Raw genomic sequence first — 497,145 nt, 5'->3', positions numbered from 1 at the left:
TATAATTAAACAAAAAACCTCTGTAAATGACATAGCCTGTATTGAAAAGATGGGTGTAGTCGTCTGCAGAGTGAAGCCAGTGCCTCAAGTCTGCATTCTTTATAGTGGCCAGCAGGGGGCAACTTAAATAAGATGGTAAAGAAAATTGTGAGACACATGTTTGACTTCTCCCTTGATTTACATCCTCTGTAAAGTCTTTCCTGGTGAGTTTATGGTCTTGATCACTTGGTTTAACTCCTACCTAGTAAAACACATTCAGGTCATAAAATCCTTCATCCTGTTAAAAGGGAGTTTTTCTTTCCCACCATCACAAAGTCCTTGATCATTGGGGCTCGTCTGATTGTCAGGGTTTTCTCCCAAAATACTAGCGACAACAGTCGCCTCAAGGTGCTATACGGTAAAGGTAAAGCTTTACCTTAAAGCACCTTGAGGCGACTGTTGTTGCGAATTGGTGCTATATAAATAAACATGGACAGAACTGAATTGAAGGTTATGTCTACATTTAAGATTAATCATGCATTAATTGCCAAGATTTGATGATGTGGAAAAAAATTCTGAACACTTTTAGATTCATTAGTCAATCTCTGGATATTTAAAAGAACATTTTTTAGTCATAATTACATAAGATTACTCATCTACTGCACTCATTATATCTCATGTGTATACATTTGAGGGCAAAAGGGTAAAAACACATGTGACTTTCCCACTGAGGTATAAACATCTTGCAGATTTTAGCTGTATATTAAATTCACTCAGCTGGCAATTCACAGTGGGGTGAGTTTTACCGAGAGCCTGAAAGACCATGTAGTGCAGGGGTGTCAAACTCAAATACACAGTGGGCCAAATTTCAAAACTGGAACAAACATTAATATTTATTGAAAAAAAATATAAGATATAAGAATGAATCTTTTCTTATGGACTCAAACACGTTTTGCTGAAAAACTGAATATGGAACAAGCAAAGCTTAATACTAAACAATATATATATTAGCTGTATAATACCAGCAGGCCAGCTCTAATAGTAATTTGGTATGGCTTCGCGGGCCAAATGTAATTAGGCTGCGGGCCAACTTTGGCCCGCGGGCCAGAGTTTGACACCTATGATGTAGTGTGTTTTCTGGAGGTCCTAAAAAATATATATGGGATCAGGCAGAATTTACCTGCTGATCCAAGCTAAAACAAATGATATATAATGATATGCAAATTCATTCAACAGCTCCGGGTAGCACAATTATTCTGTTTTCACAGATACGTACATATATATAGATATATTCAGAGGCTATCAGATAGTGTAGGCTTGAGTACACAATGCAACATACCTAGGAGAGAGATTTTAATTAATGTGTGTGGTCGGTGTAACAGTATATACACACACTGCCGACTCTCATGATGCTGACCTTCAAGAGCAAAGAGGGAAGGAAGGGGAATCGATTGTGCATTTCATTCATACACACGCACACACATTAATCAAAAAGCAAGTCTGTATGTGCAAAATAGCCCCACGGTGCATGCCATCATTCATTTTGCACTCACACATAATCCAACATGACAATTCACAAGTGTGATGCCCTTTACTCCTCAGCCGCACGAACGCTTTTCTCGCCAAATGCAGGAAACCGACGAGGCTGTGTCGGCAATATGCGGTGATGTCAGAAATAAGCTGATTGGCTGCTTCTGTAAACACGCGAGGCGTGTGTTCTTCCTGACACAACCCAACAAATGTGACACCACGGACACACACTGCCAGCATTATTATGAAGCCCCTTCATTATTAGTGTTTGCTGGCCAGCCTCCTGTGAAATATGCTATCCTGGTTATTTAAACCCTCTCAGAGTTGGATCATTATACATTGTTCTTACATCACCAAAGCTGCCGTGTGTGATCCCTCGACAAACACAAGCTGTGATCTCCGACAGTTTAATAATTGAGAGGTTGAAAGTCAGCCTGTTTAGTTTTACTGCAGTGGATGAAAATTAAATTCTCCCTTGTGGTAAAAAAAAGAGAAGAATGACAAAAATCATTAAATTTTAATCATTCAGATCGACTAACAATCCTTTTTTATCTGTTTAGAAAGTTATGTAGTAACTAAAAGAACATTTTCAATTGTGTGTGAGAGGCGTGGTGTATTTTCAAATTAATAGCCAACATCTGAAGGAACAGGGCACCACACAAACCTGGTCATTTTGTAGCAGAATCCTTTCAAAGGGTTTTTTTTTTTCTTTTCTTTTTTTTTTAAACTTTCTTTCACCAAGACCTGCCTTTCTTGTTTGCAGGCCCCTCTCTGTGCCCCACATCCCCCTTTCCTGCCCACTTTACAGCGAGCTCTGGCCTGAGCATTGGCCTTGAACTCTGACCTCGCCTGTAATCAGTCATATCCCTGGGCCCTTCCCTCTTCTCAGGCCACAGACAGCTCATCACTCCTCCCCTCCACCCTTCCCCGCCTCTTCCTCCTGTTCTCTCTTTGTCCCCAGACTTTTTTCTTCTTCTTCTTCCTTTCACTCTCACTGAATCCAGAATGGCAAAGCTGGCTTTTGATGGGGTGCTGCTCGGAGACAACGGAGAGTAAACACAGCCTTAGCAGCTGAACAACAGACCCAAAGCCCCACTGTCAGCTATCCCCCCCGGTCCACAGCCTTATCTGTCAATCTGTGAAGTGACCTTGAACTGATGAGTAAATGATGGTGTCAACCTGTCAGGACGGGACAGCTCAGTTCAGGAGCTCCAATGAGACAAGCAAACAGTCCAAATTTAGGCCATACACCTCCCGTGTGTTTTCAACTCTGTCACTCGCTTTTCCCCTTCACATATGTTTGGATCGTTGGTGAGGTGTTGCTTATAAATACAGACCGATCTATTTGAAAAGAAACTGAGTCAGAAAGTATTTGAAGATGGCGAAGGTTTCAAAGGTTTCAATTTGAGTAAGCTTAGCATTTACTGCTGCCATTCATCAACAGTGCATCTATAAAACAAGTCATTTTTAATATTTCTCGACAGTGGATCAATTTGTAACACTGCAGGGAGTAATGGATCAAGAAGACGGAGCAGCCACAGTGAGCTATTAGATGAAGAGTTACAGGCGTGAGGCTGCACACCTCCAAAGTCCGATCACAGCTGCTTAAAAAACGACCACACAAACTTTTCCGTTAATTAAAAGTTTCCTTTTGCTGCATTCAGTTTTCTGTGCTACTGAATAGGGCTGAACGATATATCGCATTTGCGATAATATCGCGACATGATCAAGTGCAATTTTCTAACCGCAAAGGCTGCGATTATACTGCGATTATATTATACAATTCATGGGCTGCATCCTCCTGAGGCCGCATTTGTAGACCGATTACGTCACAGCGACGCGCCGAAGGCTGTCCAAATTACTACCATATCCCAGAATTCATAGCGCGGCCCAGCCAAACTCCAGTTTCCAGCAATGGCGGCCGCTACTAAGTTTTAAAATTACTCATACTAATCTTTCTGGGTCACAAAATAAACTTTTAACATATTTTCAGGCGAGAAAGTAGTTGTGTAAACATCAAATATCTGCTCGGTTTATCAAGATATCCCATATTTGCAAAAGTGCTTCGACGTTTTCAGAGGCGTCTGCTACCCACCAGCTCGACAGCTAGCTGGGAGCTCGAGGGTTACTGATGCGGCCGAGAACGGCACAACTCCCGGCACATCATTTTCAGATCACCGCGGAGTTTCGCTGCTCGGGTTAAACGTAATATATAAGTCACTTAGACAACCTAAAAATGTTATTGTTGGGCTTTTTTCAGTGTTTTGTTTGTTCGTGAGTAAATCGGTTTGGCTGAGATTAAAGTTATTAGATTAGATAAAATAAAACTTTATTAATCCCCGGGTGGGTTCCTCCTTGGTTTTCACACAGCTGACTAAACGTCAAACAGAAAACTTATTAAACAGAAGTATGAGACAGTCGAGAATTTACACCAGTGTCTGGTTATATTTTAGATAGCAAGAAGCAGACGGCCGAGTTTATTAAACTCCACCGAGACAGCGGTGACGCTAATCAGAATTAGCCTTCTGATTCAGAAGGCTAGACCGTCCAATTTCACGCCTTTAAACTTTAAAGGCGTGTTTGTGTGTGTGTTTATACAATTGCTATTATGTTTGCACTTTATGTGTAATGTTACTGACTGCAGAGATCAGTAAGATGTGTGTATTTTTTATTTATTAGTTTTATTTATTTAATATTATTTTTTAATTGAATGACTGTCTAGTAGTTCACAGATGTCGAAAAACTGAGTGTGGTAAAGCCACTGATTTTGTTTATGTATATTTCTGCAATCTGCACATTGTACTGACTTTCATTTTAATGTTTACACCAGGGTTCCTTGTCAGCACTTTATGCTCAGATGTTTGTAAGCTAAAAATAAACTATTGTGTATGTTCAAATATACTGTTGTGATTGAAGAAGTTAAATAAAAATGTCAGTCATCAATTCATGCATCACCTCATGTCATCATAACAGAGGTCTGTCTTCCAGGAAAGAACAGTTTAAAATTAATGTAATATAGTATTGGCCATACTATATGATGTATTGCTTGTCTTTGTTTAATAATACAGAAGACAAATACCTTAAAAAATAATCGCATATCGCATCGCAATCGCAATATTGGGGCAAAAAATCGCAATTAGATTATTTTCCATAATCGTTCAGCCCTACTACTGAACCACATTTGCTGTTAGAAAATCAGTCGGTGCTGAAAACCTTGACATCATTAATAAAGAGGGCATGCCACTTGTAAAACCTTTCATCAACTTGTGTGCATGAAAATGGGAAAAAGTTTCTTTTAATGTGTAGAGATAGGAGAGTTGTCCATATATGAGTTCATATAAGCAGCATCAAACCTTGCAGAGAATTTCTTCAATAACTAATACAGTTTCCTGGAATGTTTTGTTCCTCTTGGTCTTTACAAATACTTGTGACGTAGTTATCTAAACATCCGCCATCTGTCACATCATTCCTCAGCAGTGATCTGATACAAAAAGCAATGTGATTTAGATTTCCAGCTGAAGCAACAGAGAGAAAAAAAGACCTCAGAAACGAAACATCGTGTCACTAAACTGTCAAATGACACTGAGGCTGAACTAAAGACATTAAGCCAAAATTAAATGCAAGACATTACGTGCATCAGCACTGAAATCATTATACCTAAATTAATGCAGTCATCACTGTGCAGTGATAATTAACAGAGATAAAAAAGCAAATCTTCATGAATATGATTACAAGATCAAACAGGAACTTGATAATGAAACTCTAAATCAGAAGCGTCAAACAGTACAAGATGTGAAATGAAAATTACATATAAGTTATTAGTAGTTGGTTCTTATTAATAGCTGGAACATCTGGAAAGTGAAGTGAAGTGAAAGTGATTCAAATTCCTGCAATTATTTGGTTTGTTTTTAAAGAAGTAAAATACAGACAAATAGTTAAATTTGACCATTTTCTGCATCAAGTAACAAAAAGCGGAAATTTTGCGGCTTTTTTATAATCATATAAATCATCAAGTTTCTTGAAGATGTTTCACCTTTTTTTTGGGGGGGGGGGGGGGGAGTACAACACATATAGGATCAAAGTCGACTGACTGTGCCCCATTAACTAACATCCCTGCTCTAAAATGTCTAAAACATCTAGAGCTTTCCTCCTGGAAGTTATAAAGCAGGTTTTGACAGCAGTTGTGGAATTTCACAAGTGACCAGCTAACAGCGTCCATCCATGTGTTCATGAAATGTATGTGTGAGTGCGTGGGTGTGTGTGAATTAGCATACATGCAGCTGGACGCTACTGTACCTCCTCAAACAAGCGACTTCTTGTGAAATTTCGCTGCCTTCCGTTCTCACACTCATGGGGCGCATCCGGCCGCGGTGGCATTGAGTAGGGCATCCCTGGGGGCCTCTTTGCTGCGTCTGGTCAGGCTGCTTGTCTGCAAACACTCCATCCATCGCTGATATGAAAGGCTGTCAGAAACGTGATGGTTGAGTAGCGAGCTGAGGGCTGGTGACTGCTGCCACCTCAGGGGTCAGAGGTGAGATTGGCTCAGAGAGGCTGCAATGCAGAACACCTCTTTGACCTGATAATTATACAGATTGAGTCCACCTGGCAGCCTGGAGCGAATAATGACTCTTCCATCTCGCGGCTTTCTCTGACCCAGATTAGAAATCTCCAGTAACAACACTTCAATTTTGAAAAGGAAATGGAATAATTCAGTTCTTTGTCCTACCTGCTGACCCAGAAGAGGCTCGCCTGACCTTAAAAATCCATCTGCATGAAACGCACTGAGGCTGGCGTGATGTCAGTGTTGCTGAGAACTGAAATGCCACTTTGCTCATGTTCCCTTTCACCAATCTAGGAGGATACCTGCAGTACTGTGTAAAATTCTTAGTAATATAGGGAGTGCAGAATTATTAGGCAAGTTGTATTTTTGAGGAATAATGTTATTATTGAACAACAACCATGTTCTCAATGAACCCAAAAAACTCATTAATATCAAAGCTGAATGTTTTTGGAAGTAGTTTTTAGTTTGTTTTTAGTTTTAGCTATTTTAGGGGGATATCTGTGTGTGCAGGTGACTATTACTGTGCATAATTATTAGGCAACTTAACAAAAAACAAATATATACCCATTTCAATTATTTATTTTTACCAGTGAAACCAATATAACATCTCCACATTCACAAATATACATTTCTGACATTCAAAAACAAAACAAAAACAAATCAGCGACCAATATAGCCACCTTTCTTTGCAAGGACACTCAAAAGCCTGCCATCCATGGATTCTGTCAGTGTTTTGATCTGTTCACCATCAACATTGCGTGCAGCAGCAACCACAGCCTCCCAGACACTGTTCAGAGAGGTGTACTGTTTTCCCTCCTTGTAAATCTCACATTTGATGATGGACCACAGGTTCTCAATGGGGTTCAGATCAGGTGAACAAGGTGGCCATGTCATTAGTTTTTCTTCTTTTATACCCTTTCTTGCCAGCCACGCTGTGGAGTACTTGGACGCGTGTGATGGAGCATTGTCCTGCATGAAAATCATGTTTTTCTTGAAGGATGCAGACTTCTTCCTGTACCACTGCTTGAAGAAGGTGTCTTCCAGAAACTGGCAGTAGGACTGGGAGTTGAGCTTGACTCCATCCTCAACCCGAAAAGGCCCCACAAGCTCATCTTTGATGATACCAGCCCAAACCAGTACTCCACCTCCACCTTGCTGGCGTCTGAGTCGGACTGGAGCTCTCTGCCCTTTACCAATCCAGCCACGGGCCCATCCATCTGGCCCATCAAGACTCACTCTCATTTCATCAGTCCATAAAACCTTAGAAAAATCAGTCTTGAGATATTTCTTGGCCCAGTCTTGACGTTTCAGCTTGTGTGTCTTGTTCAGTGGTGGTCGTCTTTCAGCCTTTCTTACCTTGGCCATGTCTCTGAGTATTGCACACCTTGTGCTTTTGGGCACTCCAGTGATGTTGCAGCTCTGAAATATGGCCAAACTGGTGGCAAGTGGCATCTTGGCAGCTGCACGCTTGACTTTTCTCAGTTCATGGGCAGTTATTTGGTGCCTTGGTTTTTCCACACGCTTCTTGCGACCCTGTTGACTATTTTGAATGAAACACTTGATTGTTTGATGATCACGCTTCAGAATCTTTGCAATTTTGAGACTGCTGCATCCCTCTGCAAGATATCTCACTATTTTTGACTTTTCTGAGCCTGTCAAGTCCTTCTTTTGACCCATTTTGCCAAAGGAAAGGACGTTGCCTAAAAATTATGCACACCTGATATAGGGTGTTGATGTCATTAGACCACACCCCTTCTCATTACAGAGATGCACATCACCTAATATGCTTAATTGGTAGTAGGCTTTCGAGCCTATACAGCTTGGAGTAAGACAACATGCATGAAGAGGATGCTGTGGACAAAATACTCATTTGCCTAATAATTCTGCACTCCCTGTAATGTTACCGGGGTCTTTGGACAATACCTGCTATTTCACTCGTTTTCAGTCCATTCCTTATACAATTTTTAGAGGAATTTCTTGTTGTTTGTTAAGCCATTTAACACTGACCCCTAAACCATAAGTCACCCTAAAAAGGGCACCTTACTCAAAGGATGAACCTGCGTTGTGTCTACACATAACAACCAAAACAAATTCTATCTTAAAGCACAAAGCACAGGACGAGCCTGTCACAAAACACATAATTTGTTCCCATCTATGCGACTCTATGAAAATTGTGAACAGTAACACAGTTTGTCAGACATGGTGTGCAGCATGTCCTTTAAAAATCTGATAAAACCAGACAAGTGGAAAACAAAAGAAGAAGTGGCCTAAAAAACTGATGAAGGGTATCTGAATAAGCAGCAAAGACCTGACACAGACCTAACAGATGCATCTGGCTCTTCAGTTGATCCATCTAGTGCTGGCTGTCAAGAAGCCATTCTTAAGGAAGGGAAACAGGAATAAAAGGCTGAGTTTTGCCAAATTACACAAGAACTGGACAGAAAATTAGTGGCAATAGGTGTGATGGCAGCACCGTGGCAGGACGGTGGCATGGTGGTTAGCAGTGTTGCCGCACAGCAAGAAGGGCCTAAATTCCACCATCAGGAATCCATCCACCATCTTTCTGTGTGGAGTTTCCATGTTCTCCCTGTGTTTGCCAGGGTTCTCCCCGGGTACTCCAGCTTCCTCCCACAGGCAAAAGACATGCAGTTAGTAGGGATAGGTTAATTGATCCGTCTAAATTGCCCATACGTGTGAATGTGGGAGTGAATGGTTGTTTGTCTCTGTGTGTTAGCCCTGCCACAGACTGGCGACCTGTCCAGGGTCTACCCTGCCTCTCGCCCTATGTCAACTGGGATAGGCTCCAGCGCCCCCCGCGACCCTAAAAAAGGATAAGCAGAAGCAAATGGATGAGGTCTGATGGAGTGATGAAATTTGAAACTTTGAATGTCAGGAGTTATTCCTAAAGACCAACCAATAAGTTACAGGAAAGCTTGCCTAAGCGAGTTCATTGAATAATAAAGGTGATCACATAAAAATATATAGAGTTGTTAGAACTGTTAAATCACTACATCTATTTCCCATTTTTCCTGCAAAATATAAAGAGAAGAGGGATAGTTCAAGATTGACACATTACTTTCTAATAGCCCATCTATATTTTGATTTCTTTTCCTCATAGCAGCATTGTGAGGAAAGTTTATTTAATATAATGCTTCCTGTTCATCAAAGAAAAGTCACATTCTGCTGTACCAACTCATACAAACTGGAGTAGCGGGATATTGCAGTTTGCATTCAGTTTCCTCGCTTAAAGTTAAAACACAGCGTGAGAGCCACAAACCCGACAGTTTAGTTCCCTTTATCTGGCAAATGCTTCTGAACTCTAGAAATAATATGACCAAGGGGTGCACCATCTTCAAGGTATAGCTCAGTCCATTTCATATTCATGTTTTGTTCAGCATATATTATACTTTAAATACAGCAGAAATGGCCTTGACATAACAATGACATGAAGAAATGCTTTACACTGCAGTGCCTCATTTCCGTAGTATGTTAAATGTTTTACTATTTATTTCTTTTGCTTGAAGACAGGCAGAATGTGAAAAGTGGATTATGTATTCTTGTCTAAAAACACCTACACAACCTACACATGTACATACATAAGGTAAACACATGCACACACACACAGTGCTCCCCTATATTTATTCTATAACTGAGGACAACCCAGGTAGGAGGGAAGCGATAGAAGTAGAGAAAAATGAGGACAAAGAGCAGCGTGTCAGAGGTTTGATAGAAAAGTGTGTGCGTGTTTGTGTGTGTCCATAGGTAGAGTTCACATGTGTGTATGGAAATGTCACAGTTTATACCGATGTGGGCAAATTAGATTTTTTTGAAGCACTGATATAAATTTATCTACTGCCATGGGAGATTCAGTTCATGATGAATCTAGTATGTGCTCCGCATGATTGAGGACCTTCTGTTCTTACTGCTGCTGCCTGCTGTCTGTGCCACAAATCACTTTTTCTCTCACCCAGCTGAACACAGTAACTCGTGCTCTTGACTTTATGTCACAGTCATCTTTTGTTCTGTGTGGTCCTTACCAGGAGAAAGATATACTACATTAAATGGATTTATTCAAGCATGAATACCTCTTGAGACTTTATTTAAAAACACTACTTTTTAGTTTATGACATATAAAGACTTCAGTCTCGAGGTGCGCTGGAGCCTAGAAGGACTTGTCTAGACATTGCCCATCAGAGATGCATGTTACTGTATAGATGGCTGATGTTTTCAGCTAGCAGCTTAAGCACTCTTTAATCTACCAGCTCTCTTGGACAAAGACATTACGGTGTGCTACACTTGTGTAATGACAACTTAAAAAAAAATGTTCCAACGTTATTCTTGCAATTTATGTGTGTAAACTGTCAAAAGTTGGTTTTGAAAATTAAAATTGTGAAACTAAGTAGTAATGTTTGGACAGCAGTACAGAGAATACTACACAGTGTTGGAGCAAGACAATTTTTATAATGGTGGGGAGGTTGAGCTCATTTCTTGCATAGAGATGAGGTAAAACGCTACAGGAAAAACAGTTTTTGTATTTTGGGGTTTTGTTTGTTAACACTCGCTCTTATTTAATATACACGATTTACATTTTTTTCCTTTTTAATTAGTGAACCGTTGCTGATACTGTAAAGCTCATAAGATATTTACAATTTTAAAAGGTTCACTGTTTAAATGAGTACATGAAGGAAAAGTAGCTGTAGAGAAACAGTTCTGTAAACAGAAAGTTCCAAGGAGAAAACCAGTCATTACCACTGGTCTTGTGTGGAGGTCAGACTTTATAGTCTGGTTGCCATGGCCACCCCATGGGTCTGCCCCCGATGCTATAATTAAAGAGGATATGTTGTTGACGCTGTGAGCAGAAAATTTCAAAATCTAAACTTAAAAATGTTTGCAACTCCTGTTTTTTTTTTTTGTTTTTTTAAGCCAACATGGGCAGTTACTTTCCCCAGATTTTAACAGTTTTTGTAGCATTTCATCTAAACTTCAAATATGTGAGTCACATAATACAGAACAGTTTCTTTCTTACAGTTTGTAAGAAGCATTACTGCTATCACTGGCACTGAATCAACGTGATAGGTTTAAAGGCTAAAGAAGGCACCTAAATTCCTCATAGTTAGAATTTAAGGCAGCGAATTCACCTGCTCAAACACGAGGTGCAGCTATTGCACTGCTAGTAAAGCAATAGTAAGAATCTTATGTTCCACATTTGCACCAGAGAAACTAAACTTCCTTGTTTCCTTTCTTCTTTCCCACACTCTCTGCTTCCTGCTTCTCTCCTCTGCTGCTTCCACAGCACACTGACAATATATGGCATCAGTCAGAATGACGAGGCTATCTACCAATGCATCGCTGAGAACAGCGCAGGCTCTACGCAGGCCAGTGCCCGCCTCACGGTGCTCTGGGCTGATGGACTGCCTGGCGTTCCCACCCACGTGGAAGCAGAGGCCCTCTCCCCCACCACCATACAGGTGTCCTGGAGGGAACCTGATAAAAACACTCAGGACATCATCGGTTATGTGCTCCACATCCGCCGGACCTCAGGTGGGGCTTCTTGAAGATCCAGATACAGTTTAAAGCAAAGCTTTAGTTAAAACAAGTGTGACATGATGTCAGTGTCAAAAGGCATGCCAGGTGAGATGAGAGGAGGCAGAAAAAACACAGGCCTCTTAACGTGGAATAAATCAGCTCTGAAAGTAAATAAGTGTTTGAGGAGCCCCATGACATTTTCACTGAAGAATTAGGAATGGATGCGGCTAAATTCATTCGCATAACTACAAATGGCAGCAAACAAGAGAACGCTGCCACACTTTCATTATAATTCAATTATGTAAATAAGCTGCTACAGTAATGAAATGATGAGGAACGGCACTGACACAGACAAAGATGGTCCTGAGGCACAAAAGCGATTTGTAAGCACACACACGCACGCACACATCACTTCAGGCTAATGCTTTACTTTAGTTTATTTCATTTATTTATCACGCCACTTCAAACTAGCAGCCATCGTTGTAACAGTCATACAAATTATTGGTAAGGTAAAACCCTTCATTAGTGGTAAGCGCAGGTTTCTAGTAGTAGAGTATGAGGGATGTCAAATCTCATGTGTAGTTTGGTGTGTCAGACTTTGGAAGAGTTATCGCGTCAATATTAAATGAGAAACAAGAAACAACGACCAAGGTGATATGGTGCCTATGGAAAATTCATGTTTTAGTATTTTACACTGAATTACCTTGACACATACTTTTGTTTAAAGATAAACAAAGAGGTGGATCCAAGGTCTACAGAAAGGAAAGAAATCAAAAAACAACAAGAAGCTGTTTTCACATGTCAGCTTCATAATATTTAAGGATAATTTGTTTTTGTGGTGATTTTCAGTTTTCCTTTCTCACAAGATGCAACCAACACACACCTTGAATCAAACTGTTTGCAAAATTCAACAACGTGACCTCAAACCTCCAGGGAGAAATCAACTTTGCAAAATTGTAGATTAGCCCTTTAAAGCCTGAACCATGAAATAAGTGCCGGAGTGTTTATTAAACCTTTTCACAAAAAATTTCCATATATGAGTTTTAATTTATAGCATATTTGCTATATCTGCATTTTATTTGTGATGTACACATCCGGGACAGAGAGGAAGGCTAGTTTGAGCTTTGAGTCCAGGATGCCATTTACGTGAGAAGGGAAAGACCAACTCAGAATCCACCATTGTAGGAACATTGTAGGTTCACCATGGTCATTGGTCAATAATCATGACAATTTACTTATTAAAGGTCATGAAACCGACTTTGCCTCAAATGGTGCCAGTGTCGGCTGTTATGCACATGTACTGTTTATAAGGTGGGGAAACCTGCACTGAAGAAGTCACTTGGATGATGAAAAGTGTCTCCTATTGAAAATGCTACGTCCAGATGAACAGAATCAACTTAACACTCTGTGTTAGGGGGTTACAGACTGACTGATCTCTGATCCCCAACTGTTTTGGATGTTTACATTGGTTCTCCGCTGTCAGTTGGTGTCTAGAAAAGTCCCTACATGCCTACTTGATAAATGCATGTGTCATTTATTTATTTTCTTTACCTTGTGGGTATGGTACAATTAACTATGTATGTTTTTACTTGTTTTTATGGGGAGACCATTGTAGCACCTGCTGATGTTCCCCTCAGTTGATCTATTAACTGATCATTAAGGGACCTGGGAGACGACTAATAGTATTTCCTGTAATTTCCTCTCCAGCGTGGCGTGGCCCAATGGATTGAGGGCTAGATGTAGATAGTGGTTATGGTTGGATGAATTGCTGAATTAAAAGCAATAAAATGCTTTAACCCATCCTGAACAACTCTCCCGATTCCTCCCTCCATCTTCTTATGCCGCCCCTGCAATTCACCCTGAGGCCCAGAGCGATACTAAATTAGCTATTAAATACTGTAAATGCTTTGATAAAACCCACTGAAGTGGGCAGTAAGCACAAGTGCTAATAGAAACATATTATTTTCCATTTTTCTTCCTTTTCCCAATTATTTCTTTCCTATTTTTCTTACAAATCGTTTCAAAATTTGGCTCCTCCTTTCTTTTATTCCCCCTCTTCTCCCTCCACCCTTCTTCCTTCAGACCCGGCGGAGATGGAATACGAGGAGGCTGTCAGTAAGGTCACGCTGCAGCAGATCATCCGGGACCTGGAGCCCTCCACCAATTATACCTTCTATGTGAAGGCCTACACATCCCATGGGGCCAGCAAACCTTCGGACAGTGTCACAGAGAGCACTCACGGAGAGGGTGAGTTGGCGGAAAAAAAAAAAATTAGAAATATCAAGACTCCCACAAGATTTGTAGCACAGGTAAAACACACGATTTCACCTTAATTATTGCAGAACATCCATAAAACATAAGACAAATTGGGCTGCTCTCATTGCTTTATATTTTAGAGCTTGTTCATCCTGAGGAAAAAAGTAAAAATATTATTGCTCACATTTTATTTTTCCCACACCTGATCAAATTTCTGATAGTTGTTTAACTACTTTGGCTTACATTTTGTTTTGTGTTGCAGTGCCAGCTCCTCCTTCCCTCTACACAAAGGTGGTGAACGGTAGTGTTGTACAAGCAACATGGGAGTCTTCCTCCAAGATGGGCCAGCCTCAGGGCTTCAGACTGTATTACAGGAGAGCGCACACACCACTGTTCACTGGGCCCATCGCCTTCCCTCGCAACGTCACCCAGTACAACATCACTCATCTGGGTGAGACATGACAGCTGACTGTATCATTGCTTTTATTGGTAATTAGCGTCACGCGTCGTAAGCGCTGATGAGCGGGCCTGTGATGCAGAATGGTTTGTTAATGCACTTTAGTGGGTTTACATAGTTGTTTTTGCCAAGAGCTAAAAATATGTGTCACTAACAGCTCGTGGTGCTTAGTTTTGATTGCTTTCTTTGTTTCCTTTTGTTCAGACTCCTCACTGGTCTATGAGATAAAGTTGATTGCTCACAACCAGCATGGAGACGGGAATGCCACCATACGATTTGTTTCACTTCGGGAGGCAGTGGCCAAATCAGGTGAATTTTTCTTTATCATTTTTCCATCATTTAAAATACAGTCATCTTGAAATGTGGATATATGGAAATGTACAGTCTGCCCACATTTCCATATCACATTGTCCAAGGACAAAAAAATCTCAGGAAGACAGACAGTGGAGAAAAAAGATTATAACAATACACCTAACAAAAAGGAAAATAATAAACTGAGAATAATAGAAATGCATTTATTGTTTCATTGGAAAAACAAAACTGAAGTTTGAATCAAATACTATGATGTGAATTAAAAAATAAATCAAATATTATCATCATGCACATGATGATGTATGGATTAGTGAGATGGCGCTGTCCCACAGGTCATCTGATTATCTCACCAATGTCTATTTCCAGAGGTGGAGAGGCTTCCCATATGCATCATCTCTATATATCATAGACTACGTGTCCACGGGTTTAATCCTTTTTATATTGATTGATTTTGTGAGCCTGATGTGATAAGTCTTTCTGACGGTATTTAGGTAGGATGAAAAATATTTCAAGAAAAATAAATGTTTGCCTGGAAATGTAAGAAAAAAGTAATGAATGGCGTGTCATTCCAAGATGGGTCAGCAAATAAGACAAATCCAAAACCAGGACTCATGATCTGAATCCCAGAATGAACTGTCGGAGTGGAAATAAATGGTTAAAGGTCATTTGAGAGAAGCGAAGTGTCTCTGAAAAACTTAAATGTTTTCTTTATTGGATCTGCATTTTGAGTTAATGCATTTTGAACTACAGGATTTAATCTTTCAGTGATGCCAGCGAGAAAAACTAGATCACAGAGGGTCTGTTTGTCTAGTATATTTATTTAGAAAAAGTGTTTGCCCAATATTAATGTAGAAAATTGAAAAGTCCTGGCCAATCCTGCAATTTGGATCTCTCGAGGTGTGCTTTTTGAATACAAGAGACTAATGTACTACAAAGATAAAGAGAAATACAGTTATATCACGCCTTCCTTTGATCTTGCTATAAAAAGAGTATCTTTACTGGGGCTCTCGCCTCTTTCTCTTTCTCCCAATCTCGTATCTGTCTGAAAGTGTAGACTTTGGCCTACACAGGCTCATCAAATGATTTCTGCCCTCTGATCCTCAGTATGGCGCATATGAGCTGACATACCTGACTCACTTCATCCTCACTAAAAATGATTCGCTGGGTTTTTTTTTTCCAAGTATTGCTGCTGCATTTCTATCGTTCCACTTTATCTTGGAAGAAGTGGACCTTTAACACAAAAGGTCTGCCCAGTGTGGGCTGCAAGATTCTACGAGCAGTCTGTAGAAGTGTAGTGAAGGCCAAGCAAATCTTGCATCATCTAGCATGCTGTGGGTGTACATCACCAAAGCCATCCTCCACAAAGTTGTTTCTCTGTTACTTGGATTCCAAGTTTAATCTTTATCAGACTGGTCCAGGACTTGAGGCATGGTTTAGCTGAGATGACAGCTCGAAAAACCCAATAAATCACAAGAATCATCACTCAAAATAAGGGCTAAACGTGGTTGGAGTACAGTGTGGATTTGAGCTAAATATGACCGTATATCGATCTCACAGAAGAGATGTCTTTACTTGTTGCCACTACCCCTTATACCGCTGCAGTGACCCACCAAATATGGAAATATTTTCACACCGCTACACACTGCCCACATCAATACGGAGCATGAAAGTAGATTAGTCTCACATAGCATCTTTTGTATCAGTCAAGTTGACCTTCATGCCACATAAACAGTCCAAGCTCACCCAGCTGTGATGTGACCGTGTTGTGTGCAATATCTCCTCAGTGTTGGACGGCCCGTGCGACTGTGTGAAAGATGAGCAGGGCAAAACATCCACCACGGGCATCATAATCGGCATTCACATCGGCATTACCTGCATCATCTTCTGCGTGCTTTTCCTCGTCTTCAGCTACCGTGGCAGGTCAGAACTAGCACGACGTGCACATTCATGCGGCAGTTAATGGTGCCAGTGAAATAACTTGCCAATAGTTGCTGTTAAAGGGTCTATTTCTATCGTGTGTATAGAATCAGGCAAACGTTTAATGTGTGCATGTTCGTGTAATCCCCAGATTAATGATGTGTAAGACAGTTCAGGCCACCCCCCAGGCAGGGAACGGCGCTGCTGTGGACTCTTCTTCGTCTTCCCAGGGAGCCTCTGGGCTTAACGGGGCTGCCAGAAGAGAGATGGAGGTCAATGGCAGCGCGGCGAGGAAGAAAGCAGTTGACAGCAATGAGCTCGAGAGCCTTTTCATGCAGCCAAACACAAGAGAAATGTGCATGGTAGGTCCTCAGAGTGAAAAGAGTGAGGAAAGCTATGTTAATTAAAGGAAAAAAAGTATATTCTATCTAAGCTGAAACTAAATGAAATATACTCAGTCTGATTGTTTGCACGTGTTTTCAGTCTGATTCCTACATGCTGAATAACACCCAGCTGTCTACGATACCGCTGGATGAGTTTGCCGTGGAGAGGGAAACCCAATTCCGAGAGACTCCTGTAGCAGGAGCAGCTCAGCAGGACCAAGGCTAATAATGTATGAAGGCCAATTCACACGACACTGTCCAGTGTCCACGCAGACTTTTCTCTCACTCAGGTTGACAGATTGTTGTTGTTTTTTCAAAGTCGTCATTCCTTTTGTGCAAAGACTTTTTTCTTTTATAAAGGAGTTCTGGAGGATCTAGGACTGTATATCTGAAGCCCGATGAATTTTTAGTTTTTGTTTTGGTCTTTGGTTAATTTGCTGGTGTTGGGCAGCACCTAAGACAGAGGCCCCAGAATGTCCTTGTTATACAATGGTTTTATTTTTAAGTTTATAAATATATGTATATATATAAATATATACACTATATCTTTATCACTTATATGTCAAAGCAGTTATAAGTTATTGGTCTTATCTCTACTTTTCTGTGGATGTCAAAGACTCCTGCTGCCTACTCTCACCTACCAATGATTCCACCTTCTTGTTCACAGAAGATCTCAGCCTTCTTCCAGGGATTCGATATATTCTGCCTCAGGACTTTGTTTCAGTGATTTCGAAATTTTTTTTTATGAGTTTTCGGCCTTCATGCAGGCGTTAGACTTGGCTGCGTGAACCTTGCGATAGAAAGAAAAGAAAGAAACCTACCTCAGCCGGAATGAATGTGTAGTGGGAAGCTTTTAGGGACTTTACCTTCCCCTGAGCTCACAGTTACTTTACATGCAGAGGAATTGGTTTGGAAGTGACAAAATCAGGTGCCGCTCTACCTCAGATGTCAAGAATCATCTCTCTTCTCCTGCTTGTCGAAGTAAAACAAAAAAATAAAGAAAACAAAAAAAAAGTATCCAACATAAAGCACTTCCAAATGCTGAAATTAATGTTCTACCTCAAGATAACAATGTTAATGTTGTCGCTGTTGTTGTTGTTTGTCTGTTTATTGCATAATGAAAAACCCTCTTTTGGCCCTTTGTGAAGTCCTGGCTTCCCTCTGTTGGTGAATATGGTGTTTGTAGATACAGCATCAGTACCTCATGCAAGCTGACAGACTGATAACATGTTGTACGGTTACGGTGTGTTGGAAATATGTATGAATTATGCTAATCTATTGTAAGCCTTTTGATAGATTTGACTTTATTTTAAAGATTGTAATTTCTTTTTTCCACCGTAGTTGCTTCAGTTGAATGACAAGGCTGTTAGAGATACACTGCATTGTCAATGACATCTTAAAGACTAACTGTGCATGAGATGAGATGTCATGTGTTTTTAAAAAGATAAAGCTAAATTGAGCACAAATGTTAACAGAAAATGGCCCGTGTCTGCGAATAGTTTGGATCATATTTCTGGAAAATCTGCTTATTGGCTTTCTTGTTGGCAGATGAAACCGCTCTCATTTGATCTTTCTCAGTTTTAAGGTCATAGCTGTTTGGCAAGTAGCCTAGCCCTAATTCCAAAATTGTTGTTAACCATCCCCGGTCTCTTAGACGCTTAGATGAGCTATTAAAAATCTAAATTCTCTAACACATGCTATTAAATATATCTTTTTTTAATATGAAAAAAAGCCAAAGCTTAAAAACAACTATTTGGAAGAGATTTATGTATTAAATGCACGTATATGCTATTGCTTTTATTTTGTCCTGTTATCTAATATTTAACTGTAGTTTTGACAACAGAGATATGAGAGCGGTATTTGACCTCTGGAAAGAAAGCAAAAAAAGCTCTAATTTTTTTTTTTTGACAGCAGTGTATCTCTAAACTTTTTCTGAATATTTGTGTCAGCATCACTTTCTTATTTTGTTTTCACATCACATTTCCAGCCTCCTTCACGAACGCAGCAGTAGCCTTTTATTTCTCTTCTGGTGCCCAGTAGACGTAACAGTTGCCGGTTAAGCTCGTTTACTGTTACTCTTCTCAAAACTATACTTGCTGCTCGGCCTTCTCCCTCCTGTCAACGCTGACTATGTGCTTCAGGTGCTTATAATATCTTTGAATGCTGACGAGCACAGACAGAGAGCTGGCTGAGGGAGATGGACGGTTGTTGGGTAGCTAAACAATTACAGGGCTTTTCTCTCGCCGGCTCTCTGCTCAGTGTTGTCACTTGCTGCACAAGTACTGATTTGATGCATTATGGTTACCTACCTCAATCTTGTTGTTGGCCTTTCTCTCAGGTCTTAATGAAGGACACGTACAGAGTATAAACAATGAACTTAATGTATATATATATCTACAGTCGTGTGACACAGTAAGTATATCTCATGGAAATTGCTAGCTTTTATTACATACTGGAGCAAGCAAAAACCAGGTCATCTTTGAAATAATGCCTGAAGATAATCGCTCAACTTTTTGCTGAACAAAAATAGCAAAAGAAGTTAAGCTTAAAATCAAATACATCAGAAGCTAGTGTTGCCCAATATAGCAGTAATTACATCATGTAAGCCACCTGCTCAGTTTTAACGAGGCTCTTCACCTGAAAAGCTGCCTGTTATCGGCACCCTAGCAGGGCCTGCTGTGATTTTGCTCCAGAGGATGTATCTGGCTCATTCTCCAGCCTGGAGTAACAAATCTTTGTGCAGCTATTTCTGTGGCGAGTGCTTAAAGCCAGAGAGAGGAGCGCTCTAGTGCCAGAGAGCCTTTTTGTATTGCGGCTTGTGAGCTGTGTGTCTGTGGCTACTTGTGGTGCGTCTTAGTTGAATTCCCAGGTGGATTTTTCAACTGGTACGCCCCCCTTATAGATATCACCTTTATCTACAGGCATTGTTTCCTAAGGGACCAAATGTTTCCCCCAATATGTCAAAAGATCAATAAATTCACACGACTGTATAATATAAATACATAAAAAATTGCAATTGGCAAAATATGCTGGACAGACAGAGTCAATAGAAACAGACACAATAGGAGGGGGAACATTTTAGGACCTTTATGTTGAGCACTAATTATTTAAGCAGTTCAAGTTCATGCTTAATTTGTAGTGATTGTTACTTTTATTACTAGCACATCAATTTTTTTCGGTAGTGATTTACTTTATGTCTTCTCTAGACATAAATAAGTTTAACTGAATCAAAAGTGGGTGGCACGTACAACTCGACATCATGTACAAACAAAAAAAACACTTTCAGACCTCTTTGGTGCATCCAGGTATGGGATACTGTAAACAGTAAAATGCTGACACTAGCACTTTTTTTATGAAAATGAGCTTGTCATGTCTCTGCTGCCCTAAGTAACTAACATTAGTGTAAGATGAGTGCATTTAATATCAGCAAACACCTTTGATTGAATCCATGGTGTTGAATGCAAAATGCTTCCTGGTGCTACTCCTCAGGCAGCTTTGTGTTATCCATTCATCAGCCTTAATAGTAAGAAGCATATTAACAGCTTCATTTCTGACAGGTGGCAGGGCATGCAATGGTTTAAAGGTCACAGCATTTTTGAGTCCAGTGGAGCCAACTAATGCAAAATGACCTGTGTTCTACTTATGCATCATACATACAGTGTAGGAGTACTTTTGAAAAGCATGCACCGTCTGGTCCTCCACCACATCCAAACTGAGAGCTGTACGTGTCCCCACAAAAACAGTAACTCACCTGTCATTTTATTGTGTTATGCAAACCAGCATTAGAGTCAATCTCACTTTAGTGATCATCCTAGGTACTATGTTTTATGCCTTTTTAATTTGTTTGCATATGCGTATTTCTTTGCATTTCTCTGGTATCTATTTCCTGCATTTAATTGTACACTATGTTGTTGATATCATAACCAGCGCTGGGGGAAAAAAGAAATGGCAACTGTCAAAACAGTAGAACAAATGCTTGACCTAAATGTCTCCTCTGTGTATATTCACTAACTGCAGATTAGTTTCTCTCCGGGGCTCCTGCAGCTTTAATCAGTGTTTTCACCTCTGTGGAGAGAACTTTCACAAAGGACACAATGGGTATTTTTTTCCTCCTTACTTTGTTCCTCAGTCCCTTGGTGTCATTTAAGGTTAATGTCCTCTTGCAGGAAATTGTACACCACTGTGGATTTGACAGGCGTTAGTGTCATACGGACGTTTAACCTGATTCACCGTGGATGCGGTGCGGTGATCATCATGTTTACTTGATTAGACTTTGATAGGTCAGGTTGTCATATAGCTGTATAATATTAGAACCTGTGTGATTTATTGGGGTGCTTAAAGCTGTACTCACTGACTGACTGGTGCTGTAATCCATCAGCTGTGGGGAGCAGATGATTCCTTTGCTGATATGGTTAGTCAAACTGAGGCCTTTGTCTTACATATTCTGCAGTTTTGAGAAGTGTTTCATCACTAAACGCTGCTCTTGTCAATGAGACAGCCTCCTTTGTTCCTTGTTCAAGAATCCTGACCTTTGGTCAGGGAGGGCGTGTGCTCAGGGACTCTCTGATCCTGTGTTATATGCATCTCAGCCGGCCATACAGTTGGCCTACTGAACTTGAATTTCCTCAATTTCTGCTTTGTGCCCAGTTCAGACAGATTTGCTGCAAGGAATGCCATCGTTGTCTGTCATTAAAACTGGAATTGTTATGCTTTTACTGCTTTCTGTGATATGAATGGCTGTCGCAATGGTCATGACCAAAGATTCAAACAGTGGTTTCAAAATATCTGCAAGTAAGCCCAAAATCTCAGGCTCTGCTCTAATTTCTCAATTTCAGACAGATCGTTCTACTCTAAAAAGAAGAGAAAAAAAAGAGGGATATACCTGGTATGGTCACTTCAGGTACCATACCAGGTCTCTCTGGCTATGTTTAAATGTCGTGTTTGCAAAGGGCAGCCAATCAGAAGAAAGTTGGTAATTGAAGTTTGTACTACTTGTTTCAGACAAGATAAAATTAAGAGCTTCATCAAAGCCCAGCATAAGATAGGTAAGGTTTACTCTGAACTGTGAATCGTACAAAGCTATCCTCATCAAACATATTCAATTATAAATGAGCATAATAGGTCCACAGGTGTTGGCAGGATAATGGTTATTTAACTGTCATTTTGCCTTTGTTTGGCTCCTCTGATAGGAAAGGGAACATTTGTCATAAAACAGTTCATCCGCCTCTTAAGCGTACTGAGGGGTGATGAAAACAGGGAGGCACATTAGCATCATGTTACAATTTCGGCAGAAGAAATCATGTGACAACAGTAACATTCACAAGGACAATCTAGATTTTTATAAGAATATGCTGCTTTTCTTTACTTTGTATATTAAATGGATTAATTTGGGGGTTCGACTCTGGGTCAGGCAAGAAAAAACAAAAATACAAAAAACATTTTAAATAAGTTAACTGAGCTTTAGAAAAATTAGTAAAAGGACCATTATCTTAAATTTAGATGGACCAAATATTTGATCAAATTGACTAAGAAAGTGTTTAGAACAAAAAAAACCTGTCATTTCTTCATACTTATACCCTCAGGTTCTTAAAAATAAAACATCCTGGACTGGGAATGTGCAGGGTTTCTTTCACATATGGTGCCAATATGACTCCAACTCTTCATGCTCTTATAATACATTGACTAAACACAGGTAACCAGATCAAGTCAGGGGGGTAAGATAGGCTTAGTCTGGCTAGATTGGCACTGTATTGTTCTATGATGTCTGTTATGAGTGTTAGTGACTCTGTGGTTGATCTCAGTGACAAAGACGTTTAGCACACCCGAAATATTAACTTTTTTCTTTTTCTAATTAAACTTTGCCCTTTTTTAAAAGTCCTTTACATTATGTGGTACTGATTGTTGTGGCACCAAATGACTATCTGAGCTGACTGTAAATTGATTACATTTCCAGTACATTTATCTCTATGGTGTTTTGCTCTGATACACTGATGACTGTATGTGTCAAATAATGCTGAGTTTCAGGATTTTTTGAGTGATTTATACTGTTGTCAAATGGTGGTTTATTGTAACTGTACTTTAATGTTTGATATCAGTATTATATTTTACACGCTCCTGTTGAGAAAGCAGATTGAATTCAGTATGTTTAAAAGTAGAAGGCAGAAAAAAACCCTACAGTGAGTCTGCATGAGAAACAAAAAGCTGATGTGTTTTTTTTTAGCCCTAATTGAAAAGTTTTAGTTAATCCTTATTGGCAACACTGTGATATTTAGCCAAATCATGACAAAAAAATACAAAAAAAAATCTTGTATTCTCAATATGGTACTATTGATTGTCAGTCTGTTTTGCTGGTGTATATTGATGAAATAGGCTGAGTGACCTTTTTTTCTGTTGACAAATCTAAGTCTCTCTTGTCCTCGCTGATGCCTGATGATCACCTCATTCTCATCCTGTTCCCACCAGTCATCCTCACATGAGTGACTCAGGCTGAGGTCCTGCCAGTGCTGTCACAGTTAAAGTGAAAAAGGTGTCTTTGTTTTCCTTCACAAAGCATCTGCGGTTGAGGACAATGTGTGTTTTATATTGATGTTGTCAGCATGAGCTAAAGCCGCTCAGTCATCATTTAATCAGCTGCTTAAATGGAAAAAAGAGCTCCTGAGTAGGATCTACACTGCAGGTATAAACCCCAGTGCCAAGCACTGTAGTGAGCAACAGCTTCGTACGAGAGATGCATTGCTAAATTTCCACATGCACAGCAACTTCAACTTGCAGCACTGCAGGCAAAACGAAATTTAGAAAGTTATGTCAATATGATGTTGACATACTAAACCATGTAGGCGTATGAATGTGTGACCTGTTCTTACCCAGAGTTTCTGGTTTCACCAAGAATTTTGTATAAAAGTAGAAAAAAATGCTGATGGGATTATTTTTAATCATTAAACCTCTTAAATGAACTATGTTTCCACGCCAAGGATTTAAACCTCCCACACCTTGTCACCACCTCCAGAGCTGAGAAGTGATTGCAGAGCTCGAGACTGCTCCATCGGTGAAGTTTAATTACTGGGTTTAAAGCCCACGAAACACATTTCCTTAGTACATTAAATATTCACGAATAAATAAGAAGCAAACAGTTCAGAAAAGAAACCTCCCTGATTATTCAGTTTTAATCTGCTTCATCCAAAAACATTCAATTTGCTGTCTGGTAAAAATGCATCTTCTTTTACATGCTGATATATTGTCAATATATTGCGTCAAACATTGACTTGGGGCTCACTGTAATCTCTAATCAGAGGAGGCATTACTTTTAAGCACATTTGGCTCATGATGCTTTTTTTAAATCAACATCTTTTAAGAAATGCATCATTATATAAATGTCTTATTATATTTTAATGTTAGTTCTAAAAGCAGTGTCTTTATGGTCCAAGTCTGAACTACGATAAAGGGCACCGTAGGAAAAATCTGCCCTGTAGATTTGTTTCTACTGGCTTTACATGCTGTATTAAAATGTGCAAAATTTCTGTTCTATTCTATAACCATTTATTCCCAGCAGGGTTCAAATGAGGTGCCAGAAGTTTAAAAAGAGCAACTATATGGTGTAGCCTGTGTTACTCAGATTTTGTTAAAGAAAAAAAAGTTGCAAAGGAATAAAGGAGCACAATATTTTACATTTAGCTCATGATCATGCATAATCATGTCTGTCTGTCCGTCTGTCTGCTGAGGTCACTGCCGATATCTGCTTCTCTCCCACAGTTTACTTCAGGTCAACACTAGATAGTTTTAAAAGTGTTCTCAGAGAGCTGTCATGGATCACTGCTGTATAAAAAGGTTTTGTTTCTATGCTCTCTCTAGAGACCATGTTGGTGCAACTATAAATTGTAATCTGCATACATATCCACATATAGTGTATATACTGTATGTGTGTATGTATATGCTTTAAAGGAAAAATAGACCATTTTTAGTGGTTTGTATTGTTTTAGGGTTCATTGTGCAACACTGATAGGAGAAAAAAAACCAATAACAGTGATAATAAACTAGCTCTAGTGATAATGAATCCAGAGTCTGTCTTTATTCTGTGTGTGTGTGTGTGAGTGTGCATGAGTGAGTGTGTGCACCTGGTGCAAAATAGTGTAATTTACAGCACAGTCGTGAGTTTGCTCGCTTGCTTCCTGCAGTCCGCTGAGATGCAGCAGATCAATCTGGTGCAGGCTGCTTCTCTCCCTCCCCACATCACCATCCTGTTCTCGTGTTCAGCACATTAACTCATGGCCTCCGTGGCCAGACAAAGAGTATTGAGCACCAGGCCCAGAGCTCCTGGTCAATGAAGGGTGGTGCCGGACTTCTAATCACTGTAAATCCCAGTGCATGACTGCAGACAAAGGAAGAGTCCAATATGAATCAACGTCCTCTCTCTTTCTCACTCTCTCTTTAATATGATTCCATTTTTTTTTTGTCTGCTTGTTTTTGCTGCTTTTTTTTTTCCTAGCATACCTGTTGGTAGTAATATTGTTATATATTGTACTCATGGATGCATCGTGAATTCAGCAACATAATAATAAATAAGTCCTGCAGAGCAACGTGGAAAGCTTACACGGGACGTTTATTATTAAATTCTAGAAGACTGATTATTCAATCTGAATTTCTGAGCAGTCAAAGGACATTTTATGCATTTTTGCATCCAATTCTCATTTTTTAAGTTTGCTCTTGACCTTGGTTCAATTAATTCCTCAGCTATATTTGACCTATTGTGTTTACAGTCCTGCTGTCTTTTCTGTTTTTTGTTTTGTTTTGTTTTGTTTTGTTTTGGTTTTTTTTTTTTTTTGGGGGGGGGGGGGGGGGGGGGGGTGCTCACTTTTCAGTTTTACATTCCACTTAAGTCAACATAAAATGACCCTTTTATAACTGCCAAGGATTTCTATTTAGCTTTCCTGATCCCAGCAAATCATTTAAATAAATCACCTGAGATAATGAATAGGAGTGATGGTGAAATTCTCAGAAAATTAATCATTGCACATTCTGAGTCATTTGAAGACGGATGAATAGCTGTATAACTATTCAATCTACTTTTTACCATGGTTGCAGCACACAAACACAAGACACCCACGCAGGAACTTAAAAAGACAGCCACATTTCACTACTCTTTGTAATTCAATTCACCTCTATACCAGCCCTAACTATATGCTTACCAAAAAGGAAAGTTTTAAGCCTAATCTTTAAAGAAGAGAGGGTGTCTGTCTCTCAAATCCAAACTGGGAGCTGGTTGTACAGAAGAGAGGCCCAAAAGCTGAAGGTAAGTATTGGCATGATACAATACTATGAATTCTTACATTGCTTTATAGGTAAAATTTCAGCACTAAGGGCACCATATCTACCGGCAGTTAACCAAACCCCAGTTTCTGAATGCGCTATGGTTTTTCAAAAGTTTGAGCCTGTATCTTTTTCAACTCTGAAAGAAATAATTAATCATACGCTGCATGACATTCTTCCTTCCCACATTATTTAGGAAGCTCTGACTACTATTGGTCCCTCTATCTTACTTCTAATGAACTCTTCACAGTCATCAGGCTGTGTTCCGACTACCTTCAAACACGCAGCCGTACAACCTGTAATCAAGAAAAGCAATGCTGACCCCAACACCCCTTCAAACTACAGGCCAATCTCTAAACTTCCTTTCATGTCTAAAATTTTTAGAAAAAAATGGTTCACCAGCAACTTCAGTCCTTCTTAGAGACATGTGGTGTCAGTGACAAATTGGATTCAAACCCCGTCATAGTACCGAGACAGCCTTATTGAGTTTTTTAATTATCTCTGGGCACCCTGTGGCTCTAGTCTTATTAGATCAAACTTCTGCTTTCGATACGATAGACCATAATATTCTCCTAACAAGGCTAGAACATGTAGTTGGCCTTAAAGGTAATGTTTTTTCATGGTTTAAATCGTATCTATCAGACAGATCCTTCTCTGTCACCTTTGGGAAATACTCTTCCTCTTCTGCCCCTGTTAATTGTGGTGTGCCTCAGGGGTCCGTATTAAGCCTCACGCTGTTCTCCCTGTACATGCTGCCCTTAGGACTCATCTTTAAAAAACATAACATCTGCTATCACAAATTTGGATGCCTTGTCCCCACTCTCGCCTTTGTTCGAATGTCTGCAGGAGGTTAAAGACTGGCTATCCCAGAACTCGCTTATCTTAAATGAAAGCAAAACAGAAATTATCGTTTTTGATAGCCACGTTCCCCTGGGCCAGCTAACTGATACAATGGGACTTTGGCCAACCACCTTTCTCATTCTGCCAGAAACCTCGGAGTGCTCATCGATAGTTCTTTTAAATTAAACAAGAAAGTATCCACTGTGCTAAAAAACAGCTTTTATCAATTACACCAAATTTCCAAAGCTAAGCCTTATTTACCACATAAAGAATGCGAAAAATGTATCCATGCTTTCATCACTTCTAGATTGGACTATTGCAACTCTCTTTACCTGGGCCTCCAACTCTCCCTCCTTCAGCGCCTGCAATTAGTCCAAAATGCAGCAGCACGCCTCTTAACCAGAACTAGAATAAACTTTGAACTTGAACTAGAAGGCATGAGCACACCACCCCTGTCCTCGCCAACCTACACTGGTTTCCCATCAAATATCACATTGATTTCAAAATTCTAAATAACCTGGCCCCTAGCTACTTAACTGATCTCCTCTATCCGTACAACCCAAAGAGATCACTAAGATCCTCCAGCCAACTGCTCCTAATGCAACCAAGGTTTCGTTTAAAAACCAGAGGTGACGGTGCATTTGCCTTTGCTGCTCCTAGACACTTGAATAATCTCCCAGTCGAAATCCGTACTTCGGAATCAGTTCAATCGTTCAAATCCTGTTTAAAAACACACTTGTTTAACTTAGCTTTTGTCGGCCTGCACTACACCATGTAAATTCAATTTTAAGTATAATTGTACTATTTGTTCTTTGTTCTGCCCGCTCTGCGGTTTTATTGTGAAGCACTTTGATGTACACTAGTCTTTTAAATGTGCCATATAAATAAACTTTGACTTGACTTGACTTGAAGTCTTTAAATACAAGGTCTAATTATTCAAGTATGTGAGGAGAAAATTTGATTCTGGATTTTAACAGGGAGCCAAGGAAGAGACACTAATATGGGACAGATATGTTCTTTCTTTTTAGTCCCTGTCAGCACTCTCACTACAGCATTTTGGATCAAGTGAAGTCTTTGCAGGGAGTTTTTGATGTAATAACGAATTACAGGAATCCAGCCTAAAAGTAATGAACTAGTTTTTCAGCTTCGTTCTGAGACTGGATGTTTCCCATTTTAAGGTTATTGCACAAATACAAAGAAGTAATCCTACATAGTCGTATATATCTGCTTAATACACACATTGAAGGACATATTCAAATAAAATGCGACTCCAAGATTCCCCACAGTGTTACTGGAGTTTGAAATGCCATCCAGACTAAGCACCTGGTTAAACACCATATTTCTAAGATTTTTAGGGACACGTACAATAACCTCAGTTTTACAAATAGGAAATCAGAGGTCACCCAGGCCTTAATTCATGTTTGGCTGTTAAACCTGGAGATTCAAGCATTTCTTTTGTTTTATTGTATATCAACAATTTAACAATTTAAAGTGAGCATACAGTTACTGGATTTAATTTAAATCATTGTCTCTCTGCATACATGAGCTGCAGCATGTGTGGATGTGAATAGATTTTTAATAGCTGTGTGGAAGATTGCCATGTGAGAAAGAGAGGATGTTTTTAATCACAGTAGCGAGTTTCTTTTCTCCTTTTATAGAGAGATAACAGTAGAGTAGTTTTCCACAAGTAGCCTCTCTTTCTGTCTCTGTAATGTACACACACACACACACGCACACACACACAGTCCAGACTGGCCATGTAAAGCAGTGAAACTTTATCCGTGGCTGGACCACCTCAACTGGGCCCCGGCTGCTCCTGACCCCACTGCATTTAAAACGCGTTGAGAAAGAGGACCTCGGTTTCCCAGAGAGAGCTGGGTGGGGGCGCAGCTGTCTTCTGGCTACTCACACCGCACGCCTTTTAGCGACTCAAAGGGAGTAGTCGAGAGAGAGGGAGGCCAAAGGTCACACCAGCCAACTTTTACACCCGCCTACTTCTGATGTTACCAGGGTTTTTTTCTCCTGTTTTTCCCTCTTCTTTTTTTACTGTGTCCAGATTTCCCAGCCGTAACACACTTCCCAGGTGACATCCCTCCTCTCAAGTCACAGATAATCAAAACCATCTTGTCAGCTCCTGTTTCGTTTTAAAACGCTATCCTCCGTGTTTGTCACTCTGTGTGTGTGTGTGTGTGTGTGTGTGTGTGTGTGTGTGTGTGTGTGTGTGTGTGTGTGTGTGTGTGTGTGTGTGTGTGTGTGTGTGTGTGTGTGTATTTAACAGGCTCTCATTTTTTGTGTGTGTGCCCTTTAGTTAAATTGCTCCAATAAAAAATGAATGTTTCACACTCAAAGCGAAGCTAAGCATCACAATTAAACTTTATAGCAAAGACAATTAAATTATAACTATTTTACTTTTACTTTCATAACATTGTGTTTTCATATTAATGCATTATTAATGGATTCATTTCCAGAATAATACAAAACAATCTAAACAAAACAACAAAGGGAGACCACAGTTAATCATGAGTTCAATATAACCTGATCAAATTTCATCAGTGACAGTCTTTGGCTCTCGGAGGAGGCGGACGCACTTTTTCTCCTCTCCCTTATCTTCCCTGCTTATGTCCTTGTCTAGTCTTGTGGGGTTTTTTTTTGTATTTTCCCTGGAACACTCTCTCACAGTCTGTTCTCTAAAACCTAAAAGAGGAATTATGGATTGGATCAACTGGTCCCTAAATGCAATTGACACCCCTTTCTCAACGGGAAGTTTGGGCTTGGGTGAGCCTGAGTGCTGAAGATATCTACCTATTCGGAACCATGGTAACAGGGTTCTGGCTGATCGGAGCTGGCTTGGCCCTGACTTATCGAAGAATTAAGAAAGCGGAACCGGCTGTTCAAACCCCCACAAGGCTGCCCGCTGGGATTGGAGCGATGGGAGAGGCGTGAGTTTCTCAAAATGGGCCCATTGAGTCAGCACGGATAAGATCTTGGAGAGGCTACGGCTGCTGTGAATACTCAGAATAAGATCTCTGACTGCAGACTGGATACATCTCGGAAGGGCTAGCCTGGAATAACATCTCTGGGCACAAAATTGGATGACATCTCGGGGAGGCACACTGCCGTGAGTTCTCAGAAATTGGCTCCTTGAGCACAAGAAATGATAACATCACAGAACGAAAGTATGGCGAAGCTCACGGCTCACCAACGGGAGATTGAGAGACCAGTGTTGGACTGTAGAACTGCTTTGAAATTCATATGAGCTGTTCGCACTAAAGTAAAAGATAACATCACTTATGCGGATACCCCTTCGGGGCCAGCTGATGGAGCTGAACAAAACACCCTGATAACGACTGTGTTGAGTCTGTTCCTTCCCATTCCATGCAAGGCCACCTGGGTTGGCTGGAAGACTGTTTACTTAGCCTGGCAGGGCGAAGGACACTGTCTCAGCTGAACTATGGACACGCACACACATACATATACTGATACTCACCGACGCGTCACCCTCCCTACCCCGGATCCAACGCCACCTCCAACGCTTACCTCCCCTCTGATGTGGACATCGGGTCAGTTGGAGGCGCAGTCGAAGATTGCAGCGGTCCCAGATCAGATGTACACACTGGAACACTTTCCCATGTTGCTTGTCTGTGTTTATTGTGCTATGGTGTGTTGATATCTGTGTATTCCTGTAGTATCCTTTTGTGTTACACATTTCAATGTTTTTTTCCTTGCTACCTAGCCTGACCTGTCTCCCCAATGTGATGTTTGTGTATTGTATGTACGGTCGGCAAGGTCTGTCACCTTGGTTGTGGGCAAAAGACCTGCAACTGACAAATAAAGGCTATCTCATCTCTCATCATCTCATCAGACTTTCAGGTACAGAGTAGTCAGAGTCGGCACTTTGAGCATTTTTTTTTTTTACCCGTATGTCACTAATGATCTAAAAATCCACTTTAATGTCAAACCTTTAGCTTTTAACCTCCTTATTGTGGCACAAGTCTGGTTATTTTTCATATTTATAGGCTTTTTTTCCAGTTTTCTTAACTTTTATAGTTATAGAGGTGGTGGCGCTTACTTAAACTGTCATAGAGCAAGTTGAAGTGTACACCACGGCTACATTCACATACATGGGTATTTTTCCGCTTTTGTTTAGAAGAACATCTCGGTCAACACGAAAATGCATAAAACATTGTTTAATGCTATCATGAGCATGCTCAAACAACCGATGCTCATATACACCTTACTGTATAGAAATGTTGGCCAATCAGAAGCCTAATAGTCCAACCTCAAAAAAGAAGATAGAGGTTCGCACTGCTGATGTTGCAAGACAAAATCTCTGGTTTCCGCCCCCACATGCAAATGCAGAAACTGAGTTTAGGAAATACTTCACCTTGAAGGGAGTTTTTCAAAACCTCAATTTACAGTGACCAAAAATGCCACTTAGTTATAGTTATCAAGGAAAGGCAAATTGCAAAATACCTGTGTAGATGGCCTGATAAACTGGGATGGGAATGATAAGAATTTAGTGATTCCCATTACATTATCGTTATTCCTTATCGATTCCCTTATCTGTGGCACAAAGAGGGTTTAAAGCGATCGCCACGGTAATTCTACTTTTGAAACATACTTTTGAATATGTAGAAATGGAGGCTGCAGCCTGACTGCTTTTGTTACCTGTTGAAGTTCAGGGTCTGGCTGCTGGGCTGGATTCAACATTCACTCAGTTAACGTCACTGTGGGTTCTTGGCTTGCGCTATCATGCTGTCTGTACAGATGCTTGCAAAGAGCCAAAGTTGTGATAGCAGTGTAATGTAGCCGTTTCTGTCCTAGATACAAATTGTACTTTACCATCTCGCTGTCGTCCTTCGGTGCAATCAAAGTAAAAGTAATGTCCATATCCACGCTGCAGACAGTGCCACTGTTTTGGTTCTCCGGCACATGAACTGAAATCAGCAGATTGTAACGCAAGTTGAAGTGGAACCGATAAGAGTCATCGATAGGCAAGCAGACTAACAATTCCAATTGGGTGAAAAAATGCTAATGCAAAATAGGACACCCTCCCCACTTGGAAGTAGACGTAAAAGCAGAAAGCAGCCACTGTGATGTCACCAGTGTGAGGCCAATTTTTAAACATCAACACAGGTTTAAAGCACTTGTCTTTACTTTTCAGATACAAAATTCACATCCACTCTTTGAATACGGTCTATGTTTTAGACCATTTCAAAATGAAATATTTTAGTATGCATAAGTGGTACTTTTATGCCACCAGCAGTGTAAATGAGGGAAAGATTGTTAAGTGCTAAAACTGTGATAATAATGGAGATATTCATGTATGGAACATCTGCAGATAAATCGCCTGCTGTAAATGTTTGTGTGGGTGTGCTTCGGCAAAGGATTGTGTGCTTGAAAGAGAGGATATAATTTTTGCCACTTCTCCCCACGCTGTTGCCTGTGGCTCCGGTTTGAGATGGAGTGCCATGTGGTGGATGGTGAGTGATGGAGAATGTGGGCATTAACGTGCTGAGGCCACAGGAGACGTGGCACTGAAAGCATTAATGGAGTGACTGGTTCTGAGAGATGGTGGGCTGATGTGATTGCAATGTGTGCAGGGGGAATTGTTCTGCAGAGTGACCATGCAGACCTTACTCCTGACCTCATAACACATTGAGATGTGTTTGAGAAACAAATTTTGAGGCCTTTTCTTTTGGCAGTAAGTGTAGGGCTCACATACAGACGTAGGCACTCATCATCTAAGAAAGATTTTGCTTCATTTATCACTCAAACACACATCCATGCACACACTAAGGGCTTGAATGACTACTCACCGGTTAACGGGTACAGTGCACCCAAGCGCCCTCAAGAAAGGCAAAGGAGGGAGGTGGGTAAAGTGTGGGGGAGGGGAAGTGGCAGAGATATCACATCCCCTGTGTGCACAGTGGCAGTGAAGAGCAGGACAAAGAAAGGATGGAGGGTGGGACAAAGCAAGCAAGGGATGGAGGTGTGAGGTGGCTCTAAGAAAGAAGATTAAATGATTCTGGAGGTGGCAATAGGTGTGAGGATGCAAAGCCGTGAAGGGAAAAGAAGATGGCATATACCGCTTTAACATGCAAATCACAAAATGTGAATTTTGCAAGCTTTAGTTGCATCTAGTGGTGCACATAAATGTGTGGATTTGATATTTTAGCCACTATTCATTGCTCAGAGATTGCAGGCATAATATGAGTTTCTCCTGCCATCATTTGCAACATTAGAACACCCTGAATTGTTGATATTCCCTCGGGAATGTTTGATGCATTGAACACTTAGGGAAAGTGTAAAGAAATGCCCCAAAGAGGCTTGAGAGAGCCTTGAAGCACTTTACAGTGTAACAGTCCCGAACAGCCTGTGTAGAGGCAGTTCCCATGAAAAACTGGTCAGTCTGCAGCAGCCTGTGGTTTATCCACCTTAACAGTAACACTGTTTCTATGAGCACATGCTGAGTACATTTTTAGTGAAATGTGAACAAGTGGAAAGAGTTCAGTGAATTTTTTTATGGCATTCATTGTCCTTTTCACCTACTGAAGCTGACATTTGTGGTTTTGTGTGAAATCTAAGACTGGCCACAAATCATCCCCACTACTAATGCGTTTAAACACTGGACATCCATCTAAAATATTTGTCAGACACACCTATTCTTAATGCAGCCATTTATACCAGTGGTGTAATTTCATTAGATGAAACTGGGGCATTTAGTTTTTTGTTTTTTTTTTCAAACCAAGCCAAATTTTTCAGATCTGACCAATCAGACCACTGCATTTGGCAACGAGTGCGCTCGTAACTCAAATCACACACTGGTACTAAATACAAATACGATAAAAATAATTAAATACTAATTTACTTCAGACACACAGCTACAGTAGATGCTGTTTCAGGTCAACTGGCTCTCTAAAATGATTTCTTTGCCTGCTGAGACGTGGTCCGAACTCTGCTAACACAAATTCAAACTGCCTCACAGACATCCTGAAATACATACGAAAGCGGTTATGATACAGCTTCAACTCCTGGATCAAACCATGAAATTCACTCTGCAGCTGCCTTCTCATGAGAACTGGATCAACTCAGAATCTCCATTTCTTCCTTTTCTTGTTTATAATCATCAGGACCAGCTCATCATCCCTTCATCTACACTTTTTACAGTGTGTTTTTTGAGGATGAATTTTCAGCAAAAACGCTGAACGGTGTATGTTACACAACAAGTTCAGATCAGAAAATTTGAAATATCGTGTCATTTTTTCTGCAACCCATTCAGTTTGTAAAGGCCTGTAGTTATGTACTACACATTAGTCATTATTGCATGCAAATGCATGCATTTGTTTCACTGCTTGTGTTACTGTGTAAATGGACCTGAAGCGCACTGTCACATTTTAGGGTGGCTGTGCCTCAGGAGTTGGAGCAGGGTATCTACTAATCAGAAGATTGGTGGGTTGATCCCAGGCTGCTCCAATTTGAAACCTGGGGCAAGATACTGGCTGTTTCTCAATACCTGAGTATGTAAGTCTGTTCTTGAAAACTCTTGCACTTTCTTCCGAAATTAAAATTTTTTTAATGTCAGTTTTAATTCAGGATTATTGGTTAAAATAAGTATAGTGCATTTAATTTATCCCCAAATATACTCACGGCTCTACATTGACACACTAAAATTAAATGAAACAATCCAGGTATGAAGCTCATCTTTAATGTCAGTCAAACGAATTTGCTCAGGAACAAATTAAACCCTGAAATATACCAAATATTAACTGTTAGAAACCATTTAAGTGAATTATTTCTCGTGTTTAACTCCAGTGAGTGGCAAAAGCCAGTTGGTGTTTTGAAAACGATAGTGATCGTGAGCCTCGACCTCCCGGTCAGCTGACAGCTGGTGGGGCGAGCTGGCTGTTAGACCAGCGGGAACGGGCATCTCCGAAAACTTTGAAGACCTTTTGAAAATTGACTTGATCAACTGGGCAGATGTTTGAAGTTTACACATTCTCACCTAAAAACATCATAAAAGTTTATTTTGTGTCTTATTTCATTTATTGCATTTTTCACGTACTTGACTCGATGCATACATTATTTGGGTTGCAACTGATGACGTTACACAAGAACACGCAAGTATGCGTACTGAGAAATGGCCACTGAGTTGCTCCTGATGCGTTCATCAGACTGTTAGTGTCACACAGAGAGCACTTAGACGTAGAAAAAAGAACTTGTGCAAATCTGTGAGTGTGAATGGGAGTATGGCACATGTTGTATAAAGTGCTATGAGTGCTTAAGAAGAGTAGAATAGTGCTATATAAGAATCACTCCATACTTGATTTGAAGCTACCGTCCCACACACTAACACAGATCCCGATCCTAATGAGGGCAACATAAAATGTTTCTTTTAGGTTTTACAGATAAAACCTACAACCTGAAGCAAAGATGAAACTCAGTCCAAAGAAACTTTAAAGCGATTCTACACTACAAGCCTGCAAACCTGACTGCTCATCACTGCCTTTGCTACCTATTCACCCCTGGAGGCAGTTTGCTCTTCACCATCACGCTTGTCGTTTCATGCAGCAACAGTGAAAGTAATGTCCACAACTCCTTTCCTAACCAGCTGTAGATCACTCCACCAATTCATTTCCCAGTTGCTGACATTTCCTGACATTAGTGAGTTATTGAATGTGTTGTTTTAACTTGATTACGGTAACATATTACTTTGGAAGTGTTACACCCCGCCCTGGCACTGAGACACTACCAAGATGGCTGTCGGCGAGGGATGACACTTGTGTTTCATCTCTCCACTCTCAGTTCTTCTCATTCAGTCTCTTGCAGTGTTTTCATTTTCTGCTCTTCTACACGGTAACCTACTGACTCTCACCCAGCCTGTCTCTGTCCATCACCATCAGCCCTCTCCTGGTACCTAATGCATACATACCCACTGAAGATTTGCTTTGTTCCAGCACTTATATCTGACCTTCGAAGTGTGTTGTTTCACAGCAAAGGAAATGAAAAAAGGTACCTTTCAAAGATTTTGCAAATAGATTTTTTCAGCATTTATTTATGCTGTTTTCTGCCAAGGCTGGCTTCCTGTTTCGTTGCCACTGGCAGCAGAAACAACTAACACAGCATTACGTCCATATCAGTGATGGAAATATGGAAGAGTGGACCCCATCTGCATCATCTCCTGTGTTTCTCCCCTTTTTTCTCCCGTCCTTCTCCTATCTGTTTAATCACACAGAGCCATATGGATGCACAGTATGTTGTATTAATTAGACTCCAGGGCGTGGCCACACACTGGGGACATGAGGGACTCCAGCAGTTGCAAATCTGAGAGAAGGAATCATCATCCCAACATAAACTAGGAGAATTGCAACCTGGTTGAGTAGAGTGTGTCAGGTGCACCAAAATATTTCTCTAGTATCTCAAATACACAAATCAGAAAGAGCAACAGCTTTAGCATCCATCCATCCCCCCATCCAACCAACAGTAATATTAAACAAAGAGAATCACATCTTGTATTTTCAGCCACATGTTCTGATCTGCTTTTACGTACATGTACATTAAATACATCACTTACTTACATAAAACTATCCTAGACATTCGGTCTGTCTGGTCCAGAAATGCCAAGATTTCTTTTGTTTAGAATGAGAGTTGAACTTGTTGTACTGTGTCGATTATATAAGGCTGGCAGCCTGAGACTTGGAGGAGTTGAGGAGTGAACTCACCAGGGAACAAATAAGCAGTGGGTTGTTCAGTGTGTGTGTGTGTGTGCGTGCGTTCGTGTGTGTGTGTGCGTGGTGTGTGTGTGGAGGAGGAAAAAAATAGAATGGTTCACTCATTCCTCATTGAGCAACTAACAGTTTCTATGTGAGGATATGTAGAACGAAAGAAAGAAATCAGTGTGTGGTTAGCTGCTGTTGTCTAAAGGCGCTGACCCTGCTCCTTGTGTGAAACGACCTTCTGTATTTGCAGAAGGTCTGTGTTTGAGTCTTGCTCATCGCTCCTACTAAGGGACCCCAGACCTGGGTGGGCATCAGGGCGAGTTGCTTGGCTGCTGAGGCGGCCTGCTTGAACTAAAGGTCCAAAGGGGGGGCCATTTGGGGAGCTGCTGAGGGTGAGGTCATCTCAAGGGGTTGTAGCGAAAGGGGCAGATGGGGGTCAGTGTTTGCCCAGCTGTCCTCTTGTTGTAAAGAAGGTTACTGGATAGAAACAGCTGGGTCAGAGGAGATGTTGGATGTCACGTGCCATTCGGGACTATTATTTATCTGAGGGCGATGTGCGTGTTTGTTTAGTCTTTGTTTTGCTTTTGAGTTGGGGCCATGGGTGGGGGCATTAGCATACTAATATCTTTAAGTATTAGTATAGGATCTTTAGTATCTTTAAGTACTGAGTTTATATCTATGGAATTAAAGATCAGCCATGCAAATATTCATTTTAAGTTCTTATAATTATTTTTTTTAAAAGATTTGTCATATAAAAAGATCATGTTTGTTGTATTTTTCATTTTTTTTCTTGGAATTGTTGGATTGTCAGGGAGAACATAGTGACCACAATAACTGCTGAGGACTGAAGCACAGCTGTGGTATACTTCCCTTAATTAAGGAGGACTGACTGTCTCTCTTACAGAAAAAACACAATGCAATCTCTGCCCGTATTAGACCTCAGACCTTCAGTCTGATGTGCTGATCAATAACCAGGACTAATTGGTCTGACATTTTAAGCTTAAATCAGATGATGTAGTAAACAAAGTTAAATGAGTTCACACTGGCATGTGTGGGGAGCTCATTTTTTGTTCACTTTCATGGTTAGAAAGACAGATTCTACGTTTAGAAAGCAACAGTTCAACTTTTAATAAATATTTATGCTTAGTAGTAAGAATATAAATAAAAACAATGAGAAAACAGATATAAATAGCTGCTGTTGTGCATCTGTCTGCTCCACTTGGTGCCGTGGTTGAGTTCTCTGTTTTACAAAGATGATAAAGAAAACTCAGCTGCTACTTTTTTTTTTTATCTGATTGAAGCAGTGATGAATCACTAATGAGTTGATTTATAATTTACACACCAGCCTGGGTTTACCCCAGATCATTATCATGCATGAAGATGCAGGAATATAGACTGCAGATTTAGTAGCAAGGTGCAGCCAGTCATTTTGTTTAGGTTATTCAATAAAAAAAAAAAGAATGCTATACAGTGGTCCCTCGCTAATTCGCGGGGTTTTTTTTCTGTACAATTTTGCATGCTTTTTTTTTTTTTTACAGTGCACTGGTTCTGTGTCCTGATTGGCTGTAGACCATTGTCAATCAATCTAATGCCGTGTCTTCTGTACAGTACAGAATGCATTCAGCTTGTCAAATTTACATAAATCTTCTATCGCTAGCAGTGTGACTCTGAAGTGCTGTACTGTATGTTTGTAAGTTTTCTCCCCAACAAACACAACAATGTCGATGAAACGTTTTGCACCGTCAAAGCCAGCTGTGGTAGCATCCAAGAGGAAGATGCTAACCATCGCACAAAAAGTTGGATTTCTGGACATGCTGAAGTTACAGTATTTTTCGGATTATAAGGCGCATTAAGCGAAACAAAACAGTCTGATAAGTCAAACTTTGCTCAGATCATTCTTCTAGCCTCCTCTCTGTCCGATTGATTCATTAATGTTGAATTCTCTCGCAGCTGCTCTATTCATTCTATGATACTGGACTTGTTTGTTTGAACTTTGAGAGTTTAAACAAGAGAGAAAAGTGTGAAAATGTTCATGCCTGTCTGAGAAAAGTGCATAAAGTGTGTAGTGACGGGTTTTACAGCCTTAAAACATCTATAATAACTGTAAAAAATAAAGTTCGCTACCTCGTGGATTTCACCTATCGCAGGTTATTTTTAGAACATAACTCGATAAACGAGGGACCACTATACTTATAAATATATATTAGGGTGTTACATCTTCCAGCTGTTTGGTGTATTCTTGTAAATTTGGAATTAATCCATTAAAAACACATAGGAGCAGACACAGATGTGTGGAAGCCACCATGTTCCTCCGCCATCTTGAAAACAGTGGCTGAGATGGACATCGCTGTTTCGCTTCATTGTGTTTTACGTATGTGGCTAGAGTACTTAGCAAAGCATCATAAGCAAAGAAGAGACTTTATAGGCGTCCGCATGCTGTTGAGGCGATTTTTAATTGTGTCTGCACCTTTGGAGTCAAGATCAAATGAAGGATGAAGGATCACACCTTTGTTTGAGCAGCGTTCCCTTCACAGGAGAACTGAAAACAAGAAGAGGCAACATGACGGCGTCGGGATAAAATGAGAGTAAATAACGGCACGGTTCCCAGATGGAAGGGATGATGCAGAAGTCACCTGCTCTCTGCTCAGCAGGTTATTTATGGAGCTAAATCAGGATCAAAAGTTTTATTCATTTGAAAAGTGATTTAAAACTGAAATTCTAACTTTTGATATTAAAAAAGGAATTTTTACTTGAAAATATTTTTTTTAATGCAAATATTTTTTTTACAGCTTAAATTTATTTTTCAGCTTCAAATCTCATTTTTTTAGGTTCAGACTTTTGACCCCGATTTTGCATGTGGTCATGTATCAAAGGATGAGACACGATTCAAATGGTAGAATTTCAGTTTCAAATCACTTTTTCAAATTAAGAAAACATTTAGCTCCATAGTAATTCAACCTAGCAGTGTAAATTTAATCTTCTTGTTTCGTTGCTGACAGTAATGGGAATAATTTTACACCTAGTTTTACACCAGATACATAAAATCTATGCAAATATTTTCTGCTGTAAAACTATTTTTCGGACTCTGTTATTCTTAATGCAGCCGTTTACAATGTCCATTTAATTCACTAGACAAATTTATTGTATTTATTTTTCAAACCAAGTTTGATTTTTGGATCAGAGTAAACAGATCTGACTTTATATGCTTTATATTGCACGGTAAAGCCCGTACAGTAACACAGAGAAAACCCCAACAATCAAACCAATTCCTTTAAGAAAGCACTTGGCGACAGTGGAAAGGAAACAGGAAGAAACCTCAGGCAGAACCAGGCTCAGCGAGGGGCAGCCTTTTGTTGTGACCATTTGAGAGTGATGGGATCCCTTTCCTGAAATATGTAAGACAGCATTTGTGATACAGCTTTAAATCCTGGATCATACCATTAAATTCTCCCTGCTGCTGCCTTCTCCTGAGAACCCAGAATTTCTTTTTCTTGTCTAGAAGCATCAGGATCAGCTCGTCATCACTTCATGTTGACTTCACTTCTTTCACAGTTTGTTTTCTGAGGACGAATTCTGCAAAAATGCAACGCGTTTGGTGTTTGTACACAAGAACTTTGGATCCAAAAATGTTGAATTTCACGTTGTTTTTTCGCAACACATCTACTGACATCTATAACAGTGAGATTTTCCACACTGTACCTTTAAAGTTTCTGTCCATGCATTGTAGAGAGTTTAATAGTTGACACATTTAGCTGCAGTTAATGGATTCTTTGCTGTTTGTTGTATATTTTATTTTTAGTTACCAGTGGTAGAATAATCTTAACAAGCCAGGTGCTGCTTATCACTTATGCCTCGGCTTCCTCTGATGTTCGTCTCGCAAACATTTGCACTCACATCCTTATACGCTGAACTCCATTATTCACCTGGCCTCTCTGCTGCTCAGTAGTCCCACGAGAATTTATTTCCTCTGCCTTTCCAAATCCTTTGAAATGCGCATGTAACATGCAAATCCATAATCCGGTACAAAACAGACCCATTTAATAGATTTGTGAGATTTTCGAGCAAACGGGCGACATATACCATCAACAGCTTCAAACTTCCTTTTTATATATGCTTGTATAGTATCCACTATTGAACTGTGGAGCAGTGTCTGAACTCATTATTCTTTTTAATCCTCCTCCTTCAAGGTTCATTCATGAGAGAAACAGTAGGCAAACAACAATAACATTTCATGTATACAAGGTCTTTGATTAAAGCTTTAGGACAACAAATGTAATATGAAGCTGCTGAGCTTGTCTTATTGACAGCACAAACATATAAACACAAGGACTAGCCCGAGGGTCCACTTTAATCCTATGCTTCACCAAGACAGAATCACGTGCAATGACTGCATTGCTCTCATATTGCATCACTGCCCGCAGGAGTAAAGATGGTCATAATAATGGATGTATTGAAACACGGGACCCATTGCCAAGCTTTGTGTGATCAAGAGTGAGGTTAAGGTGGAGAGATGAGTGGATGAATGATCACAGGTGGAGGTCACTGTGGCTGCTGGTTTGTTTTTATCAAATCTGTGGGCTGGTGTGGAGGCAAGGTGAAGGTCAGGGTGGCTGCTGCTTCTATCCCAACCCCCCCCCCCCCCCTCCGGCCACTAACACCACCTCCACGGTCCTCTGGCCAGTGTCCTTCTTTACCATCGACAGCTCACTCAATAACCATTACTCTCAGCTGGACAAGAAGTGGGTGGAGTCTGCAGGGCCATCAATCCCAGATCAATACTTGACCATAACATACCAGTGAGCTCACCTGAGGGATCTATTTGTTTAAAGAGTGGAAGACTCATTAATCACAGCAGTATAATCATATTAAGACAGGAGAATAAGATGAGATTCAGATGTACTTTATGATCATTTTCAAGCAAAACGTACCAAGACTAAAACTTCAGAATCGTTTTCTGGCTCAGTCTCACAGGAAAACATCGCATTTGACTCGATTTGTCTTGTTATTATAACCATCACAGAGACTGGGCTTTCCTTTGTTGTTTCAGCCTATAGACACTGCATGCTTGGTAATGTATGGATGGCAACACAATAAAGCTCAATAAGAAAGGTCTAAGAATGCAAAGCAAAGAAAAGCATTGCCACCTGATGGGCAGAGGGAGTAACTACAGCTTAAAGCTACCCATGCATGTACTCAAACCCTGATCAGTTTAAGTTCAAGTTTATGCACGCACACACACACACACACACACACACACACACACACACACACACACACACACATAAATAAAATACTGTTACATAGTCGGTTTGACATGACAGTGGAACGAAGCAGTTCAGAGGTGCTTCAAATAAGCATCACCACATTCAGGAGGGTTTGATTTAATAGGCATTTGCTTTATTTAGCTGCAGCCGCATTCATTTGTTTCATTATAGGGCATCTAAATTCTTAACAAACTTACAGACTGACTATTTAAGCATTTAATAAGTAGAAAAAGTAGAATACTGTGTTTCCTGTGTGTATTATTATATAAGCTTTCACACTGCTTCACTCTTGGTGGGTGTACAGTTGTTGACCTAAAGGAACTAAAGGGGATGCAATGTCAAGTGTGAAGCTGTTTCGATAGGTAGTCATCATACTTATGGCTAGACGTTGCCTCCCCTGGGCGAAAACAACATGTTATCTGTGATGACATCATCAGTGGACCTGTGACAGTGTGCACAAGAGATCACAGACTCTGTGAATGCAGCACATTATAAACTCAAACCTATTACAGCTCAATGTCGAGTTGTTATGGATTATCATAACCATACTTACTAGTGTTGTAATAACCCTTCAATGACAAAATTATTTAATATTAAAAATTTTCCTTATAAACAGGATTTAGAGCTGGTAACATGTTAGATAAGCCACATGAATTTGCATTTTTCAGGTAAATTCATACGTTGATGTGGACGGTGAGTTAGTGGAGCTTGCAGCTGAAACTGACAGTGAGTGGTGAGAGTGATTTGAAGCAATAAATCTTTGGTCTGGAAAATTCAGTTCAACTCAGTTTTATTTATATAGCGCCAAATCACAACAACAGCCATCTCATGGGACTACAACAATAATACAAAGAAACACCAACAATGACATGACCCCTGTGAGCAAACGCTTGATGACAGCGGCTGCAAATTTCAGCTCACAAGTGACCAACAGTAATTCATTGTAAAGATATATAAACATAAGTTAAACTCCAAGACTGTTTCCACAATCAGAGAATTAGTTTGGAAATATTTATTGTTCCTTTTTGTGTTCGGGGTTTTTTTTGGTAGCATTTAACTGAAAAAATAAAGAAATTCTTCACACTGTCAAACATGTGATCATCTGGGTGCAGTGTGTATGTCAGAGTGTGTCTCCATTCATGTGCATGTTTTGCACCCCAGAGAACGGGAGCATCCAGGTCGTCGGTTCAGTGATTGACTGTCCTGCTGAGTATTGCTGACGAGGGTGCAGTTACTTTGCTATGTCAATACAAGCAGACCCGCATCTCTCTCTTTCTCTGAAGCACACACACACACGCATGCACAACGTGCCTCTGCAACAACCATAAACCCTTGCAGGGCAATCAGTCATCCAGTGCTGGATATTGCTATGTACAGTAAACCAAGTAGCAATAAGACTGTCAGGGAGATACAGTCTTTCTCTTGGCAGTGCATATGTCTTTGTCACATTTACTACCTTTCCAGCGTCGTCTTCTACATGTACTTTCTGGTTTCTCACCTGGGCTTTGAGGGGATCAGTTTGGACATACGTGTCCAGAAGCTCCTGCATCCAATCAATATCTGGGGATTTGTCAACACTCCCATGAGAAGTTGCCTGGCATCACCCTCCCCCCCAAACCCGCATACACATCTGCATCAGCTGACTTCACACTTGTGCCTGGCACGCCTCTTCAGAGCTACCTCATAAATCCATCGCACGCTGTTATCGATTCGGTGCAAATGCAGTTTAGAAAAGTACTGTAACATTACTTTGGTGTGGTGGTTTTCAGTGCTTTAATTAAAGTAACACAAAGAGATTTCAACTTGGGATTTACTTCCTTGCATTTGATATGTGTCTTTTTGTGAAATGAGCCAAGTGACAGAAAAAAATATGTTTTTAATTCATTTTGCTCATGAATTACTAGTAATAAATATTTTCAGCCTCGCAGGCTTCTCTTATTGATGAATGTCATCAATTATATAACGGTTTTTCATTTTTGTTCCCCATTTAGCAGCTTTATAGTTATTGAAATCATCTCTTTTCACTCAGCAGGGACTGAGTTATATGTTTTGCCAGATTGCCTGAGCTCATATCAGATGAAAAAAAATTTAATATTGTTTGCTTTCATAGCACGTAACCTTGTCTCCTTCATTAACATGCTTTAATTATGTTTTCACAATAGCTTACAACAATATCCAGACAACCACAGAAATAAAAGAAGTATATTTTAGTTGTAGTATTTTGGACGGAAGACCCTGGATGACCCCAACTCACCCTGTAACGTCTTTTCTCACAAAGGGGTCACAGTGCGCCTCGAAACATAATTTATTAAGATTGCATTGAAACAGAATCTGAACTACTTAGACACAGATTTTAAAAAGAATAATTCAAAGTGAAGCTTGAGGCAGAGATGAGGAGCTCTAATAGACTGTATGAAATGTTTTCACGTAAGCAATTTTCAGACCGAAAAGTTTTCGGCTCTACTTGTGGGTAAATGCCCACTGGGGAGCCCCCTGGGAACTACATAGGATCTAAGTCTTTTTTCCTGTTTGCAGTTGCAGCACTAATCTGAACTCTCAAATGATGTAAAAGAAGGCCACTCATTAGTAATACAGCATCAGCTTCTTCCCGCAGCCCATTATTTCCTTGTAATCCTGTTTAAGCCTCTTCATTTTCACACACAACTTGCTTTACTGTATGGTGGATGCCTTACACACAGCTCAGAGGAACTGGTGGAAAGACTTTTATAGTTTGCAAGTTAATGAATGTTATGCATTGTGTGCAAGATACTGAGCAAAACTGTTGACCCGCCCCTCATTTCTCTGGATTTTTTTTCAAAGGAGCCAGACTTTTTTATAGTAACAGTTCTCTAAGGCTTTTACAAAACAGTCTTTCAAAGTACTTTTTTTTTCAGGAGAAGGTTTCTTGGTTTCTAAGGCTACTTAACAGTGACCTTTGAAATATTATATAAATAACATAAAAGGTGCCTAACTCAAGGGATGAACCAGTGTTGTGTTGTGACACTTAAGCAAACAACCAATTTAAACTGTATCCTTAGACATGGAGACAAAATAACACAAACTTCAACAAAAACATATCATATGTTCTCATGTTTTTAGTTGAATTTGTGAAAATCACCAGGAAGGTGATTCCCAAAAAGCCAAAACCTTGGTTTATCTTGGCATGGTGTGCCATGTGTGTCGAGACCAAAAGTAGAATTCGTAGTCTGAAAAACTATCTATAGGAGATAAACAGTATCTGAAAGTCATATCGTAAAAAATATTTAAAAAAATAATCCACCAAAGACCTGACCCTTAAGCTGATCCATCTGCTGTTCACTCAAGCCTCATCAGAAATGGTGGAAGGTAGGAAATAGGGAGAAATGGTTGCCAGATAATACAAGAACTGGACTCAAAATCAGTGGCAACAGCTCTTATGAAGTGATGAATTCAAATTTGACAGTTTTGATTCAAATTTTGGCAGCACGGTGGTTAGGGCAGCACGGTGGCACGGTGGTTAGCACTGTTGCCGCACAGCAAGAAGGTCCTGAGTTCACTTCCACCATCAGGCCGGGGTCTTTCTGTGTTCTCCCCGTGTTTGCGTGGGTTCCCTCCGGCTTCCTCCCACCATCCAAAGACATGTAGTTAGTGGGGATAGGTTAACTGGTTAAACCAAATTGCCCATAGGTGTGAATGCGAGCGCGAATGGTTGTCTGTCCCTGTGTGTTAGCCCTGCGATAGACTGGCAACCTGTCCAGGGTGTACCCCGCCTCTCGCCCTATGACAGCTGGGATAGGCTCCCTGCGACCCTGAAAAGGATAAGCGGAAGCGAATGGATGGATGATTCAAATTGTCGTCAATATGAGGGGACGGAGAGAGGTACAACAGTATCTGAAGCCATCTGTAAAACGTGGTGGAGGCTCTGTCATGGCTTGGAGCTGTGTTGTGTGTTGTGTTGGGGATCTTGTTGAAATTCATGAAATTATGAACATAGAAAACTACCATTTGATTTTAAACCACCATGCAATAATATATAGAAAGCAAAGGCTTAATTTCAGCATGGCAATGATCCCAGACACACTACCAATGCAGTGAAAGCATACTTGGATTGATAAACACAGAGTGGATCACTAGAAAATGAAGAAAAAAAAATTGTAATACCAAATATTCACTTTCAAGCTTGTTATAAATGTGCAAAAATTTGTTTTTGTGGCTATACATTTATGGCTGTGCATGTTTCAATAAATCCCTGCAACTATTTGGCATTTTCAAGACTTTTGTAGAGTATGTTACAGTATATGTGCATTTTGCTAAAAGGCCATGAGAATATTTTAGGCAAGAATCAGTAGCAAATCTATAAATGGTTTAGCAATCTACTCTTATTTCACATTTAAATATATGTACGTGTTTGTATTATCAGTAGCTGAAGCTTAATAGCAACCATGAGGCCAAAATGTCAATATTTTAACAAAGTAAAACTGTCTCTCATGGAGAAAGAGATAAATAAAATGTGGAAGGATATATATGTTTTAATCCGTTAGCCTTTGCCCCGTCTCCGCCCTAGTTAGCACTCACTGTGGGGCACATTAAGGTCAGCATATGTGTCACAATAACAAGCAGCCTTTTCCACACACACACATTTGCCTCCTCTTTCTGTCACTCAGTTCTGTTTAACATCACAGTCACACAAGATGCCACCTCAGTTCTTCTGTTGGCACTGAAAAATTCATCCGTAATGACTAAATGATTCGCGGCATAAACAAATATTTATGCGAGAACGCAATTAAGTATGCATGCGTGCTGTTTATAGGGTTGATATGTGCATTGAAAAAAGTAGATGTCAATAATGAGCAAATCAATACACTGAACTGTACCAAGGTAAAGCGTTTGTGAGTTTCCTCACATCACTTTCAATCAGACTGAAGCCTCACCTTTATTCAATTATTGTAACTATCTCCAATAATTTACATACATACACAAACACAAGGCAAATCTTGAATAATTCATTATGCATCACACTGGCAGCCAGTTCATATGGAGATGGGAAGGAAGCAAAAAAGGAATTCAAAGGTAGCCAAATCTACTTGTTAATTCTCAGCGTGAATCGCAGATGCTTTTGCAACAAAGAACAAAGAGAAGAAGTTCACAAATTCACATTCAAATTCCCTGAGATTTCTATGAATATATAGTGAGTGACTGAAGCCATCTGAACACAAAAAACAGGACTTCAAACAGTATATGGATACTGCAATTACCTTAAATGCTCTTTTTTCCCTTTGCCTCATCTCTCGTGCTCATTTTCATTTTCATTAAATGCAGTCAATGAAAATACAAAGTAAATTCTGATGGAAGCAAGCATGCAGTGTGCAGTAGCATATGGCTTTTAGAGCCACTACAGAAATGGGTTTGCTCTCCTGTTGTGTTTTTCACATTTGCATTTCAATAGCTGGTGAGCCACATGTAGTTTTGGTAGCGATAATGCCTGTCAAGCACATGGCAATAACACTGAACGGGGGATTCTTCTTCTTCTTCTTCTTGTTTTTTTCCACCCAGGTTGTTAAAAGAGTCGTTTGACTACCAGAGAAGATTCTGCAGCTGGAGACACATTCGTGGATTGCCTGCTGCTGCTCAGTATGTATGAGGATTCATTATTATAAAGTCATCAATTTGTCACTAATGCTTCACGGTCGGCTTGAACAATGACATGAATATGCCCTGGGAACAAAACAAGCATGTGTGTGCTTTGAAGAGAATTCCCCTGTTTTCTTTCAGGTGCTCTTTTGTTTCATTCCTGCATCCTAAATCTCCATCTTTGACAGCGAGGCATACATTCTCCTGGAAATTATGTTTATGCACAGCTAATTTGTCTTGCCTGATAGGAAACACAAGCGAAGCATAAATGTGATTGCTGTACTGTTGGAAATGGAAATGTTTTGCTACCTTTTTTAAATGCTTATTTTTATAGTTTTCCAAACATTTCAACAATGTGACAAAGATCTGCAAGGCACTGCTAGGGTCTGAGTAAATTTCATGATCAGAGGAGGTATACAACAAAACGAAAAACAAACACAAAAATGCAGTTCCTCAAATGGCCACTTGAGGCTGTTACCAACGTGAGTCAATCCTGCTTTGTTCCCATGTTAAAATGACTAAATTTACGACAAAATAAGATATGTTTACATCCTTCTTAGGCTTAAAACGAGCAAGGGACGGATTTAACTGACCTGTTTGCTCACTTATGACTGACAAGTCATCAGTCAGTAAGCATTGCCTGGAATTTCCTTCTTTCTAAAAAAAGAGTATTACTGAAATTATTAAATTAACTTATAGGTGCAGTTGTTTGTTTGTTTGAGATTTAATAGCAAAAAGAATATTATACTCATAAATATACACTGATTACTGTGTAATTATGTCTTCAGACAATATGATGCACTCTCATACACTTGAGGAAACCACCACATTGATCTGCCATCTTGAATACAGTGATGGAGCCCAGCCACATACTGTACGTAGTACACCAATAAGTCTGTGTCCAAACAGTGTACTGTTGTTTGCATGTACTTAGCATTAATTAGCATATTGAAAAAAATGACATCAATATCCATAAACAGAGGGTGAGTGAATGAATAATCTGGAAAAGCCCATAAAGTTGTTAAGAGATGTGACAATAATACAATATACAATTTTGTCATATAATCATAGTAATAGATTTTCTTTTCCTCCACCACCCAAAGAATAAATAAGCATGCTTTCCACAGTTTTGAACTTAAAAAAAAACAAAACAGTAAGATGAAAATATGGCTGTTGCAAACTACACGACAAAAAAAAAAAAAAATCACAGGAAAATGTTTTCATCAGAGCAAAGCCTCAAGTCAGTTAAACTTGGATATTGATCCGATCAGTTGAGCAGAGGGGTTTGTTAATCAGGTTCACCTTCTTTTTGAAAATGAAATTGACAGCAGGTGCACTAGAGGGGCAACATCCACCTGGGTTTTACAGGTGGAGGTCACTTAAATTTTTTCCCTCCTATATTCTTTTGTGACTGTTTTTTCATTAGTTTCACATTTGGCTGTGGTCAGTGTCACTGCTACTAATGCGAAGCACAGTATCAAGAGGATGAAGGAGATTCCAGGAGACCAGCAGTTACATTAGGAGAGCTAGATGCTGGAAACATACAGCATAAAGGGTGGCTTGAGGGCCTCTAGTGAGCCCTGTGCTCACTGCCCAGCACATTGGAGTCAGACTGGAATTTGCCATTGAATACCAGAATTGACAAGTTTACCACTGGTGCCCTGTGCCAGGTGTTAGGCCCCAAGTTGCACCTGAGACTCTTCAGGAGTTAAGCGTTGCTCTGGTCCAGATCTGCGAGATCCCCCCACGAAACCATCCATAGTCTTCCCAATGTTGACAGGCTTGTATACTCGCACGTGGTGGCCATACAAACTACTGAATACCACTTTGAGTTGCTGCAGTGAAATTTCAGCAAATCTTATTTGATTTTCCCTCTGTAAGTTGGTCATTTTCATTTCCATCAAACAATGTACCATCCTTTTGCTCCTAACACACATTAAATATTGGTATAGATTTCAAGCATGATTTTTTTGTCCCCCATTGAGATTTTATGTGTTTCTAAGTTTTTTTGTGAGCAGTATATGAGTACATGAATGCAGGTTGCAGGAAACAGGGATCCCATACAAGGCGTACGCAGACAGAAAGTGGCAGTTATTTGTACATTCTCACAAGGTCAAAAATAAGTGTTTGTCAAGGCTCAAGATGTGAATAAAGCAACAGTCAAGCACACTTTGTTGTAAGAGCAGGGAGGCGTAGCAGTCACATTATTATTGTCTGTGGATGATGTGCTCAAGGTCATCTCCAGACTTAGCAACAGATCTGTTCTACTGCGTTCTCCCTTTCCATCTTTCCCAACTCAGAGTGATGCCATTCGGTCTGCCGCGTCCCTGCCGGCGGACTAGCTGTCACCCTCTGACTTCCACGAAATGGGCAAGTCACCGCCTATGAACCGGACACCACTTGGATCAATTCACCTTCTGCCCTTCATCTGAACCACTTAGACACCAATCAAAGAAGGGGAGGAGCCCCATCATCAAGCACTGTACACAATCTGGTATATTTATGAGGCGCTCAGCTCACCAAGTGCTATTATTGAATAAAAGTACTGCAGAATGTAATTTGACTTCTCAATATAGGAAACACAAATATCGCAGCCCCTCTTTAATGAGGAGTCAATAATAGTCTTTAATGAATGCGCCACCATTGGCGCACTGAGACCAATTATGCTTTAACTGTCACAACTAGAGATGGACCGATCCGATATTACGTATCGGTATCGGTCCGATACTGACCTAAATTACTGGATCGGATATCGGAGAAAAATAAAAAATGTAATCCGATCCATTAAATATCACGAAAGCACCTCACAAAACTTGCAACACGCCGTAACTCACCTCAGAACGTTAGCACGTCGGAGCAGTATGCATCACGTGATAGAGCGGCTGTGGCATGCGGGACCTGTCGGTGGTCTGGATAGCATGTGGAGCTTCGCTAGCAACCCGGCATTTCATCTCCGACAAAGTTATCCCCGAGAGAAGTAAAGCAAGTGTGTAAGTCCATCTCTGAATGTTTGTAAAGCATTCCTGCGTTAAGCTTAACAAACGACTGCCTCTCGCTCTCCGGCTGCTACTTCAATCATGAAACTGCTTAATGATCAGCTGATCGGCTTTTCTGTCGCGAGTCCGTGTCTCTGGTTTGTTTTTGGCCCACTTTGCACCAGAAAGAGGAAACCAGCGGCTGAACAACAGCAGCACGTTTAAGCTTGATCAGCTGTTGTTAGAATGTATTTATTATTACTTTCTACTCGAGGATCTTTTTCTACGTAGCTGACGGCTGGTAACTGTGCAGGGGCGGATCTAGCAAAGTTTAGCCAGGGGGGCCGATAGGGCATTAACAGGGAAAAGGGGGCACAAAGACATACTTTTCTTTCTTATTCTCATTTAAAATGTCGAGCTTTTAATAAATAATTATCCGAATCTTTCACCCAAAGTTTTAATTTGATGTAAAATGAATAGAAGTCAATTACTGTATATAGTGACTATTAAGTCTAATATATATACCCTAGTAAGCTATAGTACTTTTTCCTTTGAGAAGGTACCATCTGTGCAGTCTGCAATTTTGTTGAAGAAAGATGTTGAATCTATTTAATATTTCTTGAAAAATAATTGATTTCTGTGCATTTTTTTTCACACTGCATCAAATTAAGGTTGATTACGTTGATTAAGCATCATGAGGTGGAGTGTGAGGGGTGGTTCCCTATTTTTTATTTATTTTTGTTGTTGCTGGGAGTTGGAACCCTATTAGTTAGGTTGCTTAATATTTATGCTAAGTACTCTTTAAAATACCAGAATAGGGAGGATGGTGTAGGTTTAAGTTTATTAGATTGATCAGTATTGCTGAACTATGAAACTTTTTTTTTTGCATACAGGTATAACAGAATAGCTTTAGTGTAGTTGTTGTTTTAAACTTGAGTATGAACTTATACAAAATGCAGCAAGATATTTAAAAAAAAACAGTTTTGTTGATTAAAAAACACTATATCGGATTCATATCGGTATCGGCAGATATCCAAATTTATGATATCGGTATCGGACATAAAAAAGTGGTATCGTGCCATCTCTAGTCACAACTAATCAGTCAGTCATTATTTTTCAGTCGCATCAAATTTGCTGTTACTCTCGCAGGATCTCAATAAAAATGGCTATCAGTGTCATTTTACAGTCTCATCCATTTTCCAGTAAAATCTTTTAATCAATAAAACTGATAAAACTCATAGTGTGCTTTTATTTAATAGTCCCCACTGCATATGTACAGTGAAAAAAGAAATCATTAGTCTAGATGGTGTCTTCAAGGCCAGCAAAGGTTACTCTATTAGTCCCAAAGGTAATAAAGGTGGATCTTACAAACTCTGGCCTCTGAAAATTGGAAATCTATCATGATTAATTGATCAGGATGGTCCAGGGAATATAGTAGAAACGCTGCCATAAAATCATTTGCAAAGGACAAGAATTGAGCAACTAATTTTGGCTCCTCGTCAGCTGAGTAGTGAAACCCGCTGAAAATCAATTAGAAAAATTAAAAGCCAAAAAAACAGAGGCAAAGATTTATCTCGCTTTTAATTTGCATAACTGTCTATAATGACAGGTTGGCTGGGACGCTCTTTAAGTAATCATGGTACTTGACTGCTTGACACATGCACCTGTGATGACTGACTGATTCATCCACCAACACAGCTGGAGGGAATACTTAATGTGCTTCATGAAAGGTGGACCCATCTGAGGTGCCCTGCTGATGGATGGACAGATGGTCCAGCTAATGGGGGCAAAAGGATTAGGAAAGGAAAGGAATTGAAAGGAAAGGAAAGGAAAGGAACAATTTGCTGACCTTATAGGCCGTGTTTGCATACAAATACACAAAATTTACAGTAAATAAAATGTCTTAACTGCAGTTCCAACGAGAAAAAACTGTAGATCGGTGGCAATCAGATAATATTAAAGCAAACAGACATAATCAACAGATTCACTGCTGTTCTACTTACAGCTGACAACCAATTTAATAAGGAAAAACTGCAAACGTTGACACCCACTGCCTGACAGTCAAAAGACCATTGCCAGGTGAATATAATAAGAAGAGACATTTACATTATGCAAGGCAATTTTATCTGTAGCCCATTTCATTACTGGAACCTTAATGTGTCGTACATTAAAATGCACTCAGCCCTGTGTACAGAGGCACAGGAACACGATTATATATTATAAGACTGAGAAAACAGAAAGCGCTTAAGGTGTCACCGTTTGAAGCCTTGTGTTGTGTTCCCTGTTTTGTTTTCCCCTGCCTCTTTGTGCCTCCCTTTTACACCCCACTCACTCACCAGATGTCCTCGAACTTTCTGCTGTCAGTTATCCGTCCGCCACACCCATCTCACCTGTCCTCGGCTCCCCATGTTATTTATCCCTCTCTTGACAGACTGTTAAACTCTGTCTGCCGTCTCAGTTTCGTCTTTACTAATTTTCTGCCAATCACAATGCTTATCCGCCAACCATCCACCCTGCAGGCTTGATTTTGCTTTTGTAAACAAACCACTCACACCGCCTGCCAATCCCACTCTGTTACCACAAACTGTGAGTATCACAGATCACCCACAACAGATGGAAACACAAACACCTATATCAGTATCGCTAATTACTGGTAGCTGGTGTTGCTGTTAGAAGTGGGTTTTTGGATCAGCACAGAACCCTTTCTGGTGTCGAGCATTTCCCACAAATATAGGTTAGGCTGAAGCTTGAAATGTGGGTTTGCAGTGAGAACCAGAGAACCAACTAGATCAACAGTGAAGAGACTGCTTTCAGTGTCTCCAGTGAAACTAGAAACGCACAAAAAGAAGTGTGTTTCCTGATGGTCCAAATAGTCTTTCATTGGACTGGTGCTGCAGAGGGCATGATTTTGCAACAGGGAGATGCTTTTATGCACAGAAATAGCATTAACAGGTACCTCTGTTAGCTAGCTGGGGATTCTTTACTAGAATGTTTCCAAACTCCATTCAGTTCAATTCAATTCAGTTTGAATTATATAGTGCTAAATCACAAGTTGCTTCAAGTTGCTTTATATTGCAAGGTAAAGACCCTCCACAGAGTCAGACGCTTAGCTGCTATCTTATTAACATTATGTACGATTAACTTTTTGAACTTTGAAGGATCTTTGTAAGGTTACATCTGAAAAGGCCTGCAAACTGAACCTCTTTTTGGAACATGATGGCTTGACCCTGTACCTGACGTCAAGGCTTCCAATCAGAAGTCTTCCTGAGCGGTATGAAGACTTGCAAGGGCCTCTTTTATTATGCAATTTCGGTTGAGACCTCGCAGTTATATTTCAGAATAAAAGGGAAAGAGATGATCACTTTATCAGGTAAAAATACAGCAGTGAGATTTTTCATTTAGATTAAAGTTTGAAAAAACAGTTGAGGTTACAAAAACAATCTGAGAATAAGCCGAATAAAGCTTTAAAAATAATAAATGTTGTATATCAATATTTTTTACAATAAAATTTATTCTGTATATGTGACATGAAATGTACATGAACAAAAACATTACAGTAATCTGTGACTGCAAAATGTGAGAGCAGAATAACATCAGTGTCTGCCATGAAGCATTAGAGAAGTATTGATGTGACTCTAAATAAGCCCATGGGCTAAAGCCGACAGAAAGTCCAATCCAGCCAACTTTGCAAAGTGTAATTACTGCAGGGAGGAAGGCCATAATACAGCAATTTTAAACTGAAGGCATGCCTCGGGCTGCTGGATGGCTGACCATTTTCGAATTCTGAATGAGGAGACCCCTATTAACTACTTCCCCCTTTTACTCATGGTTCTAATTATATCACCAAGCATACAACACAACAATTAATATTCTACAACTAACTTTCTTTAATTATGGGCTGGACTGAGTGGTCTCTCCACTTGAGAACAAATTGGGCTGTATGCGGTCCATGAGCTAAAATGAGTTTGACATCCCCACTCTAAGCAACAATTAATGGGCCCATTGAGGCATTAATGAGGCAGTAACTCTAGTTTTTCTTTACAGAAACAGCTTTTTCCTCTTTCTGAACAGTGATCTGAAAGCTTTTGACTTCTAATGAATGCTGTTTGTTAAAAAAGGAGCCAAAGGGTAACAGCAGTGTGAGGAGGTGAACACAGGAAAGAAGAAGCATCTGTAAAAGAGCTGAAGTGAGGACAGGATGGAGGCCAGAGGAGTGACAGTGAGTGAGAGTTAGACGGTGTCCATTGTCCACACTGAGCCCGATGTCCACGCCTGCATTCAGGCCAAACCTGTGGCCGCAGGGCACTCAATCAGTCCCAGTAGTGCCTGGCCGATCCACGGGCACAAGGACAAAACGAAAAGCTTTGAAAGTAATCTCCAAGATAATAGACTTCTGCTCCATCCAGAAGTGAATCAATGCTGTGCTGAAGTGGGCAGGCCAAAAGAGAGACATTTTCCTTCTTCATCTGCTAGAGATGAGGCCACTTACAACTTAACCTCATTTATTATCAAGACCAGCACACGGCAGTCCAGAGGACTTCAATCTCTGTCTCTGTGATATTACTGCCAGTCTGCACTTCATCCTTTTTCTTTACTCCACACTGCTTCTCTCTGTCACACAGCAAAGATAGATGGGAACAGTATGAAAGAGGGTCACCCACTCCCTCATGTGAGTTCATTATCTTACACAGGGAGGGAGGAAAAGACACAGAGAGGTGTTCACTGGGGATCCCGTACACAGTGGGGAATTTCTCAGAGCTCTAAAGAGGGGCAGGAGGGATGCTGGTCTAAAAAAATGCAGGTCAAGAGTGTCAGACACAAAACACAACATGGCATTCATTGCGCATAGACATCTCCACAATGCCAGAGAGGAAAGAGAAGTGTACTTTATTGTACCAGCAACTGTTCCAATGTTATGGAAATGCATGATTAAAAAGGTGAATTGTAGGTTTTGTGTCACTCGTGGTGGCGCTTTGTTATCCTTCCTGACATTCACTTAAACTAAGCAGGAACAAAGCTGATCTTTCTCTCAGTGTGTGTGTGTGTAACTGCTAGGAAATAGTGTGTCGGGGAATGCGTGCGGACCACAGTTTGTCCCCTATCGGTGTGCCACCAATTGTCAGACTGGAAGCTGCTCATTCAAATCAGCAACAAAAGGCTCTTTCCCAAAATGTTCCCTCTCTGCAGATACACTGCTTTCCTCTTGAATGAAGCAAAGCCAGTAGTGCAGAGACAAAGCATGGATAAACGAGGGAGCACAAAAAAGGATTTATCAACTCATGTAAGCAGAACTATCTCAAGAGGTGTTAAGAAAGAGTGAGATCCAGAGAGGGGTAGGGGGTGTATGGGAAGAAAGACCACGACTGTAAGGAGAGAGGGGAAATGTTCCCATAGCTGCTGTCATTATTCTTCTCACCCGGGCGGTTATTATGGTTTGGAGAGGAGTTCTGGCTGCGTCCCGTGTGGTCGCTGCTACAGTGTGACCCAGTCCAGATGGCCTCTTCTCTTTCCCTTCTGTGTGTGCAGCACACTACTGGGACAGTAACAGACGTGCACAGCGCAGCTAACGGCCCACAGGGAGGATAGAAAGACAGTCAAGAGAGGTTTCACACCAACAAACAGAAACTGACACATTTACAGATGACTGACGACTGAACAAATAAGAGGAGAAACATGACTATTGCCGATCTGTTCGTGGACGACAAGAGCGAATGACCTGAGGACAAAAATGATGTGAGTCACGCTATGGTCTTCAAACTCACCAGACGTCAACCTAACTTAAAACCTGCAGAGACTTTTAGACAAATATGCTAAACCACACAAAAAAGTTTTTCACATCCACAACAGAGTTTCAGACATTTCACCTATATCAAGGACGACTGACTTCACATGAATTCACTTTTATACATTTGTTTTATGTCTTCTCTCAGTGAGAACAAATCCAGAAGTCCACTGGATCTGTTGCCTCTATGTCGTTTACGCAGTGTTTTATCTAAACTAAGTGCCCGTAACAACAAATAATCACCGTATCACCTCGTGTTTTTGGGACCGCATTATCACTTTTCCCACGTTTCCTCTCTACATCTTGCCTTCACCAACTAGTCAGATCACAGTTTACATCTATATTTGTCCACAACAGCAACTGTCTGCTATAAAAGAACACTGTAGCTTCAGTAGTAACAAAACTGTAACATCTACACAACCATAACAGATACAATAAACACAATTCCCTTAAATTTAGGTCCCGGGGGTGTGATGTAAGAGCACATGTAGCCAAACCCAACACATCACAATATGTACTGAAGTATTTCAATGAATTTAAAAGATGAGCACCAAAGTGTAGCATTAACCGTTCAGTATCTGATCAAATGTCAAATATACCCACAATTTCCCCTTCTGTTCATGTGTATGGCCAAAAACATTATGGCCATACAGGTGCTTTGAGAGGTCACAGTGACCTTTGACTTCTGACAGCCCAGTGATTATAAGTCTGTCATTGTTTTTGTCAAATTCCATCAAATAGTCCAAAGGACATAGCATTCCCGAGAATGATAGCTAGGTCAAAGGCCAAAGCAAAGGTGCGAGACTTTTGGTTTATGGTTTAAAAAGTTATTGTCAATGATATGTAACAGAGGCAGGGAAGGTTCATGCTAAAAGTTGCATGGTTTATGTGAAGCACACATATTAGTAAAATAAAGAAGCAATAAAGAACTGCAGCCAATGCTATGGTTGTCAAAAAATCAGTACTCGGATTATAATTAACACTAAAATCACTATTGGATTAGATACTCGTTTGCGAGATTTGACGTCATACAGAAGCTGATGTTCACAAACCTGAGGCATTTCATGAGTTTAGTAAAGCTCCTGGAGTGTTGTTAATGATAACCAGAGCTACACACATGCTAACGAGCCATTTAACTGGTATTCCATAGCCACACTAGCATCATTAGTGTAGGGGCTATGGCAAAAAATAAAACTAACAATGCTGGAGCTACACAGCAAACTGCACCAGTCCTGCCTGTCTGTACTGTTAATAGACAGTGTTAAATTAACAGGCTAGGACAATTACTTGTGTCTGGACAGAAAACATTGCAGCCTACCTTAATAACTTTATTTGATTATAAATGAAAATTACCAGAACAGCCAAACCTCAGATAACTTAAAAAGGGAAAATTAAAAAATGTAGCTTATATACACCTTACCATTATTCTAAAGTAGGTTTGTTTTTTCTCCACATGGCATAAGACAAATTTAATTTAATTGCATTGGCACTGTTGTTATTATTTGTATTGTTCCAATCTTTATTTTTTTAATGAAACAAATAATTCCTCTTAATTTCGGATCATTTTTTCCCCCTGTGGCATTGAAAATGAAAATGAGTATTTTCCTGGGTATTAGCATCAAGCTTGCAATTCTAGTACTGTGACAACCCTCAGCCATTACTGCATAGCTGTATAAACTGTTGCAAACACTAGAACATTAGCTCAAAAGCAACATCCGTTCCACCTATGGCACTTAAAATCAATAGGCATTTAATTTTAAATGTTTAAAATGTGGCATCAATATGTTGTTAAAGAGCATTCAGAGGCATGGTGTTTATGCCTTACGGGATTAGGACTCTGGCCAAAATAACATCTCTGATGGACAGAGTCTCCCACCCCATGCATGTAAATGTTGCTGAACTGCAGAGCTCCTTCAGTGACAGACTGCTGCATCCTAGATAAATGGTAAAAGGCCTGTATTTATATAGCGCTTTACTAGTCCCTAAGGACCCCAAAGCGCTTTACATATCCAGTCATCCACCCATTCACACACTGGTGATGGCAGTTACATTGTAGCCACAGCCACCCTGGGGCGCACTAACAGAGGCGAGGCTGCCGGACACTGGCGCCACCGGGCCCTCTGACCACCACCAGTAGGCAACGGGTGAAGTGTCTCGCCCAAGGACACAACGACCGAGACTGTCCAAGCCGGGGCTCGAACCGGCAACCTTCTGATTACAAGGCGAACACCCAACTCTTGAGGCACGATCGCCCCAAGCTGCATGAAGGAGCGTTTCCGCAGGACCTTCCTCCCTGCAGCTGTCAGACTGTACAATAAAAAACTGCTCCCAACAAACATAGATGTTTACATCTGCGCTGTAACTGCAATAATTTAATCAACCGAGCCGCACTACAACCTGGTTTGCCTCTTATCTGTAGTTATTTTTATTTAATTTAATAACTGTACAGTACTCTGTTTATAGTAACCATTGTCCATATGTAAATATGTAAGAAAAATTGTGTATTTTCTGTTCTGTGTCCTGTGTACTGTTTGTTTGTATATGTGTCTTTCTGGCTGCTGTTACAAGTAAATTTCCCCTTGTGGGACAATTAAGGATTATTCTATTCTATTCTATTAATTTCTGTAGAATCAATGGAAAGTGGAGCCAAGTGTAATTTGTTGCCTTAAAAAATGAAACAAACCCAAATGATCAAACATGTCTGGATGTGCGACAATTAAGGGCTAATTATACCGGTTACCACCCGCAGCTCCTTCATTAGCTGATTTGTCTGCACTGTGGTTACCACCCAAATCTCGCCGTTGCTCGAATCATCAAACTAACACACGGAGCTTCATCATAACAGTCCCTTATCGACTGGCCTAGAGCTGCTGTCTGCCACCTGCTCCCTTTCTCACAGCTCCGCCAGTGTACCCATCTGTGTAACCACCTTGCCCCTGCCGCAGACCAACCTGTGAGTCCCAGCTCATCTATTATCACTGACAGACAAGCACCACACTTCAGTTCAACACCTGTAACAAGTTCTCAACAACATATGGGTCCTCAGTTCCTCTGACAGCCTCGTGCTCTGACGTCACCTTTAAAGTCAAGCTTTACCATGTGAGTATGCAGTACTCCCCATTCTACCACTACTGTGTGTATATGAGCTGATCATGGTAAGACATTAACAGTTAAAGCTATGTGAGCCTTAGTAAATGGATCTGTAGTACTCATATTTTTCTACAGCCTTTAAACGGATTTCCCTGCTAAGCTCCTTCCTGTCTTCAGTCTCTACCGGTGTTGACTGCTGCCACATGTCATCTTTTATCTGCAGCTTCCACAGCAGTGACAGTCCGTTAGCAGCTTAGCAACACTGTGTCTGATATTAAAGCAGCTTTGATCAGTGTTTTTATCACAGCAGTATATCAAAGGCAACATGAAGACTCTGTGAAACAGGGTGCAGGTAGTTATAAATATATAGAAAATTATCAAATGCCTCTACAACAGTCAGCTGTGTTCAGTGAAAAACCTCTGATCAGTAAAGTATCTGTTTGTCTTTTTGTCTATCTCCAGCTTTTTTTTTGATCTAATGTATATATAATGTTTGAAGATGGCATTTTATATTTTGTCTAGGCAAACTAGCTTAGGCTGTAAAATACTTCAGTGAATGATATTCGTCTATGCTACATGAGTCATGGTAAAACAAAAGTACACCCTTTGTGAATTCTGAGGTTTTGCATATCAAGATCTAGTTTTTACCAAGTTCTAAATTTAGGTAAATCCAACCTGAGATGAATTACAGTGAGATATTACACACTGTTGTTATTTATTTAACAGAAACTGACCCAAAATGCAGAAGCAGCGTATGGAAAAATTAGGAACATTATTTCATTTTGGCCTACGCTACAAAACTACTTTACAAGAATGCTTCAGTTCATTTGCAGGTATTAGTTTATGCAAGTCCCCACCACAGCATTTCAGTCAGGTTAAGTTCTGGACCTTCATTCTTTTCTTGTCTTTTTTCAGTCATTCTGTCATAGATTTGCTATAACAAACCCAAATCATCCCAACCACCATGTTTGACAGTTGGTATGAGGTGTTTGTGCTGATAGTCACCAAACATTTTGGCTGAAAATCTCCACTTTGGTGTCGTCTTTCCAAAGCACAGACCTGTAGAGTCTGAGCTGTAGCTCTTTTTTGCAGTTTGCATGGTCCGACCTTGGGGTGAATTTGTTAGGATGTACACTCCTTGCGCTCCTTGAATGTTTTTCAATAATGAATAATTATTTCCAATGAATCTGTCTCACTGCAGAGTGATGGATTTCACATTGTTTGGAAATGTTTGTTTAACCCTTCCCAGATCAAAAGGCAGCAACAATTTCTTCTGTAAGATCATTGCTGATGTTTTTCCTCCGTGGCATAGAGAATCTTCCAGATGAGCAAACTCACAAAACTTATTGGTGATCAACAAATGAAGTGCAATAATTCTTATGGAAGCAGAAAACCTTCACTTAGTTTTTCATTCACTGTTTCTGCATTTCTGCAGTTCATCTGAGGTTGTGTTTACCAAATTTTAACCCCCACCTGTCTGACATAAATTCTCACTTCTTAGTGTACAGACAACCTTTTAATCTATATTGCATTGCTTTCTTGTCTGAACAGATGTAAGAAAACCTTTACTGAACCCACATAACATGTTGGCTTGTGTTCTGCACAATTTTGCTGCTGTTTTCTTGATTCTGTGCTGTTAAAAAATAAATCCTGTAACTTCATGCCATCCAGCTAAAACAGAAGATTATAAAGAAAAACAAATCTGCTGCATAAGCTTTAATTGGGTAATTTAGAAAAAGGAGATCAGAGATTTAGCTTCCCAGCTGGGAGGGGAATTGCCCATTACCCAGTGATTTTCTCGAGCATGACTATTACTTATGCTATGTAAAGGCTCAATGCTACCATGCCCAGTTAATTACATCCATTACTCAGGATTGGGTGGCAACTTCACACCTGGGGAAACACACACACAGAAGAACACGCTGTCTTGTTCCTACTCACCTGAACACACACATAATCTAGATGTGTTTAGACTAAAAGCTGTGGCTGCTCTGGGTTGTTTCTCATTTTCCAGAGCTTAAAGCCCATTTTAGAAAAGGAAGATTGATTCCACGAGCTCACAGAGAAACACCGTCTTGTTGAAATTTTAAAGAAGCGCCTACTTCTTTCTCAGAAAACATTCTTACTGATAGGTTATGCCAGTTTTGACCTTTAAAGCCATCTGCGCTAACCTTTAAAAGCCATCATGTTTAATGTGAATCATAACAGAACAGCTGGCTGGCCGTGTGCATTCACTCACCACAACCTTTTGTTTTCACCACAGCTCCATATTCGGGGTCTGCTGGGAGTGAATTTTCTCGGAGTGATGGATCTCATGCTGAATTTGTCATATGTCATATCCTGTAGTATTGCTGTGATAGTGCGAGTCTTCTGGTGAAAATCAGCTGCCAAATAGTGGCACCTGCTGGGAGAAGAAAGCGTGTACACTGACAGTTCTGAATGACCTTGGTCGAAACAATATTTAGATCAGGATTCCTTCCTTCTTACCATTTTTATCACATTTACCACAAGTTAAAGATATATTTACCACCTAATATGATCCCCTTTTAATTTTTATGCAAACTTAAAGTAAATCAACCTCACAGATGCTGTAGCCAAACTGATAATTTAGAAATCCATAAATATAGACTTATTTAGTTAAACAACTTTAATGTATTACAAAAACAAACAATCAAACAAAAATCAATAGACTGAGCTCCTGACATGCTAAGTTATACTCACAGGCTACTTCTTTTGGGATGCCTTGCTAGCACTGGGTTGGATGCACTTTTACCTTTGGAACTAACAGTACATTCATTCTTCATGGCACAGATTTAACACGGTAAAATTATGATAGCATCACATGGATGCTGCAGATTCGTTGGTTGAACATCTATGATGTGACTCTCCCATCCCAACAACAACACCCCAAACACGCTGTATAGGATTGAGATTTAGTGACTACGGAGGTTATTTGAGAACAGTGAACTCACTGTCATGACCAAGAAACCAGTTTGGTGATTTGAGCTTTGTGACGTGGTCTGTTAGCCTGCTTGAAGCAGAACATGGATAAACGGATGAGCATAGTCAACAATACTCAGATGGGCTGTGGCATTCACAATGCTTAATTCGTGTCAAGATTCAAAAACTGAGCCACAAATATATCCTCAACTAAAACAGCCTCAGCTGGTGATGCAAGGCAGATTGGATCCATGCTGTAACCTATGTGCTTTAAGGGTTGACGTGCTGTGTGTTCAGAGATGCTCTTCTGCTTACTTCGATTCTAACAATCTAGCAATTCTTCTCTGACCTCTAACATCAACAGAAAACTGCCACTCACTGGTTATTTTCTCTTTTTCAGACTATTCTCTGTAAGGCCTACAGGCTGTGTGGGAAAATCCCAGTAGATCAGCAGCTTCTGAGACACAGGGATGCCTTTCTGGGACTAACAACCATGCTGGGTTCAGTCACTTAAATCGCCTTTTTTCTGATGTTCAGCTTGAACCTAAGCAGGTTGTCTTGACTAAAGTCTGCATGCCTAAATGCTTGGAGTTGCTGCCATGTGATTGGCTGATTGAGCAGTTGAATACATGAGTGTAGAAATTGATTATGCTCTCTAATTTCAAAAGCAATAATTCCCACCTTTCAGGTTGCTAAATTCCTCGGTGAAGAGAGGTCAACACCAGTGTTCACTCTCTTGTTATCACAGAGTAAATGAGCATCAATAATGTCTCATTAGTTCTTGATTTCTTCTCAGAGGTTTTTGGCAGGCGGTGATAAAAACCAACACTAGAGAGCAGCACTGTGATATATGACCTTGAAGAAAACCTTCAGACAGTATGGCATCCAGATTATATTTGGACAAAAATTGTGGGGAAAAGAGAAAACCAGGAAAGATCTGGCTTTCCAAGGAAAAGAAGCTTCCTGAAGACAAGCACTTACGGTGACCTTGGCTAATTCGTTTTGTTAGTGGACCAAGACATACCGTCTGAGGTTGTTGATGTCAGGTAAAGGGTTTAATTTAAGAGAGGCTGATTTAAATTTAGGTTTACATAGGGTAAGTCGCTGCAACATGAATGTAAGTAAATGAAATGCCCTCTGCAGTGATGGGAACACAATCACATCTGTCTTGGAGCAGTTTAGGCTTGATGTCTTTCCCAGCATGAAGGTTTCCTGTTTGCAGATTATAAATGGCTCTAAAGGGAAACTTTATTTATTTTTTATTTATTTTTGCTCTGTTTGGCTCCAGACAAACATGTCTTTAACTTTATGACTTATGAAAGTTCAAATTATAAACAAGAAGACATGGATGGATGAGTCTCTACTGTAAGTGTATTTCACATGAACATCAACCCTCACTGCTGTCTGACAGCCATCTAAACATTAGGGACTTTGACTGAAGATTGCTTTAAAAATTAAAAACACTATAATTTGAATCGATTTCAATTTTGAATCGTTTCAATTTAAAGTAAACATAGCTGACTGAGAACAAAGTTGTATTTCATACCTTAAGGAATGAATGAACACTTAGAAATTGTATTTGTATGAATAAATGAATAAGGAGTTGAAAAGACTAAAAAAATTAAAATCATGTGTTTGAGTTTTGGGTCAATGATGAGATCCTAGGAGGGAAGGAGGGAAGTGAGTGATGAAAATTACTACAGCTCATTGCATTAGATGTCAAACACCTGCAGATGACAGAATAATTACACTATCAAGTTTAGGTTTAAGCACTTGTGGGCTTTATGAACATCTGGCAAATGTTTACATATTTCTTCCCTAAACTCAAAGACATGGCATATAAACTTTATTCATGTCACACTTTGTTAGAACAGTTCCTGTCTGAATAAACACACACACACACACACTCCCGATTAAGTAGCTAAGATTAGAAACAGATGTTGATTCAAAGAAGACATAACAATAGACTGTATCTCTATAGCCTGATGTTTTAGCTTGATCATCAGGACCACAGTATGGATAATCCTTCATGTATAGTCACGCAGACCAGCGTGCCAATATTATAGCCTACAATTTTCCAAAGTACCTTAATTCAAGGCCGGTTTCACACAGTAATCATGAGCCAAATAATCATGTGACATAGCTGTTTTATCAGAACAAAATATGCCCTGACTTCCACAAATGAAAGCCAGGCGCTTGACTTAAACATTGCCAGGACTGGACATCTCAAGCTTAGGTTTGAGAACTCCAGCACCCGAGACTGAGCTCCTGTTTGTATTGTGAGCGTGAATATTAAACACAGCCTAACGGTAGATATCAGTTTTCCGCTGTGACTGTGGCTGGTTTGATAAGTCAGATGAAGGAAGGAACTGAAGGAGCTCCTAGACGGTGATGTCATACGTTTTAGAAAAAACATCAGCACCAGAAGGCGACTGGACAGACTTGTTCCCACTGATGTCGCTGAGAGCTCTGTGTGGCACTGGCAGCTTATTTTCTTGCAAACAAGTTTTAATTTCGTGGCTATATAATAATGATCTTCCACAATGATTAACATTTACCTTCACATTTGCATATACTAATTTACTTTTAATATATTATTACTTCTCATCACCCTTCAGTGAGTTCCAGTATTTACAGAATGAATTAAAGCTACAATTATTGGCTCTTCCCTTTATCATCAGCTGTTTGATAAGTGAGTAATTTTCAACACTGCTTGCTTGTCGGTTAACCTTCCAGTCAGTTTATGAAATAAATCAGTAAATCCAGCCACCTGAACCTTAATATCAGTTGTGATTTTTCTACAATTACTTTGGTACATTTCATAAAAAAAGTAAAATTTTACCATCATACTATGAAAACTGTGCGTCGCAGCCTCTTGAAGTGCATAATGTTGTTATTTTTCCAACATTTTTCACCACTCATAACAGGACATTTTCAGGGCTGACAACACATACTTAAAGTGTGTTAAAACTTAAACCAACTCAAGTGTCACAATCTAAAGCTCAAATCCCCCTTTGTTAAAATTATTTTTTCTATGACCAACGTTGTGCATCATTAAGTCTAATGCTGATGACATAAAATGAAAGTAACAATCATTTATACCCTGGATGTTTTATCTCTTTTCTGCTAATAATTTAGAGAAAATTTGTTGTCTTTAAGTTTTAAATTTAAAAAATGTTTTATGCCACGTGTTGTATTTTGTCACGGTTCCACTCCTGGAACTCCACTCCACGCCTCATAGCCTGTTCTCCACACCTGTTGACTGTTCAGCTGGCTTTATTTAAGACCGGTGTTCTGTAGTTTATGCACCTTTCTGCTGTCACACAATAATTCCAGCATAAATTTAAATAAGTAGGACGGTTTGCCCCTTAATTTTGCCCGTTAGAGTATGCTTCTAGCTCAGGGGTGTCCAACTCCAGAAACAACGGGTAGGATGCTATCTTCTGCTGACCCTATACCTCTAGGGCCATTCACTCACCTTGTGCAGTTTCTCGCCTACCTTTTTCATCGCTGGTCACTACACCACTCAGATTACCTGCTGCACCTGCCTTCCCTCCTGCCATCATCTCTGGTTTGGAACTCTGGACTCTCTGGATCACAGCCAAACGATTATTCACCGGAAACCCGTCGGCAGTCTTCTCCCCCACGCTTCCTCCGACCTGCTCTCAAAGCTTCTGACCCCAGCACCTCGTATCCTGATCCCTTTCCTGCGCTGTGCCTTAGTTATCACCACTTGTATCACGTACAGCTACATCTCGTAGTTTCAAGTTTTGTGTATTATTTATAAACATTCTCCTTTTTGGGAAAGTCACTAAACCCCCGTCTGTGTCTGAAGTTTGAGTCCAGCCTGTGTGACACTATCACCACGTGGTATAGGTGAAGATTTCCTTTACTGTGGGGAAAAAATATATATAGCAATTTAAAAAGCATCAAATTACTTTTACAGCCAAATTACTTTTATACAGTCATTAAATGTAACTAAAACAGTTTTCCCAATAATAAAATTATGCATGGATTCTTTAGATATGTTAGATGTGTTTATTGTACAAAAAGAGCACCAGCTGATTCTGAGAACTTTTCTCATATTTGACTCCAAGAGAAACAGATTCAGAGGTTGGCAGTCATTGGCAGTGATTAATGAAGTGGTCCACCAACCTGCTCCAGAGCTAAATGTATGTGTGAGTTGACTGTTTTTATAAAGGTTGTCACACCATATTTGAACCATGTAGTTCAAATACATGGTCCTTATTTGTGCTTATGGTGTTTCGACTTCCAAGACATTTTTGCTGTTTGAGTAGTGTTGGTACATGGACATAAAATGAGGCACCACTGAATTTTAGCTCTGAATGAAGTACCATGACCAGGAAAGTTTTTCCCCATCTTCTGTTGTTCTTGGCCGGAAGGTGAACAAACTTTTTTTTCTCTCCCTGCAACAGTTTTCCACATCATGCAACACTAAAGTCCTGTCCAGTACAGTTATTGTTTGCAAGATGATAAACTGTGACTCCTGCACTCTTAAGCTGTTGTTTGTTTGGGGAAACTTGTCTTAAAATCTCTGAGGGAATTTACATTAACCCAAAACAACCGCTTGTCATGATTTTGTGCTTTTTACATATCAGAAAGGGATTGTAAAAGAACAAAGTTTTTTAAGTAAAGTTTAAAGGGCTAAATTTGCCTTTTCATGAGCTAATGATAAGTTTCATTGTCAGTGTTAGAATTAAATCTTAACCGACACATAATTCAATTCAATTCATTTTTTATAGCTCCAAATCACAACAACATTACATAACGGTGTGTTTGTTATGTTATAAAGTCAAGATTCTACAATGATACAAAGAAAACCCCACAATGGAAAAAAAACCCTGTGAGCAAGCACTTTAGTGACAGTGGGAAGAAAAAACTGCATTTCCTGTCTCTTCACGTCTTACAGACAGACTATACCCAAGTGTATCAAAAAGATGTATCCGTGATGATAGACAGCAATTCACAAAGAAAACTGGTTAGAAAATAAAGATCCAAAGTGTAGTTATGTTTAAAGTTTTCACATTGTGAGTCAGGTTTCACAGGGACCATTTTCTACCTCTTCTTCTTTCTTTTTTTGCCTGGATGGGATCCTAAAAGTGAGTCATGTGACTGGGGAATAGCCTCTTGTCCAAGTGTGGTCTGGTTTTGTACCATTTCCTTTTTTCTGTGAAATTGAATGAAGCCAGATTTTGAATTACTTTAACCTCCTGAAAACTCGTGATCTTATGTGATTCACACAGCTGTGTGAGTTTCCTGTCTTTCACTCTTGTTGGGAGAAAAAAAGCACGAATAAATGAGGAACCTTCATATAAATGTCTTTCTTCATGGACAGGAGCAAAGTTTATAATCCTCTTCTATTGATAATAAGTTGTATAAATACACCACCTGGCCAAAAGTACTGGGTCACTGACACATTACATCTACAGGAGATGCCTGTCTATAGAGACCTATGCCATGAAGCTCTGAGCTGATGTTAATGCCAGTGGAGGTTTAGAGCTCTGCAATCATTGAGTGTCGGTGACTTTTACACCTCTGTTACTTTGTGTTCCTCAATGCTTCAGCTTTGCAATAATAATACTTGATCATAGACTATCTAGAAGCGAAGGAATTCAGTTCAGTTCAGTCAGCTATTTAAAACGAGACATTCTTTCACAAATCTTTATCAAGTCAGACTACAAGGCTGGTCACATTACTTTATACAGCTGAGGCCATAAGACTGAAAACACCTAAATTCACAGGCTAAGAAGTGTAACCCAATATTTTTGTCCATATAGTGTGTCAAACATCTGCAGCAGCACTCTTTGTAGGATACTCCAAGTAATAAAATACAATATGAACACTTCAAGAAGAGCAACATAAAACGTGGAAGAGCTGAACAAATGTCTGCGTGGATATGTGGCATCTTAGAGGCTTCTGAAGCCAGCGGTGTCATGTTGGACTGACCAGGATTCAGTTTCTCAAATGTTAAAGATTCTCCTAACATCTTCTTCCATCTCATAATCTTTCCCAAAGACTGACTCACCTTCCTGTTTATTTTACTGACCAAATTCTGTGGCAGACTCTTTCAATATCTACTAGTATTTTATCTATACTGCAATGTCAGACTGCATCACACCGTTGTTCCAATAAAAAGCCACGACATTTACATTTTTCTTACAGTTTTATTTTTTATTTATGGCCTACGATGTTGGTGAGTCCTTCTTTTGATTTTAAATGTCTATTACCAAACCAGACCAGAGCGCTAAGACAGAAATTACAACAATGTGCAATTTTCAGTCTAGATAGTTTTTGAAAAGAGTAGCATTGGTTTGGAGATAAAAAAAAAAAAAAACTAAGATGCTATTAAATACAACAAGAACTACAATAAGATGAAGACAAAAAAAAGTGTAGTTTTGTTTTATTTTGTTTTCTCCTGCTAAGCCAGATATCCCCATCTCCTCAGACCTTTAGCACTGAGGATCCCCAGGGGTCTCCAAACTCTGGTTGAAGAGGTAAATGGATGACCTTGTTGAGCACATATCATCTGTCTTCCAAGTCAGTGGCCACATGTTTCTAATCTACCCCTTATTTCTGCATGTCTTCATGCTTTAAGTGAGCTAGAGCCAGAAAACATGAAGTCGATGCTTGAACATTTACTTGTGTTCTCTATAACGTGGCAGGGAGAAAACCATATGTCCTCTCCCTTTGCTTGTTTCCAGGTTAAAATGTCTTTACAGTCATTTAAGAGGAAATGCGTTTGCGCTTTGGTCATGTGCAGTAATGGATTGGTCCTAACATCTCGCAGATGTTCGCTCTCCACTTCAGTGACTGGGTGTCATTAAGCTAAGAACATCGGCGATATGTTAGACAAACAGTGTTTACATTCTTGTACAAATGCCAAGTTAGTTGTTTGTAATATAAACATGCTTTCTCCATTTAAAACACTGATGTAAGTGTGTCATTAGTGAGGGTAAAGAGTAGCATGAAGCAGATTTCATAAACATGCACAGTATCAGGTTTCTAATATTAGCACCTTTCAACTTGTCTGACATATTTATTAGATATATCGATTAGATATATTTTTCTTGGATAACTTTGTTTTTTTTTAAATGATGAACATTGCTGTATGATTTATTGTAACATGTCATCATTTTGCGTGTAAATTAAAGCTGCATAATGCTTATAAATTATCTGGTAACTGGCCTGGTGACCTGAATGCTCAATGACCTCAGTGTTGCATTTTATGTCCCAGAACACCAGTATGGCTCCAGAGAGCACCATGTGGCCCTTATATGTTTATTTCTGGCTTTAAATGTAGCTGCAGCTTGTTGTTGAAAACAGGAACTGAAGAAAATAGGAAGCTAACTCATTACCCCTCAGGCTGATTATAAGTTAGCATGCTAGTTTGTAGTTTTTACTTATGACCCTCTCTTCCTTCAGATATGCCGTTTAAAGATCACCTTGCTAAACTAACAATTAAATGTACCGTACTTAACAAACCGCTACCTAATGTGAGGTTTATGTCTCAGTTGCCATAAATTTATAGGGTTCAGACATACATGTCTTTTTTTTTTTTTGAAATTGTATTTTTTATGCTAAAATATAACTATTGTTGTTATCCATAAATTTTCAAATGTACCGTTTTGCAGGAAAAGGCAGAAATTATTGCTATTTAATGGCATTCATGAATAGAAGAATTCGTTTCAGTGACTGGATGTGATGCTTGATTCATTTCTGACTTCTCAGTGTGAATCCACATGTTGGAACCAGATCCGGGTATAACAATGTGGACCCAGTTTGAAACAAGTGTTTCCCAGATTTCTAAATATTTGTGTTTTCTTGTTTTTATGACAGGTGGTCTAATTAACTTGTTAACACATTTACAGAACAGCATGAAAGCTTCCCGGTTCAATCACAGAAAGAGACACAAATCCCTTTGGGTTTCCATCATGAAAGGTTATGAAAGGCATCTGGCATGAAAACTGCCAGATCAAACATACAGAGCTACCTACTGTGGTGAGTCAGGGCCAGCGTGGTGGTGCAGTGGTGAGAACAGCAAAAAGGTCCTGGGTTCAAATCCACTCCCAGCTGGGGCCCTTCTGTGTGGAGTAACATGTTTTCCCTGTGCCTGTGTGGGTTCTCTCGTGGTGCTTTGGCTTTCACCCACAATCCAAAGAGAACGATAGGTTAATTGGTGGTTCTAATTTGCCAGAGGTATGAATGTGAGTGGTTGTCTGTCTCTCTGTGTTAGCCCTGAAATAGGCAGGTGACTCATGCAGGGTGTCTCCTGCCTCTCACCCGATCACACCTCGGATAGTGTCCAGCTCCTGACTCCCCTGAATTGGATAAGCAGAAAAGAATGGATGGATGAATATATATCTTGCTATTAACAACAATCAGTAGTTACAGCCTTATAATATAATACAATAAGTATCAAAATATTAACTAAATATTCTTAAATGTCCTTATTTTCTCAGTAACTCATTACACACACTGTGATCCATGATAATCAATAGGTTTTCAGTGTTCAGTGCTGTAAAACAGCATTTTACCTTTAGTCACAACGTTTTAAAAAATTTGCAAAAAAACTGTTTAATTGATCTCTGATGATAGTTTCTATTTTTCTTGCTTCAAGGAGAAAAAAACAATCCTTCTTCGATAAAACAGCCTGAATTAATGTAATCATAAGATGTGAAGGAGAGGTCTGCCAGCCTTCAGTCTGTTCGTGCTGCTGACTTCCTTTGTGGTTTATTTACTCATACTTAAATAAGCACCTCTTTCACGGCACATTTTCAACAACATTTCCACTGCTGAGACTAACACAGCCAATTTTATTTTATTGCTTTCCTGACCGTGAGTTATGTGGGCCAATCCAACAGTAATACATTACAACTAAACATATTGTGTGTGGTAGGCTACATTCTGCAACTTACGACTTACTGTGATCCAGGCCACACCGTTTTAGTGCAGATGTTGTAAGTTTGACACAATCATTAAAGGAAGATGACACACCAGAGCTGTTGTCACAGAGGTACGTGTGAGAAAACAAATGCGGACATAAAACGGTCTTTAACTTCCAAGATCACTAGTAGAATATCTGTGTGTTGTCCAGTTGAACCAGTGTGAGAATAATGCAGTTAATAGGTAAATGCATGGAAGCTGCACATTCTGCTCAGGCAGCAGTATTTCCAGATGTATTAATGCATCTGTTGTGTCTTACAGATAAAGAAGCTGCAGCTTGAAACAATAAAACTAGAGTTCACGTGTCATTATGGCTTAAGAAAACACAAAGTCTTCTGTGATGATGTAATATGATTGTATTTCTATAAACAGCAATAAAATCACACATCATTTCTGTCGCTTGCTCACTTCAGTTTCTTTAGCTGCCACAGTTTATCTCTCACTTTTGGACTGTTTTTTGAGCCAAAGAATGTGTTTGATGGCACACACACTGTAAATTATATCATTTTAATTAAGAGATAATTGCCAGATTATGCGATAATCTAAACAAGTCAGTTTTCCACCATATTTCCTCCCATTCTTATCTTACAATATAGTCTTCATGTATCCTGTAACCCTACCGTGTGCTGTAGTTGCACCTTCTGTCCGAATTCTGTTTGCAGCTGCTCTGCAAGAGATGAGAGACAAACTCCACAATCACCATGCAAAGTGTTGTTTAACTTTCGTAAAGCAAGATCTGTGCATTCTGTGTGAATAACTGTATTCCAAGGGCAAACAGGCATGTGAGTATTGTTTCAGGACTTTCCTTTAATCCGCAGAGCGGTGAGTAATTTAGTGTACTGAAACAGAAGAGACTTGTATGTCTTGTAGACAGACTGTACGTTACGAAAGCAGACAGGACAGCAAGGAAACAGAGGTTAAGCAGAGAGCACTGGGGGGAGGGGGTGGCTACTGGTCCCTTTAATGACTCTACCAGTGAAAATATGCAGAGCAGCTTCTGCTTCTGTCATTAGGGGCCCGGCATCACACAGAGGGAGAGAGAGCCCACTCTACTTCCTTCTGGGGGAAAAAGTGGTTGAAACTCAAGAAAATCAAGATTTTAAAACCTTTAGAAGATAGATTTGACTTTGGAGAAAGCTCAGCATCATCAGAGAGCACAAAAACTACATCTCTGATGAAAACCAATAATTCCTGATAGAATGATTTAGGGGTTTCTCACAAAAGATGGTTTTGTGTTTTGGGATTAGATTAAAATAACTGATGCCTTCATTCATCATTTACTGAATATAGCACCAGGTTTAAAGCCCAGAGTAACTAAAGTTTCAGCGTTGATGGAGAAGGAAGGTCTTCAGTCTTTATATTCCATCACAGGTCAAGGATTCAAAATGATGTGTGGATGTTAATGCTGTGCCATTATTAACCAATCACATCACCTAGATTATTTTTTATCTTATCTTGCTTCTGAAATTTAACCAATTCTTTAGTGAATAAATTAGAGTGTGGCTGAAGAAGGAAACAATAGGAAAATCTGTGCATTGTGTAGAACGATATAAACTATTTTATTGATCTGTAATTGATGCATCAGTGTGGGCTTCACTTTGATAATAATTGCATTTACCTCTTCCTATACAAATGCTACATTTTACTTCACCTGGTTATTTTCCACCACTAGTGGAATTTTCCAGACATAAACTTTATTTAACCCAACACTGGGGAAATTCGCTTGTTACAGCAGCACAGGAGACAGGAGGAATTAGAGATGCATTAGAAAACAATAAAAAAGGGACGGGGGCAGACTGGTAATAATAATAATAATAAATAATCAATTTTTTTAAAAGCCAAATGTTCAGATGGTTAATATATTCAGTAAATAACACCAAGGTTTTCCTTTTTATATGTACATAAAGTGCAGTAGGAATTATAATAATATATATACATATTAATATTATTTTCATGTCCTGATGATGCCTGATCATCAAATTGTTAGTAATGTTAAATTTTACACTTAAATTTTGCAGGTGAATCAGCATCTAAATTGAAGACTTTAAACTGAAACTTATCTGACCTGTGAGCGCTTTGGGGTTCTATAGCTCCAGTTGCAGCGCAAATTTGTTGCGATCACGTATTTTGACTGTAGAGGAAGGAGTTTAGTGTTGTTCTCTCTATATTTCTGGCTTTACAACCCTATCTCCTGAGACTTCAGTCCTGTAATTGATGGTGTGTCAGTTCAGGATGTTCTAAGGTTGTATAACAATGGTGTAGAGCTGCCAGTAAGAACCTACATATTTATTATCAGGAAAGAATGCAACCCGCCTCCCACCATTTGGATGATTGGCATGTATCCCACGGGGGCTAAAACAGTCTATTAACCACAAACAATGCAGGAATTTATGCTGCTGTAGTATCCACTGCTACACTAATACCTCTGGTATCAAATGTCAAATGCTTTGACTGCTTACCATTTGGGATTTATTTATCTTATGTGTAAAAATGCAATTTAAAATGTATCCAGTGACTATAGTTGTCTGATGTGAAGGTATCCATTTCATATATATACTTATATATGAAATGGATATAGTTAAGTAAAGTGCTTCAATCTGTTTTCCATCACAGACCAAAGACAAACGATGAGTCACCAATAAAAGACCAAAATTAAACCAATGATGATCACAGAATAAAAGTGCAGTTTTTTCAGTCATGTGAAAAAGAAAGTTGTCACAGTCAAGTACAGCCTGTGATTCAGTAGCTTATAGAATCAAATTTAGCAGCATTAACTTGAGATAATAGTTTTCCGTATGACTTTTCTATACCACTGTTATAGATTTGATGCTTGCTTTACTTGTGATCCTTGTCCTGTTACGTAACCCCAGTTTGGTTTATTTTTTGGACAGATGACCTTATATTTGACTCTAGAATACTCTGATATACGGAGGAGTCCACAGTGGACTCAATGACTACAAGGTGCCCGTGTCCTGTGGTTGCAAAACGAACCCAAATCATCTCCCCTCCATCACCATGCTTGATGAGGCGATGAGGTGATTGTGCTGATGTGCTGTAATGTTTTGTTATCCCTAAACATGTGGTTCCAGAAGTCTTGTGGGTTCTTCAAATCCAACTTTGCAAACACATGCTGTCCTACCATGTTGCTTTTTTAAGAGGCTTTCTCACAGCAAAACTTTTTTAAGAGTGTGTTTTAGCTTCAGTGTAGAGTCTGAGATGTAGCTCCTGGCTTTCTTTGCAGTTTCTCTGAACATTGCACAGTCTGACCTGGGGGTGATTTTTCTGGGATGCTGATCCTGGGAAGAGTGTGCCTTTGTGGTAACCCACAGCTGAATCCTCCAGACCAACCACTAAAACTTTTGCTTTTGTAGAGGTGCTCAGACTTGCTGATGAAAGTGCATTTGGGTAGCAGCTGCTACATACTCTCTTAATTCCTAACAAAAGGTTTTTCTCACAGTATTGCACAAACTTTCATTTTCACATGACTTTAAATAATTACTAAAACGACTGGCGGATAAAACAAATTTCCATTTGTTTGCTAAATGTAAACTGTAACAGATATTTAATGGCCTGTTGATGGGAGATCTTGCCAGAGGCTGAGTTAATGCCATCCTGATGGTAAACAACCGTCTGCCTTGGCACAGTGCAGCTTGAATAAAGTGTGATGAGGATCAGCCTCATCCTCACTTCATAAAAACAACCTGTCTCATTTGATGTAATTCCACAAACTCTGCCCAACAAGATGTTTCTGTTGCCTGGAAACCTGACTTTGTGTGTTTGCTTATTCAGTCACTTTTCCTCCCATGAAGTCATTACTCGCCTCTTCTGTCCTTTCATTTATAAAGACACAAAGTTCATTTGTCATAAAGTGCCATAAAGTTGTCTTCACTAAAAACCTCTTTAGTGAAAGTGGTGACTGGTGTCTAAGTTTCTGGCGAATATGTGATTGATATTTATTACGCTTAACCAGAGTATAAATTTGTTTTAGTGAAAAGTATTGCAAATACAGCCTCGTTACATCAATTTCAGATTTTCACGCTCACTCGACCGTGTCGATGAATACGCTATTTTTCCATGAGTGCCTTTTCTACACGTAAACAAAGGCAGAGCATTGCTTTGGCCCTTTATCTGCCTCCAAACTTGACCACACTGACGCTTATTTTCTCTCCCCAAACCAAAGCACCTCTGCAAAGGAAAGTCAGTAATTGGTGGAAACTAAACATGAAGCTTCAAGGTTGTTGAACCTGATTGTGTTGGGTTTTTCACCTCCGGAGAACCCTGTGCTCACAGACATGCGACTGTATGTGTTTTATGTAATAAGCAGTTGACCAAACTTTGCCACTGGCATTTGTCCTTTTACCTGGCCTGAGGCCTGTGGTGCAGGACCCGGTTAAATTCTTCCGCTGCAGGTTGTTCTTTGCCTTGTAATTGACAAAAAGACGTCAGCTAATAAATGTTCTGTGGAAAAACAACAGATACTGACAATTTTACAGGATTTCTAACAGACATGACAGACTTTGCTCCTCTAGCTCGCTCTGTGACTCTGTGCCTCTTTGTCTGGTTTAACATCACTGAGGGGAAAAAAAACACTTGCGTAAATCTATGTTTTTAATAACATAGATTTACGCAGCAGAGATGAGCTGGAGATAACAATTCAGCGTTATCTCTAGCTCATCTCTGCAGAGCTTTTTTGTTGTTTCAACCTGCAGCTGTTTTCTCTTTTGTCTGGAAAAGCTCTAAATACCAAACACCAGACAAAGGTAGCAGCTATCTGGTGAACATAGTGGAGCATTTAGCAGTTAAAGAGCTAGACTTGTCCCTCAGGACTTTGTAGAGACCAAAATCGGGCCCCCAGACTGTACTTTCACTAGGTCAGGAAATAAATGAATGGTAAAATGTTGCTGCTTCCTGGGTACGTGTGTCTATAAGCAGCTGTTTGGTTGCTGAGTCATAAGATGTTTTTTAAAAAATGTGCATTTCTAAATGTTATTATTATCATCTTGTACAAAATAACCAAATCTTCAGTTAGTAGTACGCAATCCATACAGACAAGTAATCCAAGCCTGCATTTGACAGCACCTGTTTAGGTTTCATTTGGTTTCCTCTGCCACCAAAAACTTTCGGGCATAATTCTCCTCTCACTGTGTCCTTGATCTAGCAGCTGGTCCAGGGGCACTGCACAGAGGTTGCTCACTGATTACACAACAAAATGGAGATAAATGCACATGCAAACAATTAATTCGCTCAAATCTGCTTCACATCTGAGAGTAAAAAGAAAGAAAAAAGTATAACTGAAGATTTTGTCTTCTTCGAATGGTCAAAATCTGAATTTCTAATTGCTACAAATGCTTTTTTTTTTATTTCTTGTGCCTATCACAAGATTATAAAGTTGATGTGGAATATCTGAATCCCCAGCTCTTCCAGCTTAAGAAGGAAGCATGCAGACTGAGAGCAGAGCAGAGGACAAATGCCCAGATTGACCCTGACAGCACTGATCTTGGGCACGGGGATCGATTTTATTAACACCAGCATGTGTTGGTCAGAACCTCTGAATTTCCCATCTTATATATGTAAGACTATATAATAGCTGTTGTGCGTCATGGCTTTTATAAGAAATGTGATGAATTATAAAGATATTAGTGCAAAGATACTGTGGCACGCTGCCACAGAGGGAGGGGAGGGGGTGTTGGCTGAGGCAAAGAGGGAAGAGGTATAAAGGAGACATGAAGGAGTGTGTTGAACCAGAGGAGGGAAGAACTGAAGAGGAGGAAAGAAATGTGAAACAGAAGTATAACGGGAGAGAAAAGAAGGACATTCTAAGAGAGAAACAAAAACTAAGCTCAGAACAGAGAAAGGTAAGTAAAAATCAGTTTACTGGGCTACACAAATTCATGTGTCACAAGTCTGTTACTAACTGCTGAGACTGCACAGAGATGTGGCAACACTACATCAAAGTGAGCAGCTGTACTTATGGCCGATGTTGGTTGATTATGTTACAGAAAGTGGAGGGTTTATTCAAATTCCAGAGCTTGGAATTTAACTAGTGCCATTTGTGACTGGAATCAGGTGTCTTACCTGTAGCCTTATTCCGGGTTAGTCTTGCTGATACGAGTTTTACTATTAGTCTTTTTTTCTTCATTTCCTTCAACCCATCCATCTCAAGCCTAACTAACGTGTTGTTTCATTAACACTTTCTCTGTTCTTTCATCTTACAAGCAAAGGTGACAAATTAGTCTGCAGTGTACAATTTTTAAAGTGTGCTAATCTGAACCTTCTGTGTGGAGATTTGGACGGTGAGGCCAGTGTTTCAACAGTGGATGCACAAATGTTTGAGTGTTCCCCTGACAAATACTGATGACTAACACAGATGTGTAATCTGAGGGGGAAGGGGGGCTCTGTCCAGCCATGTTTGGGGGGGGGGGGGGGGGGGGGGTTCATCCCAAAAGCTAAAAAGATCAAATGTATAATGGTGAATATACTTAAGGACAAATTTTCAATCTAAACATGAACTATTATTTTATTACTTTTGGCAGCTAATGCAATAAGTCAGTTTGAGTGTCAATACATATTTTAAAATTTGGATGGTTTTATCAAACGCTGCTAACATGAAACACTTTTTTCTCCACTGAAGTTCCTTGTGAGAAGCACACATACCAGGGGTGAAAGTTCAAGTGTCGAACGTGGCAGAAGAGTGTGAAAATGTCGCTGAGGTGTCTGTTCATTTTCTTGGGAATCACTGCAGCCACTGTTGTTACAGCTCAAGGTGGGTCTCTCACAAAAAGCTCCTTTTGTCATCATTTGAGTAAAAAGATGATTAAAGAAAAGTTACAAAGCATCACAGCGGACACGCATTCGCGCATCGTAATGCCGTGTAAAGAGTATAGAGTGCAGTGATTTGCAAACCATTTGATTAGCATGATTGATGACAATGTATCAAATCGTAAACGTTTTTCAAAGTTTTGTGCGGGGAAAAAACAAAGAAACATTGATGAAAGCGAAATGTTTGATAAAAGGACGTGACTGCCAAGTTCAGTAATGCTAAAAACATGTGGTGTGTAGTTTAAACTGCAACTGGTCAGTGATTGGGTACTAAAAAAAAACTAGAGGCAGAGTCTTTCACAACTAAAGATGGGGGGCCGGAAGGCTTGACAACTCTGTGAAAGACTGCATGTTCAGAATAACGTTTCTCAACATAAAATTACAAAGAATTTGGGTGTTTCATCTGGAGTCTGTAAGAACATTGACAGAATGTGGAGAAATCTCTGGCCAAAACCACTGCTCAAATGTCTGTGATGTTTAGTATTTCAACAGGCACTGTACTAAACGCAAAACTGATTCCGCAGTAAAAATCACTGCATGGTCTCTTACTCTGGCACCAACATCCACACTCAAACTCACTTAAATAATCTTTCTTTCCCATTCTTATGGGCTGTTTAATAAAGTTTTAAATTTTTTAAATACATTTTAATTCAGTTAATAATTAAGTTTTAACTTAAACTTCAGTTTTCCACTTAAGTGGAAATGAAACATTACATGTATAAAGGCAAATTGACACTACTGAGCCCTGCTCTCAAAAACTGACATAGATGTAACTCTATGTCTGTAAAGCTAGATTTAATGCATAAAAGCTCAAGTTTTTCAAATATGTTTAGCGCCATCTTCTGTCAATATGGAACATTACATCGCCATGACAAACGTGACATGAGCTAATCAAATGTTTGTGATATGTCCTTTGCAGGATCATGGAGACAAAGTGGCAAAGAGTCTAGTTCTGCTGTCTACCAAACAGAAGGTAACTTTTGTTTCTTAAAAATCCAATAAATTTTCTGACTGATATAAAGTGTTCTTTCTATCGTCTTAAGTTTTATGAGATATGTTGAACACTGTAACAATGAGGTGCTATTAGGACCATATTTATTTCCGCACTCTCTTTGCACATAGATAACTATCAGTGGTCGACATGGTTCAATGTTGATCATCCTGGAGGCCGTGGAGATTATGAACAGCTGGATGCCATTCGTTTCTATTACCGTACCCGTGTATGCGAAACTCCAAAGGCAATCGAAGCCAGAACCACTGAATGGATCCCAGCGCGTGAAACTGGGGAGACGGTCCATGCAGACCCGACTGTGGGCTTCTGGTGCCTGAATGAAGAGCAAGGTCCCCAGCTCAACTGCTCCAACTATGCAGTCCGTTTCCTATGTCCAAAAGGTTTGGCCATGAACATTTTTTTTCTGTTTGCCTCTGTGCAGTAAAAAAGATCTATTTTTTTTTGTTTGTTAAATTTTTTTTTTCATAATCTAAGTAAAATTACTTTTCAGAGTACTTTTATTTTTTTTTTCTTTCCCCCAGCACATAACAGTATTAACATTCAGGGAACCTGGGGACCATGGTCAGACTGGAGCCCATGTCCTGCCCTCTGTGGCCAAGTGGGGGTGCAACTTCGCCATCGAAATTGTCAATCTGACTCGCTGCTGTGCAGTGGGCCAAAATTAGATGGGAAAGCATGTAATGGACCTGAGTGCCCAAAGACAGGTGAAAAAAAGGCTTAATTAGGCTACACAGATAATAACATAGCACATATATGCAATTACAAATTTGTTACTAATAAACTTTTTCTTGTTTTTATGTTACTCCTTAGCTTGTTCCCTGCAGTGTGTGATGGGGCAAGCAAACTCTGACTGTGAATGCATGTGTGAAGAACACACAATGTTGGGTTCTGTACGCAGCGCTGGTGGTCTCGTCGCCAAAGGGGCCGCCATCCTTCGCTCTGGCAAATTCCTTACCCTTACAGACCACAATGGACATTTCCGCATACCCAATATCTGCCCTGATGGCAACACAACCCTGACTGTCAGGCTCAAGGGCCATGCCCCCCTTGATGTTGTTGTGCCCAAGAGCAGTGAGCGTACCTCTGTCCTCAGCGTCCAGCTAAAAAGAGCCGGTAGATGTCTATAGAATTACTTGTGGATCCAAATATGAAAGAATAATTCTGACCTGCATATTTACTAAAGTACAATCTGTTTAACATGTAGAGGTAATATTTTATTTCTGTTTTTTAGAGAAACTTCATGTGTTGAGCAATCCTGAAAGCAAGGTCAGGAGGGCAGGACAAAGTGCTGCCTTCTGCTGCAAAGTTGCAGGAACGCCACAGCCGGATGCATACCAATGGTAGGACTAATTATATTGGAATTTTAGATAGTAGACATGTTGAACTCCTATTGAATTATTTCATTTGTTTTGTCAACCAACAGGTTTCACAATAACACTCTCATGGAGAAGGAGTCAGAAAGCACCTTGGTCATAAGAGATCTGCATCCAGAGCAGTCTGGAGAATACTACTGCAGAGCAAGTGGTCCAACTGGAGCCATTAAGACTAAAACAGCTACTCTCAGGATCTTAGGTGCAGTATTAATTAAGTGAAAACACGTGCTGAATACACAGAAGTGAGAATTTTAGTATACGCAAACTAAATCATTTTAATTTCTTCATCTAAACACAGGCAGAGATGAGCATTCATGCAACCCTAAACCTGAATCCCACCTCATCCGCCTTCCACACGACTGCTTCCAAAACAGTACCAACTCATTCTACTACGATGTGGGCAAGTGTCCCCCAAGTAGATGTGCTGAACAGCTCGACAATGGTATCAGGTGCAAAGACAAAGTGGCTTATTGCTGCGGTGTGGCAAAAATGGAGGAAAGACAGCTAACATGTCAGGGCTACCAACTGCCCACCATGGTGGTGACCAAGTGTGGCTGCCAGAAATGTGTGGACACTAAGGCCATTGTGCATGGTAGGGCCATTGCTGCAGACAATGGAGAACCAATGCGGTTTGGTCATATTTTTATGAATGGAGTCAGAATTAGTCGTACAGGCTACAAAGGAACCTTCTCTATCCAAATCCCCCAAGATACAGAGAGGCTAGTATTAACCTTCATGGACAACATGCAGAAATTTGTCAACACCACAAAAGTGCTTCCATTTAACACCAAAGGTGGGGCTGTTTACCATGAGATAAAACTTCTCAGAAAAAAAGCCCCTGTGACAATCAGCTCCACAGAAACCAATACTCTTGAGCTTGGGGAGGTAGAGAGCCAGGAGCCAATGGTTCAAATCCAGATTCCTCCCTATTCCTTCTACAAGGAAAATGGCGAAGTCTTCACGGGTAACGTCAGTGCTAGTGTAACATTTCTCGACCCCAGAGACATCTCCACAGCTGCCGCAGCTCAAAGTGATCTAAATTTTATCGGAGATGAAGGTGATACCATGCCACTGAGGACCTATGGCATGTTTTCAGTTGACTTTAGAGGTGAAGAAAACAACGAGCCACTGAATGCAGGTGAAGTAAAGGTTTCACTGGACTCTACTCAGGTTCAGATGTCAGAGCACCTCAACACCATGAAGCTGTGGTCACTGAACCCTGAAACTGGTCTGTGGGAGGAGGAGGGGAGTCTGCAGGTGGAGAAGAAGAAAAGAGGCAAAAGGGAGGAGAGAACATTTTTGATTGGTAACATGGAGATCAGAGAAAGGCGACTGTTTAACTTGGATGTCCCAGAGAACCGTAGGTGTTATGTGAAAGTTCGGGCTTTCCGCAGTGAACGGTTCATGCCCAGCGAGCAGGTGGAAGGAGTTGTGATCAGTCTCATAAATATGGAGCCCAAAGCTGGCTACTCCACCAATCCCCGTGCCTGGGGCCGATTTGATAGTGTGGTCACTGGTCCCAATGGAGCTTGTCTTCCTGCTTTCTGCGATGAACAGAAAGCTGACGCCTATACCGCCTATATCATGGCCAACCTCGGTGGAGAGGAACTGGAGGCTGTCCCGTCTGCTCCCAAATTCAATCCCAACCTCATTGGAGTGCCTCAGCCTTACCTTGGTAAACTAAACTACATGCGATCTGACCACGAGGACCCCAGAGTGAAGAAGACAGCATTCAGCATCAATGTAGCAAAACCAAGCCCCAACACAGCCGAGGAAGGTAACGGACCAGTGTACCCATTTGAGAACTTGAAAGAATGTGAGGAGGCCCCATTTAGTGCAGCACACTTCCGGTTCTCAAGAGTCGAAGGAGATCGCTACGATTACAACACAGTGCCCTTTAATGAAGATGACCCCATGAGCTGGACGGAGGATTACCTAAGTTGGTGGCCCAAGCCTATGGAATACCGGGCCTGCTACATCAAGGTCAAAATCAACAGCCCGCATGAGATCAATGTGCGGTCCCACAACATGGGCGGTACCCATCCCAAGACCGTAGGCCAGTTGTACGGCCTTCGAGACACTCGCAGCATTCGCGACATGGACCAGACATCTGTTTCAGCAGTGTGTCTGGAATTCAAGTGCAGTGGGATGCTGTACGATCAGGAACGTGTAGATCGTACACTGGTGAAGGTGATCCCACAAGGAAGCTGCAAGAGAGATCATGTCAACTCAATGCTTCAGGAGTATTTAGTCAACCACCTGCCCCTAGCTGTCAACAATGACACCAATGAGTTCACCATGCTGGCGCCTCTTGACCCTCTGGGCCATAACTACGGAATTTATACGGTGACAGACCAGGATCCCCGCACAGCCAAAGAAATTGCACTTGGCCGCTGCTTTGACGGTACTTCTGACGGCACATCTCGGGTCATGAAAACCAATGAGGGCATAGCGCTAACGTTTATTTGTGGAGACCGTGAGGTTACACGCCAGAACGTCTTTCAAACAATGCAGCGCTCTCAAGGTCAGACAGTAGGAACAAGCATCGTGAGAGGGGAAAGCAGGCAGAACCGGCGCCGGCAGAGGGCAAACGCACCACGCAGCAGTCGTAGACGTAGCACCAGAAACCCTGAGGGAAAACGTACAAAAGCCAGAAACTAGACAAGAGGAGACCTAGGAACATCATGAAGACCAGACGATGACTTGCTAAAATGAAACCAGATGGTGTTAACATGTTTTTGTTTATACATCCATAAATATCCCCCATCCCCACTTGAAGAGTAACTAAACTGTTATGCTAATTTCTTGCATCTTCATCTCAAGGAATATGTAATGTTTCTTCCTCTCACTTTACATTACTGTGGCAAATATTTACTTGAAAATGTAAATAGAGTATTTATTACACAAGTATTATCATCTTTCCAACTGTACTATAAACAAGGACAAAAACAATTTTTTTTTTTGACCAGTGATTTATTAAATTAGATGCTTATAAAACACTGCAGATGCTGTATCTTCCACATTGTATGTATCCAATTGTCCATGTAACATTTAAACTGGTCAACTGCTTAAAAAGAAAAAAGAAAAAAAAGACAGGAGAAAAACTCTCCTTTCAGCCAACTGTAGCCCATATGAAGACATGGTGGGGTGAAGCCCATAAGCCCCCGCTCCTCATCACACTTGATACAAGCCTGCAGAAGCAACAATTAGGAGACCAGTTGTAGCAAGTTAATCCACTTGCCTGATCCATACTTTTTTTGCATTAGTAGAAATCAATTAGTAATTTTCTGTCATGCACAAAAAACAAAACAAACAAACAAACAAAAACAAAAAAAACTAAGTACTGTTTGCTCCATATTTTCAAGGATATTCCAGAGATATCAAGAGAATGGCTGTGAGGTTTTAAAGTCACATTTATTATACTTCTCTATCCCTTTCATCTTACAGTGAATGTTGTGTGCTCTCTGCAAGCTTACAACTACTACGTTCATATTGCGTCAGTCTCCCACAATGCAACCTTTCCAGAAATAAAGATGAATAATGGACTGAATAATTGTCTGCATTTGGCAACTGAAGTTATAGATACTATATACACTTGCCTGTAAGAAAATCATCCACAGGTAAGTGAGACCTATAATATATACATGACATTCTGTTTAAAGGATTTGCATAGAACCATGTGTTTCTATGTCACTAGACTTATAACTGCAATACTGTATCTGACATTTTGACAGGAGCAACATTTAATTTAAAAAGAAACAAAAAACAAAAAACAAAAAAAAAAACAAGCCCTGCAAAACTCAGATAACAGCAGTTATGGTAGTATTCTCCGTTGTAGCTGGGTCGAGCAACAGATTCCGCGTGATTTGTTTGTGAGTTGAGGCTGAATGAGAGAGAAAAGGCAATTCCATTTGCATGGAAGGAGAAAAGAAGAAGAAGAAAAAAAAAACCGTGAGTGGCGAGACTGGATGCTCCCTGGTATAGTCCCTCTGGTCACTGAAGCAAAATGAAGGGGGCAAGACACAGTTCAGATTTTCCAGGATGGCACTGGACAGCATGAGAAGGTACAGCTGCATTTCTGACAGTCGGGAGAAGGGGAAAGGGCAGTAGTGATGAAGCCAGTGTCACATGAAGTCCTCATAGTCTTGGGCGTAGCCTCCATCAAACGCTGCATAGTCAAGGTCATCTTTGAGCTGTGCTTTCAAACCACCTCCAGCTAAGACCCCCTTCTTCTTCTTTTTTCCTTTGTTTTGCTGTAGAAGGCAAATAAAAGCGACTTAAACTAAATACATATATATTTGAAAACGACTATATAACTACAAACTTTTGCCAGAGTTTACTTTTTATGATTGGACATCGAGTAAGTATTGGGTGAGTAGCACCCCCTGCTGAATAGAAACTTAATTAACTTAATAAATGCAAGCATGCAGTCACTTACTTTTTCTTGTTTCTGTTTTTCACTAAGTAGGACTGACAGGGAATTACTGATTTTCTTCAAGTCATCTACTTCCACTGTAAGAGGAAGAAAAATAAGTAGTTATTGGACAAGCCCAGTGCATTTTTAATTTAAGACAAGTGTAATAAAAAATGTTCAGTAAAAGCAGGAAAAAAAGACTTACATGAAATACAAAGTTCCCGAAACAATGACTCCAAGAAACTTGAATAATGCACAGATTTTTCAAACTGGGTTATCTTTTCTTTTAGCATTTTTTCAAACTCTGTGAAGTCTTCTTTGGAAGATGGACACATGGCATCAATTCCAGTGACACTGTTTGAAGTGCTGCCAACACCTGAAAAATATTTAAAGGTCACCATTACATACATTAATCACAACAAGATGAACAATATCAGGTCTCAAAAATCCCATATCTGTAGTATATACTTTTGTTAGACATGCGGCAGTTTAAAAAAAAAAAAAAAAAAAAAACACAGAGTCTACAGCATCAGGACCACAAAACACAAATATTTTCCTCAAATCACAGCTTTCCCAAAGCATGTGTAAAGATCTTACTTAAAGCTTCAGCTTTTAGAGTCCACTCTAAACATTTTACAGATAATAGAATGGTGCATTGTTCCTTTGGAGGTGAGGTATAGTATGTGGCATCTACAGCAGGATTACTGGGACATCTGTGTAAAATGTAAAACCCAAACAAGTATTTAAGCCTTTTAAGTCTTAGTTAAATGTTAACTACAAGCAACAGCGACTAATGTATTGCAAACTAAATGTATTGCATCAGTTATACAACCTGATTTTGTGGAAGACCTCATATTCTTGATAAAAAAAAAAGTTTCTACACCTGATCCGGTCTTACCAAAAGCATCTTTTGCTAGCTCCAAGTCTGCGTCTTCCTGTAATTTCTTCACTCTTAATTTTTCTGCCAGCTGTTCTTCAGGAGTGAGCTCGTCTTCCTGTAAATAAAAATGTAAGAGTTAAGATATTATTAGAGATAAACGAGCATAGAGTCAGAAGGTTTACAGATGAGAAAGTGGGACTTACTTCTTGCTGTTCCACTGCCTCCTGTTGTTTCTTCTTCATCCGGTTTTCTTTCTCTTTTATCTTTTCACTAAGCTTTTTCTTTTCAGAAACCTTTGGTTCTGCAAATTAAAATAATGACATAAGAAACATAAAATCATTCAGTAATCAAGTATAATCCATTAGTGAAAGGCAAGCGGTACTGGAGTACAAACCTGGTTTCTTCACATCTGTTTTTTTCTCTTCATCTTCTTCATCATCGTCCCAGTTGTCCTGTGAACACAGAACGTAATGTGTGTAATTGTTGCCTTTTTATTAATATCTATGCTAGAAGTTGTAAATATATAGCCAAAGATGTACAATATAACCAAAAATAAACAAAACAAAAAAAACAAACAATAACAATTTTTTTCTGAGCAACATCTTAACACCTACAGAGTTAGACAACTTTACGAATGTAAGTTAGTTCAAAGGCTGCAATCAGTCAGAATTTTTATTTTAAAATAACAAAAAATCTAAACTTTTTAAAACTAAAATGATCAGTTATCGACATGCAACAGCTGCCACTTCATTTTCTGAAGATGAATAACTTTTGTTCTACCTCTAGTTCAAATTATTCTAGTCCTGATTACACTGGTGCAGATGTATATAAGCTGGATCAATCAATGTTACTGATCCAACAAGGGTAATAACTGTGTTACAGTACCAGGATAAAGAATAAAAATAGTACAGTCTACAGTCAACTTAAAGTACCACATGCACACAGTGAGTGCTTAATACTGTGTGATAATGCAGAACTTGTATATATTAAACAGTGGTTAAGAATCAAAAAAATATAACAACATTAAAGCTTAAGATTCTGTAATTCATGACAATGAGTTACGAGTTATGACATCAGTGTTAATTTATTAATTTTATCCTTTTTGGCTGCTACCTCAAAGCACACTGTGCGCTGTCGATCTTACGTGCTTGCACAATAATGTATAATATTTAGTATTTACTGTTATATTCACATAGATCATTGTGATGATGTCGTTTATTATATTGCTCTCTTTTTCTTTACTTGTTTTCTCTTTTTTCTTTCTCAACAGGTGATCCAGGTGATTGATATATGCATTTGTCTGTTTGTTTTGTTGGTTTTTGCCCCTTATCACCATCCCTCTTCCCCGCCCGTTCACCTATAAATTATTAATTTATAGGTGATGACTCTTCAGACATCACTTGGGTTGTGATCCTGTAGATTGCTGTCTTATATTAAGATCCACCTTAAGTGTCACTACAAATAAATGTAATCCTATCCAAGAAGACACTAATTTCTAACTGAAATATCCAATACTTTAAACTGTGAATTACTACACAATAAACATTTGACAACCGGCCTGTTGCATTTCCAGCAGGTTATGAACAACAACAACAGCAGCAGCAGGATGAAAGTCGCCTGGGAATAAATGTAATTATCTTGAGTAAAAATTAACTTTGTGCTATTGTCTTATTTCCACAAAAATCTTAACCCTTCTTCCTAAACAATGACCATTTTGTACTACAGTGGACATAAAACCACCAGGCTCTTCAGTCTGGACGCCATATGCGACAGAAAACGGGAGAACTGAAGAGGCCTCTGCCAGCACTTTCCACAGGATCAATTATCTGAGGCTTCTGGACAGAGACCGTGTAGCAGCCACCTGTATTACGGTATCAGCTGAACAGCGGCTTCCTACTGCCTGCTGTAAAGTCGGAAAGTTCCAGGCCTAGTTCTTGGCTGAGTTGAGTCATCAACCCAATGGGTGATTTCATCTGAATGGGGCTAAAGTTGGTTAGCACGCTAACGCCGCCTCATACTCAACGTGACTCAAGCTGTGGGTTTGCCAGAGTAGACATAATTATGCTAATCTCCAATAATCGTTTAATGTAACTAAATCTGTGTAATAATGGGATGGACCTGTATATTAGGAACACATGACCAAATCACTCAATACTGAGGTTACCCAACATTAAAGCTTATTTACAGACGCAACAATACACGAGAGCTAGCAGACTAGCTAGCTCAAGTGGCCCGTCCGGTGAGAGATTTGCTTCAAGCACCGCTATCAAAATTCATGACACCAAGAGAAGTAGAAAACACTACTAACGTCCAAAATTTGATTAAACCCATAAGTATGAACTGGCACGCCATTATTCCGTTTGTTAACAATACGTTTGAATGACTGAAACTCGAATACCAGCATACCGTTAGCTGAGCTAGAGTTTCCAGAGGCTGCCTGTTGGAGCCACATGAGTTAGCATAAAGCTAACAGGGGTTCGGAGGTTCGGACTGACAGGCGACGAGAAACCACGACGAAGCGTGGCATTACATCCTATCGCTTTCTCGGTCAGCTAACAGCTCGCAAACAACCGGTGGCCGATTTTAAAAAGCGGCTCAGACTGTACCGAGTGTTCGTCACGATATTGTACCTTAACATCTTCATCTTCGTCCTCGCCTTCCCATTTGTCCAGCGCTGCCGCCTTTTTAATCGGTTCCTCCGGCTCGAAGTTGTCAGCGTCTGTAAAAACAACAACATGAGAGTCGTTAGGTCAGTCCACATCTGACACCCGGAGTTAACAATGAGAGGTGTATTAGGCCCTTAAAACACCGAGTGCGACAAGTAAATGTTGTACAAATAGCCATCCTTCCCAACTTAGTTTCTCACCCCAGTCCGCCATGTTGGCTGTGTTGCTTGTGTTTGACAGGCTCGCTGTACAGTCAGTGCAGCAGCCCGTTGGCCACGTTCAGAAACAGCTCCCACCTTCTGGGCGGCACTCCGGCCTTATCTAATGTCCACGGAGCACTTTCAGCACAACGACCCCGATATAACTAATCTCATCACGCCTTTATTTATTTCAATTGTAAACATGAGACGCTACAAGCTAGCTGAAGCCAAGTTCCACACATTTTTAAGTCGAGCATTGTAAAATAAATGTGTTAAAAGTACATTTTACATAATTCTTACATAAAGAGTCAAAACCTATTCTTAATCTCTTTTGGATACATTTGGATACACTACATATTATTTTAATCGAAGAAAAATAATTAATAATAAGCCTTAATTTTAACTGAATCTCATAAGGGAGTATAATAAAGTATATACATTAAAAATAGTTTTTAATCATTCTTGTGGAGAAAGCGCAGTGCCTCAGATGTATGATATTGATGGGAATTGAAATGGAAATGGTGATCAATAATTCCTCAGTGATATATTAAAATAAATAATATTTTTGAAGGAGCAAGGTTGAGCTGGAAAGGATGTGCAGCAGGTTAGGGTGATTGAGATAGAGATGGAAATGTAGTAATGAATAAAGTTTGCTGAGAAAGTGGAAAGGCTACTTTGAGGAGCTCATGAATGACGAAAATGAGAGAAAGTTGAGGATAGATGGAGGACAGTGAATGAGGAAGTGCAGAGGATTAGTAAAGAGGAAGCAAGGAAAACTATAAATAGGATGAAGAGTGAAAAGGCAGTTGGTCCAGATGACATAACTGTGGAGGAGACATCCAGGAGAGGGGGCAGTGGACCAGATTAGAGTGTGAGAGGATGCCTAGGGGATGGAGAAGAATTGTACTAGCACCCATTTTTAAAAATAAGAGTGATGTACGACCCCTAAATGAAGCAACTGAAAGAAGAAAAGGAATTCTTTATACGACCCTTGCAAATGTGATTAATATCCAATTACCTATTGCAAAAAATCTAGTTTCATACACTCTTTCTGTTTCATCATCAGTGATCATGATTTTGACTTCATTCCTTATTTGTCTGTTACTAAATATGATAAGCTTTGTTTTGATCTGATTTATTGCTAATTTCAACTGTATTCAGAAGCTATTCCAAACTTTTTCTACAGTATAAACAGTTTAGAGCCCTCCTTGTTGAACCTCACAATGAAACCGGAGTTATTATTTATTTGCACACAGTGGTATCTATCAATGTGGTAGCTATTTAACCAATGTGCCATCCCGTTGATACCGTTATCTCCGGTTTTATCTTTAGTAATCTGTCATCTCTAGTGTCAAATGCTTTTTGAATGGTGAACAGAACTGTGGGTAAGACTCAGCTCTGTTAACAAGCAATAAAGCAATAAAAAGAGTCAATCAGAGGTAGATTGGTTCAGTTTATTGATCATTTAGATTCATTTTAATCACACCACCAATTGTGCACAACAGTACAAAACTCACAGCAACAACAGATCAAAGTTGATCAATACTAATACAATCAGGCCCTACTAAGTATTGTTTTGTAATCAAGATAACTCAAAATAGACAGATATATAGAAAGTGTTATCACTATTACTCACATAAACCTATAGTTCCCCAAAAATAAATAACTTTGTACAACAGATTTCTCTCATAATAACTGCACAACAATTATATTCTAACCTTTATCATTTTTAAGTATTATTTCTAGGTATGGCATCCCTGAGAAGGATATATATGGGACAGTGTTTAGATAGGTTTGTACAAAAATAAATAAATAGTCTAGGATCTGTGGGTATTAGATAGACTTGCTGATTAAAACAAACAGCTCCTACTCTCTCAAACTGTTAACTTTGTTCTTTCAGTGCTAAATGTTGATGGTAAAGTAATAGTTATGCAAGATCAATTACAGTGTTGGTAAAAAGAGTACGGAAAGCTTTAAATGCTGTTTATTTCAAAGAAATACAGCATTGCGCAGAAAGACAATCATCATGTGGATGAGGGGGTCTCCTGATTCGGCTGGGGTGAACGAGGTCATGTGTCAGGGCAGAGCAGGACGGTCAGCAGCATCAGCAGTCCCAATAAGAGACACAGGGGGCTGTGGCTCAACGCCAACCCCAGTGACCTCCCTACAGGAATTCAGCAAAAGCATTACAAATGTAGAGCTATGCAAAAATATAGTTCAGGCAGATTATCTGACTTAGAATATCATTAACAAAAAAAATAATCACAGTGAAAAATGACAATCACATCACTGTAGGCACTCTCTTCACACCTAGAGTATCCATGCATAGCATATCCAGCAAGGCATAATGTTCATAATCTCAGTTAGAAAAGAAAGCACACTGGAAACATCTAGAAGTACAATGAGAACAAAGTGCTGAAACCAGCAAGCAAACAACAGCAGCTATTGTCAGCCTTGATTTTGGGAGTCAAATTACAGTAATAATTTATACACTCACAGGTCACTTTATTAGGTATAGCTTGCTAGTACTGGTTTGGTCCCCTTTTGCCTTCAGAACTGCCTTAATTCTTAATTCCTCACAGATTTTGGTCTATACTGACGTGATAGCATCACACAGTTGATGCAGATTTGTTAGCTGCACATCCATAACGCGACTCTCCAGTTTTACCACATCTCACTGGTGTTCTACTGGATTGAGAGCTGGTGAACTCCTCCTACTGGAAACTGCCATCAGAAGATTGTACACTGTGGTCATAATGGGATGGATGTAATGAGCAACAGTACTCAGTCAGACTGTGGTGTTTAAATGATGCTCACATGGTACTAAGCGGCTCAAAGTGTGTGGAAAAAATGGGCAACAGGAGCAGAAAACAACTCTTGTCAGCTAGGAACAGAAAACCGAGGCTAAATTTCACACTGGGTCATCCAAAATTGGACAAACAGATTGGAGGGTCACAATTTGGCTTAAAAAGCATGGAAACACAAAAACGATTGTTGGTTCACTGTGTTCAAAGTTCAGGCTGCTGGTGGTGTGATAGATATATTTCCGTACCACACTTTGGGCAGGTTAGTACCAGCTAAGCATTGTTTTAACAACACACGCCTACCTGAGTATTGTTGTTGATGTGTCATGTTCATCCCATTATGACCACAGTGTAATGCACCATGTCACAAAGCTGAAATCATCTCAAACTGGTTTCTTGAGCATGACAATGAGCTCACTGCACTAAGAAACCCTCCACAGACACTAGATCTCAATCCAATTGAGCACCATAGCTGGACTGGCCATCGGGCATACCGGGCATTTGCCCGGTGGGCCGCTGGCGATTTTTTGGATTTTTTTAGGAAGGGTATATATGATGAAAGGTGTTGGATTGGCCAATTGGTCATGATCGACTCTGGGCTGGACCAATTACAGCCGAGGAGGCCGGATGCACCCTCTCCCTTGTTTAGCAATCACGTGATTTTCGCGCATTGCATGCCGGGAACTCGTGGCAAAACAATCCAAGCATTTGCAGCACCGCAAAACGTTCATTCTCCGGTTCCAATGCCTTCTTGTTTTTTCTTTGACGTACAAAAAGGAATGTACAAAAACAAAAGGAGAACAATGCCGGTCCGTACAAAGACAGACTCGACGAAAGGACAAAGAAAAGATACGAGGAAAAAATCAAAGGAGTGAAAGGGTTAGACCCTTACGAGCACACAGAGTGGACAAAAGACGTTAGCGTGCTGCCCAACTTTCACCACGCTCATATTTATAATTATACGGTTCTTGGAGTGAGTGCATACACTCATGAAGTTTAGTAACTTCAGGTCACTGCAACAAGCCCAGGTACAGTTTACCGACGGATGGGTACAGGACCTTGAAATGCACCGTGTAGAACGAAAGACCATCGTACGAACAAAGGTAAGTTTACCAGTCTCACAAATCGTCTCATAGATACACATTCGTTAACCGTTTATTACCATAACCTTTGAGCTCAACGGTAATTAATTAGTAGTGGAAATAATTTCTGGTAGCATTACAGAAATGTAGCAGTGACAATAATATTGTATGCTGTAATCGCACTGGACAATTAGTGATACAAAACAACTGTTTTTTTATCCTGTGAATAAAAGTATATATTTTTGTCAATGTACCATGGTAATAACAGAAGCGAAACGCAATATTGTGTCAGGACAATTCACTATTTATGCACAATAAACACAATAAACAAAGGAGCATAGCGCAACAATTTCTGTTCAGCGCCAGACTTGCTTGTAACCTATATCACCAATTATGTTAAGAAAAATGACGTATTAACTACTACAAAACTCTGACCTTTGTGGGAATGCTTGGAGCAGACTAACATGTGAGCTGGAGTGTTGTGAGACGTTATATTTGGTATATCCAGACCATCCACCGCGGTAAAGTGAGCCGTCATTTGTGAGCCGCGGTCAAGCCAGCCGCCTCCTATCCGCCGCATAAATTTCCTTGCGCTTTTACACCAGTCTTTACGGTAGCGCCTTTTCGCTTTATGTGCCGATTGAAAGACTATACCCGCGCGCGCACAAATTACAATGTAGCAGCCCGATACAGTCAATACAATTATGGAAATGTCAGAAATTCATTAAAAATCATCCTGAGTAGTTGAGGTCCAACTTTCAACACATCCCCCCTCTGGGACACCTACTGTACCTGTGTGCCAGGTTTCACCCAGATTTACTGTAGAATTCCTCAGAAATTAAAGGGTACTTGTATTCAATGCAATACAGCCAATGCACTACAATTGTGTCAATTTTCAAAAATTCATTAAAAATCATCCTGAGTAGTTGATGTCCAACTTTCAACACATCCCCCCTCTGGGACACCTACTGTACCTGTGTGCCAAGTTTCATCCAGATTTACTGTAGAATTCCTCAGAAATTAATGGAAACATTTATTCAATCTAATACAGCCAATGCACTACAATTGTGTCAATTTTCAAAAGTTCATTAAAAATCATCCTGAGTAGTTGATGTCCAACTTTCAACAGATTCCTTCTCTGGGACACCTACTGTACCTGTGTGCCAGGTTTCAGCCAGATTTACTGTAGAATTCCTCAGAAATTAAAGGGTACTTGTATTCAATGCAATACAGCCAATACACTATAATTATGTCAATTTTCAAAAATTCATTAAAAATCATCCTGAGTAGTTGATGTCCAACTTTCAACACATCCCCCCTCTGGGACACCTACTGTACCTGTGTGCCAAGTTTCATCCAGATTTACTGTAGAATTCCTCAGAAATTAATGGAAACATTTATTCAATCTAATACAGTCAGTACAATAGAATTATGTCATTTTTCAAAAATTCATTAAACATCATCCTCAGTAGTTGATGTCCAACTTTCAACACATCCCTCCTCTAGGACACCTACTGTACCTGTGTGCCAGGTTTCATCCAGATTTACTGTAGATTTCCTCAGAAATTAATGGAAACATTTATTCAATCTAATACAGCCAATGCACTACAATTGTGTCAATTTTCAAAAATTCATTAAAAATCATCCTGAGTAGTTGATGTACAACTTTCAACAGATTCCTTCTCTGGGACACCTACTGTACCTGTGTGCCAGGTTTCAGCCAGATTTACTGTAGAATTCCTCAGAAATTAAAGGGTACTTGTATTCAATGCAATACAGCCAATACACTATAATTATGTCAATTTTCAAAAATTCATTAAAAATCATCCTGAGTAGTTGATGTCCAACTTTCAACACATCCCCCCTCTGGGACACCTACTGTACCTGTGTGCCAAGTTTCATCCAGATTTACTGTAGAATTCCTCAGAAATTAATGGAAACATTTATTCAATCTAATACAGTCAGTACAATAGAATTATGTCATTTTTCAAAAATTCATTAAAAATCATCCTGAGTAGTTGATGTCCAACTTTCAACACATCCCTCCTCTAGGACACCTACTGTACCTGTGTGCCAAGTTTCATCCAGATTTACTGTAGATTTCCTCAGAAATTAATGGAAACATTTATTCAATCTAATACAGCCAATACACTACAATTGTGTCAATTTTCAAAAATTCATTAAAAATCATCCTGAGTAGTTGATGTCCAACTTTCAACACATCCCTCCTCTAGGACACCTACTGTACCTGTGTGCCAAGTTTCATCCAAATTTACTGTAGAATTCCTCAGAAATTAATGGAGACATTTATTCAATCTAATACAGTCAGTACAATAGAATTATGTCATTTTTCAAAAATTCATTAAAAATCATCCTGAGTAGTTGATGTCCAACTTTCAACAGATTCCTTCTCTGGGACACCTACTGTACCTGTGTGCCAAGTTTCAGCCAGATTCACTGTAAAATTACTCAGAAATTAATGGACATTTATATGCAATTCAATACAGCCAATACACTACAATTATGGAAATTTCAGAAATTCATTAAAAATCATCCTGAGTAGTTGAGGTCCAACTTTCAACACATCCCTCCTCCGGGAAACCTGCTGTACGTCTGGGCCAAGTTTCAGCCAGATTTACTGTAATATTCTTCAGAAATTGCAGGGAACTTATGTTCAGTGCAAGAAAGGCTGAAAGACGACCACCACTGAACAAGACACACAAGCTGAAACGTCAAGACTGGGCCAAGAAATATCTCAAGACTGATTTTTCTAAGGTTTTATGGACTGATGAAATGAGAGTGAGTCTTGATGGGCCAGATGGATGGGCCCGTGGCTGGATTGGTAAAGGGCAGATAGCTCCAGTCTGACTCAGACGCCAGCAAGGTGGAGGTGGAGTACTGGTTTGGGCTGGTATCATTAAAGATGAGCTTGTGGGGCCTTTTCGGGTTGAGGATGGAGTCAAGCTCAACTCCCAGTCCTACTGCCAGTTTCTGGAAGACACCTTCTTCAAGCAGTGGTACAGGAAGAAGTCTGCATCCTTCAAGAAAAACATGATTTTCATGCAGGACAATGCTCCATCACACGCGTCCAAGTACTCCACAGCGTGGCTGGCAAGAAAGGGTATAAAAGAAGAAAAACTAATGACATGGCCTCCTTGTTCACCTGATCTGAACCCCATTGAGAACCTGTGGTCCATCATCAAATGTGAGATTTACAAGGAGGGAAAACAGTACACCTCTCTGAACAGTGTCTGGGAGGCTGTGGTTGCTGCTGCACGCAATGTTGATGGTGAACAGATCAAAACACTGACAGAATCCATGGATGGCAGGCTTTTGAGTGTCCTTGCAAAGAAAGGTGGCTATATTGGTCGCTGATTTGTTGTTGTTTTGTTTTTGAATGTCGGCGAGGATTCCGCACGGCACTCCCCTCCATTCACCTCGCGAATCTCCGCTCTCTTCCAAACAAAGTCGACGAATTACTGCTCTTAAACCGGACTAACAAGGACTTTGCACGCTCTGCTGCCCTCTGCTTCACTGAAACCTGGCTCAGTGAGCGAGTCCCAGACTCTGTCTTAAATCTGCTGGGCTTCCAACTTCACCGGGCGGACCGCGAAACAGAGCTCTCAGGGAAAACAAAGGGTGGTGGAGTCTGCTTCTACATTAATGAAGGTTGGTGTACTGATGTCACAGTGTTACAGAAACACTGCAGCCCACACTTGGAAAGTTTTCTCATCAACTGTAAACCTTTTTATTCACCGCGGGAGTTTTCTTCCTTCATGCTGGTCGGAGTTTACATCCCTCCACAGGCCAACGCGAACAACGCACTGTGCGAGCTGGCTGACCAGATTACTACCCTGGAGAGGAAATTCCCGGATTCCTTTACAATTATTCTTGGGGATTTTAACAGAGCAAACCTAAACTACGAACTCCCTAAATACAGACAGCATATAGACTGCCCCACCAGGGACAACATCATACTGGATCACTGCTACACCACTCTAAAAGATGCCTATCGCTCTGTGCCCCGGGCAGCTTTGGGACATTCTGATCACTGCATGGTCCATCTTATTCCAGTTTATAGGCAAAAACTCAAACGTGCCAAGCCTGTAGTCAAAACTGTGAAGAAGTGGACTAACGCAGCAAAGCAGGAACTGCAGGACTGTTTTGACTCCACTGATTGGACTGTTTTTGAAGCTGCATCTGAGAACCTAGATGAGCTCACGGACACTGTGACATCATACATCAGTTTCTGTGAAGACGTGTGTGTGCCAACAAAGACCTTTTGCACATACAACAACAATAAACCATGGTTCACTCCTAAACTCCAACATCTTCGCAAGGCCAAGGAGGACGCCTACAGAAGTGGTGACAGGGTCCTGTACAAGCAAGCCAGGAACACACTGACCAAGGAGATCAAAGCAGCTAAAAGGATCTACTCCCAGAAGCTGGAAGTCAAGTCAAGTCAAGTCAAGTTTATTTATAGAGCACATTTAAAAACAACCAAGGCTGACCAAAGTGCTGTACAGTAAATACAGATAAAAATACAATAGAACACAATTTCGTAATAACACCTCGCTGATAAAAATAAAATAAAAATATATAAAACAAATAAATTAAACCTTTCTAAAAGCCAATGAAAAGAGGTGAGTTTTAAGAGCGGTTTTAAAAGTTTCTAGGCTTTTGGAGAGTCTGACGTGAGGAGGTAAACTGTTCCACAGTCTGGGTGCAGCCACAGCAAACGCCCTCTCTCCCTTTGTCTTTAATTTATACCTGGGAACATCTAAAAGCATCAGGTCGGCTGACCTCAAAGATCTCCTGGGGCGATAAGTTCTAAGGAGTTCTGACAGGTAAGAAGGTGCAGTGCCATTTAAAACCTTAAAAGCCAGCAATAAGATTTTAAAATCAATCCTAAAGGCAACTGGGAGCCAGTGGAGAGAGCAGAGAACCGGAGTGATGTGGTCTCTTTTTTTTGAACCGGTCAACAGGCGAGCGGCAGCGTTCTGCACCAGTTGAAGGCGATGTAGACAGGAACGATCTAGGCCAGCATAGAGGGAATTGCAGTAGTCTAGCCGTGAAGTAATAAAAGCATGGACCACTCTTTCTAGATCGTTCCTGCAAAGGTAAGACTTGACTTTGGCTAAAATCCGCAAATGATAAAAAGATCCCTTAACTACAGAGCTGATTTGTTTATCAAGTTTAAAAGCATTGTCAAAAATAACACCAAGACTCTTAATGGAAGAAGTGCAATCGGAGGTTAGGGGTCCCAAAAAGTCAAGAGAGAAGTTGGGATCTTTAGGAAGCCCAAACACAATGACTTCAGTTTTGCTTTCATTAAGGTGTAAGAAGTTAAGAGTCATCCAAGTCTTAATGTCAGACAAGCAGGAGAGTAGCGGCTGCAAAGAAACATTGCAGTTCAACCTCAGAGGGAGGTAGATCTGAATATCATCGGCAAAGATGTGGAAGGACACATTATGTTTACGGAGCACATCGCCCAGAGGGAGCAAGTACAGAATAAACAACAGGGGGCCTAGTATGGACCCCTGAGGTACGCCACAGGTTAAAGGAGCTCTGGGAGATGACAGTTCACCAAGGTGAACAGAAAAACTCCTATTATTCAAATAGGACTGGAAAAACTTTAAGACAGTGCCCTTTAAACCGACACAATGTTGAAGGCGGGATAGCAGTATGTTGTGATCAACAGTGTCGAAGGCTGCTGTCAGGTCCAGGGTTACTAAGACAGCAGCACAACCAGAGTCAACAGTTAAAAGCAAATCATTAAAAACTCTCAGAAGGGCGGTTTCTGTGCTATGCCGAGCTCTAAAACCAGACTGGAACTTCTCATAGAGATTGTTATTGTCAAGAAATAGCTGGAGCTGCGTGAGGGCGGCTCGTTCCAGTACTTTAGACAGAAAAGGCTCTCAGCCAACGACCCTGCATCAGTGTGGAGGGGCCTGCAGGAAATCACCAGCTACAGACGCTCCCCACCCACTATTGAAGCAAACAAAGACCTGGCCAACGAGTTAAACACTTTCTATTGCAGGTTTGAGACGGACAGACTCCCACGCCCCACCCTCCCCTCCCCAGGGACATTGCTTCAGACATTGACCCCCAACACACCTTCCACCTCTCCCCCCTTCACCCTGCCCCTCCCCAATCAAGACTCAACGACCACCCCCACCCTCCCCAATCCAGACTCAACGACCACCACCACCCTCTCCATCCCAGACTCAACGACCTCCACCACACCTCTCACCCCCCTTTCCTCCTCCCTGAAACTAAGAATACACACTCAGGATGTGAGCCGACTATTCCAGAAACAGAAGCCCAGGAAAGCCCCCGGACCAGATGGCGTCTCACCCTCCTGCCTCAAAACCTGTGCTGAACAGCTGGCTCCCATCTTTACTCGCATCTTCAACAGATCCCTGGAGCTGTGTGAAGTTCCCTCCTGCTTCAAACGCTCCACCATCATCCCTGTTCCCAAGAAACCCACCATCACAGGACTGGATGACTACAGACCTGTCGCCTTGACGTCTGTGGTCATGAAATCCTTCGAACGACTGGTGTTAGCCCATCTGAAAGACATTACAGGCCACCAGCTGGACCCTCTGCAGTTTGCCTACCGGGCAAACAGGTCAGTGGATGATGCAGTGAACATGGGGCTGCATTACATCCTGCAACACCTTGACCGCCCGGGAACTTATGCCAGGGTCCTGTTTGTGGACTTTAGTTCGGCTTTTAACACCATTGTGCCTGAACTTCTTTCCTCCAAACTCTCCCAGCTCAGCGTGTCACCAGCTACCTGTCAGTGGATCACCAGCTTCCTGACAGACAGAAAGCAACAAGTGAGGCTGGGGGAGATCACCTCTGAAACCCGGTCCCTCAGTATTGGTGCCCCTCAAGGATGTGTCCTCTCACCACTACTGTTCTCCCTCTACACTAACGACTGCACCTCCAATAACTCTGCTGTCAAACTCCTAAAGTTTGCAGATGACACCACTGTCATTGGCCTCATTCAAGATGGTGATGAGTCTGCATACCGGCAGGAAGTTGAGCGGCTGGTACTCTGGTGCAGTCAGCACAATCTGGAGCTGAACACTCTTAAGACTGTAGAGATGACAGTGGACTTCAGGAGACATCCCTCAACTCTGCTCCCCCTCACCATATCAGACAGCCCTGTGTCGATTGTGAAGATCTTCAAGTTCCTGGGTACAACCATCTCCCAGGACCTGAAGTGGGAGACCAACATCAACTCCATCCTCAAAAAGACCCAGCAGAGGATGTACTTCCTGAGACAACTGGGGAAGTACAGTCTTCCACAGGAGCTGCTGATCCAGTTCTACACTGGTCATTGAGTCTGTCCTGTGCTCCTCCATCACAGTCTGGTATGGAGCAGCCACTAAACAGGACAGGAGCAGACTGCAGCGGACTGTACGGGCAGCAGAAAGGATCATCAGCGCCCCCCTGCCCTCCATCCAGGATCTGTACCTCTCAAGAACCAGGAAACGGGCAGGGAAAATCATCGCAGACCCCTCACACCCTGCACACAGACTTTTTGATCTGCTGCCCTCTGGCAGACGGTACAGAAGCCTGCAGACCAGGACCACCCGACACAGGAACAGTTTCTTTCCCCTCGCCATCTCCCTTCTTAACAGTTGACCTGTCACACTGCTCCCACTGCCAGACTGCAACTGCACCTTATGTACATTTTGTAGTATTCATTCCACCTCATTCATTTCTGTATTTTATGTATATAAGTTTAGATTCGTTATTTATAGTTGGTTTACATAGCTTTGTGTATGTATGTGTAATGTGTATATATAGACACTTATGTGTGTGTGTGTGTGTGTGTGTGTGTGTGTGTGTGAGATTTACATTGCTGTGCTTGAGAGCCACCATCTACCAGAACCAAATTCCCTGTATGTGTCTGCACATATACTTGGCCAATAAACACGATTCTGATTCTGATTCTGAGATGTATATTTGTGAATGTGGAGATGTTATATTGGTTTCACTGGTAAAAATAAATAATTGAAATGGGTATATATTTGTTTTTTGTTAAGTTGCCTAATAATTATGCACAGTAATAGTCACCTGCACACACAGATATCCCTCTAAAATAACTAAAACTAAAAACAAACTAAAAACTACTTCCAAAAACATTCAGCTTTGATATTAATGAGTTTTTTGGGTTCATTGAGAACATGGTTGTTGTTCAATAATAAAATGATTCCTCAAAAATACAACTTGCCTAATAATTCTGCACTCCCTGTAGGTCTGTTGACAGAGCTCTGTACAGGTCTGCTCGAGCTGACCTGAAAAGGGGTCCCACCTGTCCAGCAACAACACATGGCATGGAATAATAGACATCATAAACCACAGAGGCAGAACTGTGAAAACAGAAAACCTGAGTGTGCAGCTAGCAGAGGACATAAACAGCTTCTTTGCCCGCTTTGAAACACCACAACAGCAGCATTCATCTGCCTCAGCCCTGCTCCCATCCTCATCCTCACCTGGTTCCTGCACCGCTCCATTCACTGTAACGGAGCACGATGTCAGATGAGTGTTCCTAGCAGTGAACCCCAGGAAGGCGTCCAGACGGAATAAGTGGTAAAGTGCTAAGACCATGTGCCCACCAGCTCACCCTCATCTCCACCAGAATCTTCAACCTCTCACTGGATGAAGCAGCCATCCCATCCTGTCTAAAATCAGCCACAATCATCCCAGTACCAAAGAAGTCTCCCATCACCAGCCTGAACTATTATTGCCCTGTGGCCCTCACACCGGTAATCATGAAATGCTTTGAGAGACTAGTCCTTCAGCACACCAAGGATTACCTCCCCCCAGAATTCGACACCCACCAGTTTGCATACCGTGCAAACAGATTCACAGAAGATGCCATCACCCTCCACTCGGTGCTGAGTCACCTAGAACAGCGGCAGAGCTATGCCAGAATGCTCTTTGTGGACTACAGCTCACCCTTCCACCACTCGCCCATTGAGAGCCTACTAACTTACTGCATCACAGTATGGTACAGCAGCTGCACTAAGGCGGATAGAGCCACCCTCCCAGCATGTTTGCAATGAGTAGGAGATGCTCTGTATCTCACTGTACAACTGTATAGTGACAAAGGTATTGGGTTCTTTTCTAAAAATTGCTATAAACAGAGGAACCCAAACTGATGAAAAGTGGCGAATATTTTTTTTCAAATGACTATTTTTAGTGGATTTTTGATATAGAAGCAGAATGACAGAATGTTAAAAGAAGTTACTTTTAGTCATTCTAAGCTGGGCATTGCGTTCTCTGGCTGTTCAAAGCCATGGAACTTTAGACTTTCCAAGCAAATAATGATGGCCATACTGATGTTCTTTTCAGTACATTTTACTTTATGTTCATTTTCATTTTTATGATGTTTCTATTTTTACATAATTCCTCCCACATAGCAAAATTGGTATGGCCTGGATCTGTCCCACACAATGTGCTTACACATGGCCTGCGTACCGCAAAGAATGACGGCCCTATGGTGGCCCAGATCTGGTTTACCAGAGGTGGCCCACACATGAGCCAGCACAAGGCCAGTTGCAGACACACTGCTGGCCCTGTGCTGGCCCAGAACAGTTTCAGCTCTGGCCCCAGATGTCAGCCTAATGTGTACCTTAGCCATGTAAGCCATGTAATAACAACATGTGCTGGAACATAATAGTGCAAAAGTAACATGACGAAACTCTGTTCAGACAGTGAATGGACTGATTCTTATACAGCACTTTTTTACTCACCCATATTACTCAAAGTGCTCTATACAACATGTCACATTCACCCAATCAGGCCAAATGTGGCATGCCATCACATAAACAGTGCCATCTTACCATGCCAGAAGTCAGCCAGCAGTGCCGGCTTGACACCAGATCCAGGCAAGACCCGTCTGCTATGTGGGATGACTTGTTCTTTTGGCATTTTAGTTGTGGATTATGTTTGGACTGTGTCTCTTGCCCTTTCAGTATTGTTTCCTTGTGCTTCTAAGTGTCCCTTTGTTTCTTTTTAGGTTATGTAGTATGGGTTAGAGATATTTTGTATGTTGTTTTTGTTTAATAAATCCGCCTTTTGGATTATTCCCTGATGTGCCTGAGTTCTGTTATTTAGTGTCACTTTGAAAGGACACACATCCAGCATTGACATATAATTGTTCTTTCAATTTTTGATAAAGATTACAGTGAATTGAGATGTAACTTGGCCCAGAGGTACAGTAGGACGCCCAGAGTAAGAAAGTGTTGAAAGTTGGACCTCAACTATTATGGATGATTTTTAATGAATTTTTGAAATTTCCATAATTGTAGTGTATTGGCTGTATTGAATTGCATATAAATGTCCTTTAATTTCTGAGGAATTTTACAGTGAATCTGGATGAAACTTGGCACACAGGTACAGTAGGTGTCCTAGAGGAGGGATGTGTTGAAAGTTGGACATCAACTACTCAGGATGATTTTTAAGGAATTTTTGAAAATTGACACAATTGTAGTGCATTGGCTGTATTAGATTGAATAAATGTTTCCATTAATTTCTGAGGAATTCTACAGTAAATCTGGATGAAACTTGGCACACAGGTACAGTAGGTGTCCCAGAGGGGGGATGTGTTGAAAGTTGGACATCAACTACTCAGGATGATTTTTAATTAATTTCTGAAAATTGACACATTTGTAGTGCATTGGCTGTATTAGATTGAATAAATGTTTCCATTAATTTCTGAGGAATTCTACAGTAAATCTGGATGAAACTTGGCACACAGGTACAGTAGGTGTCCCAGAGGGGGGATGTGTTGAAAGTTGGACATCAACTACTCAGGATGATTTTTAATGAATTTTTGAAAATTGACACAATTGTAGTGCATTGGCTGTATTATATTGAATAAATGTCTCCATTAATTTCTGAGGAAATCTACAGTAAATCTGGATGAAACTTGGCACACAGGTACAGTAGGTGTCCTAGAGGAGGGATGTGTTGAAAGTTGGACATCAACTACTCAGGATGATTTTTAATGAATTTTTGAAAATTGACATAATTCTATTGTATTGACTGTATTGAATTGAATATAAGTTTCCTTTAATTTCTGAGGAATTCTACAGTAAATCTGGATGAAAATTGGCACACAGGTACAGTAGGTGTCCCAGAGAAGGGATGTGTTGAAAGTTGGACATCAACTAATCAGGATGATTTTTAATGAATTTTTGAAAATTGACATAATTCTATTGTACTGACTGTATTAGATTGAATAAATGTTTCCATTAATTTCTGAGGAATTCTACAGTAAATCTGGATGAAACTTGGCACACAGGTACAGTAGGTGTCCCAGAGGGGGGATGTGTTGAAAGTTGGACATCAACTACTCAGGATGATTTTTAAGGAATTTTTGAAAATTGACATAATTAAATTGTATTGGCTGACTGCATTGGATACAAGTACCCTTTAATTTCTGAGGAATTCTACAGTAAATCTGGATGAAACTTGGCACACAGGTACAGTAGGTGTCCTAGAGGAGGGATGTGTTGAAAGTTGTACATCAACTACTCAGGATGATTTTTAATTAATTTCTGAAAATTGACACATTTGTAGTGCATTGGCTGTATTAGATTGAATAAATGTTTCCATTAATTTCTGAGGAATTCTACAGTAAATCTGGATGAAACTTGGCACACAGGTACAGTAGGTGTCCCAGAGGGGGGATGTGTTGAAAGTTGGACATCAACTACTCAGGATGATTTTTAATGAATTTTTGAAAATTGACATAATTAAATTGTATTGGCTGACTGCATTGGATACAAGTACCCTTTTATTTCTGAGGAATTCTACAGTAAATCTGGCTGAAACTTGGCACACAGGTACAGTAGGTGTCCTAGAGGAGGGATGTGTTGAAAGTTGTACATCAACTACTCAGCATGATTTTTAATTAATTTCTGAAAATTGACACATTTGTAGTGCATTGGCTGTATTAGATTGAATAAATGTTTCCATTAATTTCTGAGGAATTCTACAGTAAATCTGGATGAAACTTGGCACACAGGTACAGTAGGTGTCCCAGAGGGGGGATGTGTTGAAAGTTGGACATCAACTACTCAGGATGATTTTTAATGAATTTTTGAAAATTGACATAATTAAATTGTATTGGCTGACTGCATTGGATACAAGTACCCTTTTATTTCTGAGGAATTCTACAGTAAATCTGGCTGAAACTTGGCACACAGGTACAGTAGGTGTCCCAGAGGGGGGATGTGTTGAAAGTTGGACCTCAACTACTCAGGATGATTTTTAATGAATTTTTTAAAATTGACACATTTGTAGTGCATTGGCTGTATTAGATTGAATAAATGTTTCCATTAATTTCTGAGGAATTCTACAGTAAATCTGGATGAAACTTGGCACACAGGTACAGTAGGTGTCCCAGAGGGGGGATGTGTTGAAAGTTGGACATCAACTACTCAGGATGATTTTTAATGAATTTTTGAAAATTGACATAATTAAATTGTATTGGCTGACTGCATTGGATACAAGTACCCTTTTATTTCTGAGGAATTCTACAGTAAATCTGGCTGAAACTTGGCACACAGGTACAGTAGGTGTCCCAGAGGGGGGATGTGTTGAAAGTTGGACCTCAACTACTCAGGATGATTTTTAATGAATTTTTGAAAATTGACATAATTAAATTGTGTTGGCTGACTGCATTGGATACAAGTACCCTTTTATTTCTGAGGAATTCTACAGTAAATCTGGCTGAAACTTGGCACACTGGTACAGTAGGTGTCCCAGAGGGGGGATGTGTTGAAAGTTGGACATCAACTACTCAGGATGATTTTTAATGAATTTTTGAAAATTGACACAATTGTAGTGCATTGGCTGTATTAGATTGAATAAATGTCTCCATTAATTTCTGAGGAAATCTACAGTAAATCTGGATGAAACTTGGCACACAGGTACAGTAGGTGTCCCAGAGAAGGAATCTGTTGAAAGTTGGACATCAACTACTCAGGATGATTTTTCATGAATTTTTGAAAATTGACACATTTGTAGTGCATTGGCTGTATTAGATTGAATAAATGTTTCCATTAATTTCTGAGGAATTCTACAGTAAATCTGGATGAAACTTGGCACATAGGTACAGTAGGTGTCCTAGAGGAGGGATGTGTTGAAAGTTGGACATCAACTACTCAGGATGATTTTTAATGAATTTTTGAAAATTGACATAATTCTATTGTACTGACTGTATTAGATTGAATAAATGTTTCCATTAATTTCTGAGGAATTCTACAGTAAATCTGGATGAAACTTGGCACACAGGTACAGTAGGTGTCCTAGAGGAGGGATGTGTTGAAAGTTGTACATCAACTACTCAGGATGATTTTTAATGAATTTTTGAAAATTGACACAATTGTAGTGCATTGGCTGTATTAGATTGAATAAATGTTTCCATTAATTTCTGAGGAATTCTACAGTAAATCTGGATGAAACTTGGCACACAGGTACAGTAGGTGTCCCAGAGGGGGGATGTGTTGAAAGTTGGACATTAACTACTCAGGATGATTTTTAATGAATTTCTGAAAATTGACATAATTCTATTGTATTGACTGTATTGCATTGAATACAAGTACCCTTTAATTTCTGAGGAATTCTACAGTAAATCTGGATGAAAATTGGCACACAGGTACAGTAGGTGTCCCAGAGGAGGGATGTGTTGAAAGTTGGACCTCAACTATTCAGGATGACTTTTAATGAATTTTTGAAATAAACATAATTGTAGTGCATTGACTGTATTGCACTGAATATGAGTTTACTGTGATTTCTGAGTAATATTACAGTAAATCTGGGTAAAAACTGGCCCAGAGGTAAAGTAGGTGTCCGAGAAGAGGATTGTGTTGAAAGCTTGGCATCAACTTTTAAGAATGATTTTTAATGAATTTTTGAATATGCAACCAGACTGTCACGATGGCTGTATTGAGCTGTTCCATTGTAATTTGTGTGCGCGCGTGCGTGTGACTGTTCACGCGCGTGCGTGTGCGCGCGAGTCTAGGCTTTCAATCAGGATATAAAGCGAAAAGGCGCTACCGTAAAGACTGGTGTAAAAGCGCAAGGAAATTTATGCGGCGGATAGGAGGCGGCTGGCTTGACCGCGGCTCACAAATGACGGCTCACTTTACCGCAGTTTCCATCCGTCGGCTCTTACTTCGGAAACATGGCTTAAAAAATTTCTCTTCAACGACTTAATCCGATAAAAAAAAAAACGATCTCTTTACCCGTTGGCTTCCCGTGGCTGTCATGCGACCGGCTATTGCAGTTAATAATACAACAGCTTCTTGCCATTTTTTGGGTTTCTTTTTATCGCTGTGTAACTGAGTTCAATTGAAAGCCTGCGTGCGCCAGTACCTCTTGCCACAAGTTCCCAGAATCCTTTGCGGTTTTACCCCTGAATGACGTCACATTTTCAATCTTTATCCTGGTGGGCCGGTCTCTAGTCAAAATGCCCAGGCCGATTTTTTGTCCCAGTCCAGCCTTGTTGAGCACCTTTGGGATGTGGTGGAACAAGAGATTGTGCAGTCTGCAGATCTGGAGCAACTGTATGATGCTATCATGTCAATATGGAGCAAAATCTCAGAGGAATTAAGAAGTAAGGCAGTTCTGAAGGCAAAAGTGGATCCAACCTGATAATAGCAAGATGTACCTAAACTAGCATAAAACTTTGGTAAGAGTTTTGATAAGGGCGATTATATTTTCATCAGGTAAAGCGATTAATGCATAAAGAAGACAAATCAAGTTTAATGGTTATCAGTGGACAGCAGTGATTCAGGTTTTACCTCTGAAGTCTACAAGCTTATCGTCCCAGGGTGTTAGCACCATAGCTAGAGCTGTTTTCTGGAGGTCTGACAGAACAGAGCGCTGGTTATCAGTTACTGCAACAGCCTGCTCGTAGGAGAACATGGCGATCTTTTCCTGGGAGAATACCACCTTTTGAAAACAAAACACACAGCGGGGGGATAGAGATAAAGATAAATTAAAGACATGATAAAGATTTGTCAAGATGGACGCAAAAACAGGAATACATTTTTTTTATTGTAAAAAAACAAATGTTACTAAAAAATTATGTACTTTTTACACATATGTAGTTTAGCTCACCTTGATATTACAATAATCGGCCCTGACCAGTGAAACTAATCTTTCTGCCAGTGAAAAGAAGGTTTACTACCCGTTTAATCTCTGACATGATATACTGTGGTGTAGTATAGATTGCTGTGGGAGAGTTTGTCATTAGCAGGAATTGCTGTAAAAGTTATTAAAACACATTTAAAAGTCAAAAATAGTATTTCCTCCTTCACATTTTCTAAAGCCATCCAGTTGGCCGGATCGGAGTCTTTGTTGGTTCATTTCTGGCCCCCGTGCTTTATGTTTAACACCCAAGATATGGTTGGTTTAATTAAATCTTGACTCACAGCAAACTTTTTTGGTGCCATCATTGAGATAGCCAAAGGTGCGATTCCCTCAATTTGCTCTTTTACCAGCGCTGACATGGCCATGTCTGGGATACCCACTGAAAAACAAGCAAAGTGTTCCAGTGAAACAGAGCAAAGGGTGCTCGAAACAATGAATCAAAAGCTTTTACAGCAAAGCATAGAGGAAAACAAAATGTCTTTGATTTAAATCTCTCACCACACATTAAGGCAGATGTAGGACTATGCATAGTACAACTAAAATTCATGTGGAAAAGACAATGAATAGACAATACCTGCCAGGACTCCGATCTCAATGAACACATCGGTGCCCCAGGAACTCATGAGTCCAAAAACGAGGCTGTGGGTTAGCAGTTCAACAAGAGCTTGCAGCTGCTCCTCTGAGCAAGACAGCCTCAGCCGACCCAGCCTGAGAACCGCCTTACTGCAGCCATCGGAGGGAGACAGAGTACAAAGTAAATTCAAGTGTCAAGCTGGGCTTGAAAAAATACGCTTCATTTAAGCATTTTCCGATATTGTGCGCACCTGAGCTCTATAGGATTGAAAGACCTCAGCTCTGTGGCTTTAGCGCCACACACAATGTATCCCATTGCCACCAGAGTGCTGGAGTCAAGCTGGCTCGGATTCTGCTTGGTGGAGTTTAACACGGTGGAAAACAGTGTGGCCAGCTAGGACGACAACAAGTTATAAACCAGTCTAATACAGCACAATAATGCCACAGCTGGTATTATTCTTATCAGACGAAATAAAAACTGCCCAAAACACAAAGCAATTTTGATGTAACATGTAAATATTTGAACTGCAGTGGCTAAAATACTTACCTGTCTGCTATTCCAGTCACTGACTGTGCCCAGAGCGGCGATGCTTCTCCGCTCAGTCAGTCGAATGGCATTCAGCTCGTCTAATGATAGCTGTGTCGCTATTACACCGAGCTGAGAGATCACAGCCTGGGAGAAGGATGAGACTGGGCCATATATCTTCATATATTCACGTTAATACCGAGAGGCCCGGAGCAAAGACAGAGCAGAAACACAGTGTTAAGACCTGTAAACTTTGGCCATCATCAAATGAAACACATGTAAGAGGTTTTTGTTGGACTGATTCAGATTAACAATCAGTCTGACCTGCTTGACTTTCCTGAGCACTTCAGTGCGTTGGTAGGATGCAAGAAACGGGTCGTGACCCATCAGCTCCAGACAGTTGGAGAAGGCAGATGAAGGCATGCTAGTCAAACTGCTGGAGAGCCAAACGGAGGGGGCTGTTGTATGCAGAATCTCACAAGTAGGAACCACTGGAGTCACTGGCCAGCAACACACACAAACATATGATCAGGAGATTATCTATGAAAATGTGTCAGCAATGTAATATAACCATGGCTTAGTTTGAAGTTGTCAAGTTTTTTTGTTTACTGAAAAGTATTAGCCAAAGTCTTTCTGAAAAATTTAATTCAAGAAGCTAATTTTCACTGTTAGAAGATCAGCAAGTTCTCCTGCTACAAAAGTCAACTTGCAAAGAAATTCATACGCACAAATGTATTACGCTTTCAGCTGTACCAAAAGACAATAATGCAAACAATGTTTAGAAGGATAACAATTCCATCCAAAACAATGGTTGGGTTAATAACTTGTTGTTTTTTTTGGACCACTGTTTCAGTTCATTTTCCAGTCTTTACTTAGAGGCGATAAAACGTTTTTTTTCATCAAGCCTGGTCACGTGATTGGATAATAAATAAAAAATAAACATTATCATTCTGTATTTCCAATTCACTCACTAACTTAACTACGTTATTCATACTAAATAGAGAGCATCACAAAGCTATATTAACTACCCCACTGCCTATTTTTCATTCAATATGCTGTTTGCCTACCAATAATCCTCCCCCCCCGCCTCCCCTCTATATGACTGCATAACAGAGTATATAGACTTTATATAGCATAAAAAGTTGAAAGAAAAGGTGGATGATTTTTTCCTAATTTCCTACTTTAATTAAACAAGGCTAACTTTCATATATTCTATATTAATTATGTGGGAAGTGAACTATTGAGAAAGTGTTTGTTTGATTATTTTTTTTGGTTAAACTGATTATTATTAATTATGGCTTTTAGCCCATGAAAATTAGAAATGCCAGCTCAATGAAAGAAGGATTTACGATACTGAAATTTCTAAATTTCTCTTTCTCTAGACTTCAGGACCTTGATTTCCAAAAAAATGCAACATTCACTGTAATCAATCCAGTTTTTCCTTCTTTAGCCGCATACATTTTACAGTGGATGTCCCCTCACTGTTTGGCAACTTGACTGTTGATCGTGAAACACCTTTGCACATAATTTTTTTTACTTGAAGTTATTAAAATTGAAAGTGCTCTTTGCAGAACTAAAAAATCTTCGCCGGCTGTTTCACCTTTTTTCAAGAGTATATGCTAACATAAGCTAACTAAACTAGTCTGCTTTCTGTAGACTGATATGAACCTCTTCCTCCCTAGAGCCCTTGCATGGGTCCATGTCATGTCTTGTGACACTTCAAAGGCAGCAGAGAATGCTACATTCACTGAAGAAATTCTTAATCCCACCAAATTTGATGAAAACCATACAAGGTTATTGTAAGAGAAACCAAAGTAAGGCTTACATGACTGAGAATTTAGTTTAAGGAAGCCCAGGAAAAACTGCAGAACAAACTGCTGCCTTTCAAAAATGGTCTTCCTCTCAGTCTCATCTGAACACAGCATCCCGATGTCCCCACGTTCCCACTGATGGTGGCTCATGAACAGCTTCTCTATTCGCTCCACAGTCATCAATGCCTGCGGGCACACAGACACAGACAGCAACACGCACATTTGAATGGGTTACAGGAAGACAGCAACCTCATCACCTGATCTTGACACCTTTTGGAGATGTGACACCCGAGAGATTTCTTTACAGGCTCTGACTTAACATGTCATTGGATCAAGTTCTGACACAAAGCTCCACTGTGGACTTCTGGACACTCAGCGAATGTGTTGCACTTTGAAAAAAGTAATAATAATATGGGGAACTATTCAGGCTCTGGGTTCAGATATGAAGTATTAAATACTGAAAGAAGTGCAGCAATAAACTTACCAGGGAAATCTGCTGCAGTTTGTCTTGAGGCAGGAAGAAGAGAAAGCGGTCCACCTGACTGAGTGTTGTCTGGTCCCAGTTCTCCACTGGGCTATGAGGGGGAGACAAGATCATGCTATCATTGTTCCTTTTATCTCAGGTTGTGTGCAAAGCCTCTATCAGTGGAAAGTTTAGAAAATAAATTTCATATAACTTCATTTTCATTTTAAAACCTATAAAAACTGTAAAAGAAACATCCTTACAAGGCCAACTTCTAAAAACTGCTGCGTTGGACTTTGTTGATTAATTCATGCCTCTGTGAACTAAATATTCTATGGATACATTCACATTCTTGAAATTCTCACCCATTTAGTATATATGTGATGCAGTTGACGTGGAAAAACATAATAAATACAGTGCAAGAAAAAGTAAGTGAACTACAGTTTTTTAAAATTCATTCCTAAAATGGTCACATCTAACTTACACTTATGAACAAATAGTCTAGTTCAATGATTAACACAGACCTCATTGCATTCTTCCTTTTCACAATGAATATATAATTTCTACTGTAACAATGTAGCTTGGAAAAATGATGTGAACTCTAAACTTATGATCACAACAAAGGTTGATATGCCAAAAAAAACACCCAGACCAACTGTGGAGTGATGAAACTACAGTTAGATTGTTTGGGAATATTAATATTATATTAGTTATCCAATTTAATACAACGTTAATAATACAAATCTATATAAAAAGAGCAGTGCATATCAACATAAGTGAAGGGAATCGGCTCATCATCACTGAGCTATAAATAAATGATCAAATTTATCAGTGCTTTAACATCATGGGGGCTTTCAGCTGAAGCTTAGCGTAGGCTGGGTAAGTGACTTTACAGGGAATGCAAAGATATTTAGTCATCTTAATCCTACACCTCAACTGCTAATGATGCTGTAGAAATGCCAGAAATTAATTAATTATATACCTTAATGTCAGTTTTCAGCAGTTGAGCTCAGTCGCCACACAAAATATTATAATTATTTTTGTGATTAATTCAATTTAATGTATTCTTGTTTATATAACACCAAATGAAAACAGTCAATTCAAGGTGTTTTGTATTGTAAGATCAATTATAAGGAAAATAACACAGAGAAAACTCTGACAATCAGAGGACTCCTTAAGAAGTGAGGTGACAGTGGGAAGGAAAAACTCCCTTTTAACAGGAAGAAACTTCCGGCAGAACCAGGCTCAGGAAAGGGGAAGCCATCTGCTGCGGCTGGTTGGGACTGATAGGAAACAAGCGGGCCAAAAGACAAAATGTGGATTAGCATATATGTGTTTCTAAACTTGTGACCTAAAGAGGAGCTGCCCACAGAAAGGGTTCTTAAATACTGTTTCTTGTCATTATTTCTCATTTAACCTAAGGACCAATTTAACCTTTCTATGTAACATGTTATCATTTCAGATCTTTATGTTAATTTTATTTATTTATTTATTTTACAGCTCACACAGCTGCTCAGTCTTGCTGTTTTCCTGAGAATCACTTGTTGAATAAATGTTGAATAACACTGTATCTCCTTTCAGCAGACAGTTCGGTTTGTGGTAATGTTACCCAAAGGCAGCAGGCTCTTGGAGAATACGAGCCACGATTTCCATCTTGGTGCTGCTGTAGCAGAGCCCATGGAGGAAATCCAGATTTTGAATGAAGAACCTGCGGTCCACCTGAATAAAAACCTCATCTACCACAAACGGTGCCATGATGTCAAGCAAACGGAACTCCTCCTCCGTGAACACGCCTGTATACATGCCCTGGAAATAAAGCACAAAAAAATATATAAATAAAAAATAGGATATTTCAAGAGACATGGGAAACAAGAAAAGCGTACTAACTAAAAGCTGGCAGAGAAAAACTATTTATTAACTCTTTGGTAAATCCTGATTATCTCAATTCTAACATTTCATCTATGCTCATGGTAAAAAGAAAGTACACACTCTGCAAGTCTGCAAAATGCAATTCTAAGGTTTTACTTATTAGGACATGGTTAAAAGTTAACTAGCTTTTAACCATGTCTTACAACCTGAGATTACACAACACATGACATATTACACCATGTCATTATTTATTTAACAAAAACTCAGAAGCAGTGTATACTCTTTAATAAAAACCTTTTTGCTTGCATACATTCAAAATTCAACATGCTAGTGGATTTAATAACTGTTGGCACCTTTTATGGCAGAAGTAACGTTAAACAAACTGATACCTGCAGATCAGACTTTAAAAAGTGTCATACACTCTTGAGATCCTTCAACAGTATCTGTATGGGGGTGAGGTGTGGACTCCAAACTAATCTGATCTACTGAACTTGATCTCACAGACGTCCACACTGAAATGAACCTATAAGAAACACTGATGAGCCTTTTTTTGATGTGTGTTATCTTAGCAAGGTGCTCATTTTTGTGGTGAGTACCGAGTACTGTGCAGTTCTTATGTTCCTAACTGATGATGGATGAATATTTAAACTTCCACCTTACTTTTCCGCTGTTTGTAAATGTTTGACAGTTGCTAATTTTAACGGTGTTTTTGGTCTTAGCTAAAACTTGGAAGAAGCTCAGATTATATTTTAAGACAAACACAAGAATAAATCCAGATAACTGTTATCATTTTTGTCTTCTTTTGGTAGCTTCTTTTCCATTGAACCTCAGAAAAGGGCCACTGGGAAATCAGGCTCTACTTACCAACCTCTGCGCCATTTTATCAACCAGCAGCAGCTGCTTTGTTCGGGACAGCAGGAGAAAGTGATGCGGTCCTGCTATAATCATCCTCCTGAGACTGTTCATCATATCTGCGGAAAACCTTTTTATGGCACTCACCCTGCAAGATACAAACACACAAGACCAAAACAATCCAAAGTTTTGTTTCAGGGCAAAGAGTACACAAGGGTCTCCTGCATTGCACACATACTCATTTTTCACTAAAGGCATGCAAATCTTATGGATATTAAAGTTTTTCTGCAGTAACTATAATGCCAGCTTTGGACTTACGGCATTGAAAGTGCAATTTCAACTCCAAGATCTTCAAGCAGTTCAAAGAAGAACTCAAACTGATAGAGCACCTCGATTATACAGTTTTTCTGTCCAGAACAACAGACACATAATAGAAGTCACACATTAATGATCCTTGAATTAACGTAAATATCTTAAATGTCAGGAATTAATTGATGTGTAATTACCAGTGAGGTGTGAAGAAGACCAGGCTGCTGCCTGAGCAAGGCCAGGATGCTTCTCGCTGAAGAAGGTGACCGATTTGCCTGAAAACGATCTCTTAAGACAGCACAGCTCACACCCTGCCCCAGCGTTCCCAGACTCCTAGAGTCAATAGATGCGCAATAGTTAATTTATAAAGCTGCAAAATTGCTGGAAAATAAGAGCATCAACCATCAAAGGGGTTCATATATTTTGAAAACAGACAAGAAAATAATTGCTATGATTGCATGTTCATCTGTCTGTCAGATTAAGTGTACTTACAAGAAATGTTGTTTGATCAGATTTGGATTAGTATCAAGAACCTCTCTGAAAATTCCTCTAGCCTGGGGAAGAAAGTGGAAAAGTGTTGGCGTTGTAGTGGTAGCATGCAGGTTTGCATGATCGGTTGCATTCAGAGGCTGATCCATTCACAGTGTCGCTGATGATGCCATTCTTCACTTAATAATTTAGCAGCTAATCGAGATAGCGTCATGCACACCTCACAACAGAGAGGAAGCATATCCAATAAGAGGAAGCATGAAGAGATCAAAACACAACAGAGAACTCCCTGCTTCACTGTGAGAAGCTTTTACGTATTCATATACCGGAAGTGTTGGTACAGCGCATAAAGATGTAAACTTCCTACCCTTTTCTTCCTCTTCCTTTCCCCGTTTTGAATTCCTAATAATGTTTCACTCATAAACTTTCTTTTATATTTATTCAAGCCGAGCTGTTTACCACTCTGCGGTAATGCAAAGCAGGCGCTAATGTCACAGATGTGCGCTGTTGTGATACCTGCTGCGTGTTCCAGGGTTTTGTAGATGTATTGGAGAGGCTGTTCACAAGTAGACGTTTCCTTGGAAGAACACTGATTAGTGGTGTGCAGCCGAGCAAAGGAGCTACATCGTTCAACCAGGTGACCACCTCTGGGAAGCCCTAAACACAGTAAAGATAACACAAAGCGTTGCAGCAGGTGCTCGACACAGATGCATTCTTCTTCTTTCAGCTGCTCTCTTTAGGAGGTGCCACTGCCTCCATCTCACCCCATCCCTAGCATTCTCCTCTGTCACACCAGCGTTCTCCACGTCTCCCTCCACTACCATGAATCTTCTCTGTGTTCTTCCCTTTTTCCTCCTGCCTGACATCTTTTGGCCAGTATATCCACTTTCCCTCCTCTGCACGTGTCCAAACCATCTCAGCCTTGCCTCTCTAACTTTTTGTCCAACATGCTTAACCTGAGCTGTCCCTCATATGTACTTATTTCTAATCTTGTCCATTCTGGTCACTACCAATGAAGATCTAAGCATCTTCAACTCTGCCATCTTTATCTCAGCCTCCTGTGTTTTTATTTATTAGTACAGCTATAGACAAACCGTACATCAGCAGTTCTCACTGCCATCTTGTAAACCTTCCCTTTCACGCTTGCTGCTTCCTTCTGTCACAAATAACCCCTCAATACTTATCTCCACCAGCTCCACCCTGGCTGCACTCACCTCGCTTGTGCACTGTCCAGGTATTTAAACTCATCTACCTTCACCTTCACGCAGCTTTGCTTTTACACATGTATTCTGTCTTACTAACTTTCGTTCCTCTTTTCTCCAGTGGATACCTCTCCAGACTCTCTTCCTCCTGCTCCCTACTCTCACGATAGATCACAATGTAATCTGCAAACATCACAGTTTCCAGACCTCATCTGTCAAGCTGTCCATCACCCTCATGTAAACCCACATTTTGAACCCCTTGATTTGAGCCCAAAGATCCCTGTTTGAACTAAAGGAGGAGACAGAAAAGAGTTAATTACATGGCTATAACAAAAACAAATACAATGCATTTCTTCAAATTAAACTGTGGCATTTAGTGTGTGTGTGTGTGTGTGTGTGTGTGTGTGTGTGTGTGTGTGTGTGTGTGTGTGTGTGTGTGTGTGTGTGTGTGTGTGTGTGTGTGTGTTTTACCCATAGTTTGGTGGCTATAGCATTGGCTTGTGGAGGGAGGAGGAGGCCTTTTCTGTCAAGCAGACAGAGACCTTGTGTGTGCTGCGAAATAGCAACAAGGGTTGAGAGCAGTTTATCAGATGTAAGCATCAGCAAGGTCTCTGTCTTCACTCCTACAATGAGAGAGCCGAGCTCCCCCAGCCGGTCTGGGATAAACTGGGCAGCCGGGAGAGAGATGATGATGATGTAAGTGTAAGGCCCAAAAATACAGAGACAATAACTGAACTCACTTCACTGTGATGAGTTTCCAAAACTTACTCCATTGACTGAAGACAGCTTGTCTACTATTACAGCTGCCTGAAACATTAAAAACAAAACAAGTAATCATTCAAACACCTCGTCAACATGTTGGTTAAATTCACCGTTTCCTAAAATATGAAAGTCTTGTGGGGTTTAGTAACACTTGTTCACACAACCGTTTCGGTCGAAATGGCACAAACTATGTGTAGCTTTGAAGATGTTACTTCTCTGCAAGACTCCTTAAAGACATATGAAACCAACAGCTGTGAGGCTGAGGAAAACGCAAAAGGCCTCAGTTCAGATGAGAGCAGAGGATGAAGTAAAGCTTAGGTCTGTTCTTCATGAGGCCTGTCACCAGTGCTGAGACAGGCTGCCAGGCTGTCAGCTGTTCCTAAGATATAAAACTCCCACCAGCTGCTACGCAATCCAACCATCTACTGCCAACACATGATTGTACACTCACTGAAACCGGGCCTTGGAAAGAAAAGAGTCAATTTGCTAGTAAGAAAGGAAATTACACCAATTACAGATGATGACTGTGGTTACCAGCTTCTGGTATAGATTTCAGGTTTAATTTACTCCTCTACCTGTGCAGGACTGAATGGAATAGAGTTCAGGGTGGGGAGGACAGAAAGCAGCTGAGACGTGGAGAGACCCTGCAGGAAAGTCACGCCCAGCGAGGGCAGGAGGAGCGCGATCTCTGCCAGGCGCTCAGCAGGGACTGCAGACGGGACCTGCAGCTCGGTGGTGTTCAGTAAAATATTGAAAACCTGCCAACAAAGTTAAGACAAACAAAAAGAGCAATTATTACATGAAAGTATACATTTAAAAAAACAGTGAAGGAACTGCACATGAGTTCTGTTCCTACCAGGTCACTTGGCAAACGGAGTCCTTTACGTGTGCAGCTCATAATACTCTCGCGGATCACACTGAAAGCCTCGGTGCCTTTATAAACATAGAGATCATCTGGGTCTGCCAGGCATGCGATACTACCCAGCCTGAAATCACAAAGCAATGTTTCAACAACACACTCACAGGAAACACCTGCCAAAATATTACATGTATTTAATTTTAAGAAAGAAAGAAAGATCTTAGTTTTTTAATTGGTTTGATTGATTATTTTAAAGGTTTTTGTGTCATTTTTAAAGGTTTCTATAACCTAAAGAAATCAAGGCATTTCTAACTAATCAGTACACATGCTGTCAAATAATTTAAAAAAAAAACTTTACAACAAACCTTGAAATTTTAATATTGTGTGTAGGTGATACTTTTTTTAAATAAAGCAAATTTAGTTATGAGGATTGGAAGTCAAGCAAGTAGATTGTATATATGACAAACTATTAAGTTATATTAATAAAATAAAAGGTTCAAATGCACCTAAAAAAGACCATCCAGCAACATTACATCAAAACTAATTACTGTTGTCCCAGAACTTCTTCAGCGATTTCACTTGGATGAGATAAAGAAATGTTTCCCTTGCTGAAAATGCTGCATACAGCTGAAACTTTTGGGGGATTTATTTCTATTCCTGGATTATTAAGCATGCATCAACACATTGTGTTCTGTCAGGTTTTATCTATGATTACAAAAAGAAAACATGGATGGAAAATGTTGGAAATGCCTTCCTATAGTCATTCCAAACCTGGAAAAGTCCTGAGCTGTTAGGTTCCTGTAGGTGCTGATGAGGTTGCGTGCTACAAATTCCTGCTTTAGTGGAGTGAGGGTGTTTCTCTGCAACACATCCAGCCCATCAAGCAGCTGCCGATGAAAGCATTACAAAAGTGACATATCACAATTAAGTATTAAAAATGGGCCAATACATTTTGCAATATAGTGACAAGGAAAGAAAAAAACAGTACAGTGTAAAATTTGAGGATAAAAAGACTGCATGCTGTGCACTTTAAACAAGGATTAGCTGAAAGACAAACATGTATGTTTCCCCTTTGCCCATGCTTTTTTAATTCAGACTAAATGGAAGGTAATATTTGTTTATATGTTGTATTTATTAGCAGTGCAAACCATCCAAGGTCAATTATAGTAAAACCTTTGGAAAGGTATATGTTTCTTTACTTCCTTGCCTCTATAGCATAACACATTTGTGCACATCTAATGCTAAAAAGTTAACAAACTCAAAACTTTTAAGAAAGTCACACAAAACATAAAGTGTAAAATGTCAATTTGTGGGGGAGTTTTCTCATTTTGTTTTGTAAAGTTTGAAACAATTCCTTTTATTTATTCTTACTTCAGTATTGAAATATCAGTAGCCATGCTCATTCCTAATTCATGTTTTCCCAATATTACTTATTGAACACTGGCCCCTAGAATAAAACCCACAGTAGTGACAGAGACAGATGAGTCTGTGCTTTCTTTTGACCAGCGTGTGACAAGTGGCTGTGTTCTGCCCTGGGGCCGATCCAACTAGCTGCTTGCTTCTCAAGTTTCCCTGCCAGGTGTCAGAGCTCAGAGGGCCGTTACCTGAGCAGCTGAGAGGTGTTGGAAGTTCTGGAAGGGCAGGTAGGCGATCAGGTTTCCTGTGTCCTTGATGAGCGACTGTTGACCTCTGGTGATGCTGGAGGGGGACAATGCTTTGCTGTACCACAATCCAAAGGCCTGCTGCTGGTCCGGGGTCATGCTCTTTAAGATTTCATTAATTTTGTCCCGACTGGAGCAAAAACATTAAAATAATATGGTTTGTTTGAACTTTCTGCTGAAAAGTTAAAAAAAAATAATAATAAACTTATTTATATGTGACCTTCTTTGAATTACTGCATATAGTATAGTACTGGCAGGCATCATTAAATTTAGCTTGACTTAGAATAAATATTAAAATTCTTACAAAGGTACAAAAAGGCCTGAACAAGCCTAAAGCTCATTAACAGTCTATCAGAGACTTCAAATCTCTTAAGTTTAAGTCATATAAAAATCAAAGTATAATAGCAGCCTAATGATTAAATTCATTCTAAAAACCATTTCCCCTTTTTTTCCAGTCTCATTATTATATATTAGGTTAAATATCCATGGCCAACAGGTACATATTTAAGATGCAAATTTCTTACAGCAAGAAAATGATTTTCCAAAGTGAGAAACTGGAAAACAACTGCAACAAAGAAAACAAGCGTTATCTGGATTAAGATAACTCTGAGAACCAGCTTGCATTACATTATTTACAATGTATAATGGATGCTCTGGACTCTGCATGGCAACGCATCATTTCACTTCTGACTTCATTCAGATCCCAGAGGCATTTTCTCAGGGAAGAAAAATATATTGAAATGAATCTCAGTGAATGTTCAGCAATGAGCAAAGTAAAATGATACAAAGCATGACCCATTTTCCATCTCTTTGAGTAAAAGCACCTCATCCTAACCTGAAAATGAGAATGGATGCTTTTAAATTTCACACCTATTATGCTATCTTTCTTTTTTTTTATTATTGACTCAGGAGCCACTTTAATAGCCTCACATGTTCAGCTGCTTCTTCATGTAAATGGACAGCTCAGCACATTTAGGCATGTAAGCCTGGTCAGAATGACCAGCTGAAGTTCAAACCCAGCATTAGAAGGAGGGAAAAAGACGATTTATGTGACTCTAAATGAAGCATAGCAGCAAAGGAGTCCCTCTAAAGTTGCCTACAAACAGGAAACTGAGGCCGCAATTTACATGGGCTCTCCAAAATTAGACAATAGAAGATAGGACTGATAAGTCTTAAGTTCTGCTGAGATGGTAAGGTCACCATGGTGGTGGTGGTGTAATGGTGCGAGGAACATTTTGTCAGCACACTTTGGCCGCAATCCAGTAAAACGCCTTTCATGTGTGGTAAAACAGGAGAGTCACATCATGGATGTGCAGCCAAACATAATCTGCAGCCAATGTAATCTGCAGGAACTATGTGACATTATCATATTAATAAGGACTAAAATCTCTGCAGGAGGTTTCCAGCACATTGTTGAATCTATGGTGTCGTTCTAAAGGAGGTCCAATCAAGACCTGCAAATTTGTACCTGATAAAATGGCCGTCTGTGGACATACTATTGTAAGGGTTCAACATAGCCACAGTTAGAGTCAAAACTCATAGTTTTGGTTTAAAATTATGTGCAGCAAAATATGTCCTACTTCCAAGATAATCACAAGAACAAAATGAAAAATGTTAGCCTTTCAGGAACCAGAGACACCGTTTTAATCCCTCACACGGGACATGTGGTAAGTTCCGAAAATAATAATGCTTAGATGCATGAGTAGTGGGCTCATTAGTAAAGAAGCTCCATCACTTACACATTGATGCTGTTCTGCCAGGGAGGCAAAGCTTGGATGTCAGCTGGGCTGGCTTTAGTCAGCATTGGAGCGAGCTCAGGGAAAAGAGTAACATCTTTTACCAGGTGAGTCTGCAGTATCTCTGACACCATGGTGGACAGGTACTCATTGGGCAACTAGCAAACGGAAGAAAACAATGTCAGCGAGAAAACTGTGCCTCAAAGAGATACAACAGATGAACTGACAACTAAGACTTCTGGGAAGGGAAATTAAAAGGCGGATGTGGTGGTGGTGGTCTTATTCACCTGCAGTGTGTCTTTGACACTGGCGTAGTACTGAAGGATGAGTCTGATGGTATGATTGTGAGCTTCTTTGAGCACTGGCCTCAGGCTGCTCGGCGATAAATTGAAGTACGCCTGCACATGTGGAAAGAATGCGAGCAATAAACACATACTGGATATTGTGGCAATTCGCATTAGTATTATTATACAACATATCTTACCTTAATGAGAAGCATTTCGTCAGTGTTCTGCAGGTTTCTTCCCGTCTGCAGCAGTCTGCTTAGCACCGTCTACAGAAGGGAAATATGCAGTTATAATAGCACCTTATAGAAGGAGCATCAGACACATATAATACAATTGTCCCCTTTGACACATTATTGTAAGTGTCAAATCAGTTGTGAGCCAGGAGAGATTAACACCCAGAGGAAGAGACTCATCATCTGGATATCAGTGACAGAAGTGTAACTGGACACCAGCTGTAGGCCGGCTGTACACTGAAGGTCAAATGACGCTAATGGTAAGTGATATGATGAATAATTAGATGAATGATAAAGCCAATGAACGGAACTACACAGAAACAGATTGAGTCTTTCTGAATAAAAGATGAGGTGAATCTCTACTCACACTACGCTCTGATTAACCTGCAGAGTAAATTTCCGAGAAAGGTGCTAAAATATACTCGATCAGCTCTCATTGACTAACAGACTCTCGCTGAGCCTCAAAGCAAAACAGAGCACAGCAAATTATCTCAAACCACCAAAAACTCTACATAGATAACAGATCAATGTAATAATGACAATTCAATAATATGACAATAAAAATAGTTGCAGAAATCAACATAGTACAGGATTAGCACTGGGCTTTGCCACACCTCATTTTTTATGAGGTTTTTTTTATAGGGATTTTTTTCTATCAAAGTGTGTTTTTATGTGTTTGGGATCATTGTTACTGTTAGATAACAGTAGATACTAAATATTACATGTTATTGTGCAGTACACAAGATCGACAGCGCACAATGTGCTTTGAGGTATCAGCCAAGAAAGGTGTCGTTTGTGTCTGTGAACATCCGTGTGTACACCTGTGTGGATCAGCATGCTTGTATTCCAAAGGTTTCTCCATGTGACGATCTGCTAGGGAGTGTGGGGAGCCATAGCCCCGTCCCCTAGGGCATGAAGCAGGTATGGAGGAGATCCAGGCCCCAGACATCCAGAGGCCCCAGAGTACGAGGACCCGAGGAGGACCACCACAGGGGCAACCGTGCCACCCTCCTGGGAAGAGCTGAGTAGAGCCCCAAACGAGAGGTCACCCAGCAGCCACGGAGCAGAGGCCAGAGGGGGTTGCAGTGACGTGCCCGCAGGCTCTGCCAGCAGCCAGCTGTGCCAGAGAGGACCAAGCCTCAGGCCCAGAGGCCTGAGGGCACCCCACCCCCGGAAGGGGCCCAGCTGGGCCACAGGCACCAGGCCCCGCCAATCAGCCACCAGGAGTGAGCCAGTACATACATGAGCACCCAGCCCCAGACACCAAGAACCACCAACACACCAACGTTTTAAGTATATTTTTAAAGGTGACCTTATTTGACCTCAAAGAAGACGTCAAAGGTCCAAAGGCCCACATGTTGTCAGTACAACATTTGTGGAGGTAATACACAGTAGTTCTTGTTCTTGTGGAGCTGCTTTTACCAGCTTCACAAAAAACAGAAAAATCGTATATATCACCAACTGTAATACATTAACATGAGCAAAATGCAAAGAAGGTTTTTTGAGCATTTCTAAACCTTTGGTCTGTCTACTTGTTCCACTACTGAGTATCTACTACTACACTACTCATAATCCACACGAGTGCATGAAAGAACCACTTACCCCAAAACACTGTAGCAAGACTCTCTTGTTGTCAGAGTTGTCCTCCAACTTGAAATAGTTGATCACAGATTTTAGCACACTTGGTCGTATTGTCTCAGTGACATGCCACTGGGTGATCTGAACCTCCTCCAGGGATAACAGGACAACCACAGTGGTGCTGACTGCTTGCTCCAATGCTCTAGCCACAGGTGGAGTCAGCAGATCCACCATCTTGGACCGCACACTGTCCACCCAACAGCGCACTACTGTCTGCAGGACCATATTCTGAGTGGCACACGGCTGACAGGCTGAAGCGAAGATGGTAGGGCAGCTCCAGTTGAACTCCTTCACCAGATTTCTTGCTAGGCAAAAATTAGGGTCCGTAGTGGTGCTAGTGTTGTTGTTGCTATTGTTGTTGGTGGTGGTGGCATTGGTATAGGTGGTGTAGGTGGTACACATCCTGTTCACCCACTGGCTCCACGGCTCACGGGACAGAAACAGGAGAAGACCGTCATTAGGGCAAATGGATAAGAAAAAATTGGTCTGATCATTCTCCCAGCATAGAGCCAGGAGTGCAGCATCTGGTGGAGATGTGATCCAGCTGGAGTATTGACACTGTTTAGTCACGCCTTCCACACTTTTATTAGGAGATGTCCCTGGGTCTTTTGAGTAGTTGGCACAGTGCTGTATTAGCCAGGTGTTGTCCTGATTGGCCAACAGGTTTTGTAGGACTGTATTATTGGCACAGACTCTGGAGGTAAAGTTAAGTTGGTCCATCTCAGCACAGAGAGCCACCTCAGTCATGTCCACAATGATGGGACGCGTCCAGTCAGAGTACTTGCACACCTACAGGACCATTTATGGTGAACACAACATGAGAATAAAAAGTCAACAGTTAGAAAATGGCTTTACTGTTGTATATGCAATTAATGCTGTTATCTTTAGTTTATTTTTTTTTCTGTAAAGATACAAAATGCACTAGTGGATAAGAATATATAGGTTCAGATTTCAGAACAGAAATGTTCAGACTTTGGGATATAATGGGATGATTTTGTTTATAAGAGACTCATGCAGGCTTATTTTACTACATAAGGCTTAAAATAACAGTTCTTTCTTTTTTGTGCTTGTTAATTAGATTTTATATGTTCATTCTTGCCAGGTAAAACACCCACCTGAGGTGGTACGGTTATTTCCTCCATGTCTGTGCAGACTGATGTAAGCCATTTGTTCAGAGGATTTTGCAGCAGCTTTTCCAACACAGACTGCTTGCAGCAGACACTCTTCTGAAAAGCACTCTGATCATTCTGCCAACAAAGTCCGATCACAGAATCGTCCACCTGTCGTTCTCCCCACGTATTGTAGTCACACCACATTCCAATGTTGAAGGCCTCTGTAGGCTCGGGGTGTGGAAAGCTAAGAGAGGTGCGGCAGTGTTCCTCAAGCCAGGTATTTTGTGTGCTAAGAAGAAGGTTATCCAAAAATGTTGCATTAGAGCAAACCTTTTTAGTGAAACCGCTCTGGTCGAAGAGGATGCACATTGTCAAAAGATCATTGGTAATTTCCACCTCATGCCACTCAGAGTAGTGACAAAAATCTAACTGCGTATCCAAGCCAGGGATTGGCAGTGGAGGAGGTACGTTTGTGCAGTTAGGCATGAACTGAAAATGTTCAGGGTTAGACATTACAAACATAAAGAAGCCAGTGTTCTCACAGATGAGGTTGGTCAGTCTGACACTGTCGAGGCTCATGCAGAACGCCAGCAGGGAGGTATCCACCATGTTTGTGAACTTGTTAAGCCACTGGCCATACTGGCAGAACTCACTGACCATGTAGTCTGCAGAGGAGTTAGCGCAGTATCCGTACAACCAGCTGTTCATCTTTTCAGATAGCAGCTTCCGCATCAATACAGCATCGCTACAGACCTGCTTCACAAACTCCACACGTTCATTGTCACTGCACAGTGACACAAGGACAGGGTCCACATTATTTTGCAACCAGTCGTTATAGTTGCACGCAAGTTGTCTGAGGTTGGAGGCTTCCCTGGCAACTCGACGAGGTTTAGTGAGAGGGGTGGCGGCAGGGGCCGGCCTTGCGTTGTCAAAACTGCAGTCAGATGACCTGCTAACAAGTGGAGAAGCCAGTGTTTGAATAACATAACACATGTTGCTCCACACATTCTTCATTTGGTTGGAGCTGAGGGAGCTTAGAGCCTCGCAAAACGTGACCACATGCGTGGAAGACTCTACTCCTGAATTTGAGAGGATCTCAGCACACATTGTGTCGTTGATGGTGGCCAGATTGTAGCTATCACACAGGGTGTCGTAATAATTCATAGTGCTGTTTTCAGCATATGAAATGCTGCGTTGGGAGGGAGCACTGGGAGGAGTCTGGCATTCAGGTCCTGGATGCATAAATGCTGACTGATCTTGAGGGAGGAAGATGTCCAGGAGGATATCGATCAGTGATGTACTCAAAGACCAGCTCACATTGTTCTTAATTCCCCTGAACAAAACAGGAAGTTAATTATTATTGTACATTTTATACATCAAATATAATATAAAAAAATCATTGGTGTTATTCGTTCCACCTGTTAGTGGTCATAATGTTGTGCCTGACTGGTATGGTAAAGTCATGGTAAAAAGATCTAGTGCGGCTTTACTAGTTTAGTGTCTACATCCATCTTGTGGACAATTTTAACTGAGGTATAAAACACTTACATAATGTGTCCAGCCGGCACTATAAAAAAGGTTTAATATACGACTCACAGCAGTAATTCTTCCTGCTTTATCAGCAACCTTGTTTTGTAAAGAAGGAAAAGCATTGCCCGGTGGTGCTGATGTAGTTAAAAAGCTCCACAGGGCAGCTTAAAGATGAAGTTTATGCAAATTTTACTAATGACTCACCACATAATGAGCTGCTGGAGGTCTCCTAGAGAACACACAGGAAATCTAATTAGCATAAAACTGTAGAAGAATTCATAATAATAATTTCTGGAATACAAAAAAATTACATAATATAACAATAGAAGTATTTTTTTAAATGCTTTACCTTGTTGACAGGTCTCCTTTTCATCTAAAACAGGGACTTTTATTCCAAACTGTAAAGCTATTCTGGTGTAGTCCATTGGTACTTGGATAAATAATGCCACAAACCTTAAGGTGTATGTTACTGTTGCATCTATGAGTCCACCTAACACATTTATTAAGTTTTTAGAGAGAGAGAGACTCGACAGTATATTTATAAATGTTTCTTGGAAACCACTTAACGCTGCTGAATCCCCCATCCTGAGGTAGGTCCTGAAGAAGCTGCCTGACTCTTCATCAGTGGTCAGTGAAGAGCATGTCTGCGACCTCAGAGTTGTCAAAAAAGTCAGCAGTGGTTTCACTAACTCCAGAGACACCGTCTTTGTCAGCTCTGCCTCCAGTCCACAGTCCTGTCTCCCGGACAGAATGCAAATTGTTATTTTGGGAAGATCATCTAAGAAGTTTTCTCTCAGCAGTGGCTGAAAAATATTGTACAAGTTCATCAGGGCACCATAATATGTGTTTAAGTCAAAACCGGCTCTGGTGGTAGAGGAGCTGAAGCTGCGTGTATCTCCATTAGATAGAGAGTGGATTTGATCAATAACTTTTTGGATATCTTCTTCTAACTTGGTGCCCTCACCAGGAGTCTGGTTTGTGGTTCTTTGCATTAATTTGGGTTGCAAACTCGTTTGCTCGACATCACATATGATTCCTGTTGATGCTAAACAGAAAGAAAGACAGAAAGAAAGAGGGTCATTGTGTTATTTTTATACTATGTATTCAGCAAGCTCTTACTCTAACTGAAGTCTGAAGCCTCTTTTAGTAAGTAAGTAAAGTTTATTTGTTAAGCGCTTTTCATAGACAGCCAATCACAAAGCGCTGTACACAAAAGGCTAAAAAGAAACAGAAGGTTAGGTAACAAAATAGACAATTTAAAACAAAAAACAACAACAACAAAAAAGTTACAACTGTTGTCAAACGTTCACTGGCATGAATGTCATGGTACTTTGGGGGCTTTAAATCGTTTATTTGAACTGTTTTTTTCAGGGTGGAATGGCTGTACAGCATACATCTTTAGTGACTTGAAGAAACGAGTTTGGTGCACAAGCTTGAAGTTATTTGGAATTTTCCCAAAGTCACACAGGGTTAAAATTACACAATGCATACATATATAGGCTCAAATGTATACATACAGCCCCACTAATATTTGGTTGAATGTTCTTTAACAAATTTCACCTTGACCAGATGTTTTTGGCAGGCATGAACAAGCTGGTGGCATCAGTCTGGCTGTGTATTTGACCACTCTTTTTGGCAGAATTGGAAGAGTCCATTTAAAGTGGTTGGTTTCCTGACACCAACCTGGCTTTAGCATAGTCCACAATTTTTTAACAGGGCTAAGGTCAGAGGTTTGTGTTTGAAAGCCTTACTTTTATTCCTCTCGTCACTGTGGCCAAACAGCTCAGTATTTGTCATGGACATTAGGCCGTTTCCAGTTCGTGGCTGGCTTGAGCTGTGGTGGTTCCTGAACATCCTAACTATTTTTTTCTCATCTGAAGGTGACAGTTCAGGTCTTCTTTCAGATTTTTGCAAAGCGGAGACACACCTTAAGAACTTTTTATGTACAGTTATTTCAACTGATGATCGTGGAATCTGCAGTTGTTTAGAAATGGCTCCTTGGACTTTGGCCACCCCAGTGAGTGCTATCAGACAAATCCTTTTTATGTTGGCAAAGAGAAACTATCACCTCAATTCAATCATGATCAGTGACGAGATCTTAATACACCTTGGTCTTATCAAGTTATAAGACACCATAGAGCCTTCAGCATCACGTATTAAAAGTGAGTGTATGTATTTGAACCTGTATGCAGCCTTCTGACCTTGTGTGGAAAAGAGAAAAACCAAAATGAATCCAAACTTATGCAACCAATACTTGGTTTTTTTTGTAAAGATGTATGCTGTACAATTATTCCACCCTGGAAAAAGAACGGCTCAACAAAATCATTAAAAGCCGTGACATCCATGCCCATATCATACAAAATGACGGCGTTGCTTAGTACGAAACAAATATTGATTTTTTTTTTATGATTGAGAACCAACAATCAAGTTTACTATTCACACGATATATGATACTTGCGATGGAAAAGTCAAGACTTTCTATTAGCTAATAATGCTAAATTAACAGATTATTTTTAATTCAATTTGTGTTTTATTTATCATGTAATACTACATTAGAGGAACATTTTACTTTATTTTTTAAAATTAAGACTGCCTAAAAACTGTATTTTGTACTCACCAAATAAGATGCACACAATGCAAATAGCTGGTGCTGACCACATTGTAAATGTCCTGAAATGTAAGCAGGAAACCCCCTCAGAAAAGTTTTTGTTAAATCCTTTTTGTTGTAGAGAAAGATTTTAGCTTTGCTGAGAGAACAGGCCAGAGAACAATCTTCATAACTGCTAACACTATAATGCCTGTCTCTGCTGAAGAAGTATTAAACCTCCTTAGGATTTTATCTTCGATCCTTCTTCGGTGCCGCTGTGCTCAAACAAGCTGCCGACTCTTCACTTCAGTGTCAGCCTGCAACTCTACACCTGGTCTGAAAGCACCGTAATTAAGGACACTGGTAAAGGGGAAAAAGGAGGTGTGAAATGAGGGCTGTGAAACGCAGAAGGGATTTAAGCAATGGGCACAGCCAAAATGTTGCATTATTAATCGAGTGTGTTGATTAAGTCCTCCATTTGAAACTGGACTCCTGTCAGGAAGAGACAGAAGACACCAGACTGACTGCTGGAAGATTTATATGACATCTGCTACCAACAACATACCCGACCTGATCCAGCCTCTAAAAAGAGTAAAATTAGAACATCTTTGAATCTAAGATACCATAAAATGATAACAATTCTTATCAACATACTATTTCCCCAAATATATGCAAGAAAAATGATGCGTATGATTTAGATGAGTATGTCTCACTTGCTAAAATTGCTCTTTTGTTCCTTGTTTCACCTCTTGTTTGACTGCAGCTCCATTTGTATGTTGAGGAGAAAGTGCTTACAAAAACACGCATGGTCAAACAGAGAGCAGAGAGAAACCTACATAGATCCTAGGCAAGTGAGAGGTTCTCACATAAAAAAAATGAAATCAAACCAGTGCAAATACAGCAAATAATAGGAATTAAATATTCTCCCAACATCTTTCACTTCTTAGAAATGACTTGTTCATCTTGTTTGTACAGGTGATTATAATAAAAGCAAGTGTTTACCCCCGTCCTAATTTCTTAGCATACTTGTCATACTTCAGTGTTTCAGACCATAAAACAAAGATAATGAACTTTTTAAATAATGATGTAATTTATTAAAGGGAAAACGTTATCCAAACCTACCTAAAAAGTTGTCCCCCTTTGTTGAATTATGAATCCGCTTGGATAAACATTTGCTGACTAGAAGATGTCTGTCAAATTGAAAAAGGCTAAATGATCTCAAAAAGGAACACTTCACACCATGATCTAAAGAAACTGCTGAGAAGACTGACATCCATCAGCCTGGAAAGCCATTTCTAAGGCTTTGGGACTCCAGCAAATACAGTGAGTGCCGTTATCCACAAATAAGGAAAACTTCAACAGCGGTGAACTTTCCCAGGATGGGCCAGGCGACCAAAATTGATCCAAGAGGCTCATCCAGGAGGTCACAAAAGAACCAGAACAACTTCTAAAGAACTGCAGGCCTCACTTGCCTAAGTTAAAATCTAAGTTCATAATTCAACAATAAGAAATATATGTATAGGAGAATTCCAAGGATAAAACCACTGCTGATCAAAAAGAACGCAAAGGCTCGTCTCACACTTACCAGGAGACGAGATGATTATCCACAAGACTTTAAGGAAGTAGCAAAATATTCTGTTAACTGACAAAAGTTTAACTTTTTTTTGGAAGGTTTGAGTCCTTTTATATCTGGATCAAAACAGCATTTCATAAAAAATATTATACCAACAATCAGACAGTGGTGGGAGTGTGATGGTCTAGGCTGCTTCAGAAAGGGGACGACTTGATGGAATCAGGAATTCTGCTCTCTACCAGAAAACCCTGAATGAGAGTCAGTTTTTCAGTTCAAGCGTTCTTGGAGTGTGCAGCAAGATAATGATCTGACACATACGACCAGGTCAACCCCAAAATGGCTCTGGAAAAACAAAAAGGTCTTGGATTGGCCTAGTCCAAGTACAGAGTTAAATCTGATTGAGATGCTTTGGCATGACCTTAAACAGGCCGTTCAATTACTTTTTAAAAAACATAGGACTAGGTAGCTTTGGATGGCTTTTTTTCCCTTAAACATTTTATATTAACTCAGGTCATCTTTGTCTAATATAAAAGAACAATTGATGATCTGAAACATGACAAATGTGAAAGTACAGAAGGGAGCAATTAATTTTTCACAAAGCTGTAAATGTTAATGAACTTTAGGTTATAAATACCTTTGTACCATTCAAAAGCAAGTTTTTGTAATTTGAAGATGGATTAAAAAAAAAAAAAAGTGTGATTTTGACTTAAGTGCAGCCTTTGAGCTTTAAGCAAAAATATTGGATTAACTTTATTAGACGCAACACAAAACACTGAGTGAACATTATGCTGATCAAACTCTGTTGAGATAAATAGTACGAAGCACTAAATCCAACATTTGTAGGCTCTAATACTTTGTGCCATCATTCCCGTGGAATTGACGATATCAGACTTCTACCTTTGTCCTCCCAGAATTTAAAGAACATCTTTCAGCATCATCTGAACTGTAGAGGAAATAAAACAAAAAAGGGCATTCAAGATGTTTTTAACCGTTTTAAAACTTTGTTTCAGAAATGAACTGTATATACACTTTACAATAGCATACAGCCTGACAGATAACAAAGATCTCCTAAAACATTTTAAATACATCTTCAGCACAAATAGCAATTCTTGCAAGTAAAATGGCTTAATGTATACTGAAAATTAAACCAAAACAATAAGAAAAAAAAAAAAAAGGCATTGACACGACTGATCTTTTTGGCAGAAAAAGTGCCATGATTTAAATTTAATTCAGGACTTTCCCACAAAAGCAAGCTGTACTCTTTACATGCTAAGCTTAACAGTTCAGTGACATAGCGCTAAACTAAACATACAGATATTTGTAAGAAACAAAAAAAAGAAAACACAAAACTCCATCTGATGTAAAGTTAAATCTTCATTAATACATTTAAAAGTAGATATGACATGCCTTTAGAAATCAAAAATACAAAAGCTTTTTTCCTTACTTTAAGGATTTTTTTTTTTTTTACATGAAGCTGCATGTATTGTACAACACTCAGTGTACAATAAACTGGTAATGCACATAAAAATGAGTTGGATGAAATGTATCCAATGCCTCCTGTTGACCCTTCAGAATAAAAGCCATGACTGACGATTTTACATAATCGCACAGCCCAGTGACGAGATTGAGCGCATCGCACCACACAGAGTGAGGCTTGCATAACAGAAGATGGTCAGGATGGTGAGAGATCATTGGGTGGATGGGGAGCTGGGCTACCACGGTGGGATCTCGAGACCGGTCCCCTATTCCAAGCACATTACTTTTGACTCTGAATGGAATCATAGAAAGACACTTGAGCCTTCAGCCCACGTACACGTTACATTCATAGTCTGTGTACATGTGTACTCATTACGTTGTGTCTGAGCAAACACCGTTGTGGCTTTTAACAATGTAACTTGAATACAAGCTGATTTTTAAGTTCTGGAGAGCAATTTACTTGCGGCAAGAAAGGCAAAAACAAACAAAAAACAACCGTGAGCAACAGGGATTGTTTGGGAAGAGTAGGATTCAACCTAGCCAATTTCCACATGGGGGCACGACTCAAATGGCATCACAGTACACAATATATATACTGCACACTATCGGCAAGGAAAAAGAAGAAGAAAATTAATAAATTGTCAAAGGGTGGATATCTCCATGTTTCAGCATCAGCAAAGCTTGGAGGTTTGATTGTCTCTTTCCAGTGAAGTATTTTATGGGTTGGAGCATGGGAGAAAAGCCACGAGGAGGAACTTGTATTGTATGGCACTATACAGGCAACACACACGCACGCACACACGCTGTAACATAAAATGCACTTAAGATTCCAACAAAATCTAAAGAAAACGTTGCCACACCGTCACAGGCTTGTATTAGCGACGGGCATCCGAGTTTCCGTGACCTCCCAAGTTTAGGCTTGTACAGTGGCCAAAACACGGACAACACTTCACCCTACTGTGCGTCTCATCATCAATAAATTATGCTGGGGAAAAAAACCAAACAAATAAAAAACAAACCAAAAACACATTCATTTAGTTACCATTCTTAAACAATCCTTTTAACGGCTAAAAACAAAGAACAAACGCTTAAAAATACTACGAAAAACATGTGAAACAGGCAGAGGGGCAGACGGTGAAGCTGACAGTAACAGTATGCTGCTGGTGCCAGGTATAGCTGGTACACGGTCTGGCCATTGACTTCTGCCACAGGTAGACTTTATGACACACTGGCAGAGGTGCGCTACATTAGTCATAATGCTACTGATATAGCCATCAAGTTACACGTGACAATTAAAAGAAACCGATCGAGGTTTTAGCGAGAATACTTGCTCAGGAGCCGGAGACAATACTGATTACACACGAATGACGAACTGCTATTAAAACGAGGAGTTAACGGTGACACATCACTTTGAGAATGAATGCCCTTAAATCATTACAATGTGTCAGATTTACAGGTCAAAAGATCCTTAACATTTAAATCAAAGAGCCATGTTGTGTCCACGTGTGAAGCCAACACATTCATTTAAACCTCAGAATGAGAACAAGCTATAAAGTCCTGGATTTATTCCATTTTATTTGACTATGCAGCGGACTGTCATTTACAGGTTCTCCTATATGGGGAAATGGTTAACAATGAAACTTACATGACCCTTTTAAAATCTCGTATCTTACAAACAGAAATGAAATTTTTCTTTTAAACCCCATCTTTAAAAACAAAAAACAAAACACCAGTTTTACCAGAAAGCGCAAAAAAAAAAAAAAAAAAAAAAACCCAAAAAAAACTGCAACCAACAACAGAAAGTTGACGAAGCTACAGAGGAATGCATATGACTTTCAAGGCTACAGTTTTTAGGCTTGCCCATACACCGAATCAGTGAGTGTGTGTGGCTAGGAGTAAACATACACACATGCACAGATTGATTTACAGGCCAGTCACTCCTGTTAAAAATGGTCTGTAGCCACAGAGTGTCGTATCGTCAGTACTGACAGCGTGAGCACCAGAGGGTTGGACTGCGGTCGGGCAAGGTGGAGTTCCTCTTTACCAGGTGGTGTTTTCATATCCACTAAACCAGCACCAAGACTTCAGAATTTAGTGTGGAGCTGATATCTGGCTCCACAGCTGAAGAGTCGCTTAAAAAGTGTCGACGACCTGGGCTTGTCCATAGTGTGTAATTTCATCTATGCGCTTACGATTTTTAGAAAATCTCACCCAGATCTTTTAAAAAGGTTTTCTTTTGAAGTTCTTTTTTTTTTCTTGTTAAAGCAATGGTGAATTTAAAAACAAAACCCCCCCCAAAAAAAAGGCTAATTTTTTTTTTTTTTTTTTTTAAAGTAATGGCAATGTTGTAGTTTGTAATCCGAAGAGAGGCTTTTTACACGCACGTGTTGTTCTCAGTCTTTTCATGTTGTCCCCATTTCGAGAGTTTGTGGTTGGCTTCAATCGGGGGGTAAAAGGTCGTGAAGCCGGAACCGTTCCCGAACGTGCGGCCGCACATCCTCATTCTGCAAGTCGAAGGGGTGGGGGGTTAGATTAAGTTTACTCACATGGTCAAGTTACTCTTATTGCTGATGTAGTTGATCCTACAAGAGTAAATGAAAGACAGGACAGCTTACCATCTCAACCAACTTCTCAAGGAAGGGCACCAGCTTCAAAAGCTCATTGTCATTCTTGTCCATGAACCAGCTCTCTATGGGAATCCCATTGGACAACTGCAGAGACCAAAGGAAAAAAAAAAAATCTATTTAATTAAACTGTGAGCAAAGAAGAAAAGATCTGTTGTTCTGCTGTGTTTGAAGTAGCTGAAGATCTTAAGTGGGGTGGGTGGTGCTTTCTCCCTATAACAGATGTGCACCAATCTGAATGACCAGAATAGGCAGGATTAGAAACAAGTAGAGCTCAGGTTGAGCTGTTTGGAGACAAAGAGAGAAGCAAACCTGAGACGGTTTGGATATATGATTAGGGGGAAAGCAGATATACTGGATAAAAGATGTTGAATATGGAGCTGACACACAGGAGGAAAAGAGGAACCACAGAGAAGATTCATGGATGTAGTGAAGAAGGACATGCACACGGTTGGCGCTGACAAGAAGATGCTAAGGATACCACTAGCTGCAGGATGATCAGCTGTGTTTATCCCAAAACAGAGTAGTCAAAAGTGGTAGCTGTAACAGTTCACTGTCTAATCTAGTAATGTCACTTCACCCTTCTATCCTCTGCTTGGGGAGTTACTATCTATACTATCTATCTATATAGCTTCTGTTCCTGAATTCTGGCATTAAAGCTGATCTAAAAAGGGGCGTTGGAGGAACATTATGTGCCCTTTTTGATACAAACTGTCAATTTCACTGTATTAGACACGTTTCAAGTGATGTACCAAAAAAAGACATTGACATTTAGTGTTGAGCCATATTTGAAATTTTGTTCAACTATCACTTGTGTTCAAGTGGATTTTTGTGCTAAATATTCAGGAATAAATCCCAGTAATATCCAATTCATAGTAGAGGGACAAACGAATGAAATCCCAAAAAATTTTTTCATTATTCTACTCATTGTCAGAATCTCTGATGCTTGCTGATAACCAGGCAACACCTGCATATCAGGTGTTGGTGTCTCACCTGATATGCAAAGGCTTGTGGTGAATTGTCAATAATGATGGTCTTTGAGAGATCTCTTCCCAAAATGTTGAGATCCTTGATGTAGTTTCCCTGGACACAGACACAATGCTCACGAAACAACCTGTGCCTGCAGTCACAGTGGGCGAAGAAAGGGGGGGGGGGGGGGGGGGGGGTGACAAAGTTAGCAAAATTAGTAAACAGTTAAACATCTGCTTTATGAGCTCTACTCTTGATTCGCTCTGCATAAAATTTGCTTTAAAGTTTCTTGTGCACCAATAACCAGCTAATAAAGCTCAACATACCTCACAAGCTGCTTTTTAGGATCCAAGATGTTGAGCAGTTTGTCTGCATACACCTTTTTAGAGGCTGTAAAGAGGATGATCTAGAAAAGAGAACAAAGAGTTCAAAAATCTTCAACTTTAAATCCTCATCTTCAAGCATTTAGAAATAATTAAGAGAAAGAACCAGCTTGTAATTACCTCATATATTTGAGACATGCGTTCCAGAAACTCTCTAAAGAATGGCCTCAGGCGCACATACACCTGCACAGGACAGTTTAATGGTCAGTGATCATTTCGAATGAAAATATGATCCCATAAGAAAAATTTGTCCTTTGAGGCTTTTTAGAGACATGAATATGGCCCCCTCTAGTGGCAACGTGAAGAAAGGAAAAAAATAATAATAAAACAAGACATACCTGATAAATGACATCCTGAAAGAGGACAGGGAAGGTAAGTGCTGCGTCCTCCAGCTCATTTAAACTGCAGTGCACCAGAGTTTCATCCTAATCGACACACAGAAAAATGTCTTGAGTCTTTGGAGGCCTTTAAAGATTTCCAGAGAGATTCATTAATTTGAAAAAAAGTGTTGCTGACCAGGTCTAGGACCAGAGAGAACTCAGGTGTGCTGCGCGTCTTCAGGGGAAGGGCTGGCTTACGAGTGAGCTGCTCCTCTGTCAGTGGAGGGACGTGCTTAATGAAGAAGTACCTACACACCAAAACAGACTCATCAGTAAATGCCACAACATTCACAGTAAGTTGGAAACCATTAAAAAAAGGGTTTAACTTAAAACTCGAGTCTGCTTAGATTCAATAGCCAAAATGTTTTACTTATCGCATTTTTAATGACTACCATTGGAGTCTGCAGACAATAAAATTAAAAGCCTTGTGTGACTGACCATGCTCCTAATTGTGTTTTTTCCTAAAAATAGGACAGTAAGACTATATAAGTGAGGTACTTCTGTACATAAGGGTGTCAGGTTGGTGGTCTGAGTGTCATGTCTCTTCACTTTGATTCTACTTAGTTCAAAGGTCTTTCAACAATATAAAAAAAGAAACATTAGCCTTTATCCCCAATTTGTCTGCCTGTCCACATGCTTGATTAAGCTGAAATAATCACTGTAGTGTTTTTGTTGTGGAAACGGTTCAGTGAAGTGTAGCAAGCCTTTAAACTTACGGGTCAAACACTTCCCAGTCTTCCTCGTAGGATGCCTCTGGTGGTACTGTAGCTGGAAGGGTGTCCACATGTGCCATATCTGGACTGGTGCCTGGAGCTTGGAGCGCAACAACAGTATTTTAAAAATATTAGAATCAAGACCATAAATCAGCATCACAAGAAGAGCAATCAGTTGCCACCATCTTCATTGTTACTATGTTTTCTCAGCTGTGGTATCTACCTGTGAGAGGGGGGAGGTCAGCATCCGTATCCAGCTCTCCTTCTTCGGTTGTGGGAGAAGCCTCGAGGATGTGTGGCGGTCGCAGAGGTGGGAGCTGTGAGACGCTCGAGTAGTAGTTGGTGGTGACGCACAGTTCCTGCGTGGATGTAGCAGTGCTGGTGGGCGTCTCCACAGCTTGCTCAATGTCCAGCTGCTTGACTATCTCCTCAGCTTCTAATGCTTGGTCTGGAGAGTCCGAGCCGGAAGAGGCTGGAAAAAAAAAAAAAAAAAAAAAAAAAAAAAAAATGGAAAGAAGAAAAATTTAAGATGGTGCCATTCTGAACTAACTAAGAAATGCATCTTCATCCTAACTTGCAGTCCAAAACAACTGGAAGAGGGGCTGATTATTGTCAAAGAGCAGCTTATGTTAGATTGTTTGACTTTAAAGTTAGTAATAAAAAGATAAAACGTGGTTTCTGTTTACAATTGAAAGCACAACCCCGACTACTTTGGACTCCACTTACCATTCTTAGCTGGTGAGAAGAAGTTGAAAACGGGGGAGAAGATGGTCCCGAGAAGGGTCGTTCTGGGAGGGCTGGTGGTCACCTCAACGGCTGTCGTCTCCTCCAGACTACCATTGGGCTTCTCTTTACTCCTGTCGTGATTGGTTGCCTCTGCAGAGGAGGAGAGGGGACACGTTCAACAGTGTTAGCAGAGAAAACAGAACTAAATAATAACTAATCTTGTTTATGTGAGTTACTCACGTCCATTGACGGATCCTCTCCTGCCAACTCTGCTTATATTCCTCCTGGGTGTGTTGGGGTCTGTGGGTGTAGAGGTGATCAGGTTGTTGTCCACATCACAGTGGAGGCGTGTCTTCTTTGCTGGGGTTTCCTCCTGAACCTGACAAGACAACACACCATTACAGGAGTTGTGTAAGTTATGAGTGCAACTGTAATTAAATAAAAGGCAAACAGATTTATCTCTGTTCAGTTGAGACCTCTAAACATTTCCCAACCATGAGAGAGAAGGGAAAAATCTTTTGTTGATGGTTCAGAATGACCGTTCTAGATTAGACCATCAGACACATCTACTATATAGACTGACTAACCGGTCCATTAGACCAGTTATTCTCGCCCTTGTAAACTGCCCTGCACGCCAAAAGTGATGCCACATCTGCTGCTGCAAGTCACGTTCTGGTGCAGATTTGGCCAGCCATGCATCTCCAAATTTTGGTTGTTTTGTTTGTTTGTTTTTAACCACCAGTTTAAGGACACACCATTACATAAGCTCAGCGACTGACAGATTACACAGAAGGGGATGTTGCAACATTGCAACACAATCATGCCACCCCCCCCAAAAAAAAAACACCCCTAAATAAACAAAAACACTGGTCTCCGCTTTAAATACTGCAGCAAGCATTCGCAGACGGTGCTGGTATAATCAGTACCGAGTTCTCGCACTTGGCATATAACATGCAAAGAGTATAACAGGCTAATCAGGCATCAAACACAGAAGAGCCTTTTTCTTTATGTAGAGATATTTTTGGCACCCATTACCAGCTACAGTCTGTCATTTTTGTTATCTGGTGGTGCCATTTAAGCATATTTAATAATGTCACTGAAGCATAAGGTGATTCAAACGCCCAACTTTTACTGAATGTGGATCCACCGTTTACATGCACAGTAACCCTGACACATGAACAACAAAGAAAAAGCTAAATGATATTGCTTTTGTTTTCCCCCCATATCTCTCAAATGCAAACTCTCATTATGCTTCCACTGAACCTACAAAAATATCTGCATGACACAGTGTATTGTCATAAAGGTCAGAATCTAAATTAAGCTCCCCCCCCACTAAGGAGTTAAAAACATATTTATAGAGACAGGGCAAAAACAAAACAACAAAAAGAAAACACCTTTTGGGACTTCATAGGAAACTGCAGGGAGAAACCTAGAATGTATAGTGTGATTATCAAAATGGCCATATGTCTTTTCATAGGACAAACGTCTCTAAGCAGAGTTGACTTTTCCACTTGTTACCACCTCCTGTCCTTGCACACCAACTCTGTGAGCCAGAAGCTAAAATTAGACCAGAGCCCGAGTTCTCAGACAAGCTGCTGCATTCCACCAGACATTTCCTGGGAAACATGACACTCTCCACCAAGAAACACTGTGTTAAACTTAGAGACATTGATAGCGCATTGGTTTTTAAAGCAGTGTTTAACATACGTGCCCAAAAAAATTTCATCTCTTTAACAGCTAAAAAAAAAAAAAAGACAGCAGGAGAATAACTTCTCTGCCTACAAATTTTTATTTTTACTGCTCACAGACTGGGTGATGCGAGCTTGGAAGAGGTTACCTTTACAGCATTTCCTCTGATGAACTTCTTGATGGTGGAGAACAATCCTCTCCCAGTAGTAGGAGTGTCCTCTTCTACTTCTGAATGCCTCCGCTTGGTTCGGGATGGGCGGCTTGCCAGAGTGGGGTTCGGTTGCTGAGACGCCTTACGCATTCTCAGCCTCATTGTTTTAGCAGTCACATGTAAGGCTGTTTCAGAAAAAGGAAACAAAAAAAGAGCAAATACAGGAAGAGACAGAGGAAATCATTATGGCTGTACAGTAGAGACAACAGATTTAAGCAAACGTTCAGTTGGTAATGAGTACAAACAAGTTGTTCTAGCAGTCTCGAATGCATTAACTTTTAAAATGGGTGAGTCAACGGGTTGCATCTGTGTGCAGAGGAGTAACACTGGTGAATTTTCTACCAACATCTGGATGCATTCAAGATCCCGTTTCACTTACATCAGTGGATCCGGCAACAACAGCTGGCTTTACTTTCATTTGTACCACTAATGGAAAAAAAAAAGTTACCCAGGATCTTACTGTACATATACTCAAACACTCCCACTCGAGTGTGCTTGTAAGATTAATGTTAAAGGCGAGCCCGTGTTAGACATAAGCTGAATAACTATACGTAAATATAAACAAAACAAAATCTGAGGGAACTACAGATATTTCGTTGAGTGATTTAGCACTGTCCTCGCCAACCTTTGCAGAAAACTTAAAAACAATTCACAGTGAACAAAAACTGTCAAGCATGCCTGGCCTTTGTGGTTACGCAACTAAAAATGTGTCCAGACATATCCAGCAGCAGTCCACACACACACACACCTTCTCATTGGATACAGTACACATCTCACATACTGTAAATGTACTTCCCTACATCTGCTTCACATTTACACAGGGGCGTATCCATGAACATGCCACAAGTGTGCACGCTGTTGCCCAATCCCACATACAGGGGAGTGAAAAAAAAAAAAAAAAAACCTTAAAAAAATAAACATCACCAGGAGCGTGCATGCTGACGGTGTGCCTGAAGGCTGCGGCTGCTCCAAGTATCAAATAACTTAGCAAGTGAAGACAGTGTCATTACTTCACTGTAACTGTACTCGTAAGGGAAGGATGCAGTCTATGATTTATTATTCATAGGTTTCCTTAAGAAAATAATTTAAAAAAAGTTTCTCATTTGAGGGGGCTGTTGGGGAAAAAAAATAAAATAAAAAATGTAAATAAGGCCATGAGGAGAGATTTTGTAATAAACCTGCCAATTTAATCCAGTTTTAGAACATTTTAAACTGTATGTGTATGCTTTTGAGAGTTAAAAAGAAGATTATTTTAGTCTACTTGTGCACTTTAATTCTCCTGAAAGATCCTGTTTTACTTTATAGAACACCGTATTTCCATCATCTTGGCACAAACACTTACACTGTACTAAAATAAGATCACAAAATAAAAGCTTCTTTATTAAACAATTTCAGGTTTCCCTTCTCAGTGAGTTTTATGATTTCACAAAAGTATACAAGAAAAAATGTCTAGGATTAAAATGCGTCTACCTGCTACCTTTATTCAGCTAGCTTTTTTTTTTTTTTGTTGAAATATCGTTATCAAATCTTGTATTTAGCTTTTTTAAACCATACGAGTTTCTTTGTTATACTCATTTTTCTTAAACTTTTAAACGCTCCAAAATAACTGACATTGTAGATAATCCACCACAGCACTCCTTACACAGCCCTTAATATATAAAATATCAATTATGTTAGCACATACTACTTGTTAAATCTTAGAAAACAATAACTAAAACTTTACTTTTGATACTATTCTGCCCACTGGTTTAATGTATTCTTGTTTCCTCTACATTACAGTGGAAACACTCAAAATAATGGTGAAGCTCACACTGGTTTTTGTTTAAGTGATCGATATGCCATTATAGCCTGCAGTATCAAGTATTATTGATTCCAATATCCCAGCGGTTACCTTTAATCTTTGCAGACTGTCACTACTTGTTTTTGTTATGGTAATGTGTTTAGCAAAGAACGACAACTTCTGACACCGCTGTTCTCCTAATTACAAAGTGTTATGAGTAGAAATGTCATCTTTACGCGTTCACTTTGCATAGGGGTTTTTCTAGAAATGAAGGAACACAGTTATGTCCATTACTTTGTGTAGTCATGCCTTTCTTTCTTGTGCATTTCACGGGAATGTGCGCAGCATACCGGACTTTCGAGTTGCTGCTAAATAAAGAATCATTTAAGTGCTTGTTTTAATTGCTGTACGATCAAACCCCACTAAAGCTCAAGACGGCAACAGCAAAGCTACTAAAGGTCTACCTTTCAAGCACAGCATGCACTAAATGTTTGCTTCACCAAGGAAATCAGCCACTGACCGAGAATCATGCACACAGCAAGAGAGCGGGAAATAGGAACATGCATGCAGCTGAGATTGTATGAGCAAGCTAGCCGCTAGCCCTGAAAACACACTGGAAAAACGAGTGAGGCCCTTCGCACAACCCGTCCGCTCTGCAAAATTTACCCCGAGGCTAGGGTTGGCTAAGTTGCTTAACGAACAGATGAATCATACAACATAACCGGCAAAAACCACTAACATTTAGACGTATTTCACACTATTTCCACTTCACTTAGCGACAAGAAAACAGGCGTTTGAAAATGTTTGATCAGTTATGAACCGACCATACCCAGCTAAATGAGCAGCTAAAGCTAATCAACTGAACCAAGTACAAGAGGTCAAATTATGCTTCGTTCATCGTAATAAAACCAAACCAAAAAAAACAAACAAACTTGACTACACAATCCTGCTTTAACGCAATTTGATATCATACTGACAGGCTTTGCGTCAGCCTGAAAGTAACGTTGCATTGTTTATGCGACCTGGCACTCTGGTCGCTAAAAGTAACGTTAGCATATTCAACGAACCAAACCCCCCAAACAGGCTAACTTACCGTCTGCAAGCCAGTGCGACATCGTGCCTTCAGCGGAATGACGTTAAAAATGAACAAGACGACTTAATAAAAAGCATAGGTCATCCAAGCTGGCGTAAAGTTTGGTGGAGGGGTTCACTCGAACGGCGTTACTGTCTTCATGTTTGTCAGCGGAAACTCGGAATCATCAATCAAAACAGCCAACAGTAGCGCTATTTTATCTGCTAATCCCATCACCGCTACATTTAACCAACAATGCAGCTGATGCACCGGTCTGCTGGGGTACACGGACACGTCTAACTGAGCGCCCTTTGAATTCTATTAAACGGAAAGCACGGTGGTAAAGAGCCACCCTGGCGGAACTCAGCTGAGGAATGCCAAATTGGATGCTAGGTTCAAAGGATGCTAGCAGGATTTACCTGGCGACAATCTGCATTGTTACATCTGTTACCTTATTTGGGTAAGAGTAGGTACATTCTATATGACTGTTGAACTAGTAACAATGTAGTCAATTTAGTAATAACACTGAGTAGATAAAATGTAACTAAACGTGATATCAGGTTGTTCAGGAATTAGCCAGGTCCGTGGTAGGCCATGTTTAGCCGTCCTTAGCTATATAACCTAGCTTAGCACCGCTGGGTTAACTAACCGAGCCTTCTTAAAAACCAGCTTCTGGCAAATAGATGTGCACAGGACAGGGGAAAAATAACTATCTTGTCGTTAGCCACTATTACATAAATGAGGAGTAAGTCAAATGAACGGGGTAGGTTAGCGTGAGCGACTTACTTTACAGTGATCCGCAGTGGCTGGAGATGATGACTCAAGGCTGATTAACCATCACAGCAGAGGCACTGGTTTGTTTTTGTGATCGGTTCCGAGTTTTTCCTTCTATAGCTACTCACGGACTGTCTTCAAAATGACACACCGTTGTGTTACCAGGCGCCATTTCCCGCCTCTGCTCAGTCTCTCCGAGGCAGATACCCGTATGGGACACAGACACACCCCCTTACCTCTCAAAAACACCAGCCAGTCTGCAATGATCACTGCCGCGAACCGTTTCTTCTGCCAGCGATCATAAAGGTAAAGGACTGCTCGTCTTTGTGGTCATCATTTCCAAGCGGTAAAATACAAAGCAACAACCAAAATAAACAAATAAATAAAACAAATAAACACAAAACCCCACTGGATATGATGCACTACAGATACCCAGGCAAAACACGACTATTTTGAGAAGGATGACAACCTATGCATCTGCATTGACTCTAAAGTACCGTCACAAATGACATGAAGCATCACCTTTAATAAAATAAAATTACATTCATGTGCCTTTCCATGAGAAATCAATTTTCCTGGTTGCACAAACAGAACTAATTTTATGTTCACAGAAACCTCATTCATGGAAGCATTTGTACAGTATGTCAGCTCCACATGTGCTTGGTTAATCACACTGTAGGACACCAACATTGTTCTAAGTATTGCTTAAGCATGAGTATTTTGCTCAATTTGATTAATAAAAAGTTTCAAATGCATGCAATGGCATCATTTAAGAAAAAAGAAAAGCACTTTTTAGTCTGTCAAAGTAAGAAACGGATTCAACAGGCCATGAGTAGAGTCCTTGGCATTTGTAATGCATTCCCACTCTTGTAAACAAACAAACAGAAAAGTTTTCCATATAAGAGTCCCACGATTATGTTAGAAAGGCAGAATGCCAAATTAGTCTCTGATAAACATCTCAGATGAAGAGTTTGTACCAAGCAACAGCAAAGTGAGAAGAAGAAGAGTAGCTAAACCAAAACATGGTCTGTCCTTGAAGTTCAGATGTGGGTCATTAGGGCCGGCATGAGCCGGTGCAGTTATCAAATACTCAACAGTCAAAGTACAGTATATTATCTCTACTGTCATAACTTAAAGCCATTAGCAAATTAACAGCAGCTTGGGGAAATGCCTTGTGTGTTTTTTTCCATAGTATGTTACATTATTTAGAATTACTTCATTAGCTGCAATGTCTGTTCTTCAAAATAGTCCATGACATTGAGATTGCAACCTATAAAAGTTCTTAGACATACTGATGTTTTTTTGTCAAGAGAAATCTCACTTGTGGAGATGGGTCTGAATGTGTTTTTTATGAGATACGATTGTATGAGTTTCCATTCAAAGAATGTCGTTGGCTTGATGTCTTTTTTTCCCATAATCCACAGCCCGATCTCCCTGCATATCTCGATCGTCATCATCTAGAGGGAAAAAAAGAAGAAGAGAGAAACACAAATATTAGAGAATGCACAATTAAACAGATGCAAAATTTACTACGTGTTCTGAATAATCTCTGGTATATGAGGATGACACCATAATGTAACATCGTAGTGCTGACTTTAAGCTTTAAAGGATGTTGATGTCAACCTTCTGTGAATTGTGTAATATCCAGAGCCCTCTCTGATTCCCTTCAGCAACACTGATTTATGTACAAGAAATATATCAACAGATTGTTCATTTTAGAAGAAACTCAACCCACATCATTCTAGGATATTAGCTTTCCTGTTGGTAACTTTAAATAGCAAGTGCATATATATATATATATATATATAAGAGACTTCATGTTATGGCATATGTATCTGATAAATGTAAGACAAATGAAAAAACAGCCAATCACAGAACTGGCAGATCAGAAATAAAATTATTTTTTCCTTTGATAGATTCAAACAAAACACAATTTCCCTAAAAATACTATTGTAGTTTCGGTATGAAATAGTGCAATTTCATTTAAAATCCAAAGGGCAATCAAAACAAAGAGAGAGAAAAACAAACAATAAAAAAAAACAAAACAAACAAAACATGGACATGCATTTCAATATTTCAAGGAGAACACAGACACATTCAGGAACACAGTGAGCTATATATATATCTACTGGGCTAGATGTAGGTCAGATGTTTGGTGGGCACAGACAGGTGGTTTAGCTAAAACGAAACATAGGCAGGACAGAAAACACTAGATGACCACTCAATTACTCTCACAGAACCACAAGTTCCTGGGTCAAGTTCTCCCTCTACATAAGATAAGAGGGTATTAAGACTGTTATAGGGCTGAGTAAAAATATGCAATTCTCCTGAATTGCACACAAAGCAGTTCTGCTTTGATCCTCAGGTATTTTTGCCACATTTCTTTTTTTTTTTTTAAATATCTGTATTTACGATGACGTAAAGACCAAACTCAGGGTTGCTGTGAGCTACTTAATGTAGCAGGTTGGCAGGACAGGGGTGGAGGGAGGGAGCAAGGAGGAATGGTGGATAAACATCTGGACAAACAGTCCAATCCCCCGGCCTGGCTCACCTTGAACGTCTTCCTCCCCACCATCACCATCCTCTTCCTCATTGTAGGCCAGCTCGGCCTGCTTGTCAGCCTCATACTCACCCACGTTCCCATCATCCCCATTGTAATCCGCCAGCTTAGAGCCGTGTTGCGGATCTACTGGGGACTCGTTCTCATCAAAGAATCGGCCTGCAGGAGGCAGAGAAGGGCCTCATCAGGACGGAAGGGAAGCGAAGGCAGTTGTAGGAAGATAGGGAGGGGAAATACTGCATCATGTATGCATGAAGGAAAAAGTAGTTGCATTAAGAGAATGACAAAAGATGAGAAAGATGAGGTAAATACATGGTGCCTTCTGAAGAGAAAAAAAAAAAAAGCCAATCGTGGTCTTGGATGCAGTATTATAAATTAAGAGTTTGCCTACCACAAGATTCACAGCATGTGGTGGCGGTAGTGTGGTCCAATGTGGCTTCAAATAAGAGGCCTCTTTGGAGAGATCTGAAAACTAACTCGAAAACTAACTCGAAAATGAGTTTTTACTGCTGCAGTTTCTTTCACACCAGCATATAAGACTGCTTATGTTCCTGTCTAGACCCTCACAGATTTCGAACCGGGATGGGAATTGGGATGAGCTGTGCAGTCTGTAAGCTGATAATGTAAACAGAGATGACAGCAAAAACAAATCACCTAAAGGGTGTTAACTTCTACACTAAATTGAAATTTAGAAGAAGGATCAGAGCAGAAGAAAAACAAAATGAAAACTTAGTGGGTTTTTTAAGCAGCAGGGCTGCAGATGACGAGATGGAAGTGTAAAAGAGAGAAAAGAACTGAACATTTTAAAAAAGAGAGAGAAGGAGGAAGAAAGCGCAGTAGAGCAGAACAGAAGTGAGGTAACAGGAAAGGAAAATTGAGGAGCCAAGTGTGTCATTTGTCTCCCTCCCCCTGCAAGAGACCCTTCTGTGACAGCCCTAACCATGTTCAGATAGGACTTATATACTTAGAAGTCCCATCTTTCATGAAAATGTGTTATGTTTAGGAGGATGCACTGACTTAGAAACTGGAAAAACTGTACACATGACACCACAGTAAGTTATATTTTAATCCCTGCCTTATTAGATATTCAGAAAAGTATAAACAGAACTAACTTACCATAAATGCTATAATTGTACTTGAGTGGAATCAATCAATGAGTTAAAGAAAAGAAAATAATCACTACCTTCATTGCCAATAGCAGGGTTCACTTTTTCAGAGTTTATTAGAGGAACTCACTTTGGCGGTGGTGTACTGGTTCTGCTGGAACTTGGTCTTTGGCGTGGTGAGGCTGGATGGGATTGGGCACCTGGGCAGGGTTGGGGGGAAAAGGAATCCTCTTCAAGTGTTCACCTTCAACTCTGACATCACTGGGAACTGATTATTAGAAAAACAAAACAAATACTTCAAACGTCAGGCGCAGTTGTTCCCAGTACTGCTTTCTCAAAGCTATATTTGCCTTCTTTAAGGGAGCACTCAAACTTTTGAAAGAGGTTACACATCACTTGAAAAACTCATTACAAATGGAGGAACTGTAAACAAATAATGTAACAGGATAACAGTTCTCTCCCCTTTCAGTCTAGATGTGGCAAAAGACAAACCACCCAAAAGCTAAAAATCTATAATAAGCTGTAGTCACATTATTATCCCATGCCTAAAGGCTCAAAATAAACATTGTTAAAATTAATAGCAGTTACATGGATGTGGTTACTGCACCTCGAAGTTGCCTTTGCTGTTCTCCCAGCTCATCTGCCTTGATACCCACTTTGTTGTCTTCTTCAAATACTATTGATTTGTCTCCCTGTTTGTTGATGCCTGGAGGTGCAATCACTACGGCTCGGCCATCCAGTCTGTCCTGCTGGAGTCCGGGCTGGTCCAGCAACATGCCCTGGCCTCTGGGACCATCAGCTCCCCCGACTCCAGGTCCAGCACCGGCTCCCACGGCCACATCCGGGGCTTCGTCGTGTTTCTGGGTAATGGCTGGTTTCTTCAAGCCTGTAGGCCAAAGACAATGTGAGAAAGGTCAGTGACCTACTTGCCACAAGGATTTTGTTTTTTTTTGTTTTTTAAAAAAAAAAAAAAAAAGGGTAGGGTTACAATCAGTGACAGAAGGGAGAAGGACTTCCTCACTTTATATGCACTATTCAGGTAAGTAAGCTATGTGGGTCAGTTATTGTTCTCTAGTTACGGATTCAGTTTCACTGTATTTCACTAAAAAGCAACCTTGAGGGGTTGAAAAATGAAACCCAAGTTGAAAACCCAAAGAACTATCCATCCATTTTCTTCCACTTGTCCAATTTAGAGTTGGGAGTTTCACTGCAGCCCATCCCAGCTGCCATAGGGCAAAAGGAAGGGTAACCTGGACATCCACACAGACAAGGGGAGAACATACAAACTTCACACAGAAAGGCTCCGGACAGCTAATGGATTCAAACCCATCAGGCAATGTTTATAACCATCACACCACCATGCTGCCCACAAAAGAACCATAATTCCTCAAAGCGGCACCTGAGGCTGACTCCAGAAGTGACTCATTCCCTTTAGACTCTCATGTTAAAATGGCCAAACAGCAGAGTCAACAAGTTTAAAGGCAGGTAAAAAAAAAAAGAAAGAAAAAAGAAAAGCAGATTCAGTCTGTATAGCAAATTTCTTCCTTCATGGAAACTGTGATGAGGTGAATTTAAATCTAACTAACATGTTTACTTATATTAAGGCCTAATCTAATGCTGATTATGGTCTGTCAATACCTATACTGGCCGATTAAAAAGTCCAAATGTTTTTGTCATTACACAGCTACAGAATTCTTTCAAATCAATAATTTGCTGAGCTTGATCTCTGAAAGTTTACATTCATTACTTACCAAACTGCACATCGTCGATTTTTCCCACCTCACTGTCTTCAATACCAGGCATGCCAGCATCACTGCCGGGCTTACCCATCTCTTCTGTAACACAGCACAGGGAATGGGAGTGAAGCGCTAGCATATTAACAGGATTAACAACCAGACAGCGTGAGGTAACTACTATTTACATTAAAATATTAAAAGATCCATGTGAGCAATTATTATTGATGATTTTCTCCTAAAAGTCAACATCTTCATTTAACGTGTAGAAAGCAACATAAAGTAAACGATAGCAGCGTTGCTCAACTTAATCACTCTACCTTTCAGATTGGAGTGTCTGTCATGCCGGTGAGTGGCCACTGTATGGCGCTCTCCAGCCGTCTCCACACCAGGCTCTGTATCTGCATGTCTACCCCCCACTACATTCTTGTGACCATCCACTGCACTCTGAAAAGGAAAGCAGATTACAGAAAAGACAAAGCTGTTTAATGAACAGGAAAGCTTAGAGAACAGAAACACAGGACAATTCATTTCTATTTTAAATACATCTGTGTTAAAGATCCAAAAGTAGTGAATAAATGCAATGTGCAAACAAAACTTTTCATCATTTACTAAAGAAACACAAGAATAGCTCTTATCCTTTTTGTTAAGATTAATCAGACTAACCTGTCTTAGCTTTAGTGTTTCTTCCTCCAGAGTCTTTTTTGCTTCTTCATACTCGTCTTTCAGTTGTGCAATCTGGCGTCCACACTGTAAACTAGTTAACATGTATTCATTCAGTTTCATCTGCACAATAAGGAATTTTTTCAATTTTATACATAAAGAAACTATAAAACAAAATCAAATCAACAGTTGCTTTTCTCTATTTTACACTGCCCTACACTCCTGATAATAAACCTTTGCAGACAAATAATGTGTTTATTCCACTATTGTATGTGTAACTTCTAGAAGCAAAATATAGCAAATATAGCATTTCACTCCATTCATGATACCTGCATGATAGGCATGTAGCCAGTTACTTGAAAGCTGTACAATCCCTCTATAATTTCCTGAGATTTCTTGCAGACAGCGCCATTTTTGCAAAAATTATAGCACAAAGGGATAAGATATCTTTTGTCCAGTAAGTTGACCATTATCCCTTTTTTTTTTTTTTTTAATTAAACTCACTTTGTCTACTGGATAACTGTGTTTGGCCAAATGGAGTGTTGCCTCTAGGTAATTTCAGTGAATCCTTGTGAGCTGGACGGACACACTGTACAAGCTCGCTTTTGTGGATGTGAGAATTTGACGATTCATGTTAGCAAACACTACACTGTTTTGCTTGGTCTTGATGCGTCAATTAAGCAAACACACAAAAAACACACCTCAAACTGCAGCACAAGTTAGTCGCACTGCTTTGCCATGCAGACGCAATTTTACAGCACTTGTTGAATTTGTTCTTGGTTAACATCACTTGCCCTAAATCCAAAGTACTTCCAAACAGTGGGTAATAATCTGCTTCGAAGAGCAACCACTTCACTTCCTGCTGTGCCACACTTTTGATTTCTGCTCTGATGGTCTTATCTGTACCACATAAGTACGGTCAAATAGAATGAGGAAACTTCATGCTGTGCGGTGCAGGGGAAAGCTGTGATTGGCACATGCTGGGCACATCATCAGGCAGTGATTTACGAAGTGCCTGATTAGATTTTTTTCTGTGCGTTCTGGTGGTGTAGCATGCATTTTCAATATCGTTTAATTATCTTCATTTAATTGTGGAAAACCAAAATTGTGATAGACTAATTGTGCAGCCTTAATCTCTGAGAGCTCACAGTTCCTCGAATATGGGTATATCTAAGACTCAGGCACATGTAAAGAACTAACATACCTTTCATATTCCAGTTTTCTTTCCAAGTTAGTGTTATTTTTCTTCACTTCTCTTAGCTGCTCTTCCTGCTTCATGAACTCTTGCTTGAGCTCCCTTAGCTGCTCTGTTTGTAATAACAGACACACAAAAACAAACATTTTGAAGAGGTTTATTGAAAGACTTGTACTGCTATATGAAATTGCTTTGTATGTTACATATTCTGTGTTAAAGGAATTGCCAGAGTGCCCTCTGTTGGCCAACACAGGCTGAAGTCTATGGGCTCAAAATGTGGTCATAAATATTTTGTACTTGTAAAAAAGATTTGTATGTGTAAAAAAGATTTGTGTGTGCGTAAAAAAGATTTGTATGTGCGTAAAAAAGATTTGTGTGTGCGTAAAAAAGATTTGTGTGTGTGTAAAAAAGATTTGTATGTGTAAAAAGAATTTGTGTGTGCGTAAAAAAGATTTGTATGTGTAAAAAAGATTTGTGTGTGGACTTAGAAAAAAAAAACCCTGGAAGTTACAAGTACGGATTTTTGACCCTATTTTTCTTCCCTTCATCTGATTGGTCAATGTCATGTCAATCACAAATGTAACAATCCAATCAGAGAACAGATGGGTTTGGCTGTCGGAGGGGCGCTGTTTTGAACTGCAGGTCCTTGAAGGGTGATACCGTTTGAAGCTGGAGGATCGCTATATAAATATCCGATAGCAGCTAGGTCCCCTAACTTTCAGTAGCTGTTGAAAGGATAAAGTTGTGGTATATCAGTGGTTAGAAATAACATTATTACTTTAGGATTAGTTTAACACAAAGTCAGGGCTGACCCAGGACCATTGCTGTGAGTCACAGTGCGCAGCATAAAAGTCCTTTCACATCGGATGCAGGATGTGCTGCTAATGCTAACTGCTAACTAAAAGCAAAGGATCCAGAATTTGTTACGCTGGCTGCTGGGCTCTGTGGGTTTTTGCAGCAGCTCTACCTGTACTAGATGCACCTGCTCCTTGTCTTTTCTATCTCTGACTTTATGTCCTCTACAAGAGTTTGTTTTTTTTGCTAGTTCTTCAAATGTTCAATAAAAACATGTATGCTAATTCATAACGAAGAAAGCTTTGTAATGAAGACTGTCATTTCCAAAACACTGCCCGCCCCCACCCCGCGGTCCGCAGCGCTGTTGAAAAGGCTGTGGAAGTCCCTGTATTAAACACGTAGACCTGTGACACAAAAATCACCAAACTCGGACGACCACAGACTGTTTTCCTTAGTGGTGATGAAGGAAAACGCTGGGTTGGCATGTAAAAGGGCATTTATTCCCTTCAAAGACCTGCAGTTCAAAAAAAGCGCCCCTCGACAGCCAAACCCATCTGTTCTCTGATTGGATTGTTACATTTGTGATTGACATGACATTGACCAATCAGATGAAGGGAAGAAAAATGGGGTCAAAAATCCGTACTTGTAACTTGCAGGGTTTTTTTTTTTCTAAGTCCACACACAAATCTTTTTTACACATACAAATCTTTTTTACGCACACACAAATCTTTTTTTACGCACACACAAATCTTTTTTACACATACAAATCTTTTTTACAAGTACAAAATATTTATGACCACATTTTGAGCCCATAGAAGTCTTACCTTTAAGCCTTTGAATTTCTGTCATTTGGGCTGTGACATCATCCTGCAGCTTCATCTGCAACATTAAAAGAAAGAAAAAAAAAAACATGTATTAGTTATGGTAAAGATAAAACCAGTTTAGGTTCCTGCATTATCAGACAGCTGCACGAATGAAAAGAGGGGAACAGGTTAATCCTGTTATGCTTCATAGTGAAAACTGGTTGCAGTCAGTACAACCCTTTTCTTTATTCCAGTACTCTGAGTCATGCAATACTGATCCAACGCCTGTTCTGTGATCTCAATCTACAAAATGTTTCAGGATTTATTTCACAGAAAAGAAAAAAGCACCAGCACACAAACTGAAAGCTCATTTATTGCTAGTTTATGAGTTTTTTGGTTTTGGCTTTTTTTATTTACACTTTGCCACCAGGTAAACCATAATAAAATCCAATACAGCTACGCAATAAACATTAATGATGTGAAACTTAAAAGTCTCTCTATTACCCTGAAGCTTCTGGCTGCGCTTTATTTTGTGTTCTAGTAAAATAAATGGCATGCAAAAACTCATGAAGAGCAGTAAAATACCAAACAAGAAAGTTAAGCAGGGGGAAGGAAGGAAACTTGAGGCTTTGGACATCACAGTGACACCCAAAAGCTACATTTTTTCTGTCCCACTAGATTACAAATATGGATTTCAAAGCATGAAATGTAAAAACAGCAGCTATAGTTAAGTTGAAGTTATACTTCTATAAATACAACTGAGGTGGCAGCAAGGTTTTCCAAAGCATCAAAAAGATCTTGGAGGCTCACTAGGATGCATGTACCCACCATTTTGTCATTAATATTTAGCCATATTTTCTGAAAATAATAGAAGCAACATATTGAAAATATTAATTTGCAGAGCTACGGGATTTGTACTGATTTTTATGGATATACTTTATCTGCCTTTCTACCAAAAACTTGTCATTGTTAGGCATTCGAGCTCTTGAAACAGTTGGGCAGACTGACTGAGCCAGAAGGAGGTCAATAAGACTGGACAGGAAATACAGCATTAATGTCAACTGCTCTAAGACTAAGGCTTGTTAGACGCTCATAAGTGGGTAATGGCCTCCCTGTGCCACCGGGCTCTTTAGAACAACATGGTCACACTAAATGAAGAAGTATAAGGCTCCATAATTCATTCTTGCACCTAACTTAAAAACTATAGACTCTACTGTTTGAAAGCCACTTATCAGACTTATCTGTCACTTTCTTTGTGGTACACACTTCTCACAATGTGAGGCAGACTGTTGAAACAAGGTTGGTCTGTTGACAGAAGAAAGGAGGAGAACAACCACTCTTTAATGGCTACCTTTATCCTGAATAAGGAAACACAGAGCCGGATCTTGGAATTTAGTCAAGAAATAAGGGAGCTTAGACAATGTGTTCATGTGTTCAGCCAGTGTGTTCATGTATAGCCCTTTATAAGTATCATATAAGTATTATGTTGCAGGTCAATTACATTTTACCAGTAACCTGACTCCAAACGTTGGGAGAAAGTTTTGTGTGTTGTGGCTAAGGACAGCTCATCAATAAATGTTGAGCAAAGCAAGGCAATGTTACCCACAACCTTACCCAACCTGATAATCCTGCAGATTTAGTTGTAACTATGCAATAAATGTGTTGCTTTATTGTATAAGGTTGCATGAAGTTAAAACGATTAGTTGAAAATCATGAATGCTGCATTTGTTTTATTGCTGTCTGTGGTCAAACCAGAGAGCGACAATCCACACTGGATAAACATAAGCTAAACAATTTTAAGCTTTTGCTTTTGAAAAACATCAAACCGAGCCAGACTGGATGCAAATTACACACCCAGGGCGGCTGGACTCGGACCAAAAGTTCAGAAGGTGCTGGGACATAAAAGCCAGTGAAATACTGGCTGGGTAACTGTGCAGGACAAGAAGTGGGAATGTCCATGTGGCGCGCTTTGATGTGCCTTTCACAGTGAATACATAAATGCCCCCACAGACGTGTAATAATGTGCTGATAGAATGAAAGAGCAAATCAGCAACAGAAACAACATCATAAAGTTGAATTCAATTTGCTTTCTTTTGTGAATGTAATTTCCCCTGTTATGCACCGGAAGATAGTTGGCAGCAATGTAGTGAAATCTAACAATTAACAGTGCAAACCAAAATAATCGAGCAAAATTAATTGTTTCTAGATGAATGAAACACTGCTCTGTCTAGCACAAGCACCTCTGAAGTTGGACCAACAGCACACACCACATCACCAGTGTATGCTCCAAAGCCTGCATCACATAATACATCTCAAATAACAAAATAATTGAAAATCACCTACAAAACCACAGTTTAAGAGGCCTATAAACACCCTTTTGATTCAGGAAGCTGTCAGCTGTTAATTTCTAGCAAGATATTCTTGGTGGAGAAATATTCAGGTGAAAGCAATCGAGAAAGATGAAACTATGTGGCTCATACTCAAGACAGCCTGCCTCACCTCTCTTAAGTACATAAGATATTTGCACTTTCTGATATAAAGTGCTGAGATTACAGCACAACAATGAGATAAGGTGGTGAAATTAGACATGGTGATATGACTGAGGCTAAATATTGTCCTTTCCTACTTGTATTACAAGTAATACTTGTCCATACACCCCCAATTTGGTGTAATGAAGAACCTTCTTGTCATTCCTGTTTGCTTTTCCTGAGAACATGACACCCACCTCTAGATTAAAAAAAATGAGTGAGTCAGTCTTGCCCCCAAACACACATAATTATTACAGTGACACTCGGTCAAAGACGAATAAGCTTGGTTCTGTATAGATGCTGTGCCGTACCCAGGAAATGTTTTATCTGCTCTAATACCTTGCGTGACCTGCAATGTTAAATTTCAGTAAAAACGACACTTAACTCGATCAAACCAAGACAAAGGCAAAAAGAGAAATGTACCTTTTCATCTGTGCACTTTTTAATGAGAGCATCCTTGGCCTGGAGCTTGCTCTCCAGGACGCTGTAGTCCCCATCCTTCTGGTCGATCTGTTTCCTGTGCGTGTCCACCTGCACCATCAGCTCCGAGTTCCGCTTCTCCAGCCGGCTCCGCGCCGCGTCCGTGCGCTTCACCTGCGTCTGCACCTCCGCCAGCTCATCCAGCAAGCGGCCGTGCTTGTTGGACACTGTCCAGTAGTTGAAAGACAGCACGACGATGATCACCATCAAGAAGATGAAGATGAAGGACGGGAGGCGACCTCCCCGTCGGTTTGCGCCAAACCCAACCATTTCCCAAACAAAGTCTAACGATATTTCAGGTTGTTACTGCAACCCAACGAGCTCAGTGAAGACTATTCTCCCGGTGTGAAACACATCCGTCTACGTGACATGCCGTGTATATGCGGCAAGCGCTCGGAAGTCCAGACGTTTAACAGACAGTCATGAACGCTAAAGGACCTTCATATTTCTAGTGATCTTTGCTCTCCTTCCTCCTTCCGCTCACTAGGCATCTTCACTGCAATCCGTCCAATGTTAGTAAGTGAAATACGCCCGCAGGGACGTGGCCTAGCTCAGCTGGCAGACGAGACGTGGACACGACGGCGCCGTGGCACTGAGGAATGCTATAAACCATATAAGCTAGCTGTACAACGTTAGCCTTTAGCTAATTATTTTGTGTCCCTCTGGTAAATCGAGCAGTACCGGACGCACAGACGTCTGGAACTCCACTAATCCCTAAAATCGCCGTCAAACAGGACTACTGCTGATCCTGAATTCTGACCCCGACGTTACGTTAGCTCGTATTAACTGCTAGCTAGCAACCGTAGACGCGAAAACACCAGCGGCTGCTGTCAGAGAAACACATTGTCTTTAATTGCGAAGGACTGGTTTGAATCTCGTAATACAGCCAATTAAACCTTAAAAAACCCACTGTGAATACTGGGTTTCTGTTATACACTGTCCACGATTCACTGCCTTCCACACATCACGTCTGCGCTGCATGAAGTTGCAATCAGCCACTTTAATTTCCGCTCGCTGCCAGCGGACGTGCGCGTTTCAAAATAAAAGTCTACATTGGTATTTAAATTTCTTTCATAACTCTTAGCACATCTGAACGCTATAGACTTTAGTTTATACTTTATATATTTGTGTTTTACATTATCTGTTAAACCATTGTCTACATGACAAAAGCGATTAAACCTGCCTTAAAACACTAAACAGGGACATACGTTATGACCAGAAGCAGGGCGGTCTTGAAGAGTGATTGATCTGGCTTTAGTACACAGAAGACAGTGCGATATTTCCTTTTTGCGCAATAAAAGTAAATAAAAAATGTAATCTCCATAAACTGATGAAAATTATTGAAATTTCTACATTTCTATTACTCAACAACTCAAAAGTCCAGGTGTACCATGCTAATTATTCACCAAGTAAATACAAAATTGACTGTGTGACTTCAATGCTGCTAAATTACAGCTAAGTAATGAGAAAGTTGGTATATATCAGTCACAAAAACTGTCTAACTTTGGTCTAGTTGCTGGAAGTACTTTTGGTTATTTTTCCAGGTGTTAAAAAAAAACAAAAATAATAGTCATTCAAGGAAAATGAATTACTCCTTAACGCCCACTCACATCCTGGGCCATCTGATCTCAGGAATTTGCATGATAAGGTGGGGCCAGGTTTCACAATGAATGCACCCGAAACTCTGGCTGATTGGGACCCACACCCAGTTTCACACCTTGGCTCAGGCGATTAGAAGATCATCAGGGGGTCCTTTTGTCCCTCTGTGGGGGGTTACTCCCACTAGGTTTATATCTGGGACTCTCCACCATTTGACCTCAGAACTGAAGAAGCTTCTCGGATGAGAGGTGAAACGTCTTCAAGTAACTTAAAGAAGTCCAGACGCTTTTCTTTGCAAGCTCCTTTGACTACGATGACCTGGATGACTGAGAACCTTCACAGACAATTACTGGTTATGAAACAACACTAACTGGAACAGCTTCACCAAACTGCAATTCATGCCAGGTAATGACCTGGCGTTTTCATTACTTTAGCCACTCCTTTTCAAAGCCAAAATGTGAATACCTGAAGACAAATATAAATAATCTAGTAAGACAGAAAAAAACCCCACAAACAACAAAATACAAACGCATATTTTATTGTAACACGGATAAGAATTGTAACACAATGAGGTAAGTTAAATAATCCACATCTGTGATGTTCTTGAACCACAAAATAGTCACCACCCTATCAGTAACAAATCCACAAAGTCTGCAAACAATGTCCTGTCAATTCAGTTCACAGTTTAATACAAACATGTATTTTCTCTGTTTCTTATGAGGACAAGAGGAATACTGATTACACAATCTCCTTTGTCTTTCAGTCACGGATCCAAACTTACCAGCTGCGTATTTGTGTCTTTTTTAAGAGATGAAACTGAGTAGAAAAGATCCCCTGAGGGAGAAACATTCTTTTGTTTTTCTGATGAGAAATAAGCCACTACAGACACAGGTAGGCTCATTCTGAGTTTGCTACCATTTCTGCTGATGACTTGGCACAGTCTCACAGGGCACTAGGGAATACAGTATGAAGGCATTTCAGTAGCTTTGTGCTGCAGTCACATTGTTCAAGAAACGATCTCACGACACCCAAAGAGTTCTTAAGCGCTTCACAGACATCAGATTCCCAGGGCAGCATGTCTGCAACACCAGCATCCTGGAATGCCCTCAGAGTTTAGACCCAAGTCCTTGTTAGGAGAGTGGTCAGAGAATAGTTTCTCTGCACTCAAGGCTTTGTTCAGAGGAGGGGGAACGCAGTGGATTGGTGCAGGCAGTGGATGTTTGTGGGAGATGTTTTGGACGGCGCATGGAAGGGGACGGTGATGAACTCAAAGCGCCGCAGCTCTGGAGATGAAGATCCTCATGCCCACGCTTTCTGGGACTGCCTATGATGTGCTGGGTCATCACCTTTGAGCACAAACCACCAAGAGTCAGTGACAGACACATAACAGAGGCATTTTGAGACATTTCATATCTCTTCAATACAGATGAAATTCAGTTATGTATCTTTTTGAAGTCTCCAGATGTTTCTAAGTTACAAATTATGCAGAGGTACTTATCCAATAACAAATGACTATTTTTAACACATGATTCAAACTGATAAACCCTTTGAAATAGCAGTACTGAAAATAAAATTGATTAATAGGAATTTCTTTTCCAAATTTAATGCACATGCTCTTTATTATTATTATTATTTTGAAATATTTGAAATGTTTTCACCACAATAATAATAATAACAATAATAATAACAATATTGTGTTCAAAATAGAAAAATGCTGATTGAGCCAATCCAAAATGTCTTCCTGATTTTCATCCCTGTATGTTTGGTTTTGGTGTAAAAAGCTTGTAAAACACTGCTAAGCTGGTCCAGTTTAATGATTTTTTTTCACCACTAACGACCAAAGCCAGAAGGTATACAGATTTCTAAAATGCACTGAACTATCAAAGGCTTTTATCCATAATATATTCAGGTTACCTGATCTATGACATTTGCACTAAAGATGGCCTCCTCCATGTGTTTCTCATCTGATTTAATGACACACTTGATGTTGTTGACAACTTGCTGGACTTCAGGAGGTAGACTGCAGCTCGAGTGCTCCAGGAACTTAGCCACTAGTATTTTGGTGTCTTTGTACATCTTAAGGTCAGCCAGGGAGTGTGGGCGTTCGTTGGAGGAGTGTGTGTGGAGCGATCTGGGTTTAAGGTGGATGTCAACTTTCTTGCCCTCTTTCTGCTGCTTCCTGGCAGACATATGTGTGGGTTTACCTCCAACTACCTCTGTTGAATTGTCCCTTGGCTCTAAGGAGGGGAAAAAGCAGCAAAAATAAAACAAAGACAACCAAATAAACCCGCATTAAATCACACACAGTTCTTAAAATTAGAGCTAATGCCACTTGTAGTTTCTTGAGAAACATGGCTTTTACAAGACTGCATTGCATTTGAGAGAATGCCAAAGCCAGTTTTAAATGAGCTGCAATCATCTTTACACACAACACTATTTTCTTCTTTCTGACAATGCATTTTAATTTATTATAGTAAGCCAACCAGGTTACATTGATTCACAAAATAGAGAGTGCTGTATAGCAGCAGATGTGCAAATTTCTGATGTTTCCCTAACTATCACATGAATTCATCATTTATACGCTCTTACCCTGATCTGGTGATGCATGAGCTAACTCTTCAGTAGCAGGATCAGTTCCAGGGGTGCACCCAGAATTTTCTCCTGTAGACAGGGGATAAAAACAAGCTGAAAAAATAATGTATTTTAAATGTAAAACCCAGAAAAATGCAGCAAATAATGATGTTGGAGAATCTGGAAGTGAAAGATTGATGATGATTCTTAGATGGACTAATTAAGCTGCAGTGTACAGGCCATTTACAGGCCATTTACAGTGTAAAATGGTAACATATTTGCTGCACTTACTTTCTGTCATAGTGGAGCACGAGATAGGGTCACTGGTGGAACGGACAATGCGTGCCAGTTTGCGGTACCTCCTGGCTGCTCGGAGCACCCGAGGCTTCTCTGAAGGTGAGTGTCCACTTTGGGCTGAGGTAGAGGGGGGTTGTGATGCAGAGGAAGGTGACCAAACACTGAAACACAGCCTTGGGCCGCGTGGCCTGGCAGGAGGTGAAGGGGAAGGGGAAGCAGCCAAAGGGCTGAAAGCTGAAGTTCCACCAGAGGAAGCCACAGAGGTGGGGGAGCAAGGCTGAGGTGGCGGGGGGATAGTAACCGGTAGTGTGAGCTTCCGGCTTGTCATTCTTGCTTTGATAAGGGTGTGTGGTGTGGGTTTAGGTGGCTCCTCTGGTAAATGCTTGGCTGAGGCCAGCTCGTCGCATATGTGCATTGAAGCCTTGAGTTCATCACATAGATGTGTGTTCTCTGCTGAGTCCTCTTGGTCCAGATTGCTAAAGTTTTCCGAGGACCAGTCAGGTGAGCGCTCCAGCGACTCCTGCGTGTGTGAGGACTCACTGTATCCAGTATCACTAGGGCGAGCATCAGTGTTAGTCAAGCCACGGCGGCAACGTGAGGCATCACGTGTACAAAGTTCCAGGCTGGTGCAGCTTCCATCAGTGGGGGCAGTGTGGAGCGTGCCATAGGGAGAGGAGTCAGAGCCCTGGACCTCCAGGGAGCACAAGTCCTCTGAGGAGCAAGTCTGGTCCTGGTCAGCCACCTCTGACACCATGAGAGAGGCACTGTCCACTGAGGCTGCAAAAATGCATCGTTAGCACGATCACCAGTGGAAAAAGATATTTAGGAACAAATAGCACTGTGAATATTCAAACTGTCTTTACCCTGAGTGCTGAGACCTGCGGTAGTATTTCTCTCACACAGACTGGACTCAGTGGCCTGTTGCTCTATGCTGATGGTAACCTGAGAAGACGAAATTATTAGTAAACATAACAGGAGTCCTCAATAAATATGGATATTTGACATGTGCTATATCGCACAACAGCTGCGTGGCGCCTAACCTTCAGTACCACTGGTTGGTCTGTAGAGGGCTCTGCAAGACCACAACACACTTACCAGTAATTTGTCACTATAAAGAGCAGGGGTACCAGTGCAGAAAATTACAGTATAATGTTGAGCTGAATAGGAACTTTAATTAGAAGCACTAATGACCTTTTTGAGGTACATTATATGATACATATAGGTTCACATAACTTTTTTGATCTCATGGCATCTCAATGCTGAAACCATCAGATTCTGATGATTTCTCACACATCAAATCATTTGCTGCATGGCTGTAGTCACTTTTTGACAGCTTATCTATTTCAGGCGAGCAGACCTTTCTTTTGATTCCTCTTTGAAAGACAAAAAAAATAGGTATGAAGAGAACTGCGGATTTAATCTCTGTAATGGCACAGAGAATAAGTGAGGGGTGATTAAACGATGTTGAGAAGATAACAGAAGGATTTACTCGTACATTAGAAAGTTATTTTTAGCGCTGAACAATGAGACGCAGCAAAGAAAAAAAAAAGCTCTGATCACTTCACCCAGACAGTCGAGGCAGCTGGATGATACTGAGCTTATATTTGTTGTGATTTTGGGCTTCTAAATTTTGCACGTGACATGACATTCAAATGTTTCTAACAAATATTAATTAGAAGTGGAAAACAGTAGACACATAATTAAATCCTAACCATTTTATTAAGGCCTGTAACCCTTAAAAACACACATCTAATCTAAAAATCTTCCCACTGACCTTGAAACCCACTTGGCTTTGAGAGCGAATGCATAAAAGTTTACACCTGTCACATTGACTCTTCCTAAAATACTACATTTTACAAAGAAGTCATTTCACATCACTGAATGCACAACTAAAAGAAAACACGAAACTGAAAATTCATTAATAATTAGAATCTGGTGAACCTCAGATAAAAATGCACCTATGTGGTGTTGTTTTTCCTCACCTGGCTGGCAGGTGTTTGACCCACCACAGACTCATATGGAGGGGGCAGGTCAGTTGGGTACAGGGTGCCTGGGCTGTTGATAGGAACCCCATATATGGCACTGAAGGGAGAATGGGGAAAGTCCAGATGCAAGCCTCTGTAAGGGACAGAAAAGCAAAGAGTCAATCAAACAACCCAAATAATAAAATACAAAGAATGCCTAATAAATATAATTGTCCACTGACTGATAAAGCTGCAGTTAAAACCTTTGTCTTAGGGTAATATACAGTATGCATGTGAACACTGACCAGCTGTGAAATATGTCCACACAATATCCCACTGCTCTGGGCAGAAAAGAGTTTATAGAGGATGTCACAGAGACTATGACCTCTGACCTTTTGGATATATAACAGCTCATCATTTAAAACTTTTATTCTAATGAAAACTCCTGTGAAATGTTGTCACAATTAGAGTATGAATACTTGAGACAATGTGTTTTTGGACATCGCAGTGGATGTAGCGAAAGAGGACATGCAGACCGTTGGCGTGACAGAGGAGGATGGTAGGAACAGGGTGAAATGGAGGCCGATGATCTGGTGTGGCAACCCCTAAAGTGAGCGGTCGAAAGAAGAAGAAGAAGAAGAAATGGCAATGAGCTTTGACCAGCAAAGTGTAACTGAAATTCCCGGAAGGTGTTCATGAGATCTTGAAATGGACAAACGAATGGAAGACAACCAGAAAACATGTGCCGAGGAATGATTAAATAAACAACAAAACTATTCTTGGATACTTGGAATACAAAGAGAGAGTGCTCTGAGACAGTCGCACAGTGTTGTGTTTAAGAAACTGTCACCGCCAGCGTGAATATCCAAGTCAAACATATGGTATTGTCTATAAAAGCCTTAAGAAAGAATGGATGAAAGCGATCCTCTTGTCTCCTACACTCCAGTCCTAACAATATATATCGGCGCTGTATTATTCGGCGTGCAGCACTATGTTTCATATGGTACCAATTAAGAATGAGCAGCCATGCGTGCTGTCATATCTTTTAATTACAACCCCATTCTCCTCTAAAGTGGCAGAGCATGAAATACAACCTGAGTATTTCCACCAGTCATTCAATGCATAATGATGTCATGACACATCCCTGGCCCTGAGCATGGATGCTATAAATGCTTCCGTTGCCTTGTATATATTTATGGGATAACTGACAAACAGATGAGGCTTCCTGCCAAATGGCCACAACAGCACCGCTCTCTCTGCAAAGGCTTAGAAAATGGAGATGGTGGTGAGGGAGGGGGTCAAATGATCTTCCATTGCAGCTGAGTACCGCGGTCACAGCTTCGTAATGGAGAGAAATGCTCTGAGCTCAATGTGGTTGATAATAACACGTGTGAAGAGATGTTGCCGTTGCTGCTTAATATGATGGGTTTGCCTTTTCCATGCAAACACTGCTTCGTGCACCTGTATATTTACTTTCTCATAGGAAATCCTGGTGAGATTTACAGAAGTAGAGGTTAAATATTAATGTGAAAATGGTCTTTAACCTAGAAACAGATACCAGTAAGAAAATGCATTAGTTATTATGCTTTTAGCGTCTACTAAACTAAGCAGCATCGCTTTGATGTGTGTCCTTTCCACATCCAAAAACCTCACACCTATAATAATAAGTGAAACTTGTTATTATAGGTGCTTATGAAGGGGCACAAGAGTATACAGAACAATCCCATAGTCTGTATATAAAAGCTGGTCCTTCCTGAAATGTAAAGTCAACGTCGAAATGCCTCAAATCTGTTTTTCTTTTTATTTACCAGCAGGGGGAAATCCTTTGGTTGTAAAACATTTGATTTTATAGAGGAGTACAGGAAAAATTTGCCTCAGCTCGCTTGATCTTCAGCCTCACTGAACACTTTTCTGATGAGTTTATGGTCTTATTCTCTAGTTTCAAGTGTGCATTTATACTACAATGAACTTGTAATTCCCATGATGTATGGGTGTGCAGTGTCGCTTAGATTCACAGTCAGATCTGCACAGTCTGTGTAGGATTTTAAAAAAATATTTAAGATAATGACTCTTGAGTGTTGGTGCTACTGTGAAAAACTGAAAGCTAGAAGAAATGTATGTTGAGCCACATCTAATTTATTTTTATTTTTATAGGAAAATGGGAAATAAGTGCCGTGGTTTATTAAAATGTGAAAACATAAGTGAAATATGGTGTATGAAGCAAAGACAAAGTTTGTGGAATTCCACTGAGCTTCAAAGTCAGTTTTTGGTATGGCCATCTTTGTTCTTTAACTCAGCCTGAACTATCTTAAGTAAGGTTTCTAGTAATCTCTTGTGGTTGTGTTCATGCATAGTTCTCCGGGCTTCTTGAAGGACATTCAAAGCTCTTTTTTGGATCTTGGCTGCCTTTTGTTTCATTTGATCATAAGAAGATTCCACACTTCAACAATGTTGAGATCTGGGCTGTGTTCATAATTCCATCAACACACTGCTCAATACAACTGGCTGTGTTTTACAGATAGCTGTAGACACTCACTGCTGCATCTCTCTCCTGCCCTCCTCCATAAATACTGATGTTTATTTTAACCAAAAATTATACATTTGAAGTCATCGCTACTTAAGACCTGCTGTATTCAATCCACTTTTTGTGTAATTTGGTACAGCTCAGTGATTGTTCCTCGTTTCCCTTCCTTAAGAATGGCTTCTTGACATTTCTTATGGACATGACTTTCAGATGCTGTTCATCTGCTATAGAAAGATTTTTTAAGGATACACTCCACACCATGCTGAGATATGTTGATTTTTAGCTAGTAGATTAATAAAGTTTCTCTCTAATAGCTCTCTGTGAAGCCGTTTGTGCAAAACTAGTATTTGATTGCTGTCAAACTGTGTTATACTAGGTTTCCTATCGAAAGAATTGGGAACAAATTCTGTGTTTTTGCAACAGACTGCTAGCATAAAATGCCTAAAGATACAAATTAAAATTGGTTCTTTGCTAAGTTGTCTGTTTTGTGCAGACACAACACTGGTTCATCCCTTGAGTTAGGTGCCTTTTTATGCTTGAATGATTCATATGTCAGTTTTAAATGGCTAAACAAACAAAATATTCCTCTGCAAATGGTTAGGCATAAGGACTAGACTGCAAAATAATGACCGTAAGCAATTCTTTTCATTGAATAGATTATATAATATAAATAAAACCTCAGAAATAATCCCTAATGTCTTTTTAAAGAGAACATACAGCTACTTGATACCCAATTTGAATTGCTGCCCTCTGGGAGGATGCCCAATGCTTCAAAATAAATAATATTTACAGCTATATTCTTCATTTGTCTGTAGCCTAAAATGAGTGCCATTAACTTGTAGTTTGTGTTCCACTTAATGTAACGAGTTATGCTTTTTTGGATTACACTGCAATTTTTATGTAACTCTTTGACAGTTGCACAAAGATGTAAAGTGGTGGCTTTAGATCATTAAGTGTCAAGTGTCATAGAAAAATGAACCCAGATTAAGTACCATTGAGTTTTTGGTTAATAACGTAGTATTTATTATGAATTACAAAGAAAACGTAAGCTGCTGTGAATACTGTAGACTGCATTTTTAATATGTGAACTTTGAAAGTATCTATAGTTAAAAATGGGATGATGATCAAAACTGCTTTGCTTCTCACCTCTGTCCATCCATTGAGGGGGTACAGGTGTACTCTGGGGGGTAGTATGGCGGTGGGGGAATGGGAGGAATAAACTCATCAAAGTCCAGTGTTTGGTGGAGGATTGTTCCGTGGGGGGTCATACAGTCAGCGTTCAGGGCTCGAGCTCTGTGTGGCATAAACTGAAAGCAGCAACATTTTAAACAAAGAGGCATTATCAAGTTGTCTTTGTAGGTTCTCAGTCAGAGTAAGCTTGGAAAGAAAAGCAACTGGACTTCTTTAAGTTCCTTGAAGAGGTTTCACCTCTCATCTGAGAAGCTTCTTCAGTTCTAAGACCAAATGGAGGAGAGTCCCAGGTATTTAAGTCCTACTAGGAGCTGTCGCTTAAGAGGACTACTGATCTATGTCCAAAATGTGAATAGATTCCAGTGTTCACATTTTGGACAGAGACGACAGATGGTCGAAGAAGCCATCTATGACCACTGTGAACAACCATCCTTGAACAGTGGCGGTGACTTACAACACAGTATGTCACTAACATGTATTCAGATCTCTGAACACGGTCTAACTGATGCAAGTGCCGTGCATGGGGCCAGCTTCTTTTCGAAAGCTCTTTACTCAGCCTTTTCTAAGTGGGACAACTTTCCAGTCACAGTCAACCTGCTTTTCTAATCTCCAGGCTGCCGCCGCTGCTATTGACTCGGCTAAATTTACTGAGCTAAACAAAAGGTTGACACCCTTTGTAGCAAATGGGAAACGAGGCCATTCTTGGAAACTCGACTGGTGGAGATAAGACAGTGCTTTTTTTGTCCTTTGCTTCTCTGTGAATCAATACTTAGAAGTCATGATGTTCAGCAGCCGCTTTAATTTACAGAGGCTTTCCTGCTTTAGTGTTTGCTCTTATCAAACAGTATAATTTCCTACTGTCATATAGTTATCTAACTCCTGCACGGCATGTATGATGTCTTATATTCAGCTGAACCAACAATAAGGTTAAAATTCTCCTGACTGATTCATGATTGATTTGTTATTAGACTGTAGCAACAAAAGGCATTAGCACCAAAATGCATTTATATCTACACTTCTCCATACAAAGAAGTCTGAGGAAGATCTATGTCTGCTCATCAGACATATTATGCTGAGCACTGAAGCAGGGTGTGCTCTGATTTAAGGCATTAATTCAAACTGTGAATGATTTTCCTCCTCCATTTACATTCTTAAGTGCTGTATAATTCAAACAGCCTATAATAAATGTATTCATGTCCTTTGTTATTAATTTCCCTTGTTTAATCAGAATAAATACGAGAGCTAATTGGTACTCATCAATACATTTTGTGTCTTTGTCTCGCTATTTGTTACATTTTATAAAATAGATTAAAAAAACAAAGTAAAATAATATCCATCCATCCATTCGCTTCCGCTTATCCTTTTCAGGGTCGCGGGGGGCGCTGGAGCCTATCCCAGCTGTCATAGGGCGAGAGGCAGGGTACACCCTGGACAGGTCGCCAGTCTGTCGCAGGGCCAACACACAGGGACAGACAACCATTCGCACTCACATTCATTCGCACATTCACACCTAGTGACAATTTGGATTATCCAATTAACCTATCCCCACAAGCTGCATGTCTTTGGACGGTGGGAGGAAGCCGGAGTACCCGGAGGGAACCCACGCAAACACGGGGAGAACATGCAAACTCCACACAGAAAGACCCCGGCCTGGTGTTGGAATTGAACTCAGGACCTTCTTGCTGTGCGGCAACAGTGCTAACCACCGTGCCACCATGCTGCCATAAATAATATCATGTTTGCATAAAGTCAATTTTTATGATCATATTTTTTTGCAATAACACTTCTAATTTCTTGAAACCTTGCAAAGTTCACGGTAAAATGTCACATACAGGTGAAAGCACCAGTTTTAATATTGAGACTCCTTTAATCTTTCGGTAGGGTCTTTACCTTACACCATAAATCGCCTTTGAGGTGCCTCCTGTACTGATTTAGCACTATATAAAAAAAGTTGATGTGTTTAAAGGAATGAAATAACTGCTTTTGGTGTGCAAATCAGATGATTTTGACCATGTTAGTTCTGATTAAAACAGTCCCTACCATCCTTAAACAGATCAAATCTGCAGCAATGTGCCGCATGCCCTGATGAAAGCATGAAAAAAATGCATGTTTTTAACTGCAGGGTGGTCACTGAAGAGAGAGTTAATTCAGCTACCGTTGCCGTCTGCACTTCGATCACACTCACCATCTGCAGCACATCAGTCGAGACCATCTGCATACAGCACATTGCAGTGGCTAGAGCACACACAATGGTGGAGATGACGTTAAGGGCACATACACTGAAAAGCAGCTCCTAAAGGAAAGAGAGAGCAGAAGAGGAGGATGTTAGAGTAACAAGAAACATAAGAGCAAAAAGGATATGAGTGACAAATAAGAGGAATTAGAGTCATGTAGGAGGTAAAGTGAGGAGGAGGAAATGGGAAAGAAAGATAGCTGGTATTATGAACAGTAAAGGTTGAGAATTTAAAACATTTCAAGAGCTCAAATTACTTAATATGGACAGAATATAAGAACAAAAGGAGGTCTAAAGGTAAAGAAGCTATGATAGGATAAGTTTAGGCACATAGCAGGGTGGCACTGCAGAAAGAGAAGCCTGGTTCTGTAAGACAACTATACAAACACTAATAAACTAGAGTGTTAATGCATTTGAAATACTTTTAAAAGGTTAAGTACCTTTAGAGAGAAACAGAATGCCCGTGCATTTTTGTGGATTGTTGCAAACACACTCTAAAGATCATTAAAATCCAGGGTAAAGCATGAACTTACAGTAGACACACACACACACACACACACACACACACACACACACACACACACACACACACACACACACACACACACTCTGCCAATGCAGTGAACAGCAAGGGTACAAACCAGTATTGAGTCTGTCAGCAAAATAAAGTGCATGCTGGTGAAATACTAGACCAGCATCTTGAATCAGAGAAAATAGTTCATATGACTGCAGTCCCATTATGCTGCTGTTTGTGCTATTCTTTTAGACAAATGTGGAAGAAAATCATCCGTATTGGCTATTACGATCATATTTCCCATATTTAAGTGGCTCAGTTTTTCCAGTAATATCAGCTTTTGGTATGTCTTTACAAATAAAGCTGTAATACGGGTGCTGCATGAATTAATTTCCAGAAGGCATGGGAACAACATCTGTTTAAGAATTAGCTCAGGGAATAGCAACTGTCTGGCACACACAATGCACTGAAAGGACAAAGGATGACAGCACTTTGTAATGTTCATTCAAAATAAGATAAACTAAACACACTTTTTCATATGTGAACAAAAGAAGTCTGAAGCATGATCTGTCCACTCATGTGCTTGAATAGAATCCTTTAAAGAAAAGTCCAAAGGGTTAATCTGATAGACGGATTCACTTCCCGGGATTACTATTATGAAAAAAAAGACAGTTAAAAGGAAAGGAGGAAGGGGAAGCAGAGACGGGTGGGTGTGTGGTAGTATTAGGGGCAGATTAAGTTAAATAAAAAGAATTGAAGGGTTTTTTTGGTCATTATTGTTATTATGATTGTTTATTATTTTTAGGATAAAGTCAAAATTTTGAGAAAAAAATCTAAAAGTGGTGATTAAAGTTTTAAACAGCCACCGTGTACAAAATACCTTGCGTAGATGAGTTAGTGAAACAACTTGATCAGCTTTCATTTTCTGCTTGTGATACGACATACCTCCTGTTCACTGCAAGAGGATGTAACCCTCAGTATCCTTGTATCTGTCCATTGCCAGCTACATCATTTTGCATAAATCCAACCAACTCTTCCAAGTTTGTTTGTCTCTTTTTGCACCATCTCTTTAACATCTTTACACTTCTCACCATGTTGTGTGCTAAAAGAGAATTCATTTCCTTGTTGCTAAAACCGATTCTTAAGTACGACTTCACCAACTCATCTACATAAGGAATTTTATGCAGGGAACAGCAGCTGTGGCAGTTGTTTGACATGAAACAGCAGCTTTAATCTTCACATTTCAACTTTATTCACAGAGAAAAACAACTGGAGTTGTGTTTTCCAAGTCAACCCCTGTGGACAAATGCAGGTGCACAGACACACGATCACAATGATACTAAACTGCCCTGCTGCCGGCACAACTAACAGGTGCATTCAACAAATGTGTTCAACTAAAATATATGAACTCCTTAAAGACAAGAAGAGATGAGATGGGAGCTAAAACTCGCTGTGGACTTTCTGTGGACACAGGAAGCTCCCCAGTTACCATACAAAGTGGTTTTCCAGCCTGTCTCACAGATTATTCACTGGATTCACGAGGCGCATAATTATCAGTGACATTAGAAACCTCAACTGGTGTTAGGCCCACAGAGAGGACGGCCGCCTCACCTGCTGAGGTTTATCAAGTCATGCAATGCAAAAAAAAATAAAAATGTCCTAATGGATATAAGCCAAATAATCTTTTATACAATCAAATTGATCTTAGACTTTAAAAAGTAAATAAATAAATACAAATCTGCCAATGGGACGATACAATTTTGCACGGCTTGAATTCCTCACTGCTAGAAACAACAACAATAATAATAATAATAATAATAATAATAATGAACCTTAAAACTACAAAAATATGACGATTTAAGCCATTTGTCCTTATTGCAACTCGATACCAAGTTATTTAAAATAGACTCTATCTGCATTTTTCCAAGTACAATAGCTTTAAATCACTTGTGAAACCTGTTTAAAAGTTTTCAAAATGAAATGCACACTGAGACTTGATATTGGAATAGATTAGCGCATGCACTTCAGTGGCCTGTTATCAATGGTACATCAGTAAAATGTGCCCGATGATCACCAATACAAGCAAGACAGCAACTTCCTTTGGAAAACATTGATGTTGTAGATTGTTGATTGGATTGCTTCATATGATGGACATTTGATGCATCTAGATCATATATTAGGAAAAAACATATGTTTTGACCAACCACAACCTTGATCAAAATGATAAGAACATCCACACTGAAGGAGGTTTAGAGGAAGTGTGGCGAGTTTAACAGCTATACAGTTTGTTACTGCTTTGCGAATAAAAATGTGTTAACACTGACAGGGCATCAGTATAGGGAATAGAGATAGAGCACATGCACATGGGAGCATGACTAGGGAGACAGAAGGGGATCACAACAGATGATAACTAAATGTTGCAAAGGAAACAAAAGAAATATTATACTGAAAGAACTAGATATAAAGCTAGAACATACACTACATCTCGAAATCCAAAGAGGCAAATCAAGAACTTACAGAAAACTCAAAACATCCAAAAAACTCACAACCCCAGCTCAACAACCCATGGCGCATGACAAAAGATGACAACTCGAACAGACCAATAGTCACTTGCCTACTCCTTTTAAAGTTTGTGTCATAAAATAAATCATTTTAGCATCTTCAGTGTTCAGAATTACCAGCCCTGCCACTGTTTTTCAAACACACTCAATAGCCAGCATCTAGTTGCCAAAGATCAAGCCTGTGTGAGCTGGAAGTTTAAAGCAGAAATGATGCCAGTTGGAACCAAAATTAGGTTGTGCAGTGCCAACTATAAAATGCAGCTAATACATGTTTCCCTTGGAAAATAACAGTTTTGAAACATGTTTTGTGTTGGAGGGAAGTCTGGATGGAGCACAAGCCTGTCTGACATTTTAAGCATGAATAATCACCACAAGCCGACCATTAGAACAGAACTGGTGAAAGAAGACTATTATTGCTCTGTGAGTGCATTGAGAACTACACTACTTTCATTATTAACAGAGTGAAGAACATCCGTTTTTTACAATATGGCTCACATACCACTGTTTTTGCATATTTTATCCCATTTACACTTCACAATAGTGCTAACCCTTCTACTGGGTAGATTTTTGGATTTTCTCTTACTGAAATGATAAGTGAAGGCAAATATTTCGCACACTGAATTGCATTGTTTTTTCTATCTAGGCAATATGTCTAAAAATATTTGGGGGAGGATCAGATAAAAAATTGCACATCAGAAGACCAATGTCCTTTATTTCTGAAGCCCCTACAGCTAGGCTCAGCTAGGATATCAGAACATTTTTTTCCCCTGTGCACATTCAATCTCTTACAATAATAATTATTATAATTGTAATAATGGAACAAATACAGTCCTACTGCCTAATCTGGCCACAAACTTTCTGTGGCAGAGGGCTTAATTGGTTTTTCACATCACTGATCCTCAATTGTTATCCCTCGAACCGTGAAGATCTTGTCCAGACACAAACTAAACATACACCTCAATTAGCTGCTCCCTGTGGCTGACCAAAATACATCCGTTTCAAAGGTGCACCTGGCTTTTATTCAACCGGCTCTGAGTTTCTGTTAAAAAATCTTTCTGACCTCTTTTTGGCAGGCTACAAAAGCTCTTCATGGGATCTGAAAGAAAATCCTGGACCTCCTTTAGGAAGAGCTACAGCAGTTTAAACTCCAGTGACTGAAAGCAGCCGATGTTCTGGCCCCATAAAGTGTTAAATATTTAGAAAAGAAGAGTTTTATTCATGACCCGAAGATGTAACCTTTGTCATTGCTCCCAGTTTCTTTTTTTTTCCCTGGATCAGTGCTTCTTAACTGGGACTCCTGAGATAAACATTGTTATTGCATCAGTGTAGCTAGTCTAAAGACATAGCCTGACTCCTTTTTATCCAGATTTCATGACCTGAATGCAGGACTTCAGACCCTATCTTTTAAAACTGATGGATGGATCAGAAAACGGTTGTTGTAGTTCACTAGGGCAATGATGCCTTCCCATTACTGGATGAGTTCCAGAGCAAAAACAATATGTCGAAAGCTGGCGAGCAGCTTGTCGTCAGGGCTCACTTCAGCAGAATACACGTGCAGTTTCATGAGTATTTTCAGTGAGAAGCAGGTAGTCAGGTTGGATTAGAAACCCTTTTGCAGCGACAACTCTAACACGAATGCCAATTGAATTAGAAAGTCAATGATTGATGTGGCAGCCGATAAAGCTCTGAAGTGGAATTTGCAGAGAAGCCATTAACTGAAATTTTAGATGATGGTGCAAGGTGAATACAAAAAAGTGGGTTTGCACTCATAAAAATGTGAATGAAAAAGGCAGAACAGCAAAAACTGGGAAACCCTGCAGTGCTATTCAGTCTTTGTGTGACAGAAAAACAATTTGCTTTGGATCCAACTATGACTGCACATTGTATTGGATTTTCTGAAAGTTTGCAGTGATATTTAAATCACAATATATGCCTCATATAAGTCAATAAGGAACTCCTAAACTTTGGTTTTTACCATTGTGTGAGTTACTGCAAAAGAAGAAAATCATTTTTTATGGATTCCTGGCTGAAACCTGTATGAAGATGACACACGCTCACAAGTTTAAAACTCATCCCCCTATCATTCAAGGGCATACTGATGGTACACAAACTCACATTTGGCATCAGTATGAAAGGGAATACAGTACCTATCCCTAACTCCAAACACCAGGAAGATGGTGCACTTTACAGATATTTTATTATGCTGTCCATACAGGCAAAGCAAAGCAAAGATGTCTGTTCTTTGTGCTCTAAAGAACCTTGCATAGAGGGTAACAAAAGATACCAGCAAGACAAGTCTTTCACTGTGAGTCTAAAACCATTATTTACCAAGAATACAAATAGAGAATATGTCTGGGAATATGGCCTTGCCTTGCTGTTGGCAGATGTTATCCTTCTGAGTTTTACATGTGGAAGGTGCCAAGGCAGACAGAGAAAATAAGCAGCAAATACAATAAATACAAAATCACTCTGTTGATTTTTTGATGACACTGCTGAATGCAACACTCACAAAAAAATTGCTGGCAACACTTAGCTAAAAGCATCATTGTTTTCTAAAAAAGATTAATCCACTGTGTACCCCTGCAGGGAGCGCAGAGGTGCAACTCAGTACCATCATGTAATAGATACACTCTTTGTGAGCTGGCTGACTGTCAGATGTTCTCTGTTGATCATCTACGTATCCTGCTGTGCAGCTTTGATAGTAAAGACTCTACCCTGAGACAAAGCTGAGATTACAGTAGCGCACAGCTGCACAGGGAAACAAACCTGTGTCTAACCACTGCATGCACTGCAGCACTGAGTGATTTTTCTCAGCGCAAGAATCAAGAAATATTTACGATGGCTTTGTGTGACTTCGAATTTGGTAGTGCATCTGCCACACAGATGTGAGAAGATGCATTTCTTTGATTTCCCTTGTGACTACAACATTCACGATGCCACCATAAATCCTGCCCGGCAAAGAAAATTAATAACGCCGCCAACACGTAAAGGGTGTAGCATGGCTGCTCAGCAGATATTTAACCTCTGAAAGATACCTTGCCCCAGGTCAATCAGGTTAGTGAATAAGGTTACACATCCGCCCCTTTACAGGAAATCGCAAATTACCTCAGTACTCCCCCTCACTGATGATTTATAGCCCCGGGCAGAGTAATGAAAAGAAAAATGGAGTGGAAATTAATGTGCCAGCACAGAGCGAATGACAGACATTGGCAGCAACGGTGGCTGGTTTAATTTTCTTGTTTTTTTTTAAGAAAAGCGCTACTGCTGAGTAACAACAACTAATAAGCGAATGAGAAACCAATTTTACTCAGTCCACCTGCTTTTATAATTCAGGACACTGTGTCGTTTAGTGATCGAGGCACTATATGAGTTCATTAGAGTCAGCAGTCGTCTAACAGCCATCTGAAATAGCCGGAGACTTGTGTGTGACAGCTTCCTCACAGACATAACTCAATACATCTGACTTCTTTGGCACTTAATAAAGGTTTATAGCACCAATTCTCCATCTCTTCCAAAGAGTTATGATTACAGTGACAAATGTAGTTGATCTTTCCTCTTTTCATAAGCATGCTTCATCCTGAGAAGTCTTTTATTTGGTTATCAATGTTTTATAATCAATCAAGGATATAAAATGAATGGATATGATTGTCGTTATGCAATAACGGCGCAGTAGGACAGATTATATATCATTCCCTCTTATGCTGCGAGTCAAGATAATCTACCGAGGTCATACTCTTGCAAACTAGAGCCAGCCCAGAGTAGATACTTGCTGCATACTAAGAGGTCTGCCTATTGGGGAAAGACAAATGCTTTTGCTGCTTTCTGCTCAATTAATCTGAGAAAGAAACCCAGCTTTGTTTTGTATTGTTCCCTGACGGCAAATGCTACAGTAAGAAAAGAAATCTGAAACCTGAGGTTAGTCTGGTGACTCTCAGAGGATGTAGCTCTAAAACCAACATGTTGACCAGCTACAATTCTAACTATGGAACCATATCTGTAGGTTTGTTCGATCACAAACAAAAACATCGGTCAAAGACACAAAAGAAGATTCATCCTAAAAATATTAAGCTCAGCAATTTAACCTAAGTTGTTGAGATGTTTCACTGAAAACTGCAACATTCCCAATCTTGGAACTATTAATATCTGTACAAAACTTTGGTAACAGTTTATATGCATGACCTGCATCTAAGGGTCTCACTCCGATGTAATTAAAAGAATATCAGGGTATGTTAATTCTAGTTATCTACAAATACTTAAAGGTAGGTTCACTAGAATGAAGTTAAAGGAAGAATAAAACAAAAATAAAGGAAACAACGAAACAATTATATTGTAAGTACATTTAAGTACTGTAATTTTTATGTATTGCATAACCTCGGGTATTTTAGCAGACACAAATTGTTCTGTAAATAATTTTAAGTATTTTGTAAGTAATTTCGAGCGGCGCATACCTTCTGGTTATTTTACATGAAAACTGACATATATTATAATGCAAGTAAGTTTAAGTTTTACATTTTCATTATCCTGATGTGCATGGCGATGTTCTATTATTCAAATGTCCCTTTCTTTTACCAATATTAATTATATAAGGACTATTCTCCCTTTCCAGCTCAGAGAAAAAAATAAATACCATAACAATTTGCAGGCCTATGTGACTTTATACTGATGGAGCCAAGTCTGGCTTTTGTCCTTACCATGTAATTACATTGTAATTTCAAATTTTCAAATTAAGTACATTGAAATTCCATTTAATTTAATTGGGAAAACACTCTTAGATGCAGACCATATTATAAAACGCTACCAAAATTTCATCCAACAGTTTTTCAGTCTGGATCAAAGTGTTGCTCTCCACTGAATGATACTGACGTCACATGAGCCATGACGTAGCATGACTAAAAATAGAGAGGAAAGATCATGAAAAACAACATTTGCAGGTGACAAACAAGCACCAGGAGGTGGTTTATGGATCCAAACTGAGTTCTCCCTGACACAGTTCAATCAGACCTCAATTTCCAGCTCTGGATTGCAAAAACACAAGAAGGCAAGTAAATGAATAAATGATGGGCATTTTTAAAAAAGGCAGCTGTTTGGATTTGTGTCTCAGTCTGGCCTCCCAAATGTCTCTAAAAATGTGACATCACTGAGTCGTTAAAGCTGGCCATGACGGTTTTTGCCAAACAACTACCAGACAAATGTAAAGTGTAGTTCAGTCATACAGAATGTTTTTATGTTAAAAAAAATATACCAGTCACAATATACAAACAGACACACCTTGAGACGTATACGTATCGTATTGCAGTCCCTCAGTGGATTTAGCTTCAGCGTCTCTCCCAGGCTGTTGCAGCTTGAACTTTGCTTCTGTAGCTCGCAGCATACACACACTCCATCGCTGTCAAACTTGAGCTGGGGGGGTGAAGGAGAGAACACACATCCGCACTCATGCATGCATGCCACATACACGGAAACACACAGGCACACACACACACGTCACACACACACATACACGCACAAATCAGGCCTGAGCTTGGTTTTCTGATGTCACTTTTTTCTGAAGATGAGTGACGAGCGACATATTTACCCCTGACATAAAACATATTCGCAGTTACAGGGCGTGTAATCAAAAACTTTGATGACAAAGTTCACAAAACGTATTTCGCTGTGATTGAGAAAGGCACCTGCACATGCATAAAGAGACAAAGGACTGTGAGATATGATGAGCTTCCCAGTAAAGGACAGCGGTAGAGCATACCTCTGCTATGTGTCCCAGATTGAGAGAAAGCAGGACATGAACCCAACAAGTATGGGTTAATTACATTGGGGAAAGGAGATGAAGAACATTAATATTTCAGTCACGACTGTGGGAGGGTCTCTGGGGAACCACATAAAGCGGTGAAGTTGGTGTAGTCGGCTGCTCCCACTTGCATAAGGACAAAAGCTGCTTATAATGTGGAAGTGCTCAGGTTAGTGGGTTGGGTGCCAGATGAATCACCAGGGGCTGCATCAGTCATGAAAAAGATAGAAACCCCTGGTACTATGAATTAAATTAAAAACAAATCAACTAGGAATCTCATTATGTAAATCTGCATGATGTTTTGATTGTGTTGTGAAATGGGAGCTCACTCAAATACCTAAAGATATTTCAAGCTTGAAAAGTCCTAATTCATAGTTCCATTCAGATATGTCCGAGGTAGAGATATGACGAGATCAAATTTTCACTCGGCTGCTATCAAGGCCAAAAGAAATCACGACAAAAAATGAAATCAGGTGAATGCAGTGTGATTGATGTTAACACGAAAAACGTAAAGGACACCAAAGCATCCTAACATAAATAAAATAGCATGAACAAATGTCTCCGATATATTCAGATGCACTACAGATATATATACACTACAGCGAGGCTAAAATACAGCACCAATGTGCAGTGACTTAATCAGGCCACAAACTGTAGAAACACCTGTGAGTCAAGTGCTTGGCACCACAGGCTAACAGAGCAGTTAGCTCAGAGCGCTTAAGGTGCAGAGAGGAGCAAAGAAACTGCAGGATAAGAGAAGACAACAAATCTGGAATTATACTAAAAAACAAGTCCTTTATGGTCACATTAGGGAAAACAGTGGTGGAAAACAGCAGCACGAGCAGAACTATTGCGATAGTGTTCAATGAACTCGCAATCTTGTTGCCGTAGAAATGAATGCTGGGACAGGTACTTTGCATTAAGACAGCGATAAAATGGTGAAGTCAGTCTTTTATTCGTTTGCGACTGAATAGGGTCAAGTTGGCAGTTACATGCTATCTCTTTGTGTTGATATGACAATTAAATCAGTGAAAATTGCAAATCTGTTATATACACAGAAATTCACATTAACTGCTTAATTTCATCGTCCTGCCAGAAACCTGGAGGTTTGAAACTTAGATTAGATTCACAAATCCTTCTACAAATAGTGACGTAGATGCTGGCAGTTTAACTGCAAAATGATATAGAAGCTCACCTCAGCCTTAATTTTATTTTATAGGAATATAACCAGAATCTCCTGAGTCTCCTGTTGCAGACAAGTTGCATTGATCACTGCAGACTGACTCCAACTGATTGCAGTGTGTTAGCAATCTGTCTGTGTTTATAAATTAGATTGCGATAATTTTTAAACATTTACCAGTCTGTCTGAGAGTGACTGCTATTCGAGTCTGATGCAGTGATTGTTGGGAGACAGGTTGCCTCCCAAAAGGACACCAGTGATCAAAAGTGGCTGCCCAGAGTTTGAGGGTGTTGCATGCTCAGTAGCTTCTTGCAATTGATTGCCAAAAGTGAAAAGAGTTTACTGCAATCCCTGGGCAACCACTGATTTTTAGCAGTCACAAAGAGGTGAAACTGCAGTCTAGTAGTTCATGACAAGTAAGAGTTGCAACAAACTGGAAAGTGTGACCACAACTGTTCTGGTGGTGGATTATTCTCTAAATATAACTTTAAAAATTCACATGATATCTATTTTTCACTTTTAATTACATTTCAGAAACTTTCCTCAAGACATTCACTGAGTTGAGTTAGAAGTTCTCCCAGCTTTCACGCCTCTGCCCAGCTGACCAATCAAAGCATGAAGTGGATGTAGACGTCAGGACAACAGTTTGAGAAAGTTACACATATTGCTGGTGACGGCCGCTCCGACAATTCTGACATTAAAACATTTGGGGAGCGGAAATTTCCAACAAGAAGTGACAAGCGCTTCTGGTGGTGTATTTTGGGCCCTTTAATGTATCTGTATGCTTGAACGCACCGTTACAGTCGGGGTTTCTCACCGTCTGCTGTGTTTGTTTTGACCACACTTTTTAAAAATGTCTCCCAACTTTATCGGAGTGAAACAGAAAGAAAGAAAAAACATTGGCTTTCTCTTTCAGAGTTGTTTATCTATTTTATTTCAGCTCTCTGTGATTCTGGCAGAGATGGATGTGTTTATTGGGAGCCATTAGTCATCAACAGACAAATAGTTCAGCTGACTTTCGGTGCTGACTCAGTCCTGCAGCCTGTTTGGAACAGAAGCGCTGCCCGTCAGCCCATCGTGTGCTCGCATTCGTAGATGTAGGCTCCCATGCAGACAACACATTTCTATTAGTCACTCACTCTTCATGATCCCTTTCGACCATATATATTGTTTCCACTTTTATTCACAGCCTTAGTGCATACCCCTACAAATGTTAGTGATAACATATCAATATTAAGATCCATTACTTGTCATTGACTGCTAGTGGGTCAACTCAGGTGTTCATTCTGGTGACAAGGGGTTATGGTTATGAGTTCTAGACATGAAAAATGTTGATTGGCTGCTCTGTTTGGTGAATATGAACTATGGACAGACTGGCTAGATATACTATTCAGCAAAGTTTTGATTTGATTTGATGTCTGTGTGCTCTGATTTTACAAATTTATTTATGAAAACAAGAGCTTTTTTCTGTATTTTGTATGAGTCAAGTTCAGTACTAGGTTCAATTCACTGTCTAATCAGTACAGATCAGAAACACTGCATCATTTCTTCCAATTATTAAGTTTAAGCCTCCAAAAAGCCACATTAAAAGATTAATGTCTTTTTTGGAGTGTACTGCAAAGCTGGAGCATGCATGGGCTAAGGTCCAGTTGGTCTCACCAGCTGACAGTCTTCCAGAGAGTTGACAAGTTGAGCGTTCTGGCAAGAGAGGATGGAGCCCGCCAGGTTTAGCATCACACAAACTGCAGACAGCAGCATGAAGAATGTGATCTGTGAGAAAAAGAGAGAACGAAGAGAGAAAATATTTGAATCATAATGGTATTAATGGCAAATTGTAGCTTGTTGCTACTAAAATTGATTCAGCGCTTTCTGATACTGTTGCTGAAAGTAGCAGAGGCGCAGTGTACTTCTCTAATCAATCGTTACTCACAGTGACTCTAACAGATCACCAAAGAGGAAATTAGCTCTGATGTCAGGAGAAATCAATAACCTGTTCCCCCTCAGGCCTCCACAGTCTGAAGGCACACAATGACACAAGAAACAACTTACTGAGGGATTGAAATTCAAAACTTATTTCTGTTTCTCAACATCATCACAGCTGTGAAGTAGCTCATCTCTCTCAGACACACATGTACAACCTCAACAGATGTAATATTGTCTTACACTCTAAACCAGTGGTGGTGTCTCTCCCTCGACCCCGTTTTCCTGGGGGTAAAGGTTTCTTTTTTATTTTCTTGGATATCAATCCTGTTAGTGGAAACATGGCTTCTATTCCTGCCACTTGACATTGCAGGTCAAGCGTAAAAGAAAAGAGTTTTAAAAATGACTCCTGTCCAGGAAACTGAAAACCAGTCTCCTGCATTGTGTACCAAAACTGACACCACAGCTGCATCTGATTGAAAACTGTAATATGGAGCTATTCCCAAAGTTTGCTTTTGCAGAGTGTTGGGACACTGGAACAGCATTAGCCGAGGACACTGAGGTCACTAGAAGGAGGAGTTCGATGCGTAAAAAGGTTATTGGGAACACACCTAAACATATGGAGAGGAGGAGAGCCAGACAAGGAGGTGGAGAAGGGAAGGAGCTGGAGGTGGCATGTAATAAACAGATGGAGCGATAAGTTTAAGTGCTTTTTTCCATGACAGAAAATTGAAAGATTGAGGGGCTGATGGGAAAGCTTGAGGAGCAACTCCTTAGATAGCAGAAAGCAAATAAATAAATAAATAAATAAATAGAAGGAAAAGAGTGAGGATGAATGCAAACAAAAGAAAAAAGAAACGAAGGAGACAACCGGTAATAAATGGGGACAGAAACATGCAGGGGAGGAGACAGACAGAGCATGACTCTGGAGTCCCATGGTGCATCGGTGGTAATGATGTGTATATCTTCTTAATTAGTATTTCATTTGAATGTGATATTAGCTGTCTGGTTCGGTGGCGTAATAGCTGCGCAAGAACAATACCAGACTGAGCAATCTGGTCTTCAAGAAATGTATTATTAAAAAAATTTCCATACCTCTAAAACAAGGAGCCTGTCTCATATATTTAATACCGACGTGGCACTACGCATGTTTTTGAAGTTCTGCACTGCAAGGACACAACTGCGCTCAGTAACTTGCTGCCCGACCATTGGTGACATCTTGAGAGACATTAGTCAAAAATAGACTTCCCATCTGTTAAAATAAAAAAAAAATGTTTCAAAGTGGATGACAAAACATGTCCAACATGAAGGACATAATGTTGTTTCAACCAAACAGCACAGGATGGCCACGTGCCGTGAGCAAAATCCTTGCTGTTGTTGTTTAAATGCAGTTATAATCAATATTTGGATTCCTCCATCAGCAGATAAACATGACAGTGTCTCTGGTGAATGGATTTGGATACTGAATGAATCACAATCTGCACTACAAGCTGGACATGCAGCTGAACACTTTGTCTAACAACAATCACCACAAGGACAGACACAAAGACAACGACTCAAAACTCCTTATTGTAAATTATTTTTAATTTACTAAATCACTGTAACCTAGTCATTTCCCAGCTTTTCTGATAAATGTAAATTATATGTTCTTCTTCTCCTCAATCTTTCCATTTATATTAACAGCAAGCTATTGCACAAACTGAGAGCATAATCACTTGTGCGTCTTTCACTTACACCCACACTGACCTGTTACCAGTTAATCTAATTAGCTGCAAAACGTTTCCTTTTAGCACCACTAACTTTCTTACTTACCAGCCTTCTGTTGGCTCATTCCACTTTTTTTCTTTTTTTGCAATCAAATTCAAAAGAAAATAAGCTAAACAAGCTTTTTCTTAACATGGCAAATTTTCTCACTTTGATATGTTTTCCACAATCTAGTTTTAATCAAATATGTGTTCACGAGAACTGCAAATTACTACATTCTGTTTATATTCACAACTTACACAGTGTCACAATTTTTGGGGGTTTGTACCTCTTCACAAACAACTGCCAGTAATCTCCGCCAACAACTCACAACTGGTTCATTAATAGGCATTTTTCCCTCATGACCAGTTGATTAAGTCATCTGAGCGCAGTGATAATCTGTTTGATGAAAATATAATGCCAAACAAATAGCTGTGGCGTTATACTGTAAGGTTCATATTCTCTGTAGCTCTCTAGTGTTATAATTATTACAGTAAGAAACTGTTTTGTTTTTTATTTCACAATAAGTACAATTTTTTGATACTGTCAAATCTAGCTGCCAGCACTTTTCCATAATTTAACAGAATAAATTTCTTACAGAGAGTGTTTTTCTTCCTTTTAAGATGCATGGAAAATGATACGCAGCGTGTGGCTATACATAAATCTGAACTGTACCGCTTGAGCTAATTTATAAAACAATAGCTAAATCATGAAAGCACGTATACACACACACTGTATAGTGCTGTCAAACACACTGTCATATAGGGAATTTGATCAATTGTCTCCTTGACAAAACATTAGCTCATTATCATCGATTAGATGCATCTGTAAATAGCAGCTATGACTGATTTTCTGACTGCTGGACAAAGTGTGGAAGTGTCTGTGTACACAGGGCTGACATTTGTCAGCCAAACCAACAGGATCTGCCTGTTATGGTTTAAAAAACATAAACACACGGATCTACTGTTTCTGCTCATTCTTTCTGACAAGTGTTTTGAAACTATCTAACTGAGGTTTGTAAAAAGCAACATCACTAATGCAAGGCTGTGCTGCACAATTTTCTCTTGGCATCCTGGATTTATTATTCTCTATTCAGGTTGCACCCAGCCATGGTGAGGGCTCTTTTGGTGTGGAAATTAATACGGTATTGTAGATGAATATGGTAATAAGCAGAGAAACAGACGTTTTGTCACAATATCCCCAATTGGTTCATCCTGTATTGACAGTAATAGTTAACATTTGCAGACGGCTGTTTTGTGGAAGTGAACAGGAAGCAGAAGGCATTTTCATTAGTTCAACTGGGGCTGCAGGAGCATTTAACTTGAATGATGCCACGACAGAAAATACCATGATGAGGTTATTGTAACGTGCAAACTGATGACAGTAAAAGCTCCTTGGCTGACACACACGGCCATAAGTTGCACATTATTGAAAGCACTCCGTGTTTGCCTTGTTGCCTGCTGAGCCAGTCAGATACAGTACTGTGCCTCAAACAATTACCAACTGCAATTCAAACAGAGGAGAAAACTGTTTTTCTTTATCAAAGCTCCAGTGACTGCTGGAGTGCGGCGCCGTAATATCATGTTTCTTTAAAAGGATATTTAATTTCTAGTCGGGCGCATTTGCATAACTGTTTCGTGAATCTGTGTCAGATCTTACAATTACCCTTTATCTCAATATATGGCTACAATAAAAAGCACACAGCCATGAAACAGAAGAGCAGGTGCAGCCAACTTCATCGGTTCAGATTTACTATGCCGCTCGTGCAGACACCCAAATGTGTGTGTGTGCATGTGTGTGTGTGTTTCTATTTTAGAAAAGACCACAAATAAATCCCTTTGATTTGTCCTCCCCAGGCCTGTGTGATTGAGGCTCTCACCTGTGCACCGCAATGTTTTCTCATTGCTGAACTGATTGTCATGCCTGGCCTCATACAATACTTTCTCATTACCATGTATGATCACACAGCACCATTAGCAGCTAGTCATTAATTACTGCTGTGCTGGCCTCTGCATGCCAAAGAGGAAAACACACACACAAAAAAGCCACACACACGGCACTCGGTCGTGGCAGATTTACGCTGCATGTCATCATCACATCGTTTAACACTCTCTACGGAGGAGAATACACCATAATACAATCACCATTCATCTCCATCAGACACACATAGATTAGCATATAAGGCCCAAGGTGTGCCGCTGTAATTCTCCATAACTGTCACTGAGGCTCAAATCATTTGGTTGCAGCTTAGCCTCTTAGTGTTCTGCATCCAGTTTGTTCTTCACATGCAAAGAAAAGTGATGATGCTTTTTGTATGGATGCATGCATCCATACAAAAACTGTAAAACTGCTACAGTTATATTGTCCGGGCAACATTTTCCCAAGCGTTTTCTATGGATTTCTTAAAGGACTGGAAGCTGCCTGATTGCCTGATTTATTTCTATGAAAGCTGCTCACTTTTCATACTCTGAAAAACACAGACTATAAAAAGAGCTCTTAACAATAGTGATAGAAAAGTCAGTTGACTTGCATGGCGATCAGAAGTCTTGCTGCTTCAGGTTTTCTGATTCGTATGATTAAAAAAGATGTGATGAATATCCATCCATCTTCATCCATTTTCATCCTTCCATCCAGGTCGCGGGAGTGCTGGAGTCCGTCCCAGCTGCCACAGAGCAGGAGTTTGAGTACACCCTGGACAGTGCTGACTGGAACATCTGTTACTGTTACATCCATGATATTCCAGAGCGTGGATGGTGAAATAACCTTCACAGCCCAAAACCACTCTGGGTGGCATGTTTTTTGTCATATTTTATTTTCATCTCAAGAAATAGCCCAACCAGCAAGTCAAGTAGTATCATCCTATCAAAGCTGCAAGCGTTTCAAGGATGCTCACAATGACAGTAAGGCAGTGAGTCATTCCCAAATCATCAAAAATGCATGTTTGATACTCCTCTGCATTAGAAGTTAAAATTTAATCTTATCAAGGGGCATATTTGAAAATCAACCCAAGTAGTCTGCAAAACACAAACGTCCACAATGAACTCCTGCTTGGCATATTCACAGTCTTTGTGCTACGCTAACCAGCTGTTGGCTGTAGCTGCATATTTAACAGAGAGTCACGTTGATCTTCTGGCCATCACAAATCTCCAAAATGCCAAAGTAGTCCTTTAAGAATGTGGACTTTTAAAGGAATTCAGAAGTTGTCAATTCAGCGGTTTATATAAACACTCAACTATACATTCATCTTTAAAAGTTCTGTCTAAAGAAGCAGGGCAAAAAGAGATGTATGTGCTGCAATCTCCAATTCTCTGTGTTAAAGCCCTTTTCCATGTATGTGCTTCCATGACCACCATCACAAATAAGCCTTGTGCTGAAGAGCTGAACTCACATTGCTTTATTATAAGCTTACTAAAGGTATTTAATTGAAAAAAGATCAAAGGAAACTGGGGGCTCTTACTGCATATCACCAAATGACAATGTCAGCAGTATTTTCAGCAGGAATAATGGAATATTTTATAGCCTGAAGCTGCCACATTTGCACAGCTGTCATACAGAAAGTACAGTATGTTCTAACAAGACATTGTACAGTTGTGTGCAAATCTTTCTGGCAAATGAAATAAAAAATAAAATAAATAAAACCAAAAACAGAAATGAATATGAGCTTCTCCTAAATTTTTAATGGAGTGCAACTTGTTTTTCATGAAGCATAGGTCACTACTGTAACCCCACCCATCACACGCTGTTAGCGGTGTGAGACGCACAGCATTAAGCTCCATCTGCACATTTTCAGCGTTGTTCAGGTTAGGTCATATTAGTGTTTCTTAAAGCACAGTTTGAGTTCTGCTTTCATAACAACCAGTCTCTTTTCAGTGTTTGCTTCTTGTCTGGGTGCACGACATTTGCATCAAGAATTTGCTGATGTTGTGCAAAGTCTGTCAGTTTGGCGAGTCGAGTTTTCTACCTCTGCCTGCTACACAAGCCCAATGCTTGGTTAATATTTAAGGAAGACTGAGAAAGAAAATCCTCTACCAAGGCCAATGCCCAATATGGAAATTTTCAGGAAGGGGAATCAGATGTGTACCGAAATTTAATGGCTTCTCCTTTTGCCCATGCTCCACCTCTCCACTAAGAATTACAAAATTAAAAAAAAAAAAAAAATCTTGCTGGCACATTGTTGGTTAACTTAATTTGAACTTCATTTGTCCATAGCACTTATTTTTAAACTCCTAGCTCATCCAGATGTTACTTAAGAATTCTTTTTTTTTCACATGCCACAACCTCATTTGAAAAGTAGGGTGTGGTAGTAACTGCATTAACAACGCAAGACAGACTAACTTAACATTCATGTTTGCTGACTGTGCTGTACTTTTTTTTTTAACTTACAAAATGATAAGCATAATTGAAAACAGTATTTGCACAGCTACTCTGGTTTGTGGAGCGAGGCAGATGCAAAGGCAGAAATTCAAACAGCCATCGGCTCATCAAAGATGCACTGAAAGTGCAAACCACAGCATGTTATGGATTTCAGAGTACACCTTGTACTCACAAATCTCACAGCTTCGAGTGGATATACAGCATTTTTTAGTGTGTATGAGAACCATCAGAAGTCTGCCAGTTAGCTTTGCAATGATAATGCTGTAATACCCACCATATATCAGTACCAAGAGATGTTTTTTAACCAAGATCTAGGGATAGAAGTTACTGGATTTTAAAGATCTTAGTTTTTAGTTGGGGCTATGTCGAACCCCTAATCCAAACTAATTCACACTCGACACTGAGTGCTTAGAGCTGTCAAAACCTTAATATTGAAGCTCAGAGCTCAGCTGATGTTTTAACCAGTATTTTATTCAATCATAATTCCATCAATCCATTTCCTTAAAGTGGAGAGTCATTAATTTTACTTTATTTGGATAAAAATCATTGATAAAATTGCTCTAATTCTCACTTATTTTAATACCTTAGTGAAGACTTTCAAAAAAAAATTCTGCAGTGTTTTTCAACAAAGCATGTGTTAATCAAGTGAATTGGGGTCTTATTAAGAAGGAAAGACAAGTTAAAGCAGGGAATGATTTATGATGTGTCTTATCAGGCAAGCGACAAATTACTAACATATAAGCATGAAATACCCTCAGTTACTTAATCATCTGTAGCTCTCACATATCACATCAGTTAAAAAACCAAACTAACATGTTGATGGCCACAAACCAGTGAGTGATGTTGGGTCGAATTTTGTTAAGAATCAGGTTTCTACATGGTGGCAATTTAGATTACTTGTTGCTGAGTCATTACTTTTAGTGCTGTGCAAAAGTCTTGAGCCATGCTTCTTTTCTTTATAGCTTGCTTCCAAGGAACCAGATTTCCTTATATTTTTTAGAAGTGGTCTTGAGCAGTAGCTCTCTTCTGCAGGCCTTTCAATGTTTTTCTTTGGCTGCTTTCACTAAGTTTCAGTCCTGTCCTCACGCCTAACCATCTTCAAAGGAATTTTGTTGTTGCTGTTTGTTGAGTCATTTAACAGCCATAAATCATTCAAGACAAAAAAAAAACAAAACCCACCTAACTCAATGGATAAACCAATGATGTGTCTACACAAGGCAACAAAACATTTCTTCCCATTTCTTTAGGTGAATCTATGAAATAGGTGCATAAAATCGTATTTTTGTACCAACACGTTAATTCCCAAAGAGTTATTAGCTGAACGGATGAAAGCAGCTGGCATCTTTTACAAAGTTCCTCCTGTACTCCTGTATGGTGTGTGTCCAGTAAGAAACTGGACAAGTGGAGGACAAAAGAAGGAGTGGCAGGCCTTAAAAACTACAGCAGATTAACAGAATCTGAAAGTCATGAGTTTAAGAAACAGGAAGAAAAATCCAGCAAAGACCTGACACACGACCTCAGAGATCCATTATAGACTGATTAATCCAAATCTGGAAATTTCTTGGTTCAAATCATCAACAATAAGCACGGAGTAGGGAAAGGAGTGAGGTACTGCAGTACGTGTCTGCAACACTATCTCCACTAAAGCAAAGTGGAGTCTCTGTCATGATTTGGGGCTGTGTTTCAGTCAGTGGTCGGGTATCTTGTCAGAATTTATGTCATTATGAATGCAGAACAGTATTATCAGAGTTTGATCCACCATACATACCATCTGGAAAGCATCTGGAAACAAAACAGAAGAAGACACAACCAGCATCCAAAGAAGAGCTTTGAAATTCCTGCAAGAAGAGGAAAACTATTCCTGAAGACAACTTAAAGAAATTACAAGAAAGCAGGCCTAAGAGAGTTCAGGCTGTGTTGAAGAATAAAGATGACTTGAAATCTTCACCTTCAAGCTAGAACTGTTTTCGCCTTATATACTGTATTTTATTTCTATTTTCCCTTTTTAATGACCATTTTCCTGACAGAATATAAAGAAAAAGTGTTCAGTACTGTTGCTGTTGGATAAGCACTCCGAGATATTTTACTCTTAGGATAAGCCACCTCTACCACTGGCAGGATATTAATGTTGAGAATCTAACTTTCAGCTCTAATTAAAGTTTTCCTTTTGTGACCAATAGGTGTCAGGCAGGTGCAAACTGGAGTGGCTCAAATGGACGAGCCATCATGACATCAAACGAAGATTCACAGCAACAGATAAAGTTAAATAATGTGGTATGACAATGAGATGCGGGCTCATGTTGTAGTGCTTCCAGTGACTACACTGTAGGGTATAACAACATTTAAATAACCCTCTTTTAAAAGATATTATAATCAACAGCTGTGCTTTAACTGTTTGGAGGGTGAAATAATAATAAGATTTGACAGTTTTGATCAGAAGGGGACAGAACAAAAGGAGAATTTGAATCAGTGTTAACGTCCTCTGACTGCAGCACAAATTAGTATTTAGTCTGCAGCAGCACTGCGACACAACACTATTTATTTTCAATTATCCCTGAGCCACAAGAGATGGAGGCAATGTTGTTTTGTTTTTGCTTCTGCTCAGCAGATCACAACCCCTCTGATTCAGTTTCCCTCTGACACTGTATATCAATCCTCATGCCCCTGCAGAGATCAGAAACATCTGCGCGCAAAAAGCGCGCAGATGTAAAAGCGCGCATGAGCGCGCATGAGAGATCATGACTGAGTTTATAATGGGAAAAAGCAACAGTGTGCTGTGTTTTGGCATTACAGATGAGCTAAATTGCTTTGCCTCTTTAAGTAATGTTACATTACGGACATAAATTGCACAAAGCTTTAGGGTTAAAACATAAGAAAGAAAACAGTGAGTTGGCGTCTGTCATATTGACTTAGAAAAACACAGGAGGAATCAAATAGAGGGCAGCAACAGCTGGATCTCATTGTCTCTCGCTGCTAACAGGTACATTTCTGCTTTCCCCTGTAGTGAGGTGAAGGTGTATATTTATGTCTGTGTGTGTCTGTGTGTCTGTGTTTTCACATCATCAGGATTAGGTGTGATGGAAGTTGAGTGACCCCGAGTTCAGTGCTGGTCCAAATAAACAGTGGAGGTGTTGATACTAACTCTCAGCAGCTGAACCCAGGAGACACCACACTAAGCCAGAGGTAATGACTTTATACACTCCTCATCCTGATGGGAAATGGCTTCATTGCAGGAGAGCACATCAATTTAAAGCCTAAGCCATGTAAAGATATGTGTTTATGGATAACGGGAGACATATTAATTTGCAGAAGTCATAACACCAGTACACCCAACTATAAACAGAGTTAAATGCAGCATACAAATCTGCATATTCTCAGTACTGTTTCTTTTTTACCCTCCACAGGGATTAAATTCACATCTTTATGTATTTTGCAATGAATATGAAAATGGGGTTATGGAGGGATTGATGAAGTGTTGACTGCTCTTTGTCGTACCTAAGCTGTTCCTGCAGAGGTCACAGCACTAAAAATAGCTGTAATATTTTCTTATTTTCCTACCAGCTGTATTTAATTGTTCTTACACCAGATGTTTAGTTGTTGACTGTAATATTAAAAAAAGCACCTTGCTTCTTGTCTGTGAAGGTTCTCAGTCATCCAGGTCATCGTAGTCAAAGGAGCTTGCAAAGAAAAGCGTCTGGACTTCTTTAAGTTGCTTGAAGACGTTTCACCTCTCATCCGAGAAGCTTCTTCAGTTCTAAGGTCAAATGGTGGAGAGTCCCAGATATAAACCTAGTGGGAGTAACCCCCCACAGAGGGACAAAAGGACCACCTCAAGAAGCAAGGACCCCCTTGCTTCTTGACTTTGAGCACTTTTGATGTGCAGTCGTGTTGACAGCATGTCAGACTACATCATCGCCAGGTGTGATGGACTGGTGTCTTTGGTTTGAGACGGGCTGCGGAAGTTACAGTCCGACAACTTTTTGTGGCAAATGAGACTTGAAGTCTGAACGGCGTGCACATTACACTACATCTTACAAGATCGTCTTGAATGTAACCTTTGACTTCTTAATAATGTCTTTTAACACCTAAAGTATAGCTCTCTACTTCAAAATGTTCACATGAGAAAAAGAATTTATATGACAGGTAATCAGGGAGGCAGTGTTTGGGAAGTAGAAGTATAGGCTCTGTATAGAGAGCGGAGAAGTTGGTCTCTGTGCCAGCACTCGCACTTATTGATTAAAACAGACCATGAAAGACAATATCACCCTGAGGGTCAGTAGCTGATTAACCTCTACTTCTCAACATTTTAATCAACTGCTGACCTCTAAAGGGCTAAAACAAGAAGGCTTTGCCTTCTCTGCTCCTCTCTGCAGGCTCTTAGTAGGGGGGCTGCTGTAATGAGACAGCCTATAATGAAGTTGGTCCCAGAAGACACTCACACCACACAGAAGTACAGGAGGAACTTTGTAAAAGATGCCGACTGCTTTTGTCTGTTCACTGAAAACCAATGATGATGCTGTACCAATTAAACGAATCATACAATGGAAAGCACAAAACGTAGTACAGACTAAAATCTGTTTCTAAAAAAAAGAAAGTAAAGGATCAAACAACTGGAAATCTTACCATAATAGAAAAAAATCTTTGTCTGTGTTTTACTTCTTTGGCCGCAAACTCCTGCTAGACCACTTGGAACAAAGCAACCAAACATGGCACACAAGTAAATCTTCCACAACAACAACATTTAATTTATACCCACAAAAGCTGAATTGTGCACGACAAACAATGAATCCATCCATTTCCATTCATTTGTCCGAGGCTGGGTTGCAAGGGCAGCAGGTGAGTAGTGAAGCCTAGACCTCCTTCGCCCCAGGCACCTCCTCCAGCTCACCTGGGGGAAAACTCAAACCAGCAGAGAGACATAACCACTCCAGTGTGTCACGAGTCTACTCCTGGTAGGTAGGATGCCCAGCCATGCACTCAAAATGTCCTCAAGTGGATAAAGACCTGATCTAGCATTCTGTGACTGGGATGAATTGTTCATCCCATTCATCATTGTTCCTCCTGGATGAACTCCCCTTTCTAGTTCCCTGGCATAGAACTTCACAGGAGGGAAGCACACTCTGCCAATCCAGATGCACCACTTTATTTCTCCACATGGCGCTGCAGAGACATGTCAACCAAGACAGCTCTACAACATTTAGGCCTTAAGGAACTTGGGGAAAAAGCTCATCCACCCCAGGGGCCAGGCCACAGTGGAGTTATTTAACTACCTCGGTAACCTTGCCCCCGGTGATGGACAGGGTGTCCTGAGTCCTGAGGGACCTGACAGTTTGCCAGAATTGCTTCAAGACAGACTGAAAGTCTTGTACTATGGCTACACCAAACTCTTCCAACACCGAAATTTTTGCTTCAGCTACCACCAGAGTCATGTTCCGCTTGGCCTACCAGTACCCAGCAGCTGATAGGTCTCTCCCCCTCTGATTTCCACCATGTGGTTGAAAAGTTACCAACAGGAACCAATAGGCATGTGGTGCATTGTCTATTTGGACTCAGTGTCCCCAGACACCTTTGGAATACGGGAATTGTAGATCTCATAGACCAAGGCCCCCGCCAGACATTCCCAGTACACTTTCACTATACATTTAGGCACCTCAGGCCTGTCCAGCATTTTCCCCCACCATTTAATCCAACTCATCATTAGAGATTCAGAGAAAACGGCATTATTTTTGGATCATGTTCTTCTTGCACGATACAGCTTTGATCTGCATTTGTGGATGTTATGATTGATTCACAGACACTGATTTTTAAAAGTGTTTCTGAGCCCGTGCACTGATTTCCATGGATAATCACGCCTATTTTTAACAGTGTGCTGCCTGAGGGCCCAGAGATCAGTGAAATCCAATACTGATTTTTGGATTTGTCCCTTGTAAGTAGAGATTTCTCCAGATTCTTTTGATGATATTATTATCCACAGATGAGGAGATATTCAAAATCCAGGCAATTCCATGTTGTTTTTTGAAAATTTGTGAAACTCTGCCCATCTTTAATTCTGAGAAACTCTGCTTCTCTAAGACGCTCTTTTTATACCAAGTCATGTTACTGACCTGTTGCCAGTTAACCTACAAAACATTCCTAAAGCTGTTTCCTTTTAGTACCACTTACTTTTCCAGACTTTTGTTGTCCTTGTCATTTGTCCCCAAATAAGTTAATATTTTTCAAGACATAGTAAGAGATAGTTTAGATATTTAATATCTTTTCTATTGCAAATAATTGCATTCTTTCAGACAGCAATGTAAGTTTTTGCCATCATATTTGACAACCATCTAGCAACAGACTAAAATGTCCTGATTATAATCTTTATGCGCCTATAACACCTTATGAAAGCATCCTATCATTTTACTTTCACAGCAACATCTCTTTTATAGCCACAAAAGTTGAATCATACGTGCCTAACAACCACCTAGCAACAGGCTGAAATTAACCATTTTTAGCATATAAACAACATCTACCATACTCTCCCAACAGCACAAACAAGCCAAACAATACTGTAGAAGGGGTGTGCACTAGTTCAGTTAATCTACTGTGGTTTATTTGACACAATCAAAGAACCACTGAACTAGTGCTAGACTTGTGTATACACCAACATTTTAATCCTTGATTCTCATATTAAAAACACTCTCAGTCAGACTGCTGTGAAACCCTAGTCAGACATTTAAGGCCCCCCGACGTGATGATGGAGTCTGCTGACATTGGTGCTCTCCCATATTTTCCTCAAATGTCACTTCAGGTTGACTTTTGTGCCGTTGAGTGAAATGCCTCCACAGCTATACCGTGGTTTAGTCTTTTGTTTAGCACCGCCATGTGAACATTTCTCCATATATATTTATAAATTAAGGGAATCCGATCAAAAACTAATGGCTACATGTAATTATTTCTGCTGACATCAGCTAACATTCGATATCACCAAGCTGCTAGCATGGCAGCTGATACTAGCCTCACACAGACTTGGTAAAAAACATCATATAATAAGTAAACATAAATGTGCCAGGAACTGTGACATCAGCATACTAACCCTATTCCCCCAACTTATTATTATATAAATAAGGTTTACAATATTAAATGATATTTGTATTTTGTATTGAATATGTATTTGTATCTTTAAGAAAATGTTAAATTATGTAAATAAGAAATGGGAAAGTTATTTACTTTAACTCATGGCAAAGCAAAACAAAAAATCATTTAGCCAAGTTCCCCAGAAGCCTCTCTTTCAAAATGCAATTCTGGGTACAAGAACACCTGGGGAAATAAAAGCTTGATTGAATAACCAAAACCGGAAGCGGAAAGCCCTTTTGTGTTCCCAGGTAATTTGTAGATGTCCCCAGGTAGCTGAAATGGTGAATGCTGGAAAAAGCAAAGGTAACTGTGGAAACTCAACCTGACAAAAGAAGAAAACAAAGAAGAAAACAAAAAGCTCAGTGGGGCAAAAAGGCAAAGAAAGTAAACAGGACGGGTGATGCAAATAAAGAGTAGGGAAAGATGCCACTTTAAAGGATGAGATACACCCTAAACCCTAAATATTTGATATTTTGATCATTTTAGAATAAAGATGAAAAAATCCGGTCTTGTTATTTATTGGCATCACCATCACATACAGTACAAGTGGTTACATGAATGCCTCGGTATAATCCACTAAAGGCAAGGCAAGGCAAGGCAAGGCAAGTTTATTTGTATAGCACAATTCAACAACAAGGTGATTCAAAGGCCAAAATGTAATCATAATTCTCTTTATTTCTGTTTTAGGTGCTGACAGTGATCATTATGGTAGAAGAAGAGGAAAGTGAGATGAGCTGTAACTATTTTGCTGAAATGCTGCTGCTGCCTGGATCATGCTGCTGCAGCTCCAATGAGCCATCAGATAAGAGGGTCTATCTAATTCATATTCTAATTAATATGGAGCCTCACTTCCTGCGTTTCAGGGCCTTAGGGGAGGACACCATTCATCAGGCATTATCTTGAGCCGAAAGGTTACCGCTCATCCAGCCAGCCGTGCTCTTTTACACTCTGCCCCAGTGCTCTCTCGCACTGTTCATACCTTTGTCCAATCCCTCACCCGTCATTTCCTGTCATTTTGCACATAAGACGAGCATGCAGAGGACAGAAATAAAATAAATCAACAATAGCTACTGTAGGTGTGTATGTGTTTGTGCGTGTAGGGGGGATGTTTTTAAACACTCAATGAAACAAGGTGATATAAATGCAAGGGAAAAACATCAAGTGAATAAAAGGAGGCAGCTGGATTCAAAAAGCATCTCAAATTGCCTACAGGGAAGCATCTTTTAGCTTATGTGGGAAACAGCGCGGAGTGGATCATCTGTCTTTCTCACAGTATGGAGCATTCATTTCTATTTATTGATACTAGACTCAGTTCTTTTATTGTGACTGTTTTGGAGGAATAAAATTAAGTTTTCAGCACCCGCAGTTAAATGAACAATAAATAAATGCAAAACAAAGAGAAGCCATAGGTGCAGAGCAGCCGTAGGGGAGGCATAGGCAGCGATGAGATGCATTTAATCATTAACATCCCCGCACCCACCCTCACCACACACTCACACAAAATCTTCTGCTTACTAAAATAATGAAAACAATCAAATCAGTCTTCATGATATTATTAAAAAATAAGTGCGTTTGTAAAGCAGTTACACTTACTGTGCGTGTACGCAAGTGCTTTCTGTATTAGTGGGTGAAAATAAAACACTACCGACTTTTTACATACACTTACCAACCACTTTTTGGCTTGCTAGTAATGAGCTGGACCCCTTTAGGGATCTGAACTGCATTATTCTTTTTTTAAAAATATGTTTTTGGGGCTTTTTAGCCTTTTGATAAGACTCTAGAGAGAAGGTAGGGAAGTTGGAAGAAGGACCAGGGGAAGAGACACACACAGTAAATGGCCTTGGGGTGGATTCAAACACAGACATCTGAATTAGCCTTATGGAATTTGGGTCGTCTGGTCAACCCAGCGAACTAAACTGGCGTCTTTTCCTTAACCCTTTGTGGCCCAGATTGAAAAAGGTGCTGGAAACATTCCTCAGCTTTTGATCCATGTGGAGATGATACCATCACACACTCGATGCAGATTTGTCGAGGCCAGTTAGGCATAGTGAAGTTATTGGCATGTTAAAGAAACCAGTTTCAGATGATCTGAGCTTTTGTGCAGGTGGGCACACTGTAGTCAGAAATGGCAGCAACTAGCAGCAGAGCACATATATATATAATGAATTGCCCGGTGAGTGTTTACTCTGGTTTTTGAAAAAGAAAAATTACAGCACTGTTCCCTTTTGGAGTTGGAGAAATTTAATAAGGGAGGAGAGTAAGTAAAGCCCACTGCCACTACTGTCCTGGGAGTCTTATTTCTATGGAATGCAAGGCTGAACAAGGAAGTGTTATAATAAAGAATGTTTACATTGTGGTGGACCACTAGAAGACTCCACTCACACCCAGTGTATAGGAAGTGTGTTCCTGTGTTTTGTGGCGCGATATGCGCAGTTGATGTTGGAGACGAATAAAGAAGGAGTGAGAACTGAGAGCTCTGTGTCGTTGATGCTTACCTCCATAACATATGCTTTATATAGTAAATCCTAAAGCAAAATGGTCAATGTGCAAAACTGAAATAAAATGTATATTACAACAAGCCTATAACAAGTATCTTATGCACTCTTGTACTTTACACATTAGTAGACGATATGCTTGTTTGAGGTTTTCAAAATATAAAAGTAATGTATTATTAATTTAGTATGTAATTGTCAGGTTAAGGCTGTGTGCAGGCAGGACTGGAAGTAGAAGGACCCAAAGTGCAGACACTCGGAGGCGGAAAGTAGCTCAAAACTCAGCTTTTATTGCTGGATGGCAAAAAGTGGCAAAACGTAACAAAAATCCAAATAAACTTGCATGACCAGGCAGACAGAACACACAGCCTAAATGAGAGTAGATCACAACACAGACACAAAGAAACACAGGGCTTAAATACACAGAGGGAGCAATCAGGGAATGGATAACAGGAGGGAAACACGGCTGGGGCAAATCAGGCCTAACGAGACAAGGGGAAGCAAAACCAGACACATTAACATCAGACATGGACTTTCAAAGTAAAACAGGAACCATAACACAGACTCACAGGCAGGCACTACAACAAAGGGAACAGAGACGTGGGACCAGGGCAGACACAGACACTGACTGGACGTGGGGATACAGCAGACAGGGGAGACAGCAACTATGGAACACAGACAGAAAACCAGAACACTAAAACTCTAACCAAACCCCACCCAGAGAACCTAAACTAAGAATAATCCTAAAACCCATAAAGCAAAGCTAGAATATAATGAAACAACAAAATCAAAGAACCAAAAACACAAAACACTGGGTCAACGACCCAGGGACCCTAACAGTAATGAGCTCTCTAACGTGGAGGTATAATTCAAATACAGATAAAGTACATGTGAACTGTGCTTAAGACTTTCATTTGTATAAAGATGCTTTAGTTAGTTGGTATAGTTCTGCTTGTACGATAACAGTGATTCTCTTAAGTGTAACAATAGTATTGCCACATGTGCCGCTCCCTCAGTATACACATACACAATTAAGAGAAACACTGAAATGGTTAACCAACCTGAAAACAGAGATGACTGTACAAACATGAAATTAAAGATGCATTGTAAAACATCCGGCAAAGTCTCTGAATCAGTAGAGCTTTGTTGCCTGAGGCTGAGCCACTATGCTCACACACAGTTTAGTACTGAGGGGGTGATGCGAGCATGGTCCCCTGGGTAGGAATCGTTACTCAAAAGACATTTCTTTAATAACCCTCCTCGTTTTTCTTTCAGCTGCTTAGACTGAAGTTGGTTTCCAGAGCAAAGATGCTCTGACTCACTGATTTGAATGCATTCTTGACAGATTGATTCACAGTATGTGAGAAGAAAGGAGGTGATCTGAGGAGCAGTGGGAGAGGGAGAGTGGCAGCGCTAATGCAAACTGACCAGAAGTGACAGGCAAACTGTGACCAGAGGGAGGACACTCCTGAAGCACACTCACACGCACATCTCTCAGCTCGCCTGGCGTACAAAGAACTAACACATGCTCTTTATTCAGGTTGGCAGAGAGGTGGCTTTAGAGAGGCCACTCGTCAGCAGGAGGACTTGGGGTGAAGTCTCCGTGTTGGCAGACAGCCACCCTCCGCGAGCATCTCTAAACAAGACGCTTCAGTTCCACGCACCAGGTTAACAGAACTCACACCAACAGCTGCTGTTTATGATTAACTGTACAGCATTTACTGCATTGTGACTAGGTAGAAGACACTCTAGAGGGACTTGGAAACACACTCATATTTGGCAAGTTAGGTTGGTTTTGTCACATTTAATGATACAAATTTATAGCAATTCCACTTGCTAGACAGCTTTCATTACAACAAAGAAACAGACACAAAAAAAGAAGTCTGTTTTCCAACCTGCAGATTGGATTGCATTTGAACTTCTGTTTCCTTCTAGAAACACAGTGAATCACAAATGGCACTGGATAAACACGTGCAGACAAATATCCACACGAATCCAAAATGAACTTTAAGATTTGACAAAGGGTGCGGGAAAGAAGCAAAAGGTGTTGCCTAGAAACAGAAAAAATATTCCTTTTCTGGCTCAGAACCAAAGAAAATTCATCAAAACAAATGCAAAGCCTGTTTCTCTGCCTTTGTCCCTGTGCCTCAGACCACATCACCGCAGCACCACGAAACCGTCTTCTCGTACGTTACGGTTTAGTTCTTTCCCCCGAGAGACAGGAGTTCAGTTAAATAGGGGTCAATGTGCAAACATGTTATGAGTTAACTTGCTGAAACACTGATTGGCCACAACACTAAAACCACTGACAGTTGAAGTGAAAGATTAATCCCCTTGCAACGATGCAAAGTTCTGCTGTGGAACCTTGTGTATTCATGAGGATATTACTTTGACACCTACCACCCATCCGAGTAATGATGAAAACCAAGCATATTCCCTCACAACCATGGCTCTGCCTAGCAGCAACTTATGAAGAACTCAAGGCTTCGCCCCAAAATCAAGTCCACTGAGGCCCCACCCTGCAACCACAGGACCTAAATGATCTGGTTCCAAAGTCACACTTCCACAGTCCTGCATCCATCCATGCCCCAAACTGCAAGAGCTGTTTTGAGCTGTGGTGTGATGCAGATGTTTACTGCCTTATACCAGAGTCTATTTCCATCTTTAGTGAGCTCTGAGGAGTGGAAAAATTCAAAGGTATGGACCCAGGCATATTTACTACTACAGAAAATTCCACAGTAATATGAGATTAACTGAAATGTGCTACTATTTAACCTTCCTGTTTGGTTATGATTAAGCCGTCTGTGTTATGAAATCTTTAATGTGGATACAGAAAATGAGCGTTAGCAGCCATTTCAAAGAAAATCCATCTTGCTTTATATGAGGACTTTAGCATTTGTCATTTTCATAAATCTCTACCAATGCAGCATTTTGACTGCATGGCTAAAAAACATTTCATTCTGACTGCGAGTTGGATGTTTTGGAAAGCCAGTGATCAATAAAGTCACTAATAAAACATGACAGGTGGTTGTTGCGTCATTTTATTGTCTCAGAGTGACAGATTGCAGGCGTGTTTGTGTAATAATTAGAAGGAGAGAATGCATATTTAATTAATTCCTTCCATCAGAGAGAGAAGGCTTTGAGCCTCTTTTAGATCATTGTTTTGTTTTTACCCATCTCCATCTGCTGAATGTCACCACAAACTAATAACAGGGTTATACTGTGATATTAAACTTTTGTTTTTCATATTTGTTTTTATGCAACAGTATAGACTAAAGGAAGTGTTTTAATATTTAAATCTCTTATACGTTGGCATTATTGTTTCAAGCCTGTCCAATATGTAGGATTACATGCACTCTGTCTGTGGTGTGATTTATAGTTAATCACAGTACAGTTTAAAAGGTTGTGCTTTTACCTGTTTTCTGTCATTTATACACCGTTGCAAAGATCACCGATCATATTAAGATGTAAGAAAACCTTTTAAGACACAAGCTCATGTTTTCTGACAGCTCAGCATGGATTTCCTTATATGGTCGTGTCAGTCAGGAAGGGCTCTGTCTGCAGAAGCCAGGTGAGGATTAGATTTTTGTAGATTAAGTGCATAAACACACTTTTAAAAAAGTGCAAGACGATAGTTTTATCCCCTAAAGTGTCACTTTAAGTCTTTAAGGGATAAAATCAGGCAAAATGAAGATTTCCCACATCATGTCAGTTCAACTTGATAATTTAAGTGAAAGATGTTTCTATGTGTGTTGCTACCAAAAAGAGGTTATTAAAATTTACAGAAGTTAACCTTTCGCTTATTTGTGTAGAGTGAGTAAAAAAGATGGATTTTAATATTAAAACACATCAGGCTTGCTGTTTTTTATTGCCCTCTCCTAGTACTGGTCTCCTGTCAGCTCTGCAATGCAACTGATATTAAAACAAAAGCAAGTCTAAGTGTAAAGTCATAATGAATGGGTGTAAGCAAACTCATATCTAAGTGCATTCCTTCTGACACTGCACCGTCTCTACCCCAAACACCGCACTTCACTCAGTCGTTCACAGCTCACACATTTGCACACGTATGCATTTTTGTCATTTTTGTCTGTCTGACACACACACAGACACACAGACACACACTTCCTGTCTCTCTGTTTTCCTTTAGCAACTCCTGACAGGTGGTCCTGCGGGGCCAATCTCAGCTGGCAGTAGGCTACATCTACCACTAAAACCTCTCCATCTGGGTCAAGTCAGAGAATTACAGGCCTCTGAGGAAGATGGAGACAAAAGATACATGCACTTACACACACACACAAACACAGACACTGATTTGAAATCAGTATGCATGAATTATTTATGCATGCGCGTATCATGACAGGTGTCTCTGAGTCTTAGTGTCACGTCGCTCGGCGTCCTTTATGTCAGCATGTGTTGTGCATTTGTGAGTCTACATGTGCGCATACAGTTGTGATAAAATCTGGAGCCTGGTGTCTCTTCACAGCAGCCTAATTACACAGGATGGCAGGCGGCGGTAGCAGCGTTTAGACCATTTTCATACTCCGAATGAGTCCCCTGAAATCATTGCACACTTTCTTTCCTTCCTTCTCGAAGACAGTTTGAATTAATAGAGCTATGGTGATGCAACGCAGTAAAAACAGTTGAATAGCAGTCACAAAAGCATTGCCAAAATATAAAAAATGAAAGATGCATTTAAAGAAAACGGAAGAAGAAAATGTCCATGAATTGAATGAAGTTACCCTCCAAGCTGGTAGCAGCCTCAAAGAAATGAAGTGGAAAGAAATAGAAGCTGCGTTTCCATTTTATGGCTTCTCTAATAAAAACAAAAATCAGTGGAAAATCCTGGCAGTACTTTTTAATGTGTTTGTCTTGATAAAGAGCATTTAGTGCAGTACAAGGCACAAAGATGGATGATGCTAGCCAAAGTAAGAGCTTCTGCTGTAAAGTCAGTCGTTCTAGTTTGTTCTTATCAGTTATCAGAGATATTACAGTATATGACTGATGGACATCAATCTGTTGCTACAAAATCTTAATTGAGGATGAAACAAAAGCAGCACTGTTGTGCATCTCTATGTTGATGTTTGAAAATTTCCTTTTATGTTAGTGCATGGGTATAATTTAGGAGTATCTCTACTATTAAGTTAATATTATTTACATATATATTTAAAGGAAACACACTGCAATGGTCTTAAAGTACCTTAGAGAAACAGAATTACTATTAGTGTTTATTCCCTTTGTTCTTGCCTCCCTTACATGCAGCAGTGTGATTGCTTGAGTGCATTTTGCATGAATTAGAAAAAGGGTCTTGCGTAAGACAATTCAGGCTGTTGCAGGTGCTTTGCCTTCTATAACCATAGTATATTATGGCGCTTGCATCAAATGAAACATAATTATTTTTGCACATAAAGGAAACAGCTAACTCACCGCAGACTGGGAAATCTAATGGTCCTGCTAATGTTAGGGAAATGTACAAAGTTTAATATATTGGTGTTAAACTATCAGCTACAGGGAAACAAAACAGCCAATATTTTAAGATGTGGTTTAAATGGGAAAAAAAAAAGAAAAAAAGATGTGGTTTAAATTTGGATGTAATAATATGGGATAGTCTGTTGATTCACATCAGCAGAAAAACTGTACGCCAGGAGCTTCATGTGCTGAGTTTCCATGGCTGAGAAGCATGTTTATGTGGTCCACTGCTTTTGTCCATATGGTATATGTTTCCCTTTGAACCTAATTGCAGTTAAGGCTGAATGGGAATGTAATTTCAGAAGGCTATACAGCAACTTTATGCTTACAGTATAATCCAGAAACTCCAGAGCTGTGAAGTAGCGGCTGTCGCCATGCCGCAATATCAACTCACTCAGCTGTGAAATATGGCTGACATTATTGTGTGCAAACCACAATTACGTCTCAAGTCTATGACAAGTGACCACAGAGCACTAGTTGTTCAGTCAACTGTGGAATTTGAACTGGTGGACCCTGCGTCTAATGCCTCTATTTGCCCAAAACACAATCGCTGCAATGTCACACACAGTTCTAACCGTTTGCGATAAAAAGAGATTGGCACCAGTGGAGGGAGAAGAGAGAGGAGCCTATTTGTGCCACTTAACAATAGCTGAAAGAAGAGCACAACCGTCATTTTGTATGTGTGGTCGTGCGTTGAATGGCAAGAGCGAAGTTCTCATCAGCTATGATTTTATTATTATTGTGTGATCTCGGCGAGCCATTTCGGTTTTATTTTGGTACTGAACAGGATTACAAGACACAGAAAAGAGGCTTTCTTCCTTTTTATGTTCAGTCCATTAAATGCGTGTGCACCTCTGTGAACCCTGTTGTGTTCATACCTGAGTGTTTGTGAAAACAGAGGTGTGTTAGCAGACACAGTGCGCGTTTCTATGTTATATCACAGGATTACATGTAAACAGCATGCCATTTCAGGAACATTTTACACCTCACGTCTGCACAGTTTAAGTTCTGCTATGCGAAATGACACGTGTAAAGGTTAGCGTGATGCAAAATGACTTGACGTGTTATTTGATATCACGGCGTGTGTTTAGATATTACCCTGTGGGAATGGTAGTGGGCGTTTTTCAAATGGTGGTTCGTGGATTTAGACAGAATTGAAGCATTTTTAGTGCAACACTGCCTGTTTTCACTGACTGTAACAGTTTTCTAAGCTTGATGTGCCTGCTGTGCCCGGTCAAGGTTGAGAATATAAGATTAGATAAGAGCTTCGTTGTGGGAGGAATTTCCAGAACATTTTACTTTTCTTTATTTGCTCTTTTTCCCAAAAGTAATGGTACATTTCTTTATAGTTTTTACCTTCTATAAAAACAAGCAGCTATCGTCAAACTATTCTTTTTGATTTGTGTGAAGCTTTTTATCTATTTATTGGCATATATGGCGGGGATGCTACCGAAGAAAAAATGGGACATCCTTAATGCGTTTCTTATCGTGTGTATCACAGAAGCATGTTGCAACACGCTTCAACAGACTTTATATTTATTTAAAGCCGCTTTTAAACTACAGCTGTACCAGTAATGCAACATCAAACTCTACAAATTAACCAGAGTTTTATACAGATAATAAATCGTCTCTTATTATTCTTGTTTTCTGCAGATGGCCAAAGTTCTCACCCACATCACAACAAAAGTCCTCTCTTGAAAACACGTCAAGCGCTTTAGGGTTTGGAACCGAGACTAAGGCAAGGCAGATGGAAAAGTAGCAGCAAAACAATCTGTGACTGAAAGACATTTGTTAACACATGCAACACATAAAACATACTGCAGGACCTCACCTGCCCTTACGCCTGACATGATTTTAGCTTACACTAAACTGACATCCAGCAACACTAACTAACTAAACTGAGGGAGGTTCAGCTTCTCTGTTTAGAGTGCTGTTCCCACAACCTGGACTGGATACGCAGTAAGGTTTGGATGGATGGATGGAAAAGGTTGAAATTAAATTGAATGAAGTCAATGAAAAGCGACAGCATGTCTGATATGATGTTTTTCTTTTGGGCTCACTGATATGTTACCAATGCCAAAACCTGCTATAGTGAGCATTCGGATGTAAGACAGATGAGCCCTTATCTTAAATTTTTAGATGTATCTCAACAGCTGCTGTAAACCTGGCAGGTTTGCTGATGGGTAGCCGAGCAAGTGAATTTGAGATCACTGCAGTGTGAATTGTAATGACTTGGCTGAATTTATGAAATTCCCCAAAGGCTAAAAACTAAAGTTTATATGGACAAATAAAATCTGGAGTGGCAATAAATTCACCAAAGACGAGCTTTACTGCTGTTTTCAATAAACTCTCTCTCTCTTTGCAAAACCCGGCTTATCAGCATGACATATAAAACTTGTGTGCAGATGATGATTAAACACAAAATCACATTAATAAACTCTAGATTATAAGCTTTGTATGAAAACAATAATGTGTTTGTTTGCCTGCTTGGCAAAGAAACTATCAGTTAAGTGTGTGTGTGTGTGTGTGTGTGTGTGTGTGTGTGTGTGTGTGTGTGTGTGTGTGTGTGTGTGTGTGTGTGTGTGTGTGTGTGTGTGTGTGTGTGTGTTCAGATGGTTTTAGAAACACCAGATGGTGTTGATATCTGGATTTATTTATTTATTTTCATGGATGCGATGCCTAATCCTGTGTAGGTGAGCTGGTATTTGCTAATATCCAACAACATTTCTGAAGTTGTGGGTCATTCCATCTCAAATTAGCCATTTATTTCCTGCTCAACTGTTTCCGATTTGCAAAAAATGTCATGGTAGAAAATTTGAGCGTTTGTAATAATTGCTGTGAACTTTCCAACCATTTTTTTTGGTTGGAAAACAAAGATATTGAAATCCGTAGCGATGATAAAAGCCGGGAAATTTCACTGGTCTTTCTTACCTTGGGGGGCGATCGTGGCTCAAGAGTTGGGAGTTCGCCTTGTAATCGGAAGGTTGCCGGTTCGAGCCCCGGCTTGGACAGTCTCGGTCGTTGTGTCCTTGGGCAAGACACTTCACCCGTTGCCTACTGGTGGTGGTCAGAGGGCCCGGTGGCGCCAGTGTCCGGCAGCCTCGCCTCTGTCAGTGCGCCCCAGGGTGGCTGTGGCTACAATGTAGCTTGCCATCACCAGTGTGTGAATGTGTGTGTGAATGGGTGGATGACTGGATATGTAAAGTGCTTTGGGGTCCATAGGGACTAGTAAAGCGCTATATAAATACAGGCCATTTATCATTTACCTTAAAAAAACAACCAAAAAACAGGATCTGTAATTTAGGACAGATATATTAAAAAATGTCTGAGCAATGTTGTGTTAAAATATGACAAAAAAGTCCAGCACTCCTGTAGATTTGAGCACATGCTACTAAAAACACTCACATAGCAAAAGACAATTACAGACCATTTCTAAATATGTAGCTGAATCTTACAATACTGCAAAATACAGCATGTAGAATATTTTTTTAATATGAAATTGTTATTCGCAAAAGTCATTCAGCTTTCATGCTGGATTGAACAAATATGACAAATTGCACCATAAATACCAAAAATGAATAAATAGTCAAATTCAAATAGAACAAAATACTTTCCAGATGGTACTCTAGTTATAATTCAGAAAACAATTTTTTAAAATATATGTGCCTACTTTTCATTTTCAACACATGAATCGCTCATTTGAGATGGTTTTCCTAAAGTTTTTATGATCTAAAGTTTGTACACATGCAATAATTGCAGTGAAACGTTAAAATAAATATATCTTGAAAAGGTTTTGCTAAATGAAGCTAAAATTTCACAACAATCATTAAACAAATGCTCAAATTTTCTATTGTAATCTTTTATGCAAACCTGAGATGGTTGAGCAGAAGGCTTAGTAACATTAATGATAATTTTGCACATTTCTACATGTGGACAAAAATAGAAAAACTAATTTTCACACAATGGCAAAGCTGTGCAGTCACATTATCACCTCTCAGCAGAGATATAAATATCTGCCATGAAGTATTTATAATAAAGACAAACCATTAACTCATTATTGTGCTTTTGTTTCTCATCGCCAATTGACAAAGTAAAGATTTAATTAAAGCTGGCCTTACAGCAGGATGGGTTTTTAAATTACTGCCTGGCATCATGTAACCGTGAGTCTCGTTCATATCTCTGAGCTTTAAGTTAGACTACTTATAGCTTATAACGGCTCAGAAGGAAAAAAAACACATCCAAACCAATCCCTGCTTACAACAGAGCCAGGAACAGAGGCTGCTAATGGGCTAATTTCACTCTTAATGAGAGGATTAATTTGTCCATTATGGTCTGTGTGAAAAAACCAAAAAAGCTCAACAGCTGGAAGGCAAAACTGAGCGGACAAACCCATCGTTTTAGCCTGTGCACAACATTTTAATCGTTTAATTAAATGGATGATAAGAAACTGCACTCACAAACTATGCAGTTTTGATTCTGTTATGTTGTTGTGGTTATTATAAATCTTCATTCCACTGATGTCTGTTTCCCCATTACAATCAGTCACTGTGTCGCTTCTTTCTCTCCCTCGCTCTCTCTTCCTCCCCCTTTCATCTGCTACAGGCAGTAATATTTACGGGCTGCCAGGGTCACAGCCTGTCACAGAGAGCACCTCATAAAACCTTTCACCGATGTCCTGCTGGCCCGGCTGTAGTTATGTGATCGTAATGGAAAGTCTACAGCTATGATGTGTATGTTCTCTTAGTGATTTGTGTGCATCGTTAGCTAGATATTTGGAGATGTGGAACGCATTGATATGTGTTCATATAAGGGAAGCGGCTGCCCTCATGACCATATTTGAGGTCTGTGTGCATGTGTTGCAAGAAAACAACAGCTCAGAGTGCTGGAAAATTTCCCTTGGACTCCTAAATTCATCCCCAGGAAGGCCATTAACATGCCACTGAAATGTTGCTGTAGATCACACATACAGCCTTTCTATATGCGGGCATACCCATGCATTTGTGAAATAAAGCTATACTAAAGTTTAGCATGCAGGGACATTAAATCCTGAAACTGCTACGCGCATGTCTAACTTTTACAGTTTTATTCAAAGTCATTTTATTTGGTATATTTTTACTCTAGCCTGACAAACTGTAGGAAAATCTTTATTCATGAAGGTTTTGCTCAAATGCCAGCTGATCCACTGTCTGCTCTGCCTGTTTATATGCAGTTTATATACATATTGCTGCTGATTGGTTGTTTGTTTCCCAAACAACAAAACATCCCTGTAAGCCAGCACGTTTTCCACCGTTTTCAGGAAAAATAACATTCATCCAAAGTCCTACTCTTCAGGCTGGACGTGCTACTGCATAATCTGATCTGCGCTCACGTTTTGAATTTAAAACATGCGACTATGTGAGCGCTATTATAAATAAGCTGTTATAAATGATTTTGTTGCTTTCCAAGGATCACTTAATCAGTTATTCGCCCAGTTATCTTGCTTCTTCTTTGTTTATATATTCACACACTATATTAAGATGTGTCCGACTTGAATCAAAACCCTTAGACTGGGAGAATAATTGTTTGCCGTGGGGTTTATTTGGACAAAAGCTACAGCGATGTTTGGGTCTAAACTTAATTCCAGAAAATAAGACGGTTTAGCAGTTGTTTGTAATTCAAACCTTCTCCCGTTTTCAGACTTTATCTTTCTCCTAGCATCACCAGACTGCTTTGCATGCCAGATAACTTGGGTGTGTGGTTTTGGAAGAATTTGCTGTCATTTGTCTCTGTAGAGAAGTCCTCAACAAATCCAACTCACATTGTTTTAAATAAAGGTCTGCGGGGGAAATACAAAATAAGGTATTTACTTTTTTTTCTTTCCCTAAAGGCTGTAGAGCTTCTAAAGACAGTGCAGAATTCAAGTTGCAGAACATAAACTCCTTTTTAAGTTTCTAAAACTGAAAATCAATTAAACTGTCCGGTATAGTACAATATGTGCGTGCTCATAATACAGCGCTAGCCTGTTAGGAGTTGCACAAACATTGCTAAATGGTGCAACAAATGTGGGGAAAGGACACAATGGCTGAGTCTAATCTTTAAAGATCAAATGTGAATGCTTGTTTTTTATTGTCAGAAGTCTGTAAAAGCAGGCAGCAGAGGGATTATTGTCACTTCCCTTGGATGAGGCCGGGAAATAAAGCTATAGTTGCAGACTGTCAACGTAAAGGTTAATGGATGCATTGGAGAGTCTCACCACGCCACAGACTGAGGTGACTATCTTTGTGCAGATGAAACATTTGCCCTCGCGGACACCTCTGTTTAGCCACAATAGCAGTTCTCAGTTCCATAAGTGCTCGCCGAGGCTATTCTTTGTGATAATTGAAGTATTCTCAAGGAGTCCAACAGTGTTATGAGAGCTGAAAACCTGCTTAGCGTTAAGCACTCTCGGGAATGTACAACGGCTTCTCACTTCCATTAAAAACAATGAAAAAAATGAGGCCAGCAGAGAAAAAAAAAAGTTTTTCTCAGCAGTAATGCAGCTTTAAAATTCTCTGGGCATACAGTATAGGTCAGGCACTTAGAGGTGTCAGGATAAACCTTTGACGAGGGTGATTTATGCATCACGATGGAAGGTAGCCATGAACGGATCTGACAGTACCTCAATTCAAATGAAAACCCACAAGAATTTATCCCTGTTTGTTTCACAAACTCTAAGCTCTAAACTCCAGGTGGTGCGTTGCTCTAATGCAACCCACTAATACATTTACATAGAATGTAATATTGCAAAATTATAGTAAGCTGATTTAGGAAATACTGAGAATAAGAAATCGGTATTATTACTGTGCTGCTTTTATATCAAAACAAGGTCAAAGTTTGACTAATCATCGGAAAGATGCAGAGAATTTTATTTTTAGCCACTTTATTAAAGAGGCATGTGACGCCTGGGTGAACGCAATCAAACTACAGGGTTATTTATTTAGCAAACATTTGCTTGTTAGCTCCAAAATACTGCATGAAAGAAGAAAGAAAAAAAAGCTTTGCGTGGCTGTCAAAGGAGAGCTTTAAGCGAAATGCAAGCGTCAGCATGCTAACGTGGTCACAATGACAGTGCACAAAGAGAAAAGTCATCAGAGTCAGTGCATTCCATCCTCCGGGCACAGCGGATGTCTGTGCCAAATTTTATGGCAAACCAAACAAAAGTTGCTGAGATATTACAGTTGGGGCCAAAGTGAAGGACAGCTAAACTGCTAGCTTGGCTAAAATTCAGCTAAAAACAAATTCATGCAAAAAAATGTTCACAGTTGCAGTAAAGGCAGAGGGAATGGCATCTTCAATCATTCATTGCTCTGTGTTTCATGAGTAGGGATATATTTCTGTTGGAAACAGAGCAAAAACAGGATCCACAAAAAAGGTCAAGAGTCAGATAGTTGCGGTACACGCAGCCAAAGTCAGTGACATGGTGAAGCACTCAGACACACTACTACCACACTACATCCCTACTCCGACCCTGTGTGCTCTCACTGGAGGGCGACTTGCCCTTCAATTCTTATGGAAACATGAACATAAAGTAGCTGCACATGTAAGACCGTGTTACCCCCTGACACCTCACAAGTGCAGTGACCGTTTCACCACAAGACTGCTGGGCCTCTATTATTTAAACCCTTTCATGCTACAGCTCAGACCAGAGGAGTCACTACAGTGTAAAATTTTCTTAATTTTTATGAGTGAACAGGACAAACTAAAGTCTGTCAGCAGGTGCTATACCAGACTAGATATATACCTTTAGATCCACATTTTGGGGAATGGATTTAGTATTCAAACTGATGTTTAGCAATCAAACTGATAAAAAAAAAAAAAAAGCAACAGATTTACTTTATGAGAATTTACTTTTCTTTTATTTCATTTGTGTGCTTTATCGTGGCTTCAACATTGAGCTACGTGTGGCTTTTCATATATGCAAAAATGCATACACTCTCATTTTACAGTACTTCTTGCTACCAAATAAACTCCTGAGTGTGTTTAAGGATTTTATTTTGGATGCTGCTCTATTTGAATGAACGAAGATTTTGTGCATTAAAAAAACAAGTAACCCCCTGGCTTTTTTTTTCTTAAAACAATATCTTTACATTTTCTTATGTTGTTATTTTAATTATAACACAACCAGTTTAGTGGCTCTATACTGTAGCGGTTTTTTACACATTTGTGTGGTGAGCCATTCAATCTAGTGTAAAATTTCCAAATCAAACATGTGGAGCTGCCTGATGTGGTGATCCCTAGTGTCAAGCAAGCAGCTTAAAGTAGCTTCTTTGTGATGCACAATTTTTTTGCACTAGAGTTTATATAGCAGTCACATAGGTTTAGATAGTGGTCCCTACAGAGTGGTATAGTGGACCCAAACAGTCTGCATGCCTAACTATCCTTGGGCATGATACTGAAACCCAAACTGCTCTCCAGTGTATTCATGTGAGTATGAATGGGTAAATGAGGCATGTTGTATAAACTGCTTTTAGTGCTCATGCAGAATAGAAAAGCTGTATATAAGAAAAGGTCTATTTACCATTTAAAACATGTTGGTTGCTGCAGTAAGGCACAACATTTGATTTGAAGTCAAATGTTCTCTGCTTCCACAGATTTTCAAGAAAACTGCGGTCGACTGCAGATGCTCATGACCAAAGCAATCACAAGGAGGCTTTTTAATGCAGCACTCCCTGAGCGCTGTCAGCAACCTCCAGCAACCGCTCACCAACCAGTTAGAGAATACACACTTTTCCCTAGCAACTGAAGGTTGCCAGGGAGTCATTGCCCAGTCTCTAGGTGTCTGTGAGAGAGTCTGAAAGTAAATCCCTCGTAGCACTAACTTCAGAGCGACACTAACCTTGCTTAGCCAAGATCAGATTGTTGCATAAAACAGCAGTGTGATTAAATATGATGAAGTGCTTATTGCGCAGGAAGCTCACTGATGAAAAAGTAACTATGTATTAAAAATGCATGTGCTGTGGGTACTGTATGCATTTACACTAAAAACAAACCATCATCAAAGCGACAATAGCTATAAAAGTTGAGACATTTTGAGACAAACACTCTTTGGCGCAGACTATCACACTGTTGTTTTCTGACGGGGCAAACAAGGACTTACTGCCCTCTAATTCATTCTCTGTCTTTCCGCCGCTCTCTCTAAACACATAATCCATCACAGTCACAAAAAGCAGAAGACTTCAGGTAGTCTTGTCTGTCTCCTTGCTCTGAGTGATGTGGAGTAAATCTGCCATGGCTTTAATGCAATAGGCTGGATTGAGCGAGAAAAGTCGATAGAAAATGTTTATTGCTTGTTTTAGATAAGATGGACGATGGGGATTTCCCTCAAACGTGGACGCTGTATGTTTCTCATTTGGCTGTGCGCATTATTTGAATAAATCTTTTGCGTGGCATTTAGATGAGAGGCTAAGGCTAGGAAGAATTTTTCATTCAACACATCTCACCTCTCCACAGTAGTGCACCTGTTTTTCCACTCTGACATACAAACATCCCATCTCCAACCACCCAAGCATTGCACTCAGCGTCACGCGCTGACTTTACTGCAACGTGTCAGAGCTGAAGAGAACACACAAGCTTTTCTTTCTCTGTCTCTTTCATGTTTTTTGTCTCATACGTGGCTTTTTTTAGTACTTATTATATCTGTGATAAATACAAAGAGCTTTTTAACAGCCGCAACTAACACATGACAATTTTACCAAAAAAATAACATCACAGGCGATAGAAATCATTCTTGCTAATAGTAGAACTGCATTATTTATTTGCAGTATAGAGTCAGCAAGGTGCTGGAAACACTGCTTTTGGTCTATATTGAGATGATAGCGTCGCACAGTTGCTGCAGGTTTGTCAGCTACACATCCATGATATGGATCTCGTGTTCCACGATACATCAAAGGTGCTCTATTAGACTGAGATCTGGTGACTGTGGAGGCCATTTGAGTACAGTGAACTCTTTTTCAGATGACTGAGCTTTGTGACAAAGTGCTGGAAGTTGCGATCAGAAGATGGGCACACGGTGCCACCGTGCTCATAAATTGATGGATATGGACAATTCTCAGGTAGGCTAAAGCATTTAAATGACACTCAGCTGGTATTAAGGGGCCAAAAGTGTAAAACTATCACCCACACCATTAAGCCACCATCACCAGCCTCAACCACTGATACAAGGCAGGATGGATCCTTTCCATCCTTTCATTACTTTCACTCTAAATTATGACCTGTGATCCAAATGTCACACCAAAGATCAAGACTCATCTGACCTGGCAATGTTTTTCCAGTCTTCCATGGTTCACTTTTGGTAATTGTGAAGGAAAATTGTACACTTGTAGCCTTTGGTCTGTTTGCACTTAAGCCCCTAAATGAAGTAATACCCAGCCCATGTTTGGTAATGCAATACCATCACATCAGTGTACTCCTTAAATTTCTTGTAATCTTGTTTCAGCCTCTTCGTTCTCTAACTACACCTCACTATGTGGTGGATACTTAGTAGCAAGTTGGAGGAAACTGCCACCAACTATACTTCTACATTTTCTCCGTTGGAATCCAAACAGCTGTGATTTTAATGCCACTTCATTTCTCATTACTTTGCTTTAATTTTAAAAACCTATTTCCATTATTGGCAGTGGTTGCCTTTGTGATGAGAAAGTACATACGCTGTAATTGGAACTAGAAAACATTTGTTAATGTAGTTAAGATGGTCCCCAGTCCTGGACACAAATACAGAATTAAAAGGATTTTGTGTTTATGCTTGGCCCTGAGTGTTTGACTCATTTACATTAGCTTAAAGTAGAATCAACTAACACTGAAACATAAATAAGTTTTATCTAGTGTCTGTGTAGACAAACAGGAGCTGGGGTTAGCACTTGCAGGGTCAGTCGATGGTAGGAGAGACCATCAAAACCAAATGATTTTGATGTATGTTTTATATACTATAGTCTCTACTGCATCTTCTTTTGCCCAATCAATTGTTCAACTCTGAAAGATAATCATTTTGCATATTTTCTCCAAATACTTTCTCCTTTGGTCCAGATTAATCTTCTGTTTTCTGAATTGTTTTGCAAAGCAAAATCCAAAACTTCCCAGGTCATTTAATTTTCCCCTGGACCTTGTGTTCAGACACCAATCTGGCAGAAGTCAGCTTAGAAACCCAAGTATTTAACAGATATGCCTAAACAGTCTGGAGAAACTCCAGTCATTACGAATCACGATGCAGAGCATGACCACCCACAGTTGGCAGATGGGATGGTGCATTGTTGCCAGGCCTGAGCTTGTCCAGCCGGTGTATTAGTCACCTGCCAGTCATCGATGGGTCCAGGCCAGAAACGGAAAAGCTCGCCTGTCAGAACTGAACATTGGATGCTACAGTAACAGTCTTAAAAACAAGAAATTACTGGACCACCTCCCTCAAGACAGAAAGCAGCGACCATGAACTGACACCCCTGTACACTAGCATGCACAGATTATTCCAGTAAATTGGCCATGCTTTTTAAGAAAACAGACATAAGAGGATTTAACTCTTTTACAGAGCACAAAGTGTGACTGATTTCTATGAACACCTCAGTGATGGAAGATGGAGGGGAGGGAAATGTGAAGAGAGGATGCTGATATAAGCAGCGGGGAAGCAAGGTGATAAAACCAAAGGGTGAGAGACAAGTATGCAGTGAGGAGGATGAGGGGTGCAGGTGATCTGGGTAAAGCTGCAAAATTGAGATGAGATTATTTATGGCATTGAGGGAGTATGAAATAGAATTGGACAGGAGCTTCTAGCATGAGCCATACCCGAAACCTGATCTCGACTTTAAAGGACAGAAAGTTATCAATCATAAATAAATTAGAGATGGACCGATCCGATATCACTATCGGTATCGGTCCGATACTGACGTAAATTACTGGATCGGATATCGGAGAGAAATAAAAAATGTAATCCGATCCATTAAATATCAAAAAAGCGCCTCACAAAACTTGCGACATGGCGTAACTCGGCTCATAACCGTAGCACGTCGCAGCAGTATGCGTCACGTGATAGAGCGGCTGTGTGTATTTGTAGCCTCGCTACCAAACCGGCATTTCATCTCTGATGAAGTTATCCCAGAGAGAAGTAAAGCAAGTGTGTAAGTTCATCTCTGAATGTTTGTAAAGCATTCCCACTTAAGCTTAACAACTGATATATAGAGCGACTGCCTCTTCTCTCTCCCTCCCTCTCCTGCTGCTACTTCAATCATGAAACTGATCAATGATCAGCTGATCGACTTTTCTGTCGAGAGTCCGTCTCTCTTCTTTGTTTTTGGCCCACTTTGCACCAGAAAGAAGAAACCAGCGGCTGAACAACAGCAGCACGTTTAAGCTTGATAATCTGTTGTTAGAATTTATTTAATATTACTTTCTACACCAGGATCTTTTTCTATGTAGCTGACGGCTGGTAACTGTGCAGGGGCGGATCTACCAAAGTTTAGCCAGGGGGGGCCGATAGGGCATTAACTGGGAAAAGCGGGCACAAAGACATACTTTTCTTTCTTATTCTCATTTAAAATGTCGAGCTTTTAATAAATAATTATCTGAATCTTACACCCAAAGTTTTAATCTGATGTAAAATGTATAGAAGTCCATTACTGTATATAGTAACTATTAAGTCTAATATACCCTAGTAAGCTATAGTACTTTTTCCTTTGGGAAGATACCATCTGTGCAGTCTGCAATTCTGTTGAAGAAAGATGTTGAATCTATTTAATTATTCTTGAAAAATAATGGATTTCTGTGCATTTTTTTTCACACTGCATCAAATTAAAGTTGATTACGTCAATTAAGCATCATGAGGTGGGGGGTGGTTCCCTATTTTTTTTTTTTTGTTGTTGTTGCTGGGAGTTGGAACCCTATTAGTTAGGTTGCTTAATATTTCTGCTAAGTACTCTTTAAAATACCAGAATAGGGAGGATGGAGTAGCTTTAAGTTTATTAGATTGATCAGTTTTGCTGAACTATGAAATATTTTGGGTGCAGTGTATTTTTTACATACAGGTATAACAGAATAGCTTTAGTGTTTGTTTATTTAAACTTGAGTATGAACTTATACAAAATGCAGCAAGATATTAAAAAACAGTTTTATTGATTAAAAAACACACTATATCGGATTCATATCAGTATCGGCCGATATCCAAATTTATAGTACCAGTATTTATCAGTATCGGACATAAAAAAAGTGGTATCGTACCATCTCTAAAATAAACCTGCATGTCTTAAAGGAGAGGAAAGAAGGATTTTTGTTATGCACTGTATCATGCTATCACGATAACGGGGTATGAGGCCTACAGCAAGAACACGACAGTCATCTAATAATTTCTAAAGTCTTTAAAGGAAACTTAAAATTCAGAGGTAAGGCAGTACTGCAGGATCTGTGTGCATCTTTAAAAATGCAGAGTGATTTAGCTGCATTTAAAAATACCACTCACAATCCTAAGAATAACCACTTACAGTTTTAAAATGCGCCTCCATTTAGAACATTTCTCTTAACTTAGCTAAGAGGAGCATTTGGGTGTTTGCAGTGTGGAAACAGAAGAGACACCTTCTGAAAAGAGTTTGGAGCGATTGTTGGCGATGATGAATAATACATTGTCTGAATGATGAGTCAGAAAAGACTACTATTTGGATTTGATTTGAGCATTTGAAAGGATTTGACATCTAATTATTTCCCTCTTGTCTTTGTTAGGGGTGTGACCAACAACAAAACAAGGTGGCACTTAATTTCATTGTAGAAATTTACAATTTCATCCCTTTTCAAAAACAATAGAATGAGTTTCACATTTATCTTCTTCTTAAGTGTCAAACTCCACTCGTGGCACTGAGATAAATTCATGCACCGGTCCTCTGATGCCATGGTCTGAGTTCAGAAAGACAAACATTTGGGCTGAGTCACACAGTAGAGCATTTAATTTTTATTTTATTTGATCTTTATTTATTTTATTTTTTTTATCTGCACAGGCTTTGACAGGAAAAGCGAAAAGAGCTAAGACTTCTGACTTTGGTTGTGATGTTTTCAGGTCAGCGGCTGTGAAAACACACAATGCACGGGGTTGTTCGACACAACCGTGCGCACATGCACTAAAGTTGTGTTCTCCGACAGCTCCAGTTTCTACAGCTCTGGCAAAGCCACAAAGCGCTACCAGCAAGAAGGTGTGGAATCACAGACTCTGTCACAATGTACTAACAGGTTGAAATGACAGCGTTAAGCATCTTTTTGGCGCCTTCAGCGATAACGCTAAATATGTGAGGATGTTTTATGAGCTGATAAACAGCGGTTTGCAAATTGTTTGTAATATAAACATGCATGAGATTTTTATTTAAAACAATTAAAGAATCCACCCTTTGCTGCTAACACAGCCTTTCAGACCTTCAGTTTTTCAGTATGTTGGGGTAATCTGGAGAAATTCATACACACAACATCTCAATAGCCACTGTGTTACAGACAGAATTCCAGCAGAGTGCTTCCTCTCATGGTTTTTGCATAATTTCCAGTTTTGTTCTTCCTCCAACCTCAGCAGCGTGCAGAGGGTATGGCACGACTACCTAAATTTTTCTTTCTTTACCACTAACAAAGCCTCCTAAATCAAGACATTTCTCAATCATGCTTGATAGATGGTGTCAAGCACTCCTGCTGCACCTTTAATTGGCTGTACTTCACACAAAAGTTGTTATTAGTGACCCAAACATCAAACCTATACCCATCAGTCCTTCAGTATCTGTGTACTTTTAACCATCTCAATCTTTTCCTTTCAGTGGCTTTTTTTTTTATCCCGTTGCAACTCTGCCTTGAAGGCTGGCCATTTAGGACCTGTGATGTGTGTGTTTCTCAAAAAACACACGTCACAAACTCTGTGTATACTTTGTCCTTTTTCTCAGCTGTGCACCACGGCCTCCTACCTATCCTTCTATTCTGGTTTAGGCCAGAGTGCTTTTCTGTAAAGGGTAACACAAACTTGTATGAATTCTTATTTCTTTGGAGTTTTCCAGCATGGAGCTGCCTTTTAGAAAAAAGGAAAAATAAAAACACCTTTTTTCCCCATTTTCAGATTATTATCTGAGCCACAGAGGTTGGTGCTCCAGACATTGAACTTACAAATGTTTTTCTTTTTGAAAAAATCAGGAACACAGTTTCCATCTGTGCAAATGTGATCAGTCACAGTTTTAACGAGACACACTTGCATTTGTGCCGCTGGAATACAAACCTGATTATTTTTGTATTCCTATGGACATGTTCTATGTTCTAAAGATAATTATGATTTATAATTTCATTAGTCATGAATCAAATATCAACTAATCTTTTTCTTTATAGAAAAACAAGGATCTTCAATACATAATGTCAATTTTTCTAATGTTGCAATAGCAGTAAACAAACAAAACACTTGGGATGCTAACATTCAGTTAGATGCAGTCGTCACAGTAAAATAGATAAATAGTGAAACGGGGACAATTTACAACACTAACACGAATGTGTTAGTAGCTGGGAAAAGCAAGGAGGATAAAAAAAAGCTGCGCTCCAAAATAACAGCAGAGGAGCCGTGCCTGCTGTTTGGAAGGTTTGGTTTTATAAGATGAGATTTGTTTTGTAGTCATTTCTGGTTGCACTGCTTCTGTCCTGGACCAGAGATCCTCTACACACAGCCACAGGGAGCCAGGAGAGGGAAAGACAGTGTGTTACAAAGCTAGCAGGTATTTTTTCTGACCACAGAACAATTTTCACTACAACATTTGGAGGAATCATTTTGTTTCAAAGCTGCTCTTTACAGCACCAAAGTGATTATTTCATGGTTTTTTGGTTTTTGAGTTTATGATTCTTTTTAGTTTTGAGGACTCATTTGTGTTTGAGCCACATTGTTTGTGTTTTGGGGTACTTTTGCCTTATTAGCTTATTATAAGTTTAGTAGCTTATTATGAAAGTCTTGTGTTTTGGGTTATCTTTGGTTTGGGGTTCTGTGTGGGGGTTTGGTTGAATTTTAATTTTCTGTTTGTCTTTGTTTGTGTGTGTCATCCACAGTTTTCTCATCTCTCTCTCTCTCCATGTCTCCTGTTCAGTCTATCTTTTTGTCTGCCTGCTTTCTTTGGTTACTTCCTAATTTTACCTTGAAAAGCTCCATTTTCCTTCATGTGTCTACCTTTTCTTGCTGTCCCTGCCATCACTGATTCCTTGGTTGTTTTCAGCTGTGTTTTGGTTCCCGTCTGTTTCCATCTCTCTCATTACTAGTATTTCCTGAATACTTGGATTCCTGTATTTCCTGTATGTAAGCGCCAAAAAGTATTGTTATATGAAACTAAAAAGCTTTTTATTTATATTTTATTTCATTTTTATGATTGTATTCAACTGTTTATATATTATTTTATGCATATCATACTTTTCAAAGTATACTCAACCATTGTAAACTGACTGAAAGGAGACTTAAGAATTATAACAAATACCATGATACAACTTTTTGAAGCTCAGCGCTACTTTTCATGAATTCAAAATGGGTCTGATTCACTTACAGAAAAGCTTAATTCTCTGACAAGGTTGTGATATGTTTACTTTTCTACATGTGTTGATCCTGACAGGAGAGGACATTCTGTAACCATTATGACAATAAAAGACTCCCCCTAAGGTACTGTTTCTTTGCTCAGAGTTGTCAGGTTAGCAGCTCAGTGTGGGCGTTCAGAGGACACTCACCACAAGAGAGAGCGGCCTCTTCCATGACACCACTCCAATGAGACCAGAGAGCAGAACCTAGAGGAGAAAAATTACAGATGCTATAAGAGTGGATACTCAGATGTACGCATATAAAAACCACTGATGGAGATGATGGGACAGTAACACCGATGTAATGTGGTCACACTGTTTAGATTATTTTACAACAGCCTCCAAAAAAGCTCGGGCACAATCACAGACATTAACTCTCTGTGTGTTTTAGTGTTTTGAAACACAATGAGCTTTCCTGTGCATAAATGTGATGCCACACTTTGAAAAATCTGAATTTCAAAAGCTATTCTAATTTGTTTCTGGCTTCAAGCGTGACTCACTCAGTTCTCCACACAGGAAACTGTGCTCATACTGTTCAGTTGATTGAGCTGCTGTCAGTGGTTGAAATAAGCTGAAAAGGTTGTTTGCTTTCACTATAACTTCAATAGAACTTTGACGGATGTTTTGTTTGAGCCTATTTTTGGCCAGTGAACAACAACAAGAACAAGAGGCAAAATTCAAAAAGTCATCATGCAAAAACCCACAAATAAAAGCAACATCAAGTTTTATTAAGTGAAATTTTTAAGTGTGTTCAGGATGTTTTGCACCTCTGATCTGCAGATATAGTCTATGTCCAGTTTTTGTGGTACACCTGTGCAGTCTAAAGTCTAGACAGGCCTGGAGACAATTCCCTGTTGATAAGGAAAGCTGTTTATTGGAGGTGGTCCTGAATGTCATTATCCCCACTATTGATAATGTGAGCTGTAACATTAGCCGCAGCTTTTAGATTATTTTACGACATCAGACTGGCAGCACTTCCAACAAAGCTTAGTGAACCCGGCATCCTGACCAGCTGAGTCTTGTCCCGTTGAGCCGGCTCTTCTATGTTGAGCCATGCATTTGTGGATTGGCTGTTTGGTTTCTCCTACGTAGAGGTCAGAGCACTCCTCGCTGCACTGCACCGAACATTGTTGTTTTAAAACTAAAGAAGTCTATGAAGAGGTGAAATGTCTTTAAAAAGCTACAAAACTTCAGTCACCTTTTTTTCAAGCTCTCAAGACTACAATGACCTGGATGACTGAGACCCTGAGACGCAGATTGTTATTTATTTTTGCACAAAAAGACAAGAATGTGATGGTAAAGTGCACACTGCATCTAGGACAGAAAACTCTATTCACTGTTGCTTGCACACTATCTGATCTGGGACATCATGGGACACAAAACTAGTGGTGGTGAACCCAGAATAATGTTCAAGCTAAGTGAACGCCAACCCCAACCACATACAGGTGAAGCTTGATGCTTCAGAACAATCAGTGATGAGACATTAGGCTGGTAGCACTGAAGCTCTGTTCTACCTGTATCAGTTTCTACAGTGAACATTTGCAGCTGAAACACTTCTCTTTACTCACGTTTCAGTTTCTAACTTTGGTTTTGTGAAAAAAAACTACAGAAGTTGTATGTGTTCTTATTAAGAAATGCATTTCTGTCAGTGTGACTCCCATATAATGTCTGGTTCATGGTCACTGCATTTGTTCTGTTGCACAGCAACTGTGATGTCACCACACCCCCATCACCTTTTACACTGGTGCTCAGAAAACAAACCTCTGCACCAGCGCTGGTACAGGAGTAGAAGTAATGAGAACAGGAAACAAAGAAATCCTTGAAGTTTTATTTTATTTTTTCTAAGGATTTCTCTAGGAAGTCTCATCCTTTCAAACTGTTGCAGCATCTCGCTCTGTATAATCTGAGACTATCTGAGCTCCTGCGCTGATATTTCACTGAAAAAGGCCCAAACAACACTGAAGCAATGGTGGCAACAGTTCAAACCAGTTTAAAATTTGCTGTTAACTGGTTATCATGCAAAAATGCGTCTCAGGCCATGCTGTGATATAAACGTAATGTAACAATTAATGTAAGAAACTCGTTTCTATAGACTAGAAATGTAACATAATGCTTTATATTTAAAAGATTTACTAGTAATGAGTGATGCATTGCTGTTTTTGGAGCAATGACTCCAACACAGAAGCACAAAACCTTTAACGATGACCTTATTAATCTATATGTTACAGAAGCTACACTGTTCGAATCAGCACAGCTACAGTGGGGTCTCTTATAAGTTAAGCAGAGCCTCTGCTTCTGATGGATGATGATTAGATTCTTGGCTCCTACTCTCTTCATGTCAAAGTGCATTTGCATCCATCAGTGCGTGTGTGTGTGTGTGTGTGTGTGTGTGTGTGTGTGTGTGTGTGTGTGTGTGTGTGTGTGTGTGTGTGTGTGTGTGTGAGAGAGAGAGAGACAGAAAAAAGTGCCATATGCAGAAAATAAATGAGCAGTGAGACAACCACATGTAAACCTGCACACTGGTAGAGAGTATGCAGTGTTTTGTAGATGGTGTCAACTGGTTTAAGGGTAAATACAGCAGTATTCAGCATATCTCTATAATCCATAGCGATATGCGCTGTTTGATCCAGTTTAGATTTGGGGTTTGTTAAAAAAACAAAAGGTTTTCAAAGTGAATTTCCATCTTACTGAACTCCAGAAAGGTGTGTTTAAAGTATTGTTTAGATTTACACTGACAGACAGCATGAATCAAAGGAGGAACATCAAAGGAGTTGAGCTCTCGTGAAATGCACACATCAGGGTAGAGGCGATGAATAAAAATGCGCAAAAAAAAACCAGGCAGCCCTTCCGAGGAAAATGGACCACTAAACACGGGAGACAGCTGTAGAAAACATCGCTTTCTCTTCCCCGTGACCATCGAACCATCGTGTTCCTAACCCTAGCACAGCTAAGTTCATCCTTGGATGGTTTCCTTTCTTTGCAGGCCATGCTAAAAATGCAGCATGTTGTGCTGCTGCCATGACTCCATCAAAGTGTCTCCCAGGAGCTTCAGGTTTCTCTATTAGCACTGATTTTCTTTCAGATTTCGAGCTCCATCTACCTGGAACCAGTTACCCCGAAGCCTCTGCTGAAATGAAACAATTGTGTTTGTGATGTCTGTTTTTTCCTCTGTTCCCATCTGCTATTGATGTGCCTTTTTGATTTAAATCCAAGTAATCCTGCCTTTTTAAATGAGCTGTCTGATTAAACCAAAAAGACTTAAAACACACACACACACGGCGAATGTTTTTTTCACACTTCTCTCTAGGTGTGGGCTTAATATTTTTTTACAGTGCGTGTAACTGTAGGTGTGAATTTGTGCATCATCGAAATATTCGTGTGAACAAAGGGTACTGATAGCCTTCGGCTCTGTATTTGTCCACGGTCTCCCTCTCTGCCTCTCACCCATCTTACCCATCTTCACCCTCCATTTAACACCACCATGCTCTTCCTTTTTCCCCCCGTTCATGCCGCACTCCTTCCCTCTGTCCACTCTCTCGATATCCACCGTCTCTCTCCAAGTTTTGCCACCTTCCCCTATCCAATTTCTCCCTGTATCACACTCCATCGCTGTATTTCTTGCTGCTGCTGCTCAGCGCCCACACAGTCGCACTATATTTCTGCACTTACACACTCGCTTTCACTAAGCTCCATCCAGACTTCTCATTTCTCTTTCCCTCTCCATCTTGTTCCACTTTCTAGTCAATCTTCTACTTCTGTGCTCACCTTGATACCCACAGGACCCGGCGAACGGGATGTCAATATTTCATTTGAGCGCTCACTCGCACAGACACACACGGACACAGATGTCTTTTTTTAATTTGGATTTTTTCTTATTTATATCTTGTGGTTATAAACAAATTCATAAAAGACAGACAGAAGCAAAGAAATCTAAACCCACAATGAATGCATCAAACCCACAGCCAAAGAACTCAAGTATCTAGAACTTTTATGTAATAGTGCAGTCTTTGCATCTTTAAGAAAAGTCTTTGGACAACAATACACAGCATGACAGCTACATTAGACTCTCTATTACATTGGACTTTTGTTGCTCATTCAGTAAGTTCACAGTTTTGTAAAGATTAAATGCAAATAATGGTTTTAAATTCACAAATTTAGATGGTGAGGCTTTTATATTAGAAGCTAAGAAGGGAGCCACAATTTCCTTTTATACTCAGATTTATCTTTTTATGCTACTTCTAACTCGATTTAACACATCAGCATAATGAGCTCTTATTTAAACCATCATGAAGTTCATTTTATAAGTTATGGCCACGCTTACAGTACATACATGATAAAGCAGGGTGTGATTTACCCACGGTGTCCGTCTCTCAGTCAGATCCACCCCTCGTTTGTTTGATGGCTGTTTTCCAAAAGCCAAGACGGACCGACCGAAATCTCCAACTTCAGGTTTTAAAGTTTTTAGACCCCAATGGGAGACATCATGGTGCTATGTCCTTCTTTTGTATACAGTGTTCGAGTGGATCAAGCTTGCAATAAAGCTCGGACATCTCCAAGTCTGTGACCTGCCATGTCCACTGGGCACAATTATTTTTTTCAGAGTCCAACGCTGTGGCTGACAAGAGACAATCTGCAGCCGCTCTAGCGATCGTGCCAGCGTCTCCTGACTCTTTTATCATCCCTCTGTCTTTACAAGCTATGATTATTCGTTTTTTATTACTCTCGATCTGACTGCATGCTCTCTGCTCTTTTTGTCTCATCACTTTCCATCTGTTAAGTATCAACACTGCTAGTTTTTCTACTACACACCATTTGGAAAATACAGACCGAAAATGAAGTGTACACAGTTAATTAAAGCAGGGAAGGAAGTGTTTTGGAAATGTATTTGAACAAAGACAGAAACTGTAAAAAAGAAATAAATTTTAAAAAAGCTGCAGCCACAGTCAGTGGACATCAAACTGACTGTGTGTGCACTTTCTGGACTAATAATGCCTCTGCTCTGTCTCCTCTGCTCATTGCTGGTATAAACTGCACCAGGAGACAGGGGCTTGTGTTACTGCAGGTATATTCACCTTCTTTACACTGGTGCCAGGCACTGCGACAAGGAGTCCAGAGACGTTGTGTCACCGTTACAGACTCCCCTCTCTCCCTCTCTGCTTGGTGATGCTCCATTTGCAGAGAGCAAATGCACTGCACAATGCACAATCAAGCTTGAACTGGGCTCCTGTCACCCAGCGGTTTCTTCTTACTTATCCAGCTCTCCCAGATTTCCATAATTATGCAACACGATTTCAATCCGTTACCTTCAGGAATTTAGCACTGGGCTCCAAATGTTGTCTTTCTGTTTGTGACTCTTATCACACTGATGTGCTTGGCCTGCTTCACTTCTGCACTGGTATGACATCAGGAGTAAAGAAAAAGATTTGGAATTCAAGCACGCTTTTCACCGCCGATATCAAGTGTGCCATCAAGCATACAGCACAAACACTCATGGCTGCATGGTCACCACCGCGGGAGCAGAGAATGTACCTGGAACGAAGCTCTTTTTTTCTCTCTCGTCTCTCCACGCGTTCCCAGGTTCCCCTGAGTAGACGTGTGTGGAGGACAATGTGTATACCTGTGCGCCTGTTTGAGAAGTGAAATGATGTGCGAGCAGGAACCATGTGATAGATTTGCTGGCTGTCAGTCACTGGAGGCTTTTCCTCTTGGCTGCGTCCAGAACAAGATTAACATTCAATACTTAGCAGCATTAGTCACTGAAACCTGGGCACCACACACCCACTAACATGCTGAAAAAATACTGACTCTTTTCCAGAAGGTATTCTATCTAAAATTCATGAAACGCTGGCCAAAACACTGACCAATCAAATGACTCAGTTAAAAAATAATTTTGTCTAAAAACAGAAGTCTCTAAAGTAGTTTTAAAGACGTGCCGACTCTTGATAAGGTAGAGTCATTTCAGTAAATTGGTTTGAGGTTGGACCGCAGAGCAGCTTTTAGTATAACAGCGGTGAGATGTGTTGGTGCAGTGGACTCTTTAAGGTTAAATGATGCTTGAAACTCTTAATAAGGGGTATTTAAATTAAATTAGCACACCGTAAACAACTGGGATCTGAGGTGAATGCTCTCTAGTACTATTGTTGTACTTGTATGATAGCTTATTTTTAAGTTTTAAGTCAACAAATCATGAGAAACAGACTAGAAATAACTTAAGGAATACAAACGATAATTAATTTTACTCACAGAAATCAGAGCCAGAGCCTCCAGAAGAAAAAAAAAGGTAACACCGTATAATTTGTTCAGGAACAACAACCAGGGTCTTAATTGGGAGCTGGATCACATTTAAAGACGTCTAATCTTTGAGCAGGATGTTCAGATCATTAAGCATATCAGCTTAAGTGACACACAGCCGGCAGGAAACAACTTTTTAAATGACAGGTGATACGATAAAGTGAGCATAAAAGCTTAATTAATTCTTAATAGTTCAACTTTTCAACACTCGTAAAACTATACTGGTTTCCTATGTGTGCATTTTGACATGTGCACACAACACACCCACATGCTCTTGTAACAAGGACACACAGACAGACGCACACACTGTGTACTGACAAATGGAACGGAGAGATAAAAGTAAGGCTTTGACTTGTCAAAAGGCTGCATGAGAAGAGCCAGTGTCACAGCCATGAAAGAATGTTTCACTCTGATATACTCCGACGGAGACGACTAATACCTTCGCACATGCGCTCACACACACACACACACCCGCAGTCACAAGAAATACAGAGTGACTTGCAGCGGGGGACGTGTCATTTGAGGCCAACAACAAAGAAAACATTGCAAAATATAACTTAAAATTCCCTTTCAGAGATTAGCACCTTCTTGCAAAGTCAGTGTGAAAAGGTTGAACTCAAACAGCTTTCTGACAGACAAAAGGCACGTTAGCCCAGCTGGATCCTCAGATGGGAGAAGCCCAGCGAAGAATCAGTGTGTAGCTGCCGCAACAAATTCCAGCCATGCACACAACGCAGTGCAGTGCACAAAGCCTGCATACAAACCTAAAAGAAAATCTCATGCTCTGACATTGGTGACGGAGGCTAAAAATAGTGTTTCGGTCAAGAATAAAACACACCGTCTTTTGTTCTCAGTTATTTCGCCGTTATTTTTGTCCCAGATGTGAAGATTTTGTTACGTTTTGAGAAACACTTTGTTTGGACGACAACAGAATACAGTTTAAAAACAGGTTCGGCTGCTTGGTTGTCACTTCTTGAACAGGCTGGCCATAACTAACTGTGGGGAGACCTGCGGGGCAGTTTCAGAACACAGTGGAGGACTTGCATCTTCCAGCTGTTCTGGGAGCACCCCAGGAGGAGTTACAGGAGTTTAAAAAAAATAAGATAGCAGGCTTTCTCTGCTCTGCACAGTCAGTAACCTGACCTTGATGATAATTAGAGAAAACACAACAGACAACTCACTGATAAGAGAAAAAAAATGAACCTAGGGAAAAGCGACTAATTGGTCATTCTTCCATTTGGTTTGCAGAAACTGTTCTGGCAGTATACATTCTTCCTGCTAACTTCATGTTTCTATTATTCTGCACTTTTATTTTCAATTTAGTATGAAACACAGAGGATCGCAAACACATAAACCTTGTAAAAAGGATGTTTTTACATACAGATGCTTGACATTAAAACAGTATTTAACAATTACAATCCAATCCAATAGAGAAGTTAATGGACTTATAAACAGATTTTTTCAACGTGTTAAGTTTTACAATATATTGTGAAGAATGAATGTTTAGAAGACATTAGACTTTTAGTAATACCACGTTTTGAAAAAGTTTGGTTAGTATACAAAACTCTATGTCAGAGGCTGAGCAACCCTGAAGGTTTTTATCTCAGATATCATATCATCATGTTGCCTGGTGACCACCTGGTAATGGGTTCAAATAATCTGGTTTTTAACCTACAACAGCAAAAGCATGCTATCATTTTACTTTTTATGACAATAGTAAGGACTTGCAGCTTGTCCAACATGTAACCAGTCTCTCATCCAGTGGTGGCTAGGACGGGCTCCAGCCACCAGCGTGACCCTGAGTTGGATAAGCTGAAGAAGATGGATGGATGGATAAATAACAAAATCTGATTTATGAAAGTTAAATTACAGCATAATTCTAGCAAGGGGTTAAAATGACCCATCTTTAGCCTATAAACACACGCATCCCGTTGTTCCGGGTATGTCCAACCAGGACATTAGATTAGATCTCTCAGCTGGCTCTGTTTAGGTTTCTGCCCCCATGACCTGACCCCGCATAAGTGGAGAAAAATAAATGGATTACTTTTCCCAATGTGATTTGGTATGTTTGTTTGCCAAGAGCACACAGGTTAAACAATACTGTAGCATGGGCATTACTTGTTTTGCTATTTTTTTAATATCAATTTGTCAGCAGAAGCGGATCAACCTGTACTACAGCCCAGCACATTTACAAAATTACTTTAAACCTCTTGAACGTGGTAACTTGTAGAACCTTCTTTGGCAGCAGCATTATCCATCAGGGATTTCCAGCAGAAACAAAGTGAAATTTGTAATCACTCCTTCCTACAAAACTGCTTAGGCTCATTTGTGGGATGCCCTCTTTACTTGAGGTTACTTGAGGTTACCAACACTCTCCTAAAGAAGAAGCAACGAGGAGCAACCTGGCAACCAGAGGCCACAGAAAGTTGGTGATATTTGGCAACTTCAAAGCAATGATGGGTGAAAAACAGCTACCAAAACAAAGTGGTGGCTTTCAAGCCAAACCTTTCTCAACTTCAAGGTGTGCAGTAGCAATCAGAGGACAGGATACTGTTAAGTGAAATATGACAGGGTGGTCAATACTTCACAGGGCTACCTAGGCAATAGAGCTTGAAATGCACACTTGAGACCAACAGTCAGTGGCAAACCAGTGCACCACTTCAGCTTCCAGTCAAATGCTACTGCCCTGACACTCCACTGTAAAATTTCTTGTTGCCAATTCAAATCCCTCCAATCGTAGGTGACTATTCTCTTTTTGACCAGTGGACATCACTGATATCAGAACTGCTTTTGTAGTCTTTCCCAGCTCCCTCTAAGCTCCTGTGAAGCGTAGACCAACCAATCATTTTTTTAACCACACTTTCAGTGTCATCTTGTCATCTCTGAAACACCTGAATCCAAGTAGCTCTTGTGAAGTGCACTTAGTTCCAGCCTCCCCTGTGCACTGCCAGGAGCATGTTTGTGTGTTAGGAGTTTATCCACATGTTTCTGCGCTACAAGTCTTTCTTTAGTCTTTTTGTGAACAGTGACCAGACAAACTTTTAAACTAATATTCACAGTGGAGACTCCCCATCTTACCCAGGCAGCAGTGGAGGTATTTATGGCCTCATATTACTGACTAGAAAAAAATATATGACTGGTGAAACCGCCATGGATTCTACCTAAATCACAGTCTTGACCTATTCCTATTCATTTATGCATGGCGCCAATCAAAGAAGCCATTACCGGGAGTGAGGGTTTAGAAAGCAGGCCGTTTCTCAAACATCATCACAGGCAAGATGGATGGAGCCAGCGCGGTTGCCGTGGTAACCACGAACTGGCCACTTGCCAGGATCCATAATGATTTCCCATCAGCTGCTGCACTGAGAAGAGCAGGGACCCTCGTCGGTTCAGAAATGTTAGATTGCACATGAATCCCCCAAAACCTATTCACACACACACACACACACACACACACACACACACACACACACACACACACACACTGTCAAAACCTTGTAATGCATGGTAACACTTAACACAGAAGCCAGAATAGAGACAGCACTGCTTGACACACACATACACATGCGGACACACACACAAACATATAATGCGCTCTCAATCAGTTCCTCCCCTGCTGTCTCAAGTGAAACGGGCCCTTTTATTTCCTTTCACTTTTGCTTTATGTTGGTCAAGAAAAGAAGGTCGTTCTATAGAGTCAACCATCTGAGCTCTTTGTGGAGCTTTGCATGATCTTAGCTCAGACTGATCTGACACACAGTACATACAAGCGTGAAACAGTGCGCATAGATTTATGTGGGTTTTACCCTGCGTGAGTGTGTCTCCGCCTATAAGTGAAGGCATGTGTGAATTTGCAGGCTAAGACTGAGTAGGAGGTGTCCAGGAAAACTGGCCTTTAATGAAGTGGAGAGCAGCTGATTAGACAGAGGTCTGTGAGGGAAATGTCTTTTTAAAAGAACTGCCTGCTCTTTGAGAGTGCAAAGATCTCATATTTTACTGCTTTTTTCCTTTCTAAAAATGCAGCCTTGAGCTCAACTTATACTGTCATATGCGTACATAGCTTACAACACACACCAAGCAAGTGGCTGATTCTGTTCAGATTCTTTATACTTGTCCGCTTTTGCTTCTGCATCCCTCTGCTGGTGAATTTCTATGCCACTGTGTTGAGTTTCTCCTCATACCTTAAAGCTCTCGAAACTGAGTTCCCCATGTTGGAGTTGGAGGAAGGTGCAGCAACTACTTTTACTGAAATAATACTAAAAGACATGAAAGAGAGAAGATGATGGAATCGACTGAGTCAATCAATAAAGCAGAATACTGGCTATACGATTTGCATAAAGAGCAAGCTATGAACCTACATAATCTATGACATATCATTTCTGGTTTTACAGAGATGTTATTTTTGTAGAAAGTCCTGTTCAGATCTGCAATGCTGAACTTTGGAGCTATATGAGGTTTACGTCATGAGGCAGCCTAAATCAAGCTTTATAGCTTTATCTTATTAGCCTGCTGATGTTAGGGCTATCATACCCGAGCACAGCCTCAAAGAACCTCTAACACCTGGCTGCTACCTTTGATGGTTCTCAGTCCCCCACCCACCCTCTCTTAGTCCAGTATAATATATATTAATGAAATATATATTAGCATAGTTGGGGAGTCAATCTCCTTCACTACTAATTTTCTGTATCCCACATTAAATATCTTTTTGTGATCCTGCACAGCGGGATTTGTAATGTTTACAGTAAAAACTCTGCACTACTGCTAAGTCTCATTAGATTTCAGGGCAACTAAAAATGTTTGCAATTATTAATGTTAAAATTCTTCCAGTCGCCTAAAAACCATAGGAGTCTATGAAAGAAACCTGAAAGAGAAGCAAACTATATTTTCACTTGAACTAGCGCTCCACATGTTTTAAATGAAAGCACAAAGACTGAAGCTCTACATGTGGATAAAACAGAATCTGAGAGAAAAATGACCTTGTGTTTCACCTTGAAGAATATTTCTTTGTGCGTGCGTGCATGTGTGCACACATGTCCCCAAATGAAAGCCAAATGAAGGTGAGCTGCAGCATCAAGGGAGCGGATCTCCTAATTCTTTTGTGACAATTTCTGCTGTAACCTCCAAGTCACCTTTGCTGGCCATGAATGAGAGACCCAAAATGTGTCTGCTAAAAGTGTTTAAACCAAGCCTACTGTGTGTGTGTGTGTGTGTGTGTGTGTGTGTGTGTGTGTGTGTGTGTGTGTGTGTGTGTGTGTGTGTGTGTGTGTGTGTGTGTGTGTCCTTGCATGTTCATTTACGACCTCTAGGTTTGAGTTGAAAAAATCATGCAAGGAACTCAGAGGGGGTTCACGAGGTGTTTGATGCTGCTGTAGCTCCACAGACATCTCTACTGCAGCATGTCTAACTGAAGCTCATGCTGACAAAGCTAACAGACAGGCGCTCGGCTTCCGTGTGTTCCCCGCTGTTTCACCGACAGGAGCAGCAGTCCTCCTCCGGATTCCCCTTTTTCTTCCCCCTGCATTTGCTTCCTATAGTATTCCCTTTACTCCCCACCCACCACCTGCTCCTATTTCCTAACCCCTCCCCCAACCTTCTATATCATCACTTCACTTTGGAGCTCAGCAGCACCCCACCACCGTTACTATGGAAACAGTGGAACAACAGCAGGTTGGCTGTTGCGGCTGCTTGGGGGTGTGGCATTTCAGCCACCCTATGCTCTTCTCCCACCTCTCACCGAGAGGTCTCCAGTACCTCCGCTAAATCCATGAACAAGGAATGTGAATCAATCAGCAGCACAGCTAAACAATAACATACCTCAGGAGAGAGTGTGATGCACAATGGCAACACGATGCTGGAGGTTGAAGATGCTCCCATGCAGCACTTATAATTGCACATAATCAGCTATATACATCTGACATTTTTGTTTGAGCCTTTGCCGATAAACAGTGAGATCTCCAGTGCTAAACAACACGTTTATTCCGTGCTTTCTCCTGCAGGTTGGAGCCTCAGTGATTTAAGGTATAATCTCAAATTCTGAGTTTGTGAGCATGGCTCTCAACACCTGGATGAATCAGCGCATGTTGCATTTCTCATCAGACCTGAAAATAGCCTCTGAAAGAGAAATCTTCTGCCATTCACTACAACCATCTGCATCATTGTAAACATGAGCATATTATCTTGCAGATAGACTTTGCTTTTTTGGAACTGCACATGTTCATTTATCCCAGATATAGGAAAGCTGGTTATACGTGACCTCAGAATGTAGCATAAGTCACCAAGCTACAACTACATTTTAACATGGGAAGCAGCACCAAGGTCAGTGTGTAAAGGTATTTGAAACAAAGGCTTCCACGCACCTTTCATGCATCAATTCAAACTGGGAACACTGCAGTTACGCCACACTGGCATTTGTCTTTCAAGCCCTCAGCCTTTCAGGTGTCCCGAGGTGAACCAAAAGGTCACGGGATGATTACACATAACTTAATAAAAAAGATTTTCTGCAAGGACAAAATATTATACCTTTATTTTTTTGCCTTTGTTCTTTTTCTTTTTAAATGCCATAAAGTTTAACCTCTGTCGTGCTCCAACAATCATTCAAATGAAGGAGTAAAACACTTCAGCTGAACTGTTAACATGCACAGATCTCTTAAGATGATCACAAGTTGGTAGTTTGGCGGTACAAACTCACTGTTGTACCGGTCTCCTGTCCTCCAGATCTTCATCTTCATCACTCCAGAAGACCTGTTGTCACTGACGTTCAGCCCAGTTCTTGTATACTTTGGCATGTCTCAGCCGTTTCTCCTTGTTTCTCTTCCTTAAGAATGGCTTTTTGACAGCCACCCTTCCAATGAGACCATTTCCGATGAGTCTTCAGTGAACACAACTAGAGGATCACATGCATCTCTAAGGACATGACTTCATTTAAAAATGGTTAGGTACAAGGACTGGACTGAAAATGATTAAGAATGAAAATGAATTCCGTGTATCGTGCCCACCCCCAAGATCCTATATGTATGTGTAATGAGAGTGTGAGTAATGTGAATGTCTAAGTTGTGGGATAAAATTGAGATTGAGGCAGAGGCAGCCAGAAGGGGACGGGGGGGGGGGGGGGGGGGGGGGGGGTAGCCTCCTCTGCACCCTGGTGACATACCCCTACTCCAAGGCCCTGCATGTGTGGGTGGTTGTGGTGGAGCGGGAAGAGGGAGGCAGCTGGAGATGGGGAGGGAAGGAAGGGAGGGGCAAGTGACCCCCATACTCCGCGACCCACCAGGGAAAGGGGGCCCAGGCCCATCCAGACCGGGGCCCAGTGCAGCAGCGCCCCCCCGGCCCCACAGAGCCCGGGACAGTCCACCCAACCCCACCACAGAGAAAACTGCACCCACCCCACCATCCACTCATCTTCCAGACTACATAAGACAATAGACGCCCAGGCTGAGATCTTCCTCCACCTCTCCTGTATCTCCCCTTCCTGCAGAGAGAGTTCCTGAAGAGAGGAAAGCTCCTGCAAGATGTGACAATCTCCCCCACCAGTTGAAGAGCCCCCCCAGGTGGCTCGACGCACCGGCGGCACCCTGCGCCAGGGCTGGGCCCCCATGCACCCACCCGCCCACAACCCCGGCAACACACCAACCAGGACCCAAGCCCCCGAGGCCCGGCCCGGGCCCCAGCCCAGAGATGGAGCGCCCCCAGAACCTCACACCCATCCCGGACCCACCCAGGGGCAGCCAGGCTACCAGGTCAGTAACCCACGTCCGTCAGCACAGACCCTCCCCTAGCCCCGCTGCACGCAGCCACGAGGAAACAGTCACCTGAGAGCCAACAGAGCCCCTAACCGGACATGACCGCTGTAGTGTTTTTAAGCTTATACGTGGGGGTTTATTTTTCCAAAGGAATTTGGACATACATGAATCTAGAGATCTGAACCAATCTTGTGGCGGTTTAGTTGGGATCATTGAGAATAAATAATTTATTTTTGGTAAGACCATCATTTTTAAAGCGGCAACCCAAGTTACCATCACGGTGTACACCTCACCCCTGGCGTCGTTGCCCACCTCTCAATTTTAAATACAAGTAGACATTGAGGGCTAGTAGGAGGGACTATGCGCTTACCTGCTGCTCTCTGGCAGGTAGCTCCATGCCCTCCTGGGTTTTAAATGCACCTTAGAACACACATGCATCAACACAACAATGAGCGGGTGGAGGGAGGTTTGGAGTCTTCTCTCACCCCCATTCTCTGCGACCTGCTGGAGCGGGGGGGGCTAGGAGGAGGAGTTGGCCGTCCGACTGCAGTCTGGAGTGTGGGGCCTCCCTCACTCAGGTCACTCAGGCACAGCTGGCTGCCGGCGGAGCTCACGGGCGCGTCACTGCAACTCCCCCTGGCTTCTGCTCCACGGCTGCTGAGTGAGCCCTCATCTGGGACTCTCCTCAGCTCTTTCTGGGACAGTGGTGCGGCTGCCCCTCTGTTAGTCTTCCTTGGTCTCTTGTGTTCTGGGGGCCTCTGGATGTCTGGAGTTTTGATCTCCTCCATACCTGCTTCATGCCCTGGAGGACAGGGCTGTGGCCCCCCCACACCCTCTAGCAGATCATTACATGAAGGAACCTTTTAAAAAAACAAGCGCGTCCATGCTCACAGGTGTACACACGGGTGATCACACCCACAAACTACACCCTTTTTGGCTCCTACCTCAAAGCACACTGTGTTCTGCTGATCTTATGTGCTGCACAATAATGTTTAATATTTAGTATTTACTGTCATATTCCCATATATCATTGTGATGTTGTTTATTCTATTACTCTTGTTCTCTTCTGCTTGTTTTCTTTTTTCTTTCTCAACAGGTGATCCAGGTGATTGATATATGCATTTTTTTTTCTGCTCATTCTGTTGGTTTTTGTCTTTTGCCCTTCTCCCCCGTCCCTCTTCTCAGCTGTTTCTCTTTCCCTCTTTCTTTCTCCCCTTCTTTCCCCCAGTCAAGTCTGTCCCGTATTCAGCAAGTGAAAATAAAATAAACAATAAAAGGTGAATCAAATGGACCATTACGGCAAGGCTGGGATGGTCAATTTGGTAAAGTAAATCCGTTGGGCATCTTTCTTTGCCTTTAGACAACAATTCTGATGGCAAAAGAGCCAAACGGGACAGGCCAAAAAAAAAAAAAAAAAAAAGAATGAAAATGAAAAGCGTTGGAGGACTGAGATGAGCAGAAATCACTGCACAATTTGTATGAACTTTCATTCAAGTCAGTGCAAGTCTCATGCGTATTTAAACACCCATGCAGCAATGTGCACAATTTTAGCTACTGAGAGTGAAGTCACAAAGCTTCCATAAATTATACTATTTATTTTAGCAAATTCAGACATAGAAAGTACTCCACATATAAAGAACTCAAAATCAATATTTGGTTGATAAAAATATCTTAACATCTAAATTCTAAAACGCTTGCACATTTCCACACATAACAAGCCTGAGGTGAATTTAATGCTTCGCTTTCTGATGTGCGATGCTCGTGCATACCCGACTGCTCAGTCACAGCGTTCTTCCAGCAAAGTGTTCATTTCAAAGTAACTGAAGCAAAAGAAGAGAGCTCGGCTATAGCAAACAGCCCTTCACCCTTTTCTGTGCATCTCGAGCGTTGCGAGAACACGGAAAATCAGATTGTTTTCAGCGAGCTGAGAAAGAGAGAGGAGAGATTTAGATCACCATCTGACTCTCTCGCTCTCTCCATGCAGGCTCATCATGTATGCATGAGCAGCAACACACAAACATGAAGAGTTACACACGGGCTGCCACTTTTCATTTCCGAAACGCTTCTTTGATGCGGGCAACAAATGAAGACAGAGTATGAAAGAAATCACACCAGGGTTTCAATTCAGTTATCCAGATGTTTGCTCAGTAACGCATGGCAGATTCTGTGTTACGTCCGCATGTTAGCCCCATAAGAGTGCAGAGAAAGTGAACTAGAGAGCATGGGAAGGTTAAACAGAATGCAGCAAAGAACCTTTAAAGTGCTGCTCTTTGTCAACCCGTAAAGTGTCTCTCAAGGATCAGCAGTTCTATTATGCAAGAACTTAGTTTTCCTTTGTTTACTTTAAATGTTAGTTTTCTCGAAGTAAAGCTGTGGCAAATGACCCAACACAAAGCCACAATCACAGGTTCACACAAGTAGAATTTGTGTGCAGATCGCTACAGTTTAAGTGAAAGCCAAAGAGAAACAGAAGAGGTACTAATTAACCTGGAAAGGAAACTCACAAACCCAACTTAAATCTCAAATTTATGCTTGTGACGGGCACTTTCAGGGGTGTTCGGATGTAATTCAGGGACTAAGGTCCAAAACTTTCAGTTGTGTGCAAGGGAAAGTGAGCCACACATCCATCCTGGACACAGTGACACTAACAGCTGAGTCAGGCTTGCAGTCCTGTGCTGACAGGATAATCGTGCACTGCAGCCAACCAGAGCTGACAGGAGTGAGAGGTGGTCACACAGCACAGAGAGAGGGAGGATGTTTGTCTCTGTATGTACGAGTGACAGGCAGGGTGGGTTGTGGTTTAGTGGCTGAGTAAACTTACAAGGCGACCAAAATACCACCTATATCTTTAAAAAGATTGTATCTATACAATCACTGGCCACTTCTTTAGGTATACCTGTTCAACTGCTTATAAACTTAAATATCTAATCAGCCAGTCACATAGCAGCAACTCTGTGCATCAGAATGGGAAAGAAAGGTGATTTAAGTGACTCTGAACATAGCATGGTTGTTGGTGACAGACGGGCTAGTCTGAGTATTTTAGAAACTGCTGATGTAGTGAGGTTTTCTCCACACGACCATCTCGAGGGTTTACAGAGGATGGTCTGAAAAAGAGAGAATTTTTTTGAACTTTTAACAGGATGAAACCTCCAGCAGAACGAAGTTCAGGGAGAGGCGGCCATCTGCTTGGTCCGGTTGGAGCGTCACATGTTCTTAAATTGATTGAGTAACTTACACAAAGGCAGAGGGAGGGTAGGCAGAAATGAAAAAGCAGATGAAAAACAAAAATCCAAACAGGACGACTAAGAGAAGTGAAGCTACGCAAGGGAAATAAACTGACAAACCAGCAAAGACTGACAGAAGGAACACAGACTAAACGGCACAAGGTAGACGGATAATAAGATGCAGGTGAACTCAATCAAGACAATAAAAAGGAACAGCGTGGGAAGCAAAAACACAGAAATGGTATTCACATAGATAAATCAGAGCAGAGAGAAAAGGAAAAAATACAGAATATGAGCAAAACCATGAATAAATGCAAAGACTATCACTCAAGATGTCATCAAAACCTTTTACAGTAAGATAAGAGAAAGAAATGTTAATTATTTTCTAATATATAAGGAATATAACCAGAGATATCTAAACAAATGTCACAACAAGAGAAACAGGAAAAGATTTAAAAACATTTTTTTATTTTGCAGTTTCTTTAAGAAGGGATTTCCAATCCTCAGCAGACTGATTCAGGGTGTTAAAACTGTTTCCACTGCAGGAATCTCTGCATTTTTAAAAATAACTGATTGGAAACATTTTTTTGCCGAGAATTTATCTCGACGGAAAGACGTTTCAGCTTGCAGGCACTTTTTACTGCAGTTTCAAAAAGGAAGACAAGATGAATGCAATGGCTATCATTATTTCTGGAAAAAAACACACTCAAATTTGGACTGTCTCCTTAATTTTGCATTATTGATTGCGATTTGTTTGATTTCCTGTTACTCCCTCCCTATAAATCCCCGCAGACTTTTAGGTTTGGGTTTAACAAATAAAAACTGCAAACGCCTTCTTCTAAACTCCATGCTTTAAGTTCTGAAGAAGTTTTCCATCTGCTGCAAACTTTCTATACCCTAATGAGATTGTCTCATCAGACTCTTCTGTTCTCAGCCCTGGTGGGGAAACTTGCTCGCTCCACAGCCAGGAAACTCTGCAAATCATTAGAACAAACTAAGAAAAACAGCAAACTGTCATTTACAGCGAGGCGACGGAACAACACTTTCAAGTCAAGAACCAATTAACACACAGAGGGTCCTCTGCAGATGATTACGACCACAAGCTTCATTCGGTGCCTTCTAATTTCTCGTCCGTGCGCCCGTGAGATGACAGAGCTCCCTGAAACAGAGAGATGAGCACTCCACCACTGGTCCCGAGCTCATTGAACCAGCTTGTCTGAGCATCAGCAGACACGATTTGAATGAGATTAATTTGGTTGACACTTAAAGGACCATCTGCCTGTGACCTCGCTTTTCCATCAGTCTCACTAATTCTGAGAAAGCTCTGTTAGTCTTTTTTTGGCTTCTTTCTAAAAGATGGTTGATTAAACATTTCCTTGCTCAAACCCCCGTACCAGCCAGTTACTGGGTAATGTTCTCACTTACATATCAGCTGGGTGCTGTGGCCTGGGGTGAGAGCAGTTCATGTGATATGACCTTCTACAAGGTTTGAAGACAGCGAAAGAGACAGGCAGCAGCACCCAAGGACTCCTCTCCTTTCCTCACCTTGACTCTCCAAGAATAAAGTAAAGCCCAAGTGTTTTAAAGCCCTGATATCTTTTCGAGTATCAAACAGTTTCCTCCTAGGCTTTAAATCTTGGTGTAGAGATGCAATATTTTCCTCCTTTATTGATACCAGCAGCTGCAGTCAGAACAAATCCATGTCAGATACAGCACCAAAACAGACATAAAAACCTCTCAAACGTCCTGCTGTTTTTTCTTTCTTTCTGTTTTTCTATTTATTTCAAACTAATTCCAGAGTAAAACGTTGACAAAATATTTGTCATTGCACATATATGAGGGGAATCTTTACATCTGCCATTTCTTTATATACAGCACAGTTTTGGTCCAAGGCATAGTTTCACTTCTGCACTTCACCAGGGGTTAAAGTGGAAAAAAGATCCAGAATATTGTTGCAGTACCTTCAGTTAATAAACAGTAAAATCTGATGGGCTGGTTAATGCATATTCCTACACAATGAATTGCTTCCACTGATGAGATAGAGATCCTTGGGCAATGAAACCAAAATAATGTCGTCCCATGGTCCAGTGACACCTTCACCACATTTCTTCTAACCCTTATGATGTGTTCAAAGTGCAGATGTAAATAAAATTGTGGCCATGGTACTCAGCATCTGGCTAGATGGGAGAACAGAAGAGGATCAAATACAACTGAGTTATTTTTTTGTTGTTGTTTTAAAGTTTTTGTTGTTGGTGGTGGTTTTTTAGTTGGCATTTAATTTAAATCCTTTAAAAAATGGTTTTGTGAAACAGTTTGCAAAACTACTTAAGGTGTACTTTGTAAGTTTGCATGAAAATACAGCTTAGTGCAGGCTAAACTGACTAGCTTGCAGTACTGTGGTGAAATACTGCAAACCACTGTTTGTACTGTAGAGCAGGCTGTGGTGTTCATGGTCAATGCTGTACAACACGGATAGAATAGATTAAATTTGCTCATTAAATTCTTCTTTTTGCAGTCGCTTTAAAGGGTCTAGGGAGTGGACATCAGATACAGCTCATGAAACAGCCGCTTATCCTGTTGTATTCAGTTGGCTAAATTCACCAGGAGCAGTGAAAATCAGTGTAGCAGCACAGGTCAGCTGATCAGAGTGTGTACACGCGAAAATTCCAATAAAACAATGCGTATTATGTGACTTCTTTTTAAGTAATTCTCCATGCTGCATCATTACACACAGTCTTAAGAATCCCAGATCTGCAAATCCTACTTTAACCCCTGTTCACCACCAAGAACTAAAAAAAAAACAAAAAAAAAATAGCATGCTGGTGGACTAAATCCAAAGATATCTGAGAAAACAAACAACTTAATCATAAGAATCTACACTGCTGCTTTGCTCAGAGGACAGAAAATTAAAATCTGGATCTTCAGCATCCTTGTGCGATGCATAGCACCTTTCACGGCCTTGTGTCCAGCCCTCAAATGTAATCTTTTGTTCATTTTCCTACTGGCAGCTATTTACAGCTGTTTACCTTTTTAAAGCCTCTGTATGCTACCTGCACAGCACTGCACTGCAGACGGGCACAGTTAGAGACCAGCTGGAGGTCATAATGGAGAATTCAAAAGCTAAACATGCTTTGCTTAACTCAGAGTCAAAAGAAATTGTTTACTATAATTTTAGAACGTGCCCGAATCTGCAGTCCAAGGATTATGCAACCATGTTGTGCTCCTCTCACAGACAGGTCTTGTTTTTTGAATGTTGAAGTTTTTTTACGTGTAAACAACAAGCAAATATTTATGCGCTCTCCTGAAAGAACACTTCATCTTCTCAAGGCCCAAAATGTAATAGTTGAGCACCGTGCACATCATCCTCCTACACAGATGAACTTGTAATTCGTCGAGGAACTTAGCATCCCCCAAAAGCTCTTTTTTATTCATGTTTAATGAGAAACGATATGTCATCCACTGACACAGCCACAGAGGCTCTTAGTGTGTGAAAACTAACATTACTTTTCAAGCAACTGTGTCAGACCGGCCATATTGAGAAGGATGACACTTTTAACTGTCAATACACTGAAATGCAACTACTATAATGCAGAAAGGATGCTTGTATTTGTCTGGAGTGTCTTGGAGGTTGATGGTTTTGGTTTTATCCTCAAATGGGAAAGTCCAGACCATAAATCGTGTCAATGAGTAGATCCCAGACATTAATATGAAACTACCGTCATCTAACCTAATCTAATTTAGCTCAAGAGGCAAAACCACACAGTGTACAGTCATACACAGTTCTCAGCTAACCCTACCCACATTTCCAGAAAAATCTAACTAAATTCAATTTGTTTTGTTAACACTGATTACAGGGAAATGTCTCAGTGTGAGAATCTCCTAATGAACAATGCTGAACGCACTAAGTGGAGAGAAGCATACGTAGAAAAGACAGATAATGTTGACTGAGGGCGTTGTGAGATGTTTCCTCAGCACTCTCATTACCAGAAATATTGTAGAGCAACACCCAAGAAAAGCATGTATAAGCCTAATTATGCACATATATTTTGTGCGGTGTGGAGTGACTGCAGCAGTGCACAGAGCACATTCATCATCTCATCAACAAATGCAGAAATAAATGAGGGATGCTGGCTCCAGCACGGCCAAGGGCAATTTCCACACAAATCACAGTTTATGTGTGATTATGTAATGTTCCCCACCTCTGAAGACTGGGTGAGAGGCTGCGTAACCTCGTCAGCACTGCTTTCTGTGGCTTTAGTGCATCACTGCCCCCTCATTAAATCTGCTTTAAAGGCAAATGTAAAAGGTGTGTACCTACAGAGGGAACGGTTATTATTACAAATCTTCTCAGAGAATAATAATAATGGATTGGATTTATATAGCGCTTTTCAAGGCACCCAAAGCGCTTTACAATGCCACTATTAATTCACTCTCACATTCACACACTGGTGGAGGCAGCTACGGTTGTAGCCACAGCTGCCCTGGGGCAGACTGACAGAAGCGAGGCTGCCATATCGCGCCATCGGCCCCTCTGGCCAACACCAGTAGGCGTTAGGGTAAAGTGTCTTGCCCAAGGACACAACGACCAGGACAGAGAGCCCGGGGATCGAACTAGCAACCTTCCGGTTACAGATACGCTTCCCAACCCCCTGAGCCATGGTCGCCCAGAATACAGTACTACCAAAAAAATACCAAAAACAAAAAAAAATTACTTCTTTATATTTTTCTCCCAAGGAACCAGACATTGAGGTAATCTTTTGAAAGCGGTCTTGAGCAATATTTAGACTTTTTCTGAAAGTCATTCAACATCGGTTGCTGTTTTACCCATTTTCAGTCCAGTTCTTCTGACGAGTTTTTTGTTTGTTTGCTTGTTTTTTAAGTCACACTGATCTATAAATATCATGGATTGGCCTCCTTGAGCCTGCACCTCAACATTACTGAAGCTTTTTGGGATCAAATGGAGAAAGAATTGAACAAAAGACAGTCAACATCCAAAGAAGAGCTTTAAATGTCCTTCAGGAAACTGCATTTCCATGTGTGCATCCACGATTCACTAAATCACTGCACTCTTATCCATTTCCCAGCAAAATATAAAGAAATGAGGGTCGGTTCAAAACTTTTACCCAGTGCAGTTTCTATTTTACCCTTTTGCAAAGGTTTCAGTTTTACAAAGAAATAAATTCCTTAGAAAAATCTGCTAAATCATATTGCTTTGAGAATGCCCCAAAGGCTTAATCCCTTTCCAAGTAATGTGATTTATGGTTTCTCCTCTAGGGAGGGTTTTTTCCCCAAAACCTGCAAGAAATACAAAAGCATTTGGAAACCTCTGTTTGTTGCTTTCTTCTTCACACTTCACACATAACAGCTCTAATAATTATATCCATAAAAGTTACATACAGGAAACACATTCTGTACAAAGACAAATAAATGCAAAGGGTGTAACAGTAGAATTATAGCAAAATAATCACATCACCCCTAAAATATGAGATTAAACGTCTGCCAAAATATTGTTTTAACAGCCTTGTTTATCGTCCATCGTGATAAAGATTGAAAAGGTTAAAGCTGCACTGACTTACGAAGGGAAAAAATCAAACCACTGACCCATTAGCTACTGTTTGTCCACCCTGATATTTCACAGCCTAAGAGAAAAAAGCACCATAGATCCGAGTCACGTTGCAACGCCTTCTCTTCTCTTGCCTTCTGTTTAACTCAATTAAAACCGAGGAGGTGTGGTTCTTCTGAAAACGCAGCGCAGCCTTGGATGAAAGACAAGTCAATGCCACATGGAGAGAATCGATGCACTGAGCAGTCATGTTCGAGATCTGCTGCTCCTCGTTTACGCTCCTCAGACTGAGGCTGAGAATAAGAGGTATCGCCTTGTTGTTGTTCACCGAAGAGCAGATTTCAAAAGAAAAAATACCAGCAGATCTTTTTTTTTTTTAAACTTTTAACTCTTATTTTTAACTCTGCAACATAATTTAGCAGCAAGACAGGCACATACAAACACGTATATTTGGATAGAGATGCAGAAATGTTTCAAATATAGATTACAGGATGGAAGTGTCAGAAATATGTGCAAAAACTCGTGCAAAAAAATCGAAATATGCAAAAAAGAAGACATGCCAAGTGTATTGTTATTTTATTTCATTATTACATCTACTCCGTGTGAATACTGATGAGTGGTTTTTCCACTGCGTGTGTCACAGATCTTGGTTCGGTGGATTAGTGGTTTTGCTTGCGTTTGATGCGACGACGTGCTTTCTGTGGAGTCAGCATTTTTGTCCTTTCGCTGGCTCTGTGCACTTGTGCTTTGTTTGCCCCCTCATTTTTTAATTTCACGGCTGTGTGATTAACTTTCAAGGGCATTCCTGCTCCAATTAATTTCTGTCATTTCTCAATGTTGTCTACAAAACACCTGGATAAAGCATTACAGAGCGCATAAGGTAAACGTCAACTGACTTGCACATATATTCTGCATTCAGGGGTGTTTTAATCTCTTTATCGCTACAAACACCTTCCTGCTCCTGAAAAAAAGCAGTGGGTCACAGCTGCACTGGCAAAAAAAAAAAAAGAAGCATATCCCACCTACAGGAGCTCCGGCTGAATCACTCCACTAAAGCTAAATACAAAAAGACTTTCTTTTTTCTTCACTTTTCTGCTTTGGATTATGAGCTGCACATTGCCAAGTGTCATATCTGCAACAAATTGAAGGCGCAAATGAACCCCCACACTTCCATAAATATTAATAAGGATTGTCACCCACAAACTAACCATTAGCATATGAAAATAACTGGCTGACACAATCAAGGATCCCCCGTGTGAGAACTTTCTTTATTTAGGTGGTCAAAACAGTAGGGGGGGAAAAAAACAAAACAACTTTTAATAATTTCTGCACTTTTTCACAGGGCCTTAAAGGTTTATACTATAACACCCACATGCACAGCAACACAGAGGGAAGTGAGCATTGTGCAATGGACCAACTCGAAACCTAAAACCCCCTCAATTTATCAAAGTGGCCCCACAAATCAATGTGGATTACTTTGGGAGAAAGCATTGCTCATGTGGCAGTGCATTTCCATTACCACACAACAATATTGGCCTTTTGGGAGGCCGTGGTAATTTTGTCTATTGATCAAATCACAGGCAAAGATCACATCACCGTGTCTTAGTTTAGGCAATAAGTCAAATACAGCGAAAAAGAAAAACTATCATCTCAGTATGGATAAATAGCAAATAGAAGACACTCACACAGCTACGAGCACAAACACACTCTGCACGGCACAAACTCTGATCGCACAGTCACGTCACTGCAGAGGTCGGACCAGACTCGGGTAACATATTGCCAAATAATAAAGGGATTATCCCTGTAATCCAAATGGTGAACACATCCTCCGCAGCAGTAGGTGTCACCTTGTCTAATGTCAGCACAGCTCCACCATGCAATGATGAGAGGAGATTCCACCCCACCTGAGAAATTCAGATAAGCCAAGTAATCCGAATGTGTACAGTTAAGGCCTTAAAGGAAGAGTTAGAAAACATGTTTATTCAACTTTTTAGAAAGTTAAACGTGATTCAAGATTCAAGATTCTTTATTTGTCTTTATTTGTCACGTGCATGGTTATACAGGTATAACACGCAGTGAAATGTGACCTGATACATGTGCATGTACACACCACAAAGAACTGAAACAGGACCATAGACTGTATATAGAAGATGCCACCATATAACTGTTATTTTAGGGTTCTGTCTGAAGCCTCAGTTTTACAGTTTTAAAGACAAAAGTAATCATTTTTCCATGAGAGGGTGGAGGGCTAAGGATCCCATCACACAGGCTTAGAAACTGGTAAACCACTGGTCACTAGAGACAAGTGGTTGCTGGAAGTCACTGTAAAGTGGTCTGAAGCTTCAGTCATGCATACCTAAAGACCAATCAGTGTCCCACTGCTAACCAATTACAAGGAAAAAGGTTGCAGGAAGTCCCATGCTGTTGCTAGGTGAAATTGCATTGGCTACTAGAAGACTGACTGCTGCAGTAGCCCACAGTTTGCATGGAAGACAGAGACTTTCCAGAAAGTTGATTCTGTTCTTCCGGATGTTCGGTTTTCCGAAGAAGTGACTTGGATGAGGGACTGAAAATGCAACATCCAGAGCAAAAGTGTCGACTTTCTGGATTTCCTTACATATGAGATTGAGCATGCATCAAAGCAAGAAACTGACTTGTCTGCAAACCTCGCCAACTCCTCACTGCCTAGTAAATATTGTTCCTTTTTAGACATGTTGGTTATGACAATGAGGCACAGCTCCTACTAGTTCTTTGAAGGTTGCTTCCATTACATATCTCAAATTTCACTACAGCCATGCATGGGCCACTGCAGCATTCTACCAACAACAAAAGTAATCGCAAAGAGGTTTTTGATCCAGCACCCGCTTTCTAACCAGTTTCCCCCAGTCAATGGCGTGTCCAGCGGGGTGGCCTGGGGGGGCACAGGCCACCCCCCCAACCAGACTGGCCACCCCAGGTGCCACCCCAAAGGCAAAACAATAAAATTCAATCAAATATCAAATGTACGATTATGTTTTCACGGTGAAGCTCAGATATCCGAGTGTAAGTGAATGCAGCATCGGCTTCTGCGCTATGTGCATCACGTTAGCAAAGGTAGGAGAGCCAAGCAGAAAGACGGCACTGCAGGAAACAATTTTTCGGTGAAAGAAAATGAGGACAGAATAAATGTCCCGGTAAGTAATATTAAGTTTGTTGAGTTTAGTAAACTTCGGTGAAATTAGAATCCCAAGGAAAAAATAACACTTAAAGAATTATTGCAGCCGTCGAATATTTCTGACAGTATGCTACTGAGGGCAGCTAACATAAGAGTTATGAGTTATAAGATATAATCTAAGTCGTAACATTGCTGTATGGAGCTGCAGATTTGGTTGCAGGTTAACATAGCTGGACTGGCCATCGGGCATACCGGGCATGTGCCCGGTGACTTATTTTTTTATTTTTTTTGTAATGGCATGAACAATGAGAGGTGGTGGATTGGCCAGATGCAGGTCGATGTGTAAAAATGACTCAGTTGTTTGGTGGTGGCTATGGCGGGGCTTCCACAGAGGCCAGCAGGTGGATGAGGGAAGGGGAGGCAGGAGGAGAGCCCCGAGGCAGCCGCCAGTCCGAGTGTCAGGTGAACTGAACTTCAGGTAAGAAGTTATGACCTGCAGTCTATCTGGGTCAGATATGAACCAAGTTTAGGTGGAGTTTATTTTCGTTGTGCTGACTTTTTACCCTCAGTTGCAATAACTCGTACTGCGTTCTAGCCAGCTTGATGGAGTTTTTAGGTGGGTGGGTGCTATGATGTTACTGATAGTGAACTTTATTTTATTCATAAGGTTAGTAGAGTTGCCAACGGCTCCTTAAAAAAATGGAATGGTCCCTCAATCAGAGAAAATATTACACGTTTCGTATTGAGCTGAGAAGAGACGCAGTTTGTCCCGAACTTTAGCTAGAATGGAAAAAGACACAATGCTGGAGTTATTCTGTCTTTATGCTGCACAGCTGCCTCTTCTCTCATTCTCCCCCCTCTCTCTCCTGTTGCTACTTCAATCATGAAACTGATCAATGATCAGCTGATCGTCTCTCTTGTTTATTTATCGCCCACTTTGTGCCAGAAAGAGGAAACCAGCAGATGTCGCGCTAAACAACAGCAGCACGTTTAAGCTTGATCAGCTGTTGTTAGAATTTATTTAATATTAATTTCTAGTATCAGCTGATGTTTGCTGGAGCCACAGCTGTAAAGCTGCTGGTCATGATGTTGGTTTGTATATGTGGTGAGAGGGAAACATGAAGATGAAACCAGGAGATGTCCTTACTGAATCATCAGAGCTGTGATGGAGAAACAGGTTTACCTTTTAGGTGACATGAATGAGTTGAAGGGAAGTTATGAACTGTTTCTGAGAGACAAATAACACCAGGATCCTTTTCTAAGCAGCTGACAGCTGGTAACTGTGCAGGGGCGGATCTAGCAAAGTGTTGCCAGGGGGCAGGTAGGGCATTAACAGGGAAAGGTGGGGCACAAAGAAATACTTTTCTTTCTTATTCTCATTTAAAATATCTAGCTTTTATTAAATAATTATCTAAATCTTACAACCAAAGTTTTTATCTGACGTAAAATGTATAGAAATCATACATATACCAACAAGACTGTACATCACTGTCACAACAGCATTTGTTTTCAGTCAAAGGCTTTATGGCTTTAATACCTGGGGGGCCGGTCTCTAGTCAAAATGCCCGATTTTCTGTCCCAGTCCAGCCCTGCAGGTTAATACTGGCAGTGTCACCATGCCAGCTGACTGGATTTCATCATCAGCCAGTGTTGTTCTTTATCAATATTACCAAAGTTTACCATAAGGCAGCATAGAAAGTATTTACTTGCCTTTAGGTTTTATTCAAATGTTAGTCTTTTCAGTTGTTTCCCCACTTTTTTCCTGTTTCACAATCAAACACCAGTTTGTGAGAAGATTATCTTCTTTTTTTAACAGGCAGATAAAGTTTTGCATTGGCTAATTTGTCAATTGTTTGTTACAAATGTTCATATTTTAATATTAAAAAATGTTTTTGCCCAAAACATATGTGTACTATATGTCAGTAAAAATACTATGCAAATATTGATGTCCTTGAATGCTGAGTAAACACTGACAAAACACTGATTGTATCTCTTGTCCTTTAGCAACGCAGTATCTAAAAAATTTGCACAGTAGTGGTTAAAATCTCATTCTAATAAGAGTTAAAAGCGCATTCGGTTATTAGGTTTACAGGGTTATTGAATTATGGTTAATAGAATTGTTTTTAACATTATCTGCCAATTATATCTGCCACCCTTCTCCAAATCTGTGCCCCCACCTGGCCCCCCCAACAAAAATTTTCTAGACACGCCACTGCCCCCAGTGACAGCCAGCAGTCTGCAGCAACCACTCAGCAGTTGGGGAATACACCTTTTGTTCCCAAGCAACTGCCAGGGGGTTGGCAACCACCCTATCCGGTTGTTTAGTCTGACGTCACTAGCCGTGTCTGGACCTAAACTCCGCTGCAGGTCCATATATGAAATGGCATTACTGAGAGTTGAAAAACTGTCTAAAGTCTTTCATCTTTAATAAAATGATCAGCGTTCTGCTCTACCAGGTGTAACAATTGAGTTTAACATCCAGGCATCCATGAAAACAGAATTTATGACATTTAACGGAGTTAGAAGTTAGCAGGGAGTTAGCTCGCTAGCTTCTATCTAAATACAATATAGCATGTCCTGACTGCGGGGTTTTGGAAACAAATTAAAACATACAGCTCTGTTATCACTTCCAGCATAAATGAAGACAGAAAACTAAACAGCAGTGACGTTTGTAGGGTTACTGAAGTTGGGCTAGCTGGTATATAATGATGTGCTACGTGACCGCTAGCGACACAGCTATGTTAGCATAATATAAACAAGCTAACTTTTTTCCCACTCGATAAAAGTTAACGTGAGTGTTCTCGGTGGTCAGAAACAAATGTAATCGCATGGCAGGATGCTGTAAAAGGACCAAACTTCAGCCAGGAGAACAACTGAGATAATCCATCCACAATACGAGGTTAGTCATTCATATACTGCTGCATGGGCTGGGCTGTAGTTACATCCTAAGGTTTTAAAAACTGAGCTTAAATAAATGATTAGCGGTAATAAAAGCCGAGGGAGGTCAACAGTGATCACTGACTGTTTTAGGAGCTTTTTGAGATCAAATAGAAAAAAATACATAACATTAAAAATGTTAACAACACAAAAGCCATATTAAACGCAGACTACTTTAGACCCGGAGTAGGATTCGTCACGTCATCACTTAACAATCGGATAGCCTTGTGTAACTGAGCCCCATGTTATCAGCTAATGGTAGCAAGTTTGGCCTGCAAGGTGCTTTGTCTGTATGGCTGCAATGCATGTAACTGATACCATCTAATGCTAAGTAGCATACAAAATCTCAGTCATGAAAACTAATAATAATAATAATAATAATAATAATACATTTTATTTGAGGGCATCTTTCAGAAGCATAAGGTCACCTCACAAAAATAAATGCGTTCTTATCACCAGCCTACAACAATCTTCACCTGGTTTGCTGATTTTAATATGTAGTAAATCTTTGTGACTGATTCCCTTCTGGTACAGGATGACCAGTCCTGTTTTTTTTGTTTGTTTTTGATCTGCGGCAGTTTGCAGTTGAAATGTTATATAGTCATTGTTGAGCCATGCAAAAGTTTCTTTGTGCATTATAAATCATCAAATCTAATTTTAAAGAAAGTCAATAAACAGATGCTTAAAATGTTCAAATAAGTGTTTAACAGTGTAGTTAATAGTTTATAAACATGAAGGCTCATAAGGCCCACAGGAACTCTTTTTCCTTCTTACTTAGAAATTAAACCCTTGGAAATGATCCTACTTTAATTTCATTTCCAATGTACAAAGAGAACTTTCTTTCTTTTGTACAAATACAGAGTCTCACAGCCTCCATTGGTCTGATGGGGGGTAAAAAGGCAAATCCACTAAACTATCTTGAGTCATTATGAGTATGCCCAAATTCTCACCTTGAAGCTTCACAGAATTGACCACATGCAAGCACACAGCATTAAACCTGATATTAAAATACAGTCTCTGCATGGATAAAAACATCAGCTGGCTCTTGAAAATGACACAGAAGGACACACTGTGTGGGGAGGAGGATGCTAATAATGGGATTCCTGTCAACACTTCACCTCACACCATCCACACACACACACACACACACACACACACACACACACACACACACACACACACACACACACACCTCTGCCTCAACTTAAGATGCATGTAGCCAAAAATTGACGCTTATCACTGAGTGTTTCTTCTTCACTCACCTTTTTTTTCCACTCAATATGTGTTTATACTCTGTTTATACACCACTCTGTATTTAATCATTAGTTATTATTACACTCTGGCCCTCTCCCAAAGTGTGTCTTTGTCTTGTCTTCCTCGCTTCACCCCCAACTGGTCAAGGCAGATGGCTGCCCCTCCCTGAGCCTGGTTCTACCTGAGGTTTCTTCCAGTTAAAAGGGAGTTTTTCCTTCCCACTGGTGCCAAAGCACTTGCTCATATGGGGTCATCTGATTTTGGGGGTTTCTCTGTTATCTCTGTATTATTGCGGGGTCTTTACCTTACAAAGTGGCTTGAGGCAACAGTTGTTGTGATTTGGATTGAGTCGAATCGCATTCCATTTGTCAGTGTTGGCATTTTACTTCTTATGTTTCTTGCAAAATGATTAAGTCAGAATTTGCATGTGTTGCTTTTACACAACTGCGACGTGTACGAGCTCTTTTTACACACTTTGTTCAGACTCAGAGGTAATAAATATTACTTATTTTCCACACAGAAAATCAGCTATCAATAGGGATTTGAAAACGATTCTGATCTATAAGCAGAAACAGTGATGCCATTAGCATCAATTAAATCCTGTTATTATATATCGCTTGGCACGAGTTGTATCATCAGGAGCAGAACCAACATTACGAATCCGCTTTTGTCTCCCTATTTCTTTTTAAAAATCAGTGTTTCTGTGGAAGGGGGTTAGAAAATAACACAAATTCTCATATTTGAAACTCTACAACGATCTATCTACAAATTGATTATTCATCAAATAGCCTTACATCTACAGCCCATCCTGCCGCAAACACTTGCAAATGCAGCACATCAGTATTCAATCTCCAGCACAATCACCTCTGAGATAAACGCATTATGTGACGATAGCAGTGCTTCTCTGAACAGAGCTCTGGGCGCAGCCCCACATGAGGAACAATCAATCCTGCCATGAGTTTTGTTTTGTAATTTGTCCTCTTAGAAGATGTGGGAACACCGCAGCCAGCGTGCGTGGACAAAATCTAATTTAACATGCTTCAGCTTGTTCACTTTGTCCTCTCCCAACTCCTTGATCCCCCTACCATATTGTTACACTGATCAGGTAAGAGAAGGTGCAAAAGTTAACATGTCGTTCTGACTGTGGTTCACCACTGAGAGACCGGGGAGGCTTAGAGCCTCAAAAAATGCAATTATTTGTTGCAACACTGGTGAATTGTGCTTGTTGGTCTGTCTGTCTGCTCAAGTCAAGAGTGGGAGCTTTAAGGCAAGCAAAAAATAAATTTAACATTTTTATTATATCATTTTAAGGCACAGTATGAAATTTGACCATTTAAAAAGAAATAAAAATTTCAGGAAGTGCACTGTGACGTGCAGCCCAGGTAACATGCTTTCATGAGCAGAGGTTCAACTCTGCTCTGGCTCTGACTGACAGTGTGACATTCTCATCAGATCCTTACTTGTCATGTTTCAAAAGCACTGCTGCCCTTCCATGTTTGAAGTTCACAGGTCCTCTGTTGTTTTTTGACTCCAGCTGTTCAAAGACAGCTGCTGCACCGTCCCCACATGCACAGCTTCAAATGTACCCTGAGGTCCCCTTTGATGTGTTATGAACAACCCACTCGCCAACCAGATCACTGATGGACAGTGATCCTAAAACAATGTATTATTATAGTGCCAAAGACGACAGCGGGTGCAGTATAAAATTTTAATTTGTATTGAAATACCATCTTTGCTCGTGTAATTTAATCATCAGCGGATACAACTTAAACTTGCGCAGAAAGACTTGTTCTTATCATACTTGTCAACAGAAAGCTCATCTTGCCAAACTGCACACTGATAGCTTTGTCAGTATCTAAGACACGCTCTCAGAGTCACTGTATTAAGGTTATTCAGGTTACTATGTGTGCAGGAATATGAAAATAAACGCTTTCACAGGTCAACACAGAGTCCTGTGAAAACTCTCTTGTTCATGTGCCACCAGTTTTCTTAAACCAGTCAATCGCGGTTGTATATATACTGACTTTGAGCAAAAATCAGGGTAAACTGCCAGCCAGTCTATCACAGGGTTAACACAGAGAGGGAGACAACAAATTATGGTCGAAACTATGGCCAACTTAGAATCATCAATCCGAGGTAAGATGCGTGACTCTGGAGTGTGGGAGGTAACACTAACCGAAAACCCACACAGGCACAGGGAGAACACGAACTTCACTCAGAAAGGCCACAGCCAAACATCATATACATGAAGTACATTAAATAAAATCGCCAAGTTATTCCCCTTTGTTTTTGCTACCAAATTAACACCAATAACACCACCATCCCCTGAATTGGCAGCCAACCTTAACCGTATATGTAAACGCACTGCAAAAGTGATCCAGAACAAGCATCCTGGTAGGACCTATCTGATGCAGTGTCTTGCTACTAACAAAATGTCACTACTTTGGATCATGTTGCTGGGGGCAACCAACAATGGTGAATAAGCTGTAATGGAGGAACAGGAGCAGAAAAAAACCCACCACACAGAAGACTGTGAGCTGAGAAACAGAGTGACTCATAGAGAAAAAACGAGCTCCAGAGATGGTGCAGAATACAGACATGGCTTTACGCTTATTATCCTGTCCGATCTAACGGCTTGAAGGATCCTGCAGAAAGTACAGGAGAAACCAGCGGTACACACACAAACAGATGTACAAACTAGAGTTGTCAAAACACTTTTTTAGTCCTCCAGTGGCAGCTAATGAGAAGGATACAGAGGCAGCAGACTCATTAGTCCACTGAGCCGCAGCTGTAATTGACTTCAACCAAAAAACATTTCACTCTCCTTCCTCGTCCCACTAATAGAAGTCACTCTTCTCTTAGGCCTTTGCTGTGCCATTGCTTTCATATTTCTTGTCTGCCTGTCACTTCACCGCAGACGAGCCTGACACTCTGATCCTCATTCGCTGGGAGAGCTTAATCTTTCCGACGTCGCCCTCTTCTTCTTCTTTTTCTTCTTAATGCCCATTTGAGCAGACAACAAGACGCATACCCCACCTCAATTCCCTCACCGCCTTCGAATAATGCCGAACAGCAACAAGCCATGGTAACTGTCTCCGGTTGCCATAGTAACCAACCTTGACAAGGTCACAATCAAAGCAGATGTTTAGCAACAATACTGCTTCGATTTTCACAATTGTAGGTGGCTCATCAGCACATCGAGATGCTTCCACGCCGGATCAGAAGCCTTATTTCTTGGAGGAATACCGAGTGTGACTGTAACGCAGCACGTGTGCCGAGGATTCATGAAAGTACTGCACCGAGCTGGTAGCTCAAACAGTCTCATAAGGCAACAAGTGATTTTCTAGGTGTTAGCCCTCCATCTGTCTTCACTCGGCTGCTGATTGCGGTGAATTTGTGTCAAAGAATTTTCCCTTTTTTCCTGCAGCACTAAAATGCTGCAAAATGGTGATGTGATTTCATTTTTTTTCCTGGAAAACAGTTTTATTTTTTATTTCCACGACACCATATCAAAATCCCAAAGTACTGCTAAGCGTCTCCTGCCCAGAAAATAGCAGAATATCAGAGAAGCTCTTACATTACTCAGACAGCCTGCAGCAGCCTCTAATACTGCAGCTTTGTACCCTGCATGCTGTCCACTTTCATGCCCACAGCTTTCTTCACAATTGAAATACAATGGTATAAGAAAGAGCGCCACATCAAACAAAAAGACCCCTGAAAAACTCGTCAAACAGTTTTACAGCATCGATTTTTAAAGTCGGGAGAAAACTGAAAAGATTACTCTGAGATATTAAGTATTTAGATGAAACCTGCTCAGTTTCTTTCTATTTAGACAGGAGCAAACAAGTTGGTGCGTGGTCACCTTAAATATTATAAGACTGTATATAAAAGATGGCTACAGTCAATTTTGAAGTCTTAATTATGCTCGTCTCCATCTCGGCTTTCGAACGGGACGCAGTGAGCTTTTAGGGTTGGATCTGAATGAGAAATCAAGGAGCACAAAGTAGGCACAAATTTATCAATTAATCAAGTTTGTTAACAGAACATTCAAGAGAAAACTGACCTGGTTAAAAAAAAAAAAACATGATCTCTAATTTTGCATTTTATCCACAGCTGATTCTTCTCATCATACCCAGCATGTGGTTAGATAGTATAAAACATGTGTAAGGCTGCCCCCAATCATTTGTACATGCAACCAAAGCTCATCCCCCCCATTTGTACTATTTCTGTTTCTTTCTTTAATGTGAATGTCTTTCTCATCTTTTACCTATTTGAAAAAATTTAATAATTAAAAAGAAAATCACAACATAGTCACAGCTTAAATTATGAACCACTTCGTAGACCATAAATTCATCTGGAAAATGTTTACTGGGGATGAATCTGGTGAGCAGAAAAGTCATTTTTCCCCACAGACCTCTATTTAATCTGTGTATTTGATGGGGACTGGAAAGAATGCAGGTTTAAGATGGGCAAACACTGGTTTCACTGTTTTTGTCCATCTTTTATATATAGTCTATGCAAAAAATAGAGAACCAGAAACCAGATGGACAGAGAAAAAAAGTAAAAACACAGACTGTGAGACATTTTTGCTTTAAAAAGGAAAATGCTATTTATCAAAAATACTTCCTTGCTCTGTTTATCCAGTCCCACTCCTCCAGCTCTAAAATAAACACATGCAGAGAGTTTCATGCAGAGAGATTCCTGGCTCTGGTCCTCCCTTACTAAGCACCGACTATAATGTTTAGTGACAAAAAAAAAAAAAAAGCTTATAAACAGCATATTTTGGAGGTTTGCTCTGCAGTGCTGTAGTATCAATAAAGACCTGTGCTGAGTACAGAGTTATTGAAGTTATAAAGTGGAAAAGTTTTGTTTGTTTCTGTGGTTTAATCTTTTTCAAAATAGAAAGGAAAGGCTTGCTTTTAGACGTATCTACTGTCTAATGTTTCAGATTGAAATAAATCCTTCATTGTCTACTAAGCTTGTCAGTGGGGACTAAACCCCCCACCACCACCGACCCTTCCCTTCGCTAAAATTTAAAAGTGCATTCCCAGAAGTGCTCGCACTCCCGCAGCCACAGCTGAAACATGCATCCTGCAGAGACGTAACCTCCAGGGACAGAAACAGGCAGCGAGTCGGATCAAAAAGAGTGTAGCTCATGAGCGGGTAGGAGGGAGATGAGGCATGCTAACCAAGCTGAAGCAATGCCAAAGGAAACACTGGCAAGAACGAGCTGCAAATATCAACCTGAGGCAGGAGCTGATGGCCTGGGGGCAGCTGGCCTCCTTCGTGCTGAGCAAACACCCACATTGCAGCAATCCGCACCTCTTCTTTTACTTCACCATACATTTCTTCCTCTTCTCATTTTGTCGCTTTTGTTTCTTTTAAAAAGGAAAGAAAAAAATCTACTCGTGAATTAAGAGGGAAAACACAAACTCTCACAATCCACTTCAGCCTCAGGACCACGTGAAATAAATTAGCGTTTAGTACTATTCCCTGTAGGAAGAAACACTGAGGAAAAGCTCATCTCCTCTAAATCTTTGATGTCTTTCCAGTGCACCACAACAAAGTCAACAGATACTCGAAGATGCAAAACGGGACTAGCAGCTAATACGGATGAAGATACGTTAATCTGAGAAGACAAAGCCGTCAGTGTTTACTACAAGACAATTAAAAAGAGAAACTAAAACCAAGGTGTGCAGTGAGAGGCTGCCAGCAAACAGACAGAGCAGCAAAGGTGAAGTTACAAAGCAGGACGACAATGTGGAGCGAAAATAAGATGCCCAAATGTTTTATGGTTTTTTCCCCCCTTTTTAAGTTTTAATGTGTTCGACTGTTAAATCAATCAGTGCTGCACTTTGTTTCCTCCTTCTCCGGCTTGATTTTGGTTCTGTTTTACACTCATATACACACTCGGGCAGATGCACAAATATGCACAAGTCCTTGGAAAATGTCCAGATATTAATTTATTGGCCCGCCTCGCTCTTGCCAGCTCCGTCAGTATCGATCAAACAACAAGAAGAGCAGAAAACCACAAAGAAATGCATCATTTAAATGAAGAATGACTTAAAGATTATGTTGCTGGACTCTACTGGGAGACAATAGCCATTACATTATGTATTAGGTGAAAAATCTGATCGCTGCTCTGCTAAGTGTGTGCATGTGTGTGTTTTCCACTGAACGGTAAATGCTCCCTCTGATCGAGTGACCTCTTGTAAGCCATTAACTGCTGTTAAAGGTTTGACCTCTGACCCGAAGAATTTATCTTTAAGGCTCACCTGTCCAGAGAGACTGATTTCATCCTTGGTACCCATAAGAAAGTCTTTCAGCCTCAAAAAAAAAAAAAAAGATCCAAGATATTCTTGCAGGAGGGGACCTTGCAATTGTGGTGAATGTCTTTTATGACCTGCTCCAAATATATCCCTAATTAACTTACACACAAACTATAAATACATACATTTATGAGCTCGGCTTGTCTGATTTCCTTGCTGCAGTTTAAAATGAACATTTTCACTGTTTCCACTTAATCCCTCTGATGCACTAAGATAATTGTCCTCAATGGATTCTGTCAGTAACTGTTTTTCTTCATTTTGATCCTACCAGCATTTCTTTATTAATATTTATTTTGGGGATTTCAAACCTTTATTTTATACTTTATCATCATCATCACCTTTATTTACAGTATAGAATTTACAATATAGAATCGATGGGAAAACAGCGAGAGAGTGCAGGTGAGTGACACGCGGGAAATAGTGTGGGGCCAGACTTCAGACTCAGACTTTCAGCATGGGTTGCCAGCTCAGACAGGTGAGCTATAGCGGTGCCTACTAGCATTAAAACTTAAAAGGTCAAATAGCTGATTAAAACATGCTTTTTGAAGCCTCGTCCCTCCTCGTTTGGCGCCTGTGGATGCTTTTTTTGACAGAGTTAAAACCTGCACGGTTCTCAGTCCACAATCATCTTTATTTATTATTTATTGGCAATTTACTGGGAGGCTGGGACCAATATTAGCTACTTGCTACTCTAATGATATTGCCATTTATAACAGAAATTTTAAAAGGAGAGATGGGAGAAACATCCTTTAGTCACCAGTTTGTGAACCCGAGGGCACTCTGCAAACTCTGCGTGGTATTTGCAAGAAAATGGAGTGAAGGTGTCTTTAAGAACAAAAACTATCAGGCGAGATATCAGAATATCCGATCAGAATAAAATCAGTGTAAAAGTACTGGTCTTAGAAATCTAAACTAGCCCTTATTGCAGCTCCTGAGTTCACTCTGGCTCCTCTCTCTTTAAACTTCTCCACAAACTTGCTTCTGATTGACAGCCATTTGCAAACAGAAGGTTTGAGCAGCAGGTGAGAGGAGCTGTGTGCCAGAGAAGAGCATAATAAGGATAGTAAGTATATTTACAGTCATCACCATACAGAAGAAGAATAGAAAACAAGCTCTTAGCTGCAAGGTTTCTTTGTAAATACAAACTGACCTCATTATTGGAAACTTCAGCCACGTTTAATGTGAGAATCCAACACCATAACAGTACATATGACAGAAAATAAGGAAATATGGCCCAATTTTAACAGATATTTATTATCCAACTGCAGCTCCCCTAAATTTTGAAAAACACTGCACAATGGCTTTTCTGATATCTATGATATCCACCCACTACCGACTATAAAACCTTTTTTAACTTTACACTTCAAGTATGGCACTAAGACTTTGCAGTTTCTGCAGTCTGTGCTCTAATTCATCCCAAAGGTTTTCCATCAGATTGAGGTCAGGACTCAATTCTTCCACTCAGTTCAGTTCTTCCACACCAAACTCTCTCATCCATGTCCTTATGGACCTCGCTTTATACACTGGTGCGCTGTCACGTCGGAAGAGGAAGGGGCCAACCCCAAACTGTTCCCACAAAGTTGGGAGAATGAATTTGTCAGAAATGTCTTGGTGTGCTAAAGCATTAAGACTTGAAGTTTGAAGGTGATTGACTCTGGAGAAAGTTAGTGACCACTGATTACTATGTGCCTCAGTATCTCTGATTTTACATCCTCTACCACTTCATGGCTGAATTGCTGTTGTTCCCAATCACTTCCCTTTGTTATAATACCACGAACAACCGGCTGTGGAATATTTAGTAGCGAGATGTCTGTGTAGGTTCTCAGTCATGCAGGTCATAGTAATCTAAAGAGCTTGGGGGAAAAAACAACTGGACTTCTTTAAGTTTCTGGACAGGATAAGACTCAGCGGTACATCTGCAACTAAAGGACAAAGGTCACTCTTTCAAGGATGCCAGTGTTCACATTTTGGACATAGAAGACAGATGGTTTGAAAGACGAGTGAAAGAAGCCATCTGCGACCATCCTTGAACAGAGGGGGAAGCTTACGACACCAACTGTCTGCCACCTACACTCCAGTTTGGAGATCCCATTCCAGGCGCCTTAACGACCACTCACATCCTCCATCAGTTGTTCTTAATAAGTCACATGGGGCTCTCGAATGACCTTTCGTACAGTCTGATTACGCTCTTGAAACCGCTTTCAGCAGAGAGGCCGGCTACTTTTTGTGGGAGTGGGAGACGAAAAGAGAATAAGATAAAAGAATAAATACTTCAGAGCAAAGAAATGTTTCGCGCTCGCTCTTCTTCCCCTGCTTTCAGTTATAGAGGAGTATGCGCCGCCTGTAGCTATGATAAACCCACTTTGTTGCTTAGCCTGTGTGCACACACACTCTAGACAACATTCAAACCAGATAAAGGTGCACAAGCTAGATCTCTTAGTCCTACTCCAGCCTTGTACAGACAGATACAAAGAGGGGCATAGTCACACACCTGTGACCTCCCCTCCCACATGTGTGCACACATAAAAGCACCATCCCAAACAACACTAGTTGCTAATCATAGAACAAAGAGAGACTGCAGTCAGCAGGCTTTTCCAGTGATCAGCTATAGAAAGCAGCAGGGAGGGTCGGCAGGCAGCTTTGTTACACCAGGAAGAAGATACAGTTCAATTGCAGGTAGGGGATAAAAGTCAAACACATCAACAAAGCTCCATATGTCTGGCTGGCTGTCTGTTATTAGACCCCCATGCTATTCATGGCTTGTTGCAGCATGCCGACGGAAAAAGCTTTTTTTTTGTTTTAGTTTTAATAAAAAAAGAAACCTCAGTAAACATCTTTTCTCAGGTCGCAGCCACAAGAAAGTAGTAAACGTCTCTCCACTGAAAACTAGCCTTTCAGACGATATAAAGCACAGGTCTGCTTCATGAAGCCCCTCCTTTCTGTAACATTTGACATGAATACAGTTGCAAGATAAAACGTAAGCCCCGGTGTCGAATAGCTGAACCACCTGCGAGTGTTTCTCTTAGTGTGACACCTCCATCTTCTAAACCGACAACAGAATAAAAAAGTATCACGTTAGACATTTGCCTCTGGTCATTTTCAGCCTCCCTCTCTCCTCTCAGCTCAGTTCAACCCTGCTGGCCTTTTCTACTCCACAGTCTGCAGGCAGACCTGCTGGCGGCCGGGTCAGAGCTGTTTGTAAAGAAGTGCAGCATCAAGCATTCTGTCTGACACGTCCCAGGCTGTGGGTCAGACTAACGCCCAGCCACACCGCAAAACAAGAGCCAGAGGAGGAGAGAAAACGGAGGATTTATGAAGGGAATCTGTGATCTCTGCACACAGAAATACATCAAGCATTCCACACATGAAACTATTTCCCTAAACACGTGAACCCGCTTTCTCTTCTCTCTGTCCTCCTGGACATATTTATAGGGGTCAGCTCGGGTCTGAAAACATCCAAAAGAAGGGAAAACCTACAGCTTTCATCGCACGTCAACAAGCTCCACTCTTCGGAGATCAAAGCCATGCATAATGTGGGCTTTTTGCTGGGTTTTTTGTATTTGGGTGTGCATAAAATTGTCTTTGAATATAAAAGACTGTATGCAGAGATAAAATGTGCGAGTAAAGATATGTGTTTAATCAATGTGAGGAATTTAAGGATCCCCTCCAGTTATGATAATATGTTTTTCACAGAAAGTCTTAACTTTTAATTGACTTGTTAAATATTCTTAAAAGAAATCTACATCCTCTCCCTCTCTGAAAATAATATTTCAAGACACTAAATGGGTAGAAGATCATTCTTTTTTCCCTGTGAGGACTTTTCTCAGTGGACTTGGATTCATGTCTCCACACCATCCATCCATCCATATGATGTAGGACACGGGGTCCTACAGCATATCCCAGTTTTCATTCACTAGTAGCCTTAGTATGACAGGTCAACAGTCTGTCATAGGGCTAATGCATCATCACACTTCCTTCTAAATGTGAGGCAGTTTTCACCTGTATTTTGGAGTCTTCTTGAAGAATCACATTGGGACATGTCCAGAGTTGTCCTCTCCCACATGTAGCACAATGCAGGAGACAGTCAGTGTCAGAAGCAATCTCACTGCTTGGTTTACCTGAGAGAGCTGCCTGAGCAGACAGTGCGAGGAGGCAGGATAGGCGCTCCCTCTGTGTGAACTCAGGAGCGTGGGTACACCATGGACAGATTACCAGTACATCGCTGGGCATTCCATTAAAACTTGTTTAACAAAATACAAAAAAATTAATAAATAAATAAAATTTGGGCAGGCCGGCACCTCCAAATATTTTTCTGTGTAACTAAATCTGAAATGCTGCAAAGCTGCAGGCATATCCCAACAAATGTTCCTAATAGCCCTCAAGCTTCATTTTTGATTAGTGATAAAATTATGAAACACGTTTATATCACCATCTGATTCAACACCTCTGAAAACGTGACGCATACTGTACAGGACCAAAATAGCATGAAAAGCCCGCGCTGTGTTGGCGTGCACGTGTTGGTTCGGGAAGTGATGAGATCATGAGATACGGGACGTGTAGACAGAAAGAAAAGTACTCTTTGGCTCACATGGTTTAAAAACATGTGAGGTTCCCAGGTTACAGGTTACAGTTACAGTTGATATCGTATTTTTTTTTGGATTGAGCCTCTTAGAGCGAATTTCACAATTTCGGTCGTCTTTCTTAAGTTTTACAGCGTATCAGACCTACAATGTTCAAACTGGTGTGTATGGTTGCACCAATCTGACAAGCCAATACCATGATTTGCTTTTTAATTAATTTATTGAACCACATTTTATCTCCCAGCAGCAAAGGACTATGGTGGTGGGTGTTTTTTTTGTTTTGTTTTTGTTTTGAGTTTTTTTTTTTTGGATTAATCAATGCTGTCAATCATTTTGGCACAGGCTTTGTTGGAGACTATTTGTTCAAAATGTTGTAAAGAAAATTCCCTTGATCTAGTCTCCTCAAAGAACACAACAAGAGGCCGCAGTGGATACAATTAATACTGTCAGATCTCCCACTGAAATACAACCCCAACATTTATCTTTTTTTTCTTTCCACTTCACAGATGACTGCTTTGTCAGCCAGGCGTAGGACCATGCCAGTTTTTTCCAGCTTGGTTAATTGTGTGCTTTTTTTGGGACAACATGTAACAAAGAGACCTGAAGAAGCTCAGATCGTCCTGTTCATGGTGCTGAAAACAGAGAAACCCAAAAATATCAGCGATGCGAGCTAATGGAGGAGCGAGGTGAGGCAGAAAGCACGGACGCGCCCGGGCGAGTAACCGCAAAGGAATTAGATGAAGCTGACAACTTGAAATATTACAGTGTGTGTGTGTGTGTGTGTGTGTGTGTGTGTGTGTGTGTGTGTGTGTGTGTGTGTGTGAAATGGTGGCAAGGACACACTGTTCTCTTCACCATTATGGTGCTCACTGGTAGCACTGGAGTAGGGGGGAGAAGGCACTGGAGGGTCCTCAGAGTAATAAGTAGCACGAGGCTGAGTGCCTACTTACTTAATATGGAAAAGTCTGGAAGGAAAGTGAATTACAGCGGTTCAGCAACACCTCGGGATGGACTGTAAAACTACATGACATCATCACACCACACGCATGCATTAAACACGCGAGTGAGATCACCGCAGAGATGTTAGAAAACCACCGACGGCCAGAGTGAAAATGAAAGTAAGCACAAATCATATGATTGATCAGGGCCCATCTTGTTAGCTGATCAATATGAGATTTAAGACGAGGCGGATCAGCCACGAGTGGTCTGGTCTGAGTCAGAGCATGTGTGCTGACCACAGCCTCCATTTAATCTGAGCTGACACGATGAGTGGAGTGGCTGAGGAGCTAGGAGCAACTCAGACCCTGCAAATAATATATAAAAAAATAAAAAATACTGAGATCACAGTATCTTTTTTTTTTTTTAAAAAAAGCAATGAATAAAACATTGAGACATTTATTTTTAAATCTTAATGAATTTGATTTCCCAGTTGCTGGAAGATGAAATTGCGATTGAAAATACAATTCAATCAATCAAACGTGTGCATGAGTAGCCACGTTGTCTGTCGACAGGCTGGAACTAATGGCTGCATGAGAACAGCAAAACAGAGCTTTATGGTCAACTCAACGCACTATTATACAATGCATACACTGATTGTGTGATTGTCTGTATATATTTGAGCCGGTATGGATACTTTTGACTACGTATTGGAAAAAATCCAAAATGAAATCTAAAATAAAAATAAAAGGACTCAGTTCTTGTTTTTTAGTCATTTAAATCACTGTACAGTGCTGTACAATGGGGGGGGGGGGGGGGGGGAGTGATCAAGCATAGTATTTCTGAAAAACCGTCCAACACTGGACAAATTTAGCTTGACAACGTTACCTCCTAAATCAGAGCAAGCTAATGGATCAGTCACATGAGCAAAGCTAGCAAAGGAATTTCCTTTTATCTAAAATCAAATAAATGTTGTTGTTTTTTTAATCGGTTGCCTAGAGATTGCATCTAATTTTTATAAGTCTGCAACCAGCTGCAACTTTTGGTGACTAAATGGCAGCTCTCAGAGATTTTTTGGATCATTTCTGTCTAATTTATACATGCAGACAGATTTCCAACATGTTGCCATCATTCTGAATGAGTCTTTGTCAATGAGCACAACTCGAGGGGTCTCAACCCAACTGGCTGTTTGTATTCTGGTTAGATTTTTATGGAATAGGAAGGCTGCTGAGCACAAATGTAATAGTTAAATGTGACTTCTGTCTATGCAGACAGCAACTGATATGTGATTTTCAACAATTTGTCACAGTTAATTGCTGTCTTATTAGAAACAGATTGCATGTAATTGCCAACTTCTGCACACGGCCATTAACAACCAGAAGAGTCTGTTCAGTGACAGGTTGCTTCTCCCAAAGACAAGAACTAACAGACTTAAAAACTCCTTTGTCCCACACGCCATCAGACTGTTTAACTCCTCTCTGGAGGGGAGAGGGAGGGGAAACAGGAGGACAAAGGAGGGAACAACTAAGCTGTAGTGCCTCTTCACCTCACTGTGCAATACCTTTTGTGCAATACTTTTGTAAATAGTCAACGGTGCAATAGACTCAATACTTGAAATGTGCAATTCACTTGTATTTTTTATTTTTATTCCTATTTATTCTATTTATCCCCTTCGTATATTTTATTTATATTGTCTCTGTATTTATATATATGTGTGTGTGTATAACTCTGTAACTTCTGTCGGTGCTGTGCTTTTTTGGAAATCGAATTTCCCAGAGGAACCCACCCGAGGGATTAATAAAGTTCTATCTTATCTTATCTTATCTTATCTTATCTTAACTTGACCCCATTAAATTGCAGACTGATAGCAGACTGACTCTGTCTTATGACAACATTTATCGCAGGTTTTAGCAACAGTGCCGGCATGCTTGCTGAAGTGAGATACCTTTATCTTATTAGATAAAACAGATATTGACAGTTTAACTTTGAGGACATAATTTGCAGTTGAAAAAGGTGATAAATTAGCACAAATATTCGGCACTCAACACAAAATTTTAAAAACCACAATAATATCGTATCCTGGGGTGTCTGGTGATTCCCACCTCTCCTGTAAAATCATTCAAAATTACACAAAGAAATCTTAAAAACCCCAAATTACGAAAACTTCTGATCACAGCCCTAAGTATCAGAGAAAGAGAAAAAAAGACTTTGAGTGGGTTTAGGCAAATTATCTGTAAACCTGCTCTACAACCTGTGATCCTTTTAAGAGTCATTTCATCCAGAATGTAATTCATTTTTTAAAGTTTGGAGGTTGTGTTTTACTAGTTCCAGTTTTACTTTGAAATCGCTCAGCTCCTCACATTTCAGGTAGTTTTACTTCTGGTCTTTGTTCAGGGTCCCTCCAGTTTTATACACCAGCTGCTGCTAATTATCCAATCAGTCATTCTGCTACGTATACCACCTGTTGTTTACTTTCCTCTTATCAGACTGTCTTTGAACTCCCAGGAATAATGTTTTCCTGTAATTTCTTCTTATTTCCTACTTTCTGGTTTCCGATCATCATCCTAGTGTTGAGTTTTCATCCGTTTTATGCCGCTTACCTGCTATCCTTGGCTTCTCCTGTCCAACTGCCTGTTTATGACTGCAGTCTGAGATTTTGCTTGTGTTTGGTGCCCTGCGGTTGTGTCCTCTTTTTTTGTGACTATTGCATTTGCGGCACTGAAAATTGCAGGATCACAGTCCTCTTTTACTCCATTTACACAATTCCTGGAGACGCTCCAAAAACATCCGAGTTCAAACCATCGCAAATAAAACTGCTAGAGATGAGTATTTCAAATATGTACATTTTATTTTTTATTTTTAAAGTGGGAAAATGTGTTTTACTACACTGAGTGAAGTGACGCATTAATATCTCCCTGTACGCTGATGAATCCAGGGAATGTGAATCAGGCATCATTGTGTATCGTGACACAAAACTTGATTGGGGAAGCAGTTGATGCACAAAAAAGCAACTAAATAACAGAAAACAAATCTTCTCTTTATAGTGCTGAACAAAAATATTCCATTTTATATTCATATTTAGTAGCACCCAAAACACAGATTCAAACAAGAAGGAAGTTACTCTGATGAAAGGCAAAGTGCAAAGAGTAGCACCAATAGGACGTAAGTTACTTTGCTGAAAAACGCCTGACTGTAGTTACACGCCCATTCACAAATTCTAAAGACCAATCACTCATGTAAGTGTGAGCTATTCACGTGCCGATTTATATATTTTGGAGTTTTATTGGACCTGAAACTATGACTCATGCAAACCCTTTTCTAAACACACGCACAAAGAAACCTTAGAAACGCACCAGACTCACTTGACACTGAGGTGAAAGTACTGATATTCACTTTAAAGGCAGAGAAAGGCTTACTGAGTGTAACATTTATACTTCTCTTCTCTGTCTGCTTTCATGATATGAGTCATGAGCCAAAAGCAAAGCATTATTAAATATGTCATCAGTATTCCTGACAACAGCCATGAGTTTGCATCAGACAGAAAGGCTTTTTGTCAAAATCATCACGATTTCCACAGCAACAATACTACAGACCTGTGTTTGTGTTTGTGCACGTGTGTTTGTGTCATGAAACCTGTTGCCAGGATACTGCTTAAGCTTAAAACGCCACTTAATTGATGTTGATTCACACTTGTGTGTAGTAAAAAAAAGAAAAAGAAAAGAAATAAGTGAAGAAATCAAAACAATTTTTGCACATTTGCCTTCATTTACTACTAGAACCCACTGGTCTCCTTCATAAGAAACAAACCATAGACAGCTACAGCCGATTATGATTAAATATGTCTCGATCAAAAACCATTCAAATAATATTATTTCCAAGTAAAGGTATAGAAGTACTCTATTATATATATATATACACTAGTCTGTCTGTTTCCAAATTAAAGTATATTTGAATCATACTCTGCATTGAAGATGTCTCTTTTCGATGAAGTGAAAGCATTTTGGCCATGGAAGTGCTCAGACAGATGTGCTATATAGACCAAAGAAGCTACAAGAGGTCCTTGGCTAATGAAACCCATGCTCTGAAGCTCCTGTCACAGCTTTTGAGCATTTCACAGTAGAGTTTATGTATTATCCACGTCTTTTGTTTTTTTGGAAGAACAAAGTACTACATCCAGATGAGAGGTTGAAGTGCCGGCTGAATTTATAAGCTAAGGCTAGCGAGCTTGGTTAGCAAGTTTGCTAGCTTAAGTAGCATATGTGCTCAGTAACAGAAGTACTTCACTTCCTGGATGGTGTGTAGCACAAACTGAGCCACACTATTAGTCAGATCACTCCATTCAAAATGCTCCAGACAGCACAAACAGGCTGGACAGGGTTCAGCTCATTGACTCCAATTAGTCGAAGTGAACCTGGGCAAACAAGCTATCTGCAACAGCTCCCTGTGTCGGCACACCTGTCAATCATGGCAGGCCCTAAGCCTATCAATCCCACTATAGCTGTTATGAAAGGGTGAAACCATCTGTGGTTTTGTGTACTACGCTCCAAACATTTGCCATTTAATGAACATTGGTATCTATGATGACTGGTTTATCACATGTTGCCACACACATATTTCTCCAGAGTTTTCTGCCATATTTAACACGATGCAACCACTGGTTGCTAGGGAAAAAAATTTAGATTCCCCAGCTGGTTGACAGTGGTTTTCCGTAGATGACTGGCTGCCTCTGGATGAATCAGTTGCAAAGAAGGTGCTGGACCAAAAACCTCCTCTGCTCTGGTTGCTGGCACGGTTGTCAGTAGTTTTTCATATTTTTTTGCAAATACTTGCTCTCTACTACACCAGCAGTAGAAAAACTTGAAACAAATGCCACACACACTGGAAATGCAGAAGTTTTGACTTATGAAACAAGTTGTCTACAACATTGCCTTGAAAATGAACCTTATCCATTTCCAGTTTGTGGCACACATCACAGCTTCTGATTAGTCTGTAAGCCGGCGTGTAGCTCTTAAGTTTCCCAGCGAATGCTATCAACTTCCAGAAACCTCTCATGAACTTATTTTTCCTTTGCAAATAATGGTTGTAAGATGGTTGCAGACCAGTTTCTAGGCATGTGTGATTGGGACCTCATTCATTTGATCCTACATTGTCATTGGGATTGTCACACATCCAAAATGGTGAATAAGTTAACCTCAAATGGTTAGTGGTCATGTGTCTGCAAAACTTCAACTGACCACTTTTAGAGCCAGCTTCAAGTAGCCACTGGAGGATGCCGCTTGATGCTACCACCCACCTACCAGTTAAAACTGGGTATTTTAATATGGGAATCTACTGGGACTGACTCACTGCTTGAGTCTCAAGTGAATACTAATTGGAGCCTACAGCTATACTACAGATGTATAGTAGGTGTACTTAGACACAGTTATGCTTTGAGCTAAATGCCGAAAGAATAAAAAATAACTCACAGACATACTCTCCTGTTTATTTGACTGTTTGCCACCATACTTTATTAAGCTTAGGGATATTTCACAGGACAAGGAACTATCCTCTATGCAATACAAGTTAGAGAACACACAAACCTGTGTTGGTGTTGTTTCTGGACCACCACAACTAAAGCTGGTCCAGATTCAAAATTTCAGGTGGCAAATCTCATTGTTGTCATGTAATAGTTTTGAGATGCAGAAATACCATCACACTACACGCCAAACACTAACCCTAACCCCAAAGCTATAGGTATAACTTTAACAACAGCCCCATAACCCTAACCACAATTACATCCTAATCCCCAAACCCAACTCTAATCGCCCTCTTTTGTTGGATCGTTTCCTCAGGTTTTTATCCACGTCCCAAAACTATGGCATCATAAAAATGTGATTGGTCACTTGCAATGTTAGACCTGGACCAACATACAGATAATCTGGGAACAACACCAACACGGGGATATCAAACACACCTCAGAGAACCAAAGAGAAAGAAAGACAGGACAACTTTTGTGTTGCCATATTTCATTCAACATAGGCTTTCTCTTTCCACACGTACAAAGAAAGAAAGTGCCTGCAACACAACAAGAACACTCAACAAACAGTGCCACACATTAACACACTTGAGCAGATTAGCGCAGAATTTGCTGACGGTCGGTGCTGAAAATGCAGCAGAAAGAGCTGCCGCACAACAAACACCAAGAATACCATTTAAAGCTGCCTTTGTTAAGGCCCAGTCTGTAGATCTGGTATGTTGGACTGTTACTTTTAAAAAGGCTCTAGCTGTACACAGAAGCAACATCCCTCTCCTTTAACACAACCAGGAAAGCGGGGGAGGGGAAAATAAAAGGAGTAAAATCCGTTTCCAGAGCTCAAGAGATGAGGAGAAGGAATATTCAGACCGAGAGAGTCTGAATTTGTAAATGATGCCTGCAATAACTCGCCGTGATGGATTTCAATATTCACGTAACTGCCTTTCTTCTTGAAAAAAAAAAAAGAGACAAGCAGTTTGTGTTTGTGTATTATGTGTCCGGGTGCTTGGATAAGTTCCAGGTTTAACTCGAGGAGATGCGAGATGGACGGGAATTTGTTCTGCATCTCAGCTGCTGACAGCTGCGGCTCGCTCTCTGGCTCGCTCGGCCATGTCGTCTCATTCATTAACCAAACCTGGCAGGGTGGTGTGAGTCGCAGCCAACAGGTAAACGCGCTGGGATTTCTGGCCTCGCGCAGAGCCTGCGGTGCTCGACGCTGCGGTGCTCGACGCTGCGGTGCTCGACGCTGCGGTGCTCGACGCTGCGGTGCTCGACGCTGCGGTGCTCGACGCTGCGGTGCTCGACGCTGCGGCCGAGAGTCCTCTTTTTGGTTGGGCTGTGGTTGGCTGTGAGAAAGTGCAAGATATTCGAAGGATTTATCTTTGTAGACCAGGCAAGTGTGTGTGTGTGTGTGTGTGTGTGTGTGTGTGTGTGTGTGTGTGTGTGTGCGTGCGTGCGTGCGTGCGTGCGTGCGCGCGTGTGCGTGTGTGTAAACTCTGAACATCAAAGCTGCAAAAAGAATATTTTTTCCAGAGTGCGGAAAATCAGGAGGGTCTGAGGGAGGTATGCAAAACATTGAGGTGGGATAAGCGTGTTAATGTTTCTGTGTGTGCGTCTTCATCTTTAGACATCTTTGTGAGGACAGAAAATTGGCATGCTATTATACTTGTGGGGACCAACAGTCACTTATGGGAACAAAATGCCTGTCTCCATGAGTTTGAAGGCACTTTTGAGACTCAAAATGTGGTTTTAGTGTCAGAGTTACAATTAGGTTATGGTTAGATTTAGGCTAAGTGTTAGGCATTCATTTTTGATGGTTAGGGTAAGCAGGCAAGGAAAGCATTATGTCAATGAGATGTCATCACTAAGATATGAAAACAAGTGTGTGTGTGTGTGTGTGTGTGTGTGTGTGTGTGTGTGTGTGTGTGTGTGTGTGTGTGTGTGTGTGTGTGTGTGGGAAGAGGAGGAGCGGCCTCAGCAGAGCACTGATTGGCCTGTGTAGGAAGTAAAGATTGTGCCTTTTCTTCTCGATGCAACCGTGATGAGATCGCACAACACAAGTCATCACACAGAGATCTGTAATGATGTCCCACAGTTACTGCACGCAGACACTCCCAGAGTACAAACACACGCACACACACACACACACACACACACACACACATATAAGTACATAGGCTGACTATTTGTTGCCACCTTCATCATTAGCTCAGTGGCTTCAAGGTTCAATACTAAGTAAATTACCTTGCCGTTAAGAAGCACAGCGTTATCATTTTACCCCCGGCGTCCGGGACGTGTGTCAGCAGCAGGCGAGGCTCGTGTAGTCGCTTTGACCGGGATACATATTTGTCTTCACACCATGAGGACTGCTAGCTGCTCAAAAACAACATTCACTCACATCGAGTGATGGAGACAGACACGTTCTGTATCAAAAATCAGATTCGCTCTACAAAGTCTTTAAAACTATACATGGTGGGCTTTTGTGTACAAATACACTCATCTTATTATTGAGTCAATTGACAGAACAGAGCTGCAAAAAGCTTCTTGTTCTACCCGATCAAGACGCTGCAGATTCATCATCTCCTTGCAAAATGCAAATGTAGTTTCTTTAAATTGAACTCGCTCATTTTTCTTGCTGATATTATAATTTGACATTTCAAGTCCTATTATGCACAAAGTGATGCTTTGCTGCACCTGTTTTCACTCTGGAAGTGGCGAAGGCTCCATCAGAAGCCAAGAAACCACGTTGACTCACAAGGTAGAGGAATATAGGATATTGCACAGAAATGACTGGTGTAAAATGTAATTTAACCAAACATCTGATATAAAAGCTATCATAAAAACAAATGAGAGAAAGCTTTAGTTTATCAAAAGTACTTCTAGCAAAAAGCCACACACAGGCTGCTCTGCACATGTACACAACAGAGTGTCTCATTTATGACAAACCAGCAAGCGAGAACAAAGAAACAATGAAAACTTATAGCCAGCTGAGGACTAATAGTTCATAGTGTGTGGCATTGTGGCTTAACGTGTTACACGCTTCTGGGAGATCATACCCACTTGACCCAAGATACAGAGCACAGGAACAGGTGTTAAAGGCATCAGGTGACAAATTACACATCACTGAAACATCAAAATGATTTTGAAGCTGAAATAGCTGCAACATGTTCCTTTAAGACCAATTTGATGCGAGGCATCAGTGTGCTGAAAAACTGCTTTCTTTTTTGCAACATTTATCATGACCAAAAAGAAGAAAAGAAAAAAGCCTTGTGGAAATGTTTTAGTCATTCGGAGCATTTTATAGCTCTCGATATTTCAAAGAGTGACTTTCAGTGTCTCATTGCCTGTGGGCAAATCACTGCCATCATTTGTCTCCAGATAGGCAGCTCAACTCAACCGCATTATCTCCGGTTTTGGCGCCACAGTGTCCGATGGTCTCTTTCTGCTGGTGAGCTATTTGTTTCCAGCACCTTTCTCAACCAAAGCATTTTCTCCAAACGTTACACACCATCCTTCTTCTGAAATGACCTGACAGAGGATTGATTTCAAGCCACAAGGTAGCTAACTGGGACATTTTACAAGGATATCTTAGGATTAGAAAGGCAAAATCTTTCTTCTGTGTGATTCGTTTATTTCATTTCCCCCTGAGATTATGTTACAGCTTTCACTGATGTTAATTGCAAACCTACTTTCGTGTAAAAGACAAACAGTGAAGCACTCTTGAGAACATGCTCGAGTTTGGAGCCATCGGTTACTAGGCAGGTTTTGTGGTTTTCCTGAAGACGGAAATACTTGTTTCTCATCTGCTTTTGCTTAGACTCATTTTCATGATTTATTTCATTATATTAAATTTTAAGGACTGGTTTTTTTTCTGCAAACTTGAGGCACGTGGGCTGGAAAACTTATGCACAGCTGAATCAAGGCACAAAAGATGCAGGTTTCAGATTTTCAACGTGCACCACAACAGGCTGGTAGACCTGTAACACGTTCTGCAGAAAAGTTGCCCAAGGCACTGATCAAGAAAGTGCGCTGACCTTTGAACTCTGATCCCTGCGGTTGCTTACTATTCCCCATACACTCCCACACACAGGCTCTGACGCATGCTATTTCTCAAACACACACACACACACAGGCAGATGGCCCTCATGCTGCACACCTCCCCTCACCCTTGTACTGTGTCCCACCGCCTCTATAATTAATGGAGCAAGCCCTGCTCGAGGTCTCTGGTAGGATAAAAACAAAACAAAACAAGGAAGTGTGTGTTCATGAATATTTACAGAAAACAGCATGAAAATTTCACACAGAAAGAAAAAAAAAAAGATTATCCCAAAGTATCTTACTGTATCTTACTGTGCTGAAGGCTTTAAAATATCCTCATCTTTCTATGTGTGTGTGTGTGGTATCACTGGTTACCACAGAGGCTCTGTATCCTCAAAGCTAATTGCATAAGATTGGCTCTGTCCTCCAAAAATTCATTTAGAAGCTAATTTCTTTCTGTCATGGCCAAGTGATTTAGCTCTCTCCTTGAGACAAACCAGCTAGAGCCCTCTAAAATCCTTATGTTACAAAAAATCAACTTAGTGTTCCCCAAATAGCCAATTTCCTCCACATGCTTTGGAAAATAAAATAAAGCCGATGATGTTCGTCTCCAATTAGACTGCAACACCTGAAGATAATTCAGATCCAGACTGATTCCTAATGCGTGTATTGTGCGAGTGTTTTACTCACTGAGAAGCCTGCCCAGAACGGACAGGAGTGCCGGACTCTGGGTGATGTGGTGAGAGCCAGAGCCGCGAAGCTCACAGCCAGGATGAGACTCCCGAGGACCATTTGAGAGACTCCCAGAGCCAGCATGATCCTCGTCCGGGTACGGTACTCCCTCAGCCGGGACAGACTGCGGGACAGCGACGCCGGGCTCAGAGACCCCGGGCCGCCTAAGCCACTGCTGCCGCCGCGGGGCAGCGCGTTCACCGGCATTGTGACGAAACGATGCGACCGAACCGGGTTACACAAATGCAGGTGTAGCAAATAAAGGTAACAACATCCGATCAGAAACAGAAGCCTCGCGTATTTGGCCCGCAGTGATCTGGCAAACGGCGTGAGTCGAAGTCAGAGTCCGATGTGGAAGATTTTCTCCATCACTTAAGATGCTCGGAGTCCCTCCAATTAGAGATGCTCTGCGGCTGATGGGAGGAGAAAGGTGAGCAAGGAGCGGGCTGGACGAGCCACCGGATGTTTACCAAAATACGCACAGATGTTCTGGACGTCTTCAAGTCGAAACACGGACAATAAACCTCCGGAGTTCCTCACTGACTGCTCCAACAAGAGCCCATTCCTGAAAAGTCAAGACGCAAAGAGAGGAAAAAAGCCCCAAACGCTTCATCGTGCTGTCAGCCAGCCTTGCACCATTGTCAGGCTGTCATGCTCGCCTCTGCAGGCTCTCCAACAACTCAAAAGCGAGGGCTGAAGCCTGGATAAAGACGCGCGTGGACAAAAAACACACACACACACACACACACACACACACACACACAATGAACCCACACTCCTCCTAAACGCACTAAAACGCCTAAACGTTTGAGCCCACGTTGATGGGTTTCTTTTTTTTCTGGGTCTTTAAGTGTTTGAACACCCCCCTCTCAGGTCTGAGCGAGCGGCTTTTCTCTTCTTCGGTGTGAGAGGCACCAGCCGTGCTTTTCACAGACGACAGCAAATCTAACAGCCAGGACAGGAGATGCACACTGCGTATTGGAGATGTGCCACTCTGTGCGTGTACATGGCGGCGGGCTACACGGAGTGTGTTTTACTCTTGATGGTGAAGGAGGGGAGGAGGACTCCTGCGCTATCAGGAAACAATAAAGACTAAAAATATTAGAAATAATAAAGAAAATCTGCCCGTTATTTGTTACCCCTCCTGATGTGTAATTGGTTCATTAAAATAAATGAAAGAAACTGACATTTTAAGTCCACGTGTGTCTGGATTTCATGGCTTAAAGTGAGTGCGGATTAACCTTAGCTCCAGCAGCTCCATCGGGGCATCTAACATTGACTTTGTCCTGTCCTTCATCACGCAAGTAAAGCTTCACTACAGGGGAGCTCCGAGGAGTTAGACCTTCCAATTATCATCAGTAAAATATGTCACAGGTCTGAGTTTGCCATGCAAAACAAAGTCCGATACGAATACATATTAATTGTGATCACTAACATATCCAAACAAGATTTCTCAACTTGTGCTGGGACCTCACGGTTCATAGGGATTGATAGCAACCTGCATCCTGCAAGGCTCCAGCTCTGCAGATGTTGTATTAAACCGGTTTTTCAGGTGCTGCCTGGTTTTCTTCACGCATTTTATGAAAGATATTTCAAAGAAACCAAGCAAAAACCATTAAAGGCGCGTCAATACATGGAAAAATAATAATAATAAACGTTACTTCCACAGCTGAAAGATTAGCTCCGTCCTGCGGAAAAGACCCATTCACAGCTCACCAGCGCCACCAAGCGGTGAGCAGCGGTGATTTTTGTTTTTTATTTAAATCACAATATACTCTAATCTGTTTTTTTCCTTTTTAGTGTCATAGATGCTGCTTACTGCTTTCTGATTACTAAGTGCTACATTTATTTTTTATTAACCCTGAAACCTTTAAATAGTGTAAATATATTTTATAATCCATTCATGACTGTAAGTCCATGATAAAACGATGAAATCATATTTTATGTATCAGCTGCTGAAATAAAATATAGCCAAGCATTCATGTGGATAGTTCAAACAAAGCTACAGTTTATTAAACTGGTTATTTGAAAGATGTCCTCAACACAGTCTGAACTCTGTCAGGCAGCTTTCTTTTAATTTCTTTAAGTAGTCTTCAGGAATAGTTCGTCAGGCTTCATGAAGGACACTCAAAGCTCTTCTTTGGATGTTGGCAGTGTTTTGTTCTGTTTCCTGTTAAAATGATCTCACACTGCTTCAATAATGCTGAGGTCCCGCTCTGGGGAGGCCAATCCATGACTGACAGTGTCATGGTGTCGTTTTTCTGTCTTTCACTGCACTGGCAGAGTGTTTGGTATCGTTGTCATCAATCAGACACTTTTCCGATGGAATTGCATGGTGGGCCAAAATCTGACCTCTGACAAATCCAATGTAGACATTGAGTGTTGCACTTCTCTCCTGAACTCCTCTGTATATGTTGACCATAATTCTAACCACAAATTTCCAATTTGGATTCAATTTTCCATAAAACTTGTTGCAGTGGGTCTTATGGACCTTGTGTTTTTATATCCAGGTATGCTTTTACTGCATTAGCAGTGTGTTCGAGGTCATTGTTATGACCAATTATCTGAAAAGAATATAGAAATGGGCGGTTTCTTAAAACCTTTTGCACTATACTGCATATTATATATAAATACAATACCCATCCATCCATCTTCTTCCGCTTATCTGGGGGCAGCAGACCTAAGCAGAGAAGCCCAGCTCTCCCAAGCAACCTCCTCCAGCTTGTCTGGGGGAGCACCAAGGCATTCCCAGGCCAGTCTAGAGATATAATCTCTGCAGCATGTCCTGGGTCTGCCCCGGGGCCTCCTCCCGGTGGGACATGCCCAGAACCCCTCACCCAGGAGGTGTCCTTATCAGATGCCCGAACCACCTCAACTGGCTCCTTTCGATGTGGAGGAGCAGCGGCTCTACTCTGAGCCCCTCCTGGATGGCTGAACTCCTTCCCCCATCTCTAAGGGAGAGGCCAGGCACCTTTCGGAGGGAGCCCATTTCCACTCAGAAAGCAGCGGCGGAAATACAAAACCCTGTAGGTTAAAAAAATAACTAAATCCTTATCCACTCTTTAATTTAAAAATGATTTTATTTATTAATACAGTGGTATACTTAAAATTGTGTTGCAGAGGAGAAAAAAAAAAAAGTCAGCCACAAGTGAAGAGCTAATATCCAATAAAGCCGTGTTATATCTAAAAGTAAAACAGTACTGGTGTGCCATACGTAATATATTGTCTATTAGTACAAAAATACATTTAAGGGCACACAATATAGCATCCAGTATCAGAAATCAGTGAGAGGGACACTTTGAGAGCACACCCTTCCAAATGAAGATGTTTTAAATGCATCTGAGCCACAAAGACTTTCCTTAACCCTACGTGGACAAAGTAATAAAAATAGAAATAAAATTAAAAAAAAAGACGACCTTTTTGAGACCGTAAAATAGCGGTGGCAACATATCGGTAGAAAAGGTGTGATGTATTATTGTTAGGTTACAATTCAAAGGCTTGAAGGTATGCCCATAATACAAAGATAACCACTTTCACTTCCTTCTGCTTTTTTAAAACATGTTTTCTCTAAGTTTTATACAAAAAAGAAAGACATACAAAAAGTTCATTTACAACAAAAGAGAAACAAGGCAATATGCTAGCTTTATTTACAGCCACTTCTTCTCAGATGGTTTTTTGTTTTTAAGCAATGCATAGCAGATAAAAGAAGAGCATACCTTTGTTATCTTTTATCAACCGTTTCTGCGTGTGCTAAACCCAAGTTTATTTATACAGAGGGTTCACAAAAAATGGCAAAACAAATGACATTATACCATAATTTATCATAACTTAGTTTTTTTTTTTTTCTTAATGAAAAGTGAATAATCTGCAGATAAGGCATCACTGCTTATTTGTGTGAGTGCAAAGAGTGCACAGAGAAAGGAAAGATATTAAGTAGATGTGAGGAAGGAACCGAGGAGGCTACTGGACCTGAGTAAAGAACATGCATAGATCTCCCTCAGGCTGGAAGGAGAGAGGTGGTGCTCAGTAAGAGAGGAAGTTACAAAAGGTAAGAAAAGGAAGAACAGAGTGAGAAGTGTAGGAAGAACGTCTCTAAAAATGTGCTGCTGCTTCTTGGGTTCATGTCTTGCCACCTCCTTAAACCAACTGTATCAAACCTTCAGTAAGATTCCTTCAATGTGGAAGGGGGGAAAAAACAAACAAATAATTCAGTCCCCTGCACTGAAAAACAACAAGATGTCGACTGGCAATCGAATTTGAGTCCAATTTGAAGTAAATATATATATATATATACTGTAGGCATATATAGCATAAATACACTGACACAGATTTTTTCAAGCATGTATGCTGCCTCAAAAGCCATACATCCATCTGTACTTTTGTAAAAAAAAAAAGAAAAAAAAAAAGAAAAATTACATTAAACATTGCTTTATATATAAGTGTCAATCGTCAGTGACGTGGGTCATGCATCATTTTACATCAAAACTTTGAAATTGAGTTTAAAGAACAGCTCGTAGCGATCATTGGTGTCTCTCCTTCGTCCAGCACTGTCTGGGTCTTCTTCATGCTCTATTATCCCGTGTGTTTTGTTTGCTTGGAGTGCGTCTGTCAGTGTGTGTGTAGTGGTATACGTGTGTGTTTGCGTGCGTGCCCATCGTCTTCATTTCATCCGCCATTCTTCCACATTCGGTAACATCACACCTGCTGTCTCTTCTTTAAAAGTGGTCAATGAGCACAGAGACACAGTTGGCTCCCACCAGGTAGTTGGGGTCTCCGGTGAGAGACTTGTTCTGCCAGCTTTTTGGATCACCTGAGGACAGACAGATGGGGGGTTGATATTAGCTGCTTTTTTTTTAATGTAAAAATTCACACCCAAACCTCTCTTTAAAAGTCGTGAACTCGGGCTTTCATTTTAAAAGAGCCCTGCCTGCACAAGTTAATGATATTCATGGTTTGTGAGCCACGTTATGTGAATGTTTAAAGCCCGTATCCGAGGCGGAGGAGCGCGAGAGACTAGTAAAACCTCTTTGGTGTTTTTATTGAATGTCCCCAGCCTCTTGTTGACTGCAAATTAAACCTTGGTCACTGTGAGGTCTGAGTGTAATTGCAATTATAAACATGCGTATCTGTGCCAAGAGGAATCAAAGGAGGCAGAGCGAGCTCAGCAGAGGTCCATCAATACAGGACTGACCACAGTGCATGTCACAGTGTGTGTGCAGCCTCTTCACTGATACAGCCATACTTTAAAAGCTTCTTCTTAAAAGAGAAACGCTCCACTTTAGATCTGTGTCAGACAGTCTGTGTCTGACATGAAAATACTAACTGGTGGACATCTCTCTCCATCCCCTGGTGCATACGTGGACTTGCTGCTGGCTGAACTAAACTTAGCCCAAAAAAGTAGGAACATTTGTTTGGTTGATAATTTCTTTGTTGTAACGATGCTTCTTGGCGTTAAACTCTTACACCATTGGAAAGCTGTTTTATTTCCCCTTAAATGTTGACTCGTTTATAAGGAAAATGCTTTTGTTGGTTGAGCAGCAGAGTTGAGTGGTGCAGTGTTGTCGTTTACTGTATTCTGAAGAAACAAGACATGTTGTCAATTAACAAACAGGGACCTCGGCAGCATGTGGAAGAACCTTAAATAGCCATGACAGCTTGGCTCCTCCTCCTCATGCTGGTCACCAAGTTGTGGTTGTGTTGGTCACAGAATAAGCTGTTTGGCATTGGCAGAGAAGATCTGGCAACGCAGACACTCAACTCTGCTGCTCAACCCACATTTTTCTTTCAAATGTGGCACTAATCAAGAGAAAATAAACAGGCTTTCCAACGGTATAAAATTCAATGCCAAGAAGCATCGTTACAACAAAGAAACAATCGATCAAACGCAAATTTCCGTACTTTTTGTGCCACGTTTAGCTGTCATGTCACACAGTAGAAATGAGATGTCAGGTGAGCACCGTGAAGCTTTCCAGGATGATGTGAAAACAGCTTTCTAGTGTCAAACTGCACATTAATCTCCATAGGGATGTTCTTACATCCAAAAGAAGCAGAAATGAGTAAAAACACATATTTTGTATAGAAGAAGGGGAGGGCTTAATCTAAAGACTCAGCGCCAGGGAAGAGATTAAAGCGAAGATAACCACGTCTTCTGCTCAGGTAAATTAAAAGCACCACTTATAACTCAGATGAAAGCCTTAATTGAAAGTTTGTTTACTGTGGGCAGGCTGTGGCTCTGAAGGTATAGCACGATGCAACTAATTCCCAGTGGTCAGACCAGCACTTACATGGCCGCTCACTGTCACAGACGTGCGAGCTATAGTTCAAGCGGCTGTGTGTAAAGTGCTCTGATTAACAGCACCGACTGAGGCGCAGGTGTAGAGCTTATATGTGCAGAGTCGACACCTGTTTGCCTTTTTTCTGAGAGCTGTTAACGCGCCTCACCAACATTTATCTTTCCTTTTTAGTCCAAACAGAACACAAAAACGTTCATTTCGATGAACTCATTGGCCGCTTGTCGGCTCTGCACTCGAGCTGACTGCTTATGTGCTCGACATAAGCACAAAACAAGCTTTCAATTCTGTCCTTCAGTCATCGCCATGTTCTTTCACACGCGCTTCACAGAGCGCCTGTAGCTTAGACACTAATAAAGTCTGTCTGCAAGTAATTCTTGATGTTCATGATAATTGCAATACATTAAATTTTATCCTACGGAAGGCAGAGAGCCAAAATGCCTACCTTTAAAACTTCAAATAAAAAACTGCATTTGAGTTATGAGTTCCGGGCTTTCGCCTCCTTCCTTTGATGCCAGTATGTGACCTTACAAGAATAGCTGCCAACTTTCTTCCAATGTGGAAGTCACAAATCTCATATCCATTTGTCAGAAACTATTTTGTGGCGGCGTATGTATGATAAAGCAGTTAAAAAAAAATCTGCTTTAAATTGCATAGAATAGAAAATATCAACCGAAAGTGACACCTGAGAGCAGAAATCTGACATTTTACTTACAGATGACAAAAGAATCCCTGTCAAAACAGTCAATTAAGTTTCTGTTAATCACTCATTTCACCCTCACTGTATCCTTAATAAACATATATTAACAAATACATTACAGGTGTATCCTAAAATGTGTGAAAGGAGGTCCCCGTTTTGTTTGTAATGAGCAAGAACTACAAACAAAACAGTCGCTTATCAAAGTACAGCATCGTAGCTTCATCTCACTCTCTGGTCACTGATGGGATCAACCCTTCAAATATACTACGATGCCAAACTTCTGCTTTTTATTAGAAACAACAAACAAATTCTTCTACAGAGCAAAACTGCATCACACTGGCTGTAACGTAAGTATTTAAACACAGCAGAGATAAAGGGCGCAACAAGAAGCAGAGACTTGCAAACGGGTGAAAAAAATGAAAAAGAAAAAAGGAGAGAAGCACAAAGCAAAGTGCGAAGAAAACCACAGAAGGGTACAGGAGGAGGCCGGAGAGTGGCCTTGCTTTACAATAAGAGGATTACGACGCAGCCCGATAATCCGCCCACAATTCAGCAGGACAACAGAGTGAGCTGACATCTCATTCAGCCTTCCATGTCTCATCCTTAAAATGAGGCTAATTAACAGCTAATCCTGACCACTGCCAAAATGACCACTGTTTTTGAAGATGGGATATGGGAAGGACAGTTTGAAGAAAAGGCTAATTTAGCTGCTTCCCTCATATGTGTTCAGCTCTCACTTTTCTTTGTATACAGATGTTTAACCCGGGTTCGAATTCTGGGTCTTTCTTGGTTTGCTCAGTTACGTTATAGATTAAATGAAAACCAGTTCGAAGAGGTTTGTTTTGTCTACAGTACAGTACAAATATAGAATTTAGCATTCAGAAATAATCTCCTTTGTGGTTTTACTTGTACTTTGACACTGTAGTGTATATCCTGCTTTATACAACTCAAATATGAAAAGATAAGGACCTGCAGCGACACATTTGAACTAAACTAAGTCCTGCGTCACACTGCAGGCCCTCTAATTCTGCAGTCTGCGTATGTTTAACTTGTAATTGTAGCTAAATTTATTGGAGCTATGTAGCAGAGTGACACTAGCTATAAACTGATAAGAGTGCCGAACTCTTCCAGTAAGTCTGGAAGAGTTCTTAGCATGAAAATTCAATTTCTCACCACCTGAAAGCTGCCTTCAAATAGGAACACTTTGAAAAATGAGAGCTAAATTTAGAAAGCTACAGCCTGACATCATAGCAACATGTCTGTGTTTTTTTAATTTTTATGCAGGATAATGACATAAGTTATCGTTTATGACAGCGTCCCAGTTTCCAGAAGATCTGTGAAAGCTGTTTGTTCTTCAGGTCGGGATTGGGCGGCTATGTGAAAAATATGAATCTGTAATGCATGCTTCTGTGCTCAGAGTAATTACACCTGATGAAGTTCAATTATAGTGCAGCCAAGAATCCAGTGCATGCATGTTAAATGGAAAAGAAAAAATGAGAGGAGCTTGTTAAGATGATTGAGAGGAAGCAAGAGGGAAATGCTGAAGTTTCAGCATGTGAAATGAATAAACCAGTGGTACAGTGTAAGAGACTGTGGGTTAGTCAGTAAAAATACAGGAAATGAATAGACTTGAAGCCAGAATTATGAAATAAGGTGGATTTTCCCCCCTACATTGATTCTCAAACATCGTGTCATACATCATCTGGTTGATTCTCTTTGAGAGTTGGATGTTTGATAAAGAGAAGAATCAAAACTAGGGGTAAAAGCTGATTAAAAACAGTGACCCCAAAACCCTCAGTTTGTCACACAGCCAGCCCAAACGACCCCAGAAGAACAGAGAGAGCACAGCATACCCGACGAGGAGTCGGAGGATTTTAGAGCAAAAGACCAACCATCAGGGGTCATTGACGCACAGTGAGGTAAGCGTAGCTCCACAGGCTTCAGGAACTTTAGGCCGTGAGGTCCACACATCACCAGAGGGCTGAGCAGAGTCTCTCCTGCAAATACAAACACACAGCGGGGTTAAACATTCTGTCACAAACCCACACAGGTATAAAATGTCCTTTTAGCCTGAAGCTTTTGTTGGCTTTTTGCTTCTAGGCATATGAGATTATTTGGATTGGGTTTCATGACAATCTATATAATAAAACAATTTATTGAATCATCATTTTGTTTTGAGATGAAACTGAACTAATAAATGCTCATTTACGTATTTCATCCACCCAACAGCCATTCAATCAATGCAAAACCCAAGCAATCAATGCAACACCCAAGCAATCAATGCAACACCCAAGCAATAGCATCAAATAAGGGATCAGAATCTTTTAATGATCCTGGCCAATCAGCTGAATGCTGCGTTTGTGGCGATTCAAACAGGAAAGCTGCAGAGTGCCATCTGGTGGACAAACTGTGCACAATCAGCACTCATAACATGGTTGAAGGGGGTTTCTCCCGTCTCTTCTTTACTTTAACTAAATGCCAATACTGACAGATCGACAAAATAGTCACCAATAATATCGACCTGCCAATAAATTGGTGAGACTCTAACGTGGATGATAATGGCTGCAACAAAGGGATAAAAATCTTTGTGACAGCAGGAGAACCAGCTGTAGACATTTTCAGCAGTCTTCCTTTTTCACACGTAGCATCGGCAGAAAATTGTGGCTTTTATGTTATACTAGTTCTAATAACATATTTTACTCCAACTTCTTCATTTGCTACTGAAACAGCACCAGCATCACTGCCTTTTAAAACAAAACTGATTACAATATTTGGCTCTGATTATTCTCTACCAGCTCCTGAGGGAATTATCTGTCTGCTTAGCTGCTGAATTCTTCTCCATGTTCACCACTAAGTCACCGTCTGCCAGCAGTTTGAGGCTGAGCAGGTAGCGTGCAATGGGTTTTTAGAGATGGTTCACTAAAAACAGCTGCCTGCTGAGTGAAGTCTCACTGTAAAGCTAAAAGCAGCTGCAGTTTCAGATTCTCTGAATGTGCATCACTAAAACGTGAACCATTCTACGCTGTCACATATTTCCACATAATCACTGGTCACACTGATCTAAGAATATAAAGTCTGCCTCTACCATCCAGTCAACCTGCAGAGCTTACATCCATTTCTGTCCAGAATCATATAAATAATGGAGTTAAGACCTTGAGACAATTTCATAAAACTAAGGTATCTATTGATTTGTGTGGTTACAGTGGATTACTGTGTTACAAGGACTGATCTAAAGCTTCATTACATGGTGGAATGGGATCTTCTTAAACTCAAAAAGCAGTGACATACTCCACAGGAATGAAAGCTTCACCTCTTCATTTTTTTCGTCAATGGGGAGGGCAATAAAGAAACTACCCTACCATTCAATTCAATAAAAAAAAAAAAAAAAAAAAAAAACTGGACTGGACTCATAACAGCCTCATCAAGGAGAGACAGAACAGACTGTTCTTTCAGAGGATACTCAGAATCATTCCTTTTGTTAGGGCGTTGATCAGTAAGATGGATATATGGCGGTACATGTGGACAGCACTTATGGACAGCAGAAGAACAAAAAGCCTCCAAAACAAAAACAAAAATACATTTTGTTTTCTTTCTTCCTCCATTTTTTTTAACATCTTACCTTTCTCCTTGTCGAGTGGCGGCAGAATGCTGTTGTCTCGACAGACCTTGAAGTAAATCTCTTGCTCCACGCCGTCGGGGATGGCACCCTGCGGGATAATGATGCTGACACCTGTCTCGATGGAGCTCAGAACGCCACCGTTAGAGTTGAAGATACCACGAGCTGTTGCCACCACAGTGTGACCTTCGTCTTCATCTTCATCATCCTCTAGGGCACTGGGGCTGGGAGACAAACGGCTTTAGTGTCACACTGTTATATTTAATAATAAACCTTTACCTTTAAATTTACTCAGACATAGCTTCCTACCTCACAGGGATGGCCTTGGGCATGGCGTTTACGTTGTTCTGCTGGTATTTGGATCGGGGGTCCGTTGTGCGTGTGAAAGTGTCCAGGCCACTGTCTTGGTCTGTGTTATGGGGCTGTGGGGGTACCTGAGGCTTTACCGGGCTCGAGCTCTGTTACAGATGCAAGAGGTTTAAATGGGACACTTTATTCATTTAAACATTTTAGAAATTTTAGCATATGCCACCAACATTTCAGAAAAACCTGTTGGTCATTAAATTTGAAAAAACACTGGAAACTTTTCTTTACGTTTTAAAAAACTGTATTACCCTGTTCATGATTTTAATGTGACACGAAGGCTGACAGCCGAGGTCACATTAAGAGCGCCATTTGACTTTGATTCAAACACACATTGATTTTAAAGCTTGCAACCTCCCCTGCACCATCATATATTTGACTCTGTGAGACCTCGGGCCAAAATCGGTTTACCTTGGGAGCACTCTCAGGCTTGTCATTGGACAGGAGGTTGTGGTTGAATTTAGGACTGTCGAACTTGCGCGAAAAAGGCTTGGCAGAGGTGGTGTAGGGCTTGGGCGCAAAGCGGTTGTAGGTGGATGTGGGCAAACCCCCAGTGCTAGTGACCGTCTTTGGAGGCTGTTCACTGGTGCCATTGACTGGAGACTTCTCAGGGAAACTCTTGTGAGGAAGAAAGTTGGTCTGGACCGTGTCCTCTCGAGCAGGAGGCTTGGCTGTAGAAGAGCAACGCACATCAGCCAAAAAAAAGCTCTACAGTACAGAACACAAGTGTATTTCCCCTTTGATCGCGATCTTATATGAGATAAAAATCCTGACTACTGTCAATTTTACCATCAGGTGAGGGCTTGGGCAGTATGGCCGGTGGCACAGCTGGTGTCACTTGGGGAACTGGTTCATAATTTTTCTCCAGTGGACTTGGTTTCTCCACTGAGTCCATCCTACATCACAAAATGAAAAGCATAAGTTAGATAGAAATATAAAAAACATTAAGGAAAAGAAAAGAAAAAGACAAAAATATGGAAATAATAGGGAAAGTGAGAATCACCTGGGGAAGCTGTGGCTGGACTGTGCTTGTGGTTGGGGTTTATTGGAGCCAACCTGCAGTCTGTCAAAGTAAGACAACTGTTTCCTGTAGTAGTCCTCATCCTCATCAGGGTCATAATGGTTGGAGCGCACGATGTCATCGGATCCCTTGGACTGAGGCTTCTGAGGCTCTGGCCCTCTGCTGGTGTAACAACACAGTCCAGAAGGTAAAACACATGGCAGAAGTTAGAGCAAAGCAGATGAAAAGGAGTTTACAATACAGAGCCAAAATGAAACTGAGACATTTTGAACAGCAACTATAGGCTTACCTAAAGGTCTTCTCTTGATCCAGGTTGCTCAGAGAATTTGCTTTAGGGATTACTCCACCAGCTTTCAAGGGCAAATCTGCAGCCTGAAGCAGGAAAAGCAATGAAATTTATCAGAGGGATAAAACAAATGTTTTCTTCTTCTAAGCTGCTAATTTCCTAAAAGTTGAAAGTAACTTGAAGAATTGGAAATTCATATCATGCCAGTTTACCTTATTCCCAAATGAATCCCCGACATCTCTGGCTCGGTCCACGGACACAGAGCGTTTGTTCTCAAACATTTTGACCCTCGTCAGTACTGACTGAGGCCGCATGGCTGGATCTTCCTCCTGCTGCTCATCTCTTGCAGGTGCAGCTTTTGGAACATCAGCAGGTGAAGGTGAGGGAGTCTCGACTTTATGAAGGGTGGGGCTAGATTCGAAGTTCACTGGAGCAGGATCATACTGCTGAGGTTTGTAGCCTTTCTGCTGCGATGCTGGTCCCTGGTTATAGGCCGGCCGCTGGGCAGCGGGTTCTGGTGAGCGGGCAGCTGAGGGGTATGTGCTCAGGTGAGAATTTGGGTCATAGTGCAATTCAGACGGCTGAGGAGGAGGCGGAAGATCATCGTAACGGACAGGTGCTGAAACTGTCGGTTTGCCGTAGCGAGGTCGTCCGTCAAATCCCTGCTGAGGTGGCGGCTCGTCGTAGCGCAGTGGAGGGGTGTAATGAGAGTCGGGGCCCTCGCCGTAAGGAGGACGGGGATCGTAGGCCTGGGTGTTGGCAGTAGAGAACGGCTGGTTGTAGGGGTTCCACGGTTGCTGGTCATAGTGAGGCACGCTGTTGTCATAGCTCTCATAGTTACGGTACTTTGGTTCCTGGTAGCCAGCGCCGACACCACTGCTGCTGATGTCATACCGACTGGGTGGGTGGTCGTAATCTCTGTACGGCTGCTCGTCAGGGTGATAACCCTGCTGAGGGTTGTACGTCACAGGCTTCATGCCGTGACCACCTCTGCCTATGTTGTCTGTGCTGTACGGATCCTTCTGAAACATCTACCGAAGAAATACACAACAAAAAAAGGAGGTTAACAACGTCACAGGTTCCAACATATACTGCAAAGATGTGAATTATGTGAAATGGAAAACTGGACACACGCAGACTAAAGAAAAAACAAATCTGCAAAATGAATTGCAGAAGACGAAACGAGAAGGGAAAGACCTGAAATAGAGAAACTGAGAGGGAGGAGTTACTAGTCAGATAATATATTAGATTTAACAGAAATTGCAGCACAGCCAAATACTCCAGCTTAAAAAAATAATTAAAAAAAAAAAAATCGCAATGTACCACAGAAACATTAACAGAGTTTAAATAAAGAAAGAATAAAGTTTTTGAAATACGCAACAAAACAATGGGGTTCATTTTTCTCACCTTCACTAAAAAAATGAAAATAAAATTACAAAATTAAGCGCGTATAACGCTTAATTAAAACTCCTTTCACTAATTAGAAAAATTATTTCTGGTTGCTTCAGGCATGACGTGCCGATCTGTAGTAAACAAACGGGAACGAAAAAAATGTCACCCACTGTCTTGGTGCAGTCGCAAAACAACAAACAGTATTTAAGGACCGAAGCACAAACTCCTTTTACAGAAGCACATTTAAAAACCCTGACATTTAAGAAGTAACCATTAATTCTCCATCAACAGCTAAACACAGTTTCTGTTAAAGGTTATCATGGCCAAATGTTTTGTCCTCATAGATACATGCGGGACAGGAGGAAAATAAAGTTTCAGGAAAATGAATGGCTACTTTTACAAAGAAACAATCCATTCAGTCGGCACTGATAAACACAGCCCAAAGAGATCTGCTGCTATTGGTTAACAGAGGCAAACGCAATGTAGCCATGCAAAGAATATAAGCAACAGTCAGAGCTGCAGGATATCCACTGCTCTTCTACACGTAGGCCTATCAGCGCAGCCATCACCCTTCAAGCCCACTGTTGTTTACCAGCATCTGCACACACACATTTGCACCCCCACACCACACACACACACACACACACACACACATCTGTCTCTTCTGGGCAGCACTGTGGTCAGCAGACATGCAGGGCAGAAGAAAAGAGAGGGAAGCGTGGCAGCAAGAGGAAGATAGGAGGACAGGCAGCAGTAGCAGCAGCACAGAAGTTCAGCCAGGTCAGACCGAGCTGAGCCGAGCCGAGCCGGGCCGGGTCACGGAGCATCCAGTGACGATCAGATGGATACCTTTGGTTCTGAACTGCCCAGTCCAGACTGTAGAGGTTCTGGCGAGATGCTCTGAGGTGCTACCTCAGGTGTGGGCCTTCTAAGTGAGCCAGCCTCTGGGATGGGGCTTGACTGGCTGTAGGGAGGTGCAGGAGACTCAGAGCTCAGAGCCCCTACAGTTTTTACAGTAACGTCGACAGCAGGGGGCATTGTCTCAGCCTTGGGCTCAGGCTGCTGGGAGATGCTAGGGACAGCAGCGGCCTCTGCTTTCTGTGAAGTGGTTCAAAAATGTTTAATAACATGCGCTGACACACTGTGGTGAAGTACAAGTGTTTCTACCTTCTCAGCCCCCCCCCCCCCTACAGTGGTCTGCTCTTTGTTTACCCCTACAGTTTACATTGATACAAACAGCCTATCACTCGCCGCCGTATTTAACAGTAGCTACAGATCAACCAATAGCAAGTGAGGGTTAGGAATTAGCAGCAGGACAAGTTTTCAAGGTTAGGTGATACTAACTCGAGTTTAATTCTATGGTTACAATACAGTAAGTCGTTTTCTCCCTTTTCATGTTCATTAACACATCATGAGACGACAAATGCTTAGACTGTAATATCACAACTACCAATAGAGTAGTGATAAATACATTTCACAGGTACACTGGATTAACACTGGCATTTCCAACATGCACATAATACTTTCTGGTGTCATATTGTCACAGTCCCAATCATAGGTAGAACAAAGGCAGGAAGTGCACATAGGTGAATACTGATACAGACACTTAGACAGACAGAAGTGGGATTTTTTGGCTCTTCTTTTCCCCTCACTCAGTGACATTAGTAATAGTCACACTAATAAGACAGCTTGTGGTAATACAGAGTGCAAGAGTAATAGTAAAGGTATGAAGTCTTCTCCTCTTCAAAATTAAAAAAACAAACAAACAAAAAAAAAAAAAACACACGCCCACAAATATCAGTCAAACACACACAGAGGCAAATAAATACTATAATAATAAAGATATATATTTCTTTATAGTTGCGCATATATATATATATATATATATATATATATATATATATATTATGATAAATACCTGACCACAAAAGTTTTCACTTTCCCGTTGATATTGTTTTATAACAGTTAATAGATTAACTGCAAATACAAAAAAGTGACTTCAATAGCGCCTCCAGAAAACCCTTCTAACGCACACCGCGTCCTCCAGACAACAGGGGAGACGTACAGGTCTCAGAAACGCTACCTGCTGCGGCGCTGGTGCCTTGAAACCGGCCGGGTCGATGCGGTTCAGGGGGTCCGGCTGCACTGTGTGCGGGTAGCTGACATAGCCAGGGGGCTCTTGGATGACAGGCGGGTCCTCACGGACAGGCTCGGAGGACCGCGTGATGGCAGGCTCCGTGGGTGGACCCACGTCATCGTTCAGCGTTTCATCCAGCTCCTGGTCGGTGTAGGCTCCTCCCTCTGTGTCTGTGTCCTCATAATCGGAGGTGTGGCGGCTGTCGGTGCTGTACATGGAATACTCACTGCCTGGCGCCGACAGGTAGGAAAGGCGGTCGTCATGGATGTCCAGGTCATCGTCGCCAATTCCATCAGCCTGTGAAATAAAGAATACAATGAGAAGGGGACTGAGATAAGAGAAATCTCATCAATATCGTGTACGTGTGCGCATGTCTTACCTTGCCCTCTGAAACCCACACCAGCTGGTTCTGCTGCTGCTGGATTATTTCTTTCAGTGCTCCAAACCAACCATCGTTCATGTTGTTCAAGTTAATGGTTGCTGAAGGCAGAAAGAGGGAGGGGCAAAAATGAAACTCTATCCACTCACACAATTATTAAAAAAAACAAAAAAAACAACAACATTTGTATCACTTATTCCTAGAAATTAAGTTTTGCACGCTGGAGCAATATGACTCTGGACTAGAAACTAAACGACAGTCATTTTCTCCACTGGTGACCCGGTATGTATGCTGTTACAGATCAATAACCAGATAAACATCCTGATTTTAAAAAGAGGCACAGTTGCACAATAATGTTAAGAAAGATGATTTATGAGAAGAATGTGTGCTTAAGCCTGAATGGAAGCTGATGGCAACGCTCTCTCGGCCCGCTCGGTTTATCTTCAACAGATGCTCCTCAAACACGGTTAGAGCACATCCTTTGACAGGGAGACTGCACGCTGAGAAAGAGGCCTGGGGGCACACTTGTGAGGACTTTAACAGAACAGGGTCAGGCACAACAAGTGCGCTGTTGCGACAGCAGCCGGCACTGCAGCTCTCACTTGTCAACTGTGTGAAATTCGTCTTTGCTCCCTGTGAAATCTCCCACTTAAACCCTCCACCCCTCCCGCCCCGTGGATGAACCCTTTTATTCCTTCCACTGGACTCACTGGTGAAGAGGTGGTGGTTGTTCTTTCTTAACTTGAGGGCTCGATCATAAAGCTTTCTTGCGCTCTTCCTAGACTCGGGGCAGAGCCGTGTCCTCATGTTCTTGATGCCCTGCTTTGTGTCCGGGTTGAGAAACACCACAATTGGATACCACTGAGCGTAGTTCAGTCGGTCCACTGCATTCGGGGTTATATCCAGCACCGCATGCTTGTCCTTCAGGTACAGACAAAAAATAAAAACAAAAAACACGCTTTATAAATGTGATTATTTGCCATTTAAGGACTGAGTCTCCATAAAGTAGAATTTTGTGAACCATCTTTTCCACTATTCACAAACAGGCAATCTTGAGTTTAGCACATTACTTTGGGTAATGTATAATTTCCTTGAGTGAACACCAGATGGCAGCAGTGAGCTGAGCATGTTATTGGCTTTCCTTTCAATGTTTTTAAAAATCACCAAAACAAATGGGCAACAAAGACATTTTCTATCCACAATCCTCCATAATTTCAAATCAGTACAAGTGTATATTTCATTTCAACTCACTCGATCAATGATCTGCTTAATTGTGTGCAGGCGGATGATGCCAGAGCTCTTCTGGTCTGTTCCTGCATCCCTGGGTTCACTCTCTTTGGAAGACAAACGGACAGAGTCACTGCATCACATCAACAAAAGAGAACGATACCAAGAAACACAGGCTGTGCCCCAATTAGACATCTTTGTAGCGTGCAGTTGTCGACTCCCATAAATAGAGCAGTTAAATAGGGAATGACGATCTTCGTACAGGAGAGGACAAGTGTACGTTTATACAAACAGCTACGTAATAAAACACAAAATGAGGACAGCAGCCAACTCATGCAACGGTCATTACGGATTTTTGGGGAGGTTCGGGGAATGAAATCCAGCGTTAAAATGTGTGTGTGCAAGTGCATGTAGCAGTTTAAAACATGGTGCAGGAAATGTGTTACGTGAGGAACACTGACATTAAATAAGCACATACAATAGCAGGAGGGTCATTTGGGATTAATGAGACTGAGGTGCCATTGTAAGCCTAGAGGATTTAAGCAAGGATGTGAAGAGAGGTTTATAATTTAAACAAAGACAAGCAATTGCTTCCTGCCTAGAAATGCATAGAAAGGCTCAGAAGAGGGCAGTCAGCTCACCACAGGAGGCTTAATAGATAGCAAGGCCTCAAATACATCATAGAGCCCCATCTAGTAGCATCTAAGCTCTGCAATCATTGGCTGTAACTATCAAAAGGGTTTTATTAAAGGGCAAATAAACATAGCCATTCATGCACAGGTTCAAGCATATGCAGCGATGTTAAAAGTAAATGCTAAAATCAATAGTTCTTTTTCTGCCATTCTAAAAAGGCCAGTAAGTGAGACATCTATTCATTTTCAGTCACTAAATAAATCTGTTATTAAATCTGCAATGGGCGCATGCAGAGAAACAAGACACTGACACTAGCTGTCAAAAGAACCACAAATGTATTGAAAACCTTCTTTGCACCACCAGTAAATTATGACAGTATTTTACATTTTCCTGCTTTCGATCGTCCACTTACTTGAATCCAATAATAAAGCAAAACGGCCTAAAAATAAACCTTAAAACTTGAGCAGTTTTCCTAATTGGCACTTCCATTTAAAAGCTTTTCGCCCATATTCAACAAGAGTGTTTGTACCTGAAAAAAAAAAAGCTCAGACTTTAGACTGCTCTAAATACTCCAGTTCTTTTTTTTTTTAATACTCTTGTTTCTGTATGTCAGTGAGAGAGGATATCCTCTCACTGACATGGCCATTTCAGGCACACAGCTCTGGCTGATGATGAACTGAGGGGCTCCACCAAGACACGCCGTGTAATAAAGAAGGAACTGTGAATCATGCAGAGCTACTTTGTTGGAGTCCAAGAAAAAGAAATATGTAGCTGGAAACAAGCATAGTAGGTCCACTTTGATTTTGTGTTTATGAGCCTCCCTTTAAACAGTCACTGTGGTGTAATTAATGGGCAAAAAGTGGGTGATGAAAGTACAAATATGCTTAGTCAAGTAAATCCTGATCTTCAGTCATACCTTTTACGATCATCAATACTGTTATGGTTATCGTTACTATGATTATTATCAGTATTTGCACATGAGGTTGTCAATGTGTTTTTCAAATACCAGCTCAGTCTCCACTGCATGTTAAACTGCACGGCTCGTCATGCAGCCTTGCTGTTGTCATTCAACATGAAACCTGCATTTAGACGGAGAATAGCACTCGATTTAATTCGAACAAAAAAATGTTGTTGTGTGCAGGAAGCACGCTTTTTGTCATTCACTTGCACATGCTAATCTCTTCTGCAACTTAGGACAAGAGAAGCTATCACGATGACACACAGGATCAGAGACGTCAATTGTGCAGACTCTATAACAGCAAAAAGTTTATTCTCCACGTTTGAATTAAACAGAGACATGCACTACAAAGCTGCGAGTCAGTACAACATAATATTTCTTTTGTCTCGAGTCTCATGTGTCAAGTTTTGCAAGATTGTGCGTCACTGGCCGAAATGTAATAATAGAGTTACTCCCAAATGTGATGACAAAAGAAAATTAAATAAAGTGCTATTCCCTAATATGCATAAACCAGGCAATAGCTCTTTAAACATCTACAGAATAGGGAACTAGCCACCAAACACTAGTTTATAGATTATCTGCCATTCACTCAATTAAATAAAAGAAACAAAACTTGATGCACCAAGTCACATACTTTCCCCTCCTTGTTGCTGATGTGTTTCTGAAAAGAAAATACAGTTACACAAACATCACTGAGTTGTGCAAATGAACATCAACGACTGGAAACAGTTGTGTGGATGTGTCTGCTGAACATGTGTTTGGGTACATTGGTGCATGTGCGGCTCTGCACTTCAGGTAATTGAATTTCAACACCGAGTATTAAAATGAAAACCGCACATTAAAAGATGCTCGAAATTTCTACAAGTGAGAGGAGGTGGATGACGAGTGTTTAGCTCTGCTTGGAGTATCAAAGAGTGAAAGATAAACAGAGGAAATGGAAGACTGAAAGAGTGACAGGGGAAATAAACACAGCTTGACAAACCTGACTAACAGGCCTATTAAAAGAACAGGAAGTAGGTAGTAATAGGAGGAGGAGGTCATCTAGTAAAAAACAAATTCACTAGGCAAATGTTTTGTAAAGAAATCCAAACTGCGCCCTGTGAATAACGACTATTTTAATCCCCAACTTCTGATAATTATGTAAAATTAATTAAATTAAAACAACATTTTTATATATCCTTAATAAGGACCTTATTTATCTAAATAATCAGTGTGGATTTTTAAAGATGTCGCATACATAATAAGAACACAACAGTGACTTTAACATCTACTCGCTACTAATCATTCCTGTGAGAACTGCATGCTGAGATTTAAGCAGCTTTCAGCTTTGGCGTGTGTGATGGGTGATTACGGTCTCGATAAAATGGACAGAGAAACATGAGATATTAGACATGAGGGTACTTTGTTACTTACTGGCTAGCTCAAACACTTCGGGCGCCTCCCTGGCCAGTTTCTCTCGGGCCACGTCTGCGATCGGCCCAAAGATAACCACAGGTCTCAGGAACCCAGCTGTATCACAACAACATCACGTGTGTGTTACACATATCACATCACAGTCAGTTCTTGTAGACGTGTTCAATACATTTGGTGTAAAACCACACAGATTCAAGACCTTACATGGCCAGAGGAGAAAAGTGAAGCTACACCGTTAGTGCACTGACATAACTGGTACACGCCAAACTATCCAAGCTTTGCTTATACAAAAAGCCTACCTTTGTTTTGTGTACATGTATTTTTCAGTGTTTACAAAGCAAATCCTAGTTAGCGCTACCTCACAAACCTAAAAATTTCTTAGTCCTACAGTAAAGAAGAAAGCATAATAAGGATGAAAGCCTCCCATTTTATTGCTATAACTGCCTTTGGCTTCTGTACTCTTACCTTCCCTCAGCACCACCCTCTCGTAGGCAGGGAACTTGGTCTGAACAGGCTGGGCTGACAGGTCCTCCCTGCTTTTCCGCAAATTCCTCTTGGAACTCCGCAGCCCTCTGAACCTCCAGAAGTCAGCTCTGTCGCCCCCAGGCGTTTTAGGAAGGGTGTACTGCACACTGGATAGCTGCTCGGCTCTGGAAAGGGAAGAAAAGGTGTAAAAGTGTAAAACTTTACACTGACCAGAGAGACAAGTCACGGTAACATACTCCTACTGTAACTGCAACAATAATGTAGAGCACTGAATGCTAACTGGTTATCCAGTTATGATGGTCTTTATGGATTTGCCATCACATTAGAAGTTAAGCTGACCGGTGTCTGCGTCATTAAAAGCCCTGTTTGTACAGCTAACCAACCATCTGAGTTAAGCTGAGCAAGTCAGCAGGCCCAGGTCATCATTGGTGGGGCTGATATGATAATTTAATCATAAATTGTGATAAATGTGTGAAATACAGTAGATCATAAAATTAATTCTTCAGATTTATATTGCTTTAATTCCTCTACCTGCATTGTTAGCCCACTCATCAAATGCCAGAACCAACTGTATGTGTGCCATGAAACATCTTTTACCTATTCTTGTTGGGGATTATGCCTCTTTCCACTTCCTGGTGGTTCTTGCCGATACGGATAGCGAGCCAGGAGCCTAATTTGCCGTTATAGAGTGTGTCTACCACACGGAAAACCTCTCCCTTGTTAAAGCTCAGCCCATATGGTGACTCTTTTTCATATTCAAAATGCGTTCGAATGTAGAAGGAGTCGCCCACATCAGATTCCACTATCCTTCGATACACTGAAGCCAAAGCAGATAATAACACAGAGGATTAGTTTTGACGTACAATCTTTCATGTTTACAATACAAAACGCTACTCGACGCCATCATCCCTTACCATCCTTTTTCTTCTGAGCCAGAATAGTAACGTCATCTCCTTTTGGAAGATCGAGCAGAAAAAGCACAGCCTCTTCCCGGATGATGTTAGCAAAGTCCACATTGTTCACCTGCAGAGGCAGAAGAAATGAACAACAAACAGCACAAGCCAACTCAAGGCTAATATTATTTTTAATAATGGCTGTTAAACGCTTATAAGAGCTGCTGAAAGCTACTGGATTTAAGTTTACTTGGTTACACAGTTGCCTCAGCAACTTTATTTGTTGACTACAACTCATCTGATTTCTTAGGGGATAAAAAGGAACAGAAGAAAGGAAAGCATTCCCCTTTTAACCGAGCAGCCACCCCCTCTTCTCCTGCTGCTGCCCTTAAAACAATAGCTACTGTTTATTGACTCTGCTTGAGGGGCAGCAGGGGAACCAGAAACACATGGACTGAGTCACTGAACCACAGAAAGACACCTTTATTCTTCTCAGAAACAGAAGGGCTTGACGTCTTTATCTCCAGCTAGCACACCATGACCGAGGGGAAACCACCAAAGATTGGAAACAATGTCCTGGAAGTCTCTAAGATCTGTTTGTACAGCAGGGAGAACACAGGCACAAAAGAGGTCTACAGTGTAGAGTGGGAGGAATAGAAGACACCGTTTGTTCATTAAGAGAAGAAGATACCAAAATGGTTTAATAGGTAAACAGTTTCTAAATGTTAGTCTCAATTCCCCCCAGCTTGTGCTAAATTGACAAGTTAAACTGTGTGGCTTCACAGCAGGTGTCTTGCTGCTGTATAAACATGTCAGAATAAATCCAACTCTGACATCAAGAGGGTTTCCATCATCTCATCCACAATGTTACTCTAGTGTTCAGTGAAACAGGCAGTCGACTGTTCCGAGGTCAGAATGCGAGAACGACCCCTATTGTGTCTTCACATTGGAAACAAGGGGAGTTTTGATATGAAGCAGGGCCTAAGAATGACTCACTGACTGATGGGTACATTGTACTGTATTCCCAAGGTCTCTGTGCAAAAGCAAATCTATTGTGGCCACGGATTACATAGTTTTGCTACATATTATCTAAGTTAGTGTTAGCCGCTATGGCTCGCCTATTTTAACAACACCAGATGTTCTTTTCACTCTCGAACATGTGACGTGACAAAAATAGCGACAGTTAGGACAAAAACATAAATGAAAAGAATATTTTATAATCATCTTACAAGCTACGTAATACCAAGACCGTACAGGGCAGTTACATGGCATGAAATGAAGAGATCTGTCTAATCTTTATCTTTTTTTTCTTTTGAACCAGTCAACTGCAGCAACACGTTCTCGCATCCGAAATCTGGTACAGTGCATAGACAAAATGTCAGGTTTCTTAAGCAAAAAAAATAGGGTTCTCCTAATTTATCAACACATCTTACCCTGAGAATCTGGTCTCCCTCTTCCAGCCCCTCCTTGGCTGCGGGGCTGTCTTCCAAAACTCCTGCCACAAAAATTCCCACATCGTTTCCGCCTGCTAACCTCAGACCGACACTCTCTCCCTTCTTGAACTTGACCAGCTTCATACTTGGTCTGCGGGAAAACACAGGTGGACACACAGAGTTAAGTAAAAAGATTAGCAATCATTCTAAGAGACACACAAAAAAACACGGCCAGTTATTCAAGCAAATATGACAGGTTATAACAACAGAGCCAAAGCAGAGTTTCTGCCTGAATCAGAACTACAATTTGAACAAGTGGCACGAAGCTTTATTCGTGTTTTGTTTTTTTAATAAAAATTTTTTTTAAAAAAGGACTCTCACACACTCGTAATATTTTATCTACAGAGTATATACACTGCACTCAATTTGGAAGACACCACATCAAGAATATTTACCTGAGAATGCTGTCATCATGTGCAGCACTGGGTACAGGGGCATCAGATGGGCTGACAGGCAGGTCCACGTCAGGCTGACCAGGCTGTGCATAAACTGGCTTTGGTTCTGGCATAAACACAAACACACTGTATGAATGAGACGGCCAAGTGGGAGATAAAGTGAAACCACCCTTAAAAATTAAAGCATCTGATGTTTTATATATTACATGTTACTTTTTGCCCAAACTGTCACGGTTACTTTAATACGTTGAACAGTACTTGTATTTAATTTGATGACCCCCCTATGAGCAACCACATGGTGATGACAGAGGGAGGGAAAACCTCCCTTTTAACAGGAAGGAAGAAATCTCAGACAGACGCCCGAACCTGGTTCTATCTGCTGTGATGGGAAAGAGAGGAACAAAGTAGACATATAATGCTGTGTGTGCCCTTCGTGTTGACGTTCTGCAGAACAACCCCTCCTATTTACGCTAAGGGCGGCACTTGACATGTTTCATATGATGTGCCATGGCAGCAGTCTGTTTTCAGCTTCAGTTAATATCTGTCTGCCTTAAGACTTAAACTGTACTTCACTGCGTTAAAGGTTCCAACAGAGAGAACTATATAAGGTGGTGAAAGACACAAACACGAGAGAACACACTACTAACGCTAACGATAATGATGGTGGTGATAATGATGACGATGTCAGGCTTTTTTACCAGGCAGTGGGGGTAACTGTTTGTCATCTCTGGAGCTGGCTTGGTCACTGGCCTGTGACAGGACATCATCAGAGTTTTTGACTGGTGTGGACATGGACCCCGGTTTGGATATGCGATCCTCATCTCGACTTCGATGACTGAAATGAAAAAAAAAGAATAAATAAATAATTATAATAAAAATGTGAATTTAGTACTCATGGACAATTAAAACTATAAGCAGGAGAATTTAAAGGCAGCAGTTTTGACATGTTAATGAATTTCTTAAATTACAGTAACATTGTTTGTTGTTTTTCTTTTATACTAGTGTGTTTAAGAATGACTTCATGTTTTGACTGGTGGTAGTTTCATCCTGTGCTGAGATTACCAGGAAGACAGACAGACACACACACACACACACACACACACACACACACACTCTAAATGAACCTAGAAGGAAATAGCATGAACAGTAGATTACGTCATAAGGGCACGTGGACAAAAGTATTTAATGAATAGACAATAAGCAATTAAAACAAGGATGTGTGGCTCTGTCAAAAAGATCCCGCACATCTGCTAGTGATTCAAAGTTGTGTGTTCTTTGCAGTGAAGCATTTTCTTTCTTCCTTTTTCACATGGTCTGTGCAGTACGTAGGTGGCAAACCAGATTCCAAGAATATAAATTCACACTTTATAGACTACACAGGCAGGCACGAAGAGAGAACCGACTGAATCTCCCAGTGTAAACTCTTTAGTTGGGATACGTTTCAGTCCCGGTTCCTGTTTAACCTGGGTAAAATAAATAAGGGAAAACTGTGTGTGTGTGCAAGTCTAGCAAGTCATGTCCAAGAGGGTAGAAAGGCCTCTGCTGCTTAAAAACAATGGTTGAATTCCAATCTGATCACATGACTGACTGCTGGCTCAGTACTTGAGCTGTATTCAGAAGCTTTTGTACAAGAACATGAAGGTGCAGGCTGCACCGGCAGCTCAGACTACACAGCTCTGCTGATTCCTGCCCTTTCAGTTTAGCACTCATAGTACAAACCCCCCACAAAACAATAAAATAAAATGCACACTGCAGTCATTAATGCGCATACAACAATGAGGCATGCACATCCATACACACACAAATGACTGATGCATAAAGTAAGTGCAGCATGCGGCACTTATTTGCAATAGTTTCCACCACAGTTTGGCCTTTTCTGGTCCCACAAATTTGCCCAGCAGTTGTCACGACAATTCAGTATCACAAATGTACTCCTTCAGTGCAATTAAATCTCCCCGAGGATAAATAACATAACTGTAATTGGAGAAAGAGAAACGCGGAGTGCATTTAATGAATGGATGAATGAAGAGTGTGAGAAGGAGGAGGAAAAGAAAAGAGACAAACTGAGCAAGAGCAAGGGACAGAGAGGGAGAGAGAGTGGAGTGGCCTAAATCTCTGCTGCTCCTTGCCGCAGAATGGTGCTAAAAAAGGCGTCACACTGACAAACACCATTTGACAGAACCCTCTGTTCAACCCCCTCACTTACACATTTTATAGTATGGGTACAGGCAAAATAACAGCAAGGAAGGCAGATGCAGAAAAAGTGAAGAAACAGGAGAGAAGTGGCTGCACAGGCAGACTGAACAACAATCCCTTTATCTATAACTAACAAGCCTCAGAATATTTGCAGAAAGAAAAAGAAATTCACTCAGAAACACTGACTAGATGCATTTCAGAAAAACAAAGTATTTAGAAATCAAATAATCATGCACAACAATATTTTAAGAAGAAAACAATAATTACTCACATATGTGCATCTGCAAGTTCAACCATTATCAATTAAGGGATTTGATCTTAATTCCTTGACAGTCAACACTGGGAGCCCTTTGCCTGTGCACAACTTTTACTCGAGCTCACAGAGAGACGCTTAATGAAGGGCTGTTTTTTGATGATCTGTTGGACACACAAAGCCTGGACCAGCGTTGCGTCCTAGAGAAAACAATGCCTGCGCTGCACGCCAATCAGATTCAACAAACCATCTCGTCTGGGCCAAAGCACTGTGGGAAGTATGTCAAATTCCTTTCACCGCACCTAAAAACATTCCCTTACATCACCATGCGGTGACAGTCAGACTCACTCACTTGATAAATCCCAGCCACATGAGAAGCAGGTGAAACTCCTCCTTATCTCCATGCTTATCAGATTCACCCGTTACACAAACGGATGCATGAAAAATATAATGTGTGTCTTTGACTTTGACATACAACATTTTGTGCGTATATACTCTGATCACAGAGGGATAAGAGTTCAAAACACAACATGTGGACGAGTGTGGTCAAAGCAAAGGCGAACCTGCACTCATCCTGATGCAGGGTCACTCAGTCTGGCACAGCGTGATACACCAGACAGTTACACAAGCAAGAGCATCAGGAACACCTTGCGAACCTCTCAACAACCATCTCAATAAGGCAAGTTTTTATTGGCCTTTTGTTTTTTTACCCCATTGAGATTTGAGGAATTTACCCTTTTTTATTTGCCTCTCAAAAATCTCAAAAAACACAAACATCAAAAGATGAAGTTAATTAGCATCGAATGTAACAATGACAAGAACCTCTAGTAGGGCTGCTCAATTAATCGAATTTTAATCTCGTTTACGATCTGGGCTTTCAACGATCATTAAATATGACTGAGCCGATTATTAGCCCCGCCCTCGTGCTTTACTCTCGCGCTGCTCCGTGTGGCAAATCGAGCGCACCTCTCTGCATTTCGAACACCTGTCACAACAATTAACAGGATCCGAGGGAAGCTCGGAAAGCTAAGCAGAAGTTATTTGGAGAGGAGAGTGACTGCTGTTGGTTGAAAAGAGAGGTAAAAAAAAAAAAACTTCAGTGGTGTGGAAACATCATGGGTTCGCGGAGTCAGACGTGGATCAAGTAGACACAGTGTGTAAACTTTGCTATGGTGTAGTAGCTGCACCACAGAGCAACACTGCAAAGTTCACATTTTTCATTTATTTCTTATATTGCAAACATTTGCACTGTTATCAGTATTTTCGCACTATTTTATATTATTTTTTGACAATCTTTAAAGTCATTATTCAATACATTGTTATTGTTAAATAAATATTGTCAAATAATCGAGATCTCAATTTCAGTGAAAATAATCGTGATTATCATTTTTGCCATAATCGAGCAGCCCTAACCTCTTGTCTATCTAGCTACAAATACGGTCTCTGTAGCATTTTTAGTTTGTATCTCAGCCCACTGTATCTGCAACCAAAGGAGTTTTGATATGAAACAGTAGTTCAGTCTGGAACAAGTGCTGGAGGGCCCTGATTCAACACCCCTACTTCACAGTTAGACTTTTACTGTGGACCACATTAACAAACCAGTAACGTGTTCTCATTGCAAAATGGGTCTCTTTCTTAACATTACCATTCCTGTTTCACCACCCATTCCTGTTTAATTAACTGGATTAAAGTCTTGAAAAGCTAATTACCTCATTCCACTCAATGCCCAAGTTCCACACCCACTGAGAGCGTCATGTGTTAGCCATCTTTATCCATCTATAAACCAGCTGCAAAAACCTATGCAATCTAAATGACAGTAAAGACTGACAACATATTGAAAGATGCAACAGGCAGTAAGAGAAAGTAAGACAAACAGACAGTAAAGTGATAAAAAAAGAACAACACATAATGTGTGCAAATCATTTTTATTAATTGGACTATAATCATTAAAAGCGTGCGTTATTATTCATATATACTCCACTTTAAAGGTTCAGTGGTGAGGCTACTTAAAAGAGTTATTCCAGCAAGGTTCAAAATCAGGTTTGTGTTTAATATTAAACAGTCTAGTATACTTTAAAAGCAAGGCATTAATCTGCCAGCAGATCAATCCCTACTTCCTTCCTCAGCTCTTTCCCAGAGAAATCCATTACTGGAAATTATTGATGGTTTCAGAGGGACTGTGATGGTTTATGTATGTTATGTCTTGAGCAAGATATATGAGGTCGAAGAGGGTGGGTGACAGTGTGCCTTGTAACCAGAATAGTTGTCAGAGGTGTGTGTGTGTGTCCGTGTGTGTGTCCTACCTGCCATTGCTGATCTGCCGTGGTGAGTGGCGGAGATGCTCGGATGTTTCAACCCTGTCAGGCGAACGGGATCGAGTTCCTCTCCCATGGGATCGATTGGAATGATCGGATGTCAGTGAATGTATCTCTGAAATGTCTGTGAAAGATGAGTTGAAGTATGTATTACGGTTTTATCGGTAACAACAAAAAAAAGAAAGAAATCGACATTTGAGATTTGGAACAACAATAAAAACACGTTATTTTAGTTAAGAGTGGAATGATCTGCGAGGATCAGTTCTCTGTTTCTCATTGTAGTTTTAGAGATGTTTTGAAATGCGCTCTATAAATAAACCCGTCTTCTTGACATCGCAGTCATTAAAATAAATCACATCTCTTGGAAAAAACACCGTCACACAAGTTGTGTAATCAAATGTTAGCTGCAATCCACGAGTACGCGTTTGTTGTCTCACCATCTCTGTCTGAGTTATTGGCTGATGGGATGCTGTCGTCAAGGTCAGGAATATTGAGCAGCGTGGCCCGCTCGTCTCTCTGCACTACCATCTTCAGCTTGCCCTTTGACCTCTCAATCAGCTTCTTGGCATCTATCAGTGATAGGTTCTCTGTAACTGTGCCGTTAATCTGCCAGAGGAAGAGGAACAAGTCAGCACAAGAGGTAAACGTACATAATATCCTCTTTGCAGTTTTTCTGTGGAGCCTACAGTGTGCTGTGATAACAAACTAATGAGAGTAATAATAATAATAATAATAATAATAATAATAATAATAATAATAATAATAATAATAATAATAATGGATACTTTATTGATCCCCATGGGGAAATTACTTGTAAAAGTTAGGAGCACAGCCTATAAGAAGAGGAAGCTATAAACATATTTAATGTGTTTATAATACACAGAGGGTGCGGTCACAAGCACAGAGAGTGAAAATAAGCCAAGACTACACATATTAAAACAAAACTATTCTATATATACACACATTATTTTATGTAATACTTTGTCCTGTGATCAGGTTTCAACTAGAAAACGATTCAACTTCTCTTCAGTAAAACTGAAACATTAAACTGGATTTCAACAGGCATTTGTTTGGGAAGAAGGGGGATTTATCTATTCAAAGTCTGAATGAATAGGGAAAAAAATTAAAGGAATAATGCAATGTCTTGTATTTCTGCTGGTGAGTCTGAATAGTAATGAACTGTGACCTCATTCTGAAAGCCACTTTCAGCAGATCGCCAACTACAAGGGCACAATTGTAAGAACTTCAAGTAAAAAGGGCGTCTGATAAACGCTCTACTCTACTACTGTTAAATGAGATTACATTTTTTGACCAGTTGATTTCCCAGTTATTGTGCTTTAACCACTTTGAAAACAAATCTGCTCGTCTTTCCTCTCACCTTCAGTACAACATCTCCCTCCTGAATGTTTCCATCTCTGGCTGCAAGGCTCTCCGGAGAGATGTCCTTCACAAAGATATGGCTGGCCAGCCGCAGTCCATATTCTGGTTTCAAGGGTGATTAAGCATAACAAAGTTACACTACAAGACAGTTACCGATCACTTGGTTCAAATAAAGTTAGCAGGTAATTAAAAATGTGATCGACCTTACTGTGAATATCAGTAAATGAGAAACGTGCGCATTCAATAATTTGACTTTTATGTAAATTGGATGAATTCACAAAACAAGCAGTCACTCTTTTTGATTGGTGACACATTACCCACCTTCGTTTTTGCGGGACTTGACAAGAGTGACCTTGGAGGGCCTGGGTGGAGCAGAAGAGGCTTGTGATCGGCGATCGGAGCGTGGTGAGATGCTTCTCTCCCGTGAGGCATCCCGCCTCCCGCTGCTGCTACGCTCCCGATCGTGACGCCTGCCAGTGCCCGTGCCTCCGCTTGCACCTGCATAGGCACTTTGTCCACCGCGTCCACTGCGGTGATCGTAAGCATCGGCCTCATCGCTGTCCTCCTCCTCGTGCTCAGACATAGTCTCCCTGTCCCCATGCCGTGACGCTGGGATTTGTACTTTCCTTTTTCTGCGAATAGTCTTGAAAGAGAGAACATTTACAATGTTAAAAGCCTGTTAGTCCCTAGCTCTCTGACCATGAAGTACTTAGCCCTGACTCATGCTATATATTTATAGCGTTGTACTTACTATCTTTGCATTTTTGCCACTCTTTCGAAGTTGTTGAACAGCATAGGCATGCTCTACATTGTCCATAGAGACTGCATTGACCATTACTACTCGATCATTTTCTCTGAAAAAATAAATAAATAGAAAATAATTAACAGTGCAGAAAAATGAGTCGGCATTACGTATATTAGGGCAGCTTACGTGTAATGCTGCTTAAAATATTACTCCCAATGAAATAAAGGAAATACAGTCAACACTTACTGTAGCAGACCCTCTGCAGGACCTCCTTTCAGCACATCCGATATTACAATAGATGTTTCACCACTCTGGAAATGAGGGTTGTCTCGCCCACCCGAGATTGCAATGCCAAACCCAAATCCTGGGGCCTATACAAAGACAAATATAAACCACAGCTGACTAATAAGACAAATGGTAAATGCATTGTAACTGTAATGCTGTAAACATCTGACAACTTAGGTAAGCTTGTGCGATGTTGATCAAACTGGCAAAGGAGAAAAGCTGGGTTAGTATTGTTCTGATCTGCTAACAGCCGATCTTCAGACAATTATCTGCAAAAAGCATAGAGCTCTGTTCCTGCCTTCACATCAACAGATCTTGATATGTGATGCAAACAGCTAATCTTACAACCACAACAATACAGGAGAACTGCAAAGCTGAGAACCACAGATTGCACTGGGCCACTCCTTCAGTCTCAATAAAGCCACCACTAATTAGATTACAGCAAGCAGGGCAGTCTAGACAGGTGCTCAAGACAATCTCACGACACAACAGTATCAACTAACAAGAGTTTCAGGTCTCAAAGCAAAGTACATTCAGACATTAAGCCTACAGAGAGTACACTCTTCTATCTCTTTGATAGCTTGACAGTTAGCCTGACGATGTGAATTGCACCAGAGTGGCGAGTCAGTGATTCATCAATCTGACAATAGCTGCAGAGGTTAGGTGGTGCAATTGAGCATAATTACAGGACAAAAAGCACATACAAAAAGGCTCTCTAGTGCTGTGTTAAAGAGAAGAGCATATCGCCAGCAGGAAGGAAGTGAAATGAAGTAGCAAGGAAGTGGATGCTGATTTTTGTCTTCCTTTGCTTTGTTTCCTGCCATCTGGATTCCTTGACTATTGTTTCACTACCGCACATCCTGCAGCTACAGCTGGGCGACTCAGCAGAGAGAAACAGACATGGACAGGCAGAGGACAGAAAGCAGCAGGGAGGGAAAAGTGAAAAACACAGAAGACATACTACAGGATCTGGGTGTCAGAGACAGGCAGAGAGGGAGAATGACAAAAGAGGAGAAAGGGAAGAGTGGATTAAAGAACTGTAAACACTTACCCTGTGAAGGGTAACTGTGTGCTGTTCCCATATGACGGTTTCCTCCATCGCCGCACTCTGCAAAGCAAGAGATGAGAGAGAAAGGATCAGTCCTGCAGTTTTTTAGTGAGTTACATGTGTACACTCAAATGCAAATTGATAAATTAAAAAAAAAAAACATATTTCTATAAATCGCTAGCTACTGTGAAAGCATCTTTGGGGGGGGGGGAAGGAAACCTCAAACTGACCCTGACGCATCCATCAATGCACGAGTTTGTGCAAAACAGATAAAAACTGCATGAAAATGTGTGCAAATGGGTGAATGTGGCCTATAGTGTAAAAGCCCTTTGACTGATCAGCAAACACGCACAATGCCAAACAAAAAGACCTTTTATTACTTCAGTTCAACACACAAAAAAGTGATCAGTCTTAAGTATGCACATCATCATCTATGTGGCTTCCTTTAGATTTCTGACATTATCTCACTCAGATAAACTAATGACAACATCTAATGGATTTTAAATATACAACTATACAGGGCTAAACTGCAGCTACAAATAACATTTCCATATTCTGTTCCCTTTCAGTAGACGGCGTGGTTGTTTGGTTACCAGCAAGGTAACCTCTCTTGCTTATTTGCATGACTACGTCCTGGAGTACCAAAAGTCTGCATGTGAAAAGATTATGAATGACAGTAGCATGAGTAAAGCGCTGGCAGAGACTAACTGAGGCCTCAAAGATTGAGTGAGCATTCCTATATTATTCCTGGCTGGGTTAACTCGGAGAGCCAAAACAACCAAGATATTTAGCTGCTCATTTGTGCTGCTGTGTTGGATTAAACTGATTCCAGGCAGGCACATTCTGCCTTTACTTAGAAAGTTATATCATCATTTTCCCCCTCTTTTCCCCCTTTAAATACAGGCTTTTCTTTTACTTTTACAATGTTTCATATGAAATATCCACACGAATAATGGGATAAATAATGCCTTTGAACTAATAAAATATTAGCTTGCAACATTCCTGCTATTATTGGGTCAAACAGATAGTCTTCAGTTTGTTTATCAAACATCACTGTTTATTTAAACTCCCACAATGCTATGGATCTAGTTTTAAATTACAGCCTTCCTCCAGCTGATGAAGCAACACTGCTGTCATGTCTGCCTGCCTGCAGGGAGTGATGGTACAGCTGTCTGTGGCAGAGTGCTCAGTACAGTCCACTGTGAAAGTAAACAGCAAAAAAAACCACTCAACCCACACCACTGCATGTTGAAGGGTGCTTATTTACTACACCTTTAATCTTCCTCAAAAAAACAAAACCAAAAAAAAAAACAACACACCATGTCATCTGTCCACCCTGTCATCGTGATAATCCCACTGCAGCACCCCTTCATTATCACCTAATCCTCAAACCATCTCACCCATCATCTTCGACATCATCATGGTCATTACTGTCATCACCGTCCCTTATCCTAAATATACAGCTTACAGGAGGTGCCAACTGCATGTGACCAACAGTCAGTGTCTGGTGTTTGCTGACATGTCTCACATAATAGTGTAGCTAAACACGAAGAAACCAGAAGATGGATGCAAGATCCTAGATACCTTCATTTGCTGAAATCAAATGAAAAGAATCAACCTGGTAAAAGGAGGAGACCAGAAGAGCCTTTCAAATAACCAAAAGTTATATTTGGGCTCAGGCTTCTAGCAAGCCTGAACATTTTTACGCGTGCAGAATATTTGCTGATTAATCTTACTGATAAACAACTCCAACTAAATGTGTAAAAATTGCATGTTTAAGTACTTAAAATAATAGCAGGGTGTTTCTGTAATCACTAGCCTCTGCTGCTATTACTGGGTTTGTGGTCAGTCATTTCCATTTACTCCTCTGAACTCGATGCCAATGAATTACTTGGCTTGAATCTTTAGAATACAGTTAACCCCTTGATCCCAATTTCCATTGAAGCTCTGTGTGTATGTTATTTATGTCCATAATTGGAGCAGAGGGCTTGGGCATCCCCCTATTACCACCCCCCAAAATCCCTCCTTCCCCTCCTGTCAGCCAGTATGATTCCCACAGAAACACTTCTATAGTGTGTGGGGACCTGACCCATTTAACTAAAGCACCCCCAATGACATTCCTAAACACATCCATTCCTGTAAAGTTTTTTGTGACATATCCGTCCATCCGTTCATCCATTCATTCAGCCAACCGTCCAGGCAGACAGGCAGAGTGGGGCTACACTATAAAAAAACAACAATGTGCTGGGGTCATATGACCAGGCGGTCAGGCAGCCTTGTTTTTTTAACTGTGGGTTGCACTGATAGGCAGGGAGAGAGAGGAGCAGCAGGAGGGTGTGACTGCTGGCTGCATATAGATTCAATATATGGCATTGACTAGGGCTGAACGATATATCGCATTTGCGATAATATCGCGACATGATCAAGTGCAATTTTCTAACCGCAAAGGCTGCGATTATACTCTGGACATGTCCAAATTCATGGGCTGCATCCTCCTGAGGCCGCATTTGTAGACCGATTACGTCACAGCGACGCGCCGAAGGCTGTCCAAATTACTACCATATCCCAGAATTCATAGCGCGGCCCAGCCAAACTCCAGTTTCCAACAATGGCGGCCGCTACTAAGTTTTAAAATTACTCATACTAATCTTTCTGGGTCACAAAATAAACTTTTAACATATTTTCAGGCGAGAAAGTAGTTGTGTAAACATCAAATATCTGCTCGGTTTATCAAGATATCCCATATTTGCAAAAGTGCTTCGACGTTTTCAGAGGCGTCTGCTACCCACCAGCTCGACAGCTAGCCGGGAGCTCGAGGGTTACTGATGCGGCCGAGAACGGCACAACTCCCGGCACATCATTTTCAGATCACCGCGGAGTTTCGCTGCTCGGGTTAAACGTAATATATAAGTCACTTAGACAACCTAAAAATGTTATTGTTGGGCTTTTTTCAGTGTTTTGTTTGTTCGTGAGTAAATCGGTTTGGCTGAGATTAAAGTTATTAGATTAGATAAAATAAAACTTTATTAATCCCCCGGGTGGGTTCCTCCTTGGTTTTCACACAGCTGACTAAACGTCAAACAGAAAACTTATTAAACAGAAGTATGAGACAGTCGAGAATTTACACCAGTGTCTGGTTATATTTTAGATAGCAAGAAGCAGACGGCCGAGTTTATTAAACTCCACCGAGACAGCGGTGACGCTAATCAGAACTAGCCTTCTGATTAGCTAATCAGAAGGCTAGACCGTCCAATTTCACGCCTTTAAATTTTAAAGGCGTGTTTGTGTGTGTGTTTATACAATTGCTATTATGTTTGCACTTTATGTGTAATGTTACTGACTGCAGAGATCAGTAAGATGTGTGTATTTTTTATTTATTAGTTTTATTTATTTAATATTATTTTTTAATTGAATGACTGTCTAGTAGTTCACAGATGTCGAAAAACTGAGTGTGGTAAAGCCACTGATTTTTTTTATGTATATTTCTGCAATCTGCACATTGTACTGACTTTCATTTTAATGCTTACACCAGGGTTCCTTGTCAGCACTTTATGCTCAGATGTTTGTAAGCTAAAAATAAACTATTGTGTATGTTCAAATATACTGTTGTGATTGAAGAAGTTAAATAAAAATGTCAGTCATCAATTCATGCATCACCTCATGTCATCATAACAGAGGTCTGTCTTCCAGGAAAGAACAGTTTAAAATTAATGTAATATAGTATTGGCCATACTATATGATGTATTGCTTGTCTTTGTTTAATAATACAGAAGACAAAGACCTTAAAAAATAATCGCATCGCAATCGCAATATTGGGGCAAAAAATCGCAATTAGATTATTTTCCATAATCGTTCAGCCCTAGCATTGACAGTCATAATATTGTACATTAAACCATAGGCATGTGATTGCTGAGAGAAGAGTTCCCGTTTGTTCCTCACGCACACACACACACACACACACACTCGCACACACACACTCACGCACATGCGCACAACACTGAGCTGAATGTGTTCAGAAAACAAAAAGAAATGGGATGAAACTCATTTTGCTCCATCAAAACTAAGTGCTTTGAACATTGAAGCATCCCACACGTCCAAACCTACAGCGCTCACACGATGATGTCAAGCCGTGCTAGGGAGGGCGTACAGTTAGTACTGAGTGTATGAGCCATGAGGGGCAATAGGTTAATTACAAGACTCATAAGAAAAATGGGAAACTTACAGATAATGGCCTGGATTTAATTAACTTATTGAGTGGAGGCGGTATGAGAGAAAGCGTGCTTTTCGATTGAACTGCACATGTGTAAGATGTCAGCTGAACCTCCAATCACATCATAACGCCTGAAAATGTTTTTTAAAATTAATTGACCGTACTACTTAATTTGGATTTAAGCGTAACAACACTGTCTTTACTGATGTTTCTAAGACTAAAAGGAGGTTCCCTAGTGACATATGCCACATAAGAAATACTGTGTTTATTATAAACACAAAGTTTACATTAAAGATGGTCAAGAAGAGAGACTGTGTCATCCTCTTAGTCTACTTCTAACTTTTACCCTATTGGAACTACAGCTAGGCCTCTCAGATGAGATTACTGCGGTAATTAAACACTGTAATATGAAGTCCCGATTAACAGCCTTGCTGATTGAGTCTGAGATATAAGTAGGATGGAAAGCAGGCAGCAGTGAAGCTTAAGGAAAACTGGGATATGGGTAAATGAAAGCACTCCATGAGGAAAATAACTAGCATATTTAAAACAAAGGATCTATTAAGAGACATCAAAAGAATAACAAACACAGGCTCAAAAGTGCTAATTAATTGGTCTTTGGATACAGGAGGCAAGTGTGCTCTCATTTTGTGTAGAACAAATAAACACAGACGGGAATTTTCTGTGTGGAAAAGATTTTATCAAACCCAAGCTCAGTGTCAAAAGGTAATTCGGTGAGCTCATGTTTTATTACAGTAATGTTCTCGATCATGCAAAAAAGATCAGCGAACACGTGGGGCCAAAACAAATATGAACACAAGTGTGTCTCGTTTTCTGGAGCAAAACAATATTAAAAATACACACGGGAACAAACGATGAGGATTATCTCTGAAGTCGCAGAGCTGTGTGAAACAATGGCGCGCTTGATGTTGCACAAACTGACGGCAGCCTAGTGTATTTATACAGCCATATTAGTCAGGCTTGAGCCCTGGCCAGTGAGGCCTAGGGCTGAGAAACAAAGAGCAGCCATCAAACTACACACATGTGTACTTGTCCGTACACACGGACAAACACACACCCACCAGCCATGATCTAACACTACAGGGCCTCTTTGTTCAAGCTACAGCCAGACTTACTTGGCCCTGCCTGGCTCACCACAACACGCAGTCCAGTACAGATGATAACAGCTCACTCAGGCTCTTCAAAGACACAGACTAATCCGGTTCTTTGGGTCATACTGATGAACCGACTGGAATGAAATGAATGATGAAAAGGACAATAATAACCTGCTGCAGAGAGAAATGATAAATAGTGTCCAGAGCATGCGTGGAAGTTTTCATCATGTGCATTTCAGTTCCTGTAGTCTTCAAATGTGTGCACGTTTACAGATAATCTACACAAACTGTGTGCACAATGTCAGCGCATTAAAAATATGTGTACTACACACCCATCTATTCTGTGCAAACAAATTCAAGCATTCATCTGGAAACATCCACTAATGCAAAAACTTGGTCTCATACCCCCAGGTGGTGGCACTGACTACAAAATAGTAAGAAAAAACAACAACATATACAACACAGGCTTAATTATCTATCACCTTTACTCACTTAATCCAGTTATTAGCATGAAAGGATCCTGACAAAGCAGAAGGTGACCATGAGGTCATCTTATGAGTAATGCCATGGGCTAAGGGGAGGTTTTCAAGGAGAACAACACAAGCTCTTTATCAGTTTTTACCAATGAAACTGTTCTCCAGCAACCCATTACTCACCACCTCCCTTCATTTGAAGCACAGGAATGCTTTATAAAGAAGGCGTATCAAAGTCCAAGGTGCCGTTTTTGACAGCAACCCACGGGGTGAAAATGTGGGATGAGTAAAGAAGAAAAGATGAAAGATTTGGTCAGCACTGACCTTTCTGCCACAGAGTGAGAGCCACTCATTATTCACATTAAGTTATTCAGCGGCACAGAGAGAAATACTGAACTGCAGGCAAGCGAAAGCCAGTGTCGAGATGCCGACAAGTGTGAAGCAAATTCCTGCAAAGGTTTAGGTCACTGTGCCTGCTCCTCTCTGATAGCCTGAGGCAGGATGTAGGCAAGCACAGCCACAGCACCCACAGGAAAACACTCCATTTCCTGTTTGCAGGAAATAGCTCCAGCTTCCAGAGAAATCTCTGTGCAAACTATTAAAAACTATTCTGTGCATAGCGTTATCTCATAACATGAAACCTCACAGCTCACAGGGAGGGAACGTTAGAGGGGGAGTGGCCACCGCATGATGACCAGGAGGCTATTTATCTCAATGTGATCTTAGTCAAATATACCAGGGTCACATTGCTGTTACTAGCTGACCCTGTTGCCAACCTGCTCAATTGTACTGCAGAAAGAAAAAGTTACTCATGTAAGCATATGTAGATTGAAGAGGAGTAGATGGGATGCACTGATGCGATCTTCTTAGCTGATACTGCTGTTGAAAGTACAAAGTTGGCTAACAGCAGCATTTCTACGTTTCATTTTGTTCTCATTCAATTTTCTTTCTCGACTAGGGAAGCCAATAAATATTCCTTTTTTTAAAAACACCTAACGTCTCTTTTTAAATATACAACACAACAGATAAAAATCAGCTGCTAGCAATTACCATCTGTCATCTTTATTTGATCATAGGCTGATACCAATGTTCAACCAATTCATCAATGCATCAGGTACAATAGAGAATGATATTAAGATGAATAGACTGGTGACTCTGACAGTATCACTACCCTTTACTAAAAAAAAAAACTCAGTCCTTTACTGGGGCATTTATATCCATGGAAACCATATCTCCCGTCTTAATAGACCCAAAGGAAAGAGTGAGGCAGCAGTACACTCAAACAACACTTAATTAGAGACACACACGCTCTTTCCGGAGGGCATGCACTCAACAGCAAACAAATGCGATGTGTAAGCCTTAGTGGTATGCTTTTACATCCTGTCTTTCAGATTAATGTCTACTGTGCAGCTCCACGAAGAACACATTTAACAACAACCGCAAGAAAATGACTCCCGTCACCTTCAGCGGTAAACAGATGAATTCAGCAGCAGCAAATTTAAAGGCAGGTCGTTACTATGATGGGAGGAGAGAGGGCGCGCGGACGAGCGCTTGTAGCCAATAGGCAGATGACAATGACGGCGATGACAATGATGCAGAGCCTCAGTCAGCAATGATGTACGGTTGTGCTGACATGTTCAAATATGCTTGAGATAATTAGTTTCAAATAGCAGCTCTACTCTGTCACACAGCTCCTTGGAGAGAGAGGGGAAAAACTCCCCATCAGGACTCTCCTTAAAGCAACACTCAAGATACACAGTCACAAAAAATAAAACCATTCACGCACACACACGCACACACCTCTGACTAAAATGATCTGACAGACTCAGTGCTAGAATGGTGAGGGTAGGAATAAAATACAAAACCTATAATCCAGGCTTTTGGATTAAAACGTTAATCTGAGCCACGCTTCTCTATGAAGTCTACCGCTGCCGTCTCATGAGAGCAGACAGAACAGGATGGATGGATGGATGGATGGATGGATAACACCTCTTGTCAGCAAGAATGGCTCTTACAGTAAACTGCAGAACTGCTAAGACTCAAATGAAAGAAGCAGAACATACATGCAAACAACCGTGTCTTAACCCTGAGGATGTCGGCCAACTAGGAAACGACCAGTCAAAGCTTGAACTAAATCTGATTCTGAATTCGATTTTGAGAGAATATCTTGTCAGTTAATTGCGTTACAGCCTCTGTAAAGAAATTGCTCATCTAGATCATTTATACAGAAGCTCTTAGCGTTTAACCAGATTATACTGGTGACTGCATTGATCTTTTTTAAGCATAATGTCCATTTGCAGCTTATATTTGTATCTAGATCTCAATGCAATGAATGCAGTGATGTTGTTGCTTCATTAGAGGCTCTGTGTCAGGTGCAGGCTCCTCTTATTGTCACTGACCACACTGCAGCTCCACAGAGCTGGTGTGCAGTGGGCTGTTCACTGCTATCCACTGACCCAAACACACAGCTAGGCTAGGCTAGGCTAGGCTAGGCTAACATCTCATGTGCAGCTTATCCAGCAGCAAAGTCATCTCAGCCCAACCACACTAATTGTTCTCTGCCTAGGGAGACAGGAAGTGCTGAGGTCATAGAGGACAACAGTAACTTCTGCTGTGATTCTGACTTTCCATTTTAAGTTTAGTTTAGGCTGCGAGTTTCTTAGATATTTAAAAATTTCAAACAGCCTCATTGACAGCAGTTTATACTTTGGTGATTTTTATCCAAGGAGTGGGCAATGTTTTGCTTAAACGAGCAGTTTTAGTTTCTTTTGTTCTCTTTTTCTGTGTGCAGATGGGCGTGGAATGTACCAATGAACATAAATCCAATGCATGAACATGCTTTAGAGGCTGTATTCAACTATTCTACTAAACGTCAATGAGAAAGGGTTCAAATTTCTTTGACATCTTGAGAGGAAATCGCTTCACGAGTCAACCTCTTTCTTTTTAACAGTGAGTTTATCAGAAGTCTTTGGTTTATCACATTAAACTATATGCAGGTATCTATATTTTCAGTGGAGATAAAGCATGGTATCCTCAGTGCCATAAGGACACATACAGGAGGTGAAACCTTTGTTTTGCCACTGTGAACTGTATCCAGAGAACACAAACATCCACTACTGTGCTTTATTTTTGTGTCGGTGGAAACAAACTGTCAGCCAAAGCACTGGAATGATAACCAGATCCAGCACTTGAAACTCTGAATTCAGCCAATAACCGAACACACAACAATCAGTTTTCCCACCCTACCCCTCCCTTCCCACACATGCACACATTACAGGAATGCACAGATAAGGAGACGAGGCTCTCACTCAGCTCATTTCTCATTCCAAATGGTTTCCCTCACATTAGGCTCTGCAGCTTTCTGCCATAACCGCCCTCTCTGCTTCATTCTCGCTCCTTTTTCCTTTTCCTTTTAACACTCAGTGAGCACAAAATGAAAACTCTGGCACAGATCAGCACAAGTGAAAATGTGAGTGTAATGTGAACGGGACTGAGGTGACTTAATATGAGGGAAACAAAATACATCAGATTCAGATTTCGGTGAAAAATGACAATAACCCACAGTGGCTTTCAATATAAGTGATCGTCTATTCACCTGAAGACATGTGCTGCCATTTACTGTGATACATGTTAGCTCAGAGGTGTGATAAATTCAGTACTTCAGGGGTAATAAAATCTAAATTACTCTTAATAATTTAATTAATAACCAATGAAAAGAAACCGCAAGTTCAACAAGAGAATTGACCTATAATATGTATATATACAAATTTAAACAAGAATCTCAGTTACATTTTGGGCATCAAAGTAAGCATGGGAAATATCTTGAATATACTTAATGTTTGGCAGCTTGCTCTGAGTGTCACATCTTTTTTTTTTTTTCAATTGCGATACAAAAAAAGCGCACCCTCCCCCACCCAGAGAAACAACTTTTCTGTGCAAATGCGTGCAGACCTGGTTGCATAGACAGTATAACAGATGTACGTTTAAGTTATGGTTACATGAAGTTTCAGAAAATGATTTTTTTCAGGCTGATGACATGAACGTGATTTTAATTAGTCAATGAATGTGCAATTTCACTGTCAGAGTCACCCCTCACTTGTCAAATCCAGGTTTAAAACACCAAGATGACAACCATGCAAAGGCTCAACTCAGCTCCAAAACAGGACTTTAAAAACCAGTGGGTGGGATCACAGTCCATCTTTATGTACCATGTATGGCTGCGCAGCCACATCCCCTCAGTCTATAATGTGCTACTAGCAACTTGATAAGCGGATTAAACAAAGACTGTCATTCTGGTTTCGAAAACAGAAAAACAAATACAGAGTGAATAGCAATTACACCGTTATCCCAAATTTTCTCCTCCCCAAATTTGAGATCAGCAAATAACTGTAATGCTAAGTTGATGTACTAGCACGGAGGGCATCCTTCTCTAGTCTGTGTATCTTGGTAACACTGTTGTGCATCTCTCAGCTTGTTTGTGTCTTGCTAGCTTGCCAGAAACTTCCCCGGCTGTGTTGTGCGGTTTGTGCCTGACAAAGGAGTGAAATACAACCATTTGACAAGCACTCAGCCCAAGGCTTAGTTACAACTCTCAGCTGTTGAGATGGGAGAGTCAAATGGAAAGCAGTGGATTGACACTGACAATTGATTTATATTAAAGTTAAGATTTTGATTAGCTCATCGGGTATGATGGGAAACAGACACACATTGTCAGGAAATAAAAAGCTGTTCAAAGAAGGAAGATTATAGTGGGAGCATCAGGATGTCAGGTGCAATGTTAGGGCAACGGCAAACCATTTATACATTTTCATTTTGTATTTAAAATTGCTCAAAAAAATAGATATGAACGTTTAAATGTTTTTTACTATATTAACTATTATGCTTGTGGAACTTTATGCAAACACTGTGTGCAAAGGGTAAACTGAGCATTTATACAAGTAGTTAGCCAAGCTGTCACTGCTTGTGGTATGCCTTTTCCTGGCGTTTAAATCAACACTAAGATTATGTTAAAATAAGTATCAATATGAAACATATTCATGGAGAGCCTAACCATTTCATTTGACACACAGCAGGTTGTTTTATGGCAAAGCCAAGCAGCAGAGTTCAAAGCGTGTCCGTGTTACACACTAAACATTGACAAAACACTGGCATTCTTCATTTATGTAAATTATGGTTTCTGCTTCACACTGCGGCTGGAAGTCACTGTACATGCGTATGCACACATTAAACACAGGTGTGACTCAGCAATGCCTCTTTCCGCTGTACTCGTGTCACTCCAGGAGTGGCAAAATTAGTCCAAGCAGCAAAAACTACTGTACAGAGAGTTTGTGAGCTTACGAAGATAAGAGCAGAATTTAGTAATCCACAGAAGTATAAACACGATGCCTTTCACATTGCACAACATTCCCAAACTACGCAACTCAGAAACCACAACTCATAGTTGTCACATGGTGCCATAAAACGAGAGGCCCAACCCACTCAATGGCATTCCCAAGCTTTCTGAGGACTTTGCTACAATAGGCATGTTGTGGGCCAGAATCTATAGTGAATTAATGAGTTACCATTGAGCACAAATTTTCCCAGAACTAAACTGGCAACACAATTACCGTTCCACAAAGTGATGGTAGATCGGGAGGGGTCAGAGCATTCTTTACAAAGATGTACAACTACAGAAAGACAACAACACCCAAAACTACTCCAAGACAACAAGAAGAAATATTGAAGGAAGATTATCTTTGGAATTCATCTAATTAGAATACGCAAATGAGTAATAAAGGCTTACCTCACTATTCAGTAATGTAGAACGTGCAGTAACCAAAAGGTGTAGGTCATTTAACTATTATTAATATTATCTGAATCTATGAATCTTTGTATTGCTTGCTAAAAATGAGACATTCACATGTACAAAAAAAGATTTTTTTTCACTTTTCAATTGATTTCAATTGATTTTTTTTGTTATCTTACAATATATTTGATTATTTTATTTTATTGAATCATTTCACTGTTTTCCTGACCCCCACAAAAAAGGGAAGAAATAACAACACACACAAATAAAAACAAAGGGAAACAAAATTGCATCATTTGGGGCTTTGGCAATAAAGCCATAAACACAGCTGGTCAATATAAAGTTGGCAGAACTCATTCCTTCCGTGTTTCGACAAACAACACGAACGGCCAATGACAATGAGAAAAGGCCACACTGAACCAATCGTGTGACTGGAATAGAGTATGAGCCACGTCAGGTTAGGCTGACACACAAAGCACAAAGTGTTGTGCAGCACATATGCTAACATTTGAACTACCGCAGCCATACACACCAGTGTTTGGGGGTGTTAGCAAGATAAAAGGGAGAAATTTGGGCTATTTAAAGTCCGAAATAGAAGCAGACAGGACTGTGTCGAAGGCAGGTAACACCACAAGTCATGTGAAGCAGCGCCATACTTTAGATTACACACAATGCAAAACCATACAGTCTCAGACTCTTTCTTCTTCCATACCATACCTTATGACAAAAACTTCACTGTAAAAGCACAGTCAAAAATATTAGATTTAACTCTGTGATTTACGTAACTGGCCCTCATTACCAACCTGGCCATAAACATTTCTGTCAGACAGCACTGAGACACTACTGCACTTCTTGCATCTTTTTAAAAAATGTATTTTTGTTTTGCTTTGGAGTAAAGGGTGACCACAATTGAGTAAATGTACAAGTTTGTACATTGTATTTTGTCTACAGTGTATTTATCTTCATCTGACTAAAAATAAAGAATACTTAAACCAAAATTAACCTCCTCTCTGCACATAACAGCAGTAAAAATGAACCTTGAAGCTTGCGATATATATTGATAAACTGCGGTGAAAAAAATGACAGCGATAAAATCCCCCCCCCCCCCCCCCCCCAAAATGTCATAATCAGTGCGTCCTTATCCCTTGTGTTACAGCGATTCATGCAGATAACCATCGATGATCTGGTGTGTAAGCACTGCAAATGTCTTGTCATAGCAGTACAACTGCTATGCATGAGCACATGAAGCTAAAGCATCTGAGAGGGCAAATACAACAAGTAAGCACAGTCCTGTTTAATTTCAGTCCTACCCAAGCATGATACATGGTTATCAGCACGCAGAATGTGTGGGAGCTTAGCTGTACATATTACTCCAGTGATGAAAAGAATCCATTTCATTTGAGTTTTTAAGTCAAGAGCCTTAAAAGCTTTTCTTTCTTTTTTTTAAATTTGACCAAGAATCTTACATAATTAATGTTATAATACAGCAGGAATGTGACAATTACAAGATGATCAATGAATAAAATGGTGGATTATGTTTTTGGAGAACCTGTAGAATAATGAATATTTTAGTTCTTGATTGACTTTCTGAGGAAACAAATTATGCTTCTCACACTTTGATGGATTACCAAGGTGGAGAAACACCTGGTGACTCACTAAGCATTTGTTATTTTTATCTTTGTTTATACGTTTCCATATGCAATCAGTTTACTAGCAAACAAATCCCTTGCTCTTATTTTTAATTTCAAACACTGCAAACCAGCTACCTCTAACGCATCTCTTTCTTTGATTTTTTTACATTTGCAATCACCTGCTTCGCTGCTTCAGAGAGGATCTCATTCTGCAATCAGACTCACTAACTCAGCTGGCAATGGTGGAACTGATTCTGCACTGGAGATCTATTGCGAGCTGTGGTTACAGAGCAGAACGAGAACTTGACTAGCCAGCTGCAAGTTGGTGGAGTCTGTCAGCAGCATAGGAGACACACTAGAGAGGCAGCAGAATGTATTGGCTCCTTTTTACTTTGTTTAAACTCAAAAAGGGAACTAGGGAATTCAAATATTTGAAGAGTCAAAACTTTTTTTAATCATTCATTCAGGACAGCATGCATGTGGACGTGCACATGTACAAGAACCTAACCAAGGGAAACACTATAGTCCCACTATTACAACTACAACCTAGAGACATTAGAGAGTGAGTTAGAGATTGCAGGTTCACCAAGTTGTTTCCGTTATGAAAATGACATGCTACAAAGGCTACAGAACAATGTTTAGGTTCCGTGTATGTCCCATGTTTACTCTGTAATTCTGCCTGCCACCAGGTTTGAAGTGTCCCAGAAAAATGGAGGCTCAATTGTGCTACCTAAACACAGTTGACTGCCAATTTAACAGAAAAAGCAGAGGATGCACAATGTTTTAACCTTACCACCTTAAGCAAACTATCTTTTAAAGCAACAAATATCAGGTTTAAAAATTTACTAGTATGACAGCAGTTCCCCAAACACTGAACAATACAGTTTACAGGCCCCATCTATTTTACACTAAAGCTGAGGAACAGATATAGAGACAGAGAGGAAGATAAAGGATTCAAAACTAAGAGCAAGAGAAGATAAGGATGGACAAAGGGTTGTTTATAGAGAGTGCTTAAGCTGTTGATGATGCTTAATGATGATGAATGATGGGCTCTTGCCTACAACATGGTGCTGGGATCAAATTGCTTGATTATCACGTAACAAATACACTGATGGGAGAGTTGAGGGAGAACAGCAGTGGCAGCTGAGGATGATTCGGTGAATATATAATACCAATTCTGAGCTAATATGTCACTAGCAGGCAGAATATGTGTTGATATTAGACTAGTGTATGAACGCAGAACCTTTTTTATACAAACAGTTTGTTAAATTTTAAAAAAGCAAATTCATGAGGATCAATTCTGACATCTGATTATTCCAAAATTTGAGCTTAAGCTGCAGAAAGTGTCTTCCATAGGCGGGTGACTGGCTGCCAAAATGAAAAGACAGTGCAGTGCTCCCAACACTGTGGAAGATAAGCAAATGAACACACGGCAGGCAGAGACAGAAAGTAAAAGAGCGAGAGAGAGAGAGAGAGAGAGAGAGAGAGAGAGAGAGAGAGAGAGAGAGAGAGAGAGAGAGAGAGAGAGAGAGAGAGCGAGAGAGCGAGAGAGCGAGAGAGCGAGAGAGAGATTGTGTGTGTATGTGTGTGTGTGTGTATGTGTGTGTAGGCATGTAGGGCAACAAGCCTTGGGATGAATCTGTTCCAGTCTCTTTCTCTCTCCCCTAACCAGCTGAGCCACGGCTGCCACATGCACTCTCTCTTGTACCTCCCCTCTTCCTCTCTCTCATCATCTCTCTCTTGCTCTCACTCTGTCTCTCTCTCAAACACACACACACACACACACACACACACACACACACACACACACACACACACACTTAAATCCCTTATGCCTGTAGCGGGAATGATAAATCCCTGCGGAGTCCTGCACTGCACTGCCAGAAAGGACGTAGGGCTGGCTTGGAGTGGTCCTTGCTTGGCTGGATGGGCTTTATAGTAAGGAACAAGAAACTATCAAAGAGTAACAACAGAGAAATTTCAATCTCAATCACTGGTATTAGCAGGTACGAGACAGGTGGTGAATTATTTTATTCCCACAGCCCTAGATGACATTACAACTGCGAATGAACAAGTCTATCTTCCAGAGGGAGCTACATGACATTTAAACTTAACATTAAAGCTCGTCATAACTGAAGCAAGGTTTAAACTTCCTGGGCAGACCCCTGCTATGATCTTTTTTGCATGAAACAACGAGCTTGTACAACCTCGCACAGACACACAACATGTTCAGTTTTCAGCCCAATCAGTTTCAAGAGTGAGCCACAACAAAACAAACGCATCATCAAACCCTTACAGCTACTAAAATGAAATGCAATTCATCAAGTTGTTGCATCCTGTTTTAAACTGACTATGGTGGCAGGAGAAAGCAAGAGTTCACACCACACCAATGCTATTGCACAAAATCAGAGATGTGGAACAATCACATCCAAGGATGTGGTGCGCTCATTTAGTAAACTGCAAGGATTCCCACTGATGTCTCAGTGAAGCAATCACATCCATGGAAAAGAGACAGAAATGCTTATATTCATACTGCATGAGAAAAAACTAAGAATTAACAAGGAGTGTTAGTGGTATTTAACATTTAAGGTTTTTTGTAATTCCAGTCAACATAGGATTACTGATCATTAATCTGTTGTTCGACAGTTTCACAATATCCATCTCAAGACAGAGCACAGCATCAACTGTAATGCAAGGCATTAAACAAAATGTGTGGACTGTTTTGCAAAACTACTACTAGTGCTATGCCACAAAAGCCTCTGGCCCACACTGGGAAATTCAATTTATTCCCTCTATTTTAATGTTGCATTTGAATTCAATCAAAGCAGATATTAATGGGCTAGACTAAAGTTATAATGCCACGATTATAGAAGACAGAAGCAGTCTTTTAAGATCTGCCATGTGACTCAGATTATAGCCGGTGCATCTCTCCCTCCCGCTCCTTCCTTTTCTCCATTTCACTCCTCCGATAACCCCTCCTCCCTCAGAAGGCATTTTCTGTTTTCCTTCTCTCTTTCTCTCTCTGCTATCCACCTGCCCCCTGCTGTGTGTATCTGCCCTGGATTTCCCTCCAGAGATGAAAGGATAAGCAGGTCAGATATCCTTGATAACTGCCACACTTTCGAGTCCCCTGATGTTGAAACATCACAAGCAGCTGCTTTCTTTCAGTGCGTTTACTTAAAGTACGGCACGAGGTGATGCCTACAGCATAACAGTTCACTATCTGGCTCTTCTGCAACATAACCTCTCTTAAAGTAAGTTTACGCTGAGTGTGTTTTAAAAGTTACATTGTGTCTTTTTTCATGGATCAATGCCTAAACATTTGTCCCAGACAAAATAGCATGTTTAGATTGGTCCCAGCCGGGGACAAATTAGCCAAAAAACAAACAAAACACAAAATAACTGAAGTCCAGCTGCACCAACAACCTCCCGGCTGCTGCCTTCAACTGGCATCCCTCTCATCCTATACAAAGACAGCTTAGACCTGCTCTTAAAAGGGCTGAGACAGGACTTTGAATCAAGAGCTAATCAAAGACCCATCTGTAGGTGTGTTTGGGATTTTGGTCTCCTTTGAGGTTCTCAAAAGATCGCAGAGCTGCTGCGTACTCAGACAGCAGAAAGGCAGGACCCACCCTCCACTCATCACTCTTTGCCATGTGCAGATCTCAAAATGACCTTCAGTGAGACCAAGAGTGGGCGAGTGGGCGTCCACAACGCCCAGCATTTGTGCAAAACAGGCTGTACGCAATAACAAACATGTGTAAACGCATCTGCATGTACAAATATCTATTCTATCATGTGACCACATCTGTTTTGAACAATGTCCAGTCTTCATGGATATTCCTAAAAATATTTTGAGAGTTTTTATTTGTTCACACTTGTTAGGGGACAACAAAAGCTGTGTGAAATCTTCATAGAAGTGTATCTGCAAAAACCTGGATAAATAATGAATAAACTCGTGGTGCAACTCTGTGTCAAAGACACAAGACGACACAAGGGCTGATATATTAATCACTTGCCATATAAGCCCCAGTTCTTCAAAAAGATGGAGAGCTTAAGACACATGACAAAAACATCATCAGGACTCTTTTTCTCTCTTTAGCACTTGCTTGTCTAATTGCATTTCCCTCCTTCAGTGATGTAAATGGAGATGTGTAATCATCAAAGCAAAACAGAGGCTGTTCTTGGCCCGCTGTGCAACTCTAATTAATACAACCTCCTCCATCCAAACGTAATTTCCATTTATTTCAGTCCGTCTACTCAAAACACAGCCGTCTAAAAAGCCAGAGGGATGGCTGTTTCTCTAAACTGCATCTCTTTTCTTGTGGTACATTCAAAGAAGTGAGCAGGGATGACTGAAGGCCAAACACACAGAATGAGGCCAACATTTAGTGTAGTGAAGGAAAGTTAAGGCCAACTCCTCGCTGGATTAACGTGTATTCATTTTCAAGTAGTTAGATATCAGTTAAATGACTGATTATATTACATAGTGATTTAATGAAAATCCATAAATGCTAGGTATGACAAGTCTAGTCTTAAAATCATTACTTAAACACTTTTCACTAAATTCTGGAAACAAACGCAGCCAGATATAGTTTCTTTTCTCTTCCCAGTGCCACAACATGACCTTTGGCACCCAATGGAAAGAAGTTTCCCTTTCAGTCTTATGACAGAGACATATTCTCCCCAAACTGTTATTTTATTCTGCAGATCTACCAAAACAAACTGAAAAGCAGCTTGAACTAAGATTAGGGTAGATAAAAGGCTTTACTCTTATTCACTCTAATATCCTTATAACAACTGAGTGGAAGTTAAATGCTTATAATAAATCACACTAACCCAATGGCACACTAGCAGTGGACAGTATTGTGCAATAACACCACTGACCTCTGAGACATGAGGCCAACACACCCACATATGTAACTCTATTCCAGAAACAATGCACCACAACATTTTATTACAGTTGATCATCAACTGTGGAATTCTGTGGACTGTGACAAATACCGGTGCGGCATAGGAATCCAGCACTACTCATTAGTGGGAGTTAACATGTGGCTATTGATGCTGGACTGCAAATAACGTTAAGAGCACAGCTAACAGCAGGAATACAGGAATGTTAGCACGGTCAAACAGAAGGTATAAGTTTTATTATTGACAGTGGAAGATGTAATTTAAAAAAAAAAAAAAAAATTTGGGCGTTTTTTTTGGCTCTGTTTCTTGAATTTGAAAAGAAGACCCTTGGTTTTGAGAAGTGTGAACAGTCTGCCTACAGGAGGGAGGTTGAACGTCTGGTGTCCTGGTGCAGCCACAACAACCTGGTGCTGAATGCCCAGAAGACAGTGGAGATTATTGTGGACTTCAGGAAGCACACAGCCCCACTCCCCCCCATCATCCTGACTGACACCCCCATCACCTCTGTGGACTCATTCCGCTTCCTGGGTACCACCATCACCCAGGACCTGAAGTGGGAGCCCACCATCACCTCCGTCATTAAGAAAGCCCAGCAGAGGATGTACTTCCTGAGGCAGCTGAAGAAATTCAACCTGCCAACACGGACGATGATGCAGTTCTACACTGCAATCATCGAGTCCATCCTCACCTCCTCCATCACCGTGTGGTACGCTGGAGCTACTATCAGGGACAAACAGAGACTGCAGCGTGTTGTGCGCTCTGCTGAGAAGGTGATTGGCTGCAGACTCCCATCTTTGCAGGACCTGTACACCTCCAGGACATTGCGGCGTGCAGCTCGGATCTCAGCTGACCCTTCTCACCCTGGACACAGTCTGTTTGACCTGCTCCCCTCAGGCAGGAGGCTCCGGTCCATTCGCACCAGAACCTCTCGCCATAAGAACAGTTTCTTCCCCTCTGCTGTTGGACACATGAACAATAACCATATGACTGTTCCCGCTACTAACACATGACCCTACGCTGTGTTCACTGCATCATTCCATGATTGGCACTGATCACCACCTGCACTCATGTATATATCTTTCAACGTAGCACTCTTAATTCTTATTCTCATGTATATATCTCATGTATATCTCATGCACATATCTTTCTACGTAGCACTTTTAATTCTTATCCCTACTTTTATTTTTTCATGTCTATTTAAGTGCTATTTATGACACTATGTTTGCACTGAAGCACCGCAGCAATTTCCTAATGTTGTAAACCTGCTCAACATTTGGCAATAAACCCCTTTCTGATTCTGATTCTGATTATCCAAAGCTGAAACATAACCTTCCCATTAGGGATTGTTTCTGGCATGAGTTTTGAACACAAAAATATTAATTATGTTACAAAATTGTATCCTGTTTTTTTAAGCTGTTTTTTATCCAAAATATATTTTTTTGTGTTGTTGTTTTTTTTTTACCTCCGCATGATAGGATGTAATGGGTGATAAGGCACCTAAGAAGATTTTTGTTGAACAACAACCTTTTAAAAAGAATGTACTTTCAAGTACCAGGCATGAAACTGATAAAACGTGTTAGCTGTTGCGATTAGACAATACTGAACAAACAGGAAAAACATGCAAAGCCAAAGATGACTACAGCCACAAAGAACTCTTTAAATAATAAACAGTAACGAGCCCCCTGCAAACTACGTCAGGTTAAACAAGCATGTCGCAACTGTACCAAAACTACGTGAGGGTGATCTTCCAAGAAAAGTCAAGCAGTTTCCAGTAAAAATCTAACAGTATTTTTGTTTTAAATACCCATCCCTGCTTCCCATAACTAGAAAGTGTTAAATTACACCAATTCATCAAACTGAGCCATGAACTGGAGAATTGTTCAACAGCATCGACTGGAAACTGTCCCAACAACTACATAGATAATGAAACAGGAGGCTAACTGACTAGTCTGAAAATAAGAAAACACAAAAAAAGTGTGGCTAACATTTGCAGTGCTAGCAAGTCTACACACTCGCTTTCTTTAAAATGGGCATCTGTGTTTATCTTGCATTTCATTCTGCCACAGCCCATTTTTATCTTCTAGATGACAATACAATACAAAACATCTATCCTACTTTCCAACTTGAATAATACTGGCGTGGCATGACAGTTTGGCCACACCAGCTTTTATCCACTGGTGCCAACTATCAAAGGTAACAAGCTTGACTATCTAGTGAAATAATCAACCAACCTGCCCTTACTACGTGTAATGGTCAGACAACTGTGGTTCTTCAACTCCCGCCTTCATCAGTGTTACTAAACCTATAGTCATTCCATAATAGTAGTGGATGTGGGCTATTGTTGCTTAACTACTAATGCTAACACTTTTTCCAGACAGCACAGAAAAGCTTTTATTCACAAATATATAAAGAAAATGTTAGCTAGTTTAATTAAGTTAGCAATCATGTTACAGCTAAACAAAAGATATTTTCTTCCCTTTTTGGTCTATCTGAGTTTAATCAGTAAAACTGGCTGCTTGTGATCTAGCAGGGTGCTAAAAGTAACCAGCTGAAACTGCCATCGTGATGGTAGTTTCACTTTAAACAGACAGTCCTACCTGCTGTAGTAAAAGTCAGCGTTTCAGCACAGATTCCCCAAGAGACAGAGAACAACTGAAGATTGAAGAGCTAATTTTACACCAATCAGCATATTAACCACAGCGGGCTCATTACCAGCCTCAAGTATCACTCAGTAGTGAGTTGTATGAGAAGGTGTGACTACAACCATAAGATACAGTACAGCATGTCGTCATCAGCTCGCATGAGGGAGGAGGTTTCGTCTGACTGGAACAACCGCCCAAACCTGAATCTCACTACTTGTGATAGACAAACACAGCACATTCCTAACTCGTCAAAGTGAGGAAAAAACTAATAAACAGTAAAACCCTAAAAGACAAAAGACTACATAATCGTCGGGAGGTGTTTTAGAGCCAACATGAGGTCTAATCTACTTAAATTCTCTTTCCAGAATTTTTTTTATTTAGACATGAGTAAAATACAAGTGGTTTATAAAACAGCACAATCACATGTGTGTAACTGTTTTGCTAATAAACGCCTGGTATACATCATACCATCAGTACATAGCTTACATTTTATATAAACTAGGAAATTATCAAGGCTTAGCAGATATTTAGACAGATGAATGGATAATTACACACAGCAGGGACCTGAGAGGCATGCTATGGGACGTCCCAGTACAATCAACTTAATTTAGAGTTAGACCACCTACAATAAGACTGCTTCTTACTTATGGAAAGTGGTGTTTTCATCAAAAGTGTAGTGTTAAATCCCCCACAAACTCAATGTACTTTGTGGTCTGATCCATTCTTGGGTCTCTGAAATGTAAAGAAAGGAAGATCCCGTAGCAGAATTCCTGCCTCAGAGGCTCACTTACTTTTCATATCCATGGGGATTTCCTGCCACCCTTTTAATAAAATGAGGACTAAAAATCAACAGGTAGCTCAGCTGAGACATGGTATAAAAACCACCAGGCGATTTAACACGGACAATCAATAAAAGACAGATTATTTTAATCTAGCTCACTAGAAACTGCATAGTTGCTTGCAGGCTGTGTTACAAGGTGTGGATTTCAAAACACCCTCTGAGCCACACACACACACACATACACACAGATGAAAACACCACCACCACTAAGCATCCTTCACTACCACAAGCCTACTGATATTCTACAAACTTATAAACAGCTGATTGGCTGGAAAATTCACCTTTGTTTGTATTTTGGCCCGTGCTAGTCTTCCAGTATATCATTCGCGTTACATAAGCCAGCAGCATAATGTCCACACAAGATTTTTTTTTTTCCCTGTCAGGTACCCACCTTATTTGAAGCTCTGGAGGTCATTTCCCCCGCTATTCCGGTTGAAAAGTGGCAGCTTAAAAGTTGTCCCTGTCTCTGTTTTGATAATCACTTGGCTGAGTGCGCTATTTTCCCTCCAGTCCAGTTCACTTTTCGCCCAGCTGCCGCCACGCCGGGCTACGTTGTTATTTTATTTGATCCAGGACGACGGGAAACGCCACGAATAGCCGTGTGGAAAGTCTAAAGTTCATTATCTTATCTTCGCCACCAGAATCGTTAGTCCACTCGGGTACAAAGTCATGGAAGAAGTGTGGGTTGTGGGGATGGAGAAAAAAAGGGAAGTACGACCCAAACAAGACCTCCTTACTTTGGTATTTCCGTCACTAACCTCTGGATGAAAAGTTGGAAAGAGTAGGCATCACCAGGACGGTGTGCAGCAATGGCAGGCTGAGTAAACCTTTCCCTGCTCTCCGCTCACTGAGCAACGGCCGTGTCGTCTCTGTACGGAGCGGACCATTGCGCCTAAGTAGGGGTGTGAGTTCAGGGGGGAAACAGAGGCATCACGCATTTACTTTATTTATGACCATCCTATCATCATTTTCCTGTTAAACTTTACTCATCCGTATATTATTACCTCATCGTGTTTTTGTTTTTATTCTTGTTCTGAATCTACTTTTACCGCTGCCGATAAAGTGCACACCCCCACTATCGCTTGGAATTAACAGTCCGGGATACAATGGGGAGAAGCGACGCCGCTGTCCCTGCTGATGCTGAATGCTCACTTTCCCTGTGTGACGAAGGGAATGGTTTATTACACAAGGACTACTGCAGCCTTCCAAATCTTAATTTTGTGGGAGAGGGAAATCGCAGCTTGCACTCTGTTTATAAATACACCTTTTGGGCCTTTTTTTTTTTAGAGAAGTGAAATTCACCGCATATCGGCGTGGAAAAAAAAAATAGGCCACGGGATGCCTGCCCTTAGAGCAAAACAACGTGAGCAGAATATCTAAAGTTAGTTGCATAAGGAATGATCGAGACTCTATCCCCTGTCCTTTGTGTTTTTGTGGGTCGTATTGGGGCAGTTAGCTTGGCAGATTACAAAATGAGTCGATAAACTAAATAGGGAGACCGTATTTAAAAGCACGTGTAGGTACAGCCGGTGTTTGCGGTTGATAAGTCACCTCACAGGAAACCCCAAAAGCCAATGCAGTGAAATTTCTATGACTTCCTAAACCAGAACCCGCCCTCAGGATGCAACAATCTCAGTTTGCACTGTTTCACAGTTTACTTCTCTTTCCAGCAAACAATGGCCTTTGAAATATTAAAATAGGCTAGAGGAGAAGAGATGACGAAGCAGTGGCACACAACTAAGTTTTCAGTGTCCAGCCATACGGTGAACGTGAAGAGGAGGATATAAACACAAAGACACACCCTGTTTTTTTCCAAACAAACCGAGCAATCTCACCCCCCCAATCTAGCTCCTCTAATGATCACTTCCTCTGTGCCTCAAACGTGGAGGAGGGTTTGGAGACAGTGTAGGTGGTCTAAGGAGTTAATTCCACCAGATCTAATCCAACAAGGAAAAAAAATACCACCAAGCAGAAGTGTCAGGTTATATATTGAAGACTGCAAGTCAATGGTCACCACTGGAAAAGGCTAGGTCAAGTTGAGAAGAGGATCAACACAGACAAAGAACTCTAAAGCCTGCAGCCATAATTAACACAGGGACACACATGACCACTTTTAAAGTATATTAAAGGAAAAGATTCCTGGTAACGTTTTCACAACAGTCTTGCAAAAGTGCATTCACAAAACAGGCAGAAAAAACCCCCATTTAAACCAGGGCATACGTACTAGTATGGATGCAAGTCGCTCGCTCCTCCTGAAGCTCCTTAAACGCCTGTCAGGATCCATCAGGGCAGACAGCAGGATGTTTAACATGGTCACTCAGGTGTCAACTAACAATAATTTAAAATCAAAATAGGCAATTTGAAAAAAAAAATACAACTAACCGCCTTTAAAAATGGCACTAAAATGACAAAAAACCAGAAGTAATTCCTCTGCTGCTCGCAGCTCACTCTCATCAGCAGCTGTGATGGTACCTCAGATGTTCTTACAGAGAGGATCGGGACATTAGTGACACGTGTGATCAAAGCTATCTTTGTCCTCTATGCTTGCATCCCTGATCCCATCTCTATTTTTTCTTTCTCACTCTCACAAATACACACACACACACACACAAGCTAGGAGATGTAGCTCTTTTTGGACAACAGGCAGCTTCAAAGCTCAGGTGCGCTCATGGAAGAGCAGGCACATGGAAAACAAAAGCGAACATGCAGACCTGCATTCGGCTGGAGCACATCACAAGGTTCACTCAACCCTGCCGTTCCTGCAGCGAAAAGCCTAATGTAGAGTGAAACCGCTTAATGTGCACCGCACACCCCAAAAATGTAAAACCGGATGTAGATGCGCCTACAAACATCGAGGCACTGAATTACACTATGATGAATAAAGAAGAATGCAATGTTTGATCTATACCAGTTGTTTAACACGGGAGAAAGCTCCTAAGCAGATGCTGACTCCCTGTTTTCATCTGTCCTGAGTTAGGAGTCTCTGAGAGGCCATCTGATCCCTCCTGCTCTCTGTTGACTCAAGGCTGCTCTGCAGATCCAGCACGGGTTTCTTTGTTTCTTTATGCTAATAGAAACCTTCTGGACAGACAAGAGCAACCGAAGTTCTCTATGTCACACAAGTGAAGTATAGCTAATCCACAGCTTTGACAATAATAAAACTGTCAATATGCAGGTATCATATTTTTTTTAATTATTATACACAACTGTGTGTGTTGCTTTTTCAGGGAGATTTTGCAGTGAGATTAGTTTACAATCCAATCAGTTGCAGTTTTATACTTTAAATATACTTTTCAACTGGATTTTATGAAAGAAGAAGAAAAAAGTACAAGGGGAAGGGGTGTGGTATGAATCAGTAATGATCAGCATATAATGTCACATTTCTGGTAAGAGGTCAATTGTTTTTAACCAGATTAGTATCATATGACAGGATTAGTAGGCATCTCACCAATGCACTCCTGACCTTCTAGATCAATATTGCTCAGGGTTTGTGAGGACTTAAGCTTTGTGTGGAGTTCAGGATTGTGGGATTTGATTTCAGTGTTTAGTGAAACAAGAACTTATTCAATGAATTCTCTTCTTAACCAAATACTTTGGCCTGGGTTCATTTCTGTCATTCATATAGAAAAAAGTTCAAAGTGTCTGTTGATTACACATTTAGATTGCGTGTCATATGTCGTAGGAAATTTTAGGTGAAAATAACATAAAAGTATTTGCTGTTCTCTCAGTTTCCCTCCTACCTTTCCCTCCTCGCGCGTGTGTGTGTGTGTGTGTGTGTGTGTGTGTGTGTGTGTGTGTGTGTGTGTGTGTGTGCATGTGAGAGAGAGAGACAGAGAGAGGAAGAGAGAGGCGTTATTCTTGCACTAACTGCTCTCATCATTCAAGGTTTCAGCCAGTAGCAACAACATGAAGTGCTGCAATGTAGCCTTTGTGTAGTCAAGTAGGACAAGAAGACAAAGTACACATGCCATTGAGTGCAAGAAGTGCAACACACACACACTCAAATAGACACTGTGAATCTAGAAGTACAGAGTTAAACTAAAGGAAATTAGGAAATTTAAGGATAGGAACTTTAAATAAATTCTTATCCTTCAATTGTAGTCAAAACCTAATGATGCTGTGTGTCCATCAAACCCATGGGCACACGCTCACACATGTGGGCTCAGGAATTCAAGAAACATGGATTTAACATGTCATAAAAAATAGTTTGATCTCCAAGGTCAAATTTATTGATCCATAAAACCATGAAAATCAAAAACAGACATTCCACTGTGCAGATAATTCAGAACACGGGGTAAAAAAAACAATAGTATAACAAACTGCCCAGAGCCTTTCATTATCTGAGCTGATATCTCACCACATGTCAGAAAAGGGTTCTCGCAGAGGACACACAGTGCCGAGGAGTTCACGCTCATAGCCTCTAAACCTGTTGACGCGACCAGTCATGCGGCCCTTCTTTCATGAGTCATCAATCAAGCCCGATTACATACAGCACACATTATTTTGGAGGAGCTTTGCACAGATAAACCGAAACAAGAATGGCATTATTTTTAAAAGCAGCTGGCTTGTCGTCCCTGCCATTGTCAGTTATATATATTTTTTTTTATCCAAATCATTCACAACCACAGTGGAAGTTAGCGTGCGCGAGAACAGTCTGAAGTGCTGTTATTTCGAGCGACACTTAGTTCCACTTCTTCTTGTGATGAAGGGAAGAAAAAAAAGAAGCTTTTGGAGTACTAAATTTACCACGGTGGGTCAGTGGCTGATAGTGGCTGATAGTGGCTCCTTTTAATCTTCTGAAAACATTTACTCCAAGAGGCAGCCTGTGATCAACCAACCAAGAAAGTTTTCCTCTTTCTCTCTTCTCATCAGACAGGAGCTGCTGTGCCTTTTATAGCTGGAGAGCAGAAGCGGTGCTGCAGTGAACCTGGCTGAACTTCACTCTGCTTCTCAGTAAATACCTGCAGTACAGCAGCTCAGCAAGGGACGGCCAAAGTTAAGCCTCATTGCAGGTCTATCAAATAACCATTCAGCAGGGTGATAAGATTTTCTTCCCCTCAAAAACCTAAATACAGACTGTCAGATCACTATTTCTGTGTAGTGTGTGGGCCACACCCGTTAACACTCGCGTGCTTTACAAATCTGTTACTGAAACTAAGCCATTACGTCTTGCTTTACATCCACGTGACAGCCCCACTGTTTGCTGCAGAATGAGACAATAAATTGAAAACATGTCAAATCTCATGCTGCAATTCTCTCAGCTCAATCTAGTGTGTGTGTTTGTGTCTCGGTGTGTGTGTGTCTGTGTGTGATTTCCCGGTAAATACCTCATGAACAACAATTCAAGCTTTTCCTTTCATTGTTGCTCTGGCATACAATGCAAATGCAACTTCAAGCAGCACTTTGTTGCTACCCAGTCCAATTTGTTTGTTAAGATAAATGGATTACAGTGCGCCTGTGCCAAGCCAGTGTGGCCTCCAAATCATTACGCAGATACAAAGTGCCGAGTGTTTTTCCAAAATTTCATACCACAATCCATGCAGGCTGATAATAAAATAAAGCAACTTGTACAAAAGAAAAAAAAATAGGGAAAAGAGCAAGTAAGAAAAAAAATCACAGAAGCGTGTCAAATAACTTTCACCTTGGCTGCAGCTGTATGTGATTTTTATCACCCACTTACACACTAAGGCGCACTAGGTTACAGCTTGGTGCATGAAATCTGCTGACATGGTATAAGAGTTTTCCAAGCTCCTTTGTTACGGGAGATAAAAGAAACTCAAAAATATGTTAAGGGAGTGAGAATAGGTACAGAAAAAATACATAAATTCAAAGAAAACATGCACGAGTCTGTAAAATGGAAACTTTCGGTGATCTTTTATAACAGTGGAGCTGCAGAGAGAAAGTGCTTAAAAAGGGAAAACTCTGAGTTAACAGTGCATTAGTGCAGTGAACTACTGAAAATCCTCACATTACATACACATTGGGAACCGTGAATGGCCTTAATATTTGCCACTGCAAGCCCTAAAACCACTGTTGACTAGTCCAGGAATTCTGGAAGCAATTCCCGCAAACAGTTTGATAAAGTTGTCAAGTATGGCCGATGTTTACCTGTGCTCAAGGTCACAGAATGAATGTGTCACAATATTTTGCACGCTTAGCTTCCTCAGCCCACATAATTTGTTACCATGACAAGAGGACATTCACCTTTCCTTCAGCCAGAGTTCTTCCAGAAGGTGCTTGTCAGCTGGAGGTTACACCGCAAACCATTATGTCAATGTAGTAAATTCCTCTTTTAAGGCTTTACCGGGTCTAAATTACAAAAATAAAACAGCCAAACAGTGGCACTGGTGTCGGAGACGTGCTATTAGTTCAATTTTAGCCTCGCAGAAAAATACAGCAATTATCCCATACTGTTTCTGCATATCACCACAGGGTTAAGGGGTGTAATAAAAGGAGCAGTTAAACTCTCCGCCATCAATTCCAATAAAGGCTCACCTCAGGCTATAATAACAGTCCAGAAACAAAATGTGTACTGTGCAAAGTTTATTTTCTTTATCATCATAAATCACAACACAAATAGAAATACATTCAAATCAAGAAGAATTAGGATAATGAGACTTTTTCCTTTGCTCGTGCATTATTCTACCAAGCTGGATATGAAACAATACAACAGCTATATTATTACAATATATCTGTAATTCATCCTAACAATTTTAGGTGAAGCAGGGCAGAACATCATATGTCAACATATGAGTCTGCAGTCAGCAGGCATCAACACACAGCTGGTTACTTTCCTGGTGACCTTCTCCATCCTGAAGTCAGCTTCACTTTATGTTTTTTTCAGAAATGTATTGTTTTCTGTATTGAAACCTAACAGCTGAGAATTGTTACATGTGGCCATAAAAGGTCTGCGTTTGCTTTGAATATATAATGTAGCTGAACCGCTCCATTGCCTGTCTAAACAGGAGCATGACTTCAACACTGTGCAGCCAGCGTCACTACTTTGACTTTGCACTTTTATGCCAGAACCAGTGTGTTTCTATTCAGCCAAATTAAAGAAAAATGCAGTACTCTCCGAACATTTTCAGCGTGCCAATAACCGTTGGCTACAGATCAGAAGTGATGCCAAGCGAAGGATGTCTTGCTCTCCAAAAGGCAGTGACTTTGCGCGCGTGCAAATGTCAGCGTGTCAACATATGCCGGAGGCCACGCATGTGTTGAATCTCCGTCTTAATAAATAGGCATCTTTGGAGACAAGACCTCCAAATCTGCCCCACTTAAACTGAGAGTCAGGATTATATCTTGGTAAGTCCAACAGCTGCAGCTCAAGTTACTGTGTTGACAGCGGGCAGCAGGCACCAAAATGCCATTTGACACATACTCTAAGTGGCATGTAATTGATTTTCAAGGAAGAGTGAAGACTTACAAGGCTAACAGAGGGGGCAACTGCACATTTCAGGCTGTGTGAACACAACTAACCTCTGTTAGAAAGAAGATTTACTTTGCTGCTATCCAACAGTCGCTCATGTAAACCTGAAACTCAATACCGATGCTTTAGAAAACATAAAAACAAGTCAGTAAGTCAGTATTTTTAAAACAAAGAAGTAAATAAAGGCTTTTAAGGACCAGGTTTTAGGCATTTAGTGTCATTTCACTGTTTGTCTCTATGTGCTTATGTATTTGTGTATAAGACACAGTTGAAAGGAATGGATCCACTCACTCCATCTAACTGTTTAACTTTTCTGGCTGACCAAAAGAAAAGAAATTCTATATGCTGCCATGCAAGTTACACCACTTTTTGTAATGGCAACAGGGAACTTACAACCCTGAACACAAACATGTTTGTATTCAGGGTTGTTTTTTCTCAAGAACATGTTGCATCCATATAAAGTTACCTTACAAAGATACAGTATCTAGAAAAAGGAGCAAGCTGCTATGAGAGCATCTGTTCTGAAATTGTCACTTTTAATCACAGGAACAGATACAGAGTTAGAGAAACATCAGTATTTGATAATTACTTTCTTTCTGAGCAACGTGAAACTGCCATAACTGATAAGAGACTAGTTCATTTTCTCACAGAACAATAAGTCTTTAACATTTGCTTTGTCTGACTAACCATGACCCCCCCCCCCTCCAAATCTTTAGTTCATTATCACATACAACAAAAAAAATATCAAACTAGCCAATCACGTGCCAACATCTGAATGCATTTAGACATGTACACAGTGTCAAGACGACCTGCTGAAGTTCAAAGCGAGCAAGGTGATTTAAGTTATTTTGAATGTGGTTGTTGGTGCCAGATGGGCTGTTATTAACATTTCAGAAGTATTTCAGAAATTGCTGGGAAAATCCAAACCAGCCATCTCTAGGATTTACAGAGAATTGTCTAAAAAAGCGAAAATATCCAGCAAGTGGCAATCCTCTGGGCAAAAAATGCTTTGTTTATGCCAGAGGTCAGAGGGGAATGTTCCAGACTGCTTTGAGCTGATAGGAAGGCAACAGTAACTCAAATATCCACTAGTTACAACCAGGGTGTGCAGAAGAGCATCAGTGAATGCACAAGTCAAATCTTGAAGACGATGGGCTGGAACAACAGAAGACCACACCAGGTGCCACTTTTATCAGCTAAGGGCAGAAAGCTGAGGGTGTAATCCACACAGGCTCGCCAAAATAAGGCAGAAAAAGAGTCGAAAAATGTTGCATGGTCTGATGAGTGTTGATTTCTGCTGTGACATTTAGATGGAAGGGTCAGAATTTGGCATAAACAACATGAAAGCATGGATCCCTAACAGGAGATTCACATCATGGATGTGCAGCTAACAAATCGCCAGCAACTGTGTGATGCTTCCATCTGTCATGTCAATATGGAAGAAAATTCAGCGACTTATTGAGTCAATACCATGAAGAGTTACTATAAGACAAGCTCTGAAGCCAAAAGCAGGTCTGACCTCATACTAGGAGGTGTGATCACTACTTTCCAGCTAATTATGTCAGTAAAGTATTTGTACATTTTTACAGAGTATCATAACTGAGAAAAAGTCTTCCTTTATTATGCTGACAGGACAAAATCATGAGGAGATCCCATGTTCTAGAGGAAGGAAACTGATAAAGGAAAGGCGAGACACTGAAAGGAGAGAAAAAATAATTTGTTAGGAGGACTATGAAGTGAAAAAGAGCAGAGGAAAGCTAAAACAGGAAAAAGTAACAGGAAAAGAAAGAAATTAAAAGTGAAGACTAAGTTTATTGCAGAAAGAGGGAAAGTAGTAAGAGCTGATGAGTAGAGAACAGTAGGTGGGGTAACACAAACAAAGATTGGGCCAAGCTACACAACAGTGCGAAAAAAAAAAAGAAGATGAATGAGGAAATGTCTCAAGTCCAGTGAGCTCGGCAATGGCCTGAATAAAGGGCGTGCAGCTCACCCCCAGTCGGTGACTCTTCCCATGGTACTGCCTGTTACTGTTACATTCCAGCAGTATGAAGCTGCTCACACTGGGCAAAGAAGCGGCAACAGCAGGAGCTTCCAGAGAAACAGGCACAGGCAGGAGAGGCTGAGATGTGCCTGTCGGACAAAAGCGGCTGTAATTCAGTAAAAAAAAAAAACCCATTGAATTAACTTCAAAAGCAAAATAAGTGGTTAGTTGCTGCGCGGTAAATGTGATTTAATGGTTCACTGATAACGAGGTAAATGCGTTTCTCCTTGTGACTGGCAGATAATACCGAGGGGAACATCAAATCTGAGTTCCATTTGCAAAAAATAACGTTTGTGCTCCTTTTTTTAGCGTCGATTAAGCGTTTCGAATGTGATACGGTAGATTAGGAGAATGAGAAGCGAATTGAGCAGCTTGCTGTGTATTCGCTCTCCTTATCGACACAAATCACTTCAGCGAGAGTCTCAGCAGAGACAAAGGGCATTCAGCTGGACTTGAAAATGACTAAATATAGTCTGTGTGTGTTTGATAAGTGTTCTGACCTGTGATGACCAAAATCTCTCTGAACTCAACTGAATCATGCCCCTCCACTGCCACTTAACCCTTCCCATCCTAAGCTTATGACATCATACCGCTCCTCCAGTGAAAGGACCATGCTACAAGAAGACACGATGGTCCAACGGAGGACGGAGAGCGGTGGAGGATGGGTACCAAAGCTAGCACGCCAGCCAGAGAGGCGGATGGAGACACGGCAGCCACAGGGGCCGCTTCTAGCCTGGTGGTGATGAGATGCGATGGGACCCGACCCTGCAGAAGCCCCAGCCAGTGTGTTAGCTGACTAATCCTCTAGCCGTCCAGTGCCAGGATCCAGACTCATCAGCTTTGGTGTTCCCTTGTCAGACTCATTTTTATAACGTCCCACTGGTCAATTCTAACCTCTAATGCCCAACACAACAGCCCCTAATGCCAAGTGATTATGGAGTGCTGTTTTAGCACATTTGTTGCCTGAAAAGAAAGAAAGAGCCACAAGGCAATGGCCCTGGCTCTCTGTTTAGAGGACGAGCCTGATGAACTCAGCACAAAGGGGGCTGACCAAAAAAAGCTGTTCTAAGCCACCTTTCTGATGGTGGACACTGTGGGGCCTGAGCTGGGTCAGGACTGAGTTGGGTGGCGGGCAGGGATTTACAATATCCTATCCTCCAGTATATAGCCAGTTCCTGTGAGCTCATTGAACGCACACATCCGGATCCACCGGGCAAACAGAGCATTTGCATATATTTGATTTTAAAGTCTGTAGTGACACGTGGATGGATGCCAACCTGGAAAGCGGATATGTACATTTTTGTAAACAACAGGAGTGTAACAGCAAACTTAGTGGTTCTGAACCATTTGACGCGTCCTGCAATCCATATGACACCTGTGGAAACTGTCATAGTCTAAGAGGTGAAAGTGTGCAAGCTCAACCTGGAGCATTCTGGTTTTTCCCTCAAATATCGCCCCTTCAGAAGCAGAAAAATGTTCACACACAATTTTATTAATCCTTTACAATGAAAATAAAGCTCTGATTATAATTTAGTGAATTTTGTAACTAATTAGCAGTGGCCCACAATTCTAAAACTGAGCTATTGAAGCATACTAGTGGCATGAGCTGGGAATACATTAGCCCTCATAAAAATGTGCACGCCAGCTATTTTTTCCCTGATCACCAACTGTAGGTGAATGAATCTGTTAGTGAATCTGAATCATTTCTAAATCGATAGGCTTGTGCTTTTCAATCTGCATACTGCCAGGCCCACATTTCTCCATTTTTAGAGCATTTACCACAAGCTTGAGGGGTGAAAGTGGAGAAGCTGTGGTACAAGAGAAGCCTGGCAGCTAAAAGCAAAAAAGCATGATAACTTTACAGCTGAAGAACGCGAAACAATCCAAATGTCCGAGGAGGAAGCCACAAAATGAACACATTTCCAAAGTGTTACAATAACTGCATTTGGGTTGCAGTACAGTGAATGTCCTGGCACACACACTGTGACATCATAAATGATGCCAAAGCTTTTATTGGACTAGGAAAAACACATATTTTTGAGTTTTACTTAATTTTGTTTATGCTGATGTGTTGTAAAACTGGAAAATAATGAACCTATTCTTATTCTTGTTTTTATTATTATTGGGGGGGTGTTTAACTGTTTTAAGATTCTCTGAAGCACTTCTAAATTTTTTCACATAACATCCCAGATTTGTGCGTGACTCATTCGTTGGCGTGGTCTAAGCACAGATTTGTGTGAATGAAGCCCATTGTTTCTAATGTTGTATGACCCCCTTAAACTCTCAAAATACACAAAATGAACTTGCCCTTTTTTTAAGAGTCACATGAGAGAATTTTGGAATATAATACGTTTTTTTTGTGCCACATTCTAAAATAGAAGAAAGAAATTTTTTAAAAGTGGCGGCGTGAGTACATTGTTGTTGCGTTTGCTGCACCGCCAACAGGGAATGTAGGCTTGCGTAGAGTTGTTATCTGCCTCTGTTTGCTTACAGCTCTTTATCACCTGGGGCCTCCCTCAGCTGAACTAGTGCCACTGGCCTAACCATGTGACATGTACAGTAAACAGCATATGGAAGCAGCACTGCCAGGATAACAACACCAGGGATCACTGAGTTAAAAAAAAAAAAATACACCTACAAAACACCACAGCCTCACTTTACCGAGCAGACAAGCCAGCTGAGTTTTGCTTTCATAGATCTGACAGGTTTTACAAATCTGAAAGATAGTATTATAATTACCTGCCTATTACACATTATATTAAGTCTTGAGCCAACCCCATTTCATTATATTGCACCAGGAAAATGAGAAACAGGTGGCACAATTTATTGAAATAGGTGCAAATAAACAGCAATTCTACCACTCTTGAAAGTCAATATTTGCTATGACCACCTTCTACACAGCATGAGCTTTCTTAGGCAAACTTTCTTGTAAATCCTTTAAGCAGTCTTCAGGAATAGTTCTCCAGGCTTCTTGAAGGACATTCAAAGCTTCTCTTTGTGCTCTATTGTGGGTTTTTTCTAACCAGGTATGCTTTTACTGTATTAATACAGTGTGTTTGGGATCATTGTCATCGTCAAACAAATACTGTATAGTGGATCAAAATGTGACCAAACATTTTTGAGTTCATAATTCCATGAATTTTGAAAAGATCCCAAACACCCCTGGCTAAAATGCAGCCTGAACCTGGGATGCCATCCCTCACCATTTCTGATGAGGCTTCAGTGAACAGCATATGGATCAACTGAGGGTCCAGATGCATCTTAAGGACATGACTTTCAGATACTGTCTATCTGTTGTACATAGCTTTATTTTTAGGGCTGCCACTTCTTCTAATCTCCACTTGTCCACACTGCACAACAAGCTAAGTGGAGGCTTTATAAACACCCCCCCAAAAAAAAATAAAAAATAAAAAATCATGGTTCAGTACAAGAATTGCTTGGAAAAATGCAACCAATGTCCAAAGGAAACTTTGAAGGACCTTCAGAAACCCTGGAGAACTTTGCTCAAGACTGCTTTAAAAAATGAAAAGAAAGTCTGGCTCCTTCGAAACAAAATAAAAAGAAATTAGAGTTCGGCTCATAATTCCATGAATTTTGAAGAGATTCTCTAAATCAAAATTCATTAAAAAATCAAAATTCATATCACATCTCTCTACTGTGAGACGACACTTTAAATACACCAGTGAATATTTTTAAAATGATGGAGGATTTAAAAACTAGTCTAATAGGTGTGTGTGTGTGTGTGTGTGTGTGTGTGTGTGTGTGTGTGTGTGTGTGTGTGTGTGTGTGTGTGTGTGTGTGTGTGAGGGAACATTATGCAGACCACAGCTACAAGGCTGTGATTAGTTCTGTTGTCATGCTGTTAGTCAGTGTGTAATGTGCAGGGGCAGCAGTCCTGTGGGAAGGTCAGATTGCATGACACATTACAGGACAACAGGATTTTCTACCAGAAAGCATCTGGATCACAGCAGTTAACCTTTGCTTAGATATATAAATGTTAAACTGTAAAAACAGCTTGACTTTTTAAATACTTAAAGGAAACATCTCTTCCATTCAGCTTTATTCATCAAATGAATTTAACTTGAATTTAATGTAACTCTGATTTGTTGCATGGTAAGCCTAGTCTTAAATCTATAATAGTAGAACTAGTAAAAGGATGAAAACAATCATTTTTAATAGGTAGACTATTCAACATTATGCATGCCTAAGATTGAGTGGATTTCACACAGAAATCCATTCACTGAAAGCTCACACTGACACAGTGAACTGTTTAAAGGACTGAACTGCCTGTAAGGAAAATGTGATAAATAGTTCATTTATCTCACATGACAAAGGAGAAAATCTGAAGAGCAGCTAAAGCTCAATATGAAACCATCACTGTAAACATTACTAACTTTTTTTTTTTTTACGTCCCATGGAGAAATGTGCCCTCTGCATTTACACATAAACTATAGGAGCAGAACCCAGGTTTCAACTCCTCTGCAGAGACCAGAAGGGAATTGTTACACTGTAATATTACACCTAATATGCATGGATTTGGGGTAAAGGGAATCTAGAGTATTTATAGGAAACCAAGGCAAGATGTTTGAAACAAGATCTTCTCGTTCTGTGTTCCAAACAAACCGACGCCTCCTCGCTGGTCAAAAACAAAAAAACCAAAACATTTTAATATTACATCCATAAATTTTCTTGCTGTGCTCCATCGTCATATCTGCTCTCGCTTTGTTATGAACCTCTCAGAAAACACTTTGGTTTAATCCGGAATTTCTGATGTCACTGTCATTAATGTTCAAAAGCTCTGTATTTTTTTTATTTCTTTCTCTTCATTTCTAATTTACGACCATCACCAAAGCCCACAACAGAGACACAAGAGCTGAAAGATGACTGAAATCAGTCAGAGCACAAAATACCAACAAAATAACACTCCCATTAAAACTATACTGCACGCCTTTTTGTATTTCTTGTTCAAAATATAGTGTTAAACAAGAAAATATCCTTATGTTGCGTAGCACTGAAACATTTACCTTCAAAATTGCACTCTCATCCTCTTTCTCCAGAAGACCAAACGCTTGAATTAATCATACGGATATTCAAACACTCACATGCAAAACATGATGCCTCTGCCTAACCTCCCAAAATATGGCATTTGATTTTAATCTGTCCTCGTCATACCATATCAATTTGTTTCTCACGTTCACTCACCACACACATGTGCATATGTCTGCACACGCTCTGACTCCAGCTACGGTTAACCCAGAGGGATGCTTTTGCCCGCGTATGTGCCCCTCCGTATGCACGTGCAGTTTGCGAGCCAGTGCATTTGCCTGCGTGAGTGAATGTGGGGTGATCCTCAACAGCGCACGCTGTGGACTGAGAGCAGAGCCAACCTGGTGTGACATCTATGAAAGCCGTGAGATAATCTACATGACACTGCCACTGATAGGACTGGAGATATTGATTTAAAAAGCCGCAGCTCTAAAATTAGATTCCTATGTGTTCTGATTGGGCCAGAGGCCCGCACCTCTGTGGTAATATGAGCCTATGGGCAGAGCTGTGTGTAGTGCACAAAGCTTTGATGCTGGGAACTCCTACGACTCCAGCGGTCCTGACTGAAATCAGTCTAACAACGCTGAGGCCCTCAAGCCTGACCTCCTGTTCCCTTCCTCCCTCCATCATCTCTCCCTGTGATAACAGAGAAATTCCTGAGCTCGTTCCCTGCCTCGCCGCAGGCCTCTCCCTTAATTCCAGTGGAGTGTGTGGAATGTTGGACTGGAGAGTTGAGCAGCGAGGCAGCCAGAGGCGAACAGACGAGAGGAAATGAACAACATTAATAAACTCAGGTCTGTTATGGCTCCTGGTGTTAGAAGCACCTGGATGTCCACGGCAGGGTGGACCAGCATAAAAGCATGCACACAAACACACAGAAGCACAGAGAACATCTGCTACATGAAATGCAAATCTGGAGCAAACCAATGCATATGTAGCTACGTTGGTGGATTAACTATGTAAGTGAATCAGAGGGCTGGATTACAGGAAACTGTATGATCCTTTAAAGCATGCAGACCCAACAGATCAGGTCAATAAAATGCTGAAGAACGTCCACTTCTCAGATCCTTAACCTGAGTCAGTCAAACAGAAAAATCAGCAAAATGAGCAAATTCCAGAAAAGTCAGAGGCTGGTGTGTTAGAGTCTGGCCAATTTTTACACGGTGAAGGTGTGTGTGCGTGCGAGCGAATGAGAAAACAAGAAAACAACAGACAGACGCAGAGCAGGGAGAAAAACCCAACTGCTACAGGCCAGGTGAAAAGAGCATGTGGACTAATAAAATAGAGTCGAAAGTGAAAAAAGATCAAAGGCAAAAGAGAAAGACATTTGGCAAATGTTATTGTCTAAAAAAAGGGAGAGAGAGGGAGCTCTCTGTTTTGGATGTTAAAGTCAGAGACAGGAAAGAAAAAAAAGATGAAGGGCAAAACATCTCAGGAGGAGTGATATACAGCCGCGAAGAGGAGTCCAAGTCAGAGCATAAATCTCCTCCATGCTTGTGGAAATCAATTCTCTTCATTGGTTGCTCCTTTATTTATGGATCACCATTAGGGACAAACCATCAGCGGCTATGATGACTAAGTTGCCGTTGCAGGAAGGTGGAGCTCATCCAGTCGATGGGGGGGGATGAGGGGTCACCAATACATCCATCTGCCTCCACCGGAGAATCAAATGAGCAACAACATTTCATGTTGCACGCTAAATTTGTAACCGGTGCAGGCTGTTAGTCATCAGACTGGGACGATTACTGATCAAAATTTCTTCACAGCTTAAAACTCTTGTCGAGTTTCTCTTTATCTTCAAGAGCACGTCCTTTTGACTTGCTACTGACGGGAGGGGGTGTCAAAGGTAAGCGATGTTCCCCCTTCCGAGCAGGTTTGCTCGTGCCACTGTAAAAGTGCCCATATGCATGAAAGCAAATCTGGCTCCAACTCCGACTGACAAGAACGTAGCTCGTCACAGAAGAAGACACAATCAAAAGCGACAACATCGCAGGGTGTGACGCTAACTGTGACTGCGCCAAACAAACAGAGGGGTTTGTGGTGCTGTGACCTTTTCTAGCACCCGTGCAACACCTCTCCACCTCCGCCCAGTTTGTCACCATCACACCCTCCCTACCTGTCATTCCTGTCCACCTGCTCGGTGTCTCGTATGCCTGTCAGTCTGCCAGCCTCCACCGGGACTAAGGAGGATAGCAAGCTTTATTAAAAGAAAACAAGCAGACGATATAACAAAGGATACAGGGATGTGAGCACAGCTAATCCACTGGCAACATCACTGAGGCTCAGAGGGAGCGTCCACTGAACAGGAGCCAGAGATATATATACTGTTGGAGGGCGCCTCTTTAAACACTGCTCCTCTGACCATGCGGAGTTTCTGAAACTGTGCACAGTCCAGCTGAACTTCAAGGCTACCAGTGGCACCAGGCACACTGCATTCAATGTGAAGGCGCTGACCCATGGATGATAAAATCCTTGTCAGCTGACTGATCAGTCATCCCTTCCTGCTCTCCCTTCTGCCCCCTCTCTTATTTTTAATAAAATATCTCCAGCTAAGGCTCGACACCACCTCATAAATGTGACCAGCCTTGCCAGGGAGTTCACGTCGCCCCTTACAGTTTCATGAACGAGAACAAGAACAGAACATCGGAACTTTTATATTTCACTGTTCACACATTCTTCCTCTTCAGTGCAGATGTAATGCTGATTATATTCATGCTAAAGCCAGATTCTGAGTTCATTTTTCAAATACTACTAGATAGCATGTTTAGCAAGAAGCATGTGGTTAATCTGCAGATGAATCTGTGCCCGTGCCCCTCTGTTTCTCCGTTGGTACACAGATCTCTCTCTCTCTGCTTGGCAGCGCAATCCCCAGTAGGTTTTTCTGATATGTCGATTTCAGTTAATCAAGTTTTCTGGCATCTGCTTCGAAGGCTAACCCATGAAGTCACAGAGGGATGCACAATAGCTACAGGCCTGAGGTTTATTGCAAATTAAATATACAGGGTGGGCCATTTATATGGATACACCATAATAAAATGGGAATCGTTTGTGAAAAGTCCTGTTTGTGGCACATTAGTATATGTGAGGGGGCAAACTCCTCAAGATGGGTGGTGACCATGGTGGCCATCTTGGATATAACTTTTGTTTTTTCAATAGGAAGAGGGCCATGTGACACATCAAACTTATTGGTAATGTCACAAGAAAAACAATGGTGTGCTCGGTTTCAACGTAACGTTATTCTTTCATGAGTTATTTACAAGTTTTTGACCACTTATAAAATGTGTTCAGTGTGCTGCCCATTGTGTTGGATTGTCAATGCAACCCTCTTCTCCCACTCTTCACACACTGATAGCAACACCGCAGGAGAAATGCCAGCACAGGCATCCAGTATTCATAGTTTCAGGTGCTGCACATCTCGTATCTTCACACCATAGACTCACACCAGATGACCCCAAAGATAAAAGTCTAAGGGGGTCAGATCGGGAGACCTTTCAACTGGCCCACGACGACCAATCCACTTTCCAGGAAACAGTTCATCTAGGAATGCTCGGACCTGGCACCCATAATGTGGTGGTGCACCATCTTGCTGGAAAAACTCAGGGAACGTGCCAGCTTCAGTGCATAAAGAGGGAAACACATCATCATGTAGCAATTTCAAATTTCCACTGGCCTTGAGGTTTCCATTGATGAAGAATGGACCCATAGCCATTGACATGTCAACTTTAATATCACCAACCATTCCCATGTTGTTATGGTGTATCCATATAAATGGCCCACCCTGTACATATTTATCCAATGTAATATTAGTGCGGTTGAATTTGGAGATAGTAGAAATTCACTGCGGAGACTCTCATTATGTCTGTTCATATGTCAGTAAAGCAGGCTGTTCGATTCTAATTGTCTTTAGACTAACATGAAAGCTGATGACTTGCTTTTCTGACGTCTTGATCTTTGTTTTTCAATTCATCACAAACTGAATTTCAAAAATATGGCAGAGATATAATTATCTATGTAAGAGTTAAAACTGGTGTGCAGCATATGACATATATCCACTTATGGGTATATTATGCTGTCCTTTAAAATGGAGACCACTGCTGAGCAGGTCAGTAGTCCCCTCAGCAGCAGGGTTAAGGTGGTTCGTAGTGAAACTCTGCCCTCTGCAGGATTAAAGCCCTCACTGTTTTCCAGACGTGTTGATTGGGGGGGGGGGGGGGGCAGAGCTTCGGAGCCTTTTTAATTCTTTTGGTGCAGCAAAAGCACTTTTAGTGGCCACACAGGTGAATTACAGAACAGTAATGTCGGAGAAGGAGTAACTTGTTACAGCCCACACTAAACAAGTCACTTATGACAACAGGAGGAAGGAGAGGATGCCACCCTACAGTCTCTATATTTTTAAAATAAGATTAATCAAATAGAAACAAAGTGCTAAAAACAAAAATTTAAGTGTTACCACATCTTAATTGTAAAAAAAAAAATCACTTATCCAAGAGTTGGAGGGGGGCTGGATCCTGGAGAAAAGGTGGGGAACAGCCCGGAAGGGTTGCCAGTCTATTCCTTTCAGTTTACTTAATCGCACATCTTCTACGTGGAAAAAATGAAAAAAACAAAAACAAAAATGTAAACAACATGTCATACTAGACATGACTTTTAACCCCAAAGGCCACCAAGGTCACTCTGCATCCCCGTGCTGCACCAGTCAGTCAGCAAACAACGCTGATTCATCTTCCTCAAATAAACAGACGTGCACACAGACACACACACACAGGCATATTCATATCCCGGTGAGGTGCCTAACAACAATACCACCATAAAGACTAGTTGCTTGCTCTTCACCTAAACCTTTAATTAAGTCTTAAACTTAAAAACTTAAATTCCAAAAAAGCTGAGTACGTACAAAGTGACTGTTTAAAGATCTTTCACCTGTACCTGTTTTAATTTTTAGGAAAGCAGCAGAAGACTCTCTGCATGGCTTTTATAACCCCACCTAAAGTGGAGACAGTTATGCAAGCCCACAAAAGGTCATGCCTTAAGGACAAGCATCTTAGATAGGGATGAAATCAAACGCTCGCCAGTGATGGAGTTAGATTGTATATTAGTGAGGAGGTTAAATATAGAAGAAGACCAGAATCATTCACAAAATGCAAGCATTAAACATATAAACATCAGACCTAAAATAGGTGGTCAGCTTGTGAAAACAGGCGCTATCACGGTTACTCAGCAGCCGCAGAGGCCATCTCTGCCCTGTTTAATGGACTTGAGCGGAGGGGGCCATCAAAACTGTGAGCAGAGTACATCCCTCAGCAGGTAGCATCCTGAAATAGCATCCTTGATCCTAATGGTGCACAGCACAGCCCCCGGCTTCTGACGAATCCATCCTGAGAGCCCCTTTGTCCCCAAGCAAACAGTCGTCCTGAGGCACACGGATACAGTGACAAGCAGAAAGACACACACATAGTATCTCCTTCCATCCATCAGATCTGATTAACCCGTTCATTTCTCCTTGTTTTTCCCGTCCTCTGTTTGTTCGACTCAGTCGATTTAGTCTGCAGACAGATGCCACAGAGCCAGGGTGCAGGCTGCCATCGTGACTTCCCCCTGGAGGTGTCTCACTTGACAAAGTTTCACATTTCTGGTGGTCGATTTAGTTGAGAGGGAAAATAAAAGTCAAACGTGTAATGAGAGCCCCCGAAGGTGCCTGCACGGTAGGAAAGGTTAGAGAGATCTTTCGGTGTACAGCAGCATCAGAGAGGCTGACATTGCTGAAAGAGCGTAACATAGAAAGATGATAAAAAGGGACAAACGACACGCGATCATCTTCGCTTTAACTAATATTACAGCACACATCAGATAAGCCAGGGGTTTATGAAGATAATAAATACTCATATTTCAAGATTTGCAATCTGCATAAAATGCCTAGACAATACAATTGGTTTGCAAATACAGTCTTGTTTTTTTTGTTTCAATCAAGTTTTAGGTAAACCAACAAAAAAAAAAAAGTCAAAAAAGAAGTCAAAAATATCTGTGGAAGAATGTGTAGTACCCAGCAAATCGCGCTGTGTACGTCCTGTCGGAGATTTTATACACTTTTTTTTTTTTTTATCAGACCATTCTAAGTTGAGCAGGCCTCGTTACAGTTTCACGTTGCATCTTCACGTAAGCGTGTGTGTGTGGAGTGGCTACACTGATCCAGTCGGAGGATATTTCTGACAGCTGGGCTCATTTTTAAATTGGAGTGTGACTGCATTTCAGGAGATGTGTCCTTAGTGTTTTATTTTCTTCATGTCTCAGGTATTTCAGTAAAAAACTGGGCTGTGTGTGGTGAGGGTGCAGTGCAGGGCCCAGGAAGGAGAGACCATATTGTGCACAGTAGAAAACAGTACAAGCAAACTATGAACCGTGCACTTCCAAGGTGAGAAGTAAAGAGTTGGCAAATGTTAAAACTTAATACTGTTTTGGCTGTTCAGCTGATATCCGTCTACTTAGTAATAAGTAATTTGCCATTTTTTGGGCCACACGCTGACCATAATTTAGAAACAGTAGGCATGTGTAAATTGTGTGTACAAGAATAACATGTCACTGCTAGGTGTGTACAGAATATTTTCACGGTGCCATCCCACTGATGCTGGAGAATTAGGTTTACTTTTTAGTTTTTCTTTAATATGAAATTTAATGTCCAAACTTTGTTTGTTTTTGTTTTTTTCTTTGTTTGTTTTTTGTTTTTTAACTGTGGAAGCATTGTGGAAAGTTGCATCTTTTCTAACTTCCTCTTTGGAGATAATTGCATCGGTTTCTTCAGACTTTCAGGATTTCTTGCCCTAGAGGTGGAGGCTTCTCCACTGCAACATCACCCCCCCCCCACCCCCCATTACACCACTTTACCTGGAGGTAAAGAGTCATCGTGCATTATGGAGGGTGGCTAGTCCCACCATAACGGGTGCACCATTCATCTTCTAGCAGTGATGCTATTGGTTATTTATGATACCACAGGGGCATGACATGATAATCAGACTATGGACCATTGTTCCCAGAGTTATGGCTTTCATCTGTTTTCTTGGATCAACATTGCCCTCTGAGTTCCGATTGACTTGATTGGACTTCTGGTCGGTTGATCCTGCAACTTCCTTGAAGCACTTGTCTGTTTTTCCCACTTCCATGCCTTCGAGTGTCTGCATCTTTTTCTGCCAGCTTCAAATTGAATTGAATTTTCTCTGCGTATTTCATCAAGGGAACTGTTTTATTTGTGAGTGATTCGACTGCATTAACAGGAGTAGCCTGTGCATAAAGTAGCTTTTTGGCTTTTCAAATATCTTACAGCACATAACATAATGCTACAATCAGTTCTTCTTTTCCTTTGGATCTCTCTAAAAACATAGAACAGACTGAAGACCATCACATTAGTCATATCAAATCAATGAAATATTTGAAGCTCTTAACACTCATGAACAACATCATATACGAAGCCTCGACATCAGATGGTAAATATGAATTTTTATGTTCGCCATTACTGTGTGAGCGTTTCCTTCTTCTACACACACAAACAGAAAAATAAATCCGAGAAGCTAAACATAATATAATATTTCCTCTTTACATAAACAAACAAACAAAAAAAACTGTCCGCTGACATTGTGTAAACCTACACGCATTATCACCCTAACCTCCCACCCAGGGCACAGTAATTGTGTTACCATGGAAACAGCGGAGCTGCTGAGACTCCATCCCATCTAATTAGACGCGGCTGCTGCTGCTGCTGCTGTGGACACGTGGATGAATGTTGAAGTCATACATTAACCCGATCTTCTCTTTTCATAATCCGACACGTTTCATGCAGGACCCGTTGTTTACTTCCAGCGGACACATCACCAACCCAAACATTAAAAAAAACAAAAAACAAACAAACAATGGGGAATCCGTCGTGCCATTTGGCTTAATTTACCCGGGGCTTCAAGGTGTTGCTTTTAAGAATAATAAATTATTCAGAAGATGACATTTCAGCGCTACTAAAACAGCCCAGAGACTCAAACAAGGATAGATGTGAAAGCAAGATCTAAAGTTACACGAAAACACCAGCGCTACCGAAGGTCACTGAGGAAATGCTGCCACTCACTGAGGCTGTTAAATAACAAGCAAGTGAATAGCATGTGAATTAGGACAAAATTAAAGCTTACCTATCACAAGCACCACGAGTAGTTTGCTGTCCAAAAACATCTCACATGGATGCCACTGTGATGTCAGCCAGTCAGACCTGATCAATAAAATTAATTCTTCTGAGCCATTAAGTAGCACAGTACAGTGCTCGCTGGTGTTATTTATTTAATATTGACAGTTGCCCAGGTGAAGGTGGGCAAACATTTGTATTAATATGCTGTAAACAAAGACCATGAAGGTGAGAACAACAGGTCCTCTTTAACTAGCTATAGCACATCTAATCAATACTGTGAGGCAGAGCGGTGATGGGGTTGTGCTTGAGGTCGCGTGAGAAAAACAACACCAGTACAGCTACACGTTAAGTCAGACATCCCGTCAGTCTCATCGCCTTTAATTTTCCCCTCCTTTCTTACCTCATTCTATCTACTCATCCCCTACTTTCTGTTCTCCTCCATCTTTTTCTGCCCCCATTAGAGAAACGCTGACCTGCAGACTCCCTAATGCGACCAATCAATATTGCACGGAGGACAGCAGACTGCCAGACGTACCAACACGAACGCTATCTTCAACGAATGAGGCCGGGAATTCCTTTAGCTACATCACCACTGATGTCCCATCCAACTGACCCTGCAAACTGAGAGGGATTGATTAAACCAGTTTAATGCGAATGGTTCCAAATGACCCTGTGTTAAATATAAATCTTTCTCACTTTCATGCTGTGGCTGGCATAGATCATAGCTTCATCTATCTATAGAACCATCATTGATCCTGCACGCCCTTCCTGCCTGACATTACTAATGCACAGCGGCCGCAGCACGAGCTAACACAAGAGGCAAAAAGCATGTCATTATGCAGAGGGCTTTGTGTCTTTAAAAAGCTAATGAATCACTGGAATCAAAACGAAAGCCATAGGGAGCATGAAAGCTACAGCCTATAGATGTGCTGCTGCTTAATGCAAATAATGAGGAGTGATAATGCTTCACTGAATGTCCCATTTGCCAATCAAGATCTCTTTATTCAAGTAAAAGGAGCACAAGCAAGAATCCTGGTAAGTGACAAAAGAAAAAGTATTAATCGTACAGCATTATTTGTCTTATCAGTTTTATTTATATACTTCAATATAATCAGTGTTGAGAAGGTTACTTTTAAAATGTATTCCACTACAGATTAAAGAATGCAAAATGGTCCAAAATGTAATTTGTAATGTATTCTGTTAAGTTACTCAATGTGAGTAACATATTCTGAATACTTTGGATTACTTGATATATTGTCATGCATTTTACAACTACATGAATGTACTGATCTGTTACTATTACTAAAGGCTATTTGTCACCAAGCTAACATTGTTAGCTGGTGTTAGCTGAGGTTGGTTCATAGACCACAGACTGTTAGACTTGATGCATTAACAACCTGCTAGCTGCAAATAATCACGTGCAGTTCTGAAAGCAATGCCAACTACATTTTTAAATCTTAATCTAAAATGAGTAAGATTAGGGTGGACATCACAACTGCACATGATTTTGTTTGTAGCTAGCAGGTTGTAATGTAGCCTTCATTAATAGTAATAAATCACACAGCAATAGATACTTTACTGGCACATTACCCAGGTAGCTACCACAAGTGCTGAAACTGGTCCGTTGGGTTATTGTCTCCCAGGAAACACTTCCCTTGTGCTTTTGGAAATCTGTTTTCTTCTATTTCCGTTTTTCCTATTTTCATTGTGTATTGTGTGCTTTTGCAGCGTTTTTCTTAATGTTGGTGTTTTCTTAAGTTGCAGTCCGTTTGGCCTCTCAGGGCCACCGTACATACATGCAATTTGTTGCGCAACAAAATTAAATAAAATTAAATTCCCCATTATGTTTAACTTTCTCGTGTTTCATTTTATTCTTCATGACAAGAAAATAATAATAATGTGCCAAAACACATCTGACTTCATGTTGCCAGTTTTTGGTTTACACTATCATACATTCCATACCTGCTTTTGGATTTATGTGCCAGTGTCAACATGAAATGCGTTTGTGCTTCCACTTGAGGCGGGCAAAGAACGAGTAGAGCTGTGGTCTCTGACAGATGTTGCATGCTGACTTTTGTGGCAGATTTCTCACGATTGCATCACATCTAACGATCTCATTGTGTTGGTGTACGTCATCAGGACTGCTTTTGTGCAGAACAGCAGTAACACTGTACAGCCAAGAAACGGGACAGCTTTAAGAGTTTGACCTGGCAACAGGACACATGCATACATACTCCCTCTCTATTAAGGTCGTGAACTTCAGGTATATCTGTTTCATTTTATGATTTAGTTTTTACATGTATTTTGATGACATGTATTTTTTTCATAGTCCATTGCTGGCTGAGCCATGCAACTTACAAAACCCACCAGCATTTGGCTCCTATTTGTTGTTAATTTCCCACACTGATGATGATGATACCAGAAGCTTAGCGCTACTGCAGATTTAATAATTTGTTCAGAAATAACCACTGTTGCTGCTGTAATACCATATTCAGTCCACACACACACACACACACACACACACACACACACACACACACACACACACACACACACACACACACACACACACACACACACACACACACTCTTTAGGCACAGCATATCGTTCCATAACCACAAAGGCTGCAGACTGTTTCAGCGCTGGTGAAATAAACGACTTTATGTGATGTGCAATTTTGTGCCACTGTGCCTTGAAAACAAGGGACGAGGAGAATGAGTTGTAAGGCGTCTGCAGAGCCTTCTGTCTGTCCAGGGGAAATATATTCATCTAATAGGTACATGCTGCACCCGCTGCCAAACCACTCGCTCAGCCCTCCCTCGGCCATTCATGTCATAACCTTTTATTTATGACTCTATTTTGTAATCTCTCTTTCACACCCGTCTGTCAGTTTGTGTTTGTGGGTTTGCCATCTTTGGTCTGGCCATTATCCTGACAGAAAGCAGGCAAGCCTACCTCATCGCCAACTGCTCATCAAAGGCTATTCACTGTCCACAGGATATGTTCCTTCCAGATATTAACACCGCACTCAAAAAGTCCAGAAGCTACTAGGTGTTGGAAGTACTATTAACTTTACCTTATGAACCTTTTTTTCTTATTTTTTTAAAATCTGCAATTCTTGTTTTCTTATTTGGACAGACTAAGTGATAAATAAACGCTACAGTGCAGCAGACGAGGCATTGTGCCCCACAGATTTCACTAAAACATTGTGTACTTTCAGCTCAAGGTCTCTGCATATCAGTTCACCCAGTTTAACCACAGTTTTTTCAGCTTCTCCTCTCTGTAGTCCTCACTGAGCTGATTTTTTTAATGTGCAAAAATAGCTGCAACTGAAAGAAAGAAAACGCTACATTACGACGTGGATCATTTCTTCCATCTATTATTCATGCTACGAATTTACATTCATGGACGTCATGCGGAGGTCCACAGCAGGGCAAGCGAACGGGAGAAAATGTATTTGTGTAACATGCTCTGATACATGGAGCGAGGAGCAAGTGAGATGAAATGGATAGTCTGCAGCGTCTATATATTTAACCTTCCTGCCTTCTTGGGACCTTTTTGTGCCACTGCTATGTGTTAAATGGCTGCCATTTCCACTGTGTTCAGTGGAATATAACCAAACTTGCCACAGGATAGTTTTTACCTGTCAATGTTAATATTCCAGTGTGAATTCCTTAAATCAGCCTAAAATGGCTGAGCAGCAGAAATCCCCACACCCATCACCCTGGGGACCATTTTCTGCCCATTGACTTCCATTATAAACGCTATTTTTCAACCCCAAATTATCATCATATGATTTTATTTTTTCTTCTTTTCTTGGATGTCAATGAAGACTCAGGGCCTTGAAGTTTTAATTTTTAAATTGCAAAAAAAATGCAAAAAAAATAATGGCAGGTCAAAATGTATGTTGGTGCCAATCTTTGGTCCATCTAAAGGCCTACTTATAATGACAATCACATATTACTTCAACTGGTTTTTTGTGGAAATATTTAGTTTCGTTTTTTGGTTTTTGGGGCTTATAACACAGGGCGCTCATGTAATAACACTGGGATTTGAAGGGTTAAAACAACGAAAATATAATTAAAACTTTACATGAATATTTCAGGGAGAAGTAGTTTTACAAGGTTGGCTAATTTAAAGTGGAATAAAATATGGATATATGGTCTTTTTATGGCGTGGCTGAGAATGGTCCCTAGGGTGATGGGTGTGAGTTTTTTAAAGGATGGCAGGAGGGTTAATGCAAAATGTAAAGTATTGAGATTTACTTTTATTATGTTTCAGTTAGAACGTAAGCTTGAAAAAATAAACACAAATAAAGAAAGAAAGGAAGGCTTGCTTTAAATCACAGGTTTTCTCAAGGCTGTGTTTGAAGACTATCTTTGCTGATGGATGGTCTTTAAAGACAAGACTGTGAAGCATCGCTTTGACTCTGAGTCTCAGAGCAACTCTGGCTTCCCTACACTGATGCCTAAAATACTTCCTGCAGGAGTCACATCGGCGCATGTTACAAATTGAGCGCTAGCTGACAGATTAGGAAGTGCAGGACTTGTGCCAGAACAAAAGTGAAAAGTTCGTGAAAATGAAGCAATGTTTTTTTCTTTTTCAATTTGATGTGACACAAAATTCTAATCTTTTTTTAATGTACATTCATGCCAGTGCTGCTAATATTTATACATATTACCTATAGGACAGATAAACAGTTTGTTACGATATGAAAACGTCTATCGTTTCATATTACGCTATCATTTGTTTCATTGTGTCGCAAAATAAACTGTTTACAGCAATATTTTTTCATGGTTTTGATGGTCACTTTAGAATTCCTTAAAGTTCTCTCTTTGCCTTATATTTAATATAACCACACTACCCTTACTCTACATTAAAATGTTCAGTGGGTGTTACAGTAAATTTTAACATCCAGGCATCAATGTAAAAGACAAAGTTTAAAAGAGTTAGAAGTTAGCAGGAAATTAGCAGGAAGTTAGCTCACTAGTTTCCGGAAACTAGCGACATCTCAAGTTCTTGCAGAAGGATTTCTACAAAACAAATACGTTACTTTGGACATAAAAGAAAATAGAAAACAAAAAACTAAACGGCAGCAACATTTGTAAGGTTGCTGAAGTTGGGTTTGCTGGTATATAAACAACTTCTACCCTTGAGATTGGTGGCAGTCTTATTTAAAAAAAATTCTGATTCAAGCAAAGAAAAAGCGCTTTTGTATTTCAGTATTTCACACTAGCAAAAACAACCAATAGACCAAGCATCACCTTTTCCACCCTAAGCCCTTCTGAAACCAGTCAAAAGGGTTTAATAAAAAGGAAGGACAAGGAAAGCACATTACTGTCGATAAAAGAATTAATATATGCCTACTTATATATCTTTTTTCCTTAAATCTTTCAGCCCTGTTTTTATCCTTGGCAACAGCACTGCTGTAGTTGCACTGCTCATTTCCCACTCAACCAAAGCTCTGCCGTGAGTGCTGCACGTTTTTGTTTTCTTCGATGATACAACAGCAAAGTCACATCTAACTTTCATTGACCATCTGCCTCTACAGCTCCAGTGCAACCCACCTCTGGTCTTACTTCAATCACGTCTGCAAGGTAGGAAAAAAAAATCCTCTGAGTTAGACCAGACGGCTCACTGCCAAGTATTATGCAGCAGGGCACTCAAGGTTGCTTTAAAAATCTATGAGATATTTTCGCCTCTGTCTCAAAATTAGAAACTGACAGGAGACCTCATGCCAGCAGTCAATCAAACAGACAAAAGCGGTCGTAAGTGTGTGTTTGTGTGCGTTTGCTGCATCGTTCAGACCGATGCTGTGCTGTGTCATCTCGGAGCATGTTCCTGACTGTCACCTCCACCCTGTGACTTTTTCTCTCATCCTTCAACCCACCTTCACATCAAAAATGGATTAACTTGTGCAAGCTGCAAATGCCGCCTCTCTTGAACGTAATCTTAATGAGTCCCAGTTGTGAAGAACAAAGGCTCTGTGCACAGAGACACCGGGCAACTCTCAATTAAGGCCGGCTGATGCCCTGAACAAGTAAAGCAAGCATGCACATGTGTACACACAAACACACACACACACACACTGCAGACTGTCAGCATGGAGAGGAAGGTCGGGTGCAGATGAGGAAACATCACGCTGCGAACATTTATTAGGGGAGACATCTACAGAGGGTCAAGACACAAAGACAGTAGTAGAGGGAAAAGAAAGACATACAGTAGCACCGTGCAGGGAAGGAGATCTTTATCTGTGTGACCACAGCCTTACCCAGCATGCATTAGTAGCAGGTTGGCATTTGTTAACATCATAAACCGTTGGTTTCTTTCCCAAATACCAAACTGCCTACACACACACGCACACACCCTAGCAAACACACACAAGTACACTCGAGTTAACCAGCGGTGAGAGTGGGCCAAACGCCATTCTCAGCTCAATAGACAATCCCAGAGATAGGAAGGGTTTTTAAGTCCAAGCAGCTTACCCAATCATTTATCAGATTAATACTTTTCATGAGAATAAACCAGTCATAGAGAGAGACATATGGAAAGTGTTAAACTGTGCTCATCTGAAAACCACAGAAATATTACATAACCGAAGGTCAGCCTCTGTGTGTGTGTGTGTGTGTGTGTGTGTGTGTGTGTGTGTGTGTGTGTGTGTGTGTGTGTGTGTGTGTGTGTGTGTGTGTATTAACGCTGTGGCTTCAATCTGAATGAAATCATTAGGATATCTCTTGGGCCTTTAGTTTGCATTGAAACTACAATAAATCATTTCCCTTCAACATCTCTGTTTCTGTTAAAATGGAGTTTGCTTAAAAGCAAGTTCCTCATCTTATTAACCACTCAAAGCACATTGCAAGTCACATTCCCTCATTCGCACTTTTATTCTATACACACAGCACATTTCCTATAAGACTCAAACTCCTAAACGTGGTCAGTTGTCGGGCTGTTACTATCTATCACCAGTTCTCCTCCTATTTCTGTACAAGTTAAGTTAGAGTGAAGCTGTGCATGGGCCTTACATTGGAGTCAAGCAGATCGAGGCTGTCCAGGCTCTTGCTGCGGTGAATGCGGCCTTTGATGCGACGCAGGGAAGGTTTACCTTGGCTCATAGGCAACGAGAGAGTGGATGTGGCAGGCATAGCCATAGCACCAGCGCCACCAGTAGCACCTGTAGGCTCATCTAAACATCCAGGAGCACCTGAGGGGGATAACTCTCCATCTGCCGGGGTCACCCTGCAACAGAGACACAGAAAGTCAATGAAAAGTCAAGAAATAGTCAGTAAAGAGTCAGTGGGGTTAAGTTTCACACTCATCAAATCAACTCTATTTTTGGAAATGTAGTGTATCTACTCAGCACCAAACTGCATTTAGTTGATAAAAATCCAAAAATCTACAAAAGTTAGTTGAAATCTTTGGAAGATCCTTTCTGCCCCTGGTTTTATTTTATGCCATCTGTAAGTCAATATTTCTGGTTATTATCTCAAAATTTCAAGCTAGGTATCTCAGCATTTAAACTTACTCATTCAAAACTTTGAGAAAATAGCTATAAATTGAGAAAATGAACACACGCATACGTCTCACTTGAATTCACCTGTTACACTCATATTTAACATTTCTGGGGACAAAATCTGCCAAAATCTTGAATGTTTCCCATAATGCATTGCTCGTGGGCTCAAACACTTAATGTAGCTACATATATTAAAAACAACAGCGCTCACAATGAAGATGATTTCTCCCAAGAGCTAGCCACAAAAAACACACATGCTAGCAGACAGCACTGCTGTATCTGAGGGAAAACATAAAAATGCCTGAAGCATCAAAGTGACATAACTTTCCTCTTGCTGTCTTTACTTTTTAAAGGACATCTTCTCCTGTTGGCTGTAGTGCCATTTAAGCAAGTGTGAATAATTGGGCTGAATGTCAGCGGGTAGCCTGCAGATGGGCACTAGGTAGGCAGCATCCACTTGTCTTCTATTATTAAGCCACAATGAAGACGCTTTGCTTCTTACATGCTTGGCTGCAAAGGTCTTTTAAGGTGAACTGCCTGGAAAAATAAGTCACTGCAATTTTGATTGTTTCCTCAATCACGCCTTAAAATGTTAACAGAATACAATTGTTTAAGTTATTTCAAATTCTTCAAAGGAATAAATACTTTTTAAAAACACCACCTACATACATGGTTTACAAGGAAAAGGATATAAAGATACAGTCATGGTAGAGAGAAAGAACACTCTGTCAGTTCAAAGGTTTAACATGTTAAGACATCATAAAACAATAATCTGGTCCTTACAAAATTTAAAATTACTTTAAGACAAGCTCAGTGACATATCACATTTCATTACTTATTTAACAAAAACTAAGCCAAAGTGCAGAAGCAGTGTGAGAAAAACTAAGTACCCCTCATGATTCAGTAGCTTTTAAAACCACCTTTAGTGGCAATAGCTTTAGTGTGCAGAGGAGTTGTGGTGTGCAGGTGTGCATTTGCACTTTGCTCTCCTTGCAAACCAAAGCCGTGCTGCCATGGCCTTTTTAGAGCGAAGAAGCTCATCGTTCAGTCTTTTTCTAATTTTAATGTGATGGATTTTAACATTTAACAAGCCAACTGAGGCCTGTAGAGTCTGAGATCTAGCTCTTTGATTTTTTCTGACCTTGGAGTGAATTTGCTGGCACGTCAACTCCTGGAAAGATTGGTGACGGTCTTGAATGTTTTCCATTTGTGAAAAATCATTCTCACTGTAGAATGACAGACTTCAAATTGTTCTCAGAATCCTTCCCAGATTGATTCAGTTTAATCCAAGTTTTATTTATACAAATGGTAAATGGCCTGTATTTATATAGCGATTTACTAGTCCCTAGGGACCCCAAAGCGCTTTACACATCCAGTCATCCACCCATTCACACACACATTCACACACTGGTGATGGCAAGCTACATTGAATTCAATTCAATTCAATTCAATTCAATTTTATTTATATAGCGCCAAATCACAACAAAAGTCGCCTCAAGGCGCTTCATAAATAATGGAGCCACAGCCACCCTGGGGCGCACTGACAGAGGCGAGGCTGCCGGACACTGGCGCCACCGGGCCCTCTGACCACCACCAGTAGGCAACGGGTGAAGTGTCTTGCCCAAGGACACAACGACCGAGACTGTCCAAGCCGGGGCTCAGACCGGCAACCTTCTGATTACAATCACACGACCCCCTATTGGCAAGCGTTTTGGCAACAGTGGGAAGTCCCTTTTTACAGGAAGAAACCTCAGGCAGAACCAGGCTCAGGGAGGGGTGGCTGGCTTCACAGCACCAGAGATTAATAATAACTAATGATTAATGATAACTGATGACAACTGAAGATCATTGCTGATATCGTTTCTCTGTGGCTTTGTGTTTACACACGCTTGAATGCTTCAGACCAGCAAACTGACCAATTATCTGCTTTCATAATGGTGTTTACGAATATATTTCTTAAATACACAATAACACAGTGCATTTAAGTCATTTTAAGATCTAAGCCATCTCGGCTCTGCAGTAGAGGCCTTTTAAAACAAACACTGGGCTATTTGTTGCACTTCAAATGTATCGTAATGACAAGTCATCAATCAGATGCTCGTACCAAAGTATTATACTGTCATGTGTTAAAGTTGACAACACATGACAGTGTCAAGGAAAAAAATAAATAAACCTACTGACAGGCTGTCAGTCTTTCTGAGCATGAGGACGGCAGGAGCATGATTAGGGGTTTCCGCTGTCTATTGAGCATTTTAATAGCCAGCCTGTTTTTATAGTTACCAAGCAGAAGTAAAAACAAAAGACGGTAGCACCACATGCTACACATGCTGCGCTCAAAGCCATCCAATCCCTCTGAAGGCTCGTTTAAACTAAAGACTGATTTCCTGGTAATAATTTGTATGCCATTCAAACATATAAAAAAACCTAACCACATATATTTGACTAATATTTCTTATTCTTATTTCTTAACCAACGGCAACATGGCTACATAACATACATGACAGAGCACTTTATTATATGCCTATACTGTCAATACATCTGGCTGCTCCTTTCTAAAGCTCATTAAGCCTCTTATATGATGGTATTTGTTCCCAGCTAGTCTCCTCACTGCCAACTTTGAAGCAAAAGCCATAGTAGTTTCTGAAAACACACGCTTTGTGGTAATTTTAGCACGATTTATTTGTGGTGTGTTGTGTATCAGAAGGCCTTAATCCATGCACATTAAGCACTTTGCACTTGCATTTAGACCTGAAACTGTCAATAAAAGTTGTTTTTGCTTGTTTTTGTCCAGCAAAGGATTTGGATTTCAAGATGAGTCTATTACAGTTTTTGCCCGTTGCTTGAACACTATAAACCCATGCTTAGACTAAAGTAACACAAAGTGAAGCTGTTGTTACCATACCTCAAACACATGTACCCCTACCTTAAACAAAAGCGCTGCTTTGCACCCCAGTACCAATTATGCAACACACCTACTCCCTCATGCAACACACATGGTCCTGCATGCTACACTCTATTTCATACATAAGACACTTCGCTCACAAAATGAAATCTCAGGGTGCCATTCGGAAAACACATGTATCCAAAATACAAAACACATCGGGTAATTGCAACCACTCAAATACACACCTGAAGGCACCTACTTGCAAAACCGAACACCAATTAGCCAACCACAAAAAGCCCTCAGCGTAGCCATTCCAAGAACTTTGCAAGCATGGATGGAGGGAGAGCAAGAGGATATTTACCCCGGTGCCTAGCGGGAGAGGACATTGCTTGCGATGTTGATGAGGTCCTGTGGCCAGACCCCAACAGACGGCGGGATCCATGAGCCCACTTATGCACAATTGTCATGGTTTTTTGTGTTTACAGTATAGTGTTTTTTCTATTGCAGTACTATTGTGTTGTTGTTGTTTTATTTGCTGTACCTGTATTCATGGTACTGCAATGTACAGTATTGAGTAGGTCTATTTGCGTTTATGGTTGTTTGGAAATGTGTCTCCTGTAAATGTGCCTTCTGAATAAACAATGGGAATCAAGGACTGCAGTGTTTTATGTACAGCAGACTAGTGTGTTCCCCCTGATCTGTGAGTGTTTGCATATGGTGCAGGTATGTGTCATTTTGTCAACAGAGTTACATTTTGACAAAGGAATGTTAGGTTTTGACAGCAGAGTTTAGGTTTTGGGAGTAGAGTTCCAATTTGGCACAGATGTGAATAGTATATTTCCCAGTGTTGTGTCATGTGTACTTGTGTGTACAGTTTTGGCACAGCGAGCGGGGTTTTGCAAAATGTGTTCAAGCAGTGGGCAAAAACTGTAACAGAAGGCTCAGTTATAGCCTCACATTTAGGGGGTGAAATCTGAGGAACACTTTCAAGTGTAATTAGCTAAATAGAATATATTGTGTTTTTTGTGTTCCCTTTTCTGCAGCTCCAACTCTGTTTTAATATGGAACAGGATAAAAAAAAGAATGCATATCGATAGCTTCACAGTGTCTGAGCTGAATACTAATGTAAGCCTTGAGACCTCAGTAGACATCATGTCCTGCTATCCTGTTGATCCTTTAAAAATGGATAAAAGGTGACCAAGCTAATAGATTTTATTTTCCTCCAATTCTTTAGCAAATGCGTTAAACAACTTTGAAAACATACTTCTTAACAAGAGTTGAGATTCTAAAATCTTAGTAGCAGGTCTTTGACGTTTCCTTTAGTGCACATAGATGATTGAAGCTAAATGCTAACCAACGCATGCTAACATACCGACGATGATAATGCTAATGATGATAATGCTAACATAGTGTTTTGCAGGTGGGTGGGGGGGTGGGGAGTTAAATTTGGCTGATCTCTTCTTCAAAGTCATGTCTTTCTGCACCTACGGCTACCAGTGTGGCTGCTACTTCCACATCACTCCACAAGGTTTTCATGACCACTTCTGTACCTCTGTGATTACATTATGGCAAATATCTGTGACGAACTAACTCAGCTTTCTTCTCAGTGATCCCAGGTTATTAGAGTAACGACAAAGAGACCAAGCAGTTTTTAGTGGAAGAGCTCACATTCTCCAACCCTGCAGGTGGGACAGCTGGTCAGGAGAGTGACCAGGAGGAAGCTCGTGATTTTTAAAAAATAATGTTTTTAATGTCAACAACGTGCTTTAAATTCATCCCAAGGGTCAAACTGTACATTGCGTTCTACTGTAATATATTGTAATAGACTGGGTGAATTTGGGTGCATGCCAGCTAGTTTTTTTGGACACACCAGCACAATCTTCAATCATCACCAGTCCTATCTGTCATATTTGTGATTATTTTGACATACTGGAGTAGATCCAGTGTGAGCCGGAGACCCTGGTGCAATTGGTCTGAACTGGACCTTCAGACAGAAATCTAAAAATAGAGATCTAAAAATAGCATCTGTGCTGGAAGCGCTTCCCAAGGTGATGACACTAAAGAGGAAACTCACCCAAATTTAAATTAGGTATTAAATCAGGTAGAATTCTTCTTTTTTTATAGGCTGTGTTAGAGGGCAGTTTTCTCCATATTCAGTATCTCAGTTTAACGTCTTATCATGCCAGCATTAGATAATTATCATTAACACAATGTGAACTCGAGGAAAGCCATTTTATCTGCACTTCATCTTCAAGGTTTGCCTTTTCTATATGCGACCTGCACCTGATTCATCTTTGTATTTACTAACAGCTAGAACGCACGTACAGAGCTCAGTCTCTGTCACTGTAATCCCAGTGTTACTTTCACAAGGGGATTTCATTTACACACAAAGCGTATGAAGCTCTTTGGTTTTAACAACACACTTCTAAGAATGAGGAGCGCTGATAGGGCCTGTATCTGTGTGCTGGTTTACAACCTGTAGGTCATTCTACTAATCCTACACTAATAGATGACATCACAGGGTAACAGAAACCGGAACTATGTGGCTCAAGGATTTGAGGTATTAGTGCTTACATGGCACTGCATTTTATGTTCATATGAATATGATGTCTATTTACATAAAATAAAATTGTTTTATTATTTGGGCAAGATATAATACTGTGCAAAAGTCCTGAGCCATTTCTTTATATTATGCAAAGAAAATGAGAAAAAGGTTAAGTAATTTATTGAAACGTGTGCAAATAAACACAGAAATAAAGCACATACGGTAAAAAAAAAAAAGTCTTTACAACTCTAATGAGCTTGAAAGTCATCACCTTTGTTCTTCAACACAGCCTAAACTCTCTTAGCCGAGCTTTCTTGTAAATCCTTTAAGTAGTCTTCAGGAATAGTTCTCCAGGTTTCTTGAAGGACATTCAAAGCTCTACTTTCCTAGACTGATTCAATAATATTAAGGTCCAAGCTTTCACTATCCACGACTGATCGTGTTCCTCTTACCAGATATGCTTTTACTGTAATGGCAGTGTGTTTGGGATCCTTGCCATCCTGACAAATGAAGCTTTTTTTGCGACAGGCTGCTGGTAACAATTTGCCTAAAGATACAATTTAAAATAAGTTCTTTGCTAAGTTGTCTGTTATATGTAGCCACAACACTGGTTCAACCCTTCAGACAGAGACTCTTTTTATGATTGAATAATTCATTGGTCAGTGTTTAGTGACTAAAAAACAAACACATTTTTGAAAATGGTCAGGTACAGGGACTGGACTGAAAATGAAAGAGCAGCCAATTTCTAAAAAAAACTTTGAAAGACCTTCCGCAGCTTTATTTTTGAGTCATGTACGAGAGCATACAATTTATGATGTAATAGAGACTGTAAGACTTGTCAGTCCTGCATCCCTAATGGACTCATCATTGTTTCATCTAAATCCATTATAGCAGTGCTTTCCGAAATCTGTGAGGAGACTTTATAAAAATGTAACATACCTTGAATAGGGCCATTTTTTTTTACAATTGTTTTTATTTTTGCAGTAATTGAACTATAATCAATAGATAACATACATGCTGAAAGTCAGAAAATGTAAGCTTGTTGATTTTCTGCTTCACAAAAACTGTAAAAACAGAGCACAAATATAAAAACTATACAGAATACTAGAAGTAGCAGAAGATGAACAAGTTCACGCTTGCAGCTGAGGCACAACGCTGCTTCCAACAGCAGCTGGTATCCTGTAAATAAATTTCAACAAAACCAGACCACCATAGTTTGCTTTGATGTGCTATTTGATATGATTAATTTAGAGCAAGTACAAAGAAAATATGGGAGGAGACACGAATCCATTTGGGGTTGCATCAGGAAGAGTTTCCAGCGTAAAACATCTGCCAAATAAAAAATGTAAGGGAGGAGCCTACAGGAGCTTTTACAAAAACAACATATGCAGTGATTTAAAATAAAACTACGTGGTAATATTGGGTTTGATGCCAACACCGTGTTTCAGGAAAGTTGGAACAGGAGCAAGAAAAGGCTGGAGTCGCAGTCAAATACTTTTTGAGGTCGAGGAAAGATATAACAGAGAATCCATGAGGACAAGAGAACTGCTCAATGTTTCACTGCACTTACATAACTTTGCAACAGCAGCTGTTGCTGATGTGGGTCTGCTGTGGTCACACTACCATGTTTAGACTTAGACCTTACACATGTCTGCCTGTGCATTCTTAGCAGTATATTATATGCAAGCTGGATAAATGTAGTAAAAGTGATTAACGTGACTTCCTGAAAAGCCTGGAATTAAAAAAAAACAAAAAAAACAAGTTACCAGAAAAAAGGCAAAGAGAAATGTTTGTATTAAGTAAAGTTGCTCACCCTCCTGCCTGCTTATATTTGATCTTCCCGCTGAAGAAAATCCAGTTTAACTTTTAAACTTCTGCCTTTTTTTAAAGGCTTTCAGCATCTGAGACTAAAGTCACATTAAATAATGACAATCATAATAATTAATTGCTGGCAATAAAGCAGAACTCACAATGAGGACATAACTAATGCAAACTGAATTTTTCTTACAACATTTGACTTTTATTATTTTAATATAGCTCATTATCGTTATGTGGTTCAGACAAGGCAGCAGCTTCATGCAGATGTTACCAAGATTCATACATCACCCGTAGATTCAACAGATTACTGAAAACACATCAGCATATTAGCAATGATATGACATAACATGGAAAACAGACTTTTAATTTATATGATGATCACGCATTATTAGTCATGTTGGCTGTGAATGGTCTTTGGATTGTGCACAGAGAGATTGAGGAAAGATGGATTGGGTGTTTGCCACACTGAAACACATCATTTCTGGCTCACAATATTATTAAAAGATTACGAGAAGCTGGAGAAATCACTGCACACAAGGGGCAAGGCCAAAAACCAATAATGAATGGTCGTGATCTTTGAAAAAAACAAAACAGAAACTCTAGACACAGTTCTCTGCTGGAAATCACTACATGGGCTTAGAAATACTTCTGAAAACCACTGCCAGTAAACACACTTCATCCGAAAATAGGAATTGAGACTTTGGCATACATAGGAAAACAAGCACATGCACATGAACTACCAGGAAATGCTGCTGCCTCCTCTGGGTAGGAGCTTATTTAGGATTAGGGCTGGGCTATATCATACCGTTCACGGTAATACCGGTGTAATTTTGGGCAACGATAAGAAAATGAAATATCACGATAGAATATGGGTAAAACGTGCATGCGCAGTGCCTTTGTTTACTTACGCACATGGTGGCGACGCAGAATGAGAAGAGCGAAAGTGGATCGTTAAATGAAACGAATGAACCAGAATTGGTTTGTAAAAATGCTGCAACTTCAGTGGTGTGGAACTGGTTTAGCTTTCGTCTGTCAGATACACAACAAAGCACTATTTTTGGTAGAGCATGCTAGCGGGCCGTCGTTATTACCGTGTTGTTTGGAAAATACGGCACACTTAAAATCAATCCTTTGATTTTTGTGAAAATCGACAGTGCCCCTTATAGAGCTGGGCGATAGAACGATAACGATATGTATCGCGATATAACTTTTACTCGATAGAGAAATTAGGCTATCGCGATAGACCTCGCCGCTCTTGTCCTCTTAAAAAAAAAAAAAAAAAAAAAAAGGTCAGCCAATCCAAATTAAGTAGCGCAGAGCCAAACCAATCACAGCCGCAGCGTCACGTCGCGTGACTTGTTACGTACAGCACAAGTACCAAGCCGCACATGTGTATTTGTTTGGGAAGCAGCCAGCGGGTAATGGAGGAAATGAGTGTGCCGACTAGAAAAATCAACCGAGCATGACTGAAGAGAAAACAGATGATGGTTCCAACGCCGGAGAGATTGTCGAACGGAAGAGCCATAGAAGTTCCGTAGTGTGAAGGTATTTCGGCTATTTCAAGTCTGACATAAAACAGAGTAGCGTGCACTGTAAATTGTGCCGAAAGCAAGTCTGGAAATACAATAAACTGGTGCATGCGTCACACTGTGCGCCACGTTATTGTTTCAGTGAAATGAATTTCTACAATACTGTTACTGTTAATTCTACTCTCTGCAGTGTTTAAATGCTTACATATACACACAGTTACTGTCCCTCCACACATACGACTCGGTTCTGCTTCTATGCCCCAGCTTTGTTTACTTTTTCCCACCGAGGCTTCTAGACTTCTGATTGGCCAACATTTCTGCACGGTTAGGAATCTAGCGCCACCTGCTGCTTTGGCATGTTCATAGCAGCGTTTTCCTTCATTTCTGCCTTTATGTGTGGACGGGATTCTTTTTTAAAACGAAAACGGAAAATCTCCGTTTTCAAAAATACCCGTGTACGTGTGGACGTAGCCTCAGTCTCTGACTGGAAGCGCTAATTCGTCATTCGGCTTTTGTCAGACTAAAGTAACTGTTAAAACTGTTTGAAAAGCTCAGCTATACAACAAGGAGAGATTGAGAATTTCCTTTTAGTTCTCAGTTTATTTGATATTGACAAAAGTTAGTCAGTTTTGTCTGTTCTTCTGTAAAACAAACTAAGATTTTTTTTTAGAATTAATATTTTGTTTCTAAGTGGAATTGACAATTTAGTCTGTTTCGTTTGTTCTATTTTGAAACTTAAACGCTTTAGCGGCTGCCTTTTGTGTAGTTTGCAATATTTGCCTTTATTTATCTGAAAAAGTCTCATGTTCCTTAAGTACATCTACCCTGTTGAACTTATTATGAGAAATAAATATTTAAATCAAAACAAGCTGCTGATTATTTCACATTTTACTTGTGAGCAACGGCACATTTAAATCTTACAAATATAGTTATTTGGCTTATATCGTGATATATATCGTTATCGACTGAAATGAAAAAAATCATATCGTGATATGAAAAAATCTCATATCGCCCAGCTCTAGCCCCTTATAATCCCGTGTGCCTTATGTATGAATTCTGGTTGTGTTTACTGACCTCGAAATGATTTTATGTGGTACACGGCGCTCGAAAATCTGTCAAATGTTTTAGTACAACTTTGCTAAGCTACGAACCCGCTTGATGGATTGTCGGAGCGTTATGGCTATATTAGGCAGGCGCCTCACGGAGTGATACGTACTGTGCTTCAACATAATATTACCGTATTGTGTGTGTGTAACCTCTTTTTAAGTTTTGTGGATGTTATACATGGTTATGCTGATGGTTATGTCGGCCAATTTCCACTGGAAATGCCTTTTGGTTAAATTGTCAGCAAGGAATTTGCACTGTTACAGTTTTTTGGTCATATCGCCCTGCTCTCACACCAATTCTCTCCATGTCCTCCTTCACAACATCCACGAACCTCCTCTGTGGTCTTTCGTTTATGCTGTTAATTAATGAGACATTAAAGAACAAACAATATATATGCTGACATCCAAATGACACCTTGTGTATGTGAATGTGAGCAAGACGGTGCCAAATTCTGTAGATTTAAACAGGAGAACGGCTCTGCAGCACAAGAGTCGGGGTGATAAACTGACCTGACTGCAATCTGGACCTGTCACTTATATTTGGCACCTTATAAAACTCCCAAATATTGGAAAACAGGTGACACAGAGACAGACAAACATTCCTGCTCACGTTCACACCTGCGGCCAATTAGGAATCCCCTATTATGCTGACAGACATGCTGGACTATTGGAGAAAGCCAGAGCTCTGAAATACTCAGCGTTGTTAAAATAAGAGGTAATGCAATACGCCCTATTGCAGTAAGCTCCCTATTGCAAGTTTATTTTTCAAAGCATTTTGCTGAAACCAAACTCTTTAAAAAGCAATTTTCCTCTGAGCCCAATTTGGGGTTTTTTTGTGGACTTTTTTACTATACTTTCAGCTATACTGCAGGAATTTAGTGTGATATCTTTAGCTGTGCAAGGCAGTGGATTAGACTCAGTCTCTCTGTCTGTTCAGACAGATGTTAGTTTCACTTTTCACTGCCTCTGGAGGAATACAGAGAAACTCACAAACAGGCTGGAGTGCACTCATGGAGCTAAACTCAAAGTGTTCCCTCCAGTGCGAACAGACAATGACGGGATCTTACAGCACGAAAAGTAAAGAAATACTCAGACACATCAGGCACTAAATGTAGAGAGAGGTGAAATGGATAAATATTACATGAGACTTCAGCCCAAAATAGAGAATCTCCCTCATGTCCACAGATTAACAATACCACTAGCTAAGATTAACAGATTACCTCATCCAGTAAGTAATGTTATTTATATTAAAAAACATTCTTTGATTATTGTTTTAAGTAGGGCCGTGCCACATCTTATCGCCAGTGATAACGCTGGTATAAATGTTTATGTGTGATAAAAATGTCATATTGTGATATCATTGCTATAGGAAGGCCATGCATTTAAATTTCCTAGCGCCACAACAATGAGACAAACCCGGGCATGTCTGAGAGCGAGAGCCCAGCGGAGATTTAACACCTAACCACGAAGCTACTTCAACAACTTCTAACAAAGCAAAATGTTTTCTTGCAAAATATGCACGAAAACTGTTTTAGCTAAAGGTGGAAATAACAATACTAGCAACAAAACTAGCAATTGATGCTAAATTGAGCTTCGCAGGAACGCTCGCTAGCTTCGCTCTATATGACAGGAAGAGCAAACAGTACATGTGGAAATAGTGGGAAAAGCCATGATTTAAGCAATTGTTTAAAAAGCTCAACCCAAGAAACAGCATCCCAGGTAGAGAACATCTTTCAGTCTTATTAGGTGACAACATTTTGCAGCTCTTGACAAGTTACAAGTAGAGATGGACCGATCCGATATTACGTATCGGTATCGGTCCGATACTGACCTAAATTACTGGATTGGATTTCGGAGAAAAATAAAAAATGTAATCCGATCCATTAAATATCACGAAAGCACCTCACAAAACTTGCAACACGCCGTAACTCGCCTCAGAACGTTAGCACGTCGGAGCAGTATGCATCACGTGATAGAGCGGCTGTGGCATGCGGGACCTGTCGGTGGTCTGGATAGCATTTGGAGCTTCGCTAGCAACCTGGCATTTCATCTCCGACAAAGTTATCCCCGAGAGAAGTAAAGCAAGTGTGTAAGTCCATCTCTGAATGTTTGTAAAGCATTCCTGCGTTAAGCTTAACAAGCGACTGCCTCTCCTGCTGCTACTTCAATCATGAAACTGCTTAATGATCAGCTGATCGGCTTTTCTGTCGCGAGTCCGTCTGTCTTGTTTGTTTTTGGCCCACTTTGCACCAGAAAGAGGAAACCAGCGGATAAACAACAGCAGCACGTTTAAGCTTGAAAAGCTGTTGTTAGAATTTATTTAATATTACTTTCTACACCAGGATCTTTTTTTACGTAGCTGATGCTGGTAACTGTGCAGGGGCGGATCTAGCAAAGTTTAGCCAGGGGGGCCGATAGGGCATGAACAGGGAAAAGGGGGCACAAAGACATACTTTTCTTTCTTATTCTCATTTAAAATGTCTAGCTTTTAATGAATAATTATCTGACACCCAAAGTTTTAATTTGATGTAAAATGAATAGAAGTCCATTACTGTATATAGTAACTATTAAGTCTAATATATATACCCTAGTAAGCTATAGTACTTTTTCCTTTGGGAAGGTACCATCTGTGCAGTCTGCAATTTTGTTGAAGAAAGATGTTGAATCTATTTAATATTTCTTGAAAAATAATTGATTTCTGTGCATTTTTTTTTCACACTGCATCAAATTAAGGTTGATTACGTCGATTAAGCATCATGAGGTGGAGCGTGAGGGGTGGTTCCCTATTTTTTATTTATTTATTTTTGTTGTTGCTGGGAGTTGGAACCCTATTAGTTAGGTTGCTTAATATTTACGCTAAGTACTCTTTAAAATACCAGAATAGGGAGGATGGTGTAGGTTTAAGTTTATTAGATTGATCAGTATTGCTGAACTATGAAATATTTTTTTTGCATACAGGTATAACAGAATAGCTTTAGTGTAGTTGTTGTTTTAAACTTGAGTATGAACTTATACAAAATGCAGCAAGATATTTAAAAAAAACTATATCGGATTCATATTGGTATCGGCAGATATCCAAATTTATGATATCGGTATCGGACATAAAAAAGTGGTATCCTGCCATCTCTAGTTACAAGGTTAAGTTACTTTATTTTTTGTCATCTTAGAGTGTTAAGTAGTTATTTTTATACTTTTACTTATAATTTCCAGCCTGCTTTTGTACTTATTTCTGACTATTTCTGCTGCATCACTACAATATACTATAATGCTGCACACCAAGGTAAAAAGTTTATTGTCAATGAGAGCTGCTCTTTGGAAAAGGATGGAAATTGCCCTTGTATTACTCAGACTTATAAATGCTGCTCTCTGAAAGCTGCAAGCTTAAATTAAGGAAAAACTGAGATTCTGGGTTAATCCAATTCTCAGGAGAAGGCAGCAGCAAGGAGAATTTCATGCTTTGATCCAGGAGTTGAAGATATATCACAACCGCTATTGTGTATATTTAAGGATGTCAGTGGGGCAGTATTGTTAATAGACCTAACCACATCTGATCCGGGGCAGGACCCAGCTGTGTGTCTGAGGTAAAATAGTATTATTTTGCATTGTAGATATCCTTGCATATTCAGCACCAGGGCATGTTTTGAGTGTCTTGTTGCCGAATGCATTTGAAAATCTGAAAAACTGAACTTGATTCTAAAAGAATAAATGCTGCAACTTTGTCTTGCCAAATTATCACACCTGCGGTTGGTGTGAGCGGATGCATTAAGAACAGGTGAGTCTGACAAGTATTTTTAATGCTCATAAAATTTGCACAAAGTTACGTGTTCGGTGTGTGAAGAGCTTTAGAGTTAGATATGAAAAAGATAATAGTATCTCAAATAATACTGTATACAGGCACCATTGTTGCTAGGACACCAGAAGAACATCAGCAGAACAAAAGAAGCAAAAAAGTTAGTTTTTGACAAACTTTCATTTGAAACAAACACCCTCAAGAAAATAACTATTCAGTAGGCTTAGTAGAAACTACACATGATCTCATACTTCTGCATAAGTGCATTGACATTACCAAGTATAGGAACATGTACCTGGTGGAGCACTGAATGTGGAGAGCTGTACACTTGTACATATCATTTTCGCTATATAACATAAAAGTAGTCACCAAACAATTTTAAGTAGAAACTACACATGATCACAACGTTAGAAAAGTTAGAAAAGAGTGCACTGTCAATGCCGATACAGTTGCCATTGGTGATTATATAGTTACCAACTGATTTCTTTCAGGCACTAAGTCTACATGGGTTGTGGGTTTTCTTGGTGTGGAAGCATGTTGAACTGTGAGCTTCAGTATTTAGCAGTTCATGCTGTGTTCAGAGCCTGGAAAACAACTCCAGCTGGCCTGATAATCCCAATCCAACACTAAAATCTCTGTTTCCAGTATGTGCACAGCTAGCTGTGTTTTATTTGAGACAGATATACTAAGTGAGGCAGTTTTATTTCCTGTTTTATTTGGTAAGATCACTTTACTTTCATTTTGTTTCATGTCCATCGAGAACTCTGTTCTACCCTTTTGTTCAACAGCTTGTTGCCCACTGCTGGATTATGCCTTCATTAGAGTATTATTGTTCTGTCCCTCAGTTTATTCCCTTTGTTTCTTCCCCACTTGGGTAAATTTTCATTTTCATGGACTCAAGTACTGTGGCCTTTTTTTTTTTATTTAAGTAAACATCTTAAAAGAAATTATGGGAGTCATAAGACTTATTCCACCACCCTGCTGCTGCTGCCAGCTCTAAACACCAAACAATGATGTTGCCGAGTGGCAGCAACTATAGCAACGGCCTGCCATGAAATTTAGTTAGCAGAAGACTAGAAAAATTTCCAACTGTTGCCAAGGTAGTTTGTTTTTTGACTGTTGTTTTATGCGATGAATATGAATCTAAACATTTAATATTCAAAAATGTTTGCAGAGGACAATTTTTAAATTAAACTCTAACCTCCTTCATTTGTGTTAACGAGGTGAAGTCTGAGTTTTGGGAGAATTCCTCTGAGGAGTTGGAGAGCACTTAGAAGTTAACATTGGTGTCAGATCTTTCTACAACTACAGGCAGGTGTCTTACTATTTTTGACCCTTATCTATGTTTTTAGCTCATGTCCAATAACAATAGACTGTGCTCTAACCAGAATGTTAAATAGAGTCCTGGGATGCCTCTCCACCCTGGGATTTGTCTTTGTTCATATCTTCCAGCTCATCAGGCAGCAGCGGCGCGTCCAAAATAGCTCCAGTGACTTTCTCTTTCCATTTATATTCCTAGACCTTTTCAAAGAAGCTTTTACCTAGCCAGCATTTTACTTTCCATATAAACACAAACACTTACCATTTGCTCCCATTGCACAGGTGGGGAAAATAAATTGAGAACAAAAAGAGAAACCAGGGAATAAAGGAGACAGGTGAGCAAAGCATAAAGGAACATGGTGCTGAGAGGCAGAGTTGGTGGAAAGAGGACAAAGGAAAAAAGGAAGGAGAATGACCATAATGCAAAGGGACAAAGCACAGAGGGACACAGTCAGCATATGGCTCAGAGGTCGCCCTGACTGCTCCATAATGCCTGACTGTTCAGCTCGAAGTGATGGTGGCCGATGAACATGCATCACTTTGCTCTTGGGTGCCCCTCCTGCTACATGGGACAAGTGGCGACAAGAGGTACATGACACATCCTACTTGATCTAGAAAACCCCACTGATGTCCCCAAACAGAGGAATGAAACATATGACTAACTGGGTGTCTAAAAGCAAAAGAAATAAAGGAAACATCTTTGAAAGCTGGAGCCTGTAAGCCATTTGAAAGCCACCTGGGCAGAAACGAGCGGGAATGAAAATCTGCAGCAGGATCAAGACTCTGATTAGGCCAGACAGGCCTGACAGATGGACGGACCAGATTAGTCATATAGACATGTATCAAACAAGGCGAGACAACGGTCATGTCTGAGTGTTGTCTGACCCCTGCGGAGAGGAGGGTGACAGCAAGGTCAGCGGCTGATTTCAAAAAGTGCTGCTCCAACATTACACAAACACAACTTCAAAGCACTTGTACAGAACTCTACAAATGTTTTAAATTTCATCTCATTAATTTATCTTTTGCTGTCAAGGAGCCAGACTTTCTTGTAACTTTTTAAAGTGGGCTTCTGAAGGTGTTTTATTGGACATTGGACAACAAATGGATTATCTCAGTTGTTCTCCTGACTGAAGTTTGGTCCGTTTACAGCATCCTGCCATGCGATTGCATTTGTCCCTAACCATTGGGAATCCTCATGCTAACTTTTATTGAGTGGAAAAAAGTTAGCGTTCATCCCCCAGCTTCACTGTGTTTATATTATGCTAACCATAGCTTTGTAGCTAGCCACCATGTAGCACATCATTATATACCAGCTAGCCCAACTTCAGTAACCTTACAAGCGTCAATGCTGTTTAGTTTTCTGTCTTCATTTATGTTGGAAGTGATAGCAGAGCTGTACGTTTTAATTTTTCAGAAATCCCTCAGTCAGAACATGCTTTATCATGTTTAGGTGGGAACTAGCGAGCTAACTTCCTGCTAACTTAACTTCTCCGTTAAATTTAATAAATTCTGTTTTTATGGATGCCTGGGTGTTAAACTTAATTGTTACACCTGGTAGAGCAGAACGCTGATCATTTTACTAAAAATGAAAGAATTTAGACAGTTTTTAACTCTCAGTGATGCTGCAGTGTTCGTTTTACTTTGGGACCTGAAGCGGAGTTTGGACCCGGAAATGGCTAATGACGTCAGATTTAAAGACCAGATTTCTTTAGTTGAATATACAAAATATGCTAAAGGTAACAAGGTTTGACAGACATGAAATAGTATTTTTGGTGATTCCTAAAGATTTATAATCTGAAAATGTAAGAGAGGACCTTCAACACAGTTTTCAGTTTGTCCTTAAAAAATTAAGTAAACTGAAAAAATAATGGACAAAACAGTGGCAGGTCTAAGGAGGAGACTGTTATGGTTTGGGGCTATATTTAAGCCAGTTGAGCATCTTGTTAAAAGTGATGAAATTATGAACACAGAGACAGAGACACCATCCAATTTTCATCCACAGTGGATGCTACAGTATCGCTTCTGGAAGGCATCTGATTGACAGCACCTTCAAAATAATGCAGTAAGAGCACATGTGGATAAAAAACACACACAATGGAACAATGGATAGGCCTCCCCAGAACCTAGGTCTCAACATTACTGAAACAGTGTGGGATCATCTTGACTGAAAACAGAACAAATGGGAGCCAACATCCAAAGAAGAGCTTTCTTTTAATAAAGAAATGCCAAGAAAAGCAATTAGAATTGAACAGTTTTTGCATCAATACTATATTTCAATACTTCTTTATATAAACACGTTTAACTAAATCGACTATTTCCCAGTTTCCTAGCAAAATATAAAGGAATTAGGGGTAACTCAATCCCTTTGCACAGTACTGAACCATGCAGGTATGAGCATAAATCTGTAGTGAAGACAAGTCACGGTAAAACCAAACGTTAGCAAGAAAATGCTAAAATAAGATAAACTGTTTAAATGCAGCATATAGTTAATGTGGACTGAGTAATGATTTTGCATGCTTAGGCATCATAAATTACTTCTGCTCAGAATCTGCACATCATATATACCCAAAACCTGTTTTACCTCAGTATTCTGTCAAAGTCAACCTTTAAGGACATAAAACTTTCTTAAATTAAATTAACCTGTACCAGTGGAACACTAATGCTTTTATCATGACACTATTACCACCCATGGCTGCAAGCAGGATCACACTTATTCCCAACATATGTGTTTCACAGAAGACCGAAAACCAAAGCCATTTAAAATGTTTAACAGCTGTCAGCAAGTATCTAATGTTTACTGACAGCTGTTAATCTTTTAAGTACTATCCCAGTGTGGTTGCATTTGTTGTGTAGTCATAAACTAGTTAATTGCTAGGTCTGTTTCTATGCACGAGTTATTTTTTATTTTTTTTAATCTGAAATAGATCATAAGGAGAATTGTGTAATCGCTAAGATGGTCCTGTGGGTAAGGACACATATCAACCTGTTTTGAGGCAGTATCAAACAACATTACACATTCTCCACAGATTACAGGTATTATATCATCTGTCTAATAAATAAAGGACTGTATGTGCGATTAATCCAATCCACTCACTGCTTTGGACGATGTATTTCTGCAGACCCAAGGACGTGCAATGTCAATTTGAAATAGCTTGGTCAAGCTAAGCAGTCTTCACACTTTGGCTAGAAGTTGTTTACCGTTAAACTTTGACATCAGTCAAACGCAGTGATGTCTCAGCAGGGAACCTCCCTTGATACATCATGTTTGGAAAGCTGCAGGCCACTCTGCATGTGCAAATGTGTGCATGATCAGCACCTCACCCACCGACTGCAGCTCTTTCAGCAAACTTATTGTCAACTGATATTAAATTGTTTTGAACACTATGTTTAGTAGCTATCCGCTGTCAGACGATCTCTCTTATCACTGAGGTGGTTACGTCAAAGGAAGTGACTAATTAAACCTGGCATTTGTTGCTATTTAGTGGTGATAGATGAGCAGCCGTTCAGTGTGTGCATCCTCATATCTGTCCAGCTTTTCAAACAAAATTTTCTGTTTGCATGCATCAATATTGTTAAATCATTACACTCTGATCTTTGAAACCCAAATCAGTCTTATAAGTGTTTTAAATCACTCCCTCGTGCTGCTGAATGACTATTCAACTACGTAAAATAAAAATGTTGACAGGCAGGGCCGTGTACAAATATAACATCCTAAAAAAAACCCACTCGGATCTCTGTCAAATTTAAGTAGATCCCCTCTGCTGTGTCCTTCTCTGTTTGTGGGGCAGCAGTGATGGATCCCATCTTGTCGGCCCCCCAGTGAGCCACTGTGACAGTCGGGAGTCACCAGAGGCCCCGAACGTGTGACTCACAGATTCTTAAAGTCATTCCTGACTCTGACTGGAGACGATGAGTCTCTGATAGGCTTCTGCTAGCATCACTGCCGCCAGCAGGCTCTTTAAGCAGCGATTACCAGACGCCTATTTAGACTCAACATTACATGAACGCAGACATGCGCTGGGTTGCAACTATGTTAAAAGGAGGATGCAGCTGCAGAGACAAATTTCAGTAACTAATCAGCAGCAATAACATCATCAATTGAGTTTTTCAGTGACCTACGGCAAGTTGCGTGGAGAGAAAAACGAAACCACACATGCATCTTGCATCTTGCTGTTCTGTTATGAATGCTACTTTTTCAGAGTTTTGTCTTTTAAGAATTTTCCAGCATACTGTGTTATAAAGACTTTATTACACTGGCTTTATGTTTACTGTGTAAAGTAGTTTGTGCATCATATGTTCTTATTCAGCTCATCTCAGTTAGTCTCCCTCCCCTCACTCCCAGTCGGTCATGGCTGTTCAGTCAGAGGTTTCTTCTTGTTCCAAGGGAGTTTTTCCCTCTCACTGTCGCTAATTGCTTGCTCATCGGGGGTCATTTAATTATCATTAACCTTAAATGTGCATTATTTATATTGGCCAGCGGTAAGCGACTCTTCTGATTTCAAAAATACTAAATCTCTGTGAGGGAAAAAAACATCAACCCAAAAAAAGCCTCAAAAATCAACTTTGTGAACACTTTGTTGATGCATTTATGGCCTCTGGCACTAATTTAAAGTCTTATTTAATACAAACTAATACTCATCTTCCACACTTTTATACCCATTACAATACAAAATGCTAATAAATAAGGAAAGCTTTAATATTCATCAGTCAAACATTGAGATGGCCCAAAAGGTCAAGGCTTTAAAACAGCTACTAAATGGCATACTCTGTATTAGCTCCATACATCCTTTATACACACAAATATGCGTTGCCACCACCTGCTCAGCTCTGATACGTTGCTACATGTGCTGCAGACGATGTCGACAGTTTCGTAAACAACTGAATCCAAGTTGCTCAGACAGACCTGTTATGTGATGACATCGTTTCTGCATTGACCAGTGGATGTTTTTGCAGTCAGAACTGAGCTCAGTGGCACATTTACACTGAGCCTTAATGCAAAGATAGAAATAGTAATTTTTTTGCACAATTTGAAGTGCAAAAACACATCTGAATAAAGTGCAGCGTATATATAAACTCATTTCCCATTGTGACCACATCCAACAAAGCCAATACTACGAAAAAAATAACGGTTTTTCCTCAGTTAGCAGCATTTAAATGAGACCAGAAAAGTTATCACTAAAGGGCCTAACCCAGACACAAACAAACACACTCACACACAGCGACAGCAACAACCACACACCCACGGGATGCTCGGAGAGTGGGAGGGGGTAAGGGGGTGAGCCACGAGTCAATAAACCCTGTGTAATCTGTTCCCTTTAGTGGCATAAACCATCTGAGAGGCGATTACAACCGTTCTGCCAAAGTAAGAACATGCGAGTTCCTAATGGACAGAAACACTGAATACTCACTCACACACACTCAGACACACAAACACGTGTGTGAACCCTCATACTTACTATACGAGGGCCGTGAAGGCTGTAGAGTAAGAGTAGTATGTTCAAAGATTAAAGCCATGACTCGTGTTTATAAGATCAGACTTACTGAGTGTAGGTGTGAAAAAAATAGTATGTCAGCATGTTGTTTTTAGAAAAGTACTGATTATCATGGCAGGGCCACCATAAACTTGGGCTCCCGCCGAGGTAACTAATGCAAGGGGTTGTCAGTTTGTGTGAGATTATGCATCGTAGACTCCGTGAGTGGGACTAGGAGTGGAGAGCAGGGGGGGAGGCAGACAGGAGTTGTTAAATGTGGAGGAGGGAGGAAGTGTGGAGAGGCAAATCAGAGGGCAGAGAAGGCGCCTGCATGTATGTGTCCGTGGCACGGGGCGGGGGGAAGAGGAGACGCTGACTTTATGCATCATTAGGCAGGTGGACTGAGAACACCAGGCGGAGCTGTGACCGTGGAGGGAAGCTGAGCAGGCATCTGGCACACAATACACAGCGATACACCCACATATTATGGAAAGCTGCCTACAAATTAGACAGTCGTCATTGGGCTAATTGTCATATGTGGATGATCACAAAGTAATTACAGTGTCCTGGCTATCACAGGACGCCATGTGTTTTGTTTAATAACAACGTGCTGGCTTGTTTTGTACTGTGGTGGTGGGGGGCTGTACTGTGGCTCGAGGTTCACTGCGTTTATCTTATTATAAGAAGAGAATGACAATGCTCAGATTACTACAGCTAACCACCTTAACCAAGTAATCTGATATTAAGGTCGTAATTCAATTAAGAATAAAGCCAGTGATAAAGCTCGATTGATCTGGCACTTGGAGCAAAACAGTACTCCACTCTGAACTTGGTGTCTTTTATGCTTGTTTTCCCTCGCCTGTTTTCAGTGTTAGCCCTTATGTCTACTGTGTCATGAAAGACCAATTACAACACAGGAATGCAAACATAACAAGCTCTTAATGAGCTCTTTAAATACACACGCTTCATAAACACAAACACGTGAGATGCTGCTGTTGTTTTCCACATTATTTAAATCTCATTCTTCCTGCCGCAGGTACAAAACAAAGTGACAAAAACAGCGAAATGCAAATGTAGCATCTGATGTAAATCAGCTGAGGTACATAAAGTTCATTATTTTGTGATTTGTTATTGTGTCAGTACAATTAGCTGCTCTTTAAGCGTGATCGATGGCCTCGAGTCGTTTATTAATCGCTGGGGGTCGAGTGTTTTGGGCCGCTGCGTAGCCGCCTCTTCATATTTGTTGCTTATATGACTGTGGAAAAAAGTTTTATTTCAATTCTTTCCTCCTGTTTCCTCTGCAGAGAGAAAGCCGTTCTGCATGTAAAGAGACTGGCTCGCATACATACCATCTGTCAGTGATCAACAGTTGATCGCTAAGCTATAGTTGTAAAGGTAACACTAAACAATTTTGTTCTCCAGCATGAAGTTGGAGAGATAGTCTCTCACTCGGAGAACCAAGGTTACAAAGTAACCAACCATTCTCTGCACCACATACCGTGAAGTTACCTGGACTAGTAAGTAATACTACATTCAAAGACAGATACAACAACAATCAAATGTTTGGGACAAAAATCTAATTTCTCAAAGCAGATCACCGTCTGTTGTTTGGAAATACTTTGGATTTAGTGCAAGTGAAGGAAATCTGCAAAGAGCGGTGTGTGTCTGCACTGCAAAGCAACAAAGCATCTTCAGCTGTCTGAAATAAAACACCAAAAACTGCAGTATAATTAATGCATGAAGTCAAAGAAAAATTGTGCAATGCTCACATGTCGATAAAAAAAATCACACCGTGCAAAAGACGTGTTATCCCCTCACACACTTTGTTTTCCAAAGAGACAAAACCTGTCGCAGGAGTAAAATAAAGAGATCTCACAGCTACTATTAATATTATCCATCATGCAGGTGCAAGGAATGGAGTGAAAGACCCTACCTTTAATATTTTAATAATCTCATAATACGTGAAGATGTACACAAATCTTTGCATGTTCTACTTACATAAAACAATTTTTGCCACTAAAATCAGTGAAGAATCCTGACAAATATTTGTCATCTCAATATTATACAAAATAATTATACATCAGTCAAAATTACTCAAACCAGTTGCAGTACTGTCGCAACCACGACAGTACTGGAGGCAGTCGCTGTCCAACCTTGATGCTGGGATTAGTTAATCGCTCTACACGTCTACTTGATGTTGGCAGCAGTTATTTGGGATGTTATCGCTGCAGCTCGCTGAATTTCAGACATTTTCGTGGTCTCTGGTCGCGACATCACGGCCAGTCTCTTCCTGTTCTTACGCTCGTTAAGGAACAACATCTCCCATTACCTGAGTGCAAGTGAGTCTGATATAAATCATATATGAGCTAGGTCCTCCAGCAGCAGCTTATTCCTGCGTTGTGCAATCTCAACCTTGTGGTATGAATGGAAGGAAACCAGACGACTCACTCAACCTTTGAAAAGACGCTGTTGGGTCATTGCTTCGGTATTCCAACCTAAAGTCAGGCCTTACATTTTAGTTACTTATGTGAACGTGAGCCTACTGACTCTGGACTCTGACTTCACTGAATAAAGACGGAAATGGCAGGCAAGCGAATCCAAGGGTGACTCCATGAAACACACACTGCAGCTACACGCTGGCTCAGCTACGCTCCGTTAAAGTGGCTGTCGGAGGCGATACAGTAATCCACTTTTAATGGCAATGGCCGTGTCCCTTCCCCCACCGTGATGTGATGGCCCCGGACATACCACCGCGCCTCTCTTAAGGGAGAAGTGTCAAAACCAAGTCGCCGCTGTGCGCTGTCCTACACGTTTGACAGTGGTTGGAGAGGAGAAAACCTATCCTTTCTCCCATGTGAGATCATTTCTGATTCAAAGTAATGGACCCATTTGCTCCCACATGTAAGATGGACCCCCTCAAAGCCTTGCACATCCTACGCAAGGAACCAGAGTTTTTCTTCTCAGTGTAAAGCAGTGCAAATCTGTAAGGATTGTGCTGCATGCTTAATGTTATCTGCGTGGATTACAGTAGAAGAAAGACTGAATCTGCTCATTGTGATAAGATCCTATAATTAGACTGAACACTACTCTGCTGTGTCACGTTTTCTTTTTTTGTTCCTTTTCTTCTTTATAATGCTCCTTATTTCAATTAGTAAAAGAAGCGTTCTTCACAGTTTCCTTTATTATGCCCTACAGTGCAACCACATTCCCAGTGTATCACAGTATAACAGCTTCTGACAGGTTGTCAGAAGCCAGCTAAGGTTACGGCAGTAGCATCTTGCTCCCTGACACCAACTAATCAATTCATCGAGTGCACAAAGAAATAGGTCAGTTTGTCATTGGTATCATATTTAAATTATCTTTGAAGAGAAGCACAGTGCAGCATTATCAAACTTTTTTTCAGGTAAATTTTAATAGTTTTGTGATGTAAAAATATATCTGGAGTTTATAAATGTTGACATAATTCCTTCAAAATATCTTAGGTTTGCTGTCATCTTGTCGTGTAGCTGTGAAAGCCAGAAGCAGAGAAGATAGATTTTGTTTCGTTTTGTTTCAAAAAAGAAATCTTACAGTATTAAAGCAACCTGGGAACTTTTGGAAAGAAGGAAAGCGATAGGGAATTAATTGCAACAGAGGTGAGATGTAGAGACAGCTTTCTAAAAAAATGTTTTTTAGAAGTCTTTTGCCTGTTACGTTTTGCTGATTCATCCCGAAACACCAGGGAACGGATAAATGGTATCAAACGTGGACGTGTATTAAACTAGGTGGACATATTTAAATGGAAACGCACGGAGACGTGATCAGCCAATGAGAGTTAAACACAAGCACCGCTCCTACACAAATCCAGGTGGCAAGAAGCTGCTAAATAAGAGATGAGCGGTTTTGTTTTTTTTTTACTATCGCAGAAATAGACGCGAGACCAGAGAGCTGCTCGGAAAACTGAAATCGCCGAGCGCGTGCGGGTGAAAGAAGAAAGCGGTGTGTGTCCGCGTCATTTCGCTGTTCCTGTAAATCCACCTGCTCTGTTTCGTGAAAGCCTCACCAGCGGATCATAACACTCAGAGACCACCAGGAGGAACACAGAGAAGGGGCGAGCGCGCACTGTCCACCCCTCTCCTCCTCCTCCCCGCCTAAATACCTGCTGGGTGTCGATGTCACCGGCGCGCACATCAAACTGTCGTTGAAGGCAGAGCGACACAGAGGCGGATGGAGGTAGTCGCTTCCGCCAGCAGCTGCTGAGCTTCAACTTCACAGCAGACATAGCAGAAAAGCGCGACTGGAGCTTCTCAAACAAGACAACAAAGCCCAGAGGCTCATTTCAAACCTGTTTTCCCCCACGCTCCACGCGCACCAACACACGCTCCGAACCAAAGCGCGCACCTCCTCCTCCTCTTTGTCCATACTCACCACAGCTGTCTCTTCGTGGGGAGGCAGTCTTTGTTGGAGGCTGTCACTCCCATGGCCATCTGCATCACCGTTATATATTTCTGGTACTTCATCTTCTCCTGCAACTCCTGCTGCCGCTTCTGCTGCTACTTTTACTACAACTACAACTACTGCTGCTGGTGCTGCTACTTCTAGGAATCCGCGCGCCACCAAAGCGGCACAGGTGAGCGTGCATTCAAATGTCTGTTATTGTCCTGTCGCGTCATCCGTGGCATCCTCGGTGTCAAAAACGCCATTTCCACGCTGGAAACACCGCTGATAGGGAGGACGTTCCCGGAGGAGTTCAAGGAAAAGTGCCACGCCGCCGCGACCCATGCCCGCGCTGACCCTCTAATCTCATTAGAGCTCAGAATAGATTGGCTAATCTATTCAATTTTAGTCAGGACCGGGTCATTGTTGTGGTTTGCCTCGTATGGCGGACACTTTCCCGGCCGCCAAACCGTGAAATGCCGGTTTGTTTGTGTGGAGAAAAAGAGTCGAGAGAAAGAGGCGGTTCAACAGTGAGCGGTAGGATGCAGCGGCGACGGCACCCAAGCGTCTGCGAGGTAGGAAAGAGAGTGCGCGTGTGTTCAGCCAGAGAGGGAGAGAGCAGGAGAGTGACACAGGAGGAGGGAGGGAGGAGGAGGAGAGAGGAAGCTATGTAATGGCTTTAGTGTGTGTGTGTGTGTGTGTGTGTGTGTGTGTGTGTGTGTGTGTGTGTGTGTGTGTGTGTGTGTGTGTGTTGGGGGGGTTCGTCTAAGTGATTCTTAGAGAAATCCCAGAACTGTAAAACTGAGACAAAGGTGTGTTTTCGATCTTGCTTTCTGTGAGATTGGTCCATTAGGCCGAATTAAAGCATGGGCAGGATTTAAATATCATAAAGTGGAGGTGGAGAGGAACAAATCAGCTCATATGGAATTAAATAATCAGGAGGCAAGTAAGTAACCTAATAAGACCAGATTTGGTAACCTGGACCTTTAAGTATAAAGAATGGAAACAAAACCATGTATTGCAAAGGAGAACTATTCCTGTATTCCTGCCCCTATATAAAGACTAAAAACATAAATACAAATGATACAGGAAAAAGGCTGCTTTTTCTGAGCTTCACACAAAGTCGGAAAAAAACTGTCCTCCAATTGCAGAAGTCAAAATATGTTTGTTTTTTTAAACCACTGAGCTCCTATTTTCCAGACTAAAGACAGAGAGACCAATGAGTACAAAAGTCAGCATCCATGATTTTATGAGGCACATCTGACCATGAAGCAGAGGTAAGTTGCAAATCTGTGAAGGCACCATTAAAGCTTAACACAAGTTCTGGCGCAACATTTACTAATGATGTTGTTTACTAATGACCCCGCTCTACATGTATTAAAACAGCATGTCTGTTGACCAACTGAAAAAATGTTCAGTAAAATTAAAAATACAAAAAATTATGCTTTAGACCAGGGCTGTCAATCATAAGGCCCAGGGGCCAAAACTGGCCCACCAAAGACACCAATATGGGTCCCTGGGCGGCTCTGGAATATGTGGAGAACATACATTTTGGACACACTCCCACAGCCCCACAGCCATTCATATTACACCAAATTAAGTAATAGATAAACAATTAAATGACTAAAAGTTTGTTTTTCACTGTCTATTATAGAAATTTGTGCTTTTGATAATGGGTTTACATTAAAAAAATATTATTAGAGGGCCGTCTACACAATGAGCTACCAGAACTTTTTCTATCATTTTACACATTTAATCCCAATGAGTCATGCTGACAGACTTTTCTTTATCACGTAGAACAAATGGGATGTACTGTTGAAATTGTATGTCTTTTTCTTTCATTAAAATACTTCAGGGATCGAATGTGTAAAGTTGGTAACTCTGAGAGAAAGGGGTGTTTCACTGGTCCCGCCCTCGTAAGATCAAAGGGGGCCGTATGTGGTAACGTGTGTTTGACATTCCTGCTCTACACTATTAAAGCCAACCTCGTACATCAGCCTGGAGTAGGAAAACATTTTGCTTTAAATGCTTCAGTATTATTCTCTCCACTTCCCAAGTTCTTTTTTTGTTTTTTCACAGAAGAGGTGATAAAACAGTGGAAAAAAAGCAACAACATGTTGTATTTGTAATATTTTCTGTTAAATATAGAGCTTAAAACGTTTGCAAACTGTTGCATTATGCTATTTTTTTTAGACATTTTACTCAGTTTCCAGTTTTTTGGAAGTATGAGCTGTGCATTCAAATCTTGGATCATCTTAAACCACCACACAGCTCCAACTGAATAAAATGGACAATCAAAATTAGTGTAATAAGCAAAAAAAAAAAATATCTCCTCCTAATTTATTTTAATATACTTGCTAATGGTGCATATTATACATACATGAATACATTTTTCTGCCAATAACTAGATTAAAGAATATTATAGTTGACATTATAATGTAGATATTATGATGGATTACGAATGTGTTTTGTTTTTAACATCTATGCTATACCTCCTAATGCCAAGCCATACTAAATGCAAGGCTGAGGTTACAATTACTTACCCTTTAGGGGCTGATAGTTCACAGAGTGTCTACAGATGATAATCAATTCAGTGATTGATTCGGTGTCAAATTTAAATGCCCAGTAAACACAAGTCTTTAGTGAGACCTGAAGGACGAGGGGACTCAGAGGAGCCTGTGCGCTCATGATCTAAGGGGGAATGACTCCCCGTGTGTGTGACATCTGTCAAACAAGTGAAATGCATTTCTCAGGGCTGTCGAATAATTTAGATTATGATGTAACCTAGAGCTGGGCGATAGAACGATAACGATATGTATCGCGATATAACTTTTACTCGATAGAGAAATTAAGCTATCGCGATAGACCTCGCCGCTCTTGTCCTCTTTTAAAAAAAAAAAAAAAAAAAAAGGTCAGCCGATCCAAATTCAGTAGCGCAGAGCTGAACCAATCACAGCCGCAGCGTCACGTCGCGTGACTTGTTACGTACAGCACAAGTACCAAGCCGCACGTGTGTTTGTTTGGGAAGCAGCCAGCGGGTAATGGAGGAAATGAGTGTGCCGACTAGAAAAATCAACCGAGCGTGACCGAAGAGAAAACAGATGATGGTTCCAATGCCGGAGAGATTGTCGAACGGAAGAGCTAAAGAAGTTCCGTAGTGTGAAGGTATTTCGGCTATTTCAAGTCTGACATAAAACAGAGTAGCGTGCACTGTAAATTGTGCCGAAAGCAAGTCTGGAAATACAATAAACTGGTGCATGCGTCACACTGTGCGCCACGTTATTGTTTCGGTGAAATGAATTTCTACAATACTGTTACTGTTAATTCTACTCTCTGCAGTGTTTAAATGCTTACATATACACACAGTTACTGTCCCTCCACACATACGACTCGGTTCTGCTTCTATGCCGCAGCTTTGTTTACTTTTTCCCACCGAGGCTTCTAGACTTCTGATTGGCCAACATTTCTGCACGGTTAGGAATCTAGCGCCACCTGCTGCTTTGGCATGTTCATAGCAGCGTTTTCCTTCATTTCTGCCTTTATGTGTGGACGGGATTCTTTTTTAAAACGAAAACGGATAATCTCCGTTTTCAAAAATACCCGTGTACGTGTGGACGTAGCCTCAGTCTCTGACTGGAAGCGCTAATTCGTCATTCGGCTTTTGTCAGACTAAAGTAACTGTTAAAACTGTTTGAAAAGCTCAGCTATACAACAAGGAGAGATTGAGAATTTCCTTTTAGTTCTCAGTTTATTTGATATTGACAAAAGTTAGTCAGTTTTGTCTGTTCTTCTGTAAAACAAACTAAGATTTATTTTTAGAATTAATATTTTGTTTCTAAGTGGAATTGACAATTTAGTCTGTTTTGTTTGTTCTATTTTGAAACTTAAACACTTTAGCGGCTGCCTTTTATGTATTTTGCAATATTTGCCTTTATTTATCTGAAAAGGTCTCATGTTCCTTAAGTACATCTACCCTGTTGAACTTATTATGGGAAATAAATATTTAAATAAAAACAAGCTGCTGATTATTTCACATTTTACTTGTGAGCAACGGCACATTTAAATCTTACAATTATAGTTATTTGGCTTATATCGTGATAGATATCGTTATCGCCTGAAATGAAAAAAACATATCGTGATATGAAAAAATCTCATATCGCCCAGCTCTAATGTAACCATAAAGAGAGTTCACAGACTCCTTCTGCATGAACCCCTTGGGCAGGACCACTTTCCATTAAAGAATTTGGCAATGAAGCTGGATTGCATCCTGCATATTTTATAATGAAGCTGCACCACGAGGGGAGACAGCATGTCCCTATCCCTGTATTTACATATTTGTTCAGACTAATAAACAGAATGAAGGATGGGAGAAGGACTGAGTATAAACCATAGTCCCCTTGAGACGGCCCATACACCCTAAAAAAGCAAATGTAGATATAAACTCTATCTTTGACCAGCAAGCCAATGCAAAGGCAGGTAAATTTTGGATGGAGCAAGCTGGTGAGCAGCTGGTGGGGAAGGTCAGGAGGAAACTGCTGTTATCAGCACTGCTTGATATTGGCAGCTCTGAAAACAGAAAATTCACCCCAAAAAACTGAACACAGCCTCTCATGAAACTCCTCTGATGTTTATTTACAGTTCTTGGAGTTGGGAAGAGGATTAAATTAACATGTACACACATACACCCACCAGCGTGCCAGTGGTCTGAAGGAGGGTGAGGTCACCACAGCAGTCATATGGTTTTAAGCCAAAAAGGACAGCGAAAACTGACGCACAGTCCTCAGCAGGCTGTCAATATTCCCTTTAATCTCTGGTATTAAATGCAATTTACTGGCTCCATTAGCCCCAAATGTTTAAAATAGATTCTCTGGGTCTCACTTAGCTTCTTCTGTACTCATTTTATGGCCTCAAACATAAAACTACATCTCCTTATATAGCCACAGATAAACAAAACAAGGCTAACTGTCCCCAAGCCCGGCAGCCACAGATGTGATGTTATGGTGGGTTAAAGAGGGATGGTGGCTTGGTTAAGAGTGAGATTTCCCTCAGGAGCAGCAACCATCCAAATGTGTTGATCCCCCCCCCCCTGCCATAAATTACACTATCCACTGGCCCCTGGCCACGACTAATCACATGACCACAGCAGCCAGATTAAATCTGTAGCCTTGGACTGCTCTCCTGTCTCACTCTTGCTCTGCCTCTCTTTCATACCAATAAGCAGACAGCAGGAGCAGACACATGGACCACATCAGCTGAGCATACAGCGGCAGATTATTACGTCTGAGTAAGCACAGAAAATTAGTCACCGAATGGCTGATGCGTGTCATCATTCACCTGTCATCTGTCTCTCCCTGCTCTGAGTGGTGTCTGTACAGCTCACAGGGACTGCCCCAGTTGTTATTATAGACCGCTTTTTGAAGTTTCCTGTACTCACATGCCCTTCAACGACAGCCAAAGAAAGAAAAAAAAACCCTGCCAGAGGCCAAATTGTCACTTTTTGAGTGATGAAGAAAATCAGTTATGTCTTTCTGTAGTGGAAGTGTGAAATTTAGATGTGAAGAAGCAAAAGGCAAAGCAGAGCGATTCAAGTCTGAGAGTCAGAGATTACACAACTCTGGTTACAGTGGGAAAAGTCTGGAAAGTCGGTTAAGTTCATTTAATGGATATAGTGTTGGGTGAGCCACTTTTGAATTACCCAGGATACCTTTGGTGGTATGAATACCTTGATTTCTCTGTCTTCCACGTAAACATCCTATCGATGATCCAAAAAAAGACTCAAAACCAGGATAGCCGTGTCCCAGTGCGATGTGGATGCTGCACTCCTGCTGTAACTCAACACTCCACTGCAGAGCATCACTGTCTCTTGGCTTGGCCACATTTTGCCCTGACACCTGATATGGCTTCATACACAACAGCAAGATGATGTAAGATAAACAAGTAAAAGTTCAATACTTTGAGTTACTCAATGCACATGAAAGTGTTATTAAAATAACACTAAATAAGATGATATAAGCACTAAAATGGTGTCACTGTGAGGCTGTGAAGACTGCTGGTAAATTTGAGCTGTTATTGTAAAGTAGAAATGAAATTTAAGATTTCAGTCCCTCTGTTTGCAAACTGACTTAGAATCAACTGACAAGCTTTGAAAAAAGAAACCAAAAACTTCCTCAGCTGTTCATGGGAGTCAATCCCCCAAAGATTCATGTTAGAAGTGATCAATCATGATGGTGGAAATCAAAATGTTTTATCCATTGCATAGGTACGTATGGTACCTATGGTGACGTATGGTTCATATAGTTTATTGTATGGTCTGTACCTTACAATGTAAAGTGCCTTGAGACAACTGTTGCTGTGATTTGGCACTATATAAATAAAACTGAATTGAATAAACAAGTGATATAACTACATCACTTGTTTAAAGTATATTTAAATATGTATGATTATGAACTTGGGCGTCTTTGACAAGTGGATGATGACTAGGCTCTTACCTCTCTGCTGGCTGTCACCTCAGATAATTGGGGTCACTGAACTGAACCTGTCAAAGGTGTTTGTTTTGGTACCTTTTGACACATTTAAATTGAATTATCTTTTAAATTATTATCTGAGTGCTTTATGTACAAATAGATGGTCCGCAAGGCTGCACTCAGGTTCTTGTTAGTGAGCCTGTAATATTTTAATTGTATGTTACGTAGCACAAGTATCTGTCTGTACAGTGAACACGCACATGGTTTATGTCACATTTTTCAAGTTTCCCTACAGTCTCACTAAGTCAGCATCCCCCATTCAAACTACGGCCATCTGCTAGCATCCAAAGCAATCACAGGAAAGATTTTCGGTACAGCACCCATATAGCACATTGCCAGCAACACCTTGCTAACCAGTACACATCTTTCCCAGTGACTGAAGGTTGTCACAGCATGACTGGTCTCTCTAGGCTTGTGTGCCTGATTCCTAAACAACAATCAAAGGAACAAATTCTGCCCTTTTGGCACATTTAATTAATTTAAGTACATGTAAATTTTCCATGTAATTTTTTTACATTAACATTAACTTTATATATGAAATGATATGAAATTTATTTGATTGGTATATGTTCAGTTTACACAAAGCACATTTTCCTCAGGGATTAATTATTTAATATAATAAATAAAACATTGTTTTTGTACATATCAGCAGCTTTACTCAAACTGATAGCTTCATGTTTATTGAGGGTGAAGAATCTTGAAGCTTGCTATTATGGTCATTTCTGACTTCAGTAGAAACAAAAATAGCAAAGTGCAAAATGCTACAATGTAAGCTTTAAAATGGATGGATGATGACATGTTGGCTACTTACATTTTTCATATACAGTCTTGCCTGAATAGTGCTATACAAATGGATTTGACTTGAGTTACAGGACAATGTAACTATGATGTATTGCTAGATTGCAATGTTGAGCTTGCTATGTTTTTAAAATGTCTTTTATGCGTCATTAAGGAATGTATACTTTACCTTCCTTATCCTTGGTTTATATGTAAGATAAGGGGGAAAAACACTATACAGTACAGAACTACAACGAATGTACAGTGGGAAAAAAGCAATAACTCGCAGCAGTATCTGCAAGACAAAAACCCGCCTGTGAGGTGAGAATTGTTGTGATGCCAGATATGGCAGCTGCAGAGGATGCATGAAATACATGAATCCAACCAAGGGTAATGCAATATGTAAATGAAACATTTGTAGAAAGGAAAGCGCCTGCTGTTACTTCTGCAAAAGTGCACAAGATCTGCATGGGACAAGATTCAGCAGAAACCGATGCACACACTGTATGGTGTTTTTCATTTGTCTGTTTCTGCACTATTTCTGGTCACACTTACAATGAAAAGGGTAAAAATGTGATTAAAAAACAGTTTTTCATTGAAGATATGTTAGGTTAAAAAAAAGAAGTTCTACCATCTGTCGCTTCTGTTATTAAGTGTTGCACAGTTTTAAGATGCATGGAGGCTGTGAGGAAGCTGAGCAGACGACAAACAGACGGAGAGACGGCGTATGAACGCCAGGATCCCTGGATACCAAATGACTGCTGTTGTTGTAGTGATTTATTGTGTCGGTCCAGTGGCGTAGGGTGTGTGGGGAATTTTTTTTAAAAAGAGAATGGTTGCACATGAAGAAGAATCCTCGAGTAAACAGATGACCTGCCTGACAGTTGCACAGAAAACTGAATTTTGTGTGTGAGACTGTCTTTGGAGCGGAAGGTGTTCAGAGATAGTAATACTCGACTCCTGTGCCTCCACTTAGCAGGGTTTCACACCAGCAGCTTCCTTTCCTCCTGCCCTCCCACTGTCACCTTTATTAACTGTCTGCCAGGTGCAGACTTTCTCTCCTGTGTCCCAATGTAGCTTCGGATTTGCTGAGATAAGTGATGAGCTGAGGTACAAAGAGCCTGTGGGAGGGAGCAGGTGTCTCTCGTGTTAAAAAGCACTATTTACAGGTACCACAAAGCAGTAATATACAGTCTGTTTACCACACTGCAATACAGTAGACCGAATTACTGAAGTAAGTTAATCTGCCCCCTCTGACGTGTAAAAAAACATAATGTTAGCATATTTGATGTCTTATGTCTTTCATCTAGCTAACATGACTATATTACTTATTGCATCTTGCATATTTGGATGCAAGGACACCGTAGAAGGTAATAAAACCCACTCCTTAGTACCCACTGGTTTTTTGAGGCTGTACAGTCAACACAAAGCCTCACTGAATATGAATAGAGGCGGAAATACCAGACTAATGACTTCATCGTAAAAAAGCAATTCTGCCATACTTGATAGCTATCTATTTTGATACATTATTAGTATAACTGAAGAAGAAAGGCATTTCCTAAAAAGGCACAAGACCACTGTCGATCATTTCATTAAATTTGCATCTTTCTCTGCGTCTGGGTTTCCTCTTCTTCACCGCAGCTTTTGTTGACATTTATTCATTTTAAAAATTTCAGAAAGCAAACACAAAGGTCCCACCTGGCTGGCAAGAGGTTAGTGACAGTCTCTGTGAAACTGATGACTAAAGCCCCAGTTTAGGCAGCACAGTGGCGTGGGTTACTTTTGAGGTCTTGGGTTGTGTGGCTGTTGTTCTCCCCGTGACTCCGTGGGTTCTCTCTGGGTACTCCGGCTTCCTCTCGTAGTCCAAAGACATGAGATTAAGTTTACTGGTGATTCTAAATTGCCCATAGGGATGAATGTGTGGGAATGGTTGTCTGTCTCCCTGTGTAAGCATTTCTTATGAAAATAAGTAAAATGTAATTAAATCTTTTATAGCATGAACGATCCACCTGAATTCATGCTGCACATTAACTTTAGCTACTGTCCCACTAGCTACTGTGCATCTCCTTTGTAAAGATAATATATATTAAAAGTTTTAGGGCTCCTTTTTCTGAAATCTGTACGCTGCCTACAGGGATCCAAAAACAATCTAAAGAACAATATAAATAATAGAGGATAAATAACAGAGGATTTATGAGATAAGCTTTGCTTCAACATTCCTGAGTGCTTAACGGCTGCCACAAAGATGACACAATCCATGGATCTTTGCTACTTAGTGATGTTTGTTTTTTTAAATAATGTCTTGGTCAGGATCCCCATAGATACATAAATACTCACAAAGAAGCTGCAGTGTTTGGTTAGATCTGTAGTCTCACTCTACATTTTCCATTATCATCATTTAATCTACTTAGTTTTGTATTACGTGAGTTACATTTTTAATATGAGACAAGAGCGATTTTATTTATTTTTACTAATAATAGTTGAATGTGCGGTACAGTGGCGTGCTGTAGGTGCTGCCGTGCAACGATATGCGTGCTGTGTAGGCTGCCGTCATGCATCTTATCACAGCACTTTCAGCGGAGTGAAAATATGTATATGCTCTAAGTATGCCTGCTTTATATAAGCAAGTCATGCAGAATGGAAATGTGCTGCTCTAAGAGTGCAGTTCTGGATCAGCCATAACAAATATACGGTCATGAAAAATAACATTTTTGCAGGACTACACAGTGCTATGAAAAATAAAAAAGTATAATGCATGAACCACCTCCAGCATCAATAACTTTAAGCAGGTATGACTTTATCACAGGAAATTTGTTTCATTCTTCTTTGCAGTGTTGCTTCAGTTCGTTGAGGTTGGCGGGCATTTAGCTTCAGGTTTAGGTTAAAACAATCAACACCTTGATTCTCTTCTTTTTCAGACATTCTTCTTTGCTGCTAGAGCAGGTTTACTGTATTTGGGATCATCGTCCTGTTGCATGACCCCGCTTAGGCCAAGCTTTAGTCATCAGACAGATAGCCTCACATGTGACTCGAGAATACTTTGGTATACAGAAGAGTTCATGGTCGACTCAATGACTGGAAGATGTCCGTGTCCCCTGGCTGTAAAACAAACAAACTCCTCCACCACCGTACTGACAGTTGGTACGAGGTATTTGTGCTGATATGCTGTGTTTGTGTTCACCAAACATGGTGCTGTGGATTATGGCCAAACATCTCCACTTTGGTTTCATCTGTCCAAAGGACATTGTTCCAGAAGCCTTGTGGTTTGTTCAAATACAGCTTTGCAAACCTAAGCTGCGCTGCCATTAGAGAGAACAGGTTTCCCTCCAACCCTTTCATACTTGTTCAGTCTTTTTCTGTCATGGACTTTAAGTTATTATTATTTTTTGCAATTCCTCAAAGCATTGAACAGTCAGTGACTTTGTTGAGAACGTTGTGATGTTTTGTGCACATCTCAATACTCCAGACTGGCATTTTCACAGGACTACATAAAGTCTTGCGACAATAGTTGTGTTTAATTAAAAGAATGTATGATTAAATGTCATTGTTAATGATTTTTAAGTTCATTCTCTTAATGAATATTAGCAGAAAAAAGTGCTTTGCGGCTTTTCTTAAACAAACAGTAATAACAAGTAAAAGCCCAGAAGAAGACATTAAAGTACTGATGTCATGAGGACTCACTGTAAACCTAATGGGCCAAAGAATGTGTTTACAGTAATGTCCCTGCACGCTATGCGGAGGCATGGTTTTTGCAATGTTAATGCACAGGCTTGAAATATTTTTCTTAAAGATTGCTGCTTTATTCGTATCATAAAGTGCACTTAGTTCAAGAGTTTGGGTAAATTAGATTTACAGCAGAATATCCTGAGATGAAGGTTTTTAGTCAGGCAAGCATAAAAACAGTTGGGAAAAGCAAAATAAGTGACTGGGTGAAGAAAAAAAGCACCACTGTGTGTTGGTTTGTGTCTTTGGAGAACTGAAATCCAAAGTGTCGCTCAACATGCTGCGTTTGATATTCACTTGGAAAGGATAGTCTGGTTTTTTAGCCAATTAACTCTGCAAGCAAGCAAGCAAACCATAGCAGTGCCAGTCAACTTGCACGTCAAAAACAAACTGGAAACAGGGAAAACTCAGAATCCAGTCTGGTCAGTAGTTCTGCAGTTTTTGCACGCAGAAAAATCTTTTGCCTTTTATTACTATGAATGCACCGTGTGATGCATTTCTTACATAACAACACTTAAAGTGTACTCCCTAATACACATAGCTGATGCACTTTTAAGGGGAAAAAAAACCACTCCTCCAGGAACAATCTCAGGCCACATCATGCAATATGAGAACACAAATAAAAACCAGTCAAGCAAGAGCTTGTTACATCAGCAGAGATAGCTGAGGGTGGATAATGATAGATGGGTAATGTCCTTGGCAATCATATTTTGTTTTTAAAGAACAAAATCATGTCAAATATATTTTAATTTGAGTTCTGACCTTTTACCCAGGATATCCACATTCATTTTTTCTTTAAAGGCATAATAGGTGCTACACAGAACGTTGCAGACCCATGTTTACTTGTTGTAGCTGTGGATGACAGTAAAGTGTGTACTCTTGTTTTTGTGGATGCTGTTGTTGGTTCTTTAACTTAGTCCCTGCTGTGGAGAAGTTTGAGTAATGAAGTGAAACACAGTTTAAACAGTTTAACCCTTGTTGTGCTTCTCATCCCTGACTTTGCAGGTGGCTGTGGTTCAGGGGTAGATCAGGTCATCTACCAGTCAGATGGTGGGTGGTTGGATCCCCAGCTACAGCAGTCAGCATGTGGAGGCATCCTTGGGCAAAATACTGAACCCTGACGTGCTCCTGGTGCATCCATTTGAGTATAAGTATGTGTTTAAATGTTAGACGAGGCCCTTAGGTATCAAAAGAAGCGCTCATGTGAATGTGTGGGAGATTGGATGAATTAGGCTAGTAGTAAAAAGCACTTGTAGTGCTTAGAGTACAAAAGCATTGCATAACTACCAGCTCAGTAATTATATTCACACTTCTTCCCCATCATGGTGAACTGTTAAAACTAACTTTTTTAACCGATCAGCATTTAATCTACACAAAGAATTGTTACTGTTTGTTCACATCTCAAAAACACATAACAGCAGGATCAATATTTAACCAAGTATTAACAGGATAATCAAAGTCAACATCGTGATTGACAGACTTTTTACCTTTTGTAATAACAGTGCATTATATTCAGAAGCATTTCTGTTATTTAAACACTACATGCTGCAAACTATTTAAACCATTGGCCAAAAGAACCAAATACCTTTAAGTTTTTAGCCTCATTTAATAAAAAGGGGCAAATGCTTTTCAATATCGCACCCGCATTAAGTCAGTAATCAGTGAATGTTTAGTATAAAGTGTATTTGCAGCTTCATCCTAATTAGGGAACTCTACATACGTATACATACAGTATTGGTATTTTGCTATTTGAGATCCTGCTGCACTGAGCAGATATGCAGGGCCAAGGTGAAGGTCACAGCAGGCTGAGTTCCCGCCAGAGTTAGCGGTAACCTGAACCAAGAACTGCAACACAAGAGAGAACTCACAATCTCCAGCCTGAGTGTGAAATGAAAAATGCCTGCCCTTGTGTCGGTGTGAACAGAGGGCTGAGGAAACACAGGCACATTTTTAACATACAAGCAAAGGGAATTGACTGACTTTGTTGGAGATAGCCTGACGCTTTTCTTTTTTAGGGTAATGTCTATTAGTTCTACTACTGAGCTCAGTTTTGTGAGCCTTGTTTTCACCTTTGTGCATGATGAGGCGTTTGTTAAATTCTAATCAACTATAAATCCCATTGTCAATAAATAATCCTGTAACATTTCATCTTGACATTAATGGCATGCGTGTTGCTTCCACTTTACTTCACTGTATCAAATCTATGTATCAGCTAATTTCATTGATATGAGAGTTCAGCAAGCGTGACATTTATTATGTTACGATTAGGTTCACTGTACTGCCAGAAGTATTCACTCGTGTGTCATCACAGGAATATGAACTTGAGTAACATCCCATTCTTCATCTGTAGGGTGTAGCTTCAACTCTTCTGCCTTTCCAGAAGGTTAAGGAATATATTTGTGGGAATTTTTGACAATCCTTCCAAAATTTGTCTCTCCAGAGAACACGTCTCCACTGCTCAAGAATCCAGTGGCAGCGTGCTTTACACCACTGCATCTGACACTTTGTATTGTGCTTGCTGATGTAAGGCTTGGATGCAGCTCTTGGGCATGGAAACCCATTCTACGAGGCTCTCTCCACACAGTTGTTGAGCTAATCTAAGGGTCACATGAAGTTTTGAGGTCAGTAATGATTGACTCTGCCGAAAGTTTGCAGCCTCTTTTCACTATGTGCCTCGGCAACCTCTGTGATTTTACGTGGCCTACCACTTCATGGCTGAGCCGCTGTCGTTCCCAGTCACTTCCACTTTGTTGGAATATTTAGTAACAAGGAAATTTCATGAGTGGACTTCTTGCACAGGTACCACAACAGTCTTTCACAAATGTTTATAGAAGCAGTCTGCATGTCCAGTTGCTTGATTATGTCCATCTGTGGCCATAGAAGTGTCAGAAACACTTAAACTCAATGTTTCAGATGGGTGGATATGGTAGATATGGCACTGGCTATCAAAGATGGTAATATATATATAAATACTTCACATACTAATCCACAATAAAGTCAAGGTTAGACACAGCTTACCCTCAATTATTAATAAAGGATCACATCCGAGCTGGCTGTGGAGGAGCGCACCAGGCGTTTTATCATCACTGATGTCATCGACAGAAAGTTAAAGTTTTGGAGCGAGACGTTAATGATGAAATCATAGATGACCTCAGGTAAATTAGTGGGCCATTTCATCAGGGGTTTTGACAGTGGAGTGACTCACGTTGTGCTTCGATGCCCTACGGAGGCATGCAGAGCAACAGTCAGAAACACTTAAACAAAATGGCGCTCCTCTGTGTAAAACTCCAGTCAGCTTGTCCCCTGCTTTTGCTGCCTCTCAGGGGAGATCTACAACAGTAACCCAAACTGGCAGATAAGTCTCAACAGTTTAGAATTTGCCACAATAATGATAGCCTCAGCTTCTGTGCTATTTGGCCTCCGCAAGCAGGAAAAACTAAGCAGCCTTCTACAAACACCAGGATGCTTTTAAACTATTCATAGTAACGTTTTATTTTCTTCTTAATGTAACTTTTTTATTGTTGACATTGTTGTAAATTGTCCGTTAGCTTCTCCCTGATATGGCAGAGGCTTATTACTGAAGAGATACAGTTTAGGTTAGTTCATTTCTTTTACTGTGACAGCAGGTAACAGAAAACAGAGATGTAGGTTTTAGAGACACTGCCAAAACGCAAGCTGCATGTGTGTTAAGTGTTATAAGAAGAGGATGTGGCCTGTGTTTAGACAGGGGCATCCTGCGCTGGAAAAACGAGCGGGAGCGCGTCTCGAGATCACAGCGTCGCAATGTGAAAGAAGCCAGACATCCATTAATATTCTTTAGGTTATTCACAACTGTCCCGTGTTTACGTCAGTTCGTGCTGACGCTTAAGTAAGTTTCTGTTTTAGGGATGCTGCGTGTAAACCTTGTTAATGTGGGAACAAAACCTTTCAAACATTTAAAGGGCTGTTATTCATTTGTTATAGTCGCAGCAAGCAACAAGCAACAAATCTGATCACAGAGGATGAAGCTAAGCGCATCTGAGAAACCTGAGCATAAAAATCTGGATGTTGGAGAATGCTTTCATATGCCCTCCAATGTTCTCCAGGCACCATACTTTTACATAGTATAATTATTCATTTATACAAGATATTTTTCTTCTTCATACTTATACTACAGTGATAGGAGGATAAAATAATACTTACTAACTGGCTTGACATTTGGTGACACAAAAATTTGTCAGTAGTAATAATAAAATGCTAAGTTTAATATAAATAAATTAATCACACCATGATCCGTTGTACTGTTTATGCCACAGGTGGCCTAAATTATTAGTACTGGTAATTACTCAAATCATTTTGATGTTTCTATAAAAGCTCTTAAATTGGTCAAATTCATATGTACTATATTTCTCTGTGTTGTACTTGTATTACAATGACAGGAGGATAATGTAGTACTTAGTTAATGTTAGTTTGACATTCATTCAGTGGTAGTAATAAAATACACATAATAATAATAGAGGCCGTTCAGTGCTACTTAAAACTTATATACATAACATGTTTTATTTGTAATTCAGTGGTTTATAAAAATATCAGTATCTCTGATACTAGCACTGAATCACTCTTTTGTGATATTTAGATTCAATCAAGATTGCACAACTTCTTTGCAACATCTGAATTTATGGCCGTACTGGTCTTATTGCAGATAGTCTACACACTGACTTGTATCTGGTTTTAACTCTGACCCTTTCTCTCTAGTCTCAGGTGGAATTGTTGGGCTGGCTCTGCTTTGCTGACCGCCCTGCACAGAGTCTCCTTTCCATAAGTGTTCTGCGTTATGTAATTAGGCTCCTGGTATTAAAATGCTGGATTATACATCTTGTTCTGCACCAGATCATCATTGCCATTATGGTGCTAATCAGACCTTGCTTGTTACCTGGAGGCGTTTTACCTATTTGCTCTGTAACCCCTTATGTCCATCTTCTTCCTTGTTCGTTGCTTGGAGCCTGAACTGAAAACCTGTCCTTCTGCATCTTCACTTATCCCAGGAAGTCTTGCAAAAACTTTCAGCCAAACCTGTCACCTCCAGTCTTACTTCTTTTATTCCCTGGAGGGAAATGACTTACCAGCTCTCCACCTGCCTTTCCACTTTCCACCTCCATTTCCTCGTCAGTTACGGATTCGACCCTGCAAATCGCGTACCCCTCTGGTTTTCCTGTTGAGGAAAACAAACAAGTAAGCCACTGGAAGTTCATTTCAAACTGTTCAACTCACCTTGGCAGCTGCTAACATCTTCTCTGGCAGAGTTTCCGGTCACTGCCCTGTGAAATATTCAACCTCCCCATTCACTCACAGTTGGTTGCAAAAACTCACCATCCTTTCAATAGACCTTTTAAAACTACTGACAGTTTTTTTGAGTCTGTTCACTGAGTCCACTTTAAGCCAAAAGTTGACAAAGGAGAATGGAGAATTCAGTTTTTGTGCTGATCTGATTAATGGTGACCTGAGCTATCTTTGAGTCTCCTTGCAACTGCTTTTAACCAACCAGCTTTAAGGTAATTTATAGAGTAGTTAACATAACTATCCTTGAATAAACACCGAGATCCCCCTAGCAGATAACCACAGGTGTGGTTCTAATAAGGAGTGCATTGAGATCATTCAGATGGGTGTGTTTCTATCATCGTCTTCATTAAAGTCATATTAATTTGAGAGACTAGGTTAGAACAACTTGTGAAAATCAACTACAATTTCAAGCCTGAAAATAACAGCTGGATGACTAGTTGGAAAGTTGGATGAAACATAAGTTCATAAACTCAAGGGCACAGTTAGAGATGACAGAAGATGACGGGAGTGAAGTCATTAGTCTACATGGCTGGTGCTCAACATGATGTTAACCCCAGGGAGTGACCATTTCTTAGTGATGCCTTCCTCCAAACTCCAAAAGATGAGTCATCATGGACCCAAGTAACTAAAAGGGCAAATAAGATTCACACGTGGTCTGGCCTCGCAGCACGACAGTCCTTGGTGAGACACAAACTTTCATCAAGTCAGTTAAAACTTTGATTCTGCTGGCAGTGTGTGTCTCGCAGGTGTCCTCTGTTCAAATGCATCTTTCTCTCTGTGTGTTGCCTAACCAACACCTCCGTGCAGTCTTGCAGATTGATGAACACGTGCCATGTGTTTGCACATGACTGTGATGCATCTATGAGTCTTCAAAGTGAGCCCGTTGCCCTGAAGGTTAGCCGGTGGAGGCTGCGACATTTCCTCTCACCCTACTGTCAGATGCTGCTCGGCTGTTGTCTACACTGGTTCATACGGTCGGGAAAGCAATGTCCCTCCTCAGCACACCAACATACCCCAATGACCCAAGGTTGGCACAGAGCCTACAGCTAGCATCAGAACGGTCACTCTGAAAAGTTTCCTTGTCCCCCCTTTCGACAAGTGAAAAAGCGTGATTTTAGAAAGTTGGACAGCAGTATTTGCCTGTGACAGTTTGCATTTCTCACAAAACTAATTTGATTTCAGCTACTCATAGCATAAGTAGGGTTTTGAGATCCTTTCATTAAGATGAAAAAGATGCTTGCCGGGATCCAGAATCTTCCATTTATCTGACTGATTCAGGCAATGTAACACTAAATGGTGGTTTCTTCATTTAGAAAAAAATAAAAAGCAATCTATCCAATGAGTGCTGCACCAGAATGAGCAATTACCCAATCTGCGCCATGACAGGGAACATTACTTTGTATATGGTACACTGGAGACATCACTACTTAGCGACAAACGGAGGAATATACCAAACTGTTTTTACTCCACTCCGTTTCAGTCTTAAAACCCCAACAAAACCCGCATATTGTACGTATGGATAAACACATCAGCGTCAACCTGAAATGCTTTTAGCTTCAGGCATATACATTTGTGTACAGTGATCAGTTTGAGAAACTCAAATTTCCACATCTGTGTAAATCAGCCTGAGCGGATGCTCCATTGGACTGAAAAGGAACAAAACAAGATGAACATGATAGTTCTGGCTATCAGGCTAAGATCTGTGCATTTAAAAAGTGCTGTGTCTCGTGGCTCCATAATCAAACAACACAGTGACACTTTGTGTATATTGAAGCTATTTAAATGGAGCATTACTTTGAGGATATTCAATGAAGTAAAAATGAGTTTGATTTTGAAAACAGTCCAGTTTTGTGATGAGGCTTTTTCCTGTTGAAATGGGCCTTAGACTCAAAGACGCTGCTTTAAAAGGTGGCTGTGGCCTACATGTGGGGGTGGGGGCAATAGCAGCATTTCATTAAATATCAAATTAGTTTTATATGTAAATAACTTGGCCATAGGCAGTCCAAGCAGCTCAAACCTATCTAGGTAATCAGCAATTACAGCTAAAATAAGCACACAGTGTTGCAAGTTATTACCAGACTGAGTTCCATAAAAAAAGACTAAAAAATAAAAAGCCCCTGACAAGGATGACTGATGGATGTATTCCAAAATCTCAGGATACATAACTGAAATTATTCTGATAATAAAGGCAGTGATCACCAGGTTAGTGTGTTTGCATGTTGACATTTACAAGGAAATTTGCTCAGAAAAAAGAAGAAGAACAAAGAAGACATTTTAATTTGATTAAATACAAAACTGAGAATGCAGGTGTTTTCAGGTGTATAAAACCAAGCACCTAGCCAAGCAGTCTGTCTTTATAAACATTTGCCAAAAATGGGTCGTCCCTAAAGAGTTCACTGAAGAGTGGTTATTTTTCCCATTCTAGATATTCCCCAATCATCTGTGAAAGGTTTTATTACAAATAATGCACAAAGTCACCAATGCCCTGCTGTCTCGATATCTGTTCCAGACCTATTCTGGCTTTTGCATAAGCACAAAATGTGTTCGCTAGGAGCTTCATTATATGGGTTTTCATGGTCCAGCAGCTCCTATAGGTGTAACGTATACATAGCCCCATACTTTTGTTCAGACTGTATTTTTTATGCCCCTGTCATGCTCTCAAAACATCCTACAACCTGTTAAAGCCTATGGGGCACCACAGTCTTTTCATGATCCTAGATTTTGATCCAACGTTTTGTGTTTCTGAACTTTTTTTCATTCATTTTAATTTATGTTCATTAAGACATACTAGTCTTTAGTTTCCTGATTTCTCCTTCAGGTATATCCGCCTCAGTGCTGTTCTTTGTTCTTGTTGTGTCTAGTATTCGTGTTCTCAGGTTTTCTTAGTTACAGTTATAGGCTTCTGTTTATTTCCTTGCGTCATCCTGCCTCCCCTGTGTCTTGTCAAGTCTTCACTTCCATTTTGCTAGTCTTTGTCTCATGTGTGTTATGTTTCGTTTTGCTTCCCCTGTATTGTCTTCCTTGATTGCTGCCAGCTGTTCCCCCACCTGCTTCCTGTCCTCTTGCTATCCCGTGTGTGCATTTATTGTTTCCGTCTCCCTTTGTTCTGTGTTGTTTCATCCCTCTTTTGCTGTAGCTGTGCACCCTGTAGGTTCTGTGTTATTTCCTAGTGCAAGAGTTCTTAGTTTTTGTTTAGCCTAATTTCCTTGTTTTGAGTCTTAATTTCCATAAAGCCGTTTCTGAGTTTCCCTGTCATTTCTGGCATCCTCCATTTTGGATCCTAAGTCTGATGGCAACTGTTTTTGTATTCACATCTTGTGATGTATGGATTCGTGTTCCTTGACACAAATTGTCATATGAACAGTCCCATATATACAACCTCATGTAGAAGAATAAATAATTCACACTTGTAATCTTCCAAGTTCTATGGCTTCACTGGTGATAATCCAACCCTAACCCAATATTTTAGAAAAAATTCATTAGTTTTTAATATCAGTGTTTATGTGTCATTTAAGATGCTTTCCCCCCCTTATTTCCCCCCTTTGCTTGCCAAGAATTCAGAGAGCAATTTTAAAAGGACAACACAGAGATATCCTGACACAAAGCATAACAATTTGTGTCTATATGTACAAAAACGTAACAGCTTTTCATGACTATTTGTCAGTTTTTGTCATAAAAGTATTTGTCATGAAAGTTTCAAGTTTTTCAAGTTCTGTCTTGATGATTTGCAGCAGTGGATCCTTTGGGTTCTACAGGTTATAAGGGGGAGTCTCCATGGGTAACACTTGTTCAATTGGACTGCGATCTAGGGAATGTAAAGGTCAAATCATTGCCTTGGGTGTTCTGATGTAGTGAGGTACACCATCCTGTTGGGGCAGAAAGCTGCCATTGTGCTTACCAGTGAAGTTTAAGTGGATAGTTCATGTGAAAAACATACACATGATTAACAAGCTTAAAGGTGTATCCCAGCATTACAATGAAAGAAAAGATGGTCAGTGTATTCACTTCCCCTTTCTGCAGCAAACACACATCAACTTAGGTGGCACTTCTTAATTAAGGGGATCACCAGAGTCATTAGGATTAGTTCTCTGGACATCATGAATGGATTTATGGATGAAGACTTTACAGCTTTTATTCTAAGTTCCTGAGCTTGTTCGGTTTGGACCAAGATGAGCCATCTACCTCACAGAGCAGTCACATAAAACTGTCTGGATCAACGTTTTGCTCACAATTATGTAATTTATAATGATTAATATTCATTTATTAATAATAATAATAGTAATAATACAATTGTTACCTGTTCCCTTTCCTCTGATTGATATGTGCAGCTACTAACATTGATCGATTAAGGCATAGCTGTGTGAGACTGAAGACACTCCATACTTTCAGGTTATCAGTGGAGCCTTTAGGCTACAAATCCATGTTACATGTTAGAGACACGATTGAGTGAAAGAGACACAACATCAAAGATGAAACCGAGAATAAAAACCCCATCCTGCGGTGGCCTTAATCCTTCAACACCTGCGATTTGAAGCACACTCCTTTGATGTTGTTGGTTCAGCTGGAGAGAAAGAGACTTGATAGAGGGAGAGAGAAATGTGTGGATAATAGACTGCTCATTTAACACAGAACTAAACTGAATGCAAGTTAAAGTGACAGACCGGTGTGGATAGAAAATGAAACCTTCAGTGATGTAACGCTAGGATGGTTTACTGTTCCATCGCACTGATAAACTGCTGCGCTGAGACCGCTGACTGGATATCTGGTGACGTCTGGAAGCAGTATATAAAATTCAGAGAAAGGAACTATTCATAAAGACACTCAGCTTGTCTGAGACCTCTGGACACTATTTTATACACATCCCGTCATGATCGAGACCTCTCTGTGCTGGAAAGTCCCCTCACACGAGAAACACCTCTACAGCCCCCACGTGGCAGGGAAGTCAGTGACAAGTGTACTTTTTTCCTCTTATCCTTTTTTTTTAAATCTTGATTTATAGTCATTCTGCTGATTATTTAAATGCTTCTGGTCAATGTGCTTCATTGAACATTTAACTCCATTTACAACGTTGAATTCCTCTGTGATTGTAGCTTTCATATGTATCTCAGTCCCTCTAAAATGAATCCACAGCAGGGATTTAGAAAATTCAGATAAATCAGCGAATCAGGACTATAAATGAGTCTAGTGTGCAAAAAAGAAAAAAGAAAAGAAATAGAGACTACTGATGTTATATTTTTCATATACCGGTATTATGAAAGAAATCTGAGCTAAAATCCTTGAATAATTTGTCATCTGGGATTAAATGTGTTAGCTGGTCAACAATTTAAGTCAGTTATAATCTAATAGAATAGAATAGAATAACCCTTTATTTTCAGTTACAACGAACAATCGATAGGGACACACACAAAACAAGAGAAATTTTTACAAAAATAATAGAAACGCACACATTAGAAAACGAGTTGCAAAGTGCTTTGGATGTAGAGGTGGAGTGTGTGGGAGGGATAGTGTTAACAGTCTGAATGGCCCAGGGGAAGAAGCTGCTTGTGAGCCTGGAGGTGTGGGAACTAAATGCCCTGACGCACCGGCCATAGGGCAGCAGGTCACACAGGTGGTGATCGGACTGTGAGGAGTCACCTGTCATGGCCCTGGTTTTCCTGAGACAGGAGGAGCTGGTGATGGGGTTGCAAATTGGACTCATTAGGGCTGATTGATGAGAAATTCTTTGATCCAGGATGAAATGGCAGGGAGGACGTGGAGGTGCTCCAGTTTGGTGGTAAGGATGTCCAAACTGGAACACTTGCAGTTTGGATTATGGTGTTGAACGCTGTGCTATAGTCCACGAAGAGCATCCCCATGCAACTCTTCCCGTTACATGGGGATGTAACAGGAAGGGAGGAGGGGGGTAAACAGTTTCTGATGTGCTGAGACACTATCAGCTACACGTGACTACAGACGTGAGGGTTATAGACCTGTAGTCCTATATTGAGGTTGTCTATTCCAGTCTATCAGTTCCTGACGACTGAAAGTGCTCAGTGCATTGCAGGAAAACGCAGTGAAAAAAAACACAAAAATATAAAAAGATGCACTTTAGATGGGAGTGCTGTGTCGATACATGTGTGTGTACGTGCTGCCATCTTAAAAAAAAAAAAAAAAAAAAAGCTACAATTTTCACTAGGTTTCCAATCTTCTTTCTTATGAAGTCAAAATCCTGTACACATTGTTAAAATTATTGATTAGGTAACTGCTCTCTAACAGAAATATGGAATTAGCCAGTCACATGACAAGTTCGATTTAGACACAGCAAAGATTTTCCTGTACAACCATCTCTTGGTTTTATAGAGAACAGATCCAAGAAGAGAAAACGTCCTATGAGAAGTAGTTCTCTGAGTCTTGTTGGTCTTGTTGATGTCAATGATCACATGAGAATGGGCATACTGCTTTAAGCTGATAGGAAGGTAACAGTAACTCAAACAACTACTGTAACAACAAAAGTATGCAGAAGAGCATCTCTAAATGTTTCCAACATGACAATGAGTTCACTGTACTCAAACGGCCTCCACAGTTAACAGATCTCAGTCCAACAGAGCACCTTTGGGATGTGGTGGAACGGGTGATTCACATCACGGATGTGCAGCCAGCAAATCTGCAGCAACTCTGTCACGCTATCATGTCAATATGGACCTAAATCTCCGAGGAATGTTTCCAGCACCTTGTTGAATCTATGTCATGTGAATCAGGACGGTTTTAAAGGAAAAAAGGTCCAACCCAGTGCTAGCAATGTGTACCTAACGAAGTGGCAAGCACACGCATACTGATCAGTTAATCTAGACAATAATTATCAAATGAACAAAATGAGAATGAATAGTTAAAGCCCTAACAATAACAACAACAACAACAACAACACACTAACTATGGCAATACTGCGCAAAACTCCAGGCTACCACACAAAGGAACAACATCATGAGGGTCAGAGGAGAGATGGATGAGCTCTGGGCATTCAGCTCTGCCACCACAGAACATTTTTCTGTCCAGCATGAGCGACACTGAAAGGACAAAATCAGGACATGAGGCAAAAAGGGAAGGAGAAAAACCCTGTATTTAGTTATTATTTTTTTATTAACATAACTGAGATTTTCTGAATAATTTCTGGACAACAAACAACGACATGGCCAGAGTTGAAGAAAAGAATGGCGCATGTGAAATATAACAGTGAAAACGAAGTGATAATACATCTCTAGATTTATTAGATATGCAAAACAAAAAATAAAAATAATCGTGAAAATCTAATACATTTGTAAAATGTTTTATTGTATAAAATAGGTGAGATCTTTAATTTGCATGTTGTCTGAGAGGGATTTCATATCTAAACATATTTCATTAGGTCACTAAACAAGACAACCCACGGCAAATCAATATTGGTATAACAGCCTTCTGTCACTCTACTGATCAGATAATCAGCTGGCTGCTTCAGTTCTCCATTTAGGGATTTAAGAAACAATTAGATTTAATCCACACAAATAAAACCCCCAAATTTAACAAGTAGTCAATTATACATATCATTATTGCTGCTGTTTCATTTGATGTGGGAAGAGAGATACTCTCGTGTTTCTCCTGCCTCTAGGCACATGTTAAACCTCAGTGCATGTACCCTCTTTCCAGTGCTTTGTTCGAGCAGGTTGTCGGGGGAAGGTTGGGAAGAAATACTGGGTGTGGCTTCGCTGTTCTCATGGCAACAGAGTTATCACTGCCTTTAAACTGCTTCACCAGCACCAGAGTGGTGAAACTCAGCCGCCAATAACAATATACGTGCGAAGCTGGTGATGTACATTATTTGTGCTTATTGGTACAATATTTCAGCTAAGCCGACTGGCTCAGGCTGAGCCTCTGTGCATGCGTGTCATGTCTGACATACCAGTGCAAAGCAAGAACCGAGCACACGCATGGAGAAGCAGGTGCTTGGTGGTTTTCTAAGCAATTTCTTTGCGTAGACATGTAATAGCATGGGATGAAACCCATTCAAATGTGCCACTATCAGTATTCTGGATTTATACCAGCAGCTATGTGGGAATAGTGCTGTCCAGGATGCAGGAATATCTTCCTTATAAAGCACAAGGTTACTGTCTATTCATGGACACATACAGAGTAAATAGACTCTGAGTGTGTGGCCATGTAATAGCACTGAAAACATGACCTGTAGACAACCCCAGCGAGGAGGTTAAACAACGCAAAACAGAGAAGCTGCTGTACATACAGTCCATCTGTACTGCTGTCAATGTCTACAAGCCTTTGTGTACCTCATGTGAACACTGTGAACAAGTGAGAAAACTGACAATATAATAATATAACACCTTTACCTCCATGCTGTCTCACTGAGTATAGATAGCTTCTTTAAATGAGGTCAGGATAAATCAGACATCTGCTACAAATGGAGCTGCATTTCGAGCCAGATTTGCTTTCAGGGGGTTGCTGAATTTAGACAAAGTCAGTGGCAGCTTCTGTGTGCTTTAAAAAGCACTGATCAAAACTGCTTCATTAAGGCAGGCTTATACTTATCGTGTATTGTCAGACTAAGTAGTTAACAACCATCTAATATGGACTCTTACTGTATAAGATGTTGCAAATATTACCATCTGGTGTTAAAATACAGTACTGCAGAAATTGCTGTGCCGTACATTAATAGTCCATGTCAGAGGGCTGATAACATGCTATAGTTTTAAGTATAAACCTTTACCGATCAAGTAGTGTTCATTGAGGGTTTTGGCTACATCGACACCAGGGGATAAGCTAAAGGGAAAACCACAATATATTCAAAAGAAATATAACTGAATGGTTGACAAGGATAAAAAATAGTACTAATCAGCCTGTCCTCCTCAAAACACAGTTTATCAAATGTATTTTTCACCCTGTAATGTTAAGTGTATCATATTTGATACAAGACTTTCACATCATCAGTATCCCTCTGAAAAACCTAAATAAATTGTACAATAAATTTGAAAGCAATAAATTGAAACAAAACAAAACAAAAAAGAACAAAAATAACACAGATGTAACAAATATGATAGAAATTAAAGCTGGTGTGTGCAAATTAATATTTCATTTCTTTCTCTCTCTCTCTCTTTTAAAATGTGTTAGAAGGTTTAATAAACCTAAAAAAAATTCTGGTAACGTTTTCATGGCTCAGGCTTTAATGGGATAAGAATAGATGCTTTATCGTGTATTTTCCTTTACCATACATTAAACCTTACAATTCTGGAAAGTTAGATTGGGGAATAAAAGTGCATTACCAGCAAAGAATTTATATTTTTATTTATATATATATATATATTTTAATGAACTACATACTAAAGTGTTGGTATTACAGTACTGTGTGTTAAAAGTGGTCGTAAAAGACTTTACAAATACTGAGTATTTTAATGCAGGATTGAGATCAGGATTGTACTTTATTAATACAAACTCAAGTAAGCTTCACGTTCAGTAACAACAACAATGTGAAGACCGGGCAGATGCACAATATCCAGTCGGTAGGATGCACTATTGCTCTTCTCATGCTTATCCCTGTGTGGCTTTACAAATATAAGTAAGAAATAATGCTAAATATAAATTGTCAATTGTAAGTTCGTTACCTGTAAAATGTAGAGCACTGAAGAACATGCAAAGCCCATAACTCATCTGTCTTTCTTCTTTACAGTGTGTAGCTCAGGGCTGTGAACATAAAGCCTGGAGGCCAGACTTGGCTGGCAAAGATTCCAATCTGGACCGTATAAAAGAGGGCATAAATTCTGGACTTTTAAGTGTTCTTTCACAGGTCCTCCTGCTGATGATGACTTCTCCCATGGCCATTCATATTACATCATAAAAATGAGTTTAATTTGGTTTGGCTTTTTCCACAATCCACTATAGAAGTTTTCTGTTGCAGTGGGTCCACAGTAAAAAACAAACAAACAGAAAACATCAGGACGTTTTGTGTGAAGGAAAAGAAACTTTCTGTTTTAGAATTAAAATCCCTGGTGCATTTCTTGTTGTGTCTCTCTTTGTTGCATTTAGGAAGCAAATTAAAAACAGCCACTTATTACCTTTTATTCATTCAGTCAGATATGGTAATAGTATAAATAACAATGACAGTTAAATCAGGTACTTACACGCAATTTGTGATTTTTCAATGATTTAACACAGCTAACTCAGCTCACTAAATTGGAAAAAAAGTTATTTTGTTTTATTTTGGTCACTTTCATTTCAAGTACTCGTGTTTGAGGTTTTCTGGCTTTGTTGTTTAATGACATATCTAAGAAAATATAACTTATAAAAGCCCTGAAAAGTTGTTTTTCTTGCCAGATTTTCACTTGGCTACCTGCAGGCCAGATATTCTACAGATTCTTTCTCTAATCTAAAACATTTCCTACCGTTTTTACAGCATTTGAATGCAGCAGAGCATTTTGAGCGCCAACTCTGGCTGTGATGGCTAACGCAGAGCAGAAGAGGGGTTCGGTTTGAAAATAAGAAGCAGATGAAAAACAAGCTACACTAATAGTAGTTAATTCGTAGTTTTCTGGCCATGTTTCGCTATAAGACTGCCTGGTTTTCTAGCAGTGTGCCACAGACCTGTCACATGTTTTGGAGTAAGTATCCTGTTTTTAGCTTTGGTTTAAGCTAGCCATCCAAATAAACCTAGCAACCAAAGAAAGTTTATAGAATTATCTTAAAGATGCTGCTGCTGTCATAAGGTAAGTTTAAAGTAATTTAACAAAGTCTTGATTTAAAGGGACCTCTAGTATTGTGCACAAGTCTTGAGGTACCACTAATGTCTTTATTTTTTGCTTCAAAGAAGCCAGACTTCTGTGCATTTTTTAAAGTAGTCTAAGTAATAGTTCTCCAATCTTTTTGAAGGTCTTTCAAATCCACTCCTTCTACCTGACCGACCCAAACACTGACCTGTTTAATTATTCAAATATATATTTGAAAAAATAATAAACCTGCATTTCTTTAGTTGAAGCCCAATTTTTGCCTTACATACTGTATTGTAGTGTATGTTTGTACCTTTCAATAAATCACTGCACCATTTTGCTAGCAGAATATCAAGAATTGAGGGTTGGAGGAAGTGTTTTTCACAGTACTGTCCTCTGGCATTTATAGAAACACCTTTGTTAGCTTGTTCTGATCGCTTTTTATCTCTTAGCTTCAGAGGGGGGCTCCATTGCTCATTGGAGGACAGCGGATTACCTTTTCAGTGAAGATGCTACATGCCCTGATACTCTTAGGTTAGCATGCTGAGCTGAAAAGCTTTACAGTTATCATCCTCCGGAGCGTTTGTGTTTGTAACGCATTTTCCCACAATCCCTTTAAAGCTTAACATGTAAATACTGTTTTTCAGGATCTTTGAGAGCAAGGATTACCTCTGGAACAAGCTGACAGTATTTCACAGCTTGTTTCTGTCCGCCTGTGAAAAGAGGCAGAGTGTGAAGTCTTTGAGCATTGGTCAGTATGTGCTGCCTCCAGCCTCCGTACAAGATGGTAAGGATTAATTTACGCCTATTAATTTGTTGTGATTAAACAATACTAAGTCCTTGGTAGATAAGACTGAGGCATACAGAGATAATAAGAAATAAAAAAGAAATGTTGACAGATATTGATTTAACCTACTTAAAGTTTGTTCACTGCTTTTTCTGGACATTTGATAAATAAAAATATATTATATGAGTGGATAAATTAACTAAAGAAGTGTTAAAAAATATTATATATTACAATCCTGGTCATTTATTTGTGCGGGAGGACCACAACCCCTTTTTGAAATGAAGGAAAAACCCTGAATTATTTTCTACACAAACCACTTCTTTAGATTTTTGCCTCTTCATTTAAAAAAAAAAAAATTGATAGCTTTTCCCCAGGTTCCTGAAAACATTTGCAAGAACTGTCACTTTCTGAGTGGTTCAGCTCAAAGAATGTCAACCTGCCATGACGTTGGAAACAGCTTCTCATTTATGTATCATTTCAGAGGTGAGAAAAGTGTTTGGGCAGCTGATTTGGGAGCGTAATGAGCAGTCAGCGGATGAGGTACGGACAGCAGCAAGATAAGCTGCACACAGGTTACGCCTGTAATTCTTGTTTCCACACTAATGTGTGTGAGATGCTGAAACAGTTAGCCAAACAAGTCCTCTGTTGATCGTGCACAGTTATACAGAAACATGCCACACTCCCTTTGTGACAAACCAGTATACACTGTTTGTGGCTGAGTTGCTGTTGTTTCCATTTACTTACACTTTGTTATAATTCCACTAACAGCTGTTTGTGGAATATTTAAAGGGGACAGGAAATGCTACACACATAAAGGGTAATTTACACCATTGAGCCCTGCTCTCAAAAACTGACATAGATGCCGGTCTGGTGACTCAAACAAATTCTCCTCCACAAAGTTTTCATTTATAAAGTACTTTACAAACCTGAACATTACGGCCAACAGCTGGACAGAAGATGATGTTAAACATGCTTTTAAAACTTTAACTTTAAGCTCTTATTTCTTAAATCCACAGACAGAGTTACATCTATGTCAGTTTTTGAGAGGAGGGCTCCGCGATGTAAATGAGCTTTTATGTGTGTAGCATTTCATGTCCCCTTTTAATAGCGAGTAAATTTCACGGCTGAACTTGTTGCGGAGGTGGCATCCTATCACGGAACCACGCTGGAATTTACTGAGCTCCTGAGAACGACCCTTTCTTTCACAAATGTTTGTAGATGTCTGCTAGGCTATTTATTATAAAGAATATTCATTCATCCATCCATTTTCTTCCACTTACCCTGAATTGGATTAATTGAACTTGCATCGTGGCACATTGCTCAGGAACTTGCTGTGTTTTGTGTTACATGTGATGGGATTTAAAATAAACTTAATTAGAGTAACTCCTGTTTTACAGCACTCCCTGAAAAGCTTTAATTGCCCAACAGATGATGAGTTCAGTGAAGAAGAAATCAGCATAAGGTAGTATGTGGACTTGCAACTATAAATATTGTGATTCTGATTTTAAAAAATGTAGACTGACTACTAAACTAATAAAGCCTCCATCACTCTGTTGGCAGTTCTGGACTATCTGACGCCGACTCATCAGAAAATGAAGCACCACTTTGTGGTCATATGCAAAAATATCCAATTAAAAGCATGATTACAGGTGAAGAATTGTTAGTTACTGTTCTTTTCACAGTTTATTATTGACCTGTATCAAAGGTCTAGTGTAATAATAGATGACAGTAAAAGGCAGAAGACATTTGTGTGCTACACATTATTATTTTCTTCTTACTCCTTGCAGGGTACGTCAGCATGGACAAGCTGCAGAAATACTCGGGTGACCTGTGCGATTTCTATTGCGGGTGTTTCCGATGCTTCAGATGTAAAACACTCTGCTGTTTGCCACACTCATAAGCAAGCAAATAGTTAGAGAAAACCAGCAGTTTTTACAAGATGAGTTATTATGTTTGTTTATTATGTTTACATTACCTTCTTGCACTGATTTATTAGTAATCAGTATGTTATAGCTACTGCTGATGTCATTTTGTGATTTTATTGTACTCTTGTTACAGTTCTGTGTGCCACTAGCTTTTAACTTTCATATCATAAACGATGGTGATTTGCCACATGACGCTGGTTGTCCTGTGACCTTGTACTTACGTTATCCCTCTGACATTGTCCCTAGTTTTTATTGTTGCCTGATGAAACCATTGCTGAAAGGAGGATCATATTAGTGGCTCCACACTTAAAATTATAAACTTTTTTTCTGTCTATTTAAATCCACAAATCAAAGTTTGAGACAGTAATTACATTTATGTGCTAATTGAATATGCTTTAACTTTGCTAACTTCCATGACAAATACAGCAACCTGGATTGACTCTAGTGAGGGTGAGAGATGGGTGTGCCACCAGCTAAAAGTCTTCTAGTTTACAGTAGGTTTACTAAATTCATAAAAAAATCTACCTGCAGAGTTTTCACTGAGCTCCCACGAGTACAAAGACTTTTGATCCATCCAGTGTGCACCTCAGACTTTTGCTCTGGGACAGCATGCAGCCCCCTGATAGCAATCAAGAAATTAATGAATAAAAAGATAAGATAAGCAGACAAGGTTTTCTCTTCAGTGTATCCACCTAACAAGGGGCACCTTGAGAATAACAAAAATATTGCTACTATTTCTTCTGCATCTGTTTAGGCTGTTGACGTACAACATTTACGTGTATTACACCTATCTGCGTGACAGAGGCAAAGTTACAAGAATCCAAATTGCAAATTTGGAAACTGCGAGGGTGGTGCAGCGGGGCAGTGGTTAGCACTGTCACATCACAAAAAGACACTTCCTGTTTTGAACCCACTGGCCAGCTGGGGTCCCTCTTCTTTTTCAGCTGTTAACAGCATTACTCCAGCTACCTGCTTGGCTTGGGTGATGGTACTAGCCTCCAAGCCTGCTGGAAAGCACTGCAGATTCCCATCCCACAAAGAATTTGTACACTTACACAACCAACTACTGGATTTCACGTTTCATCTCCAGATTCTATTTATATTTCCTGTTTATCTTAAAAACACAATATGCAATAAAGCACTTAAACTTAATGCCTGCTCCCATATCCACAAGGGTTGCTACATTGCATGACTACATTGCAAGAAGCGTTTCTGACTCCATTACATCAGAACTTCTTTACCTCGTCACATTGTGCTGTGTTTTCCTGATAATGACATAGCCGTATATAATTTTATGCAACCTACTCTTAAGCTAAAATAGATAGACTCTTTTCTCTTTTATTTGAAAATGAATTGCTTTTACTTTTATTTATACTGCACAGTGCTCGCGTCCCACCCGTGGAGCCAGTTGTTTGTTTGTTTTTTCACATTTTCTGAGCATTACCTCCTCTTATCACCTCTTGATTTAGTGTCTGTTTAGGCGGAATTAATATACATATAATTATTCATTATCGCCCTAAAATAAGTAAATCTGATCTAAACTTTAGTTACTACCTGACCTCTGTACCGCGGGTTGGTTAACGATCCAGTCAGTTTTACCTTTTTACTCCCTCCCCTTTTCAAATGGACGCTCTTATTTGACTCAAGTAGCACCACGGCAATTTAAAAACAATTTTGCTTATTAAATCGCTCCATATCAATGATGAAGATTTAATATCAATTTGCGATTAATAAAAATATAGTTTATATCTTTACTCGAGGGGCAAAGAATAGTTTTGGTGTCACACTTGTGCAGTTTTATGTTTTTGCGTCGCAGCGTCCACCCCTACAAAGTGGACTGCTCCGCAGCGTTTTAAGCCAATCACGGGGTTTGTTTAGGAAGGAGTGCCCTGCCATTGCTTTGAGTACTTTGAAGCTGAGGGGAACTCGACACGGTCTGGCCGGTCTGTCTGTTTGCACTTTGCCGTGCTTTCTGTTGACTTCACGTCGTTGTAAGCCCAGCATTTCTCTCTGTCATGGCGCAAGACAATCTGTCCCTGGTGCTGCACGCTAAAGAAGACCTGCGGCTGGTATGAAACTGTGCTGTGACGTTACATATTCACGTTCATACACGCTGTGCGACCTCAATTGACTGCAACTTTTTTGCATTTTCGTCGTTTGTGACAGGAAAATCGCCCTATCCCGGAACCAGGACCTAATGGTATAGTACTGCACTCAAGTGCAACTTATATTATATACGTCATCAAAGAGCAAACAAACCCAAACAAGCTGTTATTGCTATGTTAAATGCTTTTTCAATGAATAGAGTTATTGGTCATTATATTTTAATTATGCCATTCATTTCTTAGCTTTTGACTTAAAACACATGGGCATTGCTTTTTTTCATTAGTATGGTGTTGAAGCAAGCAGCTTAAAATGTAGAAAATTGCATGATCTCTACTCAGACCAGTCTGGGAGTGCAGCTGTGTCCTAACTGCGTTCCTGGTTTGCCTTTTGTACTCAGAGGTTTTGCTGCAGATGCACTCTGTGGGAATCTGTGGTTCGGATGTGCACTATTGGCAGAATGGCCGGATAGGGGACTTTGTGCTCAAAAAACCCATGGTGCTGGGGCACGAGGCCTCGGGGAGAGTGGCGAAGGTTGGCTCAGAGGTCAAGCACCTTAAAGTGGGTAAGTGCAAATATAGTATGTAACTCTGAGCTGTGCACCAAAGCCAGTGTCTCCTAAAGTTTGAACTGAAGAAACTTATTCTAAATTTACCCATCACACAAATTGAATTTAGATTGAGGTTCAAGCTATGGAATCCTTCTACCTTATGCTAGTTTTCACTCCGCATGTGGTGATAGTTGCGCAGATGAGACCATCTGCTTTAATTTTTACTTTTATTTTCTCTAGGTGACAGAGTGGCTATTGAGCCTGGTGTGCCCCGTGAGATGGACGAGTTCTTCAAAACTGGACGCTATAATTTATCTCCCACTATCTTCTTCTGTGCCACACCCCCTGACGATGGAAACCTCTGTCGCTATTACACGCACAGTGCCAACTTCTGTTACAAGTACCGGTGTTTTTCCAAGATTGCCATCAATCGCGAAGCTGCCCCTTCTGTCTGTTGGATAACATGCATAAATTCTTTCCTTGTTTCCCTCTTCAAAAACTGTTCAGGTTGCCTGATAATGTCACATTTGAGGAGGGAGCGCTCATTGAGCCTTTGTCTGTGGGAATCCATGCCTGCCGAAGAGCTGGAGTGACCCTTGGTAGCACTGTGTTCGTCTGTGGTGCAGGTAAAAATTAGACAAAAGTCATCGAAACTGCTAGTAATATTCCATAAACAAGATGAGAACTAGGGTATTTGAGTAAGATGCTCATGCAAGTAGGGAATCCCTTTGGCACACGGTGGGTGTAAACTAAAACGTGAGTCCTACTGACTCCACAAAACTAGAGTGATGTGGGGATGCATGCAGGTAAATCTCAATGTTTAACTTTTTTTCCCCTCTGGAAACAAGTTCATTTAAGCACTCTGTTGTCAGTAATATGTGATGCAGTCTTGAACTTTCTTTTTAAATGTACGTTTGTGTAACACATGTTCACTTGGAGTATTTGTGCATGCTTCTCCTCTTTACACAGGACCTATCGGGTTGGTCTGTCTGCTTGCAGCCAAGGCAATGGGGGCCTCGCAGGTTGTCATATCTGGTAACGCAATTTGTCATTTTAAGCACTTATCTTAACAGAAGTATTCATTCTCATAATTCAGTTTAACTCTGGTTACCATCCTTTGCTGTGTTCAGATCTGTCTGAGGAGCGTCTGCTGATGGCCAAAGACCTGGGTGCAGACTTCCTGCTGACTGTGAGGAGAGGAGATGGAGCCCAGCAGCTGGCAAAGAGTGTGGAGGAAATGTTGGGGGCGCAGCCTCACATTACCATTGAATGCACTGGTGTTGAGAGCTGCATCCAAACTGCCATCTATGTATGTGGCCCAGTAAAGTCAAAAGTTGTAGTCACATTTCTGGAACGGTTCCATGCAAGTAATAGATGAGAGAGTAAGAATTTAAAATCTGCATTACATTATTGCATGAGATGTCGAAACTTGAAGTTCTCTTGCCTGCCATCAGTGGTGGGATCTAAAGTTCATTTCTTCACACATGAAGTATAGTTCTTTAATTTAGTTTAATATTTCAAAGTTTCATGCAGCTTTTGTACTTCAACTCAGCAGTGACATGTCCTTTTGCTTGCTATAGTTGTTGGCAAAAGTTTTTAGTTGCATAATAGCTGATGAGCTCATGAGATATGATGCAAGGTTAAACACTGCGAAATGGTAAAAACGGCACCAACTAAAACGGGACACCATCTTATCTGTATCTGTCCCAACATAAACAGGGTTCAGTCTCTGCCGACTCATAAAATAATCACTTTGTTTTGTTTTTTCTTCCCCTTTATCAGGCAACCCGTTCAGGAGGTGTCGTGGTGCTGGTGGGTCTTGGCTCAGAGCTGGCTACAGTTCCTCTGATCAATGCCGCTGTAAGAGAAGTAGACATCAGAGGAGTTTTCCGCTACTGCAATACGTAAGCTAACGCCCATATACATTTTTTTTTTCTACAAGCAGATGCTAACAGTTAGGTTCCATCAATTTTAAAAGCAGTAATATATGGACCATTGTCTTTGGGCTAAGTTAAAGTAATTATTGCACTTAAACAACTGTTTGTGTTGCAGCTGGCCAATGGCGATTGCCATGTTGGCGTCAGGTAAAGTGAATGTCAAGCCCCTTGTGACCCATCGTTTCCCTCTGGAGCAGGCAGTCCAAGCCTTTGAGACCACACGTCAGGGTCTTGGAATAAAGGTTATGTTGAAGTGTGACAAAAATGACCAAAACCCCTGAACGGATCAACTGACAGCGGCTCTGCATGACTAGCACAAACTGGACATTGACCTGAACAAAGATAACAGAGCTAGTTCAAAACAATCCCTCAACTTGACCACACTGTGAAAGAAGTGACTGCTGCACTGCTTGCAGGAAACGCATGTAATTAGAATTATTAAATGGTACGATTAAAGGATTTCATAGTGCCTATTGATTCTAATACTAAAACATAATACTTGTATGACTGTATGTAATGTGCAAGTTTCTGGTATCTGTAAGTTAAGGATTAATTTAAATATTGTAACATTAAAAACAAATCTTGAATTATTGAAGTTTGTATTTCTAAAGTGGAGTACATTTGTAGGTTCTGCATTTACAAATGTCAACACTAGGGGGCATAAGAACTTCAAAGTTGAATTGATGTAAATCGTACTGGAGCTTACAACCTGTTAATTGTGGTGTGCTGTTTTTTTTATAGTGGGTGTGCAGGAAATCAATGTACTCAGCTGTGCAGAAAACTGGAACTGATCAAAGAAACCTGCCAAATGGAGTTCACTCTTGAAATACTATGCTACAAAGTGTTTATCAAAATCTGGAGCAGCCGCACAGTTCTTTCTCCTCTGGAGCTGCTCTTTTCTTCATGCAGTGGGTTGTTTGGAGACTAGTGCCACCAGAATGAGTCATGCACAGTATGGACAAACTAGCTGAGTTTTATAGCACACTGTTCCCCTGAAGCAATAATACTGACTTCATATACTTATAAACTCCTGTCCCCCATTAAGGTGATGAGTACTCGGAACACTTATAATTACACAAAGCTGCCTTGTGCAAAAACATGCATGTGATTAAATAATAGGAAACAATGTTCAGTAAAGTATTTGTTGAGAAGCAAGTAAGCATCCTACATCATGCCATACAATATTCCTCTTTTGCATGGCTGTAAATGAGCAGGTTATAACAGATAATTGGTCACCTCTATCATGGCTCTGATATTTGATGGTAAACTTTTTTTTTTTTTTTTGTTTAATGCTTGGTCTCAATCTGAGACTAATTCTATGTGCACGAGAGACCATTGAAAGAAATGCCTTTGCAAAGCTGCTTTTTAATGTATTTTCTACACTGACAGTTTTAGGCAATCAAAAGAAGAAAACACTGCAGCCTTGCTTTCGAATGAATACCTATTATGAAACTGTCACATAGCAAGTGCCTTTCATCACACACAGGCTGAATTATAATCCTGTGCACCTTGAAAAACACAAGTAAAACTGATAATTAAGGCTCCCTCTTTTCTGTTTGGATAATGCTTGGGTATCCTGTATCCCTGCTGAATGGCCTCCTCTGTAGTTTTTGATGAGTCAAAACAGCTGCATTGAAATTTCACACTGCATAATATATAACCGCAAGAGATGTTTTACTGTTCACTGCTCAATTGAGAGATGCTAATCAAATCAGAATCAGTCTTACCTGAAGTGTCTATAGTAATTTAATTATTTAGTCGTAGTAATCATCTCATGTGATGGCTGTGGTAGAACGGGTCATCTACTGTTCAGTAGGTCGGTAGAGCATTCCCCGGGTTCTACAGACCATGTACCCAAGTATCTTTTGGCAAGATGCTGAACCTTGAGTTGCCCCTGAGTGTCATCTTTGTGTGTCTGTGTGTGTGTGAAATGTGCTGTATCAGTAACAATTCTTTTACCAGAGATATTAAGTTGTTTTTACTTCTGACTAAAGCAGCCAATCAAAATTTCAACTTGCATCATAAACACTTCAATTTAGCCTGATTTATTTTATTTTAATGATCCAGGAAGCTTCTCCAGTTCTAAAACTAAATGATTGAAAGTCCCAGATAAAACTCCACCACTGATTTTAGAACTGAAGAAGCCTCTTGGATGAGAGGTGAAACGTCTTCAAGTCCAGTTGCTTTCTTTCCAAGCCACATTGGAGGGTTTTTGAGCATGAACCACCTTATTAAGGTTATACCACAGCATCTCAATCAGATGAGGTCAGGACTTTGACCAGGCCACTCCAAAGTCTTCGTTTTGTTTTTCTTAAGTCATTCAGAGGTAGACTTACTGGTGTATTTGTGATCATTGTCCTGCTGCACAACCCAAGCGCACTTCAGCTTGAGGTCATGAACAGACTGCCAGATATTCTCCTTCAGGCTGTTTTGGCAGACAGCAGAATTCATGCTTCCATTTACTACACAAGTCTTCCAGGTTCTGAGACAGCAAAACAGCCCCAGACCATCAAACTATCATATTTTACTGTTGGTATGATATGCTTTTTCTGAAAGGCTGTGTTACTTTTATACCACATGTAATCGGACACACACCATCCCAAAAGTTCAACTTTGGTCTTGTCAGTCCACAGAATATTTTCTCAGAAGTCTTGGGGATAATAAAAATGTTTCCTGGCAAAAATGTTCCTTTTGCTCAGCAGTGGTTTTAGTCTTGAGTCTGCCATGCAGGCCATTTTTGCCCAGTCTCTTACTTATGGTGGAGTCCTGAACATTGACTTTAACTGAAGCAAGTGAGGCCTGCAGTTCTTTGGATGTTGTTCTGGGGTCTTTTGTGACCTCTTGGAAGAATCGGGTAATTTTGGTCAGCTGGCCACTCCTGGGAAGGTCCACCAGTGTTCCATGTTTTCGCCACTTGTGGATAATGGCTCTCACTGTGGTTTGCTGGAGTCCCACAGCTTTAGAAATGATTTTATAACCTTTTCCAGACTTGAGAGATCTCAGTGACTTTGTTTCTCATTTGTTCCTGAATTTCCTTGGATACTCCATTATGTCTGGCAGATCCTATTAATTCTTGATTGAGAACAGGTGTGGCAGTAATCAGGCTTGGGTGTGACTAGAGGAGTTGAACTCAGCGTTCCAAAGATGTGATATACCACAGTTAATTTATGTTATAATGGAGCGGGTGGGGCAACCACTTTTTACATACAGGGCCATGTAGGTTTGGATTGTTTTCCCCTCCTTAATAATAAACACCTATACTTAGAAACTGCATTTTCTATTTTCTTGTGTTATCTTTGTCCAATGTTTAAATTTGTTTGATGATCTGAAACATTGAAGTAGGAAAAAAAATAGGTAATCATAAAGGGGGCAAATACTTTTTCACCCCCCCGTATCCCAGTCCAGCAGAGCACCTTTGGGATGTGGTGCATTGGGAGATTCACAAATCTGCAGCAGCAACTGTGATACTATCAAGTCAACATAGACCAAAATCTCTAAGGATTGTTTGCAGTTCCTCATTGAACCTTCATGAAGAATCATGAAGATTTCAGGCAGTTAAGTCTTTGTGGAGTAATTTAAAGCATTTGCAGTTTAAAAAAATAAATCACAGCCAGGTTTAGCTCATATTTTATTATCCAGTCACAATGACATGATTCTACTTTACGAGGCATGCACACAGATAATGTTCTTACGGTTAAAATTTACTACAATGCATTGGAAAGCCATTACTCCCCAGTAAGGCTTTTTGTCGTCTGTCACAGTGTGTGATTCACAGTTCTCTCTTTCCCTCTCAAGAATGAAGGGCAACATATAGCTGGGAGGACGTTTGCGGTGACTTAAACCTGTGAGGTTTTGGTTTTTTTTGTTATTTTATTTTTTAACATGAGCACAATACTAGACAAGTTTTTTATTTATGTACAGACATTCTAATACTGCGTATGGCAATGAGACAGCTCACACAACAAAGTTACATTCACAGTCCACTCAAAGTATGCATGAGTTTCAGTCAGAACACTAGAGATGAACACACAGAAGAGAAGCACACAAAAGAAACTTTTCATACCTGTGACTTGATATCCTATGGAAGCCCGTTTCCGCCACTAAAAAAAAAAAAAAAAGCTAGTATCCATAACTCGAAATTTCGAGATAATAACTCGAAATTTCGAGAAAATAACTCGAAATTTCGAGTTACTTTTCTCAAAATTTCGAGTTAGCTCTGTCAATCAAAAATATACGTGAATGAGGTCGCTTTCTTGTTACCCGGAAGCATATGGCGCAGGACCGCGCACTCAAAAACGGATCCCAACAAATTAAAGTATGTTTGCTGATAGTAACACCATGTGATTCAGCTAATAACACATCATTTGTGAAGCCAGGCTGAAAACACTCAGCAATCTGTGCATTCACGACTGGATGTAATACCGGTAGCTTAGCTGTAGCATTTGTAGCTGAGGGCTTCAGCTTCCGGGTAACATGGAAATGACGTCATTCACGTAGATTACTGATTGGCAGCGCTAACTCGAAATTTCGAGTTGCTTTTCTCAAAATTTTGAGTTAATATGTCGAAATTTCGAGATAATAACTCGAAATTTCGAGATAATAACTTGAAATTTCGAGAAAATAACTCGAAATTTCAAGAAAATAACTCAAAATTTTGAGTTATGGATCCTTTTTTTTTTTTTTTAGTGGCGGAAACGGGCTTCCATAATATCCAAAGCATAACTGATGCATGTTAATATTATTTAAATGTGAGTGTTTGATTTAGAAAAGACTTGCCATTCAGAAGTTGAACTCGTGTATTGCCTTAAAATGTCGTAAAGTAAAAGGATATGGCGTTTCTCCCGTACACCCCTGCTCCAAGAATTGGCTTGAGTCACGTGTACGTTATTTTATTCACTTAGCACATCTAAACCCAACATTTCAGACACGTAACTCGTTCCCCTTTTGATGATATCTGGCATTAAGTTGTGTCTTTGCCATCATCATGGCCTCAGTTCGATGGCAAGATTCAGTAAATATTTACAATACAGCGCTGCCCCCCCGTCCGCACTCACAATATTAGCAAAATATGTATTTACATGGGAATAAATTAACAGAAATGAAAATGGAAATATACAAGAAAGTAGAGTAGAAGTATCATATTGCATTACATGAATATAAAAAAATAAACTGTGACGTATTCGTTCGGTAAGTCCACACAGACAGGACAAATAAATAGCAAACAGTATCCACGCACATCCACACACAAACACATACACTCTGTCTCTTCAGCTGGTCGAGTGGATTAGGCATCCAGTATCAATATAATGGCTGTTGCATGTTAAGCACAGACTAGAGAGATGATGAGGAGTTGGAGTCATCAGCCCAAAGACGAAGAAAAGAAAAAGAAGAGAGAATTGAAAGGACAGGGAGGAGTAATCCTCCACCCCGTAACCAGTCAGGTTTGTTTGTATGATAACCCACCGCAGCTGACTGCCTGTCCCGTGGGGCGGTTCTTGGCTGTTCTTTATATGTACATGGGGGTCTCCTGTCCCGTTAGAAGCCTGAACATGGCTGCCGGCATGGTCTTCATGTGAATCTGACGGAGAGAGAAAACACCAGGGGTTCTGTGAAATAGACCATCAGCTGAAAACTGAAGAATAAGACGGTTTTTTTCTTCTTGTAAATACAACATAAAATTCAAATGAAATCGATGGACAAAAATGTCACCAGGCAATAAGGACACAGTTTAAAAAGATATAGACAATTTAAAGGGTTCTCAACTGTATAAAAGTAATGATCTGAGCAGAATATTTTACTGTACTGTACTAACACAATTTATGGTCTCCCACATCGAAGTGCCTGAACACTAAGTAGTGAATAAGTGAACCGACACTTCCATCTACCGTGTATTTGAGTTGGGTATTTTTTTTAAGCAGTGTGACTTATTTGGCTCTGACAGTGATCTAGTTCTGCTCTTACACTTCACTCATCCAAGGTTACTCCGTGTTTACGATTTTTCCTACCAATGTAAGAATTACACCAACCGCACTGTTTGCTTACACTGCAGGCTGTCTGTTAAAAGTATGTCATCTGTCAAAATTAACCCTGTAAAGCCTGAACCATGAAATAATTGTCAGCAAATTGTAAAGTTTTGAAACTGGACAGTTTATTGAACCTTCTGACAAATTCTGAAAGATAAATTAAATATAAATTAGCATATATGCATTTTCATTTGTATCATTTTTGCTATATACGGCATTTTTGTGCAATTTATCGCTCACAGTTTGTTTATTCTGGTCAGAAAAACCACAGTGATGATGTAGAGGTCTAAAGGGTTAAAGACACATGGAAAAGTTATTTTCTTCACAGCAGATGTGCCAAACATAAAGCCCAGGTGCCAGAGTCAGCCTGGCAACAATTCCAATCTGACCCAGTGGATGGTGCTGGGAATGTGCATGACTTTTACCCATATTTTAAGAACCGATGGCTTCACCAACCAATTAGGCAACAGATAAATAATTAAATGACAGAAAAGTTTGTAGTTTTTCACTACAAGTACATAGTAAAAAAAGCAAATTTCTGGACAGTCAATGAGCCACCAGAACCTTTTCTCTAATTCAACAATTTCTTTTTCTTATAATTTAAACTCAAAGAGTCATGCTGACAGATTTCTTTCATTCTACAGCAGGATTTCTATATCATGCAGAAAAACCGAGACCTAATGTTAAATTCACACTTGATTTTGTTATATTAAGATATCTCAAGGATTAAATGTGTAATTAAACTACTTTTCACTGACAGAAAGGAGAATTTCACTAGTGTGACCCAGTTAAGATCAAGCATGTGGCCCATTATGTAATTTGAGTTGACATGCCTGCTTTAGAGCAGTAATTGTTGCGATTATGTACCAACAATCATTGCTGTGCATTATTTTTACAGATGATTCAATTTAGTAACCATGACAGCATAGATGGATGCAGGATGGTGAAACCAGTGTATAAAGGAGCGTTCACACAGGAAGACATTCATCACACATCACTTTGTAGCTGATAGTCGGTGGCTAGCAACCATTCCAGGCTCTGGTTGCCTCTGTAACCCGACTGTCATATGTCAATCAGCATACATTTGTTCTTATTGTTAACTGCTTCAATACTTGGTCTCAAAGAGGGGAAGCATTTAATTCAGGATTCACCTACTTTGCACCATCAGCAGTTATTTCCTTTGATGGCCAATAACAGGTGACTCATCCCTATGAGAAAACAACCTTTTAAACATTTTAAACTGTACTGAATTTAATCCTGATGAGTTTATAGTCTTAACAACTTTATTTCATGTGATTTTTATGTGGTAAATTATGCTCCCATCTATAATAAACTAGATACAGCAGTACCCTGTAAGTGACTGTCAGTCTGATCCACTCCCAGCTCGTGATGTCTGGTTTCAGACAACGAGTGTGTGAAGCCACAATAACGAAATCCATCATTTATATTCAGCCAAAAGTAAAAAAACGGTGGTTGTACTGAAACCATCACAGTATTTGCACTGGATTTGCAAATGTTTGTGTCTGAAAATTATGGCTTTCTTTGTAGATGTTCTTTTGTGAAATGTTTGTGTGCATCAGTTTCACCTCGCCAACAGAGTTCGAGAGAGCCTGGACAATCTTCTCGTGTGCTGTGGCCACCACACTCTGACCATTGATCTCTATGATCCTGTGACCTACCCGGACCCCACCTCGCTCAGCAATGCCTCCTCGCATCAGACTGCATATCTGGAGGAAAGACAAACAACAACAACAAAGAAGAAAATTAGCTCATTATAAAGGTATTTCATTCTACCCCCTGATCATTTAACTAATTAACTAATAATAACTAATAACTAATAGTATCAGAGCCACCCACTTACAGCTCTATGAAATTATACATACAATGCCATTCTGAACACTGAAGCCCAGCTGATACTTTAGATCTGGTCTCTTAATGAGGACTGTAGTAACAGGAGGGCAGCTGACAATGTTCATTTTCACCTGGACCTGGTTCTTTAAGCCCTTTGACACAGAGAAGAACACACAAACATAAGAGGTTTTTTCACAGAAATTATGTAGTTGAATTTTGAAAATAACAAGTTAGGGTGTATTTCATGACTTCAGCTGCCTCTTCCATCCACTTCTTCAGTGTCTCGGTACCTTAATGATTCCCTGACAGGTGGCGAGCGGCAGCCCCACTAGGCTGGTGTTGTTGATGGACATGATTTGGTCTCCGATGCTGAGCTTGCCAGAGCGAGCTGCTGGGCCGCCGTTCATCATGTTGGCTAAAATAACTGTGGGCAGGATGGAGCCCCAGCCAGACTCCACAATCACCACACCCAGGATCTCCCCTTTACTCTTCTCCAGCTGCAGCTGTGGAGACAGAAGTAAGCAGGGGATGGAGTCTGTTTGTCATTTAAAAAACCCCAAAACCTTAATGATGAACAGAAACTGTCCAACTGTATTTGAAAACACATGACCCACAATGGTGGGGTTTTTAATATCCTTCATATAGATTAATGTATACTTTATTTTATACTTACAACAGTGAGACTGTACAGTCTCTTAACATGGATTACAGATTACTGCTTATACAGAAATAGATTCAAATCTCTGGTCAGATTAGACCGCTACAGCTAATGTTGAAAATCAGTGAGGACTACTGGTCCAAGGTTTCTTACCTTAATGTCTGGATTAGTTCACATTAGGGCTGCCACGATTAGTCGACTACCAAAATCGTCGACGACAAATTTAATAGTCGACGCGTCGTTTAAAGCCTTGTAAGATCCTGAAAGACGTAAGTAGTAGGATTTAAGAGTGTAATAACGGACTGAAACAGAAGATGGCAGCACTGCATGTACAAGGATGCCAGCTGCCGTTAAACCCCGAAGAAGAAGGAGCAGTGTCCGGTATCGTAGCTGCGGCCACATTTGAAGGCCGGTTACGTTGCAGCGACGCGACGAAGGCTTTCCAAATTCGAAGACTTCTGCAAATGCAGCCGACAAATGCGTCCTACTTTTCCCCAGATTTGAAGGATAGGTCGGGTGTATGGCCCAACCTATCCCAGAATTCATAGCACAGCTCAGCCCAATTCAGTTTCTAACAATGGCAGCAGCTACTTAGTTCTAATATTACTTTTATTTCTCTTTCTAGGTTACAAAATAAACTTTTAACATATTTTCAGGCGAGAATGTAGCTGTGTACACTTCAAATATGTGTTCGGTTTATCAAGACACCACATATTTGTAAAAGTGCGGCGACGTTTTCGGAGACGTCTGTTACCCACCAGCTCGATAGCTAGCTGGGGTTCAAGGCTCACTAGAGCCCGTGAGAACACCGGACTCCCGGCAAATTGTTTTCAAACCCAGCGCCGTCTTTCACTACTCAGGTTAAACATGATATTAAGTCACTTAGATAACTTAAAAATGTTATTGTTTGGCTTTTTTCAGTGTTTTATTTGTTCCTGAGTAAATCGGTTTGGCTGAGATTAAAGTTTTACACAGCTGAATTAATGTCAAACAGAAAACTGATTAAACAGAAGTGTGAAATGGTAGAATTTACTCCAATGTCCTGTTATAGTTTAGATAGCAAGGAACAGACGGCTGAGTTTATCAAACTCCACTGAGACAATCTCCAAAATTCATTAAAATTTAATAAACTATCATCTTGTCTTTATTTTTAGTTAGCACATACCTTAAACACTTCAAGCTGTAAGCTAATGATAGTTATATAAGAGCAGATGCATGCTGGTGCAATAAGCTGTATGTCTTATGTCCAATGGATGATGATCTGATTAGTCGACTAATCGCAAAAATAATCGGTGACTAGTCGACTATCAAAATAATCGTTTGTGGCAGCCCTAGTTCACATGACATTTTACTTTTCTATCTGCATATTTTATCTGCATGTTTTGTTTTGCATGAGATACTCATTAAAGCACATTTGCTAACAGTGGAGATTAATAACAGCATTTGACACGATGGATGCATGTGATGACCTCTCTACTACTTTGTGTCTCCCTTGTTTCCTTCATCTTTCTGTTTTTTAAAATTTTTTTTATAGGAGGTAAGTGTCTGGCCCCGCTTAGAACTTGTTTTTTAAAAGGGTTTAGTGCTAAACATGTCTCTTGCTTCTCTCCAGCAGGCAGGGGTCATGGCTGGTTTGGGTTTTGTTTGCCTGTCATTTAACCTCCTAAGACCCGAACTCTTCCATGGCATGCATTTTTAATTTCTGTTTGCTATTTGGGATGATTGGGACCTGATGAATGTAAAAACAAAGAATTATGTGATTTTTTTTTTTACCTGATTTTTGTTTCTGAGAAAAATGAGATCCACATATGAGGACATTCGCTTTAAATTCCGATAGAACAGCGGCAGTGTAATGTCCTCGTAAGTGGATATCAGGCCCTTGTAGAATAAAATTTAGTATTTTGGTCTAGACAACCCACATATGTGGACACCAGGTCCTAGGAGGTTAAGTTTCTTTCTTTCTTTCTTTCTTTCTTTCTTTCTTTCTTTCTTTCTTTCTTTCTTGCCTCTACACACACTCACCACATTGCAGACACTTTGTAGCCTAATTTAATTAAGGACATTGTGTTTTCTCCATTACTGTGTGGTCTTCCTATTTCCTCTGAGCCTTAATAACAATACTAAAAAATGCCAAAAGAAGTCCTATCATTGCATTTGGAGTACATAATGGATTACATGCCTCCAGTAACACAATCTCCCTGATCTTTTTCTGTCTTTTTTTAATGCATCTGAGCCAACTGCTGAGAATTTCTTTAAATCTGGCAGATTTGCTCACTTGGACTCAACAGCGAACTGAACAGTGCTAAATGTTGAACTCAATAAATCTTACACTAATTCTTCCAAAACAAACTTATAGTAGGATAACATCATAAAGTGGTACATTTTAGATCCAAAGGGTCAAAGGCCAAGCCTGGACAGACATGGATATAAACGTGACTGGCCAGTGTATTCTTGAACTTTTTGATGTATTGACAAAGAACAGAATTGTCTTTAGCAAACAAGTCAGCACTGTTTGTACTGGTTGTCTCAAATAGCAATGTATGAAAAACACCTGCTTTGCAAGTACAAAAAAAAAGACTGAAAAGGTTTGGCTTGTTGGAAAGGTTGCTAGGAGGAACAACATTTTACAACCAAATTTACTTTGGTTGTAAAATGTATTTAAACAACAAAGAACTACCAATAATTTATCTGTATTGATTTATCGCATCCATGTTTGACTTTACAGACCTTTTCAGATTCAGCTTTTGCTCATCCTCCAGTACTGTCATAATGCCGGATACGTTTTCCTGTTTCAGACCAGCTGATACTACTCATCTACACACCAAGCCTCAAGACATGACTTTATTCTTCGAACAGTTAGTAAGGTGGGAAAACTTTACTACTTCAAGAAAGCCCAGGTTCCTCATTACTGTAAATTACTCATGTGCCCCTAATACAGCAGCTGTGTGATGGTGCCCCTGCAGCCTCTGTGCTCATAAACCAGTAAACGTTTCACAGTTTGTAATTCACCAAAAGCCTCCAGCAATGTTTTCAGGGCACGGCATTAGCTAAAGCAAAAATGCAACAGTGAAAATAAGCTAGATCTGACACTGTTGGAGTAGATTTTACTGTACCATCTGCCTCTTAATCTAATTAGCTAACAGCAACTATAGTAGTACATTTCTCTAATAGCCCTGCAGCGCCAGTGTGATTCGTCCCACATGCAAAGTCTTTCACTGTTTATTCCCAGTTCTTCCTTCTGAGGTATACCCACCTCTTTGCAGTTTTCAGAGTTGGAGAAGTGGATGAGGTCATCATTGTACATTTCCTGGGTGTTGATGATGTCACTGTACTCCTTCTGACTCAGGTCCTCGGGGTTAATGCCATTGGCTCTCAGAAACTCCTGGTAAGCTACGCTGAAAGCCTGGCCGATGGACTGAGCAATAAGCTGGGCCTGCAGACAGAAATGTCAGGCTGTAAACAAAAGCAAACCCAGCAGCATATAAATAACAACACAGGGAGCTAAGGGCATCAACCAGTAGTGGAATAAATATAAAGGTGTTTAAGTTTCTACTGAGTTTCTCTGTCATAAGCTATATTTCGCCACTAAGAAAAAAGACACACTTTCCTGTTTCCTGCTCTCTCATTCAGGTGAAATCGAGGTTAATGAAGCCAACAGACAGCAATACATTTGAATGATATAACCATACTTCCTCTGTTTAATTGAAATCTATACTTGCATATAAATCCCTCTTTGCAGACAGTAATGGCTCCAAGTCCCACCATGAACTAGTTATGTACAACAATAAAAAATAAAAAAGAAGAAGAAGAAGAAGAAAAGACAGGAATCACCACATACAGCCAACACAAACTGTTTATAAGCTGATGGATGAGCGGCTGAATGGTTCCATTATAACTCTGGGCGGCCTTTAAAGCCTGGCAGCAAAATTAGATGAGGAGGCTGCAGATTGGAGCCCAGCCTTTATACTGACTGGCACAGAAAGTGAGTCGCTGGCTCCTCTGCGCAACATTGTTCATGTTGCCAGCTCCTGCTGAATCTGCTTCAACGAGGAAAGCAAATCAAAATCAAAAGTGCCCAGCCAATTTACATCATTTCACATCACTGGGCTGCCCTAAGTGATTACTGCAGGGTGCTCCAAAAAACGTTTCTAGAACTTCTTTATATTAGCGACAGCATTTGAGATAATTTAACAACACTCAATTCAGGGGAAAAAACGCAAGAAAACTGTGCGTCGGAGTCAAACTGTGGAAGTTAAAAAGCAGCGAGAAGTGGGAAGCTGAAATATTTTCTGACACTCACATAGCACTTGAAAGGCAATCGCAAGTGTCATCTTCACTATCTTTAGATGTTAAAGGATCTGCCAAATGAGAACTCTTACATAATGACAAAAAAAATAACATCTGTCATCTGTGTACCCACTCTCTGGAGACAATTCTCCCATAAACACATAGAGGCACAGTGGGTTTGTCATTCGGAAAACTCTTTAAGAGCTGCTTACATCCTCAGACTCAAAGACGTGGCATATCATTTTGTACTGCTTCTTTGCCTCGGGCGCTCCAGGTGTAGTTTCAATGCAGTCCTGTGAGGCTGTGCGTGGCATCCGGCGTCTTGCCATCAGGACAACAATGTTCCCAATGTCGGCAATGTAGGATATAGTGCGGAGTGCGTTGTCCATCATCGTTTCCTGTTGGGATGTCAACCAAAATCACATGTTTTAATTATGCTCTGCATTCTGTTGTTCTGTTTCTGAGTTTATAAGCTAACATAGGCAAGGCTGTAATGATACATGTATAACAGCAATTTTTTGGTTTCTTTTTTGTCACTTTCTTGCTGCTGTTGGTTTAACACTACCTGCTCAGCATGAATGCCACTTTTGTTGTTGTACTGAGAGTTATCTACCTATCTATCTATCCTTTGCTATGGTTGTTATGACTGCATGCAGTAGCAGTATGAAAGCAGAAATGATTCTGAATTTGTGGACTTTTCCTTTTTAATATTAATATCTAAAAAGACTGTTTGAAAAAGGAGGAACGTTGCCTCTGGGTCTGAAAAGTGAACTTGCATTTTTTCCAAAGGTCAGCAGGGGGCTTCTCTAGTTGCAGAAAGTTAGGTGTCTCTGGTTTGTTTCGCCTTTTGCTAATGACATTGCTGCCTTGTCTAAGTCACGGTTTGATCATGTGTGTCAAAGCGTAGCTTTATTTATAAGGTATATTTTTCCTTATGAGCTGAATTTAGGCTGCAGATATATTTTTTTAATGCTTTTATACTCCTCAGACTTAAAAATAAGGGCCTTTTCTGAAAACTTGGGACATGCTGGGATGTATACTACTTATATGCCCGTGAAATTGTTGACATCAACTACGCAACAATTAATTTTTTTATCTTACAGAGCAGTTTGTCAGCACAGCAAAAAAAAAAAAGTTTGTGCTGAAACGAGAAAGCAGAGAAGAGGGCACAGTGAGTATACTGCTAGGACTTTGGATTTACGTGGTATTGTCAAAGACTTGCTGAGCGTAAAGCATTGTTACCACTATTATTGTTCCATGCTTATATACATTACAATTGTCTTCATAATACTTTAGCAAAGTCAAACCTATTTCGGGCTTGTGGTAGACTAGTCGAAGACAGTTTGAGTTAGATAAATGAGTCTATAAATGTGACCGCCGACTGTGGCTGCTGTCCATGGTGCTGATCAAAACCTGGAATTACCTGATATTAGTGAGTATGGGTAAATATTAATTTGGTACTTACCCAGCCTGCCTGTATAGGAAAAGAATCCCCCCTTGGGGTCAATCACAGACTTGCTATGTCACACTCACAGTGTCAATATTTAATAGTTGATAATACTGTTTTCACTGCCATACTGACACAATGCCATCTATTCATCAAGCAATCTATTTTATTAACCACTCGTCTAATTCTGATTTGCAGAGGAGCTAGAGTCCATCCAGTCTCAACACAATGCCCACGCAATATGAAATTAATCCTCCCCAACTGCTGTTTTTAAAACTAGTTGCACTAAACAACAAACCTAAAGAGAAAATACACAACCCATGTACAACGAATCCATGCAGGAACCCCACAAAAAGTGGAAAACGTCTTCGTATTCACACATTTTAACTGACAAAAAGCTTTACGGAAATGAGCTGTTTCCTACTAATGCATTTGAAAAGCAGTAACAGTTACTACTAATTATCCTGTTTCTGACAGCAGCTGGTTTCCTTTGATTATTATAATATTTGAAAATTAAAGAACCACTGAGCAGCATATTTGTTTCCTCTCATTATCAAAACTGCAGCATTCATTTCGGGGTGAGAAGTGAGATGAAAGTATCGCTGACAGAGAACAAACATGCCTACTTTTGATTGAATTCAAGCCTGCTGTATAATCTGATTATAGCTCAATGACAACCCAGCAAATACTGAGTAGATTTTCATCTAAGAGCAATGAATAGGTGCACGAAAAACTAAGAGCATTCGTATTAATTAAAAAAAGATTGTTTGTTAAGACAGCCTAATAATTGTCTTGGGTTATAATGTATGAGGAAAAGCTGGACTCTAGACATGAACCTGTGGATTTGTTGAGAGGAGCATGCATTTGTTCATTGACGTTTTAAGGTAAGATGCTAAATTTAATTTCAGTTACTTAATGTCATTAACTATGAGCTGACTTTTATTACATCAGCCTAATAAATGCTGTTGTTCCAGCTCACCTTTGGAGTTGTTCTTATTATGAATCAATGTCAGGAACCCCATGTAAGCTACATCGAGCTTTTATGTGTACAAAAAGGCTTTTATTTAAAATCTGGGACCAGTGGCAACCAGATGGAAAAATGAGAGGAAGATAGAGACCGCATTGCAGCACGTTATTTTCTGCCAGGCGGCTGCCCACACACACACACACACACACACACGCACGCACGCACAAACACACTCAATTCTGACACTGCTCAGATGGCCAGGCAGCAGCTAAGCCTGAAACACTGCCAATGAATCATCTATCGCATATACATTTAACTGTTACTGTGAGCACAAGGCTCTATTCATGATCTGTAGCACAGCAAATCTCTCGGAAGTGTAGCGCTTCCATCAAAGCACTACACCTCCTGTGAAGACTAGTGTGGCTGCTTCACAACACAGCTTGCTGTAAAGCTAAAGGGCAAGTTTCTGTAAGCGTGCAGAGACGGGGTTTCATGTAAAAACTTGAACGTGGAGAAATACGACAGATAAAATCAGACTTCCAGGTGAATTTTTGACTTTTTGTCCAGTTTCAGAGGGATTGATGATTTAAGAAAATTTAGTCTATATTATAACTTTAGGCATTTTTGAAGGTTGGAGGTGGAATAACTCTTCCTGATTTAATACACTTATCTACTAAATGTCAGTTATGGACAAAACACAACTAACAACTGGGCATGTTTGTGCTTGTAAACAAGACAGAGGGAGACAGGATGGGGGAAAGGAGCAGAACAAGAGGGACAGCTGAACATAATCACATTGTCAAGAAGGTGAGATGGCGGAGAAACAGCCAAAGAGGAAAAGGTCAGAAGAATCAAAACTGAGAAAGAAGGGCTATGATCGGAAAAGGATAAAGAGCTGCTTCACCATCTGTGAGGCTTTCAAGTGCAGAGGCCTCAGAGCTTAAATGTATGAGGATAAGAGCTTCTTCTTGATGGATGGTGAAAATGAAATTTTCTGTGTTCCACAGAAAAGAAAAATACTTTTGAAATATATACAGTCCTGCAAAAAATGTTTTTTGTACCCTCCACCAAAAAACTGGAGGGGTAGTATGACATGACTTATTTGCTTTAGCTGTAGTAGCAATAATCTCAAGTATTTGTTTTCTGTATGACATTATCAGTCTCTCACATCAATGTGGAGGAATTTTGTCCCTTTCTTTTATAATTTTGTTTCTGTTGCGTGAGGTTTGTGGGTATTGTTCATGGAAAGCTCTCTTAAGGTCCCATCACAGCATTTCAATCAAGTTGAGGTCTGGACTTTGACAACTTGATTCTTCTTTTTTTTCCCAAGCAATGCTGTTGTAGATTTGCTGCTGTGCTTGGGGTCATTGTCCTGTTGCACAACCCAGTTTAGGCCAAGCTGTAGCTGTTGGACAGACGGCCTCACATTTGACTCTAGAATACTTTATAATACACGGCAGTTGATGGTTGAAGGTTCAGGAGGTTGTTTGGCTGCAAAACAAGCTCGAATCATCACCCATTCACCACTGTGCTTGACCGTTGATATGACGTGCTTATGCTGACCTGCTATTATAGGTTATCACCAAATGCGGTGCTGTGCATTATGACCAAACGTCTCAGTTTTGGTGCTGTCTATTCACAGGAAATTGTTCTAGAGGACTTGTGATTTGTTCAGATACAACTTTGCAACCCTACGTTGTGCTGCCATGTTGTTTTTAGAGAGAAGTTGCTTTCTGCTAGCAACCCTTCCAAATAACCTATATTTGTTCAGTCTTTTTCTAATTTTACTGCTATGAACTTTAACATTTCACTTGCTATCTCAGGCTTTTAGGGTCCTTAACATGTTACTCTTGTGTTTATTGCAATTTCTCTGAGCATTCCAGGTCTGAACTTCATGTGAATTTGCTGGGACAAGTGTGTATGTATGTTTTCCATGTAATCTTTGTTAGTGTAGAATGATGGACTAAATTGTTTGAAAAGCCTTATAATCCACTCCTGGGAAGAATGTTTGGCTTTTTGTGTTACCATGCATCCCAATCTCAATGAGCAAGACTCACAAACTGCCAACACTTTAGCCTTTATAGAGGTGATCAGATATCATCAGTAAGTTTGATCACTGATCAAACTTACTGAGGATCAATCGATCAAGCCCATTTGACTATTGGGACCTGGCTATGGAGGGAATAACACCGTACTCAGTTTTTCACAGGACTGCATTGTGTCTTATGAAGGCTTTATTTTGCTTTGTGGAGCTGGTGTGTTGGCACGTGTTAGCTCTACAGAAGCATATATAGCAACAGTTTGCTAGCACACTACCTAGCTAACACTGATTGAATTACTTGCTACATGGTCATTTGTTGTATCACTGATTTTGCGATTTTTACACTTAATTTTTACATTTATCTTTAGTTAACCTTTGAATCCTTGTACTATGTAGCCACACCGAAGTCAAAAAAGTTGAGCTTGGTAATGTTAATTCTTTTATTGAGTGCTAAACAACAAACCTGAGATCTCTTCCTAGTCACTGTAGTTTTGTTGTGTTTAGGATGCTCTGTTTATGTGCTTCCTGCCTTTTCTGTACAGCTAATACTATTCATCATTGTGCCATTAACTTTGCTTTGTGCATCCATTAAGTCTGGGGTCCGAACTTCTAAAGGACCACTTTGTTGTGACATTAAAGTAAAGGCAGTGCTGCACAGATGATCCTGCACCATTTTTTTTCTTTTGGCTTTGCAGAATCTATTTTTAGCCACGGTCAAAAAGAATTCACAGAGTGACGTCATGAGATTAAACAAACAACAATCAGAGCTGGGGCAGCTGTAGGATGCAGCTGGTGTCAGCAGTTAAGCTGTTGTTTTGACAATTATGACATAACATCATTCCCCTGAGGCGTTGACTCATAGTTTCTGGGAAAACAGCTTTTGTTCTCACAGGTGAAAAATCATACTTTTAACAGAAACATGGAGCACTTACCTGTGAGTCTGCGTTGAGGACTTTGATCCTCTGGGTGGAGATAAACAGATCAACCTCGGTAAGGGTTTGGGCGTCTCCATCTGCGCTCTGAAGCAACATACAGACAGAAGAGTTTGTTAAATCACCTGCGTCTGGCTGTTTAAGATGTTTGTGTCAAGCCTGACTGTTCATTGTGCACGCAGCTGTCTGAATAGTGTCTGTTTTAAATGTGGGAATGCCTTTTTTTAATTGCCAAAACTCATGCATTCAAAGCTTAGTGCCCAGTTAGAAAAGTCCTTGTTACATGGACATGTTACTGAGTCTAGAGGTGAGGTAGCAAAGGAAGAAAAAGAAAGTGTTTGGCAGTAGCGTTAGTTTGCATCAATAGTCCTGGCACGAGGATGGGCGAGCTGGCATGGAAACAAGAAACAGCTTAACACTAAACCCCTACCAGCTGGCTGTTACACCAGTGAGAGTAATGCAGCCTCAGCACACAACAAGCTTGTGCACATTTCCCTCTAATCTCTCTGTGCAGAAATCTAATAAAACTATGCTTGTTTTAGTTGAATTAAAACTGTCTTATGTACTTAAATAAGGCAATCTCATAGACAAATAAAACACGTGGTTAACATTTGTTTCAAGCAATAAACGGTAAACCTTTTTTGGTGGGTGGGGGGGGGGGGGGGGGGGGGGGGGAGACTGTGACCTGTCATTAGTTCATCATTTTCTGTCCATATCCAGTATCAGAAAATACAATGAATATTAATTAATTTTCTTTAGGGTACAACTAGTTTTTGCAAACATAAGTTGTGGCTGGCATGTGATTTACATTTGCCTGCATTTGGCCTTGAGGTAGAAGATTTTTCTGTTTAATATGTCACGCTTTGTTTCCTTGTCCGGTCTTGGTATGTGTGAGGAAGCTACGACCGCTGGCTCGCTGACCTTTTTCTAGAAATCTTGCAAACCCTTTAAGCTTCAGAGTTTTTGGTTAGAAAGAAGAAATGACAACTCTTACACATGATTAAAGCCAGTTATATCACTTTAATGACTAAAATGATTATAGATTTTTGAACCTATGGTAGAAAAATACATAAATATTTTTAATCTGTGGAACTTCTTATGCTTTTCCTCATTTTTTCTTATATTTATACTGTAACAGTGTCAGACTAAATCTGACAGACAAAATCTTCAGGCTTCAGATTGATCTAAACGCTTCAGACACTATTGGTTACTATTGGTCTGTACTGTGTCTTGGAGACACACATAATATGGTCGGTTCGGACACAAAGCTTGGGTTGTAAGCACAGCGGCCCGACCCACCTGCTGTTCTGTTTGAGAAGGACAGCCAATCAGCATTAAGTCTTAATGGGATAGAAGCTTCAGACACAGAATCCCCTTATTATAAATTCATGATAATAATTCATGTCAGTAACACGTTACGCTACTTTGTTTCAGTGGTTGTTTAGTCTAATATAAAAGCAACTCTGTTTCCATATAAGGAAAATAAATATTCTAGGTAAACAAAGCACTCTTTAGCCCCTACAATAGTAAATGTTAATGTTGTCTATAGGCAATGCTTATCTTGTATATACGGGAATGTGATTTAATCACTAAAGTGATCTCTTTTGCATTTTTCTAATGTAACATAATATTCACTCGGTTCAATTTATCCTAATTATTTTACGTAAGAAATTGGCAAAAGGGTCACTGAATGAGTCACAGTATGAGACACGCAAAACATACAAAAACACATTAAATATACCCCTGATGTATCAGTACAATAGAAAATTAACTCTAACCCTACGGTATGTTTTGGAGAATAACAATATGTACAATAACAATATGACTGGAAATAAAAGAAAAAAAATAGTCTCTAATGTGTGTGCGTGGGATGTATTTGCATCACATTTATTTCAGTTATTTCTTTGTTCTTTCCATATACAGTGCTTGACAATTTTTTTAGCCCACCACCCAGTCTAAGTGACAGTACTGGTTATAACCCAAAGGATTTTAATGCTTCTGTAATGGTTAATCCTGCATATTTCTAATACTAAAAAACAAAAGACTGAAAAACACAGTGAAGCACATCATTTAATTTTGATTAAAATCCTAAATTACAGTTATTTACTTGCATTCCTGAACAAAAACATTAGTTTGACTGTTATGCTTGAATAATTTATGGCATCTCAGAGAAGTGGGCCGGCTCAAATTTGGGTATATAAAATGACTCACTTTGGTATTTGCCTAATAAATAACAATATAATTGTTAGTTTTAAAGAGTTCTACAATATTTCTGGAGATACAGATTTCTTTTTCCGCAGACAGAAGGACAGAGATAAACCTGACACAGATTTGCTGAACTCAGTGCATGAACATTCAAGTGTTTGAGACACAAATGGAAAAGGATACACAGACAGGCAAATATGAAGTCAAAAAATAAAAGGTGAGAGTGGAAGTAAAGTGGCCAAAGGGTCTTTCTTTTTGTTCCGTTTATTACACACCGCCTTTTTCTTGATTTTGGCAGCCTTCTGTACCCTCTGGCAGGCAGGCAGGCAGGCAGGCAGGCAGGCGTTGGGACGGGACGGGACAAGGTCAGCAGATACAGGAGCACAAAAAACAGGAGGAAGAGGAGGAGGAAATAAAGAAGGTAAATAAAAGAAGGTAAGACAGTAAAGCCCCAAACCAAAAGGCAGGTGTGCTGTCGCTGCTCTCACAAACAGGAAGAGTGACAGAAAGAAAGAGAGCGAGAGAGGAGGAGTGTGTTTGTTGAGAAAGCGTTTTGCACAGCCATATTGGTTATCACAACAGCAATTACAGATGGTAATAATTGCTTCTTTAAAAAAACAAACAAAAAGCGTGTAGACATGGACTGACACTGTTCCTGCATTCTTCACAAAGCTTTTTAAGCTACTGTGCTGAACAAAGCATTTAATCAACACACAGACAAACTCTGTCATTCAGATCAAACGCACGGGCGCTGCTCTTACCGACTTTCACGTTTACGACACAGTCTAAATGCTGCTAGCAGAAAAGACATGCTGGAAAAAACAATCAACAACACACACAGAGAACGGGGGCGATAAGCCCTGTGCAAGGATTTCAACTCTCTGCTTTGGGTTTGTTTGGTTTTTGGGTTCTTTTTTTTTTCAAGGTCAAGTCACTGTGTTTGGAATTAAAGAGCTTAGCTAATATGGAGACAGTTTTACTGAGCTAATGGGTGTGATTAGTTCATCAGTAACACTGTTCATGTAGTGGGCTCTAACAGTTGACCTTAGATAACTAATCTTTAGGAGGACTCTTAGCTCTCGGTAATCTTTCAATTTATCCCCTCCGTATAAGGTTCAAGCTGAGCTGCTGGCCTTCCTTCCATCTACCATCGACCAGAGGAAATTATCTTGACATTACATTTTCGAGTGCAGGCCTGGATGTTTGCCTGAGCCACTGCTGCAAAGCTGTAACCACCAACACAGTATTAATAACAGCCCAGAGGGAAGTGTCTTTTTCCAGCTTTCAATCTGTAAAGTTTCCTCTTCTGTGATCGGCTCTCAGGAAGACAAACATCTGAGGCTTTGAGCAACACCTACTGCTCTGCTGACGAGGAGCAAGGGGGGGGGGGGTTGAAACTTCATAAATATTACATCAAACAGCGAGTTGACATCATGGCACAAAGATCTGCATAAACAGCCTACACAGCTCTGCTACAATTTACCTGCCATACTTCTTTTTGCTCAGTTCAGCACCACAGGGTGCGAACCTGTGCTTTATTATACTACACAGATGCTTCCTTGGGTTGATGTGAGGCAAAAATACAAGTGTGGCAGAAATATACTCTAGTCAACTTGTTTTTATTTAAATAGCACATATTTATAAAGAACAGGAGAGGACACGAGGTTCTTTCTATGTGTGGTTTGCGTTAAGCCGACAGTCTCCATTTCAGTGTTTAAGGTCGGTTGCTATAGTGCTATTCATTCGGTTCACAAGGGATAAATGAATTATATAATGAAGGGCCAATCGAGGGAAATCACTGACAGAAAACGGCTGATTTGCTGCAGTCGGTTGGAGAAGATTTTGTGCAGGCAGACAACTGTGTGGCAAAGAGCGAGTGATAAAAGTGCACATGGACAGTCATGCCAGCGACACAGTTCTGTAAATTGCACTTCATGGTTGCGATGATGACATTGTGGGCAATGTTTACAGCAGCTCTGCCTGTTCAACCAAGGTCTCAGTTCCTAGGCTGTAAACAACCTTCATTCTTTAGTGAAATCTGCTGATTGAATGACACGTTTAATTAACACACTGTAAGAGACCTTTGTGTCAGTCATGTCTTCACTTCTTGAAAAGCGGTTTAGGGATGCTGGGTAAGGATGCAGGGGGTAGGACTCCCTTGCAGTACCTGCTCTATTCACACGCAGGCTTTGTAGTGTAGAGCTGGCAGGATGAAGTCTGTTTAATGTTGAGTCTGACTGATCTGGACACATGCTGGTCTATCACATACTGCCTCTCCAGGTGATGCCTCGAAAAATTCAGGCCTTCGGGGCATGTGTGAAACCCACTGTAACTCTTTCAGAAAGACTGGCCGACAACACTGAAGATTCAACTTTTGTTAATAGATATTCTATTAAAAATAACTAAAGGAAATCAACTAAACATTCATTCGGTAGCTTTTCCAAAATTTGTACAGTCATAAACAAATGTACACCCATTAACTTTTGTATTGACGTTTTCACACTACATTTTTTTCATATTAACACTTACACATTTCTAGCAATGCTCAGGAACATTTTGATATGTATTAATATTTTTGCACTGCTAACTCTCAACCCTAAGCTAATCTGAAGAACACGACAATAAGGATAGGGCTGAGGGCTATGTGACATAATTAGTGTTCTGTCTTAACCCTTTATAGGGCAAGGAAGCTTAAATGCTAACTAAATGTTAACTTAAACTGACATCAAAACTGGCTTTCTCATGCCTCACTGTGAAGTTGTAAAACTACATGGATAAAACAGAGAGAATGAGGAGGAACTTCTCCCCCCGGGCTATTCGGGCCCTGAACCAGGTGTAGGACTGGACTCTTTGAATTTGGATTTCTCCTAACCGGTCAGCAAAGATCCGACAATGTGACAAATAGGGATGTTATTGCATCTGATCAATCAGCAGTGCTCTTCCTGAATTTGGGAAATTGGGTTTATTAGCACAAGACATGAGAAGTCCATTTTTAGACATACACCAGTCTAGTGAACCATACTTGTGTTAACTCTAAAACGAATCCTTATCATAAATGACAATAGTAGTCAATAATATATTGGATGTTACCACAGGAAATTTAACTTATAGGCATTTTCAAGCTATAAATCGTAACATATGTGATTTTGTTCGTTTATGACCTTATAGTAGTTTTTAGTATACTTCCAGATTGCATATATTTGTTTATTTTTACTGTGAATGTTATTTACTGTTAAATCAATTTAGTAATTCAGTGATGTGGATTATTTTGTTTTGATTCAGCGACATATAAAAAGACTAAGGGCTACTAACAGTAGTTATAATGTTATTTTTTGGCTCAATACTGACTCAGAAATATACTCTCTCTTCTCCCATGCACATGTCTATTTATGAAAGCCTGCCCATTAAGTATCATGACATAGGATAGCACAGCATCCATATGAGTCTGTACACATGCTCAGCTCAGTGAATGAGCTGAAATGAACCTAAATATTTGAAGAAAAGTATAAATGTTTAGCCATATTGTCTTTTTAGATATCAATGCCACCTCACAGCAGCTTCACCGAGTACCATGAAGCAGCAGGCTGTGACTACACCTTGATATGTGTGTTATATTTGTGAAACATGTCAGCGCAGTCAAGATACATACGTTTTCCTTTGAGTTTATGTGTGTTTTCCCTATATTTTCATATACAAACCTTATGGAAACTCTAATTATGTAGGATTGTCCCTTAATAATTACATGAACAAAATTATATGTTTGTTTATTTCACACAAGCATAAGAAACCTGCAAAATGTGGCTAAAACGGAGACAATACAACCAATATGAGAAGCTTAAACAGACTTTGGTCACACGTCGATTAACAAGTCTTATTTCAGCATGTAACTTTCTAAAAGTAGACCACTACGGAGGCGGTCATTCAATATTTAGAATAACATCAAAGCTTGTATTCACACGAGAGGGAGATAAAAGAGGCCAGTGCTCGGTTAGCAACTACGCACCAGAACGTTAGCACTAATGTCATCTTGTCACGACACGAGATGACATCAGTCACCTGGCAGAGGGACTGCGAGCCCAAAACAGATAAATGTGACCAGTACCATAAGTCTGACAGTCTAGTTTGTCATAAGAGATGTTTTATCACAAGAGCTCTGGACAGTGATGAAAAGCTTCTCCAAACTAACATCAAATGAGCCTCTTTGAGCTGCACTAGCACCATCCACAGCACTTTTCTGAAACATCATTTTTGTAATGATATTAGTGAACAGCAGGGAGGCTCACATGCCAGAAGCCCCATTATCCAGTCGGCTGTGACGAACACACGTGCCCTGAAGTCTAATCTGGCCAAGTTTTTCAGCTGCCCTAAAAGACCACTGATGCTTAATACATGACTATACTGCTTAGAAAAAATAATTAATATCCATGTACTGTATATTTCATTTGGAAGTTTGTGGGTATGAGTTAAGAAATAATGTCATAGCTGTTATAAATGACTAAATATAACAGAATATTCTGCAGTACCAGGATTTTGTTTGTGTTTTCCCATTCTATGCATGTACAGTAATGTGAAAAATGACACTGTATCAGGAATACACTCTCTGTATTAGTCATGTAATGCCACTGAGTGTTCCTGTAAGGCTTCTATGTCCTTTTATATGTCTTTAGGTACATTTGAATGTTTCTGGTGCTGCTTAAACAACAACAGAATGATGGCACATCTGTTAGAAATTAGAGAACCGTCACTGAATAAAAAGCTCCGTCCGAAGGGAACGGCCTCTCAGCAGCTTCCTACTGGAGGAACTGTTTATTCAACTAATACATATTTCCAGATACTTAGGATCACCGGCAGTACTTCCTGGTGACTTGGGACTACCGCAACCTCACTGCTGCTACTAGTGCTACTTCTCATCATCAATATTTGTTGAAGTTACAAATGATGTGGCTGACTACCCAACAGGGCAGCTGTAAATTACAACCCATGACCGACCCAGCTGGCTCTGATATTCACAGTTCTTCAGACTCAATTAGGGACTACAAAGCATTATGGAACCAGAGGAAAAACACTTTGCAACCAAAATTAGTCTTTAATGTTGTTAGGGCTGTCACGATGTGAGATTTTCCCTACATAATTATGTTAGCCATAGGAAATATTGCAAAAAATAAAGAAAAAAAGAAATGAAAATGGTCCCTGTGGTTTCTGTGAGAACTTATTTGCTCTTTGTTATTTCCTTCCTCTGCCTTCTGTTACAATGATTCATGTCTTTTTTTACTTTCTATTTAACTTTGACAGCTGCATTTTTACTCCTTTGTGATCGTCCGCATTATCCCCAGAGTTTTCCACGTACGTCTCATCATTCAATCAATTCTCCGTGTATATATAGCCCTCTTAAGCCTTGCTATCGGTTCGCTCTGTCTCCCTCTGTGTCCTCTCCTCAGCATACCTTAGCACACTTAGCTCTATTTATTGCTGTGCTTTGTGGATCTGACACAGAGGCTATGTGAACCATGTGGGTGCAGAGAGGAGGTGGGTTGCAATCTTTTTAAAAAAAAAGGGAAAAAAAGGATAAAGCCATTAGTAATCTAACAGAAGCAACAAACTGTGTAAATGTCTTCGGAACATCTGAAAAGATTATTCTGTTGTCTCTAATAAGGCAAATAACAAGCCTAAACCAGCCTGACCAAATGTCACTGACATGTGCAGTGCTCAGTTTGCACAGCTAGAACAGAGCAGCAAACTCTTGTAACTCAATCGGGCCAGCTGGAAAGTGCAGAGCACAAGGCGCAGGGCACAGTTGCACATTTTAAGAGGCTAGTATTAAGAAAGCAAGGAAAAGCAGTAACAAGGGCAGACAACAAATTGGTAATTAAATTAAGAATTTAAGTCCAGCCTGCTCATCTCCAACTGCTTCACTTAACAACCCAACAACAGCCTGACTCCACCTGTGTAGGTGAGCACAGATTAAATTGGAGAGTTGCAATAAACTTGACTCTTGAGCTGAATCATGGCTGTGCTGCCACTGGGTTGTTATCACCATGTTGTCATATCCGTGTTTCTGACATGATATTGCTGTTTCATATTATTTACTATCACCAGTATATTGTGACACCTATATTGTGAAAGCACAAGGAAGTGTGATTGTCTGTATGACTCAGAAATGCAGCAGTAACTGTGTCTTCGTATGTGAATCGGTGCACGAGTGGGTGTTTTTGAGTACCTTGACCCTGCTGACGGCCTCCTGGGCCTGCATCATTCGGATGTTCTTGGAGGGGTTCCTCTCAGACAGCAGCTGAGTGGAGCCCAGGTAGTTAGCAGCAAAGATAATCCCATCAATCAGGTCTTCTGGCTCACAGGGTCCTGGGACTGAGCCAGGGAGAGGCAGAGAGGATGGTGATTAAGAGGGAGACAATGGGAAAGACAAAGCATGTTTAGACTGAAAGGGTGGAGCGTGCAGCGGAGAAGGTATTTTAATTACTGCAGTCAGTGTGCTGCGTGAAGAAAAAGAAGCCAAACACTGGAGATATAGTGATAAACGGCTGGATAGGCCTCAGCAGTGAAATGGCCACCGGCTGTGAGCTAATGGAGGTGCAGTGCTAACAGGAGCTGTGATTAATCTGCATCTGTGATATCCTGTGATATCTAGATGTGGACTCTCAGACACCCACTTTGGAGCACAATGTGCCACCATGATCTGATGGCAACTAAAGCCTTTTAAAACATACTGTTAGCCCTAGATCATGCCCAAAGGCAGGGAAGTACTGTAACTTATTGTGATTACTTGGTTTTTATTCCAAAATTTGAATTTCACCACCAAACAGATGTGCAGATGAACTTACCATCGACAAAGCTGGGGAAGGATGCGACCTTCTTTGTAGGCTGGAAGACAGAAACAGGTAATAGCAGATAAATGTTATGAATAGACTTACAGTGAATTACATACTGTACTTCTCTGCTGTTTCAAAATAAACGTGCTAAACTTCAAATTCTTTAAATAAACTTGACTTCAAATATGCCATCATGAAAGACACACTAGCAAAACAAGGCTTTCACAATAGCTGAAAGACCAGTGACGCCAAATTTACAGAATTATTCCTTTCATAGACAAAAACTATGATGAAATGTATTTACACAATCATCAACAAACAAAAACGAGATGAAAATGTTCTGCAGAGACGAGATCCAATCAGAACTAATTAAGTTGTGCAGAAAGGCGGGACGAGTTGGGAAGTGATCTTCTTCTCCACACATACAGACACCCTTTGCGTTTGATGTCAAGGAAAATAATATGATTAGTAAACCATGTGGAGCAACTCTCACCAGTAATAGCATGGCAAACTGAAGTTTTAGTCTATTATAATTATGACATTTAGTCAAATAAAACTAGACTGAAAGTAAAAGAACTTAGATGCCTAAATTGTGACTACAGCTGCACGACATTTTAGTCACAAGACTATGACTAAAGCTAAATCAGAATTTGCTGTCAAAATGAACACTGACACAGATAAAAGCATTTAAACCTTGCAGCTCCAGAATCTCCACGTGCCTGACTTGCTAAAAAGCACTATGGAAGCCGGAAAAGCCCGACTGCAAAGAGATATCGTATCCACGAGGGATGAGGAAGCTTTAGATGGCCACAGGGAGATTCATGAGATTCAAACACTGATCCTGGTGATACCACTGAGCCTTCCCTCCATATTCAGAGATTCTGCTCCCCTCAAGGACAAGGAAGTAAGGGTGGAGGGAGGGTGGTGGGAGGGTGGAACGGGGGCATCCTCCCACCGCAGACGTCTCGATGAGAAATGGCTCTCATAAAACCACAAGCAGAATGCTAGTCAATTATCAGGATGCTATCATGCCGAAAGCAGAGGACATGAGCTGAGGTTGTAATTACACAATTACTCATTTACTTAAATGGTCACACACACACACATGCACGCACAAACATAACCATATGGATGCACGCACACATAAACAACAATATATCCTGTGCAAACAACCTCGGGGTAGATAAATGACAAAGAAGGAAACGCTGCGACAGGATATCCAGAGAACGTCTTACCTCTGGTACGTTGTTGTTCTCCAGGGGGACGTTGAGGTCGGACCGCTGCTGTTTTCTGGGTTGCTCTGCGCCATTGCTCACCTGGCATGCCAACACAGAAGAACAGGTGCAAGGAAATTACAATGTGCAGGAAACGGAGGTTTTTAATGTGTAGCCAGCACTGTAACCAACAAGGTGAGTCAAAATGCTGTATCCAAGTCTCTTTTTGTGTACTTGTTTGAAGTTTTAAGCCACAAATACTACTGAAATTAAGCCCCAACGCCCCCTGATGCGGGGGCAAAAGGCAGGAGATCAGTTAGGCTTGGGGCTTAAGAGGTTAAGAAAACAAGCAGTATCGGTTCAAACCACTGGAATATAGTTCAGTTTGGTCTTTTAACAGTCTGCTCTCTTGTCAATTACACAATACATCCAGTAGATGCCACACAGATGCATATTTTAAATGTATTTCATATTTTAATGATGGATTAATCATTTAGAGTCTATCATCACATTCAGTATTCTTCTTCTTCTTCTCCTTTCGGCTACTCGTTTTAGGATCATCTGCCTCCATCTCATCGTATCCTTAGCATCCTCCTCTGTCACACCAACCCTCTGCATGCCCTCCTTCACTACATCCACGAGTCTTCCCTGTGGTCTTCCTCTATCCCTCCTGCCTGGCAGCTCCATATTCAACTGTCCAGTATATCCAATATCCCTCCTCAGCTCATGTCCAAACCATCTCAGCCTTGCCTCTCTAACTTTGTCTCCAAACCGCTCACCCTGAGCGGTCCCTCTGATGTACTTATTTCTAATCCTCTCCTTAGGTCCTGTGGGTCTTCATTCAGCTCGGCCCACTCCAAATCTGCCTCCTATCACTTTATCAGTGCCAATGTCTCCAAACCATACATCACAGCAGGTCTCACTACAATCTGATAAAACCTTCGCTTTCACTCTTGCAGCTATCCTTCCATCACAAATCACCCTGAAACTTGAATCCACCTACTCCACCCTGCCTGCTCTCTCTTTTCCATCTCTCTTGTGCACTGTCCATTTCTGTGGATGGTTGACCACAGGTATTTAAACTTTATGAATGAAAATTAGTCTTTTTCTGTTCTCAGACATGTTCAAAAACTGGAGCATCATTGATGATGGCATGCGTCTTTCAATTATCCAGTGCAGCAGTCGGTATAGCCAGAACCATAACTTAGTAGGATGGAAAACACCCTTTCATTCCCCTGGATGCCCATTTTGCAGTCCACAATGGCTCATTAACATTTAATTGTATTAGTGGCGCAAATAAAATCCTCCTTCCAAGAAATCCCCCCCACTCCTCCTCCACAGCAAAGCAGTAAAGAAATGTGAAATTCAGAGGAAAAGCCCATGCTGTCATGCAGCTGCATAGCCTCCTTTGCGAACAGAAAAGCAGACATAAAGTTCTAATCAGTATTCACTGTGCCGCCCAACTCAGTTGTGCAAACAACCATTAAATTGATGAGATTCATGTTGTTGTTGGGAGGGATGGAATGCCAAACTGTGATGGTCTACAAAACTACATTTATGAGCAGCATCCCAAGTGAGTCCAGCCCACTGTACATTTTACAAATAGCCTTTATGTGCAACTGAACCATCAATAAATCAGCACTGCTTCAATCATCGGTGCAAATAGCATTCACAAGACACACACCAAATGATTGGCAGCTTCTGCTAATGTGTGCATATGTACAAGACAGGACTCACTTGTCCAATCACCCTCAAGTCTGAACTAAAACTAGGAGACATCCGCTACTTTTCTATAAAGTATCTTCAGCTAGAAGCAACATATCACTCAGCTGTCTTCAGCGATAATTACCTTTATCAGGCTGTGATGAATGCTCATCAGATTAACACATAATGGCACGCACATAAAATAAAATGTAAAAAGCATTTCAAGTAGTCTCTCTGTGATGTCCAGCTCCATATTTTTGTTACTAGATTAGTTCTAGTTCTAATTTATTTATCTAATATTGCTCCATGCAGATCTTCTGATTGGCTGCCACACAGGAGGTTTGCACATTAGTTGCATTTTCTGTGCTCAGACAGGGGCATTTGTCTTATTACCATATTGAGAATATCTGCTATATCTGACATTATAAAGAGACAACAGCAGAAAAAACTGGGATCTCAATATTTAACACCCTGGATTTGAGATACGAGAATTTGCCACAGAACCACCAAAAAAAACTTGTGAGACATTTCACTATTTCATGAACTTGCTGACAGCAACAGCTATCAAAAAACTTGGGACTGGGAAACAAAAGGCTAAAAAAAATCAAAATCAGGCAGCACTGCATTAAAAACAGGCCTGATTCTGTCATGGAAAACACTGCATGGGCTCAGGAAGACTTCCATAAATCTCTGTCTGTTAACACAGTTCAATGTGCCATCCACAAATGGAGGTTAAAGCTCTATGGTGCAAAGAAGAAGCCATCTGTGAATATGATCCAGAAATATCGCCATCCTCTGGGCCAAGGCTCATTTAAAATGGACTGAGGCAAAGTGGAAAACTGTTTTGTAGTCCGCTGAATCCAAATTTGAAATTCATTTAAATACATGGACTCCAAGTCCTGCAGAACGAAGAGGAGAGGCTCCATCAGGCTTGTTATCAGCGCTCGGTTTTAGAGCAACATGGTGTTTTTTTTCCAGGAAAACCCTTAAATGTTTTATCAAGACAATGCAAAACATGTACTCCAGCTATAAGAACAGCAAGGCTTTGTAGTAGAAGAGTCCAGAATGAAATGGCCTGCTTTCACTCCAGATGTTTTATCAACTGAAACATTTGAAGCATAATGAAATGAAAAATACTACAAAGAAGAGCCAGGACTGTTGAACAACTAGAATCCTATATCAGACAAAAATGGGACAACATTCCTCTCCCAAAAATCCAGACACTGGTCACCTACACAGATGGAAACGTGGCCATGTCCAAACCTTTTTAGGTGTGTTGTTGACATCAAATTAAAAATGAGCTAATATTTTTGCTGAAATATTAAAATGTTTAAACAGTTGACATTTTTTTCTGTGTTGTATTGTGAATAAAATCTAGACTTATGAGATTTTGTAATTATTTTCTTATGTTTTATTTTTATTTACTTACAAAGCGTTTTGACTGTTTTAGGTTGGCTTTGTATTTATGACTGAAAATGAGAGAACACATAAAAATATAGCTAATTGCAATACTACTTGTGTACAAGCATAGTCTTTAAACACTGGCCGTTTTAAGAAAAGCTTTGGATCCACCTAAATAAACTCTGCTAAAATCGCACCATTATTAATGTGAAAATGGCTTCTTTTAGTGAATCAAACACCAAGCTCTAAAAAACCCAACTGGATTGCTTTACGGTAGGAAAAGGAGCCCAGAACAAATTTTAAGCAAGTAAAAAGAAAAGTAACTGAGAAAGGTTATTGTGAGAAATTCTGTTTGCAAAATGTCAAAGCTGAAAACACATCAGCACAGCGTCATTTTGTGTATACTTGTATTTGTGTGTAGATGACCTCCCTGAACAGTCTTGTAACTCTTCAGTTAACATGATCTTTTGGCTCCACATTGTGCAAAAGACATCTTTTTTTAAATTCACTGTTGTCCCGGTCTAGTTTAGGGTCATTCTGAAGTGGTGCACAGAGAACATTTCTTTGAATAAGAGAGAACAAAATGACCGAATTATCTCAGTGAGCCTGGGAGTCATCTCCATCTGCACTTAACTGTTTTTTTTTGTGTGTGTGTGTGTGTGTTTCAATTTCATCAAGCCACTACAATGCCTGACCCACTTCTGTGCTACAAATGAGCTACATATATGCAGTGAATGTACCAGCGCTCGTGCACACCGTGGAGCAGGTGGGTATCAGCATGCTGCCCACAGGAGACTATCCCTGTTCTCCTTTTACCATCTGACTTTTAGAGGGTGGAGGGGCTATGCGTGTGTTCGACTCTATCGGCGTGCATGTACAGCATGTGTGCATTAATCAAGATCTGTGAGAAGCAGAGAGATGAGGAGGGGGACATCTCAAGGTAACGCGGGGAGGGGTGACACTCCTGTTATTCTCTGGGTGGTAATGACAAACATGTCACCTGTAACTCATCTCCTTCTTATCACCACAAATCTCTTTAAATCACATCCAGTGGCAAGGGTCTGTTGTATATGGCCAGAATATACTGTGCAGGGGCCTCCATTCATGTCCTCTCATGTTCTGTTTTTCTCTTATAGCCTTGACTTCAGTGAACAGCGTACAGCAGACAGTTTAACTAGTCGTAAAATGAAACAGGTTAAACAGGTTCTGAATTAGGTTGAAATGTAACCTTTTGTCATTAATGTGATTTTTTTTATCGGTATTTATTCTTTTTTGCTTATTTATACTTGGAGGGCAATCTATATACGTACCTCTGGACCAAGAAGTAATGCACCTTCATGCTTTTTTCCAAACTCTATAAACATGAAATGAAAATACCCTGTGATGTCTTCTTCTAATGCCCATAAGAACAGATCATGAAAAAGACCAAATTAAGAAAGTAAAGGAATTTAAACACTGATATTTTTTAATATATACATGCTTATAAAAATAAAGTATCCTGTTGTTGCTTTACTGGTACATTGGTTTGTTACTGGGGCATTGCCAAGCTTATCATGTATTATGGCACCTAAAAGGAAACTAAAACCTAAAGGTATGAGTAATACAAAACATTTTAGTAACTGAGAATGAAAATGAAAATGCAACAACTCACTGGAACAATATTTTTCCTTATAGAACTCATTAAAATAAAAGAAAAACATACAGGAAATAAGTCAAATTTGTTGGCATAATCGTCATGAGGAGGCTTTGGCTCAAGTTTATTAACCCCGGGGTGTCGGCATGATTATTATTCAATTTTTCCTCATAAAATAATGTGTTTTCATGTAAGTTAGATCAACCACACTCCCTAGCAGATCATTACATGGAGAAACCTTTGGAATGCAAGCATGCTGATCCACACAGGTATGCACACATGGGTATTCACAGACGCGGACTAAAGCTTTCTTGGCTGCTGCCTCAAAGCACACTGTGCGCTGTCTATCTTGCGTGCTGCACAATATCGTTTATTATTTAGTAAATATTGATATCTATGACTAGCTAGTTTATTGTGATGGTGCTTTGTTTTCTCTATTATTATGTTACTCTTTGTTGTTTGCTGTCTCCTCTGTTTGTTTTTTTTGTTTGTTTGTTTGTTTTTTTCTCCATACAGGTGACCCAGGAGTTCTTTTTTTTTTTTTCTCTCTCTTCCCCCCCCTTCTCACCGTCTCTTCTCCCCTTTGGTTTTCTTTCTTTCTCTCCCCCTCTTTCTCTCATTCATTCCCCCTGTCCTATTTATTAAAAAAAAAAAAAAAAAAAAAAAAAAAAGTTAGATCAACAAAGAAACAATAAAAGCTTAAAACCAAAGAGTAAAATTTGTATTTTGCCCAATTTCTTTTTGCGTTTGGCCCAACAAAGGCAAATCTCCTGGGGTTGCACCTCAAAATCTCAGAGAAACGGTGCAAATATGGTCTTTTTTTACTGCTTGGGAACATGTACACACCTTTTTGGCCATTAAGAAGGTACACACAGTTACCTTGAGGTCCAATAATTAACCCTAAGGGGGTACATTTATATAGACTGTGGACTTCCTCTAGTTCTAGTGTAAGTCTAATTGTTGAATGTTGCCATTGCGTTTCTTAAATTTGTACAGTCTTAGTTCAAGCAGTAGGATCAAAGTCATTCCTTTGATCCTGACCACCTCTCCAACCACTCTGTGCTGGGGGAGGTTTTATTGTAGATACATCCTATCGGAAAGATCTGTTTCTTTTGATGTAAGCTTCCTGGGTTTACGACCCTTTGGTCAGCAGGAGGTCTGACACACACACACACACACACACACACACACACACACACACACACACACACACACATTCTTACAGAAGTTCACACATATACATAAAATGCTTTGTCTTAGAACCAAGGGGGCGTGGTTTTGTTCTGACGTGCTTTGTGTGAACTGTCTCTCAATAAAAGGTAGCAGGAGGAGGTCAGATCTGGGGGTCATTTTCGTGGTGGACACAGACGAGGCCTCCCTTGTGCAAATAATCGATCGATCGACTGTCTTGTTTTCTTCATGATGAATAAGTCTCTAGAATTAGCGGGGTTTGTGGAAACACAGACCCAACAGTGTATTTATGTAAAAACAAACTAAGCCTTCTTCTTGAACAGGGGAATGAAACCATGTAAACACAGTTACTTCGGGCTATATAATTAAATCGGTGTAGCCTGATAATGTGTGGCTCATCTCTTTAGTTTTTCTGTTGTTCTGTGCAATAAATTACTTTGAAGATGAGGCCCTGAACTCATTCGGTTCAGGGATTAAATATAAATATAATACAACAGCAATACTCTTCAGCTCACCTGCTCTTGGGGCCATCTCTGCCTGTCATCAGGTGAGCGTGGATGCGTCTTGTGGCCCCGCTGGAGATCAGGGTTGTTGTGGTGCATGGAGGGGAGGTTGAGGGACTTGGGCCTACTGTCGTGTCGGTGGTGAGGTGGAGGGTAAGGTGCTGCGTCGGGCTTGGAGTGAGGGTAGTCACTTGGTGCGGGGTCCTGTGCCAGCTCTTCCGGGCTTTGGTCTGTGCCACTGCTGAGACTCCCCATGCTCATACTCATCTTAATCTCAGCAACAATTTGATCAATGTCCTCCTCAGCTTCCTCCCCTGTTTCCCCCTCAACCACCAGCACTTTACGGCTTCGGTAGGGAGAGACTCGCACTGAGTTCCCGTTGTCTTCAGGGGCGTAGTAGTCTCCGGTGTAGGCCCTTCCATTTCTCTCCTCCTCCTCGCCTTCCTCTTCTTCATCCTCGTTAGGGCAGTAGTCCTCGCTCTCCGCCTCCTCTTCTTCTCTGTCAGCCCTTCGGGTGTGTGCGGCATCCTGCGTGGCAGGCTGGTGGTGGTGATGATGGTGGTGGTGATGGTCCAGGATGGGCTCCGGTCGTCCGTTGTATATCTGCTCATCGGGATCTTGCTCCACCACCTCACAGCGGACCTCTCCCTCTCCCTCACCCCACTCCTCCACTCGGTGCCTCTCACGACCCGCCCACTGCTCCTGCCTGGCCTGGCACTCCTCCCTCCACTCCTCTCGCGGCTCCTCATCTCCCTGTCTCCACTCTTTCCTCACCTCTTCCTCCTCTTCTCTCCACTCTTCCCTCACCTCTTCCTCCTCTTCTCTCCACTCTTCCCTCACTGCCCCTTCCCCCTCCTCATCTTCCACCCATTCTTCGTCTCTCGCTTGCCCCTCCCCCTCTTCGGTCCAGCCCTCCACAGCTTCCTGGCATTCATCAGTGTGGGACCCGCCAAGCTGCATGGTGCTGGTGCAGTCCCCCCGGCTGTGGCTGTGGTTGCAGTCTCCCTGGTTGTTGCAGTCCATGCCCTCCAGGTAGCTGTCATCCTCTGGGCAGTAGCGGATGTAGTAAGTAACACCTTCATCCTCCTCTGCCAACCCTGAAGAAGTTTTATAATCACATTAAGTTGTGGTCCTTATATTTGGAGCTTCTTCACTAATATAATTATCACTATAAGTCTATAAGTTGTATGCATACTTTAGCTTACTGATGTCTAAATCGCAAACAGTTACTAAGCATGAGCAGGCTCAATTTCTATTTAAAGGACAAACTTTGGTAGCTACAAAATGTTATTTATGGGTTTTCCTTTGATTTGTAGAACCAATAAAAAAATCAGTACTGCAAATACTGTGCCAATTAGCAGAATTAATAATAATGGATATTAAAATATTATAAAAAATATTATAAAAATAAAAGGTAAAACAGAAAAGTTGACCATGTACACATTTACCGTCATCATAGTCATCATCATCTGAGGTGTTGTTTATATAATCAGAGCTGGAATCATCATCCAGGCTGTCGGCTCCACCGTGGAAGTCCCCCTGGTTAGGGTCATCTCGGTCGTGGTTATGTTCCGGCGTGGATGGTGTTGCTGGACGCTGATCCTGAAGTTCTGCGTCTGGTTCGTGGTTGCTGTACCGCTTCACTTCCTCCTCCTGATCTGCATCCGCTTCTGGATGACTGCGCCCCGTGTCTTGAGACTTGGGAGAAGAATATTGTGCCTTGCAGGAGTGAGGGAGAGGTTTCGGCTCACGCGATTCTTTGGGGTAGCGGTGTGGGCGTTGCCGCGCCGCTACTGCTTTCAGATCACATGACTCTGTAGCGTGAGTGGTAGGACAGGAGGCGGGACCTGGGGCAGCCATACTATTTCCTCCACTGGTCCCTGGCCTCTTCCTTTGAGCCATGGTTGGCGGCTTACAGGCCATGCATTGTTGTGGGTTTTACCCTACGTGACAGAGGAAAAACAGGAGAAAGACTTCAGAATGTCTTAAAATTCAGATGCATTACATGATTGTTCACATCTACAAGGCCAAAGCTGGTATAATTATAAGGTTTTAGGACAAATCCATAAAATGTGTTATCACATTTCTATAAACAGATTCCCTTTATCAAACAGACCCATGTGCAAACAAACACATTCTGGGACTCCAATATATTCTTGTAATTAAATAAGACATGGTTTATTTACAGTGTACAGTCTAAAGAACACTTTGGTGCTTACTTCAAATTTCAAACTCCAAATTCACAACAGCGGTTTTGACATGTTGCTCAGGCTGTTTTATAACCATAAACACAAAGAACAGAGCCTTTCTGGGCATACTGCCTGCACATAAACCTAATGGGACAATGCCAGACAAAGAATCAATAGTTAAATCAAGGTCATCTCCACATAGGTGCTGAACATGTGCACAGATACCAGTGCAGATGATCAGTCAATCAAGACACTTATTGATCCTTCTGAAGCTTACTCGCCGGGAATACTCAATGTGGGGACACGGTAAAAGCTGCTCCTATGGAAGATCTGTTTACGCAGGGCAGACAGAGAAACAACAAATTGTCTCTGTTCTCTAAAAGAATGATGAAAGATTTTTGCTTGCATATGAATGACCATTTTTCCCTTTGGAATCGAAAATGAAAATGAGAAATCAAGAGGAATTACTGAAAAAGGCATTAGTCTGTCAGTGTCATGCTGTGTCTTAGAGCAATGGTCCAAGTTTATGATGTATTTTTCACTTTAGGGCCTTTGTATTCAAAGAATGTAAGCCCTCTTCTTCATGATTTATAGATGGTTAACAGAAGTTGTGAAAAAGGTTCTTGGTAAGGAGGTTTCTTTGAAGCCGGTATTTGGTGGCACTTTTTGTACTTTCAGCTGCGAAGATCAAACAGTAGATGTCACTTTTATGAAAATAGTTATTAATGAGACACCATTACTAAAACCCACTGCTGTAAACATTACATATGCCACTCTCTAAAATACAAAAAGATTGAATAAAAGGACTATGAAAAGACTGAATAACCAAAATATGCATGCACTGTCTTAGACAATCCAGTCAAAGAAAAAGAGGCTAGTTTGCACAGATTATATTTAAGAACTAAGAACAACCAAACACAACTGTAACAAGCGAAGAATAAACACATAGCTCCAAAACAAGAACATAGTATGATATAAATGCACAAACAAATCACAAGATATATTTGCTGCACTGAATCCCAACATCCAACTGAAAAAGTTCAGCTCTTGTGTACTTTTCTGTTAGATGCATCCTTTGTGCACTGCCATCCATTTTGCCACCACCCTTACTCTATTGTGCCATCCAGCTGCCATAAACAACTTCCCTCAGAGGGCTGTTGCTACGACTTTCCCTCATTCTCACTCGCCATAATAACATTTTTCCATCACCAGCGATTAAACTGGTTAATTAGCTCTGCACAACCTGGCACAAAACAAAGGCGGGAACACACACAGAAACACACACGAGAGATTGTTCAAGGGAGTCAGATTAAATGTGCACACAGAGATATGTACATATGTACCGGGCTCTAATGACATCGCTAACATGAAGGTTTCTGCTCACCGAGTTTCTGCAAGTGCAGAGACATGGACACACCTGATGAAACACAGCAACACCATCACCTAATGAGGCGTCACTGTACATGACATGACACGTCAAAAGATTTTCCTTCTGTTCTATTGGCAGTGATTTCTATTAAAACCTTCACCTTTTCAATGTATTCTAAACCATGTATTGTTCATATCTCTTACCTGGTATCCTGAGGTTGGTGTCTGCTGTACAATAGCACTACGATCTGTTGTAACAACAGTCCTCCCTCCGCCTCTGCTCCTCGCTCCTCCCATCCCCCACCAGCTGCTCCACAGCATGCACCTCTGTGACTCCACCCTCCCTCTTTCTTCACATTGTAACCCAGCATCATCCTGTTGGAGCTCAGCCACGCCTCATACAAATCCCCAGAGCTGGGGGGAAGGATCGGTAACTATGGGTAACTGCATCCCATGGGGGCTGATACCCTCTGACCTCCTCTTGGCTTCCTAGATTCACAAAAAAAAAAGTCACCTGTTCCTCATGTGGTGTTGCCTGACTGTTCACATCACATTTTTTGATTATTTACACCCCAGCGCCAATACAATTGCCATGTAATTCTGGAAATCCGGTAAGTCCCTAGCCAGGTGGCTTTTCCCAAATCAGCTTTGTGTGGCATTGTATTTGGGATTTGACTGTGTTTATTCACTTTGCATGAATTTGTACTTGAATGATAATGCCATAATAACAACACTCACAAGGGATGTGTCTCACCTGTTTTGTAATTTTAGAATAAATCACGGCACACAATCCATCTGTGCTTTTACACGGGTAAAAAGTCAGTTGGCGCTTACTTTTTTCTTTTGGTTTGTTGATGTTTTGGTTATCTACTAATCCACCCACATTTCCCACTTTTATAAGCACAAACATCCATCCATCTATTATCTTCAGAGCTTTTCCAATTTAGGGTCGCAGGAGACCTGGAGTCTATACCAGCTGTGAGTGGGAGAGAGGCAGGGTACAGCCTGGGACTAACACAGACACCAAACAGTCTCATATACACACCTACGGCCAATCACATAAAACTAAGCTACATGTCTTTAAACTGTGCGAGAAAACCTTTGGAGTTTTAAAAAAATGCAAACATACATAGAAACGCTCCAGCTCACCAAAAAGTTTGCACCCAGAACATTCTCTCGGCCCAAGACACTAACACAACAGTAATTTCTGTACTGAAATGTGGTGCACTCCTAACAAGAAAAACAGCAGCTATGTTTCATTATGCTGCCAACCAAAAAAACCAAGCTCTGCAGGAAACAGAAGCAGACTCCGGCTATAAGACATGAGGCATCAGCAGGAAGAATGGGAACAGTGTGGGATCCTGAAATTCAATATGCCTACGTGTGATGCAAGCATTTTGTCAGTGATAAGCCAAATATCCAAATGTAGGCCATCAAAATTCTGTGAACTGAGCTACAGCAGCTTGTATTAGAGTGAAATGAGAAAAACTCAGAAAGCTATAACTAGCATTATTATGACTGAAATGCCTTAATTGGAAACAGCAGCTGTCAAACAGCTAACGAGACATAAGCTGTTAAAACAATCCTCCAACAGAGTAAAATATCAAACATTTTTAACCAGATAAAGGAACATTGTCAGCTGCATGCTGCATTTTGTGTTTTCCCCTTGAGTGTGTGTGGTTACCTCTATCAAGTTTAGCGTCATTATCAAGTTTTGAAAATATCGGGCTCTCATGCTCTAGGCTAGGAGTTGGTAGTCAGATGTTATCAGGCTATGTGTGGGCACGCAGGTAGCTCTTGTCAGCTCAAGACAGCGGCTGCTGATGCTGAACTGCCAAAGGAAGCACTCAGTAAGGAAGGGGGCGGGGTCCTGTCTCACCGTCTCATTGTATCAGTGACGTCCGTTCAGTGCAGGTTTTTTCAGTGTTTTTCATCTCGACTTTCTCCATTCCTCTTTGACAGTCATAATAAGACAAGCGCCAGTTGCTATTATTTTTCAGACACATTCTCGAGATGAGATTACCTACATTCAAAGTGGCATGAAAATCACCACTGAACGACACAGGAAATCATTCCTGCCTGTGGCCATCTCCCTGTACAACGCATCCACTTAACACACTGTTTGCTGCTACAACTACACATGTTTCTTTTCCAACTATTTATTTATGAGTGACTTATGTATGTATGTATGTATATATATGTATATATTGTACTATTCTTAGTTAGTGTATTGTCTGTCTTGTCTTAATGTTGGTTTAAAATGGAGCACTGTAACAAAAAATAATTTCCCCCAGGGATCAATAAAGTATTCTGATTCTGATCTTCTTTACTTCTCTGCAGCGATACTTTCAGGAGGTAAATTCAGACTAGTGACTAATACTTTTCTGCAAGCGCTGAATGTATGCGATTATACTCTGTCAGCTCGCCCTCAGGGGTAGTCTTTGCAGTTTGTGAAACTTTAAATGGGAAGTGTAGCTCAAAGTTAGCTGTTAAGTTTGGGGCAATGTACAGGAATGCAGTCAGCCTTTTTTCATAAGAGCTGAAAATGGTTTGGATTGACTCACTGTGAATTAACTCTCTCTTTGGTCTTCTGCGATTTTCTACTTCGACGAGCTGCAAAGAAGTTGCTGCTACACAGCTTGTATGCATGATTGCACGGTGCTTTGTGTTAGCCCTTCAGAGAAACGCTGTGACTGTGTCTGACCTCTAAATTGCACATGTCCGCCTATTTGAACTTGAAAGACTTTAACTATATTAGTCTCTCCTGGACAAGCTGTTTTCTGTGTCTTTTACTTAATGCATGCAGGGAAATGTTCCAGCCCCACGGGAATAGAATATCTGAATAGAAATGCAATGGATAAGAAAACAAATGAGTGCCTGGTGCACAAAGAAATCAAAATCCAGCTGGCTCCATCACTGTACACTTATTTATCCACACCTGCACGCTCACCAAGTATCTGTCTCCCACACAAACGTTTGAAATACAGGCACTGACTCAAGCTGCAACCTTCAGCACTAAAAGCGGCGCGACACACACATATACGCACACACAGGCAGCAGTAACAGCAGCATATGAGCCGACCTGCCTGCAGTATCCCATTTGTTTGTTCTCTGCTGCACTTGGGGCCACTTGTCTTCACAGACAGACCTATTCAGGTCTGTTTGAATAACTACTTCAGCTACAGTAAGACAAAGCCTTAAATTATCCTGGGACACTCCCCTTGTACATGTATGTCTTAAACTGTGTGCATATGTGTGGATGTGCAAAGCTGAGGAGCAGACAGAGGGCAAGGGAAGCAGATGGCTTGGTCATAGTGTGAGATTTGGGAATGCTAATGTCTCTCTGTTCTGAATTTCAAGTTATGACCTCTGATCACACCACTGAATTAGACAGCCAGGCTTCACCGTGGAAGAAGAAATAGAAAACAGATAAGGCAGGGACAGAAAGACAAAGACTGAAGGTTATCGACCGAGTTGTTACACAGCTATTCAAATCATCTTTAAATGCTATAAGACAGAAATTAATCTCCACTGATGCTATTAGGATAGGAATGATTAGGTGGTAGAAAAGTAATGATCACTGAGTTATTTAACTGAGATTGCACCAATGGAGGTTCCATTCATCCACCCACTTTTCTCCATTTATGCTTTTCAGCGTTGTGGGAGCACATCTCAGCTGTCATAAGGTGGAAAGTGGGGTAAACCCTGGAAAGGTGACCCGTCTATCACAGATATTGCTTCTACTGGGCAATTCTCATTTATAAACATTCAGCTAAATGGTGTGATGAAGGTGTAAAACTACAAAACTATGTTTCAATGTTTGTTTTCTTACCTAACTCAACATTTCCAGTGAAACTCAATTTCAACTCTTAATAATGTTCTTATTTTCTGATTTCTCCAGTTCTTCCCAGTGTAGCCTCTCCCTGTTTTGTCAGCAGTGTTGGTCAAGTTACTTGAAAAAAGTAATCAGTAACTAATTACTGATTACTTCCCCAAAAAAGTAATCCAGTTACTTTACTGATGACTTATTTTCAAAAGTAATTAATTAGTTAGTTACTTTTTAAAAACACGATTTACAACCTGAAGAGGTGATAAAGCGATAGATCTTTCAGCCCAATTCTACTTTTTCTGCATAATCCATCATACAAAATGTAATCAAATGGAAAAGTCTCTTTTTAAAACTTGTTTTATTAGTTTTAATCTTTTAACTTTATGCATCAAGCAAATGTTAAATTATATGCAACATTCTCTGACTGGAAGAAATTTGTTTAATATTTAAACCTATTTTCTGCACATTCCAGCACATAAAATAAAATATTTTTTTGTGTTTACACTCAGTCTTTCAAATAGATGCAAGTAAAACACAGCAGAAAATAAATAAAATCAAAGACTAGCGGTCCTGTTGCTCTATTTTCACCTGTAAACAGTGTTGGGAAGGTTACTTTTAAAATGTATTCCATTACAGAATACAGAATACATGCCCCAAAATGTATTCTGTAACCTATTCCGTTACGTTACTCAATGACAGTAATGTATTCTGAATACTTTGGATTACTTAATATATTGTGGCGAGTTCAGACAAGGAGGAGACGGAGGTATCGTTTGGTCTTGCTTCCCGTGAGCTAGCCAGGGAGCACAGCCGTTTATTACATTTGCAGAAGAACACACTGCCACTAGCTAACTGCTCAGCGCGGCAACCACAACACACATAGGGCGCCCTCTGACCCCGGAAGGACACACCGTCGCAGCGAGAGGGCGTCACCCGTCACCATGGCAACATACACAAAACATAACTGTACAAGCAGAACCCCGAACAGCCCTGACCCGCTACAATATTATCATGCTTTTTACAACAACGTGAATGTACTATTGCTGTGTGATTTATTACTATTACTGAAGGTCCGCGACTCCGAACTGTAGTAAAGGGACCTCTGACTAATGCTGGGCTCACACTGTGCGATTTTTGGCCCATTTTGAGCCGATTTTTGAGTCGTGCGATCGTTTTGGCGATCGGCCCGATTTTGGCCTTCATCGTGCGTCGTGCATCGTGTAGTATACGTGGGGTAACGAGAAGCGATTGACACCTCACGACCAGCTCCCGATCATCAATCGCTTGGTCGTGAGGGTGTCACCGCAGTTTGCCACACTGCGCACGCGCAAACACAAATGTCAGCGAAAAAGACGGCGTAGCACGGCAGTGCAGCGTGTGATCTGGACACAAGCGATGGAGGCACAACCTGTAGAACCATCCGAGCCCTTTCGATGTGGCCTCACAAAATTATCACGACCACAACAACCGTGAAAATAGTTGGATCGACACTGCTGCTCAATCACAGCTGCCTGACCAATGTTTTTCATTAGCAATTTAGCAAAGTTGATGGTGGTGGTGTGTCTGTGTGAGTGAAAGACGGAGAGGGAGAGCGAGCGACAGAATTTCTGTTATAACCTTCATTTTTATGGACGCACAGTGTGAGCACTCAGGTCGCATCAGAGCATCGGGCCGTATAGTGTGAGACCCTGCATCGTGACCTATGAACTTCTAACCCCTGCGAGTCAATCGTACAGTTTGAGCAGGAGCTGAATCGCGCGACTGAAAAAATCGCACAGTGTAAGCCCAGCATAATACGGCGGGGTCCCTGTCGGCTGGTAGCCGAAAAATAGCTCTACTTTGTTGTGTGGGTCAACTTTTCTTGCGACAGACAGAGAGAGGCGTTGAAAGGCTGCTCCAACGGAACTTGTTGTTTTCGGAGGAAAACACGAACACGGTGTACAGTCGAGTCTTAATAGCTTACTTACAACTGGGCTCGTCAGGCACTCTTCTTGGCTGCAGTGGTTATTATTATATTTACATGCTTCCAGCTCCCGTTTTTGCTCGATGACTGCTCGTACCTTTCCACTCCCCTTTTTCTCCCTCCTAGCGCTCACAGACACATAACGTGTATGGCAGTCCATTCTCCCAGCAGCACGGACTACACTGAACATGATGCTACATTCTTTAGAGCTATGCTTGTAGCATTCTGCCTGTTAGCTTAGCACAACAACAACAACAACGAAAAGGCGCTCTCTCACCCAGGAAACACACAGTCGCAGAGAGAGAGAGCGTCGCCCTGTAACCATGGCAACCGTAACGCTGCCGCCTGGAACAACAGATCGTAGCTGTCAAACAAAACCCAAACAGTCCTGACCCGCGACAAAATGAAACAGGAAAGTACCCCAGTGTATTCCATTTATTTCAACAAAGTAACTGTATTCTGAATACCACCTTTTTAAACGGTAACTGTAACGGAATACAGTTACTCATATTTTGTATTCTAAATACGTAACGGCGGTACATGTATTCCGTTACTCCCCAACACTGCCTGTAAAGCAGGACTGCGGTAGGCGGAGGTTTACCCTGGTGCAGGTGTGCCGCAGCAGTCAGTGGAAGAATCCGCGAGTTTCTCTGGGAATTTCCCATTACGTCCTTGCGCACTCGGTGCTTGCTTTGAAGTTTAGGATTTTTTTTCGGTGTAAAAAGAAGTTTTCTTCCCACGCACAACGGACACTAATGTTTTTGTCACTTTTTATGGAATCAAACTCAAAGTAAGGTCAGTACTTCCACGCTTTAAACGCTGCACGCTCATACTCTCTCCGCACTCGATATATTATCCATTGTTGATCTGCACACAGCTGTTGTCACAACGTCGCACTTGCTTACGTCACTGTCATGAGACATTCTCGCAAAAAAATCATGGTTTTAGTAACACAGTAACGCAGCGTTCCTACGGGAAAGTAACGGTAATCTAATTACCGTTTTTGCAATAGTAATCCCTTACTTTACTCGTTACTTGAAAAAAGTAATCGGATTACAGTAACGCGTTACTGCCCATCTCTGTTTGTCGGTAGTGCCTTTAGTGTGTTCCCGTCTCCATCATGTTTAGTTAGTTAGCCTCAGTGTAGATATTTGTTCCTTGGTCACTTCCTGTTCCACTACTTTTATCTTTATTTTTCTTGCACCTTGTTCCAGATTCACTTCCTCCTTTTTCCCCTTTGTTTTGATCATGTGCTTTGCTCCTATTACCCCGTTGTTTATATAGTCTTTTCTTTCCCAGACATCAGTTTTTGGATCTGGTTGTTTCTTGTATTTTTTTTCCCAATGTGAGTCATTAAGTTGTCTTTTGGATTCTTGTTTTGTGCTTTTTTCATATTTTAAAGGTTCTCTTTTTTATTATTCTCTTTTCTTGTGTCCTGCAAAAAGATCAAGTTTCTTGATGGGGGTTAACTTGATTAAAGTGACAATCTTCCACATTCAATCCATTACACACTTCTAGATCGTAACATGTTTTGCACTGAATTTTTATCGAGCTTTATTTAATCAGGAAGTGAAACTCAAGATCAAGAGCCCCTTTTGTGAGAGCATCCTGGTCCCTGATAGGCTGCATTAATACCGCATGTTTTTCAATGTGTGAAAAACCGGAGCTCCAAGAGAAAGCCCACACAAGCACAGAGAGGAAATTTGATCATTTTTGTCAGTGGATGGAAATTAACTTGAAATGTGTCATTGTTTAACATGTTTGCTGCCGATCAGCTGCTTATTTATCACAAGTATCATCATTTAAGAGCAAATGGGTACTTTTTCTGACCTCGATGGAGTAAAAGTGGAGCAGTGGGAGTGGAGAAATTAGCTTACTGAAAGGCTGGAGCATCGCAGTCTCTCATTTTACAAGCTAATTTAAAAACTGAGGCAAACTACCAACAACAAGCCACTGCATGTCAAGTGCTGTTGACATGCAGTTAAACAAGTAAACACAATTAGCATTAGCTAGATCACTGACATTTCAAAGTCACTGACTATTGAGTGCCTCGCTCTGTTTAGATTTGACCTAACACTAAAGATTTGTTTACCCTGAAGCTCATTCTTTTGATCTTTTGTACAAAAATATGCATTCTGGAGAATATTCATGCATGAAACCAAAATTTCCGCTGGATCACAACTGAACCACAGCACCCATTATAGCCAGCGAAGCTGAAACTCTCATGTCGACTCTCTGACTATCCACTTTTGTTTCTCGGGTGTCTTTCATCATGGTGTTTGCTTGCTAGCTACATAAGACAGGTCATCAACAAATCATCATTCGGTTTGTGACATACAATCACGGGTCACTTTATTATATACACCTGTTGAACACCTTGTTATCAAAATTATCTAACCAGCCAATGAACAGGCAGCAACGCAAATGAATTTATGCATGTCGATATGGTCAAAATGACCATCAGAGCATCAGAATGGAGAAGAAAGGTTATTTAACTGACTGTTAACTGTGGCATAGTTACTGGGGCTAGACAGGCTGACCTACTGAGATTTTCTAACTCAACGACCTCTAGGATTTATAGAGAATCATCCAAAAAAGTGAAGACATCCAATGAATGGCAGTTTTATGGCTTAAAATCAAACTGTTTATATCACAAACAACCGTCAAATCATCCTGTAAATGTAACTGTTTTCTATTTAGCTCTAAATAGGTGATAACAAAAAAGGAAAATGAAAACTACAATAAACAGGTAAATGTGATTTTTTTTTGAAAATAAAAAGAATTTTTATTGATAATAATGCTGTGTTTTTTTTCACGTGGCTTGTTATAAAAATTCCATTTTGCTGCATCTCAGCATTATTAACTCTTTTGTTTGGACACAGTTCAGACAGATAAAGCCCAGGATAAACTTTAATCAGTGTACCTACTTGCTAATGTGCTATTCTTCTTCAGACAACCAGCTGTGTTAAATTGTTGGACACATTTTGATGAACCAAGGAGTGTAATTCAAGCATGATGGGGATTCACCAAGCATGTAAATACCCAGTGGTCCATGAAATAAGCAGGGCTGCCATTCATCCTTCATCTTTATTAGGGCCAGCGCCAATCACATGATCTTGTAAACATTTAACGGTGTGGCATTAACCTGACCTTACAGCGCTTCTACACCATTACACACATGCTGATAAATTATGTAATAACATCACTGTGCTGAGTTATGCGGCTTGTAAATAAAGAAATACTATCAGAGAGAGACAGAGGGAGAAAATTAGTTTCTTCTGAGCTGTCTCATTAAGATTCAACATTTGTTCTCCTCATGGTCTCCCACTCACTTCAGGATGACAACAAGAGAGAATATGTGGAAGACAGGAAGGAAAAAAGAGAGGCTTGGTGACCACAGAACGCATCGCTTGCTCCCCCGCCATCCTGCCTGCCAATGTCCATTTTGCCACTTCAAGCACAACACCAGAGACACACCCTCCTCCTTCACCCTTGACGGTTACCATGGCAACTCTTTGTTTTCCAGCTCAGTCTCTTGAGGACGACTGCCTAAGCCAATCATCAAATAAACCTTAGTTCAGAATAAACACACCCATTTGCATGATTCAAACAATCCATTTGTGCGTTACCACCTTTTATAGCAGGGTGAAAAATGTGAGACTTTTGGTGTAGAGATTAAATTTCCCCTCTGCAAAAATGAATCCTCAAAGAATCCACTAGATGGGTGTTTTGCTTTCTGGGTGGATCAGAGGACGATATTTAGTAGCTACAAGGACACAAGTAACACAGCTCAGTTGAGATTCACAGTGGTGTTGAGTTACATAAGCAAGCATATTCTGTATATAAAACATGGACGCAGCTTATAGGGCTGAAAGGTGAAACCAATGTGGAACTGCCTTAAACCTGTATTCTTTGTAATAGCCGGCATGGGGCATCTCCTCAGCCTTGAATCAGACCAACAGTTGGGTAGAAATCTAAGAAAAAAATGGCCCTTGGCTAATTTGTTCTGTAAACTTTGTTTCCTGATGGCTTTATGTGTTCGCTAGCTCATTTGAGGTTTAATTATGGGACTCCCTTAGCCAAACATCACAGTGGCTATGTCACTTTTTTATACTGATTCATAGCCATATATCTAAAAGGTTAATGCCACCAAATAAACAACTTAAGAAGAAACTATCCAATCTGAAGCTAAATAAAACCAAGGAAATGCACACCAAATGTGGTTCTTCAGCTTCATTGATGCTTTCTGGTTTTGAATAAAACTGTTGTACAATCAGTTTGGAGAATTATAAAATAAAATTATAGATATATATTTTAACTCAAAAGTACAGTTTTTAAATTTAATGTTGCTGAAACAACAAAGTAATAAAAAAAATCTATCTGATCGAGAAATCACTCATCTTTGGAAAAGAGAGTTTATTACAGAGAAATGGCTCTTTCCAAAATAAAAGCTACACTATACGCTTCTTCTGGGCTATATTCTCAGCAGCATATTGAACATATCAGGTCCCCATAAGGAGAATCATGTGCTAACGGCTGTCTAAATGACTCGGGTAAAGTTTGTAGCATGCGTGCTTGTTGTTTTTGTCTGCTTCCACTTGTCTTTGCACTAGGATGATGTTGGTGTAAATGTGCAGTCATATTCGTTGTGTTCCCACTAGTGCTGTCAGCGTTAATCTCGTTAAAATGACATTAACGCCATAACGTGGCAAAGTTCCGTTAACGAGTTACTGCGGATCGCCCCGTGCGTGGGGGTGTTAATAAGCTAACTGCGCTAACGCACTAGTTCCCACCAATTGAGCATTGCGTGGCACATCCGACATACTGTTTTACTTTTGTCCATGACGCGCTTACCATCAGGGTAGGGCTGCCACAAACGATTATTTTGATAGTCGACTAGTCACCGATTATTTTTGCGATTAGTCGACTAATCAGATCATCATCAATTGTACGTAAAACGTACAGCTTATTGCACCAGCATGCATCTGCTCTTATATAACTATCATTAGCTTACAGCTTGAAGTGTTTAAGGTATGTGCTAACTAAAAATAAAGACAAGATGATAGTTTATTAAATTTTAATGAAATGTGCAGATTGTTTCGGTGGAGTTCACTAAACTCAGCCGATTTACTCAGGAACAAATAAAATACTGAAAAAAGCCAAACAATAAAATTTTTAAGTTATCCAAGTGACTTATATATCATGTTTAACCTGAGTAGCGAAAGACGGCGCTGGGTTTGAAAACGATTTGCCGGGTGTCCGGTGTTCTCACGGGCTCTAGCTAGCTATCGAGCTGGTGGGTAACAGACGTCTCCGAAAACGTCAGAGCGCTTTTGAAAATATGTGGTGTCTTGATAAACTGAGCAGATATTTGAGGTTTACACAGCTACATTCTCGCCTGAAAACATGTTAAACGTTTATTTTGTGACCCAGAAAGAATAATAAGAGTAGTATTAAAACTAACCAGCTGCCGCCATTGTCGAAAACTGAGCTGGGCCGCGCTATGAATTCTGGGACGCAGCTTCTTCTTCTTTGGGGTTTAACGGCAGCTGGCATCCTTGTACATGCAGTGCTGCTATCTTCTGTTTCAGTCTGTTATTACACTCTTAAATCCTACTACTTATTCCTGCGTCTTTTGGGATCTTACAAAGCTTCAAATGACGCGTCGACGATTTTGATAGTCGATGTAATCGTGACTAGTCGACTAATCGTGGCAGCCCTACATCAGGGTCATGCTTCACACGAAAACCAAGATAGTTCCAGACGCCAGATCTGAATGAGAGTGGGGTAGGTTCAATTTCGGGTAGCGTTGAGGCAGTAGCCATGTTGCAACGAGCTTAGCTTCTGTCTTGCTAGCTTCCGCTGCACTCAGTGGATCTGCGCTCGACAGTGCAGCCTAGGCGGAGTAGTCGAACGCAGATCCACTGAGCGCTCAACACAGACAGCATTGTCAGAAGAAAAGTAGATAAAACAAATAAAAATTTTTGTATTGTTCAATACATATGCGTATCGAACCGAAAGCACTGTATCGAACGGTTCAATATCGATACGAGTATTGTTGCACCCCTAGTATCTTCCCCTCTTATTTTGTTGGTGCTGCACTTTGAAAGAGTCTATACAACAGTTTTCAGTTCCAAATCGACCTTGAAAGTCAAAGATGACATGAAGGATATTGCAGAAGAAATATTGGTTACTCAGTAGGCTTATACAGGCCCACTATGCTTTCTGAATCAAAAACATCCTCTTTCTGTCTTTTTTTCACAAAGAGCATCCTGCTCATATAAAATTAGCCGAACTGGACAAATTAGAGAAGAGCAAAAATGAAGGCAATACTGTAAGGCAAAAAACGTGGGCTTTGAACTTCTTTCAGACTTTACTAAAAAATGTAAAAATGAAACTTTCATTTCTTTAAGAAGGCCTCACAGAATACTGAATATTTGAGGGAGTTTTGCAGATCCATGTGGACAAAAAAGGGGAGCACCAGCAGCTACGGAGGGTTTACACTGCTGTGTGAATGAGCCTCAGGTTAACTGTTCATGGGTTTTAATGCAGGGCTCAGAATTTATTTCAGCAGATAATGTCTTCAAAGGTGTTGTAAAAGCCATTGGAAGGGGAGGAAAAAGTGGAAAGAACACACAATGCCCCGGTTTCAACTAAAGAGCAGCACATTTTAGCATATTCTGATAATAAAAGAAGTGTACTAATACGAATCTCGAAACTGATTAATTTGCCATAAAACGTGACAAGAATTTTATCATGGATTTCACTGTGGCATTAACACAGGAAACAAGAGCCGCTGGAGAGAGACGGGGAGAAAAAAATTCTTGAGGAATGAAAAAAATCCCCTTGGCTTGACAGTATTTCTGAAAAAACAAAATTCCAGCCCCTCTATCTGCAGCCCTGGGAGGGGTAACAGCTTCAACAGGGGGGTTCTGTTTCCTCGGGGGTAACCAGCAGTCAGATGAGTTACCTACCTTACACCAAAATCTGAGAGTCACTGCTGAAATATAAACAAAAATTAGAAACCAAAAAACTTTGTCTGAAAGCTCAATAAAGGTTTAGTTTATACAATGAATTAAAAGCAACAGAGCTCTCATATTAACCTCTTATCTCTTCTAAGTCTCACATAGTATTGAAGTAACTACTGACAAGCTCTCATTTTACTGGTTACACATCAAATGGAAAAACACACTCAGTAAATGTAGTTGACACAAAGTAGCTGCCTCTGGTAACGTGGAGGTCTAAACAAACTAAGTTAGTGTGCAGAAAACATTCTTGTATTGGCAGCGATCCACTTCCAACCTACTTGCAGAACTTTTTGTGCCAGTTGAGCTAAATAAATGACCGTCCTGCGGCTTTGTGCCTACAACTAATTCAAAGCCACTCTGATATTCAGTACTCAGGATTCCCTCTTATGTAATGTTGCTTCATTATAGCGTGGTGAAGCCACAACAACAGATGGGAGATATGCTTGTTTTGTGCAGGAAGGCTGTCATTAAACAACCACAGAAATTAGTGTGCCTATGCAATATTTTGGCTTTTAAATCAAGTATAACTTCAAAACGAATTCTGAAACTTTAAAAAAATGATAAAAAATGCAGCTTCTCACATATGCTGTGCACATTTTAGTGCGCAGTTGCATGCCGTCTGTTGTCTTTGATTTGTTCAAAAACACTTGAATTATGATTCAAAACGATGCAGCGTTTCTGATCTTTATGTCTTTGAGTCGACAAACTGCCTGTTTGAAACTTGTTCCGTGTCATTACTACACGTAAATACAACCAGAGCAAGTGATCATCATGCGGGTTTACTCACAGTGAGTACATCTATGATCTGGCCAGGTGGGTCGTAGGGCTACACTGACCTACATTTTAAGAAAGAAGATGAAACACTGTTTCATAAAGATTGCCTGGCGACAAGCCCAGCTTGCAGAGAGCTAAACACAGCTAAATGGCCCCAGAGGGAAACAGATACTGGGGCAATTTCACAGGGTTTAATTGAAGCTGCCAACTGGGTTTGGTTACTGATGAGAAGGAATGAGTTGAGAGAGATGAACTTGGTGGAAAACAGGAAAAGCAGCCCTGACATCCCATCAGCTCCCATTCATGGTCGGGACTGCCACCGTGCACCCACATCACTGGCAGGGAAAATATTTTGACTTGGATGCAATGAGAAATTCTCCGCGCTGCTCTTTCCCTAACAGGCTGAAAGCTGACAGCAAAATAAATGGGGTTCAATGTAGCTGCACATGGGGATGTTGCTAATTAAAATATATGTTTGCAGTCTTGGCTGATTAAATTCGTTATTTTCTTGTCCATGCTCTGTCATTAACAGGACTAGAAATGAGTAGAAAGAAAAAAAGAGAAAGGCGAAAGTGATCTTTTTTTCCTTTATAAATTGGGAAAAATATAATTGGAATTTAATTGATAAATTAGGATTTTACCCTTTTGATTTCTATATAAGTATGTGTTATAATTACACAGGTAAATAATAAATACTAACATTAATTTGAGGAGGAGTAGGTCATTTTTATTGCTTAGACTTTGGCTATGGACATTATTAGGAGTCTGCCACACACTGACCTGCCATTCCTCTTGTGTTATCTCTGAATTGCTCCCAAGCTGGCACAATGCTCCACCTGATCCCTCAGTCAGAGGTTTTTCACAGTCCTCCTTGATGTTGACCCCTCTTCTCGGCCCTATAATCCTCATTCTTTGTCAACTTCTAATCAACAGCGGCTGTTCTTCAGCAGTGTTCACTCTCTTAACTTCTGTCAGGTCTTTTCAAATCGCAACGCCGGCCACAGCTGGAAGACTGCTGAGCCAGGTAACCTTTTGTTAATTAGCAGCAGTAATGGACATTTGACAGTGTCCTCATAATTGGATTTAAGCTGGACAATACACCACAGCATCAACTCTATTCACCAAGAGACAGCTCGAATATCAGACCACAGCAAAAACAGAGTGTACTTCTGCTCCCACAAAGCTGTCTCGCACATTGACAGAATCCTGAGGATAATGCTAATAATATTCATAGGATTCAGTGATGGCCATTGTATTCAGTGACAGTGCAGAAAAGAGCGAGCAATATTGGGCAGGGTAATATCGCCTTATCTTGTTGAGAGACAGACAGACTGAGCGGTAATGGCCAGGCCCGCTAATACAGTTTGGAGTCAGGCACATGAAATAACTTCTGGGTTCGGTCAATCACAATCACCTTCGGGGAAAACAGGTGAAAAATATTCATTCCATCAACCCCAGCCTGCCTTTCTCACCTTTTTCCCCACATCTATGCAGAGTTTGATGGAAATGTCTCGAAAACAACACGTCTAAGTGTTGACTAAAATTAACTGTAAATTGAGGGCAAGCTTTCCAAAGGGTCAGTGTTTGCCAGTGGGTGTGTGTATTTGGGGGGGGGGGGTGCTTTAATGTTTTTCATTTCTTTGTTTTGCACTGATTCTATTTGCAAGCCCAGCCTGCATGCCTGCACATCCTGAAAAGCACCATGCGAGCACGCTGCTAAGCTTTGTGTGGGTTTTTGTTTGCTTCGAGTATCACTGGCCAGCCAATAGGACAAGGATTAATCACTGAGACAGTGCCTGCTCGGCCACGCAGAGGAGCGGCGGCACTCCCGAAAGAACAAAAGACAGTCAGATGACACACAGACAGGCTTGGTTTTCATAATCAGTGCAGCCCCGTGTTGCACTGACATTTTATTTATCTGTGTGTGCACATGTGTGTGTGTGACCTGCCACTTGACACAGTATCTCTAGTTTGGTGCATCTGACTGCCTGTCGTACTGCGTGTGTATGCGCGCGTGTTCGTTATGTGTGAAACTGTCACATCAATCCTCTCGAAGCAGTGGAGGTTTCAGCGGGGGGTCACACCTCTCAGCATCTTTTATGCTTTACTGTACCCAAGGGAAACACACAGAGTCAGGCTGGAAGATTGAAATCAGGCCACCTCCACTCCACTTAGACACAAACTATATTTTCTGTATTCCCCAGCAACTGCTTTTATTTTACAAACTTTAGCAATTTCTATTCACACGTGTTGCACAATCTACAAAGTACTTTGCTTTTTAGAAACTTACAGCACATCTGCGAGTCCCTTCATATCAGCTATAAAGCTGTGCTAATAAGGTTAGGGTGTCTTTTCGAATGTGGAAGTTTGGAGAAAACAAGGAGACGATAATTACAGCAGCAAGCGCAGGAGGCAGGCCCGCTATGTAATAATGTATGATTCGAAGCTATTTTAAGACTGTGAATTGCTAAACCTAGATTTCTTTGGGGAAATCTCACTCACATTGCTCAGTAGAAACTATGCCAAGTAGGAGCACAGTCAGTGGCTTGTTTTTTGGTAATCAGGCTGGATCTGGCTCTGTGTTTTACCTAGAATAGGTGGGGAACATGTTTCTGCAATATTTGGAGTTGGTACGCTGTGTCTCGTCATTGTTGTCATGGCTTAAATAGTGGATATGAAGGCAGGACATGCAGGTAACTGAGAGTAGGCCTGATTACAGCCGTCTCCAGCACCACTTTCTCTCCCCCTCCTATCTTAGTGAAAATCCTCAGCATGTCTAAAGATAGAAAACTGGAAATTACACCAAGATCAAATGAGCTGTTAAGGATTTCATGTTTCTCTTATGATTAATTAATACCTAAACTTACTAATACCTCCTGAAAGGTCAGAGTAACAACACATTCACATAAAATATGACGTTGATTTAGAATCATTGCATGAATATGAGGGACATTTTTAGATGATTAATCCCTGATGAAGATTGTTTAAACATTTAATTTCTTTCTAGTTCATCCAAATGTTTTTAACCTCTGCGGCAGATGTAAAGCAACAAATAAGCCGGTGTTTGGGTTTGCGTCTTCCTTAATGATCAGTCTGAGGACCATTTTCAACCTGCAGATTCATCACTTTGTCAACATGTCAGCAAAACAAGCAATTAGAGACAAACATGATGTCTGCATGATGTCAACCAACCCAAAAACCAAACACTTATGATCATGTAAAATAGTCATTTATTTGAATAAGTAGGAATAGCAATGCCATTTGAAAATAGACAGAAAAAAAGCCTGATGCAGTTTTAATTTCTGACAACAATCCTGTCTATTGACTAATGGATTAACTATTCATTGCAGTTTTATTGCAGTATTATTATTGTTATTTAAATTATTATTGTTATTATTATTATTACTATTATTAGCTTTCTGTGATTAACGGTTAAGAATAATTCATATTCAGTCATTTTATTTATTTTCCCTTTAAGGCTGCCCTCCTTTTAAGTCACTTTTTTTCTGATTGGCTGCCTCTCACAAACAGGAGGGTTGAACAGCAGGTGAGTGGGGCTTCTGCTCTCACTGCCAGAGCTACGTACTTAACATGACCGTATTAAGGAAAATCTGCTTTCCCTGACATCATATGGAGCCAAAAGTAGAAAAAACTGTCAGGAACATTGTGCACATCATTTTTCAAAACCAGTTTTACAGAATATATATGTCAGCAAATATGGAAAAGCACCTCCAAGCACCTCTCTTAGCTGTGCAGGATTGAACAGACTGAACAAGAATGAATTTTGGACCATTTCTACAGAATTCCAAGATTTTTAAGATGTTTTGAGTAAATGCTTCTCTTCAGGTACTCTCTCACACTGATAAGTCCTTACAAAAGTGATGTTATATTTTCAATAATTTAATTAAATAAACAAAATAAACTGTCTGTCCGATTCTATTTCCAGGGTTTACATGGATGCCCAGCTAGCAACCCTGCAATGCACTAGCTGACTCAAATTACACATGCAACCATCCTTAAAACTAGTCTAATACTTCAGTTCCCTCTTTGGTTTAAAATCCATGGATTTCCCATAAATACTGCAGACACAGGGAGTCCCAAATGCTACAGCAAGAGCAGGCAGCATAAATGAATGTCTGCTGCTGTATGTGCACATGAATCTAGAGTAACGTCTCCCAGTTAAAAGAAAGCAATGTATAATACATTTCAATAACCTCACTGCTCTACAGGAATAACTGCATCAGAAAAAAAAGCAGTATTTTCTTGCATTAAAAAACACACATAAAATCCGAATATGCATAAACCAAAGGTAAGTGAAATATAAATTGCTAGACAGAAAAATATAAGAAGGATTATTAATAAAAACACAGGCTTACAATGCACAGATATATCACCGAAAAGACTAGCAAAAATGAATAAAACACAGCATTGCATCCACCCTTTATTTTCTCAATGATATGCCTGTTTCCCATATTTTATTGCAGCTACTGTTATCACAGCCTGCTCTATTAATGCATGTCTCTATTGCTGCTCGTAAGATTATCTCCCCTCTAGCATGCTGCAAACTGATGTGGGATAAATTGGCCTTCCTCTAGGGTGAGAGTTAACATAGCAACTGTTATGTATGCAAAAAGTAAAGGGAAGTTTCTCCAAGCATAATTACATATGTTTAAAAATCAAGACTCTGGTAATAAATGTGGAATTATATTCTAATTGATAATGTTTATGTTCCATCAACCTTTACAAACTGAACTGTCATGCTTTTATCTTTATACAAAATGACAGGTAAAAGGAGGTGGGGGAAAAATCAATGCAAGGATGGCAGCTTCCTGATACACTGCCTCAGTCACTTCATTGTGGTGTGCTGAGTACTAATTTCACTCTCCGGGGATGGAGCCAAGAATCATAAGAGACAGCAAGAGCAGAGGAAGGTCTGACGGGGCTCAGCAAGACAGGCTGACCACAACAGAGGCACATGCAGCACTGATCCAGAAATCTGGATTATTGCATCTCTCATTTGAATCCCCTTACATCACATTGCTGTCTCTGGTCGCTAAAACAGCACTGCAGATGTTTTAAAGGTTCCTACCGCTGCCCTCTGGATCAAAACAGTCAACTGGATGCTAACCAAAGGTTCAGGTTCAGCGTTTTGTATTTGACCATGCACTTTGATTGTATGTTAACCATTAGAAATACAGTGGTGAATAAAGTCGTGACATTATCGTCACACTATTTTGTTTGATTCTTGTTTATGCCTCTTCTGAATAGAGCCCATGTTTACCTTTTCAGTTAATATTCAGAAAATAAATTTTATAACACAGAATACTGACAGCGATTAAGACTGTCCACGCAATTAAGAAAACAAAATATTTATTTACATTTAAGACTTTCTTTTTAATTTTAACCAAATATCTTCGGCTGGGGTTAAAATTGCAAGGCTTGACTCAGCTGTAGGAATGCTCCTGCATATAAGGCTCTAACCAACCACCTACCAACACGGTGATAAATAAATATAGAGGGGTGTTTAATTTCCTCAAGAACAAATACGGTTTTGTTTATTAAATGGTAAAAAATGACAGTAAAATATGTAGATGTCATTTAGGTAAGGTAACATAAAATGCTTTAATTAAATGAGAAAGAAAATATGAACGAAGCCACATGATGCTGATGCCGTGACAGTCTACTGTGAAACCCTGTTTTGAAGGCTTGCAATCGCTTGAGAAGAAGGGGCGGAGCTGGCTGTGAAACTGCCTGCTCATTGGCTACTGACTTGCTACTGACAAACCATTAGCAAATGAGCATATGGTTTCATTTGGAAACACAGCATCACCAAGATTTTCAAAACAGAATTATTTTTTTCTTGATTATGATTCAAAACAAGTGACTGAGCCCATAAACTTAACAGGAAAATCTTTGCAGAGGCCAAGACAGAAAGCAGTTTTCCCATAGACTTCTATAGGACCAGAAGTCTTTTTGCAGTCATAGCTATCACCATCTGGTGGCCTTCAGATAGAATGTAGGTTTAAGGCACATTTTTCTGACCTGGAAACTTCATCCATGTTTTTTTTCTTACCATCTATGAGTGCTATCTAAAGGGCTAAGAGAAAACTAGAATCTCACTCACCAAAACTGAAGTGCAGACTTCTGTGATGTAAAACAATCAATGAATAGTCAAACAATCCATTAAAATTGCTCCAGCAGCACACACACACACACACATACCACCCCTAACTCAGGAAATATATATACTGTCACCTCAGAGTTGTTATGAAGGGTGAGGCTGTCCATAGAGGACATTTAATATTTTCCACCTGGCTGTAAATGTGCTTGACAAAAAAGTATATGGAGATGCCGTTTTTGCCACTGCCACTGGCTTCATTTTACCCATTGCATCCACAATCACCAGCTTTAGTCACCTGTTAATAAAACATCCCTGCTGAATGTGCATGTTTTTGTCTTTTCAGGACCCAATTCATCCCACCTGATGAGTCTTTCAGTTTGTACCCTGAGTAAAACACACCCACCTCACCTGCTTCCAGCTGCTCACCTACATCGTCTCTACTGAAAGGTCTTTCTTTAGGGGAAACTTCAGGAAATGTGCCCTAATGAGATTTTAGCCAGAGCCAAAGGAAAATTACCAGTGCTGTTAGAAATGTATTTCATTTCTTGTTTTTTTTTTAAAGAAATAAAAGGAAAATGCATAAATGAATGCAGACTCTACAGTGAACTCACTGCAGGTAGTCAACCCAGCTGATTCTGAGCGAGCGTGCATAGATACACAGTAGATTCTTTGCAGTATTCAGATAATTGCAGGCACTATGAAGAGCAGAAGAAAGGAAAAAATACAAATGATTCTTTACACAGTTAACAGCATATGTGATGACAGATGTGACTTTACAGTGTGCCACCAAAATCCCGTCATGATTTAGAGGTTAGTTATCTGAGAATTTCACAGTATTGTACCACAGAACCAGTGTACATATTAATGATTCGTTGTCCTTCCCATCGTCTTCAAAGGATTTAATTAGTAAGGTACAACAGAAAGATAGCACTCTAAACGCACAACCCTGCAATGCATTGGCTGACTCTAATTGCACCCATCATCAAAGAGGTCTAAAGCTTCAGCTCTTTATATTATATATAGTGCAGATAAAGTTAGTCCCAAGTGGCAACCTCTGTGGCCAAAGAAAAAATCTCCAGAGCCTCCCATTTATAAACTCCCTAACTCCTTCATTCAACACTAAGGGGGATGGATTATTTTATGAATATGATTTATTCCTTTATTGAAAGGTGCCCATCTTTTCTCTCTCTATGAAGACTCTTAATTTTAGACTGACTGTTGAAGAGAGAGTCAAAATCAACAGTAAACATCATATAAGAGGACAACTTGACGTGGACAGGGGACACTGGTTAATGATGGATGACATTCAAGTGACTACAATAACAAAGACTGTAATACACTGTTGAGTGTCAGGATGATACAGAGCTCTATTAATTTCCCTCCCTACAGGAGAACAGTGCTGTGCCAGGGAGGATGAATATTCTAGCAGATAATTAATAAATGATGAGGAAAGGCAGTGTTGAGAGGCTCACAACACTTTGAATTGCTCAAGTATTCTTACATCTTCCCCTCTTCACCCCTTCTTATGGTATGTCTTCAGTGATGTAGTCCCACAATGCTCCTCCTTCGCCTTCATCAGCACAAAATCTTTGCTCACTTTCTCCGTCGCCAGCTTGTATTTGTGAATATTTATCAAAGTATTCTTCTAAAACAACTTTAGACTCAATAGCGTGAGAGACGGTGCTAACAGGTTTAATCATCAACAGTAACGGCACTCAGTCAGTACAGCTGCTGAATTCAAAAACTCCACAGCGACAAGGTGGTAAATGAAGCAAAACTGCACTCTTCTTTATAGCTTTACCTTGCGATATAAAGAACCTTGAGGCGACATTTGTCTTGCCATATAAATAAAAATGAAAAAGCACAGTTGTGTAAGTCTGTGTGACAGTTTACTCTTTGTTTTTCAGTCAGCCGTAACCAAAAGACGTGTCAGCTATGGCTGTGTTATAGTTTGAAAATCAGTTAATGGCCTTAATTCATACAAATGCTGAGGCTGTTTAAAGTGTGCGAATCCTCTGTGTGAAACTAAACCCTTGTGTCTACATACAAACCAATTTGCTCCTCGTGGATCAGCTAACGGTTGGTTGCGAGAAGACACTGCAGGCTTCGGTTGCCTAGGCAAACCTCTAATGTATTTACCTCTCCCTCGTATGTAAATCAACGGTGTCTTTCACTCTCTCTTGGTGTCACTTCCTTCAATCGCCTCAAAGTCAAGAAAAGTTTTACTTGATTTGCACATTTGCAGCATTAAAATGAACAAAGGCTTTAAAACAATAGATCCAAGCTTCAAGATACATTTAACAATTAGTTAAAGACAACAAACCACCAGAATAACATTTCTTCACCCTCCTCTTTCTTTGTTATTCCTTCTTATTCCCTCCTCTACTCATTGTTTGTGTCTACACCACAACCTCAGTGGGCATCCAGGCAAGTTAAGGAGCTCCCGAGGGTTCATTGTTATGCTTTTCGGTTCAGTTCCCAGCTTAGAGTCCAAATGTAGCAGCACAAAGAAGGCTGCAATATTGGACATCCTATCATCTTTTTATTATTGCAGTGCACATTCTCCAAGTCTAAGCTGTCTCACCAATTTGGTAGGATGCTTCATGTGGCTCCATAAGAATTTCCTCCCACACTCCCCAGTATACCATTACAATATAATAACCTGCCAAGGCATAGTAAAGAAAACTTACTGATATCTTTAAGTAGGCAGAGCAGCTCTAGCATTTGGTTCAAAGGAGGACCTGGAACACAAAAGGAGAAAACTAAGCATCAAACTGACAAGCCACATGAAAGACACAATCCAGCGGGAACACTGAGCTTTGATTTCTTTCTCCTGTCAGGATGCACAGAGAATTAGGGGGGTGGTGATGATGTCAAGCAGGGGTTGTTGGGTCAGAGAGGTGATATACTGGAATGAGAATAAGGGCTCAAATTCACAGCAGAGGTTTTTGCAGTTGAATGAAAATAAGGCATCCAAAGATTTAGAGCCTCTTTCAATTTTTGCTATTTAGGGAAATCGGTTTAGGTCGAGATATAAACATTTTGAAAATATATAAATGTATATATATATATATATATATATATATATATATATATATATATATATATATATATATATATATATATATATATATATATATATATATACATGTGTGTGTGTGTGTGTGTGTGTGTGTGTGAAGGTTCCAAAAGGCTTGTATAAACATTTGTATATTTGTATATAAGCATCTCCACTGTGGTATAATCACAGCATCTGCTCTCGACACCGCACCTAAACTTCAGGAAATACAACAGGAGTGCAAATTTCAAACAAATATGTAACAAATTAAAACAAAATATGTACGGACAGTTTTTCAAGGTTTGACCTCGGGTGCTAACAATAAAGCTCAAGGTCAAATGCTTAGTATATTGTTGTGAAATTTGAAGACGATCCATACAAATTGTGGGTAATATAAAGCTTTTTTCAATTTTATTTATACAGGAGAAGATCAAGGAGCTTTATATTTCAAGGTAAAGAAAATCAATAGATTTAATTACACAACGAGATAGGAAAACTGTAAAGTAAAACTTATGCTGGTCTCAAGGCTTTAATTTTATTTAGCAAAAAGCTCAGAAAGCAAATAGAGCTATCAAACCAACGACTTTTCTCTACAGGCAGAGGTATGGATGTGGATACTGAATCAGCAACATTAGCTCAGCTGCAATTTCTCCCCAAATCAGCTGGGTTTTACCATCTGCTGCTAAGCTTAACCCACATGTCACATTTCGTGCTCACGGCCTGAGTCCTTCTTGTGACAACTTCAGGGTTGCTGTCCTCACTTAGCAGTTGGATCAGATCAACCGTAAAACACACCACACACGCACACACGCACACACACACACTGCTGGCATCAGTATAATGGCTCCTTCATGACAGTCAGTGGGGGATGTGCTGATAAAAGCAAGAGGGGTCAGAAAGAAGGTGGTCAAGCACTGGTGTGTGTAATATGTGATGAAGTCAGCAACGGCGGCACTTCTATGCCAAATAAAATAGAACAGTTCAAGAAACCAATGCAATAGGTACTGTTGAACAAGATGTACTAAAAATGCTTCAAAACAGCAGGTTTCAAACACTCTTAAGTCCTCACACAACATATCTTGTTGATCTCGCAAAAGTTGCACAGACAGAACGAAGACAGGAATAAATTACGCTTTTGAACTGCAAGTGAACACTTAGTGAGTCACTCTTCTAAAGAAACAAAGTTTAGCAGACACATGGGAGAAGAGATGAGCAATACCTGTGCGAAAGGCAGAAGACAAAGGAGCTACTAAAATAATGTGAGGAAAAACAGACACTGTTTATTCTGTGATTTGTTCTGAAATACAAAGGATACATTCGAGACAATTTTCTCATTATCTGTGGCAGCACACGCTTGTAATTTGTACTGTGCTCGTAATGAAATTGCTTTGACTTTCTAACTCTCTAAAGGTTTTTCACAAAATAAACCATGACATGCTTCGCCTAACCTTGACCAGGGTGAAACCCAAACTCAGTCTTAGTCCTCACATGGTATCAATCTCCACTATTTTTTGTGCCCACAACGACACAAATACATGCATGTTAGCAGTGAAAGTGTCTCTTCCTTTTTAGCACAGCTTACAATGGCTCCTCTCCTACTTGCATGCAGCCCTGAGGCTTGTTTTGGTCCCAAAAGTCCAACTCATACTGCAGCACACTGCAGTGTTAAAGACAAAACCCTCAGCAGATCACACTTCGGGCCAATCAGGGGAAGAAAAACAAACCTCCAATAGCAGACAAAACTCAAGTCAGCAGCAATCTAGGAACCTTGGACTAGTGTAATTCCCAGCACCATATTAACTTAGGCCAATGTGATCCAGTGCGGCAAGAGCACATGTTTTTCAGTTTCTTACATAAGCAATACTTTTCATAAATATTTGCCTCTCTTGTTTCTGCTTTTCTTAATTGCCTTATCAAAGCCATACAGCTCTAAGTACAAATTGATTTACTGTAAAGTAATAATTGTTTGTGAGCATTCAACCCAGAAATTAGAAGGGCAACTCTATGCACATGCACTCGTGACTGAATACTAAATACATATTTTAAGGGCATTTATTTTTTATGGTATTACAAGACACCTCCCCACCAGCTGCAAGTCTTGGAAATTACTGTAGATGGAAATTAGCCTACATAGCCACTCTTCAAAGGTAATGGTGGGCTTGTTTAGTGCAATTAAAAACGGTCATGCTTTGCCCTTATTCCAAGTTACTATTTAAGCAGTGTTATTTGTCTGTACTCAGTCTCAGCACTGCACTATGTAGAACAGCACTTGTTCAAACTCTTCAATGTAAGTAGTGGCTCACACTGTCAAAGGTTGGTAAAATAACCATGCAAATTCAGAGATTTGATTTCCGCTAGCTGAGCGTGACATCGGCTGGTGGTAATACAGAGCAATCAGGCTTAAACCTGTATGAGAAAAAAAACTGGAGGGAACAAACATGCCAACAGAAAATGTCAAGTTCCCTTTGTTTTGACAGCCGCGAACCTCTTAGTTTACCCAGAGACTTTGCTCTTCTTTCAGTTATTCACATGACAGTTTTACTTTTGACAGGAATGACAGACTGTTTGACAGCACAAAGAAGAAATTTCAAAACTGCATTTTGCCCAGAACTCTGACACAGTTAATATTCGTAGTAAGGCAGCAGCTACTAAAATGTAAAATGATTTGCTGTTGATTGAAGTCACTGCAAAAATTATTAATTAGGGCTAAAAGCAGTAGATAGCCAGTGAACCTCAATATTACTCATATGTTGTATGGGTGAACACAAGCAAATGCACATAAAAGCAAGCTGACAGCTTTACAGCATCCTTGAAGCCACACCCACACATCCACTCAGAGCTCATCTCCAGCAGGAAATCTACCCCACTGATCTCCATCCTCCCTTCCTCCTCTATCATGAAAGGTAAAAAACATACATTATGCTCACTCTGAAGCCTCGCATGGGCCTCTCCTTGGTTTTAGCATCCCATCAGCATACAGGTTTGCTCACACCACGCTTCCTTGACCTCCTTTTTCACAACAACAACTAAGCAATCCTTTCTGTCTTGCAGACCTAAGGCACCTAAAGATTGAACAGAGGGTGAACTGAGTGGGATTTAAAGGCAGAGCACAGATAAACAAGCTGTCCTGACCTGCAGCAATGTTTAGCAGTTAGTGCTAAGCCAAAGCAAATGCTTTATTCCACCGATTCTGTTTTATGCTGCCGTATAGAGGGTTTACCATCACAACAGCATAATGACAAAGCAGCGCTGTGAACACTGAGACAACAACTTGTGTTGTTGTTTTTAAATTCATTATCCATTCAGCTGAAACCCAGTTCTCTCATTAGTATTCCTCAGCTAACTCACGTCGACCGAGGCTGAGAGGTCAGCACAGGCAGCTCCGATTTCAGCGTGTAAGACCAAACACACATACTGTTTTTCTTTTTTTTTTGGCGTAAGTACAGAAGCTCTTTCATGACCTTTAAGTACCTCCTGAACCACAATCAGAAGGCACGGGAAATTCTCTGATGCAGTGCATCTGCAATTAGCTTTATCTAGTGTAATACACATTCAGGGTTTCTAGTTTGTGTGTCTACAGATGCATAGTCTTTTATAGAAACCCTGAACCTTTGCTTTTTATTTTATAGTGTTCAAAATTTAACAAAAAACACCTCATTGTAGAAAGCAGCAAACAGGAAACAGAATGGTTTAGTGAAAGCTAGTCACATATTCTGTCAGTCTGTCTGAATATTCTATTATTCCCTAAATGATCAACAGATTTTAAATGTGCAGTGTAGCAATGCAGCATTACTTACCTTTTATTCAGTTTCCCAGTGATGTGAGCATCATTTGCTTGAAGGTTGGTTCAGTGTGAGTACTCTCTAAAAGGGCGTGCACCTTTCAAGTCTGCAGTGCTACATTCAATGTGAGGCACCAATATTTTATTTTCAACTGACTTTCTGTTCTTTTTTAGCTGCTTATCTCCGAAAAAAATGAAATCTAATTTTGAATGCTCACAGTTTTCCAATATACAGTTCCCAGTTTCTTTCCTGCCACTGAGCACACCAGCGTGCATAAAGCACAAGCGATAACCGCAGATTATATCCATGACTGCAGTCCTCATTTAAACCAGATGTTTGTGTTTTGCATTGTCCTTTGATGATTGTGGATTATATAAAGCATCCAAATTAAACCTTCAGTGTACCGTAAAATGACAACAAAAGAATAAGCACAACAACATAATCGAGGCTCAGGAGTATTACTGAAATACTGACTGTCTTTTCGGCATCCTGGCACAGCTACACACACCCAGACTTGTTGACTCCTGTCCTGTTTTTCATTCAAATGTTATTCTAAAATGTTGCAGCGTGTCGTGGGAAAACAAAAGCTAAGGCAGTCATTCCCTACCAACAACAACAACAAAATTATTGATGAGCGTTATAGATTATAGATGGCTCAGAATGGGCCTGTTTTGAGAAACAAGCCTGTGTATGATGCATAAGTAGAAGAAAAAAACGCGACATAGGATTCTCAGGGGGATGATGAAATAACATAAAATATATGAAAATCCAAAGAATCTGGATTTATAATAAATCTGTCTTTAAAAAAAAAAAAGGCTTAGATGTTAATCACTGTACGTGTGATGATGTTCATGCAAATTTTCATTCAAGGCGAGATAAGGTACAGAGACACGCATATATACCCTGCAGTCATTATAGCAAGACGTTTGCTCTCCAGCGACATCTATTCAACTGATCCTTAATGCAAATATCTGCTAAGCCAATCAAACGGCTGCATTTAGACATGTAGACATGGCCAAGACAGCCTGCTGAAGTTCAATTTGTGCTTCGGAATGGTGAAGAAAGGTGATTTAAGCGACTTTGAGTGTGACACGGTTAATGGTGCCAGACGTGCTGGTCTGAATTTTCACAGATTGCTGTTCTACTGGGATTTTCCCATAGCCATCTGTAGGGTTTACAGAGAATGGTCCAAAAAAGAGAAAATATTCCGGGTGAAAATGCCTTGTTAATGCCAGAGGTCATGAGAAAGGGGACAGTAACTCAACATCATTACAACCAAGGTATGCAAAGGAGCATCTCCAAACACATCCAACCTTGAGTTAGGTGCGCTCAAGAGCAGAAAACCACTAATGCATCCTTCCTGCTATAACACGTAACCTATAACAAAACATCCAAAGAAACAGAATGGCACTGCAGAGATGCATCAAGGAGTGTGAGTCTGGTGTATATGCATTAGGGTCTGAGGTATATTGTCATGGACAAGGAAAGTATTTCAAATCTTTTTCAGAACATCATGACAAACTATACAGTTGAACATTCAAGACTTGAAGACATATTTTCAGTACAGTAAATCTACGATAACTCTGTGATGTTTGAGTCAAAATCTAAGTAAACCGATCATCAGGGTTAAGCACAACTGTCAACACTGAGTCAAGCTGGAGTTGCTGATCTCACTGAGAATAAACACGTCTTATGATCAGGTATGAAGGAAAAGAATCCTTTGTAAGTAAAGCTGCCAGCTCATCTGCGCCATTTTTATAAAAAGGTTTCAGAATTACATTGTTTTCGTCTCTCTCTCTCTTCCACTTTTTCATGCTTTTCTCCCAGAGCAAGCCTGACACTATAGATGAAACATCAATTTGGTTACGTTCCTTCAGCTTTATCACACAAACGATGAACAGTAATCTGTGCTGCCTATCAACAAACATGCGTGGCTATAGAAATAATGGCCCAGAGGCTAGCACTGTACTCCAATGCAATACAAAATCAGCCCGGCTCGCATTCATCATGCTTGAATAACAATACAAGGTTGCATTATGGAGAAAAATAAAAAACATTTACGTCTGCATCTTCTAGACAACATTGCTTTATGGAATAGCAGCTAAGAAAATCAATTTACTCAACGTGAACTTGCCTGCACATTGTAACAATGACAGCAGCAGGTGAGGCTCTCTGCACATCTAAATGCTAATGTCATGCTGCTCTTCAGACAATAGCGGTAGCTAATGAGCTGGCTTGGTGAATGCATCTAAAGTCTAACTGATGACATAAGTGACAGCATACTGAGGGACAGAGCTCTTTTTATGACTCACAACACAGCGGGACCAAATTTAAAATGGGTGCGCCAAGGTCACACTCTAGTTCTAATCACGGCCAAATGCTTATTATATTGTAACTCCTGGTTTTCTAATTACATCTTTTAATACCAATATTTCCACTTTTGTATGAACAAACTTGACTGTTTTTAGGAATAATTTAAATGCTCGATAAGAAGTACATGCAATTATGCATATCTCAAGCCATGTAAGTCCATACTCACTTATACTTTGGGCATGTAAGTGCATTCGCACTCAGGAACTACAGCTTCATGCAGTTCATTACAGTTAATTCTGCAATTTTCATTTAGGAGTTGAAGGACAATGTCATCAGTGGCCATGGAAATGTCAATTCTTGCTAGCTAGCCAAGACTTTCATCACACACTGACATTATATAACATCACTGTTGTGGTGTTTGGGGGTCGTGGTATGGACATTATTAACTGTAACTGTTATTTTCAATGCACCAGACTTAGTATTAGAAGTGGGATTGACAGGCTATGCTATATGGTCTGAAAATGCTGCAATAGGGATTTTTGGAATATGCACATTTGCGCAAAAAATTGAAATTCACATGTCACATAAGACAATTGTTTGCACGGATACTAACAACAGTGTCTGAACTGAAACAAGGGAAAAATACTAAAAATCAGTCCGAGCTAGTCAAATACTGATGCTGGGCTCGTCTCATCCTATTTTAACATAACAGTTCGACACAGGGCATTATTATGACAATTACACTGATATCCTGTTATTACGGATTTAGGAGGGAGGTGAGATTGTGAATGGCACAATCACATGACCAACCAGCATGAAGACAGGAGTTCTGAGTCTTTTTCATTTGAACTTACTTTGGTTTTCTTCTGTTTGGTTAGGTTTAGGTTCAAAATTATGTTGTTAGGCTTCGGCAAGGAAAACACAGGCATTCACCGTTTTTTACACAAGTTAAAAGGCAAACTTCAACCATCTGCAAAATACTGCAAATGTCTTTGGCTGGCACAGTTATGCATCCTGCAACCCCGGGAGGGTTTATTGCTATTGAAAAATAACTAAAAGGGGTATCCAGTACACGCAAGTACAATGCAAAGGCTTTAAGTCCTGAATAAGAGTCAGAATGATGACTTGGGATTATGAATGAGATGCAGAGACCTGCTGAGAGCCAGTGATGAGCAGCTTACAATGAATAAATGGAGCTCTGCTGAGTCAAAAAAGAAATTCATTACAATTTATTTTAAGGCTGTCAAGACAATATTCCTTATTGGGTTTCAACTGTATTAAAAAACCTTTTTGTAAGTATTCATTCCATTATTCACCGTGTGACAGCATTCACTACCAGAACAAGCTGCTTCTTAATTTTGGTCTACCTATGCTCTCATGTTTTTAATGTTTCTGAAGGCACCTTCTTCAGTCTGGCCCAGATGATCTTATCACAGAAGAAGCCCCGATCTCTGAAATAACTCTACATGGGAAGACAGTGACATATTTCATTATCAAATTGTAGCTACAGGTTATGAACATTAAGTTAATAAACCTGCCAGTCAAAACTGTAGTCTATTTTCAGACAGTAATTACAGATCTCAGCTGTAACTTTGAATCGTGTTAAATGCTTTTAATCACCCACAAACGTTCAAATTAGGGCTGTGCGATATGACCAAAATCTCATATCCCAATATAAGAATTCTATCGTCTCGATAACGATATAAATCACAGAAATGTAACATTTTCTGTAAATTCTGTGAATCCCGGGCAGCTCGACTTGCGGGAAGTGTTTCCAGCTGCGCGTCGTGTAGCTGGAGTCAAGTGTTTTAACCGATGCATGAAACTATACATTTTTAGACATAAGTTGTAAAGGCCGCCGTTTTCTTTGTGAGTATTTATTACACGCCTGAAGTAGTTAGCCTGTTCTAACGTTTGAGTTTATTTTTTAACACCTGGGCCCTATTTCAGGAAGCCGGTTTAGTGCAAACTCTGAGTAAGTATACCCTGAGTTAACGAAAACTCTGGGTTTTCGGTTTCACAAAGCGAGTTTAGATTAATACTGAGTGAGTTACTATGACGACACACTCCGTGAAGCTAACCTGCCCCCTAGCAGGTTTACTTCAACTAACCCTGACCTTCTCCGCCTCTTTGTCGGAAACCTGACTGTAGGAAGTGTCAGACATGGCGTGCCCCTTCCTTGAAGAGCCAGTAGATGTTGAAGCCCAAATTCTCCGCAGAGCTCTCCGCCGGGAGAGAGTGATCAGAGCGCATTCGGACATTTTATCATTTCCTGATGATTTCCTGTGTGTACGTTACCGTTTTTCAGCACAATCTATAATTTATTTGAATAACATCCTCAGGCCTAATATTGCTCATGTGACACATCGCGGACATTCTCTCAGTTCTGTACATATTACTTGTATTGCACTTCAGTTTTTTGCAAACGGGAGCTTTCTGTATAATATTGGTGACGCTGAGCACGTTTCCAAGGCTACCGTCTGTCGGGCAGTCAGGAATGTTACAGTTGCACTGAAACGTCTCCTGTACTCGTTTGTGGTGTTCCCCGGTCATAGACCCACAAGATTTATCAAGGAGGGATGCCACAAAATTGCAGGTATCAGGATGAACGAAACTTAATTCATGATGTGGTGATATTTGAACTACTACTTAAATTTTACATTTATGTTCACGGTTCCCAGGCGTGATTGGCTGTACAGATGGCACTCACATTCCAATCATTGCTCCTTCAGTAAATGAAGGAGACTATGTGAACAGGAAGTCTTTCCACAGCATCAATGTACAGGTACATAGTTCCCTGTAGCATTTCAAACTAACAAATTATTTCATTATAGTAATGGATGCTAATTTGTGTTCTCTGCACTGTGAAGATCATATGTGATGCTGCCAACATTATCACAAATGTGGAAGCCAACTGCTCAGCCTCTGTGAGTGGTGGTGGTGGAGGACCCCCACCTGTTTTTCGGGCCTCCGCTTTTTTTTCTGTTGGCTATAACGGGTCACATTTGAGCATACAGAGTAAGCAAATATGTACTTGTAATGTGCTCAGATAATTTCAATAAGTGCTTACAGAGGGGAAATTAATGTAGCCTCTAACTGCAATTGATTTACATCAGACAAACAGACCAAGCACTATGGCTCATAATACAATTACACCTTACCTGTTTGGACTATATTTTTATATTTCATTTTTACTTGCTGCCAGGAACGTTTGGGGCCGGTTGGGTTGCACCTGCTCTCAAATCACATCACAAAATCAAATGTATAAAATAAAAAATAAAATAAAATAAAATAACGTGTTAAATGGGTGGAAATCCCTAGATCAATGTTTAAATTAACACTCACGCATTGACTCTGTCGGCTATGTTTTGCCATGCATGCTCCCTTTCTTTTGCAGCTGAGCATATGCTGCCATCAGAATTTCGGCCTCAAGCGCTGTAAAATACATTGACCGCGTCTTCTTTCCGACGGCATCCCAGGTCGTATCCTAAGAGACTGCGCATACCAGCTAGCTCCTGTGTTCACTGAGATATTCAACATCTCTTTATCTCAGTCGGTGATCCCCACATGCTTCAAAGAGTCCATCATTGTTCCTGTCCCGAAGAAACCCCACCCTGCTTCTCTCAATGACTATCGCCCTGTAGCCCTCACCTCAGTAGTGATGAAGTGCTTTGAACGCCTGGTCAGAGACTTCATCATTTCTTCACTACCAGACACACTGGACCCACTACAGTTCGCTTACCGTCCAAATCGTTCCACAGACGATGCCATCTCTCATCTCCTCCACACATCACTCACTCACTTGGACACTAGAAGGGGGAATTATGTTAAAATGCTCTTCATAGACTACAGCTCGTCATCAACGTCATCAACGAGTGCCCAGTGGAGAGAGTGGACAGCTTCAAATACCTCGGAGTTCACATCACGCAGGACCTGTCATGGTCCTGTCACATCAACACCGTGGTGAAAAAGGCCCGACAGCGTCTCTACCACCTCAGACGCTTGAGAGACTTCCAACTGCCCTCCAAGGTGCTCAGGAACTTTTACTCGTGCACCATAGAGAGCATCCTGGCGGGAAACATCTTAACCTGGTTCGGGAACAGCACCATGCAGGACAGACGAGCTCTACAGAGGGTTGTGCGGTCAGCTGAGCGCACCATCCGCTCCGAGCTCCCTGACCTGCACTCAATCTACAGCAGGCGGTGCTGGACCAAGGCCAGGAAGATCGTGAAGGACCTCAGCCATCCCAACAACAGACTGTTCTCTCTGTTGAGGTCAGGAAAGCGATTCCGCTCCCTGAAGACCAACTCAGAGAGACTGAGGAGGAGCTTCTTCCCGCAGGCGATACGGTCTCTCAATCACACCACCACACAGTACTGACCCACACATACAGTTCTTACACACACACTGGACTTTCTGGACTTTGGTTTTGCACAACACTGGTCACTATATTCTTCATTTCCGGTTAATACTTGTACAGCTGCTGTTATTGTGTATATATTTATTTATATTTAGATTCCTTCATACATTCTTATATAGTTCTATATTGTGTATTGTGTATTTTGTTGTACAGTTATTTTATTTTCAACTTTAATTTATATATTTATCTTTATCTTATTCTTCCCAGTTAAATTTACCCTTCATTCTAATTTGTGTTGTACAGTTATTTCATTTTTAACCTTAATTTATATTCTATTCCTTACTAGTTAAATTTACCCTTTTTAATTTTTCATATTTATTTCCTATCTTATTCATAGCCTTTTCCTTTTTTGTTTTCTTTAGGTCACGAGCAGTTGTCCAAGCATTTCACTACATATCGTACTGTGTATGACTGTGTACGTGACAAATAAAAATTTGAATTTGAATTTGAATTTCCCTCCGTCTCCATGGTGACTCGCTTAATCTGTGCTCCACTAATCAGGGCTTTATGTATCCTCGTGCGCGCGCTTAACTTGGGGTTAAAGCAACTCCGCGTTGATTGAACTAATTGTTATCAGCCTTTCTGAAACCGAATATTCCGAGTTGGACAGTTCGGGGTTACTCAACCCTGAGTATCGTTTTTCACTCTGAGTTTTCTAAACCGGCTTCCTGAAATAGGGCCCTGGCGGCTCTTTTTTACTTCTCATCCGTAAATAATCTGCTCTTTCACGTGATTCAGTTTATTTTGAAAAGTCTCAACAGGATCTTGAGCTTTATTGTGAAAGGTTTATGTGGAACATAAACAAGCGGACACGCGATGCTGTTACCGTCGTTGTTGCTAACCACAACGCAAAAAAAACGGGCGCTTTTCCGTCTGTAGTGTGGTTATATAAAATATAAGAGAAAGAGAGAACTTTAAGAAATTAATATAGCCGCTACAATGACCATCAAAACGATGAAAAAATAAACAGTTTAGTTTGCGACACCACGAAACAAACGATAGCGTAAAATGAAACAATAGATGTTTTTATATCGTCATCCGATATATATCGTTATATCGAACAGCCCTAGTTTAAATCTGTTTTTGGAAAGAGTCATTGCAAGCTATCACAAATGTTTGACTGTAGTTTTTGATGCCAAGGGCAAAACATACAATTATTAGGTTTGGAGGTCATTCAATTACTTTAGGGCCATGGAAAATTTGGACAGGTTTGTACGCATCAGACATGGACTTTACATAACATCTCACTGGGGAAATTCATTTGTTACAGTAGCACAAGGGGCAGAAAGAAAATAGTGAAAACACCTAAAAATACTAAAATGCACAGAAAAGAAGCAGAGCTTCTACAACAACCTTTGTGGTTCTCCATAACCTCCTCTTATGATAAACTCTGGCATGTGTGTGATACACAGAACAGATTTTACTCACTGTTTTTTGTGAGTCTTTTGTAAAACGTGAAGACCTGCTGCTCTGAAGCCTTTGAATGTTTCTTTTATTTAATGAGCAGTAGTTTTCACCCTGCAATAATGCTGCTTGGTAACTTCATGACAAGTTGGAAAGGAACATACAGTATGTAAAACATTATTTTAGCATGTATTACAAAATACTGACAGGAAGAGTTTCTCATCCCTTAATAAATGAAATCATCATTTCATTTTTATTTGATAATCTGAAACAACCTAAGAAATCTAGACGAGGGCAAACACATTTTACTTTACTGTACATTCAGCAGATGTTTAAGTTGCCCTGACCTCAATTACAGAGGACAGTTTGAATTCAGGCAGATCCAGTTGACGAATACGACGGTTTCAATGCTGCTCCTTTCCCCGTCTCTCTCACTTCCTCCCTCCCCGAGCGCCGCCTCAGAGCCATTCTTTATTGCCACCCATGATTAATGCAGCTATGAATGGGTTTCTCTTTCACCCGAGCACTGTGGGAGAACAGCTTCTTTCGTTCTTTCTCTCTTTCTTCCTTTGCCATTTTGCTTTCTTCCCAATGTGACCTGATTTAGTCACAGAGTGTGAAACTGATTTGGACTCATTTGCATGCTAATTCCATAAAGAGAGGTGAAATGATGTGTAAGTATCACCTCGCTGATTCTAGGAGACACCGTCGCATTTGGAAGACATAATATGCAGTATAAACTCGATAATTCACAGACTCATTGTTCAGAAATCCAACCAGGGAACAGCACGAAGGGACACACTTTTAAGTGCTATACAACATTTTCACAGGTACGTGCAGAAAGAGGTAAAATGCTTGCACTGCTGTGTAAAATGCCCTTTTTAATGTTGGTATTACTGCATTGTGTTTGTTTTTTCCACGAAGTTCATGCTTTCATATACACATTATGTCTTGAAAGTCAAGGTTTTCTTCTAATAAGCTCATTAAAAGGTTTGAATTAATTATATGTTTGTGTGTTTAATTTAATTCTAATCCATGAATATGTGGCCAGTAATTCTGTCTGGAGCCAGTCTCCCAGTTTAGTTCAGCATCCTCCCCTTCATCCTCCCATCAATATCTTTTCATTGTATTTTTATTAAAAGAATGTAATAAATTAATTACTACACTGAAGATGCCTCGATTAGATAATATACCTGTGTAGCAGACGCCACTTGTCTGCTTTGAAGAGCTCCAGACAATATGCTCTTGCTCTTCACACCTGATTCAGCATGGTGTCATTTTGAAAACACAGGAGCGTGTAAACACTTCCTTCTGGCCTGAAACATTTCTCGCCAACTTTCATGCCTCAACTCGTCCGTCAGTGCTTTGAAATTGATTACTTGAAAGTGCTGGCCACTAATGCACTGAAGGAGGTGAAGAAAAGTTTCACGCAATCAGGAGACTCTGGTTTTCGCAAACGAACAAGAGGAACACGAAAGAAGCCTGTTGTTGACGAGAAGGATAACATCTAGAGCCAACAGCTGACATATGTTGGTTATTTTCTTCATCTTTTCCTTTGTCTACACTGAACAAAAATATAAACGCAACACTTTTGTTTTTGCTCCCATTCCCCATGGGATGGACGTAGAGACCTAAAATTCATTCCAGATACACAATATAACCATCCCTCCCAAACAGTGGTCACAAATCAGTCCAAATGTGTGGTAGTGGGCACATCTGCTATATTGAGATAATCCATCCCACCTCACAGGTGTGCCACATCAGGATGCTGATCTGACATCAGGAGTAGTGCACAGGTGTACCTCAGACTGCCCACAACAAAAGGCCACCCTGGAATGTGCAGTTTTGTCTCACAGCAAAATGCCACAGATGCCACAAGCAATGAGGGAGCGTGCAATTGGCATGCTGACAGCAGGAATGTCAACCAGATCTGTCGCCCGTGCATTGAATGTTCATTTCTCAACCATAAGCCGTCTCCACAGGCGTTTCAGAGAATATGGCAGCACATCCAACCGGCCTCACAACCGCAGACCTCGTGTAACCACACCAGCCCAGGACCTCCACATCCAGCAGGTTCACCTCCAAGATCGTCTGAGACCAGCCACCCAGACAGCTGCTGGAACAATTGGTTTGCACAACCAAACAATTTCTGCACAAACTGTCAGAAACCGTCTCAGGGACGCTCAACTGCATGCCCGTCGTCCTCATCGGGGTCTTGACCTGACTCCAGCTCGTCGCCGTAACAGACTTGTGTGGGCAAATGCTCACATTCGATGGCGTCTGGCACGTTGGAGAGGTGTGCGCTTCACGGATGAATCATGGTTCACATTGTTCAGGGCAGATGGCAGCTGAGAATGTCCCAGTTCTTGCATGGCCAGCATACTCACCGGACATGTCACCCATTGAGCATGTTCGGGATGTGCTTGACCGGCGTATACGACAGCGTGTACCAGTTCCCACGACTATCCAACAACCTCGCACAGCCATTGAAGTGGAGTGGACCAACATTCCACAGGCCACAATTGACAATCTGATAGACTCCATGCGACGATGTGTTGCACTGCATGAGGCAAATGGTGGTCACACCAGATACTGACCGGTTCTGGGTCCCCAGACCCCCAATAGCGCAAAAAACTGCACATTCCAGGGTGGCCTTTTGTTGTGGGCAGTCTGAGGTACACCTGTGCACTACTCATGATGTCAGATCAGCATCCTGATGTGGCACACCTGTGAGGTGGGATGGATTATCTCAATATAGCAGATGTGCCCACTACCACACATTTGGACTGATTTGTGACCACTGTTTGGGAGGGATGGTTATATTGTGTATCTGGAATGAATTTTAGGTCTCTACGTCCATCCCATGGGGAATGGGAGCAAAAACAAAAGTGTTGCGTTTATATTTTTGTTCAGTGTATAAATACAAACTGCGGTAAACTTTGCATGCTATCTATATACCAACCGAAGCATCACAGAGCTGCTGAGATTCAAACAACAGTTCAAAGATAAGCTTATACTTTAAGAACTGTCACAAACTATGAAACAAACATCCTCCTGACTGATCCACTGAACATGACCTGGATTTATCCGTGCTCCTTCACCTGTTAGAGCAATAACACTAAGTCTGACCCCTAAGTCAAAAGCTGGCAGATAATCAAGAGAAATGCTTGGTTAAGTCACTTCAGACTACCATAATGGCTGCATTGATGATAACATTGGCTCTAAAATCAAAGACGACCGGACTTTAAAAAATGCATTTAACAGGGGAAGACACAGACCACACTTTCAAGGAAAAACTGAAATTCAATGAGACACGGCTGTCCAAACAAATGAAGTAACACTGATACGGCTGTCGTATTCATGGGCGTAATCAAGAGCTGGACAACAGCGCCTGACCTGACTCGACCTAAGTCCTTCAGGATATTCATGGTTCATTCAGAGACATCTGACTGTAGATGTTAAACAGCCTGGCATTTTATATGGTTAAGACAGAGAGAAATATCTTTCACCAGCTTCATGATTTGGAATCACGTAAGCTTGAAAACAGGATAAATATGTTGTGCCATTATGATTTTTATTTTTAAAAATGGACAACTTTGTAATGATTGTCAAATTGAATATGTCATGAGGCTATCTTGGGAGCAGTATTCTCATCATTGTGTTATGGTGAGTCACATCTTGTCTCCTCTGAGTTTTGATGCTGTAATCAAGCCCACAAATGAACCAGAAAACCATTTCTGGTTGTGACAAACACTGAATTTTGATTAGGCTACAAACTTAAAAAAAAAAGAAGAAAAAACAGCTGGCGTAAGCTGAAAAGCACAAGATTAAAGTCTTTGCTGCGCATCCAGAGCAGCCAGTGAAGCTGTGCAGGGAAAATGATGAACACTATACTATTGCTGGATGCTACTTTTTCATATTACCTTTAGGAAGCACAGCCGGTAGGAAGAGAAAGGTGCAGCATATTTTAAATTACTACATGTAGATGTCCTTCTGTCAGCTGTAATTTTCAAAATGTTTTTCTTCATATTGACTATTTTGGCTGGCTGCAACAATTTGTTCTGTATTTTAATCTAATTTAAGCCCCATATGGTAGACTGCCAAACCAAACAACATTGCATTTAAAACGCACATACCTCTACCAAGGATGCACTCTCCTCTAAATATGTTTTAACAGCTTAAATGTTTAGACTTATTTTTAATCTCCATCCAAATCTAAATCTGAGTGAGTGAAGACTGAGCAATGATGAGCAATCCCACTGACGTCTGGTGGGGGGGAGCCAATCAGTCCTGACAAAAATTCACAAAATGAGCACGACCTTTTAACACTGAAACGTTTAATGATGCTGCGTAATGAGTTCAAATTACATGCTAGAAACCATGAAAATCATCAGGCATTTGTTATGCAGTACACAAATACTCTGGTTCACATGAGATAGCAGGATAATAAAAGTTAAGCTAAGCTTGCTCAAAAGATGACTTTTTGTTGTTTTTTAAGATATTACTTTGGATTTTAGTTGCTTTTTCTTTCAATTACGGCACCAAAACTAATTTAACAAAATCAGCAGAGGTTTACACAGTCCACCCTTTGAAACTGTGTGAATAGCTGCCACCACTGCATTAAGTGTTATTAAGAAATCATGTTAAGAAGAAAAAAAAGCAGTCAGACTCTGGCTGCTCATTTTGATTCATATATGTTTTGTCCCTGTGTTGCACAGCTCTTCGCTTGTGAAGCTGAGAAGAAACGAGACTGACTCTAGCGATGATGCCATCTGGATATAAACCCTCCATAGATGGTGAATAATTGAACAACTCATACCGACAGGAGAATACGACAGCAGAGCAGTGATCTCAAAAGCTTTCAATGATCAGACTGCTTTCTGCCACTAGGCGCTTCTCAGTCAATACCAAAAGATTCAATTTGACAGTGTTTGTGAAGTAGTGTGGGATCATGGGAGTTTTGTTACATCGCTAATGTAATGATAACTGCTTGCTTAACATTAAACAGGTGGACCCATGACATTGAGGTGGACTACACATACAGCCACGTTGTGAAGTCAAGCAAAAAGTAGCCTAGTAGTGATATCCATGTCCAAATAATCACACTAAAATGAACTACATGTGCATTTATGAATGCTGTAGTAACATTATTACCATGGTTGTCTATAGGTGCTAAAGGGGAAATGACTGCATTGACAGACAACCAAAAATTAAATGTCCCTTACACTGAAATAAACACATTTCTCTGGGTTTGTACAATATTGAAGGCATTTCATATTGTAAATATATATATAATTTATCAGATTGTGCAAAAGCCAACCCGAATTACTTAATGTTTTGCTAGCAAAGTTTGTGCAGTGACTTCCTGAAAATGTGCAAATGCTCATGGAAATACAGTATATAAGGCAAATATCTACAACTCTAAGAAGGTTGTAAGTCAATGTTTGGTGTGATCACCTTTATTCTTCAACACAGTCAGAACTCTCTTAGGCAAGCTTTCTTGTAATTTCTTTAAGCAGTCTTCAGGAATAGTTCTCCAGTCTTCTTTAAAGACACTCAAAACTCTTTTTTTGACAAAACCTCCACCACTGGCTAACAGAGCCATGACAGATTCCCACCATGTTTTAATAGTGGCTGTAGACATTCACTGTTATACCTCATTCCTGACCTCCTCTGTAGATATTGACGGCAATTTGAGCCAAATACTTCAAATTTAGATGCAACACTCCATCAGACTTGTTACTGCTGATTTTCAGTCCAGTTCTTGAGTAATTCTTGAGTAAAGGTTAATTCTAACCTTCCACCGAGACCATTTCTGATGAGTCTTCAGTGAACAGCAGATGGATCAACTGTTTCTTAAGACTTTCAGATACTGTCCTACTGGCTATATTGTTTTCAGGCATGATAATTTTCTTCTTTTGTCCTCCACCTCTCCAGTTTCCTCAATTTTTTCAAGGACACATTGCACACCATGCCTAGACATGCTATATTTTCATCTATTAGCTCTCTGGGAATCACCTTGTTAGGTCCAAGGACTGAAGTGAAAATGAGTGAAAAAGCAGCCAATGTCCAAAGCAAAACTTTGACAGTTCTTCAGAAGCCTGGAAAAGTATTATTTAATGCCACTTAACAAAATTACCGAAAAATTTCCAGAAAGTCTGACACCTTGGAAGCAAAATATACAGAAGTAAGAGGTGACTGGAGACAGGCTTGGATATCTACCGACAGTACTGAGAGAGTCAGTATTGCTGCAAAATATCAGATGTTGTAGTCCAAAACCTGGCTTGGAGACAGACTGGTGACCAGGCTATGTTTTACAGGTAGGATAGGCTCCAGCCTAACTATGACCCAAAATTAGACAAGCAGTTAAGTAAATGGATGCAATGATTGTAGTGCAAACCAAAAATTGAATAAATTATGCATTGATATAAACAGGTAAGAGATTCATGTCTTTGGTTTGTTTCTCTGTTTGAACGGAAGTCATATTAATTTAAATTCATTTTAAAGGGGATTACGGAAACAAGCTCTGAGCTGGAAATTATATCTCACTTATTAGTAGTTTCTCAGCACCTGTTTGCTAGTTAACATACAGACACATTGTGGTTTGTAGATTGTCTGCTTCATGCTAAATTCTGTGTAGGAACCTCCAAAAGTTGATTCTGTTCATCTGGACGTAGCGTTTTGTGGGAGAAACGTTTCGTCACTCATCCAAGTGACTTCTTCAGTCTCAGCTGACTGCAGGTTTCCCCAAGCTTATAAACAGTACATTTGCATAATGACTGAAACCAGCCCACTGAAGGAACAATGGGCTGGGAGGTCAGTTCCTTAATCATAATTATGCAAATTCTCATGACCATTGATCAACAACCACTGACCAAAACCCACTGATCAAAGACCACTGATCAATGGCCATGAGTACCATTCACAGAGAGTTGGGGAATGGCTGCAATCACAGCATTGTAAGATGGTGAAAGATGTACCCTTAGGCCCCCTCCTCGATTCAGAGATGGGCTTTCCCTTTTCACGTAAATGGCCTCCTTGACTCCACGCTCAAACCAGCGTTCCTCCCTGTCCAGGATGTGCACATCCTCATCATTGAAAGAGTGTCCACTGGCCTGTAGGTGTGAACAGACTGCAGAGTCCTGGCCTGACAAGGTGGCTCTTCTGTGTTGTGCCATCCGCTTCGCCAGACAGAGGTTGTTTGGTTCCCCCAATGTATAAATCCTGGCAATCCTCCTGGCACTTAACAGCGTACACTATGTTACTCTGTTTGTGTCGGGGACCCGATCCTTGGGGTGGACCAATTTTTGGCGCAGCGTGTTTTGGGGTTTAAAAGCCACAGAGACCCGGTGTTTAGAAAAAATGCATCTCAACTGTTGCGATACTCCTGACACCTATGGGATCACTACAGGTTTTCGCTTGGGCAGCGGTTGTCCTGCTGGAGCTTTCTTTAGGTGCCTTTCCCGCTTTGACAAAAGTCCAGCTGGGATAGCCACATTTACTCAGGGCCTTCTTGATGTGCTGTTCTCTGCCTCCCTGTCAGAGGGGATGGTGTTCGCTCTGTGTTGTAAGCTTGGGGAAACCTGCAGTCAGCTGAGACTGAAGAAGTCACTTGGATGAGTGACGAAACGTTTCTCCCACAAAACGCTACGTCCAGATGAACAGAATCAACTTTTGGAGATTTACTTTCCTGGATGATTGAGAATGCATCAAGACGTTCTGTGTAGGAAATTTGCTTCCTCTAATTTTTCACCCAATGTAACAACACTACAGCACCAGACTGTAGAGAAAGCCCATCATAAGTCATGATTTCATTTTAATGGCACGTGAAAATGAACAGATACTGTATATTGATCTTGGAATGTTTCGCTCAAGGGCACGATAGTCTTTTATTGTATCTTCAGTTATGCAAACATTATGAACAGATTACAAACTGTAAACATTTTGCATATGAAATCCACAGCTTACAGACCAAATCTTTTAAGAAGATATTGCTCATGATATCATGTAATGGATATTGAAATTCCCCTATGGCACAGCTATCCACAATGCTAAGACAGAGTCATTTATGCCGTTGCATGTTAAAACTGAGCAGCTTATTCATGATTTAATCACAGATTTCCAAATACTAATTATCTTTTATTATTTCCGCTGCAGGGCTAGAGGTTGTTGCCCTCTTCTGGCTTTCCCCCAGCGTCCAATCTGGTATCCTGCGACTGCAGCCTTGAACAAGATCCCAACAGGCTGCAGAAAAGGTGACTGTCCTTCACTGCAGGTGCTACACAGAAAACGATCCCCGCCCTGAGACAAAGCAGGGGTGGTGGTGGAAGAGCCACGCACAGGAGGATGTTATAGAGAAAGCACGGCCCTGAAGGAAAAGGTGGAAGGTGATTGGTGAGGGGTCGGCTTGTAGGAGGGGGTGATAATGATAAAAACCTGACATTTCTACTCTAAACACGCCAGCGAGTTCACATGCTGTGCACATCCTTATGAGTATCTGTCATGGCTCTCCAGGGGCCCTTTACTTCCTTTAATAGCCATACATTACTCTCCTCTCTCTGCACTCATCCTCCACAGTCCTGTTCACCACCCTCTTCCTGAGCTGAACACAGCCATTGTTCTTCTCTTTCCGTCTGTTGCACACTCCCATCTTTAACCTCTTGTACCAGTTTTATACATTTCTCCTCATTTTTTCCTCTACCTGCACACTAACAGATTGCAAAGATTAGTAAATCAGTTATAAAGCGTTTAGCTTTTTTGGCAACGGGTGATATGTGGCTGCAGGATTGCTTTTTTATAATCATGGGTAAGATGCTGAAAATGTATCTATATAATGTCAGTGACCTACTATCCAAACGCTTTCGTTGTATGTTTGTAGATTGTGAACATAATCTTATCATGGCCTGTTTCACAGATCAAACGACGCCACCTGATCATACCACAGAGATTCACTATAAAATACTGAATGGCTGTATCACTGCAAATCCTTTAAGGCTTATGTAACTCGTAATAACATTACGGAGCTTAAAATCTATCCGACCGTGGGTCAGCATCGACATTGCCGCTGCTGCTGTCAGGGAAGTCAACAAAACAAGAGTTGTACTATAAACAGCTAAAAAGGGGGATGCCATACAAGTGGATGATGGCTACACTGAAACTCATAGATGCTGCGTGATACAAAGCAGAGCCTGTGAGCCTGTCCCCTGCTCCCTCTGAACACAATGAACAGGCAGACACAATGCTGTCAGCATCTGCCCTCACCAGCATCTGTGGCTGGAACTGCATGATACACAAATCTAATATTAAACACAGGCTTCAGATACATTCAAGTTTGCTTAACTTGATTTCAAGTAAAGGGATATAACAGTATAAGTGGTGGGGACTAATGCACCTTACTTGTTTTTAACTTTACTTCCTTAACCTAATATCTCATTCAATTACATGCCATTTCCCCACACGGCACGTGTGGGGAAATGGCATGGATGGGGTATATTTATAAGAAAATGGGCACATATCATGGAAAACGGGCCATTTCCACAAAGAGAACTGCACACGCCTGAGGTTTCCACCCCCTTAAATAAAACGATGCTGGAAAAGATCTGTGCCCATTAAGGACATCCAAATTTAATGACCTTCCTCGTCTCGTGAGAAACTAAAGGCCTATTTGCAATATAAGTACAATCAATAATTTTAGGCGTAGACTCGGCTGCGCATGGATGAATCACCGAGAATTGTAGCAGCAGGTCTCAGCAGACCTACTCCGAGCTTCTTTTTTTTTCTTTTTAACTGAGCTGTCCGTGAGAACAAGCACTCTGAATCATAAACTTCGGCAGCAAGAAACGATTTCGGTCAAAGCTCAGCGCCCCGTTGTTAACACTGATGCTAAAGGCAGATCCACGGGCTAGGGCGATCAGCATCCATGCACCCTGTCCCCCCTCCCCGATGCCTGGGAGGAAGGCGTAGAGGTTGTAACCGTTACCGGGGATCAACCGTGCTTGTATCTTTTCTTAATAAAAACAAAACAAAACACATCCTACCTGGAAAATGTCATATGCTGCTCAAGTCACCTCGTGTTGAGATTTGCGAGAGATGGAGCTGGCTGGTCGCGCATCACTCGGTGTGCGTGCGTGTGTGCGTTTGTGTGTGTATCACCGACAGAAAGCGTACGGAGTACAGCGGCTGGCAGCGGAACCCCGGAACGAGCATAACGCAAAGCGAGCCCTCTGCGGTTGTCTGGTCGGCACAAAAAAAAGAAAAGAAAAGATAGAAACACTCACACAAGAGCCAGCTACCCCACCCGAGCGGCAGTTCGAACTACACCGTCACTGTTACATTACAAAGAGGGCTTAGGTGGTGTAGCTCACAGTGTATAACCGCTGAAAACAGGAAATCGAGCGTCCACATCCCGACAAACTAATGTGGGACAAACATAGTATTTGCGTGGGGCAAAGTGGGACAGTTAAAAGAACTGTGAGATAGTCAAAAACATCTAAATGCAAGGTCAAATAATTAGCCCACCTAGGTGCTCATGTCCCCCAATGCCTAGTATGTTGTTATGAAGTTTGAACATGATCCATAAAAAATGTGGGTAATATAACGTTTTTACTGATTCTCACTTTTAGTGTGACCTTGAGCCAATTTTTAACAAAATTAAATTAGCTCTAGCTTATTGGTATCTGTCACCACACAAAATGTGAAGATACTATCTTGAAAACTGTGGATGCTAGACTGCTAACAAATAGACAATCAATCAATCAATCAATCAATCAATCAATCAATCAATCAATCAATCAATCAAACTTTGACCTTTTAATAAATTGAGTTTCTGATAATAACTCGATAATAACTCAAAGCTCTGTTTCCAGAAGGTGCTATAGATAAAACCTCTAAACAATGTTACTACTGAAAGGTGATTCATTTTTGAACTCTTTTAATGGCACAGGAACATGAATGGTTTGTTAGTGTATACAGAAAGACCATATGCAAAAATATTGTTGAAAAATAATACAACCCTGTATGTAAAAGTTGGTTCACTGTGTGAGATACGTAAAAACAGAATGCAATACTTTGCAAAATGTCTAAATCCTTTATTTTTTTTATAATGGTTAAAAGACAGCATAAGAAATGTTGACACTGATCAGTAAACCACTGCATGTCATTTGAAAAGCTTAAACTGAGAACAAAAACATATTAAAAAGGGCCAAGTACCTCCTGTTGCTTCAGAAATGATGTTCATTTTCTATTATTAATTTTGCAGCCTTACAGCCCTGTGCCTGCATAACGTCATTACCACATTAATATGCCTGTTGATAAGCTGAGCTGATAGCTTGCTCCACACTGAATATAAGTACAATAAATAATTCTAAAAGATGATTGCAAATTTTGGAGAGTCTTTAAAGTCAGAATCAGAAATAAATCAGGAAGCAGATTGTAAAATTGACATAAAAATGTATTTTTAACTGACTCGCTAACTAACTGTGTAGACCACAGCTGATCCATCTTGAACTTTATTGTGTGTAGAAAAAAAATATTGATGTGTTTTCACATCAATTATAGTAGCAGTAGTTAAGTGACAAGGACAATTTTCTCTACAAACACCACAGCCTCAGGTTTCAGACAGAAGACAGCACTGTCACCCAGTGGCTGCACCTGTGCATCACAACTGAGTCAACAACTAAAAGCGCTGCCAGAGATGGGGGAGGCTGAAATCTGACACAGAGAAGCAGACTGGAATATGTTTAAGAACACTGATGCTTTGTGTGTCATACACTGGAAAAATGGGACTTCTTAGCACTATCATTAATGAATATATTTTAACCATTTTGATTACTTTGGTCAAATTTGTGCTAAATAATCAATTTGACAATATACTTTAGGATGGTTGCTGGTGGTAAAGAGGCTGAAAATAAGAGACGGAGGACCAAAGCCCACACAGCAACAACATGAAAAATTTCTTGTCCAAAGTATCCTGGCATCTTGTTCATGAGTAAGGGAGAGGGGAGATTGAAAGATGAATTGGTGCGGTATCTGCAGGAATATGGGCACTGTACTGGTCCAGTGTGGTGAAGAGAGACCTGAGCATAAAAGCGAAGCTGCCAGTTGACATTCCTACCCTCACGTATGGTCATGA

General features: G+C 40.5%; 11 protein-coding genes across 29 annotated transcripts in view; 4 read left to right on the top strand and 7 right to left on the bottom strand.

Moving 5' to 3' along the window:
* The window catches only part of igdcc3 (immunoglobulin superfamily, DCC subclass, member 3), a 69,154-nt gene extending 44,183 nt beyond the window's left edge, over positions 1-24,971 (top strand). The window contains exons 8-14 of the mRNA XM_085402708.1: positions 11,364-11,611; positions 13,679-13,843; positions 14,115-14,303; positions 14,514-14,618; positions 16,406-16,541; positions 16,690-16,900; positions 17,022-24,971. Of these exons, the coding sequence (XP_085258834.1) occupies positions 11,364-11,611; positions 13,679-13,843; positions 14,115-14,303; positions 14,514-14,618; positions 16,406-16,541; positions 16,690-16,900; positions 17,022-17,147 (1,180 nt within the window). The 3' untranslated portion in view covers positions 17,148-24,971. The remainder of the gene's footprint in view (positions 1-11,363; positions 11,612-13,678; positions 13,844-14,114; positions 14,304-14,513; positions 14,619-16,405; positions 16,542-16,689; positions 16,901-17,021) is intronic.
* Positions 24,972-77,126: 52,155 nt separating this feature from the next.
* Positions 77,127-83,742, top strand: cilp (cartilage intermediate layer protein, nucleotide pyrophosphohydrolase). Its single transcript, XM_085402706.1, has 9 exons — positions 77,127-77,263; positions 78,040-78,171; positions 79,147-79,200; positions 79,350-79,619; positions 79,761-79,943; positions 80,050-80,352; positions 80,471-80,579; positions 80,663-80,811; positions 80,911-83,742. The coding sequence occupies exons 2-9, from the start codon at positions 78,108-78,110 to the stop codon at positions 83,271-83,273; spliced, it is 3,495 nt and encodes a 1,164-aa protein (XP_085258832.1). The 5' UTR covers positions 77,127-77,263; positions 78,040-78,107; the 3' UTR covers positions 83,274-83,742.
* eif3jb (eukaryotic translation initiation factor 3, subunit Jb) lies at positions 83,663-88,867 on the bottom strand. The gene is made up of 8 exons (XM_085402707.1): positions 88,773-88,867; positions 88,537-88,625; positions 86,301-86,358; positions 86,110-86,207; positions 85,925-86,021; positions 85,232-85,402; positions 85,051-85,124; positions 83,663-84,865 (listed from the first exon to the last, which is right to left on the bottom strand). Exons 1-8 carry the CDS (start codon positions 88,783-88,785, stop codon positions 84,737-84,739), a joined length of 729 nt encoding a protein of 242 aa, XP_085258833.1. The 5' UTR covers positions 88,786-88,867; the 3' UTR covers positions 83,663-84,736.
* A 1,363-nt stretch (positions 88,868-90,230) lies between these two features.
* On the bottom strand, positions 90,231-128,741 carry strc1 (stereocilin 1). Its single transcript, XM_085402705.1, has 29 exons — positions 128,374-128,741; positions 126,106-126,801; positions 125,961-125,985; positions 124,230-125,559; positions 123,079-123,903; positions 121,441-121,509; positions 121,244-121,354; positions 120,960-121,114; positions 119,164-119,350; positions 118,331-118,446; positions 117,557-117,686; positions 117,276-117,458; positions 116,707-116,745; positions 116,410-116,604; positions 115,253-115,393; positions 114,740-114,801; positions 114,445-114,580; positions 114,257-114,345; positions 113,951-114,086; positions 112,827-113,023; positions 111,239-111,329; positions 110,769-110,940; positions 109,268-109,443; positions 108,965-109,120; positions 108,669-108,811; positions 108,419-108,567; positions 108,126-108,223; positions 107,493-107,643; positions 90,231-90,936 (listed from the first exon to the last, which is right to left on the bottom strand). Exons 1-29 carry the CDS (start codon positions 128,414-128,416, stop codon positions 90,842-90,844), a joined length of 6,096 nt encoding a protein of 2,031 aa, XP_085258831.1. The 5' UTR covers positions 128,417-128,741; the 3' UTR covers positions 90,231-90,841.
* Positions 128,742-131,054: 2,313 nt separating this feature from the next.
* ctdspl2b (CTD (carboxy-terminal domain, RNA polymerase II, polypeptide A) small phosphatase like 2b) lies at positions 131,055-143,073 on the bottom strand. 2 transcript variants are annotated; one of them, XM_085402698.1, is made up of 13 exons: positions 142,726-143,073; positions 139,025-139,212; positions 137,428-137,566; positions 137,188-137,337; positions 136,685-136,933; positions 136,465-136,561; positions 135,885-135,996; positions 135,707-135,793; positions 135,489-135,551; positions 135,312-135,391; positions 135,010-135,136; positions 134,008-134,103; positions 131,055-133,896 (listed from the first exon to the last, which is right to left on the bottom strand). In XM_085402698.1, exons 2-13 carry the CDS (start codon positions 139,187-139,189, stop codon positions 133,831-133,833), a joined length of 1,431 nt encoding a protein of 476 aa, XP_085258824.1. In that variant the 5' UTR covers positions 139,190-139,212; positions 142,726-143,073; the 3' UTR covers positions 131,055-133,830. The 2 variants fall into 2 exon arrangements, with proteins under 2 accessions (XP_085258824.1, XP_085258823.1); XM_085402697.1 differs by lacking the exon at positions 142,726-143,073 and adding an exon at positions 141,961-142,613.
* Positions 143,074-143,219: 146 nt separating this feature from the next.
* golm2 (golgi membrane protein 2) lies at positions 143,220-155,581 on the bottom strand. Of its 5 annotated transcripts, none has more exons than XM_085402699.1 (10): positions 154,520-155,581; positions 151,590-151,644; positions 149,980-150,082; positions 148,779-148,869; positions 148,433-148,559; positions 148,131-148,214; positions 146,987-147,265; positions 146,510-146,647; positions 145,265-145,432; positions 143,220-144,170 (listed from the first exon to the last, which is right to left on the bottom strand). In XM_085402699.1, exons 1-10 carry the CDS (start codon positions 154,844-154,846, stop codon positions 144,091-144,093), a joined length of 1,452 nt encoding a protein of 483 aa, XP_085258825.1. In that variant the 5' UTR covers positions 154,847-155,581; the 3' UTR covers positions 143,220-144,090. The 5 variants fall into 5 exon arrangements, with proteins under 5 accessions (XP_085258825.1, XP_085258828.1, XP_085258826.1 ...); XM_085402702.1 differs by having other exon boundaries at positions 145,346-145,432; XM_085402700.1 differs by having other exon boundaries at positions 148,131-148,211.
* Positions 155,582-156,709: 1,128 nt separating this feature from the next.
* Positions 156,710-269,956, bottom strand: entrep2 (endosomal transmembrane epsin interactor 2). 2 transcript variants are annotated; one of them, XM_085402695.1, is made up of 12 exons: positions 268,905-269,956; positions 216,808-216,864; positions 178,658-178,768; positions 175,299-175,463; positions 166,908-167,015; positions 164,678-164,838; positions 161,026-161,161; positions 159,907-159,985; positions 159,038-159,820; positions 158,765-158,836; positions 158,090-158,412; positions 156,710-157,521 (listed from the first exon to the last, which is right to left on the bottom strand). In XM_085402695.1, exons 1-12 carry the CDS (start codon positions 269,151-269,153, stop codon positions 157,318-157,320), a joined length of 2,448 nt encoding a protein of 815 aa, XP_085258821.1. In that variant the 5' UTR covers positions 269,154-269,956; the 3' UTR covers positions 156,710-157,317. The 2 variants fall into 2 exon arrangements, with proteins under 2 accessions (XP_085258821.1, XP_085258822.1); XM_085402696.1 differs by having other exon boundaries at positions 175,299-175,430.
* A 2,051-nt stretch (positions 269,957-272,007) lies between these two features.
* On the bottom strand, positions 272,008-378,026 carry tjp1a (tight junction protein 1a). 10 transcript variants are annotated; one of them, XM_085402683.1, is made up of 30 exons: positions 377,511-378,026; positions 352,153-352,366; positions 300,854-300,910; positions 299,764-299,888; positions 299,524-299,626; positions 299,094-299,415; positions 298,771-298,874; positions 297,830-297,998; positions 297,381-297,516; positions 293,327-293,463; positions 292,629-292,734; positions 292,174-292,324; positions 290,762-290,870; positions 290,445-290,664; positions 289,827-290,011; positions 289,362-289,457; positions 286,382-286,464; positions 285,841-286,051; positions 285,131-285,231; positions 284,698-285,048; positions 283,464-283,712; positions 281,435-282,253; positions 281,226-281,308; positions 280,919-281,095; positions 280,705-280,811; positions 280,327-280,586; positions 279,862-280,010; positions 279,556-279,776; positions 277,790-277,933; positions 272,008-273,756 (listed from the first exon to the last, which is right to left on the bottom strand). In XM_085402683.1, exons 1-30 carry the CDS (start codon positions 377,600-377,602, stop codon positions 273,662-273,664), a joined length of 5,376 nt encoding a protein of 1,791 aa, XP_085258809.1. In that variant the 5' UTR covers positions 377,603-378,026; the 3' UTR covers positions 272,008-273,661. The 10 variants fall into 10 exon arrangements, with proteins under 10 accessions (XP_085258809.1, XP_085258808.1, XP_085258817.1 ...); XM_085402682.1 differs by having other exon boundaries at positions 280,919-281,098; positions 377,511-378,024; XM_085402691.1 differs by having other exon boundaries at positions 277,829-277,933; positions 377,511-378,023.
* A 26,288-nt stretch (positions 378,027-404,314) lies between these two features.
* Positions 404,315-409,084, top strand: terb2 (telomere repeat binding bouquet formation protein 2). The gene is made up of 7 exons (XM_085402694.1): positions 404,315-404,478; positions 405,036-405,117; positions 405,231-405,370; positions 405,852-405,910; positions 406,768-406,832; positions 406,931-407,019; positions 407,158-409,084. Exons 1-7 carry the CDS (start codon positions 404,415-404,417, stop codon positions 407,268-407,270), a joined length of 612 nt encoding a protein of 203 aa, XP_085258820.1. The 5' UTR covers positions 404,315-404,414; the 3' UTR covers positions 407,271-409,084.
* Positions 409,085-409,180: 96 nt separating this feature from the next.
* sord (sorbitol dehydrogenase) lies at positions 409,181-412,476 on the top strand. The gene is made up of 9 exons (XM_085402693.1): positions 409,181-409,364; positions 409,462-409,495; positions 409,799-409,963; positions 410,189-410,348; positions 410,456-410,574; positions 410,918-410,983; positions 411,079-411,257; positions 411,731-411,852; positions 412,001-412,476. The coding sequence occupies exons 1-9, from the start codon at positions 409,311-409,313 to the stop codon at positions 412,164-412,166; spliced, it is 1,065 nt and encodes a 354-aa protein (XP_085258819.1). The 5' UTR covers positions 409,181-409,310; the 3' UTR covers positions 412,167-412,476.
* Positions 412,477-415,500: 3,024 nt separating this feature from the next.
* apba2b (amyloid beta (A4) precursor protein-binding, family A, member 2b) lies at positions 415,501-495,192 on the bottom strand. Of its 4 annotated transcripts, XM_085402678.1 has the most exons (15): positions 495,053-495,186; positions 472,729-472,779; positions 448,215-448,709; positions 446,779-447,863; positions 440,356-440,436; positions 439,133-439,172; positions 438,514-438,659; positions 432,572-432,607; positions 430,092-430,178; positions 424,917-425,102; positions 423,671-423,850; positions 420,050-420,262; positions 419,792-419,911; positions 419,495-419,635; positions 415,501-417,463 (listed from the first exon to the last, which is right to left on the bottom strand). In XM_085402678.1, the coding sequence occupies exons 3-15, from the start codon at positions 448,687-448,689 to the stop codon at positions 417,392-417,394; spliced, it is 2,862 nt and encodes a 953-aa protein (XP_085258804.1). In that variant the 5' UTR covers positions 448,690-448,709; positions 472,729-472,779; positions 495,053-495,186; the 3' UTR covers positions 415,501-417,391. The 4 variants fall into 4 exon arrangements, with proteins under 4 accessions (XP_085258804.1, XP_085258806.1, XP_085258807.1 ...); XM_085402680.1 differs by lacking the exon at positions 472,729-472,779 and having other exon boundaries at positions 495,053-495,192; XM_085402681.1 differs by lacking the exon at positions 432,572-432,607.
* Positions 495,193-497,145: the final 1,953 nt, after the last annotated feature.

This window comes from Rhamphochromis longiceps, linkage group LG1, assembly GCF_057381845.1.
Source record: "Rhamphochromis longiceps isolate RC_006_pf linkage group LG1, R_longiceps_female_GT1.1, whole genome shotgun sequence".
Taxonomy (NCBI): domain Eukaryota; kingdom Metazoa; phylum Chordata; class Actinopteri; order Cichliformes; family Cichlidae; genus Rhamphochromis; species Rhamphochromis longiceps.
The sequence above is the reverse complement of the archived record's forward strand: the minus strand, read 5'-3'. Positions and strand labels throughout refer to the sequence as shown.

Coding starts and splice junctions, on each gene's coding strand:
- sord (XM_085402693.1), top strand. CDS start 409,311: ATGGCGCAAGACAATCTGTCCCTGGTGCTGCACGCTAAAGAAGACCTG. Junction 409,964..410,188: donor GGTCAAGCACCTTAAAGTGG/GTAAGTGCAAAT, acceptor TATTTTCTCTAG/GTGACAGAGTGGCTATTGAG. Junction 410,984..411,078: donor CTCGCAGGTTGTCATATCTG/GTAACGCAATTT, acceptor TGCTGTGTTCAG/ATCTGTCTGAGGAGCGTCTG.
- strc1 (XM_085402705.1), bottom strand. CDS start 128,416: ATGTGGTCAGCACCAGCTATTTGCATTGTGTGCATCTTATTTG. Junction 110,941..111,238: donor AACTGCAGCAGATTTCCCTG/GTAAGTTTATTG, acceptor GTGTGCCCGCAG/GCATTGATGACTGTGGAGCG. Junction 109,444..110,768: donor TAAACTAAATTCTCAGTCAT/GTAAGCCTTACT, acceptor GTTGCTGGCCAG/TGACTCCAGTGGTTCCTACT.
- tjp1a (XM_085402682.1), bottom strand. CDS start 377,602: ATGAAGTACCAGAAATATATAACGGTGATGCAGATGGCCATGGGAGTG. Junction 290,871..292,173: donor AGGGAGACCAGATTCTCAGG/GTAAGATGTGTT, acceptor CTGCCTCTGCAG/GTGAACAATGTGGACTTTGC. Junction 281,099..281,225: donor GATCAAGAGAAGACCTTTAG/GTAAGCCTATAG, acceptor TTGTTACACCAG/CAGAGGGCCAGAGCCTCAGA.
- ctdspl2b (XM_085402697.1), bottom strand. CDS start 141,982: ATGTCGCACTGGCTTGCAGACG. Junction 136,934..137,187: donor CTTCTCACCAGCTAAGAATG/GTAAGTGGAGTC, acceptor TTTTTTTTCCAG/CCTCTTCCGGCTCGGACTCT. Junction 135,794..135,884: donor TCTCTCTGGTCCTAGACCTG/GTCAGCAACACT, acceptor TGTGTCGATTAG/GATGAAACTCTGGTGCACTG.
- terb2 (XM_085402694.1), top strand. CDS start 404,415: ATGTTTCGCTATAAGACTGCCTGGTTTTCTAGCAGTGTGCCACAGACC. Junction 405,371..405,851: donor TCCAGCCTCCGTACAAGATG/GTAAGGATTAAT, acceptor GTATCATTTCAG/AGGTGAGAAAAGTGTTTGGG. Junction 406,833..406,930: donor GAAGAAGAAATCAGCATAAG/GTAGTATGTGGA, acceptor CTCTGTTGGCAG/TTCTGGACTATCTGACGCCG.
- eif3jb (XM_085402707.1), bottom strand. Junction 86,359..88,536: donor ACGAAGATGAAGATGTTAAG/GTACAATATCGT, acceptor CTGTGTTCACAG/GACAACTGGGACGATGATGA. Junction 85,403..85,924: donor GCTAGCAAAAGATGCTTTTG/GTAAGACCGGAT, acceptor AATATTTTTCAG/GTGTTGGCAGCACTTCAAAC.
- apba2b (XM_085402680.1), bottom strand. CDS start 448,689: ATGGCCTGTAAGCCGCCAACCATGGCTCAAAGGAAGAGGCCAGGGACC. Junction 419,912..420,049: donor CCTGTCAGGGAATCATTAAG/GTACCGAGACAC, acceptor TCTGTGTCAAAG/GGCTTAAAGAACCAGGTCCA. Junction 419,636..419,791: donor TCAGTGTTCAGAATGGCATT/GTATGTATAATT, acceptor TCTTTCCTCCAG/ATATGCAGTCTGATGCGAGG.
- golm2 (XM_085402699.1), bottom strand. CDS start 154,846: ATGGTTGGGTTTGGCGCAAACCGACGGGGAGGTCGCCTCCCGTCCTTC. Junction 151,645..154,519: donor AAAAGTGCACAGATGAAAAG/GTACATTTCTCT, acceptor TTAATGTTGCAG/ATGAAGCTGCAGGATGATGT. Junction 145,433..146,509: donor ACCAGTACACCACCGCCAAA/GTGAGTTCCTCT, acceptor TGCCTCCTGCAG/GCCGATTCTTTGATGAGAAC.
- entrep2 (XM_085402695.1), bottom strand. CDS start 269,153: ATGCCGGTGAACGCGCTGCCCCGCGGCGGCAGCAGTGGCTTAGGCGGC. Junction 178,769..216,807: donor AGAGGCCGCTCTCTCTTGTG/GTGAGTGTCCTC, acceptor TTTTTCTCACAG/ATCACATTCTTCATGCTGCT. Junction 158,837..159,037: donor GTGCTCCACTATGACAGAAA/GTAAGTGCAGCA, acceptor CCCTGTCTACAG/GAGAAAATTCTGGGTGCACC.
- cilp (XM_085402706.1), top strand. CDS start 78,108: ATGTCGCTGAGGTGTCTGTTCATTTTCTTGGGAATCACTGCAGCCACT. Junction 78,172..79,146: donor CACTGTTGTTACAGCTCAAG/GTGGGTCTCTCA, acceptor TGTCCTTTGCAG/GATCATGGAGACAAAGTGGC. Junction 80,812..80,910: donor AGCTACTCTCAGGATCTTAG/GTGCAGTATTAA, acceptor ATCTAAACACAG/GCAGAGATGAGCATTCATGC.